Source organism: Bos javanicus, chromosome 21 (assembly GCF_032452875.1).
Source record: "Bos javanicus breed banteng chromosome 21, ARS-OSU_banteng_1.0, whole genome shotgun sequence".
Lineage (NCBI taxonomy): Eukaryota > Metazoa > Chordata > Mammalia > Artiodactyla > Bovidae > Bos > Bos javanicus.
In genome coordinates, this window is record NC_083888.1 from 6,700,949 (window position 1) to 7,277,664 (window position 576,716).

General features: G+C 42.8%; 3 protein-coding genes and 1 long non-coding RNA gene across 18 annotated transcripts in view; 1 reads left to right on the forward strand and 3 right to left on the reverse strand.

Annotated features, from left to right (window-relative positions):
• LOC133234094 (uncharacterized) overlaps positions 1 to 7,026 on the reverse strand; it is a 12,900-nt gene extending 5,874 nt beyond the window's left edge. Inside the window, exons 1-2 of one of the 2 annotated variants that reach the window (XR_009732007.1) lie at positions 5,313 to 7,026; positions 2,469 to 2,639 (exon numbers count right to left, since the gene is read on the reverse strand). This is a non-coding gene — a long non-coding RNA (uncharacterized LOC133234094). Of the gene's footprint in view, positions 1 to 2,468; positions 2,640 to 2,835; positions 3,297 to 5,312 lie in introns of those variants that run through there. The other variant, XR_009732006.1, reaches the window with a different exon arrangement.
• A 79,969-nt stretch (positions 7,027 to 86,995) lies between these two features.
• Positions 86,996 to 280,624, reverse strand: LRRC28 (leucine rich repeat containing 28). Of its 4 annotated transcripts, none has more exons than XM_061394269.1 (10): positions 280,432 to 280,624; positions 276,407 to 276,634; positions 255,985 to 256,025; positions 235,985 to 236,022; positions 235,209 to 235,346; positions 166,524 to 166,730; positions 147,036 to 147,138; positions 124,263 to 124,438; positions 122,496 to 122,655; positions 86,996 to 87,292 (listed from the first exon to the last, which is right to left on the reverse strand). In XM_061394269.1, the coding sequence occupies exons 2-10, from the start codon at positions 276,572 to 276,574 to the stop codon at positions 87,220 to 87,222; spliced, it is 1,104 nt and encodes a 367-aa protein (XP_061250253.1). In that variant the 5' UTR covers positions 276,575 to 276,634; positions 280,432 to 280,624; the 3' UTR covers positions 86,996 to 87,219. The 4 variants fall into 4 exon arrangements, with proteins under 4 accessions (XP_061250253.1, XP_061250256.1, XP_061250257.1 ...); XM_061394270.1 differs by lacking the exon at positions 86,996 to 87,292 and adding an exon at positions 121,588 to 121,721 and having other exon boundaries at positions 280,432 to 280,566; XM_061394272.1 differs by lacking the exon at positions 147,036 to 147,138 and having other exon boundaries at positions 124,263 to 124,385; positions 280,432 to 280,568.
• A 79-nt stretch (positions 280,625 to 280,703) lies between these two features.
• Positions 280,704 to 441,136, forward strand: TTC23 (tetratricopeptide repeat domain 23). Of its 10 annotated transcripts, none has more exons than XM_061394261.1 (13): positions 280,704 to 280,780; positions 282,783 to 282,933; positions 333,581 to 333,780; positions 347,817 to 347,940; positions 353,323 to 353,473; positions 353,663 to 353,788; positions 386,199 to 386,376; positions 406,032 to 406,137; positions 419,000 to 419,127; positions 424,335 to 424,484; positions 432,504 to 432,626; positions 439,737 to 439,819; positions 440,590 to 441,136. In XM_061394261.1, the coding sequence occupies exons 3-13, from the start codon at positions 333,601 to 333,603 to the stop codon at positions 440,702 to 440,704; spliced, it is 1,464 nt and encodes a 487-aa protein (XP_061250245.1). In that variant the 5' UTR covers positions 280,704 to 280,780; positions 282,783 to 282,933; positions 333,581 to 333,600; the 3' UTR covers positions 440,705 to 441,136. The 10 variants fall into 10 exon arrangements, with proteins under 10 accessions (XP_061250245.1, XP_061250248.1, XP_061250250.1 ...); XM_061394259.1 differs by having other exon boundaries at positions 280,729 to 281,070; XM_061394264.1 differs by lacking the exon at positions 282,783 to 282,933 and having other exon boundaries at positions 280,708 to 280,780.
• A 2,446-nt stretch (positions 441,137 to 443,582) lies between these two features.
• On the reverse strand, positions 443,583 to 470,844 carry SYNM (synemin). Of its 2 annotated transcripts, XM_061394257.1 has the most exons (5): positions 469,918 to 470,844; positions 461,897 to 462,021; positions 452,033 to 452,100; positions 447,444 to 449,824; positions 443,583 to 446,522 (listed from the first exon to the last, which is right to left on the reverse strand). In XM_061394257.1, the coding sequence occupies exons 1-5, from the start codon at positions 470,725 to 470,727 to the stop codon at positions 446,184 to 446,186; spliced, it is 3,723 nt and encodes a 1,240-aa protein (XP_061250241.1). In that variant the 5' UTR covers positions 470,728 to 470,844; the 3' UTR covers positions 443,583 to 446,183. The 2 variants fall into 2 exon arrangements, with proteins under 2 accessions (XP_061250241.1, XP_061250240.1); XM_061394256.1 differs by having other exon boundaries at positions 443,583 to 449,824.
• Between the last annotated feature and the right edge of the window lie 105,872 nt (positions 470,845 to 576,716).

Below are 576,716 nucleotides of genomic sequence, written 5' to 3' on the forward strand. Positions count from 1 at the left end.
GCCCAGGAAAATAAAGTCTGTCACTGTTTCCATTGTTTCCCCATCTATTTGCCATGAAGTGATGGGACCAGATACCATGACCTTAGTTTTTTGAATGTTGAGTTTTAAGTCAGCTTTTTCACTCGCCTCTTTCACTTTCATCAAGATGCTCTTAAGTTCCTCTTTGCTTTCTGCCATTCGGGTGGTGTCATCGGCATATTTTCCAGTAGTCATGTATGGATTGGAGAAGGAAATGGCAACCCACTCCAGTATTCTTCCCTAGAGAATCCTGTGGACAGAGGAGCCTGGTGGGCTGTGTCCATAGGGTCTCACAGTCAGACATGACTGAAGCGACTTAGCATGAATGCATGCCTTGGAGAAGGAAATGGCAACTCACTCCAGTTATTCTTGCCTGGAAAATTCCAGGGACAGAGGAGCCTGGTGGGCTGCTGTCTATGGGGTCACGTAGAGTCGGACATGACTGAAGTGACTCAGCAGCAGCAGCATGTATGGATGTAAGAGTTGGGCCATAAAGAAAGCTGAGCGCTGAAGAGTTAATGCTTTTGAACTGTGGTGTTGGAGAAGACTCTTGAGAGTCCCTTCGACTGCAAGGAGATCAGTCAATTCTAAAAGAAATCAAACCTGATTATTCATTAGAAGGACTGATGCTGAAACTGAAGCTCCAATATTTTGGCCACCTGATGTGAAGAGCTGACACATTGGAAAAGACCCTGATGCTGGGAAAGATTGAAGGCAGGAGGAGAAGGGAACGACAGAGGATGAGATGGTTGGATGGCATTACTGACTCAGTGAACGTGAGCTTGAGCAAGCTCCAGGAATTGGTGATGGACAGGGAGGCCTGGTGTCCTGCAGTCCATGGGATCACAAAGAGTCCATCACGACTGAGCGAGTGAACTGAACTGAACTGATGCTATGTTTTCTCTGGTTAGACACTATATGGAATGAACAAATATTTAGTTCCTGTTCCTACAGGACCCCACTCTTTAAATCCCCCACTTTCCCTCACCCTGGCCCAGGTGGTAAATGTCCCGGGTCAGGGGTCCCCAGCCCCCAGGCTGCAGACTGGTACTGTTCTGTGGCCTGTTAGGAACAAGGCCCAGGGCAGGAGGTGAGCGGCAGGTGAGCCTGCAAAGCTTCCTCTGTATTTACAGCTGCCCCCCATCACTCGCATTCCTGCCTGAACTCCACCGACTATCTGGGGATCAGCAGCAGCATTAGATCCTCAGAGGAGCACAGGCCCTACTGTGAACTGGGCATTGAGGGATTAAGGCTGCGTCCTCCTTATGAGAATCATCCTGAAAACACCCCCACCCCCATCCTGGGAAAAATTATCTTCCACAAAACTGGTCCCTGGTGCCAAACATGTTGGGGACGGCTGTCCTAGGTACTACGTACATTATTAACCCTCACACCAATGTCGTGGAGAGGGCTGATCACGTGTTTGGCTCTATTTCAGCTCCCCTCCAACCAGGCACTGGAAGTCCTGTACTGTCCGCTGTCACCTCCTGAAGGCCAGCCTGTCCCGACCCGCTGGGGTCTCCCTGGGCATCAGTGGTCTTTAGTGAAGGGACATCACACTGTGCACAGTATTTCGTCTGACAAAAGCCTCAGAAGACAGTGCTCTTCTTGGAAGCATCTTCCTCTATGACATGCTCCACCCCTCCCCGTTCAGGGTCTGACCCTGCTTGCTCTGCCCTGGTGAGGCTTCAGAAATGCCCGATCCTTTATTCCTTTCTGAGGCACCCATCCTCTGTGGATACCCTTTAGACTCACTCTATCCCAATTTGCTTAGAAACAAACTTTCCCCCATAAACTCAGCCTCTTGGTTCTAATGTCGATCATCACAGTTGCTGGAAGTCATACAGAGACAGCCCTGGAGACACTTCAGTTGTGTGACGCAGAGACATGACATTTGCAATATCCAGGTGGCCTTACCCACATATTGGCTATTTTTCTTCATTGCATTCATACTTGCTAAGAGTTTCTTTGGCCTGGTTTAGCGCGCTCCTATTTTCCTAGTGAAATTGGTTTTCTCAGCCAAATGACGAGGGACCTGAGAGCAGGTCCTATTTCTTTCTCTTCTTCTATTAACTCATTGGACAAATATTATTTCAGTGTCTGCAGTGGGCCAGATGCTGCTCTAGGACCCAAGGACACAGCATTGCCCAGAACAGAGGGTCCACGCTCATGAAGCTTGCCCTCCTCTCTCTTTGAACCCCGTAGCAGTGGACACCCGTAAACACACTGGTTTTGAGGATCCTCGAGGTTTCGCTGGGCACAGCCACAGGCTTGGTGCTCTCCCTGGCTTGCATGGGCTCTGTATGTCTGCCTTCGCTTTATCCTTGTAGAGACCTTTTTTTCTAGCTCTGCTGACACATGCCCTGAAGAAAGACCACCTTCCCCAGGTCCAAGGCACTGCCACTTGATCTTAGGCTAGGCACTTGAACTTCCTCAGCCCCTTTTCTCACCTGTCAAAGATGGGTAATGTCTGCGTGACGGGTTAGTGTGAGTGGTGAGTAGCATGGTGCAGCGCTCCTCGTTATTACAGCACTATTGTGCTCAGAGACAAAAATTAAGGATCCTGCTTCCACTCCCCAGCATATTCTTACTGCCCTGCTTCTTCCAGAAGTCTCCTTTCCCTGAGAAAGAGAAAATGCAACAATTCAAATACCAAGGAACCAAATTCTTGGCTTTGGAGATTCAAAATCCACTTCAACAGATACCAGTGGAAATCAATGTTGATAGTCCACACTGAACAGTGTATATCTCAGAGGGGCCCAGGATGACTCTTGTTATGGTTAGAATAGGGTAGCTATGCTGCAGTCACAAACATACCCCAAAACAGAGGATCTTGGTACATGAAAGTTTGTTTCTCCTTCATTTAGCTCTGATTCATGGCTCCTCCTCCTAGGTAGCTCCCTTCCAAGTGATGACTCAGAAATCCAGCATGCTTAGTTATGGCCGCTAGGGTGGCTCCAGCAGGAGAAAAGGATTGGAAAGTCACACAGAGGGCTTTACATCACCTTAGCAAATAAACAACATGCATTATCTCCTCATACAGCCCCTTGACCAAAACTAATCACATGTACCCAACCTAACTACAAGGGAGATTGGGAAATGCGGTCCTCCTGTGTGCTCAGGCAGAGGAAATGAAACGGAATTTAGGAAGACTTAGTTTCGTCTCTTCCTCTATCATGAACCAAGCATATTCTGGGCATGATCATCCATAAATTCCCTGCAGAACTAAGACATTATCCCACATAGAAAACCCTAAGTTGCAATGAGCTTTAATCTAAATTGAGAAATCACTGGATTCTACTGGGTTTTCATGAAAATGACTAGGTTATAATTTCTGTCATCAGGGAGAAATAGGAAACCTAAAGATATGAAAGTTTTAGGTATAGAAAAATAAATGAAGTCATCTTTGCCTACATGAGAACATGAGTCATTACATTATTATGTGGGTCAGGACATTACTACAGGCTACATGTTTATAGCTGGAAAAAAATCTTATAGATTGTTGGTCAGAGGTTGGGTAGCACAGAGATTCAGTGTACTGGCTCCTGGGTTCAAATCTGAACTCTGCACCTCACTCAGAGTGAAATTTAAATGCAATCAAATGGGGTAATGCTCAGCTCCTGGCTGGATACATCATAAGGTTGCAATAAAGGTTAGTAGTTGTAAACATCCACAGCTGAAATTAAGATCCAGAGATTTTAATTTTCAATCTGATATTTTCCCATTACTCGTAACCCCAAAAAATCTCTTGACATCTTGTTTTCACTGCTAAGATTAATGATAATGATTAGAATATCTTCAAAGTTCTCATCTCCAAGAGAAAAAAATTTAACTCTGTGAGGTAATGGATGTTAACTAGACTTATTGTGGGGATCATTTTGCAATATGCTTACCAAGTGATCATGGTATACACCTGAAACTAACATAATGTTATATGTCAATTATGTCTTATGAGAAAAAGGACAAGAAGGAGGAAAAAAACTGCCATTAATTGAGCTCTTGTGATGGGCCAGGCATTTTACATAACTCACATCACTGAGTCCTTACAATGACTCTGTGAATTGGGTATGATTGTGACCATTTTATAGACACAGCACTTGGCACTTAGATTGTGTTGACGTGTGCAGGGACACTGGGAAGTTCTAAAATGGGCCACACGGAGATCCGACCCTGGCTTCCCAGCGCACTGACTCTCCAACCCTGAGCAGGCGACCTCAGCACGCCAGGATTTACTTTCTCTGCATGTAAAAGAGGAAGAGAGGTAACATGTACCTGGCTCAGCTGGTAAAGAATCCGCCTGCAATACGGGAGACCTGGGTTTGATCCCTGGGTTGGGAAGATCTCCTGGAGAAAGGAAAGGCTTCCCTTCTATCCACTCCAGTATTCTGGCCTGGAGAAGTCCAAGGACTGTATAGTCCATGGGGTCGCAAAGAGTTGGACATGACTGAGTGACTTTGACTTCATTTCACTTCAGAGGAAAAAAAAAAAGCCCCACAAGTTCCTTTACCTTCCTCCAGCTAAGAGGTGGGGTCTCTGCCCCCTCCCCTTGAATCTGGGTTGACCCTAATGACGAGCTTGTGACCAATAGAATGAAGCTCAACTTCCAAGGCTACTCAGAAGAGGCTGTGTGGTTTCTGCCTGATTCTCCTGGAACACTTGCCTTTGAGCCCTGAGTTGTTGTTATAGGCTGATTTGTGCTCTCCCACCCCAAATTCATTTGTTGGAGCACCCACCCTCAGTACCTCAGAACATGACCTTCTTTAGAAATAGGGTCTTTGTAGAGGTAGTCAAGTTAAAATGAAGTCAGTAGAGTGGCTCCTAATCCAATAAGACCAGTATTCTTATAAAAAGGGGAAATTTAAACACACACACACAGAGAAGACGTGTAAAGATACAGCAGACGGCCCTCTACAAGCCAAAGAGAAGGGCATGGGACAGATCATTCACTCCGGGTCCTCAGAGAGAACCTACCCTGCCAACACCATGAATTTGGACTTCCAGCCTCCAGACTGTGAGATAACCCATTTCTGTTGTTCTAAGCAAGCCACTGAGGTCGTAGTACTTTGTTACAGCAAACAAATACAGTTGTCATGTAAGAAGGCAGGCCCCATGCCCAAGGCCTCCACGCTGTTAGGAAGCCCAGGCTGCATAAGGAGGCCACGTGTGTGTATTCTGGTGACGGCCCTGCTGAGGTTCCAGCTGACAGCCAGCATCACCCATCAGACACAGAGAGAAGATACCTCCAGATGATTCCAGCCACCAGCTATAGCTTCCCCACCCCTGAATTTACCCACGTTTTTGAGTGTTCCCAGACAAGAAAGACCCCACACATCACGAAGCAAGTAGGTCCTTCATACTTGTAACTACATTCTATCTGAATTCTCAGCTCTCAGAATCTATGTGCATAATAAAATAGCTTTTGTTAGGTCACAGGTTTCGAGGCTCTATGGAGCAACAGGAAGGGGAACAGCGTGACAGCTAGTGAAGCCACAGCTGGGGCTCCCTGACCTCAGAATGCAGACCTCCCCAAAAGCAAGCTCATCAGCCTTGCTGTCTCAGAGGGTGTCTGGGTAGGAGGATTTTTGCTGAGTTTTGTCTCCAACAACACTGGCCCACGTGGGCTAGACCACGTTGGTTGACCCATTGAGGACCATCTGGCCTCTGAGGAAGCCAGCTCCCCTCAGCCTTCTTCAAGCTCCAAGAGCAGCCAGGATCCCAAAGGCAGCCATCATGTCTGGTCTCTTCAAGGTCTGACCACTTGGAAGAAGATTAGAACGGTAGGCTTCACTTGACCCTGTGCCAGTGGTCATTTTGCAGATGGGTCTGTAATCAGGAGAACTGCTGGGAAGCAGAGTATAATCTGGGTGTCTGACTGCTTGGGTTTGAATTCAGCCTGTGCAGTCTCTAGCTGTACGGTCTGGGTCAGTAATATAACCTCCCCAAGCCTATTTCTTCATCTGCGAAATGGCACCCACCTTGTAAGGGTTCTCATGAGGCTTGCCCGGACATTGCAGGCTTGCCCAGCATGCAGTCAGCTCACAGAATACATGTGCTATCCCTGCCATTCATCAACAGCAACCCTTAGCTCCTAGGGGTTTATCTGCTGTCTCCAGGGCAGACTCGTTTATTTCCTGGGAGCTTCCCTGCAAAGGAGAGAAGGTAGCTTACAATAACCCCAAGAAGGCTGAGCTCTTTCAAAAGTTAATTTTGAAAAATTAATAAAGATTCCAGACAAACCTACGGTAGCTTTGTTATTACTGGTGAGCTGTTGCTGCTGTTGTTCTGAATAGCCTTGAAAACGCCTGGCTTTGAAGCTGCAAAGGGTGGCAATTAGCCTCTCCTGAAAGTCCTCACAGCAGTAAAGCCTTGGCACAGGGCGCACGGTTTCGCTTCCTTCCCCATTTTGCGGTCACTGCGTCTGCCTGCCTCCCTGCTGCGGCCCAGGCAGGGGCAGTGGAAGGGCCGCGTGGTCTCCTCAGCTCACTGTTGCAGGAAACGCGGCCTGCTGCCGTGATGACTCCCAGAAAAGAAGGCGGATGGGCTGACTCAAAGTGAACCGTCTCCCCGCACAGCCCCGCACCCTTGCACGCTGTCCCACACGGCCCCCTCCCTGGAGGGTGAGACTGAATCACGGCTCAGGGTCCTAGGATGCTCCCAGGCCTCTCTCTCAGCACTGGCCTGGCCAAGCGCTCCAACTGCAGGGTGCCTGCATGGATCAGAACTAATTCCCCGTAAGCAGTGGCCTGCCCCCTGGCAGCACTCTGTCAGAAACCATCTCTGGGCAGGCAGCTGGCGGGCTGCTCCACTCCCTCCTGCTCCACGCGGGGCAAGGCTTGTCCAAATATTTGCCTTGATCCTGCTTTCTGATTCATCATGTGCAAGAACCTCTGTAATTTCATCTACTGCGTGACTCAGACCAGGGCTCAGCACAAGTGCGGAGCACCCGAGGCTGGAGCCGCTCGAAGGCCAGGCCCGCAGCCAGCGCCTGCTGCTCCCAGCCAGCCCTGGGGTTCGGGAGCACGGCTAGGCCTCCCTGGACTGCCTAGCCCTAGATTAAAATCTCTTTTGTCTGGGATGATTAATAGAGCCGCAAACACGCCTCAGTGCAAGGGTGTGAGGTGCACTTTGTACCTTTTCCAAGTCTTTTTCTTTTAAATGCTAAATCCATTTGCAGCTCATAAATTACATTGGCTTCAAAATGAAATGTTCCTGACGGCAGCAGGCGCGGTGTGGGTCCCACTAAAACATTTTCTCTTGTTGGCCCCTCTCCTGCTCTGAGACCCTAGGAGAAATCAGCTCGCCTTCCGGAGGGGGAGGGGAGGCAGCAGAATGACCTAGATTCCAAATCTGCAGGACAGGTAGAGCCAGCTCTCCCGTCTTCCAAAGGCTGCCCCACACAGGGTCCCAGGGTTTCAAAGGAGCCAGCAGGATGCACCTCTCTCCTGTTTCGGCTTGGACCCTCTCCTCTTACGGGTGACAGGGTCCTTTTCTCCTTCACCAGGTCTGTCCTCTTAGGAAAGTCCACAAGCTGGGCTGGTGCGGCCCCTGGGACTCCCTGGTAGGGGGAGAGGGGAAGGGTGCAGCTGACAGCAGAGGTGAGGCGTCCCCGTGGAGGGAGGTGGCAGCTCAGACACTGTTGTCTCCAGCAGTCAGGGACAATGGAATTTAAACTTTCTTTCCACCACTTTCTAGCTTTGTGGCTTTGGACAAGTTACTTGCCCTCTCTGAGCTTCTGTTTCTTCTTCCATTCATTCACTCCATGCTTATTTCCAAAGCACTCTGTCAGGCCTAGCCCACTCCCTACCACTTACTTTACATTCTGACACTACACAGTTCAGTTCAGTTCAGTCGCTCAGTCATGTCCGACTCTTTGTGATCCCATGAATCGCAGCACTCCAGGCCTCCCTGTCTATCACCAACTCCCGGAGTTCACTCAACCTCATGTCCATTGAGTCAGTGATGCCATCCAGCCATCTCATCCTCTGTCGTCCCCTTCTCCTCCTGCCCCCAATCCCTCCCAGCATCAGAGTCTTTTCCAATGAGTCAACTCTTTGCATAAGGTGGCCAAAGTACTGGAGTTTCAGCTTCAGCATCATTCCTTCCAAAGAACACCCAGGGCTGATTTCTTATAGAATGGACTGGTTGGATCTCCTTGCAGTCCAAGGGACTCTCAAGAGTCTTTTCCAACACCACAGTTCAAAAGCAGCCTTCTGTATTTGTACCTTGCCAGGCAGAGGGAAACAATAAGCAGAAGATGAGTGAGATGAAGGTCAGGGAGCTCCTGTGCACCGCTAAGGGCCTAGCCCAGACGACTGAGGCAGGCAACCGGCAGGAGGGACCCAGAGAGCAGCCATGAAGCTGGATCGCGCCTGTGCCACACACAGTGGGAGCTCCGTAAACGTTGCTGCTGTCATTATTACTATTTGACAGCGGGTAGTGATCATCGAGCAATGCACTTGCAGTGAAGATGTTGAAAGGAGAATGCAGCAATCTGGGAGGAAGACGACGTTAAAGCCAGGGTGACGCTGGCGCCTGCGATAGGTGAGCATCATTTCCCGCCACTCCATGCTCCCTCCATCCCGGCGTCCAAAGCACAGGCAGGCTTCAGTCCACACCGTGCCCCAAAGGTCAGCTGGCTAGAGTTTCACGAGCCGGCATTCCGGGACTGGGGCCTGCACAGGCAGCACTCTGCCCGCAGTCAAGCCTCCAAGTTCCCATCCAGGACCAGCTGCCCGAGCTCCGGCCCATCCCAGTTGGCCTCAGGGGTGCTGAGGCAGCTGCTGCCAGGCAGGGGTGGGGTGGGCGAGGCAGATGAGAAGCAGGCCCCAGGGCAGCTGTCTTCACCAGCAGACCCGGGGCCACACTAGAGCCGGGGTGTCCCAGTCGGGGGCACGCCAAGCTCTGCAGGGAGGAGATGCCCAGTGGATGCACGTACATACACGTGCTTTATTGTACTGACCTGGCTTCAAATGTTCATTTCATTTAAATTTCCAAGATTCCGGGCAGTTTCTACTGTTGGGCCCCGTTTTATAAGGAAAACAAGACTCAGGGAGGTCCTGGAAGCAGACGGCAGGACAAAGAAGTTCAGACCCCATGTTCTGTGGGCCCCGGAAACAGGAGGGCCCAGAAGGGGCCTGAGTTCGGCCCCTCTTCCCATCACATCACGCTCCCTGAGAGACACAAAAGGAAGTTTTTGTGTCTCCCGTTTTTAAGGTTCAAGGAGAGGCGATAGCAGGAGCAGAGTTTAAAGGGGGTCCCTTCTGTCCTCACTGCCCGCACCGCGAGGCCGGCGCGGAGGCGCTGCCCACGCAGGCTCCAGCAGAAACTCTGCAGGCGGCGGGTGGGCTCTGCCGGAAGCCCACACTCAGCGCTTTCCACTGCCTCCCTCTTCCCCTTTCACTTCCGGACGCTGGCGGGTCTGCGTCGGCCTCCCCCACCCCGAGGGCACAGCCTGTGGCATTCATCTTGATGGCCTGTGGCACCAGGCACAGTGAACTGCCCGGGCGGGGACCCCCACTGGCTTCTTCACCTGAGACAGAACGCACTGCAAACCAGGCCAGGGCACAGACTGAAGGAGCTGTCAGCAGCGTGCAGGCTCGGCTGAGAAACGCAAGCCTCCTGGGTCTTTCGCAGCCAGGCCAAGAGGGCAGAGGCGGCCGGGCAGGAGAGGGCAGGAGACAGCAGCAGGCCCATGTGGCTCCGCAGCGGCAGCCGGCCACCCTGCAACAGAGCAGTTCCTCCAAGTGGGCCTGGAACACAGCCACAAAGCGGGGACTGCCCTTCTGGCGGGGCTGGGGGAGTGTGCAGAAAGAGGTGACAGGAGCCCTTACATCTTGGGGAAGTTTAAAGACAACCCAGAGAATGACATCTTAGATTCTACCTTCCCGAAAGGCTGAGGGCTGGGCACAATTCCCTGCCTTTGTTCCCCTCTTTTGTCTTGGGCAAGTGTTCCTGGCCATACTCATACCTGTGGTTTTATTGTCATCTGCTTTGGAAACAGGCAGGGTATAAATCAGTCAGCGAAATTTTAAAATGCAGCTCTTTCTCTAGCGTCGAAATAGACAAAGAAGAAAGAGGCTCTTCATAAATGCCTTTGGAGGCTTGTGATGTGCGTGGGGCTGCTAATAAAAGGCAAATTCTCTGCTTTGAGGTTACACACACTGAACACAGGGGGGTCCTTGGGCCTCTGGTCACAGCACGAGCCCTGCTGGTGTGGCTTGATCTGCAACCCTGGTGCTCCCAGCTGCAGGGGGTCATGGGGACCACGGCCATCTCTGGGACCCAGCAGGAAAGGAGGAAGGCTCCTTGCTGCAGCCAGCAACATATGAGGCCCCTGATCACTCCTCTAGAAAAGAGGGCAGAAGTGGGTGACGCAGAACATCTCTACCCCTTCCCTTGAATTTCTGCCACCACTGGCTTCCCAGGTCTTCCTTCTTACTTAGCAGAGTTCTGACAGTACTGGGAAGTCACAGCCCTTAGGACCATCCTGCCCCAAGAAGCCAGGTGAAGGCTGGTTTGCCTTGCTGGGCACCGGGTGTCATGCTGCTGCAGTGGAGGGCTTGGCAGAGGTGATACCAGGGACCATGGGTTCCCTGAGTCTGAGGAAAGATCCCAGGAAGGGTTGTGGGAACTGGCCAAAGGTAAAACAGAAGGCTTTGAATATCTGATTCCAGTTGAGGGAAACAAGTGTGATAACAAGACAGCCACCCGCCATCCCTGCCCTATTTGGGAGGGCAGCATGAGGAAAACCTTTATGTGAGGTCGAGGGGAACAGCGTCCTGAGTCATTAGTCGGTCGTAGATTAGTGGGTTAATACAGAACAGTCTCGGCAGATAAATTACACCCAGAAGCTGTGTGTGAGTCCTTGGAGTTGACATTGAAAGGTTCAGTTATCATAGTGAGAGTGATGCCTGCTTCATTCTGATAGGGCTCAATTATTTTGATAAATGTCCTTGGAGTTTAACTCTTTTGTTTCACCTAAAGTTGGAATCAGGATCTCAACCTCAACTGGATACGACTGGTCGCTTCTTTCCCCAACCCCTCTGGGATCCTTGGGGAGGGTCCTTGAGCAGTAGATGTCTAGTATTTCAAAAGGATACATCCTCCTCTCCTGGGATCGTCAGGACTTTTGGTCCAAAAGTCCTGGTCAAAAAGTCCAGGTCAAACAAACCTATGACATTTATTGGGAGGAACTTGGGTACTGTCTTGGAATCTAGGATGAAATTTAAAAAACCTCCAAGAGAGGTGAAGACCAGGCCTGGAAGGTGCCAAGGATACAGGAATCTACTCCCTATCCGTCTTGCTTCCCTCTGCTTTTTTCCACCAACTCATCTTCTGTGATGCTTTGTGCGTGTGTGGGCTGGAAGACGGTTGCGACACAGCCCCTAACTGATATTCGCTGTCTCTACAGCTCGATTCACCCAGGAGCTAACTAGTCCAGCCACCTGGGGTCAGGAAGACAGGGGTAGGTGTGTAGATACAGCTGCCGGGGCCCTTTTTCTGTAGACGGGTGGGTGGAAGGGCTCAGAGAACAGCATCATTGTGAGCAGGGAAGTCATTCTGAAAGGAAACGTGTCCTGCTGCAGACCCCAAAAAGGCTCTCCCAGGCTTTCCGGATGCCAGGAACAACTCTATGGGCTTCTAGGAGGCAGGAGGCCTGGCGTGCCCACCCCCACAGGCTCAGGTTCTCTTGATTTATTACAGCTCGCTCTCTGTATTACAACTTATTGTAGTAAGGCATCTGGGCGGCCTTTCTCAGCCTTGCCAGTTTCTCGTGCAATGCAAAGCTTGGTTCTCCCACATGTGCCTCAGACATCCACGCCTCGGCGGGGCAGCAGGACCTAAAGCCCTGAGCTTGCTTTCTCTGCACTTGGATCCTCCCTTCCCTGCGGGTCCATGTGTCATTTGATGCACTTTTCTGGATTCTTACTCATACTCCGCCACCTGCTAAATGCCTGATCTTGATACATCTTGGTCTTCTTGTCTGTAAAGTGGGGATAGTAAGTGACATGTTCCCCTCAAGGCTGTTGTAAGAACTTGAGATCATGTGTGTCAGAACCTCAGTTCACTGAGCTCAGTTCCTGACTTCTAGAAGGTGCTCTGTAAAACTCAGTCCCTGTAGGTCCCACTCCCCCCGCCACCCTAAGGACCTCCCGGCAACAGTGTTGTTTTCCCTGCCCTTCTCCACCAGGGCGATGTTTAGCCAAAGTCCTAATGACAGTTAGTGCCGCTCACAAGGAGACCAAGGCATTACCACGCAGGTGTGATACTTGGGAGAGCTGGGTGACATAAACATTTACACACGCCCAACCGTTTATAGTCACACAGGACATCCTGAGTCAGTGCCTCAGAGAGTGAAATGGATTCCACTTTAAGGAATTCCACATCAACATTCCCTTGAAGCCACATTCTGAGACAGATTCTGGGAGGTTGGGCCGTGGAAACGCTTTAATTTTTGAGTTATGTGTGCGTTGAGTGAGTGAGTCAGGGTTGATAGATGATTCAAACCTAGCAGAACCCAGACCACATAGAGAGAATGAAGAAAGACGCCCAAGGACCCAGGGGAATTGCTAAAGAATCTTCTCAGAGTGTGTGCAACTGAAGAACCCAGCGGATTCCATTCTGTCTCTAACACGGCCACAGCTCACCCGTCACCAAGGCCCTTTGGAAGGGGCTGCAGAGAGAGGGAGGGTCATTAGCTTGAAGAAAGACTGGAGAAACAGCCTCAGGGCCCTGCAGGAGGGGCAAGGGGTAGATGACAGAGTCCACCAGTTCTATTCATGTGTGTCTACCCCTCTCAAGAGTCAAAGTCTCAGGATCCAAGGGGTAGCTCAGTAGTAAGGAATCTGCCTGCCGATGCTGGAGATGTGGGTTCGATCCCTGGGTCAGGAAGACCCCCTGGAGAAGGGAATGGCAACCCACTCCAGGATTCTTGCCTGGAAAACCCCATGAACAGAGGAAACTGCCAGGCTACAGTCCATGGGGTCCCAAAGAGTCGGACATGACTTAGTGATTGAGCACGCACTCAAGGGTCAACGTCTCAGGACACAAGGTAAAGACAGTTTTGACCTTGCAGAAAGGTTGTGGGCAGGGCCTTCTGGCTGAGAATCTCTCCAAGATATCACCAAGGGAAATCATGGCCCTGTGACCAGAGAGGAGGCCGTGGCTGCTGGGTGTCCAAAAACCAACAGAGCTGCCCCATAGCAAGTCCTGTTCATCTTGCTCACAACATACTCTTCAAGTATATTCCTCCAAACCATCCCTGCCCTTCTGATTCCCTGGCCTCTACCTTATTACATGTACCTTAGCTGCTGCAGCAGTGGCCCTCCAACTGTCACCTGCCTCTTCCCCTTCCCCTCCATCAGCTGCCAGAACTCACCCCCAGAAACATATACCTGGGGACTCTCACGGGCACAGAACTTCAGGGGCTCCCAACTAGAGAATGTCCCCACGGGCCCCAAGCTTGCTGCCTGACTTCAAGCCCTCTCTTTTGGTTTCAGCCACAGCTTATCACCTCCCTCCACGCCTCGGGCCATGCTAATCCTTTTGCTGAGAAAACCACTTGTTCCTGCTTTACCCAGCTCACTCTTACTCATCTTTTCCCAGGGCTCTGCTCAAACATGGGCTCTTCTCTGAGGCTCTCCCAGGCCCCCAGCACCCGTGATTGCAGGATCTTGATGCACCCTGGATACCCGACTACCATCGGTCTCCTGCTTGGATGGTGAAGATCCGGGAAAACAGGGACTGTGACTGCTGAGAGCCCATTCAGAGCCTGGCACAGTGGCTGGGTGTCTCCTGAAAGCCAGGCTCCCCGGCCCCTCCTGCCTCTCTGCTGGGTTCCTGGTGCTCCCTGCGCCGGGGGCAGGGAAAATCCCAGCCAGAGCCTTTTCCTGTTCTCCACACCCTTGCAGATCTTCCTTGTCCCAGGTTCTTCCTCTCTGGAGAGCTCCTTATCTGAGGACAGTCCCGGGCACAGCAGCAGGTCTGGAGGAGCCGTCCTGCCGATTTCCTGCCTCAGCCACTCTAGATTTGAGTCAGAAGGTCTGAGTTTGGAGCCAAGCTCTGAACCCCTTCCCAGCTTGGTGACCTTGACCATCGTGTTCACCTCTGCTAAGCCTCAATTTCTTAATTTATAAAATGAAGAATTTTTTTTTTTTGGCACAAATTTGTTGTTATAAGTTAAAGTGTGTCTGTCTCCCAACCAATCTCTTTCCCCATGAGGAATGACTATTAGCACTTTATAGCTTACCTACCCAAACTTTTTCTATGCACTTATACTTCAAATTTATCATTTTGTAGCAAAAGAGTTACATCTACACACATTTTTGTGCCTTGCTGTTTTTACCTAACTGTTCACATCCCCCTGCATTGGAGCTCCCTTATTCTTCATAACTGCTGTTTATTTTACAATATATGAATGACCTGTAGTTCATTTAGCAATGCTCCTGACATTAGACATTTCAACTATTTTCCTTAAAAACACTTATTAACATTTTTATTTTGTGATAATTGTAGATTCATATGCAATTGTAGAAATAATAGAGAAACATTATGTACCCCTTGGGGCTTCCCTGATAGCTCAGTTGATAAAGAATCTGCCTGCAATGCAGGAGACCGTGGTTCGATTCCTAGGTAGGGAAGATCCGCTGGAGAAGGGAGAGGCTACCCACTCCAGTATTGTTGGGCTTCTGTTGTGGCTCAGCTGGTAAAGAATCTGCCTGTAATGCAAGAGGTCTGGGTTCAATCCCTGGATAGGGAAGATCCCCTGGAGAAGGGAAAGGCTACCCACTCCAGTATTCTGGCCTGGAGAATTCCACGGACCATCCACGGAGTCGTAAAGAGTCGGACACGACTGAGTGACTTTCACTTTCATGTTTTCCTTACCCAGTTTCTCAAAATGGTGATGTTGACATCTTTCAAAACTGCAGTGAGTACGATATCACCACCAGGACACTGACACAGCTGCAGTCAAGATGCAGGACATTTCCATCCCCACAAGGGTCCCTCTAGTTGCCCTTTTTTAGCCACACCTACTCCTTTCCCACCCTCACCACACTCCCTTCCCTGACTCTCTTTTACCCATGGCAATCACAAATCTATTTTATAAATGTAACCTTTGGGATTGTTGATTTTTTTCCATTTAGCATAATTCCTTGAAGCTTCATGCAGGTTCAGGGATTTTACCAATGAAGCTGCTATAAACATTTCTGTACAGGCTTTTTGTGGGAATATAAATTTAATTCCTCTAGGATAAATGCCCAGGAGTGCAAATGTTGTATGACAGTTGTATGTTTAGTTTTATAAGAAACTGCCAAAATGTTTTCGAGTGACCACACCACTTCGCATTCCCACCAGCAGTATAACGATATCATTTCTCTACTAACATTTAGTGCTGTCCCTATCTTTCGTCACTGTAACAGGTATGTAGTGATATCTGTGGTTTAATTTGTATTTTCTTAATTTCTAATGATGCTAAACATCTTTGGTGAAAACGTCTTTCCATGCCATTTTCTAACTGACTTTTGCTTTGCTTTGTTTTACTGTTAAGTTTTGAGAGTTTTTATATATCATTCTAGATACCAATTCTTTGTCAGGTATATGGTTTGCAAATAATTTTTCGCAGTCTCTAGCCTGTCTTTTCATCTTCTTAACAGGATATTTTACAGAACAAAGTTTTGAATTTTGATGAGGTCCAACTTAACAGTTTAGCCTTTTAAAGACTGTGCTTTTGGCGTCAAGTTTAGAAGCTTGGCTTAATCCTAAATCCTGAAGATCTCATCTTACTTTTTTTCTAAATGATTTATAGTTTTACATTTTACATTCAAGTCCGTGATCCACTTTGAATTAGGTGTAACATTTGGGCTCAGGTTCACTTTTTGCCATTAGATGTCCAATTGCGCCAACATCCTTTGCTGCAAAGACTATCCCTCCTCCATTGAATTGCCTTTGCAGCTTTGTCAAAAATCAGTTGGGCATTTTTGTGAGAGTCTATTTCTGGGTTCTCTGTTCTGTTCTGTTGATCTGTGTCTGTCTCTGTGCCAGTACTTCAGAGTCTTGATTACTATGGTTATATAATAGGTCTGGAAATCAAGCAGGCTGTTCTTCCCTCTTTAGTCTTCTTTTTCATAATTGTTTTAGCTATTTGCTTCCCTACAAAATTTTTAGAATAATTTTGTCAGTATCTTTAAAAAAATCTTGGCAAGGTTTTGATAGAAATTTTGTTAAACCTATGTACCAAATTGAAGAGAATTGACCTTTAATATTTTGAGTTTTCCAATCCCCAAAATGTAGTCTTTCTCTCCATTTTTTTTAGATCTTTCATTTTTTTCATTAGAGTTTCGTAGTTTTCAGTAAGTCCTTATATTTTTTTAAATTTACCTATAAGCATTTCACTTTTGAGCAACTGTAAATTGCATTATGCTTTTAATTGCTAGTGATCATTGCTAGTATATAGAAATGCAATTGATTTTTATACAGCTATCTTGGATCCTGCAACCTTGTCAAACTCATTTATTAGTTTTAGGAAGATTTTTTTGTGTGTGTGTAGATTACTTGGGGTTTTCTATATAGGAAATTACTTGCTAATATGGGTTTTTGTATCTCTTTATTTGTGATTAAGTTGTGTCACTTTTACTTAATAGTCTTAGATCACACACACTTTCATTTTTTCCTTTATAAACGGTATGCCTTTCTTTTTCTTGCCTTATTGCACTGGTTAGAACTTCCAGTACTATTCTGAATAAGAAGTGAGACATCCTTGGGAGGGGATATATGTATACCTATGGCTAATTCATGTTGAGGTTTGACAGAAAACAACAAAATTCTGTAAAGCAATTATCCTTCAATAAGAAAAGAAAAAGAAGTGAGACATCCTTGATGAGCATGGATCTTTGTTCTTGATCTTAGAGGGAAAGCATTTGGTCTTTCACAATCAAATATTAATGTTATCTCTAGGTTTTTGTTAGATGCTTTTTATCAAGCTTAGGGAGTTTCCTCTATTACAAGTTTTCTGAGAGTTCTTAAAGTCATGAATGAATATTGCATTTTGTCAAATGCTTTTTAAGAGCCCACTGATATAACCATAAAATTTTTATCCTTTAGTCTTATGATATGATGAAAAATATTGATTGATTTAAATATTAAGCAAATCTTATACACCTGGAAAAAATTCCCTTTGATCATGATACATAATTCTTTTCCTGCATATCTGAATTCTACATGCTAAAACTGCAAGGATTTTTGCATCTATATTTATGAGTGATGTTAGTTTGTAGTTTTATGCTGCATTTTTCTGATTTTGTTATCAGGGTAATCTGAGCTTCATGAAATGAATTGGGAAATGTTCTCTCTTCTGTTTTCTGGAAAAGATTATATAGAATTAGGGTTAACTCTTTAAAGTTCTGATAGAATTCCCAGTGAAGCTGTCTGAGCATGGAGATTTCTTTTGGCGGGGGCGGGGGGGGGGTGGTGCGGAATTTTAAAATTATGAATTCATTTTTAAATAGTTACAGGACTATTCATATGATTTATTTCACATTGGATGAATTGTGGTAATTTGTACTTTTCAAGAAATTGATTAATTTAATCCAAATTGTTAAATTTATGTTGTTTTTTGTGGTATCCCTTATTATCTTTTTGATGTCTGCATTGTAATGATAGTTCCTGTTTTATTCTTGATATTGTTAATCTGAGTCTCATCTCTTTTTTCCTTTTCAGTCTTGCTAGAAATTGGCCATTTTACTTACCTTTTAAAAGTATCAGATTTTTCATTTCATTGATTTGCTTTTCTGTTTTCAATGTCATTGACTTATGCTCTTATTTCCTGTCTTCTGCTTGCTTTGGTTTTACTTTGCTATTCTTTTCATATAGTCTTGAGAAAAAAACTCAGATTATCGATTTGAAACTTTTCATTTTATCTAATATAAACTTTCACGCTACAAATTTCCCTCTCAGCAATACCTTAACACAGATTTTCATTTTTATTTAGTTCATTTTATTTAGTTTCATTTTATTTATTTTTACATTTTCTTTGAGACTTCCTCTTTGACACATGGATTACTTACAAGTGTATTTAATTCCCAAGTGTTTGGCAATTTTTTCTGTTATCTTTCTGTTATCATTTAGAGTTTGATCCCATTGTGGCCAGAATGCACTCCCTATATAAGTTCAATTATTTTAATTTTGTTGAGATTTATTTTATGCCCCAGAATGCAGTCTATCCTAGTATATGTCCCATGGACATATATAGAATATACTTTCTGCTGTCACGGGATTGAATGCTTTCTGAATGTCAGTGAGATTCTGTTAGCTGATGATGTTGAGTTTTTGCATGTTCTCGCTGGATCTATGTCTTGTTACTCTATCCATTTTTGAGAGAGAAATGCTCAAGTTCCCAGCTATAATCACAGGTGTGTCTATTTGCCCACACAGTCCTATCAGTTTGCTTCACATTTTTGTAGGTTGTTTGCTGCGTACTTTTAGGATTCTTATGTCTTTTTGGTAGATTGATCTTTTGAATATTATGTAATGTGCCTCTCTCTCTGTATGTACCTTTTCTTTAAGGTATACTTCATCGGATAATGTAACACTCCTCCTTTTTTTCTTTTTAAATAAACCTTTTATTTTAGGGTAGATTTACAGTTACAAAAAAGCTGTGAAGAGAGTTTCCATACACCCCATTCCCCGTTTCCCTTATTATCCAATATCTTACATTAGTATGATACATTTGTCACAAAGAGCCAATATTGATATATCATTATTAACTAAAGCCTACATTTTATTCTGATTTCCTTAGTTTTTATCTAATGCCCTTTTTCTGTCTGAGATTCCATTCAGATTATCACATTGCATTTAGTCATGATGTCTCCTTAGAATTCTCTTCAGTCAGTTCAGTCACTCAGTGGTTTCTGACTCTTTGTGACCCCATGGACTGCAGCATGCCAGGGTTCCCTGTCCATCACCAACTCCTGAAGCTTGCTCAAACTCATGTCCATTGAGTCTGTAATGCCATCCAATCGTCTCATCCTCTGCCATCTCCTTCTCCTCCTGCCTTCAATCTTTCCCAGCATCAGGGTCTTTTGCAATGAGTCAGTTCTTTGCATCAGGTGGCCAAAGTATTGGAACTTCAGCTTCAGCATCAGTCCTTCCAATGAACATTCAGGACTGATTTCCTTTAGGATTGACTCGTTTGATCTCCTTGCTTTCCAAGGGACTCTCAAGAGTCTTCTCCAACACCACAGTTCGAAAGCAACAATTCTTCAGCTCTCAGCTTTCTTTATGGTCTAATTCTCACATCCATACATGACTACTGGAAAAACCATAGCTTTGAGTAGACAGACCTTTGTCAACAAAGTAATGTCTCTACTTTTTAATATGCTGTCTTGGTTGGTCTTAGGTTTTCTTCCATCTCTTAAAATTGTCCATCTAAGAATTCTCTTGGATGTGACAATTTCTCAGGCCTTGCTTTTTATGCTCTTGACAATTTTGAGGAGTACAGGTAAGATATTTTGCACGATGTTCTGCAAGTGGGATTTGTCTGATGTTTTTCTCACAATTAAACTGGGGTTATCGGTTTTGGAGAGGAAGATCACAGAGTGCCATTCTCATCAAATCATGTCAATAGTACATACTATCAACACGATGTGTCATTGTTGATATTGATGTTGTTCACCTGGATGAGAAAGTGTTTATCAGGTTTCTCTACTATAAAGTTATTCTCCCCCACCTCTCTCCTTTCATACTGTCCTTTTTGAAAAGCAAGTCATTATGCACAGCCCAAACCTAAGGAGTGAGGAGTAATATTCCATTTCCTCAAGGGCAAAGTCTCTACATCAATTATTTGAAATTATTTTGTATGGGAGATTTGTCTATATTCCCCACTTATTTATGTATTCAATCATTTTTTAAATAGCACCATTGACTCAAAGACATTAATTTTATTGGGAATGGTACTAGAAACCAAGATCTGGGCACTAGGTATACCTCTGCAATATCACTGCTTCTAGGCCCTCATGGTTGAGAGAAAAGAAATATCTGTATGTGTATACTAACCTGTGTGCATACATATATCTATCAATACTGGATTTGTGTATGGCTAAATATGAGTTTACACTGATTTGTCTCCAACTCAAATCCATCAACCTTGGATCATTCTGGCCTTCTCCCTTGCTTGTTTAACTTCCCATTCCAAGAGTGAGAAACTTGACTTTCAAAATTCACCATCCATTTACTTAATTGTTAAATCCTGTATACATAGATATTTGTTACAGAATTGTTAACCCATACAATACCCCTACTGGAAACAACTGTCAATGAGATTATGGTGCTTTTGTAGAATTCTTTTTGCCTTTACTCAAAGAATGTCCATTTATTTCCAAACTTATTTACCTTCTTCTCCCTCCCTTTAGGGAGACTTTACACATATGAAACACAGTTACATTGTTTTGTCACAGTCTGTATTCCATCCTAGAACCCTATGACATTATAAATGATTTTTTTAATTTGCATACATTACAGTTCACTCTGTGCTGTAAAGTTCAAAGGATTTTGACAGATGAACAGCATCATAGATGATGTACCATTATATTCTCATACAGAAGAGTTTCTCAGCCTTAAAAGTAATCCCCTGTGATTCACCTGTTCAACCTTCCTTCCTCTTCAAATCCCTAGAAATCAGTGATCAGTTTACTGTATTTCTAGTTTCACCATTTATAGATGTTAAATAAATGGAATTATACATTTTCAGTCTTTGCAGATTGGTTTGTTCCTATTAGCATTGTGCATTTAGGATTCATATTTTGTGTGTGTGGAGTGGGGGGCTTGGCAGCTAAATCCTTTTTTATCACAGAATAATATTCCATTGTCTAGATATACCACAGTTTGCTCATCTATTCACTTATTAAATAACATCATGGTTGCCTTCAGTTTTTAGTTTTATAGAGAAAACTGCTAATATCCACATGTGTGTTTTTTTGCAGACATAAGTTTTCAAATATGTTGGGTAAATAATTTAGAAGCCCAAAACTATGTTTAACTTGGTAAGAAACTGTCTTCCAAACTGGCTGTACCATGTTGCATTCCAACCAGCAATAAACGAGAGTTACTGTTACTTAGAACGCTCACAATTGCTACTAGTTTGTACTTAATGGTTGTACAATGTGTATTTTTCTATCTTTTCACTTTTAACCCATTTATACCACTGTATTTGAAATTAGTTTCTATATGAGTTTATGCACAGCATATACTTTGGTTATGTTGTCAAATCCACTCTGCCAATCTCCTTTAATTGGTGTTTTGGAATTTACATGTAACTAGTTCCCTGGTAGGAGGAGGAGCCTGGTAGGCTGCAGGCCATGGGGTCGCTAGGAGTCGGACACAACTGAGCGACTTCACTTTCACTTTTCACTTTCATGCATTGGAGAAGGAAATGGCAACCCACTCCAGTGTTCTTTCCTGGAGAATCCCAGGGGCTGGGGAGCCTGGTGGGCTGCCATCTATAGGGTCGCACAGAGTCAGACACGACTGAAGCGACTTAGCAGCAACTTAGCAGTGGCCTATGAGGGCTTGTCTGCCAGTTTGGTTTTTGTTTTCTGTTCTCTGTTTTTCATTCTCTGTTCTTTTTTCCTGCCTTCCTATGGGCATTGAACATTTTTTAGAATCCCACTTCGGTTTATGTATAATGTTTTTGAGTGTATCTCTTGTGCAGCTTTTTAAAATGGTTGTTTTAGTTATTATATCTAGATAACTTAACAGGGTGTACTGTTATTGACATTTGACTCAATCAGGTGAAGCATAGAAATCTTACCTCCCTTCACATCCTTTATCTTTCCCTATTTATAGTATAAGTGTCTTAAATATTTCCTCTAATACGCGTAGAACCATATCAGTGTGTGTATCTGTGTGTATGTGTTAGTTGCTCAGTTGTGTCCGACTCTTTGTGACCCCATTGACTACAGCCCACCAGGCTCTTCTCTCCATGGGATTTCCCAGGCAAGAATACTGGAGAGGATTACCATTTCCTTCTCCAGAGGATATTCCTGACCCAAGGATCAAACCTTGTGTCTCCTGCATTGGCAGGTAGATTCTTCACCACTGTGCCACCTGAAGTGCCAGAACTGCATCAGTTAATTTGTGCTATAATTTGTGCTTCATCTGTCAAACATAGTTCAGAAAACTCAAGTAGGGAAGGAAAATATATCTACCTGTATTTTGTCTTTCTATTGTTCTTTCTTTGTTCTTGATGTTCCAAGATTCCTTCTCTAATCATTTCCTTTGTGTTTAGAGAGTTTCCTTTGCCTATTCTTGTGCATCTCTGACAAATTCTGTTTCCCTTCATCTAAGAACGTCTTGATTTCCCCTTAATTCATGAAGTATATTTTCACTGCTTATAGCACACTGGGTTGAGACTTCATTTCTTTCAGCACTTGGAAAATGAAGTGACACATTTTGGGGCCTTGTTGGATTTTTTTCATTTTTAATAAGGAACTTGCTGTCATTTGAACTGCTTTTTCCGTGTTAGTGTCACATCTTGCTGTTTCCAAGATTCTCCCTTTGCTTTTAGCTTTCAGAAGTTTCGCTATGTCTTGATATAGATTTCTTTGAGTTTACCTTATTTGAGATTTGATCAGTTTATTGAATCTATATATTTATGTCTTTTGCTAAAATTTGGAAAGGTTTCAGCTATTTTTTCAAGTACTTTTTCAACCCAGCCTTCTTTCTCTTCTCTTTCTCCAACTTCAATGACATTGATGTTAATTTTGTTGTTTTTCTTACAGTTCCACAGATCTCTGAAGCTCTATTTATTCATTTTCTTTCAGCCTACTTTCCCTCTGTTGTTCAGATTGGGTAATTTCTATTGTTCTGACTTCGAGTTCACTGATTCTTTCCTCCATTTTCTCCATTTTGCATTCCCCACTGTTATTTCAGTTAATGTATTTTTCAGTTTTAAGATTTCCATTTGGTTCCTCTTTATATCTTCTATTTCATGGTTTAGAGTTTTTTTTTTGAAGCATAGTTAATTTACAGTATTGTGCTGGCTTTAGGTGTACAGAAAAGTGTATATATATGCATCTTCTTTTATAGATTCTTTCCCAATATAGGTTATTACCAGAGACTGGATATAGTTCTCTGTGCTATTTAGTAGGTCTCTGTTGCTTATCCACTTTATATATAATAGTTTGTACATGTTAATCCAAACTCCTATCTCTCCTCCAGCCCCTCCTATCCCCTTTGGTAACCATAAATTTGTTTCCTCTGTCTGTGAAACTGTTTTTATTTTGTAAATAAGTTCATTTGTATCATTTTTTTTTTTTTAGTTTCCACATATAAGTGATATTATATGATACTTGTTTTTCTGTCTGACTTCACATAATATGATAACCTCCAGGTCCTCCCATATTGTTGAAAATGGCATTATTTCATTTTTCTTTATGGCTGAATAATATCCCATTGTATATGTATACACATGTTCTTTATCCATTCATCTATTGATGGACATTTAGGTTGCTTCTGTGTTTTGATTCTTGAAAACAGTGCTGCTATGAACACTGGAGTGCATGTATCTTTTTGAATTAGAATTTTCTTTGGAAATATGCCCAGGAGTGAGACTTCAGGATCGTGTGATACAGAGTTTCTATTTTTCAAGTGTGCTTATAATTGCTCTTTGAGGCATTTTATCCTTATCAGATAATTCCAACGTCTCTGTCATCTCAGTATTGGCATGTAATGATTTTCTTTTTTCATTTAAGTTGAGGTTTTTCCTAGCTCCAATGGTGAGTGATTTCCAACTGAAACCTGGACACTTTGGGTATTATGCTGTGAGAATCTGGATCCTATTGAAAACTTATATTTTAGCTGGCTTTTTCTGAGATTGATCCTGCAACAAAAGGCAGCAGAGGGGGGACACAGCACCTCCCCTGCCAGGCAGAGGTGGAAGTTCAGGACCTGCCCTTGGCCTTTGTTGACACCCGAGGGGAGAGGAGCTCCATTCACTGCTGGTCTAGCGTGGGAATCCCAGCACCACTAGCCTTCTATGGTGCTGCCCCGCTGGGAGGCGGAGGGAGGCACTCTTCCTGCCAAGCAGTGGGCGAGGTCTAGCTTCTTCCTATGTTCTCCACTGACAATACAGAGGGCAGAGGACTAAATGGTTTTCATTTTTATAAGTTGCTGTCACAAACAAAGCCGGGTTGAATGTGTGTACTCAGCTGGGAGTATTTGGAGTCTTGGAGGTGGAACTACAGGTAAGAGGGCATGCTCTTGGCACTTTGACAGCGATGGTCTTCAACCTGAGGATTCCATGAACGTGTTAGGGTCTTCAAGGGGGAACGCAGGAAGCTGGCTGCATGAGGCGTCAGGCGGGTGGACCTTCTCCACCTGGGTTCTCCACCTGATTCAACTGGAGCTGCCCCCTCTCCCTTGACTTGTCCACTCAGCCTCTGGGTAGGATTTCATTTGAAGATGCCGCTCCCTGGCTAAAAAGAGAGAGAGCACATCTGAAATGAAAGTGACTCGTCTGTGTTTCCTTCCATTTATGAATTTCTGTGATAGTGTCAACTATGAAAGGTCTTGGTCATGTTTTCACGGCTGTTCGGGAGAGAAGACGTGAATTTGAGTGCGACTGGCTGTGAGTCTTTTAAAACAAAGAATTGACTAGAGATTTTTCTCAAAACACAAACATTTTGGTGCATCTAAAACTGCATTTGATTTATAACAAAGCCAATGAGCAAAGAATTCTTTAGATACACACCAATTATGTGAGATGAGGTGAACCTGTACCAAAATTCCCAGGCTCACAGGTTTGGAGGACACCTGTTTGGAAGGGCCGTCCGAGAGATTTGGAAAGAGGGACAGATGAGGATGAGCTGGCAGAGGAGGAGAGTTGCAAGCATGTTCAGAACTCTCAAAGAACGGTCCCTTGCTAGCAGAAGTATTTTCCTAATCCTCTCTCCTCCTGACCACCCTCCCGCACCATCCCCGCCCTGCATGTGGGTCTCACTTCTAGAGGCAGCTGCCTCACGTTCAGCTCCTGACACCTTCAGAAACTCTGCTAATAAATGCAGATCAGGAAAGCATTCGGCCCAGGGGGACCAATTTCTTTTTCCATCACCTGTGGCTTCTCAACGTGAAATTAAAAGTCAGCAGCAAGTAATTGCAGCTGGCGGCAGCTCCCAGGGTTCAGCGGCTGCCAGGGGACCTGGTCTGTGTGCCGCCTGCCCTCTGTCCCTCCCACCTCCCATCCTGAGATTGAGCAAACTACGCGACTTGGCTTTTTCACAAAAATGAGACCCACGGCACTGTCAGCAAGAGGCTAGGTGGATTAGCGGAGGCTGAGAGGGCCACCCTGCAGCAGCCTTGCCCAGCCCAGGCCATGACGGGGTCCAGCCCCTCCAGGCCCAGGCCTGCCGGATGGAGGCCCTCCCAGCTGGAGAGAGTTCCGTGAGCCCCTTGCTCAGGACGCCTCCGGAGGGCTCCTCCGCCAGGGGTGGCCTGGGCCTGGCCCTCAGAGCGGGGCTGGGAGAATAACGCTGCCAGCCGTCTGCCCCAGCAAGCCGTGAGAGCCCCAGAGCCTCCGCCCCGGGCGGTGGGCAGCACTGTCCTCCCAGGAGAGACGCCCCCAACTGCAGGCTTGTGGCAGGCAGGGAAAAGGGAGGTGGGCCTCTCTCAGCGCCCACCTGCTTGGCCAGAGTCACTGGTGACACTTCACTGTCGCATGGACACACTCAGGTGTACAAAAGAAAGACTAGTTGGATTTGCTGAAGCTTTGGATACAAGTGGTGAGAGAAATAGAGGAGTCAGGGATGTCGTTGTAGTTTTTGGCCTGAGCTAAGAGAGGCTGGAGTCGCTGTGGTATTAGGAGGTGGTCTGGGGGGCTGGAAATCGGGAGTGATAGTTTGGGGAGGAGGCATTTGGATTTACAAGCCTGGGGTCCAGGGCAGAGACCCAGGCTGGAGAGACGAACATGGCTGGTGTCTGCAGGTTGGGACCTTCCTTCCCCGACTACTTCAGGCCTAGAGGCCCGTTCCCCCTGGAGCATTGGATGTCCTCTCCCCTGGGTCCCCGGCCACCCGCCCTCTCTCCCTGCAGAGTCACAAGCTGATGGGCCAGGTGTGGACCTTGGCTCCTACCAGCCGGGCTCCTGGGCCCACGAGCTCTCCCGTGTTTGGGCCCCAAACAGAACACCCTGTGATGAGATGCCCAGCCCACCCATGGGTGCCCCCTCGTACCAGCCCAGTGTTGTGGGAGGAACGTGGGGGCAGCTGAGCCTGAGTCACAGACAGAAGCACCCAGGACACGTGTGTCAGGCCAGGAAGTGCTCGGGAAAGGGAGAAGCCCCAGAGGCCACGAGGGCTGGGGGTGGGGCTCAGGGGAGACCACTGCCAGTGACTCAGCCGCTGTCCTGCTGGCTGCAGCACATGTCGCCAGAGAAAACAGATTCCGCGCAGGCTTATCTCCTGTGGAGGAGGGATAGTCAGCAGCATGAAGTGGCAGAGGAGGAAGGCCATGAGCTCCTGCCCCAGCCCAGAGCCAGTGCCAGGGTCCACCGGGCAGGGCAGACAGCATGCCAGCAGCACCCCTAGGGGCCCCAGGGAGGGCAGAGCCTCCCACTCGGCAACTCGGATCAGGCCCAGCTAGTGGGGCGGGGGGGCCTGGGACAGGTGGGCACGAAGGAGGTGGAGTCCTGAAGCATTGCTGAGGGCAGAGGGGAGGCAGGGCAAACAGTGGGGAGGCAGGGCAAAGGGGAAGAGGGGAGACAGGGCAAAGAGCGAGGAGACAGGGCAAAGGGGCAGAGGGGAGACAGGGCAGAGGGGAGGCAGGGCAAAGGGGCAGAGGGGAGACCAGTAAAGCAAATGTAGGTGCAGGATTTCTGAGAAGTCTCCATGGTGACTCTCTGAGCTTTGAGGGGGAGGTCTGTCATGCTTGACAGCGTGGGGAAGCACCATAGCCCCACCTTGTGAACGGTCACCCCTGGATTTGTGTGGTACACAACCCGCCCAATCATCCCCGAGGGCCCTGGGGGCAAGGTCCCAATCTCTATCTAGATGGCGGTAATTATGTTCCAGGAGGTAGGTTCCCATCCTCAGCATGTACACCTGGGAGAACCCGTCCCCGGGGAGCCACACATGGCACGTGGCAGGGCCTGCTCACTGGAAGCGAGCTGCGCCTTGATGATGGCCAACGGAAGCAGTCAGTTTCTCCTCTGCCCCTTCGCTTTCTGCTCCACTGGGTCTCGCAGTGAGGTCTCCACAACAGCACCACTTGAGAACTTGGAGACACAAATTCTTGGGCCCTCCCAGGACCTAATGAATCAGAAATTCTGGGGTTGGGGCCTAGCCAGCTGTGTTTAATAGTTGGCCAGGGGCTGGTTGGAGAGCGACCCACAGGGTCAGGACAGGAGGTTTTCCACCTTGGAATCACCTGTCAGTGACTGTGTCCCACCCCCAGAGATCTGAATCTCACTGGTCTGAAGTCCAGCCTGGGTATCAGGCTTTTCGACTGCCTGCCAGCCGCGGACCTGCCTCCTGAAGCGCTTGATCGACGTCACTGTCTGGCACTGGAGGGTCAGTGCTGGGCGGAGGTTGCGCCTGACATCTCACAGGCCTGCCCCTCGCACCTGGGAAGGCAACTCAGCTGGGGGAGGGGTCCCAGGCTCTGGGGTGTGCCAGGATCCTGCCAGGGCTCTGGAGGAATGCTGATGATGCAGATTCAGGGGCACCTTCCCCAGAGACCCTAATTCAGCAGGAGAGTAGGGCTTCCCAGGTGGCTCAGATGGTAAAGAATCTGCCTGCCAATTCAGGAGATGTGGGTTTGATCCCTGAGTTGGGAAGATGCACTGGAGGGGGAAATGGCAACTCACTCCAGTATTCTTGCCTGGACAGATAATCCCATGGACAGAAGAGCCTGGGGGTGGGGGTGGGGTCCGTGTATTGGGTTGCAAAGAGTCTGAGCGGCTGAGCACGCACACACAGAGAGAAGGACCTGATGAGCTCTGTCCCTGGAGATTTGGATGTGGAATTGAGGAACCCGCCCTGAGAAGCTCAGGTCGTGAACACTGGGCTCTATTTCCATCTCATCGTTCACCAGCCACGTACCCCCAGCAGGTCACTTCAGCAATTGTCACTGCATCTCTGACTGCCCCGTCATCTCAGGGCTATCCTGAGACCATGTGCAGACTGGCCGTTGTAAGCTCTGGGACAGAGGTAAGGAAGAGCTGGGATGGCCCCTCTGCCTGCCAGTGAGCTCCGGTGGGAGCCCTTGGAGAGCCTTAGCTAAAAGAGCAGAACCAGGGCGATGGGTGGGCACATGTCTCCCAGCTCCTTGCAGCCTCAGGAGTGGGCGCTGGGCTGTGCAGTGAGGGGAGGGGCAGGTCCTGGGGGGTCCCAGGAGCCAGATCCGAGACCGAAGGCCCTGGCTAACCAACGGGCCCTCTTTTCCGATCAGCTCCTCGAGAGCACTAGGACTTGGGGCTCTTGTGTTCGGCTGCCCCGGCCTGTAACTAGCCTCAGGCACTCGGCCTGATCGGAGCTTTGCTTTCTCCCAGCAGGAGGCCAGAGCAGCCTGGGCGGTGGGGCTGAGTGAGGGGGCACTGGGAAGCTGGGATCCTTTGAACTGCAGGCTCTGTCATCCTCAGCGTCACCGGACGGCCACCAGCGGCCAGACGTCTCTTCTGCATTCAGGCAGGAAGAGCAGGAAGCGGCCAGGAGACAGGGTGGCGACTGCGTCTGGAAGCAGCCCTTCCCTGGCAGGCCAGACCCCTGCCTCGCGCACCTCACTAGTGAACCCGATCACGCGCGGGGCCCCAGTGAGGGGCGGCGGGGGCGCGGGGCCAAGGCGGACGGGGAGGAGGCCCGGCTGCTCACTGACCCTGCCGGCTGCGGCTCTCCGCGGCCGCTCACTGCACAGTGGGGTCGCTCAGACCCTCACGGGCACAACGGGGCTCCCTGTTCCTCCCCATCTGGTGCCACGGCTCCCTAGAGCCTAGGGCACCTCCCGAGGGACAACCCCCTGGTGCTTCTGTGAATCCAGTGAGGACGTGAGGCGGGAACAGAGTGCGGGTGAAAGGTCTGGTCTCAGGGAACCCTGACGCGCTCTCTTCCCTCCGCCCCGTCTGCTACCATCTCTCAGTTCGCTGCTCAGGTGGGATGTGCATTCTCACCCTCCTTACCTCCACTGCCTCTGCCGGCACTGGGGTCTCCCTCTCCGGGTCCAGGCGCTGGGGCCCTCTCTGGGTCTGGGGTCTGGGGTCTCCCTCTCCGGGTGCTGGGGTTTCCCTCTCTGGGTCCGGGCTCTGGGGCTCCCTCTCTGGGTCTGGGCTCTGAGGTCTCCCTCTCCCTCTCTGGGTCCAGGCGCTGGGGTCACTCTGGGCCGCTGTCTCGTCCTCACAGCCTCTGCCCTGCACCGCGGGTCTCCACGTGGAGGCTGTGGCCGGGGCACTGGGCAAACCTTAACAGCCCTTGAAATGGTACCTAATCAACATGCTTTCTCCCCGCCTTTTGAAAACAAGAACGGAGCGTTTATGGACAGGTGGGAAGAGGGAAGAAGGTCCCAGCTTCGGCAGGCAGGGAGACGGGTGGCAGGGGAGGGGTTCCCTGAAGGCACGGGGTGGGGGGCAGGGCCTGGGGGCAACTGAGGGGAAAGGGGGCCAAGGATGGGCCGCTGCGACCAGCAGGCATGTGGTCAGGTGCGTGTCCTGAGTGGCCTGCAGGCTCCCTCTCGGTGCACACCAGCCTCACGGGGGTACAGGAAGGGAGGGGGCGGTGGGCTGACGAGACCCCATTTATGCGGGTACGAGGACAGAGGGCACCCAAACGCCGGGATCAGGAGTCCGGGTCACCGCTGCCGGCGCCCGTTTCTGGGGCGCCCTGGGGCCCGTCCCGGGGACGCTGACCTCCTCACAGTGGCAGAGATGGTCCAGAGGACCTTCCCCAGACAGCACAGACCTCACGGATGGCCTGTCTCCCGAGCAAGTGCCTCTCTGCTCAGCCTGGGACTTGCTGTTGGCTTCATGGCTGCGCGTCTCCAGCGTTTTCCCGTTTGTCACAGGGAAGTCGGGGCCTTTCCACCAGGACAGGTGTCAACCTGGCTTTTCTGCCTTCCTCTGTCTTGGTGGGAAAAGAGGGCAGGCCGAGCCTGTGATCTGTGATCACACAGCCTGAGAAGGGCCGCTCCAACGGTGAGGGGCTCCGGGGCTTAGATCTCAGCGAGGAGAGGGCTCTAGGGGCAGCGTCTGCTTCTCGCCTCCCAGCAGGTGGTGGCGGATTTGCTCTGAATGTGGCTTGTCCTTCCTGTGAGCTGCTGACCCGACTTGGGGAGGGGGCGCGGACTAAAGCAGCAGATGCAGGGGGTACTTTCTGACTGCAAGGTGAAGAGGACTCGTAAATGGCAGAGGCTGCAAAGAAGAGGAGCAGGTCAGTCGTGGTCCTGGACCAAGGATTATCTTTATGAATTATTTCTAAAAATTATACAACCAGCACCCTACGTGGTACCTTAACTCAAAGACTACAGCCGCGTTCTCCATGCAGTCCCTGAACTTTCAGTGTTACCTGGAGACTTATGGAGAACACTCAGGGGCCCACCCCAGACACTCTGGAACAGACTCGCTGTGGGTGGGCTGGACAAGCAGTGTTTAAACAACACCCTCCAGGGGATTCTAAGAATCTTGGAACACAGAGACCCTGGAACAATAAAAGGTAAACTTCTTCCTGCTTTCTGTCTCCTTCCCTAATCCTAGTTCTTACACAAATGGGAGCACATCCTTCTACACTACACCCAGCACTTCACCTTTTCCCAGAATAAATACATCCTAGATGACCCCTAGATGATGAGTTGGTGATGGACAGGGAAGCCTGGTGTGCTGCAGTCCGTGGGGTTGCAAAGAGTCAGATAGGACTTAGCAACTGAACTGAGATGACCCCTGGGCTTCCCTGGTAGCTCAGTCAGTAAAGAATCTGCCTACAGTGTGGGAGACCTGGGTTCGATCCCTGGGTTGGGATGATCCCCTGAAGGAAGGCATGTCAACCCACTCCAGTATTCTTGCCTGGAGAATCCCTGTGAACAGAGGAGCCTGGTGGGCTGCAGACCAGGGGGTCGCAAAGATTCAGACACGACTGAGCAACTAGGCACAGCACAGGTGACCCCTACTCCCACCCCACTGCCAGAATTTATGAATCAACCTCGTTCCTTTCAAGCCTGCATGGGATTCTGTTGCAGGGGGAAAGGGGTGTAATTTCTCCAACCATTGCCCTCTCAGAGGCATTTAGGCTGTCTCTAGGTTTTTACTATTTCAAAGGCTGGTGCAGTCAGACCTCTTAAGGAGTCTTTGTGGGCAGGTATCTAGCTGTGGCACTGCTTAGAGGAATAAGACTCACACCTTCAATATTTTTTATATCCCTTCAGATCTTAGATACCTAGAAAACCTATTCCAGCAGTTTATATTCCCTCCTGAAATACATAAAAAATTCCCTTTCCCACTCTTTCATCAGTACTGAACTGGTCTTTTCCATTTTGCCACTCTGATAGGTGAAAAAATGGAGATTCAGAGTTTGCTGTGCGTTTCTTCAACTGTGAGGACCCTTGGGTGATTCTTCACGTGTTAGTAGCCACTTCTATTTTCTTCTGTAAGCTGTCTATTCATACCTTTTTTTTCTCCCCACTCCCCTAATTTTCCTTTGGGTTATTAGACTTTTTCTTATGGATTCGGAAGAGCTCATTATATAATAAGGAAAGTGGTAATTGGCATATACTACACATGGTTTTCCCTGGTATTTCCTTTGTCTCTTCTCTGAGTTTTTGTGGTTGTTGTTGTTATTATTATTAGCCATGAAATAGTTTATTTGTGGGATATTAAATACATCAGCCTTTTAATATTTCTGCATTTGGCACCACGCTTTAAAAAAATCTTTCCCATTTTAAGATTTTAAAATATCCCCTAAGTTTTCTTCAAGTTCTTGGATGAGAGCCTGAACTCCAGGACTGCACAGCCTGGGTTCCAATCCAAGCTCTCTTGCTTCCTGGGTGGCCCTCCCTTTTATACTGTGTAGAGTGGGGATAAGGATGCTATTTCATAGAGTCAGGTCGGGTGTGTTCTTCTCTCTGGGGCACCTTCTCATGTTATCAACTCAAAGAGGTGAAAGGCTCCAGATAAACTAGAAAGATTAACTGGCAGACTGCTGGAGAGGGGGCTGGACTTCATGGATCCACAGGCTCCCAGGCCCAAGGACGAGAGGCTTTCCTTGCTCCTGGATACACACTTGCTTCCTTCATTACTGATTCTCAGCCTAGACGTGGGGGCTTCCCAGGAAAGGGCTGCAGGTTCCAACCCCGAGATCGGCAAGCCCCAGAGGAATCGTGAGTTCCTGGAACCCTGTTAAGGGCTAAATTGTGCTCCTCTTCAAGATTCAGGACTTTTGAATGCAATCATATTTGGAGACAGACTGTTTAAAGAGGTAACTAAATTAAAATCAGGCCATTAAGTGGGTCCTAATCCAATCTAGATAGCATATTGAAAAGCAGAGACATTACTTTGCCAACAAAGGTCCATCTAGTCAAGGCTATGGTTTTTCCAATGGTCATGTATGGATGTGAGTTGGACTGTGAAGAAAGCTGAGCGCCAAAGAATTGATGCTTTTGAACTGTGGTGTTGGAAAAGACTCTTGAGAGTCCCTTGGACTGTAAGGAGATCCACCCAGTCCATCCTAAAGGAGTTCAGTCCTGGGTGTTCATTGGAAGGATTGATGCTGAAGCTGAAACTCCAATACTTTGGCCACCTCATGCAAAGACTTGATTCATTGGAAAAGACTCAGATGCTGGGAGGGATTGGGGGCAGGAGGAGAAGGGGATGACAGAGGATGAGATGGCTGGATGGCATCACCAACTCGATGGACATGAGTTTGGGTGAACTCCGGGAGTTGGTGATGGACAGGGAGGCCTGGTGTGCTGTGATTCACGGGGTCGCAAAGAGTCGGACACGACTGAACGACTGAACTGAACTGAATCCAATCTGATTGGTGTCCTTATCAGAAGAGGAAGTTTGGACAGTTACAGAGGAAGAGCAGGTGAAGATACAGGGAGGAGACAGCCACCTGTGAGTCAGGAGAGAAGCCTGGAGCAGATCCTGCCCTCATCAGCCCCGAGAGGGAACCAACACTGCCGATACCTCGATTGTGGCCCTCCAGCCTCTAGAACTCAGAGAAGACAGACTTCTGTCATTTGAGCCCCCAATAGTGTTTTATGGGGCTTCCCAGGTAAAGAACCCACCTGCCAATGCAGGAGATGTAGAGATGTGGGTTCAATCCCTGGGTTGGGAAGATCCCCTGGAGGAGGGCATGGCAGCCCACCCCAGTATTCTTGCCTGGAGAACCCCATGGACGGAGGAGCCTGGTGGGCTACAGTTGATAGGGTTGAGAGGAGTCAGACATGACTGAAGCAACTGAGCAGAACACCCATGGTGTTTTATGACCTCAGCCCTAGCAAACAAAGGCTTCGAAGGGCCTGCTCTGAGGAGTTCAGTTCAGGCCTCCAACTCTCTAGGCCCCATGCAGGGTGGGGTCATCTGGGTGTCTTGCTTGCCCCTTACCCACTGCCGAAGACCATTACCCAACACAGACACCTGTTCTTGCTGCTCTCCCCTCCCCCACAGAATAATCTGAAAGACAATATGTGAGCTCTTTGGGTTTGGACTAAGATCAAAGCCAAAGGACAGGTGCTCAGGCACAGTGTGAGGGCCCATCCTTCCCCAGGCAAGGGCAGGGACACCCACGTGGGCCTCCCCAAAGGCCCTGCAGACCCATGGAGGCCTACAGGCAGCTGCACAAGAGCAGGTGTGCGGGCGCAGGAAGCCGGCAGCCCCCCGGCCCGAGCTGGATGGGCAGCACAGAAAGGGTGGATGGAGGTTAGCACGGGGTGGGGTGATGGGGAGGAGACAGCCTGGTCTGGTGCAGGGTTTCCTGTCCTCCTGGCCTGCGGGCCTCCTGTGGACGGTGGGCATGTCCCAGGGCGCCCTGAGAATGTTCTCGGCCACCCCTTCCTCTGCCTGCCACCCTGACTCCAGACTGGAAGCCAGCCAAACCAAGGGAAAGGCAGGGGCTGGCAGGGGAAGCTGGGAAGGCAGGGGTGGTGATGTTCTAGCATCCCTGCGCTGGGGGAGAGACAGATCTGAGTGGAGGAAGTCGTGTTGGCCCACTTCAGCAGGAGCCCTGCATGGACTGTGGGCACCTCCCTTCACAGCCCCCATGGCCCCAGGGGAGACAGAGTTTCCCCATGCACGGCAGGGGCCTCAAGGGCTTCCACTGGGTGAGGCCCTTGCCCTCTGAGACCCCTGGACCTCAGCACTGTGGGGGTCCTCCCTTGTCCGTGAGGGCCTACGGAGTGACCCTCCACCTCCTCAGGCTGAGATGGGTTGGGGGGTCACTGCAGGGATGCACCACTCCTCCTGTGATTGGCCCCAAGGCCCAGGCAGGCCCAGGTGCGGTTCCCTCTCCCAGCTCCGGCTGCCCGCCCTGGAGGCTGTGTCTACTAAGGAGCCTGCTGCCAGCGGGTGGCTCTGAGCCATTCTGGCCTGGCCAGGTGTGTGTGGCCCGGGGCGGGCAGACAGCTGGGCAGGCCTCTTGTAAAGGGTAATAACCCAGTGCAGCAGGCTAATCGCCCCTTCCCGGGAGGCAGACGTGATCTCATTAGCGATCATAAGGCAGGTTGAGGGCAGGGGGACTCTGTGCTCCCCAGGGCTGAGGGAGGTGCTCAGAGCCAAGGGAGGTGCCCCACACCATCTGCTCCCGACACAATGGAACCAGACTCCAGGTTGAGGGGAATGAAGTGGGACTGGTGGAGAGACTGGGCAGGCTTCACAAGACAGGAGGAGACTGGCTGGTGCTCCCTGGCACCCCTGGCTCCTCCCCAGCAGTGCTGACTCCACCGCATGCCAGTGCTGAGGCTGCATCCCGCCTGGAAGGCCCCTCCCCCGGGGACCAGAGCAGCCCACCCCTACTGGGCAGTCTCGTCACTTGCTCTGCATCCCCTGAGCTCTGGTGGGGCTGTTGCCTGCACCACAGGAACGGAAAGGAGAGAACTGCCAACACTTCAGGGCACGGGGGAAGCCTCAAAAGTAGGTTATACGGCAGCCTGTGTCTGCTGCTTGACAGAATTCTGCTCTCCTAATCTCTTTCCTCCATCCTGAGGCTTACTACCCTTTTCTGAAGCATGGCCACTCTTGAGAACCTATTAGAAGCTATGGACTCTTCCTAAATAAACTTAAGTTAAAATGAGATGTTGTTGTCAGTATCTTAGGGTGCATGGACTCTCTCAAGTCCATCCGTGGATCTCCCAAGCTGGTGGTTTCCATAGTGTGCAGCATCAGAATCATGCAGGGCTTGTCCAAAACACAGATGTCCAGGCCCTACCAGCTCATCTGGGGCAGGACTGAGCAATCTACGCTGTGACCCAGGTTCTGGATCGTTCCGATGCAGGTTCCAGAACTGCATGACTGGAGGAGTCCGTGGAGCCCAGGTCAGGACCCGGCTCCAAACCTGTCTCCATTTGCTGCCATTGCAGAGGCACAGGTCTTGGCATCCCAGAGGAAGCACAAGCTCCCTGGCAGAAGGGACGGCATCTTAAATCCAATCCCAGTGACCCGCAATCTCATCTGGTAAGGTCTCACTGATTGTCAAAACTCCTTCAGGTTCCCCAAGGAGGAGTCTAGGGAAAATGTGCAACCCAGCCAATGTGGGGAGACCCTGATATATCTTCTACCACCAACAGGGTCAAGAAACCATGTCTTGTGATACAACGGGATTCCATCCGCTCTCCTCCCTTCTTCCATCACTGCAGGCACTGAGTCCCTGGGGCCCATCTCCAGGAGAGGGGTCCTTGCATAGGCAGGAATCATGCCCAGGGCGCCTGCCTTTCCTAAGCAGGCTCCAGTGGCTGGTGCAAGCGGGAGGACTGTGAGTGAGTTGGCATAGTTAGGCCTCTATATTAGCCAGTTTGAATTTGGAATTCTTACCTGATTGACTAAGTAACTTTTACTCTAATTAGAACAGTAGGGTTTGTTCTTAATCTGCAACCATTTAATCTTCTGTCTCATTAATTGTACAAAGGTCTTTATGAATACGTAGATTGAGAAGGAATACAAGATTATTTGACCTTGAAGAGACACATATAAAATAGGTGTACACTCTCCCAGCCTCCTGCTTCCTTTTATTATGCAGATGCAAAAACTGGTCTGGCTCCAAATCAGGCTACTGTGGGTTATTGGCAATCTCGGAGCCAATTAGGATACAGCATTCTGATGAGCCATAGAAGTTTAATAATTAGTATAGTATTTACATGCGAGCTGCTTGCTGTGAATTTGCATGTAAATAAAAATGTGGTTATCAAAACCAGCCAGAAACAGCCCACTGATGAAAGAATCTCAAAGGGGTTCAGTGTGCAAAAAGAAAACACTAGTGAAGGAAAAGTTTAAGTGTCACCAGCGAGAATTTGAGTCTTTTATGAAGAACACTCATTTCAGGGGTAAATGACCTTCTGAATAGACCTCACTTCTTGTTTAGAGATACTGGTTAGCGGGTTAGGCCACCCTGAACAGAATAATTTCTTAGCAGCCAAATTGACCCATAGGGAGAAATCTGTTCCTGTCTCTAAGGAGAATGGGGGAATTACCAAACCTATTTAGCAAACCACTGGCTTGTTCTGCACCAAATGGAGCTCCTAAGTCAGAGCTAGTGGTTTGCTAGGTTTGGACCTAGCGTGCTAATAGCTCCCCTTTCACTTTCAGAGCACCCCAGTTTGAACCATAAGTTATACTGTCACTCTGTTGGGGCTGAGTTGCTCAGGACACCTAGGAAAGTCATTAGAGACTGCGCTGGAAAAGAGGACAGGCTAGAAGAGGCTGCTGATGGGGAGCAAGGGGCATGCTTCCTGAGGAACTGTCTTGTATTTCTGCTGACTGTGGGGTGGCATCTCTCCTGGATCCCCCGAAGTCTTCGGTAGGCTACCCCTTTTATTAGAATGCTATGGAGTTGGGTCTCATTGCTGGATATCAGGATCACTGAGGATGGCCCCCCAGGAGCTCCCAGGTGGTGGTAGTAGTAAAGAAACCACCTGCCAGTGCAGGAGACATAAGAGTCTCAGGTTCAGTCCCTGGGTCAGGAAGATCCCCTGGAGAAGGGCATGGCAACCTAGTCCAGTATTCCTGCCTAGAGAATCCCATGAACAGAGAAGCCTGGTGGCCTGCAGTCTATAGGGTTCCAAAGAGTTGAACACAACTGAAGTGACTTAGTATGAGGATGGCTCCAGGGTGGGGACATGGAAAGAAGATGAGGGCCACCTGTGGGAGCCCACACCTTCAGTTACACCTGAGCCAGATGTTCAATCAATATGCCCAGTGATGGCTGTGCTGGGTGTTAAAACCCAGTCATCCTTCCAGACCATGGCCCAATAACCACTGCTGATGCCGCAGCCCTTTTCCAGGGACCCTCCCAGGTACCCAGCATCTAAAGGATTAACACCAGCTGTTCTCCAGGAGGTGGGCTCCAGGATCCAGTGCAGTCCGCCATCTCCCACTTCTTCTGACTAAGTGATGCCCCTCCAGCTCCTGGGTTGAATGTGGTGACGTCAAATTTCTTCTTGCCTATGTCTGCACCAAGCTCAAGATTCATCTTTACAGTAAAATCACTGCTGACATCTGTCTGGGAGAAGATTCAGCCTCAACATGCTGGAAGGAGGAATCACAGGCACCCTTTTTGAGCTTGGTCCAGTAAGTATTTAAGCAAACATCGTGAAGGGGAGAGTTGGCCACCCAAGCACTCACTGTCCTGCTCATGATTTCAGGCACTTGGAGTGTCAGAGCTGGTGGGATGAGGGCATGGCCTGGGGAGCGGAGTGTTTTCCTGGCTAGCACAGGGTGTGATTTTTGGCTCCTGGCCTTTGACATAGTTTACTAATCCTTTCCATGCCAAGAGCCTTGAGGAAGGGCATGTGTGACAAAGATGGGGTGAGGGTGGGGTGTTCCTCCACTTGCCTTTTTCTGAAGCAGAACAGGGGGATACATGACTACTATTGATTTTAATCTTTACGTGTATAGCAAATGAGATCTGAGCCATTTTAGTAGTTAAACAGAAGTTTTCAGATGACATATTTCACATTCCTTTTTGTATTCAAACACCAGTGAGAGAACTCCTGGCAAAAAGATCAACTCCATAGATGCTTGAGTGACGGAAAAAACAGTGACACAGTTTTTCCATTGCAAATCAAAAAGATATGATCTTATGCTAGTACAGGGAAATATTTATGAGAAGTGATATTAAGGGGGGGCAAAACAAAACTTGGCATGTATACACTAATTAAAAGTGTGTAAAAGCAGTTCTAAATATATCAGCAAAGATCAGATGGAATCTCAAAGCTATGCCACTGGCTGGACTTTCTTCTGAAAGCAGAGTTAAATTTTAAATTGATCTTGTAGATGTTACTTTGGGATCTGGACCGATCCAGGAGGAGGGTGGCAGGCTGAAGGGCTCCCCAACTGTTTTGAGGACGTCTGGTTCCAGGCTCTCTCCCACTTCAGACACAGAGGCCACCCGCGTCAGTCGTAGGTGACCCAACTGAAGGTGACCTCAGAGGAGGGGTTTGGAATGCTCTCCAAGATAAGACTGAAAGAAGGATACATGACGGGGCAACCTGTAAACTCCGGCCTCTGCATGAAACATACCCAAGCCCAGGGGGCAGATGTGCCAAAGGGACACAGTGGTGTCTGCTGCACAAAGGCACCGCCCTTGTGTTGGCCTCCAGGGAGCAAATGAAGGGCCTGGGGGAGGGTGCGAGTGAGGCTGCACCTGACTCCACCTCCTATTGGTTGAGGGAGAAAAAAAGCAAGCATTTCCTATTCTATTTTAAATATTATTTTAAATATTTAAATGGCCCTCATTGATGCACACAACCAGATTCCAAACAAGATACCCTTAGAACATTTAAACCCTTTTCATCCCTTGGTTTCCTTCCCTCACCATCTGCCAACCCCCGCGTCTGGTAATGGCAGCTCCATCTGGCTGCAGGTCATTGCACGGGGAGACAGTGTCTCAAAAGAGTTATCCGTTTCCTTTACGTAAGTCCTCACACCCAGCGTTTTCCCTAGTGTTTGGACAGTGGCTGTCACACACTTGTTGCTTTGAAAAGAAGGGAAGTAATAGTGGGAATGAGAAAAGCAAGAAACAGGCTGTTCCTGTTAAATAACCCAAGATAGCTTTTTGCAATCAAGAAGACAGCCCAAGATAAGCAGAGTTTGTATCTTAATAATATCAACAACCTCAGATATGCAGATGACACCACCCTTATGGCAGAAAGCAAAGAGGAGCTAAAGAGTCTCTTGATGAAGGTGAAAGAGGAGAGTGAAAAAGCTGACTTAAAACCCAACATTCAAAAAACGAAGATCATGATCCCATCACTTCATGGCAAATAGGTGGGGAAACAATGGAAATGGTGACAGATTTTATTTTGGGGGCACCAAAATCACTGCAGGTGGTGACTGCAGCCATGAAATTAAAAGAGGCTTGCTCCTTGGAAGGAAAGCTACGACCAATGTAGACAGCGTATTAAAAAGCAGAGACATTACTTTGCCTACAAAGGTCCTTATACTCAACTATGTATGGATGTGAGAGTTGGACTGTAAAGAAAGCTGAGTGCCAAAGACTTCGTGCATTTGAACTGTTCGAGAAAACTCTTGAGAGTCCCTTGGACTGCAAGGAGATTAAACCAGTCAATCCTAAAGGAAATCAGTCCTGAATATTCATTGGAAGGACTGATGCTGAAGCTTAAGCTCCAATTCTTTGGCCACCTGATAAGAAGAACGGACTCACTGGAAAAGACTGAAGGCAAGAGGAGAAGGGGCTGACAGAGGATGAGATGGTTGGATGGCATCACTGACTCGATGGGCATGAGTTTGAGCAAGCTCCAGGAGTCAGTGATGGACAGGGAAGCCTGGTGTGCTGCAGTCCATGGGGTCACAAAGAGTCTGACACGACTGAGTGACCGAACTGAATAGTATACAGGGAAGACAGAACATTTCCTTTCCCTAACCCAGGAAGGGTATTTGGGCTTGGAGAGGGGTGGGTCAGGATGGGTGAGGCTTCAGGGAAGCTGGGAGCTGGGGCTGGGGCCTAGAAAAAGAGAAGGGGTCTGAGGTAGGGTTGCCAGATAAAATATAGGAAGCTGGTTTCAAACTGAATTTCAACAAACAATGAATAGTTTTTAGATATAAGTATGTCTCAAATGGGCTTCCCCGGTGGCTCAGCAGATAAAGAATCCCCCTGCAGTGCAAGAGATACAGGAGGTGTGGGTTCAGTCCCTGGGTCAAGAAGATCCCCTGGAGGAGGATATGGCAACCCACTCCAGTATTCTTGCCTGGAGAATCCCACAGACAGAGGAGCCTGGTGGGCTACAGTCCATGGGATCACAAAGAGTCAGACACGACTGAAGCGACTTAGCTCACACGCACACAAGTCTCAAATACTGTGTGGTGTTGCTATAGACAAGGAAGCCCACACATAGGTTTTGGGTGGGGCTGGACCAGGGTGATGTCTCACCTCCCAGCTGCGATATTTCCAGACCCTTGTCCACAGGAGACTGGTTTCTCCCTGGCGTAAGGAACCCTCACCCCACGTTCTCACTTTATGCAAGAAAACCCTGAGACCAGAGGGCTTGAATGAACTGCCCAGTCTCTTTAGTTGCTCACCTGGTCAGTGGCAGGTCTGGATGCCCACTGTGATCTCAGATCCTGGGGTGCTGCCTGCACCGGACTCCAACTCAGGGCCTCTCAGGTGATGACAATGGACATGTACCTGCCCAGCCCGCTGGGTCACAGTCATACGTCTCTTTGCACTGTTTCACCTTGGGAAGCACCGCTCCTGGAGACATTCGAGTCTCTGCTGGAACTGAGGTTGTTGCCAAACTATGATGCAGCCATGTGACCATGACCAAGACACCCACATCATGAACCCACCCACTCAAGACATTGACGCCACAGTCAAAATGCCACCTGCCTGGGACAGATGCCTCCTGCCATATTCCTTGTGGGCCTGCTTCCGAATTGGATCTCAAGAAAGCAGATAAATGAAGGAAGAACCAAGCCTGGAAGTGAGCACTAAGGTGAATCTGTTTTCAGTTCAGTTCAGTCACTCAGTTGTGTCCAACTCTTTGTGACCCCATGGACTGCATGCAGCACACCAGGCTTCCCTGTGCATCACCAACCCCCAGAGCTTACTCAAACTCATGTCCATTGACTGGATGATGCCATCCAACCATCTCATCCTCTGTCGTCCCTTTCTCCTGCCTTCAATCTTTCCCAGCATCAGGGTCTTTTTCAATGAGTTAGTTCTTTGCATCAGGTGGCCAAAGTATTGGAGCTTCAGCTTCAGCATCAGTCCTTCCAATGAACATTCAGGACTGATTTCCTTTAGGATGGACTGGGTGGATCTCCTTGCAGTCCAAGGGACTCTCAAGAGTCTTCTCCAAAATCACAGTTCAAAAGCATCAATTCTTTGGCACTCAGCTTTCTTTATAGTCCAACTCTCACATCCATGCATGACTACTGGAAAAACCATAGATTCGACTAGATGGATCTTTGCTGACAAAGTAATGTCTCTGCTTTTTAATATGCTGTCGAGGTTGGTCATAACTTTCACAGCTGCAGTCACAATCTGCAGTGATTTTGGAGCCCCCCAAAATAAAGTCTGTTACTGTTTCCATGTTTTGCCATCTATTTGCCATGAAGTGATGGGACCAGATGCCATGGTCTTAGTTTTCTGAATGTTGAGTTTTAAGCCAAATTTTTCATTCATCTTTCACTTTCATCAAGAGGCTCTTGAGTTGTTCTTTGCTTTCTGCCATAAGGGTAATGTCATCTGCATGGTAGTGTTTCTGCCATAAGGGTAGCGGTCAATCTGAGGTTATTGATATTTCTCCCGGCAATCTTGATTCCAGCTTGTGCTTCATCCAGCCCAGCATTTCACATGATGCACTCTGCATAGAAGTTAAATAAGCAAGGTGACAATATATAGCTTTGACGTATTCCTTTCTTGATTTGGAACCAGTCTGTTGTTCCATATCCAACTCTGTTGCTTCTTGACCTGCACACAGATTTCTCAGGAGACAGGTAAGGTGGTTTGGTATTCCCATCTCTTTAAAGAACCTTCCACAGTTTGTTGTGATCCACACAGTTAAAAGCTTTGGTGTAGTCAATAAAGCAGAAATAGATATTTTCCTGGAACTCTCTTGCTTTTTCAATGACCCAACAGATGTTGGCAATTTGATCTCTGATTCCACTGGGTCATGGTGGAGAGTTCTGACAAAACGTGGTCCACTGGAGAAGAGAATGGCAAAACCCTTTAGTATTCTTGCCTTGAGAACCCCATGAACAGTATGAAAAGGCAAAAAGATAGGACACTGAAAGGTGAATTCCCCAGATCGGTAGGTGCCCAATATGCTACTGGAGATCAGTGGAGAAATAATTCCAGAAAAAATGAAGAGACGGAGCCAAAGCAAAAACAACACCCAGTTGTGGATGTGACTGATGATGGAAGTAAAGCCTGATGCTATAAAGAGCAATATTGCATAGGAACTTGGAATGTTAGGTCCATGAATCAAAGTAAATTGCAAGTGGTCAAACAGGAGATGGCAAGAGAGAACATCGACATTCTAGTAATCAGTGAACTAAAATAGACTGGAATGGGTGAATTTAACTCAAATGACCATTATATCTACTACTGTGGGTAAGAATCCCTTAGAAGAAATAGAGTAGACCTCATAGTCAACAAAAGAACTATACAAAAAAGATCTTTATGACCCATCATCACAATGGTGGGATCATTCGCCTACAGCCAGACATTCTGGAATACAAAGTTAAGTGGGCCTTAGGAAGCATCACTACAAACAAAGCTAATGGAGGTGATGGAACTCCAGTTGAGCTATTTTAAATCCTAAAAGAGGACTGTGGCTCAGATCATGAACTCCTTATTGCCAAATTCAGACTTAAAGTGAAGAAAGTAGGGAAATCCCCTAGACCATGGGAATCTGTTTTACCCATGAATAAAATAAGGCACTGAGAAACTAAGCACCCTGCCTACAGTCACCCAGAGCTTCAGTGGAAGACATAAGTTGCACCCAGGCATGGTTAGACAGCACCACCAACTCAATGGACATGAGTTTAAACAAATTCAAAGAGATAGTGAAGGACAGGGAAGCTGGGCATGCTGCAGTCCATGGGGTCGCAAAGAGTTGGACTTAGCAACTGAACATCTGACCCCAGATCCTGGGTATTGAATACATCCCCGTTTTCCTGTCTTTCTGGACGATCCCAGTGGTCCCTGTGTCGTGCTGCAGTCCACAGCTGTCTGTTCTGGTCTCCCAGCTGCTAGGCGGATGCCCAGGGTGTGATTCCCCACAGCAGTGTTATGGAGAAACCTTCCCTCCTCATGCCCAGCTACCCCAAGTGGCAGTATTTGAAGACAAATGCTGCTCATCCTTCCACTTTCTCAGGTCTGGAAGGAGTCTTCTGAATCAAGCAGTTGTAGCTGTATAGCAGGAAAGTCAGGGAAATTCTTAACAAGAGCAAGCTGCAAAGATGTGTTGCTGAGACTCTGTGCATGTGTATGTTGGGGACTACTTCAACTACTTTATAGATGGAAAGATTGAGGAGGCAGAATATGCTTGAAGCGCTTGACCAAGCTCATGCAGCAGATGAAAGAGCTGGGGTGGAACCCAGCAGGCTTGGTGCTCTACTCACAGGCCAGCAGCAATGCCATCACCTGGGATCTGCTAGACATTCAGAGCTTCCCATCCCTCCTCAACTCCTTGATCACCTTCTGCTTCTAATAAGGTCCCAGGTAGTTCATCTGCATGGTGCAGTTTGAGAAGCAAGCACCAGAGATTGGTCATATGTTCCATCTGGGTTTATTGGACCATGCAGCAGGTGTTAGGAGCATGGCTGGCACAAATCTTTTTTGCTTAGTGCTGTATATCCAGCACCTAGAACAAGGCCGGCATATAGTGATGCTCAGTAAATGTTTACTGAGTGAATGAATAAATTTGGGTATGTCTGACTTAGGTCCAGGCTCAGAATTCCTCAAAGACTTTCTCCCACATTACCATGAGGCTTCTGAAGGACTGGGACCCCTCCTTTCTGGCTGTCTTGTTGGAAGGTGCCTCTGGTGTGGGGACCACATGTTGTTTGGAATTATCTGCTTCCCTCTTTTGTGGAGGTAATCATCAGTGCCAACATCGCCCAATGTTGGATCAAATCACACACATTCCAGAAATCTCCCAGGAAGCAGCCCCTCTCCCAGCCACGTTCCTCATTCCTTCCATTTGTTCATCAAACCATCTTCATCTTGGGCTGTTGTTCCGCTGCTCACACATCTCAGCTCTTTCACATACCTGAGAGTTATTTCAGCAGCATTTCTCCAGCATCTGCGAAGGGTTTTATTTTTGTTCGGTGAAAAGGCTTCAAAGCCCTCTCTCTGAGCTTTGAGTTTGGCATGGACGATGTGAATCATTTAATGGGAATTGTTGTTTTTTTTTTTTCAAGGAGGGATTATTCTCAGCAAAGTCTGGGACTGGCCTGAAGGAGACAGCCAGACATCTCCAGGTAGAGGGAGCATCCTGCTGTTCTCTGGTAAATCAAAGAGGAACAGGCAGCTCCTGCCCCCCTCATGCCTGGCCTGACCCCAGCCTTTCATGTGCAGCGGCCACAGGGAGGAAAGAACGCACAAAACCAGAACAAACCCCCCAAAGTAAAGGCTTAAAATGAAACCATTTCACAGGAACAATACTCTGTTCTTCTTTAAACTCTACCCAAGAACAAATGGGAGTCTTTTTTTCAGTGGAAAGACCAGATTTGGGCTTTCATCCTCAGAGGTCTTTATTTGGGGTACCTCTCCCACCTCCACTCCTCTCGTTATTTCAGAACTTCTTAGAGGCTGGGGTGGGGGCGGGGAGGTGGACAGGAGCCTCCAACCTGCCCCAGGTGGGGACCCACGGCCTGGGTCTGGGGATGCTTGGTCTTGGGACAACTCGGGCTGGGGGTATAATGAAGGGAGAGCCTTTGTCTCTGGGCAGTCAGTGGGGAAGAAGTCAGGGAAATCATAGCGCCAGGACCCTGTCCAACCCCAAAGCAGGAGCTGCCTTGCCGTCTGCCTTTCAACATATAATACATTCACAGGGAGTGCTACCACACTGCTGGTGCAGCTGGGAGGAAATCTAGGTGCTAAAATAAAGTCATGCAGCCCTAAACATTGTCTTATAGTCCCTCTGGGTCCCACACAGTGTGTGAGCAGGGGAAGGCTGCCTGAGGCACAGGATGACTCAGACAGTCTCAGGGGTTCAGGCTTATACGCTGCTAATCGCTCCAGTGGAGATCGCACCCACTCAGCTAAACGTGCTCTGAGAGGCGACAGGAAGCCAAGCTTGGGTATCAAATACAAGGCTGCTATTTTCTTGGGAACAAGCCTTTCTAACCAGGGACGGACTGACAGGCCACTGTGGCCTTGGCCACCTACTCCTCCTCCAGGCCTCCTCCCTGCCTGACTCCAGACCCTGGGGAACCTTCCCTGTAGAAAGTCCTCCCAACCAGAGGGGACAGAAACATGCGGACTATATGAGAACCAGGCTGCAGCCAGTTGCTGTCCTGCACCATCCAGCACGGGGCAGACCCAGTGTCCCCTGAGCAGAGAGGCACAGAGAACGGGAGACAGAGCCAGGGGTTGGCGGGGGCGGGGGGCACATAGGGAGGGGCCCGGGAGCCCCGGCCAGAGGGGGAGGGGGAGGGGCCACCCCAGTGGCCTCGGCAGAGTCTCTGGCCCTGAGGACACTTGCCTGCCTGTGCAGCGGCCAATCTCATCTCCCTCCCTGGTCATCCTGGGCTGACCTGGGTCACCCAGGGGCTCCCCAGGCAGCAGTGCAGCCGATCCCTTCTTCCAGCTCTGCTTCCTGAAGTGGCCCGTCCCATGGGTGGTAGCCTCACCTTGCTGCCCAATGCCCGGGCTCACTATAGACGGCTGCCCACCACGACAGCTGACGAACGGTGGATGGAGCGGAGTTGAATCAAGAAAGCCAGAGGAGCCTGAGGGGTGGGTGACGTCACTGGGGCTTTAAGTGGCCCTGAGGCGCTTCTGGGTTCTGGACAGATCTGGGCGCCAAGCCTGGGTCATCCTCTAACTGTATAAGTCCTTGGGGATTTAATAGCCCTGGCAGCTTTCTCATCTTCTCTCAGGCAGTGCAAACAGCAGGCTCTGGTCATCTGCACAAGGAGACTAAATGTAGCTTCCCTTCTCTGAGGCCCAGCTCTCAGGGAAGAAAGACAGAACATCCCTCCTACCGAGTCACTTTGAGTGGACCCCTTACCTGTGAGGTGAGACGGTGTGCAGGACCTGGACACTTTCCTTCTCTCTCTTTCCCTAAAGCAGCAAAAATCAGAATTCCAGCGTATAAAAGAGACAAGAGCAGAGTTGCCTGGCTGAAGGTGGGGTGTGAGGGATGGGGGACTGGGCAAGGGGTGAGAAGCCCCCACCTCACGCTGGTGGCTGTCTCCACAACCCTTCGTGAAGCCTCAGGGTGCTGGGGACCCCAGTTGGAACATCCCTCTGAAGGCCTAGTCGTCTCTGTAGTCAGTTCAAATGTGGCAACTAGAGCTTCTAGCAGGAAATCTGACCCTCCAGCTGCCAAAAACCTTGTGCAGGCCTGTGCAGGTACTACAGCAGCATCCATAAGGGGTGGGGCAGTGAGGGCTCAACGTGGTGGAGACAAAGGCCCACCTGGGCTGCATCCAGCCCTGAGGAGGCCCCTGGGTCCACACGTTCTCTGCCTCCCTGTCACCGGGCTCCACCCGTCATCCCCCCACGCATAGGTGGCTGCTGTCTTAATGAAGCCTCCCCCTGCACGTCCCCAAGGCTGGCACACCCTGCAATTATGGTCGCTGTTTCCCTGGCTCTCCATCCTGCCTGCCTCGCCTCCCTACTCTCTGCTGCTAATTGCTGGGTTTGCCCTTCACCGTTTCCGCGCAGTAACGCTAAGTCCTGTCCCCACTCAGCCGCGCGCGCTGTCTGTTTCAATAACTGCAGAGACCAAAAGAAATCAAGATGGTCTCAAAAAAGCATTTCCCTTAGCCTGGGAGAAGGGGGCATTTGAGCAGGTCACCAGCACTTCTCAAACTGGAAGCAGCACTTGAATGACCCTGGGATTTTGCTAAAAGGTAGACTCTGGTTCTGTGGGTCCAGGGTGGGGCTGGATACTTTTCGAGTCTGACCAACTGCCCAGCAATCATCTGCAGGCCTCGGTGTTAGCTCAAAGGTGCCAGGAAGCGCACCATGGGAGGCAGGGAGCCAGGACTGGCTGGGTGCTGGGAGCAGGTCCCCCCACCTCTACCTGCCTTGAAGGTGAACTGGGGGTTTGAGCCCAGAGCCTCTGGAGTCTTGGTGAGGACCAGAAAGGAGGTGCACTCGATTCTAGCCCAGGGCAGATGATGCAACCAGGAGGGCTCCTACGAGAGACGGGGACCCTGCAGTGCCCCCTTCCCTCCCTGGTGAGGTGTCCTTTCCTGAGAAACGGATCCCTTTGACAAACTCTTTGCAAAAGTACTTACTGAGTGCCGATGGCATTCCAGGCACAGCGTAGGTTCTGAAGATACAGAGTAAGCAGAGGAAACTATGGGACTCCCGACTCCTTCCGACCACTTCTGTTCTTGTTAGTGGGGCCGGGAGAGATGCTAAGTGAGATAAATAAAATACAAAGTATATTTCTGGTAATGAAGGCATAGAGCAAAATAAACCAGAGAGAGACACAGAGTGAATCCAGGCAGGCCTGGGGGCGGGGGTGCTATCCAGGGCTCCCAAGTGGATTTTTAGAAGATGAATTGTTTGTAAGAGCCGAAGGTATGCTGCTGCTGCTGCTAAGTTGCTTCAGTCGTGTCCGACTCTGTGCGACCCCATAGAAGGAAGCCCACCAGGCTCCCCCATCCCTGGGATTCTCCAGGCAAGAACACTGGAGTGGGTTGCCATTTCCTTCTCCAATGCATGAAAGTGAAAAATGAAAGTGAAGTCGCTCAGTCGTGTCCGACTCTTAGCGACCCCAGGGACTGCAGCCCACCAGGCTCCTCCATCCATGGGATTTTCCAGGCAAGAGTACTGGAGTGGGGTGCCATTGCCTTCTCCAAGAGCCAAAGGTATAAGCTCTTTTAAAAATTGAGAAAAATTACTGTGTGTGACAAGCACAGGAACCCCATGTGACAGTCTTGTTCTTCCCATGCCTGGCCAACCGGGGTCTGCAGGGTGGCCTCCGCGGGGTGTGGAAGAGCGGGGAAGTCAGGCTGTCCCAGGGCGGACTGGCAATCGGGGCGGGCAGGAGCAGGGACAGGAGACCAGTTCTGGGCTGGGAGCTTTGAGTCTGCGTGTCATTTAGTGTCCCCAGCAGCTGGGGGACCCGGCCAGGGGGTGACTTGCTGCTTCTCCCACTGCTCCAGGGGAAGGAAGATGGAGGCTCTCATGGACTCCTGCCCCGGCCAGGCACAGGGAGTGGCCGGGCATGGCCATCGTCCCAACCCGCGCTCCCCAGCTCTGTGGAGTCCCCACCCTGAAGAAGTTACCAAGAACCCCTCAAAGCCCCAGCACGTCCTGCTCGTAGGGGAGAGGTGGGCTGAGCCACGGCAGCTCTGATTTTCCAAACTTTCCATTTTAACTGAAATTCTAGGGGTTAAACCTGGCCACCACACGGCAGCCTGTTCTCCAGCCATGCTGTCGGCGAATGGAGGCCCCCCTCCTCACCAGACCCTGCTCTTGTGCGGCCTCTCACAGGCTCTGCCCGTCAGACTCACGTCAGAGGTGGGAGCGGACTGAGGGAAACCAAAGCCGGAAGCTGCGGAAATAGTTTCCGGGGTTGGGGAGTGGTCTCCTGCTGGTGGGCGCCAGCGCCAGGCGGCTGTGCCCCCCTCTCAGGCCAAGGGCTTTCTGAGACAGAGGGCCGCGCTCCCTCAGTCAGACTCGTGCTCGGTGGCCCTCTCATCCATCCCAGCCTCGCACCGTCCTCAATGACGCAGTTGGGAGGAGGCATCCTGAGGAGAGGGGCTGACCAGAGCGTCCCTGCGCCTGGCACACGTTCCCCCGGGCTCCCCAGCCGGCCTCCGGCTCTGACCGCACCCCACAGCGGGGTACACACCAGCTGCATGCGTGAGTGTGGACGAGGTGACCTCTGTCTTTGGTGCCCCTTTGCGTCTCGATGGCCTTTTCATGTCCTGAGCTCACCCACAAGGGGCCGTCCCTGTCCACACATGAGCTGCGGTTACACCAGGTTCTGGTGCCCACCAGGGGCAGCTGTGGGGTGAGGCATCCAGCAGCAAGGGCCACAGTCAGCGGGGCTGGGGCGCACAGGCAGGACCTGGAGGAGCCCGGGGCTCCCGTCTGGACCCAGAGCGGGTGCAGAGTAGTCAGCGGGAAAGCCCCGGACTCCGACCTAGGGGCGGGCAGCCTCAGGACGCGGGGGTGTGGGAGGTAGTCCATGCTCAGCACCCCCAGTTTGCAGCTCCTTCCTGCACGTGGAGGGACGGCTGGGCATGGCCCCCCACTTCTTCACCCTCTGCCAGGCAGCTGCCGCTTACCCGGCACCCTCCCAGGGACAGCTCCCAGTCCACCTCCAAAAGACCCCGGGGGGGACCCAACTTAAGTGAGGGGCCCACCTTGAGCCAAACCAGTGTTTCCAGAGTCTTTGGTCGTGTCCCTTCCTTAGCCTATATGGTGGCTCCAGGGGGAAAAGCAGGCAGGGCCCCCCTTCCCACAGGTGCTGTCCTGGGCAGCTCACATGGCTGGGTCCCAGAGTGAGTCCAGGGCCTCCCACGGTTGCTGTCCTTCCTTATGCCCACCAGGCCACAGACCCCTCTCTGATGTCTCCCAGGAGGGCCTGCCCCCACCCCCAGTTTGTCTCCAGCTTGACAGGGCCACTGGAGGGCCAGAAACCATGTCTCCCAGCACTGGTTGGGAGTGCGGTGGCACCCACTGGTGGGCAGTACTCCCAGGAGCTGCTATTTGGGGTCAGGTCAGTTCTGGGATTTTTTGTGGGGTGCAGGGGTGACCGAGGAGGAAGTCCAGCCCTGCCCTCAGCTGCTGCGTCAGTCTGGCCCCTGCCTCCTCAGGTGGGCCCGCAGGCCTCTCCACCGTGCCCTGCCACCCAGTGCCACAGCCTTCCTTTGGCAGCTCCTGCCCACCCCCAGGCGAGGTCTCCAACCCCGCAGGGAGGCCAGCCCGTCAGGTCTCTGGTTGGCTGTGCGCCCAGCTAGTGCCCATCCCGCTGTGAGGTTCCCCGTCAGGGAATAAGATGGGGGAGCTGTGATGTAAAGGCTAGGGACAAACTGGCACAGGACACAAGAAGCAGGAAACGGCGGTGCCCCAGGAAAGGGCCTGGGCAACGCTCAGCTGAGCGTTCAGGCGGCAGAGCCGGGCACTGTGCTGAGCCCCAGAGCCACCAGCTCCATGACCTCACTGATGTTACCTGACCTCCCTGTGCCTCAGTGTCCTCACCTGGAAAACCGGGATCAGCTAAGGGAGCTGGGCGAGGATGGAAGGCCTGACCATGTGTCAGTCACTGAGGCAGTGCTTGGTCCTTAGCAGGCTTCCAGCGCATGTCATTGCCAGGGGACATGGATGTGAGAGCAACCGAGACCTGGGCAAGGCGACCTGCCCAAGGTCACAGCCAGCAGGGAGCTGGTCACTCTACCGAGAGCCTGCAGGAAACAGATGGGGACCAAACCGCTTTGGTTTTGCAGCCTCTCTCCATGGGAGGGAGGCTGAAGTTGACCTCACCACACAGAAATCAATAAGCAGGAGGCTGTTAAAAACCACCTCCTCATCAGCCTGCCGCTGGCCAGGAGCTGTCGGATGCTCGTTTCGTGCCCTGCCCAGCCCGCGGGCACTTAGGGCCCCTCCACACTGTGTGGGGAGCACGCACGTGGGGCTCAGACAAAGGAGACCAGGCCCAGGCTGCACGTACCTCTCAGCGTCCTGCTTGACACATGTCTTCCTGGGGAGAGAGATTGCTCCCTGACGGCTCCACATCCAGAGGAGGCTATCATCTCACAGCAAAAAATAAAGGCAAGTGTGAAAACAGCTTTTTATGCCAAGTGGGGCCCACACTTCCAGGGGAAGCCTTCCCTGGAGGCCACTTGTTCACTGTAATTCCTCAGCCTGGCTTGAAATCACAGCCCCATGAGCGAGAACTGTTACAGCTGGGGCTAGACTCCACCGTGAGTGGCAGCAGGGCTTTCCAAGTCGGGGCCCAGGTCATCCACAGTTGCTGGAAGAACTGGCCCGGAGACTTAGGTCAGACTCACCAAGAACCTGAGACTGGTGTATCTTGGCCACAGCTGTAAGGAAAAGCAGGTAGTTTTTCTAGGATTATTGAGAGTAACTTAGGCCTTGAACTTGCCACAATGGGCTAGGTTATGCCTAACACATACCCACCAAATCTCAGTGGCCAACAGCAGCAGCGGTTCCTCCTTGGCTCATGGCACACGCCCATCGTGGCGGGGGTCTGCGCCTTCTTGTCTCTCCAGGACCAGATGGATGAGGCAGGCTTTTTCTTAAACTTGCCGGCTTTTGTTTCATGGAGACCTTTTGAAGGACTCATGCCAGCAGCCAGCTCTGGCCTGAGAGTGTCACAGCTCACTTTTGCTCACTGGTCAGAATCCGTCCCACGGCCCTGCCCTGACACTGGAGGGGTGGGAAGGCAGTCAGTCCTACAGGGTGTCCAGTTACTGGGTGGTCAGCAACACTCCTGACTGATGCTCAGGCCCCAGGAAACCCCTTCTTCCCCGGCTCACCCCCTCCTGCCACCAAAGCCACGTAGTTGCCACATTATATGTTAATGGAGCTCAGAACCAGGCTTGCTATAAAGCCCCCTGGCTGCACCACTGCTGTGAATTTCAGACGTTCACTTTTGAGCTTCTGAGCATGGACTCAGATCTCCAGAGATTAATGCCCTTTCTTATTCTTAAATGAGTTGTATGCTGTTGTTCATTGTTGGATGGTATCACCGAGTTCACGGACATGAGTTTGAGCAAGCTTCAGGAGATGGTGAAGGACAGGGAAGCCTGGCATGCTGCAGTCCACGGGGTCACAAAGAGTCGGACACAACTGAGTAACTGAACAACAGTGTTGTCGCTGTTTTGTTGCTCAGTCACATCCAACTCTTTTGCGACCCCATGCAGTGTAGCCTGCCAGGCTCCTCTGTCCATGGGATTTCCCAGGCAAGAATACTGGAGTGGGTTGCCATTTTCTTCTCCAGGGGATCTTCCTGCCCCACGTTTTGAACCCACGTCTCCTGCGTTGGCAGGCGTTTTCTGTACCACTGAGCCATCAGGGAAGACAGGAGGCATATATGAAAATTATATATGTATATATACAATGTGTACATGTTTCATATACACGTATATATACACACATTCAGGAAAGCTCTCTAAAGACCTCAAATTATAGATACATGGGTGGACAGCAAAGTTGCCCTGAAAACCATCTTGCTCCAGCCTCGACTTCACCAGGCAGTTGATTGGAGGATAAAACTGGGATCCTAGGAGATAGAAGATGTCTGTGGTCAACAGCTAGAACAGGGAGGTGCTGACTGCCGTCCCATCTTGGAGGATTTGGGCCCCTGCAAAGTAACGTCTGAGGCTTTGGTCTCCAGCAGCCGTCTGCACTCAGGTCCCACTGAGATTACTGCACCAGCTCAGCCTCACCGGGAGCCCCCCTGCCAGGACCACGAGTTACCTCTGGGGATGTGAGTGCTCTGGTCACTTTGCTTAACTTCCTTTCCTACCACTCACAGCCCAGAGAGTTCAACCCAGGGAGGTACAGGTGAAACAGCCAACGGGACCCTCTCCTCACCTGTCTCCCATCCTAGAGGACTTTTTCAGTTGATTTTCTTCCCAGGAGAGCCCTTACACATTCACATCCATTCATTCATGTATCCATCCGTCCACCCATCAGCCCACATACCCTTCCATCTGTCTGTCCAGCCACCATCCACCCACCCATCCATCCATCCTTTCAGTCAAAAAACTTTTCTTCTTCTAACTTACTAAGCACCTACCATATGTGGGGTGCTATGTTCCCCAGCTGAGGGTACAGTGATGACCAAGCTGAGACATTGGCCCTAAAGGATAATAAATGATTCCTCTCTGATCCTTCCAGGGAGCAGAGTTTCATCAGAGGAAGAGACCCAAGTGGTAAGAAGAGGGAATGGGGATGAGGCATAGAAGAGCAAAGCTGAAGCTACAGAAGGTGGCTTTGTTTACAATTCAGAAAGCAAAACTGGCCACCAGCCAACGCCCCAGCCAGAGAGGAGGCTGGGAGGGGAAACCCAGGGCAGCCTAAGAGGGAAGGTGAGGACCACCCTCACTGGTCAGTGCAGGGTGAGGGCCGGTGGGGTCCTGCCAGACCTGCTGACCAAGGACCCTGGGAGTGAGGGATGAGGAGGGTGAAGTTCGTTCTCTGAAGGTACAGGAGGAGGAAAAACAGTTTGAGGTCTGTGGATGTTTGCTATGCAGAATAAGTCATGGTGGCTACAAATCAGCAAGGCTTGTTACTGAATTACCTGGTTGACTCCACGTTTAAAATGCAGTTTCCAGGCTCTCGTCCCCTTCTGTATAGCCAAGCCAGGTGCTGTAACTTGAGACCTTTTCCCTCGCCCATCTCCCCACTTTGGACTGAAGATGTGCAAGAGCCATTTCCTGGGTCAAAATGCTCTGTGGCTTCGTTACCCATCACTCAGACCTCGCTGCTGAGCCGCCACCACAGCCCACGCGATCTGCTGCAGGACGCAGCCCTCTGGCACGTCTGCACTGTGCACGGTGCCGGCCTGCTTCTGCTGTCCCCTCCGAGCAGCTCGGCTGGCCACTCTCCTTATAGCTGCACGTGCTGCTCCCCAGGCTCTGCAGCAGGGACTCCCCCCAAAGCAGTTCTCAGAAGGCTGTGAATCACACTTGCATGATTACTGACTGGCTTCCATGGCTCAAGAGGGCTCTTACCTGGGCCACCTTGCCTCCAATGCTCACCAATAAACTTCTCTCAGAAAGAGGGAGGCCACTCAGCATCATGAAAGCAACGATGGCTTCCAAGCAGCTAAATTCTGACTCCACAGTGCTGTGAGCTCACACAGGCTTCCCTTTCCTCGCCTGGAAAATGGGACACTTGACAGACTCTGTGTACCCAGACGCATCCAAGAGAATCAGAAGCATGTGTCTCAAACTGTAAATGCATTTCAGATGCTCCCTACAAGCTCCATTTCATGGGACCAGCCCTGGGTATACATTAGGTGCTTAATCAATGCAGATGACCATGAAGCAGGGCTGTGACAAGTCAGGTTCCTCCAAGAACAGGCTACACTGGGGGAAACGCCAAGGGAGTGGTGGAGCCAGGACAGGTGGCCCCACTCCTGGGGACCGTGGCTCGAAGCCAGAGCCCCTGCTTTGCCCGCTGCCTGGTGGGAGGCTGAAAGCACCTGAGGAGCTTTCCCGGGGCCAGGGGCCAGCGGAGCTCTGGCCGATCCCGAAAGTGGTGCTCGGCCTCTACTGGCTGTGATGGGGTGGGGGTGGGGTACAGTGTGCCTGGGCGTTGAGTGATCAGACCAGCGGGGCTGGCTGGGACCCCTGACACCCCCCACTTTGGGCTGTGGCTGCTGGCCCAGAGGAGTGTGGGGACGCTGAGTGGCTTTTGTTTGTTGACTGCAGACCACGAGCTGCCTTCCAGAGCTACTTCTTCCCAGCAGGGGCAGGATGAGGGGCTGAGCACGTCCAGTGGCTGGTGCCCCCCTCCTCCAAGCACGTGTGGGACACAAGTGTCAAGAAGGTGGTTTAGGGAGAGCCCAGTGAGGAACTTCCCGGGGGCCAGTCCTGGATGATGGATGGAGACCTGGGGAGGAGCCTGAGGATGGAGCAGTTGTGGGTCCTGGGGCCTCTGCCTTCACCCCCAGGTCTCACAGATCTAAAAGCGCTTCTGTAGGCTTTGCCGCATTAACCCGGGCCCAAAGGCCTCCTTGCTCCTGGGGAGCAGGTGGCATTCTCCGTGCATGAGAGGGGCCGCCACCTTCCCCTCCCACCTGGCCACAGCGGAGAGGCCTAGGCTGGGGGCCAGACCATTGTGCCAGTTTGGCACTGGGCCTGAGCTACACAAACCCAGCTCAGCTGTGGGTGGGGGAGGGGGGCACTGCTGAAGCATTCTGGGCCCAAAAGGAGGTGAGGGAGCCGCCGCCCTCCACCCTGGCCCCCACTGTCCATTCAGGGCTGCATTGTGGGTGTCGGTGACTCAGAGGAGGTTCTGGTTTCTGTCGGATTCTTGAGGCTCAGGCAACCTGATCCTGAAACAATGACAAGCCTCGGAACAATCCTCCCAGCTCCCCCAGATAAGTGTTTCAGGCCTGGCCCAAAACGCGGCAGAACGGAAAATGACGTCGCAAGGGAGAGGTCAAGCACTGGGCCTCCTGCGGCCGGGAGCAGGTGACTGCTCGGGCCAGGGGGCTGGTTCCGTGGCCTGGGAACACAGATGGGCGGCGGTGACCCCGCAGACCAGCCTGGGCCCTGACTGCTGAGTCTGAGCAGATGGCACCCGGCCCGGCCTGGCTGGGACAGCTCAGGACAGGGCCCGGCCTCTCAGCGTCAGGAGAGGAAATGGAACCCAGAGTCACCCGAGCGTCCAGCGGGGCGGAGGGCTCCTCCCTGAAGGAGCGGCCACTCACAGGCCCAGCACTGACAGGGCCCCAGCTGTGTGCCAGGGCTGCATGTGTTATTGCTGCTCACACTGGCCTCGTTTTACAGACAAGGACGTTGAGGCTTTGGTGACTGAGCGTAGAGCAGAGGCTAAGATGCCCCGCCCAGCAGGAGACACCTACGCTGGCTTACCTTTGCTCCTCTGCCACCTTGGGAAGTGCTCCCCCTCCCCTGCAGGCAGTGTTCACACCCCCAGGGGACTCACACCCCAGGAAGAGGCAGCTTGTGGCTGAACACCCAGGAGAAGCCTGCTCCCCTTGTCTTTCCGAGGGCCGAGGGCCAGGTGGGTTGAGCCGTGGCAGGCAGGGCACAGCCCTCATTCCCAGGCTGTTTTGGGCCCCTCCTCTCCTCCACCCCCACCCCGTGCTGGCCAGGATCACCCACAGACAAGTCCCTGCTGTGAGTCTGCTTTGGGCGACCCCCAAACCAAGACAGAGCCTCCAAGGGCTCCTCGAGGGCCCTCTAGCAAGAGAGAGGATGGGGGGGGGGCGACTGTCACAGTCGGGTTCTCAGGATGGACGCCGGGAAAGCCGGCTGACTAACCATGGGTCCGCTAGAACTTTTTTCCCCTCAAATTTAAGTTTCCCTCACTGAGCTTTTCTTAAACCTTCAATGACTGCGAGCAGGGGCCTGCCTGCCGGCAAATGCTAGCGGACGACAAAGGCAGAGAACAAGCGGTAAATTAATCCTCATGGAAAAGCCCAGGATCGGCCAGTCCTTTCACATTTCTGTGTCTTTGGTGAACCCATGGGCGGTGGCTTAACTGTGTGTAAACATAATAAAGTGCTGTTATGCAAGTAAACATGTTCCTAATTTGCGGGGTGTACGGAAATGTGAGAGCGCTCCATGGCCTCCACGGGGGCTTGTGTGCAGCGTCCAGCCCACGCCCTGCAGCTCAGGCTCTGCCTTGACCTAAGCCAGGCGGGCGCCGGGAGGGCGCGGGGTGTGAAGGGCCACAGCCCACCTGTGCGGGGCAGGCAGGGCCCAGCAGCACAGGACAGACTGCTCTCCCCGCCCCAAACCCAGCCAAGAATGTCCAGGCCTCCTCACCCCGTTTAATTAATTCCCAGCTCCATGTCCTCAGAGACTGAAGGAAGTACTCCCACAGGTGACAGCAACTCACCTCGCTTCTGGAGTCTCCAGCCCCCTCCTGCCCCCAGGAGCGGGGCTGGGCATCTCCTCCTTCCTGGGCACTGGGCACTGCAGGCACCTGTGTGGCCTCCAGAGAGGGGCTCAACCCGTGGGCAGCCTGAGAGCCCGGGTGAGGTGCGGGCTCCTGGGGATGAAGTCCTGATGAGGGCGAGGCCCAGCTGCAAGGCGGCTCTCCAGCCACACAGATCGCGGCCTCACTGGGTCACGCGGGGTCCAGCTGGAGGCAGTCACCCCACCAGCTCTTTGAACAGAGAGTTCACCATAAAGAATCACTAACTTGGTGCATGGAAAGGGGAAACTGAGGCGCACAGGGGAGCAAGTGCAGGAAGACGGCCGGGGATGAGGAAGCTGGGTAGAGTGATTATAACCCAGGATGGAGGGACCCCATGAAGCAGGGACCCAGGTCTGTGAGGAGGTGGGCACAGCTGACTGCTGTGGGTGCCCCCCGCCCCAGTGAGAGAAATGGATGGGTGTGAGTTTAGCTTCACGTGTGCTCTGCCTTTTCAGTCCCTTGACCTTGGCGATGCCTTGTCCCCCTTCTTAGCTGGTCCCCCAAAACCTCTGCCTCCTGGTTTTTCCACCTCTGGGCAATCCTCTCCTCTTACCTCTGGCCCAGACCTAGTGAGTTGCTTGCACCAAATACAACAGATCAAAGGCGATGGGAAGTGACTTCCAAGATTACTAGGAGACAGAAGGACCTGCCCCTCCTTGCCCTCTCTCACTCTCTTTCAGAGCCTGTACTCTGGGAAAAGCCACCTGCTGTATCGGAAACAGCCCTGTGGAGAGGCCCATGTGGATGTCTCCAACCCCCAGTCAACAAGGACCCGAGGCCAGTCAGCAGCTCCTTGAGACAGCGAGGAAACAGACTCTCCACCCCCAGTCAAGGCTGGGAGCCTGCCTCACATCCCGTGGCCTTGAGAGCTGCTAAGCTAAGCTGCACCTGTATTCTTGACCCACAAGAACTGACTGAGATCGTGAAGGGTTGTTGCTTAAAGATGCTAAATTTGGGAGTAACTTGATGAAAGTGAAAGAGGAGAGTGAAAAAATTGGCTTAAAACTCAACATTAAAAAAAACTAAGGTCATGGCATGTGGTCCCATGACTTCATGGCAAATTGAAAGGGGAAAATATCAAACAGTGGCAGATTTTCTTTTCTTGGGCTCCAAAATCACTATGGACAGTGACTGCAGCCATGAACTTGGAAGAAAAGCTATGACAAACCTAGCCAGTATGTTAAAAAGCAGAGACATCACTTTGCCAACAAAGGTCAGAATGCTGCTGCTGCTGCTAAGTCGCTTCAGTCATGTCCGACTCTGTGCGACCCCATAGATGGCAGCCCACCAGTCTCCCCCACCCTGGGATTCTCCAGGCAAGAACACTGGAGTGGGTTGACATTTCCTTCTCCAATGCATGAAAGTGAAAAGTGAAAGTGAAGTCACTCAGTCATGTCTGACTCTTAGCGGCCCCATGGACTGCAGCCTACCAGGCTCCTCCATCCATGGGATTTTCCAGGCAAGAGTACTCGAGTAGGGTGCCATTAGTCAAAGCTATTTTCCAGTAGCATCAGTCCTTCCAATGAATATAGAGGGTTGATTTTCTTTAGGATGGACTGGTTTGATCTCCTTGCAGTCCAAGGGACTCTCAAGAGTCTTCTCCAACACCACAGTTCAACAGCATCAATTCTTCAGTGTTCAGCTTTCTTTATGGTCCAATGCTCACATCCATACATGACTACTGGAAAAACCATAGCTTTGACTAGATGGACCTTTGTCAGCAACGTGATATCTGCTTTTCAATACGCTGTCTAGGTTTATCATAGCTTTTCTTCCAAAGAGTAAGCATCTTTTAATTTCATGACTTCAGTCTCTGTCTACAGTGTGTTTGGAGACCAAGAAGAGAAAATCTCTCACTGCTTCCACTTTTCCCCCTTCTATTTGCCATGAAGTAATGGGGCCAGATGCCATGATCTTAGTTTTTTGAACGCTGAGTTTTAAGCCAGCTTTTTCACTCTCCTCTTTCTCCCTCATCGAGAGGCCCTCTAGTTCCTCTTCACTCTCTGCCATTAGAGTGGTATCATCTGCATATCTGAGGTTGTTGATATTTCTCCTGGGAATCTCAATTCCAACCTGTGATTCATCCAGCCTGACATTTAGCATGATGTACTCTGCATAAGGTCAAATAGCTGACAAGTGGCAGGACTAGGGTTGAACCCAAGTGGCCTGGCATTCTTGACATCTCTACTCTCTGGTGTCTCTAGAGAAAAGCACAGCTTTTTCAATCCTCTGCTCTTGGCAAAGCAGAAGATTGCCAAGTGGCGAATGCAGGGTTGCTCTCACCAGGGAGTGGAGAGGTGATCTGGAGGTGTCCAAGCAGCTTTGCTCTCTGGTCCTTTGGTCTCCAAGCCCATGGTCCTCAGTCCTTCTGCTGAGGGTCTTCACAGCAGCTAGAAAGGAGCACTTGGGAAAGGACCCAGGATGGGCAGAGCCAAGACCGAAGGTATCGGCTTCTGTTATTTCAGGCAAGTCCTTCTGTGGCACCAGTGTGCAGCAGTAACCCTTCAGTGCCATGGACCAGCCTTCGTGTGTTTAACAAAAACTAAGTTGGGTGGGGGGTTGCCCTGAGGAGAGCCGCCCTCAGCTCTTGCTCACCTAAGCTCAAAGGACACTTTCTGCATTAACACACCAAACCACGAGAAGTTCGTCCTCACATAAGTGTTGCGGTGGGCTTCAGGGCTGGCTTAAAGGGGCTCTGGCCTCATCTTTCAGAAGTTCTGTCTACTCTCTGCTCCCTGAGGTTTCACCCTCAATTCAACTTCCTTCAAGGCAGCAAAATGCGGGCAGCAGTCCCAGGTATCACACCCACGTGCCCAGATGCCTGAAGAAAGGGAAGGTGTTTATTTCCCTACTAGCTCTTAAGAGAGTGGGATGCTTTCACATCTCCCTCTCTCCAGCTGGGCCACCAACCCACCACCCAGCCATGTGAGGACCAGCTCTGGGGCCTAGTGTAATGCCGTGTGCTGATTGGCTTAGGTCTGGATTCCTCCACCAATCACAGTGCCCCAGACAATGGGCTGACACTCAGACCAACTGGGCTGAGCACTGAGGCAGGGATGCTTGGGACAGGCCTGGGGGGCAGAGGCTAGTGAGCAAGGGGCAGGACCCCAGGTCTAAAAGGGTAGGAAGTTAATTTTTTAAAAAGGAGGCAAGTCCTCCCGAATCAAACTCACTAGTTCAGTTTGGTCCTTTCCCTCAGAGGCTAGGCAACTCTGATGGCTCATGTCCTAGCTTATGTCCTGCCATGGATCTTTCCAGTATGGTGTGTCCTGATGGCCTGGAGACACACACACACAGAGACATACAGAGAGAGTCAGGGTCAGAGAGACAGAGAATGACTTCGGTGTCCCTCTCACAAAGCCCTGGGGCAATACCTGGGGCACCTCTGCCAACAGCTCCTGGCTTGGAAGGGCCCTGCTAGACGGATTTGCTGTTAAGGGCAGCCTAGCTTATCAGGAAGTTGCTGACCCGGAACCCCTGCTGCCTGACAGGTGTGTGTTCTCAGTGATGCTTTTGACGAGCCCAGATTAAAGGGGTGTTTAACAGCCGGAGAAGGCAATGGCAACCCACTCCAGCACTCCTGCCTGGAAAATCCCATGGACAGAGGAGCCTGGTGGGCTGCAGTCCATGGGGTCGCTAGGAGTTGGACACGACTGAGCGACTTCACTTTCACTTTTCACTTTCATGCATTGGAGAAGGAAATGGCAACCCACTCCAGTGTTCTTGCCTGGAGAATCCCAGGGACGGGGGAGCCTGGTGGGCTGCCGTCTATGGGACACGACTGAAGTGACTCAGCAGCAGCAGCAACAACCATGCAGCATCTGGGGGTGGGAGAAGTTGAAACTGTGTCAGCCTCCAGCCCACCACTGGCTCCCAGGCTTCCTCTGCTCCCCGCCGGGATTAGGCGCGGGTGCTAGTCAGGGTGCCAGGGCTAACGCCACGACCCAGATTCAGAAACAGTGTCATCTAAGGGTCGGCTGGCACCGAAAACCTTTCTGTTGTCTAATGCCACACGGAGAGCCCACTCAACTTAAAATTGGGCAACGTGCCTTGCTTTTTATTTCTTTAAGGGATATTATCACCAAAGTGATCACGTCATGGTGCAGAAGGAAAAAGCCTCGTTGTCCCAGCTTTGGAGTCAGTGAATGCTGGTCCTTTCTGGAGCTGCAGGCAGCAGCCAGGAGCTCAGAAAAACCATGTGCAAAATGGACTGATGGGCTCCATCAGAGATGCAGGGGTAGTGAAATGCCCAGTGAAGCCATACCATCCTGTGCTGGGTGTGGCGCTTTCCGCATGTAAACACACAACAGACCAGCAGAGACACTGAAGAACACATTCAGAAGAGAGGCTGCCTCTGTCACCAGGGCTGGAGCCTCGGGTGGGCATGAGGGCAGCTCTGCCAGTCCAGCTTTCATTCTCTCCAAGTCCTTCCCAAGGTTGGTGGGAACGGAGGCCTGGCTGCAGAGGGAGATGCGGTTTGATGCCTGACCTTGTTTCGGGTTTAAAGGCATCCAAGTAACGTGTGTCAGCAGTTAGAAGTGCGTCAGAGCCAAGCGTCTCCACCGGGCCCAGAGCCATGGGGCGAGGCAAGGCGGTGGCAGGCTGGGTGCCAGTGCGAGCTGAGCAGGGCTGCAACCGGGCCTCCAGAGTGTGACCCCCGGGGACAGGAGGGGCGTTCCTCTGCCACCCCTCCCAGCCTGAGCCAACTCTGGGACACAGAGATAAATGGGGAGGGGGCGAGTGGCACGAGGAGGCCAGGTTGGGGTGCTGGGGGAGGAAGCTTTCGTTTGCAGCCTCCATGAGAAACCAGGCGCGTTTCATTACTCCTGGGGAAATCCCTGGAGTGGGCCTTCATCGCCTCTTCCCCAGATAAGGAAAGGAGGCTTGGAGAGGCCGAGGGGTGCAGCTGAGCTGGTTGAACACATGCTGTCTGATGGCAGAGCCACGGCCCCACCGGCCAAGGCACAGGGAGCCTTCTCTACACTGGGGGACAGGACGTGGGGAGTCCACCTCTGGGCGGGGCCCTGCCTAACCTGCAGCCCTTACTTTAACAGCCACCTCGGTTCTCGGGCTCCAGGATGAAACCCAGAGGAGCCCTTCTGAACTGCATCTGGGACCGAAGGAGTCAGCAAAGGGGAGGCAAAGGCTCCGGAAGCATCGCACAGAGGCTGAGCATGTTTGCTCTATGAGGGGCTTCCCTGGTGGCTCAGACGGTAAAGAATCTGCCTGCGATGCAGGAGACCTGCGTTCAATCCCTGGGTCAGGAAGATCCCCTGGAGAAGGAAATGGCAACCACTCCAGTATTCTTGCCTGGAGAATCCCATGGATAGGGGAGACTGGGGGGCTACAGTCCATGGGATTGCAAAGAGTCAGACCCGACTGAGCAACTTTCACTCACTCAAGCTGACCCAGGCTCAGCCTGACTCGAGTCTCTGTTAGATTATCAAGGAAAATGGGATGATAAAAGAACTCTTACTTAATAAATGCAGGTTTCCACGCCAGACGAGGGGGTCTCAGGGTGGGTTTTGGCAGGTAGACATCAAAGGGCCTCTTTGAACACTCGCTAGCCTGCGGTGGGAAGCGCCCACTCCCTAACTGCTCACCATGGGCCTGCCTGTGCTACTGGAGGTCTCAGCCAAGCGGGGATGGCATGGCATGGACCTCCATCTGTACAGGCCTGCTGACAGGCTGGCTGCAGTGTTCAGAGGGGGTGTGACACGGGGCAGGACGCACCCAGGTCTGTGTCCCGTCTCCCCACTCCTGCAACCTCCGTGTGTGTCTCTTTGTCCACCTAGTCTCAGCATCCACTTGGAGGGACTAAAGACTCCCTCAGAGCAGCATACTGGGGCAAGGTGGGGATTCGCCAATATGAGGCTACAGGTGTAGGCAAACAGATTGAGGAGGGCAAGCTGAGCTCATGGAATCATCCAGTTGTCTAGCTTGGGTTTGGGTAAGAATCAGGACTTTTTTTAAGACTCTTTCTTGTCTATGGAAATATCACCAAGTCTATCCTATCTTTTGATTAGAAGGAGTCTTTATTTTGAAGATGCTCACCCTGGTGCATTTGAGTCACAGAGCAGCAGGGAGCCTGGGGAGAGACGGGAGGGCCTGCTCCCCGCCTGGAAAGCCGGCTGTTGCTTTCAGAGCAAGGGTGGGCGTCTTGTCACAGCCCCGGCCCTGTCTGGCCAATTGAATACCTCTGAACAAAGAAAACATTTCTTTGATTGAAGCATTTATAGGCACAAGAATGATTTTTACGAACAAGAAATGTTTATTTTAAGAAGAAATGTTGATGCCACCATTTCATATCTGCAACAGTCACTTGGCCCAAGGAGAGTGTCTATACTTGCTCACTTCTCAGAAATGAGCACCGGCGCCCTTTGCCCCCTGACCACGTCACAATCAATTACTCTCACCACAGGCAGCCCAGCTGCCTTGGCTGGAAATGACAATGTTTGAAAAAGAACAATGGAGCACAAGGCTCCTAGGGAATCTCCCCTAGCTGGTGCCAGGCACTTCCTCCTACTCTGTTGGAAGCCACCCTGAGGGATGTGGAGAGGGTGGAGAGCCGGAAGCCAGAGCCTGCGCCCAGCGCGGGAGTGTCATTTCATCTCACTGCCAATCCAACCCCTTCATTCATTCACTCCCTTTGGATGAAACCTGTCTGAGCTTTGGAGGCCCCCAGGAGTGTGGTCTCCTGGGTTCCCCTCCCCAAGGTTCTGTGTCCCGGGGGCCTTGTTCTCCTTCCCCTCACTGTGGGACCCCATGACATCCCTGGAGCAGTGGCAGCTGGGCTTCCTTCTGCTGGGGCCAGAGGCAGCTCCCCATCTTAGAAAGGAGGGAGTGGGGACCCCAGAGATGCTCAGGGAGCCACTTCTTCCTCCCCAAGTGAACGACTTTCTCTAGCCCAGCAGCAGAGGGAAGTATTGCGGGCTTGTTCTGGGACCTCGTCAGGCCTGCAGGGTGGGCCCTAGTCTTTGCTGAGCATGGAGGGGAGTTCCTGGAGAGGACTCTAAGGCCAGCACCCAGGCCCGGGCCTCAGTGACCCCCTCACAATGTCCCTGCCTGGAACAAACAGCAGATGGGAAGAGGGTGATGTTTATCCTTCTTTGATTATAAATGTGGTCCCTTACCTCTCTCCATTCCCTTTTTCTACTAATGTCTTTTCACCCCAAGGCTGTAAATGAATATATTACGAACTTCTCAAAGGCACTGGCCAAGTTCGCTATGCATGTATCTCTGCGGAGCATAGGATAGTATATTAAATATCATCTGTTCAGTTCAGTTTAGCCGCTCAGTCGTGTCCAACTCTTTGCGACCCCATGGACTGCAGCACGCCAGGCCTCCCTGTCCATCATCAACTCCCAGTTTACTCAAACTCATGTCCATTGAGTCAGTGATCCCATCCAACCATCTCATCCTCCGTCATCCCCTTCTCCTCCTCCTTCAATCTTTCCCAGCATCAAGATCTTTTCCGGTGAGTCAGCTCTATGCATCAGGTGGCCAAAGTATTGGAGTTTCAGCTTCAGCATCAGTCTTTCCAGTGAATATTCAGGACTGATCTCCTTTAGGATGGACTGGTTGGATCTCCTTGCAGTCCAAGGGACGCTCAAGAGTCTTCTCCAACACCACAGTTCAAAAGCATCAATTCTTTGGCACTCAGCTTTCTTTATGGTCCAACTCTCACATCCATACATGACTACTGGAAAAACCATAGCCTTGACTAGACCAACCTTTGTTGGCAAAGTAAATTAAATACCATAGATGCTCAGTAGACATTTCTGGAAAGATAGGACCTGAGCATCACTCATGTAGTTGCTCACAGACTGCATGGGAAGGACTGCCTGGGAGGGACCCCCCTATACACAGAAAGAAGTCATCTACAGCGTCACAGAACTAGGAATAAAGCATTGCGAGAGCTTGCTGCTGGCCAGTGGTGGTGAGCAGGGATGCTTGGCCTGAGGAAGGAAAGTGAAGAGGCCCAAAGGCATCTGATGCAGAGAGCAAGGAGTAAGAGAAGACTTAGGCTGCGTGTCCCAGGGCTCAGACTGGACTCCTCACTGTCACTGTCACTGGCTTGGGTAAGGCGTAGGCCTTACCAGGGGAGGGAGGTATTTATAAAGCCAGACTCAGCAAGACAGGGAGAGGCAAGACCTACCTCCTGCATCACATGGAGTACGGCAGGGCAGGCTGGTGGGGAGATGTCCCAGTGAAGGCTCCCTGCCTCTTTCTTTTTCACAGGGCCTCTGTCGCAGGGGGAATACCCGGACCACTTGGTGCCAACAAGTCTGGTGTGTGGTGTGAGCTGTCTGCAGGAGTAGGCTGGAAATGCCAGCTGCCTGGAAACCGGAGACCTGGGACCAGGAAAAGTGCGGAGGAACCACCTGCCCCCAAGGAGGGCCAAGCCTGGGGGTAGCCCTTCTCATTGGAAGAAAAGGTCCCGAGTTGCAGCTGGCTCCAGGTCCCAGCCGTGTGGAGTGACCCCGTGTCTGTAGATTGCCCTGCTCCCAAATCACAAAGACACAAGGAGTCATGGGTTACTGACATCGAGACAGAAAAAGTCACAAAAACTTAAAAAAGTAAGAGGATCAGCAGCCACTCTGGATTTGAAATGAAAGAAAACAAAGAGTAGAACAGGTTGACTTAGGATGAGTAACAGAAGGCAGGACTTACCTGTATGAAAGAACGTGGATAGGACGTTTGTCTGAAGTCCTGTGGGACAGGGGACAATTTGTCATGGCATGCTCTCACACATCCTTTCCCCCACCTACTAGTACCAAGAGCCTTAGAACACATATGACAGCCCAAAGCACCCACTCAAACGCCAAATGCCCCCTAAGTCAGAGGGAGAAGTCAAGCAGGACTCATGTGGGTGGTCAGCATGGCTCCCTGCTGACAAAGCATGGATGGGGGGTTAGGGGTGAGGGCCACAGAGGGTGCTTTTAGGCTTTTTCTTTTGTCTGTTTCTTAAAGCTTCACTGAAGTATAATTTCTGTACCATAAAACTCACCCTCTTCAGTGTAGAATTCGGTGGTTACCAGTGTACTTACAGTGTTCTGTGGCCATCACCACAACCCTGTTTTGATGAGCTGCAGAGTTTTCATTCCCTTCATGGATCACAGCCTTGTTGTGGTGAAGGGGCTTGCGTAACTCAGTGAAGCTATGAGCTATGCCATGCAGGGCCACCCAAGACGGTCATAGTGAAGAGTTCTGACAAAACATGGTCCACTGGAGAGGGAAATGGCAACCCACTCCAGTATTCTTGCCTGGAGAACCCTATGAAAAGGCAAAAATATATGACACCAGATGAGCCCCACAGGTCAGGTGGTATCCAGTATGCTATTGCAAAAAAGTGGAGGGCAATTACTACTAGCTCCAGAAAGAATGAAGCGGCTGTGACAAAATGGAAACCATGCTCAGCTGTGGATGAGTCTGGTGGTGAAAGTAAAGTCTGATGCTGTAAAGAACAATGTTGCGTAGGAACCTGGAATGTTAGATCCATGAATCAAGGTAAACTGGACGTGGTCAATCAGCAGATGGCAACATTGACATCTTAGGAATCAGTGAACTAAAATGGATGGAAATGGCTAATTTAATTCGGATGACCATTATATCTACTACTGTGGGCAAGAATCCCTTAGAAGAAATAGAGTAGCCCTCACAGTCAACAAGAGTCTGAAATGCAGTACTTGGTTGCAATCTCAACAATAACAGAATGATCTTGGTTCATTTCCAAGGCAAAGCATCCAACATCACAGTAATCCAAGCGTATGCCCCAACCACTGATGCCGAAAAGCTGATCAGTTCTATGAAGACCTAAAACACCTTCTAGAACTTACACCAAAAAAGATGTGCTTTTCATCACAGGGGATTGGAATGTAAAAGTAGGAAGTCAAGAGATACCTGGAGTAACAGGCAAGTTTGACCTTGGAGTACAAAAGGAAGCAGGGCAAGGACTAACAGAGTTTGGCCAAGAGAACGCACTGGTCATAGAAAAGACCCTTTTCCACCAACACAAGAGACGACACTACACATGGACATCACCAGAAGGTCAATACTGAAATCTGATTGATTATATTCTTTGCAACTAAAGATGGAGAAGCTCTATACAGTCAGCAAAAACAATACCTGGAGCTGACAGTGGCTCCAATCATGAGCTCCCTACTGCAAACTTCAGGCTTAATTTGAGTAAAGTAGGGGAAACCACTAGACCATTCAGGTATGACCTAAATCAAATCCTTATGATTATACCATGGAGGTGACAAATAGACTCAAGGGATTAGATTTGGTAGACAGAGTTTCTGAAAAATGATGAACAGAGGTTCATAACATTGTATAGAACACAGTGATCAAAACCATTCCAAAGAAGAAGAAATGCAAGAAGGCAAAATGGTTGAGGAGGCTTTACAAATAGCTGAGGAAAGAAGAGAAGTGAAAGGCAAGGGAGAAAGGGAAAGATATACCCAAATGAATGCAGAGAACCAGAGAATAGCAAGGAGAGATAAGAGGCCTTTCTTAAAGGAACAATGCTAAAGAAATAGAGGAAAACAATAGAATGGTAAAGACTAAAGATCTCTTCAAGAAAATTAGAGATATCAAAGGAACATTTCTTTTAAGGATGGACATAAGGACACAAATAGGAAAGACCTAACAGAAGCAGAAGATATTAAGAAGAGGTGGCAAGAATACACAGAAGAACTATACAAAAAAGGTCTTAATGACCCAGAGAACCATGATGGTATGGTCACTCACCTAGAGCCAGACATCCTGGAGTGTGAAGTCAAGTGGCCCTTAGGAAGCATTACTATGAACAAAGCTAGTAGAGGTGATGGAATTCCAGCTGAGCTATTTCAAATCCTAAATATGATGCTGTGAAAGTGCTGCAGTCAATATGCCAGCAAATTTGGAAAACTCAGCAGTGGCCACAGGACTGGAAAGGGTCAGTTTTCATTCCAATCCCAAAGAATATTCAAACTACTGAGCAATTGCCTTCATTTCACATGCTAGCAAGGTAATGCTCAAAATCCTTCAAGCTATGTCTCAATAGTACATGAACCAAGAACTTCCAGATGTTCAAGTGGGACTTAGAAAAGGTGGAGGAACCAGAGATCAAATTGCCAACATCTGTTAGATCACAGAAAAAGCAAGAGAATTAAAAAAAAAATCTACTTCTACTTCATTGACTAGGCTAAAGCTTTTGATGGTGTGAATCACAACAAACTGTGGAAAATTCTTAAAAACATGGGATTACCAGACCATACCTGTCTCCCGAGAAACCTGTATTCAGGACTAGAAGCAACAGTTAGAATCAGACATGGAAAAATGGACTAGTTCAAAATTAGGAAAGGAGTACGTCAAGGCTGTATATTGTCACCCTGCTTATTTAATTTATATGCAGAGTACAACATGTGAAATACTGGGCTGGATTAATCACAACCTGGAATCAAGATTGCATGAGAAGTGTCAGCAACCTCAGATATGCAGATGATAGCACTGTAAGGGCAGAAAGTGAAGAGGAACTAAAGATCCTCTCAATGAGGGTGAAAGAGGAGAGTTAAAAGCTGGCTTAAAACTCAACATTCAAAAAACAAAGATCATGGCATCCAGTCTCATCACTTAATGGCAAATGCTGTTCAATTACCAAGTCATGTCTGATTCTTTGTGTCCTCATGGACTCCAGCACGCCAGCTTCCCTATCATCTATCACTGTCTCCTGGAGTTTGTTCAAACTCGTGTCCATAGAGTTGGTGATCCCATCCAACCATCACATCATCTGCTGCCCTCTTTTCCTGCCTTCACTCTTTCCCATCATCAGGGTCTTTTCCAATGAATTGGCTCTTTGCATCAGGTGGACAAAGTATTGGAGCTTCAGCTTCATTGGCGCAGTCCTTCCAATGAATATTCAGGGTTAATTTCCTTTAGGATTGGCTGGTTTGATCTCCTTGCAGTCCAAGGGACTCACCAGAGTCTTATCCAACATGAGTTCAAAAGCATCAATTCTTCTGTGCTCAACCTTCTTTATTGTCCAACTCTCACATCATAGGTGACTACTGGAAAAACCATAGCTTTGACTCTATGGACCTTTGTCAACAAAGTAATATCTCTGCTTTTTAATACACTGTCTAGATTTGTCATAGCTTTTCTTCCAGTTAGTGAGCATCTTTTAATTTTGTGGCTGCAGTTACCACTCATAGTGATTTTGGAGCCCCTCCCCCAAATAAAACCTGTCACTGTTTCCACTTTTTCTTCATCTATTTGCCATGAAGTTAGGGACTGGATGCCATGATCTTAGTTTTTTGAATGTTGAGTTTTAAGCCAGCTTTTTCACTCTCCTCTTTCACCTCACCAAGAGGCTCTATATTTCCTTTTCATTTTCTGGCATTAGAGTAGTATCATCTGCATACCTGAAGTTTTTGATATTTCTCCCAGCAATCTTGATTCCAGTTTATGATTCATGGCAATAGAAGGGGGGGAAAGTGAAAGCAACGACAGGTTTCCTTTTCTTGGGCTCCAAAATCACTCGGGACTCAGATCGAATCAGATCAGATCAGTCGCTCAGTCGTGTCCGACTCTGCGACCCCATGAATCGCAGCACGCCAGGCCTCCCTGTCCATCACCAACTCCTGGAGTTCACTCAGACTCACGTCCATTGAGTCAGTGATGCCATCTAGCCATCTCATCCTCTGTCGTCCCCTTCTCCTCCTGCCCCCAATCCCTCCCAGCATCAGAGTCTTTTCCAATGAATCAACTCTTCGCACGAGGTGGCCAAAGTACTGGAGTTCCAGCTTGAGTATCATTCCTTCCAAAGAAATCCCAGGGCTGATCTCCTTCAGGATGGACTGGTTGGATCTCCTTGCAGTCCAAGGGATTCTCAAGAGTCTTCTCCAACACCACAGTTCAAAAGCATCAATTCTTTGGCGCTCAGCCTTCTTCACAGTCCAACTCTCACATCCATACATGACCACTGGAAAAACCATAGCCTTGACTAGATGGACCTTTGTTGGCAAAGTAATGTCTCTGCTTTTCAATATGCTATCTAGGTTGGTCATAACTTTCCTTCCAAGGAGTAAGCGTCTTTTAATTTCATGGCTGCAGCCACCATCTGTAGTGATTTAGGAGCCCAGAAAAATAAAGTCTGACACTGTTTCCACTGTTTCCCCATCTATTCCCCATGAAGTGGTGGGACCAGATGCCATGATCTTCATTTTCTGAATGTTGAACTTTAAGCCAACTTTTTCACTCTCCACTTTCACTTTCATCAAGAGGCTTTTTAGTTCCTCTTCACTTTCTGCCATAAGGGTGGTGTCATCTGCATATCTGAGGTTATTGATATTTCTCCCGGCAATCTTGATTTCAGCTTGTGTTTCTTCCAGTCCAGTGTTTCTCATGATGTACTCTGCATATAAGTTAAATATACAGGGTGACAATATACAGCCTTGACGAACTCCTTTTCCTATTTGGAACCAGTCTGTTGTTCCATGTCCAGTTCTAACTGTTGCTTCCTGACCTGCATACAGATTTCTCAAGAGGCAGATCAGGTGTTCTGGTATTCCCATCTCTTTCAGAATTTTCCACAGTTTATTGTGATCCACACAGTCAAAGGCTTTGGCATAGTCAATAAAGCAGAAATAGATGTTTTTCTGGAACTCTCTTGCTTTTTCCATGATCCAGCAGACGTTGGCAATTTGATCTCTGGTTCCTCTGCCTTTTCTAAAACCAGCTTGAACAACTGGAAGTTCACGGTTCACATATTACTGAAGACTGGCTTGGAGAATTTTGAGCATTACTTTACTAGCGTGTGAGATGAGTGCAATTGTGCAGTAGTTTGAGCATTCTTTGGCATTGCCTTTCTTTGGGATTGGAATGAAAACTGACCTCTTCCAGTCCTGTAGCCACTGCTGAGTTTTCCAAATTTGCTGGCATATTGAGTGCAGCACTTTCACAGCATCATCTTTCAGGATTTGGAATAGCTCAACTGGAATTCCATCACCTCCACTAGCTTTGTTTGTAGTGATGCTTCCTAAGGCCCACTTGACTTCACATTCCAGGATGTCTGGCTCTAGGTCAGTGATCACACCATCGTGATTATCTGGGTCGTGAAGATCTTTTTGTACAGTTCTTCTGTGTATTCTTGCCATCTCTTCTTAATATCTTCTGCTTCTGTTAGGTCCATACCATTTCTGTCCTTTATCGAGCCCATCTTTGCATGAAATGTTCCTTTGGTATCTCTGATTTTCTTGAAGAGATCCCTAGTCTTTCCCATTCTGTTGTTTTCCTCTATTTCTTTGCATTGATTGCTGAAGAAGGCTTTCTTATCTCTTCTTGCTATTCTTTGGAACTCTGAATTCAGATGTTTATATCTATCCTTTTCTCCTTTGCTTTTCACTTCTCTTCTTTTCACAGCTCTTTGTAAGGCCTCCCCAGACAGCCATTTTGCTTTTTTGCATTTCTTTTCTGTGGGAATGGTCTTGATCCCTGTCTCCTGTACAATGTCACGAACCTCATTCCATAGTTCATCAGGCACTCTATCTATCAGATCTAGTCCCTTAAATCTATTTCTCACTTCCACTGTATAATCATACGGGATTTGATTTAGGTCATACCTGAACGGTCTAGTGGTTTTCCCTACTTTCTTCAATTTAAGTCTGAATTTGGCAATAAGGAGTTCATGGTCTGAGCCACAGTCAGCTCCTGGTCTTGTTTTGCTGACTGTATAGAGCTTCTCCATCTTTGGCTGCAAAGAATATAATCAGTCTGATTTCGGTGTTGACCATCTGGTGATGTCCATGTATAGAGTCTTCTCTTGTGTTGTTGGAAGAGGGTGTTTGTTATGACCTGTGCATTTTCTTGGCAAAACTCTATCAGTCTTTGCTCTGCTTCATTCCGTATTCCAAGGCCAGATTTGCCTGTTACTCCAGGTGTTTCTTGACTTCCTACTTTTGGATTCCAGTCCCCTATAATGAAAAGGACATCTTTTTTGGGTGTTAGTTCTAAAAAGTCTTGTAAGTCTTCATAGAACCATTCAACTTCAGCTTCTTCAGCATTACTGGTTGGGGCATAGACTTGGATTACTGTGATATTGAATGGTTTGCCTTGGAAACAAACAGAGATCATTCTGTCGTTTTCGAGATTGCATCCAAGTACTGCATTTCAGACTCTTTTGTTGACCATGATGGCCACTCCATTTCTTCTGAGGGATTCCTGCCCGCAGTAGTAGATATAATGGTCTTCTGAGTTAAATTCACCCATTCCAGTCCATTTCAGTTTGCTGATTCCTAGAATGTTGACATTCACTCTTGCCATCTCCTGTTTGACCACTTCCAATTTGCCTTGATTCATGGACCTGACATTCCAGGTTCCTATGCAATATTGCTCTTTACAGCATCGGACCTTGCTTCTATCACCAGTCACATCCACAGCTGGGTATTGTTTTTGCTTTGGCTCCATCCCTTCATTCTTTCTGGAGTTATTTCTCCTCTGATCTCCAGTAGCATATTGGGCACCTACTGACCTGGGGAGTTTCTCTTTCAGTATCCTATCATTTTGCCTTTTCATACTGTTCATGGGGTTCTCAAGGCAAGAATACTGAAGTGGTTTGCCATTCCCTTCTCCAGTGGACCGCATTCTGTCAAATCTCTCCACCATGACCTGCCTGTCTTGGGTTGCCCCATGGGCATGGTTTAGTTTCATTGAGTTAGACAAGGCTGTGGTCCTAGTGTGATTAGATTGACTAGTTTTCTGTGAGTATGGTTTCAGTGTGTTTGCCCTCTGATGCCCTCTTGCAGCACCTACCATCTTACTTGGGTTTCTCTTACCTTGGGCGTGGGGTATCTCTTTATGGCTGCTCCAGCAAAGCTCAGCCATTGCTCCTTACCTTGGATGAGGGGTATCTCCTCACCGCCACCCTTCCTGACCTTCAACGTGGGATAGCTCCTCTAGGCCCTCCTGCACCCGTGCAGCCACGGCTCCTTGGACGTGAGGTTGGTCCTCCCGGCCACCGCCCCTGACCTCGGACACAGGGTAGCACCTCTCGGCCGTTCCCGCGCCGTCGCAGTCTGGCACTCTCGGCTTCTGCCCCTGACCTTGGACGTGGGGTGGCTCCTCTCGGCTGCGCTTGGCGCGCCCGTTGCAGCCGCCTGCGCTTTGGCGCGCCTGTCGCAGCCACCTGCACTCGGGACTACAGCCATGAAATTAAAAGATGTTTGCTCCTTGGAAGGAAAGCTATGATTCTAGACTGCATATTACAAAGCAGAGACATCACTTTGCCAACAAAAGTCCGTATAATCAAAGTTATGATTTTCACAGTAGTCATGTACAGAAGTGAGAGTTGGCCCATAAAGAAGACTGAGCGCTGAAGGATTGATGGTTTCAAATTGTGCTGGAGAAGACTCTTAAGAGTCCTTTTGATAGCAAAGAGACCAAACCAGTCAATCCTAAAGGAAATCAACCCTGAATATTCACTGGAAGGACTGCTGCTGAAACTGAAGCTCCAGTGCTTTGGCCATCTGATGCAAACAGCCAACTCATTGGAAAAGACCCTGATACTGGAAAAGATGGGATAGATCATAGGCAAAAGGAGAAGGGAGTGACAGAGGATGAGATGGTTAGATAGCATCACTGACTCAGTGAACATGAATTTGAGCAGACTCCAGGGACAGTGGAGAACAGAAGAGCATGGCATGCTGCAGTCCATGAGGTCGCAGAATTGGGTACAACTTAGTGACTGAACAATAACAACAGCAAGAACTTTTATGAAGTTGAAGAGGCTGCACCATGCCTGGGGGTTGTGGTCGTCTTCCCTGTCGTGCGGAACCCTAGCCTGGGGGTGTGGTCAGGCCACCCGGGCATGGTCAGTCCTGGCCTAGGGGTGTGATCCAATCCCCCTAGGGGCATCCAGAAGGCCCCTTCTTCAAGGTGATGATGGAGCCGTGGGCCACCTGGGGACCATGTTGACATAAGGGCTAGAAAGAGAGGGGGAAGCCAAAGACACAGAGAGTCAGGAGGAGCCTGCCCAGCCCACGTTCAAGGAGAGGAAGGTCAAGATAGTGAAGACCACCGGTGATGCTGAAGAAGATGGGTGGGTGGGCAGCTCCCACAGGGGAGAGCCATCAGCCGCCTCAGAGAGTGGTGTCAGAGGGTGGTGGAGACGAGATGGAGACAGAACGGAAGATTTTGTAGAAACCTGGGCCCTTGTCTCTCTCTCCCTACTCATTTCCAGTAATGACTGGTTTAGCTTCTTGCTTCTCCGGTCAGGTGAATCTAATCCACGATCGCCCCCATATCCCCTGCCCCCACCCCCCAGGCCAAACCCAATTCCGGTGCCCCTCTGTCTGCCCTCCACCCCCAGCCACCTCCCACCCATCAACAGGTGGGAGGAATAGCAACCTGCACCAGACGCATCAAGCTTCTTGTTATCCTGGGGAGAAACCCCGCGGGCTTTAGCAGCAAAGCGCAGCCTCCACACCCTCGGGTCCTACTTCCCCGCCAGCCCGTCGTCTCGTCCCCCAGTGTGCGCATCGCTGGTCTTCCCTCAGTCCTGGAACATGCCCGCCCTGCTGGAGGGCAAACCTCTGCCTGGACGGGTCCCCAGCCCTCCCTAGACTGGCTGCTTCAAGCCTTTCTGACACGCGGGCCACATCTGCAGCAGCCATAGTGCTGGCCCTGGCCGTGCTTTCTCACCATCCATTTGGCGATCTTTATGTCTGCTGTCTGTTTTCTTCACTAGAATATAGCTTCCTGAAGGCAGGCCCCAGCTCTGTTCACTCTTGAACTCTCAGAGCCCAGAGCAGGCCTTGCCACTTCAAAGGTGTTTCCTGGGAGTGAATGAATGGTTGGAGTTTCAACTTACCCCTTTCACAATTAGACCGTGAAGACAGTTCTATCTACTAATTTTCCTTTGGTACCACTGCTATCTCAGTTGGTAAAGAATCCGCCTGCAATGCAGGACACCCTGGTTCAATTCCTGGGTTGGGAGGTTCCCCTGGAGAAGGGATGGACTACCCACTCAAGTATTCTTGGGTGGCTCAGATGGTAAAGAATCCGCCTGCAGTGCAGGAGACCTGGGTTTGACCCCTGGGTTGGAAAGCTATCCTGGAGGAGGGCATGGCAGCCCAGTCCAGTATTCTTGCCTGGAGAATCCCATGGACCAAGGAGCCTGGCGGGCTATAGTCCAAGGGGTCGCAAAAAGTGGACATGACTGAGTGACTGAGTGCAGCACAGCACTGCCTTCCTCTTATAACAGACGTGGCCCTCTCCACTTCTCAGGACTGCAGGTGGTTCCTTGCTATATTGTCACTTGGCTCGGGCTAGTTGTTTAGACCTCTGGAAAGCCTTGGTTTCCTTTGGGCATTGGAACTATGCAGATTCCTATGTCAGCTTGTGCTCAGCAGGCACGGAACCTGATGGAGGAGGTGGCCTGAAACCCAGGGGGGTTTATCAGTATCTAGGCAAGCCCTGTGCCTGGGACAAGGTGCTGCCCCCGGCTGCCTCTCTTTGAGGCGTAGCCTTCGAGCCTACTCAAAGCCAACCTGGCCTTGCCGGTGGCTCTCTTTCCCCAGAGCCCCAAGCAACCTGCTTGTTTTGTCATGTGTGGCTGTTCTCATGTATAAGGTCTGGAAAAGGGAATCAAGTTTCTCTCCTCACCCTGCTACCTTCTGCTCTCCTGTGGGCTCTGTGACATGTTGCCAAACTGTAAATGATGTTTTAGTTCCTTCTTTATTGTTGTTTTGGAGCTGTGAAGCCTGTGCTGTTAACACCAGGTGCTGAAAAATTAAAACTTATCATCAGTCACCATCATCAAAGCAAGGTGGGGTAGGATGGTTTCAACTAGTCCCAAATTCCCTGGAGGAATTTGGCCTCTTGTCAGTTTCCCTCTCCCGAGGCTGACATTACTAGCAGAGCAGAGATCTCTTCAGCTGCCCAGTTCAGCCTTGAGTTTACTCAATTAAAACCCCATCCAGTGGCCTCGGTGCTAAACACAAGAAAGGAACTACTTCTTGACTGATAATATATTAGTTGTTTCTTGCAATTGGACTGTGGGACTCTAAGAATAGTATACTTTTTCAGGAAGCAGAGCTTTAACAACCAGAAAGTTTAATTAAGCTTTTCTGCTGCACTTTAAAAAAAAAAACTGAGTTAGTAGCAGGAGAGTATTTTTAGAACTGAAGTGATTATTTTGTGTTAACAGATACACATCTGAATATTCTTAAACCTTTATGTAGGGCAAAACATAGTTAAAGAATTGACTTCACAAGTCTAAAAGAATGACTGGTTGTTTTTGCACATGTCATCACCATCATACTTACTTATTCTGTTCATTCATTATTTATACCCTGCATTCTTTCTTCCTAAGTTCAAGGTGGGCTGGGATTGCAGGGAGAATTTTTTTAATGCTTTACAAACTTGGTGGACATTGAATATCTTTTTTCAGTTCTCTCAGATTTTGCTGGTCTGGGTGGGCTCCCTTCCTAGATTTTGGTCTCATTTGGATTTTTTCTTTTATTGAGAGGCACCAGGATATCACTTAGAGGTGAATGTTTTGTATGTTACTTCAAATAGTAAAAGTAACATTAAAATGTTTTGTTATGAGAAAGCTTCAGGTTAAGAAAGAAAGCATTCATTTAACTAAAACTGTGAACTGTGCAGTGTCTCAGCAGCTTATGGTGATGAAGTACCAGATGGCATATTTTCAGACGCGGCTGTAGCTAGCTGCATTGGCTGTTTAAGAATTTAGAGAAAAACATGACACGAAAGTGGTACACGGGGAACTTGCAGATTTTTCTAGAAGGTTCTACATATTCAAGTAGAATAAGGACGATTTTAACATTGATAAAATGGAAAATGCAGTTTGCGATTTATGGCCACTACAATTTCTGGTTAAGATCATTAAAATATTTACCTGCAAATAATGGGAATCATCTGATAGAGAGTAACCTGATCTAAAGTAGAAATGATCCACGTTTGTACAAATTATCTGTGAGTTTGGCACAGAGGCTGAGAAGGAACCTGTGAGAAAGCTGAAGGTGAGGTGGGGCAGGACGTGATGAATTCTATTAAAGGAATTTGCCACATCTTCTGAGGTGAACTGCCAATTCAGATACATCATGATTTGTGAGATCCATGCAAAGATATGGGGCTGGGGAGGACTGTCCCAAAGGAAGATGGCGTGTGAAGACAACTCCTTGAGGTGGCCAGAGGCACAGGCAAAAATCAAGTCATTTCTTGCTTTCTTCTCGCTATTTGTGATATCAGATGATTCTGCTCTTTAATCTCACATTGCCATGTTTACCTTTAGAATGAATTTCAGTATTTCCCCATATCTCTTTTCCTGTCAAACACTGCAAATCCTGGGACCTTTCATGATGGATCAGGCATCATTTCTTCTTTAATGACCTGCAGAACTCCAGGCCTTCCCTTCACCTTCATCCCCTCGCTTGGCACAGTCTCGTTCAGTAAAGAGAGATATGCTTCCTCTGTCTACATTTCCTAAGATCTTCAGAGGCACCATGACCACCTAGGCCTTCAAGACACAGTGCGGCCTCCCGCCCCCTGGCCGATGAGCATCTCAGCTGCTGCGACGTGAACGACTGGCAGCAAAGAAACGGGGGCCTTGGTGGGGGGGCTGGTTTGCTAGAGGCAGAGAACACCAGCAGTATCAAATGCAGTTTCTTTCCTTAAATTTGGATTTTGCTTCCCTAACCAAGGTGCATATTGTTAAGGCAAAGGAGGACAGCAAGAAAACGCAGGTACTGGTGACGTGACACTCACTTTTTGAGTCATGCCTTCTTCCTGCAGTGGTATTTCTCATCACCTCCACCTTTCTTTTCTCTCTGGCCTTTATCTCTTCACTCTTCACGCTTCCTCAGTCTACAGAGTTCCTCAGCCACTTGTCTCTGAGCCATGAAAACTCTCCCCAAAGGTGTAGTTTGCTCCTCCCCACCCCTCTGCGACTAATCTTGTCTTTTTCAATGTCATTTTCTTGTTGGCATTAACACATTTCTTTCTGTGAGTTGCTTGTTTTAACTAAAAAGCTGTATCCCATATTTTGTTTTTGCAGGGATCCCAGATTATTGTGCTAACTATAAGTATTTTCACTGAGAATCTGATGTAAGTCAATGTTTTGAAATTAATATTAAACAGAAGCTTAATTGATCAGATCCCAGCTCATTTTTTGTTGCTGTTCTAGAAAAAATATGCCAAATGGAAATGTCTGGGGTGGGAGAAAATCTCTTTACTGAAAACTGTAGTGGTTGTGGCATACTAGACAATTGCACTAATAAAAGTACATTTTGAATGAAATCCTAGTTCAGGGCTCTAGTCACAGTGACTTTGACATTATATAAAAAGTTAAAGTTTTCCAAGATTGCTCTAGTTGAAAAGAACTAAACTGATGATGTATATCTATAAAAGTAGTAGCAATCTGATACTTGCTTATAAAATTTAATCTCCCATCTGCCTTCCCAAATACATTGTACTACATAAAGAAACTAAGAGAAATCGATGCTTTCAAGTACAATAAAAGCAAAATTTTTTGTTTAAAAATGTATTAAATATATATACTATATTACATAATATTGGTAAAAAATTGTAATACTACATAACCAGTATGTATGTATGTATTTTTATTGATATGATTTTCACAAAATATTAGTTGAATATTTTCACAAAATATTAGTTTATAACTTGAAAGCAAGTTATAAAATAGTTTGTATGCTAAGATGTCATTTAAGTAAATCCACAAGTGTATGTGTAGCATTCATAGAAAAGACTGAAAAGACAAATACTTAGGAAGGGGTCATTGGGAGAGTAAGCTTTTTCTTCTCCTTCTCTAGGCTGCAGTATTGCTTTTGTAATTAGAAAAAAGCCTACTTTAATATGAATTACAAGATGTAAAAAATTACACAGATAAAGAATTCTTATAGGAAGATAGGGGTTAAATAAAAAAGAGCAGATTTTCCTTTTAGGGTCATCTACCAAGTGCTTTTATGCATGATTGCATTATATAATCAATGTACAGGACTCCTTAATCATAACTCACAACACAATTTACTGGATTGTTTCAAATAGTAAGATCATACAATAATACTGCAACTGGATTTATATTTTTCTTTTAAATTTTTTTACCAGACCAATCACCTAAAATTAAAGAACATAAACCTGAAGAGGGCAAGATATAACTACTGTGTCTTATGCATAATTACAAAATCTCTTTTAATTTAAAATCTAAACATTGTTTTGGTCTACTGAATTAGACTGCATATCCTCAAAGTGGGTGTAATTGTTTGGTCAATAAATTAAACAGTGATCTTTATCAGTTTCAGAGAATTATTAATAGCCTTGGATAGAAGTATTTTTTAAAAATCATGATAAACACATAGCTGTAATTATGATGAAAAGATACAAAATGACCTTTAGTAAATAATACCTCCCTATAAATTTTGTTCTAGATAAAAAATGGTACCAGTGTTGTAAACTAGGAAAAAAGCAATATGATTTACAAGTACTTTACAGAAGAGTACTTCCTAGTACTTTACAGAATTTTCCACTTGATTATATTTTCAAACACATTAATTTCATGGTGTTTTACTTTCAGTGGTGTCTGTTCCTTGAGGGGCCTCACTGGAATGGTGACTGTTTGTTCAGTGGATTAAGAGAGTTGGAACGCTCACCACCTGGAATTTTTAAATTACTGTGGATTTGGCCTGATGCTGATGTTAACCAGTAAGCACAGACTCTAAAACCAGATGAGTGTTAATACTGAGTTTCCATTCACTTCACAGCCACAGTGACTGCAGTTCCATTCTTGGATTCTGGAAGGATTATTGGTCTATTGAAAAATAGCTTGTTAACAGGTATGTAAAGTAAGCTGTATCACTGGTTTTAAGTTGAGATATAATTCACATACCACAAACCATCCCTTCAGTGTGTGCATTGTTAGTATATTCACAAGGTTGTGTAACCATCAGGACTATCTAACTCCAAACCGTTTTCATCACCCCATAAAGAAACGCCACACTCGTTAGCAGTCATGACCCACTTCCCCGCTCCCCCTATCCAGGAAAACCATTAATCTATGGTTTCTTCTTTTACCCATTGATTAAGAATGTAATGTTAAATTTCCATATATTTATAAAATTGCCAAGTTTCCTTCTGTTAGTTGTTTCTAATTTCATTCTCTTCTGGTCAGAGAACATATTTTGTGTGATTCAATCGTATTAAAATATTAAGACTTTTTTTACCCCAAGGAATGCTCCATGTGCACTTTAGAAGAATGCGCATTTGCTGTTGTTCTACGTATGTCTGTTAGGGCTACTTGGCTTAAGGTGTTGTTCAAGTCCTCTCTTTGTTGACTTCTCTTTAGTTGTTCTATCCAAAATTGCAAGTGAAGCACTGAAGTCTCCAACTGCTATTATTGAATTGGCTATTTCTCACTTCAACTGTATCAGTTTTTCCTTCATGTATTTGGCGCTCTGTTGTTAGGTACATATATGTGCATAATTATGTCTTCTTGATGGACTGATCCTTTTATCATTATGTAATGTCTTTGTCTCTAGTAACAATTTATGCCTTAAAGTCTCTTTTGTTTGAGATTAATATAGCCACACTAGCTCTTTGTTAAGTTTGTGTGGTATATCTTTTTCCTTTCTTTTTTTTTTGGTTTTACTTTCAATCTATTTGTTACTGATTTGTAGGCAGCATATGGTTGGATCATGATTTTTACCCATTCTGCCATTTCTACCTTTTGATAGGAGTGTTAATTCATTTACATTTAATATAATTACTGATAAGGTAGGATTTAGTCTGCCATCTTGCTATTTTTCTCTCGTCTTTTTTTCTATTCCTCCCTACTTCCATGCCTTCTGTTGTGTATTTTTAGTGTGCCATTTTTGTATCTTTTGTATCCTTTTTGTATCTTTTACTATATACTCTTTAGTTATTATTTTACCACATATTTCTTAGTGTTTTCCCTGAGGATTATAATATCTTAATAGTCTAGTTTTGATTAATCCCAGCTTAATCTCAGTATTATACAAAAAGTTTGTTCCCATACAGGCTTGTTCCCTCTCCCTTTCTTTGTACTGCTCTTGTCACACATATTTTGTTTTCTCACTTTGTGACCATCAACAAAGACTTTTAACTTTTTAATGGAGTTGCCTCTTAAATTAGGAGTAAAAAAAGTTGTGAACAAAAACTGCATTTATGCTCTTTTATATTTACCCCTGTAGCTCCCTTTACCTGTGCTCTTTATTTCTTCATGTGCATTGGAGTTACTGTCTATTGTTCTTTTATTGTAGCCTCAAGGACTCTGTTTATTATTTCTTGTAGGACAGGCTTGCTAATGCTGAATTTTATCTGAGAATGTTTTAATTTCATCTTCACTTTTGAAGGATTGTTTTGCTGGAAAGAAAATACTTGCTTGACAGTCATTTCGTTTTGCACTTCCAAGAAGTCATCCTTCTCCCTTCTGGTCTCCACATTTTCTGATAAGAATTTCTTGTGTATGAGTCAATTTTCTCCTAGTCTTTATCTTTTGACAGTATGATTATATGTCCAGGAATGAGTTTGAATGTATCCTACTTCAGGTTCATTGAGCTTCTTGGTATGTTAATATTTTTCATCAAATTTTGAAGTCTTTGGTCATTATTTTTTCAAATATTCTTTTTCTCTTCTCCCTTTATGTGACTCCTGTTATGCATATATTGCTACACTTGATATTATCTGATGGGTTTTCAAGGCTCTATTAATTTTTATCCATTCTCTTTTCTTTCTGTTCCTCAACCTGGTTAACCTCAATTGACCTATATTCAAGTTTGCTGATTCTTTCTTCTGCCTACTCAAATCTGATGTTGAGCCCCTCTGGGGAATTTTTCATTTCAGCTATTTTTATTTAAACTCTACAATTTATGTTTGTTTTTTTTTAAATAATTTCTTTTTATTTATGTTTTCTACTCAGTGATACATCACTTTCATACTTTAGTTATATGAATGTATTCAAATAGTCAATTTAAAGGCTTTACATATTCCAACGTTTGGACTTTCTTAAGACAGTTATTGACTTTTTCCACTTTTTATGGGGCACGCTTATTTTTTGCAAGGCTCGTAATTTTTCTTTGAGGAAAACGAATAGGATAACTTTAGAAATTAGGTTTACTTACCCTTTTGCTAAGAGTTTGATGAAGTTGCTGGTTTTGGTTGTCCAGCAACTCATCTGAACTAATTCTTTAAAGTCCATATTCTTCATAAAAGATAGACTCTGAAGTCTTTCTCAGGTAGTTTCTTAGTCACCCAATGATTAGACAGTACTTCCATAAGCACCCGAAACCAATAACTCTCCCAGTCTTTGCTGACAGCTTTGTGTGTGTGTTGGGACATCCTCCAACACCCAAACCCAGCCAGGAGGTTGACAACTCTGCCTTCATCTTCACTTTCTGCTTGAGCAGTTCACCAAGATCAACCTAAGGTGAGAGTTAGGATGTCTCCAGGTCTTTCCTGAGCAGAAGTAACAATCCTTGGCTTGTGCAAAGTCCTTGGTCTATGTGTGTACAAGGTCATCTAAATTCCCAGGAATGGCAGAGCTTTTCGAAGCCTCTCATTACTCAACTTTTCCTTTTTAGTTTATGGTTAGCCTGTGGTTTGCTCCAATGGTTATCACTTCAGGCAGCCACAAATGCCTCTGATTTTTTCTCATATAATACTTGGAAAAGCATTGGTGGCAAACTCTGATCAGAGAAAATAAAGACAGTCTCACAAGTGAGGTCTTCCAGGAAACCACCAGACAATTCTCTGGGAATGAGGCATTGAAAGAGCTCCAACCCCATTCTTCCAGTGGCTTCTATGCTGCTGCTTCTACCATGATTGTGAACTGTTGTTCTTCAAGGATAAGCAGAACTAGAAGTGGGCAGGGGGGATGGAAATAAGACTAGTTAAAATACCGTAAAACTTAACAGTTCTTACTGAGATTCAGCTATTTCTCTTGCATAAATATTTCTTGGGATACTGCAAGATTAATTTCCAGAGTTCTGAAAAAAGTTGACTCTGATTTTTTTTGCAAATTTTTTCCTTGTCTTTATGGAGGAGAGAATTTCCAGAGGTACTCATTCCATCATTTTGGCTTGCTTTAAGTATTTAATGTCTTTATTTTTCTTAACAAAGTGAATCTGGTTAAAACAATAAAGTCATCACCATTGACATTTCTGGGCATTGACATGGTTAAAGCTCAACTATTCTATAAACAGCAGTATCTGTGAGAATGACCAAAGTGGATATAATATGAATTGTAGAAAATATCCACACTATAAATGAGCCGTGTCAAATGTTTCATTCAGCAGACTCACAATATTGGAAAATTTTTTCACAATATAAAAACGAAGGAAGGAAGGAATCTTGGTGTACTCTAGTCTCAAAATTTCTATGAGAAGCAAAACCTGACAGGTAGCAAGGATAATCCACACTCTGCCATAAGGTGAATTGGAGGCAGGGGGTCTGGGGGAAACCTGGCCAAACCTTGCAAGTCTCTTAATTACATATAGAAATGACTTCCAAATGCTCCACCTTCTGTCCAGCTACCACACTGGGATGTCAGTACTTTTCGGTCTCTGTGTACCATATAGTCACGCATCAAAGAGAATATCCTAGACTGTGAAGCAGTCTCTTTTCCTGACCAAAGATAACAGGCACTCAGCTATGATCAATCCCTTTCCTGGAGACACTTGCATCACTTTCAGATCTATTAGCTACTAGCACAGGGAGGTACTTCCTGGGTAGGGATAGTGAGAATTGAATGAGTTTTAGATAGCCATGTAGTTATTTTCGAGAATACAGACTTCATAAAAATTCCCTCAGTTTAACAGAAGGCAAGATATTCACTTAATTTTCATGGATAAATGTAGAAGAACCTCATCAGGAGTATAAGCAAGAGTTGATGAAAACTGCAAAAATAGTAAGAGCATAATAAATTGTCCAGGGTTATGTAAGGATACATTTTAAAACAAGACTCCTGATTTTTAAATAAGATTATGAGTCTATGAAATGAATTTACATCTCAACATTGAATTACATCAGGGTGCATTAGTGTTGGCCCAGTTAAGAATCCATGATCATAAATCATCTGAATAAAAATGTTTTGATTTCTCCTGAAGCAGTGTATCATGTTTAAGCCTTTTACAGTAAAGATGAACATGTCTGATTTTTCAACACAGGAAACAGAAACCTAATTTTACTATTAATAATTTCTAAAAGTGGCTTTGAAAGAGATTACAAAATATGTATTTTAGAGAAAACTATGTGTAAAGCCTCGTAAGCCAACTGGTATTGAAGTATTTTTACTTAAATTGTGAACATTTTAATTTGTGGAATTAAATGTGGAAGAAAAGAGAGATGTACATTAAACTAGGAAGACAAGCCAGAGTGTGAAAGGTTTTAATGAGTGTTGAGTACGTTGACCAAAAGATATTTAATGTAGACCATGCTTTTCCAGAAAAGGAGGGTCAGATTACAAAGGAGTTCATCCTTCTATTAATCAGAACATATCCTCCACTAGCCAGGGCTCTGCTGTGTATTGGTCAGTTTTAAAACTACTAAAGTGTGCTCAAAATATGTATTTTATTCATCAAAGATGCAACATTTCATTGATCTATGCGATGTTATGTAATTGAGGATTTTGGTATAATAACAACTTGGCATTTCGAAGAACACTGATACAGTAATCCAGTTTAAATGGACCCTCTTTGAACTCTATCTTAAGAAGGTCTATGCCCAAAAGGGTATCCTGGATTTTAAAATTTACCAATATCCACATATCAGATTACTGATGTAAACTTACCTGAACAGGCTATATTTTCCAAATAATTAACTTTTGGGGCATTATTATAATTGCATGAAGTATTTCTCTACCTAAGATAATCATTGCTCAGGAAAACACATATATAATAACTTCAGAATTTTCTGCAAAGCTCTGGACACAATTAAATATTTAGAATGTAGGCAAATCTTCTCCAGTCTACAACACTCCTTTATAGTATTAAAAGGTTAAGAATGACACCAAAGAATGAACATCACAAAGAAGTCAAATTATAAGTTCCATTTCTCATCAATTAAATTGGGTTCTGCATCAAATTGGGTTCTGGTCTCAGGATTAAGGCTGAGACTATCCAAATGTTGTCTGCCCAGCCCACTGCTGGAGTTCAACTTACATTATTCATACAGAGGCTGCTTGGATTGTAGCTGTCTTTGTAAAATCTCAAACAAGTTAAAAGTATTACATATCCTTGTTTCAATAGAATCCTGAATATTAGGTTATCAAATTTCACAACTCCATTTTAAGACATATGATCGTACAGGGAGAAGTAGAAAGATGTTGAAACATATTAATGTCACTTAAATGATAGGTAGCAGCCTCTTAGGCCTGAACCACATTTGTGAAATTTCATGCCACATTTTCACCTCCCAATTTATATACATGGAGGGGTTACACTAAAACTTCAATTATTCCAAAAGATGAAAGAAGTGTTACATTTGATATAGATCTTCAGTTCCTATTATACTATAAGCCTTTGAAAGATTAAGGCTGAAGAGGCCAAGTTATGAAAGGGACAAGAGGAAGTAAGAACAGTGGAAATACAGTTGATAATGTTCTGCCTTCACCATTCTATGTGTATAGTCTGCCTTCCGGGCAGCAGGTGGTGTGACTGTGAAAAGATCACACATTCGTCAGTAACTATGTAGGATTTTTTAGCACTGTTAGAGCCTAGCATTACAGATTTAGGGCAGCTAATAAAATTCCATAAACCAAATTTTTGACAAATATGAAATTTTTGGAAAATAATTTTCCTACCAAGTAAACCTTCTTGGTGTACTCCCTTTTAGTCCTGCCTTTAGAGAAAACTATGTACAATTAAACTTTTTAAAAATGTAAAAAAAGATTAAGTTCACGGCAACCAGATGAACATCTGGCAGCAAAGCAACATTAAAATGCCATCCTTTCAAAGGAAGAGCAAATATGTGAGTCCTCCACTAAGAGCATTATCTTATGTCAGAGTACAATCTCACACTTTCCATTTATGGCCTTTTTGCAAAAGTCCAAGGCTGAATTTGGACCTGCGTTTCCTGTGTTTTCTCAGTGTTATCTGGACAAGAGTGTGTCAAGTACTTAAGAAATCTAGGGTCAAAATGAAGATTATCTAAGGCTGCAGGTATTTAAATAAATGTGCACAGACTGTACTTAGAATCACCTTGCTAAAAACTAGTAGGAGAAGTAGCTGAGACTTGTTTATCATATGTAACAAAGATATTTCAAAGTCAGTATAAGTTTAACCATAATCCATCTAACAAGAAACACCAGAGGTCATATTTTGATGTGTTCTCTTCTCCCTTTCTCAGTAGCCAGAAAATGTTTAAATCCAGAAAGAAAAGAATCAGATTCTTTTAAAGCCTCAAATATTCTTCAAACTCTTCTCAAATAAAAAATAATCTTATGAGGGAATAAAAAAATTCAAAAATTATTTTTTGTAGTCTTTCAAAAGTGTCTATTTCATTTATAGTCTAGTTTTATTTTTAAAACCCTCACAAAATAGGTTGCAAAACTTTATAAACAAGGTTGTAACTTTCCAAAGGGTGTGTGCTAGGACCCTTGTGAAGCCCCTGCTAGAGTCCAACTTGGAGCCAACTCAGGCACCCTCTCTCTCCTCCCCCTCACCCCCAACCCCCACCCCCACCCCTCTGCCAACGATTCAATACTACTGAGGTCATAGGGTTGGCTGAAATTTGTTAAAAACATGGAGAGTAACCTCTGGGGAATAATTCACTGGGGAAAGAAAGACAGAGGAGAAGATTACAAGTACCATTGAAGGTATATATGTTTAAAAGTTAATTTGGTTATATTATCAAGTTATAGTTCTTCAGGGAGCTGAAACTTGCTCTAAATTAGATTTGGGGAGGCATATCAAACTAAATAGTCTGCATATGAGACACACTCACATAAAAAGAAAAACACAGAAGACCAAGGGTTCTTAATTTGGAGGAGGATATATTCCAACTTGGGGGAAGGGTGAAGGCATTTCAGTTCTGAAGCTCGATCGTGACGTCTCCAGAGTCCTGTAGTCTCTGAGTGTGGCAGGACGCAAGGGCTGCTGGGCCTGGCTGGACTCTCCACCGCTTTGCCGCACAGTGTGCGATATGCAGGCAACTGCAGTGTCAAGCTGGCACCACTCCTGAGGCTCTTGAGTGTTTATCAACTCAGTAGGTCAAAAGTCTGCAGACATTGGGTGGAGCAGCAGTAAGCCACAAAACTCACAGTTGTCCTCCTGGGGAAAGAGGGGGAGATGAACACAGTTCAAGAGGAAAACCTCAGGATTCCTTCCATTAGAGACAGTCTTTTTCTTGGTTAAAATAAAGAATTAGGTATGGTCAACAGAACACACAACAGAAATGCAAATTCCTTTTAAAACTGAGCACTGGAATCAGGTGAGGTATGCGTATGCTAATTTTATTAGCAGCTTTCAGACAACACCTCCATGTTAGCTGGAGTGGGTTGACCTGCCCTCCTCCAGGGGATCTTCCCAACCCAGGGGTCAAATCCGAGTCTCTTATGTGTCCTGCAGTGGCAGGCAGGTTCTTCACCATAGTGCCACCTGGGAAGCCCCCTGTGTTAGCAGCTAAGGAAAAATAAGCTTCTTCCATGTTATGGTCTGAATTCTACTTACTAGACCCAGTGCGATGAGAGAATTTGAAATATATTATAAAAATCATGTAATTGAAAATGTCACCAATTTAAATAGAACATATATATACATACACACACACACACACACACACACACACACCCCAAAGAGTTTAAAAAACACAATTTTAAGGGATTTATCCTACAAATGTATTCCCACAGATTGCTTATAGAAGTAATTTCAGAATCTGAATCCCAGAGTTTGAGGGTCTTCTCCCACAAGCAGAGGAATCCCGTCTCAAACTCCACTTGCCATCTGCCTGCAGTGAGTCGTGAGCCAGTCTGGGCGGCTCCAGTGGCTGGATGCCTTGTTTTCCCACCAGAAGTGCTATTCTCTGGTGAGGAGAGAATAATCTACTGTTGATTCCACAGGATTCCTGTGCTGGCTGTTTTCTCTTTTCCCCACTCCTCAACCCAGTCTTTGCCTTTCTCTGTGGTGGCACCAGTGGTAAACAACCCACCTGCCAATGCAGGAGACGTAAGAGGTGTGGGTTCAATCTCTGGGTCAGGAAGATCCCCTGGAAGAGGGCATGGCAACCCACTCCAGTATTTTTGCCTGGAGAATCCCATGGACAGAGAAGCCTGGTGGGTTCCAGTCCATAAGAATTGCAGAGTTGGACTGAAGTGACTTAGCACACACATGTAGTCCGAGAAGGTGACCTCTATAGACCCTACCTCCGAAGCTGCTGATGCCACAGCCAGCGGAAGAGAGAAAAGCTGAACTTTTCTTTCTTCTTTTTAAGAAAAAGTCGAGTTAATACAGGTATAGGTACATACAAACACAGAATAAAATTCATCCATTTTAAGTCTACAGTTGAATGAGTTTTGAAATATGTACAAGTATTTAACACCACAATCAACATATAAACTATTTCTCATCTTTCTAAATGTTCCTTGTGTCCACTTGCAGCAAAGCACCATCCCCCAAACTCCCTGCCAAGTCTCTGGCAACCACTGATAAATCGTTTTGTTTCTCTATGGGCTTTAATTTTCTCTGGATCACCACAATCCTCCAAAAGAAGCTTTGCCATTATGGGTTCTCCTGTCTTAGATTTTTGTACTAGTCCTGGATTCCCCAACCAGCTAGGTTTGGCTGATATGAGCATACACCTCCCCTGGATGGACCTTCCTATATGGCTTTAGTTCTCACTGGGCTCCAGTCACACTTTTCAGCACCCAACCAGGCAGCTGACAACTCTGCCCTAGCCTTCACGTTCTGCTTGCACAGAGTCTCACTTCCTGCCAGCAGAAGTGAAAGCTCAGGGCCTTCTTGGGCCTTCTTTTGAACATGCCCACATTCTTATCCATGCACACGACCTTAAATACTCCCAGAAATATGTCAGTGTTTTTTGAAGCCCCTGCAGAAACCTCATTCTCCTATCTTCCCTTCCAGCCTTCAGTTCAGTTCAGTTCAGTTGCTCAGTTGTGTCCAACTCCTCCAACTCTTTGTGACCCCATGGACTGCAGCACACCAGGCTTCCCTGTCCATCACCAACTCCCAGAGCTTGCTCAAATGCATGTCCATTGAGTCGATGATGCCATCCAACCATCTCATCCTCTGTCATCCTCTTCTTCTCCTGCCTTCAGTCTTTCCCAGCATCAGGGTCTTTTTCCAATGAGTCAGTTCTTCACATCAGGTGGCCAAAGCACTGAGCTTCAGCATCAGTCCTTCCAATGAATATTCAGGACTGATTTCCTTTAGGATTGGTTTGAACTCCTTGCAGTCCAAGGGACTCTCAAGAGTCTTCTCCAACACTATAGTTCAAAAGCATCAATTCTTTAGTGCTCAGCTTTCTTCATGGTCCAACTCATCCATACATGATTACTGAAGAACTATAGCTTTGACTATAAGGACCTTTGTTGGGAAAGTAATATCTCTTTTTTAATATGCTGTCTAGGTTGGTCATAGCTTTTCTTCCAAGGAGCAAGCGTCGTCTAATTTCACAGCTGCAGTCACCATCTGCAGTGATTTTGGAGCCCAAGAAAATAAAGTCTGTCACTGTTTCCATTGTTTCCCCATCTATTTGCCATGAAGTGATGGGACCAGATGTCATGATGTTTGTTTTTTGAATGTTGAGTTTTAAGCCAGCTTTTTCACTCTCCTCTTTCACTTTCATCAAGAGGCTCTTTAATTCCTCTTCACTTTCTTCCATAAGGGTTGTATCATCTGCATATATGAGGTTATTGATATTTCTCCTGGCAATCTTGACTCCAGCCAGTGCTTCATCCAGCCCAGCATTTTTCACGATGGACTCTGCATACAAGTTAAATGTATGCAGCCTTGCATACTTCTTGTATGCAGCCTTGATGTACTTCTTGTATGCAGCCTTGATGTACTTCTTTCCCCATTTGGAACCAGTCTGTTGTTCCATGTTCGGTTCTAACTGTTGCTTCTTGACCTGCATACAGATTTGAAGGCAGCACTTTAACAGCATCATTTTTTAGGACTTGAAATAGCTCAGCTGGAAATTCCATCACCTCCACTAGCTTTGTTCATAGTGACGCTTCCTAAGGCCCACTTGACTTCACATTCCAGGACGACTGGCTCTAGGTGAGTGATCACACCATCATGGTTATCTAGGTCATTAAGATCTTTTTTGAATAGTTCTTCTGTATATTCTTGCCACCTCTTCTTAATACCTTCTGCTTCTGTTAGGTCCGTACCGTTTCTGTCCTTTATTGTGCCCATTTTTGCATGAAAGGTTTCCTTGGTATCTCTAATTTTCTTGAAGAGATCTCTAGTCTTTCCCATTCTATTGCTTTCCTCCATTTCTTTGCGTTGATCACAAAGGAAGGCTTTCTTATCTCTCCTTGCTATTCTTTGGAACTCTGCATTCAGATGGATGTATTCTTCCTTTTCTCCTTTGCCTTTTGTTTCACTTCATTTGTCAGCTATTTGTAAGGTCTCCTCAGACAACCATTTTGCCTTTTTGCATTTCCTTTTCTTGGGGACGGTTTTGATCACTGCCTTCTGTACAATGTGAACCTCTCTCTATAGTTCTTCAGGCACTCTGTGTATCAGATCTAATCCCTTGAATCTATTTGTCACTTCCCCTGTATAATTATAAGGGATTTGATTTAGGTCATACTTGGATGGTCTAGTGGTTTTCCCCACTTTCTTCAATTTAAGTCTGAATTTTGCATTAAGGAGTTCATGGTCTGAGCCACAGTCAGCTGCCGGTCTTGTTTTTGCTGCCCGTATAGAGCTTCTCCATCTTTGGCTGCTTAGTCTATTATTTGGCCCAACAGTTATTCACTGCCTCAGACATCTGTGAAGTTAAGCAATTGCTTGTAATTGTTTTGACAATTTTTGACAAATATCCTCAGGGAAGAGGTTTTTTGCACTGGTGAACTCTGATGGAAGAAATAAAAAGACAGGCTTGCAAGCAGGGTTTCTTAGTGAACCACCCTTTGAAGATGCTCCTACTTCCTCCCACACTTTTCCAATTGCTACCAGCTTGCTGGTTTTAACTGTGATTTCAGATCCTTAGTTTTCAAGGTTAAGACTAGAAGATGGGACTGTAAGTTACAACATCACAAAGATCTCTGTTCTTTCTGAGATCCAGCCACTTTTCTTGAATAAGTGCACTCCAGATTGCTGTAAGCTTTTTGTTAATTTCCAGAGTTCTGAAAAATTCAATTCTGACAACTTTTGCCAGTTTTTTCCCCTGCTTTTATGGAACAGTTGACTATTTCCCCTCACTCTATCTCTACCTCTCTGACCAGAGCTTTTATTGGGCAGGCCCCTCCTGATGGCTCTAGTTCTCAACAGCCTCCAGATCTTCCTTTGTTCTTTAAGCCAAAAGATTAAGAATAGTAAACCTTCCTACTGCTGTGAGTTCCCAGGTACTTTCTCATCCCTGTGGGTGCTCTGAATCCTGCCTGAACTCCTATAAGTAGTCCCTCACCATTAATTCCTTTTCAACATTCCAGCTTATGTGTGCTTTCCAGCCAGTACCATGGCTGATTTAGTGTGTGTTAGAGTGAGTGGCCTAAGGAACAGTCCATCAGAGTGGGATTCTGGGGTTGGGTTGGTGAGGACATGAATGACCTCCTTGCTAGGGAAACAACGGGATATCACTGATCACTTGAAGCTGTGGTATCACGATGACTTGAATGGTCACTCAGACTGCCAGTGGAGGATAAGGTGCTGGGAGATCAAGTGTGGTGGTACTTGATTGCTGTGGCATCATGATTAATTCAAAGACTGTGGAAGGAGATGGAGTCTTCTGACTGCTGAAGAGATCCCCCCAAATCCCAAGCCCCCTCAAAAAAAAATAGATAAACTTAGTGACTTAAACTCTCAATTCAAGGCATAGGTAGAGAATCAGAAAGTTTCTATATGGTGGCCTTAGAGGAATTCTTATTTTATGAAGCTGTGTGAGCGACATGCCTGAGGTCTGAGTGTACAAGCTGCAGAACCACATGCCAGTTACAGGTATATTTATGCTAAGTCTCTTATGCTAAGATAAAGGTTCTGGCTGGGAAAGGGTGAGGACTTGAGACTTGAGATGGAAACCTTTGTGTAGACAGGAGGATAAGAACCTTAAACCTCTAATATCTCTAAACATTTCTTCACATTAGAAACAGCCTTTCTTGCCTTCTAAGAAAACAAGCAGTCACTTGAATAAAAAGATTTCACTGACTTCATCTGGTGTGGTTACCTAAAAAGGAAATTTCTCTTCTTAGGACCCACATGAACAATACTCCCTGCCTCTAGGGCCGTAGAGAAAGTAAAATCCCAGCATGATTCAGAGTTAATTGCAAGAGCTGCTCCTGGGAGAGATTACATACATGAAGGAATCTTGCCAAATTTTATTTGCAGGAATTTGAAGAACTATGGAGTCTAAGTACATTAGCTAGTGAGAGTAAGTCTAAGACTGGATCAGGCCAAGGAGGGTGTTTCACATAGGCCTTAGGATTTAATGTGTTCATTTGAGTACCTATAATAGTTAATAGAAGTCTTGACCCAGTAGAGGCCTACAGTCGGTGAGAAAGAGATGCTGGAACTTTCACTGTATAGTCCAGAGGAAGAAGAACAAAGGCTTAGAGAAATGGGGATGTCATAGTGGATCCAATGAAGTGTAACCTGCTCAGTCATTACCTGGAAATCTCTGGGAGGGTCAGGAAAGCAGTCCCTTCACTGAAACATTAAAATATGTATTGATGAGGGGAAATCAAATTGGAAATAGCAAACACACTTGATACTTAATACAACTCATGCTTACTAGAGGTGACAGAGAAGGCCTGCAAAAGTTCAGGTATCTGCCACATTGGTAAAGTTTCAAATGGAAAGAAGAGTTACATCCAGAACTGCTCACTATGAAGAAACAGATACATACTTGTGGGTTCCTTTGGATTTTGGAGGCAAAATACATTTTGGTGGGAGCTATTGGTTGTACCAAGATGGAATAGCCCCATTGCTCCCAGGTCCTTTCTCTTATAATTAAAATAACACAACAAGCAAGCATTGGAAGACTCTGAAAGACAGAATGAAGATAGACAGCCTAGGACCCTAGGGCTTGAGAAGCAGCACAGCAATGGTGAATTCCCTCGGCTTCCTTACTGCCTCCCACATACCTCGGACAGGACTCTAGACGCTTCCAACCCAGAACCACCAACAAGCAGGAGCAAAAAACAAAACAAACAAAAAAACCAAATCCCCCAAACCTCCAAGAGAAGCCTGTTCTCCCTATCCAAAAGATTGGGACACAGAAATCCATCCATTTATATAGAAAGAAAAGCAATTAGTTGCTTAGGGCTGGGTATGGGGAAATAGAGAAATGACAGCTAAAGAGTACAAAGTGTCTTTTAGAGTGAGAAAAATGTTCCAAGATTGTCTGTGGTATTGACTGAACATACCTGTGACTATAGTAAAAACTGCTGAATTGTATACTTCAAGTGGGTGAATTGTATGATATGTAAACTATCTCAATAAAGCTGTTAAAAAATAATAGCACTGAAAGGAGAAACAGATAAACTCACAATAAGAGTGGGAACTTCAACATTTTTACTCTCAGCAACCAAACTACTAGCCTCTCAGCATAGGTACAGTAGAACTGAATAACTCAATGTACCAAAGAATCTAACTAACATATACAAAACACTCCACCCAATAGTAACAAACATACTTCCTTTTTCTCCCAGAAGCCCATGGGACATTCGCCAGGATAGACTATATTCTGATTCTGTGTTGAAGAACAAACCTCGCAAATTTGAACGAACTGAAATTATATACAGAGAATACATCCGGTTTCATCTCTGACATAAAGAGCCTAGAAGTTCTCATTCCTGTTTGTATAACAAGAACAAGCTGAACAAATTGAAAATCAGTAACTTTTCGCTATTGACCAGAGAACTGAGGTCATAGGGCAAACTGCAATTTCAAAATCTGGCAAGACAGATACCTCCAGAGGGTCACAGCTGAGATTTGCTTACCTGGACAGAAGATACTAGAATTGCAGGGAGGCTAAGTGTGGAAAAGCCTGAGAGTGAGATACTCCTTGGGGCTGCAATATTAGGGTGACCAGGACACAGGCAATGGCACCCCACTCCAGTACTCTTGCCTGGAAAATCCCATGGACTGAGGAGCCTGATGGGCTGCAGTCCATGGGGTTACTAAGAGTCGGACACGACTGAGTGACTTCACTTTCACTTTTCACTTTCATGCATTGGAGAAGGCAATGGCAACCCACTCCAGTGTTCTTGCCTGGAGAATCCCAGGGACGGGGAAGCCTGGTGGGCTTTTGTCTATGGGGTCACACAGAGTCGGACACGACTGAGGTGACTTAGCAGCAGCAGCAGGACCCAGGAATCTTATAAGGTGTCATGGTGAAAATCCAAAAAAGATCCCCTTGCTGCTCATTCAGGAAGAGGGAAAAGAGTAGTCACTATGTAACATGTCCAGAGCATCTTCCATACAAAGGACTGTTCTTCAGAGGGAAGAGCTTACTAACACCTTACCCCAGCTAGGGAAGGACATTCTTCCCACCCAAGCCTGCTTTGCCCTGCCCATTCCACCTAAGTGGGGAAAGCAAGATATGCAAGACAAGAACAATTTGTGAAGGTCACAGCCTAGAGATATAGGCCCACTAAAATAATGAGATATAATCACAAAATTGAGAACACTTCCCTCCCTCATTAATCACCAGAGTAAATGGCCTGCAGCATAAGGACAGTGGAGTATAGATCAAATTAATACCCAAAACTACTAACAATGAAAGATTAGAAAGAGAAATTAAAGAAACAATCCCATTTACCAGTGAATCAAAAAGAATAAAATACCTAGGAATAAACCTACCTAAGAGGCAAAAGACCTGTACTCTGAAACCTATAAGACACTGATGAAAGAAACTGAGGATGACACAAACAGATGGAAAGATATATTGTTTACTGGAAGAATCAATATTGTCAAAATGAGTATTCTACCCAAGGCAATCTATAGATTCAATGCAAGTACTATCAAATTACCAATGGCATTTTTCACAAAACTTTGACTGTGTATGGATCACAATAAACTGTGTAAAATTCTGAAAGAGATGGGAATACCAGACCATCTGACCTGCCTCTTGAGAAACCTGTATGCAGGTCAGGAAGCAACAGTTAGAACTGGACGTGGAACAACAGACTGGTTCCAAATAGGAAAAGGGAGTACGTCAAGGCTGTATATTGTCACCCTGCTTATTTAACTTCTATGCAGAGTACATCATAAGAAACGCTGGGCTGGATGAACACAAGCTGGAATCAAGATTGCCAGGAGAAATATCAATAACCTCAGATATGCAGATGACACCACCACCCTTATGGCAGAAAGTGAAGAAGAACTAAAGAGCCTCTTGACGAAAGTGAAAGAGGAGAGAATGAAAAAGTTGACTTAAAGCTCAACATTCAGCAAACTAAGATCATGGCATCCAGCCCCATCACTTCATGGCAAATGGGGAAATAGTGGAAATAGTGGGTGACTTTATTTTTTTGGGCTCCAAAATCACTGCAGATGGTGACTGCAGCCATGAAATTAAAAGACTCTTACTCCTTGGAAGGGAAGTTATGACCAACCTAGACAACATATTAAAAAGCAGAGATATTACTTTGTCAACAAAGGTCTGTCTAGTCAAGGCTATGGTTTTTCCAGTGGTCATGTATGGATGTGAGAGTTGAACTATAACGAAAGCTGAGTGTCAAAGAATTGATGCTTTTGAACTGTGGTGTTGGAGAAGACTCTTGGGAGTCCCTTGGACTGCAATGAGATCCAACCAGTCCATCCTAAAGGAGATCAGTCCTGGGTGTTCACTGGAAGGACTGATGTTGAAGCTGAAACTCCAATACTTTGGCTACCTGATGTGAAGAGCTGACTCACTGGAAAAGACCCTGATGCTGGGAAAGATTGAGGGCAGGAGGAGAAGGGGACTCCAGAGGATGAGATGGTTGGATGGCATCACTGACTCAATGGACATGGTTTGGGTAGACTCCAGGAGTTGGTGATGGACAGGGAGGCCTGGCGTGCTGTGGTTCATGGGGTTGCAAAGAGTCGGACACCACTGAGTGACTGAACTGAAGTGAAAACAAAAAATTTGTATGGAAACATAAAGGGCTCTGAATAGCCAAAGTAATCCTGAGAAAGAAATTAGAGTTGGAGGCATCAGGCTCCTTGACTTAGGATGATACTACAAAACTACAGTTATCAAAACATATGGTACTGGCACAAAAAGATAAATATAGATTAAAGGAATAGGATAGAAAACCCAGAAATAAACTATGCACCTATAGTCAATTAATCTATGACAAAGGAGCCAAGAATATACCGTAAGTGGTACTGGGAAAAGTGAACAGCTACATGTAAAAGAATGAACTTAGAACATTCTCTATCACCATATACTAAAATAAACTCAAAATGGATTAAAGACCTAAATGTAAGGCTGGATATTATAAAACTCTTAGAAGAAAATGTAGGCAGAACACTCTTTGATATAAATCACAGCAGTATCTTTTTGCATCCACCTCCTAAGAGGAGCCATGCATTTTGGGAAGATGCCCTGGTATTCTTGCCTGGAAAATTCCATGGACAGAGGAGCCTGGCAGGTTACAATGCATGGGGTCACACAGAGTCAATCATGATTGAGTGACTGAGCATACACACACACCTAAGAGTAATGAAAATAAAACCAAAAGTAAAAAAAATGAGACCTAATTAAAGTTAAAGGCTTTTTCACAGCAAAGCCTTTCACATAAATGAAATGAAAAGACAACCCACAGAATGGGAGAAAAGATTTGAAAACAAAATAACTGACAAGGGATTAATTTCCCAATATGGACCCAGCTCATGCAGCTCTAAATCAACAAAACAAACAACCCAATCAAAAAATGGGCAGAAGATCTAAATAAACATTTCTTCAAAGAAGATATATCTAGATGGTCAAAAAGCACATGAAAAGATGCTCAACATGGCTATTTATTGTTGTTGTTATTTAGCTGCTAAGTCATGACCAACTCTTTTGGACCCCATGGACTGTAGGCTCCTCTGTCCGTGGGATTTTCCAGGCAAGCATACTGAAGCGGGTTGCCATTTCTTTCTCCAGGGCATATTCCTGACTCAGGGATTGAACTCACATCTCCTGCATTGGCAGGTGGATTCTTTACCACTGAGCCACCAGGGAAGCCCGGCTAATTATTAGAGAAATGCAAATCAAAACTACAGTGAAGTATCATCTCACATTTGTCAGAATAGTCATCATCAAAAAATCTATAAACAATAAATGCTGGAGAGAATGTGGAGAAAGCAGAACCCTCCTCACTCTTGGTGGAAATATAAATTGGTGCAATCATAATGGAGAACAGCATGGAGGTTCCTTAAAAAACTAAAAATAGAACTAACATATAATCCAGCAATCTCGCTCCTGGGCATGTATCTGGAGAAAACCATAGTGGGAAAAGACACAAGTATCCCAATGTTCATTGCAGCACTATTTACAACAGCCAAGAGATGGAAGCAAGCCTAAAAGCCCATCAACGGAGGAATGGATAGAGATCTAGTTCACATACAATGAAGTATTACTCAGCTATAAAAAAGAATGGAATAATGCCATTTACAGCCACATGGATGGACACAGAGATCATCATACTTAGTGAAGTATATCAAAGACAAATATCATATAATACCATGCATATGTGGACTCTAAAAAAGTGATTCAAATTAACTTGTTTACAAAACAGAAACAGACTCACAGATGTCAAAAAGAAACATGGCTATCAAAGGGGAAATGTGGGAGGGAGAAATTAGGAGTTTGAGAGTAACAAATAAACACTACTATATATAAAATAGATAATCAACAAGGACCTATTATATAGCACAGAGAGCCAGACACAATATAGTAACCTATATGGGAAAAGAATTTGAAAAAGAATGGATATATGTATAAATGAATCACTCTACTTTACACTCGAAGCTAACACAATATTGTAAATCAACTATATTGCATATAAAATAAAATTTTAACATAAATAAAAATTTAAAAATAAAACAGAATAAATAAAATCTCAGCACTATTAAACCTTGGGCTCATCTTACATGGCCTGCAGGGGGTGCAGTGGGCAGTCCTGAGGGTGCTGGGGAAGAGGGTCCACCATGCTCCTAAAGCTCATTTACGAACAGTGCATCCTGGGCTTGACAGAATGTTGAGGCAAAGATCTAGCTTTTAAATTAGATAGGAGTATAAAAGGTAACTCTTGACAAAATAGGAGAGAATGAAAATATTATGACAGAAATGCATTCCTGTTAAAAATCTGCATTTAAAAACAAAAACAGCTGCAAGATTCAGACTCTCTGAAGAGAAGCATATAGAGAAGCCCAAATCAAGCAAGGAGAATTAAAAAAGGACACTAAAGAAATATGAGTAGGAATCTGAAGCCTCTAGTACCTACTATAGCCGACATAAAACAGAGCTCAGCTTCTAGCCAAACTAAAATAAAATCTCACACTAAATCTCAGTTCTTATTACTCAGTACAATATGTCTGTGTTTCAACAAAAAGTTTTAAGAGATGCCAAAAGGCAAGAAAAAGTTCATGCTGAAGAGACAAAGGAAATCCTAGAACTAGACTCAGATATAACAGAGATGTTAGAATTGTCACAGGGAATTTTAAAAAAATAGAAAATCCAAAATCTGTGGAACAATTTCTAAAGGTGCAACGTATGCACAATTAGAATACTAGATGGAAAAGGAGAGAAAAAAGCAGAAGAATTATTTGAAGTAATGATGGTCAAGGACTTTACAAAATTAATCACAGATCCAGAAACTTACCACCACCAAGCAGGATAAAACAAAAACAAAACAAAAACACTACAAATAAGAACTGTACCCTATCACTCAGATACGGAATCTAAAATACGACACAAATGAACCTGCCTGCAAAACAGAACAGGCTCACAGACACAGAGAACAGACACGTGCTTGCCAATGGGGAGGAGAGCAGGGAAGGGATCATTGGGCGTTTGGGATTAGCAGACGCAAACTAGTATATATGGAATGGATAATCAGGCTCCCTACCGTACAGCACTGGGAACTATATACATAACTCTGTGAAAACCATAATGAAAATGAGTACTTAAGAGAATATGTATATATATAAAATGGAAAATCACTTTCTGTAGAGCAATGTTACAAATCAACTGTACTTCAATAAAGAGAGAAAGAAAAGAAATATCACATTCAACCTGGAGAAAACCAAAGAAAAAGAAAATCTTGGAAAAAATGTTACCTATTGAGAAAAAAGCATAAGATTACCATAGACATCTTATTAGAACCATGCCAGTAAGAAGTGAAGTATTTGTGGGCTCAAAGGAAAAAAATCACAAACTGAAAATTTTATATCCAGTGATATTATCCTGTAAAAGTTAAGGAACATAAAGACTTTTTCAGACAAACTGAGAGCTGAGGGAATTCATTGTCAGCAAACTTGTACTTCAAGAAAGGCTGAAAGGAGATCTTCAGTGAGAGGAAAAGGATATAGGTAAAAAACTCAGATCAAAATAAAACTAGAGATGACATGATAGCATATATATAAAGTTTCCACTCTAAAATCTACATAAGCAGACAAAAAAAAAAAAAAACTATTAGAACTAATAAATGAATTCAGTGAAGTTGCAGGATACACGATTAATACACAGAAATATGTTACTTCTTTATACTAATAATGAACCACCAGAAAGAGAATTCAAGAAAACAATCTCTTCTACAACTGTATCAAAAAGAATAAAATATCTATAAATAGGTTTAACCAAGGAGGTTGAAAGACGTATGCCCTGAAAACAAGATACTGACGAAGGAAACTGAGGACAATACAAACAAGTGGAAATATTTTCTCTTTTCATGGGTTGTAAGAATATTAAAATGTCCATACCACCCAAAGCAATCTATAAATTTAATGCAATCCTTGTCAAAATGCCCAGAACATTTTTCTCAGAACTAGAATAATCCAAAACTTCTTTTTAAAATTTTTTTGTAAGTCCATTTATTCATTTGAGAGTCCACACATCAAGGATGCCATATGATGTTTTTCCTTCTCTGTCTGACCTACTTCACTCAGTATGACAATCTCTAGGTCCATCCATCTTGCTACAAATGGCATTATTTTATTCATTTTAATAGCTGAGTGATATTCCACTGTATATATGTAGCATATCTTCTTTATTCATTCCTCTGTCAACGGACATTTAGCTTGCTTCCGTCTTGGCTGTTGTAAATAGTGCTGCAATGAACAATGGGGTACATGTATCCTTTTGGATCATGTTTTTGTCCACATATATGCTCAGGAGTGGGATTGCACAGTAATATGTAGCTCTCACAGTAATATGTAACAATTTACATTTCCACCAACAGTGAAGAGGGTTCCCTTCTCTCCACACTGTCTTCAGCATTTATTGTTTGTGGATTTTCAATGATAGTCATTCTGACTGGTACGAGGTGATAAGTCATTGAAGTTTTTATTTGCATTCCTCTAATAATCAGTGATGTTGAATATCTTCTCATGTGCCTCTTAGCCACCTGTATGTATTCCCTGGAGAAAGGTTTATTTAGTTCTTCTGCCCATTTTTTGATTGGATTGTTTGCTTTAATGCTGTTAAGCATCATGAGTTGTTTGTAAATTTTGGAGACTAATCCCTTGTCGGTCACATCATTTGCAAATATTTTCTCCCAATCTGTGGGTTGTCCTTCATTTTGTTTATTGCTTCCTTTGCCATGCAAAAGCTTTTGAGTTTATGTTCTTTCTCATTCATTTAATACTTTGACTTGAATCTTAGTTTGTTCAATAACAATATTTCCATTCCTGCTTTGTTTGTCTTGTTGCTATAATTTTCCTACCTTTATATCTTCAAGTTCAGTTCAGTCACAGTCGTACCTGACTCTTTGCGACCTCATGGACTGCAGCATGCCAGGCTTCCCTGTTCATCGCCAACTTCTGGAGCTTACTCAAACTCATGTCCATTGAATTGGTGATGCCATCCAACCATTTCATCCTCCGTCATCCTCTTTTCCTCCTGCCTTTAATTTTGGCAGCATCAGGGTCTTTTCCAATAAGTCAGTTCTTCACATCAGGTGGGCAACATACTGGAGTTTCAGCTTCAGCATCAGTCCTTCCAATGAATATTAAGGACTGATTTCCCTCAGGATGGACTGATTGGATCTCCTTGCAGTCCAAGGGACTCTCAAGAGTCTTCTCCAACACCATGATTCAAAAGCATTAATTCTTCGGCACTCAGCTTTCTTTATAGTCCAATTCTCACAGCCATACCTGACTACTAGAAACACCATAGCTTTGACTAGATGGACCTTTGTTGGCAAAGTAATGTCTCTGCTTTTTAATTTGCTGTCTAGGTTGGTCATAACTTTTCTTCCGAGGAGCAAGTGTCTTTTAATTTCATGGCTGCAGTCACCATTTGCAGTGATTTTGGAGCCCAGAAAAATAAAGTCTGACACTGTTTCCACTGCTTCCCATCTATTTCCCATGAAGTGATGGGACCAGATGCCATGATCTTGATTTTCTGAATGTTGAGTTTTAAGTCAACTTTTTCACTCTCCTCTTTTATCAAGAGGCTCTTTAGTTCTTCTTCACTTTCTGTCCTAGAGGTTGTGTCATCTGCATATCTGAGGTTATTGATATTTCTCCTGGCAATCTTGATTCCAGCTTGTGCTTCATCCAGTCCAGCATTTCTCATGATGTACTCTGCATGTAAGTTAAATAAGCAGGGTGACAATATACATCCTTGACGTACTCGTTTCCTGATTTGGAACCAGTCTGTTGTTCTATTTCTAGTTCTAACTGTTGCTTCTTGATCTGCCTACAGATTTCTCAGGAGGCAGGTCTGGTGGTAAAGGAACCAAAAGCAAAAACAAACAAATGGGACCTACTTAACCTTAAAAGTTTTTGTATAGCAAATGAAACTATCAACATAATGAAAAGACAACCCACTGAACAGGAGAAAATATTCACAAATGGTATTACCAATAGGGGTTAACACCCTAAATATGGGCTTCCCTGGTGGCTCAGTGGTAAAGAACCCACCTGCCAATGCATGAGACACAGGTTCAATTTCTGGATCTGGAAGATCCCCTGGCCACTCCAATATTCTTGCTTGGGAAATTCCCTAGACAGAGGAGACTGCAGGGCTGTAGTCCATGGAGTTGCAAAAGAGTCAGACATAACTTAGGGACTAAACATCAATAACCCCCAATATATAAACAGCTCATACAATTCAGTATCAAAAAAATAAAACCAAAAGCAAAACAAAAACTAAGTAACCTGATTAAAAAATGGGTAGAAAACATGAACAGACAGTTTTCCAAAGAAAACATACAGGTGGTTAATGGGCACATGAAAAGATATTCAACATTGCTAATCATCAGAGCACTACAAATCAAAACCACAGTGAGAGATCACTTCACAGTTTTCAGAATGGCTATTATCAAAAGGTTTACAAATAACAAATTTTGGCAAGGATGTGGAGTAAAGGGAGCCCTAGCACACTTCCAGTTGGAATGTAAATTAGTAGAGCCACTATGGAAAACAGTATGAAGGTTCCTCAGAAAACTAAAACTGACCTACCATAAGATTCAGCAATTCCACTCCTGGGTATACAACGGAAGAAAACAATTCAAGAAGATACACACACACCAATGTTCATATCAGAATTATTTATAATAGTGAAGATATGGAAGCTAAGTGTCTATCAACAGATGAATGGATATATATACATATGCATATATATATAAATATAGACACATACACAATGAAATATAAATCAGCCATAAAGAAAATAATGAAATCCTGCCATTTGCAGCAACACGAATGGACCTGGAGAGTCTTATGTTAAGTGAAATAAGCCACCCAGAGAATGAAAAATACTGTGTGTTATCACTTATATGTGGAATCTAAAGAATAAAACAAAGAATATATAACAAAACAGAAACAGATTCATAGAGATAAAACTGGTGGTTACCAGTGAGAGGGAAAAAGGGAGGGGTAAAATAGTGGATTAAGAGGCATAAACTACTATGTATAAAGTAAATAAACTACAAGAACATATTATATAGCATAGGGAATACAGTCAATATTTGTAATAACTTTAAATGGAGTATAATCTATAAAAATACTGAATCACTGTGTTGTGTATTTCAAATTAACATAATATTGTAAATCGACTATACGTCAATAAAATTTTTAAAAATAAAGATAGACTTCCCTGGTGGTCCAGTGGCTAAGTCTCTGTACTCCCAACGCAGGGGGCCAGGGTTGGATCCTGGTTAGGGAACTAGATCCCACATGCTGCAGCCAGAGATCCTGCGTGCTGAAACTAAGTCCCAGAGCAGCCAAATAGATAAATATATGTATGTGCATATATGTATATATATGTAAATGTATATAAAAGAATAAAATAAAAATAACTTACTGCAGAATAAATAAATAGGAAGGTTTCTGGAGAAGGAATAAAGGTAAATAAAATTTTTTATACTTGTAATTTTCAATTAATCTAAAAATTAATTTGTTTCAAGAAATAAGGGTAACAATGTACCGTATAATTACAACAGATGAATAGTGAAATGAATGAGAGCATTGTCATGGGAGGAATTAGGAATATTCTGTTAAAAAGTACTTGCACTACAAGTGGAGCAGTGCAGTGTATCATTTGAAGGTGGAGTTTGATTAGTTTAAAATGTTCATTGAAAACAATAAGGAAACTATTACAAATTTTTAGAAAAGAAGTATAATTGATAAGCTATGAGAGGAGATAAAATAGAACCATATAAAAAGCTCAATTAAAAACAGAAAAGGCAAAAAGAATGGGGAAAAAAGGAACAAATATAGACAATAGGAAATAGTTATAAACACAATAACAATCCAACTAAATCAATAACTACTTTATATGTGAATGATTTAAACATACCACTGAAAAGACAAACTATTTGAGTGGATGGAAATACAAGACCCAGCTATGCTGTGTACAAGAAACTCACTTTAAACATAAATGTATAGATTGGTTAAGAGAAAGGGGACAGTAAAGGTAGTCACTGTTAACACTAACCAAAAGATAGATGTAACAGCTACTTTGTTACAGATAAAGCAGACTTCAGGACAGGGAAGACTATCAGAAATAAAGAGGAACATTACATAGTAATAAAGGGATCAATTCTCTAAGAAGAGATAAAAATGTGTAAGGTGCATGAAGCTAAAAACAGAGCATCAAAACCTACAAGGCAAAAATTAACACAGCTTTAAGAAGAAACAGACAAATCCACTGTTAGAGTTGGAGACTTCAGCATCCCTCTTTAAGTAACTGAAAGATCAAGAAAGCAGAAAATCAGAAAGGATATAGTTGAACTCAATAACATCAATCAACTTGACTTAATTGACATTTATAGATACTCTACCCAACAACAGAAAAACACACATTCTTCTCAAGCTGCACAGAAATTAAAATATTTTGAACTGATGAAAATGTAATATAACTGATCAAACAATTTTGGTATGAGGCAAAAGAAGTACAAAAGGGAAATTTATAGCACAAATACAAATGTTAGAAAAGAGGAAAGCTCTAATAGCAATAATATTAGCTTCCCTGGAAGTTAGAGAATGAAGAACAATTTGTCTAGAGCAAGTAAAAATCACAGAGCATGTTCTGTGTCCACTATGGACTCAAACTAGGTATCAATAACAGAACAGGAAAATCTGCAAATGTATAGGTCTTTTCCACTGGTTAAATAGGCAGTCCCAAAGGATATAAAAATTTACACAACAATGGAAATAAAACATTCCAAAAATTTTGAGACACTGTATAGCTGTGCTGAGAGAGAAATTAATAGCTTTAAATGCTTATGTTAGAAAAAAGGGAGGAGGGTTCAGGATGGGGAACACAGGTATACCTGTGACGGATTCATTTCAATATTTGGCAAAACTAATACAATATTGTAAAGTTTAAAAATAAAATAAAATTTAAAAAAAGAAAAGAAAAAAGGAAACATATTAAGTCAGTAATCTAAGTTTTTACCCTAACCACCACCATCCCCCCAAAAAAGAGCAAAATAAATCCAAGTCTAGTAGGAGGAAGTAAAGAGGAGAAACCGTTAAATTGAAACTTCACTGGGATTAAGAAAGTCAATAGAGCTGATACATCTCTAGTAAGACTGGCAGAGATTTTTAAAGAAGACACAAATTAACATAATAAATGAAACAGGTGAAATCAGTACATATCCTGCAGCCATTAAAAAGATATAAGGGAACAACTTCACACATAAATTCGCAAACTAAGAATAGATGAATTCCTTGAAAACTACAAACTATCAAAATTCAACCAAGATAAAATAGCCAATGTAAATAACTGTATAACTATTTAATAAATTCAATCTGTAATTTAAAAAGAGAAATTTCCAGGCCCAAATGGTTTCATTGGAGAATTCTGTCAATCACTTAAAGAACTGAGAGGAATTTTTATACTACCTCTTTCAGAAAAATACGAGAGGAGGAACACTTTCCAGCTCATTTTATGTGGCCAGCATTACTCAGACTTTAAAACCAGACAAAGTACAAAACCAGAAAACTAGAGACCAATAGCTCTCATAAACAGAGATAAAAAAGTTCTCCAGAAAGTATTAACAAATTAAATATAGAAATGCACAGAAAAAACTATACACCACAATTAAGTGGGAGGTATTCTGGGTATGTAAAGCTGGTTCAATACTTGAAAATCAGTGTCATCCAATAATTCACCAACTGGTTAACAAAGAAAAATCAGTATGATATCAATAGACTCAAAAAGTATTTGACCAAATACAACATCCATTCATGATAAAAACTCAGCAAACCAGGAAGAGAAGGAATCCTCCTCATTTTGATACATATTTGATAAAACCTACTGCTTACATCAGATGTACAAGCTGGATTTAGAAAAGATAGGAACCAGAGATCAAGTTGCCAACATCTGTTGGATCATAGAAAACTCAAGGGAATTCCAGGAAAACATCTGCTTCACTGACTATGTGAAAGCCTTTGGACTGTGTGGACCACAACGAACTACGGAAAATTCTTAAGGATATGGGAATACCAGATCACCTTACCTGTCTCCTGATAAACCTGTATGCGCATCAAGCAGCAACAGTTAAACCTGGACATGGAACAATGGATTGGTTCAAAATTGGGAAAAGAAAATGACAAGGCTGTATATTGTCACCCTGCTTATTTAACTGCTATGCAGAGTACATCATGTGAAATGAGGGCCTAGATGACTCACAAGCTGTTTAATCAAGATTGCCAGGAGAAATATCAACAACCTCAGCTATGCAGATGATACCATTTTGATGAACTAACACCAAAAAAAGACATCCTTTTCATCACAGGGGACTGGAATGCAAAAGCAGGAAGTCAAGAGATACCTGGAGTAACAGCCAAGTCTGGCCTTGGAGTACCAAATGAAGCAGGGCAAAGGCTAACAATTTTGCCAAGAGAATGCACTGGTCATAGCAAACACCCTCTTCCAACAACACAAGAGATGACTCTACACATGGACATCACCAGATGGTCAATACTGAAATCAGACTGATTATATTCTTGGCAATTGAAGATGAAGAAGCTCTATACAGTCAGCAAAAACAAGACCAGAGGCTGACCATGGCTCAGAGCATGAACTCCTTATTGCAAAGTTCAGATTTAAATTGAAAAAAGAAGGGAAAACCACTAGATTTAGGTCAGGTATGATCTAAATCAAATCCTTTACAATTATTCAGTGGAAGTGACAAATAGATTCTAGGAACAGAGTGCCTGAAGAACTGTGGATGGAGGTTCATAACATTACACTGGAAGTGGTGATCAAAACCATCCCCAAGAAAAGAAATGCAAAAAAGCAAAATGACTATCTGAGGAGGCCTTACAAATGGAAAAGGAAAGATATATCCATCTGAATGCAGAGTTCCAAAGAAGAGCAAGGAGAGATAAAAACGCCTTTCAAGTGATCAAGCAAAGAAATAGAGGAAAACAATAGAATGGGAAAGACAGATATCTCTTCAAGAAAATTAGAGATACTAAGGGAACATTTCATGCAAAGATGGGCACAATAAAGGACAGAAATGGTATAGACCTAACAGAAGCAGAAGATACTAAGAAGAAAGCTGTGGTACATATAAACAAAGGAGTATTACTCAGCCATTAAAAAGAATACATTTGAATCTGTTCTAATGAGGTGGATGAAACTAGAGCCTATTATACAGAATGAAGTAAGCCAGAAAGAAAAAAACCAATACAGTATACTAATGCATATATATGGAATTTAGAAAGATGGTAACGATAACCCTGTATGCGAGACAGCAAAAGAGACACAGATGTATAGAACAGTCTTTTGGACTCTGTGGGAGAGGGAGAGGGTGGGATGATTTGGCGGAATGGCATTGAAACATGTATAATATCATATAAGAAATGAATTGCCAGTCCAGGCTTGATACAGGATGCTTGGGGCTGCTGCACTGGGATGACCCGGAGGGATGGTATGGGGAGGGAGGTGGGAGAGGGGTTCAGGATGGGGAACACATGTACGCCCGTGGCGGATTCATGTTGATGTGTGGCAGAACCAATATAATATTGTAAAGTAATTAGCCTCCAATTAAAATAAATAAATTTAAATTAAAAAAAGTAAAAACAGGGGAAAAAAAAAAAAGAAGAGGTGGCAAGAATACTATACAAAAAAGATTTTCATGACCCAGATAACCACGAGAGTATGATCACTCACCTAGAGAGAGACATCCTGGAGTGCAAAGTCAAGTGGGCCTTAGGAAGCATCACTATGAACAAAGCTAGTGGAAGTGATGGAATTCCAGCTGAGCTATTTCACATCCTAAAAGATGATGCTGTGAAAGTGCTGTACTCAATATGCCAGCAAATTTGGAAAACTCAGCAGTGGCCACAGGACTGGAAAAGGTCAGTTTTCACTCCAATCCCAAAGAAAGGCAATGCCAAAGAATGTTCAAACTACCACACAATTGCATTCATCTCACATGTTAGCACAGTAATGCTCAAAATTCTCCCAAGCCATGCTTCAACGGTACATGAACCAAGAACTCCCAGATGTTCAAGCTGGATTTAGAAAAGGCAGAGGAACCAGAGATGAAATTGTCAGCATCTACCGGATCATAGAAAAAGCAAAAGAATTCCAGAAAAACATCTATTTCTGCTTCATTGACTATGCTAAAGCCTTTGACTGTGTGGATCACAACAAACTGTGGAAAATTCTTCAAGAGATGGGAATACCAGACCACCTGACCTGCCTCCTGAGAAATCTGTATGCAGGTCAAGAAGTAACAGTTAGAACTGGATGTGGAACAACAGATGGTTCCAAATTGGAGGAGTATGTCAAAGCTATATATTGTCCCTTTGGTGTGCTATGGTCCATGGGGTTGCAAAGAGTCAGATACCACTTAGTGACTGAACAACAACTGCTTACATGATACTTTACAGTGATGTAAAGTATGTCCATTTTCACCACCTTAGTCAATATAGTACATATGGGAAGTTCTAGCCACTGCAATAAAGCAAGAAAAAGTTTTTACAGGCATACAGATTGAAAGGGAAGAAATAAAAACTATTTCTACTTTCAAATGACATGTCTGCACAGAAAATGCCAAGAATCTATCAAAAATACTGCTTGACTCTTAAGGAAGGTCAACAAGGTTGTAAGTACATAAGATCAAAATATAAAAATTAATCACCTTTCCATATACTAACAATAAATAATGGAAATTGAAAATTTAAAATATAATATCATTTATAATCCCATGAAGAAAGTGAAATACTTGAGTATAATGTTATAACATTTAAAGGTGCTTAAAATTATTAAATGCTGATAAAAGAAATAAGAGAATACCTAAATAAATGGAGAGACATACTGTGTTCATTCACTGAAAGATTCAGAAATAATGATGTCAATTCTCTCCAAACTGATTTATAAATACAATTCTGTATGCAGCAGCAGCAGCAGCATGCTATGTGAATTTTAAGTTATTAGATACTTTGTACTACCTTAATTAAAAAAAAGTAAAGTTCCTTAGAACCCTAGTTCAGATAATTTGATACATCAGAATGTGGATAGCTGGATAAATAACAAACTTTGGCACAAAATAATCTTAAAAGGCAAGTTCATTTTTGAGGATCAGCTCTCTAAACATATTTCTTCCTGCTTTTGAAAAAGATAATTATGTTAAGTGAAAAATCATTCATAGAAGTGATATACTTCACACCACAATTTAGTTACAAATAAAGTTCCTAATGTCAGGAAGCAACAATTAGAACTGGACATGGAATAACAGACTGGTTCCAAATAGGAAAAGGAGTACATCAAGGCTGTATATTGTCACCCTGCTAATTTAACTTATATGCAGAGTACATCATGAGAAACGCTGGGCTGGAAGAAGCACAAGCTGGAATCAAGATTGCCCGGAGAAATATCAGTAACCTCAGATATGCAGATGACACCACCCTTAAGGCAGAAAGTGAAGAAGAACTAAAGAGCCTCTTGATGAAAGTGAAAGAAGAGAGTGAAAAAGTTGGCTTAAAGCTCAACATTCAGAAAACGAAGATCAGGGCATCTGGTACCATCACGTCATGGCAAATAGATGGGGAAATAGTGGAAACAGTGGCTGACTTTATTTTTCTGGGCTCCAAAATCACTGCAAATGGTGACTGCAGCCATGAAATTAAAAGATGCTTGCTCCTTGGAAGGAAAGTTATGACCAACCTAGACAGCATATTAAAAAGAAAGCTGTGCACCAAAGAATTCATGCTTATGAACTGTGGTGCTGGAGAAGACTCTTGAGAGTCCCTTGGACTGCAAGGAGATCCAACCAGTCCATCCTAAAGGAGATCAGTCCTGAGTGTTCATTGGAAGGACTGATGTTGAAGCTGAAACTCCAATACTTTGGCCACCTGATGCGGAGCGCTGACTCATTTGAAAAGACCCTGATGCTGGGAAAGATTGAGGGCAGGAGGAAGAGGGGATGACAGAGGTTGAGATGGTTGGATGGCATCACCGACTTGATGGACTTGAGTCTGAGTGAACTCTGGGAGTTGGTGATGGACAGGGAGGCCTGGTGTATTGTGGTTCATGGAGTCTCAAAGAGTTGGACATGACTGAGCGACTGAACTGAACTGAACTGAAAGTTTCTAAGCAGAAGAATCCAATTTCATAAATATATGTGGGATTGCTACTTGCTGAAGCATAATGCCCACTGGATCATTATTAATTCCTTATGATGCTCAACAGGGTTAGGCAGGCAACCTGGAGGTGTTGTATTTGTGCTTTAAAGAAATTCCAAGTCTGTGTAGTTATTTACTTTTTAAAATACTTTTTATATCAGGGTATAGTTGATTAACGTTGTGTTAGTTTCGAGTATACAGCAAAGTTATACATGTGTGTGTAATCTATTCTTTTTCAAATTCTTTTCTCATTTAGGTTGCTATATAATACTGAGCAGAGTTCCCTGTGCTATACAGTAAGGTCATTTTGATTATTCATTTTAACTATCAGATCAGATCAGATCAGTCGCTCAGTCATGTCCAACTCTTTGCGACCCCATAAACCGCAGCACGCCAGGCCTCCCTATAGCAGTGTGTAAATATCACCCCCAAACTGCCGAACTATTCCTCCCCTTAGAATGAATCAGAAATTCATCTCCAGGTCTATGAGTTTGTTTCTGCTTTGTAAATAAGTTCATTTGTATCGTTTCATTTTAGATTTCATATGTAAGGGACAGTGCACGGTATTCCTCTTTCTCTGATTTACTTCCTTCAGTATGACAATCTTTAGGTCCCTCCATGTTGCTGAAAATGGCATTATTTCATTCTTTTTAATGGCTGAATAATATGTATACTTATTTACTTTTGGGAGGCTCATCTTAAAGTGTAATTTAACTGCTTGTTTCATTAACGACGTAAGTTGTTACATCAACAGGTCTACTGCCAGACAATGCGTTTGTGTTGGTTAGGTCCTTTAAAAAAGTTACCGCACTGTGGCACCAGGGACATGATAGTTTCAGGGAAAGAACTTTTAGCTATGCAGTACACTCTCCAATTAGGAGAAAGATGCTGATAAATTCTACAAAGAACATCAGACATGACATTTGCTGCTTTAGTGTCTCTGAGGATATTTATAGGCAAGGCAGAAGGAAGAGCATTTCAGCTCAGTTTTAAAATACAGAAATACCACTATTCTTAAGGAAAAAAATAACAATGTTGTTGCACATATTGGAGCCCAACAAAATCATAAGAAATGTGGTGTTTTCTTTATAAACCTCTTTCTGATTAGAAACAAGAAACATATCCTTGACTCATACAGAAATTCAAGCCAGAAGAAAAATAATATTAGACAGAATTGATCAGATGAAATCCCAAGCCTGTGAACATATTAACATGTAAGAGGATTATAGGAGAATCATCTAATAACATATTATATTTCTTGTTACATTTATGTTAAAAATGACATGGGAAGATTCTGTGTGCAGAACCAAAGACTTAAATATATAGTTTCTCTACTAGAGCTGTCATGCCCTAGACCTTTAGGAGTGAGATATGTATTGGAAAACAAGTATCAGGTGGTTTAATCACAGCTGAACCCCTAGTACTTAGCACAGAGCTTCACACACAGCAGATGGTCAGTACAGAAGTGCTGAGTGACACAATGAGGAAAAAACAGTTAAGAACAATTTACTTAAATCTCTTGAAGAATATTTGACCCATGCAAAATTTCATAAGTCACCTTAAGAGGGTGCCAACATCTAGGTTGCTTCCATGTTTTAGCTGCTTCAATGAACAATGGGACACATATGTCTTTTTCAGTTTTGGTTTCCTCAGGGTATATGCCTAGGAGTGGGATTGCTGGGTCATATGGTGGTTTTATTCCTTGTTTTTTAAGGAACCTCCATACCATCTTCCATAGTGGCTGTATCAACCTAGATGTCCATTAACAGATGAATGGATAAGGAAGTTGTTGTACATATACACAATGGAATATTACTCAGCCACAAAAAGGTACATATTTTAGTCAGTTCTAATGAGGTGGATGAACCTAGAACCTATTCTACAGAGTGAAGTAAGTCAGAAAGAGAAAGATAAATATCATATTCTAACACATATATATGGAATCTAGAAAAATGGTACTGAAGAATTTATTTATAGGGCAGCAGTGGAGAAACAGACATAGAGAATAGACTTATGGACATGGGGAGAGGGGAGGAGACGGTGAGATGTATGGAAAGAGTAACATGGAAACTTACATTACCGTATGTAAAATAGATAGCCAATGGGAATTTGCTGTATGGCTCAGGAAATTCAAACAGGGGCTCTGGATCAACCTACAGGGATAGGGAGGGAGATGGGAGGGAGGTTCAAAAGGGAGGGGATATATGTATACCTAAGACTGATTCATGTTGAGTTTTGACAGAAAACAGCAAAATTCTGTAAAGCAAGTATCTGTCAATTAAAAAAAAAAAAAAGAGGGTGCCAACAAATAGGCTTTTGCTGAAAGGAAAAAACAACCCAAACATAAGTAAGAAAATAATATCAGCATTATTGTTATAAAGTAATACCCACAAAAAGCAAGGATAATATTTCATAAGTGATAAGTCATTTAATCATATAAGAATTAGACAGAAGATATTTAAAAATAAACTACTAATGAGTGGGAAAAAGGAGTATTAACTTGTCCAAACAGACAAAGTCTTGCACACTCTCTAACAAACGGGTCCCTACCCTAGGAACAACAGTTACCCAGACATATGGTTCTCTCATGTAATCACTCGGGCTTAAAAGACCAGGGAGAACTCCTGAAAGAACCAAGCTCTGTAAATCTGAGCTTGAAAGCAGCCAGCTGAAGCCATGGTATCCTCACCACCACCTTGTCCAGCTCACAGTAGATGCTCACAGCATGTCTGCTGACTGACTGGACAGAATAATTATTCTGAGCTATTTGGAAATAACTCTGATGGCTTTTTAATAGTGGAAATAGAAAAAAGAATCCTAAAATTCATATTGTCCCACAAAATATCTGAATACTAAACAAATCTTGAGGAAAAAACCCATAACTGAAGGCATCATACTTCTTGATTTCAAAATATTCTACAGTAATCAAAACAGTATGGTACTGGTATAAAGACAGATGAATAGACCAATGGAACAGAATAGAGAGCCTGGAAATAAACCCACACATATGCAGTCAACTGATCTTCCACAAGGAAGCCAACAATATACAATGGGAAAAGGACAGTCTCTTTGAGAAATAGCATGAGAAAACTGGACATCTACATGCAGAAGACTGAAAGTGTACCCTTATCCTACAGCGTACACAAAAACCAACTCAAAATGAATTAAAAACCTAAACATTAAGACCTGTAACTATAAAACCTCTAAAATAAAACAGTGGAAAAGCCCCTTGACATTGGTCTTTGCTATGACACCAAAGGCACACAAAAAAAGAAACAGGCAAGAGGAACTACATCAAACTAAAAAGCTTCCAAGCAGCAAAGTAAACAACCAGCAAAAGGAAAATGCAACCTGCAGAATGGAGATAACATTTGGAAACCCTGTACCCTGTATTTAATCATGGACTGATCTAAAATATATCAGGAACTCCTATAACTCAATAGCAAAAAAAACTCAATCTGATTTAAAAATAGACATTTTTCCAAAGAAGACACAGAGACGGCCAGTAAGTACATGAAAAGGCTCTCAACATCAAGAATTATCAGAGAAATGCAGATCAAAACCACAATGAGACATCCCCTCACGCCTGTCAGGATGGCTGCAAAAAAAGACAAAAAGTAAGTGTTGGCAAGGATGGAGATAAACTGGAATCTTTATACATGTTGGGGGGAATGTAAAATGCTACAGTCGCTATGGAATACAGTTTCTCAAAAAATTAAAAATAGAATGAACATATCCAGCAACCCCACTTCTGAGTATATATCCAGAAGATTTAAAGTCAGGGTCTCAAAGAAATATCTGCACTCCCATGTTCACAATATCCAAAACATGGAAACAACCTAAATGTCTATCAATTGATGAATGGATAAAGAAAATATGGAATGCACATACAATAGAGGGCTTCCCAGGTAGCTCAAATGGTAAAGAATCCGCCTGCAATGCAGGAGACCGGGATTCAATCCCTGGGTTGGGAAGATCCCCTGGAGGAGGGCATGGCAACCCACTCCAGTATTCCTGCCTGGAGAATCCCCCATGGACAGAGGAGCCTGGCTACAGTCCATGGGGTTTCAAAGAGTTGGACATGGCTGAGCAACTAAGACACACACACACACACACACACACACACACACACACACTAGCATATTAGTCAGCTTTAAAAAAGAAGTCCTGCTCTTGGCAACAACATGGATGAACCTGGAAGATAATATGGTAGGGGAAATAAGCCTGTTACAGGACAAATACTACATGATTCCACTTACATGAGCTATCTAAAATGGTCAAACTCAGAAGCAGAACGGTGAGTTACCAGGGAGTGCGGGAGGGGGAAGCAGGAGTTGTGTTCAATGGGTGCAGCTGCGGTTATGCAGGATGAGCAAGTTCTAGCGAGCTGCTGTATAATACAGTACCTACAGTTAATACTGTATGGTACACCTAAACATTTGCTAAGAAGGTAGGTTTCATGTTAAATGCTCTTACCCTGATTTTTAAAAAAAGGAATAGGAAGCATCAAGAATCTGGATCCTTAGTTGATCCAGAAGTCAACTAAGAGATATTCTACTTTAACCTAAAATAGTATTATAAGAGTTGTCATTTCCAGTGGCAGTACTTCCATCTGATACACTTCCTTTTGCAGACTTCTTTTTCCTAATTTTGTTTCGATGATAATGTATGACTTGAAAAAATTTATTTTGTTTCCCCTGCAAATAAATAAATAAGTAAAAAGGAAACCACTGGTCAGCTAATGTTTTAATAATTAAACATCATTTTTAACTTTTAAAGCAACAACCAGTTTGTTGCAAAAATTCAACACTACTCAAAGAAAACCAGTGCTTTGGTAAGCCATCAAGACTTTTCCTACATATTCAAACAATTTAAACCACATATATACATACACACATACACACACACACTTATATGTATTTATATATATACCCATGGCTGACAAAAATTGGGTATCACTATGTAACCTGTTTAAAAACATTTTTAACTAAACTTAAAAATTGCTACCAGAATCTTTCCTTTTCTTTTTTAACCTTATAAAGTTTCAAGCAAGAGGTTTTTTTAAGTCCCTTTAGTATATACTGGGTTTCCCTTGTGGCTCAGCTGGTAAAGAATCCGCCTGCAATGTGGGAGACCTGGGTTCGATCCCTGGGCTGGGAAGATCCCCTGGAAAAGGGAAAAGCTACCCACTCCAGTATTCTGGCCTGGAAAACTCCATGGACTGTATTGTCCATGGGGTTGCAAGGAGTCAGACATGACTGAGAAACTCTCACTTTCTTTTCACTTTAGCTATACACTACTTTTTATTATTATTTTGTATATTTATAAAAATACATCCTTACTGAAAATATTCAAATGATTCTACAGTATACAGAATTGAAAATTAAAGTCCCCACCTGACTACTCCATAACCCTACAATCTTCCCTTTCAAGGTGATCATAGTTTACAATTAGATTTACATCCTGTGGGATTTCTTAGTGCACACACACACATATGTATGTATACACACACACATATATTTTTCAGAAGTATCTTGTGCAGAATATTAGAGCTTTTCTTCATTTTATTAGTATTTCAAAATTTCTTTGTAGGTAGTGATTTATCTAGTAGCTATTAATAATTACAGCATAGTGTCTAAAACACAGATTTGAAGCCAGACTGCTAAATGGATCAAATCCCAGCTGTGCTGTGAGGTCCTGGCCCAGGTTCTAACCTTCCTGGGACCCAGTTCCACACCCTCTTACCCCCATAACATGGGGATTATATTAAGTTGAACCATATGGAAGGCATGATTCTCCTAATAATAGTACCTATCTTACAGTACTAAGTAACATAGCTCAACTTCCAACTGGGTCTCCTGACCCCCTAATGCTTATGAGTTCTTTCATTCCAGCCCCAGGGATTTACTGTACAAGAGCAGAGATATCACATGTCACCACACCAACACCAGAGCATACACTGTTAGTATCTGTTATGGACCAGATTTAATCGAGTGATATGGAAAGGAACACTGGGATTCTGGGCAGTTTCTGTCTCAAAACATTCTGGTGATCTAACTGAGACCTTTTGAATGTGTATGGTGGTGAATTTTCTTGTCAACTTGACTTGACTTGACCCAGTTATTTGGTCAAACACCAATCCAGATGTTGCTGTGAAGGTATTTTTCAGGTGTAGCAGCAGCTGCAGCTTAGTTGCTCAGTTGTGTCCAACTCTGTGACCCCATGGACTGTAGCCTGCCAGGTTCCTCTATCCATGGGGATTCTCCAGGCAAGAATACTGGAGTGGGTTGCCCTGCTCTCCTCCAAGGGATCTTCCTGACCCAGGGATTGAACCCAGGCATTGCAGGTGGATTCTTTACCATCTGAGCCACCAGGGAAGCCCTTTTTGACATTTAAATTAGTAGACTGAGTAATGCAGATAATGTTCCATAGTGTAGGTGGGCCTCATCCGATCAGTTTTAGAGCAAAGAAGCACAAGGACTTTTCCTGAAGACAGCTCCATAGAAACCCTACCTGAGTTTCTAGCCTGCTGCCCTGTGAAATTCAGACTCACGGCTGCAGCATCAACTCTTTCCTGAATTGCCAGCCTGCCAGCCTGCCCTGTGGTTTTGGACTTGCCAGCTCCCAAATCCCGTGAGCCAATTCCTTAAAAGCAATCAATATTTGCCTATACTTATTATTTACAGATATAGATACATGTTCTGTTTCTCTGGAGACTGTTAACTAATACAAATTCAGCTACTGGTAAGGGAAGCTGCTGTAACAAACATTTAAAAATCTAGATGTGACTTCGAAATTAAGCAGTAGAGGCTAGAAGAGTTTTGCCTTGTGGAGACTATTGGTAGAAATAGAGATATTAAAGAATATCAGGTGAGGGTTTACAAATGAAAGAGGAAAACTACAGAAAAGGGGCTTCCCAGGTGGCTCCGTCATAAAAAATCTGCCTGCCAAGCAGGAGATGTAGGAGACATGGGTTCAATCCCTGAGTTGGAAAGATCCCCTAGAGGAGGAAATGGCAACTCACTCCAGTGTTCTTGCCTGGAAAAATCCTATAAAATGTACGCTATAGCAAAAGCTTCTACTGTCTTAGACAACACATATATTGTCATGAAGAGGATGTTTCTGGAAATAAGAGGTACTAGACAAAAATGAGGAATGTGTTATTGTAAAATGAAAGAAAGATCATCATTGTTAGAAACCACAGAGGACTCAACCGAATTGTGTTATGCTGGATGGAAAACAGAACTTATAAGTGATCATCTTGGGTCCAGGCATACCTCAGATACATTGCAGGTTCAGTTCCAAACCACCACAATAAAGCAAACAGAATAATAAAGCCAGTCACACAAATTGTTTGGTTTCCCAGTGTATGTAACAGTTATTTTTACACTATAATGTAGTCAAAAGTATGCAAAACCATTATGTTTTAAAAAACCAATGTGTATACCTTTATTTAAAAGTATTGCTGAAAAATGTTAACCATCATCCCAGCCTTCAGTGAGTAGTAGGAGTAACATCAAAGATCACTGATCACAGACCCACTATCACAAGTATAAAAATAATGAAAAAGTTCCAAGTGAGAATTACCAAATGTGACACAAAGACAGGAAGTGAGCAAACGCTGTTAGAGAAATGGAACCAATAGGCTTTTTTGATGCAGGGTTGACACAAACCTCCAATTTGTAAAAACTACACTATCTGTGAAATGCAATAAAATGAAGCACAAAAAGATGAGGTACGCCTATATTTAGCTGAGGAGGTTTCTAAGCAAAGTCCTGAAGGCATGGCCTGGTTTTTCTTTGCTGCTTACAGTAAAATGTGAGAGGAGGGAGATAAATTGAGGGAGCTGTTCAGCAAAAAGGAATCAAAACTTGAAGATTTGGGAAATTGCCAGGCTATCTGTAAAAAATGAGAAAGCATGTTCTGGAGAAAACACCAAGGGTATTTATAGCTAGACAACCTTGAAAAGATTAGGCATGAGACTTGTGATCTGGTCAACCATTTCAGCAGAAATGCTGATAGCTTGGAGGGGACAGACATGCAACAGGGTAAAGAAATGCTGTCAGACTTCTGGGATTCCACAGGCAGGAAACAAGCTGTCAAGTAAAGGGAAGAATAACCTTGGGGATGGGGTCACCTCCCCAATTCTAGAGAGTGAGGTAACTTCCTTGGTTTTAGAGAGCAGGGCCCTCACTCAGGGCTAAGGAGGTGAGGCCACTTCACCAGAGGGTCTAAAGGACAGAGCGTCTAACCAGAGAAAAATCTAATGGAATTTGTCCTTCTAGGTTTTGGACTTTTCTGAAACTCATGATCTCTTTTTCTCCTTTCTGTAATGTAAATGTCTATCTTATGCTTGTCCCAACCATCATATACTGAAAGAAGATAACCAGTCTGGTTTTACAGATTCACAGATGAGGACTTTCTGTCCCACGGTGAGTTATGCTTGAGTTTTACTCATACTTGGTTTAGATACTTAAGATTAGATTTTGAATTCAAGAGTTGATGCTGGAATGGGTTAGGATTTGGGGAGTGTTGGGATGGAATGAATTTATTATGCCTGTGAGAAGGACATGAATTTTTGGAGGATAGACTGTTATGGGTTGAACTGTATCCCCCTAAATTCATGTTAAAGTCCTAATCCCTAAAACCCCAGAAGGTGACTGCTATCAACTGAACTGTGTCCCCCGATCCTGCCACTGATTCATATGTTTAAGCCCTAATCTCCAGTGTGATGGTATTTGGATATGGGGCTTTTGGAGATATTAGGCTTAGATGAGTTCATAATGGTGGGGTCCTGATGATAGGATTAATGCCCCTATAAGATGAGACGCCAGAGACTTTGTGCATGTGTGTGATCATATTCTCTGCCACTCGAGACAGCAAGAAAATGGCTACATTCAAACCAGGAAGAGAGCCCTCAGCACAACCTAACCATATACACCCTGATTTCACACTTCAGCTTCTGTGTGAGACTGACTTTCTGTTGTTTAAGCCAGCCTATGGTATTTTGTTTGTTTGTATGGTGGCCCTAGCAGAGTAAAACAGTAACCTTATTTGGAAACAGGGTCACTGCTGGTATAATGAGTTAAGTTAGGATGAGGTCATCAGGGAGGGCCCTAATGCAATGTCACTGGTGTCCTTATGAACAAGGGACATTTGGACACCAAGACAGACTCACACAGAAGACATTGTGAAGAGAAGGGAGGTGATGGCTATCTACAAGATTTAGACCCTTCCGTCACAGCCTTCTGAAGGAACCAATCCTTTCATATCTCTAGCCTTCAGATCTCTGAGACAACATCTACAGCAGATCTTGTCAGCCAGTTCTGTGGTATTCTGCTGAGGCATCCATAGGAAATGAATAAAATACCCTTGCAAAACCTCTGAGTAGCTGGATTTCCTATTGGGAAATACAAAATTTATAAGGCTCATACACGTGTGGGAAAAGCCAGACATATGTTCTAGTAATAAATAATCCTCTGAGTTGACATTCTCCATTTTAACAAATGAACAGTAATTTGGGGAAATGAAAACTTGCTATGCTTATTGTGATCAAAAGTTAACGAACATACTAGCTATTATTCTCTCTATAGATATTTGAAGATTTCGGTATTTACTGTTTATGCAAAATACTGCAATTTCTTTTTACTTGACTCTGTATTAAACTTAGATTGGAACTAATACTTGTATGAGACTTGGTATTTTAGAAGCATATTCAATATGTTCCTTTAAAATGATGCCAAATATCCACATTAATTTAGATTTTGGCTGATATGCTGAATTATTTTATGACAAGCAATGTAAACTGAACTGAATATATTAGAAAACTTAAAAACAATATTGTCAAGACCTTTTAGAATTTATGATATTAAAAATATTGATTTTTAGCAATAAGCTATTGAGATTCAAGTATTTGGTTTTCAGTTATAAAAGCAAGTGCTTTAAAGACTATGCTAGGAACTAAAGTCAAAGCTTTTAATACAATCTCCATAGCAACATGGGAAGGAGCAAAGTCCAGTGGACCAAATGCAATATACAAATTCTAAAATTCAAATCTTAGCATTAACTCACCACAGAAAGCCATGTTTGTATCTTGGTATTTCAGTTTTTGCTATAAACATAGGCACTTCTGGCATAGATTAACAAAAGGGCATTGCCTAAGATCTATGTATTTGATACACTCATTTTACTAAACTAACAATATTATATTTATATTATAAAGCAATAAGATATTCATACTGGTTGAAGCAGAGAAACAAGTAGCAGTAAATAGAATATGCAAATACTTATCGAATAAGTTTCCCAAATTTCATGTAAAGATAACACAAAAATGACTTCATTTGAAGGATCTACTTTATTTTCACAAGTTAATTCCCATGATGAAATGAAAGTTTAGCTTTTAAATAGGTATTTAGGATTTTATCAGCTGCTAACAGAGCATCCTTGCCATACTGCACTGTTTCCATTTTCACATTGTCAGTAAGGAAATGTTCTCTACAGGAAGCTGTGCAACAACAATGCAGAAGGATTTTACTATAGTTTAATGAATTTAAGATTTTCCTATAATGATATCTTACTAATATAAACATCATTTGCTAAAGACATATACACAAAATAAATTTTTAAAAGTTTTTGAGCTACAAAAAGATATCATAGTTAACAGTTACTCAATATGTATTACATGCCAGGTACCATCCTGGGCTCTTTATATAAAACAATCTCATTTAATCCTCACAATGACCTTATTAAATAGATAGGATTACTATGTTCATTTTACTTGAAAAGATGAAGCTCAGAAATGTTATGTCAATTTGCCCAAGATCTCCCAGGGAAGGAGTCAGAATCATGGCCGGTGACTTGATCAATATATTCCCTACTGTTTCTTACAGATGTGCCTATTTCATTTGTTAATTTTACTCATGTAGTTAACACTCAAATCCTGACTCCGTCCTTTCAGCTCTGAGCAGAAGGAGGAGATTAGCAAGGTTTGGAGGAGGGCTTCTGGAGGCAGGCATGGCAAAGAAGCAGGAAACTAAAAATGCAGAAAGTTGAAACGGGAACTGAAAGTATAGCAAAACAGGATTATTCAGGTAAGAAACAAGAAAAATGCAGTTTGGGGAAGGAGTGGGTAGAGAGATGGAAAGGTAACTACCATTTGCCAAGCACCCATTACGTGCCAGGTGTCTGCCTTCATCGTCTGCTGATCCTCAGATGCCCTGCCCAGCAGGCTGTTCCAGCTCCATTCTGAGGCTCTCAGAGGTGCAGTACCCTGCCCACGCTCGCTCTCATTCTACAAAAATGATTATAAAGGAAACGCTTCTGGGACTGAATAGGGGTAACAAGTTTTCCTGAAAAATGTACTAACCCAAAATACCACATTTGAGGATAAGTGAGGTATTATAGCATCTTTTTTTTTCAACTTTGAAAAATGCGAACTTAGAAGATCCTAAATTTAGAAAATCTATAAGCTGAGGCAGGGCTAATGGAGGATTTTTCATTTCATGTCCTATTTTTAATTGTCTGGTATTCTTTTTTAAACTACCAGCATGGAGTTTTTTATTTAGTTAACATTCTTTGCAAATTCAAGGCACTGTGCCAAGAAACAGAGTGGCAAGAGAATGCCATTTGGAAGTGTTAGAAATTCAAAACAGAAACACACACACAATGTTCAGCCACACACTTTCAGTTAGCAATGTGAGTTAAATAGAAGGGCTGGGCTGGACCCATTATATAACAAATATTTTGTTCTTACACTCCTTGTTGCCTAAAGACTATTGTGAATAGGGGAACAGCAGGAAAACACTTCTCCAAAGAATGAGCTACTCTAAATAACATATACAATAAAACCATTCTTCACAAGACCAAAAATGTAATAAAGGGAAACCCAGTTTTCTTACCATACTGAAAATGTCACTTGTTTCATTTAGTTGTATGGCAGGAAGCACTCTAGGCCCCTTTCAAGCTGCTGACGTGACAGCACTTTTTACGTGTGTCCTCCACCCCCTCCCCACGTTCCCACCCCTCGCCCAGGTGTAAGCCCGGGTGCCCACTTAGGCATGATTACCCCTGGTGCAGCCCTGCCATCGGCGTCTCTCTCAAGGGGAAGAGCTTGGGGTAGACAATCGTAAACATGGGCTCGCTGCACCGGTGACAGTGCCCCAGGGGGCAGTGCAGCAGCTCCAGCAGACTTCTGGGTAACGAGACTGGAGACAGAAAGTCCAGATCTGGAACACAAGAGAAAAATCATGCACAAATAAAAAATGAGATATCCTTGAATGAGGCTTCTTATAATACGTCTCACTGTTAACAAGTAAATTCGGTTAGTGAAAAGTACTGCATGTGAAAAGTTTTGTTATCTGATAGGCACTGAATGAAAACATAACATTATTTGGAAATGAAAGATTTTTTTACACTTCAGACACTAAGAGAAACCTTAAGTCTATTCTTTTAAGAGCAACCTGAGCTGTCCTGAGGTGGAAGCAAAGAAAGAGTAAGGCCAAATATTCTTTAAGAACAAAGACCAAAAAGGCTGCTGGGTTTATCCAGAGACAGTCTGCAAACTTCTGTAAAAGACAGAGAATATAAAAAGGTCTGCGACTGAAGACTGAAACAGACTTTCATTAAGTTCCTCCTAGGTCTATTGGGGATTTAGAATGTTTCAAGCTAAATTACATTTACTGAAAAGAATGAAAAGGGGAAACAAAGAAATCAAAGAAAATGAAAAATAACGATTCCCTGTCTCCCTTCCATGAGCTGTCATTAATAAAAACAGGATGTTTTTTCCTTAGTGTAGTCTGAGCACACCAAAGCAATGTTTAAAGCAAAATATCCTAGGGGTCTGGGCAATCCTGAGCACAAATGTACACTGGATTGCTACTGACAGTGAACACCAGGAGAGAGAGAAATAGTCACGATGAGGTGACACCTAAAATTCACTGAATCATCTTTGGGAAGGAAATACAAATTATCTTACTATCTTCTGTATCTGTCCAGATTTTTCAATAACCATTTTGAAAAATGTAATTTGTTCATAGGTGAATAATTTCAGTTTTCTGTTCAGTTTTTGAAAACAACTTAATACATTCCTGGGAGGTTAATGTTAGATGTTTTTGTATGAACTTCTCTTTTTTTTAAAGCAAGGACAAAGCATTTAGCAGTTTTAAAAACACTTAAAGTGTATTTTCTCATTAACGCTGCCTGGTGCTTTTTTAAAGCATCTCAGGTCCACTCTACATCACCTAAGACATACATACACTACTAAAGACTTTCCAAACCAAGAGTTGGCATCCTGTGGTAATACTGCCACAGGGTCCTGGAATTAATTTCCCTTTACATATATAAATTTCTTAGATGTGAGGAGGGTGCATGGCAAAAGCCTGCTATGTTGGAAGAAGTACCAACTTTGCTTTAGGGGTAAGATCTTTGCACATGTTTTCTTATGGAAGAAAGTACCAATGCCAGTCTTCTCACTTCTACCAAATATGTGTTCCCCACAAGCAATTTCTTTCAACTTCAACCACATAGTTTAAACATGTAACCTGTTCTTCTGACTGAACACCATATCTAGTGAACGCTTCTCTGTATCTGTAGGGGTTGCTGAAGGGATCAGTGTTGACAAAATACTAAAACTTTTCTCTTACAAAAAATGTCCCATTGCACGACTGGGCAAATGTACTTAATGCCACTGAACTGAGCACGTAAAGGTGGTAAATTTTATGTTGGGTATATTTTACCACAATTTTGAAAGTGAACATCAAAATAGCATAAAACACAATCCCTAAGCTCACTGAATAAGAAGTAGGGGAAAAAAGAAAAGAGAGGTCCCATGTACCTTTTAGAGAAGCGTGGTAGGTGTGATGCAGAGTCCTCATGGCCAGCTCCTGCAGAGGCAGGATGTGATCCTTCTCTGTCCCTATGGCCTTCACCTCAGCAGGGAGGAAAACGGTTAGTTGCCCTGATGAAAAGGAAAGCAGCTTCACCTCAGAAACTTGAATGGGAGCACCACAGCTACAGAAAGACACACATTCACAGTAGCGTTAGCCAAAAGGAAATGACTATATGTGCCAATAAAAATGTGTTAATCAAAATATACATTTAGAATTTTAAGACACTGCTGAATTGCCAAAATTCTTTTCAAAGTGAACAGATGCTATCCTGGGTTCCTTAATAAAATCTGGCACAGAAATTTCGACTCATCATTTGGAACTCAGCTAAAATCGTCACTGAGGTCCAGGCATTGCCAGTAAGGACAAACTTGGAAGGAATTTCCTTCGTCGGGAAAATTTGCTTAGTAAGCTCCATTTATCCTCATTTTCTTACCCTTTCTAAGTTTATGTTTATTGAAATTTTCAAAATTAAAAGGAACAAAGAGAACTCTGTTAAGTTATAATACTTTGGTTTAACAGAATTTTTGTGTGGGGAAAACACCCAACAAAGCAAACAGATTTTTAATGGCAGCAGATAACTTTACTGGGTCCTTCCATAAACTTGTGGAGAAAATATTCTTGGCAGGGTCTATTGAATAAGCCAAGTCACATACTATTCCCTACAGCCACACATAACCAGAAGGCAGAGACATTGCTGTTCCTTTAGCTTTACAGGGTTACTAAAATTCAGGAGTCCAATCTCTTTCCATTTCCTGTCTGAGATCACCAGGTTACCTAAAAGTTTCAACACCTTTCTTCTCTAATGACAAACAGGTGCCAACAAACCTTGACTCTCCAGACACAATACGAGGTAATCTCTCTATGATCGACTAGAGACAGGCAATGAAGAAGGTACAGTACTGGAAGACAGAAGCCCTTGGCTTATTTGTTCATTATAAGTTCCTACATTTACTCATTCCTTTCATCAGAAAATGGGCTTGCCAGTTGGTGCTAGTGGTAAAGAATCCGCCTGCCAATGCAGGAGACATGGGTTTAATCCCTCGGTCAGGAAGATCCTCTGGAGGAGGGCGTGGCAACCCACTTTAGTATTTGTGCCTGGAGAATCCCATGGACAGAAGAGCCTGGCAGGCTACATACAGTCCATGGGGCAGCAAAGAGTCAGATACTAGAGTGACTAGACACTATTTCATCAGAAAATATTCCCAGGACACTTAATATACACAAGTCAAGATACTTAAATTAAGAAAAAAAAAATGACTTCCTTCCCTTGAAAAATGTAATAATTACAATATAATTATTCTAATATTGGGTCAGAGAAGATGGAGGAACTGACTTTGTCCAGGGAATTAGAGAAGGTTCTACAGAGAAGAGAGTATCTGACCTAGAACTCAATTAATTTTACTCAGTTTCTCCACTCAGCTCGACAAAAAGAACCTCAGGAGGCCACACTGGCCTTCCTACTAGGCAAAACCTGTATCTCAGAAGGAAGCATTTTTTCACATTCTAACAGTATAGTTTGGCTTTGCCTTCTTCAACAGCATGACAAATTCTGTGTCTGGCTCCTTTTGTCAACATTATCTTCCTGGGATACACCCATGCTACTGTGTGTACTATGGTTTATTCATTTTCATTGCTGTGAAGTACTGGTAAATGTATGGGCTGTTTCCAGGGCTGGGCTATATGAACATTGTTGTATGTATTATCTGATACATATGAGCATGAAATTCTGTTAGGTACATACTTAAGATCAGAATTGAGATTATTATACTGAGGAGAGGTGGACAATTAAAAGATACACATATGCTAAAACAAGAGTGAAGAGGGGAGTGAGAGCTGTACCATTTCAGAAAACATAATCAAAGAAAGTCTTTCTGAAAAGGTGACATTTGAGCATAGACTTGACTGAAGAGAAGAGTTAACTCAGTCACAGCCTGGTAGGCACCTTAACTAGAGGACAAGGAACTAAGAGTTCAGGGTGTCCAAAACAGCAAGAGTTCGTAGGACAGAGAACCTTAGGGGAGAGAGATACAATGTACAGAGAGAACTCTGGAGATTCCCAGAAGGCCCCCTTTGAATATTCAGATGAGTACTGATCAGCACAGGCAAGGAAACTACCTAAGGCTGGAAAAAGGAGGAGGTGAAAAGATTAAGGCTAACAGTGCCCAACAATCCCACAGGGCTGGAAAGGGCTCCTGCTCTCATCAGGTAGACTTAAACATCACAATTCAAGGGGCCCCGAGCAGAATCTTATTTTAGGAGCAGTGAGTAATTAGTGCTAGACTGAACACCACTCCATTCCCACCCAACAAATCCTTAATAGCCATATCTGAAAGATTAAACTGTTTCCAGTTAATTTAAATGAATCCCAGGACATATATTAAGAATAGTTACATGAAATAAAAAATATTCCACACTCAATCAACATCATAAATTTCACACTACATGGCATCCAACCAAAAATTACCAGGCTTTTCAATAAGCAGGAAAATATGACATACAATGAGGGGAAAAAAAATCACATGACTGAAACAACCAAGATACATATTAAAACTGGCAGAAAAGGTCATTATATCAATAGAAGAAAGATGTGTTGCATCCATAGCTCTCACCTAAAGCAACCAGAAATAAGATAGTAAAGTAAGCCCTAAGTAAATAAAAGAAATGATAAAGAGCATCAAGATAATTAATAACATAGAAAACAGTAATAGAGAGAAATCAATGAAAACAAAAAAGCTGGAACTTTGAGAACATTAATAAACTCGAAAAACCTCTAACTAGACTAATCAGAGGGAAGACATAAATTACCAATATTAATATGAGAAAGACATTGCCCAGTTTCTACAGATAGTAAAAGGGTAAGAAGCAACTTTATACTAATACAAAGTCTTTGAAAGACAAAAATTAGCAAAGCTCACTCAAGATCCACAGAAGCTGAACAGCTCTACATTTATGAATGAAGTTGAACTCATAGTTAAAAGACTGGAATACTTCTCAACTCATTCTTTGAAGCCATCATTATCCTGACACCAAAACCAAATGAACACATAACAAGAAAAGAGAAGCAATTAGTATCACACATAGATGTAGATGGAAAAAGTTAAACAGAATTTTAGCAAATTTTATTTAACAATGTATAACGTCATTATGATCAAATGAAGCTTGATCAATTAATCAAGATTGTATTAATCTTAAGGAAATAATGTAATTCACTATATTAAAGCCTAAAAAGGAAAAACAATATAATCATTTCAAAAGATGTCAAAAAAGGGTCTAACAAAATTCAACATGCATCTGTAATTTAAAAACTCTCAGCAAACTAGGAATAGAAGAGAATTTACTAATCTGATAAACAACCATCAATATCGTACTTAATGTTGAAAAACTGTTTTCTCCATAAATTCAGCAGACAAACATGTCTGCTCTCACTACTTCTATTTACCATAAACTGGAGCTTCTAACCAGTACAATAAAGAAAAAAAAAAAAAAAGGCAACTAGAATTGAAAGGAAGAAGTAAAATTGTCTTTCTTCCCAGAAGACATGACTGTATGTATAAAGTTAAGTATAATCTTTAAAAAACCTACTGGAACTAATAAGTGAACTTGGTAAGTTTGGAGGATACAAGATCAGTTATAGGAAATTATATTTCTATTGGTTACAATGATCAATTGGAAATTTAAAAAAAACTTTGAACACCATATATAATACTATTTGAAATATGAAATACTTGGGGGTAAATCTGACAAAAGGGGTCTGAGACATATACACAGAACCCTACAAAAAATGCAGAGTAATTAAGACATTTATTGTGATCATAGGCTAGGAGACGCAATATTGTTAAGATGTTAATTCTGCTCAAATTGATCTATAGACACAATGCAATTAAAATTACAGGCCTTTAAAAATACATATAAATTGAAACTTTGATTCCAAAATTTATATAGAAATGCAAAACAGCTAGAATAGTAAAAAAAAATTTTTTAATTTAAAGACTTAAAATTTCTTGGTAATCAAAGCAATGTATTATTGGTGCCAAAATAGGCAAAGAGATAACCAGAGAAGATAGTGTATCCAGAGACAGACCCACACATACATGGACAACTAATTCCCAACTAAGGTACAAAGGAAATACAGTGGAGAAAGGCCAGTATTTTACACAAATGGTATCTGAACAACTGTATATCCATATGTAAGAAATAGGAACTTCTAGACTGAGACGAGTACACAAAAGTTATCATGGAAATGTTTTACAAGAAGTTAAGTAAAAGTACAGATTTGAGAGAATAAAAAATTTAAAAAAATAGGACCTTCAACCATACCTTGTACCATATACAAAAATTAGCTCAAAATGAATTACAGACCTAAATGTAAATCTAATTCATTAAAAATTCTAGAAGACAGACAACATAGGAGAAAACTTTTGTGATTTGGATTATAATAAACTGTGAAAGTTCTAAAAGAGATGGGCATACCAGACCACCTGACCTGCCTCTTGAGAAACCTGTATGCAGGTCAGGAAGCAACAGTTAGAACTGGACGTGGAACAACGGATTGGTTCCAGATAGGAAAAGGAGTACGTCAAGGCTGTATATTGTCACCCTGCTTATTTAACTTCTATGCAGAGTACAGCATGAGAAACACTGGGCTGGAAGAAGCACAAGCTGGAATCAAGATTGCCGGGAGAAATATCAATAACCTCAGATATGCAGATGATACCACCCTTATGGCAGAAAGTGAAGAAGAACTAAAGAGCCTCTTGATGAAAATGAAAGAAGAGAGTGAAAAAGTTGGCTTAAAGCTCAACATTCAGAAAACGAAGATCATGGCATCCGGCCCCATCACTTCATGGCATATAGATGGGGAAACAGTGGAAACAGTGTCAGACTTTATTTTTCTGGGCTCCAAAATCACTGCAGATGGTGATTGCAGCCATGAAATTAAAAGACGCTTACTCCTTGGAAGGAAAGTTATGACCAACCTAGACAGCATATTAAAAAGCAGAGACATTACTTTGCCAACAAAGGTCCATCTAGTCAAGGCTATGGTTTTTCCAGTGGTCATGTATGGATGTGAGAGTTGGGAATATAAAGAAAGCTGAGCGCTGAAGAATTGATGGTTTTGAACTGTGGTGTTGGAGAAGACTCTTGAGAGTCCCTTGAACTACAAGGAGATCCAACCAGTCCATCCTAAAGGAGATCAGTCCTGGCTGTTCACTGGAAGGACTGATGTTGAAGCTGAAACTCCAATACTTTGGCCACCTGATGCGAAGAGCTGACTAATTTGAAAAGACCCTGATGCTGGGAAAGATTGAGGGCAGGAGGAGAAGGGGATGCCAGAGGATGAGATGGTTGGATGGCATCACCAACTTGATAGACTTGAGTTTGGGTGGACTCTGGGAGTTGGTAATGGACAGGGAGGCTTGGGGTTCTGCAGTTCATGGGGTCGCAAAGAGTCAGACATGACTGAGCAACTGAACTGAACTGAAAAGCAAGATCCATAAAGGAACAAATTGATCAGTTGGACTTTATCAAAATAAAAAGTGTCTGCTCTTCAAAAGGCCCTGTGAAAAAAATGTCTGGATTGGGAGAAGACACTTGTGAAGCAAATAAATACGATAAAGGACTTTTGTCCAGACTCTATAGAGAATTTTCAAAACTCAGTAATAACACAAACACCCAAGGGAAAAAATGGGAGAAAGACTTAAGACACTATATCAAAGCAGATATCTGGATGGCAAATAAAACATAAAAAGATGAACACCTTTATTCACTAGGGAAATGAAATTTTAAAATATAATGGAAATATCATTTCACACCTAGGATAAAACCTAAAAGACTTACTATTCCAAGTATTAGCAGAAATATGTAAGAACTGAAAATCTCCTTTATTATAGGTGGGAATGTAGAATGGTACGGTTATTTATTAAGTTTGTCAGTTCTTTCAAAAATTAAACATATATGTACTACATGATCCAAATACTCCACTCCTAAGTATTTATCCAAGGAAATTTAAGTCTAGGACATTTAAAAGACATTCTACACATGTTCGTAACATTTTATTGGAATAAAGCCAAGAACTAGAACCAACACAAATGTCCATGAACAAGTGAAGGGGAACAATCTGCAGAATATACATACAATGGAATTCTACATAGCAAAAAAAAAATGAACTGTTGATCCACACTATATCGTGAATAAATCTCCAAATCGTTATGCTGAGTGAAAGACGCCAGAGTTTCATGTAAAACTCAAGAAGATACAAATTAATTGACAGTGACAGCACACAGATCCCTGGTTACCTGGAGACAGGATGAAGAGAAGGAAGGAAAAATGATTACCAAGGGGCATGAGGAAACTTTGGTGGTAGAGGATATGTTTATTATCTTAATTACAGTGATGGATTCAGAGGTATGTATGTATGTTTATACATACATATGTAAAAATTTTCCAAATTTTATATATATATATGAAAGTGAAAAGTGAAAGTGAAAGCTGCTCAGTCGTGTCTGACTCTTTGCAACCCATGGACTATACAGTCCATGGAATTGTCCAGGCCAGGATACTGGAGTGGGTAGCCTTTCCCTTCTCCAGGGGATCTTCCCAACCCAGGGATTGAACCGCAGTCTCCCGAATTGCAGATGGATTCTTTACCAGCTGAGCCACAAGGGAAGACCAAGAATACTGGAGTGGGTAGCCTATACCTTCTCTAGCGGATCTTTCTGACCCAGGAATCAAACTGGAATCTCCTGCATTGCAGACAAGATTCTTTACCAACTGAGCTACTAGGGAAGCTAGCAGTTATAATATATATAAATATATATATGTATAATATAAATATATAAATATATATATATATTTATAAATATATAATATATATACTTTATTGTTGTTGTTTAGTCGCTAAGTCATGTGTGACTCCTTTGAGACCCCATGGATTGTAGCTTGCCAGTTTCCTCTGTCCATGGAATTGTCCAGGCAAGAACACTGGAGTGGGTTGCCATTTCCTTCTCTACATACATACGTTGCTAAGTCGAGTCAGTCGTGTCCAACTCTGTGCGACCCCATAGACGGCAGCCCACCAGGCTCCCCCGTCCCTGGGATTCTCCAGGTAAGAACACTGGAATGGGTTGCCATTTCCTTCTTCAATACATGAAAGTGAAAAGTGAAAGTGAAGTCGCTTAGTCCTGTCTGACTCTTAGCGACCCCATGGACTGCAGCCCACCAGGCTCCTCCGTCCATGGATTTTCCAGGCAAGAGTACTGGAGTGGGGTGCCACTGCCTTCTCCAATACATACTTTATATCTGTGCAATTTATCATATGTCAGTGTAGAATTGGGAATAAAAGCCTAACTGGGCATGGGCTGAGAGAAAATAGAAAGTGGAGAAAGTGATCTTTCTTTAAAGGGAAGCAGAAAAATAGTGGAGAAGTCAAAGAATAAAAACAAAATGTTATATGGAAGAAGTATACCATGGAGGAATATATATAGCATCATTCAGTTTACACAAAGTTAAAGACAAAACTTGAAAATACACTATATGGGGATGTATTTACATATATTAAAATCATAACTCAGTGAAAATGAATGATAAATACATAATTCAGAATAATGGCTAGCCTTAGAGAAGCAGAAGGAGCATGCATAGGAGAGAACCTTATAGGGGCTTCAAAATTGTTAGTAATGTCATTTTTGTAAGCTAATGATACTTATACACACTTCCCAGGTTGCTCAGGGGTAAAGAATCCACCTGCCAGGCAGAAGACATGGGCTCAGTCCCTTGGTTGGGAAGATCCACTGGAGAAGGAAATGGCAACTTACTCTTGCCTGGGAAATCACATGGACAGAGGAGCCTGGTGGGCTACAGCCCATGAGGTCTCAAAAGAGTCAAACATGACTTTGCAACTAAACAACAACAACAGCAATGATATTTATACTGATGTGCAGGGTCAAAATATGGAAGCTTTCTCGTCAAATTTTAAGAAATGACCCTCTTACTTTAATTGATGCCAAAGAGAGTGGCCTTAAGCAGAAAGGTATCCCATGGATGCTGGTGGCCTTATAAATTCTAACTCATACCCTTACCTTGGGGAACACTGTATTCAATAAGCTATGGCTCTTCTTGCCTACAGGCCAAATTGGGCCTAGAGCTTTCTATATCCTGTAATTCCAGATACAAATGTTACTCTTCCCCAAATCTAATTCCATTCAGTTCAGTTCAGTTCAGTCGCTCAGTCCTGTCCGACTCTTTGAGACCCCATGAATCACAGCATGCCAGGCCTCCCTGTCCATCACCAACTCCTGGAGTTCACTCAAACTCACGTCCATTGAGTCAGTGATGTCATCAAACCATCTCATCCTCTGTCGTCCCCCTTTCCTCCTGCCCCCAATCCCTCCCAGCATCAGAATCTTTTCCAATGAGTCAACTCTTCGCATGAGGTGGCCAAAGTACTGGAGTTTCAGCTTTAGCATCATTCCTTCCAAAGAAATCCCAGGGCTGATCTCCTTTAGACCATCTGGTTGGATCTCCCTGCAGTCCAAAGGACGCTCAACAGTCTTCTCCAACACCACAGTTCAAAAGCATCAATTCTTCGGTGCTCAGCTTTCTTCATAGTCCAACTCTCACATCCATACATGACCACTGGAAAAACAATAGCCTTGACTAGATGGACCTTTGTTGGCAAAGTAAAGTAATGTCTCTGCTTTTCAATATGCTATCTAGGTTGGTCATAACTTTTCTTCCAAGGAGTAAGCATCTTTTAATTTCATGGCTGCAGTCACCATCTGCAGTGATTTTGGAGCCCCAAAAAATACAGTCTGACACTGTTTCCACATCTATTTCCCATGAAGTGATGGGACCAGATGCCCTGATCTTCATTTTCTGAATGTTGGGCTTTAAGCCAAGTTTTTCACTCTCTTCTTTCACTTTCATCAAGAGGCTTTTTAGTTCTTCTTCACTTTCTGCCATAAGGGTGGTATCATCTGCATATCTGAGGTTATTGATATTTCTCCGGGCATTCTTGATTCCAGCTTGTGCTTCTTCCAGCCCAGCATTTCTCATGATGTACTCTGCATATAATAATAAGGGTGTCAATATACAGCCTTGACGTACTCCTTTTCCTATTTGGAACCAGTCTGTTGTTCCATGTCCAGTTCTAACTGTTGCTTCCTGACCTGCATACAGGTTTCTCAAGAGGCAGGTCAGGTGGTCTGGTATGCCCAACTCTCAGAATTTCCCACAGTTTATTGTGATCCACACAGTCAAAGGTTTTGGCATAGTCAATGAAGCAGAAATAGATGTTTTTCTGGAACTCTCTTGCTTTTTCCATGACCCAGCAGATGTTGGTAATTTGATCTCTGGTTCCTCTGCCTTTTTTAAGACCAGCTTGAACATCTGGAAGTTCACGGTTCATGTATTGCTGAAGCCTGGCTTGGAGAATTTTGAGCATTACTTTACTAGTGTGTGAGATGAGTGCAATTGTGCGGTAGTTTGAGCATTCTTTGGCATTGTCTTTCTTTGGGATTGGAATAAAAACTGACCTTTTCCAGTCCTGTGGCCACTGCTGAGTTTTCCAAATTTGCTGGCATATTGAGTGCAGCACTTTCACAGCATCATCTTTCAGGATTTGAAATAGCTCCACTGGAATTCCATCACCTCCACTAGCTTTGTTCATAGTGGTGCTTTCTAAGGCCCACTTGACTTTCCATTCCAGGATGTCTGGCTCTAGGTGAGTGATCACACCATCGTGATTATCTGGGTCATGAAGATCTTTTTTGTACAGTTCTTCTGTGTATTCTCGCCACTTCTTCTTCACATCTTCTGCTTCTGTTAGGTCCATACTATTTCTGTCCTTTATTGAGCCCATCTTTGCATGCAATGTTCCCTTGGTATCTCTAATTTTCTTGAAGAGATCAAAGAGGAACCCCGGATACAGAGCACTGACTAAGGTATATGTGGACTGTGCTGAGGACCTGCCCCAACCCCTGAATTATTCAAGGGTCAACTGTACATGAAAGGGAACTAAGCACATGAAAAGGTGTTCAACATCAACAATCATTCAGCTCAGTTCAGTTCAGTCGCTCAGTTGTGTCCGACTCTTTGCGACCCCATGAATCACAGCACGCCAGGCCTCCCTGTCCATCACCAACTCCCGGAGTTCACTCAGACTCTTTAGAGAAATGCAAATTAAAACCATGAGATATTGCCCACTTACTAAAATGCCTGAAAGAAAAAAAAAAAAAAACTGACAAGGATTCTCACGAAATACACAATAACACAGTCATGTTGGAAACAGTTTGGCAGCTTTTTGTAAAGTTAAACATACACTTACCACATAACCTTGCACATGCATTCTTAGATATTACCCAAGTGGAATGAAGTTATGTTCACACAAGACCCCAGATATGAATGTTTGCAGCAGCCCATGTCATTCCATTTGTACAACATTCTGGAAAAGGTAAAATATAGGGATACAAAACATGCTCCTATTTCCAGGGGCTGGTGTGTCTCCTTAAGAAGAGAAGTTAATTCTCCTTAAGAAGAAAAGTTAAGGGACATTAGGGACATACTTGGGTTAAGTGAACTGTTCCAAACCTTGATAATAGTGGCCATACAATCGCATGCATTTGTGAAAATTCGTGGCATTATACACTAAAAGGGTGAACTTTTCTGTTTATAAATTACAGTTTAATAAAATGAACAAAAAACAAACAAACAGTACCATTGTGCTAAAGCACAGTCCTAGAGCCCTCTGTTCTGTTAGCTATTAGTCTTTTAGTTACTGGATTATGGGGAAATCTTAGGGGAAGGGCAGACACAGCAGCGGGGGACCTCAAGAGCTTTTAATTGAATGGCTATTCATTAACTTGTGCAGAGACACTTCAATACTGTCAATAAATTAACAGCCAGTACGGGTACAGTAGTGCAAAGCAGCTGCACGATGGCCTGTCAATGGTGTCAACATTTATATGAAATTTTCCTCAAATGTTTTTCTTTGATTTGCTACTTTGCCTTTATCCCTCATACTTTTGAAACCTCTGTTGACTCTATATGATCATATAAGCATGAGAGTCTGTAGCAGCACAATTGTGATTTTGTATGAGTATTTCTGTGTGTTAAAAAAGCATTACTCTTATGAACCATTTTGTAAAGATGAGGAAATAAATTTAAATTTTACTTTATAATTACTGTTTCTTAATATGGAGAAAATTAAGATGAGAGGACCATATCTACAATGCTATTATGCAGCATGGCCACTAAGTCTGGAAACACAGGTTAACACATAATAAATGATTCTTTTGATGACATACAATACATTGTAGGATGATTAAATTTTTTGATCAATTTGGCTAGGCCAGGGCATCCAGATATTTGGTCAAACACCAGTTCAGATGTTTCTGTAAATGTATTTTTAAGATGGGATTAACAGTTAAATCAGCAGATTTTGAATAAAGCTGATTACCCGCTATAATGTTGAATGGGCCTTGTCTAATCAGTTGAAGACCTTTAAGAGGAAAAGACTGAGCCCTCAAGGAAAAATTCTGCTTCCAGACTGTCTTTAAACTCAAGCTGCCATATCAGCTCTTCCTTGGGTCTCTACCATGCTCTGCAAATTTCAGACTTGCCAGTGCCCACAATCATATGAGTCAGTTCTGTAAGATAAATCAATCTCCTCCCTTCCCTCTCAGTGCCCATCACCCCACCTACACACACACCCACACACACACATACACACACACTCTCTCTTTCTACTGGTTCTGTTGCTATGGAGAAGCCTGATACTCATGGTAAAGCATATTGTTTTCAAACTTTATAGCCATACTTTAGTATGAGAATACTGAGCAAAACCATAGAACAATAAAAACAGGATAAAAAGCAAGCAAGTGATTCATGAATAATTACTTCATACTGTTATTGCCTTAACAGCTGCTGCTCCTAATCTTACAACTGTTGATTAAACTCTACAAGGACACTGTCCAAAGAATGTAACAATAACAAAGGTTTAGAAAACTGAAAGCCATACTTTTCCTAATGCTTTCCCTAATGCTAGAAAGATAGGTTTCTGACAGAAACCGCTGAAAAGACTCACATGAACAAGTAAGTGGATCCTCATTTCACATACCGTCTAATTTCCCTTTGACAATTCTTTTAGCACAAGTTCCTATTCTTCACCACTGGCTACAAACAGCTAATTAAACTCATTTTACAAAACTTGTATTACATGCCTTCTCTGGTTAACCATGGAGAAGAGGGACAGCTCTGCAGAATGCAGGCTGTGAGGGAGGAATTCACACGAGCAGGCGTCCTTCTGCTGGTCCTGGCCAACCAACTGAGACCTCATCAGAGACTGAGTATCCACTCCACTACACAGAGTGACACAGGAAAAGAAAGGGATTCTTCACCCTTGCTTTCAGGAAGCTAGTAAAGAAGCTCAAACATACAGAGGTGATTTTAGACCAAGGAGAAGAGGGAGACAGTGTATACAGTGCAGTGGTTAAGTGTGGACAATAAAGCAGATGGTAACTCTACTGCCAACTAGCTTTGTGACCTGGGACACCTTGCTTAATCTTTCTGAGCTCCAGTTTCTTTATTTCTAAGACATGTATGATATTACAAGGGTTGCTGGGAGGATTATGTGCAATACACAGATAAATCTGTAAGTACACTACGTGGAACACAGTAAGGTAGAAATACTTATAGCTGTGCTTTCTTCTTATTATAATAAGTGATTCTGGGGGGTAAGATACATGCTGTGATGGTTTTCATATTAACTTGGCTTGACCACGGTACCCAGACCTTTAGTCAAATGCTAGCCTCAATGTTGCTGTGAAGGAATCTCTATTGAAACCTAAGATTAACATGATGATATCCTAGGGAAAGGGAACAGGGATTTGGCTCTTTTGGCTCTGTGAATGCACAGGGTAGACAGGGCTATTCAAACAGTTCCAGTGGCTAGAGAGTCATGTCTATGGAAGAGTACAGCAAATGGGAGAGGAGGCAGGAAAGGTACCTATCTTGAAAGTTAGTGCTGCTCATCTCAGTAAGAAGTCATCGTGAAATAGTAAAGAGAGATGGAAGCTCCATGATGTGTTCAGTTCACAATAACATGAAATAACTATTAAGTGGCAATTATTAGGCTTTGATAACTTTAATTTCTAACTCAACAGTTTTTATTTTTTTAGAATGAATGCTGAGGTGGTTACAAAAAAGATTACATTCAAATCCTTAAGTGGGTTATTAAAATGAGTTGGTGCTCCAGTGGCTAAGATTCCACGTTTCAATGCAGGGAGCCCAGGTTCAATCCATGGTCAGGGAACTAGATCCCACATGCTACAACTAAGACCCAAGACAGTTAAATAAATAAAGAAATGCTTTAAAAACTGAATTGAAATCTGTTACAAATGTCAGGACCCTGGCTTAGTTACACAGACAATTTATAACAATGATCACAATTCCTTTTCAATTCAATGTTTTCAGAGCTGCCATTCAGCATGTAAACCTAAACAAGATAAATGAATAGTAACATAATTTTGCCACTAAGATTATGCTCCAAAACATATATGTACTCCAAAACATGTATTTGATTTAGCAAATTAATTCATATCCATCTTCAAACTTATCACTCCACTGACCAAAGGTTGAGAGTAAAGAATTAGTTTAAATCCCCTTACCAAAAGAACCCAAATGACTAAGTTTTATACTTCAGAAAATATACTGTCATCCACATGCTCATTATTGAGGGAACTGCTACCAGATTAACCCTTTTTAGCAAAAAAATGCTAAAGGGAAAGGGGAGAAGTGAATATGGGGAAGGAAAGAAGCTATGCCATTCTAATAGAATAAGTCTTGATTTGGATAAAGCATCTGTCCTCTTGGCAGAGTCTCTTCAAGGCTTAGTTTTGTTCCATCTGGAAACACATTTATTTTACTTTCATTTTTGAAGGATATTTTTGCTGGTTGCTAGGTTGACTGTTTTTTTCTTTGGCACTTTAAAAATATCATTCTACTGTTTCCTGGCCTTCAAAATTTGAAGGCAACAGTCTTTTGAATTATTTCTTGGTATGTAGTTTGTCATTTTTCTCTGGTTGGTTTCAAGATTTTCTTTTTACATTTGGTTTTCAGTAGCTTTGCCTGGGTATGGTTTAGTTTGTAATCTATTGCTTAGAGTTCACTTCGTTTCTTGAAAATGTAAATAGTTTCATCATATTTGGCAAGTTTTTGGACAATATTTGTTCAAACAACTTTGTTGTTATTTCTGCCCCATTTTCTCTCAGGTTTTTTTTATATTGTCTGGCAGGTTCCCAATGATGCTGTAGTTCATTTTTGTTTTCAATCTTTTCTCGTGTTCTTCAGATTGAATCTTTTCTACTGATCTACCTTCCGAGTTCACTGACTTTTCCTCTTATACCATTCTGTGTTAAGCTCATCAAGTCAAGTTTTTACCTTCCTTGACACCAAGTTATATTTTCTTTATTCTTCACATGTTATCCAATTTTATATTGTATCCTGGACATCTTGAAAGTTATATTGTGGATACTCTGAATTCTGTTAAATTCTTTTAAATCTTAGAAGGAATGTTAGTAATTTTTAAATATGCAATTAATAAGTGCATTTGAATCAAAGTACAAACTCTTGAGTGATAGCTCAAATCACACCTCAGTTTTGTTATTTTTTTTTAAATCTGTAGTTAGGCTGCTTTGTGCCTGTCCCATGGAGGTATGATTCAAGTATCTAATATTACTTGTTTTAGTTATGTAGGCAGCCCCTACACAAAAATGCACTATAATTCAAAGGATATTTTCTAGTATTTTGATTTAACTCAGAATTCGGAATGCATTTCTCATACAGACAATATAATTCAGCAGTTATATTAACAAACCATTTAACCTAAGTATTTATCCAACTTGTACCCAAACTCAGCTATAATTGCTTATTTATATAAGAAAAAGCAGAGCAGTGACTAGGTTTTCTTTGACTCATGTAATCAGACAACTGAGAAAATAAACCTGATACAGAGCCACTTTTGATATAGGTCTGGAATAGGTCTTCTGAGTAGGCAAATGTGCCAATTCCACTTTATAAAATTCTAACATGGGAGGGACTTCTCCTCTGAGGTAAAACAAAAAAGAAATAAAAGACATTTATTTCTGTAGTAACAGTAAGACAAATCCAGACAAAATAAAAACCACATTTTCCTAAGAGACTAGCAAAGAGCATGAGAGCAATCCAGGGCGGCTCCCATGCTCCTCCCCTCCTGGAAGTCTCCTCCACAAGGAACAGTGTTAACCGGTGTAATCAATAGGATATAACAGAAAGCCGGTGTGTGACTTCAAAACTAGTCATAAACAGGCACTGTGCTATAGATTTTCACCGTTCTACTTTTCTCTTAGGGTATTTATTTTTTGTATTAGTTATTTTTGTATATTAGGATAAATATCTAAATGATCTTTTCTACAATTATTAGCACAGTGCTGACTTGCTACTTAATGTTCAATAATTATTTGACAAATAAACGAACATGAAATAAGGAGGAGCTACCTTTATTCACATTTCTATGAATATCAAATATAATTTTATTAGACTTCTGAGAATTCTTGAAACTGTGCAATATTTGTTAATTGCTATTTTTATACCTTTTTATATGTTTTACACCTGGTTCTCTATTTTCCTTCTGTGATGTGAATTTTATACATATATATATACACATATATATCTATCTATGTATATATCCAACTTTTTAATATCATGCCACAGATCCCTAAAGCTGTACTCATTTTGCTCCAGTTTTCTTTGACTGTTAATCAGAAAAGGGTAATATGATTGTTTCAGAGAAAGCATAGTACAGCAGGAGCTGGTGTGTTCTTTATCCTAGACCTATCCCTGGGCTAGAAGCAGCATGGGATGGTGGTGGAGAACAAAGTGTGAGATTCTTCTGTTTTCAGCTTAAATATCATCTCCTTGGAAAGACTCAGCACCAGGTGTGTTTAGTTACTGACTGTTCACTTGGATCCCTAGTTAGATTATGAGGTCCACAAAGACAGGAGGAACTGAACTGTTTGGCTCCTACACTGTACGGCCATTGCCTAGAGAATAACCAAATGGAGGAGTTGCCAAAAATATGCACTGAATAAACAACTGAATGACCATCCTCGTTCAGAATGAAGAGGTACACTTGCTAGGCCTCTGACATCCTAATGTTTTTTACACAGATTTACCTTAGAAGCTTGTTCTTCACCTTGCCCTCCTTTTCCCAAACCATCCTTCCTTTGACTTGGAATGGGAGACTCCCTTTGTATATATACAACAGACAAAAGAGATAAAAGAAGGGAGCCCCTTAATTCTATTGTTATGACTTCAATAGTTACCATGTATTAGGATTCGATGGCTGCTGAACAACCGTCAACAGGAGAATGTTGGATCCCACCAAAAAAAGATACCCTGCATCCAAGGGCAAAGGAGAATCCCCAACAAGATGGTAGGAGGGGCACAGCTGCATTAAAATCAAATCTAAGACCCACCAGAGATGTTTGGAGGGCACCAACAAAACCTTGTGCCCACCAGGACCCAAGGAATGGAGCAGTGACCTCCACAAGAGACTGAGCCAGACCTGCCTTTGAGTGTTTCAGACCTCCTAAGGCGGCACGGGTCGGCAGTGACCTGCCATGGGGACACGGCATCTGGTGCAGCAGACCTAGGAGGTGCGGCATGTGGCCTACGTGGCCTAAGTCCTCTTGGAGGAGGTCACCAATAGCCCCACTATGGAGCCGCCGAGCAGGTGACTCACAAATTGGAGAACAACTATACCAAAGAAGTTCTTCTACTGTTGCAAAAGTTCTAGGGCCTGTAACAGATTGCCCAACCCGGGGATCCCACAAAGGGACTGAGAACCCCCAGGAATTTGACTTTGAAGGCCAGCAGAATTTGATTATAGAACTTCCACAGGACTGGGGAAACAGACTCTTGGAGGGCACAACAAAACTTTCTGTACACCAGGACTCAGGTGAAAGGAGCAGTGACCCCACAAGAGACTGAGCCAGACTTGCCCGTGAGTGTCCGGGAGTCTCTGGCAGAGGCGTGAGTTGACAATGGCCTCCGGCAGGGTCAGGGGCACTGAACACAACAGTCCTGGGAGCTGCAGCATGCTGACAGTCCTTTTGAAGGAGGTCGCCATTACCGCCATTATCCCTACCATAGTTTGGCCTCAGGCCAAACTATAGGGAGGGAACACAGCCCCACTAATCAGCAGAAAATAGGGTTAAAGATTTACTGAGCATGGCCCTGCCCACCAGAGCAAGACCCAGTTCTCCCCACAGCCAGTCCCTCCCATCAAGAAGCTTCTACAAACCTCTTATCCTCATCCATCAGAGAGCAGACAGAATGAAAACCACAATCACAGAAAACTAACCAAACTGATGACATGGACCATAGCCTTGTCCAACTCAAAGAAACTGTGAGCCATGCCATGTAGGGCCACCCAAGATGGACAGATCATGGTCGAGAGTTCTGACACAATGTGGTCCACTGGAGAAGGGAATGGCATTCTTTAGCATTCTTACCTTGAGAACTTCATGAACAGTACGAAAAGGCAAAAAGATATGACACTGAATAGGTTGGTAGGTGCCCAATATGCTACTGGAGAAGAGTGGAGAAATAATTCCAGAAGGAATGAAGAGGCTGAGCCAAAGCAGAAACAACACCCAGCTGTGGATGTGACTGTTGGTGAAAGTACAGTCTGATGCTGTAAAGAACAGTATTGCATAGGAACCTGGAAGGTTAGGTCCTGTGATTCAGGGCAAATTGGAAGTGGTCAAACAGGACATGGCGAGAGTGAACTTTGACATTTTAGTAATCAGTGAGCTAAAAAGGACCGTGATGTGTGAATTTAATTTAAATGACCATTATATCTACTACCGCAGGCAAGAATCCATTAGAATAAAAGGAGAAGCCCTCACAGTTAACAAAAGAGTCCAAAATGCTTGGATGCAGCTGGGTGCAATCTCAAAAATGACAGAATGATCTGTTTCCAAGATAAACCATTCAAAGTCACAGCAATCCAAGTCTATGCCCAACCACGAATGCCAAAGCAGTTGAAATTGAACTGCTCTATGAAGACATACAAGACCTTCTAGTACTAACTCCCAAAAAAGATGTCCTTTTCATCATATGGGACAGGAATGCAAAAGTAGGAAGTCAAGAGATACCTGGAGTAACAGGCAAATTTGGCCTTGGAGTACAAAACGAAGCAGGGCAAAAGCTAATTGAGTTTTGCTGAGAGAATACACTGGTCATAGCAAACACCCTCTTCCAACAACACAAGAGATTATTCTACACATGGACATCACCAGATACCAAAATACCAGTATTTGGTCAATACAGAAATCAGATTGATTATATTCTTTGTAGCTGAAGATGGAGAAGCTCTATACAGTCAGCAAAAACAAGACTAGGAGCTGACTGTGGCTCAGATCATAAACTCCTTATTGAAAAATTCAGACTTAAATTGAAGAAAATATGGAAAACTACTAGGCCATTCAGGTGTGACCTAAATCAAATCACTTATACAGTGGAAGTGAGAAACAGGGATTAGATCTGATAGAGTACCTGAAGAACTATGGATGGAAGTTCATAACACTGTGCATGAGGCAGTGATCAAAACCATCCCCAAGAAAAAGAAATGCAAAAAGTCAAAATGGTTATCTGAGGAGGCCTTACATATAGCTGTGAAAAGAAGAGAAGCGAAAGGCAAAGGAGAAAAGGAAGGATGTATCCATCTGAACGTAGAGTTCCAAAGAAGAGCAAGGAGAGATAAGAAAGCCTTCCTCAGTAAACAATGCAAAGAAATAGAGAAAAACAACAGAATGGGAAAGACTAGAGATTTCTTTAAGAAAATTAGAGATACCAAGGGAACATTTCATACAAAGATGGGCATAATAAAGGACAGAATGATATGGACTTAACAGAAGCAGAAAGGATTAAGAGGAGGTGGCAATAATACACAGAAAAACTATACAAAAAAGATTTTAATGACCCAGATATCCATGATGGTATGATGGATAGAGCCAGACATTTTGGAGTGCAAAGTCAAGTGGGCCTTAGGAAGCATCACTATGAACAAAATTAGTGGAGGTGATGAAATTCCAGCTGAGCTATTTCAAATCCTAAAATATGATGCTGTGAAAGTGCTGCACTCAATATGCCAGCAAATTTGGAAAACTCAGCAGTGGCCACAGGACTGGAAAAGGTCAGTTTTCATTCCAATCCCAAAGAAGGGTAATGCCAAAGAGTTTTCAAACAACTGCACAACTGCACTCATCTCACACGCTAGCAAAGTAATGCTCAAAATCCTCCAAGCCAGGCTTCAGCAGTATGTGAACTGAGAACTGACAGACGATCAAGCTGGTTTTAGAAAAGGCAGAGGAACCAGACAGAGATCAAATTATCAACAATTGTTGGATCATAGAAAAAGCAAGAGAATTTCAGAAAAAACATCTACTTCTGCTTCGCTGACTATAGTAAAGCCTTTGACTGTGTGGATCACAACAAACTATGGAAAATTCTTCAAGTGATGGGAATACTAGACCACTTTACTAAGCTGCCTCTTGTGAAACCTGTATGCAGGTCAAGAAGCAACAGTTAGAACCGGACATGGAACAACAGACTGGTTCCAAATCAGGAAAGGAGTACGTCAAGGCTGTATATTATCTCACTCTGCTTATTTAACTTTGCAGACTACACCATAAGAAATGCTAGGCTGGGTGATGCACATGCTGGAATCAATATTCCCAGGAGAAATATCAATACCTTCAGAAATGCAGATACCACCATTCTTACGGCAGAAAGAGAAGAGGAACTAAAGAGCCTTTTGATGAAGGTGAAAGAGGAGAGTGAAAAAGCTGGCTTAAAACTCAACATTCAAAAACCAAAGACCATGGCATCCAGTCCTATCACTTCATGGCAAATAGATGGGGAAACAGTGGAAACAGTGACAAACTTTATTTTCTTGGGCTCCAAAATCACTGCAGATGGTAATTGCAGCCATGAAATTAAGATGCTTGTTCCTTGGAAGAAAAGCTATGACAAACTCAGACAGCATACTAAAAGCAGAGACATTACTTTGCGAACAAAGGTCCGTCTAGTCAAGGATATGGTTTTTCCAGTAGTCATGCATGGATGTGAGAGTTGGACTGTGAAGAAAGCTGAGCACTGAAGAATTGATGCTTTTGAATTGTGGTGTTGGAGAAGACTCTTGAGAGTCCCTTGGACTGCAAGGAGATCCAACCAGTCCACCCTAAAGGAAATCAAACCTGATTATTCATTAGAAGAACTAACGTTGAAACTGAAGCTCCAGTACTTTGGCACCTGATGTGAAGAGCCAACTCATTAGAAAAGACCCTGATGCTGGGAAAGATTGAAGGCAGGAGGAGAAGGGGATGACAGAGGACAAGATGGTTGGATGCCCTCACTGACTCAATGGACATGAGTTTGAGCAAGCTACAGAGATGGTTAAGGACAGGGAAGCCTGGCGTGCTGTAGTCCCTGGGGTCACAAAGAGTCAGACACAACTAATTGACTGAACAACATTAGAATTTTGAATACGTTTTTGCATAGAAATATTTTATAAGTAAGTATAACTTTCGGGGTGCAAAATGGATTAAATGACCGTTTAATGAGCTGGCTAGGAGTATAACCACCAATACTGCTTCTGTACAAAATGCATTCTGAGTTAAACCAATAGATTAAAAATACCTTTTGGATCACATTTCATTGGCACATGGGATTGCCAACACTCCAAAAAACCACTAGTATTAGAAAACTGATTGCTTGATAACTTTCCTTTTAATAATTTTATCTTCTTATTATTACTACCAAAGGAATATGCTGCTGCTGCTACTGCTGCTGCTGCTAAGTCGCTTCAGTCGTGTCCAAGTCTGTGTGACCCCATAGACGGCAGTCCACCAGGCTCCTCCGTCCCTGGGATTCTCCAGGCAAGAACACTGGAGTGGGATGCCATTTCCTTCTCCAAGGAATATGCTAATAATAATAAAAAGTGTAGACTACCTGCTAGTAATTGGCATATTTTACCTTACTCTTTATTTTCTCAAAGATGTGAAGCTCTCATAAAATTCACTAACTGTGCTACCAGATGCCAAGTCAACAACGAAAATATATTTTTAAAAAGTGCAGGGGTTGGGGGTGGAATTCCCTGGTGGTCCTGTGGTTAGGACTCAAGTGTTTTCTCTGCCATGGGCCCAGGTTCAGTCCCTGGTCAGAGAACTAAGATTCTGCAAGTCATATGGTATGGCCAAAAATTAAAAATGAATACAAGGAAATATGTATTTCTCAACTTGGCACAAATAGAACCTTGTGGAAGTCAGTAATAGCTATATCTAAACGCCAAAAAGCACTTACTCTTTATCTCAAGTTCCTTAATTGTGTAGAAATTTTAGATCATATTACAGTGCAGTCTCTGAAGGCTTTGGTGCAGAAAAAACTCCTTTCAGCCTTGGAGCCTGCTTGCATCATTACATGCATCTTGGTGATTGAGGGTATTTTGCTCACCACTTGGAAAAATTAGGCTATACTACAGATATTTTAAGAACTTATTAGGATTAATGAGTGAGTAGTAGCACAGCTGTCATATGATCAGCTGCAGAAAAATCACTGAGCTAAAAACTCTACCACATATTCTATTATCTGTTCTTCATAGAAAGTTCTGGAATATATCTCTGGGCTTATATTTCATCAGCCTGCATAGGCACTGAATTCATCTAGGGCTCTTCCAAGATAACAAGTGCATAATTTTTCCTAGGGGAAGGGCACTACTTCTAGGATTACCCTCTCTGGAGCAATCACTGCTCAGGGCCCATCCCCTGGAGCCAGGCCAGCAGGGGAATGGCTATCTCTATGTACAGGCTTATTGTCATCCCTTTTCTTGCCAGAAATACATAGAGTATGAGTCAGGTTATTCAGGATGTTTGAAATTATAAAGAGAGAGTCAACATGCTGGCTAAGTAGCCTCAGAGGTGTTCCAAGTATCCTGTGGCTGCTTAAGTGAGGAAAGTGAGGCAGTCAAAAGCTGGTCCTGGCAGCTGAACTGTACTGTATTAAGCCTATGCCACTCTGGGAACCAGTTCAGGGTGGTTCTGTCTCACTGCTATAGAAGGAGAAGCTGACATTATCTTTCTAATAGCCTAACTGAGAAGGAAAGATTAATGCTGTCCTGAAAATAAAAGTTCTTCATTTCCTATTAACTGAAACATCTGCTTTGGTCGCTGGAATCATGATTTGTATTGAGGGACTATTTAAAATTGTCAAGCTGTAAATATTTTCAATTGGTAAAGTCCCAGCGTAGTAAAATTGTCACTGCAATGGAAGGAAAAGAAAAACTTTTACATTAACGCTGATTCCTCCAGTATTTGTGACTGAAACTACTGAGTTTATAATGGTATGCATTAATTAATTTTTCTTTTACCTGGAAAACAACAAATAATTGACCAAATTTATAACTTACTAACTAAACTCAAAATAAAATATTCTAAATGCTTGTTCAATATTTTTGGTTTCGAAGGGTACTTGGTTAAGCATGTTAAGTCTCAAAACAAAATCGAACAGGATTATCAAAAGTCATACATCTATTTTTGAGTTTTATCAGGGCTAAGTACTGAAGTAGAAATAAAGCTAGCAAAAGAGCTGAGTATTAGTATAAAATGTGAAATCGGCCTTACCCACTGCACCCAATGACTTTGTTGTACAGAAAGGATGGCAAGCCTTTCAGATGAATGTTGTTATCCACGTACACGTATTGAAGTTCTCGAGATCGACCTAAATCTGGGTTAGAAAGAAAAGTGCTATGATTCTTATAATATATACCAATATAATGTGAAACATGAAATTTAATAAATAATGTTAGAATAATTTAAAATTTCTACTCTGGAAGAAAAAATGTTGCAGATTTAACTAGGCGTGAAATTAAGTCAGCTGCAATATGAGATTCTACATCAGAAAACATGACTGTTGAAAAAAATCACTCAACCCACCTGAACTTTTGAGTATTTAAACTGTAAAATGAGGACTGGTAATAGAATATTATCAGATTTCCTTCCCATATAAAAATTCTATGACTTTTAATGAATACCTTCTATTTATTAAGCTTGTTATGAAAGTGTTAGTCCCTCAGTCATGTCTGACTCTTCACAACCCCAATGGACTATAGGCCGCCAGGCTCCTCTGTCTGTGGGCTTTCCCAGGCAAGAATACTGAGGTCAGTTGCCATTTCCTCCTCCAAGGGATCTTCTTGACCCAGGGATAATAAACAATTTATATTTATTTATTAAGTTTTTATAGGTCATTTATTTAGTTTCATTTTTCTCCATAAGAAAAAGAGCCATACGAACTAAGATGGCAGGTCAGCCCAAATGACGTCTAGTTCTGCCCCAATATCAAGATTTACTGTGTCTCACTTCCCCTTGGCAGAAAGATGATAGAAGGGATTCCAGAGCTAGGGATCAAGCAGGCCCTGGCTGGGCTGGGCCTCAGGAGCCAGCTGGTGTAGGAATGGGTGGAACTGCCCATGGCTGCAGGGGGAGGAAGGAGCAGCTGCTGCTGCCGCTGCTGCTAAGTCGCTTCAGTCGTGGCCGACTCTGTGCGACTCCGTAGACGGCAGCCCACCAGGCTCCGCCGTCCCTGGGATTCTCCAGGCAAGAACACTGGAGTGGGTTGCCATTTCCTTCTCCAAGGCATGAAATTGAAAAGTGAAAGTGAAGTAGCTCAGTTGTGTCCCACTCCTAGCGACCCCATGGACTGCAGCCCACCAGGCTCCTCTGTCCTTGGGATTTTCCAGGCAAGAGTACTGGAGTGGGGTGCCATCGCCTTCTCCTAGGAAGGAGCAGAGGGAATCCGAAATCCCAGTCTTCAGTGAGGTGTGGGGTGCAGCTGGATGGACAAGACCTGCAGGCCAGGGAGCCGGGGTGGGAATGGGTTTATACCAGGAATAGGAAGAGATGAGAAAGGGAGCCCAAAGAGAAGAATCTGCAGGAGGAATAAGTATGCAGAATGAAGGTGACTCCAGAAGTCTCTCACAGGTAGCTGGGCATCACTGACTCAAGGGACATGAGTTTGAGCAAACTCCGGGAGACAGTGAAGGACAGGGAAGCCTGGCATGTTGCAGTCCCTAGGGTCATAAAGAATCGGACACAACTTAGGGACAGAACAACAATAAAGCCGGGTAAAGGGGTGCAAAGCCTAGAGTATCTGCTTGTGAAAATAAATAGGAAATAGGCTGAAGGAGCTCTCTGTTCCCCTGTCCTTCCAAAGTTAGGATAGACAAAGGCCCAGATAGCTAAATTAGCATCTTTAATTTAAGGTTCTTAAGCATATTTACATTTCAAAAGAAAACCCATTTACCCAGTAGGGATCTTTTAGGCACTTCAGTAGGCCTTGGGGATTCAGATATGAACATGATATTGAGGACAGGCATTAAAAATGGTTAACTGTAATACAACATGATCATTGCTATTAGAGAGGCTTGTCTAAGTCTTATGGTTTCACAGGTGGGTTCTGGACAATTTATTACATAAAGTGGGGGGTGCATAATACAAGATTGAGGTAAGGAAGGGTTTGTCATGGATGAGGGCAGGAAATGGTGAACACTACCTTCTCTTTTCCACTACAAATCTTATCACAGTCATCTTGCCCAGGATTAGCCCTGGGGCAAGTTACAAAAAGAGGAACCAAAACTGGAAGCACTGGAAACTGACAACAAAAGGGGAAGTGGGAACTCTTATAGAGAAAAAAGAACTACTAGGCTAGAGACGCCCTTTCCCAGTGGTGGTTTTAAGATATCTAACAAACACAATACTGGAATGCAAAAATAGGAAGTCAAGAAATACCTGGCTGCTGCTAGTTCACTTCAGTCCTGTCCGACTCTGTGCGACCCCATAGATGGCAGCCTACCAGGCTCCCCCGTCCCTGGGATTCTCCAGGCAAGAATACTGGAGCGGGTTGCCATTTCCTTCTCCAAGGCATGAAAGTGAAGTCGCTCAGTCGTGTCCAGACTCTTAGCGACCCCATGGACTACAGCCTACCAGGCTCCTCCATCCATGGGATTTTCCAGGCAAGAGTACTCGAGTGGGTTGCCATTGCCTTCTCCAAGAAATACCTGGAGTAACAGGCAAATTTGGCCTTGGAGTATAGAATGAGGCAGGGCAAAGGCTAACAGAATATTGCCAAGAGAACGCACTGGTAATAGCAAACAGCCTCTTCCAACAACACAGGAGAAGCCTCTACATACGGACATCATCGGATGGTCAATACCGAAATCAGACTGATTATATTCTTTGCAGTCAAAGATGTAGAAGCTCTATACAGTCAGTAAAAACAAGACCAGGAGCTGACTGTGACTCAGATCATGAAGTCCTTATTGCCAAATTCAGACTTAAATTGAAGAAAGTAGGGAAAATCACTAGATTTAGGTCAGGTATGACCTAAATCAAATCCCTTATGATTATACGGTGGAAGTGAGGAATAGATTCAATGGATTAGATTTGACAGACAGAGTACCTGAAGAACTACAGATAAAGGTTCATGACATTTGTACAGGAGGCAGGGATCAAGACCATCCTTAAGAAAAAGAAGTGCAAAAAGGCAAAATGGTTGTCTGAGGAGGCCTTACAAATAGCTGTGAAAAGAAGAGAAGCGAAAAGGAAAGATACCCATTTGAATGCAGAGTTCCAAAGAAGAGCAAGGAGAGATAAGAAAGCCTTCCTCAGCAATCAATGCAAAGAAATAGAGGAAAACAACAGAATGGGAAAGACTAGAGATCTCTTCAAGAAAATTAGAGATACCAAGGGAACATTTCATGCAAAGATGAGCACAATAAAGGACAGAAATGGCATGGACCTAACAGAAGCAGAAGATGTGAAGAAGAGGTGGCAAGAATACACAGAAGAACTATACAAAAAAGACCTTCACGACCCAGATAATCTCGATGGTGTGATCACTCACCTAGAGTCAGACATTCTGGAATGTGGAGTCCAGTGGGCCTTAGGAAGCATCACTATGGACAAAGCTAGTGGAGGTGATGGAATTCCAGTGGAGCTATTTCAAATCCTGAAAGATGATGCTGTGAAAGTGCTGCACTCAATATGCCAGCAAATTTGGAAAACTCAGCAGTGGCCACAGGACTGGAAAAGGTCAGTTTTCATTCCAATCCCAAAGAAAGTCAATGCCAAAGAATGTTCAAACTACTGCTGCATAATTGTAGTCATCTCATATGCTAGCAAAGTAATGCTCAAAATTCTCCAAGCCAGGCTTCAACAGTATCTGAACCATGAACTTTCAGATGTTCAAGTTGAATTTAGAAAAGGCAGAGGAACCACAGATCAAATTGTCAACATCCGCTGAATCATCAAAAAAGCAAAAGAGTTCTAGAAAAGCATCTACTTCTGCTTTATTGACTATGCCAAAGCCTTTGACGGTGTGGATCACAATAAACTGTGGAAAATTCTGAAAGAGATGGGAATACCAGACCACCTTACCTGCCTCCTGAGAAATCTGTATGCAGGTCAGGAAGCAACAGTTAGAACTGGACATGGAACAAAAGACTAGTTCCAAATAGGGAAAGGAGTATGTCAAGGCTGTATATTGTCACCCTGCTTATTTAACTTATATGCAGAGTAGTACATCATGCGAAATGCCAGGCTGGATGAAGGACAAGCTGGAATCAAGATTGCTGGGGGCAATATCAATAACCTCAGATGTGCAGATGACACAACCCATATGGCAGAAAGCAAAGAACTAAAGAGCCTCTTGATGAAAGTGAAAGAGGAGAGTGAAAAAGTTGGCTTAAAACTCAACATTCTGAAAATTAAGATCATGGTATCTGGTCCCATCACTTCATGATAAATAGATGGGGAGACAGTAGAAATAGTGGCAGACTATTTTTGGGGGGCTCCAAAATCACTGCAGATGGTGACTGCAGCCATGAAATTAAAAGACGCTTACCCACACAGCATATTAAAAAGCAGAGACATTGCTTTGCCAACAAAGGTCTGTCTAGTCAAAGCTATAATTTTTCCAGTAGTCATGTATGGATGCGAGGGTTGAACTATAAAGAAAGTTGAGCAACGAAGAATTGATGCTTTTGAACTGTGGTGTTGGAGGAGACTCGAGAGTCCCTTGGACTGCAAGGAATCCAACCAGTGCATCCTAAAGGAAATCAGTCATGAATATTCTTTGGAAAGACTGATGCTGAAGCTGAAAGTCCAATACTTTGGCCACCTGATGTGAAGAACTGACTCATTTGAAAAGACCCCGATGCTGGGAAAGATTGAAGGTGGGAGGAGAAGAGGATGACAGAGGATGAGATGGTTGGATGGCGTTGCTGACTCAATGGAGATGAGCTTGAGTAAAATCCGGGACAGACTGGTGATAGACAGGGAGGCCTGGTATGCTGCAGTCCATGGGGTCGCAAAGAGTCAGACACAACTGAGCGACTGAACTGAACTGAGCAAACAGAACTGATTTCTGCTGTCGATTTTGTGATTTCAGAGTAAGTCACAAAGGGCATTGTGGCTTTCTTTTTGGTGTTTCTCTTGGATCACTTCTTCAGGAAGACAACTCCTTTCCACGAAGGCCCTAAAGCAGCTTTACTTGAGAGGAATGAGACCTCCAGCCAATATCCATGTGAGTAAACAGTCTTGGAAGCACCTCTGCAAACTCCAGGTCAAGTCTTCACAACTCTAAACTAAAAATCCTGTTCCTTCTCCAAATTTTGCCCATTAATTTTACCATTCATCAATGGATCTTGTTTGTAACAATTATAACGTAGTATTTACTTAGTGGTGATTTTCAATTACAATCTTTCTAAAGGTCTACATTTATTAATTGGAATTCTTATGTAAGGAAGAATAATCCCTCCTCCCCCATTTATTTGATTTTTATATTGGTATGGATTCAAGGACATTTATTTTATTTTAAGGACTAAAAACCCACTACCATTGTTGTTTATTGTGTTGGCTAAAATGTTCCAGTTTTGGCAACCAGAAACACTTAAAATTGGTCTTTTCATTCTTTAAACAAGTTTTCATCCTTTTTTGAGTATTGCCATACTTTCCAGGAGCAAAAGATATTCCAAGTTCAAACTGCACTTTCCCTGCTCTAGTCTTGAAATCAATTACTTCTCCAAGGAGCTTTAATTCCTTTAATTAAAGGAATTAAATTAAATTAAATTATGGGGTATGGTATCTAGAAACCAACATCTGAGTGCTAGATGTGCCCCTTACTATAAGAGTGCCACTGCTTCTAGGATCCATAAGTAGGCAGATTTATAAAACATACGTATATATACCAACCCATGCACACATATTCAACTCTATTGTTGGAAGTGTACCTTCAGTATACATTCCAAGCAGTGGACTTGCTGGGTCAAAAGGTAAATACGTGTATAGAGTCCTTGGTATTTCCCTCCAGAGGAATTACACCAGTTTACATTCTCTTCATCATGTATGAAAGCATTGGCTTTCCCACAGTCTCTTCAACTTCTAAAACATGCTGTCTTAGTTTGAACATGTATTTTTTTCTTTTTCTTTTCTAGATTACAAAAGTGTCATAAGTTTACAGGAGATTTGGAAAATACAGAACAAAGTTACATATAGTTCACTATATATTACAATAATTTTTAAGTAGATAAATTAGGATATTTAGTTACAGTTTCAGTATCAAACTCTCAAAAATCAATAGAATGAATAGACAGAAAAGTAGAAGGATAAAGTAGACTTGAAAAGCATAGTGAACCAATTCAACATAATTAAGATTTATGTAATTTCCACACAATAGCAGGAGAAAAATTCTATTCAACTTTCCATAGACTATAAACCAGAAGACAGTGGAACATATTCAGGGATAACATAAGGTGTAAAAATTTCATGGTCTAAAGATATTGAAATCATACAGAGTCTGTTCTCTTATCACTGTGGAATTACATTAGAAATCAGTACCAAAAGATATTTGAAAATAACCCACATACTTTCAAGTGCAATGTGACATTTAGCAACAGAGACCTTTGACTTAGCCATTGAAAGCCTCAATAAAGTTAAAAGACTGAAAAAACAGAGGGTGATTGCAGACAAGAAAGCATTTAAATGAGAAATTAATATCAAGGATACCTTACAAACCCCATGAATTTGGAAATTACTTTTAAATGATGGGTATATCTGAGAGGTCTAACAAGGAAAATTAGAAAATATTTGTAACAGAGTAAAAACAAAAAGAATTAATCAGAATTTGTTGCATGCAGCTGAAGCTGTGCAGTGCAACTAAATACAATGTGGAATCTTGAATAAGGTATGAGAACAAATAATGGAAACTAGCATAAAAGTCCATTAAATTTGAACAAACTCTGTACTTTAGTTAATAATATTGTATTACATGTTACTTTCTTGCGTTTTTGTTTTTTTTTTTTTAACAACATAGTATTTCTTTATATTCTCAGAATTGGAACAGAAGTTTCAAGCCTCATTCAATTTTCTTTTTAAATCACCCAAATAATAAGCTTTCTAGGCTTTAGCAATAAAAAGTCTAGTAGACCAGATGCCAGAATAAATGGAATTACATCAAAGTTTTGATTGACTATAAATTAGAACTAACATACAATTGCACTCATCTCACATGCTAGTAAAGTAATGCTCAAAATTCTCCAAGCCAGGCTTCAACAATACATGAACCGTGAATTTCCAAATGTTCAAGGAGGTTTTAGAAAAGGCAGAGGAACCAGAGATCAAATTGCCAACTACCGCTGGATCATGGAAAAAGCAAGAGAGCTCCAGAAAAACATCTATTTCTGCTTTATTGACTATGCCAAAGCCTTTGGCTGTGTGGATCACAACAAACTGTGGAAAATTCTTAAAGAGATGGGCATACCAGACCACCTGATCTGCCTCTTGAGAAATCTGTATGCAGGTCAGGAAGCAACAGTTAGAACTGGACATGGAACAACAGACTGGTTCCAAATAGGAAAAGGAGTACGTCAAGGCTGTATATTGTCACCCTGCTTATTTAACTTATATGCAGAGTACATCATGAGAAACGCTGGGCTGGAAGAAGCACAAGCTGGAATCAAGATTGCCAGGAGAAATATCAATAACCTCAGATATGCAGATGACACCACCCTTATGGCAGAAAGTGAAGAAGAACTAAAGAGCCTCTTGATGAAAGTAAAAGAGGAGAGTGAAAAAGTTGGCTTAAAGCTCAACATTCAGAAAACGAAGATCATGGCATCTGGTCCCATCACTTCATGGGAAATAGATGGGGAAACGAGGAAACAGTGGCTGACTTTATTTTTGGGGGGCTCCCAAATCACTGCAGATGGTGCTTGCAGCCATGAAATTAAAAGACGCTTACTCCTTGGAAGGAAAGTTATGACCAACCTAGACAGCATATTAAAAAGCAGAGACATTACTTTGTCAACAAAGGTCTGTCTAGTCAAGGCTATCGTTTTTCTGGTGGTCATGTATGGATGTGAGAGTTGGACTATGAAGAAAGCTGAGCACTGAAGAATTGATGCTTTTGAACTGTGGTGTTGGAGAAGATTCTTGAGAGTCCCTTGGACTGCAAGGAGATCCAACCAGTCCATCCTAAAGGAGATCAGTCCTCAGTGTTCATTGGAAGGACTGATGTTGAGGCTGAAACTCCAATATTTTGGCCACCTGATGTGAAGAGCTGACTCATTTGAAAAGACTCTCATGCTGGGAAAGATTGAAGGTGGGAGGAGAAGGGGATGACAGAGGATGAGATGGTTGGATGGCATCACCAACTCAATGGACATGAGTTTGAGTGAACTCTGGGTGTTGGTGATGGACATGGAGGCCTCAAAGAGTCAGACATGACTGAGCAACTGAACTGAACTGAACTAAAGCATTACATTCAAACTTAGTCAAACAAGTGGAGCTAAAAATGTCAAATTTTTTAGCTAAGGAAAATCTCGTTTCCTGAAATATATTATACATACTAGACACACACACATACCACACACAAAATCTTTTCTCCTATACTTGATAAAGGCTTGAACAAGAACAACAAAAAAAGAAAGAAACTGGAAAATAATAACTAAATGAAATGAGAGCACTGAATATAAAATAGAAAAAGTAAAACAAACTAGATGAAAGCAAAAGATCATCATACAGTCCAGTTGTTTTTAAACAATTTAGAATCATATTTGGAGCTTTGGAGAAAAAACACTACCTGGGCACTCAATAGTTTTCAAAAAAATTCCAAGATAATTCTAATGTGCATCTGGATTTTAAAAAGTGGTATCAGGTTTTTCTATTAAATGGTAGTTTTAGTGATATAGAATTCTATTATTATCTGTTGACTAATCATAATAAATGGTATTAAATAATAAATAAATTACATAAATAATTAAATACATACATAAAAAAATTAAAGAAATTACATAATCACAACAGTAAAAGACATTTATCAGTTTTCATAATCAATAGTCAAAGAAGAAAATAAAAGATAATCACAACTGCAAGCCATAATGGAAACATTATAAACCAAAAAATATTAAATAATTACATACAATTTAGGGGGTTAAGTAGTGGGATGTGGTAAATGGAAGTGCATACATGCACATGTTTTCATCTACCCAGCCAGTCTATGTCTTTTGGTTGGTGCAATTAATCCATTTACATTAAGGCAATTATTAACATATGGCAAGCCCCTAGTATTTCTGCCTGGGAAATCCCACAGAGTAGCCTGACAGACTAGAGTCTATGGGGTCACAAGAGTGGGACATGACCCAGTGACCAAACAACAACAACAATGATCCTATTACTTTTCTTAACTGTTTCTGATTTTTTTGTACGTCTTTTCCTTCTCTTTTGTTTCCTGCCTAAAGAAGTTTCTTTAGCATTTGTTGTAAAGCTGGTTTTGTGGCAGCACTGCCCACCAGAGCAAGACTCAGTTTTTCCCACTACCAGTCCCTCCCCTCAGGAGGCTTACCCAAGCCTGTTAACGTCATCCAACAGACAGCAGACATAAGAAGCAACAGTTACAACCCCCAGCCCACCAGAATGAAAACCACATCAACAGAAAGCTAACCAAAATGAAAAGGCAGAGGATTATGTCCTAGATGAAGGGACAAGATAAAAGCCCAGAAAAACAACTAAATGAAGTGGAGAGAGGCTGCCTTCTGAAAAAAGAATTCAGAATAATGATAGTGAATTCTCGATCTCGGAAAAAAGAATGGAGAAAATGCAAGAAATGTTCGAGAAAGACCTAGAAGAATTAAAGAACAAACAGAGATGAATAATACACTAGAAGGAATCAAAAGCAGAATAACTGAGGCAGAAGAACAGATAAGTGACCTGAAGACAGAATGGTGGAAATCACTGCCACTAAACAGAATATTAAAATAAAGAATGAAAAAAAAAAAAATGAAGACAGCCTAAGAGATCTCTGGGACGACATTAAACACACTAACATTTGCATCATAGGGGTCCCAGAAGGAGAAGAAAGACAGAAAAGACCCGAGAAAATATTTGAAGAGATAACAGCTGAAAACTTCCTTAACACAGGAAAGGAAAAAGTCAACCAAGTCTAGGAAGCACAGAAAGTCCCAGGCAGGATAAACCCGAGGAGGAACACTCCAAGACACATAGTAATCAAACTGACAAAAATTAAAGATGAAGATAACATATTAAAAGCAATGAGGTAAAAATTACAAGTAACATAAAAGGGAACTCCCATAAGGTCATCAGCTGATTTCTCACCAGAAACTCTACAAGTCAAAAGGGAATGGAACAAAATATTTAAATTGATAAAAGGAAAAACATACAACCAAGCATACTCAGTAAGACTTTCATTCAGATTTGAAGGAGAAATCAAAAGCTTTACAGACATGCACATATGTTAAAATGGAATAATAGTGCCTAATCCCTCAACTTTATCAAGTTGTTAAAATTGAAGGTGAAAGTAATCTGTGAAATTTAAACGACTATACAGTATGTTGTTTAAGCATAAGAATTTTTAAATAATTGCCACAATAATATGTACTGCTACTTTAGTAAACACGTATAAACATATCTACTAGTATAAAAGGGTATAAATTTATAAAACACAGATGGGAAAAATATACATAGAATACCAGAATCTCCTTGCCATGAAAAAGTCCTCAAAATTTAACTAAAAATTCCTCTTCTGTATTTTTTCACTACTTCTCTGATATGTATACAAACCCTTTCATCACATAAGAAATCTGCAGACTTTAAAGGCATACAGAAAAGTTTGAAATTTTTAAAAAACTGAAACTACACTGATGAAATACAAATGAAGTCTGATCTGAAATATGCTTGTCAGAGCCCATAGGTTAGGTAAAGATTCTTTGAGTTGATGGAGCAGTAAGGAGCGTATAATACTATTAATAATTAATAGAGCAGGAATACAATTTTGGAGTCAGAGAACTTGGATTTGAATCCTAGTTCTTCAATTCACTAAATGTATATATTCAGTTTCCTCATCTGTATAAAGAGCAAAATAATGCTGTCCCTTACTTTTAGTCTAACAAAGTTTATAAATTAACAAGCAGAATTCTTGGCATACATCCTTCTCCAGTATATGGCAGTTATTATTATTCTCATTATTAGTGACACATTTGGAAATATGTCCTACAGTACAAGGCCAATTAAAAGAGAATTCTCTTTGGCATGCAGCAAAAGGCACTCTTTTCTATACTTTATTTGCACAGAATAGAGTTGGAGGCAACTGCCTCTGGAGACAGTGATTCATCTCCCTAAGCCAAGGACACAAAGTGGGACATGACACAGGAAACAAACTGAATGGGGCTACATGTAATGATCATAATACAAAGTTAAAGAAAAGCTGGCACTGGCTAGTTTTTCTATAGTTTAGTTTTCTTTTCTATCCTAGTTTTATAGGGGAAAAAAATGAAGAGTTGATGATTTTAAAATAGTTTGGTTTAGACCTCATCTCAGGTTTTCAATATTCCAAAGATTTCTGTTTATACCTCCAGGCCAATTTGTGTATGGAATATAATTTTTTATATATGCCCATAATAGGATGAATTGTTTTCTACTGAAGGTAAAAGAAAACATGAATCAACTATGTTCAAAGCTATACTTTATACTTTATATACATTATATTTTATAATTATACATTACACTTTATATACATTATACTTTAACCAGTATAATGTCACACAGACACAAGTATTTAATACAGACATTCGAACTGTGCAAACAACACAACGTCAAATAGAGTAAGAAAAAGCAGTACTGAAATTACAAGATATTGTGGGCTTCGGACTCTGAAACCCTGCTTTTCCAATCAAACACTCCAAGCCAGTTACCTCCTCTGTGAAATGAAGATAATAATACCTATGACATGAGCTTGTTATGAAGAATCAACAATCTAGTCCCTTGAATAACAGCTGGTACTCAACATCTTAGTCTTTTACCTCTTTCCTGAATATATAGTGAAGATCACAAAACAGAGTGTAGGAGTCTAAAGAAAACCAGGCAATCCTCGCTTTAAGCTGACACAGCACAGCCTGCTGGCGAGGCAGACACCTAAACACTCAGCAAGGTCACAGGCTATACAGGCAGGGCTGTGACAGCCTCTTGAGAGTGTGCTCTCGCCAAGCCCGTCAACTGGCAAAACCCCAAGCACAATGGAATGACATTTTTAATCATGATGCTCTTGAAATGTTAAGTCTTTTCTGCAAGAAAAAGCTTTGAGCTATTTCTTCTATTCTTATAACAGAAAATCTTCACCCAGTAATTAACTTTGGAAGAGATCATTAATTTACTAGCTAATAAGCTGTTTCTCCCATTAATTTCAATGGACCAAGAGTTTTCAAAAAATAATATTGGATATTGCAGTAATACTTTTAAGTTCCTGTGCAAAAACTGCTCTGTACATGAATTTTATAAATCAAGGAAGTTGTCCATCTGCATAGATGTTAAAGCAACAAAGAACTTTTTCATGTGGCTTTTTAAACTGCTGTTCTGTGTCTAAAATGCTTCCCTTTTTTTCTTTCAGACTCAGAGATCAAAGTATTGTTACTTAAAAATTAGCAAAAGCTAGCAGTCCTGCATAAACTCCAATTCTCTTTCTCTCTCTGTTTTGACTTCAAGGCCCTGGCATATGCAGTCCACATGGCTGAAGAAGGAACAAAAAGCTCCTCTGTGTCGAGGCTACTGCTCTTTTAACCATACTGCAGAAGCAGGCACAGGATGACAGCACACGCCAGACCAAACAGGATCTGTTTACTGCACAATGACCAGCATGAAACTCATTTATTTTATCAAAAGGTGAATGATGTATTCTATTCAACAAAATTACGGGGCAATGGAAACCAGAACATGAAAGCAATAGACTGAAGTAGGCTGTTTCATGCATTGGAGAAGGAAATGGCAACCCACTCCAGTGTTCTTGCCTGGAGAATCCCAGGGACAGGGGAGCCTGGTGGGCTGCTGTCTATGGGGTCGCACAGAGTCGGACACGACTGAAGCGACTTAGCAGCAGCAGCAGCAGGCTGTTTGGAATGTCCCATCAATGTTATTCCAATTATCATGGTTCAATAAATCAGTTTAGTCACAATCACATTTTTATTTACTATAAAGTCTGAGTTTCTTCACAATGAATTCAGAATAATTTACAGCGTATTCCCAAATCATCTTTAAAACTAAGTCCCTACATGATGCATTTGACACAGAACTTTTTGATTACTTTTTCAGAATCATTAATTATTCAAAGTGCTAGTTTCTCTAAATAGACATACACATACAACAATTTAATCTTTTACATAATCATATTCTTTCTGGTCTATTCAACTTTTACTAAATAATATTTCACAGTGAATTATGATTTAATTATGATTTAATACTTTACACAAGTAGATCGTCAATGTTAAAGTGAATTGATTTCAATGAATCTGAATAACTGAAGGCTTTCTCTGCAGTTGGTTTCAATATTCAAGCAGCAGCATCCCTATTTGCATTGCAGTCAAGTAATAGGGACATTATTACAGGCAGTGGGCATGACACTCTGCTAGATGCTTGGGGTACAAAAGTGAAGACACACACTGCACCAGCCCTTTCTTCCCACCAGCCCTTTCTTCCCGTCTAGTCAAACAATAAAGGTAGTTTATGTTGACTGCGTGCTTATGTAGTGTTTATGAGCGATACAAATGTTTTAAATAGATCTTAATTCTCACAATAGTGCTATGAAGTAGGTATTAACATTACCCCATTACTGAGACTTAGACAAGCTAAATAGCCTTTCTAAGCTCAAGATCAGACAGCTATTAAATGGTAGAGCTGGAATTTAAAAGGATGCCTGGGACCTCTCTAGAGGTCCAGAGGTTAAAACTCTGCACTTTCACTTTAGGGGTTGCGGATTCAATCCCTGGTCGGGGAACATAAGATCCCACATGCCATGCAGTGCAGCAGAAATAAATGAATAAAAGCATGCCTGTCTCCTTCACCATGATATTACTTAAGCCGCCTCCCTTAACAGATCATTTCCATACAAGCAGGGCCCCCCTACATAACACAGGAAGTAACACTACCTAGCAGATGGCATGGGTGCAGTGGGCACCTGAGGACAGGCTTGCCCAAACATCCAGGTGTGATACCAGGAGACACTGACAAAGAGCTAAATGATGAACAAAACATCCTTCCACTTTTGTTAAAAGATCAGATAAGTGGTGGGGTGGTTCTGACTTACAGATTTAGGACAGCAATTTCAAGAAATACCAAGAATTCCTTCAGAGAAGATCCTAGAGAAGGAGTCTTGAGGCTGACTGTCCGGCACAGGCTTGGGAACTATACAGGAGCACTTCTTCCAGCCAGGGTAGCCAGCACGGAGAGCAAACATCTTCACTCTGCATCTGACCGCCAGCTCTTGCTCAGCTGGACTAGAACCTGTCCTCTTTCTCCCCAAATTTAAGAACTTGATTGAAAACTATGACTGACTCTTGTCAACTGACAACATCTTCCAGACTTTGCTTGTACCGCACATTCTTGTCACTATTTAAAAAAACAAATTAACAAAAACTTTGCTGGCAGAGATTCTGCTCATGAATCTAGCCCTCACACTACTTATTTTGGTTCCACATCTGTATCTTTTTAAGAATGAGTAGTAATTCTTTTTCCTAATTGATAGTTGAGGAAAACAGTTTCAGTTTTTTCATATTAATCACTGCCTACCCCAAATCCTATTCCAAAAACTTTGAGAAAAATACACACTTGTCCCTTTAAAGCCCACCTACTCTAGGTGAACTTTCCTCTTCATACAGTAGCACAGGAAAAGTCAGTGCCTGCCCACACTAGAGAAGCCATATTAAATAATCCTATCAAACTCTATCATATTAAATAATCCTGTTTACACCCTAAGAAAACCTTAAGGCAAGAGTAAAGGTCTGAAATGATGAAAAAATAAAGCAGAGGGGATTCATTAAGATAGTGGAAAAAGTCAGATGAGTAAGTCACACCAGGATGCAAATGTTTCTTAAATAAATACTTGCAAAGAAAGGAGCCCAAAAGAAGAATTGAACACCCTCTTTCTTGAAAAAATACACATTCCAGAGTTACAACTTTGCTCCTGAAATAGGGTCTATATGAACTTTAGTTAATAGAATATGTCTCTCTCATTTCTTCCCACTACTAGTTTTTGAACCTTGTTTTCAAGCCTTTCTTTTCTCCTTTTTCATTATGCCTTGGATTGGAGACCTGCCCAACAATCCCTACAGAACATGATTTTGGGTCCCTCCTTGGAAAGCAGAAGATACCTCTCACTTACAAACATAAGACTGATTCCAACCTCTGGGCTTCTGGTCTGAACCAGAAAAAAACATTTTAGCACTGAAACGTATTTAAGGCTACAAACTTTGCAGATTATTCCCATTAAACAATGACTTCAATGCAGTACTTCTTCAAGCTGCAGATCAAATACATTCCACGGTTCAGTAAAGTACAGTTTACATTCATCTCTAAATCTGAGATTAAGGAATTATTAACTGGTTTCCATCTGGTGTCCATACTGGAGTTTAAGTTTGAATAGCTTCACTTTGTGGATTTAAATATTTCCTTAAAAAACAGTAAACAGCGATTCTTTTCCTGACCTTCTAAGCAGATACAGAGAAAGCAGGAATGAGAAGCAATAGTGAAAATAAGTGTAGTTTAAAAATTGTGTCATTTATATACCATTTGCAACAACAACAAAACGATTTCAGCATGGGCTTTGAAAGTGCCTACAAACTACTTTCTAGAATTGCACCGATACTTGGCATAAACTTTTTTTTCACCCTACACAAGGTATCCTATCCCTACAAAGGAAAAATGACTACAGCTACCACAGAAACTAGAGTAATCTCCTGTTATGTGATAAAAAGCACACTTTTATATCCCTATAAAAGTTACAGGATATAGCCCACAGTAATAAGAAGCTATCATTTTATTCACAGCCCAAGTCCTTGGCACACAGAATAACTTTTCCTGAGAAAATAAATACTTTACTACTAGAATGTCCAAGGAACAACAACTCTTGGACTGATTTAGAAACATGAATAATTTCCCAATAGTAGGAAGCTATTTTCTCACTAATTTTTAGGCTTACGACATGGGAGTCCACACACCAGGATACTCTGTTTATCTCAGCGTCACTTGCCAAATGCTTTTGGTTAAGAATTCATTCACTGTTTTCTAAATTAATACTCAGAAATTCCACCTGCCATCGTGGGTGCAACTTTTGTTATCTTAAACTACAGAAGTTCCTGACATTGAGTTTAGCTGACACAGCACTTCCTGGGGGCTAACTAAAGAATGCTCTTCCATAGTCAATTTGTATACGAGCAACCTCACAGAACTTGTATCTATTATTCAACATTAAATTAGTTGTAGACATTACTGAATAATGGTTTATTAATTATGCAAGAGCAAAAATTAACTAGATTTACTGCAAGAGCAGTAAATCTAGTTAAAAAGAAAAAAACACCTTAGGGGGAAAAATCCTTTTCTTTGTATTTTCCTATATTTTCAGAAGCCCAGAGGAGAGTCACATCTTTATGAGCTATTTAGTCTACAGAGCTATACTGAATCAACAAGACCTCTATTAAATCTCATAGCACAAGGCTCACGCGATTAATTTCCTTTCCTCCTCACTGACAGTCAACAGTGGGAACAGAGCTTCTGTGTGTACACTAGTCTGTCACTCAGCTGTCATGGTATAGCTATAACAGGAACATCCTCCTTTCTTGATACAACTTTTCATCTTAAAAAGAACACACTCCATGGGTGTTAATGATTTAGATAGTATTATAAGTGATTTAAGTCATCTGTACTATAGCTTCTGTAACTGCTTTATGAAGAGGCTATAATCTGACAGAAAAGTCCCATTAAAAAAACTGCCTTGTCCTAAAAACTGCTTTGTCCAAAGTTCTGTGGCAAGAAACTGAATTCAGTAAGTAGCTCTCCTCTGATTACAGGCAGAGATATCAAAGATATTAAAGATATTTCATAAGCACTCAGCTCCTGCATTAGAATCATGGTTAAACATAGGAGCCTTCTATCTGAAACCTTGAGTTGTGTGTATGTGTATTCACACTGTATCTGACTTAACTACATTACAAAGGCTATATGCTGTTTTCAACAATTCAGTTCTCTGAGGAAAGTTGGTGCGAGAAGGTGCCTGCTTGTTTTACCCTGTCTTGTATAGTTCTTAGCATTAGACAGTTTTGCTGTATTAGAAAGGAGTTGAAGGAAAGGTTTCAAGCACACAGAGTCCATGGAAGGAAGGACAGCTATGAACTTATTTTCTTCCTAAAGACTTAATCAAATTCCCCTTCTAAATCTACCTTCTATGGTGTTGAAGACAATAAATCAAAAACCATAATCAGACTGAGAAGATTGCTGATACTTCTGTCAGCTTCGACTTCATCTTCACAGAGTATGTGGTCTCTGCTCTCCTGAAGCCCTCTGGGCAACCTCACCCTGTAGCTCTCTGGTTGTCTCATCCACTTCTTCACAAAGACCATGCAACCCACCAGTGAAGAAAGGCCCCCAGAGCTTGTCTCAGTTATCTGGCCCTTTACTCATGCTGTTCTCAAAGAACCCGGTCTGAGACCAGGGCAGAGCACTGATCCAGGCAGCCTGCTTCCTTCTCACTGGACGGTCTTCACCAGATCCTCCTGCCTGTATGACTTTCTAGCAGAGAGGAAAGCCTGCCCACAGGCCTGTGTCCGGCCACGGCTGAGAGCCTCACGAGCTGGGATGGCGCCCTGGGGAGTGTGGAAGCTGCTTCCGCATCTTTGGCTGTCCACGGTCCCAGGATTGAGAGTTATGGAGAGCTTGAATGTTGGGAGGGACCCTGCTCAGAACCCAGTGAGGACCTTCTTGCCTCTCTTTGATAACATATTAACAAGTTCAGCAAGGCTTTGGGGGCGACAAGAAGCCTGGAGATAGAAACTAATCGGTAAGGCTCTCCTCACCACTGAACACAGTGCTGAAGAAGAGATGCCCACGTCCGTAGCCACAACAGCACTCAACACGGTGTATAGAGAAGATGCCTCAGGGCATAAGGGAGGTGTCAAAGCAGAAAGCAGCTGGGCAAAGTGCAGTGGACTCTACCCTCCACCCACAGCCATTTCTATCGCCTTGCACCAGCCACTGCCACTCGGGTCAGCTGCTGTGTCACCACACCCCTTGACACCTCAAATGTTAACAGTGGTCAGCCATCTGCAGGGACGGCTTCCCAACACCCCTGTCATCCCAGCACATGCTGCACTGTGTCCCTGGTGAAACAACAGGTAGGAATGAGCGGAACTGACTAGGGGGGTGAGGAGACACGGCTGGAGGAGATAAAAAACAGTTATCTTATGTACCTTCAACATAACTCTAAACTGAGCAGGATAAATGTTATCATTTCTGGTTCCAGATAAGGAAAATGAAGCTGAGAGAGGTTTTGGTGATTTCCTCCAAGTAATGCTCTATGAAGTGATGGAGACAGTCTAGAACTTGTGTCTTTGGATTTGTAACTTGGTACTTGTCCACTATAACTGTCCTACAAACTGTGGTTTATGCAGCAGGGGTACATTTATTTTCTAATATCAATTTATATTCAATAATTTGCTCACTTGAAAGAAAGCTCTGATTTCTTAGGAATGTAGCTTGCTTCTGAAATGGTTTTACTTTAGCTTCTTCATTTTAAAAAAGAATTTAATTACGTTTATAGAAAAGTAATCTTCTTAAATTGGATAATTATTTATTACTCAAACTGATGCTCATGTCTCTCATAATTTTCAATTCTCTCAGGATTTAAGTTTTCTTAAAGATATAATTTATTGAAAATAATTTGTGCACTGTATTATGGTAGAAAATATTTCCTTTCAGGGACTAGTAAATTATTCACTTCATTGCTCTCAAGATAAATTATTCATTTTAAAAATGCTTTTATGAATAATACCATATGCTTATTCTGACAGTTTAGGGTTCTGTGGGGCTTCAAATTTTAATTTTTTTAAATGGCAGTTCTGTTTCTTACAAGTTAACAAAATAATCCAATTCTCAGTGAATATTAATGCATTATTTTATTAAAGGCTTGTGTTCTTTAACACATCTTATATTGAAATGGGCTACTACAGAAATCTATAGTACACACTACGTTATTTATTAGCCAGGGTGACATTTCTAGCTCAGCAGGCAGTTCAAAAGTCTTTAAAATTGTCTAGTCTGGTTGTCCGGCAATACTAATCATTAGGATACTCAATGACATTTTTTCTACATGGAAGCTAACGTCTAAGCAGATATATTTGCACAGTAGCTATTCTTTCATCTTGCTCAATACCACTTGTCAGTTTTATAGTTTTATATATATAAAATATACATATATAATACCTATTTGCATATTATATATATACATACATTTTAATTCCTTTCTCTGAGTAAATCATCTCATATTTCATATTTTTTTCTAAATAAATTTTTAACACAGGTTATTTTAACATATGAAATCCATAACAGAAATAAACTTTATTTGTTAACTGGGAATGATGCTTTGTTCATTGCAAAAATGAATTTAGAGAAGCATTTTCAACATAAACACAATAAAGGAAACTAATCCTTCCCAGTCAAGGAAACAAAGGCTTTCCATCTTATTCTTTAGATGTTTTATATTGCCATACAAATAGGATTACTTACCAAGTGGCAAAAATGCAAGACGGTTTCCAGCCATGGAGAGCTCATTGAGGCTGGGCAGCTGGCAGAGGTGGCGCGGCACACACCATAGACGATTTCGGTCCACAGTGAGGTACTGCAGAGAAAGGCACAGGTGAAGCCTCTCGGGTAAAGTTAGCAAACGATTGGTAGAAATGTCTAGTGTCTGCAGCTCCTTCAAATCGCCAACCTCTACAACCAAAATCAAAATTAAGATAAATTGCATCCTGATTAAATGAATTAATTAAATAAATAAAATAAATCAATACTGTAACAGTTCAACTAAATAAATTTAGTAGCTGCTACTACTTCCACAGACATGAATACTGACTGAAATGCAGGATTTAGGTCCAGCAGGCAAATAATCCAACCTAAGTAGATATCTTTAAATTAGTCTGCCAGAATTTTTTTAACAGGGGAAAAGTGCTGGCATGGAGAAAGGAGAAACACAAAGCGATGAATCTGAGCCAAGTCTGTTACTATGGCTTCTGCTTCCTGATGAATCAAAAAGTCATTGCAAATGTGAAAGAACAATTACAATCACTTCATGGTATCTGGTTCTTGCTACTTTAGTGGTTTTTTTACCTTCTATTGAAGTAGATAGTAGGAGACTTAAAAATATATATATTACAGTATCCCAGTAAGTACACCTTGTTCATGTGAACTAAGTAGAACATTTCTGGACTAAGCACGAGGATAGCTTTTGAAATTTTCACCACAGTAAAAATTATGGTAATAATATGCAATTATTGTAACATTTTTAGATATTGTCCAGCTGTGTGGTTCCTCTTTTAAAGCCCCAAATGTACATTTCCTATGAAGATTCACTTTAATTCCACCCAAAGGAAATCCTCCCATTTAACTCCAATATTCCTTTATTACTGGTGCCTATATTTGTAATCCATTCCATGACAAGTACAATTATGTCCCCGTCATACACTAACTGACCACGGCTGAAGGTGGGTGGGAGGGGAGCTCTTTACAAGGTATATCTATCCTTTTCAGGGAAAACCACCAGGAAGCATTCAGAGCAAAGGAAGTCCTGCTAACCAGTCTCTCTCTACGGGAAGGACGTGACTCTGCCCAGGCCTGCGCATCTCATTGAGGCTCTACAGGGAGCACTGTGCAGGACGAGTCTGCTCCTCTCATTCATGGGACTCCCACGCTGAAGACCACGGTAATGCCCTCTCTCACTTATCTAACCTGACCTGTTGTACAAGTTGTTCCTCTCAGGTTAAGGTTTCTCGTGATCCGGCCACTTGAACACATCCCTCCGGACACATTCAGTTTGTTCAGGCCTTGGATTATTATGAGCAATGCCTTCTCCATAGGAGAGAAAATCTTCTGCCCTCTTAGATGTCCATTTGCACAGATTAGCTTTTCTTATTGGCAAACAGCTTGGCAAACTATGGCTCACAGGCAAAATCGTCCGGACCCACGGTCCACTTTTGTAATGCATGCAAGCTGAGACTGGTCATTTTTAAGGGTGGTGAAAGTCAACAGCAATGAGAGGAACAACAACAACTACATATACACATATATGTACGTGTGTGTATATATATGACAGAGACTATAGGTGGCCTGCAAAGCCTAAAAATATTTAGTATCTCATCATTTACAAAAAAGTTTGCTAGTCTTTGTTATGGACTTACTCTTAACAGGAACATTTTTAATAACTGTTTTTATAAAAGTAATACAAGCGCAAAAATACATTAATTTCTAGTTATTTTACTAATATCTAGAAGAGATTTATGATAAGCTGAGAAGTTCACACTTTATTTTCTAATTTCCCCAATACTGCACAAAGACATATTTGAAGACAGGAGACAGGATTCAGTGAATGTGTGTGATTCCCAGTAAGAGTTTTGTTCTATTTTTACCAAACTGATGCACAAGGGGGTCAATTTCACCCTTGGCGCCATTAGCACCATTAGTATTTCCTCTAGCTAAGTCTTCCTGCCTATCTTATTGCTTCTGACGGGGCATGGAGGGTGAAGGAATTGACAGAAGAATTATGTTTTAGAATTGAACAAAAACAAAAGGAAACAAGGAATCTTCCTGACCTCACTTTATGAAGTTATTCTGGGAGTGAAATGGGACAGAAATGCAACCAATCAGCTTACACTCCATGGGACCAGGTGCTGAGAGAAGAACAAGACAAGGTCTCTGCCACTGAGAATCACATTACACATAAAAGACACTGTATGAATGGAGCTCAGGGGTAAAAAAAAAAAAAGAGCTAGATGATGGGCTGGAGATGCTTTTGCAAAATTTATCGAAGGAAATGAGAACTTGAATAGGTCAAAAAGAAAATGGATATATCATTTCAAGCCAGGCATGGAGATGGGGTTGAAAGCATAAGGAAAGGCATGCAAGTAAAAAGATAATTACAACACGCACAATGACTACTGGAGACCTGACAAGTACCAAAGATACCAATGGGAAAAAAGGGGAAAATAAGTTAATACAGAGGGCTTGGTGGAGACATGGATGATAATGAATATTGGTGAGAGAAGTTTGAACTTATTACAGTAAGAACATAACACTTCCTGAAAATTCTCAAAGGATGAAGGGACTCTTTTGGAAATATGAAAATGGTAAATACGCAGAAAGCAATGAAATGAAAAGAGAGAGTCGGCTGGGGAAACAAGGAGACAGTTGATGAGAACAGAGGCAGTGTGATAGAGTTTAAAGGTAAATTCCAGAGAGGTTTTAAGAAAAGCAGAGAGTAAGTTTGGTTGGAAATGGAAAATAGTGAAACAGGAAAAAATCAAAGACCATTTTCAAGTTTCTAGACTATTATACTCTAAGTCAATGCTAAAAACATTCTTTCTGTAGGAAAAAAATTTTAAGTGTATCAATACTTCTGAATTGCAGTACCTATAAAGCCACCTGTTTAAAGGAATTTGAAAAATCCATCAAAAATCACATGGGAGCAAGCAAAATAAACTATTCTCATTATTATTTCAAAAATAATTAAATGCATAAAATAGTGTTTTGACATGGTTGCAAAAATTACTAAAGCTGGCGGGGGTGTGGGGGGCAGGGAAAAAATTACTAAGGCTTGCAACTGCCCACCATTTTGATTCAGTACTGTCTTACTGTATTGTGAAATGGGGAAATAAGTGATTATGAATTTAAGTTTCCTATCATTTGATTATTTACTTTTTAACAGATCAATATTCATACTTTGACGGGCACACATTTTCAGATATTAAAATTAATAACACTTGTGACAAAGAAAATGAGAATACACAGTGTCAGTATGAATGAAAGGTCAAAATACTAAGGAGTAGGAAGAGAAAAGAGACCTGACGTTTCTTACTCCCTGTAAGTGATGAATAAGACTTAAACATGCAGGACTGCATTAAAAGAACAAATGTAACAAAGAACATTTTTGTCTAAGTAACTTACTATATAGGTCTTTTCATCTGTTAGAAGAAAACTGAGCTAATTATTACTCCAATTACAATATTGAGTGGAATACTATATACAATATGGTTGGAAAATTAATAATTTTGTCATCCTATGAAAGTATTTGGGAAAGAGAGTGAAATAAAATTAAACAGCCTTTCAGGAGAAGTAAATTAAACATAATTTTCATGACCATTTTACAATAGGCCACAAATATAAGACTATATGTGGCATCTTTATCTCAAAAAAAATTAAAAAAATATACACTTGTTAAGCTCAGCTAATGGGAAGCACATTTTTAGAAAACAATAGAGTCAAACAAACTTTGTCTAAGATTCTAACTTAAACACAAGAGACAGGAAATAAACCTGGGGTGGTAACGTATCATACAGGAATACAGAAACAGAGTCCAAAGTATGGGCTCAGGATCAGAAATCTAGCAAATTTGGTCAAATTCAGACGCTACACTGAGGCCAGGACAACAGGATACTCATATATTTTGCTGCTCTTCCTTCATTCCTGAAGATCCAAGCTTCATGATCATATCACTTCCACCAGCCTGAAGAGATTTTATTTCTTTTAGAGCAGGTATGTTGGCAACAAATTCTCTTAGCTTTCCTTTTCTCTGGGAATGTCTTTATTATCACTGTTAATTCTCAGAAATTCTTTTCATTAGATACAGAATCCAGGGCTAACCATTCTTTACTTTCAGTACTTTAAAGTTGGTGTGCCACTATCTTCCAGCCTCCCATGGTGTCTGAGGAGAAATCTACAATTATCTGAATCATTATTTCTTTAGGTGTTTTCAAGATTGGTTATTTATCTTTAGTCATCAGCAGACTGATTATGATGTATCTGTAAATGGCTTTCTTTGAATTTATCCTATCTGGGGTCTGCTGAGCTTTTTAAAACTGAAAATTTACATCTTTAACCAAAGTTTTGAAGCTTTAGAATTATGTCTTCAAATTTAAGAGTTATATCTGGGTAAATATAGCAAACTATCACTTTTCTCCTTTTAAGCTGTTATGCGTAACTGCTAAAAGCATTTCAATATATGATAAACTACTTAGGATAAGTATAACAAAGATTAGTGGGTAGAGTAAAAGTAGTTCCGAAGCAATTTTGAAAGACTGGTCTAATGCAATCCCTAAAGCAATAACTAAAAATAAGATAAATACCAAAAAAAAAAAAAAAAAAGGATAAACCTAAAAAGCCAATAAATGAATTAAAACAGAAAACAAAAATATACTCAACACTAAAAAAGGCAGGGAAAAGAAAACAAAGAAATAAAACCAGATGTTACAAACAGACAACTAATAACAAAATGGCAGGCCTAAATCTAACAAGATCAATAAAACATTAAAAGCCAACAGCCTAAGAACACCTAATAATACAGATTATCAGGTTGCACTTTAAAATAAGACCTCAGTATATTCTATCTAAAAGGAATCCATTTTAAGTATAAATACATAGATGGACAAAACATAAATAATACAAACATACCATGCAAACAATATCCCCCAAAGCTGGAACTTCTAGTATAATGGAATGAGGAGGATGTCAAATCCTCTGCTGAAAAAACAACTATAAAATCACTCAAAATTATCAAAAGCAACAATTTCAGCACTCTGGAAACTGACCTGTGCTTTTCAACAGAGAATAACTTATTCATGAAAAACTACTGCACTTTGGATATGAAGAACAGAAATCTGTGGCATGCTTCCTTTGGATGGTTCCCATTCTCCCATCCAGCTTGGTTAGGATAATAGTTCTAATATGGCAGGGTAGGCTGCAAACAACCAACAGCTTTACTGATGGAGTGGGCTAACTTGGAACAAAAGTCACAGGGTTAATTTGGAATGAAAGTGAAAAACCCATAGCCAGTACTGTTGCCAATAACAATTAGGAATCTTGGTCACAAGCAAACATGGAAGACCAATAATTTTATCAGCTGAGGGGTTGCTGGTTGGCACAAACAAGGGAATAGGCAGATAAGCCAAAAATATAACAAGGAGGAACAGGATATAAAATGGTGAGAAAGCATTTGATAGACTCTCCACATATCCCAGGCTGACTAGAGTGGTGAGCAAGCTCAAGGGAGACCACAGAGGGCTCAAGCTATTTACGTATCCCAGGTCTACACGAACTTGCACAGGAGAACAGAAGACAACACAGGCCTCAACAGAAAATAAAGGCTGGGGAAACTCGAAAATTGCCTAAATGTTAAATGTGTTTCTGAATCCAAACATACGGCATAGAGCCTTACTAGAATAAGGTGTTCAACTACTACGTTACACAGACACAGGGCCAAATCATAAAAATTAAAGCAAAAACAATAATAAAAAAAACATCAAAAAAACACAAACAGAGACTTCAGTCATACACTGGAGGAACTGAACTTCATGTTTTTTTAGTCCAGGCAAATTATTAAGATAAACAAATAAATAGATAGCAACAATCTTCAGGTAGGAAAAAATAATCAGGATCCAGAGTTGCTACAATATATTTTTTTTAATGTACAATTTTTTAAGATTAGAAGATATGCAATAAAACAGGAAAGTGTAACTCATGCTCAGGCTTCCCTGGTGGCTCAGATGGTAAAGAATCTGCCTGCAGTGCAGGAAATCTGGGTTTGATCCCTGGGTGTGAAAGATCCCTTGGAGAAGGGAATGGCTACCCACTCCAGTATTCTGGCCTGGAGAATTTCATGGACAGAGGAGCCTAACTGGCTATAGTCCATGGGGTTGCAAAGAGTCGAACACGACTGAGTGACTAATACACACACAACCCATACTCAAGAAAAAATGGGTAATAGAAAATAGAAACTGATGCGAACTGGACCCAGATGTTGGATTTACCAGACAATGACAGTAGCTATAATAAAGAGCAGCTATAATAAATATATTGAAAGAACTAAAAGAAAAAGTTTAAAGAATGAGATAAAATTATGACAATGACTTAAAAAACAGAAAACATTCTCAATAAAGAAAAACAAGAAAATGGAAATTCTTGAGTTGCAAAGTACAAGTGAAAAGAAAATTCATTAGAAAGCCTTACAAGTAGATCTGAATAAGCAGATAAGAAATTAGTATAAACTGCTAACAAAATTTATCCAAAGAGAAACTGCAAAAAAGACTGAAGTGAAGTGAACAGGGTCTTAGAGATCTATAGGATAAAACCAGCTGCAAAGACATATGTGTGATAGAATTCCCATAAAAAGCAAAGGAGGATGAAAAGGAAGAAAAACAGTATTTTTAAAAATAGTGGCTATAAATTCAAATTTTGATGAAAAATATTACACCGAAGATCCAAGAAGCTCAATAAAACCCAAGAGGGATAAACACAAAGAGATCCAAACTTATACACATCATAATCAAACTGTCAGTCAGTTCAGTTGCTCAGTCACATCCGACTCTTTGCGACCCCATGAACCGCAGCACGCCAGGCCTCCCTGTCTATCACCAACTCCCGAAGTCCACCCAAACCCATGTCCATTGAGTTGGTGATGTCATCTAACCATCTCATCCTCTGCCGTCCCTTTCTACTCCTACCTTCAATCTTTCCCAGCATCAGGGTCTTTTCAAATGAGTCAGCTCTTCGCATCAGGTGGCCAAAGTATTGGAGTTTCAGCTTCAAAATCAGTTCCTCCAATGAACACCCAGGACTGATCTCCTTTAGGATGGACTGGTTGGATCTCCTTGCAGTCCAAGGGACTCTCAAGAGTCTTCTCCAACACCACAGTTGAGAAGCATCAATTCTTTGGCACTCAGCTTCTCACATCCATACATGACTACTAGAAAAACCATAGCTTTGACTAGATGGACAAAGTAATGCTGGCAAAGTAATGTCTCTTCTTTTTAATATGCTGTCTAGGTTGGTCATAGCTTTTCTTTCAGGGAGCAAATGCCTTTTAATTTCATGGCTGCAATCACCATCCACAGTGATTTTGGAGCCCAGAAAAATAAAGTCAGCCACTGTTTCCACTGTTTCCCCATCTATTTGCCATGAAGTGGTGGGACCAGATGTCATGATCTTAGTTTTCTGAATGTTGAGCTTTAAGCCAACTTTTTCACTCTCCTCTTTCACTTTCATCAACTGGCTCTTTAGTTCCTCTTCACTTTCTGCCATAAGGGTGGTGTCATCTGTGTATCTGAGGTTATTGATATTTCTCCTGACAATCTAAACTGTGAAAGACTAGAAAATCTTGAAAATAACAAGAGAATAATGGTTGACTATGTTTAGGGGAACAATACACATACATGCCAAGAATATCCACTGTCTCTACTCAGGTATCTAACAAATGTAGTAAGGCAAAACAAACAAGAAGTATCAAGACTAGAAAAGAAGTAAAACTTTCTTTATTCACAGATGACATGCTCCTTAGGACAGAATACAAAGGAATTCATAACAACTATGTCTATATATGTTATACATATATATATATATATATGTATAACAACATGATTGAATCTCAAATGCATTATGCTAAGTGAAAGAAGTCAAACTCAAAGGGTACTTATGTATAGTTCCATTTATATGATATCCTGCTCAAATGGTAAAGAATCCGCAATGTGGGAGAACTGGATTCGATCCCTGGGTTGGGAAGATCCCTGGAGGAGGGCATGGCAGCCCACTCCAGTATTCTTGCCTGGAGAATCCCCACGGACAGGGGAGCCAGGCAGGCTACAGTCCATAGGTCGCAAAGAGTCAGACACGACTTAGCAACTGAGCACAGCACACAGAAGTACCAAACAGAATAGTGGTCTGAGGCCTGGCAGGGCATATGACGAATGGTACAAGGGGGCATAAAGGAATCAAGGAGAGTGCTGAGACTCTTCTGTATTTTATTGTAAAGATGACTACGTAATTCAAAAGGGTGATTTTTCCTTTATGTTAAAAAAAAAAAAAACACTAACACAAAAATTATTTTTTAAAAATTCTTTCCAAAAGCTAAAAATAACATTTCCATGAAATATAATACATAAATTAAACATGTACATTAAAAAATTCCATATGCTGATCATCTGAACACTGTAAATCAGAATAATTATTCTTAATATAAATTCATACACTTTAATCAGTTCTTAGCTGTTTAGATTTCTAATAATGTTTTACTTGCATTTTTTGAAGTCTTTTCAATATGGTACTATGTTTCTTTTTAATAAAATTGTTTACAATTAATTTTATTACCAATTAGTCTCATGACACCTTCAAAATATTTATTGCTATGCCATCTTGAAATTAATGACGTACTGCTGATGTAAAGTTACAATGCATTCTTTTTGGAATACAAGTGGAATCCTCTTATTTTCAGCTGGCCTGGGTCATGACATCACTTCCCAGTAAGTAAACATCAGTTTGGACACGTTATTTCTTTAGTGTGCTTACAATAATCCTAACTTCAGTTGTTTGCACTATTTACTTTCATGCTAAATATATAATACCTTAACTTTTCAGCTACTTATAGAATATCCTGAAAATGATTTCATTACTGCCACATATAAGTACTTAGACTGAGCCTAAAAATAACATTACAGTGCCTATTTCAAACAAAAAAACAATAAGTCTCCTTTAAATCATCATTCTCTGCTGATGCATACTGACCTAACCTAAAATTTAAATGGGAATGGGAAGGAAGCCGCCCACTCCATGCCAAGCCAGTGACCACAGAGTCAATAACAAGGCTTGATACTTTCAAGCACTGGCTTTTTCCGGTACCACTAAAAACAGCTCTAAATTGAGATCCAAAGCACACTGAGTTAGGAAGAGCATACAGAGAAATAAAAGACAATATTTCAATGCCAGCTAAACTCCATTCTATACACAGTAAGTTCCTCTCTAGATTCATTCCCTTTTGCTTGATTGTACAGTGAAATGCACATATTCCAGTATGCAGAAACAGGTTCAAACCATCAGCTGTGCAGTTTTGGGTTATTTACTCAAATATTTAGATCACTGGTTTGATGTTAACTTAAAAATCACCTGTAAAAAGGAGACAGAACAGCATATCCCTCAAATGATTACAGGAAATATCTCATATAATTCAACGGTATATGGTAGAAAATCAATAAATAGTTTTATTTTTCAGCTTCTCATACTACATAATATTTTAAATGTAAAATCTGAATATAAATATCTTTTTGTAAGCAGCTTTTAGCAGAAAAAAGCTTTTTCAGGGAAAAGCTCTCTGCAGGAGGCAGCCCTTTGTCTCATCAACAACTTTAACCCAGGCACCCCATGCTCCACACATCTCTGGCTAGCACATCTTTAAGATCACAATACTTTGCCTAACATGTTGGTTCTTTCCATAGATAAATAAGTAGTAATGAAGAATAAGTAATTAACAAATGACCAGATCTCTTCTATTAAATAATATATATCAGATCAGATCAGATCAGTCGCTCAGTCATGTCCGACTCTTTGCGACCCCATGAACTGCAGCATGCCAGGCCTCCCTGTCCAGCACCAACTCTCGGAGTTCACTCAGAGTCATGTCCATCGAGTCAGTGATGCCATCCAGCCATCTCATCCTCTGTCGTCCCCTTCTCCTCTTGCCCCCAATCCCTCCCAGCATCAGAGTCTTTTCCAGTGAGTCAACTCTTCGCATGAGGTGGCCAAAGTACTGGAGTTTTCAGCTTTAGCATCATTCCTTCCAAAGAAATCCCAGGGCTGATCTCCTTCAGAATGGATATATATAAAATAATCCCTCTTATTTTATGGATAATATTTTTTGAACTGGGTAATGACCAAATCTGGGCACACTACTATAACTTGGCAATTCATCTACAGGTAGAGAAAAATAGAGAACAGAGGCTGCTGAGTGCCTCATGACAGGCCACACTGCAAAATATGTACCAAATCTGTCTTCTCTGACTCCACTCCTACCACCCTGAACCAAGCACCACCATTCTCTCTTGCCTGAACTCATCAACTGCCTCCTTAACTAGTCTTCTTACTTCCATTCTGGCCCCCTCCAATCCATTTTATACACAGAAGCCAAAGTAACACTAAAACACAGATTACAAATAATACTGACAATACCAAAAAGTTCATTGAGAAAATCTATTAACTGTTCTTTTGCCTGTTATAAGCAATAAACAAAAAGAACATTTTAAATTAAGAACAGCAAACTAGCAATTAATAAGTTCTCTTATTTATGAAAGATAATTAAATGTAATGTGGAAGCTTCAAAATAAAATGCTCTGAAATACATGACACATACGAAACACAATAGAAACCGATTTAGCTTGAATATTTATGTCTGGGTATCAAGCTGTTCAATTAATTCTTTCCCAATAGAAATTTTAAAATCTTAAAGACATTGCTTCAAAACAGAAAATCACTTTGTTTTGACATTTTACCTGGTACTTTGCCTGTGACTACATTGTGCACTAAACTTTCATTGAATGTTCTTCAAAATAAGTTATTTGCCAGGTGTTTATTATTTATCTAACCAAATAGTCAATATGACATTTGAGGTTCCATACCTAGCAAAATGTCACTGAGAGTATTGCAGAAGATAAGAAAAAGTATCTAAGAAACTATTGTTAAGTGGCAATTATAACTACTACTAGAGAAAAATGACATGTCTTTTCTTCAGATATATTCTGTCTAAGAAACTTAAAGGCTTTTATTCTAAAACTTTGTATCTTTATTATTGCTTTGTGTCAGTACATGGATGACCACTTGGAAAAATCCTTTATCTTACTCATTCTATAAGATTTATGGAGACAACCTACACAGATTTTCATTTTATATTTTAGTGATTGCCTATTTCAACAGATTTCTTCTAGGTAGGCTTTTATCCTCTTTACTAAGGTAGCACAATGGAGTTTTTAGGCTTTGACCTGAATGAGACCACCAGGTGTCCATTGTTGGTATGAGACTATTATAATCACTGTCTCAAGAAATATCATTGTATCATAGCCCAGAATAAAAATTTATTTTTTTAATTCTACTACATTGCAGAGAATAGCTACAAGCAATCCACATCTCACTACCTGAAATGAATAATACTGTTATAATAATGATTGCTTTCATCTCACTTTCTAAACTAAAAATAGGGGAAAATTTTAGAGTGATAATTTTTAGTGTAAATACATTAGAGAAATCTTAATTTGTACATGTTGACTGTTAATATAAGAGCAAGTTCCTTGATTTATTACCTGCTACTGAATGGAAAAAAAAAAGTACTCAATATGAAGGCTAGGAAAGAAGCAAGGGCATAAAAAGATGTTAACTTTTCATTTTTAAACTTTCCTCTACTATTTATTTCTATGCTCATATATTACTTCTATAAAAATACAGAACTTACCTGATCACATACTACTAATATGGTACTTCATTACATACTTTGGGATTCCTTAGAATAAGAGATGCCACAATTCTAAACCCCTGTTACATTAGGGTTTTTAAAAAACTTATTATTATATTTATTTGGTGTAAGAGGGACGACACAAAAATCTGTGATTAAATGCTAAGAATCTGAATTTCCTAATGTCATTTCAGTTCACTGAAATAAAACAGAAAGCAAAATCTCATATATATATATATATATATATATACATACACACACATATACATACAGCACTGCTATGCAAATCTAGATTGCTGAAGGTTTACAAGTTCTGTCATTGTAAAATAAAAAAAAATTTATACAATTTCTGTTAAATGTAAGTATTACATAAAAATTATACGGTGCTTCTAAAGAGAATACATAAAATTTTTTTTTCAGATTTCTATTTATTGATATTTATTTCGTATTTCTCCAGCCATTGAAAAAAAGCTGAAGTAGTACCACTGCTCTGCTACAAGTCAGTCAATATACACTGGAGTTCAAAACTTTTTCGTGCACTCTATAAACCTTCTGTTGTGCCTACTGCATTAACAAAGAGATCAAACACCCCTCAATAACAGGAACTAACAGAACAATGGAACAAAAAGAACAATAAAGCAGGTAAAGAATACTAAATAGTTCAACGTGAACAGATGAGTCATGGCTCTCTAACTTGTATTTCCTTCAAAAATTAGTTGTACATAAAGTTTCTAAGAATATTAACATTTTCTAAATTCACTTATTTAGGATCTACTCATCCTATTATTGACACGACTGAGCAACTTCACTTTCACTTTTCACTTTCATGCATTGGAGAAGGAAATGGCAACCCACTCCAGTGTTCTTGCCTGGAGAATCCCAAGGCAGCCTGGTGGGCTGCCGTGAAGTGACTTAGCAGCAGCAGCATCCTATTATTTGAACTGGCAGTTTAGTACCAAATAAGAAATTATGTCAAAACAATACTCAAGAAGCAACTTTAGAAAAAGAACTAAAGCCCATATTTAATTTTTATATTAATTTTGTAAAAATACAAATATTTCCAATAATAGTGTGACAGCACTTTGGAACACTATTTACCTAGAGCAATGTTTACTCCCAACTGTGTTCACAAGACCACCAGTTTAGAGGGATGTCATATTCAAATAGGTTTAGGAAAAAGTACATGCTATACTCGGAGAAGGCAATGGCACCCCACTCCAGTACTGCTTATTATAATACACACTAGCTTTTTAAAGAACAGTTATCCAGTCGGGAAGTTTCCCATTTATGTGGCCATAGTATACTTTTTTCACAGAGCGTATAGAGAAAGTTTAGAAAATGCTGACAATCAGCATTTAAGGTATGTTTTCCCCCATGTACTCTATAAGCAAGGTCTAATACTCAGTAGCAGTAGCAACCTTTTTTCTTTTTTTACTTTTGTATAGGAAAAGAAAAAAAGAATTATGTTGCATTCTGCTCAAGAGAAAGAAAATTAAAATGTGCTGCCAAACTCTGGCTTTAATACTTGTGGTCACTGTGACACATGTATACATATGGCATTGGAAAGACCCTGATTATCATAAGCTTATGCTGTCAGCTTAAAAAGGATTTCCCTGACATCCAAGCCTCAGCCACGGTCTTTTCAATACAATTTTTCATATATTTTATTATATTCTTGAAGCCCTTCTGAAGAATGTTCAGAGAATCTTACAATTAAGTCTTGTCTGCTAAGTCTGCCACTAAGTCGCTTCAGTCATTCCAGAGATGGCAGCCCACCAGGCTCCCCCGTCCCTGGGATTCTCCAGGCAAGAACACTGGAGTGGGTTGCCATTTCCTTCTCCAATGCATGAAAGTGAAAAGTGAAAGTGAAGTCGCTCAGTCGTGTCTGACTCCTAGAGACCCCACAGACTGCATCCTACCAGGCTCCTCCATCCATGCAATTTTCCAGGCAAGAGTACTGGAGTGGGGTGCCATTGCCTTCTCCGAAGTCTTATCTAATCTATCTTAATAGTTCTGTCCCATCAACCATCAACTTTACGCTTTCTTCCTTCTAGGCAAACAGGCATTTCAGCCCTTTATGGGTCATACTGCCATTATAGCACTAGCAATTTTAAAGTTTTTATTTTTTTTAAATAAAATATAGAATAAGTCATATCCATGATCTCTCCAAATCCTTCCACAAATAGATGATTTTCATTATTCTCAGACAAACAGCTTCTACCGTGAAAATTCTTCAGAACAAAGTTCCAAACAGACAACTAATAAATGAAACTAAAAAGGAAAAAAGGCAATCCTGGCTTGAAATTACTCAACAAAAATATGGGTACAACTACTGTTCAAATAATCATTAGTATCTCTTTGTATTCACTTTCATTAATAGTAACACTATGCTGATGCTGCTGCTAAGTCGCTTCAGTCGTGTCTGACTCTGTGCGACCCCATAGATGGCAGCTCACCAGGCACCCCCATCCCTGGGATTCTCCAGGCAAGAACACTGGAGTGGGTTGCCATTTCCTTCTCCAATGCATGAAAGTGAAAAGTGAAAGTGAAGTCGCTCAGTCGTGTCCGATTCCTAGCAACCCCACAGACTGCAGCCTACCAGGCTCCTCCAACCATGGGATTTTCCAGGCAAGAGTACTGGAGTGGGTTGCCATTGCCTTCTCCGAGTAACAGTAAAAATGACAAAAATTATATTTTACAAGTGACTAAACACAGTCACTACAAACTTTATAAAAGGTTTACTGGTTGAGCAAATATAGCATTAGAACAGGGTAGTGTGAAGAGCTTGATGAAGTCTCTCCACCAAAAATGAGCATGCACGTGTGTACACTAAGTCACTTCAGTCATGTCCAACTCTTTGTGACCCCATACTGTAGCCCAGCCAGGTTTCTCTCTTCATGAGGATTCTCCAGGCAAGAATACTGGAGTGGGCTGCCATGCCTTTCTCCAGGGGATCTTCCCAACCCAGAGATCAAATCTGAGTCTCTTATGTCTCCTGCACTGGCAGGCGAGTTCTTTACAACTAGCACCACATGGGAAGCCAAAAACAGTGGACAAAACTGTGTAAAAAACAACTATTTCAGGGCTCCAGAAATCAACCAAAGGCAGACAATGAATTCAGAAACATTTATTCTTGAAGGTCTGTTAAAAGTTTCATTCCAAAACAATGGGAGTTTATAAACTTTTCTGGCTTGATGCGACCCTCTCGCATTCTATCCCCAAGTTCAATCTCAAGAATGTTAGTTTACCAGAGCAAGACTGACTATGAAAATAAGCAGCTTCACGTTCAGAAGCGGGCATCCTTGATTTAGGGCAGAGAACAAAACCCCACATCTTTTTCAGCTAAAATTGGCAAACTCTGTAGGAAAAGAATGAAGCAAATATAGAACATCTGATTTGTTAGCCTGGAATTGCAGTCCCAGTGAGAGTGGGGGTGGGGAGGTTGAACATTCAGGAATTGAACTGGGAGCTTATGGAGGTAAGAGAGCCAAGCAAGTGTTAGATATGCTCTCCAGCAGTCCTGAGACAACTAGGAAACTATCTGGATGTGCAGGGGAGATGCAGGCAAGGGAGTTCATGGAAAGTAAAAGCCAAGGCAGGTGAAGTAACTGACTGACTCTGAATGCACTCCTCAATCCAAACACATTTCAAACAGCAAAGACTTATATGCTTGACATGTTTGAAGAAACATTTTAAAATCAGTGGCTCCCCCAAACTATACAGACATAGTGACAACACTAGATAACCAGGTTAAAAGAAATAAAAATAAGAATAAAATCACAGCAGAGCCATCAGAGGCTACAAACTACAGCAAGGAAAGATTCTCCACTTTTAAACCCAAAGTAACAAAAAATAAATAAAAACAGCTCTCAGAAAAATAAATAAAAATCCAAAGTTGCCATATTCCCTACATCTGTTATACTACCTAAATTTCCAGTTTTCAACAACAACAAAAATATAAGACATGCAAAGAAACAGAAATCTGTGACTCATAGCCAGGAGAAGGGTGTGGGGGAAGCAGTCAACAGAAACACTCTAATAAGTCCAGATGTTGAAGTTGGCAAAGATTTCAAAGAAGCTGTTACGAAAGTGTTTAAAGAAGCTATGTCCAAAAATTAAACAAAAATATGATGACAATGATTCAATAAATAGAAAATCTAAATAGAAAAATACAAGCCATAAAAAGAACCAAAGACCAGTTCTAAAACATACAATACAGTAACTGAAATGAAAAAATTATTAGAGGGTCTCAGGAGGAGATTTGAGGTGGAGGAAAGAAATCAGTAAACTCAAAGACATATCAATAGAAATTATCACATCTGAAGAGTAGAGAGAAAAAAAAATAGCAAAAATTACACGTAGGATATAATCACATGCATAATAGGAGTCTCAGAAGAGGAGAAAAAACATGTGAAAAAACAATGGCTATAGATGTCTCATATTTGATGAAAAACATTCATCTACAGATCCAAGAAGTTCAATGAATTCCAAGTAGGATAAACACAGAGATCAACACCTAGACTGACCGTAGGCAAAATGGTGCGAGACAAATACAAACAAAATCTTGAAAGTCACAAGAGAAAAAGTGACACATACACACAGAAGAGTAACAATACAATTAAAAGTTAATTTCTCATCAGAAACCACATGTAAGTGAGAAGACAGTGAAATGACATGTTTAAAACGCTGAAAGAAAAAAAAGGTTAATCAAGAGTTATATATAGGGCTAAACCACTCTTCAGAAATAAAGTCATAGACAAGACATTCCCAGATAAACAAGGAATGAGAAAATCAGGTGCTAATAGAACAATCCTATTAGAAATATTAAAGGAAGTTTCTAGAGCTGAAAAGAATGACACCAAATGGTAAATAAACCAACAGGAAGGGAAGTTTTTTTGAGACGGCATATGATCGATCCTGGAGAATGATCTACATGTGCTGGAGAAGACTACATATTCTCCTCTTGTTATGTGGAGTAATACATTTAAGTTGGTCAATAGTGTTGTACAAGTTTTCTATATCCTGAGTTTTTGTTCTGTTAGATGAAAAGAAAGGAGTATTAAAATCTTCAACTATAATTGTTTAGTTGTAAATTTGCCCTTTTAATTCTACCATTTTCTGCTTAATGTATTTTGAGTCTCAGCAGTTAGGTGGATAAACATTTATAACAGTACGTATTCTTGACACATTGATCCTTTTATCATTATGAATTTTCCCTCTTTAACTCCAGTAACGCTTTTTATCTTAAAGTCTATTTTGTCTGTTCTCAAAATAGTTACTGTACCTAATACTGTCTGCAAGATATGTCTTTTCTCTTTTTATTTTCAACTTATTTGAACCTACTCAACCTATTTCAATTGATCTGGCTCTGAAGTATGTCTCTTTTGATAAGATATAGTTGGATCCTGCTTTTTTATCAAGTTGGAAATTTTCTGCCTTTTGATTGCAGTGTTTATACCACTCACACTTAATTCAATTATTGATAAGACTATATTTATATCTGTGACTTTAATATTTTTATTATGTCTCATGTCTTATTTTTCCTTTCCTTTATTAATATCTTCTGGCTTATGTAAGTAGTTTTTACATGCTATTTTAACTGACTTAATTTTCTAGCTATACTTCTCGAGTGATTTTCTTCGTGGCTGTTCTAGGGGCCACAATACACATCATCAACTCATTATAATACATATCAGGTGACCCCATGGACTACACAGTCCATGGAATTCTCCAGGCCAGAATACTGGAGTGGGTAGCCTTTCCCTTCTCCAGGGGATTTTCCCAACCCAGGGATTGAACCCAGGTCTCCCACATTGCAGGTGGATTCTTTACCAGCTGAGTCACAAGGGAAGCCCATATTTCAGGTTAATACTAGCTTAACTTTTATCTGCTGTGAAAGTGCTGCACTAAATATGGCGGCAAATTTGGAAAACTCAGCAGTGGCCACAGGACTGGAAAGGTCAGTTTTCATTCCAATCCCAAAAAAAGGCAATGCCAAACAATGTTCAAACTACTGCACAATTGCACTCATCTCATATGCTAGCAAAGAAATGCTCAAAATCCTCCAGGCCAGGTTTCAACAGTATATGAACCATGAACTTCCAGATGTTCAAGCTGCATTTTAAAAAGGCAGAGCAACCAGAGATCAAATTGCCAACATCCGCTGGATCATCGAAAAAGCAAGAGAGCTCCAGAAAAACATCTATTTCTGCTTTATTGACTACACCAAAGCCTTTGATTGTGTGGATCACAGCAGACTGTGGAAAATTCTTAAAGAGATGAATTAAAATTCTTACCTACCTCCCAAGATATCTGTATGCAGGTCAAGAAGCAACAGTTAGAACTGGACATGGAACAAACTGGACATGGAACTGGACTGGTTCCAAATAGGGAAAGGAGTATGTCAAGGCTGTATATTGTCATCCTGCTTATTTAACTTATATGCAGAGTACATCATGTGAAATGCTGGGCTGGATGAAGCACAAGCTGGAATCAAGATTGCTGGGAGAAATATCATAACCTCAGATATGCAGATCACACAACCATTATGGCAGAAAGCGAAGAAGAACTAAAGAGCCTCTTGATGAAAGTTAAAAGAGGAGAGTGAAAAAGCTGGCTTAAAGCTCAACATTCAGAAAACGAAGATCATGGCATCTGGTCCCATCACTCATGGCAAATAGATGGGGAAAAAATGCAAACAGTGAGAGACTTTATCTCTTTGGGCTCCAAAATTACTGCAGATGGTGACTGCAGCCATGAAATTAAAAAGATGCTTGCTCCTTGGAAGACAAGTTATGACCAACGTAGACAGCATATTAAAAAGCAGAGACATTACTTTGCCAAAAAAGGTCCATCTAGTCAAAGCTATGGTTTTTCCAGTAGTCATGTATGGATGTGAGAGTTGGACTATAAAGAATTCTAGCTGAGGGCCGAAGAATTGATGCTATTGAACTGTGGTGTTGGAGAAGACTCTCAAGAGTCCCTTGGGCTGCAAGGAAATCCAACCAGTCCATCCTAAAGGAAATCAGTCCTGAATATTCATTGGAAGGACTGATGCTGAAGCTGAAACTCCAATACTTTAGCCACCTGATGCGAAGAACCTGACTCGCTGGAAAAGACCCTGATGCTGGGAAAGATTGAAGGCGAGAGGAGAAGGGGATGACAGAGGATGAGATGGTTGGATGGCATCACCGACTCGATGGACATGAGTTTGAGCAAGCTCCAGGAGTTGGTGATGGACAGGGAAGCCTGGCATGCTGCAGTTCATGGGGTTGCAAAGAGTCGGATACAACTGAGTGACTGAACTAAATTGAACTGACTAGTTTAAATGTGGGCTTCCCAGGTGGTGCTAGTGGTAAAGAATCTGCCTATCAATGCAGGTAGACGTTAAGAGACGTGGGTTCAATCCCTGGGTCAGGGTGATTCCCTGAAGGAGAGCATGGCAATCCACACCAGTATTCTTGCCTGAAGAATCCCTATGGACAGAGAAGCCTGGCAGGCTACGGTCCATAGGGTTTCAAATAGTCAGACATGACTGAAGTGACTTAACATGCCCTACCTTAATTATGGAGAAGGCAATGGCACCCCACTCGAGTACTCTTGCCTGGAAAATCCCATGGATGGAGGAGCCTGGTAGGCTGTAGTCCATGGGGTTGCTAAGAGTCGGACATGACTGAGCGACTTCACTTTCACTTTTCACTTTCATGCATTGGAGAAGGAAATGGCAACCCACTCCAGTGTTCTTGTCTGGAGAATCCCAGGGACGGGGGAGCCTGGTGGGCTTCCGTCTATGGCATCGCACAGAGTCGGACACGACTGAAGCGACTTAGCAGCAGCAGCAGCAGCTTAATTATGGTAAAATATAGCAACTTTGCTCCATTTCCACCTTTCTCATGGTTATAACTATTGCTTTAAAACTTTTATGTTTTCTTAAAAGTAATTAAGATACATACGTCAAGCCTTTTATATTTCCCATGTAGTTATCATGTCTACTAGACCATATATTTGGATGGGTTGGAAACTGTTTTGGTGAAGAGTCAAATAGTAAATATTTTAGGCTCTGCAGGTCACATACAGTATCTGCTGCTTATTATTGATTTTTTCTCAGTTTCGTGGAAAAATAACTGACATCTAAGTTTAAAGCATACACTATGATGGTTTGATTTATATATAGGATAAAGGTCATTACCACAATAGGTTCAACTAACATCCATCTTCTCACATAGATACAATTTAAAAAAAGAAAGAAGAAAAAAGGCAAAAAAATCTATTCATGTGAGAACAAACTCAGGATTTACTCTCTTAACAACTTATATACTGTATGGCAGTATACACAATATATACATAAATATAACTTGCTTGTCCTTGCTCTTGTTACTATAATCATACTTAATGGCTTGCCTGCAGGACCCTGCCCCTTTCAGTTCCGTTCAGTTCAGTCACTCAGTTGTGTCTGACTCTGCGACCCCATGGGCTGCAGCACACCAGGCTTTCCCTCTCCTGGACTGTAAACTAAAGTGCCTGTGTTCAGTTCATGGAGAGAGTTTGTCCCTGCCTACCTGAGAATACAGGAGATTAACATACCCCTTCCAAAGCCTGGTCACTCCCTTGGAGATGTTTTGCAAGACTGAAGACCCTTTCACTTCCCCACTGCCTCCTTCAATTCTGCCTTTTGACTTTAGTTCCTCATTGCTTCTATCTCTCTGATCTATAAAAAAACCTGGCATCCAGACCCAAATAAGATGGTTGTTTTGAGGCGCTAGCCTGCCATCTTCTGTTTGCCGGCTCCCCGATGAAAGTCTCTTCCTTGCCTCAAAAAAATAAAAATAAAAATGTGCAGAGGGGTTCCCTTTTCTCCACATCCAGGACAGCATTTGTTATCCCTTGTGTTTTTCATGATATGGCCATTTTAATAGGTGTGACGTATGTGACTGTGTTTTAATTTACATTCTCCTGATGACTAATGATGTTGAACATCTTTTCATGTACCTGTTGGACTTTCACATATTTTCAAAGAAGATACGTCTATTCAGATTCTTTGCTCATTTTTAAATTGGAATTTTAGGGTTTTCTGCTATTGAGTTATATGAGTTCTGTATGTATTTTGGATATTAACCCCTCATCAGATATATAGTTTACAAGTATTTTTCCCATTTGATAGGCTGCCTTTTCACTTTGTTGATGGTTTCTTTGGCTGTGCAGAAGCTTTTTAGCTTGCTGTAGTCGCACTTGGTGATTTTTTATTTTGTTGCTGTGCTTTAGGTGTTATCTCCAAAAAAATCATTACTAAGACCTATTTGAAGGACCTTTACTCCTATGTTTTATTCTAGGAGTTTCATAGTTTCAGGTTTACATTTAGGTCTTTAACCTATTTCAAGTTAATGTTTGTGATTAGTGTACAATGTGAGTCCAGTTTCACTCTTTTACATATAAATATCCAGTTTTCCCAGCACCATTTATTGAGGAGATCGTGATTCCTCTATTAACTATTCTTGACTCTTTCATCAAATGTTTGTTGACCATAGGTGGTTAGGTTTACCTGGGCTTGGTCTGTTTCTCTGACTTTATGTCAGTACATTACTGTTTTGATGGCTTTAGTACAGCTTAAAATCGGGAAGGCTGTTGTTATTCCTCAGGATTTCTCTGGCTGTTTGGTGAGTTTTGTGGTTTCATATACATTTTGGGAGTGATTTTTCTACTTCTAAATAAAAAAAAAAAAAACAGCCACTGGAATCTTGAAAGGGCTTGCACTGAGTCTGTAGATGGCTTTTGGTAAAACTGACATTTTAACAATATTAAATCTTCCAATCCGTGAATTCAGGATACCTTTCCATTTATAGGTGTTTTCTTCAGCTATTTTCATCAAAGGACTGGCAGTTTTCATTGCAGAGATCTTTCATCTTCTATAATTAATTTATTCCTAAGAACTTTATTTCTGATGCTAACACAAATGAGATCAATTTCTTCATTTTCCCAAATTTTGCTGTTTGCATATGGAAAGGCATTGATTTTTGTATGTTAATTTGGCATTCTGCAACATTATTGAATTCATTCATATATCTAACAGCTTTTTTGTTTAGTGTTTAATTTCTATATATAAAATCGTGTAATCTACAAATAGAGACAACTTTATTTTTTCCTTTCCAATTCTGATCCTTTTTCTTTTTCTTGCCTGATTGCTCTAAACAGGACTTCCCATACTGTGGGAATATAAGTGGTGAGAATGGGCACTTATCTTGTTCCTGATCTCAGAGGAAAAGTGTTCAACATTTCACCACTTGCTTGATGTTAAGCCTTATTATATTGATACGTTTCTTTTATGTCTAATTTGTTAAGAGGTTTTTATTTTTAATTTATGAATGGATGCTGAGTTTTCTCAAATGTTTATTGTTTGCTGAGATGACCATACGATTTTTTTCTTTTATTATTTAAAAAATTTATCTTATATTGGAGTATAGTTGATTGCAAATGTTGTGCTAGTGTCAGGCATACAGCAAAGTGATTTGGTTATACACATTCTTTTTTCCTGGTGGCTCAGCAGTGAAGAATCTGCCTGCCAATGTAGGGGACATGGGTTCCATCCCTGGGTCAGGAAGATATCCTGAAGAAGGAAATGGCAACCATTCCAGTATTCTTGCCTGGGAAATCCCATGGACAGAGGAGGCGTGCTGCAGTCTATGGGGCCACAAAGAGTCACACAGCTTAGCAACTAAACAACATTCTTTTTCAAGTTCTTTTGCCATTTAGGCTATTACAGAATACTGAGCAGAGTTCCTGTGCTACACAGTAGGTCCTTGCTGTTTTACCTATTTTTTTTTTACCAGTCTCATTTCATCGTTTTTGTTTTGGGAGGGCTGTGTTGGGTCTTCTTTGTGGTATGTGGGCTCCTTGTTGCTGCAAAAGACCTTCTCTAGTTGCAGTGTGTGGGCTCTAGAACCCAAGGGCTCAGCAGATGCGGCACCCAGGCTTAGTTGTAATACATGAGATCTTAGTTCCCTGACCAGGGATCAAACCTGGCCCCACTGCACTGGGAGCATGGAGTCTTAGCCACTGGATCACCATGGAAGTTCCTTACCTATTTTAAGTATAGCAGCATGCATATATCAATCCCAACCTCCCTCCCGATCTATCATTCCGTGCCTCACATCCTCCCAGTATCTGTAAGTTCATTCTCTAAGTCTGTGAGTCTGCTTCTGTTTTATAAATAAGTTCATTTATATCAGTTTTTAAAGATTCGGCACATAAGCAACATTGTATGATACTTGTCTTTCTCTGACTTACTTCACTTGGTATAATAGTCTTTAGGTACATCCCTGTTATTGTAAATGGTATTATTTTGTTCTTTTCAGTGATTTAGTAATATTCCATTGTATATATGAACCACATCTTCTTTATCCATTCCTCCCATCAAAAGGACATACAGGTAATTTTTGTGTCTTGGCTACTGTAAATAGTGCTGCAATGAAATTGGGGTGAAAGGATCTTTTCACTATCTCAGGATATATGCTCAATAGTGGGATTGCTGGATCATATGGTGGCTCTACTTTTCATTTTTTAAGGAACTTACATTCTGTTCTCCATAGTGGCTGTACCAATTTACATTCCCACAACAGTGTCGGAGGGTTTCCTTTTCTCCACACATTCTAGCATTTGTTATTTAGACCTCTTGATGATGGCCACTCTGACTGGTGTAAATTGATACTTCATTATAGTTCTGATTTACAATTCTCTAATAATTAGTGATGCTGAGCATCTTTTTATGTGCTTCTTGGCCCTCTGTATATCTTCTGTCCATTTTTTGATTGGGTTGCTCATTTTTTTGATATTGAGTCACATGAGCTGTTTAAAAATTTGGGGGATTAATACCTTGTTGATCACATTGTTTGCAAATATTTTCTCTCATTCTTTGCGTTGTGTTTGTGTTTTTCTTTTGTTTGTGGTTTCCTTTGTTGTGAAAAACCTTTTGAGTTTAATTAGGTTCTGTTTATTCATTTTTGTTTTTATTTCCATTACTATAGGAGGCATAATGAAAAAGATATTGCTGTGATTTATGTCAAAGAGTGTTCTGCCTATGTTTTCCTCTAAGACTTTTATAGTATCTGGTCTTACATTTAGGTCTTAATCCATTTTGAGTTTATTTTTTATAGGGGGTTTAAGAATATTCTAATTTCTTTTTGTGTGTGTGTAGCTGTCCAGTTTTCTCAGAACCAGTTATTGAAGAGACTGTCTTTTCTCCATTCTCTGACCTCATTTGTTATAGACTAAGTGACCACACTTAGAACTAGCACCCCAAAAAGATGTCCTTTTCATTATAGGGGACTGGAATGCAAAAGTAGGAAGTCAAGAAACACCTGGAGTAACAGGCAAATTTGGCCTTGGAATACGGAATGAAGCAGGGCAAAGGCTAATAGAGTTTTCCCAAGAGAATGCACTTGTCATAACAAACATCCTCTTCCAACAACACAAGAGAAGACCCTACACATGGACATCACCAGATGGTCAACATAGAAATCAGACTGATTATATTCTTTGCAGCCAAAGATGGAGAAGCTCTATACAGTCAGCAAAAACAAGACCGGGAGCTGACTGTGGCTCATATCATGAACTCCTTATTGCCAAATTCAGACTTAAATTGAAAAAAGTGGGGAAAACCACTATACCGTTCAGGTATGACCTAAATCAAATCCCCTATGATTATACAGTGGCAGTGAGAAATAGATTTAAGGGACTAGATCTGATAGACAGAGTGCATGATGAACTATGGAATGAGGTTCATGACACTGTACAGGAGACAGGGATCAAGACCATCCCCATGGAAAAGAAATGCAAAAAAACAAAATGGTTGTCTGGAGAGGCCTTACAAATAGCTCTGAAAAGAGAAGCGAAAAGCAAAGGAGAAAAGGAAAGATATAAGCATCTGAATGCAGAGTTCCAAAGAATAGCAAGGAGAGATAAAAAAGGCTTCCTCAGCGATCAATGCAAAGAAATAGAGGAAAACAACAGAACGGGAAAGACTAGTGATCTCTTCAAGAAAATTAGAGATACCAAGGGAACATTTCATGCAAAGATGGGCTCGATAAAGGGCAGAAATGGTATGGACCTAACAGAAGCAGAAGATATTAAGAAGAGGTGGCAAGAATACACAGAAGAACTGTACAAAAAAGAGCTTCACGACCCACATAATCACGATGGTGGGATCACTGACCTAGAGCCAGACATCCTGGAATGTGAAGTCCAGTGGGCCTTAGGAAGCATCACTACGAACAAAGCTAGTGGAGGTGATGGAATTCCAGTTGAGCTATTCCAAATCCTGAAAGATGATGCTGTGAAAGTGCTGCACTCAATATGCCAGCACATTTGGAAAACTCAGCAGTGGCCACAGGACTGGAAAAGGTCAGTTTTCATTCCAATCCCAAAGAAAGGCAATGCCAAAGAATGCTCAAACTACTGCACAACTGCACTCATCTCACACGCTAGCAAAGTAATGCTCAAAATTCTGCAAGCCAGGCTTCAGCAGTACGTGAACTATGAACTTCCAGATGTTTAAGCTGGTTTTAGAAAAGTCAGAGGAACCAGAGATCAAATTGCCAACATCCACTGGATCATGGAAAAAGCAAGAGAGTTCCAGAAAAACATCTATTTCTGCTTCATTGACTATATCAAAGCCTTTGACTGTGTGGATCACAATAAACTTTGGAAAATTCTGAAAGAGATGGGAATACCAGACCACCTGACCTGCCTCTTGAGAAACCTATATGCAGGTCAGGAAGCAACAGTTAGAACTGGACATGGAACAACAGACTGGTTCCAAATAGGAAAAGGAGTACATCAAGGCTGCATATTGTCACCCTGCTTATTTAACTTATATGCAGAGTACATCATGAGAAACACTGGGTTGGAAGAAGCACAAGCTGGAATCAAGATTGCCAGGAGAAATATCAATAACCTCAGATATGCAGATGACACCACCCTTATGGCAGAAAGTGAAGAGGAACTAAAAAGCCTCTTGATGAAAGTGAAAGAGGAGAGTGAAAAAGTTGGCTTAAAGCTCAACATTCAGAAAACGAAGATCATCATCACTTCATGGGAAACAGATGGGGAAACAGTGGAAACAGCATCAGACTTTATTTTTGGGGGCTCCAAAATCACTGCAATTGGTGATTGCAGCCATGAAATTAAAAGACGCTTACCCCTTGGAAGGAAAGTTATGACCAACCTAGATAGCATATTGAAAAGCAGAGACATTACTTTGCTAACAAAGGTCCATCTAGTCAAGGCTATGGTTTTTCCAGTGGTCATGTATGGATGTGAGAGTTGGACTGTGAAGAAAGCTGAGCGCCGCAGAATTGATGCTGTTGGAGGAGACTCTTGAGAGTCCCTTGGACTGCAAGGAGATCCAACCAGTCCATTCTGAAGGAGATCAGCCCTGGGATTTCTTTGGAAGGACTGATGCTAAAGCTGAAACTCCAGTACTTTGGCCACCTCATGCGAAGAGTTGACTCATTGGAAAAGACTCTGATGCTGGGAGGGATTGGGGGCGGGGGGGTGGGGGGAAGGGGACGACAGAGGATAAGATGGCTGGATGGCATCACTGACTCGATGGACATGAGTTTGAGTGAACTCCGGGAGTTGATGATGGACAGGGAGGCCTGGGGTGCTGTGATTCATGAGGTCGCAAAGAGTCAGACACGACTAAGCGACTGAACTGAACTGAAGTGACCACGGGTGTGAAGTTTATTTCTGGGCTTTCTACCCAGTTCCACTGATCTGCTTTGTAGTATAGTTTCAAGTCAGAGAGCCTGACACCTCTAGCTGTGTTTTCCTTTCTCAAGATTGCTTTGGCTATTTGGGGGTCTTTTATGCAAACATTTTTTGTTATAGTTCTGTGAAATACATTACTGATAATTTGATAAGGATTGCATTGAATTAGTAGAGTGCCTTGGGTATTATAGTCATTTTGACAATAGTGATTCTTCCAATTCAAGAACATGGTATATCTTTCCATCTGTTTGTGTCATCTTTGATTTCTCTCATCAGTATCTATAGTCTTTGGAGTGCAAGTCTTTTGCATCTTTAAGTGGGCTTATTCCTAAGTATTTTATTCTTTTTGATGTGATGGTAAATGGGGGTGGTTTCTTTAATTTTTCTTTCTGATTTTTCATTATTAGTATATAGAAACACAACAGATTTCTGTGTATTAACTTTGTATCCTGCAACTTTACCAGATTCATTGATGAGCTCTAGTACTCTTCAGGTACCATGTTTAGAACTTTTTTAATGTATAGCATCATATCATCTACAAATAGCAACAGTTTCACTTCTTTTCCAATTTGGATTCCTTTGATTTCTTTTTCTTCTCTTATTGCATGGCTAGGACTTCCAAAACTATGTTGAATAAAAGTGGCAAGAGTGGACATCCTTTTCTTGTTCCTGATCTTAGAGGAAGTGCCTTCAGCTTTTCCTCACTGGGTAAGATGATAGCTGTAGGTCTGTTATAATATGGTCTTTATTATGTTGAGGTATGCTCCCTCTATGGGGCTTCCCCACTGGCTCAGCAGTAACCTGCAATGCAGGAGACGCAGGAGATATGGGTTCAATCCCTGTGTTAGGAAGATCCCCTGGAGGAGAGCATGGCAACCCACTCCAGTAATCTTGCCTGGAGAATCTCATGGACAGAGGAGCCTGGCAGACTACCGTCCAGAGGGTCACAAGTGGTCAGACACGACTGAAGTGACTAAGCACAGCACAGCACATGTTCCCTCTATATGCACTTTATGGAGATTTTTAACCATAAATAGGTGTTGAATTCTGTCAAAAGTTTTTTCTGAATCTATTGAGATGATGCATTTTTTATTCTTCAATTTGTTGATGTGGTGTATCACACTGTGATTTGTACATATTGAAAAATTCTTGTGTCCCTGGGATAAATCCCATCTGAACATGGTGTATGACCTTTCTAATATTTTGTTGGAATTGGTTTCCTAGTATTTTAATGAGGATTTTTGCCTCTATGTTCATCACTGATATTGGTGTATAATTTTCTTTTTTGTGGTATCACTGTCTACTTTTGATACCAGTGTGATGGTGGGAGTGTTCCTTCCTCTGCAGTTTTTTGGAAGAGTTTCAGAAGGACAGGTATTCTTCTCTAAATGTTTGATAGAATTCACCTGTGGAGCCATCCGGTCCTAGACTTCTCTCATGATCCTTTGTATTTCCGTGCTGTGTAACTTCTCCATTTTCATTTCTAATTCTGACTTGAGCCTTCTCCCATTTTTCTTGATGAGTCTGGCTAAAGGTTTACCAATTTTATTTATGCTTTCAAATAACCAGATTTTAGTTTCATTGATCTTTTCTATTGTTTTCTTCATCCCTATTTCATTTATTTCTGCTCTGATCTTTACAATTTCTTTCTTTGTAACTGTGGATTTTGTACGTTCTTCTTTATCTAGTTGCTTTAGGTATAAGATAAAATTGTTTATTTGAGATCTTTCTTGTTTCCTAAGATTTTATTGCTATAAACTACCTTCTTATTACTGCTTTTGCTGCATCCCATAGGTTTTGGATCATTTGCTTTTACTTTCATTTGTCCCTAGGTATTTTTTAATTTCCTCCTTGATTTCTTCAGTGATCATTAGCTGTTTAGCAGTGATCCATTAGTTGTTTAGTGGCCTAATGTTTAGCCTCCACATGTTTAATTTTTACAGCTTTTTTCCTTATAGCTGATTTGTATTCTCATAGCATTGTGGTTGGAAAATATGCTTGATATCATGTAAACTTTTTAAAATTTACCAAGGCTCACTTTGTGGCCCAGCATGTGATCAATCCTGGAGAATGTTTCATGTGCACTTCAGAAGAATGTGTATTCCACTGCTTTTGGATGGAATGCTTTATAAATATCAATTAAGTCCATCTGGTTTAACGTATCATTTAAGGCCTGTGCTTACTTATTGATTTTACATCTGTATGATCTGTTCATTGATGAGGTTAGGGTGCTACTGTCCCCCACTATTGCTGTGTTACTGTTGATTTCTCTTTTTATGGCCGTTAGTATCTGTCTTAGATATTGAGGTACTCCTATGTTGGGTGCATATATATTTACAATTATTATAGATTATTCTTGCATTGATCTCTTGATCATTAAGTAGTGTTTTTCTTTGTCTCTTGTAACAGTCTTTATGTTAAAGTCTATTTTATCTGATATGAGTATTGCTACTCCAGCTTTCTTCTGGTTTGCATTTGCATGGAATACCTTTTTTCTATCCCTTCACTTTGGGTTCATGTGTTCCTAGACCTGAAGTGGATCTCTTGTAGACAGCATGTATACATCTGCTTTTGTCTGCCTTCTTTTTGTATACATTCAGCTAGTCTGTGTCTTTTTATTGGAGCATTTAATGTTTACATTTAAAGTCATTATCTATATGGATGTTCTTACTTGGGCTTCCCTCATAGCTCAGTGGGTAAAGAATCTGCCTGCAGGACAGGAGACTGGGGTTTGATCCCTTGGTCAGCAAAATCCCCTGGAGGAGGGCACGGCAACCCATTCCAGTATTCTTGGCTGGAGAATCCCATCAACAGAGGAGCCCGGCAGGCTACAGTCCACGGAGTCATAAGAGTTGGATATGACTTAGCGACTAAACCACCACCATGTTCTTACTTCCGTTTTGTTAATTGTTCTGGATTTGTTTTTGTAGGTCTTTTTTTCTTTCCTTCCTCTTTTGTTCTCTGTTGTGGTTTCATACCTAACTTCAGTACTGTGTTTGGATTCCTTTTTTTTTTTCGTGTGTGTATCTATTATAGATTTTTGGTTTGGTTACCACAAGGTCTTGATATAGCAGTCGGTATATAAAAAGATTGTTTTAAGTTGCTAGTCTTTTAATTTCAGATGCATTTTCAATATCCTATATTTGTACTCTCCTCACAATTGCAGTCTTTGACATACCTGTGTAGGGATGATTTTCTACTTTTATTGTATGTTTACCATTACTGGTGAGTAATTTTGTAATTTTCTTGTTTTTAGTTGTGATATTTTCTTTTCCACCTCAAGTTCCTTTAGCATTTGTTGCAAAGCTCTCCGGTGGTGCTGAATTCTCTTAGCTTTTGCTTCACTGTAAAATTTTTTATTTTTCCATCAAATCTGAATTAGCCCTGCTGAGTGGAATATTCTTGGTTGTAGGTTTTTCCTTTTCAGCACTTTAAATATATTGTGCCACTCTGGCCTGCAGAGTTTCTGCTGAGAAAGCAGTTGATAACCTTACGGGAATTCCCTAGTATGTTATTTGTTGCTTTACCCCTTGATGCTTTTGATTTTTTTTTCCTCTGTCCTTAATTTTTGCCAATTTGATTACTATAAGTCCCGATGTGTTCCTTCTTGGGTTTATCCTGCCTGGGACTCTCTTTGCTTCCTGTACATGAGTGACTGTTTTCTTTTCCATGTTAGGGAATTTTTCAGTTATCCCTTCAACTGCTTTCTTTCTCTCACTCTTTTTCTAGGACCCCTATAATGTGAACGTCTGTGCATTTATTGTTGTCCCAGAGGTCTCTTAGACTGTCCTCATTTCTTTTCATTCTGTTATCCTTGTTCTAAGGGAGTGATTTCTACCATTGTGTCTTGCAGGCGATTTATCCATTCTTTTGCCTCAGTTATTCTGCTATTGAGCTATTCTAATTTATTTTCCGTTTCAGTTATCATATTATTAATCTCTGTTTGTTCTTTAGTCTTCTAGGTCTCTGTCAAACTTTTCTTATATCTTCTCGACCTATCCTTCCATTCTTCTTCCAAGGTCTTGAGAATCACCTTTACTATTAGTATCATTACTGTAAATTTTTCTTTTTTTTGGTAGATTGCCTATCTCCACATCACTTAGTTGTTCTTCAAGGGTTTTATCTTGCTCTTTAATCTGCTGTCTCATTTTGTCTGACTTTCTGTAATTGTGGTTTCCATTCCTTAAGCTGCAGGAGTGTAGCTATTCTTGCCTCTGCTGTCTGCCCCCCGGTGGATGAGGCTGTCTAAGAGTTTTGCGCAGGCTTCCTGGTGGGAGAGACTGGTTCCTGCTCACTGGTGGGTAGAACTGGGTCTTATCCCTGTGGTGGGAAGGCAAGGATTATGTTTACTGGTAAACTGTTTATTTAGAAAGACTTTAAGCAGCTTATAAGCTGACTTCCCTCCCTGCTGGTTGTCTGGCCTGAGTGATTCTTCTCTTTCATTTTAGTAAAGTTATAAATCACATTGATTAATTTGGATATGTTGAACCAGCTGTGCATCCCAGGGATAAATTCCACTGGATCATAATGAGTGATCCTTTTAATGCTGCTTAATTCAGTTTGCTAATATTTTATTGATAATTTTTGCACCTACAGTCATCAAGGATATTTTAGTTTTCTTTTCTAACAGTGTCCTTGATTAGGCATCAAGCATGATGCTGTCCTTGTAAATCAAGTTTGGAAGTGTTCCCACCTCTTCAATATTTTAAGAGAGCTTGAGAAGGATTAGTGTTAATTCTTCCTTACATATTTGGTAAAATTCACTAGTGAGGCCATCTAATCCTAGGCTTTTCTTCGTTGGGAGATATTTGATTACTGATTCAATCTCCTTACTAGTAATTGGCCCATTTCTAGATTTCCTGTTTCTTCCTTATTTAGCCTTGGAAAGTTGTATGCTTCTTAGGCTCTTCCCGGTTCTTCTAGGTTGTCTAGTTTGCTGGAATGTAGCTGTTCATAGTAACATCTTCTGATTCTTTAAACTTCTGTGGTATCAGTTGTAATGTCTCCTTTTTCATCTATAATTTTGTTGATTTGGGTCTTTTTTTCTTTTTTCCTTGGTTAGTCTAAGAGTATGTCAATTTATTTTTCTTTTCAAAGAGCCAAACTCTTTGTTTGGTTAATCTTTTCTGTTGCTTGTTGTTGTTCTCTATTTTATTTATATGTGCTCTAATCTTTATTTCCTTTCTTCTGCTAAATTTAGGGTCAGTTTGCCTTCGATTTGCTAGTTCCTTAAAGCTTTGGGAGGATCTTTGCTAGTTTTTAGAGCAGGCATTTATTGCTATAAACTTCCCTCTTGTAACTTCTTTGTCTATATCCCATACATTCTGGTACGTTATTCTTTCATTTTCATTTTTCTGAAGATGGTGCCTGCTTCTACACTGCTTCTCTAGATAATACAAACACAACTAAACGTTGCTTTCTCCTCTATTGTTCTCACGTTCATGATACTGGCAGTTTCTCAGAGAAAAAATACTGGGGAAAAAAATTGGCTTTTGAAAACTTATTACTCTAGCAAATGAATTTGGTCATGTAGGTCTACTGGCCATAGGTCAGGTGACTCTTAAGTACTGAGAGTAAACCTCTTACCTTCTGATTGTTTTATTAGTGTTATTTATTTTTTCTGTGAAACAAACACAGAACTCAGAAATGCCACAGAATCAGTATAAAACAACGTACAAGTATATAATGTTTCCCAGACACACATGGTCGCTTGTTTTCTCCACATTGTCACTATGGCAGTATAAGTAGTGAGTGTGAATGACAGCATGAAACTTGTTACTGAATCAGCTGTCAGAGTCAATAGCTCAACACACATACTCAAGAGATGCTAAATGTTTAAACAGCTGAAATTGTGCTAAGAGTTACATGTAAAACAAAGGGAGCAATTAGGAATTCAGGTCGGAGTCATGAAAGGATGAAAGACAGTTTCTTGTTTTAATAGACTCACCATATCAAAGTCTTTGAGAATCTAATATGGAATATTAATTGTTTGCAAAAAGTAGAGAAGGCTATTCTTAATTTTTGCAAATGAAGTACAATGCAAAACACTGTTGCAGCTATTCCAAATACTCTTGACTTTAACACTAATAAACAGGAAGGGTACTTGTGAGCATGATCACAGTAAGAGTGAGAGTGAGACAGTAAATTCCCCAGCTATTACTGTATTACTATTAATTCTCCTTTTAATCTGTTAGTTTTGTTTTATATAATTTAGGTGTTCCAGTATTAGGTACATAAATATTTACAACTGTTGTATTTTTTAGGATTAGCACCTTTATCATTATATAATAACCTTCTTTGTCTCTTCAAATGTAAGTACCCTTCAAAATGTACAAATCATTGTTACCTTGTAGGTCATTTAAAAAAAAAGTCTATAGGCTAAAGTTGGCTTCAGGGCTATAGTTTGCCAGTCTCTGTGTTGGACTATAAAACAAGCCTTACTAAACTTTTAAAAACACTGAAAACATACAAGAATATTCTCTGACCATACAGTCTTCTTGCCTGGAGAATCCTCAGGGACAGAGGAGCCTGGTAGGCTACATTTGGGGTCACAAAGAGTTGAACATGACTGAGTGACTAAGCACAGCACAGCATGACAGAATTATACTGGAAATCAACAAAAAAGAGAAATTTCAGAAATTCCCAAACATATGGAAATTGAACAACAACACTTCTAAATAACTCATGGGTCAAAGAAGAAATAATGAAGAAAATTCGAAAATATCTTGAATCAAATGGAAAGAAAGATACAACATCAAAATTTATGAGAAGCAGCTAAATAGTCCTTAAATAGGAAAATCTATATGTTTAAACACTTTAAGTAGCAAGAAAGATCTAAAACCATATAATGTAAGCTCACACCTCAAGAAGCTAGAGTAAGAAAAGCAAATCAAACCCAAAAAGAGTAGAGGGAAGGAAATAATAAAGATAAGAGCAATGATCCATAAAATATAAAAATGAAAAATAACAGAGAAAGCCAATGAATCCAAAAGTTGGCACTTTTATAAGATCAACAAAACTGGAAAACATTTAGCTAGACTAACTAACCCTTATGGTAGAAAGTGAAGAGGAACCAAAGAGCCTCTCGATGAAAGTGAGAGAGAAGAGTGAAAAAGTTGGCTTAAAGCTCAACATTCAGAAAACTAAGATCATGGCATCCAGTCCCATCACTTCATGGCAAATAGATGGGGAAACAGTGGAAACAGTGGCTGACTTTACTTTTCTGGGCTCCAAAATCACTGCAGATGGTGACTGCAGCCACAAAATTAAAAGATGCTTACTCCGTGGAAGGAAGGTTATGACCAATCTAGACAGCATATTCAAAAGCAGAGACATTACTTTGTCAACAAAGGTCCGTCTAGTCAAAACTATCGTTTTTCAGCAGACATGTATGGATGTGAGAGTTGGACTATAAAGAAAGCTGAGTGCCGAAGAATTCATGGTTTTGAACTGTGGTGTTGGAGAAGACTCTTGAGAGTCCCTTGGACTACAAGGAGATCCAACCAGTCCATTCTAAAGGAGATCAGTCCTGGGTGTTTATTGGAAGGACTGATGCTGAAGCTGAAACTCCAATACTTTGGCCACCTGATGCGAAGAGCTGACTCATTTGAAAAGACACTGATGCTGGGAAAGATTGAGGGCAGGAGGAGAAGGGGACGACAGAGGATGAGATGGTTGGATGGCATCACTGACTCAATGGACATGGGTTTGGGTGGACTTCGGGAGCTGGTGATGGACAGGGAGGCCTGGGTGCTGCGGTTCATGGGGTCGCAAAGAGTCAGACATGACTGAGCGACTGAACTGCACTGAAGAAAACGGGAGTAACAGAGATAGAGGGAGAGTAAGAAACAGAACACATATTACCAAAATAAGAATTATTCTACAGAAATTAAAATAATTGTAATGAAACAGAAAGAATAATTTTATGCAAAAAAATAGACAACATAGACAAAAATGGACAAATTCCTAAAAAATTATGCAAGAGACTAAAGAAATAGGAAATCTCAATAGAATTAAAACAATAAATTTAATTAGTCACTTAAAATCTTTATACAGTGAGAAAAACAGGTACCATTTATCATTCATAGATTTTGTGAAGCATTTTTAAATAAACAGTACCAATCCTAAAGAAAATTTATAAGCTAATCCTAATATTTATATGGAAATGAAAAGACCCAAAATAGGCAAAGCAATTTTGTAAAGAAGAATCAAGTTCGAGGACTGATAGGTACTACCTGATTTCAAGACTTATTTTAAACACAAGTACCAAGACAATTAGGAAAAGAAAGTCTTTTCAATAAATGGTGCTAGAATACTTCAATATATCCATATTCAAAAATAAACTTAAGACCATAGCCTTACATCACATAAAGTCAAATGAAATTTGAGCAGATTGAATATATGTTCACAAAAGAATTTAGGAAAAATTTACAAACTGGGTTTTATAAAAAATACTTTTTGTCTTCAAAATACACCATTAAGAAAATGAAAAGGCAAGTCACAGACTGAGAGAAAATAATTCATACATTTGATAAAGGATTTGTATCTGAAATACATAAAGAATATAAAAATTCAAGTAGAGGATGAATAAAACAGTTAAGATATGAGTACTTCACCAAAGAATACATAATAATAGAAAGTTTTCATATAAAAAGATGCTCAACATCATTAGTGATTAGAGAAATTCAACTTAAAACCACAATGAGACACCACCAGAAAGACTAAAATCAAAAGACTGACAATACCAAGTGGTGATGCTGCTGCTAAGTCGCCTCAGTTGTTTCCGACTCTGTGCGACCCCAAAGATGGCAGCCCACCAGGCTCCCCCGTCCCTGGGATTCTCCAGGCAAGAACACTGGAGTGGGTTGCCATTTCCTTCTCCAATGCATGAAAGTGAAAAGGGAAAGTGAAGTTGCTCAGTCGTGTCCAACTCTTAGCGACCCCATGGACTGCAGCCTATCAGGCTCCTCCGTCCATGGGATTTTCCAGGCAAGAGTACTGGAGTGGGGTGCCATTGCCTTCTCCGAAGTGGTGGTGATGATGTGGCAAAAATAGAATTCTCACACACACTGTTGATGAGATCATGAGATAATAAAGACACTTTTGAAAAGAGTTTGATGGTTTCTTACAAAGGTAAACAAATGCTTATGAAAGACTCAGAAATTCCACTTGCAGTTTATTTAGCCAAGAAAGATGAATACATATGTCCACCCAAAGATTTGTATACAAATGTCTCTAATGGCACTATTCACACCTGCCAAAAACTGGAAACAGACCAAGTATCTATCAGTTGCCAAATGGTTAAAGAAAATATGGTATATCCCTACAATAAAATATAAATCAGCTCTACGAAAAGAAATGAACTACCAAGCATGCAACTACATGAATTAACCTCAAAAACATTAAACTAAGTGAAAGTACCCAGACGCAAAATTCTATATTGTATGATTCCATTCATATGAAATCGCTATAAAAAGCAAAACAAGAGAGGCAGAAAGAAGGTCAGAAACTGTGTCAGAGAGTGAGAGCGGACTGACTACAATTAAGCGTGAGGGAAGTTTTGGTGATGATGGAAGCGTTTTAGAAGTGGATCGTTATGATGGTGGCACAACTGTTAAATTCACTAATAATTAGGAATTGCCATTTGAAATATCTTGAATCTTTATATCACAAATTTTATGGTATGTAGTAAATTATATCTCAATAAACCTGCTATAAAATGTTTACCAAAAGGGATGTGGTACTAATTAGTATCCAGCTCAGACTGAGCTACTAATAACAAACTAAAACAATCTAACTTCATTGGCTTTTTGACAAGGTTACTACATTAGAAGACCATAAAGATAATACATCAAGATTCCAGCATTAAAACCACTGATGTGTCTAACTAAAAAACTTATGATATTTTGACTCCACTTGTTTGACTTAGTATGAATAGAATGCTAGATTTCTAATTAAAAAAATAGATATGCAACAAACAACAAAGGTTTACTACAACTATAGTCAGTATCTTGTAATAACCTATAACGGAAAATAATCTCAAGAATGTGTGTGTATATATGTAAAACTGAATCAACTTGTTGTGAACCTGAAACCTTGTAAGTCAACTATACTTCAATAAAATATATACATTAAGGAAAAAAAAAACAAAAGGACACAAGGGAACATTTTGAGGCAACAGAAATGTTCTATTTCTTGATTCCAGTGATGGGTTCATGTCAGATTCATCAAAATCTATTCTAAAAAGGATATGTTTTACTGCACATTAATTGTATTTCAATAAACTTAACAAAAAAAATAATGACCTATCCTTCTTTGTCTAGGGGGAAAAAATGTTTAATGAATTTCTCCTGGAGTATGGGCTTCCCGCATAGCTCGGTTGGTAAAGAATCTGCCTGCAATGCAGGAGACCCCATTTTGATCCCTGGTTTGGGAAGTTCCCCTGGAGAAGCGATAGGCTACCCACTCCAGTATTCTTGTGCTTCCCTGGTGGCTCAGCTGGTAAAGAATCTGCCTGCAACGCGGGAGACCTGGGTTCAATCCCTGGATTGGGAAGATCCCCTGGAGAAGGGAAAGGTTACCCACTCCAGTATTCTAGCCTGGAGAATTCCATGGACTTTATAGTCCATGGGGGTCACAAAGAGTCAGACATGACTGAGTGACTTTCACTGGAGTATAGCTGCTTTACAATGTAGTGTTCGTTTCTATTGTACAAAGTGAATTGGGTGTTTAAACTAGGAATGTCTTGCTGGAAAACAAACTGGCAATTCTCTATCAAAATATAAAGTATACGTTTTTTCGACTCAGTCCCCCCCCCCCAAAAAAAAACCAAAACACCACTGATGTAAAGTATTACAGGTTTCTTCTGTATCTGTATCCTACCCTGTTAGACATTTTTATTGGTTACTTTTACAAAGATACTGAGGACTTGCTTTTCAAATATGCAAGTGGTTTAAAAGTGGGAAGGATAGCTAACTTGATAGCTGACAAAATCATGACTGAAAGTGAATTCATACCTATTTATTGGCAAATAATTTAAAGTTTCACAAAGGCAAGTTTCAGGATAAAATGTTACTGGCAACTCTCTCTAGGTGGGAGTGTGAATTGTTACAACCCCTATGGAGAGTCATATACATTCCCCCAAACCAGCAATTCTACTCTGATGAGCGCACCCTAGGTAGGAGCAACTCTTCCCTTGTGCCCTCAGGGTAACCTTTCATCTGAGCAGCTCTGCCCAGGGCTCCCAGTCGCCTCCAGTTTAATGTCAATGTGCCGGAAAAACACCATTTTCAGTGTGCGCCATGACATGAAAAGGATTGGGAAGCAGTGCCTTAGAAAAGCTCTCACACATAAACACCAAGAAACATGTACAAACAATGATAAATGCAACAATCGCAAATAGAAGCTACATCAACAACATCCATCACCTCAGTAGTAGAGAGCACACTTAACACCCAGATCTCAGTTTCCAAATACCACTCTCCAAAGGAAGAACAGAACGATCCTGGAACTACTCATGATGCCAGAAAATAAGGAAGTGCTCAAAAAAAGATAGGCATGTTTCAAAAAGACACAGGAGCCAACCAGAAGGAGCTCTCAATGGCTAACAATGGAACAATCTGAACAACAAAATAGTAACAGCATTGGATTATGACCCATAGAATAAAATAAATATCTGAGAGTTCTTATTGGCATGAATATATAAAAGAGGAAGAATTCTTTACAGAATTCCAATTAATAAATGTAGAAACAATGAAGGAAATACAAATGGCATAATTAGCATGCTGCTGCTGCTAAGTTGCGTCAGTCGTGTCCGACTCTGTGTGACCCCATAGATGGCAGCCCACCAGGCTCCGCCGTCCCTGGGATTCTCCAGGCAAGAACACTGGAGTGGGTTGCCATTTCCTTCTCCAACACATGAAAGTGAAAAGTCAAAGTGAAGTCATCAGATCAGATCAGTCGCTCAGTCGTGTCCAACTCTTTGCGACCCCATGAATCACAGCATGCCAGGCCTCCCTGTCCATTACCAACTCCCGGAGTTCACTGAGACTCACGTCCACCGAGTCAGTGATGCCAGCCAGCCATCTCATCCTCTGTCGTCCCCTTCTCCTCTTGCCCTCAATCCCTCCCAGCATCAGAGTCTTTTCCAATGAGTCAACTCTTCGCATGAGGTGGCCAAAGTACTGGAGTTTCAGCTTTAGCATCATTCCTTCCAAAGAAATCCCAGGGCTGATCTCCTTCAGAAGCTTTATTGACTATGCCAAAGCCTTTGACTGTGTGGATCACAATAAACTGTGGAAAATTCTTAAAGAGATGGGAATACCAGACCACCTGATCTGCCTCTTGAGAAATTTGTATGCAGGTCAGGAAGCAACAGTTAGAACCGGACATGGAATAACAGACTGGTTCCAAATAGGAAAAGGAGTTCATCAAGGCTGTATATTGTCACCCTGTTTATTTAACTTATATGCAGAGTACATCATGAGAAATGCTGGACTGGAAGAAACACAAGCTGGAATCAAGACTGCCGGGAGAAATATGATATGCAGATGACATCACCCTTATGGCAGAAAGTGAAGAGGAACTAAAAAGCCTCTTGATGAAAGTGAAAGAGGAGAGTGAAAAAGTAGGCTTAAAGCTCAACATTCAGAAAATGAAGATCATGGCATCTGGTCCCATCACTTCATGGGAAATAGATGGGGAAACAGTGGAAACAGTGTCAGACTTTATTTTTCTGGGCTCCAAAATCACTGTTAATTACTGTTGAAGGCAAGATCTACCAATGGATGCCCAACATGTGAAGTGAAAAGAAACAACATAGTGACATAGCTTCAAAGTATCTCCAAAACACTTATCAATTACAAGGGGAAAATACAAAGTGGAGAAATTCTAGCCAACAGGTTAACCAAGAGATCAAGGTTAAACCACTAGTAACAAGACACAGCAGTATTATGCACCTCCCAATATGATGCACTGAGGAGGACATAAGATCACTTCTGTGATATTCTTATTAAAAACATAAAACTCAATCTAATCACAAGGAAATAGCAAATTCTATATTCAGTCTTTTCTTGTGCTAAATTTCTAGGATTCTGAAGGTAATGAATCAGTAGTTTCCCGAAAATTTCATTATGAGCAAAGTATAAATAGGTAAGACTAGAAGACAGAAAAATTTAATTCCCCACAACATTATAAATAATGGGTGTGTCTTAAAATGCATACCACATATCATATACATGCATATTTAAGAAATGACTTAAGCAAGAATATCAAATTCTCATAGCATGTCTTAGGGTCCTATGAAGGATACAATGTGACAAGTCTTTCTCCCTTGGGTAACTAGATAATATAGCCCTTTCTGCTTAAAGTTTGACTATGGGAAGCAGCGAACACTTCTCTCCACCTTCCATCCAGGTGTGTGCCTTTTCCCTCTCACTCTCTTTTCATTCATTCAATACTAACTGAACTAGCCATGTGAAAGGCAGGGCACCAAGAGCTGTAGCAGATACAGAGATAAGATTAATCAACTCCTGTTCCAAAACTGCTTCCATTTTCGGATGCTTTTAAGAACAGGAGCTCTGAAACTTTTCCAGTTTTACCTTTCTTACTACAGTGGAATCACTGGCCTGGCTCAACTAACCACATCCTCCTTGAAAGCTGAAGTTGGTAAGAGAGACTTTTCCATCCTAATTTTCATGAAAATCATCTCTTTATTTGTCTTTTCACTTTTACCATTCAATTAAGCATCCTTATAACTATATTAAATTTTTATTATATTATATATAATACATTAACATATATTACATTAAGTATTATTTAATTTTGCTTATTTCCAAATTTTATATAAGTAGAATCATATAATGTACATTCTTTTGTGACTGGTTTCTGTTACTCAAAGTTATATTAGTGAGGTTCAAACATACTATGGAATGTAATTGCATACTTCTTTTCATTGTCATCTAACATTTCAGTTTATGAATTATTCCACTTTGTGAATTAACCAGTTTAAAACATTCTATTGTTAAAGGACACTTCTGCTGTCTCTAGCTGGAGACAATTATGAACATTACGAGTTTGAGTAACATCACTACACGTGTCCTCTGGTTCATACACAGAGTAAACCTGGGAGAATGGCTCTGTCAGAGCACGTGTGTCATCAACATACGGCATGAAGCCCCTGCTGCTCCCCAGGCTCATAAACGCTTAGTTCTCTCCATCTTTAAGTGAACTGGGCTGGGTCGGGAAGATCCCCTGGAGGAGGGAATGGTAACCCCCTTCAGTACTCTTTCCTGGAGAACTCCATGGACAGAGGAGCCTGGTGGGCTACAGTCCATGGGGTCGCAGAGTTGGATATGAGTGACTGACTAACACATTCATGTATTGTGGTTTAATTTGCATATCCCTGATAACTAACAAAGCATAGCATATTAACATCTGTTTACTGGACATTTGTATTTCCTCTTTAGAAAAGTACCTGTTCAAGCCTCCTGCCAATTCTCTGAGCTGGGTTGTTGACCTTTTTCATACTGATTTGCCAGTTCATCGTGGATAAAACTCCTTTGTCAGTTATATGTATTGCAAATATCTTCTCTTGGGGTAAGGCATATCTTTTCATTATTTGATGATCTATATCAAGAAGGCACAAACTATGCTCCACATGCTAATTCTGTCCCACTCTCTACTTTTGTATATAAAGTTTCACTTATTACACGTCATTAAAATACTGTCCTTTGTCTGCTTTCATGCTGCAAAGGCAGAGGTAAGTAGCTGGGAGAAGACAGTACCGCCAGAGCAACTGGCCCTTCACAGAAAAAAGTGTGCTAACCATTGACCTAGGTAATGAAAATGCCTTTTCAATTTCTTATGTCAATTTTTCATCAATCTTTCCCTTTATATCTATGTATTTTGTACCCTGTTTTAGAAGTCCCTACTCTGAGGACATGAAGAAATTCACCTGCATTATTCAGTCCAGGGGAATTACTAGTTATATTGTTGTTGTTGTTCAGTCGTTCAGTCTTGTCCGACTCTTTGCAACCCTATGGACTGCAGCACGCCAGGCTTCCCTGTCCTTCGCTATCTCCCGGAGCTTGCTCAAATTCATGTCGCTCGAATAGGTAATACCATCCAACCATCTCGTCCTCTGTTGTGCCCTTCTCCTCCCACCTTCAATCTTTCCCAGCATCAGGATCTTTTCTAAAGAGCTGGCTCTTCGCATCAGGTGGCCAAAGTATTGGAGATTCAGCTTCAGCATCAGTCCTTCCATTGAATATTCAGGATTGATTTCCTTTAGGATTGACTGGCTTGATGTCCTATGCCAGCAAATTTAGAAAACTCAGTAGCGGCCACAGGACTGGAAAGGTCAGTTTTCATTTCAATCCCAAAGAAAGACAATGCCAAAGAATGTTCAAATTACCACACAACTGCACTCATTTCACGCGCTAGCAAAGTAATACTCAAAATTCTCCAAGCTAGGCTTTAACAGTATGTGAACCGAGAACTTTCAAGTGTTCAAGCTGGATTTAGAAAAGGCAGAGTAACCAGAGAACAAACTGCCAGCATCCACTGGATCACTAAAAAAGCAAGAGAATTCCAGAAAAACATCTACTTCTGCTTCATTGACTACGCTAAAGCCTTTGTGTGGACCACAACAAACTATGGAAAATTCTTAAAGCAATGGGAATGCCAGACCACCTTAACTGCCTCCTGAGAAACCTGTATGCAGGTCAAGAAGCAACAGTTAAAACCAGACATGGAACAACAGACTGGTTAGGTTATATACTGTATGCTTATTTAACTTCTATGCAGAGTACATCATGTGAAATGCAGGGCTGGATGAAGCTGGAATCAAGATTGCTGGGAGAAATATCAATAACCTCAGACATGCAGATGACACCACCCTTATGGCAGAAGTGAAGAGGAACTAAAAAGAGTCTCTTGATGAAGGTGAAAGAGGAGAGTGAAAAAGCTGGCTTAAAACTCAACATTCAAAAAACAAAGATCAAGGCATCTGGTCCCATCACTTCATGGCAAATAGATGGGGAAACAATGGAAACAGTGACAGAGTTTAGTTTGACTGCACTGTGGTAAGACAACAGTACGATTTCACTTCTTCCTTGATTTCTGTAAATGTTCCATGTGCTTGAAAAGAAAATGTTTTCTTCAGCTGTAGAATATGTTATTCTATAAACCCCATTAGGTTAACTTCACATTTGCAAGACAGGTTATGCAAATAATTTGAGACCTAGAATGTCATATTTCTCCTGAGAATACTTCTATTTGCTTCCATCAGGCATTTGGGGATATAAGCAACCTAAAATGCAATGTCAGAAATTTTCATGTTTTTCTGGGCACATGGCTGCCCAGACAACTGGAAGCTGGGCTGCAATCCATGCAAGGCCTGCTTTAATTTCATACTCTCCTTATGAAATATTTTACCTGCAAAAATACTTCAGCATATATCCTAACAGATAAGGACTTTTTAAAACAAACCCACAATACCATTACTGCATTTAATAAAATCAAGCATTTCTTAATACCATCTAATAACTCTATCCATGTTCAATTTTTCCTGATAGTCAAAGAAACTGTGTTTTTGTAACTAGTTTATTTAAGTCAAAATATGAACAAAGTCCAACAGCTGCATTTGGCTGATAAGATTTCTGAGTCTTTTAACATTCATAACAGTTCTCTGCTTTTTTCTTTCACATTTTCACTTACTTTAAAAAGTGGGTATTTGTCACAGAATTTCGAACATTCTAAATTTGACTTATTGTGTTTTCATGGTGTCATTTAAAATATTTATTTACTCCTTGTATCCCCTGTAAACTGGTAGCTAGAGAAGTTTAAACAGATTGAGGTTCAATTTTCTTTGGTAAGATTATATCTTAGGGGGAGGGCTATATATACTCCTGATTGCATCACACTGGGAAGGATATAGTGTCTGCTTGACCCAGTTCTGGTGATGTTTAGATTAATCGGTGGATTCAAGTGTCATTGGCCTGATCCATCCAATGCAAAGTTCCTTATCAACCTTTGACCTCATGGTTCAGGAAGCTATGATCTTTGCTGGAATCTATTACTTCATTAGATATTACAAAACATTGGTTTTTCTAACTGCATCATCCCTGCTATATTTATTAGCTATCTGCTAAGTCGCTTCAGTCGTGTCCGACTCTGTGCGACCCCATAGACTGAAGCCCACCAGGCTCCCCTATCCCTGGGATTCTCCAGGCAAGAACACTGGAGTGGGTTGCCATTTCCTTCTCCAAGGCATGAAAGTGAAAAGTGAAAGTGAAGTCGCTCAGTTGTGTCCGACTCTAGCGACCCCATGGACTGCAGCCTACCAGGCTCCTCCATCCATGGAGTGGGTTGCCATTGCCTTCTCCGAATTTATTAGCTATAGTTATTCCATATCGAAAAACTCTCCTTCATTCAACCATTTAGTTACCCTGAAATAAAACTGGGTTAAAAAAGGCATAATAATGTTTCTTTCCCTTTAAATTTTTTCAAAGAACAAGTTAGGACCTTATCAACCTCCAACTAGTATTTTTTTTTTAAGGAGCATCATTATGAACTCACAAAAGTTTATGTATCTGATGTGTTTTTAATTCACTTTAGTCATTACTCTTTTTGATGGTCAAATTGTCCAGTGTTGATACCTCTATTATTTTCACAGGACCCTAACAGTCTTGACTGGTTTTCTGGTCTCTGGCAGAAGACGTCCCAGGTGTGTATCTTTTACGCTGTGCCTCACTCAACCAAGCAACTCAGGTTTGTTGCAGTGTAAAATGATTTGTAACAACTGCAGTCGCTTCAGCCTGGGAAATCTTTACTATGTTGTTAGCTTACCAATGTCTTCAAAACAGGAATTTTTTTCCTCCAGTTTCTCTAACTGTCCTTAACAGAGGGTCAGACTGAATTATTCATTCTGCCAATTTTGTATGCAGAAGTCCCCAAGTAAGTAAAGCAGAAAGCACAGGAAACAGACTAATAGGATAATTTATTAGTGGAAGAGAGGACCAAAATCAGCTTTTTAAAGACCACTGTCTTCCACTGTATGTCATAAAATGGAAGACTAGCTCAGCATAATCAACTAAACTGTGGTAGAATTTTGAAAAGAGATTCAGATCACGGTTCAGAGAGGTTTTGTTCCTGAACCCAGAAGTTGATTCCAAAACTAATTTTCAATTAGTTTCAATTCAGCCATCAAAGAAGCTGCAAAATATCACACTGACACTGGACTAAGAGCAAAAGAGAAATGGAAAATAACCATTAACAGGTCTAATTAGTGTGTTTAGCAGTGGCAGCAAAATGAGGAGCCAGATAACACCCACCAACACACAGTCTGGATACCAAAATTCTTATACAATGGAATGAACAAGTTTTTAACACTCCAAATGCTAAGCATATACATCTAAAGTTGAGATTAAAAGGGAGAGATCCTACAGGGAAAAAGACAAAGGCACCATTCTTTAATAGAATTCTTTTCACAGCAAAAACAGTCAAAAATTATTTTTGGTAGATGGCTGACATATTAAAACATACTAAACTTCATTATACGACTTCAACCATTTTTGCCCCCAGTCTCTTCCACAAGAAAGTGTTGAAAGACCTTGGCAGTAACGAGCAGGCCTCAGATGAGGGGCTTCGGATGAGAGCACAGCCCTTGGCCAACTCGACCTTGGCTGCAGCCTTGTGAGACCCTAAGCAGGTTAATTTAGCTAAGCTGTGCCTAGACTCCTAATTCACAGACACTAAGATAATAAATGTGTGGTTTTATAAACTGCTAAATTTGTGGTCATTTGTTATCCAGCAATAGATAACTAATGTAGTATCACAAGCTAGAACATGATTTTAATTTAATTTCCTCAACATGTAAATCTTTGCATTAGATACTTTTCAAGGAAACATGGATAAATTTCTGGTAAAAGCTTAGAAAAGGCACTGGATTGAAAAACAAAAGACAGGGTGTAAGGCGTGGTTCTACCTTACTAAGCAAACTTGCGTAAGTTTCACAACCTCTCAGGGCCTCAAGATTCCTTATTTGTAATCAGGGATAAAACCTGCCCTTACAAAGCATGAAATAAACCAAAATCCAACTGCCTCTCATCAACAGTTCTGCTACCACTCTAGTGTAAACCACCATCCTCTCTCCCTGGCTTATTTTAGCAGATTCCTGACTCATCTCTCAGTTTTTGTCCTTGGCTCCTTCTTTACACAAGTTGCTTGCGTGATCCTTTTAAATCTAAGTCAGATGATATCACTCTTGTGCTCAAAATCTTCCAGTGGCCTTCTATCACATCTGGAATAAGTGTGATTTTACTTCTTTTTTTTTTTTTTGATTGATTTTATTTATTTTATTTTAATTTTATTTCCAAAATCACATTTTGGAAATACGCGATTTGGAAATTTGGAAATGTGATTTCCAAAATGGCCAAGTCTTTAGTAAGTATGGCCATTCATCCCTTGGTTTACGAGGAAGGCCTAGTCCCAGGACCCCTACAGATATCAAAATCTTTGGATGCTGAAGTCCCTTAAAGTAAAATGGACCAGTATTTACATATAACCCATGCATATCCTCCCATATATTTTAATTGATCTCCAGATTACTTATCATATCTAACACAATGTAAATGCTAGGTAAATAGTTGCCAGTGCTGCACATTCAAGTTTTGTTTCTTAGAACTTCCTGGAATTTTTCCCCCAAATATTTTCCACCCACTGTTGGTTGAATCCACAGACAGAGAATCCACAGATACACAGGCCCAACTGTTTAGTACAGATGGTCCCTGATTTACGATGGTTCAATCTACATTTTTCAACTTAACAATACTGCAAAAGGAATACACATTCAGTAGAAACTGAACTCTGAATTTTGATCTCATAAACCTCTTGTGATGCTGGGCCATGGCAGTGAACCACAGTTCCCAGTCAGTCACACACTCAGGGTAAACAACCGATACATTTACAACCATTCTGTACTCAACAATCATGCTGTTTTTCACTTTTAGTACAGTCTTCAATAAATTACATGAGATAGTCAATACCATATTATAAAACAGGCTTTGTGTTAGATGATTTTGCCCAACTGGAGGCTATGTAACTGTTCTGAGCATGTTTAAGGTAGGCTAGATTAGGCTACAGTGTTCAGTAGGTTAGGTTTATTAAATGCATTTTCTACTTAACAAACTTTTCAACTTACAATGGCTTATTAGGATGTAACTCCATCAAAAAAGAACCCTACATGTTGCACTTTAGCAAAAACCTCAATTGTAGTACCATTAATTTAATTTTAAAACTGAATGGGTGATGGAAGTCAGAAGAGCAGTTACTCTTAGAAGAGGGGTGAGAGTGTCTAGAAAGAAGCACAAGCAGGTTTCTGGGGTTCTGGTTACAAAAAATATATTTGGTGAAAATTCACTGAGTATTACTTTAAATCCGTGTACTTTCCCATATGTAATGACTTCTACAGTTTTAAAACATGAATGAACTAATTAGAATTTTTGATTCTCCTTTAAAAGCTATACTTCAGGTTTCCCATCTTTTAAAAAAAATGAAAAAAACTTAAAAAACCCTATTCTGTCTGACTACTGTTCGATTAATAGAGAAAAAAAGTTAAGCAGTTAGCATGCCTGGCCTACTTTAAACACTTACTAAATGTACTAACAATAATAACAATCTCTTGGTTATTTGGAGAGTTATCACTTTTTAGAGTAACTGTTAATGATTATTACTACTCACAATAACAACAGCATGAATACATTTAAGAAATGTAAATTACTAAGACATAGCAAAAATACCTACATACTAGATCTTCACTAATGTTCCAATTACAGAGTAACCCAGAGATGTCACTTTAAGCCTCTGACAACAGAGAGCTCACCACTGCTCATCCCTGTCAGGGAAACCTTGTAAGAACAGCTGGTTCTCTCCCCCAGGAGAGCAAAGGAAGGCCGAGGGCACAGGAACAATGAGCCCGTCTCCGCTGGGGTGCAAGGCAGGGTGCCAAGAGGGAGGGACCCTGAGCACTGGGACCAGGCCTGATTTAGATGCTCGCAAGTCATTTAAAGACTCCTGTTTAGACTGGCAACATTCTGACCACTTTGGGTAGAAATGTGTGTCTCTTGCATTGCAGGCAGATTCTTTACCATCTGAACCATCAGGGAAGTTCCCTGTGAGGTTTAGTACTCTTTACTATATTTTGGATTGCATTTACACAATGGGAAATCATATTGACCCTAAACTCAATGTAATTTGACTACAGTCTGTATTAAATCCATTTTGTTCTAATTGTGAACTAATAACTGCTTTAAGTATGACTATAATGCACATTGTATCCTCCTCCACACACCACCTATAGTCTCTCAAGTACTGGAATTACTTGAGAATTACTTGGAATTACATTCCTATTAGTCAAAAGCCTTAAAGGAAATGAGAGATTCTCATTCAATTTTCCTTCAGTGAAATTACACTTCAGAATATGTCCCAGTGTTTATAAATAGTCTAAAGGCAATTAAAAAAAGATCACCAGGATAGACAGCTGGTCCTCATCTGACAATGAGAGACAATGGCCAGAATAAATACATAAAGGTTTAAAGAAGAAAAGACGCCTGATCCTTGGGCCTCAAGGCTCTTCCCCAAATTCTGAGGCAATAGACCTTAAGAAGACCAAGGGGAAAAAAAGAAAAGAAGACCAGGAATATGTCAATTAAGAAGCAGCAGCAAAAAGGAAGAGTGTCAGCAGACAGGACAGCAGCTTGTGTTGAAACATTCCAAGAAAGCACTCACTGCAAACCCCGCTAAGAGCATCGGGCAGGGCGTGACGCAGAGCACTGACAGCGCCAGTGGTGGGGAAGAGCGGGCAGGGATGGAGGCCGCCCAGCCACGCAGATGCCGGAGGCAGTGGGAAAAACTAGGCTTTTTAAAAAATGTATCTTGGTGAGAACTTTCTTTCATTTTTTCACACAGAAGCACGTTACACACGTATATTATTGACTCTCTTACATTATGCTATCTTGAAAAGTGACAGTGAAAGTCGCTCAATCGTGTCCGAGTCTTTGTGACCCCATGGACTATACATATAGGACTTCTCCAGGCCAGAATACTGGGGTGGGTAGCTGTTCCCTCCTGCAGGGGATCTTCCCAACCCAGGGATCGAACCCAGGTTTCCTGCATTGCAGGCAGATTCTTTACCACCTGAGCCACCAGGGAAGCCCTTGAAAGGTATTGCAAAAGCACAAAATAATTGAATAGAGTTTAACTATAATTTTGATGCACTATTAAAAGAGAAAGTGCTTTTTAAAACTTTACAAAAATATGAAATTAAAAGCACAAAGATAAGGGTAATTTTGAAAAAGGAAACAATACATCATTTAGTATGTGTGTGTTTCAACAAAATTGAGTTTTATTTAGGTGGCAGTGGGTTAGCCAAGTTCCTTTAAATAGTTAGGAATTTGTGAAGTGCAAAGCTCACGTAACTTAATCTGTGTTTTCCTCAAATCCCCACAGGTCCATTTACTTAAGAAACCAATGCTTCCTGGCTAGATGCCAGCATACCAAACCTGCCCAGTCCTGCATAGTTTTATTTCTGTTACTAAATTAGGAAACCAAAGCAGGCAATGTCTGGGCCAACAGCAAAGAGAAAAGGTTCAGGATCATTAGTCTGTATGTTTTCTTAAAAGCCAGATCATTATATTTAATTTTTAATTAGAGATACCAAAATAATTTAGCCTAATAAGGAGTAATACTAAAAAATAATTAAGTGACAACAAAGGGAGAAGTACAAACATATAACAAAAGTATTCTTCTGAAAAGCCTTATGTCAAAAATAAATTAACTACTACCACTTAAGGCTTAATATCTCAGTGACTGATACTAACATAGTACAATCTTTTTCTAAGCAGAGAGGAAGAAATGGGAAGTTATTCATCACAATTTTTACAGAGTTACTAATACCCTTTATGTAGAGTGCTGTTTAAAGAAATTAAGTAGAGCATTCAGAGAATGCATGAAACAAAAAGGATCTGAAGAGAAGAAAGACACTGTGTTAATTTTCAAAGTAATTTTAAAATGATATAAAATATAAAGAAAAAATACATAAATTTTCAATTTTGTCTCTAATTAGCAATATAAGGGGTTTTAAAAGACAGTGGTTGTTAATTAACATTCTATAAAGTATTTTAAACATAGCCCAATACTTGGTCAAAAGCTAAAGTATGAATCCTAAAGGTGTTGGGAGAATTTTAGTTCTAGAAATAGCTGACCTTTTCTTATAAACATTTTCTTAAATATTGATAAATTTCAAAATAGTATTTATTTAACTTTAGTTCTATGAAAGAATTTTAAAATTAAATTAATTTGCTACAAAGTCTGTACTTTTATATGAAGACTATTTAAATATCAGAATATAGAAATTATAGAAAAATTAAATAATAAAGTTTGAGAGCTATGATAGGCCCTGAATGGCTTATCAGATATGCCAAAAAAAGGATGTTCATAATATTTACTTACCCAATCTTTAGCAATACAGAAATTCATTCATATTTCTTAAAGAAGCCATAGAGAAAGGAACTCTTCCAGTAACCATCCTAATTGTCTGGTACTCTCTCATCTAATCCCTTTATATATTTTTATCTATTATATATATTTTACATAGTATATATATTTTATATAGCATATATATTTTATATATTATATATATATTATATAACGTCTCTGCTGCTGCTAAGTCACTTCAGTCGTGTCCAACTCTGTGCAACCCCATAGATGGCAGCCCACCAGGCTCCCCTGACCCTGGGATTCTCCAGGCTAGAACACTGGAGTGGGCTGCTGTTTCCTTCTCCAATGCATGAAAGTGAAAAGTGAAAGTGAAGTCGCTCAGTCATGTCTGACTCCTCGAGACCCCATGGACTGCAGCCTACCAGGCTCCTCCGGCCCATGGGATTTTCCAGGCAAGAGCACTGGAGTGGGCTGCCATTGCCTTCTCCGACATAACGTCTCTATAGGACATCAAAAAGCACTGTGGTGACTGGCTGTGAGCCAAAACCCAAGGTCTTGATCTTCTTTTGCTCAAACTCCCATCACCAAGATCTGGCCATCAGTGAAGAGGAGAAGCAGGTCCACAGTGAGGCAGGGAACAAGCAGACACAGTTTCCCTCGGTCTCAGGTTGCCCTGTCCTTCAACCATCCATCCTACTGGAGTCACAATGCAGACCATATCATCCCCATACCTGTCTGGCCCTTCTCTGTCCCTGTATTATTGATAAGAGGCAAACTGTTGTGGGATTCACAATAAAATTAGAGAAACAAGTTTAAAATCATAAGTTACATAAATAAAAATGAAAGCAAGAAACAGATTGGGTGGCTAGAAACTATATTGGACAATGTAATTATCCCCATAGATCACTTTGATAAAAGGTCTTCCCTCATCTTTATCTTCTTATTGCTACCCATATGTACACACACACACAAATATGTATACAGAGGGAATGCCCAAAAAAGAGTAAAAATGAATCTTCTTTGGTCTGGAAAAAATCAGTGAAATTTAAAGAAATTGGGAAAAGAAGAACAAAGCTGAGAACTTACATGATCTCATTTTAAAGCTTCCCATAAAACTACAGTGATCAAGCTAATATAGTATTGCCATAAGGGTAAGCATAAAGACCAACAGAAAAGAACTGAATGCCTCCAAATTAAATCTAAGTACTTATAGTCAGCTGATCTTTGACAAAGGTACCAAGGTACTTCATCGAAGAAAGGATAGTCTTTTCAACAAACTACACTGAGACAAGTGAATATTCCACGTGTAAAAACATATCCAGGATTCCCTGGTGGCTCAGTGGTAAAGAATCCGCCTGCATTCAGGAGATGCAGGTTCCATCCCTGGGCCAGAAAGATCCCCTGGAGGAGGAAATGGCAACCCACTCCAGTATTCTTGCCTGGGGAACCCCGTGGACAGAGGAGCCTGGCAGGCATGGGGTCACAAAAGAGTTGGACATGACTGAGTGACTAAACAACAACAAAAATATCTCAATTCTTACCTCATATTATACACAGTAATTACCTTGAACTGGAACATAAACATAAGTGTAATAGATAGAACTTTATCTAAAACTTATATAAGAAGCAGAAGAGAAAAATCTTTGTGATCCTAGGTTTGGCAAACTGTTCTTAAATATGACATCTCCAGCATAATCCATAAAATTGATACCCTGGGCTTCATCAAAATGTAAAAAAGCATTTTTGCTCTTCAAAAGATACTTTTAAGAAAATGAAAAGACAAGCCACAGACCAGAAGAATATATTTATAAATAATATTTTCTGGTAAAGGATGTGTATCCAGGCAAGAGCAGGGATCAGCAAACTTGCTGTAAAAGGTCATCTGATAAAATTTTAGGCTTTGTGAGAAAAACAGTCCCTGTCACAGCTACTCAACCTTGCCACTGTGGCGCACTAGCAGCCACAATCAATCTGTAAATGAATGAGCATGGTTGTCTTCCAATAAAACTTTATTTAAAAAATCAGGTGGAGGATCAGATTAGACCCACAGGTCAGAGGTGCTGAGCCTTGCTGTCTAGCACTTCCTTCCAGGTGATCTGATACTCATCCTATGAGGGCTATTTTACAACTCTGTATGTTCTAGATTACAATCTGATAAGATTTTAAATAATCCTTACTTATAAACACAAAAATAAATCATGTCCCATGGAGAGACCATCCTCTGTTGTTGTGGGGAAAAGCCTCCTTTGGTTCCATCTGAATGTTAATTTCAATATTCTTGATCTATAAATGTGTCTGTTCTTTGGATCCTCCTTTGAACTGGTTATAAAACCTTACCAGTTTCCTCATTAATAGGTTAAACAAAAACTTTAACACATTAAAATTTTTTATATCTACATGAGACTCATAATCTTTTTTGTGTGAAAATTAGCTTTTAACATCAGAATATATAAAGCTGTAACAAAACCACTGGGTGGCTTTAAAACACCAGAAACTTATTTCTCCCTGTTTCGGAAGCTAAGGAGTCCAAGATCAAGATGCTGGCAGATTCAGTGTCTAGAGAAGGCCCGCCCTCTCACTGACTGTGGAATTCTTACTGTAACTTCACTTGGTGAAATGAGTGAGGAAGCTTATAAAGAGCCTCCTTTATAAGTGTTAGTCACTCAGTCATGTCTGACTCTGCGACTCCTCCAGGCAAGAATACTGGAGTCGGCTGCCATTCCCTTCTCTGGGGATCTTCCCGACCCATGGGTTGAACCTGGCTTTCTTATATGGCAGGCAGATTCTTTACCATCTGATCCACCAGAGAAGCCCCTCTTTTGTAAGGGCACAAATCTAGGTCATGAGGGCTCTGCCCTTATAACCTAATTACCTCCCAAAGGCCCCATTTTCCAGTAGCACCACTTGGGGGCTTAAAATTTTAAATAGGAATTTTACAAAGATACAGATGGATACTTAATCTTTAGTTATGAGAGAAATACAAAATAAAGCCACAGTGAGCTGACTATATAGCCACTAGAATAGCCACAATTAAAAGACTGAAAATATCAAATGTTAGCAAGGATATAGAGGAACTGGAACTCTCATACTAACAAGTGGGAATAACTGCGGAAAACAGTTTAGCAGTTTCTTTCAAAGTTAAAAATACAGTTATCATGCAATTCAGCAGCTTTACTCATACGTATTCACCTAACAGAAAGGAAAGCATAACCCCACAAAATGCTTGTACACAAATGTTCTTAGCAACATTATTTGTAACAGACCAAACTGAAAACAATCTAAATGGCTAATCAACTGGTGAGTAAACAAAATATGGCATATCCATACAAATATTACTCAATAATAAAAAGAAACAACTACTAAAACATAAAAGAATATACATGCAAAAAAAAAAAAAACTATGCTAAGTATAAAATAAGCCAGACAGGGAGGACTATATGTTACATGATTCCATTTTAATGAAATTTCTAGAGAAGGCAAAAGTACTTACAGGAAGAGAGAAACAAGATTAATAGTTGGATGGGGGTGACAACAGGGGCTGGCAACAAACAGGCACTAGGGAATTTCATAATAACAGATATATTCTAAGGTTAGATTGCAGTAATAGCTCCTCACTGTGTACATTTAATAAAATTCAAGAAACCATACATGTAAAACAATAAATTTTGTATATCGAAATTACCTCATAAAGTTATTTCAAAAAAATCAATGGGAAATAGTTTAAATAAATTATTTACTCATCCTAGAAAAAAAATTACTGATACTGTCATAAAGTTTAAAAAGACATTGTTTAGAAGAATTTACAAAGTGATATGGAGGGGAAAAAGTTATGTATATATCACACTTTGTAAATCAGTTCTAGATATTTCCCTGGAGATAAGGAAATCAAAGTTCTATTCCTTGCTTTTCCACTTATATATCATAACTTTACATGTGTTTCTGATTTAGAAGTAGAAATGTCAACTCTGGATAGGAAATAAACAGATATAATATGTAAATCCTCATGGCCTGTTCTATCTTTTAGCAGCAGAAGCAAATTTTCAAGGCCGTCATTCTATACCTTTTATAAAACTAAACCTATGAGAATCAGTATAAATTAATGATGTTGGATATTAGGGAGACAGGGAATATCAGAACCCGTCAAATTAAAACCTATCTACTGTATTAGATACAGGACATGGGTATAGAAAATGGAGAAGTATGGATCAAGTAACATCAGTTTTATAGGCTTTTGTTTTATTGAAAGCCATAGTTCATAAAGCTCCATGGAATTCTAGGTATGGCAAACTTAAAATAGCTTTGTCTATTAAGTTCAAAAACAATTTCACAGGATATCATAGGCAAACCAAGAACATTCAACTGAAAACAATGTATGGAGATTGGCATTTAGGAAGTACAGAATAGGTAAAATTATTACTAATTGTTGGTTTACAGATCTGATTTGATTTACTATTATTAAAAACTTCAAAAGACAAAAAGAGTAAAACTTTCCTTTTTCTTGTATTTAAAATTAACAGTATTCTATAGCCTGTATTTCATATATCACTCACTAGATATAAGGATTTGGTTCTTAAATTGCTGGATAATATAGGGACTTGATAAGTGTAAAATATATATTCAATTATGCCATGGATCGTTTCTCTTTAAGTGAAAAAGTCATGGAAATTTACCTCTGAAAACCCCTTTCCTGGGTATAAAGACTGTAAAACAACACCTCCATGTACACAAGCCAGTATTAGTGATTCTTCCTGCATCGGTTATGCACTGATACAGAAAAACTGCCTCACATTTTCAAATGTGTAGTAATCAGCCTCCTAGTGACCTCAAGGAGGAGAAGGCAATGGAACCCTACTCCCATACTCTTGCCTGGAAAATCCCATGGATGGAGGAGCCTGGTGAGCTGCAGTCCATGGGGTCGCTAAGAGTCAGACACAACTGAGCGACTTCACTTTCACTTCTCACTTTCATGCATTGGAGAAGGAAATGGCAACCCACTCCAGTGTTCTTGCCTGGGGAATCCCAGGGACAGGGGAGCCTGGTGGGCTGCGGTCTATGGGGTCGCACAGAGTCAGACACGACTGAAACAACTTAGCAGCAGCAGCAGTGACCTCAGGGAATAGAACTACACCACAAAAGTCATAATTTGGGTTTAGGATATATACAACAACATGAATAACTGTGCACACTTTAAAAAATGCTTTCCTAGACTTTGGAGGTCCAATGGTTAAGAATCCACTGGCAAATGAGGAGTACACGGGTTTGGTCCCTTGTCCCTTCCCACAGGAAGATTCCACGTGCTCTTGGGCCACTAAGCCAGAGCGCTACAACTACTGAGCTCACGCTGGAGTCCATGTGCCACAAGCACTGAAGCTCCACAAGAGAAGCTGCCACGCTGAGAAGCCTGCCAATGCCACTAGAGAGCAGCCCGGTACGTCACAACTAGAGAAAGCCTCTGCATGCAGCAATGAAGACAGCAGAGCCGAAAAAAATGTTTTAATAAATAAATGTTAAAAAAAACCCTTCCAATGTGTATTTGCTCTGCTTTAGATTACACATCTTTTTCAAAGCATCAAAGGAAAAATTTTAAGAATATTTCTTTGATTAATTGAAGATTTAATAATTAAAATTTTAGTCTTATTTTACTTATAAGAAACTTGTGCTTTCCTTCATAAAAATGAATACTTCTATTTTTAAAAGAGGTAAAAATGGATGAGGGAAAGAATAATTCTGAGATCTATTATTCTAAATATCTACATATTTTTCAGCTTTTTTTTCCCAACAAACTTTTGTGTTAGGATCTAAATGCATGTGTAAATATGACTCCTACAAAACCACTGTTACTCCTAAAAAGAAACTGATTATAAGATGTTAATATTGGTACTATAAATTCAAAATAAAGTGATGAATACCAAACTATTAAAACTAAAAATAAAAAAGTCATCAAAACAGATCTGCCAGACTTTGATTCTCTTTCAGAGTAAGTCAGGAGAGGGAAGTCAGCAAATCTAGCTAAGAAGTAGAAGGGATATACAACCATCTTTCATCACTTCCATAGCCACTATTTTGATTTCAAATTTTCTTCAGTTCAGTTCAGTGGCTCAGTCATGTCCGACTCTTTGCGACCCCATGAACTGTAGCACACCAGGCCTCCCTGTCCATCACCAACTCCCGGACTCCACCCAAACCCATGTCCATCGAGTTGATGATGCCATCCAACCATCTCATCCTCTGTCGTCCCCTTCGCCTCCTGCCTTCAATCTTTCCCAGCATCAGGGTCTTTTCCAATGAGTCAGCTCTTCGCATCAGGTGGCCAAAATACTGGAGTTTCAGCTTCAGCATCAGTCTTTCCAATGAACACCCAGGACTGATCTCCTTTGACTGGTTGGATTTCCCTGCAGTCCAAGGGACTCTCAAGAGTCTTCTCCAACACCACAGTTCAAAAGCATCAATTCTTCGGTGCCCAGCTTTCTTCACAGTCCAACTCTCACACCCATACATGACCATTGGGAAAACCATAGCCTTGACTAGACAGACCTTTGTTGACAAAGTAATGTCTCTGCTTTTTAATATGCTGTCTAGGTTGGTCATTACTTTCCTTCCAAGGAGTAAGTGTCTTTTAATTTCATGGCTGCAATCGCCATCTTCAGTGATTCTGGAGCCCAGAAAAATAAAGTCAGCCACTGTTTCCCCATCTATCTGCCATGAAGTGATGGGACCGGATGCCATGATCTCAGTTTTCTCAATGTTGAGGTTCAAGCCAATCTTTTCACTCTTCTCTTTCACTACTTTATAAATATACAATAAAAACTAAAACAAATTGCTCAAAGACATTAATGCATCTGCTTAAAGTAGTGATTTTTTAAAAAGAAATCATAAAAAAAAATTAAACAAAAGGGGGGAGGCAGGGGGAGTTTTTAACAAACTAAATTTTGTTTACTTCTCATTACACCAATCCTTGGCAAATCATAAAGGTTTTTGTGCACTAAATCAATCATTAATTTTAAAATTACCTGCAGAACAGACAATCTGACTTAAATTAAAACCTTTAACATTATAAAACATAATTTACAGAAGAAGCAACAAGCATGTTCAAATAACATATAAAAAATAAAACAAAATACATATTGAAGACATTACTTTTTAAGAAATACCTATTTCAGCACATCATCTATACTCTGCAAGCTAATTTTTCTCCACAATTAAAATGAAACCATAATTTTCTCATTATGTCACAAAACAACAATATACTGAAATCAAGGTAAAAAATCAATTAAAACCATAAAGTAACCATTAAAATATAATCTTTGTTTACATATCTAACACTTGCCTTTCCCAAAGATTGCTCAATAAATGCAATATATCAAATCACTCTATTAAGAAAAACATGCTTAATACTTGAAGCCCTTTAGTAAAACTGAATTATAAACCCAAGTTTTGCCAAAATATAAAAAGGTGTGGTAGAAATTGCTGCATACCACCTTCAAAATACTGCAAGTAGATTTGAATTTAAAAATACATTAAATAAAAATGACTGAATTCTCATTCATAGGTTGCATTGAAGAAAATATATTTGTAAGTTCTCAAGAAAGTTTATTCCAAAAGATTATGAACATTTTTACAATCATTAGGCTTTTTTTTCTTTTAATATTCCTAATTCCTGGTCTTCATAATAAACAAATGATTATGAACCCAATATGGGCTTCTATTCTGGCAACCACACACTTCTCACAAAATATTTCAATAAAGGATTTTAATTGGAGATGTAGTTTACCAAATCTATATTTTAGAAAGATAATCCTGAAAACAGTGTATAGGATAGACTATGTACACTTCAAAGACAAAATAATGTAAAATATCCAACCCCAAGCCATTTGCTCTTGCACACCGTGTAAACAGCTCAGTCCCTCGCATCATGCCTGACTTCTTTTGAATCTCTCCACTGACTTCAGTATTGTTTCAAGGTTCCCGTACAACACCAAGCTGGTAATACACCATGGTGTAATTGCATACAGAAAGGGAAAGCACTGCATGTGAAGTGAATTTGGAAGTATGCTCCTTAAAAGACTTCAAATTAGATCACTGCTATCATGACATTAGCTGCTTTGAAATTTTTTCACAAAGGAATGGCCCATGGAAAGGAATTCAATAGCATGATTGATGGGAGAGGCTTTCCAACTTTTCTCTTTTTTGCCTTTTCTCTGAGGGACCAACTTTTCTCCTTTTGCCTTTTTAAAAAGTATCACCAGAATAAACTTTTGTGTTTCTGACATTTGGCAAGTTTTCTACCACTTCCCCTCACACCTTACCTTAAAAGGAGTACTTTCTGTATTTTTTTTGTACTGAGAAGGATGCATGGCCCAGAAAACAAATTCTTTTTCTTTTAGAAGAATTTTAATGGTCATTTTTATTCTAAGACTTTTACATAATTTTCAAACTTGTAAAAGTTTTAAAATATAATTTAGAAGTTTTAACTCTGTAAACAAATTTTACAATATGTAATAGTATCAACAGAAATTTATTCTGATAAATCTGTTTTATCTAATCTAGTACACTAAATAATTTTATGTAAAAGTCTGAACTGAAAATCTCTATATTACTATAAAGATACTAATATACATTTAAGTATTAATATACAGGATAAAGTTACTTTACTAATATGTGCTGTGTGTGTGCCCTGTGCTCAGTTGTATTTGACTCCTTGTGACCCCATGGACTATAGCCTTCCATACTCCTTTGTCCATGGGACTCTCCAGGCAAGAATACTGGGGTGGGTTGCCATTCCCTTCTCCAGGGGAACTTCCCGACCCAGGGATCAAACCCAGGTTTCCCACATTGCAGGCAGATTCTTTACCATTTGAGCCACCAGGGAAGTCCTACCTGCGAGCCAGACTAATAAAGTAGCTTGTATGTCTATAAGAGACACTGAAAGAACAGGTTCTGAATATGAGTTTAGCACTCTGGTGGACAATTTATTCATTTATTCAGTGGTCATCTAGCAAACTGAGGGTGGGTAGATTTTATCCCTATTAGCTGTCAAACTAGATTCCTGAACCACTTGGCACTATATCAAGATAATGACCAACTATTAACACTATCAATACTTCTTTCTCTCTTCTCTAACTAGTCTCTTCCCTGGAAGTTAACAGTTTAAACTATTCAACAATAAAATATTACAAGCTCCTTTGAAGCCTGGCTCTAGATTTTGGTATCCCTTCACTGTCCCCACTTCCTCTAGGACACAGAATATATTTGGAACCAATAAATACTTTTTTGTTGAGTAGGTGAAATAGTAAGTGCCCCAGGTCATGCAGCTAATCCTACCAAATAGAAAGTCTATTTACATATATTGCTGACTATACTTACATAGCCTGGTAACACCAGAGGGGACTCTGCCAGATTGATCAATTACATTTTTTAGTGAGAAAAGTGCTAGCTAGCTATTTTGCCAGTATTGATGTGGAATCACTGAAAAGTTGTTTCACTAGGAAGGTGAGTTGCTATGGCACCCACCCAAGGAGGATAATACAGGGGTGAACAGCCTTGATTATTTGGTGGCAGGTGGCACAATTAGATCCTTTGTGTTTTGAAGATTCAAGACGAGAACTGCTCTCTTCTCCCTTTGAGTTGACCACTAAAGAAGGAAGAGTGAACACAGGCACAATGAAACCAGGGCCGGCCCAGTGTTCCTGGGACCCCCTATCAATCCTAGAAACCGTAACCCATGGATGTAAACGTGGAGCACCTCTGACCAGGCTTGTATCCGCAGGAGAAGGGTCAGCAACTCTGAGGAGTCACAGCAGGCTGCACTACTATCAGTCAGACTGCACCAATGAAGTCTCAATGGTGGGGCGGCAAGCAACGGGGGAAGCTGTAGCATGACCAGGCTTCCTGTCCTCTGTAGGAAGAAGGCTGATCTACAGCCCCTGACTGCCAGCAATGAGCATAAAGATTTCAGAATAATTTAGGTGGCAACAGGACAAATCTAAGAAGAGATACTAAATTTCATTCCAATAAAGCAACAGAGGCTTAACCAGAAGAAAAGTAAATTTTAAGAAAAAAATGATAAACTTGACCATACTTGAAGCCTGAGTTTTAGAACAATTCCTGCTACTTATATGTAGTATGTATTTCTGTTTTTGCATGCTTTTATCCATTTAAGTATAACATTGATTGCTTCCGTGTTTTCAATTTGGGCTAAAAATCTTTCCTTTTTTGGTATACAAAACAACTTTTTAAGGGCAAAATCATTTCAGAGAAACAGGCTGATTTATCATGCCAGATGTAAGCAACAACTATTCTGACTCTTAGTTACATTTTGGGGTTTGTTTGTTACCATACTCTTCTCTCACGGGAATTCACAGAGGGTTTACAGTGAATCACAAAAGCATCAGGATTTTCTTGACAATCAAGGGATAGCTGGTTTTTCTGACTCTTCTAATATCCATTTGCTTTTGTGGCCAATGGTGAGTCATAAGGCATTTGGCAAATTGCTCTGCACTGATGGAAATCTTTCTCCAGTAATCCTTTATTTGTAAGTGTGTCGTACTTCTTTTCAGAACAGATCATGTAATTTTACTTAAGTCAGACTAGGCTTTTGGAAGAAAATGAGTTTAAATTTATTCTTCTGTAACAAACAATGATATAGTTTTGATACTAGAAGTGGGAGAATGCAACATATAAATGTTTCAATGGCATACAAGTTATATAAAAGAATACAGGTAAACAATCAGATGAGAAATCAAAGAACATCTAATAGGACTTTCACTTCCAGATATGACAAGGTCACTACACCAGACTTGCTTCCAACCAAAATACAGCAACACAACTAGTCAAAAATAAATAAGAAAACTGTTTTCAAGTAACAGAAAGGAAACAAAGGACTCTGATCACTGAAATAAGGGAAATACCCCTTGTGTCCCAAGCCAGACAAGGCTTTCTTGGCCACAACACAGGGAAGGGGAACCCAAGTGGAACACTGCAGTCTCACAGTGCTGAAGGTCACAGTTTGGAAGTTGAAGCAGCTAGAAAATGCAAGACAAGGTACTAAAGAGGAAAAAAGCTATGAGAGAGTGAAGAAGGACTTTAAAATACTCGAGAGAACAAAAGAAGTTACTGCAGTAGAAGACAGATAAACAGAAAAAAATGTGGGGCAGAAAACTATATAAAGAAAAATAATAAGAAACTTTCCAATTTGGGAATCAAGAAAAGCCTATGCAGGATAAATATAAAAAGTCCTACATCATGGCACATCATACATAAACTGCTGACACCAAAGATAATGAGAAAATATCTAATGTAGCCATAGGAAAACACACATATGGGATAACAAAACTACAAATTACAACTGACTGCTCATTAGAAACAATGAGGTCAGAAAACAATGAAAGATTGTCTTTAAGAGTGCTTAGGAAAAAACCATCTTGTCAACCCAGAATCCTGTATCTCGAGAAAATATCCTTAAAAGTCCAAGGTGAAATAAAGAACATTTTCACAGAAAGAGAAATGATCATAGTTCATTGCCAGGAGAATTGCACTACAAGAAATATTAAACAAAGTACTTTAGGCTGAAGAGAAATAATACCGAAAAAGAGGTCTACAAGAGGGAATAGAGTACAGGAAATGGTAAATAATGGGTAAATACAAAGAATATCTTTTTTTTAATTGTGATTCCCTTTAGAAACAACTGATTGCTGCAAAATAAATATATTGTAGGGTTCATAAGTATGTAGAGATAAAATATATGATACAATAACACAAAGGAAGGAGGGTAAATGGAAGTACACTGTTGGAAGGTTCTTAAAATTTATGTTAAGTGGTACAATATCCCAAGTAAGCTGCAATAAGTTAAGGGTGCATACTGTAAATTCTAAAGAAAAACCTAAACTTTTCCTCTAAAGTAGAGGAAATAAAATGGAACACTAAAACATACTCAAGTAATCCAAAAGGAAACAAAAAGGAGGTAGAGAAGGAAAGGCAGGGAGAAACAAAACCCAAATTGCGATAGGCTGTGAGGGACGAGAACTCAATTCCAAGAAGAAAACAGAAAGTCAAGAGAGTTGTCACTTAAACCCTAACCATGAAAAGAAACTGGAAAAGCTACATAATTACAGCTTTTAAAATTTGTCAGAGACTGAGAACACCCAGAAACCTGAATCAACCCCAAAAAGTGATAAGCATATTTTAAAAGAGAAGAGATTCCCAGTGGCTAACACGCTTGACTGTAACAGGAGGATAAAGAATCTGCCACAGACAAGGGTTAAAGAGAAAGTCTAACTTTGCTTTGAAGGGCTATACGTGGACTGGCACACTAGCATACAATCCAGAGGAGCCCCAGACACAGGCAGAGGCTGCATGAACTACCTGTGCCCCGCCGCCAATCACACACACACAAACTCTTTCCCACTGCTGCTGCTGCTAAGTCACTTCAGTCGTGTCCGACTCTGTGAGACCCCATAGACGGCACCCACCAGGCTCCTCTGTCCCTGGGATTCTCCAGGCAAAAACACTGGAGCGGGTTGCCATTTCCTTCTCCAAAGCATGAAAGTGAAAAGTGAAAGTGAAGTCGCTCAGTCATGTCCAACTTTTCGCGACCCGATGGACTGTACCCTACCAGGCTCCTCCATCCATGGGATTTTCTAGGCAACAGTACTAATCTTCACCAAAAATGGAGGCAAGAGAAGAGAGTTGAGACCATCTCCACAAAACCCTCCAGGCTTTGAGCTGAGGAAAGCCTGAAATGGAAGGTAACAGGAAAACCAAGAGAAACTTTGCAGAGGCAAGACCCACTTTTAGAGAACAGGGCTGCCATACACAGGCCAGTGACTGGGCAGCAAGGCTATTACAGCTTTCAAGGCACAGAAAGCAAGGGGCAGAACTAGAAAGCAGAGAGAATTCTTCAACAACCTAATCACGCCACTGGTCTGTAAAGCAGGGAGACACCGCCTACAATTCAGAAAGATTTGGAATACCCCTATTCAAGAGGGAAGGACAAATTCAGTTAAATACAAATTAAAGCAACTCAATACAACTTCTCCATCACTACAGTTAAACAAAGCCAAATACTAGCAAAAAAAAGATAATATCAAATACTAGCAAACATTCAGAGTAATTAGAACTCTCATCTATTTCCATGAGAAGCATAAAATGGTATTAATATAACCATTTAACAAACACATGAAAAGATGCTCATCATCACTCATTATCAGAGAAATGCAAATCAAAACCACAATGAGGTACTATCTCACACTGGTCAGAATGGCTGCCATCAAAAAGTCTACAAACAATAAATGCTGGAGAGGGTGTGGAGGACAAGGAACCCTCTTACACTGTTGGTGGGAATGCAAACTAGTATAGCCACTATGGAAAACAGTGTCAAAAACTGGAAATAGAACTGCCATATGACCCAGCAATCCCACTGCTGGGCATACACACTGAGGAAACCAGAAATGAAAGAGACACGTGTACCCCAATGTTCATTGCAGCACTGTTTATAATAGCCAGGACATGGAAGCAACCTAGATGTCCATCAGCAGATGAGTGGATAAGAAAGCTGTGGTACATGTACACAATGGAATACTACTCAGCTATTAAAAAGAATACATTTGAATCAGTTCTAATGAGGTGGATGAAACTGGAGCCTATTATACAGAGTGAAGTAAGCCAGAATACAGTATACTAACACATATATATGGAATTTAGGAAGATGGTAATGATGACCCTGTATGCAAGACAGCAAAAGAGACCCAAATGTAAAGAACAAACTTTTGGACTCTGTGGGAGAAGGCGGCGAGCATGGGATGATTTGAGAAAAAAAACACGGAATCATGTATATTACTATATGTGAAATAGATGACCAGTTCAAGTTTGCCGCATGAAGCAGGGCACTCAAAGCCGGTGCACTGAAACAACCCTGAGGGACAGGATGAGGAGGGAGGCTCAGGATGTAGGGACACATGTACACTCATGGCTGATTCACATCAATGTATGGCAAAAACCACCACAATATTGTAAAGTAATTAGCCTCCAATTAAATAAATTTTTTTTAGTGAAAAAAAAAACAAAAAACTGCTGGGCAATTTCTTAAAGTTAAACGTATACCTACGTTATGTATCACATTCCCCCTAAAAGATATTTACCCAAGAGAAATGAAAATGTAAATCCATAAAAAGTCTTATACAAGAATGTCTATAGGGATTCAGGTGGTGTTAGTGGTAAAGAAGCCGCCTGCCAATGCAGGAGATACACGAGATGTGGGTTTGGTCCCTGGGTCGGGAAGATGCCCTGGAGGAGGGCACGGCAGCCCACTCCAGTCTTCTTGCCTGGAGAGTCCCGTGGACAGAGGAGCCTGGCTACTTATGGTCCACAGGGTTGCAAAGGGTCAGATTTGGACATGATTGAAGCAACTTAGCATGCATGCATGCATATTAGTTTTATTGATAATAGCGCAAAATGAGAAAAAAACTGACATGTCCATTAAGAGGAAAATAAGTCATAAAGTGCAGTTTATACAATGGTATTCTACTCTGCAAAACAAAGATAATGAACTAGTGACACATACAACAGCATGCATGCGTCCTGAAACCTTTATTTTGAGTGACAAACAGAGAACTCCATGTCCCCATTTATTTTCAACAACAGATGAAATTAACCTATAGTAAGAGAAATCAGAATAGAGTTTGCCTACAAACAGATTGACTGGAAATGGTGTAAGAGAACCTTCTGGAGTAATGAAAATGTTCTGTATCTCAAATAAGATGCTGGTTACATGAGCACATACATTTGTCAAAACTCAGGGCTATACACTTGAGGAATTCACTGTATGTCAATTTTATCCTAATTTTTAAAAAACTTTAAAAAAGAGAGGATAAAAATATGAAGAACAAAAGAAAAACATAAGAGAGGATAAATCCATGATAAATTGTTAAAGTTAGGTATTGGGTATATAAGGGCTTATTATTCTATTCTGCTTAAAATTTACCATAAAAAAAAAGGTTTTTTAAAAGGCAACTGAATAATAATGTATTATGTATTTGAGTTTGCTAAGAGAGTAGATTTCAAGTGTTTGAACCACACACACACACAAATGGTAACTGAGAGGTGACAAATACGATAATTAGTTTGACTGTAGTACTCATTTCACAATATATACATCTGTCAAAATATAACATTGTGCATTTTAAATATATACAATTTTTACTTATGCAAAATGAACAAAAATCAAGCCTTTGGGGCAGCTATTTTATATGGAGCTCTTTGGGTAGCAATTCACAGGAGCCAATTAGAGCTAGCTTAAGCAGTCTATGGGCCTAAACAGGGCTTTCCTGGTACCTCAGATGGTAAAGAATCTGTGTGCAATGCAGGAGACCCGGCTTTGATCCCTGGGTCCAGAAGATCTCCTGGAGAAGGGAATGGCAACCCACTTCAGTATTCTTGCCTGGAGAACTCCATGAACAGACCATGGGATCACAAAGAGTCGGACTCATGAGCAACTAACACTTCACTGCATGGGCCTTAAGAACAGAATCAGTGATTGGGAAATTAGAGAAAACTTAAAAAGTCTCTGACTCCATCTTCTTTCGAGGTATCTACTTCATCTTTTTCTCTTTGTTTTCCTGCCCACATGGCTACTACCAGATTTCACAAGATTACACAGCATTGTGTAGAAGCCCAGAGAGAAAAGCGTGCCTGATTTCCTTTTTCACCCTCCTCTGTTCTCTCTCGTTCTCTTTGCTTCTCCCCTACAGTCTCTTTCAAAATGCCCAGGAAGAGAACTGGTCTTGCTTGGATTACCTACACCAGGATCAATGAACTGTGGAGAGAAAGCAATGTACAAGGGAGAAAAATGGCAGTACTCTGGAATCCAAACGAAGGGGGAAGGGACACTCCCGAAGAATGGGTACTGACAGACAATCCAAGAGAACCAACTATATGAATGATGGGCCTGTTTGAGAAATTCATAAACACACTGGACCTTCTTTACAGCAATATGTACCTACTCACAAACACCAAACTGTCCATACAATTTGAGGGCATTCATGAAGCCCCTGTAATCATTCTTAGATCCTAATTTTAAAACTATTAGCCATTTAGATATTTTAAATGTTTCAAATACTGCTCTCAAATTTTCAAATTTTAAATACTGAATGTGAAATCACATCCAAAGGTTTTTCAACTATAAAAAAAACACACATAATAAAATATTAAGTCTTTCACATACATATAACATATAAGACTATACCAATAGCATGGAATAGGTATTAACAGAAGAGGCTGCTGCTACTGCTGCTGCTAAGTCACTTCAGTCGTGTCCGACTCTGTGTGACCCCATAGACGGCAGCCCACCAGGCTCCCCGTCCCTGGGATTCTCCAGGCAAGAACACTGGAGTGGGTTGCCATTTCCTTCTCCAATGCATGAAAGTGAAAAGTGAAAGTGAAGTCGCTCAGTCGTGTCCGACTCTTAGCGACCCCATGGACTGCAGCCTACCAGGCTCCTCCGTCCATGGGATTTTCCAGGCAAGAGTACTGGAGTGGGGTGCCATTGCCTTCTCCACAGAAGAGGCTAACAGATATCAATTGGAGTCTATCGTCATTAAATGGACACCATATGGCAATTCCTCACATTTTTTACTACAGTTGAAATACTCTTCCATAGTATGTCCCTAATGATTGGGTACACTTGGTAAATGTGTACCAAGCCCCTCTCCCATTCAAATCATAACAGTGAAATTATCTCATAAAGACATACATAAAGTGAACTAAAAAATTAGTAAGATCTAGAGCATTGTATTTATGATGGCCCAGAAAAAAAAAAGAAACTATATACATAGCTTAATCAAAAGTTTCTACTCAAAATACATAGATACTACTGTATGTCATTTAAGCAAAAAAACAACACAAGCAACAGAAATAAGCTAGGGAGACAAAATCAGAAGTAAATGCTTCAAATCTGTTATGAAACAGGTGAGATATAAATTTTAAATTACATGAAGGTAGCCAGGAAATCTATACCCTCCACTTGTTATTAGGAAGCAGTCAATGACATTATTAGTATACCCTTAACCTCTGAGAGTATATAATGAAAGGAAATGGCTACATTTTACCACAAAATGTTCTACATTACAGGAAAAAACAGAAGAACAGAACACAAAGAACAATGTTTTAATAGAGTTGTTACTCGTACATTCTTTAAACGTATAGAAAAAGGCGCTTATGAACACAGTATTATAGCCATGCATTTTGATTCTATAACATATCTTTTATGAATTTCATATTTAAAAATACAATCAAATCTAAAATATTCAGTATTATATCCATGCATTTTGACTCTATATCTTATATAAGCTGATATATAAAAATATTCTGAAAATCTAAAGTATATCTTTGCCGATACATTTTCTATACAATCTCTGAAAGAGAATCTAATTTCCTGAGTATGTGAATACATAAACTTGATGAAATCAAGCTTCATGATGAAGCACCATTGAGTTTGATTACATACAACAAAATTTAAAGCAAAGATCATACTCCTACACCATATTAAAATTTTTTGTACTAAGCAGAGTTATAAAAAGTAAGACACTTTAAATGAAGTTAAAAAATATTTTTTAAGCAGAGATAACTGCTATACTAATACCATTTTTGTATACAATATTGAATGTATACATTAAAGTTGGCACATAAAGTCTAAAAATTAATCAACTACTGTTTCGATTAGAAATTTCTGTACTTGAAAAACCTTGGAGAAAGTATTTTTTAAATTATAAATTCATTCATGGATTTAACATGAGTAATTTTTAACAGTTTCATATATCCCTGAAGTTCTAAGGCAGGCAGTAATTTGTAATTTTGGATGAGTCATATATTCCACTTGGATACACTAAAAGACTCAGGAATACCAAGAGTTACTAGGTACAAATACTCCCAATGTGAGTGGTGTCTGCATTTTTTTTCTGCATATTTTTAAATGCAGAGTACTTTCATGTTATACCTGAAGCACAAGCTATTTTTTAAATCATATTTCACTGATTTAAAAATATGGGAAATGATATAAGACAGAGGAATCTCCAAGTGTGCGGGTTCACAAAGAAAGGTCTCTGAATATCCCTTGTAAGAAAGTCAAAGGACTTAACGGTAGCTCAGGAGAAGGCAGGATTTTGGTACTGTCTATATGTACATCATAATCTAATAGGATGATCAGTAGGCAGAAGTGACAATTAGTTCAAGAACTCAAACTTAAATTCTGCTACTAAATTCTAGTATGATTCACATTAAATCAAAGTTAATGTACACCATTTACCTCTCTAGAGAATGAGAGAAAACACTGCATGTATCTGCTTTCAGACACTAAAATGCAAAGTTTGTATAAATTCCCTTATGTGAAATTCAACACTAAAGTAGCTTTTGGTACAAATAATTCACCAGGGCAGTGATTTGAAGGGGCACTGACTGCAATGCACAACTGTAGTAATTGCAGCTCAAAAACGTAAATGCCGTCTTTTTACGTCTGCATCAGGGAAAAGACTTTTACTCATAGTCCATCCACATTCCTTACCATCCTCCTCTAACAAGTGGGCAATCAGAAACTTACAGATATACCCAAAGCCCACTGCCTAGACACAAAGTGAGAAATATTAATAAAAATAGCCTTGGAACAGACAAGAAGCTTCTGTGCTACAGACGGTGATTACCTGGAGGTAGGAACTGCAGCTGGTTATTAGCCAACCGAAGATGACGTAAAGCTCTCAGACGACCAATTTCTGGGCAAACGATTTCTAAGGCGTTGTCACTAAGATCCAAACATTGCAGTTTCACAAGGGATCCAATGGCTTTGAAGAGAAAAGAAGGGTAAGAGCAAAATTAATTTGACTCAAGTGTTAAGACCAATTTTTAATGCAATTAAATATTATGCAAGTTTAAATATTTTAATACTTAATATCCCTATCTCTGGTGCTGACATAATAGTAAAAGCATATATCAAATTAATTTTTTTAAACATTTTTATTGCAGTATAGTATCAAACAACATTCTATGAAGTAACACTTCTACCTTAATATAATATAAACTTTAAAAAGATTACAAATAAAAATGTTAAAACAATGTAAAAAACTACTTGAATAAATAATTCATGAAATGATATATAAAGTCTTTTTTATCTAACCAAAATGCTTAACTTGATTTAATAAACTAGAAGTTATTTTATTATTTACCCAATGTCAATTTATCTGATAATAATTTACTTAACCATTATAAATATTTTAGACTTAATAAATTTAATTGTAACTGTTAACTAGACTTACTAATTAGAGGGAAAAAAGCTTTGAAACTAATAATGATGTTTTATAATTAAAATTCCCTAATACTCCAACCAAAATAGGTTTAAAGAGACAATCTGTTCTACTATTATAAAGCACAGATTTAACTCTAGCACCTCCTAACTATTAGTAAAAACTGAAAGTGTATTTACCTTCCGGAACCACAACTATGTTATTTGAGTGAAGATACCTAGAAAAAAGAAGGGGAAAAAGTTATTATCGTTTAGTACTTCTGCTAGATAGTCACCCTGTAAAATGCTCACTTAGAAATTTATTGAATATAATAAAAGGACCAGACTTTCTTTCATACACTATTCTAAATGCATAGCACAAAATAATTAATAATACTTTGAGAATAATACTGTATGCTAGAATTGCAAATATTAAAATTATTTGCTAATTCAGTTTCTATTTTAAAAAGCATACACAATAAACAATTATTTCTTAAGCTCATAAAACACATTACTAGTTTAGTTCATTTTAAGTTATGAAGGTTTTCAGCAGAACACCTAATAATGTTAAGAAAAATCAACAACTACTGTGTATAAGGAAACACAACTTTTAATTTTTAAAGGATAACGTCACAAAATAATCAAATCAAAGATATTTCAAGACAGCTAGGAGAACCAAGAATGAAGTGATTAAACACTTATCATTTACAATATCTGTAGAAATACTCAATTGTCAAGATATACAATTTATTTCACAGCAAGCGGAATTTTGTAAACAAGAAATCAAATTCTTTCCTAAAAATAAAAAAGGTCTAACCCACTGACAAGTCCAGGCAAGCCTAAGTAAATAACATTCCCCACTGAAGTATCTCTAGCACTCTCTGGTGGAGACATCATGCAATTGTCAGCAGCCAACTATTAAGAACAAAACAATAGTGACCAATGAAAATCACACAATAATAATTTTAAAAATAAATCTGTATCACTGATTTTGAGACCAGAGAACTAGATTTTGATATAAACTATTTTAAGCAAAAGAGACACTGATGTATAGAACAGTCTTATGGACTCTGTGGGAGAGGGAGAGGGTGGGAAGATTTGGGAGAATGGCATTGAAACACGTAAAATATCATGTATGAAACGAGTTGCCAGTCCAGGTTCGATGCACGATACTGGATGCTTGGGGCTAGTGCACTGGGACGACCCAGAGGGATGGTATGGGGAGGGAGGAGGGAGGAGGGTTCAGGATGGGGAACACATGTATACATGTGGCGGATTCATTTTGATATTTGGCAAAACTAATTATGTAAAGTTTAAAAATAAAATTTAAAAAAAAACTACTATCTTATTATACTTCATAATCAATCTTCACATATTTTAAACAGAATTTAGTCCTCTATATTTTATAGCCTAATATCAAATGTTAAAAAGTCTAATTACAAAAAATAAGAAAGATACAAAATTAATAAATTTAAGAAGATTTCTATATGCTGGATTAAATCAATTTTGTGTGGGTATTAACCTTCTGGGCCTAACACAATTTAACCAATTAAACCATTCTATGATTCATTTTATTCCTTGCTTTGTGCACACAAAATGATTCCCTATTTTATTTTTTAAAATGTGTCTATATTTTAAGGTAAGTATTCTTTAAACATTACTCTTAGGAAGCAATATGTAATTACTTAGTCAGATTACTCTAAAAATTCTTTATGCCAGAAAACAGCATGTAATTATACACACACACGCGCACACACTATAAACACATATTTGCATGTGCTACACAAAAAGGCAGAGTGCCTAGACACCAAAACAGAGAGATAACTGATTTTTCTGTAATCTGCAAAATATGTGCTTCAGTTCTAGTTCTACCTATATCTGTTCAGTGCAGTTCAGTCACTCAGTCGTGTCTGACTCTCTGCAACCCCATGGACTGCAGCACACCAGGCCACCCTGTCCATCACCAACTCCCGGAGCTTACCCAAACTCATGTCCATTGAGTCAGTGATGCCATCCAACCATCTCATCCTCTGGTGTCCCCTTCTCCTGCCCTCAATCTTTCCTAGCATCAGGGTCTTTTCAAATGAGTCAGCTCTTTGCATCAGGTGGCCAAAGTACTGGAGTTTCAGCTTCAACATCAGTCCTTCTGATGAACACCCGGGACTGATCTCCTTTAGGATGGACTGGTTGGATCTCCTTGTAGTCCAAGGGACTCTCAAGAGTCTTCTCCAACACCACAGTTCAAAAGCATCAATTCTTCAGCACTCAGCTTTCTTTATAGTCTAACTCACATTTATACATGACTACTGGAAAAACCAAAGCTTTGATTAAATGGACCTTTGTGAGTAAAGTAATGTCTCTGCTTTTTAATATGCAGTCTAGGTTGGTCATAACTTTTCTTCCAAGGAGTAAGCCTCTTTTAATTTCATGGCTGCAGTCATAATCCGCAATGACTCTGCAGCCCCCCAAAATACAGTCTCTTACTGTTTCCACTGTTTCCCAATCTATTTGCCATGAAGCGATGGGACCGGATGCTGTGGTCTTAGTTTTCTGAATGTTGAGTTTTAAGCCAGGTTTTCACTCTTCTCTTTCACTTTCATCAAGAGGCTCTTCAGTCCTTCTTTGCTTTCTGCCATAAGGGTGGTGTCATCTGCGTATCTGAGGTTATTGATATTTCTCCCGGCAATCTTGACACCAGCTTGTGCTTCATCCAGCCCAGCGTTTCTCATGATGTACTCTGCATAGCGCAGAAGGATTGATGCTTTTGAACTGTGGTGTTGGAGAAGACTCTTGAGAGTGCCTTGGACTGCAAGGAGATCCAACCAGTCCATCCTAAAGGAGATCAGTCCTGGGTGTTCATTGCAAGGACTGATGCTGAAGCTGAAACTCCAATACTTTGGTCACCTGATGCAAAGAGCTGACTCACTGAAAAAGACCCTGATGCTGGGAAAGATTGAGGGCAGGAGGAGAAGGGGACAACAGAGGGTGAGATGGTTGGATGGCATCACCGACTCAATGGATATGGGTTTGGGTGGACTCCAGGAGTTGATGATGGACAGGGAGCCGTGGAGTGCTGTGGTTCATGGGGTCGCAAAGAGTCAGACACGATTGAGCAACTGAACTGACTCTACATATAAGTTAAATAAGCAAGGTGACAATATAACAGCCTTGACGTACTCCTTTCCCAATTTGGAACCAGTCTGTTGTTCCATGTACAGTTTTAACTGTTGTTTCTTGACCTGCATACAGATTTCTCAGGAGGCAGGTCAGGTGGTCTGGTATTTCCATCTCTAAGAATTTCCCACAGTTTGTTGTGATCCACACAGTGAAAGGCTTTGGCATTGTCAATAAAGCAGAAATACAAGTTTTTCTGGAACTCTCTTGCTTTTTCGATGATCCAACGGATGTTGGCAATTTGATCTGTGGTTCCTCTACCTTTTCTAAATCCAGCCTGAACATCTGGAAGTTCATGGTTCACATACTGTTGAAGCCTGGCTTGGAGAATTTTGAGCATTTCTTTGCTAGTGCATGAGATGAATGCAATTGTGCAAGAGTTTGAACATTCTACCTATATAAAAGGACTTTAAAATGTCTGAGTCAAAACAAGAACTAAATTATTCACTATTATCATTAAAATAAAGAAGTATATTTTAACACATTAAATTTATCTACATTATAATGAAGAAGCAGCAGTTTAGAATGTTCTCAATCCTGACGACACATAAGAATCACCAGTGGTCTTCAAAATATAGATGCCCAAGGCCATCTTAGGTTTTTCTGATGTGCAACCGATAACAATCATCCTTGGCAGAATGGATCAGAGAGTAGGTCCTGGAGCCAGACAGCGTGTACCTTTTTAGCCATGTGAGCAAGGGAAAATCAGTGACCTTTTCACTTTCTTAATCTAAGGAACTGGAGGATAATAGCGTCAAGAATATTGGGATATTGTAAGGATTAAATGAATCAATAAATGTAAAGCCCTTAGAAGAGAATTCAGTGAACCCCACTGTTATAGTTATTACTGTTATCATGAGTCATCTGTAATCAAAGGCTTGGCAATTTTAAGTCCCTTCTCTAAATTTTTGTAATTTCAAATTAGTTAAAATGGTGGTGTCTCAACCTAAGTGGTTTTCATCAAGCTGTTTCTTCTACTCAAAATGATGCATTCATTTTGTGAGAATGCATGACAATATAGCCACTTTGGGAAATGGTTGGCTGGTTTTTTTTAAATAAAATTATAGATATTTACTTAATAGTAATATGCCAAAGTCAGTGTCTTAATTTTGACAAAAGTTCTACAAAAATTGTATTAAGATGTTGACAACAGGAGAAACTGGATACCAGAACTCTGTATTTAGTATCTTTACAACTTTTCTGTAAATACAAAACTGTTCCAAATTAAAAATTTTTTTTAATTAAAGGAACAAGTCATTTATTTGCAGTCATGATTAAATAATAGGGACCAGATTTACCTAGTTGCTATAAGCAATAAGAAAACTGAATGTATTATATGAAACAATTATTTTCAGATACTGACAAGAGGCAGCTAAAGAGAGAGAAAACAAGTGAGGTGAGCAACTCACTTGTTGCTCACAAGAAATTGTGGCCAATTTGCCTAGAGGCAAATTGTGGACCGTGGATCCCAAACAAAGAATGCAAGTGTCACTGAGTTATGAAGATACACAGCAGTTCAGGGAACCCGAGGCAGCTGGACCTTGTGGACTACAGTTCTGGAGGAGAAGCACTACTGAAAAAAGAAAACAAGAAAACAAAACTTCAAGGCAACCTTTGACTCTTAGCTGAATTGTAAAATTCTAACAACTGAACAGTCCACAGAACTCATACAGGGCTAGAAAGCACTCAAGTTCTGAGCAGCAAGGGTACCAAATCCTTGTTGATCACTTTGTGCATTTAAATGAGATGCTCAAAAGGCATTCTGTGGGTAATAGGGCTAAACTATCCCTACAGTAGAGGTTACTCTAGACCTGTCCTAACAAAGCATAAAGACAGACCATGAAAGGATCAAACTAAATTGCAAATAATTTTAAAGCCAGAACAAAGCACCACAAAAAGGAAGACAACAAAGTGTAACACTCAACAATTAGCATTTATAAGGTCCAGCATCTAATGAAAAAGTGCTAAGAATCAGGAAAATATGACCAATAACCAGGATAAAAAATAGTTAACATAAATAGATCTGGTATGACACAGATAAAGCAATTAGCAAATAAAAACTTTAAAACATAAATAATAATTATACCCAGGTATTCAAAGAAAAACATTAACATTGTAAGACAAATGTTAACATATAAAGAAGACCCAAATAGCACTTCTAGAGATCAAATATAAAAAATAAAAATCCTACTAGGTGGGATTAACAGCAGATTAGATATTGAACCAGAAAATATTACTAACTCTGAAAATAGAGAAACATAATTTAATTTGCCCTAACTGAAGCACATTAAAAAAAATAAAGACTGAAAAGAACTGTAACAGTGTGTCAGTAATTATGGGACAATATCAAGCTAACAACAGGTAAGAGTCCCAAAAGTAGGGACCAGAGATAAGGGCATAGAAATAAATATCTAAAGAAATAATGTTTAAAAATTTCAAATTTGATGCAAGCTCTAAAGACACAACCTTTCAGGGATCACAGCCTTGTTGTGGTGAAGAGGCTTGTGTGATTCAATGAAGCTATAAGCCATGCCATGCAGGGCCACGCAAGACAGACGGGTCATGTTCTGAATGGAACAACTGATGGTGCAAATTTGGGAAAAGAGTAAGACAAGATGTATATTGTCACCCTGCATATTTAACTTATATGCAGAGTATATCCTGGGGCTTCCCAGGTGGCACAGTGGTAAAGACTCCTCGGGCTAATGCAGGAAAAGCCAGAGACGTGGGTTTGATCCCTAGATTGGGAAGATCTCCTGGAGAAGGAAATGGCAATCCACTCCAGTTTTCTTGCCTGGAAAATTCCATGGACAGAGGAGCCTGGCGGACTACAGTCCATGGGGTCACAAAGAATCGGACATGACTGAGTGACTGAGCAGGCACAGACACACAGAGTACATCATGCAAAACGCCAGGCTGTATGAATCACACGTTGAATCACGATTGCCAGGAGCAATAGCAACAACCTCAGATATGCAGATGATACTATTCTAGGGGCAGAAAGTCAAGAGGAACTAAAGAGCCTCTTGATAGGTATGCAAAGGGAGAGTGAAAAAGCTGTCTTGAAACTCAATATTAAGAAAACTAAGATGGGCATGCAGTCCTATCATTTCATGGCAAACAGAAGGGGAAAAAGAAGCAGCAGTGACAGATTTTCTTTTCTTGGGCTCCAAAATCACTGTGGATGGTTAACTGCAGCCAGGAAATTAAAAGATACTTGCTCCTCAGAAGGAAACCTCTGACAAATTTAGACAGTGTATTAAAAAGCAGAGACATCAGTCTGCTGACAAAGGTCCATATGGTCAAATCTATGGTTTTCCCAGTAGTCATGTATGGATGAGAGTTGGACAATAAAGAAGGCTGAGTGCCAAAGAACTGATGCTATAGAAGACTCTTGATAGTCCCTTGGACTGCCAGTCAATCCTAATGGAAATCAACCCTGGGTATTCATTGGAAGGACTGATGGTGAAGTTTAAACTCCAATATTTTGGTCACCTTATGTGAAGAGCTGACTCATTGGAAAAGACCCTGATTCTGAGAAAGATTGAAGGCAAAAGGAAACAGGAGCAGCAGAGGATAAGATGGTTAGATGGCATCACTGACTCAATGGACATGAATCTGAGCAAACTCCGGGAGATAATGGAAGACAGAGAAGTCTGGTGTGCTTCAGTCCATGGGGTCACGAAGCATCGGACACAGCCTGGTGACTAAACAATGACAACAACAAAGACAAAAACCCAAGATGCTCAACGAATGTCAAGGATAATCATATGTCAAGCAAATCCTAACAAATCATAACAAATTCCTGAAAACCAATATAAGAAATAGAAATTCTTCAAAGTAGCCCAAGGAGAAAAGACACTTTACATACTGTGGAAGAAATATAGGAATGTCTCTTCAGAAAGTATGCAAGCCAGAAGACAAAGACACCAAGAAAATGTTGAAAGGAAAGAAGTAACCGGCAACCAAGAACTCTAATTCCAGAAAACTATATATATGTGTGTGTGTGTGTGTGTGTATATATATCAGAATTAAGACGCAGAATGTAAAGTAAGAAACTAAACAACTTTTAGCAGAGTAAAACACTATACAACTTAAAAAGCAGAGACATTACTGACAAAGGTCTGTCTAGTCAAAGCTATGGTTTTTCCAGTAATCATGTATGGATGTAAGAGTTGGACTATAAAGAAAGCTGAGTGCCAAAGAATTGATGCTTTAGAACTGTGGTGTTGGAGAAGACTCTTGAGAGTTCCTTGGACTGCAAGGAGATAAAACCAGTCCATCCTAAAGGAGATCAGTCCTGAATATTCATTGGAAGGACTGATGCTAAAGCTGAAACTCCAATACTTTGGCCACCCAATGCAAAGGACTGACTCCTTGGGAAAGATCTGATGCTGGGAAAGACTGAAGACAGGAGGATATGGGGATGACAGAGGATGAGATGGTTGGATGGCATCACTGACTTGATGGACATGAGTTTGAGCAAGCTCCAGGAGTTGGTGATAGACAAGGAAGCCTGGCATGCTACAGTCCACGAGATTGCAAAGAGTCGGACACAACTGAGTGACTGAACTGAACTGAACTGAAGAACTCTAATTCCAGAAGGTAAAAATTATATATATATTTCAGAATTATGAAGACAAATGTAAAGTAAAAAAGTATACAACTTTTAGAGGAAAAAGGCAGAAGAAAATCTTTAGGGCCTAGGATTAGTATACTTGATACTAAAAACATGATACATAAAAGCAAAAATTGTTAACGTGGACCTCATCAAAAGATAAAACTTTCGCTCTGCAAAAGAACATGAAAATAGAAAGTATACAATGGGAGAAAATATTTGTAAACAACATATACAACCAAGGACTGGTTTCCAGAATATATAAAGAATTCTTAAAATTCTTACAACTAGAAAAAAGTACCCAAATAGAAAATGTACAATAGCCAAGAACAGACATTTCACTGAAGAAAAGATAAAGATGACAAGTATTTTAAAAGATGTCAAATGTTATTAGGCATTAGAGAAATACAAATGAAAATCACAATTAGATAAAACCACACATCTATCAAAATGAAGAAAAAAATGTTAAATAACGACATCAAAATAACACTGGTGCGATGTGGAGAAACTGGAACAATCACACTGCTAGGGGAGAATGTAAAATGGTATAGCCAACCTGAAAAATTATTTAGAAGTTTTTAATGAAACTACAAATTCAGATGAAAAGTGGCAGAGTAAGGACCTCCAAAAATTCTCTTTTCATAAAATTAACAAGAATACTGCCAAAAATTATTCATAAGCTACATGAATAAAACTTTAGAAGTTAAACTCAAAGAGCTGCAGTAACACAGGGAGGGTTTGTTTAAGGAAAGCAGCAAACATCCCAGTCAGAAGACTAGGCTGTGACCCTGGGGCATTTTACTTGCCCCGGCCCTATGCCCAGCTCTCCAGCACTGCGGAGCCTGGAAACATGCTGCAGTCGCTTTCCCCTTTACCTGCAGTGGCCTGGCCAGCACCGGGAGGGACAGACCCAAGCTGGAGTTCACTCCCAGAGAACTGTCATTTGACTGTCTCATGGTTCCCTGAAAGACCCCACTTGCAAGTCTGTTTTTAACTTGATCTGACTACAAGCTTGCCCAGTACAAAAACACTTTCCCCAGCTGAGATAAATTACAGGCAACTGTTTTAACTTCACTGCTGCCTAAGACAGTAGATAACAGCTGGAGCAAACAACAGACAACCAAAAACCTTAAACAAAAAAATTGGGGAAGGAGATTTACAGAGGAACTTTGAAAAACTGGCATATTTCTAGAAATATACAAGATCACATGCATGCCCAGAGTTGCACATATGCTCAGGAAAAGACCTGAGAAACCCTAAGCTCTCAACTCTGCTGAATTTGAAGCTCTTCATAAGAAATGAAGAAGGGCTTCCCCAGTGGCTCAGATGGTCAAGAATCTGCACCAATACAGTATACTAATGCATATATATGGAATTTAGAAAGATGGTAACAATAATCCTGTGTACGAGACAGCAAAAGAAACACTGATGTATAGAACAGTCTTATGGACTCTGTTGGAGAGGGAGAGGGTGGGAAGATTTGGGAGAATGGCATTGAAACATGTATAATATCATGTATGAAACAAGTTGCCAGTCTTCGATGCACAATACTGGATGCTTGGGGCTGGTGCACTGGGACGACCCAGAGGGATGGTATGGGGAGGGAGGAGGGAGGAGGGTTCAGGATGGGGAACACATGTATACCTGTGGCGGATTCATTTCGATATTTGGCAAAACTAATACAATATTGTAAAGTTTAAAAATAAAATAAAATAAAAAAAAAAAAGAATCTGCCTGCAATGCCGAAGACCTGGGTTTGATCCCTAGGTTGGGAAGATCCCCTGGAGTAGGGATTGGCTACGCACTCCAATATTCTTGCATGGAGAATCTCATGGACAGAGGAGCCTGGCAGGTTACAGTCCATAGGGTGGCAAAGAGTCAGACACGACTAAAGTGATTTAGCACGTATAGCACACATAAGAAGTGAAGTCTAAAGCAAAGCTGTCAACTGTCCACCTAACTGAGAGGGGAAGGTATGCCACAATACATACACAGAGACCTCAGCAAGGACTGGGAGACTTAGCAGATTCAGGTAGTTAAAGAAATCTCTGCTTAGTCATTAGCTGACCACGAAAGTAACTGACCAGATACTTAAAAAAAAAAAAAAGAACAAAAAGGAAAGGGAAAAAAAAAAAAGAACAGAGAGTAGAGGAACTCATTCTATAAGGCCAATACAATTGTGATACCAAATCCAGACAAAGACATAACAGAAAAGAAGACTACAGACCATTATCTCTTATGAATACAGATGTAAAAATCTTCAACAAAATACTAGCAAGCCAAATCCAGCAACATATAAAAAGGATTATACTCCATAAGCAAATGAAAATTATCCCCAGTAACGCACAGCTGGTTCAACACACAAACAATAAAAACATATGATCATCTCAATAGGTGAAAGAAGGAAAGATTATCTGATAAAATCAAATACCTTTTATACTAAAAACAGAAAATAAAGTATAGAAGAGAATTTCCTCAATTACATATGGGGACCTATGAAAAATCTAAAGCTAACACACTTAATGGCAAAAGACTAAAACCTTTCCCCCTATGATCAACACAAAGATGTCTAGTCTCTTCACTTCTATTTAACATTCTATATTCTAGCCAGGGCAACTAAGCAAGAAAAAGAATTAAAAGGTACATAGATCAGAAAGGAAGAAATACAACTCTTAATTGGTAGATGACTTGCTCTTGTTTACAGAAAACTGAAAGGAATTCAACAAAAACAAGAAAGAGCTAATAAATGAGTCTGGCAAAGTTGAAGGATATAATATCAATATATAAAAATCAACTGTACTTTTATACTGTTGTTGTTTTAGTTACTAAGTCGTGTCTGACCTTTGCATCCCCATGGACTGAAGCCTGCCAAGCTCCTCTGTTCATGGGATTTCCTAGACAAGAATTTTTATATACTAGGCACTAAACAATTATAAAGGGAAATTAAGAATATAATTCTATGTACAAAAACATCAAAAAGAATAAATTTAGCAGAAGAAATTCAGTATTTTTACACTAAAGTGTTCAATGTTCAAACTATAAAATTGTTGAAAGAAACTGAAGACCTAAATAAACAGAAAGATATCCCACATTCATGGATTAGAAGACATAATACTGTTAGGATGGCAATAATCCACAAACTAATCTAAAGAGTCAATGCAATCATTATCAACAATAACAGTTGGCTTTTTTTTTTTTTTAATAAATTGAGAAGCAGATCTTAATATTCACATGGAAGTGCAAGGGATTTAGAATAGCTAAAATCATTTTGAAAAATAAGAATAATGTTGGAGGATCCATATTTCTCAATTTCTAAACCTATCACAAAGCTAGAGTAATCAAGTCTCTGTGGTACTGGAAAAAGATAAGACATATAGATCAACAGAACAGAATTGAGAATCAAGAAATATGCCTATGTGCCTACGTGCCCTGGGAAAAGAACAGCCGTCTCAATAAATGGTGGTAAGATAACTAGATATCCCACACAAAAATAGAACTTTAGATCTCTACATCACATCATACGCAAAAACTAACTCAAAATGTATCAAGACCTAAATGTAAAAGCTAAAAGTATACAATTTAAGTAAGAAAATGGAGGTAAATCTTCATGACACTGGATTAGAAAGTCTTTCAGACATGATAACAAAACACAAGCAATTTATCAAAAAATGTAAAAGATAAATCACACAGATGGGAGAAAATATTTGCAAATCATATATATGATAAGGGTCTAGTATCTCAAATATATAAAACACTCTTAGAACTGAACAACAAAAAGACAACTATTATAATTTTTAAATGGACAACAGGTTTGAATAAATATTTCCCCAAAGAAACTACATAAATGACCAATAAGCACATGAAAAGACATGATTAGTCATTAGAAAAAATACAAATGAAAACTATAAGAAATCAATTTACACATCCTAGGGTGACTATAATCAAAAGTACAGAAAATAACAAATGTTGATGGCAACGTGGAGAATCCTCACATATTGTTGGTAGAACTACAAAATAGTACAGCCTCTTTGGAAAACAGTTTGGCAGTTCCTCAAAGGTTAAACATAGAGTTACCACTGCAATCCACTCCTAGGTAGAAACTCCAGAGAACTAAAAATAAATGTTCATAATCAAACTTCTACATAAATGTTTACAACTGCATTATTCACCATAGCCAAAATGTGGAGATAAGCCAAATGTCTACTGTAAAAAATGGATAAACAAAATGCTGTATATCCATGCGATGGAATATTATTCAGCCATAAAAAGAATGGATTCTGAAATATGCTGCGATATAGATGACACATGCTACGCTAAAACAGCCAGACATAAATAGTCACATATTGCATGATGGCATCTATATAAAATGTCCAGAATAGGAATATCCATAGAAATAGAAAGCAGATTATTGGCCACTAGGGAGTTACAAGGAATTAGGAGAGGGGAATGATTATTCATGATCATTTAGGGTGATGAAAATGTTCTGGGTTAGACAGTGATAATGGTTGCTCAATCTTGTGTATATACCAAAACCAATGAACCATACACTTTAAAAGTGTATGATTAAATTTTTATGTAAATCATATTTCAATTTAAAAAATGAAACAAAGAATTTTCATATGCTTCAGCAATTAAACTCTTAAGCATTTATCTCAGAGAAATGAAAACTTACTCATATGCCAAAAAGCATGTACATGAATGTTCATAGGAGCTTTATGCATAATAGCTAAAAATGAAACTAATATGTCCTTCAGTAGGTGAATGGACAAACTCTATTACATCCATACTGTGAAACATAACTCAGCAACATAAAGGAACTACTGCTACATGCCACTACTTACATATGTCTCAGGGGAATTATGCTGAATGAAAAAAAAAGCTAGCCCTGAAAGGTTACATACTGTATGATTTATAAAACATAAAAAGTTAAACTGACCAAGTCATAGAGATGGAGAACAGAGTAGCAGTTGCCACAGTTTGGGGACACGGGGAATGTGATTATAAAAGGGTAAAAAATTAGGAAAACGGAATAATATCAGTAGATTGTAGTACTGTCAATTTCCTGGTGGTGATCTTATACTATAGTTATGTAAGACATGAACACTGGTAGAACCTAAAAGAGTACACAAGGATGTTTATGAATTACTTCTTATGTGTGATACCACCATTATCTCAAAGCAAAAAGTTGAATTTTTTTTTAAAAAAAAGGACAAAAGAAGACTTTTTTTCAAGCAAACCAAATCTGATAGAATATAGAAACTAATATAAAAAGACATTTTCTCATTTTTAAGTTTCTTTAAGAATTCAAATGCAAAATTTATTTAACAGTGTATTTCACCAGATACCAATTTTATCTCTCAGCTACAAATCTACCTGTTATGACATTTATAGGAGCTGGACCCTGTCAAAATTTCTCCTTTGCTAACTGATCTAATGTTAGGCCTAACGTTACCAAAAGAAGGTGTTAGAGTGACTCTGCAAGATGAGAATAGCAGGAAGGCACCTCTCCAGGTCCAGTCCTCTTTCCATTTTTTATTCCACTCAGAGCCAAGCCCCAGCAGCCCTCCTGGACCACTTTAAGCCACATCTCAACCACGAACGCCCCAAGCTGACGTCAGTTTTGCAGCATCTTTGGCTGTTATCCTCAGGCCACACTCCTTACCCAACAACACTCTTCTATAAGCAACTTCAACTGGCCTCACGTAACCGTCTTCCCCCACCCACAGCCACTGCTGCACTGGTTCTGCCTTGTTCTCAGGCAGCTGCCTTCCCCTCGTCAGGCTGCTTTTAATATGCCAGCTCCGGATTACAAGTACTACTCCTGCAACAGTGAGATGACGTTACAGATCTGCTCTGGCCTAAATCAGATGGCAAGGCTCTTCACCACGTGAATGCTATATGCTTTGTGGCAGTCATATCTTCTTTGAAGAGGTCTAACCTCAGCCTAGGGTTTGGAACTCTCCTAAGTCTTTAGACCCTTCACTGTCCAATTCTCTAGGTACAGATCTACTTTTTTGTACTCACTAATTCTGAGTACCATGGAGTCCTTTTTAACCTCTTTTAGTAGTTAATAACATTTTACTAATTAACAATTCTTTAATTTTCCCTGCTTCAATTAGTGGTATAGTTTCTAACTGGACCTTGACTGATATCTATGGTTTACACATACATAGATCTCTCTCACAACACTCACACACATGTAAAACACAGGACGACAGCACAAAGGATAGGAGGGATGAACTGAATGTACCGATCCAAGGTTCTTATATTAAATGTGAAGTAGTATGTTATGTGAAGGTAGATTATAATAGGTTAAAGAAACATAAACCTTTCAATATTGAAATGAAGTAGAGTTAATAAATCAATAATGGTAATAAAACATAATCCTAAAATAACACTGAAATAATTTAAAAGAAGGAAACTAAAGGGGAAAAATAACAGAGAACAGTTGGGACAAATAGAAAAAACAATTGTTAAGATGGTGAACTTAAACTCAATCCTATCAGTAATCATATTAAACATAAATAGTCTAAATATTCCAGTGGAATGATCCATATTGTTAGACTGGTCAAAATCAAAGAACCAACTAATGCTGACTTCAAGAAACCCATGTGAGTTATAAAGGCAAAAACAGATTCAAGTAAAAGAATGTGAGTTTCAATTCCAGGACAGCAGAATGAACTCCTACTAGACTGGTGCTCTGACAACTAAAACACTGAAAAGCACACACAGACAAAATGAACCTAAGGCACTGCAACAGTAAACAAAAAAGCCAGTTCTGGAAGAGAGACAAAAACTGAAGCATGACACTAGGTAAATCTGAGTTTCATCTTTTTTTCTTAATAGCATTTGGTCTAAGGAAAGGGACAAACAGTGGCTAAAATTCCAAAAGAAAACTGCAGTCTTGCTAGCCAAAATGAGGACAGAGTTCAGGGCAACGATGGTCCCTGACAAACAGAGAATACCAGAAAACAAACAAACAAACAGGGAGGGGAAACCCCAAATCCTATGTATAAACTTTGCCTGAATCAGTGCCTTATTCCAAAACCATTCGTACTGGAAAAAACTATAACTAAAGACAAAAGAACTGGACTGAGATCTCAGTTGCCTTCCAAAAGGCCCTTTACTGTTTTGAGTCAACCAGGGAAACCACTGAAGCAAAACATCAACACTCTTCAAAGAAATTAACAGATTTTAGTATCTAAAACACATATCCTCAATTGTCAGGCTATAACCTAAAATTACTTAACATATGAACACTCAGGAAAATGTCAATGACGACAAACAATGTATAGCAACCCCAAGGCAACTCTGATGTTGGGAATTAGCAGACAACTCTCTAAAAGTAGTTGTTATAATTATGCACAGTGGTCTAAAGTAAAATATGTCTTAATGAAAAGATAAGGACATCTTAGCAGAGAAACAGAAACTAAGAAAGGATGAAAGAAAGAATATTCTAGAACTGAAATGCTTACTGGATAAAGGTGAATAAAAGAATATAACACACTGTTTTGATTACTGTAGCTCTGAAATACTATCTGAAGTCTAAAAGGGTTATACCTCCAGCTTTGTTCCTTTTTCCTTAGGATTGCTTTGGTAAGCCTGAGTCTTTTGTAGTTCCATATAAATTTTAGGATTATTTGTTCTACTTCTGTGAAAAATGTCATGGGTAACTTGATAGGTATCACAATTAAATCTGTAGATTGCTTGCGCGGTATGGCTATTTTAACTATATTAATTCTACCAATTTAAGATCTTGGAGACAGATCAATATAAATGATTCAATCTAAGTGCAGAGAAAAAAAGGAGGAAACATGAAGTCCCTGAGAGGTATGTAGGACAATATCAACAAGATATATGTAAACTGAATCCAATGAAGAGAGAGAGGAAAAGGTGCATAAAAAGTATTTGAAGAAATAATGGTTGAAAATGTCCCAAATTTGGTAAAAGACATAAATTCACTGATTCAAGTAGCTCAGCAGATTCCAAGATAAATAACAAAGAATATTATACCAAGGCACATCACAGTTAAATTGCTAAAAGCCAAGATCAAAAGAAAATCTTCAAAGAAGTCAGAGAAAAATGATATATTACACACATGTGGAGAATGATGAAAATTCCACTGACTTCTTATGAGAATCTATGGAGATCTGAAGATAGTCAAATACTTTCAAGAAGCTCAAAAAAATAAAAACTGTCAATCCAGAATTGAACTGCCATTGTGTAGATTACTCAGCTTGGAGTCTTATGTTGCAATCTTCTTCATCTTCATGACTGGTTCACCTTTTTGCCTGAAGGCCTCAAGGATTTTTCCATTAGATTTAAAGTCTGAAAAAATGTCACACCCATTACTAATAAAAAAATTCTTGAGAAAGCAGGAATTAATAGTGTGGTAGGCAGCACCTAGGATGGTCCCTGGTGGTCCCCACTCCTCGGCATGCAGGCCTTGTGTAACGGCCTCCCCTTGAGTGTCACAGCAAGTGATGCGATGCCACTTCCATGATTAGACTAGAAAGGGGCAAGGGCTCCGCTCTCACATACTCTTCTGCTTGCTCACTCTGATCGAAGTCAGCTGCCATGTTGTGAGCTACATAATAGAGGCTAAGTGGTGATGAACTAAGGGAGTTCTCTGGCCAACAGCCAGCTAGGAACTGACGCTCTCAGTCTAACAACCTGCAAGGAATTGGTTGAATCCTGCCAACAACCGTATGAGTGAACACAGATAGAGGATCTTTCCTCAGTTGAGCTTTCAGGTAAGCCAGCAGCCCTGGGCAACAATCTTGATTAAAGCCTTGAGAGAGACGCTGAAGCAAAGGGATCCAGCTAAGCCAAGCCCAGATTCTGGACCTTCAAAAAATACGAGAGAATAAGTGTTTATTCTTTTAACTACCCCTACACTTTAAGCAACTACATTTTGAGATAACCTGTAGAGCAGCAATAGATTATTAACACAGATGGATATTTACTTAACACATAAGAATTGTGTTAACTGTAAGGCCAGCATCTTTCTTAGTGGATGAAACCTGGAGATATTCCCACTAAGGTCTTAAAGAAGACAAGGATGCCTACTACCTCAAATACTATTTTACACTGCTCTGGAGAAGGACTAGTCAATGCAATCAGAATAGAGAAAATAAAGATTTGGAAAAGAAGACATAACACTGTATTTTCAGACATGAGAGTAGAGTATACCTGGAAAACTCTGGAGAATCCATGATTAACTCAAACAATAGAAGATTTCAGGAAGGAGCAAGATATAAAGTTAATATGCAAAAAACCATAGTGCTCCTATAACAAAAATTACCTAGTTAGAAGATATAACAGATAAGAAAAATCATTTACACAGCAAAAAAATTAAACATTTAGGAAAAAACTATTAGAAATGTTCAAAACCTATATGGAGAAAAATATAAAGTTATATATTAAGGATAGAAAAGTAGGGCTAAAAAATGTTAATACATCCCTGTTCTTAGAAATATATACTAAAGTAGTTAGGGGTGAAAAACCATGCTTCATAAAAAAATAAATACACATATAATATATATAAGAGAATGAAAACAAAACCTTGATAAACCAAATAGGGCAGAACATCACTGAAGATATTTAAAGTGAACCTAGTCCAGAAGAAACTATCAAACAAAACATCTACTTCAAAAATCCAGACGACTTAAAAAAAAAAAATCTTGAGGGGAAATTGGGATAATTTAAATATGAACTGTATATTAGATGATATTATTGAATTAATACTACTTTTCTTAGACCTAAAAATAATAAAATTATGTGCAAGAATGTCTTTATTCTTAGATACATAGGGGCTTCCCAGGTGGCACTAGTGGTAAAGAATCCACCTGCCCGAGACGTGGGTTCCATCCCTAATCAGGGAAGACTCATTGGAGTAGGAAATAGCAACCTATTCCAAAATTCCATGGTCAGAGGAGCCTGGTGGGCTACAGTCCATGGGGCCACAGAGAGTCAAACACAACTGAGTGTGCACACGGACACACACACACTATAATGTGTGCAATTTGTGTGTAAGAGAGAGAGGGAGAAAGGAAAGGAAAAGGCGGAAAGAGGGGCAGTAAAGAGAGAGTAGAAGGGGAAGAGAGGAAGGAAATGAAGCAAAATGTTAACTGGTTACATTTAGGTGAAGCCTGTCCTTGAACAAGAGGGTTTAAAGTGCACAGGTCCAATTACATTCTGATTTTTTTTCAACAAATTTCTACTAAGTACTACACCATCCAAGCTTGTGTGAGTCCACAGATGTGGAACTATGGATGTGGATGGTAGGGAAATTAAAAAGTCTTGTTTAGGCTTCAGAGACAAAGCAGAGCAGGCCTCTGACCTTGCTTCTAACCTGCCTGGACACTGCCCTGACTGTGAGTGACTGCCTTCTGTGAGTGCAAGACTGGCAGCATCATAGATAAGACAGGGGATGAATCTTGAGATTGTTGAGCCTCTGGGGGCGAGCTGGCCAACCAAGCCCCAGGTTTAAAAACATTCCAAGTTTTACGCATTAACATGAAATCAGAACTGCTATTTGCTCACAGATTGATGATTGCCTCTGGGATTGTAAGTGGGAACCCGAACTGCGATCTCTAAAGTCTAACCCACTGAGCGGACATGCTGCCTGGGACATTTTCCCAATTGAGACTCCCGATGTGCTGTGTCATGGGACTTTCCACTGCTGTTTGAGTCTGGATGTTGGTGAGAATTCAGTTTGGTGATGTATCCTCCGCTGTTTCTATTTCTCTTTTCTTTTAATGTTAGTATATTGAAATTAAGCTAGATAATTCTCTAATAAATATTGGTTATTATTTATTTGTATGGAACAAGTATATGTATGGATGTGAGAGTTGGACTATAAAGAAATCTGAGGGCCAAAGAATTGATGCTTTTGAACTATGGTGTTGGAGAAAAATCTTGAGAGTCCCTTGGACTACAAGGAGATTTAACCAGTCAATCCTAAAGGAAATCAGTCCTGAATATTCATAGGAAAGACTGATGCTGAAGCTGAAACTCTAATACTTAGGCCACCTGATGAGAAGAACTGACTCACTGGAAAAGACCCTGATGCTGGGAAAGACTGAAGGCAGGAGGAGAAGGGGATGACAGAGGAAGAGATGGTTGGATGGCACCACCAACTCGATGGACATGAGTTTGAGTAAGCTCCGGGAGCTGGTGATGGACAGGGAGGCCTGGCGTGCTGCAGTCCATGGGGTCACAAACAGTAGGACACAACTGAATGACTGAACTGAACTGATAGAACAAGCGGCTCATTTTGTTAACAAATCCTTTGAACCTGAGACAAAAGTGAAAACTTTTGGCAAAACAATGGGGGACTATAAAGTTATACCTGGATTTTCAACTATGAGAGGGTGGCACCTCTAAGCTCCACGTTAGATCAACTGTATGGATGTTCATTGTACTATGCTTCCAACTTTTTTGTTGGTCAGAATTTTTTCAAAAATAAAAGGTTGGGTAAAATGACAGAGACTTCTGGCTTATGATAAAGGTGTAAAATTAGCTCTCTCTAATTTACCTCCTGAAAATCATGCCAAATAATAAAAAGAACAAGAAAAGGTGATGCAAATTCCTCCCTCGACAAAATTAGGAGGCAGGTAGAAAGAAAGGGAAATACAAGATATGGAAATTTCTTATCTTCCTTAGTCAAGAGATAAAGTTGATATACTAAAAACAAAGGTGTAAATGCATTTTAAAAAGATACATTATTTAGTATTATGGAGGTAATCATCATAAGAACTAAAACAAATGTAGGATGTAGGGAAGGAGGCTTTTACTCTATATTTTAAATCTTTTATACCATCAGGCTGTTTATATCAGTAGCATATGTAGTAGTAGTAGTAACAATACTAACAATCACATGCTAAGTCGCTTCAGCTGTGTCCCACTCTGCAACCCCATGGACTGTAGCCCTCCAGGCTCCTCTGTCCATGGGATTTTCCAGGCAGGCAGGAATATTGAAGTGGGTTGCCATTTCCTTCTCCAGGGGATCTTCCTGACCCAGGTATCAAACCCACACCTCTTATGTCTCCTGCACTGGCAGGTGGGTTCTTTACCATTAGTGCCAACTGGGAAGCCCAATACTCCCAATTCCATGGACTATCCAAAGGATTCTGTGACCAAGATGCTGCAAGAAAAAAAAAAACGTATCTTTCATCATCTTTACTACCCTGAAGTAAGATATTTAAAACATAAATGTAAATGGTAAGATACTTTAAAATACTATTGGGTTTAGCAGAACCACAGGTCTACCTACATGAGCACCATGATCATAATACCAAAAAATAATAAATTAATACATTAAAATATTCCCTGTAATTTAAAATAACTTAAAATTATGTCCATTCTTGTTTTTTTAAAAAAAAAAAATTTGAATAAACAGACTCACAGTTCCACAAGGTTTGGAAGCTTCTGAGCAAGGTTTTCTGGCTGAAAATTAAAAACTCAGAATTAAATTTTATTTTTGAAAAATGTATAAACATTTCTAAACAGCTTAAATACAAGTACTACCTTTTGAAGGGCTGTAAATTTAGAGAAAATGTGAAAATAATACATCAGCAGGTCTGGGTTTATGCTTACATAGATCAAACTACAATTTAAACGTATACATCTGAACACTGAAAATCCATATCCCTTGGAGAAACCAGACCTCATATTCCATGGTCACAGAAGAAATAAAAATGTTTTAACAGACACAGAGGGAATAGCACCATGTGACGCTGGGGCCAAAGGGGGGAGGGATGGAGCTACAAAGCCAAGGAACACCGCTGGTAAAGCATCCCGCCCCGCCCCTGGGAGCTCAGAGAAAGGAGGCTCTTCCTCCAAGCCGTGAGAAGGAACCAACCCAACCAACACCATGGTTTGGAACTTCTGTCCTCCAGAACTGTGAGACAGTAAATTTCTGCATTTTAAGCCACCTAGCCTGTGTAATTCGTTACAGTAGCCCTAAATATAATACTATCAACCCCTTGTCAAACCAAAATCCCAAACTACTCCTGAGGAGAAAGGAACTGAAATCGCAGAGGGCCAGATACCAAGATATAACTAAACTCAGAATAAACAGAGTAAGGTGGAGCTCAGGTGTCCTAAGGGAGGTCATATCTGGACCAGGTTCTAAGTTCTGAGTAGGAGTGTGATGTGACAAGGACAGGAAGCAGGCCACAGGGAGGAGGGGAAGGGAGATGGGGCTAGGCCCTGGGTAGAAGGAAAAGCCTCCTGTCAGCCTGCGTGTCTCTCTCTCTCTCTCTTCTCTCTCTCACACACACACACACAGACATGAATTGTCAAGACTGAAAGAGCACACTGAGTCAGGAGTAACATTTTTTTATTCTACACTAAAACATACTGTAGAATTAAGCTAGATATCAATAACAAAGAATCAGGAATGGTTTTTTAAAAGCAATTATGACTAACTTGAGGCTTGAAAGACTTAACTATCAGAGGTTGCCATGGAGTAGGGAGGAGGAGAGTTCTGGTTAGCTTTCTAGGCACATGAATCAACATGTGAAAAGACAAGAGAGACAGGTGTGTTTAAGAAATCACAAACACAGTTTGTTCTACTGTAACTGCCTGGCAGCACTCATGACAAAATCTTACATTTCAAAAGCACTTATAAAAATAATTGTGTCAATAGAAAAATAAAAGTTTGGGGGATTTGTAACAAGTAATTTTTCTTACAGGAGCTTAGGAACAGTGATTATCATTAGGAAAAGGATAGTGCTGTTATTCTCCATCTATTTTTATATCATCTGAATCTTTAATAATGAGCATATATGTCTTTTAAAATTAAAAAAATTAAAATCAAATTTAAAATTTACTATATAAATTGTTACACAATTGAGGAATCAATCACATTATATGTAACTTAGGTTCTAAACACTCAATAAAAGAAATGCCATTAGTTTGGTATTTCTGGTATATCTGGGCCACAGAGAATAAAGGTATATAATTTTGAAGACAGTACCAAGGAATAGTTCACTAGGGTCTTATATTTTATACTGAGGAAAAACTATTTTTTAAAAATCTTGAACACAATGGTTTATTTTAATCAAGGAGACAAAGTTATTAATTTCATATTGGCATACTGATGTATTTACTTAGCAGCAGTATCCCAAATTAGTTACATATATAATAGCCTTCACACTTTCATAATAACCAAATAGCACTGAATCTAAATACTGTTTTGAAGTCAGTGAAACATTTATTAAGTTTCCACTTTTGATAAAACCACTTTTAGTTTTCAAATGCCGAAGCTGTGATTCCTTTTCCCCTATGTTTTGACATCAATATCTGCAATGAGGTCCTTCATGACAAGTCTTTCCTTGAGTGCTGCTCTTGGATCTAAGTTTCCAAAATGTTTCTTTTAGTACTGGTACCTCCCCTAGTAAGAGGAATATACACTTCCACCTGTGGGGATACTTACAAGACATTCCAGGCAAACTAAAGCACTGAGGGGATGCGAGAGGAGAGGTAAGAAGCTTTCTGGCTGTGCCTCTTAAAAAGAAAAGGCTTATCTGGAAAAGAAATGCTATTAGAACCTCAACTTGTTTGATCTGCTATAATATCAATACCATATCTGGCTGATTACAGGACCCATGGTCATTCTTTACAGATGCCTTCTTGGCTCTTACCAGAGAGTATTGCAATTTTTCCATGACCAACTAGTTACCTCTGTGAGATATTTCCCTACACACACAATTAAGCACTGCATAATGTTTCTGCTGCCATTACTGCATCGCTATATTTTTACGAGTAAGTACACTGTGTTTTAATTTAAAAACAAGCACACCAACCTTGAGAAAATTGGCAGTTCATTAGGATGCTGGGTTCAAAAAAAAAAAAAAAAAAGCAAAAAGCCTGGTAAAGAATCAGCCTGCTGCATAGGCTGTGGCTGACATCTACTGGTGCTCTAAAATATCATTCTCTGCTTCCTAGTGGTACATTTTAGCAATGAAACTAAATAATATGAGAAACACTATATATTTTAATTTTCCTATTTACATAGTTTATGAAAAGCAGGTAAGAGACTGGATCACTATATATTAACATCAACATTGTTGTTACTCTGTGAGTAACTAAGGAGCTTCCCAGGTGACTCGGATGGTAAAGAATCCACCTGCAATGCTGGAGACCCAGGTTTGATCCCTGTGTCAGAAAAATCCCCTGGAGAAGGGAACAGCAACCCACTCCAGTGGGAAATCTTGCCTGGGAAATCCCATGGACAGAGGAGCCTGGCGGGTTCCAGTCCATGGGTCAGGAAGAGTCGGACACAACTAAGCGACTAACACTCAGAGCAACTAAGCTCTAATGCTGGATTACAGGCGCCACACAAACAGGACTCAGACTACTAAGTTTTAAATGTTTTCAAATTTTAAAATCCTGATAGGTTAAGAGCAATAATCTTATAGTGCCTTGTAAAACTATTATTACTATTATTTCCTTCTTTTTCACAAATTTGACATACAAAAGTTTTAATAGATAAACAATCTGTACCCAAATTCCTTGAGTATGAATACTTCCTTCTAAACTAATTGAAAACTGTTTTATAAATTAAACCAAAATTCCCATCATTAAATCTCATATTATCACTTAATAATTTTTCTTTATAAATAATGTAAAAGTAAACTTCAGTAAACACAGTATAAAATTCACTTCAAATCTTGAATCAATGATGCTTTACCATGTACTGTTATGGAAAACTTACAACCTCCTTCAATGGGAATGTTTTAAAATTGTGTATCTTGTAACAAATACTTCAAATATGTTGCAAACACATGTTCAATTGCATTCTCTTATAGTCACTGTGCACCACTTACTTTCCTTTCTCCTTCTGGGCAACAGGCAGGATTGCACTTAAGTTCAACATGGTTAAGTGACTTGCTTTGGTCAATGGAATTAAGTCAAACTAGAGACCTTAGAGCAGAGAAGGCAATGGCACCCCACTCCAGTACTCTTGTCTGGAAAATCCCATGGATGGAGGAGCCTGGTGGGCTGCAGTCCATGGGGTCGCTACGAGTCGCACAGAACCAAGCGACTTCACTTTCACTTTTCACTTTCATGCATTGGAGAAGGAAATGGCAACCCACTCCAGTGTTCCTGCCTGGGGAATCCTAGGGACGGGGGAGCCTGGTGGGCTTCCGTCTATGGGGTCGCATAGAGTCGGGCACCACTGAAGCGACTTAGCAGCAGCAGCAGCAGAGACCTTAGAGAGTTTGCACATGAGAGGTCCACAGCGACCTTTACCAGCTTTCATCCCTGAGTAAAGACACCATGAACCAAAGTCCCCCAGAGATCGGCGAGAGTAGTGCAGTATGAAAAAAAAAAAAACATTGAATCACTAGGATTCAGGGCTCAGCAAAATATGCTCCATCCTACCTCTAACAACACATTTCAAAGAAGTCCTGAATTAAATGCATATTTTTATAGCAGTTATTAAAAAGTAGAATAAAGTCAGACCTCTACTTCACACCATATACAAAAGTTAACTAAAAATGGATCTGCTGCTGCTAAGCTGCTTCAGTTGTATCCGACTCTGTGTGACCCCATAGATGGCAGCCCACCAGGCTCCCCTGTCCCTGGGATTCTCCATGCAAGAACACTGGAGTGGGTTGCCATTCCCTTCTCCAATGCATGAAAAAGAAAAGTGAAAGTGAAGATGCTCAGTCATGCCTGACTCTTTGTGACGCCATGGACTGCAGCCTACCAGGCTCCTCCATCCATGGGATTTTCCAGGCAAGAGTACTGGAGTGGGGTGCCATTGCCTTCTCCCAAAAATGGATCTATCAATGACTTATATCTAAGTGCTGAAACAATAAAATTCATGGAGGGAACCATGAGTAAATCTTCATGATCATAGGCCAAAAGCAGGAGCACCGATAGAAAAAACAGATAAGCCAGACTTTATCAAAATTAAAAATTTTCTGCGTAAGAGAACATTACAAGAAACTGAAAGGCAATATATAAAATGGGAGAAAATATCTGCAAACCATATACCTGGTAAGTGTCTAGAACACTTACAACTCAATCAAAAAAAAAAAAAAAAAAAAAAAAACAATCCCTTGACAAATGGCCAAAGGACTTGAGAAGACATTCTTTAAAGAAGACATGCAACCCGCCAATAAGCACATGAAGACACCCAACTTCATTAGCATTAAAGTGAAGTCACTCAGTCGTGTCCAACTCTTTGGGACCCCATGGACTGCAGCCTACCAGGCTCCTCCGTCCACGGGATTCTCCAGGCAAGAGTACTGGAGTGGACTGCCATTCCTTCTCTAGGGGATCTTCCCAACCCAGGGATTGAACCCGGGTCTCCCACATTGCAGGCAGACGCTTTGCCATCTGAGCCACCAGCATCTCATTAGGGATATGCAAATCAAAACCACAATGAGGTACCACTTCAAAACCACCAGGATGGCCATAATTTGTTAAAAATGTAAACTTAACAACTACTGATGAGGAACTGAGAAATAGGAACCCTTGTACACTGCTGGCAGTAATGTAAAATGGTTCAGCCACTATAGAGAAGTTTGGCTGTTCCTCAAAAAGTTAAACATAGAATCGCCATAAGGTTTCATATTTCTACTCCTATATATACCCCAAATAATTAAAAGCAGGTACTTAAACATTTACATGTATACCCATGTTCATAGCAGCAGTGTTCATAATAGCTATAAGGTGGGAACAGCCTAAATGTCCATCAACGGATGAACAGATAAACAAACTGTGGTATATACACACTGTGGAATCTTTATTAAATCATAAGGAATGAAGGAATGACACACGCTACCACCTGCATGAAACTTGAGAACATTTTGCTAAGTGAAAAGAAGTCAGACACAAAGGTGATACACTGAATGATCCCAATATATGAAATATCCAAAACAGATAAATCCAGAGAGAGAGAACACAGACTGGGGCTCCAGGCCTGGGGCGTAGAGGGGAGTAGGAAGAGGCTGCTTAATGGACAAGGGGCTTTGCTTCTGAGTGATGGGTATGTTTGGAACTAAACAAAGGTGACGGTGTGCAACACTGTGTATATTCTGAATGCTACTGATTTTTCACTTTAAAATGGTTAATTTTTCATGAAGTGAATTTCACCTCAATAAATTATTTTTAATTTTAATAAAGTTACTTCATTCAAAAACCACCACAACATACTCAACAAGCTTTCTAGTTGGATCAATAATTTGGTATCACTTTTCTGGGCAAGCATACAGCACAAGTTAAATACCATGGGGTTATATGAGAACAACCAAAGAAAACCTCTTTACTACCAGGAATATTAGTTCATTCCTCCTCCAGTATTTTTCCTCCTTTTATGTATGTTATAGAGCAAGATCTCTCAACAGTCAAGTCAGAAGCCCTGGCAGGCTAATGGGAACAGAGGCAGATGAGCAGCCCCACCCTTCCTGGCCCACGACAGCAGAAATGCCATCACAGCCCTACTCACCATTTGCCCCACAATGCCCCTTAGCGTTTACCCTCTTATCTCTTGGCTCACTCCCATTAACTACTCAGTTTCTTCTCTTAAAATTTCCCTTGAAATAAATGTTAAGCAGACCAAAAAAGCATGAGCCTTGTCTTAAACACCCGTCATATTTCCTTGATGTTTTCTGGAGACAGAAAACCACAACAGATTCTCAATACCTCCATCTACTATCATCAAAATCTCTTGACAGTTTTCATTTCTTCTGCAATAAGTAACATAACGAAATGTTATTAACTACGGTTTTCATGTGAATAACCCTAGAAAGCCTGAGACACATATTGGCGGGGGAAGAGAGGAGGTGCTAAGGAGAGGGAGAAGGGGCAATAAGAAATGCTTTTAAGAGCATTAATAGCTCACTAACCCCTCCCAACCACTCCTAACAAGGGCTGTGCAATCAGTTAGGTCAAGGAGCACTAGAAGTTACCACTGACATCCTGTTTCCCAGGAAAAATGTAATGAGACTATAATGTGCAAATAATGGGCACTCTATTCATAAGCAATATAAAAAGATAATCCCAAACATACATCAGTGTTTTATGAGAAAATGCAAATTTTGATTACCCAGATACGAAAACATAACATCTTTAGAGTTTATTTTAATGGTTCTTAAAAAAAAAAAAAGAAAGAAAACCGTAGCAAATATTCAAATTTCTTGGAATGCACCCATCAGAACAATCACAAATATTTTATGTCCCAAGTTCATTAAAATAAAAATTTCATTGGAAATTCATTGAATACAAGCATTACAAATATTAAAATAAAGCCATTTCAAAAGGAAAGGAAATGGAAAGGAGGGGTACAAACTGAGGGAAGGTAAAATTTTCAAATATGGACAAATTCTTTTGTTTCTAAAGTTGTCTTTGAAGTGCCTAAAAAAGAACTCTGGCATCATTTTTCTTTATAATTCTGTAGCATTAACTCATAGTGGTAGTTTGATTTTCATGATAATAATGAGTTGCTACTATTGATTCTAATTTTTTTTTTTCAGTCACACACACCACTGGTCCAACAGAATTTTCTACAACATGGAAATATTTTCTATCTACCCACCCAATATGGTGGCCACTACTCACATATGACCATTAAGTATTTAAAAGATTATTTATTATGACTATGGAATTGATGAAAGTGAAAGTGGAGAGCGAAAAAGTTGGCTTAAAGCTCAACATTCAGAAAACGAAGATCATGGCATCCGGTCCCATCACTTCATGGGAAATAGATGGGGAAACAGTGGAAACAGTGTCAGACTTTATTTTTGGGGCTCCAAAATCACCACAGATGGTGACTGCAGCCATGAAATTAAAAGACGCTTGCTTACTCCTTGGAAGGAAAGTTATGACCAACCTAGATAGCATATTCAAAAGCAGAGATATTACTTTGCCAACAAAGGTCCCTCTAGTCAAGGCTATGGTTTTTCCTGTGGTCATGTATGGATGTGAGAGTTGGACTGTGAAGAAGGCTGAGCACCGAAGAATTGATGCTTTTGAACTGTGGTGTTGGAGAAGACTCTTGAGAGTGCCTTGGACTGCAAGGAGATCCAACCAGTCCATTCTAAAGGAGATCAGCCCTGCGTGTTCTTTGGAAGGACTGATGTTGAAGCTGAAACTCCAGTACTTTGGCTACCTCATGCGAAGAGTTAACTCATTGGAAAAGACTCTGATGCTGGGAGGGATTGGGGGCAGGAGGAGAAGGGGACGGCAGAGGATGAGATGGCTGGATGGCATCATTGACTCGATGGACATGAGTTTGAGTGAACTCCGGGAGTTTGTGATAGACAGGAAGGCCTGGCATGCTGCGATTCATGGGGTCGCAAAGAGTCGGACACGACTGAGCAACTGAACTGAAGGAATTGAATTTTCAGTATTTTGTTATAATTTAAACAGTACTACATATAACTAGTAGTTATCATACTAGAAAGTAACTTTCTAGTATTACTTTCTAATACTAGTTAGTATTACACTCACTGCCAGTTTTTCACTTAAACTTAGCTCTTTTCGACACAGAACATTAAAGAACTACTTAACTGTATGAACGATAAAATTTTTAATTATTTTCTTAAAATGATGAAGTACTTGCTTGATATTTATAGAGGTTAAAATTATTCTCTTAAAAATATAAATAAATAAATGTTAAGTATCTGCAAAACTGCAAGTGTTTTATTGCCAAAAATGTAAAAAAAATTTCCAGATTGATATTTTTCACTTAGCAACAAACTTTTACAGAAAAATATGCTCAAAGTTAAAAAGTCTGTACATCTAGTACATTTACAAACTGAAATATGTACAATCGGCCTGTGTGAGTTCTGTATCCTTGGATTCAACTAACCATGCATCAAAAATAATCTGGGAAAAAATATTCCAGAAAGTTTCAAAAAGCAAAACTTGAATTGCTACACCAACAACTATTATATAACATTCACACTGTCTTCACAACTACTTATATAGCATTTACCCTGTATTAGGTATTATAAATAATCTAGAGATGATGTATGGCGACCCACTCCAGTACTCTTGCCTGGAAAATCCCATGGACAGAGGAGCCTGGTAGGCTGCAGTCCATGAAGTCATGAAGAGTCAGACATGACTGAGCGACTTCTCTTTCACTTTCACTTTCATGCATTGGAGAAGGGAATGGCAACCCACTCCAGTGTTCTTGCCTGGAGAATCCCAGGGACAGCAGAGCCTGGTGGGCTGCCGTCTATGGGGTCACATAGAGTCGGACACGACTGAAGCAAGTTAGCAGCAGCAGCAGCAGAGATGATGTAAAGTATACAGGAAGATGTGCATTGGTTATATGCAAATACCAAACCATTTTATACAAGGGACTTGAGCAGCCTCTGATTTTGGTACTGGAGTGAGTACTAGAACCAGTTCCCCACAGATACCAAGGGATGTCTGTATCTGAATATTTTTCAAAAGAAAACAAACATTAAAAATTACTAAAATTCTGTAAAGTATTAATATTAAAAATATTTGTTTAAAAATGAAAGCTGTAGAGATATCCTAAACAAGGGTTGAAGACTGGATCATCATTTGCCCCTACCTACTTTCTATTTTTTAAAAAAACCTGTTTAATGTGCATTCAATGATTTTATAAATGGAATTTTCAAAGTTAAAATAGACACACAAAAAAGAATACTAAACACTTTTCCATAAGGCCAGATTAACCATTTAAAAATACACCTAGCCTTTACAATCCTATATGCTTATGACACAACTGCTTGTTTCAGGAAGGAACAATGTTCCAAGCTCACAGCATGATATTTCAAACACCTTAAATACATTTTATCTATATTCATCTATCAATCAAGAGAGAGAGAGAGAGAGAGAGAGACTGATTTGATGGGACTAACATATAGAAACTGGTATCTCACTCTTGGTGCATAGGTGCCTCATTTTTAGTATAGTGAATGCTTGAAAATGAATTTAAACGTATGGAAACATACACAAATGTGTACAAGCCTTCTGCTTGTACACGGAATCCCTCAAGTACATAAGGATAGAGTCTAGAGTGAAAGGTCTGTATCCCTGTCACGTCTTTCTAAACTCTCTCCTAATTCCCCAGGCCAAAACTACAAGTCAGGAAGAGTGGGTTAAGTCATGTTCCCTATATTTCTTTAAGAATGTACAGAATGATGCATGTTGTAAAAGTATTTCTATCAAGAACAATCAGACTCACAGTAAAACTCAAGAAGTAAACTTCAAAGAGGTAACTAGGAAAATTCACTTAACGTGGAACACTTCATTGTTCCACAGTGGATAAATGTAGTTAAACTTTTACATGGTGCGAGGCTAGAAACAGGTCACCAACAAATACCTGCAGAATTACAAAAGCAGCACTGACAGAACTACAAATTAGAAGACCTGTGTCTTGCTCTAACTGGCCACAAAAATGACTTGAGATCCATCTATTAACCTCTTCTAAGCTTACTTACCTCAAAGAGACAAACTGCCTAAATTATCTACAAAGCTCCATCTAGCTTTAAAATTCTGTGATTCAGCAGAATAAATTATAGGTCAATATTAATTTTCCAAGCTATTTCAAATAGTTGGTTTACTATCTGACAAGGATCTACTGACAACCAACCAGTAACACTGAGAGGACAAAATACTTAAATCTGAAGATTCAATAGGAAAAATACCTTTGATTTAAAGAGATGGGAATACCAGACCACCTGACCTGCATTCTGGGAAATCTGTATACTGGTCAAGAAGCAACAGTTAGAATTGGACATGGAACAACACACTGGTTCCAAATAGAAAAGGAGTACAACAAGGCTGTATACTGTCACCCTGCTTATTTAACTTATATCAGAGTACATCATGAGAAACGCTGGGCTGGATGAAGCACAAGTTGGAATCAAGATTGCTGGGAGAAATATCAATAGCCTCAGATATGCAGATGACACCACCCTTATGGCAGAAAGCAAAAAAGAACTAAAGAGCCTCTTGAAGAAAGTGAAAGAGGAGAGTGAAAAAGTTGGCTTAAAACTCAACATTCAGAAAACTAAGATCATGGCATCTGGTCCCATCATTTCATGGCAAATAAATGGAGAAAAAATGGAATAGTGACAGACTTTATTTTTGGGGACTTCAAAATCACTGCAGATGGTGACTGCAGCCATGACATTAAAAGACGCTTGCTCCTTGGAAGAAAAGCTATGACCAACATAGACAGCATATTAAAAAGCAGAGACATTGCTTTACCAACAAATGTCCATCTAGTCAAAGCTATGGTTTTCCCAGTAGTCATGTATGGATGTGAGAGTTGGATTATAAAGAAAGCTGAGTGCCGAAGAATTGATGCTTTTGAACTGTGGTGTTGGAGAAGACTCTTGAGAGTCCCTTGGACTGCAAGGAGATCCAACCTGTCCATCCTAAAGGAAATCAGTCCTGAATATTCATTGGAAAGACTGATGCTGAAGCTGAAACTCCAATACTTTGGCCACCTGATGAGAAGAACCAACTCAATGGAAAAGCCCCTGATGCTGGGAAAGATTGAAGACGGGAGGAGAAGGGGATGACAGAGGATGAGATGGTTGGATGGTGTCACCAACTTGATGGACATGAGTTTGAGTAGGCTCTGGGAGTCGGTGATGGACAGGGAAGCCTGACGTGGTGCAGTCCATGGGGTCGCAAAGAGTTGGACATGACTGAATGACTCAACTGATAACAAAACTCACACTTTTCAGGCACAGGTGTGTTAACTGAGATAGTTACTGGTACATTTGTAATGAATGTTTTGCAGGTCTATAGCATACATTAGGGAGAAGGCAATGGCACCCCACTCCAGTACTCTTGCCCAGAAAATCCCATGGATGGAGGAGCCTGGTAGGCTGCAGTCCATGGGGTAGCTAAGAGTCAGACATGACTGAACGACTTCACTTTCACTTTCCACTTTCATGCATTGGAGAAGGAAATGGCAACCCACTCCAGTGTTCTTGCCTGGAGAATCCCATGGACGGAGAAGCCTGGTAGGCTGCAGTCCATGGGGTCGCACAGAGTCAGACACGACTGAAGCGACTTAGCAGCAGCAGCAGCAGCATACATTATAAATAAGCATTAAAACACAGACAGAGCTATTTCCATGCATTCAGGTTTAGAAATAACTAAGATGTTTCTGTACAGTGTTAACTCGAGAACACAGCATTCATGGTCATTATGGAGGCTGTGGAAGATACAAGGGTCTGACAAATTAGGGGGAAACAGAGGTCCTTTGCTGGAATTCAAAATGACACCATCAAACAAAAACAAAATCATTCCCTCTCCCTACTTCTTCTGGCACATTTGATTGCATGGTGCTCATTTTTACCATCTCTTTGTTGGTTTTCCCTTCAAGGTGTTCTGATGATCATTTGATCTAGATACTACTCTTACCAAATTCAAAGCAGGTAGAGCATATAGCTGGATGACTTCTCAGTCATCAACACTTTCCACCCTCAACCCAACCACCAGCTTCAAGGAGCATAAACGCAAGCATCACCATCACTGTAAATCAAAATGTTTAGACTCACTGATTAATAAATCTGAGAGCTGGGAAAGATCCTAGTACCAGCAAATTCCAACAAACTCATTTTCATGTTTAATTATAAAAATCATAAATATCTACTGAAAAGAATATAAACCAAACTCAGTAGTAGGACCTTTCTCTTTTACTATAAACACTTAAGTGTAAGGCTCTGTTTATTAGAGCTCCTATCCCAACTCTTGTGGCCTCCATCTTCCACAGCTATCATCTCTACTAAGTTTGATGTATTCTTTTTTATGCCTCAGTTTACTTGTCTATAAAGCAGGAATAATAGTGCCTACCTCATATAATTATCTTGCAGATTAATTAGATTAACACATATAAATTACTTAAAACCGTGCTTGGCACTTAGTAACACCTCAAATGATGGTAGCTGCTATCTGATTTTAACCCAGCCCATATGGATAAAAGCTTAGGTTTTCACAATTTTTCATCATATACAATGTTGTGAGGAGTATCCTTGTTCACTTGGCTGTTTTTTCTGTTGGGTAAAGAAAATTAGAGATACCAAGGGAACATTTCATGCAAAGATGGGCTCAATAAAGGACAGAAATAGTATGGACCTAACAGAACAGAAGATATTAAGAAGAAGTGGCAAGAATACACAGAAGAACTGTACAAAAAAGAGCTTCATGACCCAGATAATCACAATGGTGTGATCACTCACCTAGAGCCAGACATCCTGGAATGTGAAGTCAAGTGGGCGTTAAGAAACATCACTATGAACAAAGTTAGCGGAGATGATGGAATTCCAGTTGAGCTATTTCAAATCCTAAAAGATGATGCTGTGAAAGTGCTGCACTCAATATGCCAGCAAATTTGGAAAACTCAGCAGTGGCCACAGGACTGGAAAAGGTCAGTTTTCATTCCGATCCCAAAGAAAGGCAATGTCAAAGAATGGTCAAACTACTGCACAATTGCACTCATCTCACATGCTAGTAAAGTAATGCTCAAAATTCTCCAAGCCAGGAATACATGAACCGTGAACTTTCATGTTCAGATCAAAGTTCAAGCTGGTTGTTCAAGCTGGTTTTAGAAAAGGCAGAGGAACCAGAGATCAAATTCCCAGCATCTGCTAGATCATCAAAAAAGCAAGAGAGTTCCAGAAAAACATCTATTTCTGCTTTACTGACTACGGCAAAGCCTTTGACTATGTGGATCACAACAAACTGTGGAAAATTCTGAAAGAGATGGGAATACCAGACCACCTGACTTGCCTCTTGAGAAATATGTATGCAGGTCAGGAAGCAAAAGTCAGAACTGGACATGGAACAACAGACTGGTTTCAAATACGAAAAAGATTATGTCAAGGCTATATATTGTCACCCTGCTTATTATATGCAGAGTACATCATGAGAAATGCTGGACTGGATGAAGCCCATCTGAATCAAGATTGCCAGGAGAAATATCAATAACCTTAGATATGCAGATGATGGCACCCTTATGGCAGAAAGTGAAGAACTAAAGAGCCTCTTGATGAAAGTGAAAGAGAGTAAAAATGTTGCCTTTAAAGGTCAACATTCAGAAAGCTAAGATCATGGCATCCAGTCCCATCACTTCATGGCAAATAAATGGGGAAACAGTGGAAACAGTGGCTGACTTTATTTTTCTGGGCTTCAAAATCACTGCAGATGGTGACTGCAGCTGTGAAATTAAAAGATGCTTGCTCCTTGGAAGAAAAGTTATAACCAACCTAGACAGTATATTAAAAAGCAGAGACATTACTTTACCAACAAAGGTCCATCGAGTCAAAGCTATGGTTTCTCCAGTTGTCATGTATGGATGTGAACTAAGCTAGCTAAGTCACTTCAGTCGTGTTCGACTCTGTGCGACCCCATAGACGACAGCCCACCAGGCTCCCCCATCCCTGGGATTCTCTGGGCAAAAAACCCCACTAGAGTGGGTTGCCATTTCCCTCTCCAATGCATGGAAGTGAAAAGTGAAAGTGAAGTCAGTCAGTCGAGTCCGACCCTCAGCGACCCCATGGACTGCAGCCTACCAGGCTCTTCCATCCATGGGATTTTCCAGGCAAGAGTATTGGAGTGGGGTGCCATTGCCTTCTCCCATGGATGTGAGAGCTGGACTATAAAGAAAGCTGAGCACCAAAGAATTGATCTTTGAACTGTGATGTTGGAAAAGACTCTTGAGAGTTCCTTGGACTGCAAGGAGATCCAACCAGTTCATCCTAAAGGAGATCAGTCCTGAATACTCATTGGAAGGACTGATGCTGAAGCTGAAACTCTAATACTTTGGCCACCTGATGTGAAGAGCTGACTCATTTGAAAAGACCCTGATGCTGGGAAAGACTGAAGGCAGGAGGAGAAGGGAATGACAGAGGATGAGATGGCTGGATGGCATCACCAACTCAATGGACATGAGTTTGGGTAAACTCCGGGAGTTGGTGATGGACAGGGAGGCCTGGCGTGCTGCAGTCCATGGGGTCGCAAAGAGTAGGACACAACTGAGCAACTGAACTGAACTGAAATTCTCACAAGTCAAAATGCTAGTTCAAACATATGTGCATGTAAAATTCTGCTAGATATGGTCCAACCACAAACCAAAAACACTGAGTCAATTTCTACTCCCTCCAGTAGTATGTGAGAGCATCTGCTCCCCATTGTCTTCAACACACACAGTGTTGATAATCTTCAATATCAGCAATTAACCTCTTTCAATCTACTAGGTAAGGATGATCAATGTTTTACCACTTCTTCTGCTAAAAGTTAAATATCATTTTGTGTTTTGACTCTCTGTATTTTTTTATGATTTGCCTGATCATATTTGATGGGGGAAGGTCAGGAATGTTTTCTTCTGGGCCAGTAGCAAAGAAATACATCTGCACCTTACTCTGTCACCCCAATTCAGGATTATGATGGATATACCTCTTCTTCCCTTCAAGCTCAGAAGGGTATCATTTTTAAGTTTTTTTCTGTTGCATAGATTAACTGCTTAATCAGGATCCATCTACTCTATTGCTCTTCAGTTCAGTTCAGTCGCTCAGTCGTGTCCGACTCTTTGTGACCCCATGAACCGCAGCACGCCAAACCACCCTATTTCATCTAAAATTTACATGCCATTTTTTTCTACCCATTCATATTTATAAATAAAATTGGCAACACAGGAGAGCTCCATCAGTTATTTGGGGAGGTCACTCTTCCACATCCCCAGGACGGCCTTCTACCTACTGCACTCATTAAGAGAAACTCGCAGATCATTGAATAATTTTGTTTCCAGGTTGAGTTCTTTTCCTCCATGCAAGTCACTTGCCACCTTTTATTTTAAAAGAAGGAACTAAGCTCCAAAGAGATTAAGCATGTAAGATCTGGGTCTATTACTTCCTAGTACTAAGTTCTGTTACCAAACAATGAAAATACTCTCTTCCTGGGACTGCAGACTTCAAATGCTTCCACTGTTGATTTCTGCTTCCATGCTATATTCCTTCTCTCACTCTTACACAGATCCCAGCTACTTGGTGTGGAGCAAGGGCAGGGACTGGGATGCAAGGGGACAAGGTAGGCTCTACCCCAGCCCCCTTCAGCCTGCACACTCATAACCTGTCATCATCTGAAACTTCTCCATGACTAAGTCTCTCTCCACGACCAGAATATCCCATCCATCCGGATGGCTCACTCAATCATGCCCAGTATAAGTCGGGATCCTTTGGACCCACTTCATTTTCTCTATTCACTCACTCCTTTCTTTCTTTGCCTCCAATTCAGCTTAGACTCCATGCCCCACCCTTTTAATCACTCTTGCCAAAATCCTAAACCTCCTTAGTCCCTCTGTACCTGGAAAAACTTCAGCCTGCATAAATGCAACATCCCAAATTCTTTATACCTCAGACAGCTAAGAACTGCAGGGAAAAACTCCCTAAACAAGCAGATGGTTCCACCATAAGTCTAGTTATCAACTGCTTGCTGAATGATCCCAACAGTTCTACCACCTTTCTCAAAACAAACTGCCATGACTCTTCACAGCAATCATTTCAAACCTGCACTCTCCACAGATCTTCACTCCCCAAGTGGTGGTCATCAGACAAAAACTGTCTCCCCCCCAGTCTGTATCTTCCTGTGCACCTATCCTTCCTTTCTCTTGTTAAAGGAGGAAGGGATACTATTTCACAGTCATTCCCTCCCTCCAACTGTACTTTGGGGCCCGTCCTTTCCTACCTTCTTAGAAATCCTGAACTTTTAATTATTTCCTATTTCTGTATCTTCAACTCCTCTCTAATGAAGATTTCCCATAAGCATTTACACAGGCTCAACTCATTCCTCTTAGAAAAGAGAAGAGGGGTAAGTAAAGAGGAAAGAAAATAAAAAAGGAGAAAGAAAAAGTGTCCTTCTCTGTCAAGACCCTCCGGCTATGCCTGCTTTTTCAAATCAAAACCAAATCTTTAGACCCACTAACCTTGTTACCTAGTTTTTCATCTCCTCCTCACCAATTCAAACTTGCATTCCACTCTCCAGAGCTTCTAACACAGTCCCTGTCACAGTCACCATCACCTTTTGTCACTAAAGTTTTGGACAAATATTGATCCTAATCTTCTGCCATTTAATCTCAGTTAATATTTTTTTCTTCAGTTTGGGAAGTCAAGAAACAAAAATTCCATGAGAGTAAGAATCTGTTGCATGAGGTATTGATTGTCAGCGCCTTGAAGAATACTGGATATACAGTAAGTACTCAATAAATACATGGTGAATGAATAAGTGATAGTTTTCCTCCCAAGTTCCTGTCAAAGTCATTCTTCAGGATCAATGCAAATAGCACCTTCCTTAAAAAGTCTTTTACAATCCTGATCCATAGAATTAGATGATGTGTCCTGTATATGTTAGGCAGTAGGCCAGGCCTGGGGATACAGAATTTAAGACAGAGTCCCTGGATAAAAGATTCTCAATCTGGAATTCATATACTTGTACTATAGTCCTTAACACTATTCTACTTTATATTCATTTATTTATTCATCTAACAACTATGTGGATGCCTATGACAAACACAGAACCTGTATCTCCTATTCTCTTAATATCAAACTACCACAAAGATCAGAGACTTAATAATTTTGAATAGCATTTAAAATAATGATAGAAAAATTCTTCAAAACATTTTCTAAGATAAATGTTAGGAACCAAAATCACAATGCTTCCTAACTACTTCTTATTTACCTATTAATTATATAACAGTATTCCTATATAAATTAACTCATATTAAAAAAGTTTTATGATTTTTCAGATATACAAATAAATGGTAATATTATACAATAAAATACTGCTCAAAAATACTTTAAAATGTAAAACATGCCTATCCTTTGATCCAGCAATCTTGCTTTTGAGATTTGATCCTAAATACAAGGATGTATGTATACTTTTTGGCCTAGAAGTTAGCGGAATAAGAATGAAGTAAAGAGAGAAATCTGCAGAGAAATATGTATAGTATGATTCCCTTTTGTTTTTTAAAAAGACAAAAAATACAGAGTACATAATTATATAAACAGAAGCAAAGTAGTGGAAGGACAAAATCCAACTATAAATACTGGTTATTCCAAAGCACAGAACTGGATGAACAGAAAGAGAAACAACTACTTTCCATGTCTTCCTCTATATTGGTTGCTATAGGGCACATATCATTTTCATAGGTAATATAGGAAGTTATTCTTTTATATATAAAAAAAGTTTATTCTTTCTCACTGTCCTTCCATTTTAAAATGGGCATTCCCCAAGTTCTGAGCATTTGACACACAATCATCCTACAAATACAAACCACAGTGCGATACAGAGCAACTTAAATAGAAAAAGGAAGGACAGAAGTCAGGCCTCAGTGACTCCTCTTCTCACCAAGAGGCTTCGTATCAGTAGGGGAAATGGGGAATGCTGAGGACAGGACATTTAAACACAATAAAACAACGTTAATAAAAAATAACAAAACAATGTGGAAATGGAAATGACTGGCAGGTTCTCAAGCTTCCTCAAAAAAAAAAAAAAAGCCAATTAATTCTTAATGTGTTTGAGATACTGTATGATTCCAATAATGTTTTTTCTTTTGGACACTACTGCAGTTGTAAGTCAAATTTCACATACTAAATGTTATTTCTATAGGAAATATACCCTATCAATAACACCAGCAAATATTCCAAAAGCCTGAACTCACTAGTTTGGAGCACACAAGGGCAAGTACTGTTCCATCTGCTTTCAAAACCTGTGCAGGAAGCCATTCGCAGACTCTACTGGATAAATAAGCTGTCTTATGCTCAGCATAGTCAGGGAATGGTATGGTTGCTACCATTCTCACATACTGATATCTGTATCGCACTTCACAGTTGAAAAAGCTCTTTGATACACATGAATCAAATGTTCCAGCTAAGAGAAACCATTAAAATAAAATACATACACCTACATTATAAACATATGCAACAATTTAATCTTCAACAAACAAGGTGACAAATAATGAACTTGAAATGTATGTTTGGAAGCCATTATATCAGTTAAAATAGTAGATATTTAAATTTTTCATAAACAGAAAAATTCAGGCAAGAAATGGCCACAAAACCAGAAGTTTATTGTTAGTTTTATAAGCAAAGGTCAATTACTTCTACCACAGTAGACTATGACTGTTTGAGACGTAATCCACTCACAACCTTTTCTTTGTATATTAACAACAAACATAAGAAAATCTAGGCTATAATACTTGACAAATTATTTCTTATACCACTTCTTCTCCAAAGCGGGTAAAAAACACTACATAAATACAGTTTCACTTTATGGAATGATGGTCTTGCAAAAAGGATTAATATGATTATTAAGGTTTGAAAAGTGAACATTTTAATCTGAAAAAATCTAGGCATGCAAAATAACATACATCAATATGTGTGTGTGCCAAGTTGCTACAGTCATGTCCGACTCTTTGCAATCCCATGGACTGGAGGTTTCTCTGTCCATGGGATTCTCGAGGCAAGAATACTTGAGTGGGTTGCCATGCCCTCCTCCAGGGGATTTTCCTGACCCAGGGATCGAACCCACATTGCGTACGTCTCCTGCATTAGCAACCGGTTTCTTTACTACTAGTGCCACTTGGGAAGCCCCATACACCAATATGCCAAAGACTAAAAATGAAAGATAGATTTACATTTACTTTCAGACACAGCAATGCTTTCTACACACTGTAGATATTTTACACAGATTAAAAACTTTTCCAGAAAAACACTCCATATATATGAAGTCAGTAAGGTATATTTTCAGATACTCATATACGTTCAGAGAAGGGAATGAAGAAGGGCCCATTCACAAAGAAACAATAAGACTTCATAAATCATCTAATATGAATAAGAACTAGAATTCAATGTGAAAAACTTAAATGAGGTCCAATGATAATCAGAAAAGTCCACATAAAGCAAATTCATTTAAAACAGAGACCAAATATCATGGTAAATATTGGGAATAAAAAGTTTGACAGAGACATTCTCTTGAGAAATATTTTAGTTTTTTTAATATCATAAAATGTTGGCTTCTGTGGCAAAAATTTCCCCAATAAATTGGGTGATAGCTCAAAGTCATTTGATTTTCACAGTGCAATCATGTAGATTTTTTGGTTTTGGAGTTTTTCAAAATGCTCAAAACACATCAAGCCTTCTAATGCTAATTTTAGTATTTTAATCTTCAAATTATTATCTTTTTAAATACCTCTAAATCAAAGTCATCCTTGTTGGCCTTTCTCTTCCTTATTTTTTAACTGGTCTATTGGATACTATAACATCCATAAATCATTTAAGAATCTTAACAGCAAAGAAAGCACAGGCCCAGAGAGACGCACAGACTAAGTGAAGAGGGGCTTCTGAATGGGGACTAATTTTTTTTAATTTTATTGTAGTATAGTTCATTCACAACGCTGCAGTAGTTTCAGGTGTACAGCAAAGTGATCTGGTGTACATGTACATATATCTGTTCTTCTTCAGATTCTTTTCTCAGATAGGTTATCACAGAATATTGAGTAGAGCTCCCTAAGCTATACAGTAAGTCCTAGTTGGCTATCTATCTTATATGCAGTAGTGTGTGGGACTAAGTGGTATATTAGTGAATATTTTGCTTTCCTATACAACTCCGGCAACTTTGTAACTGCAGGAATTAGTGAATTTCCACCTAAGTAATTACCTAAATAATTTCCACCACTGTATATGTACTTTTATTACACGTTTACACAATAAGAGGGGATATACATCTTGGTTCTGGATATCTTAAGATACATAAAACATATCTTGATCAGGACTACATTATAAATAACTTTTAAAAAATGTAATGTAATACTGTACCAAGGTTGTAAGGGAGTTCCTTTTCATGTAGAGTCTCTCCAAGTACTGTAGTCCCTCATCTTTCAGTAACTCCAATGGGAAATGCTGCAGATTCCTGTAATTTAAGAACAAATTCTTGTGCTTTTCCAGCCTTGCCACAGAGATCGTCTTACAAAGTTCGGATGCCATGGCTGAACATATTCCATCAGGCACGCTGCAGTACTACATCTTGTCAAAATTGATCCATTTCTAAAGAGAACAAAAAACCTGAAAATTATGATACTGGTAACAAAAGCTGCCAAATAAACCAGTTAGCATACATAGCTATTTGCAGACATTAAAAGGAGAGTTATACATCAATTCCTACATTTTTATTTCACAGCAACTAAATTTTCATACATATTTAAAAGATTAAAATGAATAACTAATAAAAAAGTACTCTCACTATTTAAACAATATTTACTACTTAGTAGAATAGTCCTATTTGAAAAAATAGTTCTTGAACTTGAGATAGGAATCCCTATCTAAGAGAACAGAGACCAGTTTCCTAACACATAACTAAAGAAAGAACTTAAAAATCAGACACAGCAAAGCCATTTCCTTCCTTCCTACCTCATTTTGTCTTTAGCTTAAAATATTTTTAAAATATTTAATATGACTAGATCATTTACAGCTTCATTTTCTTCGCTTCTTACTATCTAAATATTGTTCTACATTGTAATATTTTCTTTCTTTTCTCCTCATTGTCCTCTCTTCTTAGCTTTGCAGATATCTTAAGTAGCAAAGAAACAGGCCTGGGAACATAGTTTTACTTTATTCTTTCAGTGAAAGAAGAAATACTGCCCTAGGAAATACAACCTCTCTGGGTTTCAGCTGCCTAACATATAAAATGGAGACAACAATTTATTGGTAAGGGCCAGAACCCAGAACAGATTAAATTCCCTTCTAGCTCTAAACTGACATGGGTAGGAGGAGAAATAAGATTTGCCATCTTATCAATTAGACACAGGGCAGAAACAAACTTCACAATCACCACAAAAAGAAACAAGCTCAGAGCTACAATAATCTGCCGAAGGTCAAGCAGCTCATAAGGGAATAAAGGATTTTTTTTCTTTGGGTGGGGAAGTGTGTCCAGACTGAAGTCTTTGCAAACACAGACCAACAGGATTCTACAAGATACTAAGGAAACGGTAAAACACTAAAATCAAGTTGAGCTTTGTTCAAAGATTCTGCTCTCGTTTACTTGGGCACACTTCCTCAAACTCTCCAAAGGAAAATACCTTTCAAAGAAAATGTTTTTTCTTAAGAAAAATTTTCACTGAGAATTGACACCAAATTAGTACAAATGTAGTAACATAAGCTTTCAGTAAGCAGTGTTTTGTAACTTTTCATTTATATTCCATTATTTCCAAACTCTAACTCCTAATAGGAAAGTATCTGCTATTTTATATGAAAGGGCAGAGAATATGGAGTACTCAATAATCTCCCCAATGGAGCATGAGAGTCCAATACCTTCCCATTTTTATACTAGCAACTCACTTCCCTATTTTTATGAGACATATTACATGACTCTAAACAAGATAATCTTTCCACATCTTAATTCTCTCTGTGAAGCAAGGATAACTAGGCTAGAAATAACGTTGATGATCGTTATTGGAAGGGGAAGCTTCCTGGGTAATTATTCACTTAAACGGTAAACTGGAAGCAGTTTAGGTGTCTCAGAAACACCTCAAACTTAACACTTTCAAATAGGAGTTTTTTATTTTCATCACCTATCCAAATCTCTCCCGGTCTTTCCAAACACCAGGAAAGCCTGAAGTCAAGAATGATTCCACCCACCTATCATGAATGAGTCACCCACCACCTCCAATCCATCACAAGGCCTATGGTTTCCATCTCCAACATACACCTCAAATCAATCCACATTTCTCCATCTGCCAAAATGGAAAACCAGTCATCTCCTTCCTGGCCATATATTTTACTGGTCTCCCTGTGTTTAGTCAATCTGTAATACATTAATCACTTAGCAGGGAGCTTTTAAAAAAGTAAATTCAATTATGTATCCCTCTCTTTCTCAGGTAAATTCACTCCCTACTCACATGAGTTCTTAAAAAAAAAAAAAAAACCTTCAAAAGTTTATTTAGAAAAATCAAACTTGCCAGGTATTGAGGGCTCTCCACAACCTGGCCCCACCCACTCCTTCAGCCTGGCAGCACCCTTCCTGTTTCTCACCAAAGTCCTGGGCTTTTCTAGTGCTTCTCAGGGCCGCACTCTTCACATCACTTGCTGCTCTCCTCTTAGCCTTGAAAACACTGTCTCAACACCCTTCAGGTTTCAATGTAAAATCACCTCTCCATCCCAAATAAATGATTCTCTCTTCCTCTTTCTTTGTAGGACTCTCCACAATTTATAATCTATATATTTATTGATGTATCTATCTATTATAAATCTAGCCAAGAGACTGTACCATGAGCTCCTGAGGGCAGAGATCCCACTGTTTTCTTCACATTTGTATTCCTGCTTCTAGCACAAAGCAGGCCCTCAAACAGCTGATGAACTGCTGAAAGTAGGCCATGTGAGTAACACTGCACAGTAGAGTGTTTTTCATCTCTGATCTAAGGTCAGCTTGTAGATACTATAGGCTGAGCCTTCTATGTGCTTTGATCTCTCAATCCTTAAAATTCTGCATTGCGATATATGTTATTTAGCCTGTTTTATAGATGAGGAAACTGAGTTTTCTCAGAAAGCAACTCCTCAGAATTCCAACCCAAATGAACGACTTCAAAGCCTGTGCATTCTTCTACAGTGCAGCCTTTCATGAACTTCAGTAGGGCCCGTGTTTCTTCCTATTACTATTTAAACGGTAGGCAAAGCTTACACAAATTTAAGACCACAAAGCACAGCCCACACTCCTTGATGGTTAGATCCAGTGAGAGAATACAGCATAACCTGATGGCTTTCCTTCTAAATCCTGCAGAGATGGGTAGGATTGACTGCTTTAAAAACGTCGCTGCTGCTGCTGCTAAGTCGCTTCAGTCGTGTCCAACTCTGTGTGACCCCATAGACGGCAGCCCACCAAGCTACCCCGTCCCTGGGATTCTCCAGGCAAGAACACTGGAGTGGGTTGCCATTTCCTTCTCCAATGCATGACAGTAAAAAGTGAAAGTGAAGTCGCTCAGTCGTGTCGGACTCATAGAGACCCCAGGGACTGCAGCCTTCCAGGCTCCTCCGTCCATGGGATTTTCCAGGCAAGAGTACTGGAGTGGGGTGCCATTGCCTTCTCCGTAAAAACGTCACTACATTCTGTTAAAATGCAGTTTGGCAGATGAAATCTACACAAATGAAATCTGAAAGCTGTCAATAATAAATAATGGTAATGGTTTTCCAAATGCATTCATTGGCAGTACAGGATAATTTTCTCACACATACTCCCTTCGGTACCTCTTATCTACAATTAAAAGCAAATGATGCACTTAATATTAGCTGTATACAACTGCACCTACATAGGAGTTTTCTGACAGGTAAACACCAATCCACTCTATTACTGTTTAAAGCAAACAAACCTTTCCACCTTAAGAAAATTCCACACACTTTTAAGCAGGTGTGTTTTAAAGGGAAAGGAGTACCTTCGATTGACTTCCATACTTAACTCGGTGGAATACCCACTCCAACTTCCTAATATTGGATATTAGAGGATTAAAATCGTACAATAAAAGCGTTTGTTATTTTCTCAGTACTGAGAAGGCTGGCAGAAGTCAGGCAGAACACATGCCATTTTTCCCAGTTAACCAAGCACTCTCGCCGTTAGAGTTTGGAAGCAGCGAGACTAGTAGAAAGGATTTCACTGATCCGGTGAAGGGATTCTGCGACCACCTAGGGCTAGGAGGGCCCGGCGGCAGTGGAGACCCGAGGCCCGGGTGGGCCCGCTCGGGCCAAGGTCCACTTGCTGCGGCCCGACGCCTCTGCCAGGCTCGGCCTGCCTGGCCAGCGGCCGGGCCACAGGGCACTGCTACGTGAGGCACCCGAAGCAGCGAAGCACCACTCACCTCTGCCGGCGAAGCCAGCGCTCCTGAGCTGAGGGGCGCCGGACGGCTAGCCGGGGCTCGGCAGGCGGGGCGGAGCGCCGGCGGCGACGGGGCGGGGCGCGGGCGAAAGTGGGGCGGGGCTGGGCGGGGCGGGACCCTCTCTTCAGATTTGCGGGGAGGAGTGAGCCCGGGCGAGGAAGCTCGCGATAAAACGCCCCTGTGGTCGCCGTCTTACGATAGGTCAGGCGAGATGCTCGTTTTCCAAGCAACGTGCCTATTGGTCAAAACTGCGGCTTCTCTGCTACTGGCCCCGCCTCCGGCTCGGTCCTTGCTTCCGGCTCTGGCTTCGGGGGTTACGGTTGAGGTGGAGGTTTGTGCTCAGAGTTTTGAGAGGGTGGTTTAGCTGGCTCCGGCCTCAGGGACAGTCAGTAATTTATTAGTTCTTTTGTTCATACGTTCACTGACGCACTTGTCCTCGTATTCAATACATACGTTAAGAAATTAGAAGAATAACACCCAGTGTGTACCAGGCAAGGTTCTAAGATCTGTGGACAGGTTATCTCACTTAACTCTCATGGCAATCCTATGACACAGATACTATTATTATACTCGTTTGACGGTCGCAACTGAGACCCGGTGGTTTTCTGTAATATGGCCAAGGTTAGTGATCAAGTAGTAAGCTTATTCGGAGAAGGCGATGGCACCCCACTCCAGTACTCTTGCCTGGAAAATCCCATGGACGGGGGAGCCTGTTAGGCTGCAGTCCATGGGGTCGCGAAGAGTCGGACGCGGCTGAGCGACTTCACTTTCACTTTTCACTTTCCTGCATTGGAGAAGGAAATGGCAACCCACTCCAGTGTTCTTGCCTGGAGAATCCCAGGGTCGGCGGAGCCTGGTGGGCTGCCGTCTATGGGGTCGCACAGAGTCGGACACGACTGAAGCGACTTAGCAGTAGCAGCAGCAACAGCAGTAAGCTTATTAAAGCACAGTATAAAAAGAAGTCACTGCGCGCTGGCAAGTTCGTTCCAAACGTGAGGCAGTAACCTAGTCTCTGCTCTTGAAATACTTGAAGTGCGCTGCGAGAAACTATCGTTAAAAGGACACTAACAATTTAGTGAATAAAATACTCTGGCAGTTCCTAGCATGACTGAGTAGTCTATCAATAAATATTTTAAAATATTCCCGTGTCAGCAGAAAGAGTCATAAAAGGAAGAATCTTTCATGTTGGTAAAAAGGGGAAAAAAAAAAAAAATCCAAGCATTGTTAGGGAACAGTACAAAATACTTTTTAAATTCCTTGCTTGTTAGTGTGACAACGTTTCTTCTGAAATGAAGTTTTAAAAAACCTTCCTCTTAAGAAACCACTGTTATTCTTTGAAAAGCTTGATGTTGATTAAACTACTGGTTCATTGTCAAGCAATCTTGACTTTATAGATTTATATTGGTTTACTTAATTACTGTTAGAGATAACAGAGCAGACTCACATTAAGTAAAAATAAGACCTATGGCAAAATAACGTCTACCATCTGAAACTGACACAAAAGTAGCCATGTGATTCTTTGTATTAATATATTATCCTGTGTGTGCCCTGCTCAGTGGGGTCGGACTCTGCCACCCCACCCACTATAGCCTAACAGGTCCCTCTGTCCATGGAATTTTCCAGGCAAGCATACTGGAGTGGGTTGCCATTTCCCCACCTAGATATCCTGCGTCTTCAGGATCGAAGAACCTGCGTCTTCAGAATCGCAGGCAGATTCTTTACCACTGAGCCACTTCGGCAGCCCATATTATCCTATGGACACTCTTAAAAGTTGTCTGCATTTGTCAAGTGTCAGTTTCACATTTTGCCTCACTCAAAACAAGGAGGGGTGGAGGCAATCCTCTAATCCAAACCAGTAATTTGGCAGTGTTCGGTAAACTTTAACATCAACGGGCAGTGATACCCCTTTAAGAAAATTCCAAAGAAAAGACCAACCCCGTTTTAAAATTCCCACCTCTGGCTCCCAAGGATTGGGTTGCAAATTTAGACAAAATACTCTTCTCCACTCCCTATTGGTGCATAATCTATCATTCATTCTCCCTGGAATTTAGTGTGGTACCGGGTAGCTTTACGGGAAAAGACTGCTCCAATTTAGCCTGGAATTGCCCAACTTTTAGACTTTTATCATGGTGCTCAATCTGTAAAAAGAATCACCAAACTGATAAAACCAGTACAGCGTGGATCAAACTGGTAAATCAGGGTGCCGAGACAACTGTAATTCGATCGAAAAAGAAACGGACAACTCTCAAGCACACAGGGTAATTGACAAAGGATTTTACGACACAGTGAGAGATGTGAGAGTTAAACTTTTCTCTTTTTTTTTCTTTTGCTAGTTTTAAAGGCGTAGATGTCAAAGGAAAAGCAAATAAACTGCTGGCATAATGCAAGAATGGCAGGAGGAGAGTTTTTCAGAGGGTGTTTTTCTTTTAGAAAGAACATTATTCGCAGATTAGCAATGGATTTTTGAATGGTAAAGGGAACAAGGTAATAAAATTTACTAAAGATTATTTTATACTCCAAGAATCTGTAGTTTGTTATTGCTTTAATATGGATTTAGAGGAACACTTAATAATGTTATTGTAATTATTAGGGGAAATAGATATTTTTCTTTGTATATTATCATACCTAGCATAATAGGCAATCCAGCTGTTAAAAGATATAATCTTTGGACGCAAGTTTTGTGTATAGATGTAGATTTGGAGATCCAGGGACATATCTGCTAATGACAAGGGGAAACATAATATTGGTATATGAAATAGAATCAGAAGATGATGAATGTAAGGATAAATTCTCAAAAATGAAGTCCAGCATTTATATTTTCAAGAATGATATTTTCACTAAAACTAAAATATAAATTCAGGAAATACTGATAAATGAGGATGATGTATATTAAAGCTTAATTTGGAGTAGCAGCATTTAAAAAAAATCCAGCCCAATGTAAAATTCCAAAATATAAAAACTTAATGATTCTTCAAACATTAATTCAGCTAATAAATACACCTACTGGCACATTTATTCCTCTACAAGGCCTAGCTCAAGAGTAGGTATGCAATAAATATTTCTTGAGTGTCCTCTATTAATCCATATATGGGGATATAAAATAATGTAATATAGTCTCTAAAGAAGCTCATACTCTGTCTACCTGGGAGAAGGAGACTCAAAAAGTTTAATGAAGACTTCTGGATAGTTCCTGGTGCGTAGATGACTGTTGTAGACCATAGGTTCTTCAGGAGCTTAGGCCAGTAGAGCAGAAATATTCAGGGAGAGTTTCACAGTGGGGTTAAGACCCATTTGGGACTTGAGCAATGGGCAAAATTTCAGTCAAAAAAGAAATAGCATCCTAGATAGTGGGTGAGTTGTTACTGAATATGTGCAGCGTAAAGAATAATTAACTGAGCAACAGAAGTTTCATTTGGGGATCTTGTTTTAATCTTCAAAAAAGAAAAAAGCATGAGAATGTTACACAGAAAGTCAAAATTGCCAGAATTAAGGAGTTTGGTCCTGGATTTTAAAGGTAATATTTGAAAAAGATAAGACTGACATTTCAAGAACAGAGACCAGAAGCTAAGGGGCTAAAATATTAATACTATAAATAATGGAATGTGGATTGGTAGCAGCCTCATGAGACATTTTCTCCAAATACCATCACATGGGAATAACATAAATCTTGATTCATTTCTTTCTTTTATTCTAAAGCATTGATCTTATTTTTTGTTTAGCACTATTTATTATGTATAATAATATATAACAAAATATTATGTATAGATGAGGTGATAGTTGTGGTGCTATAAAACAGTAAAAGTGTTTGTTTACATTGCATCATTTTTTGCTCCTTTTCCCTCAGAATTTACCTGTATTTCTTGGTTCTATTTAACTGATTTGAGGGAATGTCAACCAAAAAAAAAGTTGTGACTGAAGAATACCATGGGAAGATGGGAGTTATTCGTACTCAGACTGTAGGCTTTCACCTGACCTGTTTCTCTGAGACAAAATTCAATTCCATATACTCCATGAGCTACTGCTGCTGCTGCTAAGTCGCTTCAGTCGTGTCCAACTCTGTGCGACCCCATAGACGGCAGCCCACCAGGCTCCCCCGTCCCTGGGATTCTCCAGGCAAGAACACTGGAGTGGGTTGCCATTTCCTTCTCCATGAGCTGCTACCATGTACCAGATGATATCCTTCCAGTGGTGGGGGTGGGGGGTGGGGGGAAGGTGAATCAAGGACCACCTCCTCTCCAAAAAGCAAAGTGCTTCAGGGATACCACGCAGAATATTTGTGTCCTTCAAAATTTGCTTCAAAGAATCTGAAGGTCATCTATCCTAACTTCTTGATTAGCGGTTCTTAATCAGTTAGATGGAGAAGGAGGTTGTCTCTAGCTGTGGAAAAGAATCCTGAGACAAGGCCCCTTGATGGCAGCTATGGCAGACTGCAATGTTCACCAAGTATTCCATTTACTCCCCTGGGTATGTAGCCATCTTTGCAGTTAGGGAGCAAATGAAATGTCAGTGCAAGTGAGTTGGGTCATGTATAGGCGATGATGGTGGAAAGCCCATGTACAGTTTTTCCACCTCCGTTACTCTACCATGACTCTTGTTGATGCACAGTTAAACCTTGGTCAACCTAGGTCTACACCCACAACTAAATCAAGAGGGTCTGTAGCACACAGGAGTTAGTATCTTACCTCATCATAGCCTAGTAAATGATTCTGACTACCTAAGACAACTTTTTCCCTGGAGATGTTGATGTTTCATGTAAGTTTTCTTAAGGAAAAAATGCCCTAATCAACTGCGTTTCATCTATCAAGTGGATGGTATGTTTGGGGGAAAGTCACCCTGTAAAGATGGTTTAATTTTCTGTCCAGTAAACATTTATTGAGGCCTATTAGGTGTCAGGCACTAATGCCATGTGACTCATCCATGTGTGGAGCGAGAATATTAAGATTAGTTTTCAAACTTTTGGGAACCTCTGTCATACTGTTTTTGTGGATCAGGGCTGCCTTCCCTATCTTATAAAAGTCTTGTATTAGAAGGTTTATTTATAAAAGTCAGAATTGCATATAAAACGGCATGGTGGTTTCATATCTATTTTTTAACAGTAAGGTATAATTTACATACTATAAAACTCACTCTAAGGATATAACTCAATGATTTTTTTAAAGAAAATTTACAGAGTTGTATAGCTAGCACCACATTCCAATTTTAGAAAAATGTCCATCACTGTAAAAAGATACCTCATGCCCATTTGCAAGCACTCCTCATTCTTACCCCCAGCCCGCGCAATCAATAATAAATTTTTTGTCTCTGAAGACATGCCTTTTCTGGACACTTAATACAGATGGAATAATACAATACATGATATTTTGCATCTTGCTTCTTTCACTCAGCATAAGGTTTTTGAGACTTAACCATGTTGTCATATGTGTTGGTCCTTCATTCCTTTTGTTTTTTATTGAAGTATAGTTGATTTAGAATATTAGTTTTCAAGTATACAACATAGTGATTCAGGGTTTTTATAGATTATACTCCATTTAAAGTTATTATAAAATAATGACTTCATTTCTCTGTGCTGTACAATGTATCCTTGTTGCTTGTTTGATACATAGTAGTTTATATCTCTTAACCCCATACCCATATCTCACTCCTCCCCGCTTTCCCCTCTGCACTGGTAACCCCTGGTTTGTTCTCTATATTTTTAAGTGTGTTTCTGTTTTGTTATATTCATGGAATTCTCTTATCTTTTAGATTCCACATGTAAGTGGTAACATGGTATTTGTATTTGACTTATTTCACTAAACATAAAAACCTCTAGGTCCATCCATGTTGTTGCAAATGGCAGAATTCCATTATTTTTTATGACTGAGTAATAATCCATTGTGTGTATAAGTACAACATAATTTTTTATGTATTCCTCTGTTAATGGTTGCTTCCAAATCTTGGTTATTGTAAATAACGCTGCTATTAACATTGGGTGCATGTATATTTTGTTCTGTTTTTTTCAGATATATGAATGAAATTACTGTTGGATCATATGGTAGTTATATTTTTAGTCTTTTGAGGACCCTCCATACTGCTTTTCATAGTAGCTGCACAAATTTACATTCTCACCAATAATCTATAAGGTTCCTTTTCCTCCGCATCCCCACCGGCATTTGTTATTTGTGGTCTTTTTGATGATAGTCATTCTGACAGGTGTAAGATGATATCTCATTGTGTATTTGATATTCATTTTTCTGAAGATTAACAGTGTTCTGCATCCTTTCATGTGCCTGTATGTCTTCTTTGGAAAAATGTCTATTCAGTTCTTATGCTCATTTCCAGTTGGGTTGTTTGTTTTTTGATATTCACTTATCTGAGTTGATTATATATTTCAAGTAGTTACCTGTTGTTGATCATATCATTTGCAAATATTTTCTCCCTTTCTGTAGCTTGTCTTTCATTTTGTCAGTGGTTGTCTTTGCTGTGCAAAAGCTTTCAAGTTTAATTAGGTTCCATTTGTTTATTTTTGCTTTTATTTCTTTTACTTGAGGAGACAGATCCAAAAAAAATTGCTACAATTTACATCAAAGGGTGTTCTAAGTTTTCTTTAATTAAGGAGTTTTATGGTTTCAGGTGTTACATTTAGATCTTTATTTTTGTGTAAGTTTATTTTTGTGTGTAATGTGAGGACATGTTCTAATCTCATTTTCTACACATAGTTGTCCAGTTTTCCCAACACCACTTATTGAAAAGACTGTCTTTTCTCCTTTGTACAGTCTTGCCTCCTTTGTTGTAAATTAATTGACCATAAGTGTGTGGGGTTTTGGGGGCTCTCTATTCTGTTTTGCCAGTACCATGCTGTTTTGATTACTATAGCTTTGTAGTATAGTCTGAAATCAGGAAGTGTGTTACCTCCAGATTGGTGGTTCTTTTCTCAAGATTACCTGGGCAATTTAGGGTCTTTTCTTGTTCCATATATATTTCAGGATTATTTGTTCTAATTCTGTGAAAAATTTCATGGGTATTTGATGGACATGGACATTTTAACAGTATCAATTCCTTGACTCCAAGAACACAGGGTATCTTCATTTCCTACATCATTGGTTTATACTTTTTAGAGTTTAAGTCTGTTACCTTTTTAGTTAAGTTAATTCCTATGTATTTTATTCTTTTTGATGCAATTTTAAATGGAATTATTTTCTTTCTCCTTGTGATTATTCATTAAAAGTATATAGAAAAACAACAGATTCTGTATATTAATCTTATATCATGCAACTTTGCTAAATTCATTAATTAGTTCTTTTCGTGGACACTTTTAGTGTTGTCTATGTATAGTGTCATGTCATCTGAAAATAGTGACAATTTTACTTCTTCACTTCCAATTTAGATACCTTTTATTTATTTTCCCTCTCTGATTGGTGTGCCTAGAGCTTCTGATATTATGTTACATAGAGGTGGTGAGAGTGGACATCTTTGTCTTTAGAGGAAATACTTTCAGTTTTTTCCCAATGAGTATGATGTTAGCTGTGAGTTTGTCATAAATGGCCTCATTATGTTGAGATATGATAACTGTATAACAACCTTGATGAGAGTTTTTACTGTGAAAGGATGTTGAATTTTGTCAAATGCTTTTTCTCTCTCTATTGAGATTGTCCTGTGATTTTTATCCTTTCATTAATGTACTATTTAATATTGATTGATTTCTAAATATTGAACCATACTTATATCCCTGGAATAAATCTCACTTGATCATGGTGTATGATCATTTTTATATATTGTTGAATTTGGCTTGCTAATATTTTGTTAAGGCTTTTTAGATCTATTTTCATCAGCAGTATTGGCTTATCATTTTCCTTTTCTGTGTTATCCTTGTCCAGTTTTGGTATCAAGGTAATGGCAGCCTCAAGGAATGAATTTGGGAGTGTTTTGCCCCCCTAAATTTTTTGGAATAGTTTGAGAAGAATGGGTATTAGCTCCTTTTTATATATTTGAAAGAATTCCCCAGTGAAACCACTCAATCCTGGACTTTGGTTTCTTGGGAATTTCTTTATTACAAATTCAATATCACTACTAGTGATTGGGCTTTCCAGGTGGCTCTAGTGGTAAAGAACCCACCTGCCAATGCAGTAGACATAAAAGATGTGGGAGTTTTAGTAGTATATTGTTTAACCTCCATATACTTGTGCTTTTCCCATTTTCCTTCCTGTAACTGATTTATAGTTTCATACTATTGTGATCAGGAAAATGCTTGATATAATTTATGTCCTTTTAAATTAGTAGAAACTTGTTTTGTGGCCTAGTTTATGATCAGTCTTATCACTATGAACAAAGCTAGTGGAGGTGATGGAATTCCAGTTGAGCTATTTCAAAACCTGAAAGATGATTCTGTGAAAGTGCTGCACTCAATATGCCAGCAAATTTGGAAAACTCAGCAGTGGCCACAGGACTGGAAAAGGTCAGTTTTCATTCCAATCCCAAAGGCAATGCCAAAGAATGCTCAAACTACCGCACAATTGCACTCATCTCACATGCTAGTAAAGTAATGCTCAAAATTCTCCAAGCCAGGCTTCAGCAATATGTGAACCATGAACTTCCAGATGTTCAAGCTGGTTTTAGAAAAGGCAGAGGAACCAGAGATCAGATTGCCAACATCTGCTGGATCATGGAAAAAGCCACAGAGTTCTAGAAAAACATCTATTTCTACTTTATTGACTATGCCAAAGCCTTTGACTGTGTGGATCACAATAAGCTGTGGAAAATTCTGAAAGAGATGGGCATACCAGACCACCTGACCTGCCTCTTGAGAAACCTATATGCAGGTCAGGAAGCAACAGTTAGAACTGGACATGGAACAACAGACTGGTTCCAAATAGGAAAAGGATACGTCAAGGCCGTATACTGTCACCCTGCTTGTTTAACTTCGATGCAGAGTACATCATGAGAAACGCTGGGCTGGAAGAAGCACAAGCTGGAATCACGATTGCAGGGAGAAATACCAGTAACCTCAGATATGCAGATGACACCACCCTTATGGCAGAAAGTGAAGAGGAACTAAAAAACCTCTTGATGAAAGTGAAAGAGGAGAGTGAAAAAGTTGACTTAAAGTTCAACATTCAGAAAACAGATCATGGCATCTGGTCCCATCACTTCATGGGAAATAATGGGGAAACAGTGGAAACAGTGTCAGACTTTATTGTTTTGGGCTCCAAAATCACTCCAGATGGTGATTGCAGCCATGAAATTAAAAGACACTTACTCCTTGGAAAGAAAGTTATGACCAACCTAGATAGCAAATTCAAAAACAAAGCTATTACTTGCCAACAAAGGTCCATCTAGTCAAGGCTATGGTTTTTCCAATGGTCATATATGGATGTGAGAGTTGGACTGTGATGAAAGCTGAGCACTGAAGAATTGATGCTTTTGAACTGTGGTGCTGGAGAAGACTCTTGAGAGTCCCTTGGACTGCAGGGAGATCCAACCAGTCCTTCCTAAAGGATCAGTCCTGGGTGTTCATTGGAAGGACTGGTGCTGAGGCTGAAACTCCAATACTTTGGCCACCTCATGCGAAGAGTTGACTAATTGGAAAAGACCCTGATGCTGGGAGGGATTGGGGCCAGGAAGAGAAGGGGATGACAGAGGATGAGATGGTTGAATGCCATCACTGACTCGATGCACATGAGTTTGGGTGGGCTCCGGGAATTGGTGATGGACAGGGAGGCCTGGTGTGCTGTGATTCATGGGGTCACAAAGAGTTGGACATGACTGAGCGACTGAACTGAACTGAAAAGAATGTGTATTCTGCTGTTTGAGGTTGGAATGGCCTGTAGATACAGTTTTCCAGGTGGCTCAGTGGTAAAGAATCTGCCTGCCAGTGCAGGAGATGCAGGAGATATGCTTGATCCTTGAGACAGGAAGATCCCCTGAAGTTAGGAAATGACAACCCACTTCAGTATTCTTGCTTGGAAAATTCCATGGACAGACTTGCCACACAGCCTACAGTCCATGGGATCACAAAGAGTTGTATTCGATTGAGCGACTGAATATGCACACATGCACGTCCTGTACATATCTCTAAAATCAACTTGTCTGTTGTGTCATTTAAGACCACTGTTGCCTTATTGATTTTCTGTCTGGATAATCTGTGCATTGATGTATGTGGAGTGTTAAAATCCCCTCCTATTATTGTATTATTGTCAATTTCTCCCTTGATGTCATTTAATATTTGCTTTATATATTTAGGTGCTTCTGAGTTGCATGAATATATGTTAAGAAGCATAATATCCTCCTTTTTTACTTTTCACTTTATTGTTATATGATGCCATTCTTTGTCTTCTTTATAGGCTTTGTTTTTAAATCTACTTTGTCTGATATAAGTTTTACTATCTGCACTCTCTTGTGATTTCTATTTGCATGAAATAACTTTTTCCATTTGCTCACTTTCAGTCTATGTGTGTCTTTTGCTCTCGACTGAGTCTCTTATAAGCAGCATATAGATGGATCTTGTTTTATTATCATCAGCCACCCTATGTCTTTTGATTGGACCATTTAGTCCATTGACATTTCAAATAATCATTGATAGGTATGTACTTATTCCTTTATTAGTTGTGTACTTATTATTTATTAGTTGTTTTCCAGTTGTTTGCAGTTCTCTGTTTATTTCTTCTTTTTCTTTCTTTCTTTCTTTCTTTTTTTTTGTTGTTGTTACTTCCTTTGTAGTTTGATGATTTTCTATAGTGGTACACTTGTATCCCTCTCTAGTTTTTGTGTATCTACTATAGGTTTTTATTTGTAGTTACCTATATATATTGACCTATAACTATATCTATATTTTGTTAAAGCTAGTACTTTAAGTTCAAATGCATTCTACAAGATCTACATTTTTTACTCTCCATCCACTTGAAAATGTTTACTTTTGATGTCATCTTCATTTTTATCCTTTTACTGATTATTATCATTGTAGTTGATTCTACAATTTTTCTCTTTTGATATTCATACTATCTTATTTAAGTGGTTGGTATTCAACCTTTACTGTATATTTGCCTTTACTAGTGGGAATTTTCCTTTCCTATAGATTCTTGGGCTTCCCTGGTGGCTCAGTTGGTAAGGAATCTACTTGCAGTGCAGGAGACTCAGTTTGGATCCCTAGATTGGGAAGATCCCCTAGAGAAGGGAGTGGATATACATTCCAGTATTCTTGCCTGGAGAATTCCATATACAAAGGAGCCTGTCGAGTTACAGATGATGGGGACAGAACTGAAAGATTCTTCCTTTAGATTCTTTTTTCTTTTTTTTAAAATATAAATTTATTTATTTTAATTGGAGGCTAATTACTTTACAATATTGTATTGGTTTTGCCATACATCAACATGAATCTGCCACGGGTGTACACGTGTTCCCCATCCTGAACCCCCTCCCACCTCCCTCCCTGTACCATCCCTCTGGGTCATCCCAGTGCACCAGCCCCAAGCATCCAGTATCGTGCATCGAACCTGGACTGGCGACTCGTCTCATATATGATATTATACATGTTTCAATGCCATTCTCCCAAATCATCCCATCCTCTCCCTCTCCCACAGAGTCCAAAAGACTGTTCTATACATCTGTGTCTCTTTTGCTGTTTCGCATACAGGGTTATCGTTACCATCTTTCTAAATTCCATATATATGTGTTAGTATACTGTATTAGTGTTTTTCTTTCTGGCTTACTTCACTCTGTATAATAGGCTCCAGTTTCATCCACCTCATTAGAACTGATTCAAATGTATTCTTTTTAATGGCTGAGTAATACTCCATTGTGTATATGTACCACAGCTCTTATCCATTCATCTGCTAATGGACATCTAGGTTGCTTCCGTGTCCTGGCTATTGTATACAGTTCTGCGATGAACATTGGGGTACGCATGTCTCTTTCAATTCTGGTTTCCTCAGTGTGTATGCCCAGTAGTAGGATTGCTGGGTCATAAGGCAGTTCTATTTCCAGTTTTTTAAGGAATCTCCATGCTGTTCTCCATAGTGGCTGTACTAGTTTGCATTCCCACCAACAGTGTAAGAGGGTTCCCTTTTCTCCACACCCTCTCCAGCATTTATTGCTTGTAGACTTTTAGATAGGAGCCATTCTGACTGACGTGAAGTGGTACCTCATTGTGGTTTTGGTACCTCATTGTGCATTTCTCTGATAATGAGTGATGTTGAGCATCTTTTCATGTGTGTGTTAGCCATCTGTATGTCTTCTTTAGAGAAATGTCTGTTTAGTTCTTTGGCCCGTTTTTTGATTGGGTCATTTATTTTTTTGGAATTGAGCTGCAGGAGTTGCTTGTGTATTTTTGAGATTAGTTCTTTGTCAGTTGCTTCATTTGCTATTATTTTCTCCCATTCTCAAGGCTGTCTTTTCACCTTGCTTAGAGTTTCCTTTGTTGTGCAGAAGCTTTTAATTTTAATTAGCCCCCATTTGTTTATTTTTGCTTTTATTTCCAATATTCTGGGAGGTGGGTCATAGAGGATCCTGCTGTGATGTATGTCGGAGAGTGTTTTGCCTATGTTCTCCTCTAGGAGTTTTATAGTTTCTGGTCTTACATTTAGATCTTTAATCCATTTTGAGTTTATTTTTGTGTATGGTGTTAGAAAGTGTTCTAGTTTCATTCTTTTACAAGTGGTTGACCAGTTTTCTGAGCACCACTTGTTAAAGAGATTGTCTTTTTCCACTGTATATTCTTGCCTCCTTTGTCAAAGATAAGGTGTCCATAGGTGCGTGGATTTATCTCTGTGCTTTCTATTTTGTTCCATTGATCTATATTTCTGTCTTTGTGCCAGTACCATACTGTCTTGATGACTGTGGCTTTGTAGTAGAGCCTGAAGTCAGGCAGGTTGATTCCTCCAGTTCCATTCTTCTTTCTCAAGATTGCTTTGGCTATTCAAGGTTTTTTGTATTTCCATACAAATTGTGAAATTATTTGTTCTAGCTCTGTGAAAAATACCATTGGTAGCCTGATAGGAATTGCATTGAATCTATAGATTGCTTTGGGTAGTATACTCATTTTCACTATATTGATTCTTCTGATCCATGAACATGGTATATTTCTCCATCTATTAGTGTCCTCTTTGATTTCTTTCACCAGTGTTTTATAGTTTTCTATATATAGGTCTTGAGTTTCTTTAGGAAGATATATTCCTAAGTATTTTATTCTTTTCATTGCAATGGTGAATGGAATTGTTTCCTTAATTTCTCTTTCTGTTTTCTCATTATTAGTGTATAGGAAAGCAAGGGATTTCTGTGTGTTGATTTTATATCCTGCAACTTTACTATATTCATTGATTAGATCTAGTAATTCTCTGGTGGAGTCTTTAGGGTTTTCTATGTAAAGCAAACAGTGAGAGTTTTACTTCTTTTCCATTTTGGATTCCTTTTATTTCTTTTTCTACTCTGATTGCTCTAGCCAAAACTTCCAAAACTATGTTGAATAGTAGTGGTGAAAGTGGGCACCCTTGTCGTGTTCCTGACTTTAGGGGAAATGCTTTCAATTTTTCACCATTGAGAATAATGTTTGCTGTGGGTTTGTCATATAGCTTTTATTATGTTGAGGTATGTTCCTTCTATTCCTGCTTTCTGGAGAGTTTTTTTTTTATCATAAATGGATGTTGAATTTTGTCAAAGGCTTTCTCTGCATCTATTGAGATGATCATATGGCTTTTATTTTTCAAATTGTTAATGTGGTGTATTTACATTGATTGATTGTTAATTTCTCCTTTCATACTTGTTAGCATTTGTCTTACATATTGTGATGCTCCTATGTTGGGGGCATATATATTTATAATTGCTATATCTTCTTATTGGATTGATCCTTTGATCATTATGTAGTGTCCTTCTTTGTCTCTTTTCACAGCCTTTGTTTTAAAGTCTATTTTATCTGATTTGAGTATTGCTACTCCTGCCTTCTTTTGGTCTCTATTTGTGTGGAATATCTTTTTCCTGCCCTTAACTTTCAGTCTGTACGTGTCCCCTGTTTTGAGGTGGGTGTCCTGTAGACAACATATATAGGGGTCTTGTTTTTGTATCCATTCAGCCAGTCTTTGTCTTTTGGTTGGGGCATTCAACCCATTTACATTTAAGGTAATTATTGATAAGTTGATCCCATTGCCATTTACTTTATTGTTTTGGGTTTGAGTTTATACACCCTTTTTGTGTTTCCTGTCTAGAGAAGATCCTTTAGCATTTGTTGTAGAGCTGGTTTGGTGGTGCTGAATTCTCTCAGCTTTTGCTTGTCTCTAAAGCTTTTGATTTCTCCTTCATATTTGAATGAGATCCTTGCTGAGTACAGTAATCTGGGCTGTAGGTTATTTTCTTTCATCACTTTAAGTATGTCCTGCCATTCCCTCCTGGCCTGAAGGGTTTCTATTGAAAGATCAGCTGTTATCCTTATGGGAATCCCCTTGTGTGTCATTTGTTGTTTTTCCCTTGCTGATTTTAATATTTGTTCTTTGTGTTTGATCTTTGTTAATTTGATTAATATGTGTCTTGGGGTGTTCTGTCTTGAGTTTATCCTGTTTGGGACTCTGGGTGTCTTGGACTTGGGGGATTATTTTCTTCCCCATTTTAGGGAAGTTTTCAACTATTATCTCTTCAAGTATTTTCTCATGGTCTTTCTTTTTGTCTTCTTCTTCTGGGACTCCTATGATTCGAATGTTGGGGTGTTTAACATTGTCCTGGAGGTCTCTGAGATTGTCCTCATTTCTTGTAATTCGTTTTTTTTTTCTTTTCCTTTCTAATTCATTTATTTATAACCATTCTATGTTCTACTTCACTAATTCTATCTTCTGCCTCCGTTATTCTACTATTTATTGCCTCCAGAGTGGTTTTGATCTCATTTATTGCATTATTCATTATATATTGACTCTTTTTTTATTTCTTCTAGGTCCTTGTTAAACCTTTCTTGCATCTTCTCAATCCTTGTCTCCAGGCTATTTATCTGTGATTCCATTTTGATTTCAAGATTTTGGATCATTTTCACTATCATTAGTCGGAATTCTTTATCAGGTAGATTCCCTGTCTCTTCCTCTTTTGTTTGGTTTGGTGAGCATTTATCCTGTTCCTTTACCTGCTGGGTATTCCTCTGTCTCTTCATCTTGTTTATATTGCTGTGTTTGGGGTGGCCTTTCTGTATTCTGGAAGTTTGTGGAGTTCTCTTTATTGTGGAGTTTCCTCACTGTGGGCGGGGTTGTACAGATGGCTTCTCAAGGTTTCCTGGTTAGGGAAGCTTATGTCAGGTGATCTGGTGGGTGGAGCTGGATTTCTTCTCTCTCAAGTGCAATGAAGTGTCCAGTAATGAGTTATGAGATGTCAGTGGGTTTGGAGTGACTTTGGGCAGCCTGTATATTGAAGCTCAGGGCTGTGTTCTGTGTTGCTGGAGAATTTGTGTGGTATGTCTTGCTCTAGAACTTGTTGGCCCTTGGGTGGTGCTTGATTTCAGTGTAGGTATGGAGGCGTTTGATGAGCTCCTGTTGATTAATGTTCCCTGGAGGCAGGAGTTCTCTGGTGTGCTCAGGATTTGGACTTAAGCCTCCTGCTTCTGGTTTTCAGTCTTAATTTTACAATAGCCTCAAGATTTCTCCTTCTACACAGCACCACTGATAAAACATCTAGGTTAAAGATGAAAAGTTTCTCCACAGTAAGGGACACCCAGAGTGGTTCACAGAGTTACGTGGAGAAGAGAAGAGGGAGGAGGGAGTTAGAGATGACCCAAATGAGATGAGGTGGAATCAAAAGAGGAGAGAGCAAGCTAGCCAGTAATCACTTCCTTATGTGCGCTCCACAGTCTGGACCGCTCAGAGATGTTCACAGAGTTACACAGAGAAGAGAAGAGGGAGGAAGGAGACAGAGGTGGCCAGGAGGATAAAGGGGGGAATCCAAAGGAGAGAGATAGATCCAGCCAGTAATCAGTTCCCTAAGTGTTCTCCACAGTCCAGAACACACAAAGAGATTCACAGAGTTGGGTAGAGAAGAGAAGGGAGAGGGAGGAGATAGAGGCGACCTGGTGGAGAAAAAGGGGATCAGGCAAGTTATCTCACTCCCAAGTAAAAATGGGTACTGAAGATTGGGTTCTTAAAGGTACAAAATTGATAACAAATACCAAAAAGCAAAGATTAAAAATCTAGACTAGAGGTTGGATTTTCAAAAATACAATATTGAAGAAAAGAAAGTAAAAAAAAGTCACAAAAATTATTAAAAATATATTTATGAAGTTTGCTTTAAAAAATAGGGTCTCTTTTTTTTTGCAAAGTAATAGTAGGTTATAAAAATGAAAATTAAAGGAATAATAGAGGACATAGAATTTTTTTTTAATTAAATAAAAAAGAATGATAGTTAAAAAAAAAAAAAGAATGATAGTAAAAATATATCTAGGACTTTCTCTGGTGTTGTTGTGGGCAGTGTGGGGTCAGTTCATTTTTGGATAGCCCTTGGTCCGGCTTATATTTCTCAAGATCTATAGGCCCCTTTCTATGTAGTCGGTACTAACTACAGGGTTATAATCTATTGCACCTGTCACTTCCAAGGCGGTTCCCTCTGTTTTAGCTTCTTCTGTTTGCTGGTCTCTTTAGTGTCTGATTTCCACCCTGACACAAAGTGGGTGGTGGTGGACACTTTTTTAGGCTCACTTGTTCAGTCACACTGTGGGGAGGGAGGGACGCTGCAAACAAATAACATGGGCATGTGCTCACAGTGTCTCAGCCACACTGGGCCTGCCCCTGCTCACGGTGCATGTGCCCTCCCTGCCCACACTGCTCAGGCTCTGGGTTGCTCTGCCGGGAACTGTCCAAGGCTGGCCCTGGGCTGCATGCACCTTCCAGGTCTAAGCCACTCAGGTCCAGGCGCTCAGGTAGTCCTCAGAGGCACGGACTCGGTTGGGCCTGCATTTTGTGCACTTCCCAGGTCCGAGCAGCTCAAGTGATGAGGTGTTTGGCGAGCGCAGTTGCTGTGACTTAATGCCTCCCCTTTCCCTGATGCTCCGTTTTCTGGGTGTACAACCGGCGCACCTTCTCAGGCAGATGTTGACCGTCCAGAACCCCAAGAAGTCTTAGCAAAGAAGCCTGCTTGCAGTTTGGTAGATAATGCCTCTCTGAGGCTGTGATTGCCCCCTTCCGGCTCTGGCTGCCTGTCACCGGAGGGGGATGTTCTGCAGCCGGCTAGCTCTGTTCAGTCCCTTGTTCTGTGAGTGGGCCTGGCGGTGTCTTAGGTTAGAACTTTTCGCGTGGTAGCTATCCCACAATCTGGTTTGCTAGCCCAAGTTAGTTTCCTCAGATTGCCCTCGGGGCATTCAGGCCCAGTCCTTACTGTAAGCAATGCAGCCGTGGCCTCCCTGCCCAGCCCCCGCTTACTAGGGGCGGGTGCAGGCGTCTGCACTTCTTTTCCACTGGGGGAGTTACTGCTGGGCACGTAATCTGTGGATTTTAATTATTTATTTATTTTTCCTCCCATTTATGTTGCCCTCTGTGGTTCCAAGGCTCACCACAGACTTGGCAGTGAGAGTGTTTCCTGGTGTTTAGGAACTTCCCTCTTTTTAAGACTCTCTTCCTGGGATGGAGCTCCATCCCTACCTCTTTTGTCTCTCTTTTTGTCTTTTATATTTTATCTTACCTCCTTTCAAAGACAATGGGTGCCTGATGTCCTTTTCTGGGTGCCTGATGTCCTCTTTCAAAGACAGTGGGTGCCTGATGTCCTTTTCTGGGTGCCTGATGTCCTCTGCCAGCATTCAGAAGTTGTTTTGTGGAATTTATTCAGCGTTTAAATGTTCTTTTGATGAATTTGTGGGGGAGAAAGCGGTCTCCCCGTCCTATTCCTCCACCATCTTAGGACCGCCTCCAGATTCTTACTTCTTGTTGTAACATTTTCTTTTCCACCTAGAGAAGACCATTTTACATTTCTTTTAGAATAGCTTTAGTATTGATAAACTCTTTTAGTTTTTGCTTCGTTTAGAAGTTCTTTATCTCTCCTTCAATTCTAAATGCTAATCTTACTGAATACAGTATCCTAGGATACAGATTTTTTCCCTTTCAGCACTTTGAGCATACCACACCACTTCCTTCTGCCTGCAAAGTTTCTTTAGAAAAATTAAGTGATAATCTTATGGAGGGTTCCCTTGTATATGACTCTTTGTTTTTTTCCTGCTGCCTTAATATTCTCTTTTTAAATTTTGCCATTTTCGTCATAATATTTCTTCAATTCAGTTCAGTTCAGTCACTCAGTTGTGTCGGAGTCTTTGTAACCACATGGACTGCAACCTGCCAGGTCTCCCCGTCCATCACCAACTCCTGGAGCTTACTCAAGCTCGTGTTCATTGAGTTGGTGATGCCATTCAACTGTCTCATCCTCTGTCGTCCCCTTCTCCTCCCACTTACAATCTTTCCCAGCATCAGGGACTTTTCCATTGACCCTCTTCTTCGCATCCAGTGGCCAAATTATTGGAGTTTCAGCTTCAGCATTAGGCCTTCCAATGAATATTGATGCTTATTTCCTTTAGGCTAGACAGGTTGGATCTCCTTGCAGTCCAAGGGACTCTCAAGAGTCTTCTCCAACCCCACAGTTCAAAAGCATCAATTCTTTGGTGCTCAGCTTTCTTTATAGTCCAACTCTCAACCTCCATACATGACTACTGGAAAAACTGTAGCTTTGACTAGATGGACCTTTGTTGGCAAAGCAATGTCGCTGCTTTTCAATATCCTGTCTAGGTTGGTCATAACTTTTCTTCCAAGGAGCAAGCGTTTTTTAATTTCATGGCTGCAGTCACCATCTGCAGTGATTTTGGAGCCCCAAAAAATAAAGTCTGTCACTGTTTCCCCATCTATTTGCCATGAAGTGATGGGACCATATGCCATGATCTTAGTTTTCTGAATGTTGAGTTTTAAGCCAACTTTTTCACTCTCCTCTTTCACTTTCATCAAGAGGCTCTGTACTTCCTCTTCACTTTCTGCCATAAGTGTGGTGTCATCTGCATATCTGAGGTTATTGATATTTCTCCCAGCAATCTTGATTCCAGCTTGTGCTTCATCCAGTTAAGCGTTTCTCATGATGTACTCTGCATAGAAGTTAAATAAGCAGGTTAACAATATACACCCTTGATGTACTCCTTTTCCTAATTTGGAACCAGTCTGTTGTTCCGTGTCTGATTCTAACTGTTGCTTCTTGACCTGCATACAGATTTCTCAGAAGGCAGGTAAGGTGATCTGGTATTCCCATCTCTTGAAGAATTTTCCACAGTTTGTTATGATCCACACAGTCAAAGGCTTTGGCATAGTCAATAAAGCAGAAGTAGATGTTTTTCTGGAACTCTCTTGCTTTTTTGATGATCCTACAGATATTGGCAATTTGATCTCTCATTCCTCTGCCTTTTCTAAATCCAACTTGAACATCTGAAATTCATGGTTCACATATTGCTGAAGCCTGGCTTGAAGAATTTTGAGCATTACTTTGATAGCATGTGAGATGAGGGCAATTGTGCAGTAGTTTGAACATTCTTTGATATTGCCTTTCTTTGGGATTGGAATGAAAACTGACCTTCTCCAGTCCTGTGGCCACTGCTGAGTTTTCCAAATTTGCTGGCATATTGAGTGCAGCACTTTCACAGCATCATCTTTCAGGATTTGAAATAGCTCAACTGGAATTCCATCACCTCCACTAGCTTTGTTCATAGTGATGCTTCCTAAGGCCCACTTGACTTCACATTCCAGAATGTCTGGCTCTAGGTGAGTGATCACATCATCATGATTATCTGGGTCATGAAGATCTTTTTTGTGTAGTTCTTCTGTGTATTCTTGCCACATCTTCTTAATATCTTCTGCTTTTGTTAGGTCCATACTGTTTCTGTCCTTTATTGTGCTCATTTTCCCATGAAAAGTTCTCTTTGTATCTCTAATTTTCTTGAAGAGATCTCTAGGCTTTCCCATTCTATTGTTTTCCTCTATTTCTTTGCATTTATCACTAAGGAAGGCTTTCTTATCGCTCCTTACTTTGGAACTTGGCATTCAAATAGGTATATCTCCTTTTCTCCTTTGCCTTTTGTTTCTCTTGTATTCATAGCTATTTGTAAGACCTCCTCAGACAACCATTTTCCCTTTCTTGGGGATGGTCTTGATCACTACCTCCTGTACAATGTCACGAATCTCCATCCTTAGTTCTTCAGGCACTCTATCAGATCTAATCCCTTGAATCTGTTTTTCACTCCCGATGTATAATCATAAGAGATTTGATTTAGGTCATACCTGAATGGTCCATTGGTTTTCCCTACTTTCTTCAATTTCAGTCTGAATCTGGCAATAAGGAGTTCATGATCAGAGCCACAGTCTGCTCGCATTCTTGTTTTTGCTGACTGTATAGAGCTTCTCCATCTTTGGCTGCAAACAATATAATCAATCTGATTTTGGTATTGACCCTCTGGTGATGTCCATGTGTAGAGTCTTCTCTTGTGTTGTTGGAAGAGGGTATTTGCTATGACCAGTGCGTTCTCTTGGCAAAACTCTATTAGCCTTTGCCCTGCTTCATTCTGTACTCCAAGGCCAAATTTGCTTGTTACTCTGGGTATTTCTTGACTTCCTACTTTTGCATTCCAGTCCCCTATAGTGAAAAGGATATCTTTTGGGGGTGTTAGTTCTAGAAGGTCTTGTAGGTCTTCATTGAACCGTTCAGCTTCTTCAGCATTACTAGTCAGGGCATAGACTTGGATTACTGTGATATTGAATGGTTTGCCTTGGAGATGAACAGAGATCATTCTGTCATTTTTGTGATTGCATCCAAGTACTGCATTTCGGATTTTTTGGAATCTTTTGTTGACTATGATGGCTACTCCATTTCTTTTAAGGAATTCTTGCCCACAGTCATATTTGTAATGGTCGTCTGAGTTAAATTCACCCATTCCAGTCCATTTTAGTTCGCTGATTCCTAGAATGTCGATGTTCAGTCTTGCCATGTCCTGTTTGACCACTTCCAATTTGCCTTAATTCATTGCCCTAACATTCCAGGTTCCTATGCAATATTGCTCTTTACAGCATCAGACTTTACTTCCATCACCAGTCACATCCACAACTGGATGTTGTTTTTCTTTGGCTCCATCTCTTCATTCTTTCTGGAGTTATTTCTCCTCTGATCTCCAGTAGTATATTGGGCACCTACTGACCTGGGGAGTTCATCTTTCAGTGTCCTATCTTTTTGCCTTTTCATACTGTTCGCAAGGCAGGCATACTGAAGTGGTTTGCTATTCCCTTCCCCGGTGGACCACGTTTTGTCAGAACTCTCCACCATGACCTGTCTGTCTTGGGTGGCCCTATACAGCATGGCTCATAGTTTCACTGAGTTTGACAAGGCTGTGGTCCATGTGGCTCATTTCTTGGTATCAGTCTATTTGGGTTCATCTTGTTTGGCACCCTGTGTGCTTCCTATATTTGGATATCTGTTTCCTTCAGGTTTGGAAAATTTTCAGCTATAATTTCATGAAATACATGTTCAACCCCCTCTCTCTCTCTTCTCCCTCTGGGAACCCTGTAATGGGAACATTGGTAGCATGATTATTATCCCAAAGATCCCTTAAATTGTTCTCATTTTATGAATTTGTTGTTATTTTTGCTATTTTGATTGGGTGATTTACTTTATTCTGTCTTCCAGATCACTTGCATTTCTTCTGTAGCATGTAGTCTATTAATTCCTTCTAGTGTGTCTTTCATTTCAGTTATTATACTCTTTAGTTCTGATGGATTTTTTAAATATTTTTTTTTTGTTCCTGCTAAAATTCTCATTCTGTTCATCTATTCTTTATTCAGTTCACATTCTTATTACTACCAGATCAGTTTATTTCTCTTCCTTAGTATTTGCCTTGTTGCAACAAAAATTTGGAACAACAAAGTAAAGGGTTAAAACAACAGACAAGTTACAGCTGAGTTCAGCTCAAGCAGACAGATATTTTGTTAGACGGATACTCCCAAGACATCGGAAGAAGCCGGACCCAAAGAAATCTTTTTTTTCTCTCTTGCTTTCCCTGTTTTTATACTTCCAGAACTCTTCCTTTTGGTTATGCCCTGTGCAAAATAGGGCTTGTACCCATAACTGATCAATGAAGTGGAGTGCAACTGAGCATACGGTCAAGATTAACAGTTGTAAGTTATATGACAGCAGTCTGTGTTGTTTATGTCTTCCTATAATTCAGTTTACATCGGTTATAATGAAATATAGAATATTTATAAATCCTTAATGGATTCTTAGTTGCCTAAGATTACTTGGAGAAGTCCCTGTGCTTATTTTGTGTTCACTGTGTGCCTAGGGCGCATGTGCAGCAGTTGGAAAACTCTCTATGGTTATTTTTGTAGCATATCTGTGAGCTCCCCTGGGTGTGTCTGGGATGGTTTTAGAGATCAGCTTGCATCTCTTTCAGCCAGGCCACCCCCTTGTCGCTCTTGTTTAACTTCCTACCTAACATTACCAATGCTTCAAATTCTTTATATGGCGAACTATTTATATCTGTTTCTCTTGTAGTTTTTTCAAGGATTTTCTCTTTCTCTTTCAATTATAACAAATACCCCTGTCCTCTCATTTTGTTTAACTTCTCTGTTTCTATGAAATTAGGTGAAATAGTTACCTGTTTCAGCCTTGAATGGGTGTCCTTATGTGGGAGCATCCCTGTGTAGTCTGCATGTCCCTGGTGGCTTTGTTGGGAGAGCTGGATTTGACATGAACAGAAGTCATGTCTTACTTCAGGGTGAACTGACAGCTCTCATCTTGGTAGGAGGTTGGACTAGAAATGGAGTGGCTAGAGTCAGAGCCAGATGTGAGGTGAGGCTTCCCCTCTTCTCAGTGACTTTCACTAGCACACTGAAGGCAGGAGAAGGTCTTAAGTTGCCAGAGCAGAAGCCTTGAGGATCAGGTCCCAGCTGCCTCAGCTCCCTTCAGGGGTGTGCTCTCCTCGCTCTTGCCCCAGAGGGGAGCTGCACTGGAACCAGAGGGGCTGGTGCGATCACTCGGTGTGTCAGGGAAAGGGCTGTGGCCATCCAGCTGGGGCCAGATATCTGGACTGCTTTTTGATGAACTGCCTGTGTAAGCAGCAGGAATGGCTGCCCGCTGCCGTGCTCACGTGCCACTTCAGGCCCAAGCGTCCTTTGTCTGTGATAGCTGGACCCTCCCCACTGCCTCTCCCATCCCCATCACAGTGTGAAGATGAATGCCCCACAGAGCAGGCAGGGCCTGTGTGGGCTCTCAGCATGTGTCAGGATGTGAACTGTGGTGGTCCCACTACAGACAGAGATGGGGCTTTTCTGATGAGCCTCCTTTGTTAGCACAAACGGTGGCTGCCCCTATCCTGCTCGATGGTTCTTGAGGTCTAAGCCAAGTCTGTGTATCACAGCGAGGCTCCAGAGCAAGACTGGAATGTTCACTCAGCTCAGACTGGTTGTGGGAAACCAGCCAGACACTTGCACAGCCTCAGTCTGCTCCCTCTGTTCTGCCTTGGGAGCGAGCAAGTGGACATACAGTCCTCGTGAGTGGGATTCAGGCTTCCCAGAGTCCTCCTGCTAGTCCCACCGGCCCTCCAACCAGCTGTGGGGACTTGCCTTCCCTGTGTCAGATCCCAAGGCTGGGACACCCAATATTGTTGCTCAAACCATGAACACCCCAGGGAGGATTGCCACTCCCATGATCTCCCTTTTCCTCTGAATCCCCTTTCAAGGGTACAGATACTGACTTGATTTCATGTCTTCTCTTCTTTCCTGATTCAGTGTGGATCTTTCTTACAGCCTTGCTTATATAGGAGTATTTTTGACAGTCTCCAGTTAATTTTCAGTCAGAATCATCCACATTTAGATGTATTTTTGATGTATTTATGGTTGGAGGTGAGTTTTGTGTCCCCTTGTGGCTCAGCTGGTAAAGAATCTGCCTGCAATGCGGGGACCTGGGTTCAATCACTGGGAAGATCCCCTGGAGAAGGGAAAGGCTATGCACTCCAGGATTCTGGCCTGGAGAATACTGGGTAGCAAAGAGTCAGACACAACTGAGTGATTTTCAGTTTCACTCCACCATCTTAATCCGTTCCATTATTACTCATTTTTATTACTAAATAATATTCCATTGTATGGACACTACCACATTGGTTTTATCCACTCAAAAGTTGATAAACATTTACACTACTTTCAGTTTTTAGCTATTATAAGTAATAGTGCTATGAAAATGTTTACAAGGTTTTGTGTGAATGTGCTTTTAGTTCTCTTGGGTATATACCTAGAAGTGGAATTGCTGAGTCATGTGGAAACTATATGTTTAACTTTTTGAAGAATCACTCAACTGCTTTCTAAAGTGAATTAACAATTTTACATTTTCCAACAGTGTTGTGTGAAGATTCCAACTTCTCCACGTCTTCACCAGAACTTCTAAATGTCTGTCCTTTTGTTTATAATCACTCTGATGGGTGTGAAGTGATTCTCATTATAGTTTTGATTTTCATTTTCTTACTGACTAATAATGGTGTGTTTGTTATTTCTTTTTCTTTTTAACACCAAAAACATTTTGTATTGGAGTAATAGTTTAAAGTGAATAGCGAAGGGATTCAGCCTTGTAAACATGTACCCATTCTCCCCCAAGCCCCCTCACATCCAGGCTGGCACATAACATTGAGCAGGGTCCCATGTGCCATACAATAGGTCTTTGTTGGTTATCCATTTTAAATATTTCAATGTGTATATGACCTTTCCAAAGTCCCTAACTATCCTTTTCCCCCAACAAACATAAGTTTGTTTTCTAAGTCTGTGAATCTCTTTCTGTTTTGTAACAAAGTTCATGTGTGTCATTTCTTTTTAGATTTCACATATAAGAGATGTCTTATGATATTTCTCCTTCTCTGTCTGACTGACTTCATTCAGTATGACACTCTCTACATCCATCCATGCTGCTGCAAATGCATTTTTCTTTCTTTTTAATGGCTGAATAATATTCCATTGTATACATGTACCACATTTTCTTTATCCATTCTTCTGTTGATGGACATTTCGGTTGCTTCCATGTCTTGGTTATTGTAAACAGTGCTCCAATGAACACTGGGGTGCATATGTCTTTTCAGGCCGTGTTTTTCTCTGGATATATGCCCAGCAGTGGGATTGCAAGGTCATATGGTAGCTCTATTTTTAGTTTTTTAAGGAACCTCCATGCTGTTCCCCATACTGGTTGTATCAATTTACATTCCCACCAAAAGGAGGGTTCCCTTCTCTCCACACCCTCTCCAGAATTTTGTGTGTGTGTGTGTGGATTATTTAATGATAGCATTCTGAGCCGTGTGAGGTAATACCTCACTGTAGTTTTTATTTGCATTTTTCTAATAACTAGCAATGTTAAATATCTTTTTATGTGCCTGTTGACCATCTCTCTGTCCTCTTTGGAGAAATGTCTATTCAGATCTTCTGCCCATTTTTTGAGTAGTTTGTTTTGATACTATTAAGAATCATAAACAATTTGTAACTTTGGAGACATCCTTTATCAGTCACAGTATTTTCAAATATTTTCTCCCATCTGTTGGTTGTCTTTTTGTTTTGTTTATTGTTTTCTTTGCTGTGCAAAAGCTTTTGAGTTTAAGTAAGTCCGATTTGCTTATTTTCCATTTATTTCCATTATTCTGGGAGATGGATTGAAAAAGATATTGCTGTGATTTATATCAGAGAGTGTTTTGCATATGTTTTCCTCTATAGTTTTATAGTATCTGGTCTCACATTTAGCTTATTTTTTGTGTGAAGTTGAGGAATGATCTAATTTCACTTTTTTTACATGTTGCTGTGCAGTTTTCCCAGCACCATTTGTTAAAGAAATCGTCTTTCCAGCATTGTATAGTCCTGCCTCCTTTGTCATAGATCAATTGACCATAGGTTCGTGGGCTTATGTCTGGGTTTTCTATCCTGTTCCATTGATCTATATGTGTATTTTTGTGCCAGTACCATACTGTTTTGATGACTGTAGCTATGTAGTATAGTCTGAAGTCAGGAAGCCTGTTTGCTCTAGCTCTGTTTTCTTTTTCAAGATTGCTTTGTTTATCTGGGGTCTTTTGTGTCTCCATACAAATTCTGAGATTTTTTTTCTAGTTCTGTGAAAAATGCCATTGGTAATTTGATAGGGATTGCATTGAATCTGTAGATTGCCTTGGGTAGTATAGTCATTTTGACAATATCGATTCTTCCAATTCATGAACATGGCATATCTTACCATATGTTTATGTCTTCTTCAATTTATCAGCATCTTACAGTTTGCAGAGTATGGGTCTTTTGTCTCCTTAGTTAGTTTTATTTCTAGGTATTTTATTCTTTTTGATGTGATGATAAATGGAATTGCTTCTAGAATTTCTCTTCCTGTTCTTTCATTTTTAGTGTATAGAAATCCTACAGATTTCTGTGTATTAGTTTTGTAAGATGCAACTTTACCAAATTCACTGATGAGTTCTAGTAGTTTTCTGGTAGCATCTTTAGGATCTTCTATGTATAGGATCATGTCATCTATAAACAGTGACAGTTTAATTTCTTTTCTGATTTGGATTCCCCTTCTTTTTCTTCTCTGATTGCTGTAACAAGGACTTCTAAAACTATGTTGAATAAAAGTGGTGAGAGTGGACATCCTTGTCTTGATCCTGATCTTAGAGGGAATACTTTCAGCTTTTCACCATTGAGTATGATGCTAGCTGTAGATTTGTCATATATGGCTTTTATTATGTTGAGGGCTTCTCTGGTAGCTTAGCTGGTAAAGAATCCACCTGCAATGCAGGAGACCCTGGTTTGATTCCTGGATTGGAAATATCCCCTGGAGAAAGGATAGGCTACACACTCCAGTATTCTTGGGCTTCCCTGGTGGCTCAGTTGGGAAAGAATCTGTCTGCAATGCGGGAGACCTGGTTTTGATCCCTGGGTCTGGTTAGGTTAGGTTGTTTATTTGAGTTCTTTCTTGCTTCTTGAGATAAGATTGTATTGCTATGAACTTCCTGCTTAGAACTACTTTCGCTGCATCCCATAAGTTTAGGACTGATGTGCTTTTGTTCTCATTTGTGTCTAGATTTTCTTCCTTGATTTCTTCAGTGATCCACTGGTTGTTCAGTAGCATATTGTTTAGTTGTCACATATTTGTGTTTCTTAGGGATGCTTGATACGATTTCAATTTTCTTAAATTTACCAAGGCTCACCTTGGAGCCCAGCATGTGGTCAGTCCTGGAGAATGTTCCATGTGCACTTGAGAAGAATGTGTAGTCTGCTGCTTTTGGATGGAATGTTCTATAAATATCAATTAAGTCCAACCCGTCTAAAATGTTAAAGACTTTGTTTCTTTGTTGATTTTCTGTCTAGATTATATGTACATTTGTGAAAGTGGGGTATTAAAAGTTCCCCACTATTATTGTATTACTGACAATTTCTCCCTTTATATTTGTTATTATTTGCCTTACATATTGAGGTGCTTCTATGTTGGGTCTATATATATTTATAATTGTTATATCTTCTTCTTGGATTGAACTCTTTATCATTATGTAATGTCCTTCTTTGTCTCTTATAAAAGTCTTTGTTTTAAAGTCTATCTTGTCTGATATGAGTATCACTAGTCCAGCTTTCTTATGATCTCGATTTGCATGAAATACCTTCTCCCATCCCCTTACTTTCAGTCTCTAAGTGCCCATAGGTCTGAGGTGGGTATTTCATAGACCACTCAGCCCATCTTGCTTTTGTATCCACTCAGCCAGTCTATATCTTTTGGTTGGTGAGTTTAATCCACTTACATTTAAGGTACTTATTGATACGTATGATCCTTTTTGCTAATTGTTTTAGGTTTATTTTTGTAAATCTTTTCCTTCTTTTGTGTTTCCTGTGTAGAGAAGTTCCTTTATCATTTGTTTTTAAACTGGCTTAGTGGTGCTGAATTCTCTTAAATTTTGCTTGTCTGGAAAACTTGATTTCTTCATCAAATCTGAATGAGAGTCTAACTGAGTAGAATATTCTTGGTTATAGGTTCTTCTGTTTCATCACTTGGAATAGGTCGTGCCATTCCCTTCTAGCTTATAGAGTTTCTGTTGAGAAATCGGCTGATAACCTTTTGGGATTTCCCTTGTATATTATTTGTCTTTTTTCCCTTGTTACTTTTAATAATTTATCTTTGTCTTTAATTTTTGTCAGTTTGATTACTATGTTTTGGTGTGTTCTTCCTGTTATCCTGCCTGGGACGGTCTGTGCTTCCTGAACTTGGGTGACTATATCCTTTCGCATGTTGGGGAAGTTTTCAGCTGTTATCTCTTCAAATATTTTCTTGGATCCTCTGTCTTTCTCTTCTCCTGGGATGGTTATAATGCGAATATCGGTGTGTTTAATGTTGTCACAGAGATCTCTTATACTGTCTTCATTTCTTTTCATTCTTTTTTTCCATATTCTGTTTTGTAGCGTTGTTTTTCACCATTCTGTCTTTCAGGTCACTTATCTGTCTTTCTGCCTCAGTTATTTTGCTATTGATTCCTTCTATTGCATTGTTCACCTCTGTTTGTTTCTTCTTTAGTTCTCCTAAGCCTTTGGTAAACATTTGCATCTTCTCCATTCTTTTTCCCAGATCCTGAATCATCTTCACTATCATTATTCAGAATTCTTTTTCTGGGAGGTTGCCTATCTCCACTTCATTTAGTTGTTTTTCTGGGGATTTATCTTATTCCTTCATCTGTGACATAACCCTATTTCTTTTCATTTTAGTTAGCTTTCTGTGATTGTTGTATTAGTTTTGGAGGCTGCTGGGATTGTAGTTCTTATTTCTTCTGTCTTCTCTCTGGTGCATGAGGATAAGAGGCTTGTGCAAGCTTCCTGATGGGAAGGACTGGCTGTGGGGAAAAATGGGTCTTGCTCTGGTCGTGCTCTCATCTTGCTCAGTAAAACTTTAATCCAAGTGTCTGCTGATGGGTAGAGCTGTGCCAGTTTGTTATCTGGCCTGAAATGACCCTGTCCTGGAGTCCACAGGCTCTGTGGTAGGGCTATTGGCAAGCTCCAAGAGAATTTACGCTGAGACATATCTCCCAGGAACACTGCTACTAGTTCCCCTGTCCCTGTGGTGGGTCTCTGCCAACCCACACCTCTTCAGAAGACCCTCAAACATTCACAGGTAGGTCTGGCTCAGTCTTCTGTGGGGTTGCTGTTCCTTTCCCCTCAGTCCTGGTGTGTACAAAGTTTTGTTTATGTCTGTCAAGAGTGGCATCTCTGTTTCCCCCAGTCCTGTGGGGAGTCCTGTAATCAAATCCCACTGGCCTTCAAGGTCAGATTCCCTGGGCATTCCCAGCCCCTTGGCTGCATCTCCAGGCTGGAAAGCCTGATGTGGGGCCGAGAACCTTCACAACAGTGCAAGGACTTCTTCGATATCATTGTTCTCCAGGTTGTGGGTCTCCCACCCAGAGGGTATAGGATTCGATTTTATAGTGATTGTGCCCCTCCTACTGTTTCATTGTGGTTTCTCCTTTGTCCTTGGTTGTGGGGTATCTTTTTTTGCTGGGTTCCAATGTCTTCCTGTTGATGGTTGTTCAACAGCCAGTTGCAATTTTGGTGCTGTGGAAGAAGATATAATGGTATATTCTCATGTGCTAATTGGCCATTCATGTGTCTTTTTTGGTAAAATATCTATTCAGATTTTTTTGCCTGTTTATAAATTTGGTTATTTGTTGTCTTATTATTGAGTTGTAAGTGTATTTTGAATAAAATCCTTTGTTAGACATATGCTGCTGCTGCTAAGTCGCTTCAGTTGTGTCCGACTCTGTGATACCCCATAGACGGCAGCCCACCAGGCTCCCCCGTCCCTGGGATTCTCCAGGCAAGAACACTGGAGTGGGTTGCCATTTCCTTCTCCAATGCATGAAAGTGAAATGACATATTTGCAAATAGTTTGTCCCATTTCATGGGTTGTCTTTTAGAGCAATAAGTTTTTAATTTTGTTGGAGTCCTATTTATCTATTTTTTTCCTTTTTTCACTTGTGTCTTTGTTTTTCTAAGAATCTTTGCCTAACCCAAGCTTATACCTGGTTTCATGTTCTATGAACTTTTTATAGTTTTAGATCTTCCTTTTATGTCTTTGATCCAGTTGGAGTTAAGTTTTGTATATGGTATGATATAAGGCTCCAGCTCAGTTCTTTGGCATGTGCCTATCCTAGTTGTTTCAACACCAGTGATTAGAGGACTAGTCTCTTCTGAATTATTTATCTTGGCATACTTTTCAAAAAACAACTGACAGTAAATGTAACTGTTTATTAACCAGATTCTCAATTCTATCCCACTGAATTTTTTTTTTTCTGATAGTATGGCCTTTTATCGAGAGTCACAGAACAAAACTAGGTCTCTGGAACCAGGTGCCTCCCAGGTACAGCTTCTGCCACAGGCCTGTTCCTGCGGGAGGAGGCTGGCAACCTGGCCTGAGACACACACTGGGTACACACACTGGGCATACAGATCAGGGGCACTGGGCCTGGCAGTGGGACCTTCATCACCCCAACTGCCAGCCCCTCATGTGAGTTGGCAGCATGGCCTCTTCTCCACGGGGGCCTACTCTGAGGGGACTATGAGTTTGAAAGATACCCCACAGCCAAGGACAAAGGAGAAGCCACAGCGAAACAGTAGGAGCGCACAATCACGATAAAATCAAATCCTATACCCTCTGGGTGGGAGACCCACAGCCTGGAGAACAGTGATATGAAAGAAGTCCTTGCACTGTTGTGAAGGTTCTCAGCTCCACATCAGGCTCCCCAGCCTGGAGATGCAGCCAAGGGGCTGGGAATGCCCGAGTTGGGGTGGAGGGGGGCGGGTCTCCACTCTATCCCACTGAACTTTATGTCAGTTCTGTGTCAGCACCACACTCTTTTGATTATTTTAGCTTTGTAGTAATTTTTTTTTAATCGGAAATATAATTCCTCCAAGTTTGTTCTTTTCAAGATCATTTTAGCTTCTAGGTCTCTTATATTTCCATATGAATTTAAGGTCAGATTCTAGGGGGCAGCAAGAGGCAGCTGGAATTTTGATAAAGGTTACGTTAACTGTATAGTTCAATATTTGGGAAGTATTGCTATTTTAGTGTTATTAAGGCTTCTAGTCCATAAACATGCAATGTCTCTTCATTTATTTAATATTCTTTGACTACTTTAAGTAGTGTTTTTCAGTGTAAAAGTCTCATACTTTTTTGATAAATCAAAAAAGAGTTTTGTTAAAAAAGTTAAATCAAACTTTTTTGTTTTGTTTATCCCTGAATATTTTATTTTTTTGATGTTTTTCTTGTGAATGAAAATGTTTTCTTAATTTCGTTTTTAAATAGAAATACAATTCTTGTTTCTTTTATATCCTGCAACCTTGCTGAATTTGTTCAGTAGTTTCTAGTAGTTTTTTTTGTTTGTTTGTTTGTTTTTCAGTATGAATCCCTTAGGATTTTCTACATATAGGATCATGTCATCTAATAATAAGGTTTAATTTCTTCCTTTCTAATATGCATACCTTTTGTATCTTTTTCTTGCCTTATCGCACTGTTTAGAACATCCATTCCCATCTTGAATACAAGCGGTGAGAGCAAACATCCTTGCCTTGTTTCCAGCCTTGGGATGAAAGCATGCAAACGTTCACCATTAAGTGTGATGTTTGACCTTAAGTTTTTAAAATCAAATCTTTTATCAGGTTGAAGAAGTTTTTGTCATAAATGGATGTTGGATTTTGCCAAATAATTTTTCTTTATCTATCAAGATGATCATGCAGTTTTCCCCCCCTCTATTTTTTAAATATGGTATATTACATTAATGATTTCATATGTTAAGCAAACCTTACATTCCCAGATGAATCTCCCTCAGTCATAGCTTATCATCTGTTTATATGTCCCTAGATTTCGCTTGCATATATTTTGTTGAGGATTTTTTGTGTTCATATTTATCAAGCATTATTGGTTTGCTGTTTTTGTGTGTTGTCTTTGTCTGGCCTTGGTATCAGGAAATGGCTTCCTGATTCTATATTAGTGGCTTCATAGAATAAGCTGGAAAGTGTTCCCTTTCCTTTTTTTCTGAGGCTTGCAAAAAATACACATTATTATTTTCTTGAAAGTTTTTGTAGAATTTACAACTGAAGCTATCTGGGCATAGGTTTAACTTTGTGTAAATATTTTCAGTTACTAACTTATTTGTTTGTTATAATTCTATTCAGATTTTCTGTTTCCATTTTATTCAGTTTTGGTATTCTGTATCTTTATGGGATGTTTTTCTATTTCACAGCTTTTTGATGCTGCAGCTTACATACGGGCAAGATTGGTTTTCAACTAGTACACTCTCATGCAGTCATAATGGTTATTATTTCCTAAGAGCCAGTACCCTGAGAGAGCTCCTGCCTCTTCTCTAGCCTCTCTACAGCTCCCCACCTGTCAGCACCTAAAGGTTAACATCTGTAACAGCTGGGGACATTCGGAACTTAGCTAACTCCAACATCGTTGTCATCTGTACAGATTGATTGGTCCTCCTGCCATACCAGTTATTAAATTTATGAACATCACCTTTTGGAAATGGAAGACTGAGTCCCCACTTCAGACCTCTACTTCCTCTCACTTTGATCTGGTGTTGATCATGTGCTTCAGCATTCTACTGGACAGGTCTGGCAGAAGGAATAGCATCAATTGATTGGGTATGTCTGTCTGATAGTTGTGGGCCAGTGGATTGTGAGACTTGGGAAGTCAATGTGTAGGCCTAGGCTGATTTCTAAAGAAAATTTAAATCCCAGCTATGGCTATTAGAAAGAAAAGAAAAGTGGCTGATGATAAACGTGTAGCTCAAAGTAAGTGAACTGGAAAATGTGTCTTTGTGCTAAAGGTATTACTGTATGGTGCCACACATATTGAAAGGAAGATTGTTACCAAGCCTAAGCTCATTCTGTTTGACGCATGACAGGCTAATAAATTGAGAGAGGAGTTGTTGGAGCATGGAATGATGACTTTAATCAGAAGGGTAGCAGACAAAGGAGATGATAGACTTGAGTGCCCAAAAACCATCTTATCTCAGTCAGGATTCAGGGTTGTTCCTGAATTATTTTCTGAATATAATCCTGAATTATACAGGATTGTATAAAACAATAGGGAGGGGGAAGGGGCTTTCAGTGGCCCTGAGCAATGGCAGAATAGGGCTGTTAACTGGTTGCTGGCTGACAGTTGCTCACTTGGTTGGGAGAGGGGTCCCACCAGAATCCCCCAACCCACTGCTGAGTGGGACTATTATAGCTAGCGTCTGTCTCAGTGGAGTGTGCAGGCAGGAGCCAGGGAGGGAAAGGCCCCTTATGCCTTAGGTCCCATATGGGACCACTGCCAAAAGTTCACTGATTGAAATGCTTTCAGAAGGCAGGCAAGTAACATTCCTCATTTCATTGATTCAAAGATGCACATTTCTTTTGGCATTTAAACATCTTTGAAACTGGAGTGCATGTTACAACTGATTGTAAGTCATAGTTTAATGGCAGTGTCATTTCTGTCTTGTTGTTATAAAATACTAGCATCATAATCAGATGTTTTGAAAATCACATCCTTTTATGTCAGCCCTGCACTTTGAAAGAGAGGTATAGATACAAATACTTATTCTTCTACCATGAGAAAAACAACAGGGGACGTGACAAATGGCAGCTACTTTGTTGTTTTTGTGTAGGAGCCAATAGAGAGAGTTTCAGTTCAGTTCAGTCGTTCAGCATGTCCGACTCTTTGTGACCCCATGGACTGCAGCACACCAGGCTTCCCTGTCCATCACCAACTCCTGGAGTTTGCTCAAACTCATGTCCATCAAGTCAGTGATGCCATCCATCCACCGCATCCTCTGTTGTCCCCTTCTCCTCCCACCTTCAATCTTTCCCAGCATCAGGGTCTTTTCCAGTGAGTCAGTTCTTTGCATCAGGTGGCCAAAGTATTAGGGTTTCAGCTTCAGCATCAGTCCTCCCAATGAATATTCAGGGATGATTTCCTTTAGGATAGACTGGTTGGATCTCCTTGCAGTCCAAGGGACTCTCAAGAGTCTTCTCCAACACCACAAGTCAAAAGCATCAATTCTTCAGCACTCAGCCTTCTTCATGGTACAACTCTCACATCCATACATGACTAGTGGAAAAACCGTAGCTCTGATTAGATGGACCTTTGTTGGAAAAGTAATGTCTCTGCTTTTTAATATGCTGTCTAGGTTGATCATAGCTTTTCTTCCAAGGAGCAAGTGTCTTTTAATTTCATGGCTGCAGTCACCATCTGCAGTGATTTTGAAGCACCCCCCCCCAAAATAGTCTGTCTTTGTTTCCCCATCTATTTGCTGTGAAGTGATTGGACCAGATGCCATGATCTTAGTTTTCTGAATGTTGAGTTTTAAGCCAAACTTTTCACTCTCCTCTTTCACCTTCATCAAGAGGCTCTTTAGTTCTTCTTCACTTTCTGCCATAAGGGTGGTGTGATCTGCATACCTGAGGTTATCGATATTTCTCCTGGCAATCTTGATTCCAGCTTGTGCTTCATCCAGCCTGGCATTTCACATGATGTACTCTGTATATAATTTAAATAAGCAGGGTGACAATATGCAGCCTTTCCCGATTTGGAACCAGAACAACAGACTGGTTCTAACTGTTGCTTCTTGATGTGCATACAGATTTCTCAGGAGGCAGGTAAGCTGGTCTGGTATTCCTGTCTCTTTAAGAATTTTCCACAGTTTGTTGTGATCCACACGGTCAAAGGCTTTGGCATAGTCAATAAAGCAGAAGTAGATTTGTTTCTGCTACCGCTATAGAGTGCAACTGGCACTCTATAGAGTAGTAGTAGAGTATAGAGTAGTGGCAACTGGCAAACTGGAGACTGCATCCTACCTCCAGGAGCAGTTGCCCTTTCCCCCACTACCCCACCTAATGCTTTCCTGTGGTGACATAGGCCTAGTGTTCATGAGTGTTAGGAGTTTTCAAAGGAAGCCAGAAATCCAAAAATCTAGATTTTTATTTGAAACTTTTAATTTTAAAATATGGCTCAATTTTTTAACTGGCCAGAAAGGAAAAAGGAAGAAAAAAGAAAAGGTAAATGGGGTTAGATTCAGATTGTATCTTCTATTTTAAGGATTTAATAGTAAGAGAGAACATGAAAAAAAAATAAAAGTTGAGAACAAAAGAAATAAAAAGAGGAAAGTCAATTACAAAGTTTAACACTGGGTTCAGAGGCTCAGACTAGCAAATACCACAGGGCATATTATGTGTATAGCTCTTAAAATTTAATTTCTGCCTCCCCTAAACTTAACTGGTGGCTCAGATGGTAAAGCGTCCGCCTGCAATGCGGGACACCCAGGTTCAATCCCTGGGTTGGGAAGATATCCTGGAGAAGGAAATGGCAACCCACTCCAGTACTCTTGCCTGGAAAATTCCATGGACTGAGGAGCCTGGTAGGCTACAGTCCATGGGGTCGCAGAGTCAGACACGACTGAGTGACTTCACTTTCACTTTCTCCCCTAAACAGAAGAAAGTGTGGTAAAATTTGCTCAAGATGTTGTATTTCCTGATTATAAAAATATGATTACTTTTAAATTACATTCTTAGGTTTACAAAACAAAAGCATTTGACTGCTGCTACTACAGATTGTGGTCAATGAACGGATGGATGATAAGATGGGAAACAAAAATTATTAGAAGACCAGGATTCTGATTCTGGCCTTGCAACATAGGGCAAGTAATTGAGCATCACTCAGCTTCATATACCTCATTTATAAAACAGGGGTAATCATACCTGCCCCTGTACCTCACATGGCTGCGGTAAGGGCCACATGAGATAAAATATGTGAAAGTATAAAGTGTTACATAAATATGTTATTAGTATTTCTCACATTCCATAAGTAGTTGGGTCAGCACAGGTTCTGGAATCTCAGATTCCCCATCTCAAGCTACAGCTCTTTCTCTAGGCCACACCACCTATGGAATTGTTTATCTTGTCTTGCCAATAGAGCAAGAGCTTATTATAAGAAAAAGTCAGCCAGCACCTTAGAATCTGAGCCTCAGTACTGTGTGGTGTAGGCAAAGCTTAGATGTTGAACCTGAAAGATTGGCATTTCACATTTTGAAGGGCTACCCAGGGATAAGAGGTTGTCCAAGATTATGGTTCATCTGTATCTTTCTCATAGTCTGACCTTAGGCTAGTTCTTTCCCTCTGTGTTTGACATCTTCATTCTATTTTGCTTTATAAAAAAAAAGCTCCTACTTCTTTTTGGTGAAAATGTAAAACTCTATTATGGATTAAGGAGTGGTCAAACTTTACGTTGGTATAAACTATAAGATATAGATATAGTCTATATCCAGACTAACTGTTTCAACACTTGCCTCTAGCCCATCTCAAATCTTATCTGAAAGTGAGCATTGAGGAAAAGGGGGCTACAGAGGATGAGATGGTTTGATGACATCATTGACTCAATGGACATGAGTTTGAGCAAACTCTGGGAGATAGTAAAGGACAGGGAAGCCTGGAGCGCCACAGTTCATGGGGTCACAAAGAGTCAGACGTGACTGGGCAACTTAACAACAATAGAATAAGTTATAATTTTTTAAGGAAAGAAAAAACTTAACTTTAAAAAGTTGCCATTCTTTTTAGAATGACAAGTGACTTGCTTCTAACTACTAAATTGGATATTATACATAAACTTTCTTCCTTAACCTTAACCTTAACCTTCCTTAACCTCAAAATCAGTCTGGCTGAGACCAAATTGATTGTCTCATTGGAAGGGTGATTGCCCTCTATCTCGCAACTTCTATTCATGACATTACCATTTTTAAATGTTGGTAATCTTTTTCTGTGGTGTTGGAGAAGACTCTTGAGAGTCCCTTGGACTGCAAGGAGATCAAACTGGTCAGTCCTAAAAGAAATCAACCCTGAATATTCATTGGAAGGACTGACGCTGAAGCTGAAGCTCCAGTACTTTGGCCACCTGATGTGAAGAGCCGGCACACTGAAAAAGACCCTGATGCTGGGAAAGATAGAAGGCATGAGGAGAAGGGGATGACAGGGGACAAGATAGTTGGATGGCATCACCAACTTGATGGACATGAGTTTAAGCAAGCTCCAGGAGATGGTGAAGGACAGGGCAGCCTGGCGTGCAACAGTCCTTGGGGTTGCAAAGAGTTGGAAACTACTGAGCAACTGAACAACAACAAAACTTTTTCTGAGAATGGACCGATAGTAAATATTTTAGGCCGTGAGGGCCGTAAGGTTTCTGTTACAGGCTGTTCACCTCTGCTGTTGTATTGTGAAAGCAGCCTTAGACAGCATGTAAGTAAATGAGCAGGGCTGTGTCCCAATAAAGCTTTAGTTACAAAAACAGACTAGGCAGGATTTCCCATTGTCAAAATGTGCCAAGCCCTATTATAGAGTCTCAGGATGAAAATATCAAGAGTTGGTTTTGATTGTCCCTCTTCTTTAATTTTTATATCTAAGTAGCTCTCTAGTTGGCCTTCCCTGGTGGCTCAGTGGTAAAGAATTCTCCTGCAAATGCAGAAGATGCAAGTTCAAACCCTGGGTCAGGAAGATCCTCTGGAGAAGGAAATGGCAAACCACTTCAGTATTCTTGCTGGGAAATCACCTGGACAGAGGAGCTTGGTGCCTGGGGTTGCAAAGAGTTGGACATGACTGAGTGACTAAACAACAACAAAAATGACTAATGATGTTGAGCAGCTTTTCATGTGCATATTTGTCATTGATGTATGTTCCTTTTGAAATATCTGTTACAATATTTTGCCTGTTTTATAGTAAGCTGTTTGTTTTCTTATTATTGAATTTTGAGAATTCTTTATACATTCAAGATACAAGTCCTATATTAGATACATATTTTGTAAATATTTTCTCCCAGCCTATAACTTGTCTTTGCATCATCTTTCATGGTTTCTTACAAAAAGCAGACATCTTTAATTTTTAAGTCCAATTTGTCATTTTTCTTTTTATGAATTTTTGTGTGTCATATCTAGGTAAAATCTTTGCCTAGTCCAAGGTCACAGACATTTTCTTGTAGAAGTCTATATTTCATGTTGAGTTAATTCTTGTACATGCTGTGAGGTATGGATCAAAGATTTTTGTTTTGTTTTTTGTTTTGATTCTACATGTGAACATTCATGTAGAATGTTGTTGTTACAGCATCATTTGTTGAATAGTTGTTATAGCATCGTTTGTTGAACAGACTATTCTTTCTCCAATAAATTGCCTTTACAGCTTTGTCAACAATCAGTTGTTTATTTGTGAGCATCCATTTCTGGACTCTCCTTTCTGTTCCATTCATCTATCTGTCTGTCTTGACAGCAATACCAAACTCCCTTTGTTACTGTAGCTTTATAATAAATCTTGATAAAAAGTGGTGTTTGTCCTGTAACTTTGTTCTTTTACAAAGTGTTTTGGGTATTCTATGTCCTTTGCATTTTTATGTGAGTTTTAGAAAGTTTTTTATTTCTTATTCAAAAAACATGCAAGGACTTGGATCGGGAAGTCTTTTAATCTATCAACTTGTTGAGAATTGACATCTTAACAATATTGAGTGTTTCAACCCATGAATATGGTAAATATTTATGTCTTCTTTAATTTCCCTCAGCTATGTTTTGCAGTCTTTATTGTAAAAGTCATTATATTCATCTTGAAATGAATACTGCAGCTTTATTCTTTATATCATATTTTGAGATGCTAATGCATATAGTATTGTATTTTAATTTCAATTTGTTAATGCATAGAAATAGAATTTTTGTATAGTTCTCTTATATCCTACAGCTTTGTTCAACTCACTAATTCTAGGGGATTTTCTTCATAGTTCATCAGATTTTCAGTATAGATGATAATAGAGGTATATTATTCTGACTTAAGGCAGTTTTACTTTTTCCTTTTTATGATTTGGTTGCCTTTTATTTCTTTTTCTTGATTGATTGCACTAGCTAGAAACTCCAGTACAATGATAAATAGAAATGCTGAGTGTGAACCTCCATATCTTGTTTCAGTTCTTAGGGGAAGAGACTTCAATTTTTCACTAATTTAGTTGTAGATTTTTCATAGATGCCCTTTATCAGGTTGAGGAAGTATTTTTGAATACTTTGAATAGAACAATATACAGTTCTACTCCTATTTTGTTAAGATTTTTTAATCAGAAATGGATATTAGAATAAACTGTTATGGTACATATATACAATGGAATATTACTCAGTCATAAAGAAGAATGAATTGGAGTCATTCACTAGAAGAATAAATTTCCAGTGAGGTGAATTAACCTAGAGCCTCTTATGCAGAGTGAAGGAAGTCAGAAAGAGAAAAACAAATATCATGTATTAATGCACATATATGGAGCCTAGGAAAAAATGGTACAGGTGAACCTGTTTGTAGGGCAGCAATAGCACTGCATACATAGAGAACAGACTTGTGGACCCCGTGGAGGATGGAGAGGGTGTGAGGAGCTGAGAGAGTAGTATTGAAGCATATGCACCACCATATGTAAAACAGATAGCCAGTGGGAATATGCTGTATGATGCAGGGAGCTCAACCTGGTGTCCTGGGACAACCTAGAGGGGTGGGATGGGCTGGAAGGTGGGTGGGGAGGTTTAAGAGGGACAGGACATATGTATACCTATGGCTGATTCATGTTGATTAAGGCAGAAACCAATACAACATTGTAAACCAATTATTCTGGAATTAAAAATAAATATAAAAAATTTTAAATAAAATAGATAACCTAGAAGACCGTATTGTACAACTCAGGGAATATAGCCAATATTTTATAATAACTTTAAATGTAATATAAGGTATAAAAATATTAAGTCACTAAGTCTGAAGCTAATATTGTAAGTCAATCATATTTTGATTAAATAAATAAGAAAATAACTAATTCAACCATAAAAAAGAAATGGATATTAGATTTGTCAAGTTGTTTTTGCATGCTAATCAAGATGATCATGCAGTTTTCCTTTTTTCATTCATTATTTTATGAATTAGATTGACTGCTTTTTTTTAATTCTCATGTTGACTTTCTTTTTTAATTTATGTATTTTTAATTGAAGGATAATTGCTTTACAATATTCTGTTGGTTTCTACCAAACATCAACATGACATTGACTTTTTTATGAATGTTAAATCAATCTTGCATTTCTGAGATAAAATCTACTTGGTCATGATGTATTTTCCTTTTTATTTATTATTGAACTTAACTTGCTAAAATTTTGCTTTAAGTTTTTGCATCTATATTCCTGAGACATATTGATCTGAAATTTTTGTTTCTTGTATTTGTCTTCTTTTGATATCAGGGTTTCATAGAGTGAGTTAGGAAATTTTCTCGTTTTAAATTTTCCAAAGAGGTTGTATGCAATTGGTATTATATCTTCCTTAAATATCTGGCAGAATTTACTGTTGAAGCCATCTAGGCCTGGGGATTTTTATTTGTTTGTTTGTTTTGTTCTTTGTAAGATTTTTAAAATACAAACTCAGTTTAATACATATAGGGCTATTCAGGTATCTATTTTTTCTTGAGTGAACTATGGTATTGTGTGTCTTTACAGGAATTTTTGGGCTTCCCTGATAGCTCAGTTGGTAAACAATCCACCTTCAAGGAGACCCTGGTTCGATTCCTGGGTCGGGGAGATCCCCTGGAGAAGGGCTAGGCTACCCACTCAGTATTCTTGGACTTCCCTTGTGGCTCAGCTGGTAAAGAATCCGCCTGCAATGTGTGAGACCTGGGTTCGATCCCTGGATTGAGGAGATTCCCCTGGAGAAGGGAAAGCCTACCCACTCCAGTATTCTGGCCTGGAGAATTTCATGAACTGTATAGTCCATAGGGTCGCAAAGAGTCAGACATGACTGAGTGACTTTCACTCACTCACTTCATTAACAGGAATTTTCCCACTCATCTAAGTTGTCAAATTTATTGGCATGTGTTTATAACATTCCCACATTAATCTTTTACTATTTGTAGAATCCATAGTGATTATATTGCTCTCATTTCTAATATTGGTGATTTGTGTCTTTTTTCCTTTTTTTCTCATTAATCAGGTTAGAGATTTATCAACATTAATGGTCTCAGAGAATCAGATTTTGGTTTCCTTTATTTTTTCTGTTTTTCTATTTTTATTTAATTGATTTGTGAATTTAGTTTTATTAGTTGTTTTATTATTTTCTTATGCTTATTTTGAGCTTAATTTGCTCTTCCTTTTCTAGTCACTGAAGATAAAAATTAAGACCATGATCTTGAGACTTCTTTACTTTTCTAATATAGACATTTAATGCTATAATTTTCTCCATAATGACTGCTTTAGTGGCATTCTCAAATTCTTGTATGTTGCATTTTATATTCTTTCAGTTTAAACTATTTTCAAATATCCTTTTTGATTTCTTTGACCCATGGTTTGTTTGTTTTAGGAAAATGTTATTTAGTTTCTAAGTATTTGGACATTTTCCAGATATCTTTCTGTTGTTATAGCTTCTGTGGTAGTTGTAGAATAGACTTTGTATGACTTGAATTTTTATAAATTTATTAAAACTTGTTTTATGACCCATGTGCACTTGAAAGAATGATATTCTGTGCTTTGGCAGTCAGAATGTTCTGTAATTGTCATTCAGTTGCTCAGTTGTGTCCAGCTCTTTGCGACTCCATGAACTGCAGCATGCCAGGCTTCTCTGTCCATCGCTATCTCCATGAGTTTTGCTCAAACTCATGTCCATTGAGTCAGTGATACCATCCAACCAGCTCATCCTCTGTTACCCTCTTCTCCCCTTGCCCCCAACTTCTAGAACTAGAATGTTCTAGTAAATGCCAAATCAACTTGGTTGATGATGTAGTTGGTCTTCTACATTCTTTACAGATTTTCTGCCTACTTGGTGTATCAGTTATTTACAAGGTATTTAAATATCTGAGTATAATTGAGAATTTGCTTATTTCTTTTTGCAGTTTCACCAGTTTGATGTCTTATATTTTGAAACTATTTTTAGGTATATAGACACTTGGGATGGTTATGTACTCTTGACTAATTGACCCTTCATCATAATGAAATGATCTTCATTATGGTAATATTCTTTGCTGTATAATATACTTTGATATTAATATAGAGACTCCAACTTTGTTTTTGACTGATTTTAGCAGATTATTTTCCCTTCTTTTACTTTTAATGTCATTGACTTTCTTATATGCAACGTATTGTTCAGTCTTGTATTTTTGTCTATTCTATCAATGTCTTTCTCTTAATTAGATCACTTACATTTAATGTTATTATTGTTACAGTCAGATTTAAGTCTATCATCTTGCTATTTATTTGCTATTTGTCCCAACTCTTCTTTGTTCCCTTTTTCCTCTTTTTTCCTATTGGATTATTTTTAAGACTCTATATTTATCTCCTTTGTTGTCACCTGTCACCTGTAACTGTATCTTTTTAAAAAATGTAATGGTTGCTGTAGGGTTTATATTATACATTTTTATCTTATCTCAGTCTACTTTCAAGTAGTATTACACTTTTATACATATAGCATAAGAACTTCACAATTTCATCCTCTCCTCTTAGCCTTGCCTGGAAAATCCCATGGACAGAGGAGCCTGGTAGGCTACAGTCCATGGGGTTGCAAAGAGCTGGACATGACTGAGCAACTTCACTTTCATTTTTTTTCTTAGCTTTTCACAACTATTTTCATAGATTTCATTTATATATTTCATAAGCCAGGGAATACATTATTTTTCATTTAAATAGTTGATTATTTTTTAAGGAGATTTAAGCAATATGAAAACAGTCTTACATATTGGTCTATGTAAGTATAATTTTTCATCGCTCTCAATTCCTTTGTGTAGATCTAGATTTCCATTTGTTACCATTTTTCTTCCTTTTGAAAGATTTCCTTTAACATTTCTTGGGAACATTGGACTGCAAATCTACTGGTGGTGAATTCTTTCAGATTTTGATTTTGAAAGATATTTTCACTGGTATCGAATTTCAGCTTGACATTGTTTTCCTTTCCATACTTTAAATATGTTGCTTCACTCTCTTCTTATGTGCTTAATTTCCTCCAAGAAACCTGCTCTCATCATCTTTTTTTTTAATTGTGAACTTAGCCTAACTTTATTGACGGATTTATTAATTTTTAAAAGTTTTTTTCACTTTATTTTTTTGGAGGCTAATTACTTTACAATATTGTGTTGGTTTTGCCATACATTGACATGAATCTGCCACGGGTGTACATGTGTTCCCCATCCTGAACCCCCCTCCCACCTCCCTCCCCATCCCATCCTTCTGGGTCATCCCAGTGCACCAGCCCTGAGCACCCTGTATCATGCATCAAACCTGGACTGGCAATCCTTTTCACATATGATAATATACATGCCATTATGTATTTCAATGCCATTCTCCCAAACCCTCTCCCACAGAGTCTGAAAGACTATTCTATACATCTGTGTCTCTTTTGCTGTCTCGCATACAGGGTTATCATTACCATCTTTCTAATTCCATATATATGCATTATTATACTGTATTGGTGTTTTTCTTTCCAGCTTACTTCACTCTGTATAATAGGCTCCAGTTTCATCCACCTCATTAGAACTGATTCAAATGTATTCTTTTTAATAGCTGAGTAATATTCCATTGTGTATATGTACCACAGCTTTCTTATCCATTCGTCTGCTGATGGACATCTAGTTTGCTTCCATGTCCTGGCTATTATAAACAGTGCTGCGATGAACATTGGCGTACACGTGTCTCTTTCCCTTCTGGTTTCCTCAGTGTGTATGCCCAGCAGTAGGATTGCTGGGTCATATGGCAGTCCTATTTCCAGTTTTTTAAAGAATCTCCACACTGTTCTCCATAGTGGCTGTACTAGTTTGCATTCCCATCAACAGTGTAAGAAGGTTCCCTTTTCTCCACACCCTCTCCAGCATTTATTGCTTGTAAACTTTTGGATCGCAGCCATTCTGACTGGCGTGAAATGGTACCTCATTGTGGTTTTGATTTGCATTTCTCTAGTAATGAGTGATGTTGAGCATCTTTTCATGTGTGTGTTAGCCATCTGTATGTCTTCTTTGGAGAAATGTCTGTTTAGTTCTTTGGCCCATTTTTTGATTGGGTCGTTTATTTTTCTGGAATTGAGCTGCAGGAGTTGCTTGTATATTTTTGAGATTAATTTTTCGTCAGTTGCTTGGTTTGCTATTATTTTCTCCCATTCTGAAGGCTGTCTTTTCACCTGGTTTATAGTTTCCTTTGTTGTGCAAAAGCTTTTAATTTTAATTAGGTCCCATTTATTTTTGCTTTTATTTCCAGTATTCTGGGATGTGGGTCGTAGAGGATCCTGCTGTGATTTATGTAGGAGAGTGTTTTGCCTGTGTTTTCCTCTAGGAGTTTTATACTTTCTGGCCTTACGTTAGATCTTTAATCCATTTTGAGTTTATTTTTGTGTATACTGTTAGAAAGTGTTCTAATTTCATTTATTTTACAAATGGTTGACCAGTTTTACCAGCACCACTTGTTAAAAAGATTGTCTTTTCTCCACTGTATATCCTTGCCCCCTTTGTCAAAGATAAGGTGTCCATAGGTGCGTGGATTTATCTCTGTGCTTTCTGTTTTGTTCCATTGATCTGTATTTCTGTCTTTGTGCCAGTACCATACTGTCTTGATGACTGTGGCTTTGTAGTAGAGCCTGAAGTCAGGCAACTTGATTCCTCCAGTTCCATTCTTCTTTCTCAAGATTGCTTTGGCTATTCGAGGTTTTTTGTATTTCCATACAAATTGTGAAATTATTTGTTCTAGTTCTGTGAAAAATACCATTGGTAGCTTGATAGGGATTGCATTGAATCTATAGATTGCTATATTGATTGCTATATTGATATATCACTATATTGATTCTTCTGATCCATGAACATGGTATTTTTCTCCATCTATTTGTGTCCTCTTCGATTTCTTTCACCAGTGCTTTATAGTTTTCTATATATAGGTCTTTTGTTTCTTTAGGTAGATATACTCCTAAGTATTTTATTCTTTTCATTGCAATGGTGAATGGAATTGTTCCCTTAATTTCTCTTTCTCTTTTCTCATTGTTAGTGTATAGGAATGCAAGGGATTTCTGTGTGTTGATTTTATATCCTGCAACTTTGCTATATTCATTAATTAGCTCTAGTAATTTTCTGATGGAATCTTTAGGGTTTTCTATGTATAGGATCATGTCATCTGCAAACAGTGAGAGTTTTACTTCTTCTTTTCCAATTTGGATTCCTTTTATTTCTTTTTCTGCTCTGACTGCTGTGGCCAAAACTTCCAAAACTATGTTGAATAGTAGTGGTGAGAGTGGGTACCCTTGTCTTGTTCTTGACTTTATGGGAAATGCTTTCAATTTTTCACCATTGAGGATAATATTTGCTGTCAGTTTGTCATATATAGCTTTAATTATATTGAGATGTGTTCCTTCTATTCCTGCTTTCTGGAGGGTTTTTATCATATAAGGATGTTGAATTTTGTCAAAGGCTTTCTCTGCATCTATTGAGATAATCATATGGTTTTCATTTTTCTATTTGTTAATGTGGTATATTATGTTGATTGATTTGCAGATGTTGATGAATCTTTGCATCCCTGGGATAAAGCCCACTTGGTCATGATGTATGATCTTTTAATATGTTGTTGGATTCTGTTTGCTAGAATTTTGTTAAGGATTTTTGCATCTATGTTCATCAGTGATATTGGCCTATAGTTTTCTTTTTTGTGTGTGGCATCTTTGTCTGGTTTTGGTATTAGGGTGATGGTGGCCTTATAGAATGAATTTGGAAGTTTACCCTCCTCTGCAGATGGCAACCCACTCCAGTGTTCTTGCCTGGAGAATCCCAGGGACGGGGAAGCCTGGTGGGCTGCTGTCTCTGGGGTCGCACAGAGTTGGACACAACTGAAGCAACTTAGCAGCAGCAGCAATTTTATGGAAGAGTTTGAGTAGGATAGGTGTTAGCTCTTCTCTAAATTTTTGGTAGAATTCAGCTGTGAAGCCGTCTGGTCCTGGGCTTTTGTTTGCTGGAAGATTTCTGATTACAGTTTCAATTTCTGTGCTCGTGATGGGTTTGTTAAGATTTTCCATTTCTTCCTGGTTCAGTTTTGGAAAGTTGTACTTTTTGCAGAATTTGTCCATTTTTTCCAATTTGTCCATTTCATTGGCATATGGTTGCTGATAGTAGTCTCTTATGATCCTTTGTATTTCTGTGTTGTGATCTCTCCATTTTCATTTCTAATTTTGTTGATTTGATATTTCTCCATTTGTTTCTTGATGAGTCTGGCTAATGGTTTGTCAATTTTATTTAACTTCTCAAAGAACCAGCTTTTGGCTTTGTTGATTTTTGCTATGGTCTCTTTTGTTTCTTTTGCATGTATATTTCTGCCCTTATTTTTAAGATTTCTTTCCTTCTACTAACCCTGGGGTTCTTCATTTCTTCCTTTTCTAGTTGCTTTAGGTGTAGAGTTAGGTTATTTATTTGACTTTTTTCTTGTTTCTTGAGGTATGCCTGTATTGCTATGAACCTTCCCCTTAGCACTGCTTTTACAGTGTCCCATAGGTTTTGGGTTGTGTTTTCATTTTCATTCGTTTCTATGTATATTTTGATTTCTTTTTTGATTTCTTCTGTGATTTGTTGGTTATTCAGCAGCGTGTTGTTCAGCCTCCATATGTTAGAATCTTTAATAGTTTTTCTCCTGTAATTGAGATCTAATCTTACTGCATTGTGGTCAGAAAAGATGCTTGGAATGATTTCAATTTTTTTGAATTTACCAAGGCTAGATTTATGGCCCAGGATGTGATCTATCCTGGAGAAGGTTCTGTATGAACTTGAGAAAAACATGAAATTCATTGTTTTGGGGTGAAATGTCCTATAGATATCAATTAGGTCTAAGTGGTCTATTGTATCATTTAAAGTTTGTGTTTCCTTGTTAATTTTCTGTTTAGTTGATCTATCCGTAGGTGTGAGTGGAGTATTAAAGTCTCCCACTATTATTGTGTTATTATTAATTTCCCCTTTCATACTTGTTAGCATTTGTCTTACATATTGCGGTACTCCTATGTTGGGTGCATATATATTTATAATTGTTATATCTTCTTCTTGGATGGATCCTTTGATCATTATGTAGTATCCTTCTTTGTCTCTTTTCACAGCCTTTGTTTTAAAGTCTATTTTATCTAATATGAGTATTGCTATTCCTGCTTTCTTTTGGTCTCTATTTGCATGGAATATTTTTTTCCAGCCCTTCACTTTCAGTCTGTATATGTCCCTTGTTTCAGGGTGGGTCTCTTGTAGACAACATATATAGGGGTCTTGTTTTTGTATCCATTCAGCCAGTCTTTGTCTTTTGGTTGGGGCATTCAACCCATTTACATTTAAGGTAATTATTGATAAGTATGATCCCGTTGCCATTTACTTTATTGTTTTGCATTCGAGTTTATACACCCTTTTGTGTTTCCTGTCTAGAGAAGATCCTTTAGTATTTGATGGAGAGCTGGTTTGGTGGTGCTGAATTCCCTCAGCTTTTGCTTGTCTGTAAAGCTTTTGATTTCTCCTTCATATTTGGATGAGATTCTTGCTGGGTACAGTAATCTGGGCTGTAGGTTATTTTCTTTCATCATTTTAAGTATGTCTTGTCATTCCCTTCTGGCCTGAAGAGTTTCTGTTGAAAGATCAGCTGTTATCCTTATGGGAATCCCCTTGTGTGTTATTTGTTGTTTTTCCCTTGCTGCTTTTAATATTTGTTCTTTGTGTTTGATCTTTGTTAATTTGATTAATATGTGTCTTGGGGTGTTCCGTCTTGGGTTTATCCTGTTTGGGACTCTCTGGGTTTCTTGGACTTGGGTGACTATTTCCTTCCCCATTTTAGGGAAGTTTTCAACTATTATCTCCTCAAGTATTTTCTCATGGCCTTTCTTTTTGTCTTCTTCTGGGACTCCTGTGATTCCAATGTTGGGGCATTTAACATTGTCCCTGAGGTCTCTGAGATTGTCCTCATTTCTTTTAATTCTTTTTTCTTTTTTCCTCTCTATTTCATTTATTTCTACCATTCTGTCTTCTACCTCACTAATCCTATCTTCTGCCTCCATTATTCTACTGTTGGTTCCCTCCAGAGTGTTTTTGATCTCATTTATTGCATTATTCATTATATATTAACTCTTTTTTATTCCTTCTAGGTCCTTATTAAACGTTTCTTGCATCTTCTCGATCCTTGTCTCCAGGCTATTTATCTGTAACTCCATTTTGTTTTCAAGATTTTGGATCATTTTTACTATCATTAGTCGGAATTCTTTATCAGGTATATTCCCTATCTCTTCCTCTTTTGTTTGGTTTGGTGGGCATTTATCCTGTTGCTTTTCTGCTGGGTATTTCTCTGCCTTTTCATCTTGTTTATATTGCTATGTTTGGGGTGGCCTTTCCGTATTCTGGCAGTTTGTGGTTCCTCTTTATTGTGGAGGTTCCTCCCTGTGAGTGAGGTTGGACGTGTGGCTTGCAAAGTTTCCTGGTTAGGGAAGCTTGTGTTGGTGTTCTGGAGGGTGAAGCTGGATTTCTTCTCTCTCAAGTGCACTGAAGTGTCCAGTAATGAGTTTTGAGATGTCAATGGGTTTGGTGTAACTTTGGGCAGGCTGTATATTGAAGCTCAGGGCTATGTTCCTGTGTTGTTGGAAAATTTGCGTGGTATGTCTTGCTCTGGAACTTGTTGGCCTTTGGGTGGTGCTTGGTTTCAGTGTAAGTATGGAGGCATTTTATGAGCTCCTATCGATTAATGTTCCCTGGAGTCAGGAGTTCTCTGGTGTTCTCAGGATTTGAACTTAAGCCTCCTGCCTCTGGTTTTCAGTCTTATTCTTACAGTAGCCTCAAGATTTCTCCATCTATACAGCACCAGTGATAAAACATCTAGGTTAATGATGAAAAATTTCTCCACAGTGAGGGACACCCCAAGAGTTACACAGAGTTACATGGAGACGAGAAGAGGGAGGAGGGAGATAGAGGTGACCAGGAGAAGAAGAGGGGGAATCAAAAGGGAGAGAGTAGGCTAGCCAGTAATCACTTCCCTATGTGCTCTCCACAGTCTGGACCACTCAGAGATGTTCACAGAGTTACACAGAGAAGGGAAGAGGGAGGAAGAGGACAGAGGTGACCAGGAGGATAAAGGGGGGAATCAAAAGGAGAGACAGATCCAGCCAGTAATCAGTCCCCTAAGTGTTCTCCACAGCCCGGAACACACAAAGAGATTCACAGAGTTGGGTAGAGAAGAGAAGGGGGAGGGAGGAGATAGAGGCAACCTAGTGGAGAGTCCAAAGGGGGAGAGAGCAATCCAGCCAGTAATCTTGCTCCCAAGTAAAAATGGGTACTGAAGATTGGGTTCTTAAAGGTACAAAATTGATAACAAATACCAAAAAGCAAAGATTAAAAATCTAGAGTAGAGGTTAGATTCTCAAAAATACAATATTAAAGGAAAAAATAGTCACAAAATTATAAAATATATATATATGAAATTTGCTTTAAAAATTGGGTCTTTTTTTTGCAAAGTAATAGTAGGTTATAAAAATGAAAATTAAAGGAGTAATAGAGGACTTAAATTTTTTTTTAATTAAAAAAATGATAATAGTGAAAATATATCTAGGACTTTCTCTGGTGTTGTTGTGGACGGTGTGGGATCAGTTCGTTTTCAGATAGTTCCTTGATCCAGCTTACACTTCTCAAGATCTATAGGCCCCTTCCTATGTAGTTGGTACTAACTACAGGGTTTTAATCTATTGCACCTGTCACTTCCAAAGTGGTTCCCTCTGTTTATTTTAGCGTCTTCTGTTTGCTGGCCTCTTCAGTGTCTAAGTTCCGCCCTGACACAAGGGGGCGATGGTGGTCACTTTTTTAGGCTCACTTGTTCAATCGTGCAGTGTTGAGGGAGGAACACTGCAAAAAAAAATATCACTGGCGTTTGTGGGGACTGCTCCCAGTGTCTCACCCACACTGGGTTTGCCCCTGCTCATGGCATGTGTGCTTTCCCAGTCTACACTGCTCAGGCTCTAGCTTGCTCTGCCGGGAACTGTCTGAGGTGGGCCCTGCACTTAGCCGTTCAGGTTCAGGTTCTCAGGTACTCCACAAAGGCGCAGACTTGAATGGGCCTGCGTTTTGTGCCCTTCCCCGATCCAAGCAGCTCAGGTGACCAGGTGTTTGGCGAGCGCAGTCACTACGACTTATCACCTCCCCCATCCCTGCCGTTCTGTTTTCTGGGTGTACAACCAGCACGCCTTCTCAAGTGTGCCTTGTGTCTCTTCTGGGGAGCTGATCTCTGACTGTGACCCTCCTGGTGGATGTCAACTGTCCAGAATCCCAAGGAGTCTTGGTTAGCAAGGAAGCCTGCTTGCAGTTTGGTAGATGATGCCTCTCTGGGGCTGCTATTGCCCCTTTCTGGCTCTGGATGCCCCCGCCTGCCTGTCCCCGGCCAGGGAAGGGCCGGTCCGCAGCCAGCTAGCTCTGCTCAGTCCTTTGTTCTGTGAGCGGGCCTGGCGGTGTCTTAGGGCTTTTCTCAGGATAGCTATCCCACACTCTGGGTTGCTATCTCTAGTTAGTTCCCTCAGATTGTCCTCGGGGTATTCAGGCCTGGTCCTTACCCTTAGCAATGCAGCCTGCCCTCCCTGTCCTGCCCCCGCTTGCTAGAGGCGGATGCAAGCATCTGCGCTGCTTCTCTGCTGGGAGTTGCCTTTAGGCACGTAATCTGTGGGTTTTAATTTATTTTTCCTCCCAGTTATGTTACCCTCTGAGTTTCCAAGGCTCACCACAGATTCGCCGGTGAGAGTGTTTCCTGGTGTTTGGAAACTTCTTTCTTTTTTAAGACTCCCTTCCCGGGACGGATCTCCGTCCCTACCTCTTTTGTCTTTCTTTTTATCTTTTATATTTTTTCCTACCTCCTTTCAAAGATAATGGGCTGCCTTTCTGGGTGCCTGATGTCTTCTGCCAGCATTCAGAAGTTGTATTGTGGAATTTGCTCAGCATTCAAATGTTCTTTCCATGAATTTGTGGGGGAGAAAGTGGTCTCCCGTCCTATTCCTCCACCATTTTAGGACCGCCCTCTCATCATCTTTTTAAAAATACTAATATTTTCTTTTTCCTGACTACTTATAAAATTCTCTCTTTATCATGGTTTTGAGCAGTTTGGTTACAATGTGTTTTGGTGTCCTTTTCTGTTTCCTGTGTTTAGTGTGCATTTAGCTCCTGAAATCTCTGACTTTTTACTTTTCCTTAAATTTGGAAAAATTTTGGCCACTATTTCTTCAAACACTTTTTCTGTCCCCTCTGCAATCCACTTTTCTTTAGGGATTGAAATTACATATATATTAGGCAAGTTGAAGTTCTTTCACAGCTCACTGGTTTTTTAAGATGGTTTTTTTTCTATCACTACATCTGCAAGTTCATGCATCTTTTCATCTGTAATATCTGATCTTCCATTAATCTCATCTAGTATATTTTCATCTCACATATAAGTTTCATGTTGAGAAGTTCAATTTGGCTTTTTATATTCCATGTCTCTAGTTAACTTTTTAAAAATAGCTAACATTTTAAACATATGGAATATAATTGTATAACCCTTAATATTCTTTTATGCTAACTTAATATCTGGGTCAGTTTTGACTGATTCATCTTCTCCTTATGGGCTGTTCTCTTGCCTATTTGCATGCCTGGTGATCTTTGTTTGGATGTTAAAGTTTATTAATTTCAACCTGTTGAGTGCTGGCTGTTTTTGTATTCCTATCAACACCCTTGAATTTTGCCCTCTGATACAGTTACTTGGAAACAGTTTTATCTTTTTAGGTCTTACTTTCCTGGTTTGTTATGTGGATCTAAGCAGAGCTCACCCAAGGGCTAATTATTCTCCACTACTGATTATTATACTAATTATTCTCCACTACTTCCTTGTGGCTCAGATGTAATGAGGGAGACCCAGGTTTGATTCCTGGGTCAGGGAAAATCCCCTGGAGAAGGGAATGGCAACCAACTCCAATATTCTTAGATCTTCTCTGGTGGTTCAGAGAGTAAAGAATCTGCCTGCAATGTGGGAGACCCAGGTTCGATCCCTACATCAGGAAGATCCTCTGGAGAAGGGAATGGCTACTCACTCCAGTATTCTTGCCTAGAGAATTCCAAGGACAGAGGAGCTTGGTGACAGTCCAAAAGAGTCAGACATACTTGAGTGACTAACACACCAATAAAAACTTTCTGAATACTTTACCCTCTGCCTCATGAATTATGAGTTTTTCCAGTCTGGTCAGTGGGAACAGGCGCTGCCAGCCTTGGTGAGTGCCAGATACTTCCTTTCAATCTTCTTAGAGGAATCTTTCTCCAGACTCAAGTAATTTTCTTACATATATGCTATCAGTATTCCCCCTTTCTTGAGGATGCTCATCTCTGGGGTCTTCTCTGTGCTGCTCTATCCTCTCTAATAATCTGTTCTGTGCATTACAGCCTCCTTGGTCTTCCCAGATGCTCAGCTGTGTTTCCTCGACTCAGCCCACAGGGTAACTTCTGGGTTACCCTGCATGATCCAAAAACTTTTTCAAAGCAATAAGCTGGGGCAATCAAGCATCTCACTTTGTTTCACTTTTCCATTTCTCGTGTCTCATGGCCTGTCTTTTGACAACCATTGTTTCATACCCTTTTTGCCTATGGCTGTTTTGTTGTTGTTACTTGGTAGGTTTTTTGTTGATTGGTTGGTTACTTAAGGTGAGAGGATAAATCTCATCCCTTATCTCATCTTAGCTGGAAGTGAAAGTTTAACATGTCACTTTTTTCCCATTTCAAAGTTACCTGGGGTTCAACAGATCTAATCTGAGCTCTTTGAGTTGATTCCTACTGACATATATATAGAGAGAGACATATATATATATGTCATATATAATATATAAAATACATCAGTATGTATGTATATAAACATACATATATATATATATATATACACATATGATACATACATAGGACAAAGAATGTTTGATTTAGTTAAAACTTGAAATCCATCTGAAAGAAGTTAGTACTAGTCACTAGGAGCTTTTTGGACAGAAGCTACTTGTTTCAAAGAAGCCATGGGTATAGTGTTGAAATTTTCTTAAATTCTAACCCCAACTTCTAGGAAAAATATGTATTTCTAAAAGTAATGGTGGAAATTATCATTAATACTTTTGTTTTCTTATTTAAAAATTAGAGGGTAATGTATATAAAAATATGCAAGAATCACAGGAAACTCACATATCCAACCACCTGGATGAAATTGTTGCTGCCGTCAGCATAACACCTAGAAGGAAACTGCAAAACCAGCTGCTTCAGAGAGCACTGTTCCAGCCTCCTCGGGAGAAACTCCGCCTCTCTGAAGAGAAAGCCAAGTCCTATGCCAGCAGTCATGAGGTAAGGAACCTTTCTTTTTATACTCGTGCCCTGGTCACTGAGGAGCAGGATACTTCAGGTTGCATTCCTACTCTGAGGAGTTTGGCACAGGAGGAAATACACGACAGTGCCTTTTCACAGTGTGAGTGATGCGGTACCTCAGGGCACAGTCGACACGTTGTTTGCTGAATGAGTGCACAAAGGAACAAAGGAGTCTGCCCTGACCTTTGACAAGTGTGTACTAGACGGACTGGTTGTGGCGTTGACCTGCTAAAGTGGTTTCCCATGAGTCAGGAAGTATTTCTTGAGCTCCTCCTGTGTGCCAGGTCTCAGCACTGGAACACAGCACAAAGCAGATGAAGATTCTACTCTCAAGGAGCTTGTATTTCTTAAATTCTTAATCTGTTCTCTGCATACTTCTTTACCATCTCTCTTCAGGGTTTTATTCATTTACTCATTCATTCAATATGTATTTCTCTACTACCTCTTATGTTCAGTTCGGTTCAGTCAGTCGTGCCCAACTCTTTGCAACCCCATGGACTGCAGCATGCCAGGCCTCCCTATTCATCACCAAGTCCCGGAGTTTACTCAAACTCATGTCCATTGAGTCAGTAATGTCATCCAACCATCTCATTCTCTGTTGTCCCCTTCTCCTCCCACCTTCAATCTTTCCCAGCATCAGGGTCTTTTCAAATGAGTCAGCTCTTCACATCAGGTGGCCAAAGTATTGGAGTTTCAGCTTCAACATGTGCCGGGTCCTAATTTGTCCATTTATTTATTTCACAAAGATTTACTATGTACCCAGTGTGTGCCAGGCTTCTCTGATAGCTCAGTTAGTAAAGACTCTGCCTGCAATGCAGGAGACCGTGGTTGGATTCCTGGGTCAGGAAAATGCACTAGAGAAGGGATAGGCTACCCACTCCAGTATTCTTGGGCTTCTCTTGTGGCTTGGCTGGTAAAGAATCTGCCTGAAATGCGGGAAACCTGGGTTCGATCCCTGGGTTGGGAAGATGCCCTGGAGAAAGGAAAGCCTACCCACTCCAGTATTCTGGCCTGGAGAATTTCATGGACTGACTGTATAGTCCATGGGTTGGCAATGATTCAGACATGACTAAGCGACTTTCACTTCACTTCTAATGTGTACCAGGTGCTGTGCAGGGGCTCGGGGCATGAATGGGAAAGCTATAACCTCTGCCTCAGAGGATCTCATGGCCTGGTTGGGAAGATAGATAAATAATGATGGTCAGCATAAGTTCTGTGACAGACACAAACTCAGGTTATACAGGTGCAAAACCTGGAGTTGAGGGGAGGAGGTGTGAGCAGTGACCCTAGAGTCGGAGGAGCAATAGCACCTGAGGCATGCTCTGGGGATGGGGGCTACTTGGGCTGCACTGATAACAGTGCTTAGGTAGGAGAGAGGGCCCGGTAGCACAGGGGACAGTAGTGCTTTGAGTGGAGGTGGCAGATGGCTGAGAGTCAATGGTCTGAGGGCGCACAGCCTGTTTGGTGAAATACATGGAACTATCTGGGAAGCAGGCTTTAGTTATACAGGGAAGGAACCGAGGTTGAATTACAGACCACAGCTGGGGCCCAGAGAGTGTTCAGCACCCAGAAAAAGTTTACAGTTTCTCTTCAGGGTGCTGGAAACTATCACAGGATTATAAGCCAGAAAGGGCCATGAGCAAGTCTGAGTTTTTGGAATGATCACTCAGACCTCAGATGCCTGAATAGAGGAGGAAGAGAAGGGACGTAAATTGGAGGAGGAGGGCCCATTCAGAGGGCATTTGTGATACTCCTGGCAAGCAATTATGAGGGCCTAAAATACGGCAGAGGCAGTTCAGTTCAGTTCAGTTCAGTTCAGTTGCTCAGTCGTGTCCGACTCTTTGTGACCCCATGAATCGCAGCACACCAGGCTTCCCTGTCCATCACCAACTCACAGAGTTTACCCAAACTCATGTCCATCGAGTTGGAGATGCCATCCAGCCATCTCATCCTCTGTCTTCCCCTTCTACTCCTGCCCCCAATCCCTCCTAGCATCAGAGTCTTTTCCAATAAGTCAACTCTTTGCATGAGGTGCTGAAGTATTGGAGTTTCACCTTCAGCATCAATCCTTCCAATGAACACCCAGGACTGATCTCCTTTAGGATGGACTGGTTGGATCTCCTTGCAGTCCAAGGGACTCTCAAGAGTCTTCTCCAACACCACAGTTCAAAAGCATCAATTCTTTGGCACTCAGCTTTCTTCACAGTCCAACTCTCACATCCATACACGACCACTGGAAAACCATAGCCTTGACTAGATGGGCCTTTGTTGGCAAAATAATGTCTCTGCTTTTGAATATGCTATCTAGGTTGGTCATAACTTTCCTTCCAAGGAGTAAGCGTCTTTTAATTTCATGGCTGCAATTACCATCTGCAGTAATTTTGGAGCCCAAAAAAATAAAGTTTGACACTGTTTCCACTGTTTCCCCATCTATTTCCCATGAAGTGATGGGACCAGATGCCATGATCTTCGTCTTCTGAATGTTGAGCTTTAAGCCAACTTTTTCACTTTCCTCTTTCACTTTCATCAAGAGGCTTTTTAGTTCCTCTTCACTTTCTGCCATAAGGGTGGTGTCATCTGCATATCTGAGGTTATTGATATTTCTCCCAGCAATCTTGATTCCAGCTTGTGCTTCTTCCAGCCCAGCATTTCTCATGATATACTCTGCATATAAGTTAAATAAGCAGGGTGACAATATACAGCCTTGACGTACTCCTTTTCCTATTTGGAACCAGTCTGTTGTTCCATGTCCAGTTCTAACTGTTGCTTCCTGACCTGCATATAGGTTTCTCAGGAGGCAGATCAGGTGGTCTGGTATTCCCATCCCTTGAAGAATTTTCCACAGTTTATTGTGGCCCACCCAGTCAAAGGCTTTGGCATAGTCAATAAAGCAGAAATAGATGTTTTTCTGGAATCCTGTTGCTTTTTCAATGACCCAGCAGATGTTGGCAATTTGATCTCTGGTTCCTCTTCCTTTTCTAAAACCAGCTTGAACATCTGGAAGTTCACAGTTCATGTATTGCTGAAGCCTGGCTTGGAAAGTTATGAGCATTACTATACTAGCATGTGAGATGAGTGCAATTGTGTGGTAGTTTGAGCATTCTTTGGCAAAGGCAGTAGAGATACTAAAAACTTTTGATAAGAGTCTGGAAATATGAATTGGTGAAACCTGGTAACAGAGGGGGCATAGGAGTTGGAGAGACAAGAGTGAGCCCGAGAGGGCATATACAGTCCTGACTGCGGTTTCAGCCAGCTTGGGAGACCAGGGACTTGTCAGTCCCCTTTGTTACTGTTGTGAATGCAGGAAGAAGAGCCAGGAACAGGGAGAGAAGGTGTGAATTTGGTCTTGATATTCATTACGCACCAGATGTCCTCTAGTCCTACTATGTGCCCGTCTGTGTGCTATGTAGGTGTCAGCTGGCAGCCTGCTCCCCAGAATTATGCGAGAGAATCAAGCCCTAGTGCCCAAAGGCATTTGGTGTATGTGAAGGATCAACTCCTCTTCTATGCATCTAAAATGGTTGTTGTTTAGTCGCTAAGTAATGTCCAACTCTTTTGAGTTGGCAAGAATTTCTGAGGCAAGAATACTGGGTTGCCATTTCCTTCTCCATAGGATCTTACGTAGCTGGGATCAAACCCACATCTCCTGCATCAGCAGGCAGGTTCTTTACCACTAAGCCACCAGGGAAGCCCATCTAGAATGGTGCCGAATCATTTCCTGTGATGCAAAGTTCAGATGAAGAACGCCTGGATTCAGTGGTGAACAGGACAGACAGCCGCACGCCCCCATGCAGCTAAGGAGCAGTCCACTTTGTAAATAACTAGCTAACCAGAGATGATGCCAAGTGTTCTGGAGGAAATACGGTGGGCCTGTCGTAGGTGAGGGAGGGTCCCTGTGAGGAGGTGTCATCTGAGCTGACACCTGAAGGAGAGAAGGATCCAGCACTGAGGAGGTGAGGAAGAGGAGCTCTAGGGAGAGGGAACAGCACACATAAAATTTTGGTTTGGCGCAAGCAGCGTAACTGTGTGAAGTGATGAGAAGAAGCTTTGGGCGGATGTGAAATGCCACTGGAGAGGCAAGTCTTTCCAAGTCTCAAGTGCCCTAGGAAGCCTTTAAAGTGTTTTTAAGAAAGTATTAACTTGACTATTTGCCTCTTGAAATACCATTCTTTGGTAATTTTTTACTATAAAAAACTTATCAACTTACAGAAAAGTTGTAAGATGTACCAATTGGTAACATTTACTTTACATTTCTTCACACACACTGCCATTATTTTTCTGAATATCAGAGAGTAAGTCAAAAATACATGGTCTTTTACCCCTAAAGATGTCAGTGCCTATTTCCTAAGAATAAAGGAATGTCTCCAACATAACCACACTACAATTATTGAAGTTCATTTCAGTTCAGTCACTCAGTCATGTCCAACTATTTGCAACCCCATGGACTGCAGCATGCCAGGCCTCCCTGTCCATCACCAACTCCCAGAGCTCACTCAAACTCATATTCATCGAGTTGGTGATGCCATCCAACCATCTCATCCTCTGTTGTGCCCTTTTCCTCCCACCTTCAATCTTTCCTAGCATCGGGGTCTTTTCCAGTGAGTCAGTTCTTTGCATCAGGTGCCCAAAGTATTGGAGTTTCAGTTTCAGCATCAGTCATTCCAATGAATATTGGACTGATTTCCTTTAGGATTGACAGGTTGGATCTCCTTGCAGTCCAAAGGACTCTCAAGAGTCTTCTCCAGCACCACAGTTCAAAAGCATCAGTTGTTCAGCCCTAAGCTTTCTTTCAGAGAAGGCAATGGCACCCCACTCCAGTACTCTTGCCTGGAAAATCCCATGGATGGAGGAGCCTGGTAGGCTGCTGTCCATGGGATCGCTAGGAGTCGGACACAACTGAGCGACTTCATTTTCACTTTTCACTTTCATGCATTGGAGAAGGAAATGGCAACCCACTCCAGTGTTCTTGCCTGGAGAATCCCATGGACGGAGAAGCCTGGTAGGCTGCCGTCCATGGGGTTGCACAGAGTCGGACACAACTGAAGTGACTTAGCAGCAGCAGCAGCAGCAAGCTTTCTTTATAGTCCAACTCTCACATCCATATATGACTACTGGAAAAACCATAGCTTTAACTAGACAGACCTTTGTTGGCAAAGTAATGTCTCTGCTTTTTAATAATGCTGTCTAGGTTTGTCATAGCTTTTCTTCCAAGGAGCAAGCGTCTTTTAATTTCATGGCTGAAGTCACCATCAGCAGTGATTTTGGAGCCCAAAGAGGTAAAGTCTGTCATTGTTTCCATTGTTTCCCCATTTATTTGCCATGAAGTGATGGACTGGATGCCATAATCTTAGTTTTCTGAATCTTGAGTTTTATCAAATTTTTCACTCTCCTCTTTCACTTTCATCAAGAGGCTCTTTAGTTCCTCTTCACTTTCTGCCATAATTGTGGTGTCATCTGCATATCTGAGGTTATTGATATTTCTCCCAGAAAACTTTATTCCAGCATGTGCTTCATCCAGCCTGGCATTTTGCATGATATATTCTGCATATAATTTAAATAAGCAGGGTGACAATATACAGCCTTGATGTACGCCTTTCCCAATTTGGAAGCAGTCTGTATTCCATGTCCAGTTCTAACTGTTGCTTCTTGACCTGCATACAGATTTCTCAGGAGGCAGGTAAGGTGGTCTGATATTTCCATATCTTGAAGAATTTCCACCAGTTTGTTGTGATCCACAGTCAAAGGCTTTGGCATAGTCAATAAAGCAGAAGTAGATGTTTTTCTGGAACTCTGTTGATTTTTCTATGATCCAACGGATGTTGGCAGTTTGATCTCCAGTTCATCTGCCCTTTTAAAATCCAGCCTGATCATCTGGAACTTCACAGTTCACATACTATTATTGAAGCCTGGCTTGGAGAATTTTAAGCATTATTTTGCCAGCAACTGAGTGCAATTGTACGGTAGTTTGAGCATTCTTTGGCATTGTCTTTCTTTGGGATTGGATTGAAAACTTTTCCAGTCCTGTGCCCACTGCTGAGTTTTCTAAATTTCCTGTCATATTGGGTGCAGCACTTAACAGCATCATCTTTTAGGATTTGAAATAGCTCTGATTCTAACTGTTGCTTCTTGACCTGCATGCAGATTTCTCAGAAGGCAGGTAAGGTGATCTGGCATTCCCATCTCTTTCAGAATTTTCCACAGTTTGTTATGATCCACACAGTCAAAGGCTTTGGCATAGTCAATAAAGCAGAAGTAGATGTTTTTCTGGAACTCTCTTGCTTTTTTGATGATCCTACAGATATTGGCAATTTGATTTCTGGTTCCTCTGCCTTGTCTAAATCCAGCTTGAACATCTGAAAGTTCATGGTTCACATATTGTTGAAAACTGGCTTGGAGAATTTTGAGCATTACTTTGATAGCATATGAGATTAGGCAATTGTGCCATAGTTTGAGCATTCTTTGGTATTGCCTTTCTTTGGGATTGGAATGAAAACTGACCTTTTCCAGTCCTGTGCCCACTTCTGAGTTTTCTAAATTTCCTGTCATACTGGGTGCAGCACTTAACAGCATCATCTTTTAGGATTTGAAATAGCTCAATTGGAATTCCATCACCTCCACTAGCTTTGTTCATAGTGATGCTTCCTGAGGCCCACTTGACTTTGCATTCCAGGATGTCTGACTCTAGGTGAGTGGTCACACCATTGTGTTTATCAGGGTTGTGAAGATCTTTTTTGTACAGTTCTTCTATGTATTCTTGCCACCTCTTCTTCACATCTGCACTTCTGTTAGGTCCATATCATTTCTGTCCTTTATCGAGCCCATCTTTGCATGAAACGTTCCCTTGGTATCTCTAATTTTCTTGAAGAGATCTGTAGTCTTTCACATTCTATTATTTTCCTTTATTTCTTTGCACTGGTCACTGAGGAAGGCTTTCTTATCTCTCCTTGCTATTCTTTGGAACCCTGCATTCAAATAGGTATATCTTTCCTTTTCTCCTTTGCCTTTCACTTATCTTCTTTTCTCAGCTATTTGTAAGGCTTCCTCAGACAACCATTTGCCTTTTTGCATTTCTTTCTCTTGGGGATGGTCTTGATCACTGCCTCCTGTACAATGTCATGAACCTCCATCCATAGTTCTTCAGGTACTCTATCAGATCTAATCCCTTGAATCTGTTTGTCACTTCCACTGTATAATCGTAAGGGATTTGATTTAGGTCATACCTGAATGGTCTAGTGGTTTTCCCTACTTTCTTCAATTTAAGTGTGAATTTTGCAATAAGGAGTTTATGATCTAAGCCACAGTCAGCTCCTGGTCTTGTTTTTGCTGACTGTATAGAGCTTCTCCATCTTTAGCTGCAAAGAATATAATCAATCTGATTTCGGTGCTGACCATCTGGTGACTCCATGTGCAGTCTTCTCTTGTGTTGTTGGAAGAGGGTGTTTGCTATGACCGATGCGTTCTCTTGGCAAAACTCTGTTAGCCTTTGCCCTGCTTCATTTTGTACTCCAAGGCCAAATTTGCCTGTTACTTCATGTCTCTTTTAACTTCCTACTTTTGCATTTCAATCCCCTATAATGAAAAGGACATCTTTTTTGGGTGTTAGTTCTAGAAGGTCTTGTAGGTCTTCATTGAACTGTTCAACTTCAGCTTCTTCAGCATTACTGGTTGGGGCATAGCCTTGGATTACTGTGATATTGAATGATTTGCCTTGGAAACGAACAGAGATCATTCTGTCATTTTTGTGATTGTATCCAAGTACTGCATTTCTCACTCTTTTGTTGACTGTGAGGGCTACTCCATTTCTTTTAAGGGATTTTTGCCCACAGTAGTATATATAATGGTCATCTGAGTTAAATTCACCCATTCCAGTCCATTTTAGTTCACTGATTCCTAAAATATCCATGTTCACTCTTGCCATGTCCTGTTTGACCACTTTCAATTTACCCTAAATGGACCTAACATTGGACCTAACGTTCCAGGTTCCTATACAGTACTGTTCTTTGTAACATCAGACTTTACTTCAATCACCAGTCACATCCGCAACTGGGTATTGTTTTTGCTCTGGCTCCGTCTCTTCATTCTTTCTGGAATTATTTCTCCACTGATCTCCAGTAGCATATTGGGCACCTAATGACCTGGGGAGTTCATCTTCAGTGTCCCATCTTTTTGCCTTTTCATACTGTTCATGGGGTTCTCAAGGCAAAAGTACTGATGGGGCTTTCCATTCCCTTCTCTAGTGGACCATGTTTTGTCAGAACTCTCCACCATGACCTGTCCATCTTGGGTGGCCCTACACAGCTCCCAAGTTTCACTGAGTTAGACGAGGCTGTGGTCCATATGATCATCTTGGTTAGTTCTCTGGATTGTGGTTTTCATTTTGTCTGCCCTCTGATGGATGAGGATAAGAGGCTTATGGATGCTTCCTGATGGGAGAGACTGACTGAGGGGGAAACTGTATCTTGTTCTGATGGGTGGGGCTATGCTTAGTAAATCTTTAATCCTTAGGAAATTAATATTGGTACATACTATTATCTAATCTATAAACCTTATTCATGTTCCTCCAATTATCTCAGTAATATCTTTTACAGGAAAAAATATTAGACAGAGTCATGTTTTAGTCCATGAAATCATGCTGACTAGAATTATTATGTCTCTTTGAGTGAGTGAGTTTGAGTGAGTGAAAGTCACTTAGTAATGTCTGACTCTGTGACCCCATGGGCTATACAGTCCATGGAATTCTCCAGGCCAGAATACTGGAGTGGGTACCCATTCCTGAATTCTCTAGGGGATCTTCCCAACCCAGGGATCAAACCCAGGTCTCCCACATTACAGGTGGATTCTTTACCAGCTGAGCCACAAGGTCTCTTTAGTATACTTTAATCTATTAGAAAAGCAGTTCCTAGGTGGCTCGGTGGTAAATAACCCACGTGCCAATGCAAGAATGGCAGGTTTAATCCTGGGTCAGGAAGATCCCCTGGAGCAGGAGATGGGAACCCACTCCAGTATTCTTACCTGGAGAATTCCATAGAGAAGCCTGGCAGGCTGCAAAGAATCAGACATGGCTGAGCACAAGCACAAAACACCAACAAATCTGTCAGATCAGTTCCTTAGCCTGTCTGTGTCTTCCACAATTTTGATATTTGTAAAAAGTACTGTATTAGTCTGCTTGGGCTGCTATAATAGAATACTACAGATTGGGTAGCCCAAACAACAGAAATTTACTCCTCACAATCCTGGAAACTGGAAGTCCAGGATCAAGGAGCCAGCAGAGCTGCTGTGTGGTGAGAACTCACCCCTTGGGCTGTAGACCACCACCCTCAATCTTTGTCCTCACATGGCCTCCCCTTTGTGCATGGAAGGTAGGGGAAGGAGGAGGGAAAGGTGTGCCTTCTCAAAAGGACACTAATCCTATTGGATCAGGGCCCCACCTTTATGACCTCATGTCACCTTAGTTACATCTTTAGAGGCCTTATCTCAACATGCCCCATTGGGGGGTTAGGGCTTCAACAAAAGAATTTGTCAGGTGCCACAAATGAATACTCCAACGGTTTTGTAGAATACCCCCCAATTTGAATTTGTCATGTGTTTTCTTGATGATTAGAATCAGATTATATATTTGGGGCAGAAATCCCACACAACTGAAAAAAGGGCCCTTTCTGGTGCATCTTACTAGGAGGCGTATGATGTCTGTTTGCCTCATTACTATGATGCTAAATTTGATAACTTGGTTAAGGTGCTATCTGGAAGGTTTCTTCATTGTAGAATTATTATTCTTCCATTTGCAATTAATCAGTATCCTGTAGGGAGAATCATTAACACTATAAATATATCCTATTCCTCATCAAAACTTCACCCCTTACTTTTAACATGCATTGATGATTCTCACCTGAATCAGTTATTGCTATGATGTTTGTCCAATGGTGATTCTCTGACTTTGCCATGCTTTCAATATTTGTTTATTAGCATTCATTTTATAGGGAAGAGCTTTTCCTTCTTCACACATCATTGTTCATTTGTTTATATCAATATGGGTTCAAGAAATCCTATTTTTCAATGTGTTACAATCCATTATCATCGTCAAAACTTAAATTATTGTATATTTGCTGTGGGAGCCCCTTCAGTCTGGCTTCTGAGTTCTTGATACGTCCCTATAATTCTTTCCTTGATTTCAGGCACAACAAGATTTTTTGGTTTCATCTTGTACTTTCCCTGTTCCAGCTGTGGTTTCAGGGAATGCTGTTTCATCCTAGTAGAGAATAGTATTTAGATACCAAGAGCTGTTTATGAAATGCCCATTTGGCCATTTATGGCCAAAATGATCCTCAGAGTCGCATGTTTTAATATTAAGAATGATGTTGTGGGAAGAGCTCTGGACTTTGCATCAAGGAGCTTGACTGTGAGTTCTGATTCTGCCACTTGGTGGTAAATAGTTTTGCCTTTCTGGTCTTACATTCCTTCCTTAAATTGAGGAGATCAACTAGATTATTTACGAGGCTCATCCCAGTTCTGAGATTGTCTGCCTACACATACTTCTCTTCTACCTCTTACCCAGGCCTGTTGGCTAAAGCCACTGGAACCGGCAGGGTAAAGTTTGGAAAATCAAAAAAGGATATCTGGACTACACATTCTAGCAAATAAAAAAGCAGAGAGAGGACAGGCCACAGTTTCAAAGTGAAACTGTGTGGAGGTGCAAGTCCTTCGAGCTTAGGCATTGGCCCTGGTCCCTGTTGCAGGTAGTGAGGACCCAGGCTGTGATCTGAGAGGCAGACTCTCAGCTGCATATAGCCCTTCCTTGGAATCTTGTGGTAGGGACAGATTCACCATCAGATCAGGTCCCCCTCTCTTTTTGACAAACTGTCTATCTAGACTTCTCAATGTTTTTATAATTTATTTCTTTCTCATACACTGTGTTCATTTGCTCTGTGTCTGAGGAAGCCATTCCCTAAATTTCCTGGCTCTTAGAGGCCATAAAAATATGTTTCCCAAAAGAAGAAATACACACACATGAGGCCAATAAACACATGAAGATGTTCAGCCTTACTAGCTTTGCAGGGAAAAAAATGAAAACTAAAACAAAGAGAAATAGCTAACTGACAAATTGGCAAGTTAACCCCCAACTAGTGCTGGGCACTGTGTAAGGGGCATTTCATGCTCACATGCCACACTGGAAGGGAGATGTGGGATGGAAGCAGCTGCTCATGGAAGCTGTCTAGCAAACTCCAGCAAAGCCTCAGGGCTTTGCATATCCTTTACCCAATTGTCATGTTCCCAGGAATTCATTCTAAGAAAATACTTACAGATATGAACAAAGCTATCCACACAGGATGTTCAGAGAGAAAAAATTTCTAAAACAACCTAAGTGCTTAAATATTTGTGGGTTGAATAACTCATTTATGATATATCCATACAGTAAAATACTGTACAGCCATTAAGAATTATCACAAAACATGATATGGAGAAATGTTCACAAATTGTGAAAACAAGTTGCAAACAGGTATGTAGCTTATAAGCGTATTTTTAAAAAGAAAAAGATATATAGATTCACAAGAATGAAGAATAGAAAGAGATTTAGCTACCTACTTATCTTGAAGAGGTGCAATGGCAGGTGATTTTTCTTTTTTCCTTCTTTTGTTTGCTCACTTGTATTTTGATAATGGGCCTTCCCTGTTGACTCAATGGTAAAGAATCTGCCTGCCAATGCAGGAGATGCAAGCTTGATCTCTGGGTCAGGATGATTCCCTGGAGAAGGAAATGGCAACCCACTCTAGTATTCTTGCCTGGGAAATCCCATGGACAGAAGAGCCTGGTTGGCTACGGTCCATGGAGTCTTGAAAGAATCGGACACAGGTTAGTGACTAAACAACAGCAACATTTTGATAAAGAGCATATATTATTTTTGTAGTAAGAAAAGTGTTACTTTTACTATACTACATATAGGAAAAAAACACAGCTCCATCTTCCTTTATCACTGTGGAGTGAGCACAGTGTGCCCTCAGCTTCTCTTGCTAAATCAGAAAAGCAGCTGTCTTGGGGTCAAGTATCTGGCCATGTACTCTTGTCAAGGGAATGTTTCACAGTGAAAGTGTTTCTAACCCACGTGGAAACTGTGTGGAAGTGCAAGTCCTTTGAGCTTAGGCATTGACCGGGAGGGTCGGGTATCCTGGGTCTTCTCCTGGGTTTTCTACACAACTCTGTCCTTATTCTTAGCATTCTTCCTCTGCTTTACTCCCTTAGGCTGCGTACCTTCTACCTCCTCTTTTGCTATTCCAGCTATCTATTGCTATATCACATCCCAAGACGTACGTGTGTGTGTGTGTTAAGTCACTTCAGTCATGTTGGATTCCTTACAACCCTATGGACTGTAGCCTGCCAGGCTCCTCTGTCCATGGGATTCTCCAGGCAAGAATACTGGAGTGGGTTTCCATGCCCTCCTCCAGGGGATCTTCCCGACCCAGGGATTGAACCCTCATCTGTTATGTCTCCTGCATTGGCAGGCTGGTCCTTTACCACTAGTGCCACCTGAGTAGGCAGTCTTAGACCAAGACTTGGTGGTGTACAACAAAAACAGTGATTAATTTCGCTCATGAACCTGCAGTTTGTGCAGAGCTCAGTGGGGTCTGGTCAGCTCTACTCCGTACAGCATCAGCTGGGCTCAGCAGGTGTGGAGCATCTGCTGCCAGGGTGGCAGTGTTCTGCAGCTGACGGACGCTGTCATCAGCTCCTTTCGTGGAGGCCTCTCTGTGGGGCCGCTTAGGCTTCCTCACGAAATCATGGTTAAGCTGTTAGTCTTCTGGGGCTGCTGTGGCAAAATGCCACAGACTGGGTGGCTTCAACCAAGAAAGTTTGTTTTCTCACAGTTCTGGAGCCTAGAAGTCTAAGGTCAAGATGTTGAAAGGGTTGGTTTTCTTCAGCACCCTCTCTCCATGCCTTGCTGACTCCTGCCTTCTGTGTCCTCACAAAGCATTTCTCTGTGTGTGCCCATTTCTCGTGTCTCCTTCTCTTCTTATAAAAAGTATATTAGATGAGGCCCCCATTGTGATGGCCTCATTTTAACTTCTTCACCTCTTCAAAGTTCATCTCTCCAAATGCAGTTATATTCTGAAGTACTTAGCACTCCAACAAATGAATCTGAGGGTGGGAGACACCTTTCGGCTCATAGCAAGTTCCAGGAGTGAGTACCTAAGGGGAGACAGAGAGTAGAAGCTGCCAGTTCTTTAAGGCCTGGGCCCGAAAAGTGGTGCTGCCTCACTGCCTCCACGTTAGTTTAACCAAGCAGTCATAAACCCAGATTCAAAGAAAAGGGACATAGACCACCGTCTCTGGATGGAAGGAGTGTCAAAGAATTTCAGAGCTGTACTTTAAAACCACCAGCCTTGCTTTGAGAATATTGCTGCTCTAAGCTGACCTGGAGCTGGAATCCACACCATTCACTATTCTCTTTGTCCTGGCACTGGATGAAAATGTGCTTCTTACTCTTTTAACAAAATCTGCTTGCAAAGTCCTGCTGACCTCATTGGCTGTGCTAATACCCCAGCTACTAAAGAAGATGTTTGAATTGAGAGCTAGAGGGTGTTATTTGAAAACTACCACCACTGGCCTACTTGTGTCTGAAGATGTAGGAGCTGGTCATTTATGGGCAGCTTCTTTATTCCATAACATTTTCCACTATTTACTATAAACTTAAATGTACTATAAATTTTACTCTTTTTTATGTATATTGTCTATTTCACCCAGCCAGATGAATACCCTGCCACCAAAAACATATCTTTGTACTATAAACTTAAATGTACTATAAATTTTACCATTTTTAAATGTATATTGTCTATTTCACCCAACCAGAAGAATACCCTGCCACCCAAATCAGATCTTAATTTTGTTCTCTGATGTATCACACATATTTAGAACCATGCCTGGCCCATAATCATCACTCTATAAATGTATATTGAATGGATAAAAGTACACATTAATTTTGTACCTTGTTGTCTAACTAGTGGGCCTGTTTTTCCTTCCTTCAGTACAAAAAGGCTCTCCATGAGCTCGTGCACTGCATGGCTCTGACAAGGATCTGCTACGGTGATTCCCACTGGAAGCTGGCCGAGGCACACGTTAACCTGGCTAAGGGTTATCTTCAGCTGAAAGGTGAGTCTGCCTCAGGCTGTGGAGGATCAGCTGGCTGGTTTCTGCTTTTTTCCCAGACTTGGCTTAACTTTAGGAGGGTCAGGTGTTCTTAGATGTTCTCCTCTCCACACATTGAGAAGCCATTTCCTTTCACAGCCAATATGATTTTCTAATATAATATGCAAAAAAGAGAAGGAAGATTTTAGCCCTGCAGAGCTTTATTCTTTATGATCTTAAAAACAGTTCTTAGGAGAAAATTGATTTGTTAGCTTTGAAGGCATTGTAGAAATGGCCTAGGGTCTAGAGTCGGAGCCTAAAATAGAATCCATTCATATATGTATTGATGGAAAATCTCTTGCCTGTGAGACCAAACCCCTCCCCCCAAAATAAAAGGCTAAATCAAGCTGGCAGTAAGCAAAAGGTAACTTATTGATTCATACACCTTAAAATCCAAGGGTAAGTCTTACTGTAGACTTAGCCAGTGGAGAAGGCAATAGCACCCCACTCCAGTATTTTTGCCTAGAAAATCCCATGGACGGAGGAGCCTGGTAGGCTGCAGTCCATGGGGTCACTAAGAGTCGGACACGACTGAGCGACTTCACTTTCACTTTTCACTTTCATGCATTGGAGAAGGAAATGGCAACCCACTCCAGTGTTCTTGCCTGGAGAATCCCAGGGACGGGGGAGCCTGATGGGCTGCCGTCTATGGGGTCGCACAGAGTCGGACACGACTGAAGCGACTTAGCAGCAGCAGCAGCAGACTTAGCCAGATCCACGTTTTCAAACAACATGATCAGATTTCCATTCCTCTCTTTCTCCAGCACTTGACTCTGCTTTCCTCTGTATCGGCTCCATTCTTAGCCCAACTTTGCCCACATTGGTGGCAGCAAGGTTGCCAGCAGCTTCAGGTTTCCCTCCTCAGCATTCCCAGGATAAAAAAGAATGTATCTTAACCAAAATCTCACAGTTTGGGGATTCTTATTGGGATGACTTGGGTTGTATGCCAAAGACAAGAACTAGTCTGAGGAAATGGCAACCCCCACCCCAGTATTCTTGCCTGGAGAATCCTGTGGGCAGAGGAGCCTGACAGGCTGCAGTCCATGGGCTTGCCAAAAGTCGGACATGACCTAGCAACTGAGCATACACACATGGTCTGATTGGCAAGACCTGACTTTGCTTCCATTGGATCCTGGGGGAGAGGCTGGCCTTGGCTAAATCATGTGGACTGAGTGTGCAGGGGCATTCTCAAAAGAAAAGAGGGCAAGGGAGAATAGATGCAAAGAAGGCAAAAACACAGACTGGCAACCATGGACAAGACGCACAAGAGCACGTCTCTGTCCCTTCAGCTGAAAAGAGATGATACTGATAATGATGCTGCTGCCTTCCCAGCATCATGGATCAGCCCAGTGAGTGAGTAAATGAAGTGAAGTGGAAAACACCACAATGCTATGCTTACAACTGCCACCCAATAAACTTAGCCGAACCTAACAGGTAGACTGGTCCTACCTGTTAGATCAAAGACTGTTAGAGCCAGAGGGGACCTTGAAGATCATCTAGTTCAAACCACACCCCTCTACCCCCTGTTTTCTAGATTCAGAGGAAACAACTAGTTTGATTTGAAACAGGCTGCCCCAGGTCAGACCTTAATAGCTGACCCAAGACTCAGATCTAGGATTTTGGTTGCCAGTGCAAATGTCCTGGCATCTGGGATTTTAAGTGATGCTTTCCCACCACAGTCTGAAGAAGTCCTACCTTTCTTCATTATGGACTTTTTTTTTACTCAAATTAAAATAAAAGCAGTATCTACTAGTTACTGAGGTCTCATTGAGTGCCAGGCACCATGATATTTTCCACATATAATTTCATTTAATCATCACCAGATGGCGCTAATGGTAAAGAACCTTCATGCCAATGCAGGAGACTTAAAAGGCGTAGGTTCAATCTCTGAATCCAGAAGATCCCCTGGAGAAGGGCATGGCAATCCACTCCAGTATTCTTGCTTAGAATCCCATGGACAGAGGAGCCTGATGGGCTATAGTCCATGGGGTCGCAAAGAGTCAGACACGACTGAAGTGAGTTAACACATACACACACACACACACTTCACTACTGTGCTATGAGGCAGGTAATGTTATTTTCTCTGTCTACAGTCCAAAAAGATAAGGCCAAAATTTCTGGGTAACTGATGGAGCAGGAAATCTGGGCAGTGTGATTTCAGGGCTAGCATTCTTGAACCTCAACCCATGCTGCCTCCAGTAGGTTGAGTTCCAAGTTCCTTGAAGAAATAGACAAATGGTTGTTTGAGGCCTTACAAATAGCTGAGAAAAGAAGAGAAGCTAAAAGCAAAGGAGAAAAGGAACTGTAAACCCATTTGAGTGCAGAGTTCCAAAGAATAACAAGGAGAGATAAGAAAGCCTTCCTCCATGATCAATGCAAAGAAATAGAGGAAAACAATGGAATAGGAAAGACTAGAGATCTCTTCAAGAAAATCAGAGATACCAAGGGAATATTTCATGCAAAGATGAGCACAATATAGGACAGAAATGGTGTGGACCTAACAGAAGCAGAAGATGTAAAGAAGAGGTGGCAAGAAACACAGAACTATCCAAAAAGATCTTCACAACCCAGATAACCACAATGGTGTGATCACTCACCTGGAGCCAGACATTCTGGAATGTAAAGTCAAGTGAGCCTCAGGAAGCATCACTATGAACAAAGCTAGTGGAGGTGATGGAATTCCAGTTGAGCTATTTCAAATCCTAAAGGATGATGCTGTTAAGTGCTGCACCCAAAATGCCAGCAAATTTGGAAAACTCAGCAGTGGGCATGGAACTGGAAAAGGTCAGTTTTCATTCCAATCCCAAAGAAAGGCAATGTCAAAGAATGTTCAAACTACTGCACAATTACACTCATCTCACACACTAGCAAAGTAATACTCAAAATTCTCCAAGTGAGGCTTAAAGAGTATGTGAACCGTGAACTTCCAGATGTTCAAGCTGGATTTAGAAAAGGCAGAGGAACTAGAGGTCAAATTGCCAGCATCTGTTGGATCATCAAAAAAGCAAGAGAGTTCCAGAAAAACATCTACTGCTTTATTGACTGTGCCAAAGCCTTTGACTGTGTGGATCACTATAAACTGTGGGAAATTCTGAAAGAGATGAGAATACCAGACTGCCTTACCTGCCTCTTGAGAAATCTGTATGCAGGTCAGGAAGCAACAGTTAGAACTGGACATGGAACAGACTGGTTCCAAATCGGGAAAGGAGTACATCAAGGCTGTATATTGTCACCTGCTTATTTAACTTATATGCAAAGTACATCGTGAGAAAGGCTGGGCTGGATGAAGCACAAGCTGGAATCAAGATTGCCAGGAGAAATATAAAAAACCTCAGATACACAGATGACACTACCCTCATGGCAGAAAGTGAAGCAGAACTAAAGAGCCTCTTGATGAAAGTGAAAGAGGAGAGTGAAAAAGTTGCTTTAAAACTCAACATTCAGAAAACTAAGATCATGGCATCTGGTCCCATCACTTCATGGCAAATAGATGGGGAAACAATGGAAACAGTGACAGACTTTATATTTTGGGGCTCCAAAATCACTGCAGATGGTGACCGCAGCCACAAAATTAAAAGATACTTGCTCTTTGGAAGAAAAGCTATGACCAACCTAGACAGCATATTAGAAACCAGAGACATCACTTTGCTGACAAAGGTTTCTATAGTCAAAGCTATGGTTTTTCCAGTAGTCACATATGAATATGAGAGTTGGATCATAAAGAAAGCTGAGCACCGAAGAATGGATGCTTTTGAACTGTGGTGTTGGAGAAGATTCTTGAGAGTCCCTTGGACTGCAAGGAGATCCAACCTGTCAATCCTAAAGGAAATCAGTCCTGAATATTCATTGGAAGAACTGATGGTGAAGCTGAAACTCCAATACTTTGGCCAGCTGATGCAAACAACTGACTCATTGAAAAAGACCCTTATGCTGGGAAAGATTGAAAGCAGGAGGAAAAGGGATAACAGAGAATGAGATGGTTGGATGGCATCACCAACTCGATGGACATGAGTTTGAGCAAGCTTCGGGAGTTGGTGATGGACGGGGAAGCCTGGCATGCTGCAGTCCATGGGTTACAAAGAGTCAGACACGACTGAGTGACTGAACTAAACTGAACTGATCATGTCTTTTATAATATTGCATATGTTATTGGCACTAATAAATTTCTGGTAGGTTGATTATGTGCTTTAAAAAAAAAAAGACAAAATTCTGTAAGTGCTCCTACAAAAATAGCATACCCTGGATTTTTCTCTTTTTGCCTGTATTTATTTATTTCTTCTTCTTTTTTTAATTTTTTAATTGAAGGATAATTGCTTTACAGAATTTTGTGTTTTTCTGTGATACATCAGCAAGAATCAGCCATCGGTACACCCATGTCCCCTCCCTCCCATCTTCCTCCCCATCACATCCTTCAGCCTATCACAGAGCCCCTGTTTGAGTTCCCTGATTGATACAGCAAATGCATGCCCTGGATTTTCTCCATCAGAAAATCTATTCTGTTTTATAGACATAGGAGCAGAATGAACTTCACATTTTGACAGCTTTATTTATTTATTTATTTATTTTTGGAGATTGAAAGTACAATTCCTTGTAATGAAGAATGTAAGACCAGGAGTATTGGGATATGAGTGGAGGGGTATGTTGTTGCAGGGAAGAAGGTGAGGGTATGGGAAAGTGAGAAGTCCTGATACTCCTAATATCACCTTTTCCACAAATGAATATGCCAGTGGAAGAACACTAGAACCCGCTGGGAATTAGTTCTTGGTAGTAACTGGTTTTTAAACTCCATGTGCTTACCACATGGAAATAAGAGATTGTAGCACATTAGCCCCTTATCTCATTGGAATTGTTTGTCAGTCTTGGTAGATATCATCATATTTGTATTATATTAAAGCAACTTTAAAGTTATGATTATGGATGGGTGAGCAGAAGATTCAGAATTTTTAGTATTCCATTAAGATTGGTATCACAAAGCCAGGAGTAAAATTTATGAACATTTTATTTCCTTCCCAGAATGCTGCAGTCTTTGTAAATTCCTTTTGTTTTTTGTAATTATTTATAACATTTTGTATCTGATACTGGTGAAGTTTCAGAGCTGTTCAGTTTCTGCTTATTCTGTTGATTTCCAAAAAGAACATGTGGAGGAAAAATTTTTATCTTGAGAACTTCCAATGACTGTTTCTTCCAGTTATGATGGTTATTTCATGCTGCCCTGAAACAACTCCACATGCCAGATGCAGATATGTGAAGTCACCGCATTAGATTCCCCGGCCAAAATCAACTATATTCCTGTCCAACTGAAGTGAAAGAGAAACTGAGACTTCCTTTCTTTTTTTTTGTCCACAGGAATGTCACTACAAGCAAAACAACATGCAGAAAAAGCCAAAGAAATCCTCACCAGCTCCATTGCGCCTCCATACAGTGACAATACAGATGTTTTCAAGTGTTCGGTTGAGCTGTTCCATACCCTGGGGCAAGCCTTACTCTCCCTTCAGAAGTATCCTTTTGCCTCTAATCTTTACAGGTAGAAATACCATTCATAGTACTTGCATTTAATTTTAAAGGCCAAATCAAAAGTTGACAGGTGGCTCAGGAAGGGTGATGGGCAGTATGAGAGCCAAGGATGTCCAGGAGCCGGGGCCCCAGAATGCAGCATCAGATATAAAGTTTTCTGAACACAACTCAGGTTCAAGGAAGCTTCAAAGAATTTGACAAAGGCAGAGATACTTTCAAAGGAGATGCTCCAATGTGGAAAGATTATAAAAGAAGAATGGATGGAAATTCAAGCGCGGATCAAATTGTCATTTGCACAGTAAGTTTCCGGTTTAGGACTTTCCATATAGGTGATTGCTGGAGGTTCTTTGTCAGAAGATTCTGTCTTCAAACAGGAGGAGCTTCTCCATGACATAGCCGTGGCTTCTCCACAGCCGTTTTCCAGCAGTAAGAGGGGGGACCACAGTCGTGTCAGAGCAGCCACAACCAAGGCTTACACAAATCAAAGTGGAGCTCATCACTAGGCATGTGGTGTTCCCACACCCGCCCTGGCTCCTAGAGCCCTGGTGTCATCCTCTTGGTTTTCTCTTTCTCGCCTGCTCTCCCTGCCCTGCTCCTCACACTCCTATTCCCTTCCCTTCCTCCAGCCCCGTTTTCCTTTCCTCCCCTACTGTTCTAGTCTAAACTGTTTCAATATGTTGATTTTATGATTAGGGCCTCAAAGGAGAAAGATCTTAGAGATATCTGAATCCATGAGAATGAGAGGATTGTTCCCCATTCTCCCTAACCCCACCCTACACTCACCAAGTAAACCCCGGTGGAAGAGAGAAAATGCTTGGAGCCTGGGGAAGGAACCTTGGGTGGGCAGCTTATCTATCCCTTTCCAAAGGCCAACCCCAAGCCAATCCTCAGAGCAGTGGGGTGACAGGATTTGCATACTCTGAAAGGGTGTGTTTGTGGAAAGAAGAGGGCAGAGAAAGGTCTGTTCTAGAAGAAGCACAGAATCCCCAGCAGACCTACATGGCGACCCTTAACCCAAGCTGGAAGAATTCACTAAATTAATAATCAGACTGCTTGATTCCCAAGGGACCTCAGGGACCCAGTGGACTCATTTTTAAGAAGGAAAGGGCCCCGAAGGAGCACACCTACTGCTTCCATATGAATGGAAGCTGGGAACGGCTAACTTTGATCATGCTTTTAAAGACATTTTTGTGATCATAAGTCTACTCTTGTTAATTTATTTGGGAGTGTTTTTGGATATGAAATACAGAGAATTCATCAGTCCATGCGAACTTTTGGTATCCTTTTTTAAACTGAGTTTTTCCCTTCCATCTCTGATCCTTATTCTCATTCTGTCTCGTACATATCTTAGATACCTTTTTTTTTTTAACATTTTTTTGATGTGGCCCATTTTTAAAGTTTTTATTGAATTTGTTACAATATTGCTTTCTGTTTTATGTTTTAGTTTTTTGATCTCAAGGCATGTGGGATTTTAGGTCCCCTACCAGGGATCGAACCCTCACCCCCTGCTGTGGAAGGTGGCATATTAACTCCTGGACCACCAGGGAAGTCCCTCATAAACACCTTTTTAAACAATGACCCGTGTCTTTAAATTTGCATCTCTGAATAATAAATAGTATTGTTTTCTGCATTTGTACATTTTAGGTCTGTATGAATTTGCCATGTGTGTCTCACTCCGTTTCTCGCTTTTGTCCACTTGGCTTTTATCCAGCTGTTGCCTGTGCAGCGCCGCGGCCTGCTCTGTTGTGCTCCGTAGAGTGCATCTGCCCTCCTGTGCGTGTCCGTCCTGCTAGCGGTGGTATTCGGCTCGTGCCCAGCTCCCACAGTGCTGCTGCCATGAATATCCTTGTGCAGCTCCACTTAGGAGTCTCAGGGAGACTTTTTCTGAGGCTTGTGCTCCAGGGATAGGATTACATGGTCACAGGGTACACTCATACTTCAAGGTCACCACACTAGCCAATTGCTATACCCATCTGCACTCCCACTTGCGTGACACACAGATTCCTGTTTTCTCACATCCCCGACAGTCCTTGGAATAGTTGGTCTTTCTAACCTTTGTCACCTTGATGCATATAAAAGTGAAAAGTGAAAGTCACTCAGTCACATCCAACTCTTTACAACCCCAAGGACTATCCAGTCCATGGAACTCTCCAGGCCAGAATACTGTAGTGGGTAGCCTTTCCCTTCTCTAGGGGATCTTCACAACCCAGAAATTGAACCCAGGTCTCCCACATTGTAGGTAGATTCTTTACCAGCACTTGTTAATTCTACTTACTTTTCTCTTATTAGTGAGTTTGAGTACCTCTTCACGTACAGTTTAGCCATTTGGGTTCCCCTCCTATGAACAGCCTGTTAGCATTCTTTCTGGTTTTTCTTTTGGGATTTCATGTATTTTTTTATTGTTAACTGAGATTTTCTTGTGTATTATAGATTGGTAATACTACAAATATTTTCTTTTATCTATTGCTCATATATTAGTTTTGTCTATGATGTTCTTTATGATGTGAAACTTGAGTTTTCTAGAGTCAAATCCATTAATTTTTAACCTTCTGATTTATGCTTTGGAGGTTTATTTAGAAAGTCTTTCTCACCAAAATATCAAAGATATTCTCCAAAATGTCTCTGTGAGTCTTACTTTAACCCATCCCACATGTTTTAACATGGAGCACTGTCTCTCACATCAAGTCTTAGTAAGTTCATAACTTACTCTATAATTAGTCTTTAATCCAAGGATTATTCAAATGATGTGTGTTCTAGTTTGCAGATATATGGGGTTTTTTCCAAAAATATTCTGATATTATCGATTTGTAATTTTACTGCATTGTGGGAAGAAACATATTTGTATAGGATCAACTCTTTGAAATTTACTGAAGCTTCTCTGTGACCTAGTCCATAATCAATTTTTGTAAATGTTCCAAGTGTGCTACCAAGGGAAGCTGTATTCTTTACTCATTGTGTTTAAGGCTCTAATACCTCCATATTATGGTAACTTTATTAATTCTGTTACTCAAATTTATATATTTTTTTATCTTTTGCCAATTTGATACATTAGTTCTTTAGGTAAGTGTGCTTAAATTTTGAACAATAATTATTGATCCCTCTATAGCTCCCCCATGGTTCTGCCAGTCATTGTTTTATATACTCTAATATATTCTGTTGGGTGGGAGGAGAGTTAAACAGCCTGTCTTCTTCATCCATTATTTTATTTGTCAGTATATATTGCTCTTACTTGTTCCCAATCTATTTTGGCAGATATTAAAATTGATACTCCAGCTTTCTTGGTATCAATTTTCCTATATTATCTTTTTCTCTTAATTTTCAGTCTTCATATTTTCTGTTTAATTATTGATATATTTGAGTTTTTTAATTTCCTTTTGCCTACTAGTTTTATGTTCTTTTCTTTCTTCTTTCTTGCCTTCTTTAGTTTAGTCAAATATTTTTGTCATTCCGCTTCCCTATATATTAACTGATGAGTTATACATTATGTTATTTTTTTCTTCTAGTGATTACCATAGTATTTTTTGCTCGTATCCCTGGTGTATTACATCTAATATAATTAGTCAATTAAATACTTTCTAGATAATATAAGGAACTTCAGTTGAATTCAGTTGCTCAGTCGTGTCCAACTCTTTGTGACCTCATGGACTGCATCACGCCAGGCCTCCCTGTCCATCACCAACTCCCAGAGCTTGCTCAAACTCATGTCCATCGAGTTGGTGATGCCATCCAACCTTCTTATCCTCTGTCATCCCCTTCTCCTCCTGTCTTCAATCTTTCCCAGCATCAGGGTCTTTTCCAATGAGTTGGTTCTGATCACATCAGCTGGCCAAAGTATTGGAGCTTCAGCTTCACCATCAGTCCTTCCAATGAATATTCAGGATTGGTCTCCTCCTTTAGGATTGACTGGTTGGATCTCCTTGTAGTCCGAGACAATCTCAAGAGTATTCTCCAACATCGCAGTTAAAAAGCATCAATTGTTTGGCCCTCAGCTTTCTTTATAGTCCAACTCTCACATCCATACCTGACTACTGGAAAAATCATAGCTTTGACTATACAAACCTTTGTCAGTAAAGTAATATTTCTGCTTTTTAATATGCTTTCTAGGTTGGTCATAGTTTTTCTTCCAAGGAGCAAGCTTCTTTTAATTTCGTGGCTGCAGTCACCATCTGCAGTGATTTTGGAGCCCAAGAAAATAAAGTCTGTCACTGTTTCCATTGTTTCCCCATCTATTTGCCATGAATGGTATGGGACCCATTCATGTGGGTGATGGACCAGATGCCATGATCTGCGTTTTTTGAATGTTGAGTTTTAAGCCAGCTTTTTCATTCTTCTCTTTCACTTTCATCAAGAGGCTCTTTAGTTTCTCTTCGCTTTCTGCCATAAGAGTGGTGTCATCTGTGTATCTGAGGTTATTGGTATTTCTCCTGGCAGTCTTGATCCCATCTTGTGCTTCATCCAGCCAATCCCATGATGTATTCTGCATATAAGTTAAATAAGCAGGTGACAATATACAGTCTTGACATACTTCTTTCGCAATTTGGATCCAGTTTGTTGTTCCATGTCCAGTTCTAACTGTTACTTCTTGATCTGCATACAGATTTCTCAGGAGGCAGGTCAGGTGGTCTGGTAGTCCCATCTGTTTAAGAATTTTCCACAGTTTGTTGTGATCCACACAGTCAAAGGCTTTAGCATAGTCAATGAAGGAGAAGTAAATGTTTTTCTGGAATTCTCTTGCTTTTTCTATGATCCAGTGGATGTTGGCAATTTGATCTCTGGTTCCTCTGCCTTTTCTAAATCCAGCTTGAACAACTGAAAGTATTCAGTTCACATACTGTTGAAGCCTAGCTTGGAGAATTTTGAGCATTCGTTTGCTAGCGTTGAGATGAGTGAAATTGTGCGGTAGTTTGACCATTCTTAAGTAAGTTCTTAAGTAAGGAACTTAAGTATGTTAATTCTCCCTTCCCTTCTGCGTGTGCTTAGTCACTCAGTCATATCCAACTCTTTGCAATCCCATGGACTGTTGCACACAAGGCACCACTGTCCATGGGGATTCTCCAGGCCAGAATACTGGAGTCAGTTGCCATGCCCTCCTCCAGGGGATCTTCCCAACCTAAGTGTCGAACCCAGGTCTCCTGCATTGCAGGTGGATTCTTTACCATCTGAGCCACCAGGGAAATCCCTCTTCCCTTCTGCTTGATGTTCTATTGGTCAGTACTTAAATCAGTGTGTATTTCATCCACAGACAAGAACAAAGAGGAAGATGTTATTGGTAATACATATAACTGAAAAAGGGCTCATAACTAGAATCTGTACAGAACTCCTATATGTCAATAAAACAAAGACAAATAACTGAATAGAAATGTGGGCAAGAGACTTTTTTTTTTGCTGCACCATGCAGCTTGTGGGATCTTAGTTCCCCGTCCAGGTAGTGAACTACAGCAGTGAAAGTGCCTAGTCCTAGCCACTGGACTTCCAGGGAACTCCCGGCAATAGACTTTCAAAAAAAAGGATACCCACATAGCTATTAAACGTATTAGATGACATTCCTCTCATTAGTCACCCGGGAAATAAAAATTAAATTCACAGGACACTACTGCATTTCCACTAACATTGCTAAAATTTTTAAAAGACCCGTAACATCGAGTTGGCAAGTATGTAGTGCTCTCCTGTGTTTGCTCATATGTGGTTGTTTAGAATTTATTTGGTGTAGCTACTTTAGAAAATTTTAGCTTTATTACTAAGTTTTTTTAAATTATTTATTTGTAATTGAAGGATAATTGCTTTATAGTATTGTGTTGGTTTCTGCCATACATCAACAGGAATCAGCCATAGGTATACATATGTCCCCTCCCTCTTGAACCTCCCACCCCATCCCACCCCTTCCCACCCCTCTAGGCTGTTACCAAGCACAGTTTGAGTTCCCTGAGTCACACAGCAAATTCCCATTGGCTGGCTATTTTACATATGGTAATATATATTTCCATGTTACTCTGTCCATACTTAATACTCTATGACCCAGCAGTATCACTTCCAAACATACACCCAACAGAAATGCAGACATATGTTCACCAAAAGACATAGCCAAGAACGTCCAGAGCTATGCTATTTGTAATAGCCGAGAATTAGGAACAATTCAGATGTTCATCAGCAGTAGAGTAGATAAGATTGTGATCTGTTCACAGAAAGAAAGTGATCAGGATACTCCTATGCTTAATATGATGGGTGACTCCCACAAACATGGTATTTATGAAATAAGCGAGACTGAAAAGAATTCATACCGTACGATTCCATTTACCTAACAGGAGGAAGAGGGTAGTAACTGGGAGGGCTACCAGTCCAGAATTTCTTCCTGCCCAGAAGTAGGTGTTCTGTCTTATATTGTAAAACAGGAAATATATACAGATATGAGGACCAAGATCTGATATTTGTTGAGACTTGACTAATGTTATTTGTAATTAATGTTAAGCACTTGCTACAAAATTGAGTAAATTATCCTCTGACAAAATCCACTGCTTCGTCAATACTTTCCAAACTAGCAGTACCAAACCTTGTCAGCAGATGGCAGGCCTTGTACGCATATGTGCTGAATACCTGCGGAGAATTTAGGTTAATGTTCCAAGATGTCCTCCGAAGTTACTGTATTTAAGGGGAGTTGTTTTAAACTTCACTGCTTCTTTTTGTCCTTACTCTTCACTCTAACATATTCGTTGGAACATACGTCTTTAAACTGCATGGTTTTCGTGAACGTTATTTCTCCACTGAAGTGTGACTCTTGTCCAAACCGATCTGCTTTAGAAAGTAACAGGGCTTTGGTTTTGGATGTTTCTACAGTTATGCTCACAACCACAAGGGCTTTTTTTTTTTGCCCTGTCTTGGAAGTGGAAGACCAGGATAATGTCTTAGGCAGCTCTCGCGGGATTTGTGTTTCTCCTAAAAGGGCATCTTTCTGTGCATCCTCGTCCTCCTCCTGCCTCGCCTTTTATGGTGCCCTTCAGGCCAGGCCAGTTCCCTTCTCCTTGAGCTGACAGATAAGGGCTGAGGGTGACGCAGGCTCCGTGCCTCCCATCCCTGACTGTGGCCTGAAGCGTCATTCCTTCCACCTGCCCTTCTCTGTCCCCGCACTGCTTCATTCAGTGATTATTTCTCAACTTTGGAGAGGGAATCCAAATCTTGTGTTCCTGTGTGCACAGTTGTTTTTTCAAATGGGGCCAAGATAGTCACTAGGAAAAGCAAGCCAAGTTTTTACAGTGTTAAGTATTATTTTCTATTCTAATTACTGATAGATTCCCCAGACACAGATAATGTCTTTAAACAAGCAGGGATACACGATGTTCATGCACCTGTACACACACACACATCCCTTTTAAAATCTTTCTACATGGCATGATAGTGATGGCCTATTGAGACTGCCGCTCTGGAACACGGGGCCTGTCCCTAGCTTTCTCTGCGACTGCGTGATTGGTCGCATTCGGAGTCCTCCGCAGCTTGCCCAGAGAGCACTTGGCTGGGCCTTGCTTGCTGTGCCGAACTAGCTCTCTAGGGTGCCTGTGATAAGTAGATAGTCCTCAGAGCATCAGCAGGACACCTCCCTGGTATCTCTAAGGAACGTGACATGGTCTATTCGACAGCATGGCCTGAGAGGCAGGTGGCCCTGGGTTCACGTCAGCATCCTTCCAGCCCTCCCAGCTGGAGGACCCTGAACAAGTCCCGCCCTCGCCTTTTCTGTTGAGATGGGACCAATCAGCCTCCCAGAGGGATTCTGTGGTGGTGAAATAGACCCTACATTAAAGCATCTGAGTACATCATAAGCCTAAAAAAAGTGTCTGTTTTACTGTTATCTAACTGAGCTTTTGCCTTTCTGCTATTTCATCTTGGAAATGGTTTTATTGTAAAGCATGTAGTACCTACATCACAGAGTAAGATACCGTACTTCAAGACTGCCCCTAGCTTGCAATATTCTTTCCTGTACTTTTTTCTATGACTTGAGAAGGCTGTTTTGTTTTTTGTCTTTGCTCTTATGAAGTGCCTAAGCTAAAAATTATATATATTTATATATGTATATAAATATCTCAGTATGTAGATATGTGTGTATACATATACATGTGTATGTTTTAAGCTCAGGTTTGTTTTCTCTTTCTTCATCTAGATTCATTATAGCCACAAGATTTGGAAAGTGATTCTAACACAAGTTTTCCAAAGAGGCAAGAAGGTGGGGGCGGATTCTGCCTTAGCCAGTACTTCCTGAGAGGGGGTAGGAGGTAACGGAGAAAACAGCGGCGAGTAGGAAGTGTGGTCTGTGTCCCTCCCCATTCACCTCATTAGAATGATGGAGTTCCACTTAGTTCTGCACGCTTCCCTGTAAAGCATTCCCGGGGCTTTTGTTGTGAATGTTTGGTGCCTCAGTCATAGCCTTTGCTTTTACCATCATCCTCACTAAGCTAGCCCAGTCAATGGCCTCCACATCTAGCTTCGCTTCTTCTACTCAGCCTCTGTTATTTAGTCCGTGCCGTCGCCTGGAGGTCCTTGGTGTCTTAGGCGCACCTCTGCAGGTGTGGTTCTTTAAAGAATCGCTTTCTCTGCACTTATCCTTTGGGCATTAAGGCTCTGACAACTGCTCCTGTGCTCCGAACTGCTCCTCCCTTTCCCGCTCCCAGGAAACACCGCACAGCTCTCCAGAGGAGATGTTTGTGCGGTCAGATCCTCCCATGCAGTGCTCTGTATCCGGAACGCTTTATGCTTAACAAAGAAGGAAATAACTTGGGTTTCTCCTGTTATTCTTTGTCATCCCATATCCCCATGATTGAAGAAGATTTTAGGTTATTTTTTTAATTTGGGAAAGCAGACAACCACATGGCACAGACCACTTTTCTAAACGAGTCTACTGCTTTGCACCGCTGCGTTAGTTTCTGCTGTGCAGCCACATGTACACACACCCCCTCATGTTTGGATTTCCTTCCCAGTAGACCACCTCAGAGCACCGAGTAGAGTTCTCTGTGCTGAACAGTAGTTTCTCACTAGTTACCTATCTTATTCATAGTAGTGTATCTATATCAGTCCCAACCTCCCAATTCATCCCACCCTCCTTTTCCCCTCACTTGGTGTCAGTATGATTGTTCTCCATCTCTCTCTATTTCTGCTTTACAGATAGGTTCGTATGTACCATTTCTCTGGATTGCACATATATGCACTAATGTATAATATGTCTTTTTCTAACACTTCACTCCATGTGACAGCCTCTAGGTCCATCCATGTCTCTGTAAATGACACAATTTCATTCTGATTTATGGTTGAGTGACTTTCACTGTATACATGTACCACATCTTTTTGATCCATTCCTCTGTTAATGGACATTTAGGTTGCTTCCATGTCCTGGCTATTATAAATAATGGTGCGACAAACATTGGGGTGCATGTATCTGTTTGAATTATGTTTTTATCTGGGTATGTGCCCAGGAATGAGATTGCTAGGTCATATGGTAGTTCTATTTTTAGTTTTTTAAGGAACCTTCATACTGTTCTCCATAGTGGTTCTATTAACTTACATTCCCATCCCTTTTCTCCACACCCTCTCCAGCATTTATTGTTTGTAGATTTTTTGATGATAGCCATTCTGTCTGGTATAAGGTGATAACTTATTGTAGTTTTGATTTGCATTTCTCTAATAATTAGTGATGTTGAGCATTTCATGTGTTTGTTAGCCACCCATATGTCTTCTATGGAAAAATGTCTAATAGTTCTTCTGCCCATTTTTTTATTGTGTTGTTTTGTGTCTTTTTGTTATTGAGCTGCATGAGTTGTTTATATATTTTGGAGATTAATTCATTGCCAGTTGCTTCATTTGCAAATATTTTCTCCCATTCTGAGGGTTGTCTTTTTGTTTTGTTTATGGTTTCCTTTACTTACAAAAACTTAAGTTTAATTAGGCCCCATTCATTTATTTTTGCTTTTAGTTTCATTACTCTAGAAGGTGTATCAAAAGAGATCTTGCTGTGATCTATGTCAAAAAGTATTCTGCCTGTGTTTCTGTCTAAGAGTTTAATTGTCCAGCCTTACATTTAGGTCTTTAATCCATTTTGAGTTTACTTCTATGTGATATTAGGGAATGTTCTCATTTCATTCTTTTACATGTAGCTGTCCAGTTATCCCAGCACAGCTTATTGAAGAAACTGTCTTTTCCCCATTGTATATTCTTGCCTCTTGTATCATAGATTAGGTTACCATCAGTGCGTGGGTTTGTACCTGAGCTTTCTCTCCTGTTCTATTGATCTATGTTTCTGTTTTTGTGCCAGTACCATATTGCAATTACCTGTAGATTCGTAGTATCGTCTGAAGTCAGGGAGCCTGATGCCTCCAGCTCCGTTTTTCTTTCTCAAGATTGTTTTTTACTATTTGGGGTCTCTTGTGTTTCTATAAAAAAATTGTAAATTTTTTTGTTCTAATTCTGTGAAAAATGCCATTGGTAATTTGATAGGGATTTCACTGCATCTGTAGATTCTTTGGGTAGTATAGTCATTTTCATGACATTGATTCTGTCAATCCAAGGACATGGTATGTCTCTCCTTCTATTTGTGTCATCTTTGATTTATTTCATCAGTATCTTATAGTTTTCTGAGTACACGTCATTTATCTCCTTATGTAGGTTTATACCTATGTATTTTTTCTTTGTTGCAATGGTAAATGAAATTGTTTTCTTAATTTTTCTTTCTGACATTTTGTTATTAGTGTATAGAAATGCAAGAGATTTCTGTGTATTTGTATCCTGGAACTCTACTAAATTCTTTGATTAGCTCTACTAGTTTTCTGGTGGCTTATTTAGGATTTTCTGTGTATTGTATCATGTCATCTACAAACAATGACAGTTTTATTTTTCTTTTCCAATTTGCATTACTTTTATTTCTTTTTCTTCTCTGATTGCCAAGGCTAGGCTTTCCAAAACTATGTTGAATAATAGTGGTAAGAGTGGGAACCCTTGTCTTGTTCCTGATCTTAGAGGAAATGCTTTCAGTTTTTCACTATTGAGAATGATGTTTGTTGTGGGTTTGTCATATATGATGTTTATTATGTTGAAGTAGGTTCCCTCTATGCCCACTTTCTGGAGAGATTTTATCATAAATGGGTGTTGAATTTTGTCAAAAGCTTTTTCTGCATCTATTGAGAGTATCATATAATTTTTATTCTTCAATTTGTTAATATTATGTATCACATTGATTGATTTACATACATTGAAGAATCCTTGCATCCCTGTGGTGAATATGACTTGATCGTGGTGCATGATCCTTTTAATATGTTGTTGGATTCTGTTGGCTAGTACTTGGTTGAGGATTTTTGTGTCTATGTTTATCGGTGATATTGGCCTGTAATTTTTTTGTGTGTTGTATCTTAGTCTGGTTTTTGTGCCAGGGGATGTTGGCCTCATAGAATGAGCTTCAGAGTGTTCCTCCCTCTGCAATTTTTTGGAAGAGTTTAAGAAGGATGGATGTTAGCTTTTCTCTAAATGTTTGATAGAATTTGCCTGTGAAGGCATCTGTTCCTGGACTTTTGTTTGTTGGAAGATTTTTAATCATAGTTTCAATTTCATTACTTGTGATGGGTCTGTTCATATTTTCTGTGTCTTCCTGGTTCCGTGTTGGAAGGTTGTACTTTTCTAACAATTTGCCCGTTTTTCAGGCTTTCCATTAATGTTTATGTTTACTTGTAGTAGTCTCTTGGGATTCTTTCTATTTCTGTGCTGTCAGTTGTCACTTCTTTTTTATTTCTAATTTTATTGATTTAAGTCCTCTCCCTTTTTTTTTAATGAGTCTGGGTAAAATTTTATCAAGTTCATTTATCTTCTCAAACAGCCAGCTTTTTGTTTCATTAATCTTTACTTTTGTTTTCTTTGTTTCTATTTCATTTATTTCTGCTCTGATCTTTATGATTTCTTTCCTCCAACTAACTTTGGGTTTTTTTCCTTCTTTCTCTAGTTGCTTTACATATAAGATTAGATTGTTTATTAGAGATTTTTCTTGTTTCTTGAGGTGAGGTTGTATTGCTAACTTCCTTCTTAGAACTGTTTTTGCTGCATCCCATAGGTTTTTGGGTCATTGTGCTTTTTTGTCATTTGTTTCTAGTTTTTTTTTTAATTTCCTCTTTGATTTCTTCAGTGATCACTTGGTTATTGAGTAGCCTGTTGTTTAGCCTTCATGTATTTGTGTTTTTTCAGTTTCTTTTCTTCCTGTAATTGATTTCTAACTGCAGTGTCATCAAAAAAGATGCTTAATACAATTTCAATTTTCTTAAACTTACTGAGGCTTGATTTGTGACCTAAGATGTGATCTATTCTGGAGAATGTTCCATGTGTACTTGAGATGAAAGTGTATTCTGCTGCTTTCAGATGGAATGTCCCATAAATACCAGTTAAGCCCATATAAGTCTAATGTGTCATTTAAGACTTGTGTTTCCTTATTAATTTTCTGTCTGGATGAATTATCCACTGGAATAAGTGGGGTGTTAAAGTCCCTCACTAGTATTGTGTTACTGTTGATTTCTGCTTTTATGGCTGTCATCATTTGCCTTATGTATTGAGGTGCTCCTATTTGGGGGCAAAAATGTTTACAATTGTTATATCTCCTTTCTGAATTGATCCCTTGATTTTTGTGTAGCATCTTTCCTTGTCTCTTGTAATAGTCTTTATTTTGAAGTCTATTTTGTCTAATATGAGTACTGCTACTCCAGCTTTCTTTTGATTTCCATTTGCTTGGAATATTTTTTTCCATCCCCTCACTTTCAGTCTGTATATGTCCCTAGGTCTGAAGTGAGTCTCTTGTAAATAGCATGTATACAGGTCTTTTTATTTATTCAGCCAATTTATATCTTTTGGTTGTAGCATTAATCCATGTACATTTAAGTTAATTATCAATATGTATGTTCCTATTACCATTTTGTTAATTGTTTTGGGATTGTTTTTGTAGGTCTTCCTCTTGTGTTTCTCACTTAGAGAATTTCCTTTATCATTTGTTATAAAGCTGGTTTTTGGTGCTGAATTCTCTTAGGTTTTGCTTAAAGCTTTTGATTTCTCTGTCAAACCTTAATGAGATAGTTTCTGGAAGAGAAACTGGTTGTAGGTGTTTTTCTTTCATCACTTTAAATATATCCTGCCATTCCCTTCTGACTTGCAGAGTTTCTGCTGAAAAATCAGCTGATAACCTTATAGGGATTCTCTCATATGTTACTTATTGCTTTTTCCTTTCAGCTTTTAATATTCTTTTGTTTTAAATTTTTGTTTGATTAATATATGTCTTGGTGTGTTTCTCCTTGGGTTTACCTGTATGGGACTCTCTGCACTTCCTGGACTTTGGTGACTATTTAATTTTCTTTGTTAGGGAAGTTTTCCACTATAATCTCTTCAAATATTTTCTCAGTCCCTTTTTCTTTCTCTTCTTCTAGAACCTCTATAATTTGAATGTTGGTGCTTTTAATGTTGTTCTGAAGGTCTCTAAGACATCCTCATTTCTTTTCATTCTTTATTCTGGTCCATGGCAGTTATTTCCGCCATTCTGTCTTCCAGCTAACTAATTGTTCTTCTGCCTCAGATATTCTGCTGTTGATTCTTTCCAGTGTATTTTTTTTCATTTCAGTTATCATGCCATTAATCACTGATTACTTGTTCTTTAGTTTTTATAGGTTCTTGTTAAATGTTTCTTGTGTCTTCTCAATGTGTGCCTCCATTCTGTTTATAAGAATTTGAGTCATCTTTATCATCATTGCCTTGAATTCATTTTCAGGTAGATTGTCTATTTCATCTTTATTTACTTGGTTGTGTGATTTTTTTTAACCTTGCTTCTTCATCTGCAGGACACTTCTCCGTCGTCTCATTTTGTCTAACTTACTATATTTACGGTCTCCTTTCCACAGTACGGAGCCACAGTTCCTCTTGCTTCTGTTGTCTATGCCCTGGTGGATGAGGCTGGTCCAGGGACTTGTGTAGTCTTCCCGGTGGGAGGACTGGAGCCTGTGCTCTGGTGTGTGAAGCTGAGACTTTCCCCTCTGATGAACAGGGCCACATTACGTGGTGTTTGGGGGTGTCTGCAAGCTAAGATGACTTTAGGCAGCATGTCTGTTGTTGGGTAGGTCTGTGATCCCATCTTGCTGGTTGTTTGGCATGAGGTGTCCAGCACTGGAGTCTGCAGGCAGTTGTGGAGAGCCAGGTCTTGGTGTCAACGTGGCTACCTCTGGGAGAACACATGCCGATTACTATTCCCTGGGCCCAGGAATTCTCTGGTGGTCCAACATCCTGGACTTGATGCACCCACCCAGGCTTGACCCATGGTCAGGGAATCAAGAAGCCCACAAGCTGTGCAGCATGAAAGAGAAAAAAGAAAAAAGGAAAAGAAAGCAAAGACAAGCCAAACCCAAGACAAATGATAAAAACAAAACCAAAAAAATAGAAACAAACAAGGAAAAAAAGAAAAGAAAGAAAAAACCCTGAAAAACAAGAGAACAAGAAACTAAAAAATGCAAACATCAAGAAAGACTAAACTAACAAAAACAGAAAGTGAACTAAAAAAATACCAAAGAAAACATAAAACAAGCACACAAAAACAATTTTTAAAATGTATTTAAAAATACATTTAAAATACAAATAATAAATAATAAAACAACTGAACAAAATGACACAAACAAAAAAGAATAATAGTAGTAATAATATTTTCCTGGGGCCTCTACTGTCAGTGGACAGGGAAGCCTGGCATGCTGCAGTCCATGGGGTCACAAGCGTCAGATACAACCGAGCGGCTGAACTACTGTTGGTGTTCTTGCTCCCGCAGTGAGCCACAGCCAAACCCCGCCTCCCCAAGAAGCCCTTCAATACCTCTGGGTAGATCTCTGGACCCACTGGTGGGCACTGTTTCAGCAGCTTAGACTCTGATCTGGCTTAACTCCTTCATGTACTTGCCCCAAAATTCACTGCTGCTAAAGCTAGACCAGTCTCAGCTGTGGGAACACTCGTTGTCCACTCAGATATTCCACAGATGCGGGATTTACCAAGCAGCTCGCAGGGATTGAATCCACAGCTGGTGCAACTGCGTGGAGAGATTTCCTTTCCTCCTCTTAGCTGCAGCACCCCTGGGGCTCGCCTTTGATTTCACCCTTACCTTGGTGTGCGTGCCCCCCTCAGGCCCACAGGCAAGAGGGAGCAAAAGCGGTGACTAATAGGGGCACATTTACTCACTTGGGGGGTGGGTGCTTCCCAGGTGGTGCTAGTGGTAAAGCATCCACCTGCCAGCGCAGGAGATGCAAGAGACACAGGTTTGATCCCTGGGTTGGGAAGATACCCTGAAGTAGGGAATCACACTCCATTCTAGTATTCTTGCCATGAACAGAGGAGCTTGGTGAGCTGCAGTCCTGGGGCCACAAAGAGTCAGACCCAGCGGAGTGACACTGTCTGACTGTCTACTTGCTTAGGCCAGGGAGGGATATCCTGGCCAGACTGGGGTGCGTGTGAAGTGCCTGTGGTGGTGGAAACCGGCAGGCAGGTGCAACAGACTGAGGCAAGTGTCAGGCAGTTGCAGTAGACTGGAATCAAGAAAAGGCTATCCATCTCTCAGTCCTGAGTCTGGGCTACAGGGGGTCTCCCATGTTGGGACATGGTTTTTCTGGTGGGGTCCCTCCCAGTGCCCACGGAGGCAGGGGCTGGGGGGTGGGGTGGGGGTGGCTCCACCCTTGCCCATCACTCAACAATGGCACACACATAGGTTCCTAGGCAGACCACGCTTCCTTTAGCGGCATTCCCGGCTATAGAGCTCCTCACTCACGTCCCCTCTTTTGTATCTGCACAACCAGCTGCAGTCCTCTCCCTGAGCCCACAGCTCAGGTTGGGGTGCATGGGGCTGCAATACAGATCACGCACGCAATTCTTACTTTGTCTTGCCTTCCACAGTCCACTGCTGTGTTCTCCTTTGATCCCCAAAAGTTCCTTTTCTGTCCCAGCTGATTTCCACAACATGAGGGGGTTTTCCTGAGTGTGGGAATGTCTTCTCACCTTTAATGTCCCACTGAGAATGCTGGTCTCTCTTCTGATTCCTCTTTTCTTCTTTTCTTTCTTTCATCCTACCTATTGCAAGAAGATTTTGTCTTATCCTTTTAGGTGTCTAAAGTCTTCTGCTAATGTTTTGCTCTGTGAGAATTATTCCATTTGTAGATGTAATTCTTGATGTATTTGTGAAGAGAGACGAATTCTACATCCTCCTATCTTGCCATCCTGACTCCTCCCGCCGTTACTTTCATAGACTTTTATCTACTTTTTTTATTATTGAATCCTCTAAAGCTTTACTATTTTTATTTTTTGTTGAATTATAACTGATTTATAATATTAGTTTCAGGTGTACAACATACCGATTCAATATTTTTATAGGCTGTACTTCATTTTACCTTATTACAAAATACTGGCTAAATCTCCCTGTGCTGTACAATGTATCTTTGTTACTTATCAATTTTATACTTAGTAATTTGTACCTCAGAGAAGGAAACGGCAGCCCACTCCAGTACTCTTGCCTGGAAAATCCCAAGGGCAGAGGAGCCTGGTAGGCTGCAGTCCTTGGGGTTGCTAAGAGTCAGACACGACCGAACGAGTTCACTTTCACTTTTCACTCTCATGCATTGGAGAAGGAAATGGCAACCCACCCCCAGTGTTCTTGCCTGGAGAATGCCAGGGACGGGGGAGCCTGGTGGGCTGCAGTCTATGGGGTCGCACAGAGTCGGACACGACTGAAGCGACTGAGCAGCAGCAGCAGCAGCAGTTTGCACCTCTTACTCCACTACTCCATCTTGCCCCTCCCTCATGCCTCTCCCCCCAGGTAACCACTGGTTTGTTCTTTATACCTGTGAGTCTGTTCCTGTTTTGTTTTATTCATCTGATTCTTTTATTTTTTGGTTCTACATATAAGTGATAATATAGACTGTACTTGTCTTGTTCTGACTTATTTCACTAAGCATAATTATCTCTCTTACAGAGTTTTATTCTTTTCATGTCTGAGTAGTATTCCGTTCTGTGTGTGTATGTATCTCACATCTTCTGTATTCACTCATCTGTTGATGGGCACATAGGTGGCATCTATCTATAGCTTGTGTATGTATGTAATGTGTCCTCAGTCATGTCTGACTCTTAGCAACACCATGGACTGTAACCTTACCAGGTTCTTCTGTCTGTGGAATTTTCCAGGCAAGAATACTGGAATGGGTTGCCATTTCCTACTCTATAGGATCTTCCCAACCCAGGGATCAAACCCATGTCTCTTGTGCGTCCTGCATTGGCAGGCAAATTCTTTACCACTATGCCACCTTGGAAGCCCCTTCTATGTCCTGGCTATTGTAAATAATACTGCTATGAACATGTACCTATATCTTCTCAAATTAGAGTTTTCATTTTCTTCAAACACCTTTACTATTTCAGAGAACTGCAAAGAACCTTTGTCTTTTCCTAACACTCTATCTATATAAATACATTTCCCTTAAACATCTGCACTTAATAATGATTTTAAATAACCACACTAACTAGCAATTCTTGACCACCTTCTGTGTCAGGCTCCTGCTAAGTGCTTTGCAGACCTCATCTCATCATTTAATCTGCAGTCCTCCCTATGAGGTGGTACCCTTCACATTCTCATTTTCAAATGAAGAAACTGAAGCTGAGAGAAGTTGAGGTCATTTCCCAGGGCTGGGGAGCAGCAGAGTAGAGCCAGGTCTCAGTCCAACTCTGGTGTCCACACTCCTCACCACAGCACAGGGCCCATTCACTGTGCAGAATGGAAAACTGACCATATCCTCTATAGAACCCAGGCTTTACCTTTGTATGCCAGATGGTAGCAGGAGACCCAGATGTAAACGTTTTCTCATTTGACTCTAGAAAACCCTACCTTTCCTCTTTCAAGACTGATTTTTTCATTAGATTTGCATTATCAGCAACATTCCCACAAGGCCTCTGCTTTTCACTGGTGCTTGGTATTCTTGCCAAATGCTCAAGCTTTTAAAAGGAAACCCTCAGGACTTTTCTAGTGGTCTAGTGCTTAAGAATCCACCTTGCAATGCAGGGGACATGGGCTTGATCCCTGGTCTGGGAACTAAGATCCCACATGCTACACAGCCACACACACCACAGCTACTGAGGCCCGCATGCAGCAACTACAGAGCCTGCGTGCCACAGGAGAGGCGTGAGAGCGTCTGTGCACCGCAACAAAAGATGCCATGTGCCTCAGCTAAGACCTGATGTAGCTAAGTAAATAAAGTACATTTAAACCCTCATGAGCCTTGGGGCTGCACAGAGATTTATCCAAAAGATAAAGAAGTCACAATTTGGAAGAAAAACTGGTATTTTCATACCAGTATACTAATATTCTCCAAGAAAAATCAGTTATGAAAGGAAAGACTGGAGGTATACAACTAGATTGTCACCCATTCTTGTGGTTTAAAGAATATTTAACTCCTAGATACACATACCTATTTAGATCTTTTAAAGTTACTTTCCATAATGCAGAATATAGTGTCAAATTCTGAATAACATGCTACTAAAAATGCATTTCAAATAAATAAAAGGAAACCTCCTATTGCTTTAGTAATATCAGAGGAGATTTCACTTGTTCGTTGCAGATGAAAACAAGTCTCCATCCCTGTGGGATCTTCTGAAGCTCATCTGAAATGAGATAGTATCTTGTCATGTGCTCTGTAGAGTTACTACAGATATATTTTCATTCAATAAAATATGCTGTGGTTTAAGTTGTGGACCTGCCAAATTCACATACTGCCACACTGTGTTGTTCAAAATTCTCTCTTTTCATCTGTCTCTAGTGTGTTTCCTAAAGATGCCCAAACACGTTATGGGCCCACTAGGTGATAAATCCTCAAAACATCCCTGGCAGGTAGATAGGAAAGAAAAGGAGACAGGGTTGCTCTCCCACACATTACTTATGAGCAGATGGAGACAAACAAGATTGCCTGAAATTGACTGATGCTTTAAATGAGTTGGAAATGGAGGTAAGACTATAATTTAGTTATTTCCTGATGTAGTACTCCCTCAATCCCTTTTTTCATTAAATAGATTGTGAAGCTAAGTAATTTTATTTTCCATTTTGTATTTTCTTTTATGTGAACAGTGGACCCTCAATGAGCTCCAGAAGGCTCATTGCAGATTGCATCAGCCTGATAGCCTCCATTTCTGGCTGGTGGTGCCAGGACCCTGGCATAGCTGCGGCAGCAACTTCAAAGGATGAGGGTGGCATGTGCCTCGTTCTCTGCACACACTAAACAAGTATTTTAACCAAATATCTCAGGCATATAAAATTAAAGATGTTGTTCTATGAATACTCATGTGCATGCCACCAAGTTTCCAAGTAGAACACTGCAGATAAGTGGAAGCCTGTTACGCTTTCTTCTTAATCCTGTTTTTTTCTCCCCATGTTACAGGCAATTGTGATATTGAATTTTGTGTTTTTCATTCCTCTGAATCTATATTTGTATAACCATAAAAATATACAGTATTATTTTTCATCTTTTTATACCTCATATATATGTTTCCTTCTGTAGCTTGCTTTTTCCACCCATTACTTTTCTATTTTTGAGATGTATCCACATCAATTGATATTAGTCTATTCATTTTAAGCCTTCATATTATATTTACTCTGACTTTAATTTACATATGCATTCTCTGAGGGTGAATACCTAGATTGCTTCTGATTTGATCATTTTTATACATGTTTCCATGGGCACATGTACAAGATTCTCTCTTGAGGTATTTCCTCAGGAGGGGAATAGCTTAATTGACAAGTATCCACATCATTACCTTTACTGAGTTTGCTTTCCACCAGTTTGTGCTCTCACCAGCAGTAATTCCCATGACTCCACATCCTTGTCAACACTTGATCTTGTCAGACTTTTTGTCTTTGCCAATCATGTAATTTCTGTAATTGCATTTTCCTAATAGCGAGATTTGATATCTTTTCATACATCTGCTGGACATTTAGAATTTCTTTCTGTAAAATGTCTACTCATTTCTTTTACTCAATTTTTTAACTGAGCTATTTGCATTTTTCTTATTAACTTGTAGATATTTTTCCAATTTCTGATGACACGTCATTTGCTGCTTACATATATTGTGTGCACCCTAATGTGTAGTCTGCCCTTATCACTTTCTTTACGATGAATTTTGATCCACAGGAATTTTTATTTTTAATGTGACCTAATTTACCAAACCTCTTTCATTATGATCTGTAATTATTTAAGAAGTCATTACCTATCTCAAAATTATGGAGTTGAAGTGAAAAGAAAGTGTTAGTCACTCTTTGCAGTGTTCAACCCTTTGCAACCCCATGAATTGCAGCCTGTGAAAGAGGAGAGTGAAAAAGTTGGCTTAAAGCTCAACATTCAGAAAACCAAGATCATGGAATCTGGTCCCAACACTTCATGGGAAATAGATGGGGAAACAGTGGAAACAGTGTCAGACTTTATTTTTGGGGGGCTCCAAAATCACTGCAGATGGTGACTGCAGCCATGAAATTAAAAGACACTTACTCCTTGGAAGGAAAATTATGACCAACCTAGACAGCATATTCAAAAGCAGAGACATTGCTTTGCCAACAAAGGTCCATCTAGTCAAGGCTATGGTTTTTCCAGTGGTCATGTATGGATGTGAGAGTTGGACTGTGAAGAAAGCCGAAGAATTGATTGCTTTTGAACTGTGGTGTTGGAGAAGACTCTTGAGAGTCGCTTGGCCTGCAAGGAGATCCAACCAGTGCATTCTAAAGGAGATCAGCCCTGCGTGTTCTTTGGAAGGAATGATGCTAAAGCTGAAACTCCAGTACTTTGGCCACCTCATGCAAAGAGTTGACTCATTGGAAAAGACTCTGATGCTGGGAGGGATTGGGGGCAGGATGAGAAGGGGACGACAGAGGATGAGATGGCTGGATGGCATCACTGACTCGATGGACGTGAGTTTGAGTGAACTCCGGAGATGGTGATGGACAGGGAGGCCTGGCGTGCTGCAATTCATGGGGTCTCAAAGAGTCGGACACGACTGAGCGACTGAACTGAACTGAGGCTCCTCTGTCCGTGGAATTCTCCGGGCAAGAATACTGGAGTAGGTATTGCTTTCTCCAGGGGATCTTCCTGACCCAGTGATCAAACTGGCATCTCCTGCATTGCAGGTGGATTCTTTACTGTCTGAGCCACCATGGGAGCCCTGCCATATTTCCAAATCATATATTACTTTTCCTTATATTTTCTCTCAAACAGATCAAAGCTTTGCTTTTTAAATTGAGATCTCCAAGTCACTTGGAACTTTTGTGTACATGGTATGAGGGATCTGATTTTTTTCACTTTGAATAAAATTATTATTAAATTAAGTGAGGAGGTAAATAGCTTTACCTACAGATGAAACATGGACTCAGAGTCTGAAGAATTCTCTAGGGTTTGAAATGTGAGGCCAAGGATAGTTTGACAAAAATCTTTAAACTTATAGAGTTCAGAAATGGCAACAGGTCACCTTCATGTGTGACTATGTCCCTTCAGGGATGGGCCTCCTGCCAACAGCTTGTTGGATGTCACTGGATTCAAGAGGTCTGTGCCATCATGCAGACATTCTTGTAACAAGGGCGAAACTATTGTCAATGAAAGCCATGTGTTGGTTCCTGCTGAAATTGCCTCCTTCCAGGTCTCCTTCTCAGCAGATACTCAAATTAAATTTCCAGGCAGCGAAGTAATGGAAAGTTACCATTTGGACTTGTCCACAATGTGATTTAAAAAAGAAAAATTGATGCTTCCCTATCTAACTAGCTGCCCTGGGTGAGCACACCCAGTATTCATCTGGTAGGGTGCTGATGAAAGGAAAATCTCTGAGCCTGGAGTCAGCCAGCAGGAGTTCTGCTCTAGTTTGTTAGGGCTGCCATAACAAAGTACTGCCAGTGAGGAGACTTAACGAAAAGTTATTCTCTCTCAGTTCTGAGATGAACACCTGGGTGATGTTGGTTCTTTCTGGGGACTATGAGGTGTTCCACGACTCTCTCCTAACTGGCAACTTTGGTGTTCTTTGTCTGACAGATACATCACACCAGTCTCTGCCTTTATGTTCACATGGCATTCTCCCTGTGTCTCTGTATCTGAGTTTCTCCTTTTATAAGGATACCAGTTATAGTGGGGCTTCCCTGGTGGATCAGATGGTAAAGAATCCACCTGCCGTGCAGGAGACCCGGATTTGATCCCTGGGTCAGGAAGAACCCCTGGAGAAGGGAACAGCTACCCACTCTAGTATTCTTGCCTGGAGAATTCCATGGACAGAGAAGCCTGGCGGGCTATAGTCTATGGGGTTGCAAATATTATCCAGTATGACATTTTCTTAATATAGTTAATTATGTCTGCGATGATGCTATCTCCAAATAAAGTCACATTTTGAGGTACTAAGGATGAAGACTAAGGTATACTGAGGGTGAATTTGAGTTGGGGGTATACAACTCAATGCCTAATAGATTCTTACAAGGTTTCTACCCTAACCCTTTATAAAATTTCAATAATTTCTCCAACCTTTAATTAGAGGAACAGTTTAATATTTTTGCTACTATATCAATGTGAAAATATGTTCCTTTCTTAAATATTTTCCCTAAAATCTATTCCAAACATCTATGAAAATTAAGGTAAGAACTATAGCCTCAAAGTCAATGAATCTGCAGGTTTCTCCCTCTGTCTTGCCTCCTTTCTCCTTCCATAGACAGCAAGCACCCACTGTGTGTTAGACACTGCAAGTTGCTGGGGATGTCAGGATGAATGTGTTAGACTTGGCCTCTGCTTTCTCAGAGTCCTGCCTAAAGGGATAGTGCTGAATCTCCAGGCACTTATAATTCACTATGAGAGATGTATCCAGAGCAGGGAGGTTCACAGTTCTGTGGGAGCACAGTCAGGTGTTCACAGAGGCACCCAGCCCAGCCTGGGATGTCAGGGAACTGAGCCAGCACTAGGATGAGGAAGCCAGGTGCCCAGACCACACCATTTAAGGAGGCACTCACACCTGGATGCCAACCCTGCTCTTTTCCAACCCTGAGCATGAGCACCTCCTTAAATGATGTATCCTAATGTCTCCCTGGTCTCACACTAGTTCTGGCCCTTGCAGGGAAGGCTAACTTAAGGAGGAGACAGCCAAACTGAAACTGGAAGAGAGATGGTAGAAAGATGAATGGCAGTTAGCCAGGCAGAAATGGAAGGGAGAACACTCCAGATAGAAGGACCAGCAAAGGTCCGCAGAGAAGAGAACCGGCATCATGGAAGCCAAACGGGAATGCTTAGATGACTCTCATGAGTCGTCTGAACTCATCAAGTTCAGGGAAACCAGGGTCCCGGCAGAGCCACTGGTATGTCTCCAAATCCATCCATTATCCCCTAGACGGCCTGGTGTGCTTCACTCAGCTTTGGGCTGCAGGATTGGTGTTTCTGTTCCAGCCTCATGTTGTCCCGTCGTGAATTCTGCTAATCTGGGAGTTGGGAGCCACACTGAATTCATTTTTCTTCTCTGACCTACCAGTACTTGGCTAATTTCCTTAACCACAGCTTATTGGCTTGAACCAATCAGCTGACAGGAAAAAATTCCAGGTTTATCACCCATTTCTACATGCTTCCTCATCTGGGGTCATGATATGAAATATATTAACATTTTTAAACTTATTGTGTAATTAATTTACTAGAGTATGCCATTAAAAATATTTTTGTTGTCTTTCCTTTCTGTGAATTTACTGCTTTGTATAGACCGAGGCTTTCCCCTGGAGATCTCCAGGACATAGAGCTCCTCAGGAGACATGCCAACAGCTCTGGAAGGTTAAAGAGAGACCAGTAGCTCAATGTTCAAGCCTGATTTATGGCTGCTGCTGCTGCTAAGCCGCTGCTGCTAAGCCGCTTCAGTCATGTCCGACTCTGTGCGACTGCAGAGTCGGACACGACTGAAGCCCACCAGGCTCCCCCATCCCTGGGACTCTCCAGGCAAGAACACTGGAGTGGGTTGCCATTTCCTTCTCCAATGCATGAAAGTGAAAAGTGAAAGTGAAGTTGCTCAGTCGTGTCTGACTTAGCGACCCCATAGACGGCAGCCCACCAGGCTCCTCGGTCCGTGGGGTTTTCCAGGCAAGAGTACTGGAGTGGGGTGCCATTGCCTTTTCCGTGATTTATGGCATCCCCGTGGAAATGTCCCCTGTGCTGAGTGTCAGGTGCAGCCGGACCTGTTCTAACCTGCCCCCCAAAAGAGTCGAGTAGGATCATCCAGTGAATCAGGACCAATTTAGAGCCAAAACCCACATATCTTTCTGAGCTGCTTTAAATGAGTAAGTTAGGAGTACTGTCTAGCTTGCAGATGATGTTAAGCTTAAAATATTTTCATTTTTGCTTAATGATTTTTGTACAGTTATTTCTTTAAACAAAAATGACTGTTAATGGTTATTACTGAGTCTCATCTGTAATTCATTTTGCTTCCAAATGTTCACAAACTTTTCAAAAATAATAGATTTATTTAGATATAATTCACATATCATATAGTTCACTCAATTAAAGTATACAATTTGATGGTTTTTAGTATGCAACCATCACCACAAGCAATTTTACATTTTCATTCCATTAGCAGTCTCTCACCATTCTCAAGTTCCCCAACCCCTGGCAACTACTACTTTCAGTCTGTATGGATTTGCCTGTTAAGCACATTTCATATGAATGGAACCTTATAGTATGTAGTCTTCTGTGACTGGTCCCTTTCACTTAGCATACTTTTTTCAAGGTTCATCTGTGTTGTAACATATATCAAAACTTCCCTTTTATGGCCAAATAACATTTTATTGCATGAACATACCACATTTTGTTCATTCATTCTTCAATTAGTTGGTGGACATTTGGATTGTTTCTACTTTTTGCCTCTTATGAACTGTGCAGTTATGAACATTCGTGTACAAGTCTTTATGTTAACGTATGTTTTCATTTCTTTTGGGTATATACCTAGTAGTGTATTGTGAGGTCATCCAGGAATTCCTTGTTTAAACTTTTGAGAAACTGACACTGTTTTCCAAAGCAACTGTACAATTTTACATAACCACAAGCAGTGTGTGAGGATCCAATTTCTCCACATCCTTATCAACACTGTTACTATCTTTTTAAAAATCATTGTTGTTATGCCACCATCCTAATGGATGTAAAGTGGTATCTCATTGTAATTTTGATTTGTGTTGTCTTGATGACTAATGATGAACATCTCTTTATGTGTGCATCTTCAGAGAAATGACTATTCAGATGTTTTGCTCGTTTTTAAATTGGGTTATTTATCTTTTATTACTATTGTAGGAGTTCTTTATATATTCTGGATTCAAGTCCCTCATCAGAAATATATGATTTGTAACAATTTTCCACAAGCTGTATTTTTCACCATCCATTTTTTTATATGTCCTAAATAATATTTTTGAAGATGGAAACTTCCCTGGTAGCTCAGACAGTAAAGAATCCACTCGCAATGTAGGAGACCCGGATTCAGTCCCTGGATCAGGAAGATCCTCTGGAGAAAGGAATGGAAACCCACTCCAGTGTTCTTGCCTGAAGAATTCCATGGACAGAGGAGTTTGGCAGGCTACAGTCATGGGTTGCAAAGAGTCGGACATGACTGAGCAACTAACACTTTCATTTTCAAATACTTTTGAAGATGAATGGTCAGTCAAACTTTATATAGCACCATGCAGCCACTAAAAGCGATAGTATACCGTTCATTGCCACATGTTCTAAAACATTATGATCTTTTTAAAAAATGCATAGAAAATCACCTGGAAGTATATATATCAAAGTGTATAGCAGTCATCTTTAGATGTTGTGATTACATTGATATATTTTAATTTTTAATATCTCTTCATTTAATGATGACTATATATTTCTCTTGTAGTAAATTATTCTCAATTTTTTAAAAAGCCCAGTTGTATAAGAAAATGCCTGCCTCACTTGCAGGCATGAGTTTGACTGATTCTACCCGTTATTTGGGTAGAATTTTATGCAGGTGGGGACAAGCTGAGCCCACACCTCAGCCCGTTTCAACTTGAGAACCACCCGAAACTGTGCCTCTCGGTTCCAAAGAGACCACAGGCCGGGAGGGAAGGAGTGAAGGGCATGATTGTGTGTAGGCACTTCATATCAGCCTGCATGGCTGGCTTCAGTTTTAAAGCACGTTCAGACATCTCCTTTGATGCTCACGGCAACCCTACTGGACCCCAGTGTTCAGACGATGAAACCAGGTTTCAGAGCATCTTGTACTTGCCCAGAGTTGTGTGTCCTAGTTAGGAAGGATGCTAAAACTACTGTTTGGGTTTTCTTCTCCTGTCGCAGTATTTGTAACTGATTGCCCTGCCTCTCACACTGTATTCTTTTCTAGAAAATTCTGAGAGTCAGGTGTGTCTGAAGGATGACATTTTGATACCTGAAAAGATACTGCTGTGTTAACTTGGAGTGCTGTGCATGCTTCAGCTAAGACAGTTGCTAGATGGCTTCACAAAACCCCAAATATTTTTCTTCTGTGTTCTATCTCAGGAAAGGAAGGATTTTTGATATATGAATTAACGTATGCCTTGTTTCATGTGCTTTTCTATTTTTTCCTCATTTATAAGCTTGATTGCTAAGCTGTGGATATTGCTTTCTTTTAAAGTTGTAGCCCAGGTGAAATCGTCTTGCCATTTGTGTTGGCTTTATTACTATTCTATGACTTTTACAGGCAACTTTGGAAACAAAGGACCTCTTCTTTACTTCCTTGGCACACTCTTCATCATTTATGAAGATAAGAAAGGAAATTGAATTTTGTTTTCCTTTGATGAAATATCTATGGCATTGTCTGAGTTCTCTAAGCTAAATTACGTAAAAAAAAAAAAATCAGAGGTCATTTTAAAAGTTTGTGACTTTTTCTAGATTCTAGATAAAAAGTTGGTGTACAAACTTTTTCTGTAAAGACCCAGACCATAAATGTTTTTGCCTTTGTAGGCCATATAGTGTCTGTTGCAACTATTCAACTCTGCCACTGTAGTGCAAAAGCAGCTGTAGATAATAAGTAAACAAGTGGGCCTGACTATGTCAATAAAACTTTATTTACAAAAGTCGTCAGTGAGTAGATTTGGTCCATAGACCACAGTTTGCTGACTCCTGTTTTCAGTTACTTAATCTTTGTCTACCAGGAATCTAATTGTTTGGCTAAGTGATTTGTTACCAGCCATATATTTAAAAGCCTCTTTCTATCACCATAGATGCTAGTGGATTTTCTCTCAAAAAATAAAATATGATATGTACAAAGTGGAACCACCAACTCAAGGGATGTGAGTTTGAGCAAATTCCGGGAGATGGTGGAGGACAGGGAAGCCTGGCGTAGTGCAGTCCGTGGGGTCGAAAAGAGTCAGACCCGACTGAACAACTTAACAACAATAAAGCTACTTGGTATCCACTACATTCTAAGCTCATTAAGAGAGTTAGAAGATGAGTCCAGCATTACTAGACCATCTATTAATCTCTTCTTTCCAACGCTCAGTTCAGTTCAGTTCAGTCGCTCAGTCGTGTCCGACTCTTTACGACCCCATGAATCGCAGCACGCCAGGCCTCCCTGTCCGTCACCAACTCCCAGGGTTCACTCAGACTCACGTCCATCGAGTCAGTGATGCCATCCAGCCATCTCATCCTCTGTCGTCCCCTTCTCCTCCTGCCCCCAATCCCTCCCAGCATCAGAGTCTTTTCCAATGAGTCAACTCTTCACATCAGGTGGCCAAAGTACTGCAGTTTCAGCTTTAGCATCATTCCCTCCAAAGAAATCCCAGGGCTGATCTCCTTCAGAATGGACTGGTTGGATCTCCTTGCAGTCCAAGGGACTCTCAAGAGTCTTCTCCAACACCATAGTTCAAAAGCATCAATTCTTCGGTGCTCAGCCTTCTTCACAGTCCAACTCTCACATCCATACATGACCACAGGAAAAACCATAGCCTTGACTAGACAGACTTTTGTTGGCAAAGTAATGTCTCTGCTTTTGAATATGCTATCTAGGTTGGTCATAATTTTCCTTCCAAGGAGTAAGCGTCTTTTAATCTCATGGCTGCAGTCACCATCTGCAGTGATTTTGGAGCCCAAAAAAATAAAGTCTGACACTGTTTCCACTGTTTCCCCATCTATCTCCCATGAAGTGATGGGACCGGATGCCATGATCTTAGTTTTCTGAATGCTGAGCTTTAAGCCAACTTTTTCACTCTCCACTTTCACTTTCATCAAGAGGCTTTTTAGTTCCTCTTCACTTTCTGCCATAAGGGTGGTGTCATCTACATATCTGAGGGTATTGATATTTCTCCCAGCAATCTTGATTCCAGCTTGTGTTTCTTCCAGTCCAGCGTTTCTCATGATGTACTCTGCATAGAAGTTAAATAAGCAGGGTGACAATATACAGCCTTGACGTACTCCTTTTCCTATTTGGAACCAGTCTGTTGTTCCATGTCCAGTTCTAACTGTTGCTTCCTGACCTGCATACAGATTTCTCAAGAGGCAGGTCAGGTGTTCTGGTATTCCCATCTCTTTCAGAATTTTCCACAGTTTATTGTGATCCATACAGTCAAAGGCTTTGGCATAGTCAATAAAGCAGAAATAGATGTTTTTCTGGAACTCTCTTGCTTTTTCCATGATCCAGCGGATGTTGGCAACTTGATCTCTGGTTCCTCTGCCTTTTCTAAAACCAGCTTGAACATCTGGAAGTTCATGGTTCACGTTATTGCTAAAGCCTGGCTTGGAGAATTTTGAGCATTACTTTACTAGCATGTGAGATGAGTGCAATTGTGTGGTAGTTTGAGCATTCTTTGGCATTGCCTTTCTTTAGGATTGGAATGAAAACTCACCTTTTCCAGTCCTGTGGCCACTGCTGAGTTTTCCAAATTTGCTGGCATATTGAGTGCAACACTTTCACAGCATCATCTTTCAGGATTTGAAAGAGCTCAACTGGAATTCCATCACCTCCGCTAGCTTTGTTCATAATGATGCTTTCTAAGGCCCACTTGACTTCACATTCCAGGATGTCTGGCTCTAGGTCAGTGATCACACCATCGTGATTATTGGGTCGTGAAGGTCTTTTTTGTACAGTTCTTCTGTGTATTCTTGCCACCTCTTCTTAATATCTTCTGCTTCTGTTAGGTCCATACCATTTCTGTCCTTTATCGAGCCCATCTTTGGATGAAACGTTCCCTTGATATCTCTAATTTTCTTAAAGAGATATCTAGTCTTTCCCATTCTGTTGTTTTCCTCTATTTCTTTGCATTGATCGTTGAGGAAGGCTTTCTTATCTCTTCTTGCTATTCTTTGGAACTCTGCATTCAGATGCTTATATCTTTCCTTTTCTCCTTTTCTTTTGGCTTCTCTTCTTTTCAGAGCTATTTGTAAGGCCTCCCCAGACAGCCATTTTGCTTTTTTGCATTTCTTTTCCATGGGGATGTTCTTGATCCCTGTCTCCTGTACAATGTCACAAACCTCATTCCATAGTTCATCAGGTACTCTATCTATCAGATCTAGCCCTTTAAATCTATTTCTCACTTCTACTGTATAATCATAAGGGATTTGATTTAGGTCGTACCTGAATGGTCTAGTGGTTTTCCCTACATTCTTCAATTTAAGTCTGAATTTGGTAATCAGGAGTTCATGATCTGAGCCGCAGTCAGCTCCTGGTCTTGTCTTTGTTGACTGTATAGAGCTTCTCCATCTTTGGCTGCAAAGAATATAATCAGTCTGATTTTGGTATTGACCATCTGGTGATGTCCATGTGTAGAGTCTTCTCTTGTGTTGTTGGAAGAGTGTGTTTGCTATGACCAGTGCATTTTCTTGGCAGAACTCTATTAGTCTTTGCCCTGCTTCATTCCGTATTCCAAGGCCAAATTTGCCTGTTACTCCAGGTGTTTCTTGACTTCCTACTTTTGCATTCCAGTCCCCTATAATGAAAAGGACATCTTTTTTGGGTGTTAGTTCTAAAAGGTCTTGTAGGTCTTCAAGGAACCATCCAACGTTAGAGTTCCTGCAAGTTACCACCTAGATGCTTCTTGGTCCAGGAACATATCCCTGACCTCCTCTGGTGTTGTCAACCTCTTTACAATTATAGAACGTATCCCAGTTCATAAGCTATTCAATGAACATTTTATTTCACTATAATCATCTGAACCACAGATCTGAAAAGTAACCCTATTAGTCATTTCCTTTGAAATTTACTGGAGGGCAAACTAGTTGTGAAAAGTATTCAATGACTATGTTGACCTAGGGAAAAAAAAAAAAAAAAAGGCTGCCAGTTATTTCTCCAGAAATAAAAAATTAGGTTCATAAAGGGTCGGCAGAAAATTTCAATCTGGGGGTTTGAAACCATGGTGAATGATATGCAAGACTCCACCTGGCCAGGGAAGGAAAATGCTTTTATAGAAGAGGAAAGAATTTGAGAGAGCCAGAGTACACAAAGAGTCCATGACTTTTCACTGGCTAAGTTCTTGCCAGGAATGAAGAGGAGTCTTTCTTCTTCCCATTGGGCTCCGCTGTCCTCCCAGGGCAGGAAAATTCCAAATTCTGGGCTCCTGACTCTATTTAATTGAGGTTTCTGTTTATTAATTTTTTTTATAATTGCTGCTGCTGCTGCTAAGTCACTTTAGTCATGCCCAACTCTCTGCAACCCCATAGACGGCAGCCCACCAGGCTTCCGTCCCTGGGATTCTCCAGGCAAGAACGCTGGAGTGGGTTGCCATTTCCTTCTCCAATGCATGAAAGTGAAAAGTGAAAGTGAAGTCATTCAGTCGTGTCCGACTCTCAGCAACCCCACGGACTGCAGCCTACCAGGCTCCTCTGCCCATGGGATTTTCCAGGCAAGAGTACTGGAGTGGGTCCCCAGTGCCTTCTGCGATTTTCCCACTACCACCTTTAAATTAACATTTTTCTCATGTAAAAGTAATATATTTTTATAGAAGAAAATTTGGGAAATTTACAAAGTATAAGTAAGAGTAAAATAATTCAAAACTCCTTAGAAATAACTATTGCTAACATTTTAGTGACATTTAGATAGCTCTTTATGCATATGTTTACATGTAGATTAGATGCAAAATTTTCACATGTGTAAGATTATGACTTAGCTGGTAAAGAATCCACCTGCAATGCAGGAGACCTGGGTTCAATCCTGGGATAGGAAGATCCCCTGGAGAAGAGAAAGGCTACCCACTCCAGTGTTCTGGCCTGGAGAATTCCAAGGACTGTGTAGATCACGGAGCAGAGTCAGACACGACTGAGTGACTTTCACTTTCTTCAAGATTATATAAAATGTTTTGTAATCTGCCTTTTTGCTGAATAATATATAGTGGATATACTTCTATGATGATAAATACAGATCAAAATTAACTTTAATGGCTACATGGCATTCCACAATGTAGATGTACTTACTATAACCCACTTAATAATAATCTACTGAGGTATTTTAAGTGCGTTATACTTTTCCAGTATTACAAAGAATGCTTCAGTAAACATTCTTATATATAGTTCTTGTGCCAGAGTATTTCTCAAGATAAACTACTTAAAGTGCAATTAGCAGAAATATGTATACATATATATGTATAATTCTGGTATAGAAAAGCTTGTACCCAAATTACATTCTTCCCAACAGTTAATGAGAGTGCTTTACACCCTCATCAAACTGGGAAATTTCTATAATTTCTCAGTAGATTAGTTATCAGCATCTTAGCGTGCTTTCTGATTACTGTTGTTGTTTTAATATTTTATATTTTTTAAACCAACACCTCCACAGTGCTTACTACGTGTCAGAGACTATTCTAGATGTTCTTTTTATTAGTATCAACCACTTTAATTTAATCTTCATAGCAATGCAGTGAAGCGGGCACTGTTATTATCGTTAACTTGTTGTTTTTCAGTCGCTAAGTCATGTCCAACTCTTTGCAACTCCATGGACTGCAGCACACCAGGCTTCTCTGTCCCTCACTGTTTTCTGGAATTTGCTCATGCTCGTGTCCATTGAGTCGGTGATGCCATCCAACCATCTCATCCTCTGTCACCCCCTTCTCCTCCTGCCCTCAATCTTTCCCAGTAAGGGTCTTTTCCAGTGAGTTGGCTATTTGCATCAGATAGCCAAAGTATTGGAGCTTCAGCTTCAGCAGCAGTCCTTTCAGTGAATATTCAGGGTTGATTTCCTTTAGGACTGACTGGTTTGATTTCCTTGCTATCCAAGGAACTCTCAAGAGTATTCTCCAACACCACAGTTCAAAAGTATCAATTTTTTCCAGCTCTGAGCCTTCTTTATGGTTCAACTCTCACATCCGTACATGACTACTGGAAAAACCATAGCTTTGACTATATGGACCTTTGTTGGCAAAGTGATGTCTCTGCTTTTGAATACACTATCTAGGTTTGTCATAGGTTTTCTTTTAACATAGCTTTTTCTTTTCAAGATACCTTTATGTTAACTTACAGATGAGAAACTGTTGAGTGACTTGAAGGTCCTACACCTAGTAAGTGATAGAGCCATGATTTCAATCTTCCTGATTATCCCAATGTCTCTCCTCTTAACCACTATGCCCTGCTGATCCTTGGAGGAAAATAAGGCTTAGCTGCCTAATAAATGAACCTGGGGAATAGGAGTCAGCATCTTTTATTTTCAGTATCTCCCATTTTAATTATTTAAAAAATAATCCCTTTGTTTTTTAGGGTATATCAAGGTCAGAAGAAATCAAAAGAAGCTCTGCCCCACTACCAAGAGGCTTTAGAATATACTGAGATCAGTAGAGGTGAAAAAAGTCTTGAGTGTGTACCAATACTGCGGGAGTTGGCAGCTGCAGAGCAAGCCCTGGGATTTCATGATGCATCCATCAACAACCTTATACAGGTAAGCTGCAGTGTCCTGGCCACCAAAGCTGTTCTGACCCACTGCTTCTCACAGACAAAAGTGGAATAGCAGCTCTGAGAATGTCTGGCTTAGTTGTGTGCTCTAGGTACATACAACACCACCTGGAGTAAAAGTTCAACAAACATCTTCACATAGGTGCCCACGTGGGCAAGCATGGGATTACCAGTCCTCTGTTACCCGTGCCTGCTCCACAAACAACCCGGGACTCCCTGAAGGTGGCTTTCTCATGCGGGTGCGTAATTTAAGTCTTGTTTCACAGACAAAGCTTTTTATACTTTAAAGCTTATCTATGTACAGATTATGTGACCAAAGGTATTAGGGTTATTTTCTACCACATTCTGCGACCTTTACCTGAAGTTACTTAGAACTGTCATCTGGTAGCTGCTGTTCCACTTTATCATTAAAAGATTCGTCTGTGAGTGTGTCAGTTAGGGTTCTCCAAAACAGAACCAGTTGGATGTATACATAGAGAAAGAGAAGGATTTATTTAAGGAATTGGCTCACACAGTTGTGGGGGCTGACAAGTCTGAAATCCACAGGGTAGGTGGGCCAGCTGAAAACACAAGCAGAGTCTCTATGTCACAGCCCCCCTTCTTTACTGGAACCTCAGCCTTTTGTTCTGTATGAGGCCTACTCATATTGTTGAAGGTAATCTCCTTCATTCAAAGTCTACTGATCATAAATGTTAATCACGACTACAATGTACATTCAAAGCAACATTTAAACTAGTATTTGACCTAACAATGAGGTACTAGTATTTGACCTACCAACTAGACACCACCGCCTAGCCAAGCTGACGCATACAACTAACCATCACATCAGTTTGATGTTTTTATATGGTGTCATCTGCTAAAAGCACCTTTTGAATTGTTTTCTGAGAATTTTTCCCTATTAAAGTTGTAAAATATAGACTAACTCATTTTTTATTTCAAATCAGATATAATGATACAGTACTGAGAGTTCTTTATTGCTATTTCTTTACAAATTTGTATGACTGTTTAGACTCCCATGCACAGTTTATTAGAGTCTGCCATTCTCTCACTTTCTCTGGATCATCTCCCTTAAATACTAATACCTATCCTATGATTTATTATTATCATTTTATAGATAAGTCAGTCAAGAATTAGGACGGTTGAGTGATATGCCCAGGAGTACACAGTCAATAAATGGCATAGCCCAGATTTAAATGCAGTGTTTTTTGAAAGGTAATTCTGGCTGGTATGTAGAGAGTAGACGGGGGAGGGTATGCCTGGAGTGGAGCCAGACTGAAGTAGTGAAGGTGAAGATGGAGGTGGCTTAAACCAGGATGATGTTAGTAAGGATGAAGGAGTTGGGTATGACAAAGATTTAGGAGGCAGAATTTATGAGATATAGAAATTGAAAGGATACAGGACAAAGAGGGAAGGGGAAGAGTCGAAGACGACTCCTGGGTTTCTAGTCTGGACACCTGAGAAGATGTGTGTGGGGGAGCAGGGGTGACTGAGGGATGACCAGATGAGCTCAGGTTTTGATGGTGAGTCTGAGATGCCCTAAGGCATCCAAGCAGCAGCAACAGCTAGATAGTTATAGAATCAGGACTAGAGTTGATAAAATAGTTTAAAAAGTCCTCCCCTTGTACACACTAATTGCCTTGGGAGAGAGTGAGATCACCCAGGGAGGCTTCATGGAGTGAGAAGGGAAAAGGATGACAGAGTCTTGAGGAACGTTGGTGTTCGTTGGTTGCATAAAGAAGGATAAATCGGTAAAGCAAAAAAGAAGATTTTGCCAGAAAAACAGGAAGAAAAGTAAAAAAGAAAGAGAGATCCTCTTCCTTTTGAAACCTTTTGCTGTTCTGGAGGACACGGAGCTGTTGGGAGGAAAAGTGAGTTAATATTTGTGAAGCGTTGGGCACCATGCCTGCTGGTGCAATATGTGAATTTTGGGAAAGTTCTCCCTCTCCTTCTCTTGTTTTTCTTTTTCTTTTATTGATGGCCTAGTTGAGGGAAGCCCTGGGGCACTAATGAGGACAGAATCCAGATTGTACTGTGAGTGAGGTGTGAGGAAGCAAAGGTAATGCATGCAGATGCCTGCCTCAGAAAGTACCAGGAGGCAGGGAAGACCGACCCAGGCACGGGGCAGAGTACATGGAAAGTTCTGAAGGTAAGACAAGATTTGACACATTTGGGGGAACTGCGAGGAGTTCCTGATCCCTGGGCAATGGGTGTGGAAAGTCATGGTAAGGAATTCAAGCTTTGCCCTAAGGGCAGTTAAGGGTTTTCAAGCAGGGACAGGGACATCATCAGATTGTCTGTCTAGAAGTGTTGCTCTGCAGCATGGAGAATGGCCTGGACGGCAGAGAGATAAGCAGGGAGGTGGCTCAGGAGATGCTGCAGCAGACCAGGTAGGGACGGTGACAGCCCGGACTCAGGTGGTGTCGTGAGAATGGAGCGACCTGGACGGAGCTGATACAGATGTACGGAGAGCGGAAATGACAGGCCTGGGAGGTGCACAGATGTGGGGTGGTGAAGGAGATGGGGGGTCCAGCTTTAGACCAACGTTCTGTCTGTGGCTGGTTGGGACATGTACTACGCAAAAGAACACTGGTAGATTTGCAATTTTTTGCTAGTATCAATAATTCTGAATATTCTTATAAAAAACTTTTTTCTTTCTTTAAGTTATTTGCCGATATAAATTACCAGAAGTTAAACTGCTGGTAGGTAAAGCATTAATATTTTATACTTCTTGATTTTTCTTGACATTCTGCCAAAGGGTTGTTTTGATTTACCTGGCCACCAGAAATTTGCTTTTCTTTGCTCTTAATTGAGCTACTTTTACACCAACTTTGTCAACTTTTTTAATACTATTTTACATAGCATTCAGAAAACTAAGATCATGGCATCTGGTCTTCTTCGCAAATAGATGGGGAAACAATGGAAATAGTGAGAGACTTTCTTTATTTGGGCTCTAAAATCACTGTAGTTGGTGACTGCAGCCATGAAATTAAAAGATGCTTGCTCCTTGGAAGAAAAGCTATGACCAACCTCAGTTCAGTTTCAGTTTAGTCGCTCAGTCGTGTCTGACTTTTGCGACCCCATGAATCACAGCACGCCAGGCCTCCCTGTCCACTACCTGGAGTTCACTCAGACTCACATCCATCGAGTCAGTGATGCCATCCAGCCATCTCATCCTCTGTCGTCCCCTTCTCCTCCTGCCCCCAATCCTTCCCAGCATCAGAGTCTTTTCCAATGAGTCAACTCTTCACATCAGGTGGCCAAAGTACTGGAGTTTCAGCTTTAGCATCATTCCTTCCAAACAACACCCAGGGCTGATCTCCTTCAGAATGGACTGGTTGGATCTCCTTGCAGTCCAAGGGACTCTCAAGAGTCTTCTCCAACACACAGTTCAAAAGCATCAATTCTTCGGTGCTCAGCCTTCTTCACAGTCCAACTCTCACATCCATACATGACCACAGGAAAAACCACAGCCTTGACTAGATGGACCTTTGTTGGCAAAGTAATGTCTTTGCTTTTGAATATGCTATCTAGGTTGGACGTAACTTTCCTTCCAAGGAGTAAGTGTCTTTTAATCTCATGGCTGCAGTCACCATCTGCAGTGATTTTGGAGCCCAAAAAATAAAGTCTGACACTGTTTCCACTGTTTCCCCATCTAGACAGCATATTAAAAAGCAGAGACATTACTTTGCCAACAAAGGTCCGTCTAGTCAAAGCTATGGTTTTTCCAGTAGTCAAGTATGGATGTGAGAGCTGGACTATAAAGAAAGCTGAGCACCGAAGAAATGATGCTTTTGAATTGTGGTGTTGGAGAAGACTCTTGAAAGTCTCTTGGACAGCAAGGATCCAACCAGTCAATCCTAAAGGAAATCAGTCCTGAATATTCATTAGAAGGACTGATGCTATAGCTAAAATTCCAATACTTTGGCCACCAGATGCGAAGCACTGACTCATTGGAAAAGACCCTGATGCTGGGAAAGACTGAAGGCAGGATGAGAAGGAGATGACCAAGGATGAGATGGTTGGATGGCATCACCAACTCAATGGACATGAGTTTGAGCAAGCTTTGGGAGTTGGTGATGGACAGGGGAGCCTGGTGTGCTGCAATCCATGGGGTCACAAAGAGTCGGACACGACTGAGTGACTGAACTCCCATTTTACAAATTTTATTAATTTAAATTTTTTCCAAGTCCACATACCCTCAATGTTTCCTGACCATACCCTCCCTCAAAGATCTGCTGAGGACAGACCTGCCCTCAAAGTCTCAGCACTGACTTTGCTGCACCAATTCCTAAAGTTCAAAGCAAGAAATCAAGATATACTCAGAGTATTCCTGCAAGGGCCATCACCCCTTACAAAATTCACTAGAATAAAAAATGGCTTCTAAGACCCCGTAGTATGCATTGCAAAGATTTGAGCTTGGTTTACACATTCCCCAAACTTTGTTTCATAGGATACTAGAATCTCATGAGAGTTCACAGGTCTATCCAGAAAAGGTGAATTCAGGAATATTAAGATCAGTATGGGCCATATTCTGTTTTGTCATTTAGCCCAATACTGTCCTTCTTGCCAATCTTTTCCTGCTCCAATAAAAATAAAGTTCACGATCAAGTACTGCACTTAGTTGTCAAGGACTCTGGTCTTTTGTAATCTAAACAGTTTCTCAGCTTGTCATTGTCTCTTAATGACAATGAAATTTTTGAAGAATACAGGCCAGTTATTTCATAGACTGTGCCTTAGTTTGGGTTTATCTGATGCTTCCTCCTGGCTAGATTCTGAGTGCAAGCCCAGCTAGAATGCTACAAGAGGACATTATATTTTTGGGGGGTATTGTATCTGGAGACACATGAAATTCATCTGTCCTCCACTGGTGACTTTAATTTACCTTCCAGTGATGTGTGTGCTACTTCACTGTATAATAACAATTTTTCTGTTTGCAGCCAATAACCATTCTGTAAAGAGACATTTTTAAGACTATGTAAATATCTTACTCCTCTTTGAAATGTCTCTCCAAGTTTAACATCCATTGATGAGTCTTTCGCAAGCCAGTCTTTACCATGATGGCTGCAAATCAGTGATTTTTCCGTCTGTCCTTCTATGTACATTTATCAGTTGAAATGTCTCTTCCTCTTCTCACCAAGCTATTTGTTATGTGCATATTTGCTTTTTTCACCTAACAATACATCCTGAAAAATCACTTTATAATTCATTTAAATCTTCTTTATTTGTTATATAGATGGATAATGCTCTATTTTATGTACATAACATAGTTTTTAAAATAGTTTATGTTTTGGCATTTAAGTTGTTGTTGTTTAGTAGCTAAGTTGTGTCTGACTCTCTGCGATCCCATGGACTGCAGCACACCAGACTTCCCTGTCCTTCACTTTTGCTCACACTCATGTTTATTGAGTCATTGATGCCATCCAACCACTTCATTCTCTGCTGCTCCCTTCTCCTCCTGCCTTCAGTCTTTCCCAGCATCAGGGTCTTTTCTAACGAGTCAGCTCTTTGCATCAGGTGGCCAAAGTATTGGAGCTTCAGCTTCAGCATCAGTCCTTCCAGTGAATGTTCAGGGTTGATTTCCTTTAGGATGGACTGGTTTGATCTCCCTGCTGTCCAAGGGACTCTCAAGAGTCTTCTCCAACACCACAGTTCAAAAGCATCAATTCTTTAGTGCTGAGCCTTTTTTATGGTCCAACTCTCATATCCGTACATGACTACTGGCATTAGGTTCAGTTCAGTTCAGTTCAGTCGCTCAGTTGTGTCCGACTCTTTGCGACCCCATGAATCACAGCACGCCAGGCCTCCCTGTCCATCACCAACTCCCGGAGTTCACTCAGACTCACATCCATCGAGTCAGTGATGCCATCCAGCCATCTCATCCTCTGTCGTCCCCTTCTCCTCCTGCCCCCAATCCCTCCCAACATCAGAGTCTTTTCCAATGAGTCAACTCTTCGCATGAGGTGGCCAAAGTACTGCAGTTTCAGCTTTAGCATCATTCCTTCCAAAGAAATCACAGGGCTGATCTCTTTTAGAATGGACTGCTTGGATATCCTTACAGTCCAAGGGACTCTCAAGAGTCTTCTCCAACACCACAGTTCAAAAGCATCAATTCTTTGGCGCTCAGCTTTCTTCACAGTCCAGCTCTTACATCCATACATGACCACTGGAAAAACCATAGCCTTAACTAGATGGACCTTCGTTGGCAAAGTAATGTCTCTGCTTTTGAATAGGCTATCTAGATTGGTTATAACTTTTCTTCCAAGAAGTAAGCGTCTTTTAATTTCATGGCTGCAGTCACCATCTGCAGTGATTTGGGAGCCCAAAAAATAAAGTCTGACACTGTTTCCCCATCTATTTCCCATGAAGTGATGGGACCAGATGCCCTGATCTTCGTCTTCTGAATGTTGAGCTTTAAGCCAACATTTTCACTCTCCTCTTTCACTTTCATCAAGAGGCTTCTTAGTTCCTCTTCACTTTCTGCCATAAGGGTGGTGTCATCTGCATATCTGAGGTTACTGATATTTCTCCCAGCAATCTTGATTCCAGCTTGTTCTTCTTCCAGCCCAGCGTTTCTCATGATGTACTCTGCATAGAAGTTAAATAAGCAGGGTGACAATATACAGCCTTGACGTACTCCTTTTCCTATTTGGAACCAGTCTGTTGTTCCATGTCCAGTTCTAACTGTTGCTTCCTGACCTGCATACAAATTTCTCAAGAGGCAGGTCTGGTGGTCTGGTATTCTCATCTCTTGAAGAATTTTCCACAGTTTATTATGATCCACACAGTCAAAGGTTTTGGCATAGTCAATAAAGCAGAAATAGATGTTTTTCTGGAACTCTCTTACTTTTTCCATGATCCAGCGGATGTTGGCAATTTGATCTCTGGTTCCTCTGCCTTTTCTAAAACCAGCTTGAACATCTGGAAGTTCATGGTTCACGTATTGCTGAAGCCTGGCTTGGAGAATTTTGAGCATTACTTTACAAGTGTGTGAGATGAGTGCAATTGTGCAGTAGTTTGAGCATTCTTTGGCATTGCCTTTCTTTAGGATTGGAATGAAAACTGACCTTTTCCAGTGCTGTGGCCACTGCTGAGTTTTCCAAATTTGCTGGCATGTTGAGTGCAGCACTTTCACAGCATCATCTTTCAGGATTTGAAATAGCTCCACTGGAATTCCATCACCTCCACTAGCTTTGTTCGTAATGATGCTTTCTAAGGCCCACCTGACTTCACATTCCAGGATGTCTGGCTCTAGGTGAGCGATCACACCTTTGTGATTATCTGGGTCATGAAGATCTTTTTTGTACAGTTTTTCTGTGTATTCTTGTCACCTCTTCTTAATATCTTCTGCTTCTATTAGGTCCATACCATTTCTGTCCTTTATCGAGCCCATCTTTGCTTGAAATGTTCCCTTGGTATCTCTAATTTACTTGAAGAGATCTCTAGTCTTTCCCATTCTGTTGTTTTCCTCTGTTTCTTTGCATTGATCGCTAAGGAAGCCTTTCTTATCTCTTCTTGCTATTCTTTGGAATGTTCTTTGTACAACCATTACTACTATCTAATTCCAGAAATTTTTCACCACCTTAAGAGAAACCTTCTGCCCATTAGGAGCCATTCCTATTCCCTCCTCTTCCCACCCTCTGGCAACTACCATCTAATCTCTAGCTCTGTGGATTTGTCTGTTATGGACAGTTCATATAATATGTGGCCTTTTGTCTTTGACTTCTGTTATTTAGCATAATTTTTACAAGGTTCATTTGTGTTTAGCATGCATGTATCAGTACTTCATTTCCTATTTATGACTGAATAGTACTCCTTTTGTTTATATTCATCAGTTTACTGACATTTGGGTTGTCTCCACTTTATGGTTATTATGAATAATGTTGCTATTAACATTCATATATAAGGTTTTCAAGGATGTATATTTTCAGATCTCTTGTGTATAAGTCTAGGAGTGGAATTTTTGGATCATGTAGTAACTCAATATTTAGCTTTTGGAGGAATTGCCAAAGTATTTCCCAAAGTGACCTCAGCATTTTACATCTCCACGAGTAATGAATGAGTTTCGCTTTCTTCACATCCTTACCCACCCTTTTAAGTGTCTGTTTTATTTTAAACATCCTAAAGAGTGTGGAATTGTATCTCACTGTAGTTCTGATTTGCATTTCTCTAATGACTAAAGATGTTCAGCATCTTTTTATCTGTTTACTTGGCCTTTTGTTTATCTTCTTTGGAGGTATGCCTATTCAAATCCTTTATCCATTTTTAATATAGTTATTTGTCTTTTTATTGTTGACTTTAAGGGTTTTTTGTGTTCATTTCAAATTAAGTGTTTATATGATATGAAGCAAGGGTCTAACTTCATTCTTTTGTATGTGGATTCTCAGTTGTCCCAGAACCATTTATTAAAAGGACTATTCTTTCATCATTGAATTACTTGGCACCCATGTCCAAGTCAGTTGACCAAGAATGTAAGGATTTTTGTCTAGTCTTTCAATTCTATTCCATTGAGCTATATGTCTATTCTTATGCCCATATCACAATCTCAGTTGTTGTTGTTTTGTAGTAAGTTTATGGATGTTATTGGAGAAAGCAATGGCACCCCACTCCAGTACTCTTGCCTGGAGAATCCCAGGGACGAGGGAGCCTGGTGGGCTGCCATCTATGGGGTTACACAGAGGTGGACACGACTGAAGCAACTTAGTAGTAGTAGTAGTATGGATATTATGAATAACACTACAATGAAGATTCAAGTACAAATTTTGTAGTAAGTTTTGAAATCCATTAAGTGTAACATCTCCAACTTTATTATTCTTTTTCAAGATTGCTTTGGCTATTCCGGGTCCCTTACATTTTCCTATGAATTTTAATCTAAACTTTTTCTTTCCAGTTTCTGGAAAGAAAAAAAAAAAAGGAAACAGCTGGGATTTTGATAGGATTACAGTGAATCTATATTTCCATTGTGAAATATTGACATCTTAACAGTATTAAGCCTTTCAATTTGTAAAATCCATAAATATCTCTTATTTATTTATGTCTTAATTTCTTTCAACCATGTTTTATAGTACCAGTTTTGTATTTATTTTGGTAGATTTATTCTCAAGTATTTTGTGGTTTTTTATGTTATTACAAATGGAAGTATTTTCTTAATTTCCTTTTCTTTCTGTCCATGCCTGTGCATAGAAAGACAAATTATTTTTTGAGTATGTTCACTTTGCATCCTGCAACCTTTCTAAACTTGCTTATTAGCTCTAATTTGTGTGTGTTTGTGTATTTATGGTTTTTTTTTTTGCCACACACAAATTTTCTTAGCATTTTCAAGTTCTCAGTCTTTCCCTTTATTACATTTAGATTGACTCTGAGAAGAATCTCCCTTTATCTAGGATATTGAAGAATTCACTTCTTTTTTGGCTGTGCTGGGTCTTCACTGCACTGAGAGGGCTTTTCCAGTTGTGGCGCATGGGCTTCTCACTGCAGTGCAGGTTTCTGACGTTGCGGCACACAGGTTTCTCTAGTTATGGAGCACAGGCTTTAGATTGCACGGGCTCAGTAGTTGCCGTTCACGAGCTTAGTTGTCCTGCAGAATGCGGGTTCTTATTCCCTGATCAGGGATTTAACCCACAGCCCCTGCATTGAATGGCAGATGTTTAGCCACTGGATAACCAGGGTAGTCCCCACTTATCTTTATAATACTTGTAAAGTTTGATAGGTGACTTTTATTGTTGTTTATTCTTGAGGTTAATAAAGATTAGTGAGTGTTGAAATAAATACTTGCCTATGATCATTAAAAAGATAGCTTTATGAAGTCAAGGTAGCATTTGGATTTGAATTGACAGGTGAATAGATAAGTTGTGGTACATATATACAATGGAATATTACTCATCCATAAAAAGGAATGAATGTGAGTCAGTTGAACTGAGGTGGATGAACCTAGAGCCTGTTATACAGAGTGAATTAAGTCAGAAAGAGAAAAACAAATGTCATATATTAATGTACTTGTACGGAGAAGGCAATGGCAACCCACTCCAGTGCTCTTGCCTGGCAAATCCCATGGATGGAGGAGCCTGGTAGGCTGCAGTCCATGGGGTCTCGAAGAGTCGGACACGACTGAGCGACTTCACTTTCACTTTTCACTTTCATGCATTGGAGAAGGAAATGGCAACCCACTCCAGTGTTCTTGCCTGGAGAATCCCAGGGACGGCGGAGCCTGGTGGGCTGCCGTCTACAGGGTCGCAAAGAGTCGGACACGACTGAAGTGACTTTAGCCGCAGCAGCAGCATGGAATCTAGAAAAAGGTATTGATGAACCTATTTGCAGGACAATAGAGATGCAGATGTAGAGAACAGACTTGTGGGCACAGCAGGGGAAGGAGAAGGTGGGACAAATTGAGAGAGTAGCGCTGACATATTCATACTACCACCTGCAAAGCAGAGACTAGTGGGAAGTTGCCTTACAACACAGGGAGCCAAGCCCAGTGCTCCTGATGACCTAGAGGGGTGGGGTGGTGGTTGGGCTGGGAGGGACACTCAAGAAGGAGGTGATATATGTATACACACACACACACACACTCCCACACACTTATGGCTGATTTGTGCTGTTGTATGGCAGAAACCAACACAACAGTGTAAAGCAATTATCCTCCAATTAAAAATAATAATGAAAAGATGGCATTGAATTTGAAATCAGAAAACCAGTCACTCGGTTGGAGTCTGACACTTCTGTTTACCAGTTGTTTGATAATACAAGTCCTTTAGTCTTTAAAAAAAAAAAAAAAAAACAAACTATGAAAGACCCTATCCACTTCACAGAAGAGCTCAAAGATTCACAATGGAAAGTGCTTTGTGAACCATTTGGCTTATTGCCAGTATGAGTTCCTTTTATTTATTAATAGTAATTGTTAAACGTTTATCAAGACTCCCCTTTTCTTTAGCGACTTTACCTAAAATACAGAAAGGTACAGTGTGGCCACAGCTTTCCAAGGGAGCCCATGCCTAAAAGCCATTTATTAATTACACACAAAGAAAGGGGGTTTTGTTATTTCCCCTCTTATTTTTTCACTCTTCATTCCTTTGGAATGAGAGAAACACCCAGGGAGAAAAGACCTTTTATTTTCTGTAGAATGTAGAAAAGTTCCAAAGTATTTTAGAACCTAGCCCATTAAAATGGAGAAGCATAAAGCCAGCCCCACAGAGCCATCACAGAGGGCCTGATGAAAGGGCTGTCGTCGGCCGGCAGGTCCTCTGCAGCAGGGTTCTGTGAGGAAACCAAGCAAGCATGACTGCTTCCAAAGCTCTTCAAGGCAGATCTTGGCACTAGAACCTTGTTTTCCTATCCAGGAGAAAAATTACAGAATTTCTTTTATGTGAGCAAGAACATGGCTGTGGGTGTGTGCTTTCAAGGGGTATAAATTAACACCACACTGGCTTGGACAACTTTTTCACATCTCTGACACTAAAATGGTATATCTCTCTTGTCAGTTTTCAGGGCAGCTCTGACACTCAGTAATCCCCAAATTTAGAGAACTGTCATTTGCAAAGTATGATGAAATAATTTATCAGTTTCTCTACCAACGACAGAAAGTCTGGGTTCAGGTTCCTGCTCTGGGTGAGTTATTGGCCTCGGTCAGGCCTTGCTGGTGGCTGATAGGTGCTCACTCGTGGCCCCTGGTTGCTGCTGCTGCTGCTGCTAAGTCACTTCAGTCGTGTCCAACTCTGTGCGACCCCATGGACGGCAGCCCACCAGGCTCCCCGTCCCTGGGATTCTCTAGGCAAGAACACTGGAGTGGGTTGCCATTTCCTTCTCCAATGCATGAAAGTGAAAAGTGAAAGTGAAGTCCCTCAGTCGTGTCTGACTCCTAGCGACCCCACGGACTGCAGCCTACCAGGCTCCTCAGTCCATGGGATTTTCCAGGCAAGAGTACTGGAGTGGGGTGCCATTGCCTTCTCCGCATGGCCCCTGGTAGGTGCAAACTACTTAGTAAATGGCAGCACTTCTTACTGGCTCTTGTTAATTGTGGTATATTTGCTATAAAGTGAAATTAATTTATTAGAAATGATCAGAGTACTATTTTTAATTTTCAAAATCTCTAACAACATTAGCCTATTTTTTTAAAAATTAGAGAAGAAGTGTGCACGCATGCTCAGTTGTGTCTGACCCTTTGTGACCCCATGGACTGTAGCCCTCCAGGCTCCTCTGTCCATGGGATTCTCCAGGTAAGGATACTGGAGTGGGTTGGCATTTCCTCCTCCAGGAGATCATCCTGATTCAGTGACCAAATCTCAGTCTCTTGAGTCTCCTGCACTGGCAAGCGGACTCTTTACTACTGCGCCACCCGGGAAGCCACAAAATTAGAAAAGTGGCAGAATGCAATTATGATTTCAGACATTATAAACCTTTTCTAAGAATGACGTAAATGCAGGTGCGTTACTGCTGCTTTTGATAAAACAGCTATTTTTAATTAAAATGATAATGCTTTAAAAAAAAAAAAAAGCCATACAGAAAAATACAGAGAAATGAGCTACAAACCGTCTCAGCCTGCCCCATCCCAGAAGTAGCCGGTGGTGACGCTTGTTGAGCATTTTTCCTCTGCCTGTGCACAGATGGGTGTAGACTGAGAGACAGAGAAAGGGAGAAAAATGATTGATAAATGTGACAGCATGAAAATGAAAAACTTCTCTGTGACAACATACCATAAAGTTGAGAAATAAATGTCAATGAAGGGAAAATATAGAAAGAGTTCTTATAAAATCCAAATGAAAAAAACAACTCGATAGAAATATGGACAAAAGACAGAGACATTTTACTGAAGAGGGAATACAAATGGCTGATAACCATCCAAAAATAATCCCCAGCCTCACTTGTTGTTAAAGAAATGCAACTTAACCAAGGAGATGCCAAGGAAGTTTGGTGACACTGCATGATGGCAGGGGTGGGGGAAGCAGACATACTTGGGCACTGCCGGGAGGACTGGGTATTGACACCATTTGCAGGGAAAGCAATTGATATTCCCTCTCCAGTTTTATAATACCCTGAACCTTTGACCCAGTGATTTCCCTTCTATAAACTTACTAACAGACAGATGCACACAAGTTTACAAAGAAACAGGGTCAGTGACAATAGTGAAAAATTAGAAATGCCCTTAAAATCCATTAGTAGGAAATTGATTATGAAGCTACAATCTGTCCATGGGATGGGATACTATAGAGCCACTAAACAGAATGAGATGGATGTCTGTGTTCTGACATGACAGGTATCCAAAGTGTATTCTTAATTTAAAAAGGTCAGATGTGAACCAGATTGTCCTTTCAGTCAACAACCAATTAAACACTACAGTGTGCTGGACACAGTGTTAGGTCTGAGACTATGATGGAAGGTTCAGTTGTCAGAGGTCTTGCGCTCAAGAAGCAGCCTAGTGAGTGAGACAGGCCTTAGTGAAGAATCACACAGGTGAATGGAAACATACCAACGTGAAGGCGCCACAAGGAGAGGCACCAGATGCTGCGAGAGCTCTGTGCGGCAGCCTGACCCAATGTGGGATCTGATAATGAGACACCCCAAAGGATGAGGAGAGGAGCCACTGTGGTTAGAGCCCCAAGTGGGGGGCCCAAGAGGAAGCTGAGCCAAGAGGGGGGCGGGACTAGGCTCTGATCGTGTGTGTGTGTGTGTGTGTGTGTGTGTGTGTGTGTGTGCGCACATCAGAATTTCTGAAAAGATACCCGGGAAACTGTTGGTAGTGAGTAAGCTATTAAAAATCAGACTGGAAATGGGGAGAAGGGAGGGTGAGGCTTATAGACACGAAGGAAAGGACATTTAAATTTGTAATTGTTTAGTCTTTCCTACCACTTAGGATTTCTTAAAAATTATATGTAGGTACTACTCTTATAATTTAAAAATCTAGTTAAGTTTTAAGAAGACACACACAACCAAAAGAAAAAAAACTAAGGCCCCAACATGTCTATTTTGGTGCTAACTCTTACAGCGAGTAGGGCCTGTTCTTCCCAGCCTTTTGGAGGAGCTAAAATTGACAACTGGAAAGCTGCCACAGAGCCTTTCTCTGACTATTAAAAGAAACTGGCTCAGTCCGGGGCTCTCAGAAATCAGTTTTTGAATGCCCTCTGCACCCGGTCACTCCTTGCATCTACTTTCCTGCAGGGATTCCCAGCTCCATGTCTTTTTTTTAGCCAAAGCCCTCCAGCGGCCTCCATACATACCCTGTGGTGTGTGTGGCCATGGAAGACCTCCCTACTGGGCAGAGACGGGAGAGGAAAGGAAGTGGCACCCTTGGACTGCGACATGACCCTGTCTTGCACAAGGATACGGATGAAGCAGGGGATGGCCAGCTCTGGCAGAGCAGAGAGAGAAAGCTATGCACTTTCACAGCTGGTCAGTTACAAAAGCAGCAGCAAGCTCACACTTCATGGTGACAAGCGGACTTGAGCTTCTGCTGAATTAAGGTGCAAACCTGAATCAAAACATAAACGGAGACACTTGATAGAAGGCACTGCAACGTCTGCTCCGTCCACTGTCCACTGCCTGACCCCGCCAGGTGTCCCTCTTCAATTACCGCTCAGAATTCCGTATCTGGCAGTTCACCCTCCCGCCAGTCAGTCTATTCAGTTCTGGGCTGAGTCTACTCTTCCTTAGCAACTCTTCTCTGGCTCTTCATAGTTCTTCATTATGTTGACTTGAAAATTACCTTTCTGTGACTTCTGCCCTCTTGATGACCAGGTGTTAGATGAGCAAAACGTGCAATTTGAAATCCCAGGCCTTAGTTTGAACCCCTGTTCTGTCATCAGCCAACTCTGTGACCTTCAGACAGTTGTTTATTCTCCTCAAGACTTCATTTTCCCATCCTTAAATTAGGCGGTCAGCATCACTCTCACTGGTCATTTTGAGATTAAGTGGAGCCAGTGTACCTCGGTATTAGCTCCCTCAGGCCCTCCCTGTCCCAGCCCTCAGCTGCACTGAGAGATCCTGGCAATTACTGTTTTCCTCTCCGTGGGAGTTCTCATCTCCAGGGTAAAGAGATCCAGTTTAAGTCCACAAACATACTTTGAGCTACTCGAGTGCTCTTCACTTTGCTGTGGGAGAGATTTCCCTCTGAGTCATGGATTCCCTGAATTATTATCAAAAGGAGAAAAGAAGAAATCTCTCTCCCTCCTCCACAAGAATTGGAGTTCCACACTCAGAATGAACCCGGTGTTTTAAATTGAATATTCGTATGATGGGGTCTGCCTGCATAAACAGAAACATCCTTTTTACTAGTCATCAAGTTTTCTCTTCAAAAACTATCACACATTTTCCAAATCCGCGGGGACAGGGCCAGTTAGATAAGAGTCTGCCAGCCCTGGCTCTGGCTGTGTCTATTGACAGCTGATTGGCGCTGAGGAACCAGTGGTTTCCCCAGAAACACGGAGGACCGCAGTGCAACAGCTGCTCTGTACCTTGCCAGGGCTTGAGGCGATTGGTCTCGTGAATGAGTTTTTTCAATTAATGACCTTGCTCCATATGGGACATTAAAGATGTTTTTGTTTTTAACCCAGGACGACATGCTAGAAGCTGAAAAGATTTAAGAATATTAAATATTCCTCCTCAGCCTCAAGATAACAGTTGATAAACACATAACCATAAGAGATCAAAAACATCAAAGGATAGGAGGAGAGGTGCAAGCCCCGGGGTGCTTAATAAAATACGAGAAAGACAGAGCATAGTCAAGCCACAGATCCCCAGCAGGGCCAGTACCTGGCAGTCTGTATAAAGCCAGAGTGGCAAGCAGGAGTCCTGTAACTCTGTTCACTCTAACATTTGTCCTAACATGCTCCAGATGTATTTAACAGGGGTACTTATATTATCTTAGCAAACAAAGTGTTGCTCCAGAATTATGAACAGTGGCTTAGTTTGGAAAGATTGGGTGATCTAATCACAAGCTCTGTCAACTTCCTCTGTGCTCGCTCCCTCAGGAGGCCTCCTGCCTGGTGTGGTACTGTGCTTATCAAACTGTGTCACCCCAACATTCATGCTCTAAGGAGGGTCTTTTGGGAGCGGCTGGATGGAAGCAACTGGGTGGGCTTGCAGACCCTCTCCACCTGCTTCAGTGAGAACAGCTCCACTCTTACCTGCCTTGTATATTACAAAACCATGGACGATTCTGTCTGGACTAAAAGGCATTCTTTTGCTTTAAAATCAGAAACTTGAAAAGCAGCGGCATCATGATGTTTGAATCCTTTTGTAAGTTGCTTTTCTACTCAATGATGTGTTTTTGAAATATAACCATGTTATAACCACATAGATAGAGTTCAATCATTGTATGAATAAACCACATAACATTCATTCCCCTGCTGATGGGTATTTAGATGGGTTCCCCATTCGTCACCATCTCAAAATATTTCTTCAGTGGAGTTGAGGGCATTTTCCATATAGACACTGATGGACGGTGCCCTCTAAGCTAGACCAGAAGGGAAGGGACAGTGGGTGGATAGTGAGATGTGGAGAGTGGACAGAAGATGAGAAGCCGCATAGATGTGATAAAGTCAGGATGCCCCAACAGTCAAACAGGTTCTGTGAACTGTGGGATCCAGAGGTAGCGCAGATCATGGGGGACTGGGTGGCCGAGGATGGGGAGGAGAATGAGCCTGTCAAAGCCCCAGAGGCCGAGGTGTTAGCTGGGTCATTCACTGGGTGTTTTAGTTTGCTCTGTCAGCTCCACCCTGAACCCCTCTCTGTGCCCACTAAGCACCGTGTCTGTGGGCCGCCTTGCCCTCTGCCTGGGGGTCACGCAGCCTTGACCTTGGAAGAAGAGAGCACAATGCAGTGAGCTTCATCCCTCTACCGAAGGCCACGGCTCCCTCCCCAATAACTCATCATTCCAGTCCCAGCAGACGCTCCCTCCCGTGCTTTCCCTCTGATGGTAAAACAGCCTGTTTGGGGTCCTCTAGTCTCTTCCTTAGGTTTCCTCCGTGCAAAGGGTCATTCTATTGACTTCTTTCCTTTATTCGTCTGTTAAACTGAACTATCCCTTTCTTGCCCAATAGCTGCAGACCAGTCTTATGGAGATCCTTGAAAATGATGACGGGAGGAAGGGTGGAGAGGAAGGTAGTGAGCCAGAACCCTGGTGAGGGGCAGTGTCTGAGTTTAGGTCAAATCAAACTGGCCCACATTTTTGTTGTTCATCTGTAAGTGCACTTAAAACCAAAAGCTCTATCTAATTTTTGTGTGAATTCCTAGTGTTTGAGTAATATGTGGCATGCAAAAAGCATTTTATAATTAAGATAAATTGAACTGAATAGCACTGAATTAAATTAAGCTGAATTGTTCTGAATAAATGAGATACTAATGTGGCACATTTTAAACATCATGGGTTCCCTTCTCCACTTCCCTCACCCCCTAATCCAGCATATGGCTTTTAGAAGCTTCATGAACATCAAATAACAAATTAGATCAGACACTGAGTTTCCAAAGTAAATAATGAATACTAGATGTTCACTTATGTTAGCGTCTTATACAGAAAAACATTGAAGTTATGAAGATTTTGTAATGCATTCAGACCCTGTTAAGATTTCAGGATCCTCTTTCTTAATACTGTGAATATTTTTACTCATGGAAAACTTTGCATCCTATTTCCAAGACAAAAAGCAACTTAGCTCTTAGAACATGTTAATTATTCATTTGAAAGTAATTTTGATAGACTCACATCTTTTGCATTGACTTGAATTATAATACCGAGTAGAAACAAAAGATGAAATCTTTTTTAATTCGAATTTGAGCTTTGGTCAATCTAAAATATTGTGTGTAAAAGGTCTTTGTGACAATAAGAGTTAAATCTCTTCTGGCATCAGAAGGTGCTCTCCTCACCCTCTGGATCATAGAGATCATAAACACGGGGAAAAGACAAAGTAAACATGATCTATTAATATTTGCATTGCGGGCAGGGCAAGCTTTTTCTCTTGTTTATTTTTTTTTTTATTTCCTGAGCACTGAACATTTGATTCCTCACTCTGTCCCTGTAGCTCCAGTTTGAAAAGCATTTCCAGTCAGAACTTCAGGCCAACTCGAAGATAATGACTAATTATGGTTTGCCAAAATCACACTTTCAGTTTATTTATATCCTGTAACTTAAGAAGTCATTTTAAAACAAAAGCTATTGTTAGTATTTACAAATATGAAATGCTGATTCTCCTAACACAGCAATAAAAGTTATTACTGAGAATCTTGATTTGGAGTAGCCTCGTCATAAGAAGTCTAGATCTAGTAACTCAGTAGGTTTAACGTATGGCAAATGAGATGACAGTCTAGAGTCTACCCTGATTATCATCTCAAAAATGCATTTAGCTGGTAGTCAGAGGAGCAAGTCTCTCTGGCTTTGCTTTCTCACTGCTGTCTCTGCACTAGAAGATTCTAGTGCTGTGGCTTTATGTAATCTAAGATTTAGGTTGTACTTTAACGCTCTTTCACTTGTGATACCAATTTGAATATTTTTGACAATTTGTGTTATCCTCATTTTGTAGATGAAAAAATTGAGGTTGCTGAGGGGGTGATTTGCCCAGGGTATTTCACAGCTAATAAAGCCTGGAGATGAGACTCAGGCCTTGACGCTCAGCCTTCACATTCTCTGTCTCCACCCTGTCATGAACGCGGACATCCCTCCTGCCTGGTACACGCTGCCCTGAGCACCCTGATTCCTCCAGCTTCCAGGAGCTAGGACTGATTCATGTGATTATTCATGCCTGTTTGTTTGCTTAATGTCTTTTTTATTTGAAGGGATGCATTTTGCATTTTATTTGAAAGGATTTTATTACTTTATGCTCATAATATCATGTGTGTGAGTGTGCTAAGTCACTTCAGTCGTGTCCGATTCTTTGCAACCCCATGGACTGTAGCCCTCCAGGTTCCTCCATCAATGGGATTCTCCAGGCAGGAATACTGGAGTGAGCTGCCATGCCCTCCTCCAGGGGATCTTCCCAACCCAGGGATTGAACCCGCATCTCTTATGTCTCCTGCATTGGCAGGCAGGTTCTTTACCACTCACGCCACCTGACAGCCCCATAATATCATCAAGTGGTTCTTTTCTATTCGAGCATTTTTAAATGGGCTTCGTTTTCAAGGAACTGAGCTGTTTACTGTGCTTGGGCAATTCCCATGGGCTGGTTCGCTGAGGATATAGTCAAATGGGCTTGGCAGACCAAGCACGGGGATGGGGTCAGGGTTTCAGTGGGTGAGGCTGCTGACACTGGGGGTAAGTCCCCCTCTCTGGACTGGCCAGTGGGTAGGGAGCTGTGCTTGCCCACTTCTCCTGCAGCACTGGCACTTTTTAATTCATCTCCTTCCTTCTGGAAACCCTCCTCCTCCTTCTACCAATAATGCACTCATGGGAAGATAGACTTTTAAATGATTTACTTAGAAATAAGTCCTGGCCACAGCATCAAGCCATCTGGACTCAGCGTCCAGGGCCTGGTACATTCTCTCTCCACTGCATGATGCTTTTAAAACTCAACTCTCCCCAGAGTTGATTGTGCTTCCACATAAATTATATTGTTTAGGTTCCTGGAAGTTTCCTTGGCTTTCTGCTTATCGCTGCAAGAACAGTTTGTTCCCTGCCGCCGCTGCCAAGCATGTAAGCAAACATGTTTCTTCTTTTCGTGATGACAGGCGCATCTCATCGTCCTGAGAGGAAGCCCCTCTCGAGAGGAGGCAGCCACATCTGCACACTCCGTCGCCTGTGCCGCCATAGCTTCCGGGAGGCCTGAGCACCACGGTGAGAGCAAGAGTGAGCCTTCCATGGGGGCAGAGTGGCCAGCTCCCTGCCTGGCCCTTGTGCCCTCGGGGTTGTGGGCTCGCTGCCTTTGGCATGGGTGAACAGGCAGAGGGAGCTATGATAGTTGCCTCAGAGAGCCTTCTCGGTTAGGTCCAGCAGAGCCCTTTGGTTTCTAGCCCTTTTCAGCCTTCTTCTAGACTTGTATTCTCAAACACAGCAAACCCAAACGTAGCTATCAGAGCCCCAGAGAGTTCATGCTGGGCTTACAGGGAAGCCTCCTGGGCTTTCAAAGGTGATCTATTTTTAAAGATTGTTGTGGAGCTACTGTGGCAACAAATCTGGCCTGTTGAAACGCCAGCCTTCAGACTCTCCCAGGGCTGAGCTTTCAATCAGGATAAACTTACACGTCTTCAGGATTCCAAAAGGAAGTTGCCACTTATGAGTCATATAGTTTTTCTTAGCCCCACATAATAGGTAGAACAGTGAGCCTGGGAGTTTTTTAGTCTTTCATCCCAGCTCCGAGCATACAGTATGCCTCTATTGATGGAGAACATGCCATCCTAATGACTTTTGCTTGTTGTTGGCCAGAATATTCAGAAATAGAGTATGATTCATAAAGAAGACCCGAGGTGTATTCCAAGATGTCAGATAAAAATACCTATCCATTATTGGAAAATAAGGTCCAGTGTGGCATCAAGCTGGAAGTCAACATTTGGAAGGCTTGAGGCTGAGGTTCTGGGAGCAGGCACTGGGCTCACATGAGAAGGCTGGTTGGGGGCGAGACGAAGGGGGCGCCTTGGGAGCAGACTGGTCTGCAGAGGTCCCTGGGACAGGCAGGGGCTCCTGTTCTGGGAGGATCTGGGGAAGGGGGTCTGTCTGTCCATCCCCCTTAATGGTCCCTCATTCTGGTCTCTGGGAGCTTTGTGCACCTTTTCAGAGCCGGAGGATAGGGAAGGCAGACGCCCTTTCTCATTCTAGCTCCCTAGAGCACTCCACACCTCAACCAACTTCCAAACCTGCAGAAAGCCAACATTTTCTCCAACCTGTTGGTGGCTAACATTCCTTTAACAGGTAAGAGAACCTCCCATGCCACAAGTATTAATAGGATACTTAAAATGCCAACAGGATGGAAACCCCTAGATTAGCAGGAGTCCCAAACCCAAATGTCCATGGGGACCAGGCAAGCAACCCGAGTGAAGCGGATGGCCCTTAGAAACCAGCAGCAGCACACTTAGGATTGGCAGCTGACCCTCGGCTGTAATCTGAGAGATGCAGTAGGGGTGGGGAGGGTGTGGCAAGCTGGAGAAGCCCGTCCCCCGTCCACATTGAGCAACGGCTGTTCCGCTCTGGCCCACCACTGCCATGTGGAAGGCAGGCTCGTATCGGCAGGTCTGCCTTTTCAAGAGAAGGCAGAAATCTGAAGTTTTATGTGAAATCAATGCATAGTTGATGGTAGCTAAGTCGAATATGTTTCAGGCTCTGGAGAAGGCAAACAAGTGTGGAGGGCTAGATCCCTAACTTCTGACCTGGGAGCATGAGATGTATTTTTTTTCCGAGTTTTCCAGTCTAAATATGGCGTTGATCTAGCCTCCCCTGTAAATTGAGAATGCTACTAATACCTACTAGATACAGATAATTAGATCTGTGAAAATTTAATGACTTCACTTAGTAATAGTATGTATGTAGTACATAATTGTGGTAGTAATAATATGTACGCATGTAGTTTGTAGTGTCACGGTTCTAACCGAGTTAACAAAGGTAACTTACCACGGCTTTGTGAGGTTGATACAAGTCCCCAGGTCTCAGATGGAGAAACTGAGGCGTGGAGGCTTAGGTAATTTCCCAAGAGCCACAGCCAGACGATGGTAGACTTGAACCCGGCCTCTTGACCTCCCTGCGGTATAACGAGGACCGGCACTGCACATGCCTTTTCCCTCCTTCCCCCTGCCCCCACTTACACCTGCCAAAGAGTGTGTGGCTCTGGGGAGGGAGAGGACGTGAGAAGAGCGAAGGCAGCCCAAGGAGGCCCGCCTAGGAGCCCACACAGGTCTCAGCCCTGCTTCTCAGGTGGCTCAGACCACGTGGTGACCTGCATCAGGAAGCCGACTTGCCTGTCAGTGTCTGAGATATCGGAGGAGAGTGAGTAGGGGAGGACGAGAAGCAAACTTGCCCAGGAACAGGGAGCTGGACAGTTGCAGTTGGCTTTGCAGGTTAGGAAGGGGGGCGCTTCTGCCTGAGGCCTGGAGGAATGGCTGCTTGAAACACTGACCCACACAGCCCCCAGGAGCCTGGAGTCAGCGGGGAATCTCAGCAGCATCATATTAACGACGGCGGCGGCGGCAGTAGCAAGTGTCACCGGATGCAGGCGCTGGCGCTGTCACCAACATGCCCGTCTCATCCTAACAAGCCTTGGAGGCAGGACACAACCTCCCATTTCACAAAGGAGGTAACCTAGCCAGCTCTCCACACCGCCAGCCCCGTCCATACTCTCTCTACTCACCGCTTTACCCAAGAAGGACAAAGCCCCAGTCCGTCCGAGGAGGCTCCCTTCTCAGACTCGGCTTCCACTGGTCAGAGGACACGTGAAATGTCTATCACTTGACACTGGCAGGAAGCATTTACTTGAGAGCAAGGAGGAGGCGGGGCAGAGAAGCTTTCGGATCAGAACAGATGCTGAGCCGCAGCAGCAGGACGACCTGGAACAGGGGCAGAGAAAAGCCCAGCCCTCGCCCCCAAGGCCTCAGCCCTCAAACCCGAAATGGGTGCGTCAGAAGAACCAAAGCAGAGAGACACGCAGCTCATTCCTACTGTGTTAAGAGGCTTGAGTATGCTGCCAGGGGACCCTGTGCTTCCTTGATGGAGAACACGGGGGAGACTGGGGACAACGAGCTGGCGGGCTGCTGCTCAGCTCGTTTGTCCCAGCCTTACCCACACGTGCCTAAGCTCAGCCTGCGCCCAGAGAGGGCGGCCGTGTTAGCACGTGTGGACTCGGCATGCCCCAATAAAGCAGGAGGGAGTGGGTCCCCCTTCCATCCAGGAGCCACAGCGGCAGTGGCTAGGTGCCTCCCCACCGCCGTTCAGGGCGCCTGGTTTTCATTTCTCTGCTGTCTCCTAACACACAGCCGACACAGTGACGAGGAACCCACCCGGGGCTGAGGCTCTGCAGGCCTCTGCTACCTCCAGCAAGGGGAAAGGAAAGGAGAGAATTTGGAAGTGATCTTTGACAGCTAAGCGAGGGCCCGGCCTCCCTACCCAGCTCACACCCAGGCAGGCCTCTCTGGCCCGGACTCTGGTCACTTGTGGTTCGGAAGTCCCAGTCGGATCCCCTGGGAGCAAATCCATACTTTCCACTGAGCACCGAGGACCTCAGTTCTACTTTCCTATGCGGAAACTTGTCTGTGCCGAGTACAGTTTGTTTGTTTGTTTTTAAAAGAATCGTTAATGGGGGGAAATTTCTCATTAGGGGATTCTCCACAGCCTGCTTGCTGAATGCCCATTGAAGGCATCGCCCTCCGATAAACAAAATGTCACGGGCCAAGGAGCCAGTGTGTTTCTGGCTCCACACTCAAACGAACCCTTTGCCCTGTGCCTTCCTGCATTCCTTATGCAGACAAAACTGCCTGAGAAGTCACGGAGGATTGTCATTGCATAAGGGTGCCCAATTCAGGCTAGCGAAATGTCACTAACCTGAGCCTGGCCAGCTTCCCAGAGCAGCCATAGACAAACTTGGTATTAACAGTTCTCCCAGCCCTGCTGAGTGTCAGGGCATTGGCCTTGTGTTTATAACTCTTCTCCTAAAGCATATTAAAATGAAATGGGCTGAAGCCAAGTACATTTTAGTGTAAACCTTTGAGAGGCAGAGCCCGCTAAACTCGGGTGGCCTTGTTTGGAAGTGGCCCCATGTGGGGCCTGGGCCTGGGAGCTCTGTTGGTTTCAGAGACAACAGGAGAGGACGGGCTATGCCCCTGCCCACCTTCAGGAGGGGGCGGGATCCCCAGTTCTCAGCTCTGTGGACAGACTCATGGCGTGTCTCCCCAGCCCTCTCTCATCCTGACGTCTCCCCTCATCATATACAGTAGTCAGGAAATATGTGGGTATCTAAAGGGGTTTTCTGCATCTCCGTGAAGTCCCCTGGCTTTTCCCCTCCACAGTCACCCCTTTGCTCAACTCTTCCTCCTGTGGCCTGGTTCTCAGCATTCCCTGTGCCAGGCCCTGCCCAACCTGAGGCCCACTCCCTAATCATAGGTTATCTTCCCCTGCCCATGGCCATGCTTGGGGGGGCCTGCTGCCTCCGTCTCCCACTTCCAACCTGAGGCCCCTGACCGCTGCTGGCCACCCCCCAACTATCCCTTCCTCCTCAGTCTTCCCACTGCCCACCCCCCAAGCCCTGTGTGCTCTCAGAGACCCTGCCTCAGCTCCTACCCAGGGCCCACTTCTCAGTGCAAAACGCCCAGCCTGCCTGAACCTGGCACCTGAGCGCCCCAAGCAGGCATCAGCATCCAGCCTGCTCTGCGCCCCGCAGGCCGGGTGGGGAAGGGAAGGGGCAGAGAGAGTAGTGGGTGAGGCCAGAGAAGAAAAGGGGCTAGTAGGACCCCCTCTCAGAAACCTCTGGAAAGCAGCCTAGAGCACAGCCCGTCTAGAGGACCAGGGCCTAGACAGAGGCCAGGTGCTGCCCACCTGAGCATACTCCAGGCCAGACAGGGCATGGCTTCGTGGGTGCTCTGTCCTCAGGGCTCCAGGAAGCCCAGGAGCCCAAAAGTGGGGCAAGCGCAGGCTGCAGGGGTGGCAGCTCTTGAGGCCGATGGAGAAGTAGAAGGGGTGGCCTTTTGCACCCTGAGTCTGTGCTCGGTGTCTCTTCACCGAGGTACAACCTGTGGCAGAACTGAAACCTCATCGAGCTTTGCTTGCAAACTGCATTTCATCTGTGTGCCTAAGAACAAAGCCCGCAGCTTTTTCCCTTCCTCGGGAGGATGAAACCCTCTGGTAACCACTTTTATGAGGCGCTAGCATTTCACTTAGTGCTAGCCCTGGGATTTCTTTGGAAGGACTGATGCTGAGGCTGAAACTCCAGTACTTTGGCCACCTCATGTGAAGAGCTGACTCATTGGAAAAGACTCTGATGCTGGGAGAGATTGGGGGCAGGAGGAGAAGGGGACGACAGAGGATGAGATGGCTGGATGGCATCACTGACTCGATGGACGTGAGTCTGAGTGAACTCTGGGAGTTGGTGAAGGACAGGGAGGCCTGGCGTGCTGCGATTCATGGGGTCGCAAAGAGTCGGACACGACTGAGCGACTGAACTGACTGAACTGAACTGATAAGTTATGTCCACAACTTCTTGGGAAAGCCTAAGTTACTAACACTCTGACTTGACTTTGAAACATATTGTTAGGGCAGCTTATGGAAATCACATATACTTTACCAAGACAAGCCACTTGGGCAACAGGCCTGAGACTGCTGGATCCCTGGGTGGCCCCAAGCAGTGCTGGAGGAGGACGGTCCTGGCCCGCTTCTGATGGTGAGGACTTTGAGGCCGGCATCCCCGTGGTGACTGAGCCCTGCCAGGACCTGTGGGCCCCAGGCGCTGTGAGACCAGCCTGCCTCCACCTTGGTCGCCTCGCTTTGCTGAGGCAAGCCCGCCCCTGAGATGGCTGTGGACTTCCAGGGGCCACGCGGCTCAACGCCAGCAGGTCTGAGGTGTCTCCCAGACGCTGGGGACGATGTTCCTTTTGAAGGTGATCTTTTGGTGTGGAGAAAGCTGTCTTCGGCTTCGTCTCTCCTCAGAAAACCCTGTGCCCCGCACCCCGAGGCTGCTGGGTGGTCTCAGGGCAACTGCCTGCACAGGGCCCCCGGCAGCTCCCAGCAGGGTCTAAATGGGTTCAATCTGTTTGCCTGCTGGGTGCTGGTGCTCCTCTGGGCTAACGCCAGGCTAAGATTTGGGACTTTCCATTTTCAAATTCCCTGGGGTCCTTAAAGTTTTTGCAGTTGGTGCAGAGTACTATTTCCCAAGACTATTACCAAGGATGATTGTCACATTGTCCACCCAGGCCTCTCTCATAATGAAAGCTGTCCTCACTATTCCAAATCTGGCCTTTGGACAGCCTCGAGAAAATGAGCCCAGGGCTACCAAAATTTATTTTAATTAAAAACCTCCTGACCTCTTGCTCTTTGAAAGGAGCCCTGGTTTTTTACGCTTCTGTATGAACACGCAGATGGAACAGTCTGAAGGGGCCTCTGGGAGACACTAAGCCAGCCTGCCCTCTGGGCCACACTTGCCCCTCACCCTAACTTGCAGACAGCTCCAGCGTACTGTGGGAGTGAAAATGGGAGATGTTCATGGCCTTGGAACACCTGTGCCACTGGGGCTCAGATTTATAAAGCTAAGTCATGGCCCTGTGCTTTAGAAAGTGACCTCATCCCTTGCTGAGGCCACCTAGCATCAGGTTGCCGAGGATTCTAGAAGAGCTTTTTAAGCTCAGCAACAGCCACGTGCGTGAACGCTGAAACTGCTAACTCCCTGTGAACCCACACCCTGCATCAGGCACAAGGCCTGTGCCAGGAAGTAGCATCCCACCCCAGGGGCTGTGACCTTCTGTCCTTCTGGCAACTCCACTGTCACTTGGGCCAGGAGGACCTCTGAGGGGATGCCCGCTCCTGGGAGAACCAGCTCTGCCTCTCAGGGAGTCAGTCCTTAGGGGTAGTAGGGCAAATTTTCTCTCTCCTCAGAGACTAATCATGGGGTACATGGTTTAGAATGCTAATTTGGGGGACGGGGGAAAATAAGTCAGGGTTTTGCAGTAAAGGCGCTCTCCTATATCCTGGGTAAAAATAAAAATAGTGTCAAATTTACAGACAGGGAAGGTGCCCACAGTGTGTGCCCTGGACTTTCCACTATTCCCGAGTCCTGGACTATTCTCACATGCAGCATCCTGACAGGATGCCTGACTTGTGGTCAACTTGTACATGACAACAGGTGTCAGAGAACCCGCTCCCTGGCCCTGCCTCTGCTGACTAGACACTCCCAGGAACAGAATTAGGAGAAACATGGACCTGTTGAGGAGCCAAGGACTCTGAAATAGGGGAAGAGAAGCAGCAGTTTTAGGAGCTGGCCCCCGAGGGCAGATCCTCAGGCAGCGCCGCTCTCTGATGCCTCACCGCAAAGCCCAGCTTTCTTCTGCTTCAGTAGCTATTGTGGCCTGGGTTTGAGTAATAAATTCCTTCCTTCCCCCCAGCCCCTTCCTTCCTCCCTAGCTTCCAGTCCCTCTTCCAGAGATCCAAAGATGCTAACAAGCGTTCTCTTTGGAAAATGTGACTGGGTCTCCCTGACTTAGAGCTTGTGAGCCTTTTGTGCACCAGTATGACTTAGGCCAGTCGGCTTCCTTTCTCCCAGAGCCCTGTGAGGTCAGCTACACAAGGGAAGGGACAAGCGTCACTCAGGTCTGGGGACCAGCCCAGATGGGGCGGTTTTGTGGGGGGAGATGGGTCAGCATGTGACTGCCAGGGAAAGGGGCACTAAAAGCTGGGAGGACTTTATGAGGGGCTGGAAAGCAAGAAAGCACAGCTATGTCCACCTGTGTCTGGAAGACCAGCTCCTTACCCAGGAAGGGAGGGGAACACTTCCCATCCCTTTTGACCTCCTCCTTTTTCTGAACCTGGCACCACTTCTGCAAAAGCCTGGGTCAGAAACTCAGTTCTTATCCATCTGGTCCTGCCTCCTTCCCATGCCCTTTACATGTGCTCGTCCTTAGAGTGAGGGTTCACCTCCGGGAAAAAGGCTAAGACTCAGAAAAACCTCTCCTCTTCAAGAATGGCTCAGTTACAGTCTCTGGTTAATTTCCTGTTAAACAGAAACTAAAATATCAACAGTACTCCATTCTTGAGTAGACTTGTTAATTTTTAGACATGGAACATACATCTTCGTGATGCTTTTAGAATCAACAATATAAATGCCACATCATCTCCACATTTGCTGTCATCAGATTATCAAAGTAACCAAAATAGATACTTAGTTCGAACATTTAATCTCTAATATATTCTCCCGTGAGTCAACAAAGACTAAAGTGATGTAACATTTTTCATATACAATAGTAACATTTTCTTCTACCAAGAAAAAAACTGAGAACTACTTTAGAAATCCATCTGCTGGTTTGGCAGTGGACAGACCCCCAGTGAAAGAGTGGAGCAGGGACCCCAGCTCATTAGACTTCTGTCTAGTTTCAAAGCCTGGGGCCAGCTGACTTCCCTGAAAGGCAGCACCAACCCCCAGCCCAATTCTCACTTCTATCTGATAGCTGCATAGATCTTCAGCAGAGAAAATCTTGCAGATAAATGAAGCTTACTTGTTTTCAGACCTAGGTTTTTAGACCTTACTTGTTTTCAGACTTTAGGTTGCCTGGATTCGATAGACACATCTCCCAAGTGTTCGCTTCTCTCCTTTCCACAACAGCTCACTTGGGATGTACTTGAATCATTTCCAGAAACCTACATTTCTCATTGTGAATTTCAGAGCTGTTCTCAAGTTCTTGAGGTGTATGGAGCCATTTATGTGCGTGCTTCAGGCCACTGGACTCTGTCTGCTTTCACAGCAGTGTTTCGTACTCTCCATGTTCATCTCTGCTCCCAGTGGCCCGCTGGTTAGCCTAGCATGGATGCTGCTGCTGCTGCTGCTAAGTCGCTTCAGTCGTGTCCGACTCTGTGCAACCCCATAGACGGCAGCCCACCAGGCTCCCCCGTCCCTGGGATTCTCCAGGCAAAAACACTGGAGTGGGTTGCCATTTCCTTCTCCAAAGGAAATGAAAGTGAAAAGTGAAAGTGAAGTCCCTCAGTCGTGTCCGACTCTTAGCGACCCCATGGACTGCAGCCCACCAGGCTCCTCCATCCATGGGATTTTCCAGGCAAGAGTACTGGAGTGGGGTGTCGTCGCCTTCTCCGAGCATGGATGAGGGAGGCCCAAAGCCACAAACTGTCCCTGAAACTAAAATTTTCAACATTTCTTGAGCACTGGCTAGGTGTCAAGCATGTCATCAGTTATTATGTGCATTAACCCATTTATTCCTTACAGCCATCCTATAACAGGAGCGTTAGCACGAAAGTCCCTCTTTGAGGTAAGAAACCTGAGGCCAAGCCTGGGAGGCGCAAAGCTGGACGGCAGCAGAGCTGGGCCTGAGGGCAGGCAGCCTCTGACCTCTGGGGCCTCTCCTCCTTTCCACTTGCTCCTCCGCCTCCCGGAACCAGCACATCCCGCACAGGCTAACCCCATCCATCCACCTCTGTGAATTCTGGAGCAGTGTGTTTGTGGATTCCTCTTTGGAAGTACTGTCGTTCACATCAGAATATGAGAAAAATTAATCCATGGGCCCACTCTCTGGAAAAATATTAAAAGAGACAGTACGCTGTCCTGTCTAAGGGCTTCCCTGGTGGCTCAGATGGTAAAGTGTCTGCCTGCAATGCAGGAGACCTGGGTTTGATTCCTGGGTTTGGAAGATCCCCTGGAGAAGGGAAAGGCTACCCACTCCAGTACTCTTGCCTGGAAAATCCCATGGACAGAGGAGCCTGGTGGGCTACAGTCCATGGGGCCTCAGAGAGTCAGACATGACTGAGTGACTTCACTTTCTTTTTTTCTTCTTTCTTGTCCTGTCTAATCAAGAAAATGGGGAGAAAGCACAAAAACAAAATTAGAGGTGATAAAGGGGAAACAATCAAATACAGAGGAAGTCTGAAGAAGCTAGAGATAATATTTTACCTTTTTGCTCTTGTGTATTTGCTCTACACAGTTCATACTGGATTTCCAAATGGAAGTGTCAAGTGGACCTTGTATGTATGGGTCATAATCTGCCTCAGCGTGTGCTCGTCGTGTGTCACCGTCTCCAGCAGCGCTTCGGCTGCGGTGGTGGGTGGGGAGGCAGGCCCATGTTCCTCAGGGTCACTCACATTTTCCTCTGCTAGAGCAGGAGTAGGCAAACTTCAGCCCAGGGCCCAAATCGAGCTCCCTGCCCATTTTTCTAAACAGTTTTCTTGGCACACAGCCAGGCTCCTTTATTCACATAGCATCTCAGGCTGCTTTTGTGCTACAAGTCTTCAGTCCCCAAAGCCTAAAATAGTTACCATCTGGTCCTTTATAGAATGAGTTTGTGACCCCTGTGCTGGAGTCCTATAATTTTTATACTTTCAGACTAGATTCTACTTTATGGAGTTTCTTTTTTGAATATTCTTTCCTGTTGTGGTTTATCACAGGGTATTGAAAATACCCTGTGATAAACCATATCACAATGTCATCAAAGAATGTTGAATACATCCTGTGATAAACTCTGTGCTGTACAGCAGGACCTTGTTGCTGACCCGGTCTGTATATGATAGCTCACATCTGCTAGCCCCAGACTACCAGTCCTCCCCTCCCCTACCCTGACCCAGGCAGCCCCAGGTCTGTCCTCAACATCTGTGACTCTGCTTCTGACTCATAGATAGGTCCACTTGTGTCCCATTTCAGATCCCACATATAAGTGATATCATATGGGGTTTGTCCTTCTGACTTCACTTAGTATGACAATCTCTAGTTGTATCAGTGTGGCTGCAAATGGCATTATCCCATTCTTTTTCATGGCCGAATAGTATTCCATTGTATACACGAACTGTGCCTTCTTTGTCCATTCATCTGTGGATGGACATTTAGGTTGTCTCCGTATTTTGGATATTGTGAAGAAAGCTGCTATGAACATGAGGGGCATGTGTCTTTTTGAATTACAGTTTTGTCCAGGTATATGCCCAGGAGTGGGATTGCTGGATCATATGGTAATTCTGTTTTTAGTTTTCTAAGGAACCTGTTTCTCCATAGTGGCTACACTGACTTACATTACCACCAAGAGTGTGGGAGAGCTCCGTTTTCTCCACACCTTTTCCAGCATTTGCTGTACTTAGACTTTTTATTGATCGCCATTCTGACTGGTATGAGGTGGTACTTCACTGTAGTTTGATTTGCATTTTTCTAATAATCAGTGATGTTGAGTATCTTTTCATTTGCCTACTAGCCATCTCTGTGTCTTCTTTGGAGAAATGTTTATTAAGTTCTTCCGCCCATTTTTCTATTGGGTTGTTTTGTTGTTGTTGAGCTGTATTATCTGTTTGTATATTTTGGAGATTAAGGCCTTAGTTTTCTACTTCAATTTATTGGTTCAGAATTTCCAAAGCAAGAGAATTCCATGGCAGTCCAGTGGTTAGGATTCCATGCTTTCACTGCCATAGGCCTGGGTTCAATTCCTGGTTGAGGAACTAAGATCCCACAAGCCATGTAGTGTGGAAGGAAGGAAAGGAAACAATTGGGGAAAGAAAAAAAAAAAAAAGAATTTCCAAATAAAGTGGATGGTGCAAATTCTGCCCCTCACACATGTGCATGCTCCTCGTACAGTCTCCCAGCTGCTTTCAGATGCTTTTTCTAGCCATGGCCTCTGGAGGGACAGCCGTGAGGCTTCTCTTTGGACCAGTGCAACTGCTGGTTTTAGGAATTCCTGGCTATACTGGTTTTCTTTTGCTGCATAGCAAATTATGGTTGTTTAAACACCCAGTTTAAGCTTTTAATCCCATCAATCAGAAGTCTAGCATGGTAAGAGTGGCTTCTCTGCTGAGGCTAAAATCAAGTTGTCAGCTGGCTACATTCTCATCTGGAGCACAGGGTCCTTTTCTAAGCTCAACCTTGTTATTAGCAGGATTCAGTTCTTTGTGTTATAGGACTGAAGTCCCTCCATTCTTGCTGACTGTTGACCTCTCTAAGTTCCTATGGGCCACTTTTGGGTCCTTGTACCACAGTCCCCTCCATCTCAGGATTGGAGAACCTCCTTTTCAAATCCCTCTCATGTTTTGAATCTCTCTGCCTTCCTTCTCTGCCACCAACTAAAGAAAACTCTGCTTTTAAAGCTTTGGTGATGTTAGGTTAGGCCTAAGGAGTAATCTCACTTTCTTACAGTCTACTGTGCTATATAACATTCCTTATGACAGGAGTAATATCTCAGCCTATCTATAAGTTCCACCCACAATCAATGAGGAGGTCGTAATCAAGGATGAGTGTCACTGGGGTCATCCTAGAAATCTGCCTGTGACACTGAATTTTTGCAAGGAGCTTTGTTTCATCTACTTAACACACACAGGCCTCAGGCCTCAATAGCCAGCCCTGCTCAGGCTTATGAGACCCTAGGCATTTTAGAATACACTAGACCTTTTTCCTAACCCCCTCATGGACCATTCAACTCCCCCTCCACCTCCCTGCACTGGCTTTCAGTTTCCTCTTCATTTTTCATATCTGAGATTTTCCTTTTTTGTTTTTTGCTTTCAATATTGGCAAATATTTTAAAATATTTTTGTTACATTATAACCAATATGTTTAAGTGCTTGGAATGGTTGGAGTTTATCCTTCAGCAGCATGTCAGCCATATTTTCCAGAATTATAGTGTTATTAAACTACATTCCAAGATTATAACATGCACTAAAGTCAGTGGATCCTTGGAGTTCTAACCTCAGTGAGGAGTAACTAGAGCTTTATGAAGAATTAATGGTTAATCAACCTGAAAACTTAATGGTGTGTCAGTTCTAGGGGAGAGTTTCCCTGTTTGCATTAACTCTGCTTACTCTATCACTGGGAGGGCCACGATGTATGAAAACCAATGAAAATAAATTGCAGTATCTTCCTGAGAACTAGACCTTGTCTAATAAAACAGTCAGATTAATGGGAAAAGACAGTTTCCTTAACTGGGTTATCTTATCCAGTTACTTATTATTTTCAGAGAGTTCGCCGTCACTAAATGCATAGTTATTCTGTGTTCATTTCAAATCTGTGAGTAGTTTTCAAAATTGTTGTGGTGGTGCTTTTCTTCAGATGTGGCTGAGCAGTATTTTCAGGATAGCATGGCTAATCTCAAGGATGCTGAAGGGAAGGAGAAAGCCAAGTTTCTTTCAATTCAAGATGATTACTGCCATTTCCTACAAGTCACCGGACAAGACGAGGTGAGTGAGTTTGGACCACAGCTGACAGTTATTTACTCGGGCAACCCAGTTGATATCCAAAGGGCTACTCCTATACTCTGCAAGCCTTAAGCATCTACTGTGTACAAGGCATGTGCCAGGCTCCACGGGGAGAGGGATGCCTAAGGCCAGGCAGCCAGCTCCTGGATAGGCACTCTTGGGAAACAAAAAAATTATGAGAACCCAGATGCCATGTCCACCTGCAAAGTACCCTAAAGGACTAGAAACCTTGAGAGCCAGATGGACAGTCCCAGCTTATCATAGCTTGTGGTTGGAGCTGGCATAGAAGGTAGCAATTAGTGTGTCTTATTATCTTGGCTAATGAATGAAATTTGCATATCAAATAGGAACTGCACAGTGCAGAAGTTATGGCTCACTGTCCATTGAACCATACAGGCAGGTTTTCCATGGCTTGTACAAATGGAACCGGGCTCAGAGTTTATAGTCATTGAACTATCCCAAGGGTAGTTAAATCCTTGGGAACTTGTTCCATAATAAGCCTAACAGCTACCAGATGGCCGCATGCTTGATTTATATAAATATATAAATATATCTGTATTTTCAACTCTAACTCTTCAAAGCAAATCCTTGAGAGGAAAACGTTTTTATTTCCTCTGCTGCTCTGTAGACCTCCTGCCCAACAGCCCTCTCCTAACTCTTAATGCTTCACCCTTCTCTCAATTGATGTGAGCTTAAGGATAGGTTTTTAATCTAGATGTACCCATGGTCCTCAGGCCAAATAGGGCTACAGCAACCATAATAAATGGAGTTTTCATATTTTTCTGGATCACTCAGCCAAGTAGAAAGGGGCCTTCCCGGGGCCTCAGGTTCTAGAACATCGCTGGAAGCTCTGTGGAGAGTGCTCAGGGCAGAAGTCTGACAGGAAGTGTGCCCCCATCATGCCTCACCCCTTCTGGCCCGTCGGTCATCTTCGCCTCCAGACGGCCCCTCGACTCCATCCATTGGTTGCCATCTCATCTCTGCCTGGACCACTCTAGCAAACCCTGGGCCCCCAGCTGCTCCTTCCACTCTTGCCCCTTTCTATTCTATTCTGAATAAGTAAACCAGGGTGATCTTTTTATTTTTTATTTTATTTTTTTTTTCTGCTCAGCTCCTTGATTTTTGCCAGCTGAGCTGCGAGATTCGTGCGTGCTCAGCTCCTTGATTTTTGCCTGCTGAGCTGTGTGATTCCTGCCTGCTCCCAGGGTGATCTTTTTAAAAAAGCAGATCTGATCAATGGACCTCTGTTTGTAAAATACTCCACTGGCTTCTCAGTGCCCTTAAGAGAAGCTGGAATCCCGCATTGCCCACAATACGTGGCAAGATCTGAATTCTGCTGGCATTTCCAGTCTCATTTTTGCCTCCTCCCCTGATGTGAATTCCACAGTGGCCTTTTCTAATCCGCGCTTGTTTCCTGCTCTTGGAAGGTTCTTCCTCATTGATCTCCTGGCTAATGCAGACCCATCCTTCAGGACTCACCAGCTTGTCTGATTCCTCTCCCTCAGTCTTCACTAGATTCTCCCCACTATTTTTCATCATAGAATCCAGTTTAATATAATTGTATAGCATAGTCATATATTACCATAATGGTGGCACTTCCCTGGTGGCGCTAGTGGTAAAGAACCCACATGCCAATGCAGGAGACATAAGAGATGCGAGTTCCATCCCTGGGTCGGGAAGATCCCCTGGAGGAGGGCATGGCAACCCACTCCAGTCTTCTTGCCTGGAGAATCCCACGGACAGAGGAGCCTGGCGGGCTACAGTCCATGGGGTCACGAAGAGTCAGACACGACTAAAGCCATGTGGCACACGCGCATGCATGGAAGTGAAAAAGTTCCTTTGAATCTGTGTTAAGATATTCTTCTGGTTGTGCTGCTCTGCCAGCAAGAACCCTCTCTAACTTCTTATTCCCTGTAAGAAAACCCAAACCCCTCGTTAGGAGGCCTGGAAGGAAGGCCTCCACTGCCAGCCCAGCCTGTGACGCCTGCCTCACCTCCCTCTGCTCCGCCTTCTGTTCTCTCTGCTGTAGGCACAGTAGTCCACTCACTGGCCCTGAACATGCCATGTGCTTCTCCCCGCTACTGCTGTGTGCCCAGGTGCCCAAGCCTGCCTCTCAGCCCACCTGAATCCGGATTATTCTTCCCTTCTCTCCATTAAACTTGTCTAACTCTCAGAGACTGTCACAGTCTCTGTTTCTCCATACCCATGTCCATGTGGCATCTTTTCCACTGCCATCTCGACTTGCACATCTATCTCCAGTTTCCCCAATTATAGGCTGTAAATGGCGTTGAGAGCATCCTTTAGGCTCGTCTTTCCCCCATTGGCTCCTCCAAGCCTGACAACCAATTTTCACAGAAAAGCTGCCAAACCCAACACTTGCCTCATGGTCCCTGGGACAGGACATGACAGGCTTCAGCATCAGGAAGACCCGAACCAAGGTGGGGTGGGGGGCGGTGGTCACACACTTCACAACAGATACAGCTTCTCTTCCCCAGCAGTGACTTTTCTTTCCATCTGAGAAATTGTTTCTCTCTTATAAATTCCTTTCCTGAGGTTCCCTGATCCCAACCCCAGCACCTAATTCATATTCTTGCCAATAACATGAGTAAAGGCCTTGCCAATTCCTCTGTCTGGGGAGTGCTAACAGGGTGCCTTCAGGGCTAAGCGGTGGGCAAGGCTTCTTCTCCGGTTTCTGCTTTGTTCAGCTCTTAAATTCTGCGTTTGTGTTCTCTAACTGTAATCATGCTTTCATGGAGGAGATGGTGGAAGGATTTTGGAGAAACATGGGAGATTAAAATGCAGGGCTTTCCCTCTGTATGTCTTAGCGTCTGACTGAAGAGATTAATTCCAACCCATATTTTTTTTTATTCCATGTTGGTATAAATAAGTCAGATAAACCAAACAAAATGTCAAATCTATTTAACTTTTCACCATGTCGGAATGTTTGCTTTTCGTTTGTTGAAGTATTTCTTGTGAGAAACAGAAAACCCTGGAATATATTCTGGATATTCTGTAAGTAGATAAATTGCCAGGAAACTATAGTTTTCACTTACATAAAAACATCACTGTGCCCAGAGAAAGAAGAGCCTGAAACTAAGAGGGATTAAAGCTGGCAGGACCCAGACCTGCCAGGACCCAGATCTGCCACTGATGGGCTGTCTGACTCTGAGCGAGCTTCTCAACTGCCCTGTGCCTCGGTTTCCTCCTCTGTCAAACGAGGACTAAAATTGTCCTTATGGAAAGGAAAGAGTGCGAGCTAAAGGAGCTCACACACATAAACCGTTTAGCACAGTTCTTGAGACGTAAAGGACACAATGCATTTCATGTTAGTTTTTATTCTTACTACCCAACCAGACTGGTTCCAAATTGGGAAAGGGGTACCGCGAGGCTGTATGTTGTCACCCTGTTAATTTGACTTTCATGCAGAGTACATCATGAGAAATGCCAGGCTGGATAAAGCACAAGCTGGAATCAAGATTGCCAGGAGAAATATCAATAACCTCAGATATGCAGATGACACCACCCTTATGGCAGAAAGTGAAGAGGAACTAAAAAGCCTCTCGATGAAAGTGAAAGAAGAGAGTGAAAAAGTTGGCTTAAAGCTCAACATTCAGAAAACTAAGATCATGGCATCCAGTTCCATCACTTCATGGCAAATAGATGGGGAAACAGTGAGAGACTTATTCTGGGGGGCTCCAAAATCACTGCAGATGGTGAGTGCAGCCATGAAATTAAAAGATGCTTGCTCCTTGGAAGAAAAGCTATGACCAACCTAAGACAGCATATTAAAAAGCAGAGACATTACTTTGCCAACAAAGATCAATCTAGTCAAAACTATAGTTTCTCCAGTTGTCATGTATGGATGTGAGAATTGGACTATAAAGAAAGCTGAGCGCTGAGGAATTGATGATTTGAACTGTGGTGTTGGAGAAGACTCTTGAGAGTCCCTTGGACTGCAAGGCAATCCAAACAGTCCATTCTAAAGGAGATCAGTCCTGAATATTCATTGGAAGGACTGATGATGAAGCTGAAACTCCAATACTTTGGTCACCTGATGCAAAGAACGGACAGACTCATTGGAAAAGACCCTGATGCTGGGAATGACTGAAGGCGGGAGGAGAAGGGGATGACAGAGCGTGAGATGGTTGGAGGGCGTCACCGACTCAATGGCCATGAGTTTGAGTAAACTCCAGGAGTTGGTGATGGACAGGGAGGCCTGGTGTGCTGCAGTCCATGGGGTCACAAAGAGTTGGACACTACTGAGCGACTGAACTGAACTGAACTCAACTAAAATGGGTTCCTGTAACATCTGAGGTGGCTTTTTCTCCAGGGATCTTTTATGCATTTTCTCTTCAGAGTTCACACCATCCCCCTCCCCGCTGCGAACCCCTCTACCCCATGTACATTATTTCCTGATTCCTATTTGAGAAGGAAAGTAGGCTCAGCTCATGAGACATGCTACACAAACTCATTCCCCTTAAAAGTGAAAATACATATCATTCATATCAGTTACATCATTTTCTTAGGAGGCACTTGGTACTGGCATTTTCTTTATCCAGCTTTGAACTTAAAAAAAAAATTATTTAAATTGGAGGATAATTGCTTTACAATATTGTGATGGTTTTTGCCATAAATCAATATGAATCGGCCACAGGCATGTGTCCCCCATCCTGACCCCCTCCCACCTGCCTCCCCACCCCATCCCTCCAGGTTGTCCCAGAGCACGGCTTTGAGTGCCCTGCTTCATGTGTCACACTCGCTTTGGTCATCTGTTTTACACATGGTAATATATATGTTTCAATGCTTTTGTCTCATATCATCCCACCTTCTCCTTCTCCCTCTGAGGCCAAAAGTCTGTTCTTTACATCTGTGTCTCCTTTGCTGACTTGCATATAGGATCATTGGTACCATCTTTCCAGGTTCCATATATACACGTTAACATATGGTATTTGTCTTTCTGACTTACTTCACTGGATATAATAGGCTCCAGTCTCATCCACCTCATTAGAACTGACTCAAATGTGTTCCTTTTTGTGGCTGAGTAATATTCCATTATGTATATGTACCATAACTTCCTTATCCATTCATCTATCGATGGATATCTAGGTTTCTTCCATGTACTAGCTATTGTAAATAGTGAGGCAATGAACATTTTTATTTAACCAGACTGCTTTTTATTCCTTTTGCAGAAAGCCACTTCAATCCTCAGAGAGTCCCTGGAGGCCAAAGTGGCAGTGTTCGGTGATTTCAGTCCTGAGGTGGCAGAGACATACCGGCTCCTGGGTGTGGCCGACCTGGCACAGGGGAACCAGACCGGGGCCCACAAGAAACTGAAGAAGGTAAAGCTGTAGCCCGACTAACTCAGAAAAAAATCCTCCCGCCCTTCCTGCCTCTGCACCGCACTCCTTAAATGAAATTTTACAGGTGGCTGATTTAGGTTAGATCACATCAATGTTGCAGTTGATCTCAGCTGACACTTTTTGGGGCAAAAGATATAGTAATCCTCTTGTGCACATAGATTTTTTTAAATAAAGTATCAATTACTCTTTACCATGCAAATAATTTTAAATTTGTAAGTAATGTAATTCATCAATCTTATTTTACTCTTTCTGTACACTCAGTTTATAGAGGAGCTCTTCCATATGTTCCTCTAGTACTTACGTTTATTTCTTTTTAAATTGGAGTTTGTGTGGATGGCATAAGGTATGGCTCTGTTATTTTCTTCCCAAATGGCTGCCCAGTTGTCCAGCAGCATTTTATTAAAGAGTCCATCTGTGCTCCAGTGAGTTAAGATAACTTTCATTATATACTACATTTCCACATGTACTTGAGTCTATTTCCAAATTTCTTTCTATTCTACTTTTTTCTTTGTTTATTTGAATTCCCATACCTCGTTGCCTTAATTATAGAGATTTCATAGCATGGTATAGAATCTGGTAGGGTTAGACTCCCCTCATTGTTTTTTATAAACCCCTAGAATATCAGATTTTCTAAATATTCTGGCATGTTTATTTTTCCACATGAATTTTGGTATCAACTTGTCTAGCTCCATTAAAATCTGGTGATATTTTTTGGAGAATTGTGTTACTTATAAATGGGTCTCGGGAGGACTGACATCATTACGATGTTGAGTCATTCTGCCAGAGAACAAGGGATGTCTTTATCTGTGTTCACGTCTACTTTAGTCTCATTCAGGAACATTTTAAAGTGTGCCTCATATAGATTCGTACATTTCTTACTAAATTGATTTCTAAGCATTTTATATTCTTTAATGCTATTATAAATGGACTTTTACCCACCATTACATATTTTGACTGGTTATTTTTGTGTAGACAAAGACCATAGGTTTCTCTGTGTTAATTTTATGTTCTGCTAGCTTGCTTCTTTTCCTATTTGAGTTAATTTGAGAACTGATTCTCTCAAGTTTTCCAGATATACTATTACATCATCTGCAAACAGTTTACTTTCTGTTTTCCAAATTTTATGCCTCTGATTGATTTATTTTTGTCTAACTGAATTGCCTCATACCTCTAGTACAATAATAAATAATGTTGGAATAATAGGCATGCTCGCCTCATTCCTGGTCTTACTGGAAATGTCTCTAGTGATTCCTCATTTAAAATATGCTGGCTTTGGACTAAGATTTATACATTTTATTGTGGTTAGGGAGTAGCCAAGAATTTCTATGTTTATGAGTATTTTTTTAATTAGAAGTAATTGCTGGATTTTATTTTGATAAAATAATTCAGTTTGTCAGCATCAGTGGAGATAATGAGATGATTCTTCTTAGATCACTTAATATGGATGTGCTTTATTATAATATCAAACCAACCTTGCACTCCTGGAATAAATCCACTTAGTCCTAATGAATTATTCTCAATGTGATATTGATTCTGTTTGCTAATATTTATATTTTGCAACTATTTTGTACCAATACTTGTAAGTGATATTTGTCTAAATATCAATGTTATTTTACTTAAAATAATTTGGAAGTTTACCTTTATTGTCTATGCACTAAAGGAGTTTATACAACATTAAAACTATCTGGTTTTTGAAAGTTTGCACCACCTGTGAAACTCTTTAGGCATGGTGCTTTTAGTGGGGTGATTTTCTTGATAATTTTCTCAATGTCTTTTACAAACCAGTTGGTCTGTTGAAGCTTTCTATTTCTAATGGGGTCACTTTGTTAAACTATGTTTTCCCAGCTAATTATCTATTTCATTTACATTTTCAGATTGATTTGCATAAAGATTTGACAAATAGTCTCATGAACTTTTAAATTTTCTACCTTTTTAATAGTTATTTTCCCATTTTAATTCTTGGCTTTTTTTCACACTTTTTTCTTGACTGAGTTAGTGGTTTGTCTATTTTGTTAATTATTCTTAGAAATGGGATTTGAATTCCATGGATGAATTGCCTTCCTATTCTCTATTTCATTAATTTCTGATTTTATCTTTATTCTTTCTTTCCTTGTGACTTATTTTGTTTTACTCTGTTGGAGCTTTTCCTACCTTTCTGAACTGGGAATTTAATTCACTTGGGTTTTCATTTTTATTGATATAAGTATTTTAGGCTATGAATTATCCTCTTAATATTGCTTTAAATGAGCAGTTTTTCTTAGAAATGGGATTTGAATTCCATGGATGAATTGCCTTCCTATTCTCTATTTCATTAATTTCTGATTTTATCTTTATTCTTTCTTTCCTTGTGACTTATTTGTTTTACTCTGTTGGGATTTTCCCCGCCTTTTTGAATTGGGACTTTAATTCATTTGAGTTTTCATTTTTACTGATATAAGCATTTTAGGCTATGAATTATCCTCTTGTTATTGCTTTAAATACATTTATAAGTTCTGTCATGTTGTGTTTTCATTACATAAATTGGTTTTAAAATGGTGAAAACCTATTTAAGTAAAATAATTGCCTAAACCAAAAGAATTAACTTTAGTTCTGAGTGAGCTATCCTTTAAGTCAAGACTTTTTCTCTTTGTATGACTTCTGATTCTGCTGCAAAAGTCACCAGATTTGGTAACACGCATGTTGCCTATTTTTTAATGAGATAATATATGTTCATTATCAGTCTACAATAGTTATTGGGTATCTTCTATGGGCCAATTACTGTGGTAGACAGAATGGGGAAAGACAATCAATAGCCAAGAAAGATATGCTTCTTGTCTTTGCGAGACTTTCTAGTCTAGCCAGGAAGATATACTATACCAACCATTTTAGAGAATTTAAACATGACACAGATGCCAAAGATGTCATGGTGAGGGAAAGGTGAGAAAGGAAGTTGAGGGTGGCAGTTGCTCTGGGTTTCTCCAACCCCCACTTTTAAGCTAATGCTTATTGAGTGACTGGTATGTCCCCAGCACTAAGGTAAATGATTTATATCTGTTACCTTACATAAGCCTTATAGTCGCCCTAAGATTTGGATACCTCTGCTCTCTGTTTTCACAGAGAGGGAAACTGAGGCTGAAAGGAAGTGTCTAGGCCTGGACTGCAAAGCTGGGAGCCATGAGAGTGGGGGTTAGCACAAGGCAGCCCATACTGTGCCCTCTACGCTACACTATCATCACTTACCCCTCGTGGGCTTCCAAATACGATTCTGTTTGAATAGGTGCTTCTTGTGCTTAGAGAAAGTTTGGAAAGCAGTGGCAGAGTACAGAGAATGCCAAGATCAGGATAAGTAGGAGCCTTTGGGTTGCCACTGACAGTATAACTCAAATTAGCTCAGGTATAAAGAAGCATCTGTTGTCTCATGGTTTCCAGGAAGCTCTGACAGGTGTATGATTAGCAGGGCAAAGACCCAGCGGAGCCTCAAGAGAATCAAGGCCAGACTCAAGTGCCACCAGGGCTCTCTCTGCCCAGGAACCCTGCCTGCCTCTCTCTGCACCTCCTTCTCCTCCTGTCTCATGGAGGCGTCTCCCCTGCCAGCGGGGGATGGCGGCCAGCCCTCCAGAGCTTTACTTCCAGCCCCCACTGCCATTTCTCAGTCAGAGCTTGGAAGTTCTCAGGCAAAGACTGAGGGGCCTGGCTTGGATCCGGTGCCCACCCTTGACCAATCACCCGAGGCCAGGGGTGTGGTGCGGTGTAAGACAATGGTGCCTTTCAGGCCCCTGGGTGGCCCACAGTGGAGGGGGTGCAAAAATCACTGTCCTTTGATCAGACAACCTGGAACAGGGTCACTAGAGCCCCTCCCTATTTGGGGGCATGTGCACTGAGTATAGAAGGCTTGCCAAAGCCCCTACCCTTAAGAGAGTCTAGGCTAGTGAAGGAATTACAGACTGTAATCCCCTAACTCTGATTATGCGCTCAGTTCTGTGCTACATGTTCATACTATGATCAGTGGGAGAAAGGGGATTAGAGAAGGTAGCCAGATAAAGTGAAAGTGAAGTCACTCAGTTGTGTCCGACTCTGCGACTCCATGGACTGAACCTACCAGGCTCCTTCGTCCATGGAATTTTCCAGGCAAGAGTACTGCAGTGGGATGCCATTTCCTTCTCCAGGGGATCTTCCCAACCTGGGGATTGAACCAGAGTCTCCCGCATTGCAGGCAGACGCTTTACCATCTGAGCCACCAGGGAAGCCCAGATAAGTAGTCCTGAAAAAGAGCATTGCTGAGCAGAGAAAGGAATTCCCACGTCAGAAATGAGGTGGAAGAGGAGATTCAAGGACAAGATAGTGACGCCTGTTCAAGAAGCTGTTTCTGTGTGGCCCCTAAGTTAAAAATGGTTTTTACAGATGATTATAAAATCTGTAATCATTTCACAGGTGATCATAAGTTGATTTGATGCTAGAGAACACTGACTTTAAACCCCAGCTAAGTGAAATTTTGTGCTGTTGCTTCAGTCGTGTCCAGCTCTTTGCGACCCCATGGACTGTAGCCCACTAGGCTCCACTGTCCAAGGGATTCTCCAGGCAAAGATATTGGAGTGGGTTGCCATTTCCTCCTCCAAGTGAAATTTTATCCCCCTGCCAAAAAAGAAAAGAAACCCATTATTTTCATTAGTAGAACTAGATTACCAAAAATAATGTACTTATTACTATTATACCTTAAATTTTGCCTACAAAAGTTTGTTCCCTCTCTTACTAGGTAAGTACCTACATAGTAGCTCAATTTATATCCCTTGACCCCCAAATTCTACAATATTTACCACCTGTCCTTTGCAGAAAAAAATTTCTGAACCCAGCTCTAATATCTGGGAGCCACTGAGGGAATTTTAAGCAGGGCACAATCGCTCTATATTTGTTTTTTGGACTTTTTTTTTTTTTAATCACTGTGAGGACAGTGTTGGAAATGGAATGGGGTGGCCCAAGAATTGAGGCAAGAGGCCTCTGTCACCTCATCTGTAAAATGGCAATAGCCACAACACAGGGCCCAGCTTCCCTCCCACGGGTGTCCTGAGGCAGGGATGAGCTGAGGCCAGTGCGGCTGCTTGGGTTAGGGCCTGGCCCGGCCGGGTGCAGAACGCAGGACGCCCAAGGGCCCAGGCAGAGCTGTCCCGGCCAAGGCGTCACCCCCGCTGCAGGAGTCTCCTCTCCACTCCCGCTTCCTCATTTCTCCCCTGAGCAGTGAAGATGAGAGAGGGAACACCTCTGCCGAGGGGTCAGCTCGGTCAACTCCAGACAGGGAAGAGGACCCAGGAGTGCTGGAAGGCAGCAAATGTCAGCGGACGAGCAGGATTTGAATTGAGGCCACGCAAGTCTTCATGCTGCCTTGCTGACTCCAGGAGGGCTGCTTTGGTTCCATTACTGACCATGCACTGGGGCCCAGGCTTGGTGCCTCTAGGGCAGCTCATGCATCACTTCCAAACCTCACAGCAGCCCCCCAGGTCAGACCTTGGTAGCTGTGATTTATAGATAAGGGGCCTGAGGCTCTTAGAAGTTAAGTAAATTGTCTATGGGCAAGTTACCATTAAGTAAAGCCCACATTTTCCTCAATGCCACTGGTTTGCAAAGCGTTGGTCTTAAAACCCTGCATCAGGGTCATCTTCTGAAGCAGAATCTGGGGCAAAGCACAAGAGGCCCAGGGACCTGCAGTTTAGCTTAAGTTGAGAATCATTGCTCTGTGCTCAGGCTCAGCTGGAAATCAGCTCAGCTTCAGGAAACTCCAGGCTTCATCACTCCCAGAGTCTGCAGTGGAAGTTGGTGACGTGTTTTCCTTAGTTTGACCTCATTAACCATCGTCCTGAATACAATGACTTTGACATTTTAAAGCTATCTACCACTTGCCAGAGTCAGAGAGGAAAGGGCAGAAACATGTGTCTGCAGGTTGTGCCAGCTGTGGTACACACAGCCCTCATTGCCATTCTCACCCACCTGGGGACAGGACTGCGCTCCACGAACACCAGGGCACACACAGGCTTTGCTGAGCTGGACTTTTCTCAGATGCCGTGTTGAGCACAGAGCTCTGTAGAGCCAGCACAGCTCTCGAAAGCTCCTGGCCCAGCGTTCCTCGTCTTCTCACCACCGCAACAGCTGCCTCCCCCGAGCTGTCAGCTCTGGAGCAAGAATCCATTGACTCCATTTCCAGATGTGCCCTCTGCTGAAGGCCGAGGCGTGGCCCCGTGCACACGGAGAACAGGAAGGCACAGGAAGCAGAGCCGACGGCGGAAGTAAGTTATCGAGACAAAGCCGCGTTGTCGACCTTTCTTTCAGAGACATCTGCAGGGGAGCACTAGAGAACTCTGGTGGCTCCAGATGGAAATTTCCACCACAAAATTCACTTTTTTTTCTGTGGAGACCTAGATTTTCATCCAGGTGAAAGGCTACAAATGGGATTCACAGAGACTGTTTCCTAGGCCAGGAGCATCTCCAGACTAACCCCGGGCCCAGTACTGTGTGCGGTCGGATTGGGTCCCATCACAGCCTGGTCTCCCTGCTAGGTACTGTTGTCACCAGGGTTCCGCCCACCACCTGATGACTTTATAGAAATAATGATTTTATGTGACCTCTCTCTCCAAGAAATTCAAAGCCCACCGTGATGAATCATCTCAAGAAGGGAAAGGAAATGTTTCTTATTCACAGCTTATATGAGAAAGCCCAACCTGGACAGGTCTTATGTGGGCACAGGTCAAGTCTCTGTTAGAACACACCGTCAGGCCCTTGCTGTTTCTCCATCCTGCCAAACACACGGAGCCTTCTGCATGGTTCACGTCCTGTCGTTCCACCAGCAGCCCACCTAGTTTCCCCTTCCCTTCAGCTTTTGTGGTGGTTTCCTCATTGCCCTGGATTGCTCTGGACCATCCAGAGCCTAGTTTGGAGTCCCCGTACAGCCCCATGTTAGCCCACGGGTAGAGTCTGATTCCGTAGAGCCCCATGTTAGCCCAGGGGTAGAGTCTGATTCGTCCTTGATCCTGATTTTTCTAATCATCTTTGACTAACCCACTGTTGGGCTGCAGCAGTCCACCTCAGATCCCTTCTGAAAGAAAAGAGGGTCATGCTGACATTGATTTCATATACAGAATCCCGTTCTTGTTTTGAGAAGTGTGCTTAAAATCACTTGAAGCACTCATTAGTTACTGGAGATGTTTATAGATTGGTTGATATAGTATAAGAATGGGAGCTGGTGGTTAAAGTGGTCAAGGGCTTAACCTTTTGTGGGGAAACTGTGGAGCCTCCCTTGCCTGATACAGGCTGAGTGGGAATCAGAATCCAGGTCTCCTGGTCACAGGCTGCCCTACGTCGTCAGCTGCCAGGCAGAGTTCCTCTGCTCGGGGTCAGCCCCCTAACTGTAGCAGCCTAGACACAGCCCCCATCTTCCCTGTCCCTTTGAAAGCATGTATAAGCTCTGAACACAGACTGCCCAGGACAAGGCTACATTTGCTGCGCAAAGTTCCTCTAATATGGGAATGCTTACCGTGGCTTGTGGTGGACGCGTGATGTCTCAGACCTTCCTAAATTGGCATCACAGTCTGGAGGGTGCAGGACTGGGTCTGGACGGACCATCCTGGCCTGAGAGCTTCCAGGGGTTGTCAAAACCTCACCGGATGCAGGAGAACTGTGGGTTAACGGGGGGACGGCCAGGAACGGAGAGAAAGGCAAAAATCTCCTACCACATAAATCCAGTGTGACCTTAAACAAGTGGAAAGAGGGAGTGCCAGGAGTGTTACCGCACTCCGGAAGGACGGGGCGGGACGGCTGAGCTCCACATCAGGAGGGAGCCCGGCCAAGAGAAAGCAGTTTGAAAACTAAGTTTTAAAAGGGAGCTGGATTTCTTGCTCTCTGTGGCTCAGAAATAGGCGGACCCAGCTTTTCTACCAGCAGCTGGCCGTCCCCTTGGAAAAGAAAGCCGGAGCCTGCCTGTGGGTACGCGGCAAGTCCGCTGACGCCCGTGTTCTCTACATGTTTGTGTTGCAGTCGTCCTGGAGAAGGATGGTGGTAGCTGGCTCCGAGACAGTGGCCAGGGGCTGGAGCAGAGTCATGGGGGAGTCGAGGGATGTCAATAAACGTGTAGAACCCACAGCCCTGGGCAACTCGGAGGTGAGAAATGAGGGAGGCGGCAGGGACAACAGGACTCTGAGCGGGGCGCATGAGACGCTCAGGAGGGCTGCTCCTCTGCCGCTGTCCAGGGCAGCCGGGAGCGAAGGCCTGGCCTCCCTTCTGTTCTTCCTCCTCTCCTGGCCCCGTGTCCCAGGGCCCCTGGCCCCGCTCCATCTGTGTTTCTCTCATGGGAGGCTTCCTGCCCATCTGTGCAGTAACCCACGAGTCTCTAGCTCATTGGCCTTTCAAGGAAGGGAGTGTGTCTGAGAGTGTGTGTGTGTGTCTGAGTGTGTGTGAGAGAGGGAGAGGGGGGAGCAGGCTATGCTGCCTCAGACTCTTGCCACTCCTTCTGCCCGGAACTCCACCCCCACCTCCCTGCCCCCGACCTGGCCCTCTTCATATGGCTGACTCCCCATCCTGCAGGTTTCAACTCGAACGTCACCTCCGAAAGGCCTTCACTGACCCAAGCCTCCTCTGCCACTACTGACCTCTCCCCCACCTTATTCTTTCAGAGCCCGCATCCTTTATTCTCTACCATATCTCTTACGAGCAGTCAGGCCGTGTTTGTTCACACGTTTTAAAATACCTGGCTCCCGCACAACACTGGAAACCCCCCTCCGCCGCTCCAACCCCGAGGTGGACGCAGGGTTGGCGTCTGGCGAGTGCTCAGCAAACACCCGCGAGAATGTGTAGCTGCGGCCAGAAGACGCAGGTCCAGGGGGTGAGGCTGGTGTCTGAGGGGCTGGGCAGGCCAAGCCCCGCCCCCACGTGACCCTGTTTTTATAGGGAAATGCTGTCTGAGGAGCTGTGTCTCGGTCTGTCCTTTCATTTCCCCACGTTCATCGTTTAAGGAATCATTTCTGATGTAAATGAAAGCATAACTGTGTTTTTCTAAACATTTAAGGCATTTCATACATCCACATATTTTAACTTCTGACGTTGTCTTTTCTTCTTAATTCTAACCTTGAGAACTGACATAAAAAGAGAAGCACAGTTCATGTGTTCCGGGGTAATCTCTCCTCCCCATACTCTAGCATCAGATAATATGTGTAAACAAGAGCAGGGATTTCAGATTCTGAGCATTAGAGTCTTTGAAAATATTTTACCTTTCTCAGGCTTTGTTTTTCATTTCTTGTCAAGACAAAATACATGTGCTCGCTTGAAGGTTTGGCACAGACCCCTCCCAGGCAAGAAAAGTATGTCTTTCTGCATTTTCCATCATTGAGTCTCGTACCTTGCAACTGAGATGGCTCCTAAACTGCAGCCCTAGCTGCACCGCCTCTCTTATTAAAAAGGATATGTCCCAGCAGCACTTCTGTGGTCAGAAATTTCCCAATAGAAATGATGATGTGGTTTCAGGACTCAAGACTGGAGGTTGAGGGAGAAAAGGAGAGATGAGGCCACTTCTGCAGAGGAACTGCCATGAAAATAAGCGGCCCTGAGCACTAGTTGCAGATTGTCAGAGATCCCCCCAAATCAGAAAATACGCTCCTTTCTGAGCTCAGGTCTTGTAGACTGAGTCAGCTAACCTCTGCCTCAGCTGCCGCCGAGCCACTGGTGTGTCCACACAGGGAAGGGTGCTGGCTGGGGGGCTCGGAGGTGGGCCAGAGCAGGCAAGTCAGTGCCTCCGATCCCAGATTCCTTGGCCTCTGGGGTCCTTAGAAACCTAACTTTCAAAACTCAAAGTCGTGTCAAGTAAAATTTTTAAGGTTCTCACCAGATGCTTAAGATTGTGTCTAACTCCCCTGGCATTATGGATGCCTGTACGAGAAAGTGGCACCCAGGGGACACGATTTCTGCTGTTGAGCGCCGGGATTATGATGGAGGAGGTTTGTGACACCGCATCCTCATGGAGCTTCCTCACCAGACATCTCAGCAGCTGACGTGTCCCTGGAGCCCTGTGGTCTAAACACATCTTACAGACCCATATAAGGACTTCATAAGTGGATCTTTTATTCAACCTATCTAGTCATTCATCAATTTAGCAAATACTGCATCTACTTAGCACCGAGGACTGTGCCAGGCCCTGGGACACAAAGGTCAGCCAGACAGACAGGGCGCCTTGGTGACAGCTCGTAGACCAGTGTAAAGCGCAAGTCCCCTTCTGCCTTCCTGAAGCAGGAAAGGCCTTTAGTATTTAGGGAACAATGAAAACACAATGACTCCTCCCAGTCCCTGCAGATAAAATCAAGAGAACACAAACGGTGTATGGCTTCCTAAAACTCATCTGGAACCTCAAAATTTGGGGGTTTTTTGTCCGCTTAAAAATGACAAACACCCTTTGGAGGCTGATTTCAGATCAGAGTGTACTGGACTCCTTGGGAGAATTGGGAGAGTACAAAATACCTTTACTGGTGGAGAATGTTCTGTTGAGGCCTGAGGAATTCTTTACTTGGTTCAGTGAGATATTTACAATGCCCAGACTTGATCTCCGTCAATATTTTTAACAAAAGAATTGAAATACTTACCTCACACAAAAATGTTCCAGCAAATTTAGCTAGGAGCCACAGAACACTGAAAAATTCAATTTATGTTTCTAGATAAAAATATATAGCTAATTTTATATATATATGGAGAAGGCAATGGCACCCCACTCCAGTACTCTTGCCTGGAGAATCCCATGGATGGAGGAGCCTGGTGGGCTGCAGTCCATGGGGTCGCTAAGAGTCGGACACGACTGAACAACTTCACTTTCACTTTTCACTTTCCTGCATTGGAGAAGGAAATGGCAACCCACTCCAGTGTTCTTGCCTGGAGAATCCCAGGGACGGGGGAGCCTGGTGGGCTGCCGCCTATGGGGTCGCACAGAGTTGGACACGACTGAAGTGACTTAGCAGCATAAATATATATATGTACATATATATATGGCTATGTAAGATGTTTTCTAGTTAAAGTCAGTAATGGATTGTTTCACTACTTAAGAAATGTTAGCTGTTAGAGACCATTTCCACTACTGGATGAACCAGTCTTCCCTGTCTATCCTGGTATGTCCTCCCTGGGCACTGTCATCACAAAAGAGACTGGGGCCGAGGGTCTGTGTCCCTGCTAGTTGACATCTTTTTACACCTCTTCCCTCTTCAGCTAGAGTTTTGGGCAAATTTCATTAGTGAATATGTGAAAGTGAAAGTCGCTCAATCGTGTCCGACTCTTTGTGACCCCATGGCCTATACAGTCCATGGAATTCTCCAGGCCAGAATACTGGGGTGGGTAGCCTTTCCCTTCTTCTGGGGACCTTTCCAACCCAGGGATTGAACCCAAGTTTCCCGCATTGCAGGCGGATTCTTTACCAGCTGAGCCACAAGGGAAGCCCATTAGTGAGTATAAATAGCCTAAAAATAAAGCCTATTAACACCAGAAAGAAGAGAGTCTTGACTCCTGGGACTTGGGGAGTAGACGGGATGGGCTCACTTCCCTCTGGTCTTTATTCCTGGAGAGGGTCACTTTACCCAACCATGGTCCTTTCTCCTAACGCCACCCTCTCTACACAACACCCCAGGGAAAATGAGCCACAGGCTCTGGGACAGAGGTGGCTAGTAGAGCCAGTGAGAATCCGCCTCCGTATTGTCAGTTGCCATGTTCTTCTTCCAGGAATCGTGAATATTCAGCTAATAGTATATTCCTCCCTAGAGAATGGGAGGCCAGGGAGAAGAAACCTCAATAACCAAAGGAGAATGGAAATTCCTCCTGAGTTTTAGATTTTGGAGGCCCCTTCTTAAGGCAGACTGACCTGAGACTTCAGGTTTTCTCATATAATTGTTATAAGGTGTGTCAGTAAAATTCTGTTTCAGTGAATGAGTTAACATTCATGTCAACATCAGCCCGTCTCAAAATGAGCTGCATCTGAGGCAGTCATACATATGTAAACACGGACGTTTGCAGGGGGCTTAAAATTCGCCCTGATCTTTTACACTGAGTGAAGGTAGCCCTGGCCAGGTAGGAGGAAATGAAGTCCGTCTGGCGAGATGCGCTCGCCCTGGAGCCCCGCCCGGATGGAGGAGAACGCTCTTGCTTCTCAACCGCCGTCCCTGTGTGAGCCTCCTCTGCGGGCCCCGGTAGCAAGTACCCGGGTGTCCAGTAGCCATGAGTCAAAGGGGAGGAGAGCTGGAAGAGCTTACAGCGTGTCCCCATCTCCTTCCCCTCAAAGCAACACAGAACTTTCTCAAGGTTCATAAGTTTCCGAGGTCACAGCCATCTCTGTGTGAATTAAAGCAGGGTTAGCTCCACTCCAGTACTCTTGCCTGGAAAATCCTATGGACGGAGGAGCCTGGTGGGCTACAGTCCATGGGGTCGCGAAGAGTCGGACACGACTGAGCGACTTCACTTTCCCTTTTCACTTTCATGCACTGGAGAAGGAAATGGCAACCCACTCCAGTGTTCTTGCCTGGAGAATCCCAGGGACGGGGGAGCCTGGTGGGCTGCCATCTATGGGGTCACACAGATTCAGACACGACTGAAGCGACTTAGCAGCTCAATCCCAGGAAATGAGGCGCACGTTGCCTAGCCCAGGTCAGGGCCTCCGTGCAGACTGAGAAAATGTGAGGTTTGCTGCTCGGGAGAGCTGGGATCCTTGCCTTTATGGAATTTGGATTATATACTAAATAGAATAACAGGGAAATGTGTACTCCATTTTGGTGTTATATAATTCAGCTAAGAAATAGGGAATGTTTTCTGTTATTTAAAAAGCCCTGCCATATTTTCATCTAATAATATTCCTTTCCTCCAAAAGACAACCGTATTCTCAGATTCCAGAACCACATTCTCAATTGCTCAGATTGAACCAAACTTTCAGATGGGCTTGCTGTTTTCCACAGCTCATAAAAACAAAGCCTTTTGGTTTCCTGCATTTTAATTTTCAAAGACCTAAAAAATTCTGATTGACCCATAAGAATGAATACAGTCTTTAGTATGGAGTCCCCAAATCCTCACACTTTTTTTTTGCTCAAACTATTACCATGTAAAAAGAAATTCAGTCTTTTAAAAATATATTATGAAATATTTCAGATATAAGAAAAAGTATGAATAATATAACAAGCACTTCTGAGTTTACTGTTCAGTGTAAGAAATAAAACATGACCCATACAGTTGAAGCCCATACCCCACTCCATTTCCAAATAACTACTGTCCTGAAATAGATATCATTTCACCTTTATTATTTTACTATAGTTTTGTTTTACATTCAAATATGCACACACATATTGCATGCAATCCTCTGCAGTTTGCTTTTTCCTCTCTAGAATCATGAGATTCATCTGTGTGGATCCATACATCAAAAATTTGTATGATGTCATCTATAAACAATATACGTATATCACAATTTACTTATCCACTACTAAATAGTCCCAAATCATTCTACAAAATATTCCAAAATTGGTTATACCAATTTTAGTACCGTCAATATATAAAAGAATTCTTGTTGCCTCATATTTTTACAAAGCTTGGTATTATCATCAGACTATAATTTTTGAGATCTGTTAGGTGAAGAGGTAATCTCACTGAAGTTCTCATTTGCATTACTGGTTACTAGTGAGCTTAGCTGTGTTTATCAGCCAGTCTGTTTTCAACTTTTTTGAATAATCTGTTTATATCTTTTGATCATTTTGCTATTAGTAGGTTTTTTCTCTCATTACCTTATAAGAGTTCATTATGTATTCTGAATGTTAATCCTTGTTCAGTTTTGTGCAAATATTTTCCCTCAGTCTGGTTTGTCTGTACCTTGCCTAGGGTACATTTGGGAGCACAGATGTTTTGAATTTTAATGTAGTTAAATTTCATCAGTCTTTTATTTTTAGTGTGTCTGGATCTTGTCTCCCCACCTCAAGATCATAAATATCCTTCAGTATTTTCATCTGTAAGTTTCAGGTTTTCATTTTACAGTTAGTTCCCAAAACTATCTGGAGTTAATTTTTCTGTTTGATATGGGGTAGGGATCTATTTCCTTCAATTTGGAAAACCCACTGGTTTCATAGTTCCATTTACTGACTAGTTCAGCTCTTCCTTACAGACTCTTCAGGGCCACTTCTGTCATCTATCAGGTGTTAGATTCCACCATGTTTTGTTGATTTATCTGGATGAAAACCACTGTCTTAATTACTATAGTTTTTTAAAAGGTCTTGACATTCAGCAAAGCAAGTCCCTCCATGTCATTCTTCAATATTATTTTGACCATTTTGGGCACAACTCTCATCTCTGTCGAGCAGGACAGTAGGGAGAAATCAAGACAAAGCCACTCCTGGATAATATACAGCTGAATATTTAACTCCTAAACAAATCAGCTTCTAAGAAATTGCTGTGTATAATGAATATAGAAAGCTCATATAAAGCATTTGTTTACAAAAAAGCAAAAACATTTTAAAAGCTTTTTTGAGCTGTAGCAAGGGTCATTTAAAATTAGAAACCCTTCCTCTGGTCAATAGCAATGTTCTTGCCTATATTTTCTAAAAATACAACTTTTAAACATAGTTTTGCATACAGATAGTCACAGTAGGGCCTCCCTGGTAAAGAATCCACCTGCAATGCAGGAGACCCCGGTTAGATTCCTGGGTCAGGAAGATCCCCTGGAGAAGGGATAGGCTACCCACTCCAGGATTCTTGGGCTTCTCTGGTGGCTCAGACAGTAAAGAATCTGCTGCAATGCAGGAGACCTGGGTTCGATCCCTGGGGTTGGGACAATCCCCTGGAGGATGGCATGGCAACCCACTCTGGTATTCTTGCCTGGAAAATCCCCATGCACAGAGAAGCCTGGCGGGCTACAGTCCATGGAGTCGCAGAGAGTCGGACATGACTGAGGGACTAAGCACAGCACAGAACAGTCATAGTGAGTTCTATAAAACAGTACTAAAACTGTGCACTGGTTGCCTAGATCCCTCAAAGAATCCCCCTCCCCCCATTTTGTTATTGGAGTATAGTTGCTTTACAATGTTGTGTTAGATTCTGCTGTACCACAAAGGTTAGACTGTTCCTGGGAGAAACCTTGAGAATGCACTAACTCCTTCATAGCAGGGGTCTGTGAATGAGGTATTCTTTCTCTCATTCAAGGGAGACTTGATTTTCCTGAAAAATGCTCTCAGTGACATTCTCATAACTTCACAATTACCACTTGGTTCTCTGCAGTGTCTTCAGATCCAGACCCTCTTATACGGACCCCAGGACAAGAGGACTCTGGCCACCCAGCAGACCATGGACATCCTGTCCAAGTGAGTTGACCTCCCCGGACACTGTTTACTTTGCCGTCAGAATCTCAGAGGAAGCTGGTTCTGTAAGGTTCAGTGGAACTTTCCATGAAAAGGACAGTCTACTGACTGTCATCCCATTACTCATGAACTATGCAAGCCCAGTTCCTTTGAACACTCAATTGTAAAATATCTTCTTGCCCGATATCAGGAAGAAATCAGCTCTCGGAGAATGTCAGAAGCACAGGCTGGGTTTCATCCTCTTGCAGACCGGCTGCCTGCTAGTCATGTCACCTGCTGGAGGCCGAGGGCACACGGTCCTACGCGGCCTGCGGGCGCTCTGACCTCCTCACCCGGGCTCCGGCCTTCCAGCCTGGACCTCACAGAGCCTGGTCCGCCGGCTTCAGGACGCGCCGCGGGCGGGACCGGCTGGCCAGGGGCGCCGTGTCAGGCCCTGCCGGCAGGGGGCACTGTCTCGGGCGCCACCAGCTCAGGGACTCGCCGCAGGCGGGCCGGGCCGGCAGGGGGCGCCGCTCAGGCCCCGCCAGCAGGCCCCTTGAGTCACTGAAGGTCCACTGTGTCCGCTTGGCGAGCACGGCCGCGGGAATTAGAAATGGGAGGAGAAACGCTGGGTTTTCCACTCCTGCGGAGCCCCCTCTCCTTTGCCTGCCCTCCTGGGGCTCCCTCGTGAAGTGCAGCTCAGCAAGTGCCAGGCTGGTCTTCACCACCACCGAGGCCGGCCCCAGGCGCGCGGAGGCCGGGGCCACCACACTGATCCCTCTGCTTGTCCACAGGGCCCCCGAGGTGCCCGCGAGGCCGCGGCCGTCCCCCGGAGCCAAGGCGGCCTTCTGCGCAGGCGGGCGGCCGTACAGCGTGCCCGGGCGCACCAGGCCCAGCGCCGCCGACTGAGCCCGCCCCACCGCCCCCTAAGGTGCACCCACCCGGGTGCACCCCCCCGGGTGCCCCACACATCTCTCCGTCCGGAACGGGGCCTTCGACAGCTGCTGCTCGGGTTTCCAGGCCGACTGTGTGCTCCGAATGCAAAGCCACCCCATACCTCCCGTGGGCCCCATGTGGACAGTGGGCGCCCCTCCTGGTGACTTGCCCTTCTATAAAGCATTTTTCTTTCTGCTACCTTAGTGGTTTCTTCTGGCCAACAAGAGTTACCATCAGCACTGCTGAGGCTGCAGGCTTCGCTCCTTCACCATCTGATTGTGTATTTGGTGTACTGCCCCCTGTGCAGGGTCTGGAGTCAGATTTGGAGCAGGAAGATTGTAGGCAAAGAGCTCATTCTTATAGGAAGGTAATAGGGGTTGAGAATAAAATGCTAATAAACAGAAACCTGGAAGTGCTGCGATCAGTATGTGTTTGTGAAATGAAGCTGCCCCAGAGCTCCTGGGAGCCTAGGAAGGGGCCCCGAGGAAGCGTCTCCTCCCTGGTGCAGGCCACCACGCACTGAATTAGGCGGACCACCAGGGGGTGCGAAGAACTGAGGGCACGATAAACGGGACACTGTCCCCGTCTCTTAGAACGTGCCACCCGACAGGGACACGAGTCACTGACTCACATCACGGTGGAGCTGGTTGAATGACAGCAGAAGGAAAGCGCCTGGTACAGTGGGTGGGTGATAAATGGCCCTGAATTTGCCTAGAGGTCGGGGGAGGCAGGTGTAAGAGAGGAGAGAGCCGGGTGCGAGTGAGGCAGGCACGGAGGACTGCCGGCGCCCAGCTGCTGCTTCCTGCGGCCTCCACTCCAGCCAGGGGAACGTGGCTGCAGCTCTGGAGCGCTGTTTTGAGTGGACGGCCCTTGGCCCCTACTCTCCTGACTGTGTTCTGGGTTCAGCATGCTGGGGTATGGAGGGTGGGGTTGGATGAGCACTCAGGTCCACAGTGGTCTTCAGTCCCCTGGCAGGAGGCCGGCGTCAGTTGACAACAGGAGTGGCTCGTTTTGAGCACCTTTCCCCAGGTGAGATCCAGAGCCAGGACCAGGTTGAGCATGCAGACGGTGGGAGTGGGGTTTTATCCCCACTTCTCACTGTCCCTTCACAGCCCCTCTCTCATCCCTTGGGCTGTGGCCCAGCAGGGCTGCAGGCAGGCGCTGAGATGGCAGCCGGCTGCACCATGGTCCCCTCTCACTCCCACACCCAGGAGGAAACACAAAACCAGTCTGCCTCCATTTGTGCTGAGCAGCATATGAGAACGGACACGGGAGATGAACCCAAGTTCTGGGACAGCGTGGAGGGAGGTGGGGCCCCTTGTCCTTGACAGCATGGCAGCTGACTGGAGGCCACCCTGCTGGCACTCACCCATCCCAGGCAGGCTTGTGGGACGAAGGCCACATCCAAAGGTGTGAGATGTGGTCACTTGACTGTCCTATTTGGTGAAGACATGGACTTTGATGCGTATGGTGGGAAAGCATTTTAAGTACATACCACACTGGAGTCTGCCTCAAAAATGTTTGTGCAACTCAAAAATTCCTTTGTTGAGGCCCTCAACACCAGTGTGAAAGTATTTAAAGTGCAGCCTCTGCGAAGTAATTAATACATGAAGGTCAAGCCCCCAGAATGGGATTGAAGTGAAGTCGCTCAGTCGTGTCCGACTCTTTGCGACCCCATGGACTGTAGCCTACCAGGCTTCTCAGTCCATAGGATTTTCCAGGCAAGAGTACTGGAGTGGGTTGCCATTGCCTTCTCCAGGGGATCTTCCCGACCCAGGGATCAAACCCTAGTCTCCTGCACTGTAGGCAGATGCTTTACCCTCTGAGCCACCAGGGAAGCCCAGAATGGGATTAGTGCCCTTATAAGAAGAGACAAGAAAAATGATCTTTCTACCCTGTGAGGGCACAAGGCAGCCATCTGCAAACCAGAAGACAACACCCATCAGGAACTGACTCCACCAGCACTGTGATCTGGGGTTCCCACTCACCAGAACTGTGAGAAGTAGTGTCCATTATTTAAGTTTCCCAGCCTGTGGTATTCTGTTCTATTATGGCATTCTATTATAGCAGCCTGAGCAGACTAAAAGCCCGTGCTGGGTTTTTGAAAAAACAAAATGCAAATTCTGATGTTATTTACTCCTCTGTTTCTCATAGGATAATATCTTGGAATCACAAGAACTAAAACACTTTTTTAATTTAGCCCCCACTCTGGGGAAAGAATGAATTTGGGAATATTCTCTATCAAACATCTCCCATCTATTACATGTGTTAACTTCAGAACGAAAGGAAGACTCTAGCTATTTATGTTTGGGTTTGTTTTTGTAAAAGGCTACAAACAGGTAAGCATATCTACTCCTTTGTCTCAAACTAGTGCAATTTTTTTCAAGCTCCTAAGAAATGGCCATGATTAGCCACTCCAATTTGCACTTAAGGTTTATAATGAAGCACCTTGGTGTGCTCAGGATTGTCTTCATTTTAGCACTGAAAGTTCCATGTCCCGGGAGAGACCCCTCCATTCAAGGCCAAATGGGATGGCTGGTCACACTGTTGTCAGTAGTTTTGAAGGCTGTCATGATGACATTCTTACCACAAGCTGTCTAGTCTGTATTTCAATATGAACCAGTGGTTTACGCTCTATCTGCCATGCCTTCTCATTCTGTGCTAACAATATCAAGTTCTGATTCATGTGAGTAATTAAATAACTGAGACTTTTCATATCTATGTTCTCCCCAGTGATTCTGTGCCACCATAAAAAAACATGCACATAAACACATATATCCTTTGATTAGAACTTAAATAAAAACCACAAAACACCTACTGGAAAACATTCATTCTCTTTAGAAACAACATGGGGGTTTTTTCTTAGATTTTTATTTTTACACATTCTTATGATATATCCCTTCAAAGGGAACAGGAACAGGTTAGCAAGATCAGCTTTTTAGATGATTCCATTCTAAATATACATTTTAAACAAACAATATCCAAACAACCAGTGGGGAGGTGAGAAACATCCCATTATCACCGCTCTGTCTACACAATAATAAACGTGAAAGGACTGGCTGTGTCCTCACCCTCTCTCACCATAAAGCTACTATTGTCTCTGGTTTTAAAGGACATGGAACCATGGGGTGACCTGTCACAGGGTCAAGGGCACGCCCTGCTCTGGGCTGTTCCAGAGACTTAGGAACCAACCACAGCTCATGACTCCATGCTGGCAAACACTCTTGGCAGGATACTTCTTGAAGATGTGCACTCCAACATGGAGATACAAATTAAGACCCAAGACACTTATTTTCCAATGGAGGTGGGTCAGGACATTAATAATCTATTCACCTCAGCACTCATTCCCAGGGTCACAAGCTGGGAGAGTGACACTGAGCTCAGCCCACACTTAAGACACACACAACAGACACCCCCCATTACCAGTCTGTCTTGCCATCAGACAACAGGCTGTCACCTTGACCAGTTCTCACCAATAAATAACCTACACAAATACCATTACCAATTACAATCAACATAAAATCAACTCTTTATATTAGAAATGAGGAGTCTTTGTTGGAAAAGCCGTCACCTCCCCTGACAGTTTCTGACAATCACCAGTTCATCTGGCAGACAACAAAAGTTTACACTTGCAATTCAAATCAACTTTCCTTCTATGCCCTACTTCACGGTGTTTTAAAAATAGATCATCCTGAAAGCTGTACTGTGATGCTCCTCCACTTCCCGATTAGGAAAACACACTCTCTAAACTACCTGCTGTAGCCATTCCTGGCAGCTGAGATGTGTTCTGTGGAGGTTGAGGGCCATCCTCTGAAACCCAGAGGGAAGACCCTCAGCTTCCATAACTGCCCCAGTAACCATGTCCCACCTGAGGATGACAAAGCTGGGATCATCATTCCTCAGTGCACTACAGGCAGTTAGGTCTGTGCTACTGTGTTAGGGGGAGGTACAGTTTAGACATTAAGTGAAAGAAACTAGTTTGGATTAAAATTTTAATACTGTGCTGCTAGAGATACTATTTTTATGTGATGCTACAGCTTTAAAGAAGCAAGCTTTAAAAACAATACCTTTGTGCAAAACACACCAGACAGAGCACACCCATTCTAGTATCTTCAACTCAGTGGTGTATATCTGCAGGGCTATATACTCTGTGGCCTGGGAGGTGAGTAGGGCCTTTGCTTGCTCCAGGGCCCCTCCTGGGTGCCTCCGGGCTGGGTGGCAACAGAAGCACCCAGTTCCTTCCCCAAAACATCTTATTCTGTTTAATGTATCATTTGTTTCCCTGGAAAAATACACCCCAACGGTCATGACTTCTGTCTAAAGTGCAAAAACCTCCCTGAGGTTGGTTGCCATCTTCCATCTCCAACCCTTTGTGCTCAGAAAGGCCTCCACCCCCATCATCGGTGGGTTGGGAGGGGCTTTTTGGGAGGCACAACCCACCTGGGCTTCCAACTGTACTGTGCATGACCACCCTGCAAGTATGTGCTTCAGCTTCCTATTGTCTTTAGGGTCTACCTCCCACCAGTAAAATTAAATGTTTAGATCCTAAGGGCTAAGGTGCAGAAAAGCTCAAGTACACTCTGGTAGGAGCTGGCTACTCCAGAACTTGTTAAAACCAAAAAGAGTATTTAGACTGCGCACTACTTAATGACCTAGTACCAGGAAAAGCTGGTATTATAAGCCATTCCCAGTAATCCTTCCCCAACCCCCTGCCCCCACCTGGACCCAGTGCAGGGTTCCAGGAGCTTGTGCAAATGTAGCAAGTGTGCTAATCTGATACACTGCAGGAGGCTGGAGCTGTCTTCTCCATAGATAAAATACTATATTTTTAAAAGTTGTGCACATAGAAGGCAATTCATTCAAGTCTTAAAATGAATTTAACTCTAAGGTGAGTAACTTTTTCCTAAGATGAAATCATTTCACTTTTTTTAATCTGCCTATTTCCTATGGTTTCTTTTTTGAAAAGACTTTGTAAATAGACAAATGAATTCATTTTTCCCTTATAATGTTAGTTTACTATTTCATGTTAGCACATGTGAATAAAATTTACTCTTAAATATATTACTTTAATCCCATTGCCATTTAGGTGTCTTACCTAGGCAATTATACTTTCAAACAGATGCCAGGCACTTCTGTGACCAGGTGCAAAAATGGGAGAAATCATCTCTAGGAGTGGAAAGAAAACTCCAGAAAAAGGAACTTTTAAGACTAAAAAGATAAAAGTATTTCTTGTCAAAGTCCCAACTCAATAAAATTCCAATGCCTTTTAAGGCATGAATTAGTTTGAAATCTTTACAGATTATTAAGTAAAAAGACACTGCCTGGAGTACTCGAAGTAAAAAAAGGGGGGGGGGGGTTTAATAAAGAGTTCACCTCCCTCCCTTAAAGTAAAGGCCTTTGTGTGTTGGTATGTTACCAAACAAGATGGCGTTTAAAATCAAATATCTGTTTATCAAAACCAGTGTCCCTCATTTTCCTCCTCCTGACTGTCTAGATAGAGGAGGGCAACCTTCTTCTCGTCCGAAATCACTGACCTCTGGTCTACCATCCTCTGCAGCTGCACCGTCTTATCAAATTCAGCCTGCTCCTTGCCCCTTTCCCCGGGGGCCTGGTGTCTGTCCCCAGCAGAGCCCTGAAAGCTCACGCCGGCTGCCAGGTCATTCCTACTGCTGGCATCTCTCCAAGCACCAGGCTCAGACACACTAGGAGCTTCTGCTTCCGTCCCTGCAGGGAAGAGGACTCTGGCCTCTTGTGTCCAGCGGGAGGTCGCCTCTACGTTACTCACGTCCATCTGAAAGGTAAACGAAGTTTCTTTGGGCCCCAGGGCAACGTGCCTTAGTGTTCTGCCACTGTCTGCAACCTCGCTTACTTCAGGGGAGTCTACGGAACCAGCAAGTGCAAAGGTTTTGGAAATGGGTCCGTGGAAGACAATGTGTTCAGAGGTCTTGGCTTCCGCGGGACCCAGCTGAATATGCCTAAAGGATCTGCTCACACCTGATGTTACTTCATTCCCTGACATGTCTCCTGCACTAGCTTCCTGGGGAGACTCCGAAACGGCCCTTTGGAAGGTGCTCTTTTCAGTCACAAGGATGTTCTGACCCACAGTGTAACTGCTGGTGGCCAGGGTCTCATCTGCCGAGCCCTCTCTGTGGGTGCTGCTTTCTGAGTCGCTAAATTCTAAGGGCGGGGGAACGATCGGCTCTGTGGCTTGATGCCTCTGAGGCCCGATGGTGACATGCCTGATGGACGTGCCGTCCCCTGACCACGCTTCCGTGAGCACAGAAGCTTCCCTGACGCCCAACTCCACTGCGCCTGAGAGGGGGGCTATGAGCTGGGTCTGCTCAGTGAGCCCCTCCCGGGTGCCTAACTGAAGGTGCTTTATGGAAGTCTGGGTGCCCGCTGACTCTTCTGCTTGAGAAGAGTCACCCGCCTTCCCCACCCCAGAAACGGGGGCCTGAAAAATAACTTCCGTCTGAGCATAAAACTGTTGGGAGCCAAATGGGCTGTGCCTCCCAAATCTGGGAGGCTCTGTGGGTAGCTCTGCAGGGCCAGGTTCTTCTGTGCCCCCAGCCTCGGGACAGGCGGCATCAGGCCCTGGGAATATGACTTCTGTGGACACTGGGCTCTGACGGGCACCCAACGTAATGAGCCTGGCAGACCAGCTGGTTCCCACCGAGCCCTCTGCCCAACTCGCCTGGCCCTCTGCACTTACCTCCACCGCCTGGGCGGCACGGCCTTCGGCCGAGACCTGCTCAGTCCTCCACATTCCAGGGGATGCTATCTGGATGCGCCCCCCAGACTGGCTGACGTCCTCCAGCACGTGAGCATGGACAAAGCCCGTGGGGCTGGTGACTTCCACGGTGGCCGACACAGGGCCCGGGGGCGAAGCCAGGCCTGCGTCGGCCTCCCCCGCAGAGGAGCTGTATAGCTCCTGGGTGGCCCAGCGCCTGAAGCCGCGACCGGCCTCCGCCTCCGGGCTGCCTGGGCCTGGGCTGCGCCGCCGCGCCAGGCTGTCTCGCACCACCGACTCCACGGCCCTCTCGATCTCCCCCGCTTCGTCCTTGCTCAGCTCCTCCAGGTCTAACTGGTCGGCGTCCACCGTCTGTGAGAGGTTGACTTCGGCCACTAGGGTCACGGCCCTGCTGCCCGCGCTCTGGACTTTCTTCACGTCAAACGAAACACCCGCAGGCCCGCCCTGGCCCTCTCTGGTGAGGGCAGACAGCTCTTCCTTCATGCGCTCCGGAAGGTTCTCCTCCAGCTGCTCGATCACCTCCACCAGCTGGTGCCTGGGCTCCTTGGAGCCTTCCTTAATGGATGTGTGGAACTCATGGGGTATTTTGATTTCCTTCTCAATGACTATGGGCTTGGCATGAAACTCGCCACTTCTAGTTTGTTCTTTCCAGGGAGCAGATGCCGTGTCCCCCTCCAGAGACACTTCTGGAACATCCACCGGCTTCACGACCTTCTCTCCCGGAACGTCATCCCTCCGCACTCTTCTCCGAGACCCCGGCACAATCTCATCCTGCCAGGAGTACCTGATGGTGGATTCCTCTTCAATGTGGATCTGCCCATACACGGAGCCTTCTTCTCGCTCGGGGGCCCCAGGGTGTTCGTCCGGAGTCGACACAAAGTAACTCTGCTCTCCCTCCAAGTCACCTGCCTCCGTCACTTCTTCCACATGAGTTACGCTCTCCTGGGGCCGCCTGGCCTCCTGACCTGCGTCCCCTGAGCACGTGACATCTGATTCCCCGTAAACTGCCTCCTCTCTCTCCTCAACAAGCCCCCTGGAGCTCGGAGACACGTCATCGATCTCCTCCACTTCGAACGGGGTAGAAAACTCATCTTCCTTCTCGCTGCTGACATAGCTCATGGGCTCTTCGATGATCTCCACGTTGACGACTTTTGCTCGCCCTTCTTTCCCCTTCAGACCGAGACGGATCACGTCTCCGATCAAACGCTCCGCCGATTTTCCTTTCAGCTCCACCTCTTTAGCATCCTTGCTTAACAGGTAGTCCAAGCCGGCTTCGTCCGAAATGTCAATCTCTTCAGTCAGTTTCGACTCCACAACTATCTCAGTCTTTGCTTTTCTGTCACCGGGAACTTCTTTCCTGTCCACATAAGTGACTTTTGTGTCTGGAAAAGACTCAGCGGATGCTTCTGCCTCAGGAGAGTGGGTAAACTGCTTCAGGATACTGGAAACGATGTTCTCAGCTATGGTTTCAGTCATGGAACCGCCTTTCAGAGAGGCTGTGGTGTCGCTGGCGCCCAGCGTAAACCCAGCCTCTCTGGTTTCCACCCCTCTCCCTGTCCCATCACCAGCATCCTCCTTTAGGGGTGTCTGGAGATCCTGGGGGGCCACCTTTGCTGTGCTGTCCTGGGACGCCTCTAGCCTGATCGGTATCTCTCTCCCCTTCACACTTTCCTCCTTCAGCGACTCCTTCTCTCTGGCCTTTTCCCTCATCTGCTCGCTTTCTCTCTTTCTTGCTTCTTTATCTAACTTTGTCAGTTCTTCCCACCTTAAGTTTCTCTCCTCTGAAGCCTTCTCTTTGGAATCGAACATTTTCTCTTCTCGCTTTGTTTGAATGGTTCCTGGTCTGTTTCTCTCCTGCTCCTTTGTGGCTTTAGCTTCCGTTTTCTTTCCCCAAATGACGGTCCTCTCATTTGACCACGTGCCCTCGGAAGCGGCTGCCGCCTCCTTGGCCCGGCGTTCTTGGTAGGGCTCTGCAGCAGCGGCGGACTCTTTGGCTGAACTAGCGGGTGGAGCCTTTGTTCCTTCAGTTCTTGGCCTCTCAGGGAATGTTTTCAGTTGAGCTTCAGTATTTCTTAAAAGACCAGGGGTTGGAGAGAACGTTCTGAAGTTGGTCTGACCGCTGGCAGTTTTCTGGTAAGCGTTCTCCTGCCAGGCAGTGGTGAAGGAAGAGTATCCGGAGCCCAGCACGTCTCTTCTGGCATCGCTCCCGACGGGAGTCTGAGAACGCGGCGCCAGGCTCTGCCGGAAGCTCGCAGGAGGTGCTTTTTGCGGTGGAAACAGATTTCTCTCATTTTCTTTCTGTAATACTGAGGTGGTATATTGATAGGACTTCTCTCTGAATTCTGTAGAAATTGAACAGTACATTAAATTGATAGTCATCATTACCTTTTTTCATCTTAAAAGCATCACCACAGATCAGATCTTATCCCATCATAATATATACCACTACCACAGAAGGGTCATTATAAATGAGATATGTTGGGTTCCCAAATTACTTTTTCTGGTAGTTTAAAGAATCCCAGGACAATAAAATACAGCTCTACAAATGCTTCCACACAACACTTTTCTCCAATTACTGATCTTAAAATACTCATCCATCTTAAATATATCAAACGTGATCATAAAGCATGGCACCTTGTGCCAGTGAGGTTAGGGGTGTATTTATGTGGCAGAAATCTCACAGTTTGGAATCCTTCATTTCCACTTTGTTAAGGTAACTTTATTATACTGATGAGCAGAGAAGAGCTTCATAATTACCAAAGATAAGAGTATATAACTACTAAACATTGAATGGTATTACCCCACCACCTTTCACTATGCTCTTTTTTTTCCTTCACTGATTTCTATGTTGGGTCAACAAATACTGAAGACTTTAACTTTTTTTAAAACTTCCTGATTTCTTCGACTTTTATACTTTTTTCCTTTTTTCAAACATCTCATTTGAAAAGGTGCCAAAGGAGGAAGCCAGCCAGTCATCACTACTACAATCTGTCTTAATGTCATGGTTGTAGGACTGGGAGGCTGTCTGTGGGGCTTCCTGCTTTGCTCTGGCCCATCCACAGAGATGCTACCCTTGGGGATGGCCACACACCCCAGGGTAACTGCTCTAGGGGTGGCCACTGGTGGTAGGAATGTAGCCTGGCCAGCAGGACCATCTACCCTGAGGGTACCCCCTCATGCCTACCCACACCCATCTGCTGATCTGGATAGAGCCTTCTCATCCTCTGGGTCTCCCCACTGCAGCCAACCAGCTTCCTCTCAAATTCAAAAGCAAACTTGCTGGACATTATCAAAGACCAAATTCCATCCAATCACAGATGACTGGAACCAAAATTATTCTGAACCCGGTGACCTGTCATCCTGTGAAGTATCTAACCTGGGATGTTGCTTTTGAAAAATAAAGATGGAGGGTGGTTTTTTTTTTTTTTTTAATCTACCACCTATACAGACTGGCTGTTATAATCACTCTCCTGACAGTGGTAACCAACACATACATTTATGCCCCACGCACCACGATTCTGAACATGACAATACTCACGGAGCTGAACTACAGAGCAGGGTGTACACCCAACACATTGTACCTAATGGATACAATCTGCCCTCGCTTAAGAAAGCAAGCTCTTAAAGGTTGTACAGGTCCAGGGGAGTTTTCTTTTTCTTAGTTATCCTGCAGCTTCTCTGGGTCTTTCTAATGAACACTAACTCTCTAATAGTCGGTTCTGCAGCCACAGGAAGTTTGGGCTTTGTGCTGCGGCTTTTGGCCTGGACAGAGGTCAACCTCAGGGCACTAGCTGACATTGCTGCTCGCATCGCCCTGAGCTGCCCACGGGGACACAGGCTGGTAGAAAGGGTATAATCCTTTTACCTCTGCTCGCGACTTCCAGTGCTGAGCCTGCTGGACGAAGGAATACCTCCCTGGGCCTGTGTGAAGGCTGTACGTCTTTGCTCTGTAAAGGGTATTCCCTCCAAAGGGTGTGATGAGCAAATCCATTTCCACCTTCTCACTGGCTCTCCATCAGCCCTCTCCTCCCTCACCAAGTTGGGTAGGAAGAATCCTCAAAACACTAGCTAGATGAAAATGAGTTAATGAAGCCCTTTCCTATACAATCTCATTTGCATATTATTGAAACTGTGTATGCGTGTGTGTGTGTGTGTGCATGTGCACACACGCATGCGTGTTTAATCACTCAGTCATGTCTGACTTTGTGACCGTTTGGACTGTAGCCCATGAGGAGCCTCTGTCCATGAGATTTCCCAGGCAAGAATACTGGAGTGGGTTGCCATTTCCTTCTCCAGGGGATCTTCCCAACCCAGAGATCAAACCCACGCCTCCCGTGTCTCCTGCATTGCAGGCAGATTCTTTATCCCGAGCCATTGAAACTAAAGTAAATTCTATTTGGTGCTTGAGAGGTACGAATGACAGTTATCTGAAAACTCTTATCTAACCCCAGCTCTTCCAGATAAATGATACTTTACTCTTTATCCATAGAATAAACCTGTGCAGATGGACACCATCTTAACGTTAAATGATAAGCTTCCCTTATATTTACCTTGTGGCATGTTTTCAATGCATTCAACGATCAATATCTCCGGATTACTCTCTCCTTCCAGTAAGGCTCTGTAAAAATTATTTTTAAAAAGCTCATTAGGAAATAGAAGATGAGAAGTACCTCTGTAAACTGTGGATTGGGTCGATGACACTCTGGTGCAAGGTCACCGGTCTGCAGATGCCACAGGGCGTGCAAGACCATGCCAGACCTGGCTCGGGAGCACCTATCAGCCAAACGAACAAAGGGGCTGGGCCTCCAGAAGGACTGGAGAGCCAAGAACTTCTAGAAAGGCCCTCCAAACCCAGGGCGAGAAGGAGGAGGAGACAGAGGGATGTGGACCCAGGAGGGGAGGCCGGGGATCTGGCTTTCCTGGGAAGTGGGGAGGGGCCCATGCCTGGCAGACCACCCGGGGCCACAGAGACCCAGAACAGTTACTACTACCCCACCAGGGTCTCCCTGGAGTCAGAGGTCAGGGGTTAACTAGGGGCAGAGGAAGGGCTGACATTTGTCTGTAAATAAGGCAGTCAGGCTGCACGTGCACTTTTAAAACTGCCTTCCATGGGGACATCTTAGAGATGAAAACAATAGAGGAGAGATGGAAGGGGCAGGCAGAAAAGGAGAAAGAGCTTCAGCCGCTGCCTCCACCACAGCCCCCAGGGATCATTTCTAGGCGGCATCCAGTTACCTCCTCTGATAAAAATGGCAAAATGCACTAGACTAGGGGGTTTCTTTGGCCATGTCTAACTCCAAAAGTGTAAAACTATCATAGAGTATTCATTGTTATCCACATCTAGGACTCGAAGCCGTGAAGAGAGAGCAGATGCAAGCCTCAGGGCCTCTGCGCTCCACGGTGGGTCAGCCAGACCCAGGGCCCCGAGACCCTAGGATGCGGGCTGCTACCGGCACAACAGTTGTTCAGTTGCCAGGGCAACATGTGAGGTCACCAACGTCAGTTCCAAGAAATACACTGCATAGGGCAACAGGCAAGCAGAAGTGGAGCCCACTTGGAAATGCTGACTGACCACTGACAGCCGGGCAGGCAAACACGGGAGGGCCGCCAGCGGGGACTCGGGTCAGGCAGGGCAGTGCCAAGTCCCGTTTCCACGGACTCAAAGGCGGTGATTCCCACACATGCGAGAGCCCCGTGGGCGGCTGGAAGAGGGCAAGAGCCCCCCACTCCGCAGCCTAAGGAGAAGCAGAGACGAGGGCGAGGAGTTCCAGTCCAGCTGTGCACAGGAGGGTTCGTCCGACGCCCCGGGCCACGCTCAGAGCCCCGCGCTCCACACCCGGACAGCCAGGAAACCGGACACCAGCCCGCTAATCCCACACCCTCCCAACCAGGCGTGTTGGGTTCCCCAAACACAAATAGAAAATGCCGAGGTCCCTACAGGATAAAAAGGCACATGCTGAAGGGAAAGTCAGCCTGTGGGGGGTGCACCCAGGATGGCACCAGCAGGAAAGGCAGTGTCCTATAGCCAAGGGGCCACAGAGGGTGCCGAGAAGCCAAGTCCTATTTCAGCTCTTCCCTCCGCCTGCTCGGGAGGAAGCCTCGGGTACCACAGGGTGCTCTCACTGGCTGCCCACAGCAGGCAGAAAGGGCCTGCAGGGTGTCCTGGCCAGCAGAGAACAGATGACAGGTGGGCGGGGTGCTCAGGATAAAGACGCCCCTGCAGGAAAAACACCTTCCTTCTCCTTCATAGGGCCATGGCTTTGTTCCTCTTTCAGGGAAAATCCAACTCATCACCAGACTTCTAGAGTGCAGGACCCTAAGTTGGGTACTGCGGTTCCTAGGAGGGGCACCAGAACTCGAGGGTGATAGGGCCCTAACACTCCCACCCCCAAGGCCTTTGCCAGACCTAAGACGGGCACTCTAAGCAGGCTTCGACCCTGCCGTCTGTCTCACCAAGACCTGGCAATCCCACACTGGGCCGATGGCGCCTATCGTGGCCGACGGTGACCAGACAGGCAGAGACTGGGGCCTGGGCCCTCATCCCTGCAAGCCGCCTGGGCCTCCCTGCGGGGGTAGAGATGGCGCAGTCTCACACACACTGTCGATCGAACCCCGCAGACAGAGCCTTCAGACCACGCTAATGAAAGCACAGCCAACATCATTTGTGATTTCAGTCACAAGGCCCCAACGGGAAAGGAAACCCCCTGAGGACTCAGGCCCGTGGCGACACCCCTCCGGACAGCTGGCCCGACCGGCGGGTGTCACCTTGTCCCCCTGGCTGCCCAGCACGGGCCTCACAAGCGGGGCCGCTGGTGCTGAACCCACGCCTCCGTGAAGCCCCCCAGACACGCGGCGCCCCGCCTCCGTGAACCCCGCCAGACACGCGGCGCCCCGCCTCCGTGAAGCCCCCCAGACACGCGGCGCCCCGCCTCCCTGAAGCCCCCCAGACACGCGGCGCCCCGCCTCCGTGAACCCCGCCAGACACGCGGCGCCCCGCCTCCGTGAAGCCCCCCAGACACGCGGCGCCCCGCCTCCAGTGCTGCCCACAGAACTATAGCAGAGGCAGACCCAAAACCTCGGGGCGAGGCCACGAAGGGTCGGTCCCCTCAAAAGCTTTCAAAGGAACAGTTTTTAAGGAATAGGCTTGTACAGCTTTAAGAAATAGGTCAAGCATTCTCCGGTTATTTTGGGAGCGGAGGAATAAAGCTGCTCAGAGCCACCGTGCTGCTGAGAGATGCCAACCGCCTGAATCATGGGCTATTACTGAGCGTTTCATAAGGCCCTCAGGTTGGCAGCCTCGAGGGGCAGGAAAACAAGCAAACGTGTGCGGGAAAACCAGGTCGGCGGCCTCCTTGAGGCCGCTGAGCCAGGCCCGCGGATGGAAGCAGCACTGATGCGGGGCCCGGCACTGACAGACCCCCGCGGGGGCTGACCGTGGGCCCCGGGTGGGCGGCCGAACCTGCAGACAGCCCAGGGCACGCACGCTGTTGGCCGCCCTGTGCGCCCACCAGGCAGGGAGAAGAGTCCGGGAGGCAGAAGCTGTTTCCAGAAGCAGCCTTGGGGGGAGCCTGCCTGGTCCTGGTGGAGAGATGGTTCCCCAGGCGCTTCCTGACAAAACACACGTGGTGGGGGTGGGGGGAGGGGAGCGGCTGGGAGAAGGCTTCCCTGCGCCCCCAGCTCCAAAGAGCCTAGGGGACCGCCTGCCACTCTAGATGGGAACTGGGGACCGGAGGGTAAGGGAGGAGAGGGGGGCGGAAGTCCTTCTGTAGGACCGGCATCGCCATCGGAGTTGGAAAGGTCTGCCCCTGGCACAGGCGGGTCAAAGACTACAGGCAGGCAGTGGTGCCAGGCGCCTCTGGTCATTGCCTCTGCGATCGGGATGAACGCACACGTGGAAAGTCTGTCAAATCCAGAGACAGGGGGAAAAAAAAAGCGGACGCAAAAAACAAGATTAGGAATAAAGCAGAGAAGAGAAAGCACAGGGCGTGGTGAGCAGAGAAACTTCCAGAATCAGGTTGCCTGGATTCAAACCCTGCCACTTCCTAGTCCTGTGACTCCGGCAAGCTGCTCAACCCTCTGTGGCTCAGTTTCTGCATTTCTGAAACAGGGAGCACTGTCTGTGGTGCTAATTAACAGGGAACAGGTTTATGGTGTTAATTAATAAAGTGACTAGAAAGTTCTCGCAACAATGGCTGTCACAGAATACATGCTCAGTAAAGGTCAGCCATGGTCATTACCCACATCATTTTCTACTGGTCTCAGAAAACTGATTTTTCATTAATGAAAATAATTCAAGAAGGGAAGAGATTCTGGATTACTTAAAGTCATGGTTAACTGAGGGGTAATTCATTTACACAGTGATGTGGGGCTAACAACCAGCTGCATCCGTTGATCCTTGATCCTAATTGTCTATCCTTAAAACTACAAGATTTTATTAACTTCAGATTTTTCACCTAATAGGCAGATAAGTCTCAGCATTACACATTTTTATAAGTTTTCCCAAAGCGGGATTCAACTTTTAAAATAACAAAATGTATTTCTCCAAGAACTTGAGAATTTCCAAGAAATGTTTTCCTTTGAACAAATACATAAAAAGGTATAGGTGGTCTTAAAAATAATGGAGCAACCAGAAACATCATCAAAATGATAAAATTACCAACATTAGGAGCTATCTGTATTGGATATTCTCAGTTAAAACCCACCACGTCTGCCCACTGCAATCAGATAAAAGGGGTTCTGTATGTACATCCTCCCCCAACACAGACACATCAACACAAAGACCCTAAAGGACTTTGCCATGAAGTCCCCAGACAGGAAATCTTTGCACTATAACTTCAGTATCTGGCCAGGCAAGACTAGCTTTAGTGTTTGAGAAATCCTTTGGCCCTGCTCTCCATTTTTCCAGGGGAAACTTAGAACTGTTATACTCTCCACTCCCAAAACATAAAAAACAAAGCCTCTTTGTAAATTCTAATGGAGATTTCATCATCTGTACCCCAGATCAGAAATCCAAGAGGGGCCCCTGCTTACCCTCAGTTTTGTCCTTTCTGGACTCAGCTTACTCTGGGTAGTTCTGCATTTTTTGTTTCAATTTTGACTATGTTCGCCACCCCCCCCCCCCCCGCACACAAACACAACACGTTTTCTTACAGCCTACTCCTAATGATGGGGTTCTGTCCTCTTTTGGTGCAGGGGGTGGGGAGGGGGGATTCTCTATTTTTCAACTGTGTTTCTACAAATTCTCAATCTGTAGCTTATAGGCCTGATCTTTATGTCAGCAGCAAGGGGCTCAGGACATGGTGGGTTCTGAATACCGCCGTATTCCTATCCCCCCTTCCCTACCCTTCAAGGCCCAACTCAAATCCCACAAACCTTGAAAAGCTCTCAGGCTACCTTGGCCTGAAGCTCACCATTCCCTCTCTGAACCATCGGTACCAGATCCTATCACCAGCGGGAACCCGTGTGGAGTATTTTCTTGGAACGTGCGTTCTATTATTTTAACATCTTCTTTGACTTTTCACCGAAGCACATGCCTCCCTCTTCCCGTGACACCCCCTCACCTCCCCCTCTTCTGCATATGATGTTCAAACCTCTGCCATCCTCCAAGACCCAGATCAACGTCACCTCCCTCGAGAAACCTCCCTGATTCTCACAACTCCCTTCTGACTCCAGAAGCCCTGCACCTGGGGACGCGTCTTATGTCCCGCGGTGTAGGTAGGAGGCTACCTCTGTCCACGTGGCCTTATCCTCAGCACCCGGCCGCACCCTTCTGACCCACACTGAGCAGGCATCATACCCTGCATGCGGACTGTCTCCAGAGCAGCCTGAGTGCACAGACCCCAGCTCACAGAACACAGCTTCACGGGCAAGGTTCTTACCCACCCATCACACGTGCTCCTCCATGGACAGCTCCTAAAACCAAGCTGCCCAAATGCTTGGCCTTGCTACAGATACGTTAGCTCAGTCCTCAGGTCCTTGCTTTGGCTGCCCCCTCGGCCCGAAAGGCCCTTTCCTCATGGTCTCTTCCTGGCTGCCCTCCCTGCAAGACTCAGAACTGCCTCTTCCAGGAAGCCCGCTCTGCATGCTCCACGAGCCCCTCGCTAGGTCTGCCCGTTCTTTGTCCTGACCTCCAGCCTGCTGGGTGACAGGCTCAGAGCTTTCTGGATGCCCCCAGGGGCTCTGCAGACAGCGATGTGGGCACAGGTCACCTGGGATCCTGTGATGGAACTTTGATCAGGGCGGGCGCAGGACGTCCCAGAAGCCTGAGGTGCCGAGTGACATCAACTCTGTGGGGCTGCAGGCCTGTGTGAGCAGGGCCCCGGAACAGCGCTTCTCTGCCCTGGGTGCACCTGGCAACCACCCCTGCAGCTGAAGCACAACCACGCTCGGGCCCACCCGGCGCCAGGTAATGGGAACATTGAGGACTGGGCCCAGGAGCCACCGCTTCATCAGCTTCTCTGGGTGACGCCCTCATGCAGATGCAGCCGAGAACCAAGCCCTTGCCTGTTTCTGAGCATCTCCCCACTGTCACTCAGCCCCTCGTAAACAAACATTCCCCCTTCAGGAAAACCTCAAGTGATGGTAGACAAGCATCTCCAGGCAGACCGGCACCAGGCAGACGAGAGCGAGCGCAGCCGTGCCCACCTGCCTCCTCCGCACCCCCTTCTCCCGGCAGCCTCAGCCTGGCCTGGGGCTCCTGCCCACCATCACCAGCCACATGGGGCAAAGGCTCGTTCTTGGTCCACCTACCAAGCCAGGCTCTCCCTGGACACCGACTGACCAACTTGGCTTTGGTGAAATCCTCCAGCCTTGGACTCTGAGGTTTACTTTGTTTTAATTTTAATATTTTATTAAATTACATATTTGTGTGTTAGCCACTCAGTCATGTCCGACTCTTTGCGACCCCATGGACTATTGGACTGTAGCCCTCGAGGCTCCTCTGTCCCTGGGACTCTCCAGGCAAGAATCCTGGAGTGGGTTGCCATTTCCTCCTCCAGAGGGTCTTCCCAACCCAGGGATCAAACCCAGGTCAGGTTTCAGGCAGATTCTTTTACCACTGAACCACCAGGAAGGCTATAAACTATAAGTTTATATATATTAATTATGCATTACACCATTCTGTTATTATCGTTTCTTCTTCACGGTGAAGGTTACTGGAAAGGGTCGGACACCTGGGTTTGGAAGGGTTCACAGCACTTGAGAGCTGGCCTCCACACAGCGCAGAGTCAGCTGCGCTGGGCTGCACTTCCAGCTTCCCGGGGACCAGCCCACCCCTCCCGTGGGAAGCGCATGGAGGGGTGACAGCTGACGAGCAGCGCCAGGGGGCAGCCGCGGCGGGGAACAGTCCAGCCATGAGGGGGAGCAACGCTGGGCTGGCTGCAGCAGTCGCCCACCTCAGCCCCCTGGGGCGGTGAGCAGCCGGGCGGTGCGGGCCCCTGCACCATGGTCCCTGTCGCCCTCCGGGAGGCAGTGGAGGGAAGATCAACCTCCCAGGGACGGCGAGTCAAGGTTCATAAAGACCAAACGGGCGCTTGTGAAGAGGAGTTTTCGGACCTGAGCTCAGAATTTGGGCAGGAGCACAAAGTACTGAGAGAATCACATGAGACATAAGGATTTATCTTCAGGACACTTAGCAGTGATGGGAAATGCCAGGCTCTGGGCTGCTACAAAGGAGCGGGTCAGATTCAGCTGCCTGCATGCCCTCCAGGTCTGCAGGCGGCTCCGGTCTCAGTGCTGAGCCCCGGGGGCTGGCGGCAGTTCTAACCACAGGGCCGGGCTCCCCATCCCCGCCAAGCTCACCTGGCCTTCAGAAGGGCACAGTGACTTAAGTCACCCACTTCCTGGGAAGGACGGATGCCTCCTACACTCCTAGGAGTTGGCCACATTAGTCCCTAATGGGTGAGAAAAACAGATGCCCAGCCACAGACAGGAGTGAACTCTGTCCCTGCGGATATGAGCGAAAAAAGTTCAACCACCACCAAGAGAAAAGCTAAAAACACACTAAGCCTTGAGGAAAGCTGAGCTGGGAGGGTTGTGAACACCTCCCAGGAAGGGGAGGCCCTGACCTCTCAGGCAAGAGGCCCGCCTGTACGCGCTGACTTCCCACAACAGGGAAGTGGGGATAGGACGCAAAACCCCGGAAAGATGAGGCGTAAAGTCAGAGTCTCTGGACTCCAACCCAGAAGACTTTTACAGGAAGGAAACAGGAAGATCCAATACACTCTGTAGAGAAAAGACTCCCTCAAAACCAGGCCTCGCCTAACACGGCACAGGTGTGGGTTTTCTAGGCAGCCTGGCGTCTGCCCTGGAAGGCTGGGTCTCCCGCCCCGTCTCAGCCCGTGGGACTCGGAGAAGCCGACCCCTGCGAGCACTCTGTTCCCTGGGCTAAGGGCAGGCACGGGGCCCAGCAGAGCCAGAGGGGCCCCGGGAGTCCTGCTGGGAAAGGAGCCCCTCCTCTGCCCACGTGTCTGGGGGCTACAGGGACGAGAGCCTGCAGCCGCTGGGGGCCCTCCTGCCACGGCGGGGCAGAGCAAGGCAGGGGCCAGAGACACAGGGCCAGACCGCCAGCAGCGCCACCCGGGCACCGAACCCGCCATGCTGAGCGGACAGCTTTATCAGTTCTGTGAGGAACAAGAGCCTCCTTTGACTTGAGCCAGTCTGAGAAGGGCTTCTGTCACTGGCAAGTGACAAAAATCCTAATTAATGCTTCCTTCCCCCAAACAAAGCCCAACAATTTTGATGTTTTCCTTCTTAGTAAAGTTTAGCTTATCTCATTCAGCATGTGTTTGAACAGCCTGCCAATCTGATTTTGCTGTCGCTCATCCCATGAGGTTTCCGAGGAGAATGTGGGGAGATGGACCTTGGCAAGCACAGACCAGCAAGTGTTGCCCCTGCCTTCCCTGGTGCCCTGACCCCCCACCAGCTTGGCCCCGGAACCATCCCTCAATCCAGGTGGAGGGTCCATGCCCCTGGGCAGGCCTGGCCTCTTAGTGGCCCCTGTGGGTCCAGCCCAGGGCCTGCCCGACAGCCTGCTCCCTCTTCACCGATGGTAACATGAGCCCTGGCCAAAGGCTGGTTGAGGCAGGTCTTCCGGAGAGTGAAGAATCAGTGAGCTGGCCCCAGGCTCCAATGTGGATGCCCAGCTTACACTTGTAGGAAAGAAAGCTGCTTTTAGATGCACATCAAAGCAACCAGGTCGCTCTGATGTTCAGAGTGAGGGTAAGATCAGGAGACCCCACCGACAGCCCCCAGGGCATGCTGATCTGGGCTGGGCTCCATCGCGGCTGCGTGCCCCAGCCTAGGAAGGGGTTGGGGGTGGGCCTCGGTCCCCTCCTCCCTGCTCCAGGTCTAACTTGCCCATCTGCTGACGATGATGGCACTGACGACCAGGCCTCCTGGGATCAGCCACAGCCAAGGCTCCAAAGCTCACCCACACCCACTATTGATTCACGCTCACAGCAACCGGGAGTGACGGGGCATCGAGTCCACTTTACACGGCTTGGTGGGTACGGCACAGGCCCCGCACCAGCCTGGATGCCTGCTTCTAGACCCTTCCCTCACGTGCAAAAGGGGTGCATGGTGTCCACCACCTGAAGGGTGACACAGGCAGTGAGCAGCCTCAAAGGACTTAGCACTGCGTCGGGCAGGCAGTAAGGGCTCAGTAACCAGTCATCTCACAAGTGGGGAGCCTGGGTCCCTGAAAGCCCTTCCGCTGTAAGCATCTGCGAGCTGGGCCCTCCAGTCCAGTCCTCATTGCTTAGGAAAGCTGCAAGCGGTGGGAGGTGCGACCTCGGCCAGAGATGGCTCACCCCTGGGGGCAGGAGGTGGGCGCTCAGGGCAAGCACCACTCTGCGACCCACAGGTCACGCCAGGGACACAGGGCCATGGCCTCCGCCCCTCTGAGGGCTCCGTGACTGGTTCATCTGGGTCGACTGAATTCAAGTCAACATCTTCATAAACAAAGCCAGGCACCTGGAGCTCCCTGCTGATCTTTAGGCAGAGACGAGTTTCTTGAAGGATGAACCCCTGGAGACAGAGTCAGAGCCCCGGGGTTTGAAACAACAGCACGACAACTGGCAGATCGACTCAGACTTTCTGGGTCCGAGTCCTGGTCCTCTCCTTTCTGGGTCTGTAACTAACATGGTACCTAACCCCTAGGATCCAGGGAGCTGGCGTGTGTACAGCTCTTCACTGGTTCCCTAGACACGCAAAGGGCAGGCAAGGGGGCAAAAGTCAGCTACTCCCAGCACCAGGGGGTGCCCGCTCTGTGATCTGAGTGGGACCCTGCCCCCCTCCCCACTCCGGCCCTGGACACCTGGCTTGGCAACCCTGGGGGCTGCTCCCCGCTGTGACAAAGCCATCGCCTCTGCACGGAGCCTGCAGGGGCTGTAAAGTGCTCAGTGCAGCGCCCTTACCTGTAGGTTGCCACCTCCAGGCTGAGGCCAGTCTTCACCTGCACGAGATCCTGGTAGTCCCGCAGCCGGTCGGCCATGGCCAAGGTGAGGGCTGCCTTCTCATCCTCCAGGTAGGCGATCTCTCTCTAAAGAGAACAGAAGTTTTGGGGATCAGGGGGCTGGAGCTCTGCGGCGTCCAACACAGAAAGAGATGAAAAATTTCCAGATTCATTAAAAACACAGTCATTGCAAGGATAATTTTTAAATACTGTATTTCTCCCACCTGGAAAATTTTTGTTTTTTTTTAATCACTTAAGGAATATGTGATTAGCACACAGAATTTTCTGTTCACACTTCCTAATAATAATGAAAGCTTGTAAAGCATTTCTACACCTTAGACATCAGTCAGCATAAGTAAGTAAACACACTGACACTGGCGAAGTAAGATGCTATTCAAAATAAGCCAAGACTAGAAAGCAAGGATTTTACTATATTTAAAACAGAAGTCACTCAGATCTGAAACAGAATTTCCCCCACACTCACAATTTCCCCAGTTGTATAAGCTGATACAGACTTCTTTGCTTCACCTAGACAAGCTACTTTAAAATCATCTGGGAGAAAAGTTACATTAATGAGACAAGAAAACATTCAGGGCATAAATGTCAAAAGTCAGACCTGGATATAAACCTTTATGACTGTTCTCATAGCACAGTTCTCATATGGTTAATAAGAGCTCCCGGGCACGTGTTCACATTGTTCCCACAGCAGTTCCGCTCCCGCAGGGTTAACTGCATCTGTCCATGTCCCGCCGGCTGGGAGACACCGCAGGGCGCTGCCTGCTGCCTCCTGCACGCCCCACTCCCCTGCCTCCCCCCATCCCCACCCCCGTCTCTAGAAAAATGTCCTTTACATACGAGTCATACAACACACAACTGGTGAACCGGATTTAAAATGAAATGACCAAGAGAATATTACCTTCCTCAAAATGTATCAGTTTAAATCGACAATATATTTTAATAAACACAATGGTTTCATTTATACCATTTCCCAATTCTGCACTACTCTGCATTAACAGTTTTACATAGCATTTTATAGTTATGCTGGGGAATAATTAGCTGAACAAATACTTAGAACTTTGAGTAAGTCCACATACTTTAACTTCTGGTTTGCAATTATTTCTGTATACAATTAACTAAAAAGCTTACATTCTTAGACAATTGTCTTTGTGGAATTTAAAAACTGTAGGACTATTGGGAGAAGGAAATCTATTTTCATTTATCACATAATCCCTCCATCAAAGGCACCTGGCAACAGGCTGACCGTCCAAAATCAATAGTGTCTATGAAACTAAGGAGTGAATGCAACTAAGGTCTCACACTGGATTTACCACCTAAAAAGAAGCATGATCAGCATGTAAATAATTCTGCTTCTCACAGCAGTTCTATACATCTAAACTAATAATTGCTGTTATGTTCTTTTTGTCTACATAAAGCATTTTAAAAACAAAAACTGAAGCTACTTCGCTTTGAAAGCGAAGAAGTAATTTTAAAGCAAAGCAGTAAATTTAAGAAGTGCTAGGTAGTATCTGAGGGTGGATAAGTGTAAACACCCTCCAAAACGGGCATTATAAAGAGGTTCATCAAAGCAGACCATTGGCCAGTCTTCAGTGACAGCTACCAGAATTTGGTCACGCATGACATTCACATATTCTGTAGTTAAGTCTCAGTGTTAAAACCCCATGTTCCCCCATTTTACAGGAAGTATAAACTCAGGTACAAGGTTACAGTATGAAATGTTTTGTAAACATATGAATCCTTCCTACTAGAGAAAATTCTACCTAAATATTAGAATTTGATGACACATAGTAATGTCTTTGCTGCTGCTGCTGCTGCTGCTGCTGCTAAGTCGCTTCAGTCGTGTCCGACTCTGTGCGACCCCATAGACGGCAGCCCACCAGGCTCCCCGTCCCTGGGATTCTCTAGGCAAGAACACTGGAGTGGGTTGCCATTTCCTTCTCCGATACATGAAAATGAAAAATGAAAGTGAAGTCGCTCAGTCGTGTCTGACTCTAGCGACCCCATGGACTGCAGCCTACCAGGATCCTCCGCCCATGGGATTTTCCAGGCAAAGTACTGGAGTAGGGTGCCATTGCCTTCTCCGATGTCTTTGCAGAGAAGTTCAATTATTGCTAAAATGCTTAGGAAAAGAACCAGACATATTCAGTTCTCTAACCACAAACCTCCTAGGCAAGTTAAGATCTCCCAGCCATGCCAAGGAGGTAGCATGAAGATTTTTCTCCCTCCCAGGGGCCCAGAACAGTTCTGTACCCCACAAAATAGAAGAAAAATCAAACTGTGTTTAAGTTACAATAAGAGCAGTTCCAACCACATCCCCATGTGAGTCAAGTCTTCCTAAACTGTCAAAGGAAAACTCATTGACTTTTGGAAGCAGGAACATAAGAATTACTGGCTCCCAGCAGTCTCCACAGGAATTGTAACCCATCCTGCTGGTTGAATAAAGCGTCAGACTTGGCCTCCAGTTCTCCAGAAGTTTTCAGACCCTGGGCCAGGCCAAGGCACTTGAGCCTGACACACAGCAGCGAATTCTAACCCAGGCAGAGCAGTTTTGCCGAGTGACACAAGAGCTGGGAAAAAGGTCACCTTTTCAGTTGCTATTTTAGAGCACTTCTGGGTGCCTCACAACGGATGACGAAATGCAAGCTACACAAGGGAAAGCATGCTGCGCTCAGCGTCCAGAGAATTCCCTTTCTCTTCACCCAACGTGAGCGGCTCCTAGCTAAGCACATCACCCAACCACAAGAGGAAGAGCCTGCAAAAGTCACCTTGAATGCCGGAGCTCGAGGGAAATTAATACTATGATAACCTCATTTAGATGCAAAAACTAAGTGTTAATAACAATGCATTGACTGGATGCTAAGTATTTACAGCTCTGACCCAGGCCACATTCTGAACTCCAGGCTCATCATTTTATAAGAGCAGGTGGCTATCTCGGAGGCATTTCAAACCCAACTCTGCTCTCCCACCCAAGCCCGCCTTCCTGCACCAACCCCGTTCCTCCAGCTCCTCTGGCCCCAAGCCCTGGAGAGGACCTGATTTCTCCCTCTCTCCCACCATATCCAATCCATCTGCAAAGCCTATGGGCTTCAACTTCAGGGTGAAGCCTGACCTCTGCCCTTCGCTGCTGCCCATGGCCCAGTCGTCCAGCACCTCCTGTCTTGATGGCAAGGTCTCTGAAGGAGATCACCCTGCTCCCACCTGTGTGGTTGGAACTGCACTTAACTTACAGTCTGATTTTCCTCCTCTTATTTTGCGGGATGCAGAACTGTTCTGGGAGGGAGAGAATTTTTGTGTTACCTCTTTGGCATGGCTCGGAGATCTTGACCTGCTTAGCAGATTTGCAGTTAGAGCACTGAATGTGTCTGATATTTTTTTTCTAAGCATTTTAACAATAATTAAATTTCTCTGCTACAGTCCATGGGATCACAAAGAGTTGGACACGACCGCGCGACCGATGCGACTTAGCACGCACAAACTTCTTTGCTAAGAAGTCATGTGCAACACAGCAGCCAAGGAGACTCCCTGAAGACACAGGTCACCACTCCTCTCTGCACAGAGCCCTCCAGCGGCTTCCCACATGCTCAGAGCAGAAGCTCAGGGCCTGCGGTGGCCCCCTTCTCCTCCCCCACATGCCCTGGTCACACCCGCCCCTGAACACCGCACTGCTTCCACCTCCAGACCTGTGAGGTCAAGGACTTGTCCATTGGGTCTGTTATGTTCCCTGCTGTACCCCCGGGCCTTTAGAGGCCAGCTTGGCACACGACGTGCTCAATGTGGGCTAGTTTTATCACCCCTAGCTCACAGATGGGGAAACGGAGTCCCAAACATGGCAGAGCCAGAAATGAGACCCAAGCGGGGCAGCTAAACTGACTCCATTACAATCAAAAGAAAGTTCTGTCATTCACACCTCGGTGGTTGTGTAAGCTGTCCAGGGCCAGCCTCGAGGCTAAAAGCACACTTTCACAAGCCAAAATCTCTGTGTTTGTGGGTAAGGCTGGTGTAAATCACAAACGTCTTCCAGTTTTTGCCTGAAGTCCCTTCCTGCAGACTGGGAGGCAGGGTTCAAGTCATCTGTGCTCAGTCGCTCAGTTGTGACCAACTCTTTGTGGCCCCATGAACTGTAGCCCGCCAGGCTCCCCTGTCCATGGAATTTTCCAGGCAAGAATACTGGAGTGAGTTGCCATTTCCTTCTCTAGGGGATCTTCTCAACCCAGGGATCAAACCCACATATCTTACATTTCCTGCATTGGCAGGCAGATTCTTTACCACCACACCACCTGGGAAACTTCAAGAAATCTGAACCATACAAAAATGCTGGGGACTTGGATGTCCGTTCATCAAACTTCTCTGGCAAATCTGAGGCAAGGGGCCTACCAGACAGGCCTAAGGCATGTAGGCCATCTGGGAAGGCCCACTTTTCCCAGAGAGGCCTGGTGAGCAGCTTTCCCCCTCAAGCTGCAGACGCAGCCCAGAGCCTGGATACTGTGTAAGGGTTCCTGCCTCCAAATAGGGGTTTCCATTAAACCATATGGGAAACAGAAGAAAATAAATGAATGACTTAACTCTAAAACTATTCTGACGGCAGCCAGCTGGAAGGGTCTGAAAGCATTTTAGAATTTTAGATTAACGGGCACCTCTGTGCTAGTCCTTAGGAAGAACAGGGATCATCACTGTCTGAAAGCAAAATGAACACTGATTTAAAGTCCATTTTAACAGAACAGACAGAAGACAGGGAATAAACTAACTGGGTTTACTAACTGGGTGATCTATGGGCCTCAGTTTCATCATCTGCAAGGTGGGGCAAATACTGGTACCCACTTCCTAAGACTGGCATGAGGACTGAGAGTGAATACCCATGTGATGGGCTTCGTACCTGTGGTACCCGGCTTCAGTTCAGTTCAGTCGCTCAGTCGTGTCCGACTCTTTGCGACCCCATGAATTGCAGCACGCCAGGCCTCCCTGTCCATCACCAACTTCCAGAGTTCACCCAAACCCACGTCCATCGAGTTGGTGATGCCATCCAGCCATCTCATCCTCTGGCGTCCCCTTCTCCTCCTGCCCCCAATCCTCCCAGCATCAGAGACTTTTCCTATTAGTCAACTCTTCGCATGAGGTAGCCAAAGTACTGGAGTTTCAGCTTTAGCATCATTCAGCTAATTCTTAGTAATGAAACTTTTATTACAGTAAATTAGTTGAATCAGGTCTTATATTTTCAGTCTCCCCAGGGTAGCTTCTTTAGAATTTGAAAACATCAGGAGCTTGGGGTTAAATCATCAATACTCACTCTTAAACAAAATTTCTAGCATTTCTACACTCCTTAAAAATAAAACACTAATGCTTGGTGTTGAGAGTCTTTTGGAATGCAACTTGAAATATGGTTGCTTTAAGCTAACTGATGAAAGATTCAGGGTATGGATAAGGAAATACACGGTACGATAAAGCCTGCAAGTCCTTATCAACATTTTCCTTCCTCTTTATTTACTTTTAGTGGAATGAAGCAAATTCCAGTAAGAGAGGTACTACCGGACAGGAGGGTGGGGTCCTGGTTCTGGGTCAGGTGTCACCCCAGGGAAGGGCCCTGGAGTCCCAGTGTCAAAGAAGGTAATCTGAACTGCATGTCAAGTGCCCACCTCTACTGGAATCAGAGGAACTCTGCTTCTGTTTCATATCTGGGGGCAAACTTAAAGAGTTAACAGGGAGCAAAAGGGTTCTGCTGCTAAAAGGAACACTGAAACCAGAGCTTCCAGGTCCAAAATGAGCCCAGTGGGCTATGACTGCCAATGAATGGTGAGGACTGAGCCCACCGAACACGCCTCAAAGAAGGCTTTTCCAAAGCTGCTTGCACAGCAGGGACCCTTGACGTGTAGCAGGGGTTCCCTACAAAGGGGTTCAGTAGGCAGGGAGCCTGGCAGACACTTCCCTTTGGTTACAAGCTCTGTGAAAGCCTGTGTTAAAGATACTTTTTAGCTTTCACTCAACACAGAACATAGGGCCCTCTGGAACTGGTGTCCCTGGCCACCGTCACTGGAAAGGGAAGCGCTGTAGTGCAGAGTAAGTTCTGGAAACCAGCACACATTTTGCTAGAGCCTCCTCACCCTAGCTACAACCCTGGCAGGAGGCTTTTGCAAATCATGAGGCAAAGGCCTAAAAACCCACAATTCAAAAGACTAAGTTCCAAACAACTGGGTACTGTTTCACTTCATGATTTGCCATCCAGACTCCAGCTCTTTGACAAGGGAAGCCCCAGGGCAGTGCTAAGGACCAGGGGCAATCAACAGATACCTGCTGATTAATTGTACCTATGACATCACCACAGGCCCCTATGCCACAACTGCTTCCTTTACTTCCGTTTTTAAAAAGGTACAAAATCACTCCAACACAAATTGTTAACTTGAAGCTATAAACAGTTTCCTTTCAGATACTTCTGAATTTGTGTGGATGACACACAAATTGTGTGGATGTGGTCTTAAACTGTCATCCTAAGAACTAATGACAGTTAGTAGGATTGGGAGGAGAAGGCAATGGCACCCCACTCCAGTACTCTTGCCTGGAAAATCCCATGGACGGAGGAGCCTGGTAGGCTTCAGTCCATGGGGTCGCTAAGAGTTGGACATGACTGAGCGACTTCACTTTCACTTTTCACTTTCATGCATTGGAGAAGGAAATGGCAACCCACTCCAGTGTTCTTGCCTGGAGAATCCCAGGGACGGGGAGCCTGGTGGGCTGCCGCCTATGGGGTCACAGAGTCGGACACGACTGAAGTGACTTAGCATAGCATAGTAGGATTGGGGAATATTTTCAATTCTAACGCAGTCTGGGGAGAACCGGGGCTAACCGCAGGACTGGGCTGGGTGTACAGGTTATAAGCCAGCCACAGGTGTCACCTGTCAGTGTGAGAAGCCTGAGCTTCGCTTCTGTGGATGAGAAACTGTTTATAGTACCTGCACTTGTAATAACATCCTGCCAGAGACCTGCCTTAACCCAGTTTCTACCCAGAGATCTGGCATCAGCGTGTACTGTGAGGAAAACATCTCCGATCAAGTTCTTCTCTGCATTAAGATTGCTGCCCCTCCCCAAAACAAACAAGGCGGTGGCGGCCCAGGGAGCCCCGACCAGCTGCTTCCCACAGGGAAACCATTCTGGCAAAATAAAAACCCAATTTGGAAGACAATTTATGTTTTCACCAGAGGCGTCCTAGTGGGCAACGGTGCTGCCACTTTGAAGGACTCACGATAAGGGCTTGGCATTGCCTAGAAACCTCGCAACGCTGGGGCCTGTCTGAGGAGGAAGGAACTGTTACCTCTGGAAGTCACTTCGAGGGGCTTCCTGGTCGACTTTAAAGTGAATTTAGTCGGAGAGGGCAATGGCACCCCACTCCAGTACTCTTGCCTGGAAAATCCCGTGGGCCGAGGAGCCTGGTAGGCTGCAGTCCATGGGGTCGTTAAGAGTCGGACACGACTGAGCGACTTCACTTTCACTTTTCACTCTCCTGCATTGGAGAAGGAAATGGCAACCCACTCCAGTGTTCTTGCCTAGAGAATCCCAGGGACGGGGGAGCCTGGTGGGCTGCCGTCTATAGGATCGCACAGAGTCGGACACGACTGAAGTGACTTAGCAGCAGTAGCAGTCCTTGAAGTACAGGAAATAGCAAAGAGAACCTGGAGCCTAGGGAGTCATTAGCCAGGATGCACCCAGGCCAGCCGAGGGCTACAGAAACTGACAAGCGGAGCAGGACCCCGCCCCTGGGCACGAAGAGCCATGGCACCGCACTCTACATCCAGCGGGTGATCTTGAGGCCGCGCCGCGGAGTCGGGCGGTCCCTTCGGCTCCGGGGTCCCCAGGGGCACCCCCTGGGCCGGGCCCGCCCGGCGGGGACGCCGCGCCCGGCCTGAATGAGGCGCTGTCCGGGGACCCCCCACCCGCCGGGCGCCCGGGGCCGGGGCGGGGGCTTTCCAGCTCACCGACCTGCCGCTCCTCGGCCTGCAGCTCGGACGCCTGGCGCACCCGCAGCAGCTCCTCCTCCAGCAGCGCCCGCAGCTGCTCCAGCTCGAGCACCTCGCGCCTCAGCGCCTCCGCCTCCTGCGCGCACAGCCGCGTCTCCTCCTCGGCCTCGCGCCGGCTCTCCCTGCCGCGCCGCAGCGCCTCCTCCAGCTCGCGCACCTCGTCTTCGTACCGCTGCACGGTCTCCCGCCAGGCCTCGGTCACCAGCAGCGCGCAGTCTTCGTGCAGCTCCCGCAGGCGCGGCGGGGGCGCGGCAGGGCCGGCGAAGCGGCCGCGGTAGCGCAGGGTCAGGCCGGCGGCGCGCGCGCGAAGCTCCCGCACATCGCGCTCGCGGGCCGCGTCCAGGCCGCGGCGTTCTGCCTGCAGGCGGCCCAGCAGCGCCTCGAGGGCGGCGCGCGCGGCCAGCTCCTCCTGCAGCTCGCGGCGCTGCGAGTCGAGCTCGGCGTCCAGGCGGCCGCGGGCAGCGCGCGTCTCCTCGCCCAGCAGCTGCAGCTCCCGCAGCTCGCGCCGCAGGGCGTCCCGCTCGCCCTGCGCCAGAGCCGTGGCCCAGCTCAGTTCGTCCAGCTGCCGCCGCAGGCCGCGCGCCTCCTCCGTGCACCGGGCCTCCGCCTCGGCCCACAACCCCTCTTGGCCGCGCCGGCTGCGCAGCTCCTCCTCCAGGAGCAGGTTCTCGCGCTCCAGCTCCCGCACCCGGCACACGTAGTCATACAGCCGGGCGTTGAGCTCCTGCAGCTCGGCCTTCTCAGGACCCGTGTGAAGCCGCCAGGACAGCATCTTGCTGGGGTGCGGGGCTCCTCCGGCCGCCTGCTTCCCTCCGAACCTGGTCTTGTCCCCTCCGCCGCGCCGCCCCGGCCCCGTCGCCGCTCCGGAGGCCCGCAGACTGGGGCGCGAGCCGGCGCGCCGCGGCTCCTGGTCCGCCCGGCGGGCGGGAGTGGGCGTGGCCTCCAGCCAATCAGGGCGCGGCTCGAGCGAGCATCGTGGCCACGCGGCGCCCCCTGGCGGCATGATCGTGGGCCCCCCCCCCCCCCCCCCCACCCGGCGGCATGATCGTGGCCCCGCGCAGTCGTCCTGCCCCGGGACAGTCCGGGAAACCGCGAGCGGGCTCGCAAAAGGGATGCCCAGGAGCTCAGGTCAGTGCAGCGGCTCAGTCGTGTCCGACTCTTTGCGACCCCAAGGACTGCAGCACGCTAGGCCTCCCTGTCCATCACCAACTCCCGGAGTTTACCCAAACTCATGTCCATCGAGTCAGGGATGCCATCCAACCATCTCATCTTCTGTAGTCCCCTTCTCCTCCCGCCTTCAATCTTTCCCAGCATCAGGGTCTTTTCCAATGAGTCAGTTCTTCACATCAGGTGGCCAAACTATTGGAGTTTCAGCCTCGGCATCAGTCCTTCCAGTGAACACCCAGGACTGATTTCCGCAGGGCTCCCCGTTGTGGTCCTCCGTTCACCCAGGTGCACATCGCCACCTGGCCGTTGTTTGTCAGGCTGCACGGCTGCTGTGGTGTCAGCACCCAGACCACTCTGGAAGTCCCACCAGTACGAGCATCTCTGCTGGGCCACACTGGGGCACTATGGAGCGGCTCTCAGCCTGCAGGCATTTGTTCTCAATTACTCAACTCTCCACATTACCAGGGCTTCTTCTATTCCACCTCTTCCGGCTTCGCAGGGTAGGAGGGCCTTCTCAGGGACCAGGGGATCTCCAGCAGGATGCTTTGCTCTGATTACCAAGTTTTCTTTGCCGCAATGCCCTTCAGGGTCTTGGATTTTGAAATTTAAAACTTTTCTCCTACTTACTCTTTAAATCCTGTCCCTGAGAAACATCCACTGCTATAGCTGCCCAGTTTGGGAAAAGTTATGGGAAATAGCAGGTGGAAAAAATGAAGTACCACTAGCTAATCTTTCAAAATCATACCATTCTGCATCATACGTAATCCTCACCAAACTGTAGCTCAGAGAAGTTGAGCGACTTGCCTAAAGACCCACAGTTTCTACATTTGGGAATAGAAGTATTAGTAGTTGTGATCCCAGAAGCAGACTTGGGCAAGAAGGGTCCAGCCAGAAAAGAGAGGCGCACTCAAAGAGAAGGGAATGATGAGTGGGACATAAGAAACGAGCGTGGATGTGATTGGGAAGCGGCAGGAACCAGCAAGAGCAAAAAGCCATTAGCCCCCTAGAGGCAGAGGGAGGGAACTGTGGTGGCTGAGCCTGGAAGAGCAGGAGCTGCAGAGCGCATCCCAGGAGAGAGCAGAAGGAAAACCCAAGCCTTCGCTCTCCCTGCTCTCCCATATACTGCCAGTGCCTGTCAGTGTGGGACCCAGAAGTCCTTGGGGCCTGGCAGGGGTACGCTGGGGTCAGATCCCAATGGCTTGTGAGAGCCAACTGTTAAATGATCAGTAACGTTGTGAGCCAGTTGTTAAAAGCTATTGTTAGGAAATAATTCCAGTAGTCATGTACAGATATGAGAGCTGGACCACAAAGAAGGCAGAGTGCCAAAGAATTGATGCTTTCGAACTGTGGTATTGGAGAAGACTCTCAAGACTGCAAGGAGATCAAACCAATCAACCCTAAAGGAAATCAGTCCTGAATAGTCATTGGAAGGGCTGATGCTGAAGCTGAAACTCCAGTACTTTGGCCACCTGATGCAAAGAGCCAACTCATTGGAAAAGACCCTGATGCTGGGAAAGATTGAGGGCAGGAGGAGAAGAGGGCAACAGAGGATGGGATGGTTGGATGGCATCACCAATTCAATGGACATGAACTTGGGCAAACTCTGGGAGATGGTGATGGACAGGGAAGCCTGCCGTGCTACGTCCACAGGGTCACAAAGAGTCAGACACGACTTGGTGAATGAACAAACAAGGAAATAATAGCCAGTTATTATTAGAAATGAAATTATATATGTTTACCATTAATTATACAAAAATGAAACAAACATTTAAAAATCACTTCCTAATTAGTGCCTTTTACTATTATCTGTTCTTGAAGTTATTCATGTCTTGAAGTTATTGAAGTTATTCTGTCTATAGGAAAGAAATGCTATATAACCCATGCTACTTGTCTCTATCCAATTCCACATTCACTGCCTTCATTTTGGTAGCTTGAGTATTTAGACTGCAGAAATCTGTAACTGGTTTGCTAATTGTCAACTTGATTTATTATTCTGTCAATTGTCTAGACTTAAAGAAGTGATGGAGAACATGTTAATAATGCAGATGAAACTCATGTGCTGTGTCTGAAAGTACTGAATTTCGATAGCACAAAAATTTGAGGAAATATCTTTCCAGTGTTTCAAAACTATTATCTGAGTTAGCAAAGAAGTTGCTTCCAGTTAAGAATGACGTTTCTTGTTTATTTCACCTTTTTTTGTTGTTGAGGTAAACAAAAATATCAACCAACATTCATGTCATGCTACACTCATTTATCAATTACAATCACAGATTGATGAGGGACACCAGAGTTCTCTAAAAATCAATGAATGCGTTCTGCAGGAATCAATTTGCTATATGGAATTTATAAGAAGTATATTATACGTCATTATTGTTTGTAATAAAAAAATGTAAAATTGCCCCAATGTAGCTGCCATATAAACAAATACACTTTTATATTAACAGTTTAAAGCCAATAAAAAAGACCTGCAGTCCTCATTTTATTTTTTACATCCTTCTGTTCAAAATAATGGGAAATCTAAGCTGTAGGAAAGAATATATATATATATATATATACACACATATATATTTTTTGTACATACCTATAAGTGTATGTGATTAATAAAATCATTTTTACCTTGAGGTTTTAAAATTGCCTGTAAACATTTTTTCTAGAATTGGCCCAAAATAGAAGAAATTGCTCCCCACTGTGTAAAACGCAGAGAAGGCAATGGCAGCCCACTCCAGTACTCTTGCCTGGAAAATCCCATGGACGGAGGAGCCTGGTGGGCTGCCGTCTATGGGGTCGCACAGAGTCGGACACAACTGAAGCAATTTAGCAGCAGCAGCAGCAGCAGAGGTAGATAATCCTGGAGGTGTTTAGCCTGTCAGAGGGGGCTGTGGTTAAAAGAAAAATCTAAACCATCGTTTTACCGCTGCTGCAGCTAAGTCACTTCAGTCGTGTCCAACTCTGTGCGACCCCATAGACGGCAGCCCACCAGGCTCCCCCGTCCCTGGGATTCTCCAGGCAAGAACACTGGAGTGGGTTGCCATTTCCTTCTCCAATGCATGAAAGTGAAAAGTGAAAGTGAAGTCGCTCAGTCGTGTCCGACTCTTAGTGACCCCATGGACTGCAGCCCACCAGGCTCCTCCGTCCATGGGATTTTCCAGGCAAGAGTACTGGAGTGGGCTGCCGTTGCCTTCTCTGATTATCCACCTCACCTGTTACCAATTTCAGTGAAAACGGGACTCAGGAATATCAGAGAACTGGAGAGAAGAACGTTCCATTTTAGCCTCACTTACTGATTTCAGTAGGCTGATAGATGCTTGTCACTAGCTGAACAAATGCACGGCGGTGGGATGCCCCGATCTCTGTCCGCTGCCCTTGAGCCTTGAGCCCGAAGGAGAAGTGGGAATTTTCTCGACTTCCCAGCAGGCGGCGCTGCCTAAGGATGGCGAGAGCAGACAGGTCTCCAAGGCCGCTCCTGGCAGGATGCCCTGCTGTGCCCTGCTGTGCCCTCCTCTGCCCTGCTCTGCCCTCCTCTGCCCTGCTCTGCCCTCCTCTGCTCTCCTCTGTTCTCCTCTGCCCTCCTCTGCTCCACTCTGCCCTCCTCTGCCCTGCTCTGCCCTCCTCTGTCCTCTGCCCTGCTCTACCTGCTCTGCCCTCCTCTGCCTTCTTCCCTCCTCTGCCCTCCTCTTCCATCCTCTGCCCACCTCTTCCCTGCTCTGCCCTCCTCTGCCCTCTGCCCTCCTCTGCCTGCTCTGCCCTCTTCAGCCCTCCTCTGCCCACTTCTGCTCTGCTCTGCCCTCCTCTGCCCTCCTCTGCCTACCTCTGCCCTGCTCTGCCCTCCTCTGCACTCTGCCTTCCTCTGCCCTCCTCTGCCCACCTCTGCCCTCCTCTGTCCTCTGCCCTCCTCTGCCTGCTCTGCCCTCTTCAGCCCTCCTCTGCCCACCTCTGCCCTGCTCTACCCTCTTCTGTCCTCTGCCCTCCTCTGCCTGCTCTGCCCTCCTCTGCCCTCCTCAGCCCTCCTCTGCCCACCTCTGCCCTGCTCTGCCCTCCTCTGCCCTCTGCCCTCCTCTGCTCACCTCTTCCCTGCTCTGCCCTCCTCTGTCCTCTGCCCTCCTCTGTCTGCTCTGCCCTCTTCAGCCCTCCTCTGCCCACCTCTGCCCTGCTCTACCCTCCTCTGTCCTCTGCCCTCCTCTGCCCACCTCTGACCTCCTCTGCCCTCCTCTGCCCCCCTCTGCCTGCCTCTGCCCTGCTCTGCCCTCCTCTGCCCTGCTCTGCCCACCTCTACCCTCCTCTGCCTTGCTCTGCCCTCTTCTGCCCTGTTCTTCTGCCCCGTGCAAGGTGGATGGTTGCAGAGCAGGCACCCAGGCCACTTCCCCAGAAGCCCCAGAAGCTGCACGGGGCTGGAGGACATGACTTTTCCACTGGCCCTTGGACTGTGCTGGAGAAATGGGAACAGCTGGTCTTTGCATGGAGAACCTGGAGCGGAGTGGCCAGTGGCTGGGGGGCCTCCCAGGCATGGTGGGACAAATGGGGGTGGGGAGGGAACAATTAATGGATTCCCCCACCCCTACCCCCTATCCACCAGAGAAAGGGGAGGCAGGCAGAAAGCCAAGCCAGAAAGGTATTCCTAACTGTTGATCCTAAACATGCAGGTTCTAGAGGCTCGGAGATGCGACGGTAGAGAGACAGCTCAGAGGGATGGTAGAGCAGGTGGCTGGAGAGACGGGGTTTCCAGAGAGATGAGGAAAGATCCCCTCAGGTGGGGACGGGGAAGAGCGATGATGGGGACTGATGAGAGCGCGGTAGTTCTTAAGGGGCTCTGGAGAGGGGGCCCCTGTGCCCCTTCCTGGGCAGACCCGCAAGGAGACAGCAAAGGGCACACCCCATCGTGGGCTGCCTGTCCCGTGCCCCGGGGAGCTGGCAGGCTGAGGGGAAGGGAGGGCCTTTCTGAAATGCCTGCCTCCAGCGTGGGTGAGGCCGGAGCACAGCACCCTTCAGAAGGGGCAGAGGACTTGAGGGAGGCCCCCTGAAGGACGGATGATGCCAAGAGAGCTGGCTCTCAGGTGCCTGCATGCAAGTTAGGAAGAGGGGCACGAAAGCGCCCAGATCCATAACTAGTCTGCGGGTGGGTCCTTGCTAGGAGGCAGCCCTGCCCCACACCCACAGCTTAGCAGATCAGCACAGGCGGGGTTCAGTCCCCCAGCGCAGTTACATTTGTACAGTGGACCACCTGCTTAACTGTCCCTGGGGGCCCACCGTCCCAGTCTTTGCCTACGTGCGTGAAGACCTGGAGCTTGGATGCCAGCACAGACAGGTGCGATAAGGTCCAGGGAGGTCCCGGTCCTCTGTGCCTCGGCCCTGTGTAAGTCTCTGGTGCAGCCCCAAAGGGACTTAGAACCTTCAACTGATAGACGTTGAGTCTCCATCACCCTGCTGGGACACTTGGGGCCCTGAATAGAAAATAGGTTGAGACACAGAATGAACCAATCTGCCGTGACTCCCTCCACACCCAGGTTTGTGAGCTGAGAGGCACGCATGCCAGCCAGCAGGTCTGGCCAGGGAGCAGGTGAAGCAAGAGAATGCAGGGGCCACCTGGAAGGTCTGAGCCGGGCTCAGTGACACAAGGGGACAGAGCTGCCTCGTGCCTGGCACCTTCCAGCTGCGTGGCCATGAACACAGCCACCCTTCCAAGCAGTGTCCTCATCCGTGTGACAGTGAAGGCAAGTAGCTCATGGAGAACCCCTGGGTTTGGGTCCTTACTGTGTCCGCGCTGGGCCCTCACCGTGCCAGGCACAGTTCTGAGCTCTTGATGTGGATTTACTCACATCATCAGCACCACCTAGGAAGCAGGTTCCAGCAGCTCTGCTTTAGTGACGAGGAAAAGGAGCCTCAGTGCGTTCTGCGTGGCCAGGGCCAGGCAAGTAGCAAGTGACTGGATTCAGGCCCGCCCTGGTCTCACCCACGCCCACATCGTACTGTGTGAAGCTCAGCGTGCAGTGCCTGGACGCAGTGCCCAGGAAGTGTCGGTCATCCTCATAGGTGAAGCCCAGGAATCACACAGGCTCAGGGGAGTTGGAGGAGATGCTCAGGACCCAGGGGACTGATGCAGATGACAGGCAGCTCAGTGGGGCCCCCGGGAGAGTGAGGCTAGCAAGCAGGAGGGAGGCCTGGACCTTGAACCTTCCACATCCTGCTTGGTAAAGTGAAGAAAACTCCTGCTTCATTGCCAGAACTAAAGAAGAAGAGAATGCAAGGCCTTCAGGGGATGGTGGTGGTTTAGTCACTAAGTCGTGTCCGACTGTTTCAGCCTCATGGACTGCAGCCTGCCAGGCTCCTCTGTCCATGCCATTTCCCAGGCAAGAATACTGAAGTGGGTTGCCATTTCTTTGTCCAGTAGATCTTCCTGACCCAAGGATCAAACCCACATCTCCTACATTGCAGACGGATTCTTTACCACTCAACTACCAGAGAAACCAAGGCCTTCAGGACGCAGCGTCTTTGTGGCCTACCTCATTTGGAAAACTGAATCCAAACACACTTGCTTAGAGACCAGAAAGCTCCCCACTCTGTCACGGCTCTTCTTGCTATTTCGAGAGGGCAGCTCGTTTGTTTATCTCTGTTTCATAGGAGCACAACAGGTGTCTGTTGGAGTAGGGGCTGCCTTTTTTAAAGGTGCAAAAATAGCATTTGTCATATGAAAAAAAAAAAGTGCAGTAACTTAACCTGCACAACCTCTGTCTCTTAATTTGGAAATCCATGACGTATACATTGCAAATGAACTTGAGAAGGGTCCCAAGTGGCAAAGAGACACCCCCTGGTTAATCTTCACAACAGGAGCAGGACTCATATTTCATCTTAAGAACTAAAAAAAGAAGAATCTTCCATCAAAGAACAGCATGTTTGCTGTTACTGCCCTGAACATATTTTCCACAGTGGGATAATTCAGAACCAGCTCTTGAGTCTCTCCACTGTGCCAAGGATGGGGCTGGGCACTGCAGACACAGGACAGAGGGAGACACAGCCCCTTTCCTCGGGGACTTGGGCTCCAGGGGGCACGGGAGGCTTCAGGAGGATGTCGTATTTCCTCAACGCTGCCTCGAATGTGTGTTTCCTCCTCTCTGTAAGATTGCCAGTCACTCATTGAGACTTCTAGTCTCTGTCTACCCTTGGATGCTCTAATCTCATGGCTTTGAATACCAACCATTTACCAACGACCCTCAAACATGTGACTCAGTCCCAGATTGCTCCTCTGAATGCACTGCGTCCTGGGCCAGGGTACTGTTTAGAACGTAACTCTGGTATGTCCCTCCTCTTATGGGAGAGTCAGGAGGATACTCTGCATCCCTAAGTGTCAGAGCCAATTTGAACCTGGTCATGGGCACCCAGCCACTCTGGAAAGAAATGGCTATTCCCTTTTCCCTGGTGTGAATGGCTGTCCTCGCTTTGGGGAAGGCCCTGGAGATCACATGTACTTCTTCATCGTGGAGGTGGTTAGGTCCTGCCTGCTGTCGACGGGATCAGGTCTGAGAGCTGACTCAGGCCTGGAAATCAGGCAGTGACCTACCACGCCTGTGTTTATTCATGATGGTTTTGTCACCAGCCCCATTTCTTTCCCCCAGAACATCGTGTTCTGTGAGTTATCTCTGTAGATCCCTGGGTCCTTGCTCTTCCCCCAGGTTACCATTCGCAGGTGGCTGCTCATCACAGTGACTCTTCTCGTCTTGCTCCTGACACCTACCGGCTGCCACCTGCCCCCCGCTGGGCTCGCGCCCAGTGGTTCTCACCACCGTATCAGGGTGCTGAGACTAGTGCCAGGCTTGACCAAGAACTTTGTAGAAATGTACATTTCCCAGCCCCAAACCCAAGCCTCTGAATCAAATCCTTCAGCTTCTGACAAGCCCTGTGACTGAGTTTGCTGCTGCTGCTGCTAAGTCACTTCAGTCGTGTCCAACTCTGTGCGACCCCATTGACAGCAGTCCACCAGGCTCCCCCATCCCTGGGATTCTCCAGGCAAGAACACTGGAGTGGGTTGCCATTGCCTTCTCCAGTGGAAGAAAGTGAAAAGTGAAAGTGAAGTCACTCAGTCGAATCTGACTCTTAGCAACCCCCTAGACTGCAGCCTACCAGGCTGCTCCGTCCATGGGATTTTCCAGGCAAGAGTACTGGACTGGGGTGCCATTGCCTTCTCCGTTATTGAGTTTAATGCCCACTAAAGTTTGAGAACCACGACTGCCTTGCCACCACCCCCTGCCAGAGAGGTCCCTGTCTACTGTCAGCTCCTCCTCCTGCAGAAGCCACCACAGAGCTTCTCAGTGATGCCTCATCCCCTCCCCCGTGGGTGCCTTATCAAGTCGGTAGATGGAGTGTCCACACGGCCTCCCAAGGAGCAAGGCCAGCCAGGGGGGTTTCCACCTTATGGCCACTTCTGAAATCTTTTGTTCCCTTCCCCCATGGTTTGCTACGGAAGATTTGGTGTCTCTGCGTCTGTTAATGTGGGCTGGCCTGGCAGCACACCGGCAGTCAGCCGGGGCCGTCACGAGTGTGCCCCACCCCACTGACTCCCGGACCGAGCCCCGAAGGACCACGAAGGCCTGCTGCTCCGGCTACTGCTCGTAGCCAGGCTCTGTAGCACCTTCGACGGGTAACTCCTGTCCATCCTGTGCAGACCCAGCACTTTTCCAGCTGGCTTTTCTGAGGTGTCCACCTAGATACAGTTCTGGGAGCCAGGAGGAAGACGGCGCTGGATCCTGGAAACACCTGCTCCTTCTGAGGCCTCTGCATGGCCTTCTTGCCAGAGGCAGGCTTTATAATCCAACAGGGGAGAAGGCCACTTCTACGGTCCCGGGGAGCACGGAGGTCCAAGTTTCTCACCTACAGTACCCGGATACCCCTGTGCCTAGTCTCCGAGCCCCACTCCTTCCCATAAGGAACATAGACTTGGCCAGTGTGAGAACGCAGCCTTCCCAGAAGTGCTTACCCTTAGGAAGTCCCGTGCCTGGTCTCCCATCCTCTCTGACTTATACCTTCAGGAGAACAAACGAGTAGCGACTCTGACTCTCACTCTTCGCTTAAAATTGCTTAGCAGCAAGGCTGAGGACATTTTCTTTCTTAATGAGTCGGGGCACTTAGCAAACAGCTATCTGATTCCACAGTCTCTCAACTTGCTATTTTCTTCACACCTCTCCAAAGTCCATGCACCAGTAATGCATTCCCTCTGCCAATATCCTGTCCTAATCCATCAAAGGGGAAAGTCTTAGCAGTCACACCATGACACCACAGTGGGAACTCCTCCTATTCAATCCAAAAACAAAATTAAGAAAACAACTTCATTTACAGTGGCACTAAAAAAAAAGAAAAGGATAACATACTTAGGACTAAAGTTTATGAAAGAAGTACAAGGCTTACACGCTGAAAACTACAAAGTATCATTGAAACAAGTTAAGGAAGATTTTAATATAATAAATAGAAAGACATCCCATGTTCATGGATTGGAAGATTTCATACTGTTAAGACAGCATCATACACATACACACACATAACTCATGTATACACGTATCCATAGGTCTTTTTCTATCTACCCTCAAGCATGAGCGGATATGAATGCCTCCAGATCCCTCTGGAATCCCAGGTTCATTCTACCCTCCCTTCTCCCTCTGTTTATCTGTAACTTGTTTCTCCAACAGTGAGAAGCCTGGCCCACATTCTCTGCAGTATTTTCGCTTATTTGTCCACCCTGGTATACACGTAAAGTAGCTTCTCCGTAGTCTCCTTCTTTTTAACGTGGGTGTATTTGGCTGCATCGGGCCTCAGGACTCTGTAGTGGTGGTGCTTGGGCTCAGTAGTTGCAGAGTCAGGGCTTAGTTGATCTGCGGCATGTGGGATCCTCGATCCTTGACCAGGGATCGAACCCACGTCCCCTGCGATACAAGGCCGATTCTTAACCACTGGACCACCAGGGAGGTCCCTCTGTAGTCTTTATAAAGCCCAAGTCAGATCACTCCTCTGCTCAAAACCCTCCCACACCTTCCCATTTCACTCAGAGTAAACCCTCGTCCTTGACCCGCTGTGGCCTCCAGGGCACTACCACAATGACCCCTAAGACCCATCTCTTAGAGTCTTATCTTACATAGACCGTAAGACCTCTTCTCCTTTGCGTTTCTGCTCCAGACACCTTGGCTTCCTTGCTGCACCAGAGGCTGGGGTGATGGGAAGGGAATGGACTTAAAACCAGGAAATAAGGGAACTCGTTGTGGGTAGAACTATTCCATACTTTGGCACTGGGGGGTGGTAACATGACTGTATACATTTGTCATTATTCCTTGAACTATACACTTAAAATCAGTGAATCTTAATGTTAAATTCCCCTCAATAAAGTTGACCTTTTTTAAAAATAAAAAAGACCTTTATACCAAGCAATAAAATCTGTGACATCACCCATTTGAAATGTTTGCTATGCTTCTCAAATAGTTTGTTTTTTAAATGTAACTGGTAAGATTTTCCATGCTTTCATCCATTTCTACCTAAAATTATGTCCCCTGTCACCAAGGTTTGTTTTCTGTGGTGAACACTGTTGGGTTTAGCAAGGATTCAACATAATTGGTTGGATTTGGCCACCTTTCTCTCCTCTCATACTAAGCAAAAATGTTATCCACCAGTGGCTTTCCAACTGTTCTGGCATTGGCCACAGTGAAAAGGAAGTATCATTTAAACTGAACACACATCCAAGTCACAGAAACAGAAGTATCAGGGTGGCCAACAGAAAAACCCCAATGAACTTTTTGGCCAGCCCAATACTACAAGTTGTTACTTAGCCCCTTAATATTTTAATCTTTTTTTAAATGTCAATTTGGATCTACAAATTTAATATTATGACTAATTAATGAGTCAACTAGTAACTTCAAAACTCCTCATCTAAATGATGTCATGTGCAATGTTAGTCAATAACATTGGCCTGGCATTCATCAACACATGTGTTTTCTAAACGCAATGGATAATGGATCCAGTATGAACGCATACTGTCACTGATCTTTGTTGATCATCCTTCTGCAACCCCCCTTTCTGAAGGTTCCGGGGCCCATGTGAGGGAAATGCAGCCTCAGTCCACCCTTTCCAGTCTCTTACTACCTCATCAGTAGTTAATCACTGAGATTGACTCACAGACAGGTAAATCAATGGGCAAGGACGATTCTCCAAAATGACCAGGCATCAACTTACCAACGGTACTTAAGTTTTTTTTCCCCACTGACTTTGGGGATGGTTTTGATGATGTAGATAGCCATTGTCAGGAGGTTGCTTTAGGGCGATCGGCGTGCAAGGTGGTGGCTAGGAGCCACAGGAGGGGTATGGTGGGTCGGCGGGGTGGGGAGACGGAGAAGCTGCTTAATTTCTTGATTGCAAAGTATCAGCTCCACCACTAAAAATAGCAGTGGCAGCTAAGGGGAGTGGAGCTCTCTGCCGGAGCCCTCCTTCCAGACAGGCCCCAAAGGTTAACCATCAGTAGCCAGGAGGTGAGTCAGAAGGTGTACCCTTGACTGATACGGCTGTGTTTGAACATCAGAGAGTTAGGTTTGGAGCTCTCAGGTCGAATCATGGCCTCCCAACCCAGGCCCCCTAGTCATCATTCCTCAAAGTTCTGCTTCGAGGCCAAACTGACATGTCCCCAAGTCCATGAGCCTCCCCCATGGTGCCTGTGGGCGTCGGGCCTTCTCTTGAACCCTTGGGGTCATCACTTGGAAGTCTCTGAGGAAATGCGCTCCCTTCTCCTGCGAAATCCAGTTCAGGAACCCTGCCCCTCAGTGCTCCTGTAACCTCCTGAGCAGGCACCCCGGTTGGTTTCTCACCCCGGAATCCAGGCTGCTTGGCCCGGCCTTGCTTTTGGCAAGCATCTAATAGATAAAATCAGTTCAGTTCAGTTCAGTTCAGTGGCTCAGTCGTGTCTGACTCTTTGCGACCCCATGAATTGCAGCACGCCAGGCCTCCCTGTCCATCACCAACTCCCGGAGTTCACTCAAACTCATGTCTATCGAGTCGGTGATGCCATCCAGCCATCTCATCCTCTGTCGTCCCCTTCTCCTCCTGCCCCCTAATCCCTCCCAGCATCAGAGTCTTTTCCAATGAGTCAACTCTTTGCATGAGGTGGCCAAAGGACTAGAGTTTCAGTTTCAGCATCAATCCTTCCAAAGAACACCCGGGACTGATCTCCTTTAGAATGGACTGAATGGATCTCCTTGCAGTCCAAGGGACTCTCAAGAGTCTTCTCCAACACCACAGTTCAAAAGCATCAATTCTTTGGCACTCAGCTTTCTTCACAATCCAACTCTCACATCCATACATGACCACTGGAAAAACCATAGTCTTGACTAGACGGACCTTTGTTGGCAAAGTAATGTCTCTGCTTTTCAATATGCTATCTAGGTTGGTCATAACTTTCCTTCCAAGGAGTAAGCATCTTTTAATTTCATGGCTGCAGTCACCATCTGCAGTGATTTTGGAGCTCCCAAAAAATAAAGTCTGACACTATTTCCACTGTTTCCCCATCTATTTCACACGAAGTGATGGGGCCAGAAGCCATGATCTTCGTCTTCTGAATGTTGAGCTTTAAGCCAACTTTTTCACTCTCCTCTTTCACTTTCATGAAGAAGCTCTTTAGTTCCTCTTCACTTTCTGCCATCAGGGTGGTGTCATCTGCATATCTGAGGTTATTGATATTTCTCCCAGCAATCTTGATTCCAGCCTGTGCTTCTTCCAGCCCAGCATTTCTCATGATGTACTCTGCATAGAAGTTAAATAAGCAGAATGACAATATACAGCCTTGATGTATTCCTTTTCCTATTTGGAACCAGTCTGTTGTTCTATGTCCAGTTCTAACTGTTGCTTCCTGACCTGCATACAAATTTCTCAAGAGGCAGGTCAGGTGGTCTGGTATTCCCATCTCTTTCAGAATTTTCCACAGTTTATTGTGATCCACACAGTCAAAGGCTTTGGCATAGTCAATAAAGCAGAAATAGATGTTTTTCTGGAACTCTCTTGCTTTTTCCATGATCCAGCAGATGTTGGCAATTTGATCTCTGGTTCCTCTGCCTTCTCTAAAGCCAGCTTGAACATCTGGAAGTTCACGGTTCACATACTGCTGAAGCCTGGCTTGGAGAATTTTGAGCATTACTTTACTAGCGTGTGAGATGAGTGCAATTGTGGGGTAGTTTGAGCATTCTTTGGAATTGCCTTTCTTTGGGATTGGAATGAAAACTGACGTTTTCCAGTCCTGTGGCCACTGCTGAGTTTTCCAAATTTGCTGGCATATTGAGTGCAGCACTTTCACAGCATCATCTTTCAGGATTTGAAAGAGCTCAACTGGAATTCCATCACCTCCACTAGCTTAGTTCGTGGTGATGCTAAAATAAGCAGCTGCTAAACTGAAATGTCGTAAAATACAGCAAGCCCAGGCTCAACTCTTGGTTTGACCTTGGCCAGCTCATCCCACCTCTCTGGGCCGCAGCTTCCTTGGCCATAACGGAGGGAATCAGACGGTGTTGTCTCCGAGGCCCTCTGCAGCCGACTCCCAAAGTGGCCCCACGACCCCACCTCCCCACGGTCCTCCACTCGCGTGCCTGGGGGAGGTGATGTGGCGCACTGGAACCCGGGTTCTGGGAGACATGGCAGCTTCCTTCTTTTTCGCTTTTTCTCACCTTTGGATCCCTCACTCTAGAAAAGTCTAACTCCACGTCCTGGGCAGCCCCGGTGAAAAGCTGAGGCAGTGAAGAACTCAGTCTCAGTCAACAGCCTTCAAGAAACAGCCCTGGGAGTGAACTCATCCTTAAGATGATTGCTTCTTGACAGGACCTCATGGAAAAACCCAAGCCACAATCACACACCTAAGCCGCTCCGCAGTGTCTGACCCTCAGACACTGACACAGTAAGTAGTTGTTAATTTGAGATTGTCTGTGACACAGCCACAGATAACTAATCCAGACCATTTCTGGCTCTAAAATCCTGTAAGCCTAAAGTCCCCGAAATAAACTTACCGCTTTCAGGAAAAGCCTGATTTATAACAATTGTCAGTCTTCCCCCTCCCACCCAAGCCCCTGACCAGAATCCATAAAGAGAGAATGCAAAATGTGTCAAAATATATTTTGGAGTAATAGTATTTATTTTATTTGTGTTTGTAAGCATTCCCAAAGCTTTGTTGATTTTGCTTCACTGAACCCTTTATTTCACAAATGAAGGTGGAAATACAGATAAATTAGGTGATTGGAATAATGCAAATGTTCTTCACTTCACAACATTTGCATCCCTCCAGTGGTGAATAAGAATGAGGTGCAGGCTGGCTTTGTTTTGCTCCAGCTTCATCTTGAGAAACATGTCATGAGCCGTGTTGACACAGCAGCTAAGGACCCAGAGAAATCCTGGGGGCAGAGGCGGGGCTAAGGCAAGGTAGCTGGCTACAAGAAGGGACCCTGCAGCATGCTGAGTCCCCCCGAGGCACGGCTGAAGGTCAGACAGAGGGCCAGCGGGCAGTGCGGCTGCCCACTCAGCCTGGGCTAAGGAAAGACTTCTGACAGAACAGCAAATGGCAGGAAGGGATTTTTTATTTTAAATGAGGCCACCCAATGCACAAGTGCTCAGTCGTGTCTGACCCTTTGCAACCACGTGGACTGTAGCCCGCCAGACTCCTCTGTGGATTTTCCAGGCAAGAATACTGGAGTGGGTTACCATTTAGGGGATCTTCCCGACCCAGGGATTGAACCCAGGTCTCTTGTGTCTGATGCATTGGCAGGCAGATTTTTTATCACTAGCGCCACCTGGGAAGATAAAAAAAATAAGGCCGTGGTCCCCTGATAAACAGAGAAGGCAATGGCACCCCACTCCAGTACTCTTGCCTGGAAAATCCCATGGACGGAGGAGCCTGGGGGGCTGCAGTCCATGGGGTCACTAAGGGTCGCACACGACTGAGCGACTTCACTTTCGCTTTTCACTTTCATGCATTGGAGAAGGAAATGACAACCCAATTCAGTGTTCTTGCCTGGAGAATCCCAGGGACGGGGGAGCCTGGTGGGCTGCCGTCTATGGGGTCGCACAGAGTCGGACACGACTGAAGTGACTTAGCAGCAGCAGTAGCAGCCCCTGATAGACAAGGAGAATGGGAAGGAAATTAAGGGTGTGGAAGGTTCATAGAGGGAGATCGTTTCTCCTCTGGCTGACGGCATGAGCCCACGTAGCCCCCCAGATGAAAACAAACAGCTAATGGCCTCAGAAATCTGAGTCAGTAAGTGTAGTAATGAGCTTGAGGAGAGTGGGAAAAGTGGCCAAGAGGCAAAGGTGGATGCCTGACTCTGACAAAGCCCGTGGCTCTGTTTTACTCACTCAGGTATTCCTAGATTTGTTGCCTCCTGGAGGCAACCACCAACAAAAATTTATTGAAAGGACAAAAGTAAATGGGAAAATGAAATGAGGAAAAGGGGCACAGATGGGTGGGAGAATACCCTGGCAGAACAGAAGTTTGCTCCTCTGAAAGCATCTACTTCACCAAACAGAATATCATTGCAGTATTTTCTGATTTAAGTAATACTGGCAATTAAAGAAACCCCTTCTTGAACTTGTTAATTGCCTTTTGGATCAGAAAGATCTAAATGGTCTTACCTGCTGTACAGCTCATGGAACTCAGCTCAGTGTTATGTGGCAGCCTGGATGGGAGGGGAGTTCGGGGGAGACTGGATACAGGTGTGTGTGGCTGAGTCCCTTCACCCCTGAAACTATCACAACATTGTTTGTTAATTGGCTATCAGATCAGATCAGATCAGTCGCTCAGTCGTGTCCGACTCTTTGCGACCCCATGAATTGCAGCACGCCAGGCTTCCCTGTCCATCACCAACACCCGAAGTTCATTCAGACTCACATCCATCGAGTCAGTGATGCCATCCAGCCATCTCATCCTCTGTTGTCCCCTTCTCCTCCTGCCCCCAATCCCTCCCAGCATCAGAGACTTTTCCAAATAGTCAACTCCTTGCATGAGGTGGCCAAAGTACTGGAGTTTCAGCTTCAGCATCATTCCTTCCAAAGAAATCCCAGGGCTGATCTCCTTCAGAATGGACTGGCTGGATCTCCTTGCAGTCCAAGGGACTCTCAAGAGTCTTCTCCAACACCACAGTTCAAAAGCATCAATTCTTCGGCACTCACCTTTCTTCACAGTCCAACTCTCACATCCATAATTGGCTAGACCCCAACACAAAATTAAAAGTTTAAAGAAAACAAAATGTTTTAATGGTCTTAATTGGATGGGAATTTTTGGACCTTTTAGTATTGCTACCAAATAAAGCAGAAGGTTGGATCAAAAATATGAGGTGGAAAGCCAGAGGGAGAAGCTGATGGGATGCCCAGACTGTTGGTCAAATCTTTCAGGGGACTTAAGCCCTCAAGAGGGTCTGGTTGACTTTGGGCTGCAAACCTACTATGGATTCAAGAAAATCTGGTTGCTTCACCAAGATCATTCTCGCAGATTCCTTCCTCCTTTCAACAGATCCCTTTCAAAATCGTAGACCACTTGCAGCTGAACATATTTTTTGCTCCTCTGTATGAGTTTTTCCTTTGCTAATGGAATAAAGATGTGTTTGGGGAATGAATAACAGAAAAGCCTATCAAAATGGAAATACTAGGGAATGGAATTCTGAGAGATAAAGGAACTTTTTCGTGTATTAAAGAGCAGTTTCTCCCACTGATATTTGCACACAACGTGAGGATTAATTTTTCTGAAGCTGAGTCTCAGGATAGATGTGATAATAGAAGAGAGCATCTTGTGTTCAGAAAGCTGCTGTACTCCTCACAGCATACCTGTCAGGAAGGGGGAAGCAAATGTCATTGATGTTTTGCAGTAACAAGACCAAGCCATGGAGTTTTTAACAAGCTGCTCAGTGTGATAGGATGGGTCAGAGTGATTCGCTGGGTAATAAGTACCAGGAGATGTCTTGAACTGTAAATATGCTTTTCCACTGGGACCCTCTTAAGGTTTGGCACAGGGACCTCAGTGATGGGGAGCAGATCCAGAGAGTTAACTCTTCGCTTGCCTAGTTAGTGTTGGGTCATGGAGCAAAGATAACCCAGGATAACACAGACACCCAGAAGTGAGTCATGCTGAACCGTGTAAAGCAGGGTACATTGTTAGGAGGCCTGGGAAGACATGACTGTGGGGTCAAGTAGAGACTCAGTCATTGTCTGGGGTTTGATGAGATGTGATTCACAGAGACCCAAGGCAGATCCCAGGGAAGCGAGTGGATAATATTTACAATAACAGTGAAACTCCCCTTCTCCATTCCATCCACTGGGTCTTGATGGTGCTCAGAGAAGGGCTGACTCTGCAGAAAGTAAGGAAAAGCAAAGACTCGGGTGCAGGCCTCAGCTTTTCTAATGGTCTCCGGGGTTACAGAAGAAACTGAGGTGTAAGCAGCTGATCGGGGAGAACTCTCCATGAGGAAGAACACGCGGTTTTGCCTTCCAACATCAGCCACAGACGAGAGCATATGCCCCACACTTGGTGTATTCAAAGAGTTGCTAAGGAGGCTAGGAGTCAGTGGTTCCCAGAGGAGGGCTTCTGGGCTCTGCCAGGGAGCTTGGGGCATCCCGAAGGACAGAGGACTGGTCTGGGAAAGTGACAAGATTCCAGGAGGAAAATATGCAGTGAAACTAGACAGAAATGCTTACAGACAGCCCTGTATGTTTCCTGCATGTCTAAGGGAGATACGGAGAAGACAGAGAAGGAAACTGAACTTGAAAGGGTCGAGGAGGACTTAGCACGTTCTGGGTCAACCTGGACAGAAGAGCAGACAAAAACAAGGATATCTTACCAAGGTCCCTGAGAGGGTCTCTCTCCGTGGCTTCCTCTATCCAGCCTCACCTCGCCATATGCCATTCCTTACCCCCAACTCTTGGGCACCAGGCAAGCCCCCTGAAATACAGGTGCAATGCTAGAAAGAGTCCAGGGATCTCTCCAGATTGGTGAGATTGCATATCCACCATGAAAAAGGCTCAGATGATTTTATAGAAAATCAGGGAAGTTTCTTTTCCTGCACACCTGAGTTTGTAGATTATGTCAGAGGACTAGCACACCCAGGGAATGGGCACAGTTCAGCTCAGGGCTGGGGTTTCACACTGGCCCCTCCAGTGATGACAAAGGTCTATCTACTCTGGGCCTTGTTGACTCCCCTTTTTCTCCTTTCCCCCATTTTGGCAGAAACATTGTACTAACCCATCATGGATGGTCCTCTTCATGAGGCTTTGTCTGAACTCAGCAAAACAAAACGTGATAATCAAGTGTGAGGTTGGCCTTGTGGGTAGGGAAAGGGATAAACTAACTAGTATTTGCCATTTCATCCTCTCTCAAACACCGGGAGTGAAAAGGGCTGGAAAACTGGGATGTGGAGACCAAAGCAAAAGGTCTAGTCATTCAAACACTTGGGGAATTTTCTAGAAGGGCAAGAGAAAGTTTGTATTGCTAAGTTAGGGGTCTGTTCATCCCAGATATTTGGCCATTGGACACAAGGCAGTCCAGGATGGCTTCCTATTCCTGCAGTGGGCACTGCCAGCCTGACGGGATGTCCTGGGAGCCACCCTGGTGTCATGATGGTGAGGCGGGGAGGGAGTAAGCCTGGAGGCGATCGGGGATCAGAACACATAGCAGTAAGGAGAATGATCTGGCAGGGCGAGATGCAGGTGGCTTCAAGGAACTGGAGTCATTTGGGGATTCAAAATATGGTAAGGTAATTGCTTTTAAATGTACACTCCCACTAGAGATAAGTGAATCTTGGTTGTATTATGAACTACTAGTTTTTAAAAATTGAAGTTTATTTACAATGTTTTGTTTTATGTGTACAGCAAAATGATTCAGTTTTACGTATGTATTTTTTCAGAATCTTTTCTATTATAGGTTATTGCAAGATATTGAATATAGTTCCCTGTGCTATGCAATAAATCCTTGATGTGTTTTGTATATAGTGATGTGTAATGTTTTATATAAAATATGTGTACTATTTCTATATAGTGGTGTGTAACTGCTGACTCCACACTCCTAACTTCTTCCTCCCCTTCCCACTTCAGTAAGCATAAACTTGTTTTCTATGTCTCTGAGTCTATTTCTGTTTTGCAAATTAACTCGCTTGTGTTATTTTTTTAGATTCTATATATAAGTGATACCACATAATATCTCTTTCTCCGACTTCACTCAGTGTGATAATCTATAGGTCCATACACAGAAATAAGCTCTAAATGAATTAAAGACCTGAATAAGAGATAGGACACTATAAAACTCCTAGAGGAAAACATAGGCAGAACACTCTCTGACCTAAGTTGCCGCAAAATCTTTTTCAATCTGTCTCCCAGAATAATAGAAATAAAAACAAAAATAAACAAATGGGACCTACTTAAACTTAATAGCTTTTGCACAGCAAAGGAAACAATAAACAAAATAAAAAGAGAACCCACAGACTGGGAGAAAATATTTGTAAATGATGTGACCGACAAGAGAGTAGTCTCCGAAATTTACAAACAACTCATGATGCTTAACAATATCAAAACAAACAATCCAATCAAAAAAATGAGCAGAAGACCTAAACAGACATTTCTCCAAAGACGTACAAATGGCTAAGAGGCACATGAAAAGATGTTCGACATCACTAATTATTAGAGAAATGCAAATCAAAATTAAAATGAGATATCACCTCAACACCAGCCAGAATGGTTATCATCAAAAACTCCACAAACAATAAATGCCAAGAGAGAAGGGAACCCTCCTACACTGTTGGTGGGAGTGTAAATTAGTACAGTCACTATGGAGAACAGTATGGAGGTTCCTTTTAAAAACTAAAAATAGAGCTACCATATAGACCCTGCGATCCCACTCCTGGGTATATATCCAGAGAAAAGCATGATCCGAAAGGATACATGCAACCCATGTTCACTGCAGCATTATTTACAACAGCTAAGATGTGGAAGCAACCCAAATGTCCATACACACACACACCCAATGGAATATTGCTCAGCCTTTAAAAAGAATAAAATAATGCTATTTGCAACATGGATGGATCTAGAGATTGTCTTTCTCAGTGAAGTCAGTCAGACAGAGGAGAAATAGCCATATGACATCCCTTACATGTGGAATGTAAAAGGAAATGACACAAATGAACTTGCTTACAGAAAGTAAGTAAGCAGACAGACTTACAGAAAACAACCTTTTAAAAAAACAGAGACTCACAGACTTAGAGAACAAGTTTATGGTTGCTGGGGGCAAGGATGGGGGAAGGGATAGTTAGGGCGTTTGGGATGGACATGTGCACACTGCTGCATTTAAATGGATAACTAGCAAGGCCCTACTCCATTGCACAGGGAGCTCTTGCTTAGTGTTATGTGGCAGCCTGGATGGGAGGGGAACTGGGGAGAGAGTGGGTACGTGTATATGTATGATGGAGTCCCTTTGCTGTTCACCTAAAACTATCACAACATAGTTTATTAATAGGTTATCAGTTCAGTTCAGTTGCTCAGTCGTGTCCGACTCTTTGCGACCCCATGAATCGCAGCACGCCAGGCCTCCCTGTCCATCACCAACTCCCGGAGTTCACTCAGACTCACATCCATCGAGTCAGTGATGCCATCCAGCCATCTCATCCTCTGTCGTCCCCTTCTCCTCCTGCCCCCAATCCCTCCCAGACACCTCAATACAAAATTTAAAAATTTAGAAAAACCTCTAGGTCCATTCACGTTGCTGCAAATAGCAATATTTCATTCTTTTTCTAGGGCTGAGTACTATTCCACTGTATACTTATATCTACCCGCTTATTTTCTTTACCCCATTCAGTTGATGGATACCTAAGTTGCTTCCTTGTGGCTATTGTAAATAGTGCTGTTAGGAGCATTCAGTGCATGTATCTTTTCAAAGTAGAATTTTTGTCTCACAGAATACCAATTTAGTTCATATTATTAAATCAACTGAGTATCAATTTCCAGGCAGGTATCTTCTCTTCTGAAAGGCATTGAATTTAGAAACATGCTTATAGACAATGAGATACAAATCAGTACATATGTCAGATTTCCAGCTCACTGCTTTAAAAAGACACATTCTAACATGATGTCTAACTAACACTCAAGTTATAGAAAGCTGAGTGAAGATGCAGACAAAGTGAACTCCATGTGTACAACTGTTAGTTCTGCTAAGATGCTCCACCAATACCGTTCTTTAGGGACCATTGAAATAATACTAGCATGTGGCCTTTCGTTTAGATTTATGTAGCAATTTACAATGGAACAGATGTCTTTGTTTATGTCATATAACAGAATTGGGAGCAATTAAAAATACTTTTCTTATGATCATTTCATCCAACCTTCCATCATTGCTAGTAATTTACTTTGTTGACAGTAAAGGAAGCCCATAAAAGAATGGCTGGATTCTACTGCCTTTCACATTATCAGCAACTAGTACTTCCAATCAAGGGTAGAAAAGCCACCATCACCAACTTTGAGGATGGCGTGAAGATCCAAAGAAGTGCTGTACACAGCTGGTGAATCAAGGAAACATAGGCTGTCCAGGAACTAAACCAAAAGGCATGGCAGCCTCGCAGGGAAATTCAAGCCTACAAATTCCCAAGACATGTCCCCCTGGGGCTGACCTCTACCTGGAGTAGCTCCAGCTTGCCTGTTTTTATAAAGTGGCTTTAAAACTTGTGGATAGCAAAAGAAATATATTGCTCAATTTGGTTCTAAGTAAATTAAGAGTTTCTGAAGTAGATTTTAATTCAAATGTGGAAGAGCACAAACCCTCACGTTGTAACAAAGTGAACACATCCCGTATCAGTATCAACACATAGAATACAGCTAGCACCCGGAGCATCCCTCATCTCCCATCCCAGGCACCCCCTTCTCCATTCAAAGCCATAGACTGCTATAGCCATTACAATGGAGTCACACAATACACATTCTTATGTATCCGACTTCCTAGCTGTAATCAACCTAAATGCTCAAGGACAGAACTAAGGAGTGAGTAAATTGTGATCTATTCGTACGATGTAATACAACACAGCAACCAAAACGAGTGACCTGTTGCTACCTGCAGCAGCATGGATTGCTTTCACAAACATAAGGCTGAGTGAAACAAGCCCAGTTCCAAAGAATGTGCAATCAAAAACAAACAAAACTAGCTGTGGAGTTAGAAGTCAGAGCTACAGTTCCCTTTGGGGATTATGAAAAAGGCAATGTCCCAGGAGATTTTTCAGTATTTTAAATGGTGGCTATTATAATCAGTTAAGGTTTAGGGTTAGGAAGGAGAGTAGTGTTAGGATTTTACATTGTCCTGATTACCAAAAGGTTGAGCATTTTTGCATATTAGCTACTCTTTTGTGACATGTCTGTTCACATCTTCTGCCCATTTTGCTTTAGGGTTGTGTGTCTTTTGCTCACTGATTCATTTTTTACATATTTCAGACACAAGTCCTCTCTTGTATCTGTGGTTCTACCTCTCTGGTCATATGTATTACAAATCTCTTCTCTCAATCTGAGTCTTGCCTCTTCTTAATGGTGTCTTCTTAAAATTGAGATATAATTCACATTCCATAAAATAAAGCTACTTAAAGCATACAATTCAGTGGTCATTAAAACATTCACAAGTTTGCATGTCCTCTAATTTCAGAGCATTTTCATCTGCCCAATGAGAAACCCCATTCCTGCTAGCTGCCACTTTGCATTCTCTTATCCTCCTATCTTTAGCAAACACTACTCTTTGTCAAAAACTACTGTTTGTCTCTATCAGTTCGCCCCTTCTGAACACTTTGTAGAAATAGAATCACATAATACATTTTTTTGTGTCTGACTTTTATGCTATGCTATGCTAAGTCACTTCAGTCGTGTCCGACTCTGTGTGACCCCATAGACGGCAGCCACCAGGCTCCCCCGTCCCTGGGATTCTCCAGGCAAGAACACTGGAGTGGGTTGCCATTTGCTTCTCCAGTGCATGAAAGTGAAAAGTGAAAGCAAGGTTCTGCCACATTGTAGCGTGTGTCAATACTTCACTCCTTTCTACGGCTGAACACTATTTCACTGCATGGATATAACAAATTTTGTTTATCAGCTGATGAACCTTTGAGTTATTTCCACTTTCTGGCTAATGTAAATAATGCTGCTATGAACATCATGTACAAGTTTTTGTGTAAACAAATGTTTTCAATTCTGTGGAATTTAAAGGAAGGTGTGAAATTGCTGAGATATATGGTAACTGAGTGTTTAACTTTTCGAGAAATGGCCAAACTTCTCAAAAACAATCTCACCATTTTACATCCTCATTAGCAAGATATGAGGATTCCAATTTCTCCACATCCTTGCCAATATCTGCTTACTGTCTGATTTTTTTAGTTATGTTATTAGAGGATGTGAAGTGGTAATTCCTTCTGGTTTTGATTTGCATTTTCCTAATAACTAATGATATTTAGCATCTTTTCATTTGCTTGTTGGCCATTTGCCTATCTTCTCTGAGAAATGTTTATTCAAATCCCTTGCCCATTTTTTAAACTGAGTTGATTTTTCATTGTCGACTTGCAAGAGTTATTTATATATACTGGATGCAAGTTCCTTACCACATGCATGATTTGCAAATATTTTCTTCCATTCTGTGTGTTGTCTTCTGACTTTATTGATAGCATCCTTTGAAGCATAAATTTTTACAATTTTGTAAGTTTATCTATTTTATGTATCTAATTTATTTATTTTGTAATTTATCTATTTTTTCTTTGGTTGCTTGTGTTGTGGTATCATATCTAGGAAAATACCACCGAAACCAAGGTCATAAAGGTGTGCACCTGTGTTTCTCCTAAGAGTTTTATACCTTTAGCTTTGATCTATGATCCATTTTGAGTGAATGTGGGGGACATAGTATGAGCTAGGGATCCAATTTCATTCCTTTGCATACGGATATTCAGCTGTCCCCTCACTATTTGTTGAAAAGACTATCAATTTTTCCATTGAATTGTCTTGGAATCCTTGATCCAAAAATATAAGAATTTATTTCTGGACTCAGTTCTATTTCATTGACCTTTATGGCTGTCCTTTTGGAGTACCATGTTGTCTTAATTGCTATAGCTTTGTTTTTCTCTTTCAAGATTGTTCAGGCTATTCTGCATCCCTTGCATTTCTATGTCAAATTTTTTATCATTTTATCAATTGTTGCCAAAAAACAGCTAGGATTTTGATAGGGTTTGTGTAGAATTTGTTGATCAATTGAGGAGTATTGCCCTCTTAACAATATTAAGTAATTCAATTGATTAACATAGGATGTCTATCCTTTTATTTAGGTCTTCTGTAGTTTCTTTCAATGAAATTTTGTAGTTAACAGTATGCGAACTTTATATCTCTCTTGTTAAGTTTAATCCCAAGTATGTTATTCCCTGTGATGCTATTTTTGTACATGGAGTTGGTTTCTTAATTTTGTTTCTAGATTAGTCATTGCTAGGATATAGAAATACACCGAGTTGCATATGTTGATCCTGTACCCCACAGCCTTGCTGAAGCCATTTATTATCTCTATGAAGTTTCCTTGGTATGGACTCCTTAAGATTTTCTATGTACAAGACCATGTCATCTGCAAAAGCAAAAAGATAATTTTACTTCTTGCTTTCCAATCTGGGTGCATTTTATTTCACTATCTTTCTAATTGTCCTGGCTAGAACCTCCAGAACAATGCTGAGTAGAAGTGATGAGAGCAGACGTTCTTGCCTTGTTCCATATCACAGCATTTCATCATTAAGTCTTCCTACATTAAGCATAACATGAGCTGTGAGATTTTCATAGATGCTTTTTATGAAAATGAGACAATTCCCTTCTTTTTCTAGTTTGTGGAGCATTTTTATTATGAAAAGTGTTGGATTTTTTCTAATATTTTCTCTGCATCTATTGAGATAATCATGCTATTTTATTTTTGGTCCTATTAATATGGTATACTGGGCTTCCTTGGTGACTCAGATGACAAAGAATCTGCCTGCAATGCAGGAGACCTAGGTTCGATCTCTGGGTTGGGAAGATCCCCTGGAGGAGGGCATGGCAACCCACTCGTGATCTTGCCTGGAGAATCCCCATGGACAGAGGAACCTGGTGGGCTACAGTGCATGGGGTTGAAAACAGTCAGACATGACTGAGTGACTAAGCACAGCACACATGGTATATTATGGGATATTATGGGATAATATGGTATGTTACACTGATTGAGTATCTTATTTTGAACCAACAGTGTCCTTTGATAAATAGAAGTTCTTAATCTAAATATAGATCAATTTATCAATCTTTTATTTTAGGTTTTGTGTTTTTGTGTCCTGTATAAGAAATCTTTGACTATTCCAAGACCATGAAGTTACTCTCCTAAATATCTTTTACATGCCTTGTTGTTTTACCTTTCACATTTAGATCCACGATCCATCTCAAATCGATTTTTCATGTAAGTGTTTATAGAAATCAACATAAATTTTGCCCATATTGATTTCCAGTTGACCCAGCACTGTTTACTGAAACAATCATCCTTTCCCATTGCTCTGATGACAAAAATGTCACTCCTGTCACAAACTGAGCGTGTGTGTTTACTTCTAGACTCTGTTCTGTTTCATTGATCATTTGTCTAATCTGGCCCCAGTGCCACATTGTCTTAATGACTGAGCTTTATTACAAGGCTTGATATTGCTTTAGTGTAAGTCCTCTATGTTGTTCTTTTTCTTCAAGGTTAGCGTGGCTATTTTGGGCTATTGCTATATAAATTTTGCAATCAATTTGTGAATTTACACACACAATCATAGACCTACACCTACACACACACACACACACACACAACACACACACACACACAATCTGGAACTTCATTGTGATTACAATGAGTCTATAGTTCAATTTTTGACATTTTTAGAGAGACTGAGGATCCATTTGTGTTCATTAGTTAGGAGTATTTTAAGCCTTGTATTTTCTATGATTTTTGTGAGAATAAAATCATAGAAAGATAGATTTTATTAATGAGAATAAATAATAATAAAAATGACATTTAAAATAATTCCTATATGCTAGATGACTGGGCTAAGTGCATTATGGGTTTTACCTTATTTTATCATAAAAAAATTTGCCAAAAACTATGAGACTTCCCTGAAGAAAGCCATAACATTTTGCTAAAGGCATAAAGATAATATCTGAACAAATCATGAGACACAGCATGGCCTTGGGTGGGAAGAATTAATCATCATTCATGTGTCAGTGATTTTCAAAGAAATATTTACCTTAAGCTAATTCTAATCAGAGTATCAGTGTTGTTTTCTAGAGCTGTACAAAAGCGTTTTAGCACTTATATTTTAAAAATTCTAAATGTTTTAGAATTGACAATAAAAAACTTTAATTTCAAAAAAAGAATATTAAGGTAGGATTTCCTTACCAGATATTACTTTCCAAAATGCAAATGTACTAATTTTTTTAAACTGTATAGTTTGGCTCACAAATAAGCTTACAGATCAGAAGACCAAAAAGCCAAAAAGATCTGTGTATATATTAAAAGCTACCACATGAAAAAAAAGCTTTTTTTCTCCATGCAGAGAAGATGGTTTATTTAATTAATGCAATTGGCATAACTGGCTATTGATCTGCAAAAAATCCCACCTCCAACCATGAGTATAATCAATATGAATGGATTACAACTTGAAACATAAAACAAAAAGTAATAGAGTCAATTTAAGACGAAACTTGAGTAGCCTCAAAACTAGGGAAGGGAGAAGTACTTAGGCAGTACAGGCAATCTAGAATACATAAGAGAAAAAAAAAGACTCATGAGTTTGAGTACAAAAAGTTAAAAGGCAAAAACCAATTGGAGAGAGTATTTGCAACTTTCTCCACTCATAAGTGAATGTCCCTAAAATGTTAATACAAGGAGCTCCTGCAATTGAATTTTTTAAAAAACGTCAACCTATTAGAAACATGAGCAAAGAGTATGACTGGCAATACAAGGAAAATGAAATTAGAATGGCCAACAAAACCCTGAACATCTCTCCAGACTCTCTAGTAGACAGAGAACTTACAGTTCATACCAACGTGATCACATTTTCCCCCACCATTCACACTGGTAAGAATTGAAAGGCTTCAGAAGCACATTCAGTGTTCATGAAGGCAGAGAGGAAACAGACCATCTAATACTATGCTACTAGGTGGGTGAATTACTTCCTTTTGGTAAAGGAAGCTAACTGGCAGCATCAGTTAAAATGTCAAATGTATATATATCTTGAATCCAGCAAATTCATTTGGTGGATGTTAAACTTCAAAGAACCTATGGTCACAGATGGAATCTTGCAGTTGTTGAAGAATAGTTTAGATCTATTGTATGAATTATATGAATTATATTTAAATTGAAAAAGCAAACTGAAAAGAAATATTACAGACACTTAGTAACATACATTTTCTTGGGCTCCAAAATCACTGCAGATGGTGACTGCATCCATGAAATTAAAAGATGCTTACTCCTTGGAAGAAAAGCTATGACAAACCTAGATTGCATATTAAAAAGTGGAGACATTACCAACAAAGTAAGTATAGTATAGTAAAGTAAGTAAGTATGTATAGAAAGTAAGTATGTATAGTAAAGTAAGTAAGTATAGTATAGTATAGTAAGTAAGTATGTATAGTAAAAGTGAAAGTGAAAGTTGCTCAGTCGTGTCTGACTATCTGCGACTCCATGGATAGCTCATGGAATTCTCCAGGCCAGAATACTGGACTGGGTTGCCATTTCCTTCTCCAGGGAATCTTCCCAACCCAGGGAATGAACCCAGGTCTCCCACATTGCAGGCGAATTCTTTACCAGCTGAGGTGCAAGAGAAGCCCAACAGTACTGCAGTGGGTATCCTATCCCTTCTCCAGTGGATCTTCCCAACCCAGCAATTGAACCAGGATCTCCTGCATGCAGGTGGATTCTTTATCAACTGAACTATCACGGAAGCCTGTATAGTCAAAGCTATGGATTTTCCCAGTAAGTCATGTTTGGGTGTGAGAGTCGGACCATGAAGAAGGCTGAGCACCAAAGAATTGATCCCTTTGAAATACTGTGGTGCTGGAGAAGACTCTTGAGAGTCCCTTGGACAGCAAGGAGATCCAACCAGTCCATCCTAAAGGAAATCAGCCCTGAATATTCATTGGAAGGACTGATGCTGAAATTTCAATACTTTGGCCACCTGATGCGAAGAGCCGACGCATTAGGAAAGACCCTGATACTGGGAAAGATTGAGGGCAGAAGGGAATGACGGAGGATGAGATGGTTGGATGGCATCACCTAGTCAATGGACATGACTTTGACAAGCCCCGGGAGTTGGTGATGGACGGGAAAGCCTGGCGTGCTGCAGTCCATGGGGTCACCAAGAGTCAGATACAACAGAGACTGAACTGGACTGAACATACATGTATTAACATTTATTACACAGTAGGATCAGTTGTAAGTGATTCACATGGAAGCATCAGGGCCAATGAGGCTGTGCCCCCATCAGTCCTAGTTTATTGATGTAGCACCAACAGGTCACACAGCAGGTGTATGGTGGAGCTGGTGTTGGAAACCAAGCCTCTGATCACATCTGTATCTGTAACCTGCTTGGAATGTTGCATGTTGATTCCATTTTTTAAAATGATCCAGTTTTAGATAAAAAGAAAGAAAAAAGAAACCTGTATATATGAAATATTTTTAAATGAAACGTGTGATATGAAATTACTGCAGCAGGTTTTCCTACCTATTAATGCATTAACGCATGCTTTCAGTTTACAAAGATCACTGTTCTCACTGGAATTCTGATGCCTATGTCCCACTCCCAGAGACTCTGATTTAATTGGTGTGAGTGTTGCCTGTGAATCGGGTTTTTCCAGGCTCCCGGGGTGATTTTTAATGTGTAGCAAAGTCCAAGAACCACTGGCATAGATAACTTAGATCCGATGCCCAGTTTGGGAGCAGTTTGGCTCTGGATCTGTGAAGCTGTTTTTGCAACTGTCCTGTTAACCACTAGATGGGGTCTTGTCCACATGACAGTAATTCAGCAACCAGGTTTCTGCAGAACTCTTTTTGGTAGAAGTAGAAAGCACACGGGAAGTAAGGAGCAATTGCAGGGACCAGATCTGTGGTCAGGTATTTGGCCAGGCTGTGGCCTCACACTATATTATGTAGTCCAGCATACATCTTTGTAAAGTTCTGGGGAGAAATTCTTATTACCTTTTAAGCCTGATTTTCCCTCAAGTCAGAGACACATCTTAGTTTCTTCCTGTATCTGTGTCTTTTCTTGGATATGAATTACAGAAAGTCATTCTTTGTGGAAAGGCCACACCCTCTGTTGTTTGGCTGCAAGGGTAAAACAGAATGAGGCTCTTTGGAAATTTCCTAATTAAAAGTACATAATTGACTGTGTACTAAATAGCCAGGAGGGCAGTATTTAAAATCTACTTATAGATTCAGATTAGTGGTGGGAATAAACAGGACAATCAGGAGAAAACTGTTAAATTAAGATTCTCATCCCCCTAACACACGAGAGTCTGACTTTTCTAGAAAACAAGTATCTCTGAGCTTGATTGTTCTCCCTTTGATCTCAAAATAAACACCAACTTGCATACTTCTTGGTCATGCACTGTTGATTCATTAAAGAGCCGTACTGATTTCCTATTAATGCTTAACTCATAATGATTATGGGCAAAGTCAAGAAACATAATTTAAGGGGAAATTTTGCAGTAAAATTAGCCTGAAAACTGAGTGTAATTACTGTATCGGTGTTTCCACTATTTGGACCTTTTCCCATTGGAATTTATAAATAATGTTCTTAGTGAATGTACAATTTACATGTTTCTCAGAACAAAGAACAAGGAGGAGATGGTAGCTATATCCCAGAGCAGGAAATTAATATGAAGGCTTTGAGGTTTCTGTCATAGCTATTCATTCACAAGCAGTCTATAGACTATGAGGCCCTGCGGACCATCCTACCAAAAATCTGTACCAAAATCTGTATTAGTCAGGGTTCCCCAGAGTAACAGAACCAATAGGAAATGTATTTACACAATCATACAAGTGCATGCGTGTGTGTGTGTGTGTGTGTGTACACATATATATGATTTATTTTGAGGAATTGGCAATTCCTTATAATAAATTTCTCCGCAATATGGAAGCTGAGAAGTTCCCAGATCTGAGGTCAGCAAGTTGGAGGCCTGAGAGAACTGATGGTGTACATTCCAGTCCAAAGGCAGAAGATCAGTGCCTCAGTTAGGAGACTGGAGAGTGAATTCTCCCTTCCTCAGCCTTTTCTTCTTCTGTTCAGGCCTTCAGTGGGTTGGATGAAAATCCAATAGCTTTCTCAAAGTGTGTTCACAGAATTTGAGTTCCTTAGAACAGAAATTAGAAATTGTTAATTCAGGCAATTTGGCATAAAAGGGTTTCAATGTCAAATAAGTCTGGAAAATCCTGGGCGAAATAGTTAAGCAGATTTCCTCGCTGCCATCCTTCTCAAAGCCTTTAATATGTCCATGCACTTTGTGATTATCTAAGAAGAGGTGATACTTTGTAAAGCTTTCCAGACTTACTTAACACAGTATCTTGTTTGGCATTGCACCTCTCCAAATCCTGGTAATAAAGTACTACAGAGCAGAAACTGTGTTTTATCTGATTTTGTACCCCAGCCTCTAGCTCAGTGCTTGCCAGACAGAAGAGACCAGATAAACGTCTGAAATTCTATTCAACAAAATGGTGAGTGATGGATGAAAGAGCAGTAGAGATATGGCCAAGCAATAAACATATTTTACACAGTACCAGCCTGAGACTATGGCAAGGACTTCTCAGCCCACTCCTAGAGGGCCAGAAAACCTGAAAAATGTTTTAAGGATGTTGGAGTCAGAGCCTAAGCTCTCACCATTATGAAAGATGCCACAGGGAGGACAAGGTGAATTTGCTGTTTCTTAGTGAAGCAGATGCCTCCTATGTCCTGCCCATATCCTCTGCTTCTCCCAACTGCAGGCATCTGCATTTCTGTCTGAGGTTTTCTTTTTGCTGCAACAGCCAGTTTTGCTGTCCATTCAGCAGGCTGGGAGCAGCTGGAGTTGGTGTATCAATACCCAGCTCTCCACCCCACAGTTGGGCTAACTCAGCCTTGTATGTTTCACCACTCATAGCTCAGTGGGTAAAGAATCCGCCTGCAATGCAGGAGATTCAGGAAACGTGGGTTCGATCCCTGGGTCGGTAAGATCCCCTGGAGAAGGAAATGGCTACCCATTCCAGTATTCTTGCCTGAAAAATCCCATGGACAGAGGAGCCTGGAGGGCTACAGTCCAAAGCGTTGCAGAGTCAGACATGACTGAGCAACTAGCATGCAGCACAGAGCGCTCCACAGTAGAACTTGATGATGCACTGGCTGGTCCCATCCTTGCCTCACTTCCCCACCCTCCCATCCCTGCGAGGGTCCCAGGAATCCCCTCTTACTTGCACTACCTGCTTCTGATCCTTGGCTCATGCTCTGTTTCTGGGGGACCCTAAAATGACAGCGCTTGCCTTTCCGTGGATTCTTTCCTGTCTTGACTCGTCCTCAACTACAGGACCTCAGAACCCCTGGAAATCCCCCCTAATCTAGTTCTCAAAGGGGACCCTACTGTCGGCTCACAGCCCCACTGTCCAGCTGTACCCATCCCAGGGCATATCCCAGTCATGCATTCAGTTGGTATGAAGGGGAGACTTGGGAATGTACCCCGTCCTGGGCCAAAGGGGGTACTGGGGGCACAAAGGTGGGAGAGACAGGCTTAGAGCCAGCCCTCAGGGCACTCCCATGCTTTTACAGAAGACAAGCACAAATCACATTACCACACAAATCACCACGCAGTGATAATCCTTAGCGAGTGCTGAAAAGCAGAACCATGGGGTGCCATGGAGGAGAATAACAAGAGGGCCTAATCCAGTCGCGGGTGTGAGGGAGGCTTCCCAGTGGAGCTAACCCACCTGTTGAGACAGAGGGTGTACAGGCCCTGGGCGGGTGTAGGGGTGGGGTGAGGTGGGGAAGACAGGTCGGGCAGAGGGAACAGCTACGCAAAGGCCCTGGGGAGAGGAGCGCGCACCTTTCCGCCCCAGTTGTCTGATGGGTGGGCCTCCCAGGGTTCCCGAAGCCATCAGAGCCATCCAGGGGCAGGAGCCGAGGCAGGGCTGGCAGAGCCCTCGTCCTAACTCTGTGCCAGGCTCTGTCCTCCGGGGCCCTGCGGCAGCTCACGGGTGTCTCCCCTGCAGACTGGGGAGGCCACCAGTCCCTCTCTCTGTGTGTGAGAATTGCACTCCCCAGGTCCCTTGGAAACGGCCTTGCTTTGGCCAATAAAATGTGAGCCCAAGTGATAAAGTCCACTTCCTAGAGAAGGTCTTTTGTGAGCTTGGGCACAACTGCGGAGCTCTTTCCCCTCTGCCATGGCAACTGGAAGTGCTCCAGACGGGTCAGCCCTGTCTGTCTAGACGACTGTGACACATCAGCTGACCCTCAGTAATCATGTAGCATAAGCAAGAAATAAACTCTTGTTGCTTTAAGCTACTGAGATTTGAGGGTTCCTGCTGTGGCACGGTCCAGCCAACCCTAACAAACCAACCTGTGAAGACTGCTCCAGGGAAGACACTGGGAGCACACACAGGCAGGGTAGCACAGTGGTTACTGCACCACCCCCGAGACCTGCCGGCTCATGTTTGACCCTGGCTCTGCTGCCTTCTCACTGAGAGATGTGGGGGTATTTGCTCAGGCTCTCTATGCTTCTGTTTCTTCATCTATAAAATAGTAATGATTGTATTTACTACATATTCTTGAGAGAATTATGTAAGTTCATTCATGTAAAGAGCTTGGAAAATCGCCAGGCACAGAGTAAGTGCTCAATAAATATTAGCTTTAATATTAACATTTTTTTAAAAAACAAACAGCAGTTGGATGCCGCAGGTGGCCCAGATCCTTCCTTAGGAAAAATATTATCCAAAGGAAACCTCGCTGGCATCAGGCCTTCAGAAGGGCAACTCTCTGTATGCAAACTCAAATGTCTCCAAGGAGGGGTGGCAGCATCAACATGTTTAGCTCTTTTTTTTCTTGTCTGATAGAGGCCCGGGTACTGAGAAAAGGTAGCTCAGCTGGTAAAGAATCCGCTTGCAGTGCAGGAGACCACGGTTCGATTTCCAGGTCAGGAAGTTCCCCTGGAGTAGGAAAGACTACCCACTCCAGTAATCTTGGGCTTCCCTGGTGGCTCAGACTGTAAAGAATCTGCCTGCAGTGTGGGAGACCCAGGTTCGATCCCTGGGTTGGGAAGATCCCCTGGAGGAGGGGATGGCAACCCACTCCAGTATTCTTCCCTGGAGAATCCCATGGACAGTGGAGCCTGGTGGGCTACAGTCCATGGGGTCCCAAAGAGTCGGACACGACTGAGCGACTAAGCACAGCACACAGCTGTAATAAAAGCAGTGATGCAAATGAAGTGGTAAGTGATAGTTGATGCTCAGTTTCTGTGCTGGGTGAAAGTGAAAGTGAAGGTTGCTCAGTCGTGTCCGACTCTTTGCAACCTCACCGATTATACAGTCCATGGAATTCTGCAGGCCAGAATACTGGAGTGGGTAGCCTTTCCCTTCTCCAGGGGATCTTCCCAACCCAGGGATTGAACCTAGGTCTCACACATTGCAGGCAGATTCTTTACCAGCTGAGCCACAAGGGAAGCCCTCTGTGCTGGGGACCGTGGGTAATGTGGTGCCATGGGGGCAGAGGAGCATGGAAGAGGGCATCCCCCACTCAAAGAGGTGGCTGGGACCCCACAAGAATGCAGGGGCAGTGACGTTAGCTTTTCAGTTTTTTTAATAGGAGATTCAGCTTTTAAAATGTGAACTCATGTAAAACATTGGGCAAGGCCAACCCATCCATCATATGATGGGTTGCATCTGTGGTTTGCATCTCCTGTTCTCAAGACCCTGCTCTTCCATGGGGCAGATGCTCAGATATTTGTATCCCTAAATGTTTGAGTGCTTGTTTAAATGGCTTTTCCAGAACCTAAGTAACACCTTCCCAAAGATCCACTTAGGCCTCCACCTCCTGAAAACATGAAATCACTCCCATTTTTGAAATGGCAATATCTTCAGGTCCACCGCCGTGTCCAGGTCACCCAGACTGTGGTCTCTGTCCTCGTCTGAGTTCAATATGAGTGATGTGGCTGTAAACACTTGGCAGTCTTTAGGGAAAGCGGCTCGTCCGGGCTCCTGGCCTCAACAAGGGGTCTGAACTGGAAAGGGGGACAGTGCAAAACAGCCCGGTGTCCCCACCAGCTCCACAAGCCTCTCAGGGCCAATACTTGGGAGGCGTAGGCGTCTGAGGCCACTTGGAGGAAGCAGTCCCCACTGCAGCCCGGGAGCTATGCTGCCTGCCATCCGCGTGGGATGGGAATGTGGATGGGAATTGGGAATGTGTCCCCGTCCCTCCCCCACTGGTAGGCAGCCAACAGCAGGTGGGCTTGGGTTCGGGCGCAGGGGTGGAGGCCTTCCCACTGCTTCCCTGCCCTGCCGATGATGGAGAAAGGTTGGAGATTAGGAAGCTACCTTCTCCCCTTCTTGCCTGTTACCCTTGGCCTGGGGTGACCATAATTTCACATCAGTAAAGCAGCGGGATCCTTCAAGCTGTTACCAGTGACTTCTCAGCTGACACCAGGCAGATCACTGAAATTTTTTTTGATGATTCAGTCTCTTATCTGTACCGTAGGTGTAATAATAGCATCTTCAGAGAGTCATGTGTCACATACTTCATTAGCATTTCTAAAAGCCGGTGAGCTTCTTAGGGGGAGAGATGGCTTACCCCACCCTCCACCCCGCACCACTCCATACGACCCCGATCCCCCTACGTGAATGTCTCCATTTTCTGGTAGCAGAATGGGAGAAATGCTTTTGAGAAATGTGCTTTAAAATACTTCACGATGATACATTAATACTTCACATGACTGTCAGAGTTTCTCACTGCAATTTATCTTTCCATGTGGGTTTCTCCAAACAGAGCTGGCAGATTTTTTTGCTCCCCAGTCCAATCTCAATTCCAATTCCAGCCTTTGTCTGGTTTCTTGCATGTGATCTAAACACATAACCTCACAAACATGGGAACGAATTTGTTTTTAACCAAGTAGGAGAGCAGAGGGTCTTCACCGGGTAAGGAAATGTGGAGAGCCTAATGTTCTGGAAGAAAAAAACCTTTCTAGAGACTTTTTTTTTTCCAGAGTCATCTTCATTAATATTAAAAGACTTTTGCTGCCTCTTTAAGAAATGAAGCTTTATAACATGTCTGTAACTAGTGCAGAACAAATTAATTTATTGCAGGTGGGTTCCTAACAGCAGCCAGGGGAAACTCTTGGTTACACGTCCACCTTTCCAGCAGGTACACTGGGACTGACTCTTTCTCCTGTGGGAATCTGAAGGCAAGACAAGGGCTCATGACCCCAAGAAGAAAGGAGCAAGGTGTTCTCCCATCTCCTCTAGGCACCCACAGAAGCAAAAGACACAGGCATTGGGCACAAGATGAGGATCTGGTTATTCTATATTCTTTTGTTACTCTCCAAATATTCTTGGCCCTACATTTACAAGAGTGGGGGCATTGGGGGGAGGGGTGTGGTAGTTAGGCATGGGGTCCATCCACATGTGCTTCCAAGCCCCTGGTGACCAAGAGTACAGAGGTGGGCCTCAGCCAGCAGGGGTCAAGAGGCCAGCCAACTCTGGGCAATCGTCACTCGTTAGATCATGGCAACCAGCCACTGGGGCTCCCCAAACATTGACTAATGAAAACACAATAGTCCAGTGGCCAACCCAGCTCTGATCGGTCAGATGTCCCCTCTGATTGGTTGGTAGCTGTGCCTTCTGGGTTATTCAATATTTTCAAAGTTACCCCGTCCATGGGCAAGGAAGATGCTAACAGGTCCCAGTCATCCGTGTGCATGAACTCATTAATCTTCATGCGGTTTCCCTCTATAGGAACTGTTAACGTGCCCCATTTCACAGGTGAGGAAACTGAGGCTCCAATGACATCATTTGAGATCAGTTAACCAGCTAGATAGGGAGGATTCTCCTCTCGGAGGCATGATTCCAGGCTGACTCCCTCATCTTTGTGTTCCCTGGCACAGAGGGAGCGCTCAGTAAACAGTTCCTGGGTGAATGAACAAAAGAGTAGATGGCTGAATGGTTGTCCAAGGGCCCACACTACTCCAGTTCATGGTGATGCCTTCTCAGGGAATAAGGGCCCTTTTGATCTTTCATATTTTGCCTCCTCTTCCAGCCCCTGATAACTGAACAGCCCAGAACAAAGCAGGCTGGCAGGGGAGCCAAGCTCACATAGCGCCCTGCCCTGGGCTAAGAACGATATGCCTCCTTCCCCACCATGGCCTCCACTCAAGCCCCCATCACCCCTGAGGTTCCCATCGCCCTGCCACAAAGGGCAGGGCATCAGCTCTGTCCTCACCAGCTGGTGTCCTGGACCAAGTCTCTGAGTCTCCACTTCCTCATCTGTAAAATGGAACAAATAACGCAGCCTACTGTGCAGACTGGATGAGCCCAGGCTTCCCTGGGGTTTAGCATGGTGATCCTGTTACAATAACTGCAATTACACTCACAGAATGTGTGTAGGGGGTTCCCTGTGCTAGTCTCTCTACTTTTGGGTATTTGGAAGTTTCATACTATTTTTTAAATAAAGGGACCCATACAAGTACCTCAAGGACGCATTAGGACTTGTTTCTAAGGGAAAAGGAGGTGGACACCCCCGAGGGCTCCGGCATGTCTGGAAGGGCTGGAGAGGGTGGTGCATGGAGTCCTGCAGAAAAGCCACTGTTTCCTCCCTGAGCCCAAGAGGTTTACCAAGCTCTCCGAAAACAGAAGTCCTGCCTCGAGGTTCCAAGCTGAATCCACTAAACCAACAATGAAAGCCCCATTGTTGGGAATCCAGAAAAGCGCCAAGAGTGTGATAATGAGAATGTCCTCATTCATCTCTTATCCCGCCTGGATTCATAACGCGTTCTTTCATCCCCACCCACTTGCCCAAGCCACGGCTCTCAGACCCCTCCTCTCAGTGACCCGCAGGACCCCATCATCACCTCCTGCAGGCATGACTTTCTCCTTGGTTCTTTTTTGACCCTAAACATTCACTCCATTTCTGGGCTCTGCCCCATCTCTGCTGGCCCCGATGGCGCTTGACAGGACTTGCAGGAGGCTCTGGGCTGGCGCATAGTGCTCTTCATTCCTTCTGAGGTGATGATAGGATTGGAGTTGGCCCCATGACTTGCCTTGTGACACGGGGTTAGCTATGTAACTTGTTTTTGCTGATAAAACATGAGTGAAGATGAAGCGTGTCACTTCCAGGCAGGAGCTTTAAGAGCCAGCAAACCTCGAGCCAAGCTCTTCGCCTCAGTCATGCAGCTGGCAGCATCAGCTGCAGCTCCTCTGCTGACCTGTGTCCTGGAGTGAGGCTGACTGATGTGGGGCAGAGCCCTCAGACGCCAACAGTGCAGATGAGCACGATTGGGAGATAAATCCTTTTTCTTTTGTGCCCCTGAGGTTTGGGGACTGTTTGTTACCCAGGCGGGACCTGTCCCGAACTGACTGATGCAGACTAGATTTCAAGAGTGGACAGGCGACTGGAAGAAGAGCACAGGTCATGGCTAATGGCTGATGACTGAGCTTCCCCTCCAGGAGCTTGTGAGACACAGCAGCAGAGGTGGAGAGCAGAGAAGCACAGCCTCATGGGGGGGCCTCTTCAACAGCTGTTACCACCCTGGCAGAAAGACCTCAGAGGAGGCAGTGTGGACACTGACTAAACGTGGCCAGGCTGTGAGACAGGCTGGCTCCATTTCATCTTACCTCCACCAGCCGAGGTCACTGTCCCCTCCCTGCCTTTGGGTTCACTCCCAGGCTCACATCAGTCCCCACCCACCCCCACCACCACGCAGGAACTTGCTAATCCTTTAAGATCCCAGATCATGATTGAAACTGTGTTAGCCACTCACTCCTGCCCAACTCTTTGTGACCCCCATGGACTGCAGCCCACTAGGCTCCTCTGTTCATGGGATTCTCCAGGCAAGAATGCTGGAGACGGTTGCCATTCCCTTCTCCAGGGGATCTTCCTGACCCAGGGATTGAACCCAGGTCTCCTGCATTGCAGGCGGGATTCTTTACCATCTGATCCACCAGGGAAGCCTGATTCAAACACATATATTGCACTATTTATCCAAGAGTTAATCCATTCCCCTTTCTACCCATGCCTTCCAACTCTCATGTGGTAATGAATATATAAATTTTCAAATGTTTTTGGTCTGTATTTTTATAAATTCACATAGAGAAAGATGCTGAAACTCTAAGTGTACAATTTAGCAAATTATCAGCAGCAGTGATAATTATCACTCAGTTGCCACGCCCTCCACCAGGGGATCTTCCTGATCTAGGGACTGGAGGCACAGATTCTTTACTGGCTGATCCACCTGGGAGCCCTTGGTAAGTTCTTGCAGGCTGCTACATTGTTGTAACTTCCAGCTGAAGCCCAGAGGTCCATGGAGGCTGTACTCCTCATAAATGAGCACAAAACCAGACACAGGACTCTCAAAACTGGAAGCCACTTGAGTCTAGGACTGAGCTATTGGATATTAGAGACCTGTAAAGAGGGTCTCTTTGGAGAAGACTGAGCTGACAGTACCCACACCCCCACCCAAGAAGGGGGAAATGGAGCTGCTTCTTCCTTCATCAAGAGAGATGGGCTTCCAAGAGACCATGTGGTGTGCCTGACATGAGTCCCTTGCCATAAAGGGGACCCAGTGGACTGACTGCTCAGGAAATCTTGAGCACAAGAAATCAAACTCTGGTAGGATTGTTTAATTAATGATCTATCCTTGGAAAAACTACCTAGACAAAGGACTAAGTTCAGCACAGTGCCTGGCACACACAGGATGCTCTCTGTCCACCACAGCAGTCTTGGTAATTATTCTTGCCCTTGGACGTGAGGCTTGGTAAAGGGGTAAACCCCTCCAGGAGAAGGTTTCACTGCTTCATGACTGCTTACTGGATAATTTGGGGCTGGGTCTTGGTTCTTGAAATTCCCTGGTGGCTCAGACGGTAAAGTGTCTGCCTGCAATGTGGGAGACCCAGGTTCGATCGACAGGTCGGGACAATCCCCTGGAGAAGGAAATGGCAACCCACTCCAGTACTCTTGCTTGGAAAATTCCATGGATGGGGGAGACTGGTAGGCTACAGTCCATGGGGTTGCAAAGAGTCGGACATGACTGAGAGGCTTCACTGTCACTCTCTCTTAGTTCTCGGAGAGCTGTCATTACAAGCACAGCAGGGGCACTCTGTGAGACCTGAAGGGAAGAGATCTAGACATCTCTTCCACAACCCGTCTCTGCCTCTAAACATCTTCCCCCGCCATCTTTGTAAGTTCCATCATTCACCTTCCTTTGGGTATTACCCTAAAAGCTGCTCTTGACCATAGAGCACACAGCACATTGACCTATGGATGGGTTAGTACCCTGGATTGCTCTGGCCTATGGATACCTGCCATTTTCTTTCGGGCTGCCTGGCACCTTACCTCCTTCCTTCTCATGGTGGGGGTGCCCCACCACGGGAACCTCAGTTGACAGAACACAGACAGGGCTGTGCTGGAGGGAGATTCACCAGCCCACCAGAGCCGAGATTCCTAAATTCTCAGGAGTCTTTTGAGTGTTAAGTGGTTGTCAGATAAAAATCAGTCATGGTGGGAATTTTGACACCACGGAAGTCAGCAAGTTGCCACAGATCAGAGTTTTTCTCACTGGAGAAGAGATTGTTAAAATTTTACCAACCCATCGCTAGGCACAAAGTGCATCACCAAGGCTGAGCCAGCTGATCCCATCTAAGGCGCTGAATCTGGAGAAAGTGATCTGACATGAAGGGACAAGACAGAACCCCCTTCCTGCAGCAGCCTCTGGCCATAGCAGGAGTATCTTCTTGGGGGGTGGCAGTGCCCAGGGAGCCCTGGCATGACCTAACCCAGGTCTTCCTTCTGCCTGATTTCCTTTGTTTCTGCCCAGCTTCCAAGCCTCTTTCCCCTGCCTTCCCATCAATTCCAAGAGTTTTCCTTTCCTGCTAAGTGAACCAGAGTCAGTTCCTCCCAAGGGGTCTGTCAGGTATAGATGGATAATCACCTGTACACAGAGGTCCCCAAAGAAGGAGAAGCAACTTTCATTTATGGAGTACCTACTGTGTGCCAAGCAGCAGCTATCTAACAACTAAATATGCCATTAATTCTGTGGATTGTTCCACTGTCATGAATTCATACCAATCTATTGATAAGTATTCGAACCCCACAATGGGTAAAGTGCCGCCCAACAAACTACGGGACGTACTGACAACGTTGGACAATCTGTACCGCCCTTCCGGAATTTACGGTTTAGCTGCTGACATTGGTATGTGCTCACGAGGCTGAATATCTGTCTGGACACAAGTTCTCACTTGTAAGGAGTATGAGGAGCTGTAACTTCCAATTCTGGGGATCAGGGGAGGCTTTCTGGAGAAAGTGGGATTTGAGCAGAGCCTCCCCCATGGTCACCTCTGTGTGTGTGTGTGTGTGTGTGTGTGTGTGTGTGTATGAAAGATGTTGTTTCCTTTATCTTTTTTTTTTTCAAAAGTAAAATAGTTTTCTACTGGAAAATCCCATACATTCATTTCCAGAAAGGGTTCAGCAACGTACAGAGGACATAACCTGTGAAGGGAGCTGCCCGCAGCCCCACCAGCCCCAGGTGGCCACACGGAGCAGTGCCACCGGCGCCCTTTGGCCCAGCTGCACAACCCTGCTCTGCGTGCTGTTGTGCGACCATCTGTTTTCACTCAACAACATGTCATGGACGTTTTCCCATGCCAATTATTCCCAATCTACATCATATTTAAGTGGCTGGAGAGTATTCCCTTATACGGATGTACTCTAAATTAATCAAATCCCCATTGATTAACATTCAGTGTTGTGGGCAAGGGCAGGGAGTCAGGAGCCCCACAGTCCAAGCATACATCTTGGCTCTGCCACTGCCCAGCTGGCTGTTCTTGAGAGGAAAACTAACCTCTGACTGCAGGTTGCCTTTCTATAAAATAGGGGTATTAAGAATACCCACTGCAGAGAAATGTCATGAGTAGGTATTTGTCAAACTTTGTAAGTTTCCAGCACATAGTAAATGCTCAATTAAAACCAACTGTTGTTGCCATCATATAGTGGGGTTGTGACCACCATCACCTGTGCTGCTGTGCTTAATCACTCAGTCCTGTCTGACTCTTTGCAACCCCATGGACTGTAGCCTGCCAGGTTCCTCTGTCCATGGGGATTCTCCAGAAGACCAGAGTGGGTTGCCATGCCTTCCTCCAGGGGACTGTCTCAATCCAGGGATCGAACCCAGGTCTCCCTCATTGTAGGAGGAGTCTTTACATTCTGAGCCACCAAGGAAGCCCCTCCCCACCATTACCTACTTAGGATAAAACTTAGAAAGTGAAAGTGAAAGTCACTCATCATGTCCGACTCTTTGCGACCCCATGGACTATACAGTTCAATGGAATTCTCCAGGCCAGAACCCTGGAGTGGGTAGCCATTCCCTTCTCCGGGGAATCTTCCCATCCCAGGGATTAAACCCAGGTCTCCCGCACTGCAGGCGGATTCTTTACCAGCTGAGCTACCCCCACTAACTACTTAGGATAAAACTTATAAGAGGAATGAAACAGTTAAACGGTAAACATATTAAAATCCTAATAAACATCACTCAATTGCCCTCCAGAAACGTCCCCAGAGTTGCAAGGGGACCTGGTGTCGGCAGGAGGCAGTGAGAGAGGCAGTCCCTGCCTCTTGGCCTGGAGCAGTGTCACCCTCACGAGTCACCAGCAAACCAGCTGGTGAGGTCTCCCGACTCGCCCAGCCTTCTGGGTGGCATTCTGGAATACAAAGCAAGAGGAAAATTAACAGCAAGTCAGGTCAGACTCCCTTTGATTTCTAGAAGGAAAACTAGGGTTGAGGCCATATTCAAAAATATAGGTCAAATCTTGGTTTCTGTGGTTACCAAATACTGTCAGCCACCAATGACTCCCTCCCTCGGGGGCGATGCCAGGGTTCCGAGGCCTGGCAGCAGGACCCGGCTCCCCTCGGTCTGCGCCCGCCGCCGGCGCAGGGGCCCGCCCGCTCCGAGCGCCGCGGGCCGGCGCGGGGGTCCGCGGGGAGCGCGGCGGGGGCGGGCCCGGGGCGCCTGCCCTGCGCCGCGTGGGGCGGGGAGCGGCTCGGCGCGGCTGCGGCGGGGCTGGGTGCCCCCTCCCCGCCGGCCGGGCTCCGCGCGCCCGTGGGGCAGGGAGCGCGCTGCCCGGCCCGGGGCCGAGCCCACCCGCCCGGGGAGGAGGGGCCGCCGCCGCGGGAACAATGCGGCCGGTGTTCCGCGGCCCGGCGGCCGCGTCCGCGGACCCGCCCCTCCACGCCCCTCGGCCCCGCCGCCGCGGGCCCGGCGCAGAGGGAAGAGCCCCCTTATTTGGTCTTGGAAAGAAAGGGGAAAGGTTATCCCCAGATGCCTGCGGCGTTGGGTCATCGGCCCGCGGTCCTGGGCCCGCGCCCGGGAGCAGTGCCCGCTCCCGCCGGGAGGTGGCGGCGCCGCGCCGCGCCGCGCCGGGCCGCCCGGTAAACAAGCCCGCGGCTCCGGGTGCCCGGGCCCGCGGCCTTTTGTGTGCGCCTCGGGGGCGGGGCGGGGATGACGGCGGGGGTGGGGGGGGAGGGGAGAGGGATGGTGCCGGGGGGGGGGCGGTGACTGGGGGAGGGGGAGGCGCGGTGACTGGGGGTGAGTAGGGGGAGGGGGCGGTGACCGGGAGGGAGGGGGTGACTGGGGGCACGGGGTGACCGGGGGGCGGTGACGGGGGAGCCGGCTCGACAAGGAGACAAAGCCCCTGTTTGCGGCGACCGTCAGCCGGCCGCGGTCTCAGGGTGTGACTTGGCGGTGCGGGCTCCAGGCGAACCCTGGAGTGCACGAGGGGCGCGCGGCGGGGAGGCCGCCTGCTGCGGGACCTCAGTGAGGCGCCTGGCGGGGTGGAGGGCCCCTCTCGCCCGGCCCCGCCCCCTCGGTCCCCCTCCGGCCGCCCCTCAGGTGAGTGCGCGCGGAGCCGGCCACCGCCTTCTCTCGGCCGCTGTGTGTTAGTCGCTCACTGGTGTCAGACTCTGTGATTCCGCGGACTGTGGCCCGCCAGGCTCCTCTGTCCATAGGATTCTCCACACAAGAACACTGCCGTGGGTGGCCGTGCCCTTCGCCACAGGAACTTCCCGACCCAGGGATCGAACCCTGTGTCCTGCATCACAGGCAGATTCTCTGCCTTTTGAGCCAGGCGGAAGCCGAGGCCAGGAAGCGCCGGGCAGAGCAAACCCGCGCTCGCTGACCCTAGTTGCTGACCCTCACACCACACCCGCAAGCCAGGACTCATCTCTCTGCTACACGTGGTTCTGAGAAGCGGGGGTCACGGCACAGTAGATGGCACAGCCGGGATTGGAACCCTTGTTCTCCACTCCAGAGCCAGAGCCGCCCCACAGTGAAGGGCGCTTCACCTCTCTAGAAAGAAACGGAACGTGTTCATCGCTCGGTCGTGACCGACTCTTTGGGACCCCATGGACTGTAGTACACCAGGCTCCTCTGTTCATAGGGATTCTCCAGGCAGGAATACTGGAGGGGGTAGTCTTTCCCTTCTCCAGGGGATCTTCCCAACCCAGGGATCGAACCCAGGTCTCCTGCATTGCAGGCAGATTTTTTTGCCTCGTTCCAAATAAAGCTCCTGTAACATGTATCATTCTCCAGAGTTCTGTAAAAAGAACCAAAAGATTAACATGATTTGAATTTCTTCAGCAGAACAAAGCAAAAGCCATCACCGTGCGTAGATGACTCTGGTGGGTGAACCTGCACCCCCAGCTGGGAAGGAGACCCAGGTTGGGGGCTGGAGCTTCTGCTTTTACTGCTTTGGGGACGCTGTACTTCAGGGAAACTCTGGGGCAGCATCCCGTGAGGTACCTGCTACTCCACAGAGGGCTCCAAAGAGGGGCCCGCTAGGTGGGGGGAAGCTGTTCTAACTTTTATTTTCTATTTTAGGCAAGTTGCAGGCAGTCCTTTTGTTTGGCTGCGGTCCCACAGGCTCCCCTCCTCTGCCCATTGTTTCATCTGCCTCCTGAGGATGGGAGTGGGGGGGTGTGCCAATAATTTTCACTTAGGAGACCTGCTTCATGTTTCCTCATCTGGAAAGAAATTAATTTTTCAAGCCACACAATTATAGGCAACTTTTTAAAGAGTTTCAAGAATGACAGTTTCATACTTAGATTAACTAATGCCAGATTTTCTTTAAAAAAAAAAAAAAACACAAAATTTGTGTGAACAAAGTTAAACCCAAGAAATGTGGTTTTTCTCTATCTCATTGTAAAAAAAAAAGCTGCTTCTACCAGTTTTGGGGGGTTTCCAGGTTTCCAAGAATTTACTTAGCTTGCTACATAGTATATTTCTGTGGAAAAATTATAGCAAGAATATCTTTCAGATCATTGCTTTCCAGTCATTGTTTTATTGGTTCCCAGATTCCACGAGAACCAGCATTGTCTGGGTTTGCCCTGACATTCCAGAGTCCAGGTCCCCATCTGGGGAACCAGAGTCCTTCTCAGGATGAAGAACATGGCAGCCGTGGCTGTTGCTTTGTCCTTCCCAGAAATGCTGGCAAACCAGAGTGTGGTGTCCTCTGAGCCCTGGCTCTGCACCTCACTCTGCACTTCACCCTCTCCAACATCTTGATTGGCTCCATTTGGTTGCCTGGATTCTGCTCTCTGCCTATGCCTTGTGGCAAGTGGAGCCCACCTCCCTGTCATCTCAGGGGTTGCCCTGTTTGGAGGGGCAATGGCATCCAGCCACCCAGAGTGGACTTGGGGGACAGAGCTATGCAGATTTGACCATGCTCCTTAACTCCTGCACTTCAGCTGTGTGAAGATTTAATGATTCTTCATATATAGGACTTGGGGAGTAGAGCAGGGCACACCTCCCAGGGTCATGTGGGAGGGTCAAATGAAATGATGTCTATAAAACCCTTAGCCAGGGCCTGGCACCTGAAAAGGGCTCAGAAGATGTTTGGTGAGTAGTATAATCAGCGACCTCTTTCTGAGAGTAAGCTGTCTGCTACAAACTACTTTAAGGCTCTCTACATATGCACTTGAATCCCATGGAAAACCTAAGATGTAGATAAAATTATTGCATGTTCGGGTGGCTTTAGTAAGTTTCCCAAAGTCACACAGATAGTATGTGGCAGGACCAGAATCTATCTGACTCCGAAGTGTGTGCCTTTTTGATTATGGACAACCTAGGGAGAAGGAAAAAATCATAAATGGTTTTTCGGTGGACAGCAGCCACGGTTAAGTCTCTTGATTGCCCTCTACCTAAATTCCCAAAGCCTCTTGGGGCCCTTGTAAGCCCAGGCTAGAGATGGATCTATGTACTGATCAGAATTCTCTGTTTTTGCAAAAGACAGAAACCCAACCCAAACTAGTTTAAGCAAAATAGAGATATAATTGGCTTATGAAACTGATAATGGAAAGGTTCAGCTTCAGGCATGGCTCGATCCAGGTGTTCGATAATATTATCTGGATTTGGCCTTCTCAATATCTCAGTTCTAGTTTCTTTCCATGTTGGCTTTATTCTCATGTTGGTTCTCTCATTGATTCTTTTTGGCCCTCATTGGTCAGGCCCAAGTAAACTTGGGTTCTTAAGAAAAAATCATGGTTCTGTTTATTAAAAGAGGTTGGGGATGTTGACAGGATGGAACAATCGATGTCCACTCCACCCTACCTATGTAGCACCATCAATCAGAAAGATGATCGAGAAAAAAATGTTAATAGTGAACATTTCTGACGTAAAGGACACTCATACATGAAACAGACAAGGGAAGGGTAATTAGAATTGTTTCTAGTTACACAGAGGACCCAAGAGCACACAGGATCCTCCAGTTTCAAGTCAGGCTAGGTGATTCTAAAAGATAGAGTAAACCTTAATGTCACAGAGACTTCTGTTGGGAGATCTTTAGAAATCCTCAGTGTCTTACTACAGTAAAATGATTTAAAAATATATAATAATAGAAATATAGTACATAATAGAATGCTATTATAATACAAATATATACAGATATATGTAAAAGTTTATATGTGTACATATGTACTTTTATAATCATATATAAATTAATGTAAAAATGCAGTGAGGTCCTATGGAACTAGCTGCACTAAAGATCCTTGCAGACCCTTAATGAGAGTCACCAGACACACAACTATAAATAAAACATTACAATCCACAGGGTGGATGCCGGGCTGTTGACTAGGTTGGTCACAAGCTGCGTGATGATTTGTCCCTTGCACCAATCTGATGTAATTCAAACTGGTGCCTGAGCAAACTGGCAAATTATTAGATGTCACGGACCTTTGGTCACTTCTCAAACTGTCAAACTTGATTATGTTCACTGGATAAGTCCAATGTGCTGCTTTTCTGCCACTGAATGTGTCCTGGGCCACGGGTGAGGCCGCTGAGGCCCATACATTCTGGCCTGAGGGTGCTTCTGGGCACCCAGGGACAGGAATGGAAAGTGGGCAGGCTTCCCACCTTCAGCCTGAGGAGGGGGCGTTTCCTGCCCCCCATGCTGCCCTTCTGGGCCTTGTCCCCACTCCACATCCTGCACTGTCCCCATCACTAGGGTACAGACTCGGAACCCCATTCAGAGGAGCAAAATTGCCCTCAGTGTCAATCAGGGTGTGGATTGGTCCAGGGAGACTTTAGTGTCATATCCATCACAAGAACAGGGAGCAGGTAAAACCCACCCAAACAGAAAGTCTCTCCAGAAAGCCCATTGTCTCTCCTGGTTCTCCGGCTGCCAACATTATTAGCTTCATTTTTTTCACAGAACGAACTGGGGCTTGCCCAGTTCTGTTACTTGCCCCGAATCACACAGAGAGAAAGAAAATGGGACCAGATTTAGTGCTGGCCCGGGTAATCTGTGCATTCCCTTATCAAGTCATTATTGGGCACTTCCTAGGTGCCAGGCTTCCCAGGTGGCTCAGTGGTAAAGGATCCGCCTGCCAATACATATATCTACTACATCTAACCCCAGTTAGATCCCTGGGTTGGGAAGATCCCCTGGAGCAGGAAATGGTGACCCACTCCAGTATTCTTGCCTGGAGAATCCCATGGACAGAGGAGTCTGGTGGTCCAGGGTTGCAAAGAGTTGAATGTGACTGAGCAACTGAGCACACACGCAGGTGCCAGGCAGGGTTCTGGGGCTTGTGAATGCCTTGAGGAGCAGAACAGGCTCCCTCAGTGAGTTTAGGATCTACTGGGAGACAGACTTCCTAGAGCCATTGTAAAGCATGGTATGTATCAAATTTGTGCAGTGCTGTGAAGGTGGGGTATCCCGGGTGTGATGCCTGCCATGGGAGATCTGTCTTCACCTGGGCTCTCCTACAAGCTGACCCTGGGACTGAGTTTGGGTGTGAGTGGTTTATCTGGAGATGAACATCGAGAGGGAGTGGGGCAGGACAAGAAGCCAGTAACAGATACATCCGTGGGGCCTGGCTGCCTGTGGGTAGCTGAGCTCAGTGTGCACGGGCGTGCTCTGAGAGACAGGGTAGAGTTCCAGCACCCCAGGACTGAGTGTTCATCACCAGCTCCTGAGCCTCACTGATGAAGGACGTTTGTAGGGGTGTTGACTCCCCAGCACTTCCAGCTTGCATGGGGAGCCAGCCGAATTTAAAGCAGCCAGAGGGGATCTTCAGGCAGACGGAAGTAGGCACTGCAGAGAGGGAGCTCTTAGCCCACAGGGACCCTTTCTCCAAAGTCCTGGGGCTCCACTTGGTGGCACTGACAGCATGTGCTGCCCTAACCCACTACCTGAGTTAAGTGCAAAGAGGTGGGCCAGAGGGAACAGAGCATGCTAAGGTGCAGAGGCTGGAGAAAGCCTGGGCTCTGAGAACGAGGAGGAGGTCAGTGCACTGACCTGCTGGAGGCGGAGAGCTACCTGGACCCTGGGAGGGCTTTCAGGAGGTGGGCGGCTCCCACTGTTAGGAGTCCCTGGCTGCAGTGTGGAGTGTGATGTGGAGAGGGTCAGAGTCACAAGACAAGATTGGGTAGGGGGTTCTTGCTTGGGAGGGGCAGTCCAGGTGAGAGAAGGTGCGAGCTGGGCCTGATGAGGTGGTGTTTGAGGAAGCAGGTATTAAAGTCAGCGGGACTCCTGCTCTCTGCCTCCCTACCCCATATCCCCCCACACCTCCGCCAAGGACAGAATGAGGGGACTCTCACTGGACCTGCTGCTGTTGCCCTCCCAGCCCAAGAGGAGGTTGAAGCATACGAAGAACACAAGGATGAAACAAGGGCGTTTGTTTTCAAGAGGCTGTGCATGAGGGCTCCTGGGAGCGAACGCCAGGCGGGAACGCTGGCCCTCTTCAGCAAGAAGGACAGTCATTGGGATGCTCTCCGAGCCCCGCAGGCGAGGGTAACAGGTTTGAGAACTAGACTGGGACCACGAGGGCTCCAAGGCAGCAGGAATCCCCTGTTCTTTCATCCTTCAAGTACTCACTGAGTGCCTACGATGTGCTACGCATGGTGTGAGTGTTGTGGATAGCGCTCCTAAATGTGATGAGTGAGGAGGGCTCGTGAGAGCAGTTGAGGGGGCACAGGGATGTGTCGAGCATGGGTTCCATTTAAGATGGGGGGACAGGGAAGTCCTTTCCAGTGGAGCCCTCGGAGGAGACCCTGAGTGAAGCCGGGAGGAGGCAGGCAGCCTGGTGGAAGAGCATCCCAGCAGATGGGCAGAGGCTGGGGGAGGGTGCTTTCTTGCTGGCCTAACTGTGGGGAAGGTGGACTCTGAGTGAAATGGCGAGCCTCTGGCAAGGATTCAAAGAGCGGGACTGATGCAATCTGGTTTACTCATTGGAAGGGTCACTCTGACTTCTGTATGGAGGATGGATCATAGAGGCCCACGGAAAATGCCCCGGTAAGAGGTTACTGTAGGGGTCCCAGCAATGGGTTATGGGGGTGAGGGAGCCATTACAGAAGAAAATCAGAAGTGACCAGACTCAAGACTCTCTTTGGAGGCTGAGCTGACAGTACTAGTGGGATTCGTGTTTGAGGGAAAGAGAGGCGTCAAGAACAACACCTAGGTTTTTGGCCAAATGAGATGCCATTTACTGAGATGGGGAGGTCTTGGAACAGCTGGGGAATCAAGAGTTGTGAGTATAGGTGTTGGTGTTGGGATAAGACACAGCAGAACTTTGGAAGGATCCCTGGAGTTAGATATATACTCCAACTATCCCACATCTCTGTGTTCTGTCCTCAAGATCCAAAGTCCTGGATCCCATTTGCTTGTTCCCTAGCTGACCTCAGGCTGGACAAAGAGGTCCAGCTTTTGGGCACTGGCCACCCCCTCCCAGAGAAAGACCACCCAGGGAACACCCTAGAAGAGAGTTGGTGCTATTAAGAATGGGGTGGGGTGTTGCACAATCCAAAATGAGGGAGAATTCTCTAAGAAGATGAGTCTGAGGATAGGGTAGGGTCTGCCAGCCTTTGGAAGGGCAGTCTGTGTTTTGACTGAGCACTCCCATCAGGAACATAACTTGAGGCTGCACCTCCAATATCTACATGTCTGTGCTCATTCATTCCAACATATATCATGTTCTACCATAATAATCATAACTATGCCTGCAGTAATAGACTTTTAAAAGAATGGGCAACAGATGAAATAAACCTGTTTAAATTAATTTTCATTTTATTAACAAAACTAAAAATCTTTTATCAATAAAATATTAGATTAATTATTAATACTTCAAAGCAATGTGATTGAAAATATTTCATATTTTATTTTATTGGTTTCCTACTCTAATGTGAAAGTCTGGTTCTAAATTTAGTTTACTTGTATGTGCTGAGCTGTGCTTAGTCACTCAGGCATGTCCGACTCTGTGACCCAATGGACTATAGCCCACCAGGCTCCTCTGTCCATGGGGATTCTCCAGGCAAAAGTACTGGAGTGGGTTGTCATGCCCTCCTCCAGGGGATCTCCCCAACCCAGGGATTGAACCTAGGTCTCCCGCATTGCAGGTGAATTCTTTACCGTCTGAGCCACCTATACTTGGTTTTAATAATGGTTGAGTTGTACAAGACAATTTTGAAAGATGCCTAATTCCAAGCCACAGACAATCAGCGTTGGTCATAGTCAGCAGTTAGTGAATCATGATTTCCATTTTCAGCCCCACCCATCAGTTTGTTCAAAAATTGTAAGTGAAATGTATTTAGTAATTCTCCTTTGATATTAATCAGTTATTCTTGAAGCAGAATTGGAAGGTATTGCACCTTTATATTGTTTTAATTGTGGTGGAATACACAAAACCTAACATTCACCACCGTGACCACTTTCAAGTGTACAGTGCAGTGATGTTAAGTACATTTACATGCTTTGCAACCAATCTCCTGAATTTTCCATCTTGCAAAACTGAAATTCTATACCCGTTAAATGATAATGCAGTTTTATATTTGAGTAATTCAGCACAAAACCCAATTAAATATTTCATTTGAAAAATAAACATTTTGTTTCTATATTTTAAAATACATACCTGCATGAATTTATTGTGACCACAGATATATTTTTTGGTAACAAATTTGAAATCACAACATGTTGAAGGTATTTTAAAACATCTGTTTCAAAATGATCTCCTTGTAGCATGTTTCTTTCAAAAAGCAGTTAATTTCTAATTCATTGTTCCAAGTGGCTCCTTTCCTTGAAGATACAGATGTAATCCATTACTCTCTTCAATTTTACTTGCTATGTATCTATATTATTTAAAGCCACTTGTCATCGCAGAAAAGGTCAGAAAATCTGAAGTATTTTTCCTTTTGTTAAAAAAAGACAACACCTGTTTTTTAAGGCCACCACCTGGCATTATACCTTTGTATAAAGATTTGACTGCATTTAAACTCCTTTTCATAAAATTAACCGCACTGATGACACCTTGAATCACTTTGCATACCTTTGCCTTTCACTTCTCTCATGCAGTGCTTTGCCTGGGGGTGATGCAATGAATGGTCTTCACTTCAGAGCAGTGCTAGCTCTGAAACCGGACCCTGGAACTTTTATTTAAAAATTACAATGAATGTAACCATTCCTGATGTGGTTACATCGATACCATCTTCCCACAACACATCATTTTTAATAAAGTCATAATGCTATTGAGAGTATGTCTTCTCTGCTACATCTTACTTTTAATAGTTTCCAACGACTCAATTCTTTATGTTTTCATTGTTGAAACAGAATTTAGCAAATACCATGAATGGATACATGTAAAATTAACCACAGTACTTTTATCCAGCTGTACGGCAAATGTCCCATATTGCATATTTTCAAATCTTCAGCAATATGCTCTATGACTTTCAGCAGTGTTTGCTGACAAATGAATGTATTTTAGTTTGTCTTTATTTTTCTTTGTTTTGTTTCTACTATTTTTATGTGAGAAGAACAATTATTCATAAATTGCATATGAGTTTTGATCATTTGCACCAAAAGAAAAAAAAAAACCCTCAGGAGACACTTCTAAACTATTATACCTAACGAAGTATTTTCAAGTTTGGATAGATTCTTTTATTAAAGGTTGCCATGAAAGTTGTACAAGTGTATCTTTCTGTTCTAGATTTTGTCTGCTTACCTCCACTAAAACACACAAGCCTTACTTGTACAGCAGAATGAAGTTTTACCTACATACCTACCAGTATACCTGTGACCCAGATCAAGATTCAGAACATCTTCTGAGCCTCAGAAAGCTCCATTGTTCCCCTTTCTTGTCAAAAACCTGCAGAGGCAGCTGCTGATCTGACCTCTACTATTACGAATTAGTTTTCCTTGGAAACTAATCATACCTCTTCTACATCTGCCTTCTTTTACTCAATGGTTTTTAGATAAATTCAGGTCGTTGCATGTATCAATACTTCATCCTCTGTCTTTGCTGCATTGTATTATTCCAATGTACACATAGATAAATAAATCACATTTGTTTAACCATTCTTCTGGTAGACATTTGGTTTCCAGTTGTGGGAAATTATAAATAACGTCTCTATAAAAGTTGTTGAATAAGTTTCACAGAGGAGGTATATGTTTAATTTTATTAGAAACTGCCAAACAACTTTCCTGTTTATACTCCTACCAGAGATGGACGAGTTCAGTTACCCAAATCCCCACGAACACTTGAGCTTGGTCTTTTAAATTTTAATCATTCTGGTTGGTGTCTGTTGATATCACATTAAATTTTAACTTGCATTTCCCTGTCGAGTAATATGGCACATATATTTATTGATCATTTGCGTGTCTCCTTTTGAGAAGTATTTGTTCACATATTTTGCCCCTTTTAAAAAATTGACTGTCTTTTTCATACAGATGGCCTAGAGGCACATGAAAAGATGCTCCTCAGAGAAATACAAATCAAAACGACAATGAGGTATCATCTCACACTGGTCAAAACAGCCATCATCAAAAAAATCTCTAAACAATAAATACCGAAGAGGGTGTGGAGAAAAGGGAACCTTCCTACACTGTTGGTGGGAATGTAAATTGGTACCACCACTGTGGAGAACAGTATGGAGGTTCCTCAAAAAACTAAAAATAGAGTTACCACATGATCCAGCAATCCCACTCCTGGGCATATATCCAGAGAAAACCAAAACTCTAAAGGATACATGTACCCTAATATTCACTGCAGCACTATTTATTGAATGCAATAGCCAGGACACGGAAGCATCCTAAATGTGTCCATCCATAGAGGAATGGATAAAGAAGATGTGGTGTGTGTGTAGAGATACACACACACACACACACACACACACACACATATATATATATTCACACTCATTTGTGTCCAGCTCTTTACAATCCAGGCTCCTCTGTCCACAGAATTTTTCAGGCATGAAATATGGAACAGGTTTAGTATTTCCTCCTCCTCCATTTCCTCCTCCATTTCCTCCTCCAGGGGATCTTTCTGACACAGGAATCGAACCGTGTCTCTTGCATCTTCTGCACTGGCAGGGAGATTCTCTATCACGGAACCACCTGGGAATCCATATATATATACATACATGTATGTGTGTGCACATATAAGTGAAATATATGTATATGAAATCAGATGACATTTGTCTTTCTCTGTCTTACTTCACTCAGTATGATGTGTCATATGACACCATATGACAATCATGTCATCCTGAGTGAAGTAAGACAGAGACAAATGTCATATGTCACTTACATGTGGAACCTAAAAAATGGTACAAATGAATCTATTTACAAAACAGAAATGGAGTCACAGAAGTAGAAAACAAACTATGATTACCAAGGGGGAAAAGGGGATGAGATAAACTGGGAGACTGGGATTGACATAAATACACTACTCTAAATAAAATAGGTAACTAATAAGAGCCTGCTGATGATGCAGGGAACTCTACTCAGTGCTCTGTATTACTACTCAATTATTCTGTATCCTATAGAATAGAATCTTAAAAAGAGTATATATATGTGTGTGTGAAACTGATTCACTTTGCTATACAGCAGAAACTCATATAACACTGTAAGTCAACTACACTCCAATAAAAATTTTTTTAAAAAAGAAAAATTGAGTTTTTAATTATTGACTTAGGAGTTCTTTATGTATTTTGGGTCTTTTCTTAGAATGTACTGCAAATATTTCTTCTCACTCTACAGTTTGCCTCTGCATTTCCTCAATGGTGCCTTTTGATAGGCAGTTTTAAATTTTGATAAAATTCAATTTACTAAAGATTTTATTACATGGGTTGTCTTTTGTGACCTATTTAGAAAATATATCCTATTCCTTGGTCATGAGGATAGCCTTCTCTGTTTTCTAGTTTCACACTTTCCAGGTCTAGCTTCTACAGTTAGGTCTAGGATCCCTCTGACATTCATTTTCTGAGGCAGGGCTCAGGGTTCTTTCCCATCCCCTTAATGTGGATATTCAGCTATTCCAGCACCATTTTCTGAAAAGTGGATATAAGTTTCGAAGTGTCAAATGAATCACAGTGACTTCATTTTACCATTAGTCAGTGTCTCCAGGAGCAATACACACATACGGTGATGTTTATCTTGAAGGACAGTGATTATAAATCCCTGTTCAAAAGACTGTTCTTGGAAATTATAACATTATTTGAACATCTTCTCTGATCTCATTATCTCATCATTATTTTTAATGTGCATTATGACTAAGAGATCATACTAAGGGTAGGAAAGAGATCAATTCTGAAAATTTCTTTAATTTGCTCATACTTGCATTATTATAATGTATGTCAAATATAGTGTATAGTATAACATTTTAATATATTCCAGGAATCTTTTAAGCCTGCTTATTCATCTTGTTAAAAATTCCCCAACTTGATTTGAGGGTTTGTCTCTTTCACTACAAAATGTGTTAATTTTTACTGTTTATTTTGAGGGTATAATACTAGGTTCATATTAGTTCAGTTCATTCACTCAGTCATGTCCAATTCTTTGCACCCCCATGGAATGAAGCACACCAGGCCTCCCTGTCCATCACCAACACCCAGAGCTTGCTCAAACTAATGTCCATGGAGTTGGTGATGCCATCCAACCATCTCATCCTCTATTGTCCCCTTCTCCTCCTGCCTTCAATCTTTCCCAGCATCAGAGTCTTTTCCAATGAGTCAGTTCTTCCCATCAGGTGGCCAAAGTGTTGGAGTTTCAGCTTCAGCATCAGTCCTTCCAATAAATATTCAGGACTGATTTCCTTTAGGATGGACTGGTTGGATCTCCTTGCTGTCCAAAGGACTCTCAAGAGTCTTCTCCAACACCACAGTTCAAAAGCATCAATTCTTTGGCGTTCAGCTTTCTTCACAGTCCAACTCTCATATCCATACATGACTACTGGAAAAACTATAGCTTTGACTAGATGGACCTTTGTTGGCAAAGTAATGTCTCTGCTTTTTAATATGCTATCTACGTTGGTCATAGCTGTTCTCTATCTGTTTGCCATGAAATGATGGGACCAGATGCCATGATCTTCGTTTTCTGAATGTTGAGCTTTAAGCCAACTTTTTCACTCTCCTCTTTCACTTTCATGAAGAGGCTCTTTAGTTCTTCTTCACTTTCTGTCATAAGGGTGGTATCATCTGCATATCTTAGATTATTGATATTTCTCCCAGCAATCTTGATTCCAGCTTGTGCTTCATCCAGTCCAGCATTTCTCATGATGTTCTCTGCATATAAGTTAAATAAACAGGGTGACAATATACAGACTTGACATACTCCTTTCCTGATTTGGAGCCAGTTTGTTATTCCATGTCCAGTTCTAACTATTGCTTCTTGACCTGCATACAGATTTCTCAGGAGGCAGGTAAGGTGGTCTGGTATTCCCATCTCTTGAAGAATTTTCCACACTTTGTTGTGATCCACACAGTCAAAGGCTTTGGCATAGTCAATAAAGCAGAAGTAGATGTTTTTCTGGAACTTTCTTGTTTTCTCGATGATCCAATGGATGTTGACAATTTGATCTCTGGTTCCTGTGCCTTTTCTAAAACCAGCTTGAACATCTGGAAGTTGACGATTCATACACTATTGAAGTCTGGCTTGGGGAATTTTGAGCACTACTTTGCTAGCGTGTGAGATGAGTGCAATTGTGTGGTAATTTAAACATTTTTTGGCATTGCCTTTCTTTGGGATTGGAATGAAAACTGACCTTTTCCAGTCCTGTGGCCACTGCTGAGTTTTCCAAATTTGCTGGCATATTGAGTGCAGCACTTTCACAGCATCATCTTTCAGGATTTGAAATAGCTCAACTGGAATTCCATCACTTCCACTAGCTTTGTTCACAGTGATGCTTCCTAAGGCCCACTTGACTTCGCATTCCAGGATGTCTGGCTCTAGGTGAGTGATCACACCATCATGGTTATCTGGGTCATGAAGATCTTTTTTGTATAGTTCTGTGTATTCTTGCCACCTCTTCTTAATATCTTCTGCTTCTGTTAGGTCCGTACCATTTCTGTCCTTTATCGTGCCTATCTTTGCATGAAGTGTTCCCTTGGTATATCGAATTTTCTTGAAGAGATCTCTAGTCTTACCCATTCTATTGTTTTCCTCTATTTCTTTGCATTGATCACTGAGGAAGGCTTCCTTATCTCTCCTTGCTATTCTTTGGAACTCTGCTTTCAGATAGGTATATCTTTCCTTTTTTCCTTTGTCTTTCATTTCTCTTCTTTTCTCAGATATTTGTAAAGCCTCCTCAGAAAGCCATTTGCCTTTTTGCATTTCTTTTTCTTGGGAATGGTCTTGATCACTGCATTCTGTACAATGTCACAAAGCTCCATCCATAGTTCTTCAAGGCACTCTGTCTATCAGATCTAATCCATTAATATGGCCACATCAGCTTCTTGAATCTATTTGTCACTTCCACTGTATAATCGTTCATGTATAAGGTTCATATACATTTTAAATTATTGTATCTTTCTGATGAATTTAGCCTTTTATCACTATGAAGTGATCGTCTTATCTCTGCCAGGACTTACCGCATATATTATCTGCTATTAATATGGCCACATCAGGTTCTTTTTGTCATTGCTCTAATCTTTTTCAAATTTTGTGACCTTTTGTTTTCAACATTTTTCTTAAAAGCGGCATATGTTGAAATAGAGGGAAAAAGCAGTCTACCTTTGTCAGTTGATGAAAGTGCTTAACCACTTATACTTTATGATATGTTTGTGTTAAATCTGGTGGCTTATTTTGTGCCGATAGTTCTATCTTGTATTGGTTTCCTAGGGCTGCCATTATTAGCCTGGGTTCTCCAGAGAAAAAGAACCAGAACAATATGTTTGTATTTATACTTACTGCAGTGAATGACCTGTGCAGTTATGGAGACTGAGAGTCTAAGATCTGCAGGCAGAAGGCTGGAGGCCCAGGAGAGCCGATGGTCTAAATTTTAGTCTGAGTCCAAGACCCAACGCAGGAGAAGACCCATGACCCAGCTCAAAGACAGTCAAAGAGAAAGAATTCTTTATTACTCAGCTTTTTATTCTGTTCAGACCTTGAATGGATTGGATGAGTCCGCCCACCCACAGTGGAGAGGGAAATCTGCTCTACTTGATCTACTGATCTAATTCAAATTCACCTCACCCCAAAACACGTAGAATAATGTTTGACCAAATATCTAGTCATCCCATGGTCCAGTCAAGTTGACACATAAAATTAACCATCACACTGCATAACAAAGCATCACAAACTGGTTGAATGAAAACAATAGAAATGTATTATTTCATAGTTCTGGAGGCCAGATTCCAAGATGAAGGTGCTGGCAGGGCCACACTCTCTCTGAGATTTCTGGGAGAATCCTTCCTCGAATCCGCCTTGCTTCGGCTGGTGGCTGTGGATCCTCGGCATTTCTTGGTTTGTGGCTGCATCATTCTGTTCTCTGCCTCTCTTGTTACCTCTGTGTCTTGTCTTTTTTCCTCTTATAAGGAAACCAATCATATTGGATTAAGATCCATGCTACCTCAGCATTACCTCATCTTAATTATGTCTGCAAAGACCTTGTTTCCAAATAATGTCCTGCTCACAAGCGGGAGCTGGGACTGCAGCATACCTTTGGGGAGTCACGGACAGCACTTCTGTGGCTCCCTCCTTTCCTCTCCTTTCTTGCCTTCTTTTGGATTAATTTCATCATTCCATTTTTTCCTTCTACTGCTTTCAAAGTTCTATATTCTATTTCTATTTCTTTGGTTGTTATTCTAAGAATTACAATATGTATGTGAAGTGAAAAAGTGAAAGTCGCTCGGTCGTATCCAACTCTTTGTGACCCTATGGACTATATAGTCCATGGAATTCTCCAGGCCAGAATATGGGAGTGGGCAGCTTTTCCCTTCTCCAGGGGATCTTCCCAACCCAGGGATCGAACCCACAATATGGATACTTAAGTGTAGAGTTAATCACCACTTTTACCCTCTTCCCAGACATTATAAGGACCTTAGACCACTTTATCGCCAGTTGCCCTTCTCCCAACCTTATATAACGTAATTATCATGTGTTCAATCTATTTTTAAATAATCTTACTGTAAAATAAAACTCAGAAGACAGAAAGCCACATGAGTCAAATATGTGGTTTAACGAAACTTTTAAGGAAAAGACCATTCAGGTCAGAAATAAAATTTTGCTGGCCACCCAGAAGTAGCTTTGTATGCTCCTTCTCAGGTATAACCCCCTCCTCACCACTTCCGTGCTTACTACCTTCATTTCAATACTTAAAACTTTTTGCATTTCTTTTAGAAGTTGTTTTATCAACCAAACGCACACTCTCAGACACTAGAACATTGCATTGGCCGTTAAGTTGTTTTTATATTTCTTTCAATCTGTAAGTTCTCTTTTCCATCTTTTTCTTTTCCTTATGATCTCAAAAAACCTGGGTTGTGTGATGAGTAGTTTAGCTTCACAGGAGTTTTTAAAATCACATCCTCATGGTTCAGCATATTTCTCTTTCCTCTATATTTCCAGAAAATTGGGTAGTGGGGTCAGATTTGGGTTTGATCCCTTTGGCAAGATTCTAGTTAGGGTTTGGCAAGATTATAGGAGGTAAATAGTGTCCAGTTATCACTCTTTTTGATGCTAGCAATTATTGATGTTTAATGCTTAAACTTGGAGAAGGCAATGGCACCCCACTCCAGTACTCTTGCCTGGAGAATCCCAGGGACGGCGGAGCCTGGTGGGCTTCCATCTATGGGGTCGCACAGAGTTGGACATAACTGAAGCGACTTAGCAGCAGCAGCAGCAATGCTTAAACCTAGTAATTTGTTGGGGGGTTGCAAAGTGATGGTATCCTATATTTTTTGTTCTTGCTGCTTAATAGCTGTAATACTATTATAAGAAGACACTTCTCCATCTACCATCTGGTTATCCAGAATGGTATAATTCATTTAGGAAAGGCAGGAAATCCTGAAATCTTTTTCTTTATTCAGCAGTTTTCAAGGTAATGAATTAGTTTCCAGTCTTTATCCAAGGGAGACTGATTCTTTTTTTCCTCAATATTATTATGAACTTGTGAATTTAAACATTATTTTTACTGCAGCTCAAATTGTTCCAGTGGGAACCTCTTCAGGTTGATTCCGGGTCCTTTTGACATGAGACTAGGAGTCTTTAAAGATTCCTTGCAACCTGATACGACAAGATGCTCCAGGTTCACCTTGTGTATTTCCTGCCCCAAATCCAGATCCAGGCACTTCCCCAAGTCCTCTGTTTCCTTTTAGTAAGAAGCTATGTTTTTCAGTGGTCATGACTGAGCGCCAAAGAACTGATTTCAAACTGTGGTGCTGGAGAAGACTCTTGAGGGTCCCTTGGACAGCAAGGAGAGCCAACCAGTTAATCCTAAAGGAAATCAACCTGAATATTCATTGGAAGAACTGATGCTGAAGCTGAAGCTCCAATACTTTGGCCACCTGATGTGAAGAGCCGACTCATTGGAAAAGACCCTGATGCTGGGAGAGATTGAGGGCAGGAGGAGAAGGGGATGACAGAGGATGAGATGGTTGGATGGCATCACTGACTCAATGGACATGAGTTTGAGCAAACTCCAAGAGATAGTGAAAGACAGGGAAGCCTGGCATGTTGCAGTCCACGGGGTCACAAAGAGACACGGCTGAAAGACTGAACAGCAATAACAAAGAACTTCAAGGCCACAACTCAGCACTGGGAATAATCGTTGCTCTAGATTGGTCACTGTTTTCTTATCAATGGAACTAAATATAACACACACACACACTTCTGAGTTGTTCTAATTCGGATGCATATCATTCTTTTCATGTCCTGTACACAGATGTACAAATATATATTTAAAGATAGAATATCACGAGTCAATATTGAAACTTGTAATCTAATTCAAAACAAGATTTTCTTTAACTTCTCCATTATACTCTGATCTCCTCTCCTCTATACCATGAATCCTGATTCTCAAGAATATGAAGGATGACATATTTAAAATTTCCCATATTTGATCATTTGTTTTATCCTAATTATATTAACAATAGACTTTAATGATTATTTAGAACACTAAAATAAATCCTTTTGCATATGCCCTTTCCATCGTATCTCTATTGTTTGTAGTTGTACTTTAACTATAGTCGTCAGAGCCCATGACGTTACAGCCTACACTCACCCCATCTAAGCCATCACTGAGTTTTAGTTCTACAGGTTACTGCAAATTTAATCCTCACCATCTACTCTCACATCCATGAAGGTTATTCTGGTTGTCTGAAGCTTATTCTTTAGTAAATATCTCACAAAATGCTCATGGAACAATATTCACTGAGGTCTTGCATGTTGATAACAGTTTGCTTTTGTATTTGAAATTCAGTTTTGCTGGATAGCAAATGCTGGGTGTACATTTTCAGAAACACATGACTCTTTTATTCTGACTTAAAGTACTGCTGTCAAGAAGTCTGACGGTAATCTAGTATTATTTCTGAAAAATTCCATTCTCTCTTTACTGATGTTCAAATAGTTTTTGAATCTTTTCTTTAAAGACCAATAATTAGAGTAGAATATTGCTAGGTGTTAGTAACATTTGGTTGATGTTCATAGGTACATGGTATCTTCTATTGACATATAATTTTAATTATTTTTCCCTAATTTTAGACAAGTTTTTTGGATTATAGTCTTCAGTATTTGTTTTGTTTCCTTGCATGGCTTCCTTCTTCAAATATTTTATAATTCATTTGTTTAGTCTTCTTTGTTATCTTTAACGTTTGTCACTTTCTCCCAAATCCTTTTCATCCCTTTCTTCATTTTTAATTTGAAAACTTTTTTTTTTTACCTTATGTTTCTCTTAAGGCATTACTTGTTACTCATTTTTCCTCATGTTCCATCTAGTTTAGTCTTCATCTCTGAAATGATTTTTTTCTTTTATTTCTAATTACTTCTTAACTACTTCTGTCACTTCATGTCTAAATTTTTTTCATTCTATGTATTCTCCTATCTTTTATCATTTTCTTAAATATTTTAGCTTCATGTGAAATAGGAAACTTTATTTTTATCTATTTCTATGTGGGCATAACTTTTAACGTTTTTAAATTTCTTTGTTTCTTTTTTTCTTTTTAAATTCTAACTCTGTCTAGAATTTGATCATATTTTTTAGCTGCTAACTTTTCAGTGAAATCCATTTTCCTGACTTTGAGAATAAAGCAAGAGGTTATAGACTGCATATTCCTGCTCCTCTACCCCCACTTCATATGCTGAAATCCTAAATCCCAGCACAGGGGTATCAGGAGGTACGGCCTTTGGTAGATAATTGGGTCTCAAGGGCTCAGCCCCCGTGATTAGTGCTCCCGTAAAGAGATGGCAGAAATCTCTCCCCATCCCACCACCAGAGGACCCAGCAAGCAGTCTGCAGCCTGGAGGGAGGCCCTGAGCAGGCAACACCCTGACCTCAGCGCTCCAGCCTCCAGAACTGTGAGCAATAAGCCACCCAGTTCCTGGCATTCTGCTATAGCACGCCAAGGTAGGACATGGGGTTCAGAAATTTTTTCTAACATCATGAAGTTCCCTCTTCTGCTGTTTTTGTGCGGAGTCAAAAACCAGATGGCTTACCTTCTCTTTCCTTCATCTGTATGGTCTGGGCCTTCTCTTTTCTTCATCTATATTGTCCTCATCTGGCTTAATTGTAAGTGCACTTGGAATGCATTTTCCCAGCGTGGGGCTTGGAAGGAGCCCTAGAAAGTCAGCTTTCAGAGTTCATGAGTCTTGTACTCACCCAGGAGGGCCCCTCTCAGTTTCAAATGCTGTTCTCAGTTGGTTTTCCAAGCTTTTCTGTGGCTTGCAGTTGGGGTCTGCTGCTCTCAGGTATTTCAAATGATACTCTGTTGCTTCCTTTTCTTCTTTTCACACAGACTCCAAAATCATAAAGATGTTGGAATTATTTGTGGTTTTCCCCCACCCGCTTCTGTTCTAGGGTTTGAAAGGATGTCATGTCGCCAGTTTTGCTATAAACATGGTCCGTTGTTACGCAGGACTCAGATCAAGTAGAGAGCTGCCGCCACTAGTTTCCCCTTAATCTCTCTCTCTTTCTTAAACTTCACAAGACTCATTACTTTATACAGTCAGTGTTTGCTTAGAATTAGCCACATATTTTCTAACTTTCTTGGCTCTTCATCCCTTCTTTCTCTTCATTCTGGGACCAGTTTCTTTCTGCCTTTAGAATTTGAGAGTCTACCAGTGGAAAAGTCACTGCGTTTGTTCATTTGTTTCTGAAAGTATGTGTATTTTGCCCTTGAAAGATACCATTTCTGAGTATGGAATCCTAAGGCTGGCTAGGATTTTTGTTCATCCCACTGAAGATATTCAACCACCTCAGGACTTCCTTTGTTAGAACTGATAAGTTAGCTGTAAGTCTGTTACTCTTTTGAAGGCAGTATATCTCTTCACTCCAGCTTCTTTTATAATTTTTCTACTTATATTTCATGTGTTGCTATTTCACTCTGACATATCTACGTTTGCATCTCTTTTTATTTATCCCACTTAAAATTCGTTACTGAATTAATTATGGAGTGATTCAATGTTGAATTCTCAGTCTATTATCTCTTCAAATAATTCCTCGGATCATCTCTCTGTTTTCTCCTTCAAGGACTCTGCTGAAATGGACGTGAGACCTTCCTAGTTTATTATCCATATCTTGTAACCGCTATTCTGTACTTGCCATCTTTTTGCTTCTTTGTACTGCATCCTGGAAAATGTCCTGTAACATATTTTCCATTTTGTTAAATTCTTTCCTTGGCCTTATCTAGTCTGATTCTGTGTACCTCTACTGAGTTCTTCAATTCTTGAAATTTTCACTTGTAGAAATCTTATTTTTTTTCCCCTGAATCATCTATGTCACTTTCACAGGTTCTCATTCCTTGTACATATATATATATATATATTTTAGACTGTCTTTAATCTTTAAACACAGTAAGCATACTTGATTTATAATCTGTTTGATAGTCTCAATACATAAAATCTTGAAATGTTTCTATTTTATATTGCTTTGGATTGTTCTCATTCACAGTGCTTATTTTCTTATGTACTTGATTATTTTTCACTATGTACTGCTTTCTGGCATTAAGAATTATTTGGATGAATAGCTTGAAATCTAGAAGGAAGAAGCATTCTTTTACAAGAGGATTTCATTTGTTTCTGCTGCATATACCTCGTAGCCCTGCAGTCCGAGTTTCTTTCAGATGAAATTCACATCAGTGTTTCGATCCTCCCGAATGATGTCACTTGGCACTGCAAATCCACGCAAGGGTTGGTTCACTACCAGATGACCCAGAGAGAGAGTATCCTTTGGAGTCCCAGTTTATTTGGGGGAGGGTTTATTATAGTTTGCTTTTTGTACCTCTTTGCCCAAGAGGTTGTAAAATTTAATGCTTGTATATGCCTAGACCAGTGAGCGCCTTAAGAACATGGGTTTTCAGGGTTTCACATCTCCATCAATTTTCAATTACGTTGTAATTCCTAACTATGTTGCCAATTCCTCAATATTTTAAGAAGATGTTTTAAAATCCACTCAATCTACCATTTTTAGCTGTGAAAGTAAGAGCATTAGTCCAAATAGCTCATCACTAACACATCCAAATATTCCACTTGTCCCTTTCATTAGAGCTAGTTTATGTAAACTAGATACTATAATATAAGAAGCAACTTAATTTGGTACTTAGACTGCAGTGTATTAGGATGAGAAGACTTCCTCTTAACCCTCAAGATTCCTAATACCTAACTCACTGGGGAGGTTTGACCAAAAGAGGGTAGCAGTGTCATCCATATATTAGATACTCATTAAAGTTAATTTCTTCCTTCATTTTCACATAACAAATAAAAAGCAAAAAGTCTAATATTTCCTTTCTATGGGCCCAAAAGATCATCTGGTATATCCCTCTTTGAACTGGGGTTCTGCCAACCTGGGAATCCTCTGACTGTCAAGACCTGCTCCAGGAACTGACCTGTTATCAGTCATGTTCGGTCTTCCTTCTAGCTCTTTCTTTTGCTACAGGAGTCTTCGCCAGCACATTTAACCTTGCTTACCAATGTGTTTACAATTTGACTTGATTGAGGATGAACATACTTTCATGGGTGTAAAAGCTCCTTTTTAGTTGTGAAATGAAAGAAAATGCTTATTCCTGGTTTTCAGGCATCTGAAAACAAGTATGGGGGATTTGAGAGCTTTTTTTTTTTTTTTTTTGATGGTTTTAGCATAGGGATTTCCCAATAGCCTTCTGATGACTCCACGGGACAGTTCTTTACAAGGCAGATGGAAAGTTAACCTCTGTGCTACTACCATCAAGCTATTTCCCTTCCTTGTGGTGCCAAGTAAGTTTCCCATCTTAAAGCTTCTCAAATGTCAAGCAGTGGTCCTAGGTTTCCATTTAGTGGGTTTTTCAGTGAACTTATGTGTAGTTCCCTCCTTCTGTGTTAGGAGGAGTAAGCAGGCTAGCTCTGAGGCAGGAAATCTGGGTTCTCCCCACCCTCTGTTGCTGATCCGCTGGTAACCCTTAGTAAACTGTTCAAGCTGTCCGGATGCGGCTCCCACTTCTGTGAAGTGAAGGGGGTGATTCGGTTTGATGCTCTTTAAGACTCTAGTCCTCAAACAATGATACGTTCCATGTTTTAGGATTCTCTCCCATTCCTCAGAAGGTTTCTATAGTGCCTTAATTGTGTAGGAACTGAAAAATCAGGGCAACTCTGCTAGATTAATTTCTAGTAAGTTTTATGTGGTCAGCCACAAAGTTGTCACTGAGACTGTGAGATGAGTGTGCTACCAGGACAAATGTCGCATAGCTATTACATCTTAGTTTTAATAAAAGGGGAAGAATTTGGCATCATGTCTTGGGTTATGTCCAAAAATCACTGCTCCCTCTATTTTAAAAAAACAATCTGAAATTATTTGTCAAAAATAACAGGTATATACACTCTATCATGGCAACCCACTCCAGTGTTCTTACCTGGAGAATCCCAGGGACAGAGGAGCCTGGTGGGCTGCCATCTATGGAGTTGCACAGGGTCGGACACGACTGAAGTGACTCAGCAGTAGCAGTAGCACACTCTATCAAGGTGTTGTTGCTGTTGTTTGATCACTGAGTCGTGTCTGACTCTTTTGCAACCCCATGGACTGTAGCCCTCCAGGCCTCTCTTTCCAAGCAAGAATACTGGAGTGGGTTGCCGTTTCCTTCTCCAGGAGATCTTCCTGACCCAGGGATCAAACCAGCATCTCCTACATTGGCAGGCGAATTCTTTACCACTGAGCAACCAGGGAAGCTTATCAAAGTATTACTTAATGTTAAAGCTGCTCTTTTCCTTTCCCCACAAAAGACGATCTTCGCTTAAATTTCTTTTCCTTATCCTATCAATGAAATAGCAGAACATTTTCCTTGCTTACCCTTCAGGGATGAAGTCTAGACACAAGTCTGCAGTGTGCTGGGCTCGGTCAAGAAAAAGGTAGGTGCCACACTGCACTGCTTTTCCTTCCCTTCACATTTCCTATGATCTAGCTTTCACAACTTGAGCTTCCATTTAGAATCTGGAAAAAATTCTGTTATTTTAAGGCAATCATAAAAATTTGGAATGCTTTAACTCTAACCAGTCTTCGGAAGGAGCGTCCCCGGGGGACGGGCTTGGTCAGGAGGCTGGGTGCTCTCAGCTTCCCAGGTGCCTCGCGCCCCCTCTTAGAAAGGGTTAGCGCCCACCCTGCTCGCCAGCTCCCCTCTGGCGGAGGGCGCTCCGCCTCCATCGCCCCATGCTGCGGGGTCTTCTCCTGGGCTCATTCCGCTCCAGTCTTTTTCTCTCTTCACCACATTTTTTGGATTCCCCTCCCTCCCCCCCTCCCCTTTTTTTTCATACCTCAGTGGGTAGACTGGTGGGTTTCCAGGATTCCTGAGAAAGGTGTCAGCCACCATCTGTTCAACTGCTTTTCAAGTCGGGAACATGAGAGCCAGCTTGACACTGGTGCGAGATCGTGGTGGAACTCGGGCTCTGAGAAGGATGTTCGCATCCTCTCTAGGATCTGATTTCAACAGCGGTGAAATACCCAGGCAGGGCCTAATTGGTTTGTGCCGGGGCTCTTTCGGGGAAAATAAAAACTGCTAAAGAATCCCGGAAAATAATGAAAACCAGAGATTCACTTCTGCTGGGATGGGTTATCAAAGTTCATCATTTGCTTCCAATCTGTCCTACCCTCTCCTGTCTCTCTTTTCTGGGGATTCCTTAGCCTAGAAAGATGAACTGATGTGTTGTGCTCCTCTCTCCGCTCCTGTGGACTCGTCCATCACTCCAGCGCAGGCCGGTCAGCAAAACCGCAGGCGGTAACAGGTGCTGTGTGCCTTGGCCAGGTCTCTTGGACCGTGGGTCTTCAACATGGGCAGCAGCGCCCCCAACTGGGAGAAATTTGATGCAGGACGAGGGGTGGTGGCAAGTGATGGTTAATTTTGTTTCAACTTGATTGGGCCACACTGTCTGTCCAGACATTTGGTCCAGTGTTACGATGAGCTGTTATTCTGAATATGTCTGTGAGAGTGTTTCTGGGTGAGAGTAACGCTTGAATTGGTAGACTGGGTAACGCAGATTGTCCTCCCTAATGCGGGTGGACCCTCCATCAGTTGAAGGCCTAAATAGAACAGAAAGGCTGGCTTTCCCTTCTGCCAGACTACCCTGAGTTGGGAAGTTGTTTCCTTCCACGGGACTTGAACTGAAACATCAGCTTTCTTTGTGTCTCAAGCCTTAGGACTGGAACTACACCATCCTGGGTCTTGTAGACAGCAGATCTTGGGACTCATCATCCTCTATAATCATAGGAGCCAATTCCTAATAGTTCAGTTGGTAAAGAATCTGCCTGCAATGCAGGAAACCGCAGTTTGATTCCTGGGTCAGGAAGATTCGCTGGAGAAGGTATACTCCAGCATTCTTGGGCTTCCCTGGTGGCTCAGCTGGTAAAGAATCCACCCTCAATGTAGGAGACTTGGGTTCAATCCCTGGGTTGGGAAGATCCCCTGGAGAAGGGAAAGGCAACCCACTTCAGTATTCTGGCCTGGAGAATTCCATGGACCGTATAGTCCATGGGGTAGCAAAGAATTGGACACGACTAAGCAACTTTCACATATACTTTTGAATGAAGTCACACACACACTTTGTTGGTTCTGCTCCTCTGGAGAACCTTGATTAATACTGGGGACCAAAAAAATAAAAGTCGTATAGTTTAATGGTTTGCAATTCACGCCCCCCAACACACACACAAAGAGCAATAGTACATAACAGATAATATATTTGCAGTATTAAAATTTGATGGGGCAGGGGCAATTAGGAAAAATTGCCTTAAAGGCTCCTTAGAGTGGAAGTAATTTTTTTTTTCATTTGAGAAACACTGCATTGGACTCTGCTTTTTTTACGTGCCCCAGATACCTACCAACTACCAAGGCGTGTGCTTCTGTCCTTAAAGCCTCCCCCTCCCAACCCCCCCACCCCGCCACGCATTCTTCAGCGTCTGTAAACCACTGACTGGTGTAAATGGCCCCAGGCTTGCGCCCCTCGGGTGCATGGGTGAGTCCGAGCTCTGTGTTTCCCAGTTTGCCCACAGGGTAAGATCCAGCTCCTTTTGGGCTGCTGCTTAAGGACATACCCTTTATATGCTGCCTCTTTTTCTGCCTCATTCCTTCATTCTCCTGCTGACTCCCCTGCACCTTCCAAATAAACCACCTGCCCCCAACTGCCTTCAGGGTCTGCTTCTATGGGAGCCCAGACTAAGACCTTATATCTCTGTCTTTTGTGATTTGTAACTTCATTAATTAAATAAGTAGACCAGGGTCTGTGCATGAGAGCGTGTATCATACAAAGATTAGAATTAAGCCAACTCTATGTGTCTGAAGTCTTTTGAAACTTTTTGTCAAGCATGGACTTTGGAGTCAGACTGCTGGGCTCCTGCGCTTTCTATGTGACCCTCGGCAAGTTACTTATCCCCTCTGTGCCCCAAGGGTTACCCACTATCTCTGTTGTCTGTTGTTCTTGCTGAGTCTGTGGCTACTGCCAGACTGTGTACACAAGCTTTGTCTTTCACACAGAGAGAACAGGAAAGGACATCAGCAGTAAAAGTTTTACTAGCACTTTCTGAACTAGAAGTCATCTTTTGTCTAAGAAGCCCCAGACACTGGGCTGTCTGGACTAATGTGTTCTTACTGTATTAATAGTCACATTACTTAGTTCTACCTACAGCGATCCCACACCTCCAGCTCCGGGATTCAAAGATCTGCAGCTCCAGTAAAAGCCACAGCCGGTACCTGCCTTATGACCTGCTCAGCTTCTGAGCCCAAACAGAATTATTAAACAGGTAGGCACTGGCCTAATGTAATGAGCCCTATTGGGCAAGAGGTCCCTCTGGCATGAGAAAAATGTTGCATGTTTCTTTTCTCTCAATGTGCAGCAACAAATGTAGGTGATGACCTTCGTACAAAATCCTAACAATGAGAGAACTCAGCCGCTTTAAGTTCCCCTGGCAGTGGGCAAGAGGAAGTTAGGATCCTTCCCTTCCATTTGTGAGCATCCAAAGGAATGTTTGGCTTTACTGTAGTTCTGATATTTACGCAATTTATTTGTGAGCCAGAGATCCCATAACTTGATAAAATGTTTAATACCTCTATAAAAACCTACGTGGTAATTTCTCTTTGTACCCAAGCTGTTCCATTTAGATTTATGCTCTGCATAGACTGCTTATTTTAAAAATGGAATCAAAACACACAGAATCCATTACTCGCCCCGTTCATGTGGGAACCCAGATCCTAGTCGAAGGCCCCAATTCCCCCTGCATATACTCTTTCTGCTTCTTTCTTCCCATGTGACTTTTTCATTCCCCCTCCTTCTGGCCACCACCTCACCAACAGACTGTGGACCTTCTCTGAAATAAGTTTCCAAAAGAACAGGGGTCAGTGATCTTTTTCTATAAAAAGCCAAATTACAAATATTTTAGGTTTTGTGGCTGTAGGGCCTCTGTCGCACTACTCAATTCTGCTGTTGTATCATGAAAACAGCCACAGACAACACATAAACCAATGAATGTAGTTTTTCCCAATAAAACTTTATTTATAAAAACAGGCCGTGGGCCAGACTTGGCCCGTGGGCTGGAGTTTGTGGGTCTCTGCTACAGAACAACAAAAGCAAACAAAATTATTCATCTGCCAGAACCACTCAGTAAGGTATGAAAAACTGACCTTGCTTTTTAAGGCGACTTTTTTATGTAACGCCGTGTACACAAGAATTTCTATATTTACTTCTAAAGCTGCCTTGAGACCCAGCCAGAGCTGTCCTGCCGCATTCTCCAATTCACCACACTTTGTCTATTGAAAGCAGTAATTAGGGTCCTCGTATTCATGCCTTCGTTTCATAAGAAACCACACACTGGCCACTAGGATTACACCCGTTGGGACATTCATCAGTGCTTCTTGTTTCACTCTTCTTCTTGTTGCACACGGTATAATTTTGTTTACCACATTAGGCACAGTAACAAGGTTTTCCTCTATTACAGACACACAATCAGAAGAAAAAGAGAATACTGACTAGTAGCTTTGGCCCGAGACATCTGCATGGCCGCCGTTGACCAGAAATACAGTCTCTGGTTATTTTTGCCACTCTCCCGAGTGCCACTGTGCACAAAGGCTTGTCCCTGTGCCGTCACAAATAAGACTTCATTGCCATCCACATTCTGGACGTGGTAAACAAGTTTATTTACACTCGAGCACGGCTGAAGAGTGAAGTCAGAGAGAAAGGTTCGGGGTAGGTGGCCCTGCCTTGTTCATTACGGCAGTGATTCCGACTGAACACCCAGCGCCTCGCTGGACAAGCTGCTTTCAGCTTCCCAGGGTTAATGAGAGCGCGGGTGTGGCCTGTTCAGAGAAGCAGTGCTGAAGGCTGGTCACAGCTTTATTTAATGATATGTGCCGTTCCTGTTTCTAGCATTTTTCCCTAACTCCTTCTTCCTTTGCTCTCCCAGTGCATATGAAAAGGCTAAATCAGGTCTCCACACTGACATCTGATGGCTGGTTAGCTGTCAGTGACGTTGGGGTGTTGACTATAATTAGCTATCAAGTAGTTTTCGAAGTGACACAGCCTGAGATGTTGCGGCTCCAGCTGCTTATCTGGGATTGTGAGAAAACACACGTTTAACCGTCAGGTTGAAAAAACACTGTGGGGATTTGCCCATGTTTCCTTCCTTGAAAGCAAAATGCATGTAATGGGAAAACCTGTCCGGATGTCCAGGCCCGTGATGCAGCACTGGCTGGTGGCTCCTCACACTGGGAAAGGAGGGGTGAAATTCCAGCTCCTGATGCTGTGAGCGCTGGGAGAACAGGCGGCGGTAGTTGCAGACCCCCGGGATGGCCCTGCCTGCATAGAGGGAACCCCGAGCAGGCACGAGGAACTCATCACTCCCTCCAGCTTCATGGTTCAATGCTGGGTGCCTCCTGTGGACCTCTGACAGCCACGCCTAGTACTGCTCACACGTTCCTTGGGGCAGCCCATGGTGAGCATCCTACCTATGCCTCTACGGGAGGCAGAGGAGCACCTGTCTGTGGTCTGGACACCAGAGTGGTCTTTCCCGAGTCAGCTGGGTAGGGGTCTTGGGCGAGATGGAGACCTAACATCCACAGAGTACCAACCCTGCTCTGGGCATGGCAGTAAGCGCCTTGTGTCATGCGGTTGCCTGTCGTGCAGGTTAGCCGAGACTCTGACAGCAGCTTTACTCGTACCCCAGGAAGGATGCTTTCCCCCCAGCATCCTTTTCCCGGGAGGTCGGCTTTGGATAGAAGATGAGCTAAAGACCCATGTGACGTACTTACACCAAAGCTATGAGAAGAGAGTTTTGTGTCTGGGTTGGGTTCCATTCTCAGGCATCTGAAGCCATCTCCCTCTTATTTTTGGAAGAGGAAAACCTGTTGACTGCAACTGGCCTCAGGCTGGGACTTTTTTGTGGGAGAGGGATGGTGTGGTGTTGGGTTAAGAGGGAGGGACCCGGGAGGGGACATGGAGAAGGAAAATGAGGGAGTGTGACCAGAAAGGAGGGATTCCTGGATGCACGTGTGAGGCAAACTCTGGACGAACACCAACACAATAAGAAACATTTACAAACAGACCCCAGACCCCCTCTTGACTCTGGCAGCAAGATTTCTTTCTGGTAATGAACCAGTGGTACAGGGCTCCATCCACATTAGAGATGGGATCTGAGGCTCAGGGGCGAAGTCTGTGCCCAAAGGTTCACCAGCCCAGGGACTGGTCACATCCTGTCCTTTCCCAGCCAGTGAGTCCTTGAGAGGTGGCTGAGCATCCTGAAGATGAGGTTTAACAGCAAATGGGAGTTTGTGGCAGGTAAAGAGACAAGGCTTCAAGCCCCAAGGAGCTTTCTGTCCAAAAGGGGAGACGCGATGAGCTGGCAAGGAATCCCTTCCTATAAGAATAATAATTTAACTGATACTTTAATGTGCTCAGCTCTGTTCTACGTGCATCACACACTTTTCAGTCATTCAATACTCACAACAGTGCTATGGAGTTGGGACTGTCACTATCCCCATGTTAAAGATGAGGGAATCATATGAAGAGGTTAATGTGGACAAGCTACATACTTTGTTCAAAGACAGGGCTGGGATTCTGAGACTGATGATGTCAGAGAGGGAGTGAGAATGAAGGAAAATAAAGATACCCCAGCATCAGAACAGACATAGCTGTGCAAGGCAAAGGCGCTTCCATCGCCTCCCAAAATAATTATATTTAGAGAGGCTTTACAGTTAATACATCTGGTTCTCAAAAGATAAGAATGTGCCCCATTTTGCAAATGAGAAAACTGAGTGTTGGGGGAATAATACAACTTGGAAACACTCACATATCTAGCAGTTGGCAAAGTCAATATTTGAACTCAGATCTGTCTGATTTGCAGCTTGTTTTTGTTTTTTGTTTTTCTTTTTTTCCCACCTCTCCAACTATTAGAGAATAAAGGAACACCCTTAACCCTGCTGGGGGTCCATGATGTCTTGTTGCTGGGAGATTTCTATAGTTCGGAGCATTTAATCCCACAAATGGGCCAGGTAAGATATCTCAAGAGTTGAGGTCTAATCATGATGACCGTCCAGAAGCTGGTAGATGGTTAACAGCTGCTTCTGTGGTGTTAGTGCTAAAGGGGGTCATAAGACCACTGAAGAGCCTAGTCCAAGCTGCCAGCTCCAAGGTCCTTCCCATGCTCCCCAGAAGCTAAAGAAATGCTGAGGTTTTTAAGGCCCGGATATGAGGACTAGCCTGCTTCATACCAGTTGTTCCAGCCATAGTACCACTAGCAAGATCACCTTTCAACCATACGGAATGTTGAAGACTCCATGAGAGTCATTCTGAGATTAGTTCATTTGTTTTTTTAGTCCAAATGGGCCAGGTGGAGTCCTAGGAATTTGCAGTGATCAGGGTTTAAATTGTCTACTGAGAAGATCACAAGAGGACAGGCGGCTGTCAAAGATGCTGAATATAAGTCATCACCCTCTTGCTAACTGAGTCATCTGTCAGGTTAGTGCGGATTTTTGTAAGTCAAGGTGCCCAGCTCTTCGAGGCAGAAGGACCCAAAATAATCTGGGCTGGAGGCATCGAAGTACAATCTTGGAGTGAGTGGCACTTTGGAAGCATTGAGGGTCAAAACTGGCAAAACTAAAATGGTCAGAAACCCCAAAGGTTAAAGTCAGATACACACTGAAAGTAAACAGGGGGGAAAAGATAGGAAGCCATCTAGAGGACCAGGCAATCGTCATGCTCTCTGATAAGATTAGATTCACAAGTGTTTAGCAGAAAATCCCGATTAACTAATAGGAGTTATGGGAGTCACAGAAACCAGAGAAAGTGGACAAAGCGGGGTTTGATGGTACAGCCAAGCTGGTCCATAGTGATCTTGAGGACTAAGTTCGGGTCAGTTCTAGCTGCAGTGACAGGCAAGCCCCCCGACATTAACATCTTAACACAATGAAAGCTGTTTCCCCTGGTCATTTGACAGTCCAGTCTAAGTGTTTCTGATTTGCAGGCATCTTTTTCCATGTGGGTCCAGGGTATTGCAGGCTCTGTGTGTGCTAAGTCACTTCAGTCGTGTCTGACTGTGCAACCCCATGGACTGTAGCCCACAGCTTCCTGTTGCCGTGCCCTCCTCCAGGGGATCTTCCCGATCCAGGGATCAAGCCTGCATCTCTTACATCTGCGTTGGCAGCAGGTTCTTTACCACCTGGGAAGCCCCACTGAGGGCTCTAGTATTTGCTAACTAAACCTATTTAAGAAGTGTATCCAAGGAGTCAGGTACACAGGCGGCTTCCGTCCTGCTGTCCTGCCCTTTCCTAAAGCCTCAGAATCCTGCACACATGGCCAGAGATGGAGAAAGAGGTCCCGTGATAGGGTTGTGAGAAACAAAGGAGTCGACGTATGTAAAATGCTTAGAAGAGTGCCTGGGTCAAACTGAATGAGCGAGCTGGAGGAAGAGGAAGTCAGGAGGGGGAAAAAGCTTCCTTGAAGCAGAAGGTTCTCCAAAGCATAAAATTCTCAGAAGTTTCTGCTTACTTCCCACTGGTCAAAACTTAGTCACATGGTCACAAAGCTGCAAGGGAAGCTAGGAAATGTATTTTTTTATTCCAGAGACTCATATGACTGGCTAAAAACCAGGGGTTTATTGCTATGGAAGAAAAGGAGAATGGATATTAGGGGACAACTAATAGTTTCTGCCACACTCACTAACAGTCTGGACAAAATTCATTGTTCGTGAACTAAGTTCCCAGGCAGTGGGGCAGAACCCCCTGGTTTGAAAGACACAAGGGCAACCAGAGACAAAGCCCCCAGCCGGGATGGTGGAGTGAGCATCAGTTTGTGGTCTCAGCCTTACTCACAGGCACACTGGCTTCATCACTGTCCCCCTGAATTAATCGTCAGAGGAACTGCGTCCCCTCCATCAGGGGTATGTGGGAACCCCACCACCTCCAGGACTGAGGCTAACTCAGCTGGGATGGCCCTACACTGTACAGCGATCCACCTGAACACTCCCTCCTGAAGGGTCTCCTTGACCCTTCAGCCCCTGAGAACGCCGGGTTCCTGACTGCTGCTTGGGACCCCACCCTAGATCCCATTAGTGCCTGACTGCCCAGGCTGCATCCAGGCTCCCCTCACTCATGAACCTGGTGTTACAGGTTGAACTGCTTTCTCTCCAAATTTGAATGTTGAGGTCCTAACCCCAGTGCCTGGGAAAATGGCTTTATTTATTATTTTTGGAATTCCTGTCTTTGCAGATGTAATTACTTAAGAGGAGGTAAGATTGAGCAGGATAGGCTCCTAAAATCTGATGTACTTATAGAAGGGGAAAATCTGTGAATGGACACACACACACACAGAGGAAAAACGCCACGTGAACATAAAGGCAGAAATGGGCGGATGTGTCTCCAAGCCAAGGGATGCTGAAGACTGCCAGTAAATTCTCAGAAGCTGGGGGAAAGGCCTGGACAGACTCTCCGTCTTAGCCCTCAGAAGGAGCTGACCCTGCCGACATCTTGGTCTTGTTCTTCTAGCTTCCAGAAACTTGAGATCATAACTGCCTGTTGCTTAAACCCGCCAGTCCGGATACTTGTTGTGAGCAAACAAATACACCTGCTCTCACCCCAGCTCACTGTCAGAGCTTGAGCCAGGCCTTGCTCCAACCCTCCGGGCCAGGCCCCCCCTGCTGGTCCCAGCCTCGGTTTCCCCATCCAGCCGCACCCCCCAACCCGCCATCTGCGCGCCCCCTGCTGCCCAGGTCTCTGCCCCTGAAACTCCAGGTGCTGCTGCCAACACTGCTGCTGCTGATCTCAGGATTCGAGGAACCCACGTGCCCATTAAGACTCCTCCTCTCACGAAACAGGGACAGCCCGAGAGAGAACTCTCCTCCCCTTAGGTTTTATTTGTGCAACAAAATGAAAAAGAGTTGAGTATCTTCCGGATAATCTGAGATAATCTGATTAACGCTGGCAGTCACATTGAATAATTAGGCGGGACGTTTCCTGCGTGGGGTGGGGGTGGAGTGTTTGCTGGAAACAGAGCAAGGGGTGGTTTGTCCGTCCTCATCTTGAGGACACATGGATGTGGCTGTCACCCAGGTAAGCCAGAACTTCCAAGGCGTCTGGGCCATCAGTGCATGAAGCTTCAGTTGCTACTTACAAAGTCATTTCTGAGAACAGAAATCAGTGAATTTCCTGAGGGAGACACTCAAGAAACAAGTGGAATGAAAGGTAGACCATCTCCAAAAGGATGTCCCCATCACTGGGAAGCTCCCAGGCCATCCACGCAGAGAGGCAACCACCAGGTCCCAGCTTCCCAGGGCAGCCTTGACTTCAAAGAGCCACCTCCCTGAATAACCTAGGAAGGCTCATACCTCATGTTTTGATTCGGGGTTCAGAAAACATGGCTGCCATAGAACCAAGACTCAAGGAGGAGTTTGGGGAGGAGCTTCCCGGAGGGCACAGTGGTGGGTGGGGTACGAAGGGTGCTCCCAAAGACCTGAGGAAGGCTCACAACCCGGGGGAAAGCCAGGCCTGGGGCAGGCAGCCATCCCAAAGGCCCCCTGAGCACAGGCCATCGGGTCTCCTCCTCCAAGCTGCCGGGCAAGTGCCGTACGGTTAGAATGAACCTTGAAGTGGGAGAGAAGTCCTGAACTGTTAACCTGAAAGGTCATCCAGAGGTCAGCCGTCCGTCCCAGCTGTCTGCTCCATACGCGGTTGAGCGTCGGCTCTGGAAATAGCACCCCAGGTCTCTGGCATGTCAGTATCCAGCTCCAGGGAGAGTGAGGGGCACAGGCCATGTGGGGGGCTGGCCCAGAGGCTGAGAGCTGGCAACAGAGCCCCACCGGTGCAGTGTCTTCCTTCTGGCCCAGCTCCTGCTCTGGGGAGCCGTGAGCGGCTTTCTCCTCTGACTGACGCCTGCCTCTCCCTGGCAGGCCCCAGCCTGCGCGCTCCATGACCTCAGGCCCTAAGTTTCACAGGTCCAGTGTTCAGGGCAGGATGTGGTCCTCGGGGCCTGGAAGTCACGCCTGGCCCTTGGGCACTGCCCCCCACAGGAGGACAGGAGAGGATAGACCCTCCCCTCGGCACTGATCACAGGGAAGAACAAGGACTCCTGCCTCATTTCAGAGGAAGTGTGACCAGGAACAAGGGGTGGGGCGGGGGCATCCAGTCCGTGTTGGATCAAAGTTTGGTTTTTGTTTTTTGTTTTTAATTTTCAGATGAATAATTCAGTGGCTATGCCAAGGTTGAAATATTTTTCTGTTTTCAGCAAGATGTGAGAAAAGGAAATGAATTTTAATGAAATGTTTTGGTTTACTTTATCGGAGGCTTCCAGTATCGTGGGATTCCCACGCCCTAAACAGATGTCAGCTGTTTCATCCTCTCGGCTGCAAAAGGCAGAAGGGAGCCGTGCGACTGCCCTGCTCAGCCCTCTTACGCCCCCATTTCCCAGACGGGAAGAGCTACCTGCAAACATCAGGCTGGTAGAACTTTGAAGCGATGCAAACTTCAGAAAACTAAAATTGCAAGTGGTGATTACAATGTGTTCACTGAAATAAACCAGTTGGTCTCCACGGGAGGGAGGCAGACACCTGCCCCACGTTCCTTGGGCCTCGCACCCCTATCCCGTCAAGGCGGGGCAGGCCTTGGCAGACGCCCAAGCTCTCTGAGCTGACTGCTCCCAGGAAGGACTTAAGCATCAGATGATTCTGAAAACAGAACTTAAGGGGAGGAGGAGAGATGTGGCAAGATCTCTGTGGAGAAAGCAGAGCCGTTAAGTGGAAGTGATATCACAGACAGAGGGGAATATGCCAAAGCATGAGCTAACTTATCGCTGCGGGCTCAGGACCTGTCTGTAGGAGAAGTTTCTGAACTAAGTCAGCAAGCAACAGACCACATGGGCTTTCTTAAATACTGATGAAAGTGAAGTTGCTCAGTTGTGTCCGACTCTTTGCGACCCCATGGACTGTAGCCTATGAGGCTCCTCCATCCATGGGATTTTCCAGGCAAGAGTGCTGGATTGGATTGCCATTTCCTTCTCCAGGGGATCTTCCCAACCCAGGAATCGAACCCAGGTCTCCCGAATTGCAGGCAGACGCTTTACCATCTGAGCCACCAGGGAAGCTGGTTAGGTTTAGATTAGATTCCTCCTAATTCAAGAAAAAGCCTGCCTAAAATGAGTTGTCATCTATAGGTCAATCAAAGAAGGACCGTAAAGCCCTGAGCACTGGGCTAGTTGGGGAGATGGAGAGGTAGGGTAACCAGATCCTGCCTGCAAGGGCTTACAAAAACTTGCTTGTCCAGGCAATGACGGTGCACAAAAAAACAAAGAAAACCCAGAGTCTGTGATCAAGCTCTCCTTGCCTGGATTCTCAGCTGCCACTATCCCTGAGGTGTCACCTTGTCAAAAGACCCAAGTGGATATCTAAAAAGAGAAAAAGAAAAGTAGTTGCTGGAAAAAAAAAATAGTCATAAAAGATTCTGCCATCAAAGGAATCTCATAATAATTTTTTTTCCACACACTTCTCCATTTAAGGTTTCCCAATCACATTTGACTTGTCTGTCATCTTTGCTCTGGTAAGAAAAGAGGAAATGTTTTCATCATGGTCTAACTGGTGATTTAGAGGCGGGCACTGGAATTCACAATGCCAGCTCCTCAGGAGAATCTGTGCTCTGTCCTGATTCATGGGAAGGGGATGTGCAGCAGAGAGGGGAGGGTGTCTAGCAGGCAGAAAACGTGAAACACATAGTGAAAGCCAAGCAGGAGACTCTCCTTTTCTTATTTTCTTTCCCCAGGTCTGATCCCCTAAGAGAGGAAAGTTCCCAAGCCTTCCTAGTGAAAGGCTACTGTGTTAACCATTAATATTATACTTTCCCCAAAGTGGTTAATGGAGGGACTGATGCTTTTGATTAACTTGCTATTTCTTCTCTGCCTTGGGCCTCAAGTCCAAAATCCTTTGGATACTGTCTGTATGCTGAGTTGGTCCTGAAAACACATTGCCTGGGTCCTTTCTCCATCCACTGTGCTCAATGTAGTTAACCCACATTACAGAGTGGCCAGCAGTGGCAAAACAGAGGCAAAGCCTGGCAAAACTTCCCTCTCAAAGCGGAGAGCATCTTAGAGAGGATGCCAGGAGCACAGCAAGCACAATGTCTGTGTCCCCAGGCTTTGCAGATACCAATATCCCTGAATATGGTAAATTGGTGAATGGAGGGGTTGAGGGGGACCTCTGTAGACCTGTCCTAAATGATTTGGTTTGGAAAAGAGGCTCACCAGAGCAGATGGAGAGCACCAGTATAGAGACAGCTGCAACAAGGGGTGAATGAATCAAGCAAAACCAGTAGAATTTAATAGAAGCCTGAAAAAGATAGCTACTTCTTTATCCTGCTATCAGACAGGTTGGTTCTAACATTTATGCAGGAAAAGCAAACTAGCAAAACTGGACAGGAAAATTGCCAAAAAGAAATGCAGGGAGAAGGAACTAGTCCTCCAGATAGAGCATACCGCAAAGTCTCAATAGTTAAAATAGTATGCAAATGACCAGAGTCAGACATGCCAGAAGAATAATAGACTCAGAGACATACACACATTTCATTTCTGATAACAGGGGCATCTCATTTCAGCAGAGGTAAATGGTATTACTTTAATAACTGGTCTTGGACAAATGGATAAACGTTTAAAAAGATATTCCTGGACCCATACTTCACATTGTACATGAGGATAATCTCCAAAAGGTTCAAAATTTAGGTGTGAAAATGAGATAATAAAAGCATAAGAAAAAAGCATGAACAAATTTCTTTAGAATCTTGAAGTAGAAAAGGCTTGCCTATGATAGAAAGAACCAAAGTCATTAAAAAAATTATTATATACAACAAAACATTTCTAGAGAGGAAAAAATGGCGTAGCAAAGAGAAAAGACAAATAACAAATGGGAAAAATATTTGCAACTCATACCTCCCTAATATACAGAGCTGTTAGAAATTGAGACTGTGAAAAAATAAGTACCTTATGGAAAATGGGCAAAGGATTTGAAATAGAGCTCACCAAAACAAACAAAAATGGCTCTTAAATTTATGAAAAATGTTCAGTGAAGGAAAGGCAAATTAAAACTATGGTGACACCACTTTTCACCCATCAGTTGGAAAAACCCAAAAGTTTGAGAACACAGGTTGCTGATGACTCTTCGGGCAAACACAGCTTGTGGAAATAACAAAACGACTCGTCTCTCCTGGAGGGCCATTTGGTGCTCAAAATCTATCAGAAGGACGAACGTGCCTTCACCCAGCACTCCCACCTCTGGGAATTTCAGCACACTGCCACTTGTGCAAAGTTATACATGAACAAGATGTCTCACGGCAGCATCATTTGCAAAGGGGGTGGGGGGCGGGGGTGCGGGTGAACAGAATTAGAAACATCTCAGGCGTCCATCAAGAGGGAAGTGGTTAGATAAACCAGTTTCATGGGACCATCATGCAACTGTTTTTAAAAACTGAGGGGCTCTTTATATTTTAGAAGGAAAAATTCTTTGTAACATAGTAAGTGGGGAAAGCAAATTTTAGAATAACATGCTACCTTTCCTGAAAGAAGGAGGTAAGTAATTAAGGATGTGTATCCATATTGGCATGTATTTGCATAAACAACATTGGAAGATTACTTGGGAAACTAATAAATGTGTTTATGGAGTAGAAATGTCAGAGCAGGGAGGACAGAGCCTTTTAGTCTGGGTCCAGCCCCTCAAATGAGGGCTGTCCAAAACTTCCCCAGGGAAACCAAGTAGAGATATTAAATAAAAGCATTTTTTAAGGTAATAGGAAGAAATTCAAATGAGAAAAAACTTGCTCTGAATCTCCACCTAGCCCAGTTCCTTAGTTTGAGGTGCCATCCTCCATTCTGTCAAATCTCAGTAAGAAATTCCAATTCTGTAGTTAGTGTTTCCTGAGAATGTCGGTTGGAGAAGGCAATGGCACCCCACTCCAGTACTGTTGCCCGGAAAATCCCATGGATGGAGGAGCCTGGTAGGCTGCAGTCCATGGGGTCTCTAAGAGTTGGACACGACTGAGTGACTTCACTTTCACTTTCCACTTTCATGCATTGGAGAAGGAAATGGCAACCCACTCCAGTGTTCTTGCCTGGAGAATCCCATGGACGGAGAAGCCTGGTAGGCTGCAGTCCATGGGGTCGCACAGAGTCGGACACAACTGAAGTAACTTAGCAGCAGCAGAGAATGTAAGTTACTGCTGATTTCCAAGTTTATTTCCAAGTTCACTTATTTGCTTAGTATAAAAGTTCAGATTGCTACAAAATACAGTGAGAATACACCATGACCGTAGGAATACACACATATATGTCTCTTTTATGCCTGGCTTTATGTTACAAATATTTAAAATAAGGCAACCTTTATGATGTTTTAAAAGGGTGTGAGAGTTGAAGTCGCTTGTCTGCTCACTCAGCATTTTCGGGGCATGTATTGGGTGGGAGTTCCTATGTGAGACCTGCAGGTCCCTCTGCTCTAGAGGAGAAGGTCCTCCGGGGGGCTGCATGGCCAGCCCGGCACCCTCTGTGCTGACAGCACATGCCCCTCATGAGTGCCTTGACTGTGTGTTGTCCCTCCACTGGACGCTGTCCATACAGCCGTCTGCCGGAAATCCTCTTGCCCCAACTACTCAACAAAGTGACTTGTACTCATCCATCAGGATCACAACCCAAGAGCTGATCACACAAAGCAGAGCCGTAGCTGCCAGGAGCTGGGAGGTGGGGGACCAGGGGTGACTGCTCATGGCACAGGGTGTCTTTTAGGGTTAATGAAACAGTTCTGAAATGAGGGGGCATGGTTGCAAAACTTCGTGAAAATACTAAGCCACTGAAATGTACACTTTAATGGGTCAATCTTATGGCATGTGAATTATATTCAATATTTTTTTTTTTTAAAGAGCCTTCTTCAAGGAAGTCTTCCTGGTTACAGTCAGACACCTACTGCCTCAGAGGACCCTCTGATGCCTGTTGACAGGTATCACAATTAAAAAGAGTAATTGTGTGGTGTCACTGTTTATTAAATGCAATGGTTTACTTGAGGGCAAGGTGGTTGGAGGGGTCCATTGTCTATGAAAGTGAAAGTCACTCAGTCGCGTCCAACTCTGTGACCCCATGGACCATAGCCCAACAGGCTCCTCTGTCCATGAAATTCTCTAAGCAAGAATACTGGAGTGGGTTGCCATTACCCTCTCCAGGGGATCTTCCCAACCCAGGGATCAAAGCTGGGTCTGCTACATTGCAGATGGATTCTTTACCTTCTGAGCCACCAGGGAAGCCCCACACTGTCTACAGAGAACTCAAAAGCGATAATAACACCAACTAAAAGTTAATCTCTTTATTATGCCATATCCTGGCAGTTCTAAATAATGTCAATGATAAAATACATTCCCCTCAAAAAGTTTTTTTGGTCTAAGTTCTAAACAATCAGAGATTACTATTGAGTTTAAGTGATATATGTGTAAGCTTCAAATGAACACATTCTTATTAACTTATCCTTTAGTAAACATTGTATTCTATGAGGAAGTCAATTCAGAGAATAGCCAATTACAGCCAGTTCCCCACAGGTGAACCCAGCTACAGGGCTTCCTTTTGAGATAAATTTTTCACTGTAATAGTTCCAAGTGGCTCAGCTGGTGTTTCCAGCTCTGTGTTACAACAAATACCTACCTTTAAACTGTAAATTAAAAGCAAACACAGATAGCACACTGATTACAAAGACAGAAACAGAACTTGCAGTACTTCAATTCCATTGAAGTTTTTATTTGTGTTTTAAAATTTCAAACAATGAAACAAAGTGAAAAGTGCAAGGTGCAATATTTTCATTTGGTGAGTACAAACTTTAGTTCATACACGAAACACTGTACTGAATTTGACACGGAGATGGTTTCTTCATTTCTAATTGTTGTTTGTTTTAAATGAAAGAACAGATCAAGAAAACTAAATGGTGAGAAGTGCTGCCATACAGTAGTTACCTAAATCATATCTTTTACAGACATTATGGTTTTATTAAAATTCACTTATTAGTTACAAAGCAATTATTTACGTAAAATAATATTAGAGTCTATAACCAAAGAATCAAAGTTTAATCTCAAGATATAAAAACTAAAGGATAACCATATTTTTCCTTTTTGCCCAATATCTACTTTATTTTTATTCTTCTGTACTGGCAAGATTATGTAAACAAATATTAAATACAAGAAAATCTTCAGAGTTTGTACTTCTTTGCTGGCCATTTTGTTATTCACCTGATTCTGTGATTACTGCTGAAAGTAATTTAGTCATAGAGAGGAGGGAATTACTTTTTAATATTCCTCACTCTGATTAAATAATGATATTCATGAAGGATGTGTTAATGAGCTACACGTTTTTTCACTATATTCCTAAATATTCTGGATGTATGTCAAACTTATAATAAGGATACATATTTCTGAAGAATATTCATTTTCATTTAAAATACATAGGAAAAATATTCTTCAATGCTGGGCTGTGGTAAATTGCTAAATTTGTGAATCAACTCTTCAGTGACTTGGGCACTCAGGGAGTTATCTTCACTCCTATGAGATGGACAGTGTCATCTCCACTTATCTCCATGGGAAAACTGAGATGTAGAGAATGTGAAAGGATTCATCTGCAGTCAGAGCACCAGTAAGGGGAGGAGGGATCTGCCTCGGAAGCTTCTAATGGGACAACTCACTCTCTCAGCCATGATAACATACTGCTTCTTTGCACACTTACTGTTAAAACTAAAGTTATCCAGGAAATGCCATCCAATTGCACTTTCACTAGAAATGCTGCCCAAGTGAAGATGAATGGCCAAGTGGGGATACAGAACTCTGACCTACACATCTGTGAGTCAAACTCACACCACACTGCATTGCCAAGGATTAGGGATGATAAGCAGGCAACACCAAAAACGGCAAAGACCTGCTTCCAGGACAGTTCATTGGGTCTATCCTCCCCGAGGCTTGGTCCTGGGCCACGCCACGTCATTCCTGCTTCAGGGTCGTGGTATCCACTGTTGTTTCGCTTGGCTCCCCACCCTCTACTCTTGAAATAACTCTCAGGCTACCTCCTCTAAGAAGCCCTGCCTAACTATCATATCCAAAGTTACTCTTTCCAACAACTAACCAATCACTAACCACTGCCCCATTTCATTTATTTTATAGCACCAATTTTCTTCATCATCTATATCTATCTATTTACCTATCCTCTCTCTGATTTCTTTCTTCTCTTCCTTCCTTCCCTTTTCATATCACTGCCAGGCATACAATAGGTCTCAGTTCAGTTCAGTTCAGTCGCTCAGTCGTGTCCAACTCTTTGTGTCCCCACGGACTACAGCATTCCAGGCTTCCCTGTCCATCACCAACTCCCAGAGCTTGCACAAACTCATGTCCATCGAGTCACTGATGCCATCCAACCATCTCATCCTCTGTTGTCCCCTTCTCCTCCTGTCTTCAATCTTTTCCAGCATCAGGGTCTTTTCCAATGATTCAGTTCTTCATATCAGGTGGCCAAAGTATTGGAGTTTCAGCTTCAGCATCAATCCTTCCAATGAATATTCAAGACTGATTTCCTTTAGGATTGACTGGTTTGATCTCCTTGCAGTCCAAGGGACTCTCAAGAATCTTCTCCAATACCACAGTTCAAAAGCATCAGTTCTTCAGTGCTCAGCTTTCTTTATAGTCCAACTCTCACGTCCATACATGACTACTGGAAAAACCATACCTTTGACTAGATGGACTTTGTCGACAAAGCAATATCTCTGCTTTTTAATATGCTAAGTTGGTCATAGCTTTTCTTCCAAGGAGCAAGCATCTTTTAATTTCTTGGCTGCAGTCACCATCTGCAATGATAATAGGTTCCTAATAACTATTGTTAAGTTATGAAAATAATGATCACATGAAAGGTTAGTAATGCTGTGTTCATAAAGATTCTGAGGTTCCACTCCAGGCTCCATGGAACAGAGCAGTGTGAGAGATGAGCCATGCCTGCCTGCATAGGATGTAGGAAGGGGTGGCACCTGTATGTGTGAGCCCTTAGGCTGCCACAGCATTCAAAACAAAGGGATTGGTTCAGGTTCTCCCCTTGTCAACACCCATCGGTCCACCAGAACATTCACTAGTGGGGTTCCCTCATTCACTAGTGGGGTTCCCTCAGCTCTCTCTCTTTGGAGATGGAGAGCTAGGCCCTCAGGTGTGCACATCAGAGCTGGTCCTTGAGGAGGGAGTGAGTGTTGCTCTAGCCAGCACTACTCAGATTCAAGAGTGTGAAGGCTTTGATTTCACCATGATCCTCACCTTTATAGGAAGAGAGGTGAGAAAAGGATATTCAATGAGGTTCAAAGTTCATAACCCAAGCCTCTCCCAGCTTCCCACAGCCTGAGTTTGAAAAGGAGTTCAAGAAAAGGATGCAGAAGAATTAAAAAAACAAACAACAACAAAAAAAAACCCAGCAGCCCTAGCTGTATCTGATTCTCTCCTTCCCCTCCCAAGTCATTAACAAAGACTGACACTGTAGTCTTTATCAAAAAAATCTTGTTCCCTAAGTGGTGATACAGAATAATTATCTCAGCATGCAATCAGCATAGCGATCTTCTTCAAAGCAATTTGTGGCAAGGATATGCATTTTTAAAATAGATTAAATTTTCAAGAGCTTGCCTCTTAAACCTGGTCAGAATGTATTTACAATTCACCTGGTGAGATGATGCATATCTCCAAGCTGGAATTCTCTTTCATTAGGCCTTGCTTAATTGAATCAAGCAAAGTCATTTTGGGATTGTCCCAAAAGAAAAACCTTTTATCTCAAGGCAAATGTGTCTTAACAAGGCCCTACAGGTAAATAAAGCCAGGTTTCCACTCCTCTGAAACCTCTGCTCCTCCTTTCCAAAGCCTACTACCCGATTTCACTTGTTTTCCTTTCAAGTGAGGAAATTGCTTTTAGAGCTAACTGTTGCCAGTGAAAGCAACAAGCTGGCTCTTTTGTTTTGTTTTGCTTCCTCCCAACAGTGAAGAAACACCTTGTCTTCTTTTTCTTCTTTCTTTTCTCACAAATAAATTGTACATAATCTAGAGTGTGCTTGCCATCAAGGGCGGGGTCACCGTATAAACCAGGAGTGTCATACGCAGTCCCCTTTTCCCGCTGGCTCCTCTCTAGAATTGAGATGTTCCCCATCTCCCACCCTCACCCCCGGCCTTAATCAACAGGTGATTGTTTCACAGTCTTGAGTAGACTTCAGGATCTGATAAAATCTCCATTGCACCAACGAAAGGTCAAAGACCCTGACTGCATTCCCACGAACACTGAGCGCGAAGGAGCGCAGGGCTCTGCCGCGCTGACCCGCCGTGCACTCTCCGCAGCAGGACGCCTGTATTTTCCGCATTCACGTGCTGCTCGGCCCCCTACACGAGTTTTTGGGTTTTCATTCAAACACAGATTCAGGTTCCGTGGATTCTGGAGGCCGGGGTGAAGGCGAGGCTGGTCTCTGGGCCAGACTCGGGGCTGCAGAAGCTGTGAACGGTAACCCACGTGGTCGTCGCAGCCTTTAAACCGCGTCGGGGCCCCTCAAGCTCTAGAGCAAACCCACAAACCGGCAGAGGGGCTTGCGTGGCCCGCTGCCTGCCGGCCACCCTATACACAGTTTCTCCCGGGCCCCTCTGCTCCTCGTCCAGAAGAATCCCAGCATCTGTCTAGAAGAGTGGCTTGTCCTCCCCTGGCATTTTAGCACTATGCCTCGCGAGTTTCCTTGACTCAGCACAGACGCCTCCGGTTCCACCAAAATCCGGAGGCGGCCGAAGCGGCTTTCACTCGGGTCCTCCGCCATCCAGGCGGCCGCATCCTGGAGGACTGAGCTGGTTGGCTCGCATCAGATGTCACCCGGAGGTGACTAACATCGGACGCCGATCACGAGCCTCCCGCCTCCGGGTAAACGGGCCCGCGCCGACTCCGGGCGCGTCCTCCGACGGGTCCCGCGGGCGGGCGAGGCCGGCCCGCCCCCGCCGCACCCGGTGACTCGGTGCATCGCACTGTCCTCCGCGAGGGGCCGCGGTTACATAAACGCCGGAGAGCTCACCGCGCGGGGCACGCCTCCTCCTCCTGCTCCCGGCCCGGATTCGCAGGAAGGTCTGGGGGCGCCCGAGGCTTCCAGAGCACCGAAGCGCCACCCAAGAAGTTTCTCTCTCAGGCAGGCAGAAAAGACAGCCTCCATCCTGGATCGCCGAGATGCTCTCCATCCTAGCCGGCTTCGGAGAGCGATCCCCCCGCATCCGCCGGGGCGGGGGCGCGGGGCGGAGCCGGGGAGGCGGGAAGGTCTGGCTCTCTTACGCAAACTTTTAATTGGCTCTGGCTCCTGCGGCTCGGGGCCCTGCACTCCGTTTCCGACCGGCTGGATTGCGAGGCCGGGCAGGGTCCTCCTCCTCCTCCCACCTTCGCCTCGCGGCGCAACCGCCCCCCCCCCCCCCCCCGCTCCGCCTTCCCCGAGTCTACCCCAATTTCCCGCGCTTCCCAGTCCTCCCCTGCTTCACGGAGGGCACCCAGAAAAGAACTGCTATTTGAAAATGGCATTTGATTATTAAATTAACGTACGCCCGGCCTGCCAGCCCCGCCTCCAAGCCAACTCTTAGAAACAGGTAACTCAGGTGGAAAATCAGTGGTCCTAGACCCGTGGTCCTCAAACTTCTTTGCGCCTCGCGAGTTCTTAGAAGGAGGTGGGGCGGAGGATGTTGAACTCCGAGCGCCGGAGCCCCACCCACAGAGTTCTGCTCCGTCGGTCTGGAAGGGGCCTTGGGATTTGCGTTACGACGTGGGCTTCCTTGGTGGCTCAGATAGTAAAGAATCCACCTGCGGTACTGGGAGACCTGGGTTCGATCCCTGGGTTGGGAAGATCTTCTAGAGAAGGGAAGTGCTACCCACTCCGCTATTCTTGCCTGGAGAATCCCATAAAGAGAGGAGTCTCGCGGGCTACAGCCCTTGGGGTCACAAACAATGGGGGGGGGGGAACAGTCAAATAATGAGGGTGGATAATTGAAAGTATAGAATCCAACCTGGCCTAGAGCGATATCGTGAGTACTGAAGCACAAGGCGTTCACATTCCCACATGAAATGAGATGCTAAATTGCTAACAGCCTCCCTGGTGTTCGGTTCCTGCTGCGATGCCTTCCAGGATGTTCACTAGAGTTTAGGCGCATTAAAATATCACAGCATAAGCTCACACGTGAGGCATCCACTCACACTCTCGATGTTGATGCTGAAATTCTATAAGGAAGAAAAGCTTCTTTCCCACAAAATCCAACTGCAGGTCAGTATCAACAGGCAATTTTTAAAATGAGAGCACTTGACCACTGCACTTATACACCTGTAGCAGTGTCTCTAGAAACATCCCTTTCCGTTAAGAGCCCCCCTAAACGTCACACCGGATGGATGGTTACTGAAGAGAGTAGACTTGGCACATCTTCTCTTAGTCTTTTGATTCAGATTCAAAACTTACAGCACAAACCAGGTCAAAGTTACTTTATGTTAGAATTTATTGCCATTTATTCCTTTTTATAAATTTCTATAGATTATATTTCTTATTTTTTTATGTTACTAATTAGTCTAGAGCTGCAAACACGGGTTTGTCCTGAGTACATTTTCAAATAACTTTGTAATAGGGAAATGGTTTTGTGCACGTTCTTGGAAATACTTGTGTATGTACAGAAGGGAGGGGCTGATTATTTTTCTATAAAGTAATTTATGATTTTTAATTTTCTAATGTGCCTTGGATATGTGCCAAATGATGGGAAAGAAACAGTAAACTTTATGATTCTTGGGGAAAAAAAATGAGAGCACTGTTGCTGTGAGCAGCACTGTGACGTCTGAGGTTTCTTAACTGCTGGAGTATATACAGAGTGAGTTTTGAGCTGGTGACATTAGTTCTCAGAGCTTGTCTTTTCCACAGTGTTTCTTTTTTCCCCCTTTTCCAACCTCACTCTGATTCAGCCTTCAGTTTTATTTCATAATTGCTCTTATTTTTAAATACTTTTCCCACCTCCATCTTAGATTTGCTTGGCCTTTAAGATCTTTTATTTCCACTTTGGTTCCCAAAGCTAGTAGGGTTATGAAACCATGAGTCTGGTTTTAAAATCCAACCAGGCATACTGAGATTCGTGTGCCTAATGTGTCTTCAGGTAGGTGGCGTCTGTAACTGAATAGGAATCTATTTTAAATCAGTATGGTGTCTGAATATTTATTCTGTGTTTTTGCAAGTTATTGTCAGAGAGTGGTCACTTATTTTCTCTTTTCATCTTGATATTTTCTTTCTGAGTCAGTAACAATTTTTTTTAGCATGTCCTTAGGTACTCAGATAGAAAGATTTGGACTTATCTAACCATTAACAAATTCAAAGGCACAGCTTGTGTTTCTTAATATTGCAAGTGAAGTTTTGATTGTTTTTGTGACAATTATTGATGTATGTAATATATCCAGACCTGTTGTTTACAGATCTATCCAGAGAGGTGGTGTTGATATAAAATTGAAATAACCGCCCACCTGGCTCCCTTTCAAAGCTGTATCATGATTGTTTCTTGAGGGTTAATCACTTGGGTGTTAAATAATTTCTCATCCAGCAAGCACACTGACACCCTACTCTGCCAGACCTAGTACTCCTTCAGGAATCGAGGGATGGTGTTAAAATATGAACAGATTTAATCTATAACAATGCCATGATGGGAAACAGTGCCAGGGGCTATGGAGGCCTGAGGAGGGGCATCCAAGCTGCCTTTGGGAGGTCAGGGTAGCTTCCGAGAGTAGGCGGCACCTCCACTGAGTGTTAGAGGAAAAACAAGAACTTGATGGACAGTAAAGTGGGTCAGTCAGTTAAGTTGGAGCTTGAAAGCATTTTTTTTATATAAGTTAATATCTTGCTGCTGCTGCTGCTGCTGCTAAGTCACTTCAGTCGTGTCCGACTCTGTGCGAACCCAGAGACAGAAGCCCACCAGGCTCCCCCATCCCTGGGATTCTCCAGGCAAGAACACTGGAGTGGGTTGCCATTTCCTTCTCCAATGCATGAAAGTGAAGTTGCTCAGTCGTGTCCAACTCTTAGCGACCCCATGGACTGAAGCCCACCAGGCTTCTCCGTCCATGGGATTTTCCAGGCAAGAGTACTGGAGTGGGGTGCCATTGCCTTCTTATTTGTCTACAAATAAACAAGATCCCCCTTCCCTCAAAATAGTGGCCAAAACAGGAGGAAGTTAGTTTCTCTCACACATAAACAAAGTTCAGCAGTGATATGGAGGCTCAATGGTATTCTTAATCCAAGCCCCTTCTATCTTACGGCACTGCCACGCATGATCTCTTGGCCCAAGATGGCTGCAGGAGCTCCAGTCATGACAGCTTCATTCTAGATCAAATAAAGGTAGAAGGAAGGAAGGCCTATTCCTTTTAAGGCAGCCTCTTGCTATGCCATACTTTCCTCATTGATCAAAATGTATCACACTGTTCCACATAGCTGCAAGGGAGGCTAGGGAATGAGGTCTTTAACCATATCTGGCAATATGTCCTGGTAAAGTCAGGGTTGTTAGTAAGGAAGAAAAGGAGCTATTGGGAAGAACCACCTGCTGTCTCTGCCAGAGCAGTAATTGTGGGTGGAGAGCAGGCTGTGTGAGCAAAAGAGGGAAGGGAATCTTATCTTGTTTCAAGGGAATTGATAAAGATACGTGGGTCACTTTGGTTTAGAATTTGGTTTGTCAAGAGATAAGGCTAGAGAAATAAACAGATGCGAGGCCGTGGGAGATCTTGTAAACTGTACGCTACTAAGGAGCTGGAGTGCTATCCTGAGGGCCCTGGGCAGCCGATGAAAGCATGTCATCCTTGAGCTAGAGGGAGAAACGCACTGGGAGGTGAGGGCAGGCTGGCATCAAGGGGCTGTGACAGCCTTTCAGGAGAAACCATGACAGGCTCAGCGAGGCAGTGGCATCAGGATGGGAGGACATGAACTGATTCAAAAGATATGAGAGCGGTAAAACTGGTCAGATGGAGGTGGTAAGAGAGAAGTGGCTAAAGATGGCAGACACCCAGGAACCTGGGTGGATACGACGCTGCTCCTTGAGAGGAGAGCAAGTGCTGGAGAAGCCGGGTGGAGAAGCTGAGCTTGGTTTGGACGCGTTGTCCCAAACATTGTATCTGCATACACAGTTTGGCTCGATCCATTTTCTTAGCAGTGCTGTTCCGGTGTAATTTATGTACCATAAAATTCATCCATTTTAAGTGTACAGTTGGGTGAGTTTTAGTAAATTTACATCGTTGTGCAACCATTATTCAGCTTTGGAAGGCTTCCACGGTACCAGAAAGTTCCCCCATGACCATTTATAGTCAGTTCCCTCCCACTCCTAGCTGCAGGGAATCGCTGATTTGCTTTCTGTCAGATCCCCTTTTAAAAATGTAAGTTCATGATGTTATTCCCTGGTGGGGAGTCAAGGGGCAAAGGCAGGCAAGGCCGTGAGCCCCCAGGAGAGGACACAAGAATTATGAGGCTTTTCAGTCTGCACCCCCTCAAGGGTTAGGCTGCCTTCTGCCTCTAACCCTGCCTCATAATGGGCCACTGTTAAGAGTCGGGGATAGGAGATAGTTTTCAAGTATTTTAGGGCAGAAAATGGTAGGAAACCTCTAAACTTGTTGGTTTTTAAATAATTAGCTTATTAGATACTGTATTTTGTTATTTTCAGCTGGCTGTTTTGGCAGTTATCTAGAGAGAAGTCATTTTGGTTATGTTCCAAACACCAGATGAGATGGTGCTTCTGAGGACACTTTATATAACATACAGTTTTCAGGATCACCCCCTGGTTTTCCCACAAACAGTGTCTCAACGGTACTGAGGCACAAAGCCCGGTTGCTGCTCCCTGGACAAAGCTTGCCGGGTGCAGGCCCACAATTTACAAACCCAAGGGGTGCCCCAGCCTCCCTCGATACCAGAACCGTATTTTTTGGCTGTGGATAATCCCACACTTAAAAGCAGACAAGATGACTGTTATTTTTAGTGGCGATGCAATCCCTGTTGAGGTGGTTTGAGGGCGCATCCATCTGAATGTCCCTTGGTTTTCCTCAGGGAGACTGTTCCATCAGGAATACTTTTTCTTAGTCATTGAATTCCAGCTTGTTATAGATATCTAAATTCTCTCAGACTCCATTTCAATTTTACCTATCTTGAATAATGTCAAGATTTCTTAATTGGCTGTTAACAACATCAACGCTATGAAGATGACTGATTTAGAAATGAGAATTAGGCAGGCACTTTTTGCTTCCTTGATTGTCTCAGTTCAAAGTGGCTTTTGGACAGGACCATGGCTCTAACACATTTCCATCCTTGAAAGAGCCTTCTCCACTGTTTTAACCTCCTCGATCTTTCTGTCACTTACAAAGATAGGAAAAGTGATACTAAGTGCTGCAGAAACCACAAGCTTTAAAAACCATCATATCAAATGTTCTTCAAATTCAATGTTCCTTCTAGCCAGCAGCACTGGGATTGAAGCTCATTGAAATCAGTGCACAACCTCACAACCTCTCTGGAAATGTGGCCCAAACATGTTACCATGATTCCTTTATCCCACAAGTATTTTTGAGCACCTACTATGTGCCCTGTGCTGGGCAGAGGAGATTGAGCATGGAACAGGACAGGGAAGGTCTCTACTGTCTGGGGCCAACCTTCTGTTTGATTTCAAAGTGGTAGTTCAGCTCAGTTCAGTCACTCAGTCATGTCCAACTCTTTGTGACCCCACGTACTGCAGCACGCCAGGCCTCCCGGTCCATCACCAGCTCCGAGAGTTTATTCAAACTCATGTCATTGTGTCAGTGATGCCATCCAAGCATCTCATCCTCTGTCATCCCCTTCTCCTCCTGCCTTCAGTCTTTCCCCGCATCAGAATCTTTTCAAATGAGTCTGTTCTTTGCATCAGGTGTCCAAAGTATTGGAGTTTCAGCTTCAGCATCAGTCCTTCCAATGAATATTCAGGACTGATTTCCTTTAGGACAGTCTGGTTGGATCTTTTTGCAGTCCAAGGGACTCTCAAGAGTCTTCTCCAACACCACAGTTCAAAATTAAGTGAAGTAAATAAAACAGGGTGATATTCTGGTGAGTCACCTGGGGAGAGTCATCTTAAGAGGGGAGGCCTTCTAGAGGAGGTGAATTTACACTGAGCCCCAGAAGAAGGGAAGGGGGCGCATGAGGTCAGGAGGAGGACAATTCCAGGGAGAAGGCATAAGAGAGGACACAGCTTGGCATGCTGAAGGCTCTTCAAGGAGGCTGGGGGTCTGCAGAAGTGTGATCTGGGGGAAGAGTGCCATGTGCTGGGATGACTGCTGGGCAGGATATGGAACAGCTCCTGTTCCATGTAGCTCATTTCCTGCTACAGTGGGGGGGGGGGTGGGAAACAGCTCACCTGTAGCCCCCAGAAAAACATTTGGATTCTATTGTAAAAGCCATGGAAAGTCACTGTGGTGGGGAGGGGTGTGGGGAGATGGGCATGAAGCAGGCAAGTAGGAAGATGTCCTTTGCTTTGCAGGAAAGTCTTCTCTGGCAGTTGAGCGAAAGGGCCTGGGAACAGGGCAGAGAGGAGGCAGGGTCACAGGTTAGGGAGGTGTTGCATAGTGGAGGTAAGCGGAGAAGGCAATGCCACCCCACTCCAGTACTCTTGCCTGGAAAATCCCATGGACGGAGGAGCCTGGTAGGCTGCAGTCCATGGGGTTGCTAAGAGTTGGACACGACTGAGTGACTTCACTTTCACTTTTCACTTTCATGCATTGGAGAAGGAAATGGCAACCCACTCCAGTGTTCTTGCCTGGAGAATCCCAGGGATGGGGGAGCCTGGTGGGCTTCCGTCTCTGGGGTCGCACAGAGTCAGACACGACTGAAGCGACTTAGCAGCAGCAGCAGCAGCGTAGTGGAGGTAAGAGGGTGCGGTGGCTCTCAACTGAATAGTGGTGAGGCAGGTGGCAGGGAGAAGTGGGACTGGGGGCATACTGTGGAGTGAGAGCCCCAGGATGCAATGGTGGGTGGGATGTGGCGAGGTGATGACAGAGGAATCAAATCTGACCCAAAGTCCTTGATTTGGACAACTGGGTGGATAGGGGTGCTGCTTACCAGGGTGGGGAGGGTGGAGAATGAGCAGGTGTGGGGAGAAAAAGAGTTCTATTTTGTACATATTAAACCTCAGACATCTATTTGGTCCATTATTCATTCACTCATTCATTCAACTCCCCTAGAATGACCCTCTGTTCTAGATAGCAGGCATTTACACTCAGGTCCTCAAGATAAACGAGCCAGAGACCCTGTTTTCTAGGCATTCATAGTCTAGTAGAGGAAGAAGACATATAGGAAAAGGGTCATGACAGGGGTGACCAGGGCTTCTCCAGTGGCTCAATGGTAAAGAGTCCACCAGCAATGCAGGAGATGTAGGAGACGTGGGTTCGATCCCTGGGTTGGGAAGATCCCCTGGAGAAGGGCATGGCAACCCACTCCAGTATTCTTGTCTGGAGAATCCCATGGACAGAGGAGCCTGACAGGCTATAGTCCACAGGGGTCACAAAAAGTCGGACATGATTGGGTGACTGAACACACACACACAGGTGATCAGTGACATAATGGAGGTGTGCTGATGGACCAGCCGAACCGAAGGGGAGACCACTTTTCCTGGGAGGAGAGGCATGGTGATGCTTAGGAGAGGGGAGCTCTTGAGCTGGATCTTGAGGGGTGGTGACAGCAACCAATGAGTTAACCAATAAGGGGACTTTCCCAGGGCACTGGAGACAGTTGCCGTCCGAGGGTGGAGTCAGTAGTCCAGCCCTGGAGGGAGGAGGGGGAAAGTGTGTGACCCTCGTGAAGAGCCATTGAACCCCAGCTCCTGGCGTCTCGTTTGAATCTGAACCAAGCTGAGATAGTGATGGGTACTGGGTATCACAGAGTCTTAAACATTATTACATGAACAAACATATTAACATATTATATTGGGTCTAAATAAGAGCTTTGTAAAGCAAAGTGTATTTTCAATAGAATTCCTGGAGTTGTCTCTCCGTTTGTGGGGGAGACACAGGGATGTTAAGGAACTCACCCCAAGTCACCCAAGGGATAAGTGCTCAGCCAGGATTTTATCCTAGGAGGTCTGTCTCCAGAACCAGGCTGGTCCCCACCGCAAACTTTATGGAAAGATTAGCCAGTGAAGATGAATAAACTACAGAACAGCGGGTTCAGTGTGATCATGACTCCACTTATGTTCACAGGGAGAAAAGCACTTAACTACAAACTTATTCATACATACATTCTGTGCATTCAATTTTTCTAGAAGGATTTGAAAAGAAAAACTTCAAGATTACCTTTGGGGAATTGGAAAGAAGCTAGAGGAAAAGGAAATTTTCATTTTAAATTTCATATCCTTCTGCTGCTTAGATTTTTAAAATGTAAGACAGTGTTGATTTACAATTAAAATATTCAAGCTAGGTAGTACAGGCAGGGGTGTGCCGGTATCCGTGACCCACCTCACCACCTCTGTGGAATTTTTAGAATGCTGGGTCATTTTCCCTCTGGTTCCCCAGGGTCAGCAAGAGTAGCTGTGGGTAGCAGCCATGGGTACCTCAGTGGCTGGCAAGAATCTCAATTTTGGAAGCTCAGTTTTGAAAATTTAGCTCCTGAATCTTGTTGCTCATACCTCACACCAATCTCTGCTGCCCCCAGCTTGGGACATGAAGTCTAGAGAGAGGTCATCGAATTCTTTCATTATTGCCCCAGGAGAGACATTACTGATTGTCTTGCTCTGATGGATTACAGTACCAGCCAGAAGCATTTTAGGGGTAGAAACCCCAGATACCAGACAATCTTGGATGAGTAGGGATGGCTAGAGACTACAGGTAACCCAGGTGGGACATTTCCATGCAGTAATAAAGAGGAGAAGAGTGAAGTTCAAACATTCCTTTTCTAGATTATTTGCCTGACACCATCTTCCACTTGCAATGCAGGAGACGTGGGTTCAATCCCCTAGTCGGGAAGATCCCCTGGAGGAGGAAACAACAACCCACTCCAGTATTCTTGCCTGAAAAATCCCATAAACAGAGGAGCTTGGCGGGCTACTGTCCATGGGGTTGCAAAGAGTCGAACAACATGATTGAGCATGCACGTTGGCTTGGCTATCTCGGTGCGATAAATACCTGAACCACAGATGTGGCAGATAGGTTTCACCACAAGTACCCAACCCATTCAACTGCTATTACAGTAAACTGAGAAAAAATCCAAGACAAAATCTGAGCTCTGCAGGAAAAAAAAAAGGAGTTAGTGATTGATTAGTGATGTCTGAATGGACAAGGTATGGTATGGATGCCAGGTAGTTCTCATCTGGGCTTGAGTTCAATCCTGCCTTCGGGTTTTTCTTCAATGAGACAAGTAATTCAGATTCTCTCTGCTGATATTTATCTCATTCTTCCCTCCATACTCATAGCACCTGGTTCATACTCCTGGAACTGCACTTGCCACAGCCTGCCCCAGGTCCGAACCAGTTCCACATGTGTCTATCTCTCCTTCTCACGAAGCATCCTGAGCACAGGGACCACGTTAAATCCCGGTTCCCATCAGTGCTCGCTCGTGGCATTCTGCGTGCGACTGGCACACAGACAATGTTTGTGGAGTTGAAATACTTGGAACTGGATTTCGGTGGAGCCCCTGCCAGAGAACTGAGCAACCTGGCAAGTCCAGAGGGATCATAGTGAGGGTGAGGAGAACCTGCAGGGAGGGGAACAAGTCAGAGCACCAGGGTGCAATAAATATCAGTTCCACTTATTGTCTTTTGTGTTAATTTTCTGTGGCTGCTGTAATAAGTCACTACAAACTTGGTGGCTTAGAAGAATAGTTCTTTGCTGTTGTTCAATCACTAAGTCATGCCCAACTCTTTGCAACCCCATGGATTGCAGCACACCAGGCTTCCCTGTCCTTCACTATTTACTGCAGTTGGCTCAAATTTCTGTCCATTGAGCCAGTGATGCTAACTATAGCTTTATTCTCTTACAACTCTCTAGGTTAGAAATCCAACATGCCTCTCACTGGGCAAAGATGGAGGGGTTGGCAGGGCCATGTCCCTTCTGGAGATTCTGAGGGAGGATCCTGTCCCCTGCCTCCTTCAGCTCCTGGAGGCCACCTGCATTCCTTGGCTTGTGGTTCCTTCCCTTCCTGCTTCACAGGCAGCTATACAAAACAGCTTCAAATCATTTTAGGGTTCTGTTTTTCTGAAGGCGTCTTCCACTTTCTTAAGTGGAAGATTACATTAAGCCCGTTGAGATCCTCCAGGTCAGCTGATGAGCAATTTTAATTTCATCTGCAACCTTAATTTACTTTTGCCAAGTAAAACAGGATATTCATAGGGCCCAAGGATTAGGAAGAGGACATCTTTGAAGGAGGCATAACTCTGCCCACACCTCTTAATAAACTTACAGACAGTTCTGAACTCCCAGCTGGTGGAGTTAAGGGGACATTTCAACCCACTCAGAACTGAAGCTCCCTCTTGTTGCCTTACAAAGGTGAGGGAGGCCCTCAGGGCTTCCAGGGGCCTGGCGGAAGGGCCATACTCTCCTGCCAGCTTAATGGTCACATCATTCAAGCTGTGAGGTCCCTGCAGAGGGACTTTTGGTTTCAGTGGCATTGTCCAGTCCGGAAACCTCAGTGAAGGCGGTCCAGCTTCCCTGAGACCCCCAGATCCTTCCATTTCCTCCTGCTCCTGTGTAAAGACCTTCAACAGAACCTGTCCTGGGAGCTGGGAGGGTTACGCGACCAGATCCCCCTCCCCCAGACACACACGCTTGGAGCTTTCAGTGGAGTGAAAATCCCTGAGGTGAAGGCTTACAAAAGGCCTGACTACTTGCTTGGAAATGAGGTGGAGGAGGGAAAAACACAGAGAAGGAAACATACATTAATACCTCAGAAATGTCTCAGGCCACACCTTTGGCCCGGTTTTGCCTGGGGCCAGCTCCACACCATAAATGCCTCATTACAACCCTGCCTGGGGCACTCTTCGCATTTGGACCGCGCCAGGCTCCTCTCCAAACCCTGGGCAGGAGGGCCCCCCCACCCCAGTCACTGGCTGCCATGATCTGATCGTAAATGCCCAGGCCAGGCTGGGCACGTCAGAGCCTCCCCTGGGAGCTGGGGAGTGTTTACATGGCTGGCAAGGAGGCTGGTCTCAGCGTGAGAAGAGGCCTGTTTAGAGTAGAAGGCCCGGAAGGATTTATGGAGGGCCGCCTGCTGAAATAGAGCGGTCATTAAGGAGAGGTGAGCGGCCGTTGGAAGCGGGAGTATTTGGTAATGACATGGCACAAATATTGGTCAGGGAGGCCTCCTAGAATGTACTGTTTTCTGTTTGCTTTGTGGGGGAGGAGAGTCTGCTGCCTTTTTTTGGAAAATGGGGATTAAAAGATGTGAATTTAGTGCTTGTGAGAAGCAGAGGAAAGGTCTGGAAGCAGAAGTCCTTAACTCGGCCCCAGAGGCGCAGGTGGGCTTGGCTGTGGCCCTGGAGGCTGCTGCTGGGGGCCAAGTGTTCGGGCAGAGGCCTGCAGAGGGGACTGGCCCTGGACACCCACCTGCCACCCCCAGAGCCTGGGAGAGACTTCTGATTTTTCCATCTAGCTTGCACTTCATTTCACCTGCAAAGATCAGCAAGACAAGCTTTTACTCCTTCCCTTTTAGGATTTATTTTAAAACCCCTAACACTCTCAAAACGGCTTTACCTTAGAGTCTAAGTCTTAGACAGATTTTCATAGGTGCTCCTTGAGAGAATTTGCAAACTCTTCTTGAAGTTCTTGTTACTTTTCTGCATTGACTTTCCCCCAGACATGGGTAGCTGCATCTGTAATAATTTCCTTAATAAATTCCTGCAGTTGGAAGCCTAAAGTGTCACAGTCATGTTGTCTGCCCAACTCCCCTTTCTTTAGGGAACATCCCTCCCTCCTCTATATGATCCTGCTGTATGTCAGTCAAGGGACTCTCACCTCCCTCCAGAATGACGGGCATATGACCCAGGGCAGACATGCTGACTGGTCTAGGAAGAACACATGACCCAGACAAGCATAAAAGGAGTGCCCTTGGGAAATGGATGCAGGTTAATTTGAAAAGAGACGTGCTTTCTCCTGGAGCAGTTAAGCTGGGCCATCTCACCTGGCCACAGGAGGGTCCTGTCTAGAGTAGGAGAGAATGGTGCCCTGGCACGGGGAAGGAGAATGCGAATGGGGAGACAGAGGGATCTGAAGTCATTATCTGCGCCCTGGGATGAAGCTGAGCTTAGAGTCAGTAACACTCTGCGGCATTTTAGTTGGGTGAAATCCCCTTTGGGTGTTTAACCTCTTCTGAGCTGTGTCTCTGTCACTTCCAACCCAAAGTTCCTAATACATTAAGAAAATAAACTTTGTAGAATGGAAAGACATTTCATATCTCCAAATAAGCATTTAAAATATTGCTTTTTGAGTTTTTTTTTTTTTTCCTTTACTTCCAATGGCCCAGTCCTTCCTTTGCCACGTGTGCACCTAACTCAGGTGCTCCCAAGTGCTCCTCCTCTGTCCTGTTGCATGGTGCCCCAGCTTGCAAAGGCCGAGCAGCTGCAGCAGCTTGAGGCAACCACCTTGTTGGTGATGAAGTGCCCGTTGTGAGAAGGGACATCTGCACCATGACGCTGTGCCCTGGTGCTCCCAAAGCTGGCCCAGAGCAGTGCAACAGAAGGAAGTTACCTGGAGGCAGTGTGGTACAGTGGCTGGCAGCGTGCTTTGTGGAGCCAGGATAACCGTAGTCCAATCCCAGATTTAACACTTAACAACTGTGCAAGTTTGGCCCAGTTCCCTGTGCCTGAACGGCATTATCTGTTCAGTGGGGCTGATAAGGATATGGAATCCACAGGGCTGGCTGAGGATTCAGTGAGTTGTTATTATTACTAATTGAACCCCAGAGCCCAGAAGTGGGACTACTTAGGCCAGAGCCTCACAAAAATCTTTTCATGAAATCCCCTGTCTTATCTGTGCTACTTTGGCGAGTCCCTTAATGTCTTTCAGCCCAGTTTTCCTACCTAACAACACATCCCTCATAGGAATGTGTGAAGTCTGGGGGAAACCGTGCTTGTAAAATGTACATAATTGTGAAGTGGACGCAGTAAGCACTCAGGACACATCAGCTATCAGGATGCAATATAGTTCTTGCCCAGCAAATTAAAATGGACCCACCTCAGTGGTCTCTGCAAAGCGCAAAGCTCTCCTAGGTGCTTGGAGTGGCAAGTGTAGCTGGGCCTGACGTGGGGGCCGGAAGTTCTGCTCTGGTCAAGGGCTTCAAGGCTTCGGCGCATGCCCCTGAGGATGGGGGGCTCCATCTTGGAGGAGATTGCTCTGGCAACTGGTTCCAAAATTTCTATTTGCTAACTACTTATTTTAATTCACATGGACTATCCCAAGGCCTTGCTCAAAGGATTTCTTCCTTGTGTTACGCAACACTCTGCTTTTCCAGGTTAGGACATACTGACTTTTTACTGTCGTCAAAAAGTTATCTAGGGCTTCCCTGGTGGCTCAGTGGTAAAGAATCTACTTGCCAATGCGGGAGACTCAGGTTCGATCCCTAGTCTGGGAAGATCCCACGTGCTGCGGAGCAACTAAGCTTGTGGGCCACAGCTATCTAGCCTGTGCTCTAGAGCCGGGGAATTGCTCTATTGAGCCCAGGGGCCCAAACTACTGAAGGCCGTGCACCCTAAGCCCATGTTCCGCAACAAGAGGAAACCCCCCTAGTGAGAAGCCAGTACACTGCAAGGAAGTGTGACCTTGCCTCGCCGCAACTAGAGAAGAGCCCACGCAGCAGTGAAGACCCAGCACAGCCAACAATATGTTAAAAAACAAAAAAGGGTTCAATTAACTTATGGTAGAGAAGTAAATTAATATAATTTATTCATGGAACTGCCTTAAAAGTCATCACGTTTTACCTTAAACCAACTGTGTTTTGATCTGATATTTATTTGACAATTTAGACATTGTATAATTTAAAATATACTATCATCAGTCTAAAATGACTTGGCGTATGCAACATATTTTATTCTGTCCCTCAGAGAAACAAATGATTGTTAACCTTGTGTTTTTAAAAGAGAATCGGTAGTTTTAGAAGCAATAAATATTGAGATATTTAAACTTGCTTGTTAACCTTTTTTTCCCCCTCCAAGGATGAAAAGTCCTTGAAGCAATGGTATCTCTAAATGATCTTCATTGAGGTGGCAGGAATGGCAGTCTACACAGCCCTGGAGAAGGAGGAGGAGAGACATGGTGAAGGCCGGGGCTCCAGAGGCAGGGTGCTGGTCTGGCTGTGGCTCCCTGGGCACACAGGAACCCTTTGCAGCTCTGCCCTCAGACTTGATGGGCAGGCAAACCCAGGAGTGAATGAAAGTTCCCTTCATGGCTCTTTTCATCCTGGAATCAAAAAGGGCCGCTCAGAGCCCAGGTCAATGAGCCGTGGTGTGACCGCAGACAGGCAGCCACCTCAGAGATGAAACACAAACCCAGGTTCCTGCCAGAATATCCCGCCGAGGGGTGAGCGGCCACCGCACACCGAGGAGCACCGCCAAGTTGCCCAGGCCGTGTGCTAAGGCCCCTTCACCGGGCTGAGTGTGTTGGGCCCTTAGGGCTCTGTTTAGCACTTTGTCCTGATCTGCCTGTGTTTGTCTCTGTTTCCCTTTGCTCTTATTTTCTCCCCCAGCCTGGGTCTCCTCCTCCTCCCCTCCTGGGGGAGGCAGCATAGGCCAGTATAACCATTCTAGTCTTTAAAACCACAGGCAGGACGCTGAATCTCGGCTGGGTGCCTTAACCACTGAAAAGAATTCATCTTTACTATGTGTTTGAAAGCTTTACCTTTAATATCCTTTCCAGGCCTGTTTCCTCATCGGTGAAGTAACATTAGCACCTGCCTTACAAGTTTGTTATGAGGATTAAATGAGACAACCCAGAAAATGCCCAGCACAAAAGGTTGCCACTTAGTAAGTTCTTAATACATATTAGCTATCATTGTTCACATTTTTATTAATATCATCATCATTGGAATAGATGTGTAGTCATCCAAAGTTTTAAATGCCCTGCTTTGAAGAACAATAGTCACTCAATGACTAGTTTGGTGCATGATATTAGAAAAATAAGCCTCCTTAAAAAAAAAATAACTCCCATATCATTACAATCCCATACCAAGTTAAGGAGATGACACTTCAGTTTGAACACAAGAAGGGTAAAGCAGTTAAAATTGTAGTAATAAAATAAACATCAGGGACTTCCCTGGTGGTCCAGTGGTTAAGAACTCACCTTGCAATGAAAGGGACGCAGGTTTGATCCCTGCTTGGGAAACAGATCCCATAAGCCACAGGCAGCTAAACCTGGGAGCCGAAACTGCTGAGCCGGTACGCCGAGACTAGGGAGTCTGCATACTGCAAAGAAAGGTCCTACGTGCTGCAACTTTGACCTGAGGCAGCCAAATAAATACATAACAAATAAACACCAGCCTAGTGCACCTACCCAGCAAAATGAAACGGTGGGGGGAGGGGGGCATACAGTGGAGGTTCTATTTAAAATAACTTATATTCATTCTGATCCCATGTCCTCTCCTGTGTCATGTGGGCAGTAGTCAGTTATAGAACTCCCATCTGAAGCAAGCTTGTTTTCATTCTTTGTTGCTCACTGGAATTGCATCACGGCTAGGTAGGTTTGTCCTGCTTGTTTTTCTCCCAGGAAGCCTTCTCATGCCCATACCTTTCTGCTCTCTTAAGCGGTAGATGGGGAAACAATGCAAACAGTGAGAGACTTTATTTTCTTGGGCTCCAAAATCACTGCAGGTAGTCACTGCAGCCATGAAATTAAAAGACGCTTGCTCCTTGGAAGAACAGATATGACCAACCTAGACAGCATATTAAAAAGCAGAGACATTACTTTGCCAACAAAGGTCCGTCTAGTCAAAGCTATGATTTTTTCTAGTAGTCATGTATGGATGTGAGAGTTGGACCATAAAAAAACCTGAGTGCCAAAGAATTGATGTTTTTGAACTGTGGTGTTAGAGAAGACTCTTGAGAGTCCCTTGGACTGCAAGGAGATCAAACCAGTCAATCCTGAAGGAAATCAGTCCTGAATATTCATTGGAAGGACTGATGCTGAAGCTGCAGCTGCAATAATTGGGCAACCTGATGTGGAGAGTTGACTTATTAGAAAAGACCCTGTTGCTGGGCAAGATGAAGGCAGGAGAAGGGGACGACAGAGGATGAGATGGTTGGATGGCATCACCCACTCAATGGACATGAATTTGAGCAAGCTCTGAGAGATGGTGAAGGACAGGGAAGCCTGGCGTGCTGCAATCCATGGGGTCTCAAAGAGTAGACACAACTGATTGACTGAACAACAACAACAGGCAACAGAGACTTTAAATTACAGATCAAAAGCATCCAGGCCAAGACATAGTCAACTTTTGCATGGTCAGTCAAAGCTCAGTCTTCTCCTGTTCAAGCAGCTGAGGACAGAGTGATCATGCATCAGGAATTGCCTAGAACAGTCCCAGTTTATGCCTGTTGTCCTGGCATCTTGCCCTTGTTAGCATCTCTCTGAGATTTCCCATTTTTAATAAAGAATTATTATTAATAGTTTCATGGAAGTGAGTGACTTTGGAAGGTGTCTGTTGGTCTTTCTTAGTTCTTTTAATATCTCTACTAGGAGCATGTAAGACTCATGCATAGTGAAAAGAGCTTTCACTTCAACATGAAGTGAAAACTTAAAGTTGAGTGCAACTCATTTTTCCCCAACCCTTCTAGCCTCAAGGTAACTAACACCTCGCTTCAGTGACTGCATGTAGGATGGCAGCTAATAGCACAGTATGCTCACACACAAGCATTTGGGGACGTGGCTCCTTCTGCTGTTTGCAGAAGGAAAATAATCAATGCTGCTGGGCCACTTGGTCTATCAGCCGGCTCTCCTATGGTCTGGGTTGAGTCACAAGCTGCCAGGCTTCCCTGCCAGAGTCAGCAAAATGTGGGAAATCATAGTTTAGGTGCAAGAGAAGAAATATGTGCAGAAAAGAGAAGCTGTGATCCTGTGAGAGAGCATTTAAGCATTTAATTTCTATTAGATTTCATGGGAAATTTTTTGCTGTGGTGGTATTGTTACTTATTATATGGTATAAACCGACAATTATTATTAGTTGGTAATGCTTTTTATTTGTAATAAACCTTTTTAGCAGCAATGAGCTAAAAAACAATGTAAGTATGTGTTTAATGATATGTATAGGTACTGAATTTTCATTCCTTAATGAATTAGTGCTAGTGCTCAGTTGCTCAGTTGCTCAATCATGTCTTACTCTTTGCAAGCTCATGAACTGTAGCCCACCAGGCTCCTCTGTCCACAGGATTTTCCAGGCAAGAATACCAGAGTGAATTGCCATTTCCTCCTCCAAGGGATCTTCCCAACTCAGGGATCGAACCCACGTCTCCTGTGACTCCAGCATTGGCAGATTCTTTACCAGTGAGCTACCTGGGAAGCCCTCCCTTAAGGAATTCAGTCAGTCACTTCAGTTGCTCAGTCCTGTCTGACTCTTTGCACCCCCATGGACTGCAGCACGCCAGGCTTCCAGAGCTTGATCAAACTCATGTCCATTGAGTCGGTGATGCCATCCAACCATCTCATCCTCTGTCATACCCTTCTCCTCCCACCTTCAATCTTTCGCAGCATCAGGGTATTTTCCAATGAGTCAGTTCTTTGCATCAGGTGGCCAAACTATTGGAGTTTCAGCTACAGCATCAGTCTTTCCAATAAATATTCAGGACTGATTTCTTTTGGGATTGACTGGTTTGATCTCCTTGCAGTTCAAGTGACTCTCAAAAGTCTTCTTCAACACCACAGTTCAAAAATATCAATTTTTCAGCGCTCAGCTTTCTTTATAGACCAATCTCACATGCATACATGACTACTGGAAAAAGTATAGCTTTGAGTATATGGACCTTTGTTGGCAAAGTAATGTCTCTGCTTTTTAATATGCTGTCTAGGTTGGTCATAGCTTTTCTTCCAAAGAGAAAGCGTTTCTTAATTTCATGGCTGCAGTGACCATCTGCAGTGATTTTGGAGCCCAAGAAAATAAAGTCTCTCACTTTATTTTTCTCCTTAAGGAATTAGATGAATATGTAATTTGCAAAAACATTTGTTGACATCTGCCAATCCACGGGGGAAGCTACAGCAGTATTACTGGCCATATGAAAATCAAGAGACACCAATCTTCAGAGAAGCACTAACATCTATTGTGTTTAAAGCATGCAGCTGCAGAAAAGGTTTTACAGATCACTCTGTAAAGCACGATTTTTATTTAGATCAAACGTCTTTCTTATAAATTAATTTTGCTTATTTTAGATCCCATATCTTCTTGTGCACATGTAAGAAATAAAACCACGGATTGGCTCCTCTGGCTGCAAAAGAATTTTTGCAGTCAAGTGATGCCTGGTTTATATCAGTGACAAGAGATGCTTCAAACAGAAAACCAGTTAACTCTAATGATAATTTAATATTTTATCCAGTGCATGGAATCAAATGGAGGTTCGCTTTGTCAACAGTGAAACACTTTTAAAGATCTTAATCAGAAATTCAACATTGAAGATAAAATTATTTCTTTTCACAGTGATAATAGGATTACAAATTTTGGTGGAGCATAGAACTGTGGTTAAAACATTGTTATCTCTAAACTGGGAGCTTTCGGAAGCAGAAATGTATTTGGAATTGATTGTAATACACAGGTAATTTGTCATCACATTTAAACAAGCTGGAACATTTTCAAAATATGAGTGTTACTTGTCTATTAGTCTGCCGATCTAGCTATCTATCAGAAGTTGAACTGCAAAATTTTTGTGACTGAGATGACATTGAGTACAAAAACATGCATCAGCATGGTGGCATGTATTTAGGCTTTTTCTTTTTGGGGGAGGGCAGTTAATCATGAATAAAATTTCAGAAATGTTAAAGCCTTTGAAAATATTTTATAAATCAACTGAAATATTCTGTAATGGAATTAAATTTTCCCAAAGATGAGTCATCTAACTGTTGGTTGCATTTTGGTTACACTTTGTTCCAAACAAATAATTCAAACAAATAAGTTGGAAATAGTCAACCAAGTATTCCAGGAATGAAGCAACAACAACAAAACAAATCCGTTTTTGAAGCTTTTTAGTGAATTGCAATGATTGAAAACAATGCTCTAAGCAGGAAGATATTACATTTTTTTCTCCACAAAAGCAAAGGACGCATAATGAGATACCACTTCACACCCACTAAGATGGCGATCGTAATAAATAAATAAATGGAAAATAATGAGTGTTGGTAAAGATGTGGAGAAATCAGAGCCTTTTGTGTACTGCTGATAGCAATGTAAAATGATGCAGCTGCAGTGGAAAACAGTCTGGGGTTTTCCTTAAAATATTAAATATAGAATTACCAAATGACCCAGAAATTCCACC

Coding starts and splice junctions, on each gene's coding strand:
- LRRC28 (XM_061394269.1), bottom strand. CDS start 276,574: ATGGCATCCGAACTTTGTAAGACGATCTCTGTGGCAAGGCTGGAAAAG. Junction 147,139..166,523: donor TCTTGCATTTTTGCCACTTG/GTAAGTAATCCT, acceptor TTTCTAACCCAG/ATTTAGGTCGATCTCGAGAA. Junction 122,656..124,262: donor CTACCACGCTTCTCTAAAAG/GTACATGGGACC, acceptor CTTGTGTTCCAG/ATCTGGACTTTCTGTCTCCA.
- TTC23 (XM_061394261.1), top strand. CDS start 333,601: ATGCAAGAATCACAGGAAACTCACATATCCAACCACCTGGATGAAATT. Junction 347,941..353,322: donor GGGTTATCTTCAGCTGAAAG/GTGAGTCTGCCT, acceptor TTTTGTCCACAG/GAATGTCACTACAAGCAAAA. Junction 424,485..432,503: donor CCCACAAGAAACTGAAGAAG/GTAAAGCTGTAG, acceptor TTTGTGTTGCAG/TCGTCCTGGAGAAGGATGGT.
- SYNM (XM_061394256.1), bottom strand. CDS start 470,727: ATGCTGTCCTGGCGGCTTCACACGGGTCCTGAGAAGGCCGAGCTGCAG. Junction 452,101..461,896: donor CTGGAGGTGGCAACCTACAG/GTAAGGGCGCTG, acceptor TAATTTTTACAG/AGCCTTACTGGAAGGAGAGA. Junction 449,825..452,032: donor CATTGAAAACATGCCACAAG/GTAAATATAAGG, acceptor CAATTTCTACAG/AATTCAGAGAGAAGTCCTAT.